This window comes from Schistocerca americana, chromosome X (assembly GCF_021461395.2).
Source record: "Schistocerca americana isolate TAMUIC-IGC-003095 chromosome X, iqSchAmer2.1, whole genome shotgun sequence".
Lineage (NCBI taxonomy): Eukaryota > Metazoa > Arthropoda > Insecta > Orthoptera > Acrididae > Schistocerca > Schistocerca americana.
Window position 1 is genome coordinate 182,666,208 of NC_060130.1, and position 576,716 is coordinate 183,242,923.

The 576,716-nt window shown below is 43.7% G+C and overlaps 1 protein-coding gene, 1 non-coding gene and 2 pseudogenes across 4 annotated transcripts; 3 read left to right on the forward strand and 1 right to left on the reverse strand.

Moving 5' to 3' along the window:
• Nucleotides 1-24,427: 24,427 nt before the first annotated feature.
• On the forward strand, nt 24,428-473,260 carry LOC124555375 (organic cation transporter protein-like). Of its 3 annotated transcripts, none has more exons than XM_047129264.1 (12): nt 24,428-24,496; nt 342,238-342,482; nt 404,239-404,391; nt 414,686-414,789; nt 429,469-429,623; nt 430,199-430,367; nt 439,616-439,745; nt 447,113-447,302; nt 447,422-447,550; nt 450,302-450,489; nt 453,323-453,459; nt 472,541-473,260. In XM_047129264.1, the coding sequence occupies exons 2-12, from the start codon at nt 342,243-342,245 to the stop codon at nt 472,602-472,604; spliced, it is 1,659 nt and encodes a 552-aa protein (XP_046985220.1). In that variant the 5' UTR covers nt 24,428-24,496; nt 342,238-342,242; the 3' UTR covers nt 472,605-473,260. The 3 variants fall into 3 exon arrangements, with proteins under 3 accessions (XP_046985220.1, XP_046985221.1, XP_046985222.1); XM_047129265.1 differs by lacking the exon at nt 24,428-24,496 and adding an exon at nt 264,012-264,064; XM_047129266.1 differs by lacking the exon at nt 24,428-24,496 and adding an exon at nt 323,530-323,539.
• LOC124556977 lies at nt 190,809-190,926 on the forward strand (annotated as a pseudogene).
• Nucleotides 205,665-205,782, forward strand: LOC124557552 (annotated as a pseudogene).
• Nucleotides 374,895-374,968, reverse strand: Trnat-ugu. Its single transcript has one exon. It is a non-coding gene; the product is annotated as a tRNA-Thr (tRNA).
• Nucleotides 473,261-576,716: the final 103,456 nt, after the last annotated feature.

A 576,716-nucleotide genomic window follows, 5' to 3' on the forward strand; every position in this document is an offset into this window, starting at 1 on the left:
GGGCGCTGAGCAGCTACTTAGAGAAAGTAGAGGGTTCTGACGACTTTGCGGTTAACTTGGTCACTTACGAGCTGCTGACTAAATTACAACAAAATACTGTGCATCCAGGTACGTAACAAATGGTTCAAATGGCTCTTAGCACTATGGGACATACCATCTGTGGTCATCAGTCCCCTAGAACTTAAACCTAACTAACCTAAGGACATCACACACATCCATGCCCGAGGCAGGATTCGAACCTGCGACCGGAGCGGTCACGCGGTTCCAGACTGGAGCGCCTAGACCGCACGGCCACACCGGCCGGCGGTACGTAACATGTAGGTGATAATATTTATAGGTATTATAACTTCAAAGGTACTGATTTCGTCATTAAACTTCAGGATGTACCTACAGTTGAGAAGCAGAATACGGATATATTCACGTTTATAGCCTTGGGGACGATGAAAGCAAGCCAGAAGAAGAGCACAACTTCTCTTCTGGCTTGCTTTCATCGTCCTTAAGGCTCTAAACATGAACTAATATATCAACACTCTACCTCTCAAATTTAGGTACATCCTGAAGTTTAATGAGGAAATCAATACCACAGAAGTTGTAGTACCTATAAATATTATTACCTACATGTTATGGACCTGGTTACTTAGACATTTTGTGTAGTTTAGTCTGCAGCATTAATGCCGCCACATGTTTTTGCTATATCCTCTGGGAGTGGGCTATAACTGTACCCCGCCGCTCTATATGCAATGGATCAAAGACGTTACACATGTGAGTGGACAGTGAGCTGGAATATGCGGCCAAGCGCATTACTGGACCTTCTTTCCTGCACTTCTGAAAACTGGTCCAGATGGCACTCAAGGTAAAAGTTTTGAACCACTCTACAATTCAGCAGTCCCACGATACCTCGACATTTTCCCCCAGATATAATGATACTTTTGTCTTCATCACTGTTAGCGGTCTAAGGCGCTGCAGTCATGGACTGTGCGGCTGATCCCTGCGGAGGTTCGAGTCCTCCCTCGGGCAGGGGTGTGTGTGTTTGTTCTTAGGATAATTTAGGTTAAGTAGTGTGTAAGCTTAGGGACTGATGACCGTAGCAGTTAAGTCCCAAAAGTTTTCACACGCATTTGAACAATACATCACTATTACCATCTTCTTTCGTGGGGTAAGTGATCTCACAGCACAGCACTGCACTATATTCAATGATGGGATACCGTAGGTCATTAACGATACTGACAAGGGAACCTCCCCATCGCACCCCCTTCAGATTTAGTTATAAGTTCGCACAGTGGATAGGCCTTGAAAAACTGAACACAGATCAATCGAGAAAACAGGAAGAAGTTGTGTGGAACTATGAAAAAAATAAGTAAAATAGACAAACTGAGTAGTCCATGCGAAGATAGGCAACATCAAGGACACTGGGAGTCAAGGAGCACCGTGGTCACGTGGTTAGCGAGAGCAGCTACGGAATGAGAAGTCCTAGGTTCAACTCTTCCCTCGAGTGAAAAGTTTAATTTTTTATTTTCAGTTTATGTGACAAACTCTTATGTTTTCATCACTTTTTTGGGAGTGATTATCACATCCACAAGAAAACCTAAATCGGGCAAGGTAGAAGAATCTTTTTACCCATTCGCTAAGTGTACAAGTTAGGTGGGTCGACAACATATTCCTGTCATGTGACGCACATGCCGTCACCAGTGTCGTATAGAATATATCAGACGTGTTTTCCTGTGGAGGAATCGGTTGACCTATGACCTTGCGATCAAATGTTTTCGGTTCCCATTGGAGAGGCACGTCCTTTCGTCTACTAATCGCACGGTTTTGCAATGCGGTCGCAAAACACAGACACTAAACTTATTACAGTGAACAGAGACGTCAATGAACGAACGGACAGATCATAACTTTGCGAAAATAAAGAAAGTAAAATTTTCAGTCGAGGGAAGACTTGAACCACCGACCTCTCGTTCCGCAGCTACTCACGCTAACCACGGGACCACGCGGCTCCTGATCTCGTATTCTCCTTGATGTTGCTTATCTTGCTCAGTTTGTATATTTTACTAATTTTTTTCTTAGTTCCACACAACTTCTTCCTGTTTTCTCGATTGATCTGTGTTCAGTTTCTCAAGGACTATCCACTGTGCCAACTTATAACTAAATCTGAGGGGGGTGCAATGGGGAGGTTCCCTTGTGAGGAGCTTTTCGTCCAAAATGGGTAGACACTCATTTACGAAACAAACTGTACACTGATAATCTCTGGTAGAGTCATCTATGAGAGTGTATGAGATTCTGTCCTCCAATGCTACTGCAATCACAGTTACCTAAATCTGGGGTGTGACTAACCTGATGCTCGAATACGTTAACAGTACAGGCAAGGAGACTGCTGATAGCCGTATGATTACTATAACTAGGTCCAGGACGAGATGAGTGATATGACCTGGGATGAGTAGAATGAGATGGTGTGGGATGAGGCGACGACCGATGCCAGGGCGATCGTGACAGTTTATGAAGGAATTATCTGAATATGATGGAAATCGGTAGAGGTGATGTACATGTGCAGACAAACAAGTAATTCAGTTTCAGAGAAATTGGAGGGTTTATTAACAATATAGAGTTTCAAAAATTGAGCAAATCAGTAACATGTTGGTCCACCTCCGGCCCTTATCCGAGCAGTGATTGATAGAGTTGTTGCATATCCTCCTAAGGGATATTGTGACCAAACCTATAAAAATGGTATGTTAGATCTTCAACATCCCGAGCTGGTTGGAGAACCCTGCCCATAAGGATCCACACGTTCTCACTTGGAGAGAGATCCCACGATCTTGATGACAAAGGCAGGGTTTGGCAAGCACGAAGATAGGCAGTAGAAGGGTGCTGGTGGGCATTATCTTTCTGAAACGTAAGCCCAGCAGGGTTTGCCATGAATGTACAAATCATGGCATAGAATATCATCGACATATCGCTGTGCTGTAAAGGTGACGCAAATGACAACCAAAGGAGTCCTGGATTTTGACGATCTAACGGTCCAGTTGGACAGACTTTGGCTTAAATCCTTCAAAATGACATCCACTAACTCTGTCAATCAATCCCGAGCCGAATAACTAATTTCATATGGGCCAGTAATTGACCAATGCGTTACTGACTTACTTAGTTTGTGGAGTTCTTTGTCTTAAATAAATCATTCAATTTTTCTGACACTGTAATCACTTGTTTGTCTGTACATGTACATCGTATGTACCTATTTCTGTCCTATTCAGATAATTTCTTCGTGGTCTTTTGTTCCATTTTTGTATTAGAGTGTATACAGCGTGGTCCAGTGATCGTGATCAGGCCAAATATCTCACGAAATAAGCGTCAAACGGCAAAACTACAAAGAACGAAACTTGTCTAGATTGAAGAGGGAAAACAGATGGCGCTGTGGTTGGCCCGCTTTGTGATAGATAGCGCTGTAATAGTCACAGACATATGGCTCACAATTTTAGACGAACAGTTGGTAACAGGTATGCTTTTCAAATTAAAATACAGAACGTAGGTACGTTTTAACATTTTATTTCGGCTGTTCCAAAGCGACAAATGTACCTTTGTGAAATTATCATTTCTGAGAACGCATGCTGTTACAGCGTGATTACCTGTAAATACCACATTAATGCAATAAATGCTCAAAATGATGTCCGTCAACCTCAGTGCATTTGGCAATACGTGTAACGACATTTCTCTCAACAGCGAGTAGTTCGCCTTCCGTAATGTTCGGTGTATCACGATAGCAAATATCCTTCAACTTTCCCCACAGAAAGAAATCCGGGAATGTCAAAAAAATGTTCAAATGTGTGTGAAATCTTATGGGACTTAACTGCTAAGGTCAGCAGTCCCTAAGTTTACACACTACTTAACCTAAATTATCCTAAGGACAAACGCACACACCCATGCCCGAGGAAGGACTCGAACCTCCGCCGGTACCAGCCGCACAGTCCATGACTGCAGCGGGAATGTCAGTTCCGGTGAACGTGCGGGCCGTGGTATGGTCCTTCGACGACCAATCCACCTGTCATTAAATATGCTTTTCAATACCGATTCAGCTGCACGCGAGCTATGTGCCGGACATCCATCATGTTGGAAATACATCGCCATTCTGTCATGCAGCGAAACATCTTGTAGTAACATCGGTCGAACATTACGTAGGAAATTAGCATACATTGCACCATTTAGACTGCCATCCATAAAATGGGGGACAATTATCCTTCCTCCCATAATGCCGCACCATACATTAACCCGCCAAGGTCGCTGATGTTCCATTTGTCGCAGCCATCGTGGATTTTCCGTTGCCCAATAGTGCATATTATGCCGGTTTACGTTACCGCTGTTGGTGAATGACGCTTCGTCGTTAAATAGAACGAGTGCAAAAAATGTGTCATCGTCCCGTAATTTCTCTTGTGGCCAGTGGCAGAACTGTACACGACGTTCAATGTTGTCGCCATGCAATTCCTGGTGCATAGAAATATGGTACGGGTGCAGTCGATGTTGATGTAGCATTCTCAACACCGACGTTTTTGAGATTCCCGATTCTCGCGCAATTTGTCTGCTACTGATGTGCGGATTAGCCGCGACAGCAGCTAAAACACGTACTTGGGTATCCTCATTTGTTGCAGGTCGTGGTTGACGTTTCACATCTGGCTGAACACTTCCTGTTTCTACAACGAAATGAAGACTCTTAGCTGCCTACAGGCGTTGACATACGTCAACGGGGACAGATGAAAATGTGTGCCCTGACCGGGACTCGAGCCCGGGATCTCCTGCAATCACGCTGTGTCCTCGGTGGCTCAGATGGATAGAGCGTCTGCCATGTAAGCAGGAGATCCCGGGTTCGAGTCCCGGTCGGAGCACACATTTTCATCTGTCCCCGTTGACGTATGTCAACGCCTGTAGGCAGCTAAGAGTCTTCATGTCCGAAAGAACAGATACCATCTTAGTATATGTATACTTCCTGTTTCCTTAAATAACGTAACTATCCGGCGAACGTTCCGGACACTTGGATTATGTCGTCCAGGATACCAAGCAGCATAGTAGCACACGCCCGTTGGGCATTTTGATCACAATAGCCATATATAAACACGATATCGACCTTTCCCGCAATTTGTAAGCGTTCCATCTTAATACGTGTAATGTATCACGAAGCAAATACCGTCCGCACTGGCCGAATGTTACGTGATACCAAGTACTTATACGTTTGTGACTCTTACAGCGCCATCTATCACAAAAGCGAAAAAAGTGGTCCAAGTAAAACATTCATATTTCTTTACGTACTACACGAATATGTAATAAAAATGGGGGTTCCTATTTTAAAAAACGCAGTTGATATCCGTTTGACCTATGGCAGCGCCATCTAGCGGGCCAACCATAGCGCCATCTGGTTTCTCCCTTCAAGCTAGACGAATTTCGTTCTTTGCAGTGTTTTCGTTTGATGCTTATTTCGTGAGATATTTAGCCCGGCCACTATCAATGGATCACCCTGTAAAATATCAGGTGTGTAACAATGCCATAAATATGACTCTTATACGCAAGCATAAATAATAATTTCTTGTTATGTACGAATCCTTCGGCAGTTTCGTATTTCACTAACCACATCCTTCATCTCCACGTCAATATCCATCTCAAAGTTATGATGGTCAGCTAAGCTTCCTAGAAACAAAAACATCTGGTAAGTATTATATGAAAGTGTGCATTATTTTAGAAACACTTTTCATGTGAATTATCTCTTATGCTCTTATGTATTCATTCATTGACAGCTGAGTCACCCCCTGTGAACTTTGTGTCGAGAATGTAGTCAGCACTATGCTAGTTATCTCATCATGCCTGTGGCATCGATTCGTTCCTACCTCGCAATATTCTCATCCAAACTCACTAGAAGCAAGAAATTTGATAAGCATCAAACATAGATTATTATTGTAGAGTCACTTGTATTGTGAATTAACACTTGCACATTTGTTTGTCAACAATTCGAGTCATCTTCCATTACCTTTGGTTGGAAAATTGCGTCATGTCATGTTTTGGCAAATCTACATCGTCATCCGCATGGAGGTCAGGCAACTTTTCATCATGGAACAGAAAAATTTATATTAGTGTCCTATACATTTACACATATAATCAGACTGTGGTTGGTGGGTGAGGTGGCTGCACCGAATAAGCTTTTAGAGTTATATAAAAAAAGTTTCATATATATTACGAAGACAGCTGCAGGTCTGGGGTCCTGTTTAAACTGTAATCTGCCTCTGCTTCGATCTCATCAACATTATCTTAATGAGTCCTTCATCTGCATTCTCAGGAGTTGTGTCTTCAGGTTCCTCTTCATCCAATATTCGACTCATGAATGCTTCACTTGAGGCAAACCGTCTCTCTCAATGCAGTTCTTGCAGAATTTCTTCCACTTGAACAAGATAATCTGCAAAATATATAATTGACACTTAGATAATGTATAAATATGTGTGTAATAAGCACATGAATCAAACAACAATCAGTACTTAGAAGGAATACGAAGTTCATCCTCATACCCTTCCACATTGTAATTGTGCTCCTGCCCAGAACATATGCTGTAATGTGTTGGATGAACACTTAGATAACACACATACAATACACACAAACACACACATACATACATATGCTGTAATGTATTGGATGAACACTTAGATAACACACATACAATACACACAAACACACACACACATACATACACCCACACGCACCTGCACACCCACCCACACACACACACACACACACACACACACACACACACACATGTGCACACATACATCTCTCTCTCTCTCTCTCTCTCTCTCTCTCTCTCTCTCTCTCTCTCCCTCTCTCTCACACACACACACACTCACACACACATAAACACATAAATATATACTGTTTTAGATGCATACCTCCAGTGCCAACATCCAGATGATATTTTCTTCCACCACCACCACCACCACCACCACTCTCACAACACCTATCAAAGGATTGCTTCTTAAATAACTATCCTAGTAGCCAGACAAAATCTGATTTGAGTTCAGCCAATACAGTTGTCTTATATACTCTCGCCCTGGAGCCTGATGGTGGAGGAAGGCAGGATCATACCTGCATCTACATAGTGTTCGCAGTGACAAATCCTGAATAATAGAATAATTTCCACCATTTTTCCAGGCCAATCCACTGAAAGGCTGCCAAAATTAGAATGATTCTCGGTAACTCAGCGTATAAAATAATAACAATTTTCCTGGAAACACATTTGTGGATTATTAGAGAGCAATATTTATAGTTTGTTTTAGTCTTAATGGGAAAACATATCAGACTGAAAACTGAAATAGGGCTGGGGTCAGCAGATTTGTTTCGTACTTTCAAATTGCTTTATTATGGCTCTCTGCTGGGATGCATTTCAAACTGTGTCAGTGATGCTGAGGCATCTACTCACCTCCCTCGTGTGTGTGGGTGACGTCCCACAATGCTGACAGAGCACGGCTTGACTGAGTGTTGGCATTACACCACTGCTTCTGTGAGTGACATCCTCCAGGCTTGCAGTGGCCGTGACCCACTGTCGGAGCACTGTAGCCAGTGTACTATGTACCAGGGCTCGGTAGGCCCCATGGCTGTGGTGGCGCATCTGGGTCTCATTTAGCAGGCAGGCTGCCGTGACGTGAGGTCGAACTGCAGACCCGGTACAGCATTCCAGATGTCACCCGAAATATTACAGCCCTGTGATGGTACTGCTGCAATGCTAACACAAAAATAGTTCAGTACAATACTCGCTGTATACGCTCATGGGATGTGCTTGTTTGGGCTTTGCTACGCCTTGTGGCATGTATACCAAAAACTTCCACGGCTGCTTGTGCGGAAAGGGTTCCGCCTTCTTCCGCTTAGGTGCTGCTGTGTCAGCTATTTCCACAACACGCCTGGCGAGGTCGCCTCGCAATGCGCGACGCCTATGTTGTGTTTTGTGAGGCATAACATCTGTGGCTGGCTCGGCTGGAATCTACTTCCTACTTTCTCCGTTTCAGACTGAATACTGTCGCGGGAACAATTCTTGGAATATATCAAATTAAATTACTGCCAGTAAAATATTATAAGAAGGTTGTGAGGAAAGAGGATCTCTCAGTAGTGATAGGTGGATAACAAATCTTATAGCGGCATGGTCTTGACAACATGAAAAGCTTCTGTCATTTACGTTTGCCTTGCGACTGCTGTTTGATGAATTTGACATGATAAGAGTCTCATAACGCTACAACAGTCCAATTGCATGGAATATGTGGAGTCTAACAGGACTGTTGGATATTGATAATATGATGATAAATTTATACTGACGAGAATGCGAGAAACATCGCTCTGTTATGTACGTTTTGCAGCTGCTATTTGATGCACATATCATTGTACTGTGGCATCCGGTTGTGCAGAATATGTACAGTCATCTCAAGACTCTGTGTGGTAAGGAGGTAAAGACTGCCCACTATGATATCTAACAAGTACTTGAGCTGTGTGTTGTACACGACAGCATGGAACACCCACAAGTTTTGGGCCCTGCAGATGCTAGCATTATAACTGAAGGAGGCGGCTGTCTGCCCCTGTCGAAAGGTGGTAACTGGCCACTGCCTGCAGCCAAGGCAATCGTTGTCATGCTCTGTAATAAGGTCGCCTGGTTGCCCATATCGTCGCCTACCACTGCCTGTGCCAGCTGGCTCGTATGCAATGTAATTTAAAAAAAAAAGTTTCTATGGTAGAAGCACAGTTTAAAAAAAGTTGCAGCTCGAATTTGTAAAGCCCGCATCTCGTGGTCGTGCGGTAGCGTTCTCGCTTCCCACGCCCGGGTTCCCGGGTTCGATTCCCGGCGGGGTCAGGGATTTTCTCTGCCTCGTGATGGCTGGGTGTTGTGTGCTGTCCTTAGGTTAGTTAGGTTTAAGTAGTTCTAAGTTTTAGGGGACTGATGACCATAGATGTTAAGTCCCATAGTGCTCAGAGCCATTTGAACCTTTTTTTTTTTTTTCGAATTTGTAACAGCCTGAGAGAGTCTTGTCAGGTAGTTTATCGAACATGAGTGCAGAGAAGAAGGGACTGCAGTTTAAGATGGAATGAAACTCAGTTTACACGATAATTGCATGAGATTCCGGGTATCAAGTGGCGTGTATTGGTCTTTGGGAACAGACGGCACATGATCGCCGCCGATTCCAAATTCTGCCATCTGTACATGAAGAATCTCATCGATGTCATATCTGAATGAAGTTTTATACTCACCGTGGATGTAATTTCTCATCATATATCCTTACTTGCACAGTTTGTTAACGTCAATGCCTGCTCAAAAGCCAGGGAGATGATAATGATGGCCGTGCGGTTAAAGGCGCTGCAGTCTGGAACCGCAAGGCCGCTACGGTCGCAGGTTTGAATCCTGCCTCGGGCATGGATGTTTGTGATGTCCTTAGGTTTGTTAGGTTTAACTAGTTCTAAGTTCTAGGGGACTAATGACCTCAGCAGTTGAGTCCCATAGTGCTCAGAGCCATTTTGATGATGATGAACTGAATAAACAATCCATTGTATTTTTATCAAAAAACATGTACAAGTTACCAAACTTAGAAGTATGGGCCCAACACAGAAGCCACTCCCGCAGCAGCAGAACTGCTAGTCTGCCTACCTTATATCCAGCTTTCCAAGGCTATGTGGTACCACACTACTTGTAAGAGTAACAGACAAACACGGTCAGGGCAAGATGGGACAGGGGAAGGCACAACTAAATCATAAACATCCTGAGTGCGACACCACTTATGACGAATCGAGTGCTCTACCGTCCAAGGAGTAGCAGGAATGGACTAGGATTTGCTTGCAACGGCGGAAAATCACCCACAATGATAGTGGAAACTGTCGGGTGATCACCAGAAACCAGGGAAGATGTGGACCCATGTTCATTTTCAGAGGAGCAATGTCAGTAATCATTATCTTACTACGCTGTTCCAAGGAATACCGTAAAACAAAACCTCTCTGCGGTCAGTTGGTTCGAAGATGGACACTTTCATTGCACAGAAAACACGTCCCCATCTGTTCACTGTATGTAATATGAATACGACATCGACGAACCTGCAAATGCGACGGAATTTTCTTTTTGATTTGCGTTTCCACCGAACGTATGCCGCTGTAACACTGGAGTCTGTGTTGATTTGACAAGCGCTCACGGCAAATGCTTCTCACGTCACCATGTTTGACCAAAACTTCCATAAGATAAATTATCTTCTACCTCTCCAACGTTAGTGTATTTAATGCTCACATTCGCAAAGAGAACTATACTTGACCGAACAGTCTGTGTGCTGGCGGGAACCTGATAACGACGCTTTAATAGGGACTTGCCTGCTTGAAGGGGATGCACTAAGTTCACAAAGAACACATAAACCTCATTGCCAAAATAGGCCGGTATGTACAGGGCTATTACAAATGATTGAAGCGATTTCATAAATTCACTGTAGCTCCATTCATTGACATATGGTCACGACACACCACAGATACGTAGAAAAACTCAAAGTTTTGTTCGGCTGAAGCCGCACTTCAGGTTTCTGCCGCCAGAGCGCTCGAGAGCGCAGTGAGACAAAATGGCGACAGGAGCCGACAAAGAGTATGTCGTGCTTGAAATGCACTCACATCAGTCAGTCATAACAGTGCAACGACACTTCAGGACGAAGTTCAACAAAGATCCACCAACTGCTAACTCCATTCGGCGATGGTATGCGCAGTTTAAAGCTTCTGGATGCCTCTGTAAGGGGAAATCAACGGGTCGGCCTGCAGTGAGCGAAGAAACGGTTGAACGCGTGCGGGCAAATTTCACGCGTAGACCGCGGAAGTCGACGAATAAAGCAAGCAGGGAGCTAAACGTACCACAGCCGACGGTTTGGAAAATCTTACGGAAAAGGCTACAGCAGAAGCCTTACCGTGTACAATTGCTACAAGCCCTGACACCAGATGACAAAGTCAAACGCTTTGAATTTTCGGCGTGGTTGCAACAGCTCATGGAAGAGGATGCGTTCAGTGCGAAACTTGTTTTCAGTGATCAAGAAACATTTTTTCTTAATGATGAAGTGAACAGACACAATGTGCGAATCTGGGCGGTAGAGAATCCTCACGCATTCGTGCAGCAAATTCGCAATTCACCAAAAGTTAACGTGTTTTGTGCAATCGCACGGTTTAAAGTTTACAGCCCCTTTTTCTTCTGCGAAAAAAACGTTACAGGACACGTGTATCTGGACATGCTGGAAAATTGGCTCATGCCACAACTGGAGACCGACAGCGCCGACTTCATCTTTCAACAGGATGGTGCTCCACCACACTTCCATCATGATGTTCGGCATTTCTTAAACAGGAGATTGGAAAACCGATGGATCGGTCGTGGTGGAGATCATGATCAGCAATTCATGTCATGGCCTCCACGCTCTCCCGACTTAACCCCATGCCATTTCTTTCTGTGGGGTTATGTGAAAGATTCAGTGTTTAAACCTCCTCTAGCAAGAAACGTGCCAGAACTGCGAGCTCGCATCAACGATGCTTTCGAACTCATTGATGGGGACATGCTGCGCCGAGTGTGGGAGGAACTTGATTATCGGCTTGATGTCTGCCGAATCACTAAAGGGGCACATATCGAACATTTGTGAATACCTAAAAAAACTTTTTGAGTTTTTTTATGTGTGTGCAAAGCATTGTGAAAATATCTCAAATAATAAAGTTATTGTAGAGCTGTGAAATCGCTTCAATCATTTGTAATAACCCTGTACTTCATCCGAGGCAACATGAAAACTATTAACTAGCAAGTCTTGTTTTCAGTAGTTGGGGCTGCCCGTTACTCGTAGATTTCACAAATTAAAAACTCACTGTACCTTTACGTGGAACGCTCTTGAACGCAATGCGAAACAGTAGGAGCGAACTAGGCCGCTGTCAGATACACCAACGGGGGACGGGACTAGACAACGACGATGTAACACACACAAAGCCACATACATCACTGAAGTCATGAACTCCCAAACACTTGGGACATTGCGAAGGAGCGGATGAGTAACCAATTACGTGCTCGTTCGGCGCACACGGCGATATTGACTGCTAGACCACGAGCAGATACAGCGCTGGATCGTACCGTAACTATAGAGCCAAGCAGACTTTGCCCGTTGACGAGGCAGTTGAAGGAAAATACTGTGTGTGTGTGAAAATTAACGAGCAATTACGGCGCACTGCGGTCGTGTTCCTCTTTGCAATATGGCTCAGAGACCACATCTGGATGACTTCTTCACACGTTTTAATCTACCCCTCCTTCCTATTTCCAAGTATTGTTCACATTAAACAAAGTCTTTTTACGAAGATCTGAGAGTAGCGAAGATCTGGCTTACTTAGCTTGTCATGTATAGTTGGCTACAGTTCTTCTTATCTAGGGGTCTGATCCACGAAGCTGAAAATGTCACATTTTAGGTCCTCACGGTTGGATTGATCTAAATACATTTGAAGATTGTTGTTGCAGAATTTTTGTTTTTACGTAAATCTATTTTCTCACAATCTAGTATATCATACAGTCTTTTGTTTTTCCACATTAACAAAGCCGAAATTACATTGTTCCCACAAAATACAAAAATACGTCCGATCACATCAGAGGCATGCTTACGACTCTCAAACTCTGAGGGAAAAACCATGTACCAAAGGGCTTATAATTTTTCTTAACAAATGATTTCTATTAGTTTCTTTCACATTATTACTTTCGACTATTACCACATAAATGAATCCAGAAATAAACATAGTAACCAGTACAGTATTGCGTAGTTCATAACAGAAATTTTAAGTGTACCAACAGTTCGTAACTTGAAATGTTTTAAGAAAGCAAGTTTTCATACATTTTAGCTTGAAATGTAACATACTGAGTATAAAATTATATGAAAGTTTTCAGAAAAGCAACTGAGATAATATTGACCTGTCCCAAATTCAAAAACTAATATTGGTATCGACAATTACTGTTGAGGAAAAGTAATGCTAGAGGAAGATGTCCCGATAAAACGTCAAAGAATCATCGGGAAACTGGAACGAGGACGACATACACTCCTGGAAATTGAAATGAGAACACCGTGAATTCATTGTCCCAGGAAGGGGAAACTTTATTGACACATTCCTGGGGTCAGATACATCACATGATCACACTGACAGAACCACAGGCACAGAGACACAGGCAACAGAGCATGCACAATGTCGGCACTAGTACAGTGTATATCTACCTTTCGCAGCAATGCAGGCTGCTATTCTCCCATGGAGACGATCGTAGAGATGCTGGATGTAGTCCTGTGGAACGGCTTGCCATGCCATTTCCACCTGGCGCCTCAGTTGGACCAGCGTTCGTGCTGGACGTGCAGACCGCGTGAGACGACGCTTCATCCAGTCCCAAACATGCTCAATGGGGGACAGATCCGGAGATCTTGCTGGCCAGGGTAGTTGACTTACACCTTCTAGAGCACGTTGGGTGGCACGGGATACATGCGGACGTGCATTGTCCTGTTGGAACAGCAAGTTCCCTTGCCGGTCTAGGAATGGTAGAACGATGGGTTCGATGACGGTTTGGATGTACCGTGCACTATTCAGTGTCCCCTCGACGATCACCAGTGGTGTACGGCCAGTGTAAGAGATCGCTCCCCACACCATGATGCCGGGTGTTGGCCCTGTGTGCCTCGGTCGTATGCAGTCCTGATTGTGGCGCTCACCTGCACGGCGCCAAACACGCATACGACCATCATTGGCACCAAGGCAGAAGCGACTCTCATCGCTGAAGACGACACGTCTCCATTCGTCCCTCCATTCACGCCTGTCGCGACACCACTGGAGGTGGGCTGCACGATGTTGGGGCGTGAGCGGAAGACGGCCTAACGGTGTGTGGGACCGTAGCCCAGCTTCATGGAGACGGTTGCGAATGGTCCTCGCCGTTACCCCAGGAGCAACAGTGTCCCTAATTTGCTGGGAAGTGGCGGTGCGGTCCCCTACGGCACTGCGTAAGATGCTACGGTCTTGGCGTGCATCCGTGCGTCACTGCGGTCCGGTCCCAGGTCGACGGGCACGTGCACCTTCCGCCGACCACTGGCGACAACATCGATGTACTGTGGAGACCTCACGCCCCACGTGTTGAGCAATTCGGCGGTACGTCCACCCGGCCTCCCGCATGCCCACTATACGCCCTCGCTCAAAGTCCGTCAACTGCACATATGGTTCACGTCCACGCTGTCGCGGCATGCTGCCAGTGTTAAAGACTGCGATGGAGCTCCGTATGCCACGGCAAACTGGGTGACACTGACGGCGGCGGTGCACAAATGCTGCGCAGCTAGCGCCATTCGACGGCCAACACCGCGGTTCCTGGTGTGTCCGCTGTGCCGTGCGTGTGATCATTGCTTGTACAGCCCTCTCGCAGTGTCCGGAGCAAGTGTGGTGGGTCTGACACACCGGTGTCAATGTGTTCTTTTTTCCATTTCCAGGAGCGTATGACGAGTGTAGGCCATGGGTCTGGTATTGCTCACAGCATTGTTTCAGGTGCATGGGAAGTGTTCTGTACCACAGGCCCTGCTGTCTAAAGGAGATGAGACGGTCGATTATGGGCAATTACAGCAGGAAATGACCGCTGCAATAGGCAAGAAAACACCCACGTCACACAGAGGGCGCAATTGCAACTACCCTTGACAAGACTACAAGTCACTCAATCCCACGCTCCACAGTAGCTCGGCGACTGCTTGGGGGTGGTCTCTTTGTCCAACGGCCACAATGTTGTGTTGCGTTGATACACCCATGTCGGGGCGCCGTTTGCAACGGTCCTAAGAGCACAGGGACTGGACCGTCGAGAAGTGAGGTCGCGTGTTCTTCGCGGTTGAGAGCAGACTCAGTCTTGATAGTGATTCTGGACGTATCCTCATATGAAAAGAGGTGGGAACACATATTGCACTCACTAACATTGTCGAGTATGATCGTGTTGGTGGTCCAGGTGTCACCGTGTGGTAAGGCACAATGTTGCATAGGCATACTGATCTACAAATCTCCGAACAGGGTAACATCCAGTCAACGTTATTGTTACACTGTACTCCTTCTCTGCGTCCTCCTTTCCATGGATGAATACGGCCCCGACTTAATTTTTATGCGTGAGAATGAACGACCACATCTACCAGCACTGTTGGAGGCGCTTCTGGAACGAGAGAGTATTGGTCTAATGGACTGTACAGCCATTCCCTGGACTTAAATTAGCCCATCCAGCACGTATACAGGTTGGTCCATTGATCGTGACCGGGCCAATTATCTCACGAAATAAGCGTCAAGCGAACAAACTACAAAGAAAGAAACTTGTCTACCTTGAAGGGGGAAACCAGATGCCGCTATGGTTGGCCCGCTAGATGGCATTGCCATAGGTCAAACAGATATCAACTGCGTTTTCTAAAATAGGAACCCCCATTTTTATTACATATTCGTGTAGTACGTAAAGAAATATGAAAGTTTTCCTTGGACCATTTTTTTCGCTTTGTGATAGATGGCGCTGTAATAGTCACAAACATATGGCTCACAATTTTAGACGAAAAGTTGGTAACATGTAGGTTTTTAAAATTGAAATACAGAACGTAGGTACGTTTGAACATGTTATTTCGGTTGTTCCAATGTGATACATGTACCTTTGTGAACTTATCATTTCTGAGAACGCATGCTGTTACAGCGTGATTACCTGTAAATACCACATTAATGCAATAAATGCTCAAAATGATGTCCGTCAACCTCAATGCATTTGGCAATACGTGTAACGACATTCCTCTCAACAGCGAGTAGTTCGCCTTCCGTAATGTTCGCACATGCATTGACAATGCACTGACGCATGTTGTCAGGCTCTAACATTCTGCGTGGTGTCTGTTGTTCTATATCGTGTCTCCCTACCACTTTCGCGCAACGACGCTTCTATCTGTATTCTCTTTTCTTGTTCAGCTTGTTGATAGTGGTTTCTTTGTTGATAACTGTCGGTCTATTGGTTCTCGAGTACCCTTTGCCGGCCGCGGTGGTCTAGCGGTTCTGGGCGCTCAGTCGGGAACCGCGCGACTGCTACGGTCGCGGGTTCGAATCCTGCCTCGGGCATGGATGTGTGTGATGTCCTTAGGTTAGTTAGGTTTAAGTAGTTCTAAGTTCTAGGGGACTGATGACCACGGATGTTAAGTCCCATAGTGCTCAGAGCCATTTGGACCATTTTTGGAGTACCCGTTCCGGTGTCGTTATTCCCTCTGTAATAGTTGTTGCCGTTCCTGGGTGAATTATAGTTATTGCCATATTCTCTTCTCAATTCATAACCGGTTCTTTGTTGAAATCTATTGTCGTGTCTTGGTGCGAAGTTATCACGTGGTTCGTAATTATTGTTTCTTCGTACTGTGTCTTGTGGATTCCACTCCTTTTTGCTTTCGTTTTCACGTGCGCTTCGTCTTTTTCTTGCGTCATCTTCCGAAAATATGAACTCTGGTCCCCTTAGAATACCTTTAAACGCTTCGACGTCATTGCCTCCGCGACCTACTAATGATTGCTTGTATTTCAATGGTAGCTTCATCGCGCATAATTTAATCAACTCTCCGTCACTGTATGGTACATCTAAGCATTGATTTTTCTTTGCCATTAATTCGAAAAATTTCACGAGACTCTTCTCTCCTGAATTTTCAAAATATGGGTTCTGTAATAATTCGTACTTCACCCTGTTCTATGCTTCGCTGGACCAATATCGTGAGAGAAACTTCTCTCTGAAATCTTCGTACGATCGGCATGTCGCTGCAACATTCTGCATGGTTTCTGCGACTGTTCCTGATATGTGTGCACATATAAAGTCTAATTTGTGTGCTAATGTCCAGTGTTCTGGTAATCCTACTCGGAATTGATCAATAAAAGTTCGTGGATGTAATGAGTTTTCTTCTCGAAAGTGTTGAAATTTTCTGACTGTGAGGAAATGATCGTTGTCCTCCTTCGTCATAGTTCCATATGAAATTCGCGATTCTTCGCCACTTTTGTTTCTGATCATTTCTCCCGTCGTTCTTTCCGGTTGTGGTAGATCCATTGGATATTGTCCACTGTAACTTTCGCCTACCCTTGCGTAGTATCGTTGGAGTGGTACGCAATAATTTTCTTCCATCGGTTGTGAACGTGTAGCTGAATGCATTGCACTGTACTCTTCGCGACCTGGCTTTCCATTGTCAGGTATTGGTTCTGTATCTTGTCTGGCTAACCTTGCTGCTTCATTGCACGATCCAAACTGTCTTGAAACGTACATTTGTGGTTCCGCATGTGTTTGTGGTGCCGTTTGTTCATCAAGAATTTCGAAACGTGTTTGTTGCTGTGCAGGCTGTCTGATTTCACGTATGTTACTTTCCGCCTGTGATTGGAATCGCAAATGCGTAATATCTTCGTTAATTGCTTGTTTTTCCGGTGCTGTTACAGATACGGATGTGGTTGCAGACTCTGTGCTTGTTCGATCCTCTTCACTATGCTCTGCAATGGTTTGCAACAAATCTGCTCACAATTTCTGAAAATTGTCGCTTCGTTTGCGCTTCTATTTTGACTATGCGGTTATCATATCTTTTCAGCGCTGCTTTTGTGATACGTTTGTGTAACACACTGTTTTCAACAACTTCACGCGCTGTACCTGCTGCTTGTCTAGTAATTTCGTTTATCTGTTTCTCTAGTTTCTTGACTTCTCCCTGGGTGTTGTTACGTAATGTTTTGATCTCGTCCTGAATGTCATTACGCAATGTTTGTACGTCCGCTTGTACCTTGTCAATGTCTGTTCTCAATTGATTGTGACCTGTTATTAAGTTTCCTATTACTTCTCGAGATTCTTTTGCCTCGTCTTCAATGTGACTTAGGTGTAACTGAATTTTTTTGCTTTGTTCTTTAATCTCACGCATTTGTCTCCGCTTGTACCTTGTCAATGTCTGTTCTCAATTGATTGTGACATGTTATTAAGTTTCCTATTACTTCTCGAGATTCTTTTGCCTCGTCTTCAATATGACTTAGGTGTAACTGATTTTTTTTGTTTTGTTCTTTGATCTCACGCATTTGTCTCGTGGTTTCTGCATTCTGAATTTGAATTTGGTTCGCTATGTCTTTATTTGCCTTATCATGGTTTCCGTAATTTGTTGTAATAATTCTGCCAGATTGGTGGGTCCTATTGCGTTTTCTTCCGACGTCCTACGCTCTGTGTTTTCGCCCAAGTGTTGGTTCGCAACCGATTGCATTGAACTGTGCTGTGACACGTTTCTGCTCGCGTTCCTTGTACTTTGTGGTGAGGGAGCTCTGATTACTTGTACTATGGGTTCTACGTATTCAAGACGCAAGTTAGAATCCTCATCGACTGTCTCTCTACTTTCCTGCTCCTCTGTCGGATGCTAACTTACGTTTCCTATGCCTTGACGTACATTATCCTCGTTATGGTGCGTTATATGTCCTATTTCTCGCGATACTGCATCGTCTGTTGTACTGTCCTCTATTCCCTGTCCATCTTCATGTTGGGTCTCTACCTCAATTCGGTCAAGGTCTCGATCTGCCATTGCTAATCTTTTCGAGTCCCTTATTTTCTCTTTTAAAAGCAATTCACCGCTCTACTTCGAGTCAACATGCGCTCATACGATCTCACGCGTTTCATAAACTTTTTGCACACACGACTTGACAATCAATTCACTTACTTGTTGGGTCAGAACCAACTTGTCAACGATGTATCCGCCACCTGTGCGCTTGCATTGGAGAGAAAACTTAATTCTAACAATATTAAAATACATAACTTAATTATGCCATTGTCTCTGCCAGAATGTCTCACTTTTATTGAATACTTTCTTACTATCTATCGCTGCAGCTACTGTTTTCGACTATTTATAACGTTCAAAAAAATTTTTTTTATTACGAAAATTTTTCAACAGGATATTTTTCTGACCTAGTTAGGCATGTGGTCGACCTTCAATCATGGTATTTTACCATCCTGGCAGGGTCGCCATTCTCTAACATTTTGTGTGGTGTCTGTTGTTCTATATCGTGTCTCCATACCACTTTCGCGCAACGACGCTCTGAGCGTGTTTTTTTAGGGAATTGACTAGTTTGAACCTGGGACCTGTTGCTGGTAAGGAGACGTCAGACCACACATGACATGTAGAGTTCAGAAGAGTTCAGTGAGACTAGCGATGATATAACCAAATACTTAATGATTTCAGCGTCAGCTCCACTGCACTCCCTGTAAAAGAATCTTAATACTAACTAAATTTAGTGGAAGGGGTTCAACACTTTCCTATTTTTAGTTAGCTGGTAAAATAACGTCGAAAAAGCAGTTAAATTTACCATTGGAAATTTTATTCTAATCACAAAACATTGTTTATAAATTGCACTATTGATAATAGGAAATGCTTTAATACAGGATGATAAGAACCAACTGCGTTCAACAAAAATGTGAACGAATATTCCCTGAATGGGTTTCCAAGTTCTACAATGGATCGAAGGATGACCTATGCCATATCACATCTATAATCTAGGTTTAAATTAAGTTTCACAAAAGATAAAACTATCAAAATGGTCTACAGTGACCCTCAATTATCTTTAATTACTTATTTAACTTGTCGTAAATTACAGTGACTGATGTGGCTTCTCAATAACTATATAACAGAAAAATCATCGCGTTTCAGATTTTTACTTCAAGTGGCAAATGTGAACACCATGAGCTTTAATTGACGATCGACACTAGTATTACGCAAAAAGGGGGTGTAACAGATGAGACTTCTGCAGTTCTGATTGAAGCTTTATGCGCTGTTATGCAGCATCGCGTGCGTTCATTACCTTGTCGGTGTTCGTCAGGGGTCGGCGGGCAGCACAGCTCCGCTCACCTCGCCGTCTCCTTACTACAATTTACCGAAGTTGTGGCTGTGTTTTCATCTGACCAATCTGGGTCTCAATGTTAACCTTAAGCTCCGCCTACAAAAATTCTGTCTATCCAATGAGAAACGTTATACTTTTCGTGGTGGGGCAATGTTTTTATAGTTTGCAACGTAACAGAGATGCGAAAAAGTCTCACGCTAAAACTTGCAGCTGGTGTGGTCCTTTTAGTGTTATCGTGAGATCTATACTGTTCTTCTGGAGGGCTCTATCTTTTAACATGGGCTGGGGGGGGTGGTCCTGACATAACAGAGACGCGAAAAAGTCTCACGCTAAAACTTGCGACTGGGGTGGTCCTAGCGGTTAGCTGCCGACGTGGGTGTCCGTCCCTTATCGTAGGGCCTCTCGGCTTAACACGGTTCTGCTCTCGGCTTCTGTTCTCGTTTCTCCCCTCGGAACTGCGTCTGTCTCGCGGTGGGAAGGTATGACATGCGTTTAGGGATTCTTGTGTTAGTCTCTCACTCGTTACTCGTATTACTTTGGTTAATTTAATGTCACGATTTATTCGGAGCTATGTGACATACTACTGGATTTGCTTATCATGTCAGGGTTTTCATGGAAGGTGTTAGATTTGCCTGACACCTTACAAGGCGTTATCGGTGGATCACGATAGCAAGTATCCTTCAACTTTCCCCACGGAAAGAAATCCGGGGACGTCACATCCACCTGTCATGAAATATGCTACTCAATACCGCTTCAACCGCACGCGAGCTATGTGCCGGACATCCATCATGTTGGAAGTACATCGCCACTCTGTCATGCAGTGAAACATCTTGTAGTAACATCGGTAGAACCTTACGCAGGAAATCAGCATACATTGCACCATTTATATTGCCATCGATAAAATGGAGGCCAATTATCCTTCCTCCCATAATGCCGCACAATGCATTAAGCCACCAAGGTCGCTGATGTTCCACTTGTCGCAGCCACCGTGATTATTCCGTTGCCCAATAGTGCATATTATACCGGTTTACGTTACCGCTGTTGGTGAATGACGCTTCGTCGCTAAATAGAACGCGTGCAAAAAATCTGTCGTCTTCCCGTCCAGTGGCAGAACTGTACTCGACGTTCAAAGTCGTCGCCATGCAATTCCTGGTGCATAGAAATATGATGCGGGGGCAATCGATGTTGATGCAGCATTCTCAACACCGACGTTTTTGAGATTCCCGATTCTCGCGCAATTTGTCTGCTACTGATGTACGGATTAGCCGCGACAGCAGCTAAAACACCTACTTGGGCATCATCATTTGTTGCAGGTCGTGGCTGACGTTTCACATGCGGCTGAATACTTCCTGTTTCCTTAAATAACGGCCGGCCGAAGTGGCCGTGCGGTTAAAGGCGCTGCAGTCTGGAACCGCAAGACCGCTACGGTCGCAGGTTCGAATCCTGCCTCGGGCATGGATGTTTGTGATGTCCTTAGGTTAGTTAGGTTTAACTAGTTCTAAGTTCTAGGGGACTAATGACCTCAGCAGTTGAGTCCCATAGTGCTCAGAGCCATTTGAACCTTAAATAACGTAACTATCCGGCGAACGGTCCGGACACTTGGATGATGTCGTCCAGGATATCGAGCAGCATACATAGCATACGCCCGTTGGGCATTTTGATCACAATAGCCATACATCAACACGATATCGACGTTTTCCGCAATTGGTAAACGGTCCATTTTAACACGGATAATGTATCACGAAGCAAATACCTACCGCACTGGCGGAATGTTACGTGATAGCACGTACTAATACGTTTGTGAGTATTACAGCGTCCTCTATCACAAAGCGAAAAAAGTGGTCCGACTAAAACATACATATTTCTTTACGTATTAGGTGAATATGTAATAATAATGGGGGTTCCTATCTTAAAAAAAGCAGTTGATATCCTTTTGATATAGCGTCATCTGGTTCCCCTTTCACGCTAGACGAGTTTCGTTCTTTGTAATTTTGTTTTTTTATGCTTATTTCGTGAGATATTTGGCCCGGTCACTATCAATGGCCCACCTTGTAGAATGCGTTGGGGAGATGTACTGCAGTAAGCTATTATGCACCAAGGGCCACACAGCAACAGTCCACCGCGCTACGGAGGAATAGAACGCTCTATCACAAGAATGCCTTACCAACCTAGTGGCCAAAATGAGAGTACGTTACAGTTCATGCATTGCCATCCGTGGTAACTACACTACTGGCCATTAAAATTGCTACACCACGCATTTGACGTGCTACAGACGCGAAATTTAACCGACACGAAGACGAAGCTGTGATATGCAAATGATTAGCTTTTCAGAGCATTCACACAAGGTTGGCTTCGGTGGCGACACCTACAACTTGCTGACATGAGGAAAGTTTCCATCCGATTTCTCATACACAAACAGCAGCTGACTGGCGTTCCCTGGTGAAACGTATTGTGATGCCTCCTGTAAGGAGGGGAAATGCGTACCATCACATTTCCGACTTTGATAAAGGTCGGATTGTCGCCTATCGCGATTGCGGTTTATCGTATCACGACATTGCTGCTCGCGTTGGTCGAGATCCAATGACTGTTAGCAGAATATGGAATTGGTGGGTTCAGAATGGTAATACGGAAGGCCGTGCTGGATCCCAACGGCCTCGTATCACTAGCAGTCGAGATGACAGGCATCTTATCCGCATGGCTGTAACGGATCGTGCAGACACGTCTCGATCCGTGAGTCATCAGATGGGGACGTTTGCAAGACAACAACCATCTGCACGAACAGTTGGACGACGTTTCCAGCAGCATGGACTATCAGCTCGGAGACGATGGCTGCGGCTACCCTTGACGCTGCATCACAGACAGAAGCGCCTGCGATGGTACACTCAAAGACAAACCTGGGAGCACGAATCGCAAAACGTCAGTTTGCGGATGAATCCAGGTTTTGTTTACTGCATCATGATGGTCGCATTCGTGTTTGACGACATCGCGGTGAACGCACATTGCAAGCATGCATTCGTCTTCGCCATACTGCCATTTATTACACGTCTCGGTAACCTCTTGTTCGCATTGACGGCACATTGAACAGTGGACGTTACATTCCAGATGTGTTACGACCCGTGGCTCTACCCTTCGTTCGATCCCCGCGAAACCCTACATTTCAGCAGGATAATGCACGACCGCATTTTGCAGGTCCTGTACGAACCTTTCTGGGTATAGAAAATGTTCGACTGCTGCCCTGGCCAGCACATTCTCCAGATCTTTCACCAATTGAAAACGTCTGGTCAATGGCGGCCGAGCAACTGGCTCGTCACAATACGCCAGTCACTACTCTTGATGAACTGTGGTATCGTGTTGAAGCTGCATGGGCAGCTGTACCTGTACACACCAGCCAAGCTCTGTTTGACGCAATGCCCATGCGTATCAAGGCAGTTATTACGGCCAGAGCTGGTTGTTCTGGGTACTGATTTCTCAGGATATATGCATCCAAACTGCGTGAAAATGTAATCACATGTCAGTTCTTGTATAGTATATTTGTCCAATGAATACCCGTTTATCATCTGCATTTGTTGTTGGTGTAGCAATTTTAATGGCCAGTAGTGTACATACTCTATTAAGAACCTTGAACCGCGTTTTGTAAAGTCCAGGACATGAGTCGTGACTTCTGTACAATTATTGCCTCTTAATGAAGATGTCATTCCTGTTTGTCTCTTCCCACATTTCTATCAGTTACCTCCTGTAGTATACTCTATCAGTTCTATGTATGGTCGAAGTTTCGATGAGCAATGTTATTTTGCAGTGACACATGATGACAAAGTTACTTTCATCTTGCCGCACGGGATAGCCGCACGGTCTGGGCGCCTTGCCAAGGTTCGCGCGGCTCCTCGTGTCATAGGTTCGAGTCCTCTCTTGGGCATGGGTGCGTGTGTTTTCCTTAGCGTAAGTTAGTTTAAGTTAGATTAAGTAGTGTGTGAGCCTAGGGACCAATGACATCAGCAAAAAAATGGGTGTGAAATCTTATGGGACTTAACTGCTTAGGTCATCAGTCCCTTAGCTTACACACTACTTAACCTAAATTATCCTAAGACAAACACACACACCCATGCCCGAGGGAGGACTCGAACCTCCGCCTGGACCAGCCGCACAGTCCATGACTGCAGCAGTTTGATCCCATAAAAACTTACCACAAATTTCCAAATTGCGTTTCATCCTTAATTATTGCACACCAGTGTATAGCTAACCGACGGACACACACAAACAGAATCTACGTGAATCATCGCACGCTGTACTGCAACGATCAGCGATTGATGATTGGCGCCGGATTTCTGCTCCCTTTATAGACCGTGCGCAGGGAGGAATTAGGGAAGAAAATTGGCCGTGCTCTTTCTGACGAACCATCCTGGCATTCGCCCTAAGCCACTTAGGGTAGTACGGAAGACCTAAATGTGGAGCACTGGACTCGACAGCAGAAGATTACAAACTGCTAGCTGCAAGTGGCGCGGCGCGGAGAGAGCGGCTGGCTACAAAAGCTGGCGTGGCCGCGCTCCGCGCTCAGTCGCTGGCTACGCCTCGCACAAGCCGCACACAGCAGCACTACCGCGAATCCATCGGAAGGCCGCCTATCTACTCCCTCCATGTGAGCTCCTTAAAAAATATTTTCTTTTGCAATCAGTGTTATGCCGCTGCGTTTCTAACCGTTTCCGCATTAATATTCCCCTTAACCCTGTCCATTAATATCTCACAAAACGGCATGGCTGTGTCGCTTATATTTTCTTTGTCTTATTTATTGCAATTGTTTATTAGTTGTAACCCATTTGTATCTAGGTTTGGAAAAACGAGATAATAATTCTTTTAGTTTTTTATATGTGTGTGGAAGTACTCCTGAAAATACAAGTGATAAGTATCGTATAATGTTGGTCATCGAAACTTTGCATCTTAGACATGTGAAGACAGAAATCCCACAAATATACGCGAGGAGTTTCATTAAGGGGGGTAGGTCGTCTAACGGACCGACTTGGAGCAGGAGAGGCACCACAGGACATTTTAATTTCCACTGTCTATACTTTTACAAAAAAACTCATAAAACTTTGTCAGCATGACCAGGAAGGATTCAGAATTCACACTCATAGCAGTGGAAGTTCGAAAAAATAACGAAATTTTTTTACATGTGAAATTTCATCATTTTTTTCACTTACTAGTGCAGTATTTGTTGCTATAGGCACACTTTTCTTCATGAGTAAGAGAGATTCTTCGATGAATTGTGCACAGCATACAGGCCATACTTAAAGGTGTATGAAACTCTAGAATTTTCGAAATCTATTAAAAACTGTGGTAAAAATTGAAGTAATTAAATATAAAATTTGTGTTTTTCCTAAACATATAACAGTTCATTCGTTTTCTCACAAATTAAATAAATTCTAGAGTTTCATAGACCTGTGAGTGTGGTATATATGATGCGCAAAATTCATCGAAGAATCTCTCTAACTTATGAAGAAAAGTGTACCTATAGCAACAAATGCAGCCATTAGTAAGTGAAAAAATCGTGAAATTTCACGCGTAAAAAATTTATTTTGTTATGTTTTCGAACTTCCACTGCAATGAGTGTGAATCCTGAATCCTTCCTGGTGATGCTGACAAAGTTTTATGAATTTATTTGCAAAAGTATTATAGACACTGGAAATTAAAATGTCCTGTGATGCATCTCCTGCTCCAAGTCAGCCCGTTTGACGTCCTACCCCCCTTAAAGTACTACGACTAGTGAAAATTTCGTTAAAACGACAAGTTTATTTAACCGTTCCTGGTCTTTCAGCTTAACATCGGACAGCATACATTTCTCGTGGAATTTATAAGCGGCATAAACGCAACAAAAGCCAGGTAAATTTAAGACTGCACAGCTTTGCCTCGGTATCAGTCATTCGATGGAACATAATGACACAGAAATTCGTGCACGCACTTCCAGCTACTGGGGTAGCGTGATAGAGGAAGCTGCTGAGATTAAATTAGCAAGTGACCTTCTAAGTAGAGGTGGAAATTGTTGCTTAAAATCCGCTTCAACGAAGAGAGGGTCGGAGTTGATTCTACTAACGCATCTGTTATCGACTAATTTTGCACTATCGATAACGTCTGACGTCGTTAGTGTGGGGGCGTTGGTGGTTTACAACTTGTGTTTCTACTTGCGTCGTGTTTTGGCTTTCTGGTTGGCGCAGCCTCGGCTACCCGTGCACATCGGTCTCTCGTTCATTTGTGCTTTGAAAATGACGGGGTCTTCTTTCAAAATACGAAAAAGTTACCCCGCTACCTTTCCGTACCTGAATTTAACATGCGATATGCTGGGACAAATATAAGTTTCACAATTTACAAATGATTTCTCCTCTGTTATTAATAAACAAATGTAGTAGTGGCAAAAACATTCGTTAAATGTCGATTTCCTTGATGTGGAGTCAGTTACGCTACCTCGTAAAGAATAGCGTTAAGTCACAGGCTCCAATCCATCTTCCTGAGTGGCTATTAGTTTGAATAGCACCGTAATAGATGCAACCACAAAAGTGCCAGAAAGAAAGATGAAAATGTTCGTATTGTGTGTGTGTGTGTGTGTGTGTGTGTGTGTGTGTGTGTGTCTTTAAATTAATCGTTCGACTAAATTTTCGTTTTTTTTTTTTTTCGTCATTCTAATCTATACCACAATGTAAAGACAAGTCGTTGTTTAAAGCTGTTACCTAAAATCTCGAAAAGTACTAGACCGAATTATTTCAAACTTTTACACGATACTCTAATGAACATAGGCAACGGCCTTGCCGCAGTGGATACACCGCTTCCCGTTAGGTCACCGAAATTAAGAGCTGTCGCGTGTGGCAGGCACTTGGATGGGTGACCATCTGGGCCGCCATGCGCTGTTGCCATTTTTCGGGGTGCACTCAGCCTCGTGATGCCAATTGAGGAGCTACTCGACCGAATAGTAGCGACTCCGGTCACAGAAAACCATCATAACGACCGGGAGAGCGGTGTGCTGATCACACGCCCCTCCTATCCGCATTGTCAGCTAAGGATGACACGACGGTCGGATGGTCTCGATGGGCCACTTGTGGCCTGTTGACGGAGTGCTAATGAACATAACGACGGACCAAGGCTATGCATACTTTTAATATGTGTCATATAAAAATAGGCAATATATCTAACATACACTCTAAGAAAAATATAACGACGCACCACGAGGAAATTATTCGAATGGAACGGAAATTTGTAGATGTGATGTACATGTACAGACAAACAAATGATTATACTTTCAGGAAAATTGGACGAAATTTATTGAAGAGAAAGAGCTTCGCAAACTGAGCAAGTCAATAACGCGTTGGTACATCTCTGCCCCTATGTAAGCAGTTATTCGGCTTGGCATTGTTTGTTAGAGTTGTTGTATATCCGCCTGAGGACTATAATGCCAAATTCTGTCCAAATGGCGCGAAAAATCGCCAAAATCACAAGCTGGTTGCGGGGCCCTGCCCATAATGCTCCACACATTCTTAACTGGGGAGAGATTGGGCGGCCTTATTGGCCAATGTTAAAAAATATATCGGCTCACCCACTTGTTTATAATGTAAAACACTAAGATTGACGCGTTTAGGAAGTCAAGCTTCCATCATCAGAATAATAAAAAGTAAAAGAACCTGTTAAAACTCGCTAAAATGGAACATGCACAAGGCACGATAAAATTGATAATAAAATTAAAACATCGTGGCTGCTTCCCTTGTTGCTGCCGTGCCTTCCAAGGGGCATCTCCACGTAGTCGTCAAAATTGCACCTTGGAAGACACGGCTGCAACAAGGGAAGTAGCCACGATGTTTTAATTTTATTACCAATTTCATCGTGCCTTGTGCATGTTCCATTTTAGCGAGTTTTAACAGGTTCTTTTACTTTTTATTTTTCTGATGATGGAAGCTTGACTTTCGAAACGCGTCAATCTAAGTGTTGTACACTGGTTGAGCCGATATATTTTTTTAACATTGACATTCACAACCACGACCTCTCATCCAGTATGGATAAAATAAAACTTATTGGCCAAGGTATGATTTGGCAATCGTGAAGACAAGCAGCAGAAAACCTTGCTGTGTGCGGGCGGGCATTATCTTTCTAAAATGCAAGCCAAAGATGGCTTGCCGCGAAGAGCAACAAAACGGTGCGTAGTATATCATCGACGTACCGCTATGCTGTAAGGGTGACGCCGATGACAAGCAAAGAGGTCGTTCTATGAAATGAAACCGCACCCCAGTGCCTCACTCCTAGTTGCCGGGCCGTATGAGACTGGTATCCTACCATTGTCTGGGGCGCTTTCAGACACGGCTTCGGCCTGCAATCTCATTGAATGGAAAAGAATCGTCTTCAGTGGTGAGTCCCGCTTCGAGCTGAGTCCCGATGACCAGCGAAGGCGTGTCTAGAGACACATCGGACAGGATGGGATACCAGCCTAAATGTCGCCTGTCATACAGCTCGAGAACCAGGAGTGACGGTGTGCGTTCCGTTTCATTTCATAGCAGGCTCTCTTTGGCTGTTACCCGCGGCACCATTATATTGCAGTGGCACCTGAACCATATTCTGCACCCTGTTTCGCTGCCATTATTGGTAAGACATCCTGGGCTTACATTTCAGTAACATAATGCCCTCCCGCACAAGGCGAGACTTCCTACTTCTCGTCTTCATGATTTCCCAACAGTATCTTGGCCGGCAGGGACGCTGGATTACTCCCCAGTTGAGAAAGTTTGGAGCATTATGGGCAGGGCCCTCCAACCAAGTCGGGATTTTGGCGATTTTACGAGCCAATTGGACAGAATTTGACAATATAGCCCACAGGAGGTCATCCAACATCTCTATCAGTCAGTACCAAACCGAATAAATGCTTGCATGGGAGGCATAGATGCCGTCCGCCCCAATAGCTAAGTGGTGCCGGCACGGTAGCTCAGCGTGTTCGGTCAGAGGGTTAGCTGCCCTCTGTAATAAAAAAGAAAACGGAGTAAAAGGATCAACAGCGAACTTGAACGGGTGTCACGAGACGTCGGCCTCGGAAAAAAAAAAAAAAAAAAGTGCTCAGCGCGTAGGAATGCCGCGCAAAGAGGCCCGGGTTCGATTCCCGGCTGGGTCAGGGATTTTTCTCCGCGCAGGGACTGGGTGTTGTGTTATCCTCATCCTCGTCATCATGTTGTGTTGTCTTCCTCATCATCTCATCCACCGGGCTGGCGACATGGTTTGCACATGTACATCTCATTTACCGATTTCCGTTCTATAATAATAACACTATCACGGTGCGTCTTTTTTTTAATTTTTTTTTATGGGACCATTGCTTTTCACAATGTATATAAATGACCTAGTAGATAGCGTCGAAAGTTCCATGCGGCTTTTCGCGGATGATGCTGTAGTATACAAAGAAGTTGCAGCATTAGAAAATTGCAGCGAAATGCAAGAAGATCTGCAGCGCATACGCACTTGGTGCAGCGACTGGCAACTGACCCTTAACATAGATAAATGTAATGTATTGCGAATACATAGAAAGAAGGATCCTTTATTGTATGATTATATGATAGCGGAACAAACACTGGTAGCAGTTACTTCTGTAAAATATCTGGGAGTACGCGTGCGGAACGATTTGAAGTGGAATGATCATATAAAATTAATTGTTGGTAAGGCGGGTGCCAGGTTGAGATTCATTGGGAGAGGCCTCAGAAAATGTAGTCCATCAACAAATGAGGTGGCTTACGAAACACTCGTTCGACCTATACTTGAGTATTGCTCATCAGTGTGGGATCCGTACCAGGTCGGGTTGACAGAGGAGATAGAGAAGATCCAAAGAAGAGCGACGTGTTTCGTCACAGGGTTATTTGGTAAACGTGATAGCTTTACGGAGATGTTTAGCAAACTCAAGTGGCAGACTCTGCAAGAGAGGCGCTCTGCATCGCGGTGTAGCTTGCTGTCCGGGTTTCGAGAGGGTGTGTTTTTGGATGAGTTATCGAATATATTGCTTCCCCCTACTTATACCTCCCGAGGAGATCACGAATGTAAAATTAGAGAGATTCGAGCGCGCACGGAGGTTTCCCGGCAGTCGTTCTTCCCGCGAACCATACGCGACTGGAACAGGAAAGGGAGGTAATGACAGTGGAACGTAAAGTGCCGTCCGCCACACACCGTTGGGTGGCTTGCCGAGTATAATTGTAGATGTAGATGTATAAAGCGATAAAGTGGCAACGTTGTTACTAAAAATCTCGAAAAGTTTTTGACCAATTTACTTCAAATATTTACACGATACTCTAATAAACATCCAGACTGACACAGGCTAAATATTTTAACATATACAGGTTGTCACACAAGACGTATCACCTCTGTTATTTCGTAAACTGTTACATATACCGAAACGCGACTTTCGGAAAATGTTAGAACGTCGAGGGACGCGTATATATATATATATATATATATATATATATATATATATATATATATATATATATATATATATATATATGGTTAATGTTTCTAGCGCTGGTATCAACGGAAATATTGAAGAAAGTACTTTTTTAAAATGAAACCGTGTACTTTTTAACTGCATTCGAAAGCTCTTGAGAAGACAATTAAAGTGATATATTGTTTGTTAATATTGCCGTTGTAACCTGCCGTAAAAAGATTCGAGGAATGTCCTAGAATTTGAGAGCTAGGCGGGCGGAATCGGCAATAGTGATGCAAACACCGCTAAGCAGAGCCCTCGTACTACGCTGTGTCAGAACGTTAAAACATTTGCCTAGTTAATTGTCTGCACTGCAAGCCGCTCATTTCTGCTGCAACATTCTTTGCGTGCAGACAGCTACACCAATGAGGATAAGTTGGACATACAACTTTTATGTAGCGAATGTGAAAGAAATACCTTAAAAACAGTGCAGCGGTATAGGGCTATCTGTCCGGATTGCCAATGTCTGACAGCCAGGCAGTTGCACAAATTATTAAGACGCTAGTGCAGACAGAACAAGAAAGAAGACTGCAACTGATAAAAAAACGAAGAAACTGTTCTGGCCACGGTGCTAATGAATCCGCAGTGATACGAGACATATTGCCAAGGAATGTGGGATCAGGCAGACAAGTGTCAGCGACAGAATTTTCTCCCTATCATCTGTTACTGCATCAGGCACTTGATCATCAGACGACCATGATTTCGAACATCTTACAGAATTTTGTCGGTTTACCCATCAGCAACTGAGAGACGACTCTAGGTTTTTCCAGCGTGTGCTCTATAACGTTGAAGCAACGTTAACTAAACATGCTAATTGAATTCGCATCATATGCACTTCTGGAGAGCGGAAAATCCACACTGGCTTCTTCATGTGCAACATGAACGACCGTGGAGCGTAACCGTATGGTATGCCATGATAGAAAATTACTTTGTGGAACCTTACTTCATCTCAGGCGTTCTAAATGGACTTTCTGACGAATTGCTGCCGGTTCCTCTAGAAGAAGTGCTATTAGATATTCGCAAATGCATGTGGCTGCAACGCGACGGTTTTGCAGCTCACTCGTCCTGTGTTGCAAGGCAAATACTGCATGGTAACTTTCCTGGACGTTGGACAGATTGAAATTCTGCTGCCAAATGGCCTGCAAGGTCCCCCGATTTGACGATTTCTTTCTTTGGGGAGCCTCAAACCCGCAATCTACGGCGAAGCCCCAACTACGTCAGACGGTATGTGTCGTCGAATCTCCAGTGCATGCTCTACCATATCATCCACTGTAATTACATTTGTTCATTATTCTTTCGAACGGCGACTGCAAATGTGCCTCTCAGTCCATGGTCAACAGTTCGAACGCATGCTTAAATAAAGGATAAAGCTATTTTATTGAAGACAAATTTTATGTCATGTGATTCGGGTGATTACCAAATCATTGTTAGTAATCCGTTTATTTACGTATGTACGAAACTGCACTGCGCTGTCAAATAAGTCGACAGCGTGTATTGCATGTAGCTGGTAACACTATTATTACGCGCTTACGGTCAGCATGAAACAACATTCCGTTAAGAAGAATATTTATTTTGCAGTGTACAGGTCATAACCAAAGTATTTTTAATAAAATGTTTAGTTCAACGAATGTAACCCATGCGAGGTGTGGCTAGAAAAAAACCGGACTAGTACTGGTGAAACAATAAAACGAATGCAATAAGGCTGAAAGTCGCGTGGCCTGTCACGTGACTCTCGCTCCGCCTACTGCTCGAGTTTCATCTGCCTCCTGCACTCAGTCTGCCCGTGGCGTCTGTTTTAAGTAGTTGACGTTTTGTCTGTGCGTCGGAAAATGTTGAGTGTACAGAAAGAACAGCGTGTTAACATCAAATTTTGTTTCAAACTAGGAAAATCTGCAAGTGAAACGTTTGTAATGTTACAACAAGTGTACGGCGATGATTGTTTATCGCGAACACAAGTGTTTGAGTGGTTTAAACGATTTAAAGATGGCCGCGAAGACACCAGTGATGACACTCGCACTGGCAGACCATTGTCAGCAAAAACTGATGCAAACATTGAAAAAATCGGTAAACTTGTTCGACAAGATCGCCGTTTAACAATCAGAGCAGTGTGTGAGTTAACAGGAGTTGACAAGGAAAGTGTTAGGCAGATTCTTCATGAAAGTTTCAACATGAACAAAGTGTGTTCAAAAATGGTTCCAAAGTGTCTCACAATTGAACAGAAGGAACGCCGAAGAATGATTTGTTCTGACATCCTGGAAAACATTGAAAGTGATCCCACCTTCTTACAAAATGTTATTACTTGCGATGAATCGTGGTTTTTTACTTACGATCCCGAAACTAAACGCCAATCGATGCATTGGAAAACTCCTGGTTCTCCACGACAAAAAAAGCACTAATGTCAAAATCGAAATTCAAGGCAATGATGATTGTTTCTTTTGACATCAAAGGGATTGTGCACATTGATTGGGTACCAGAGGGACAAACAGTGAATCAGCATTACTTCATTAGCGTCCTGGCTACCCTACGTGAGCGAGTACGGAGAAAACGGAACGATTTGTGGAGAAAAAAGTCATGGATCCTTCACCAAGACAATGCCCCAGCTCACAGTGCGTTGTCAGTGAAGACGTTTTTGGCAAAACACAACATTCCCATCTTAGATCATCCACCCTACTCACCTGATTTGGCCCCCTGTGACTTTTTTCTTTTCCCTAAAGTCAAGTCAGCTTTGAAAGGAACTAGATTTGAGACTGTTGAAGCAGTAAAAGAAAAAGCGACGGAAGTAATGTATGGACTTACCGAAAATGATCTGCAGCATTGCTATTAACAGTGGAAAATTCGTATGGAGCGGTGTAGAGACCGAGGAGGAGAGTACATTGAAGGAGATAACATGAAATTGTAAATAAATGTTTTTTCCAGCATCAGTCCGGTTTTTTTTCTAGGCGTACCTCGTATGATACAATTTACAGCAGTGTAGGTACAGACTTGTGTCCGGCAGCATATATCTTACCTCTAAGAACCACGAAGTAAGATATTTAATACAGTCGTTGCTTTCTGTGGGGCATGAGACTTCTTTATTTTTGAAGACTGAACAGTTGATTTCTCTGTTCCTGCTCACTTAAATCTGGGAGGATACACAAATGTGAAATAGTTTTCCTAAGCCTTTTGTGATACTCTAGATTCTAGCTTATGTCATATTTTCATATATAACATTCGTAGGTAAACCTGCATCCATGGTGTAAGTTGGTTCAAGGGGAAGTCCAGCTTTATTGTCGTAGCGCAGACATACGTAACGGTACACGACTACACAGCCTGGTTCCGAGACGCCTGCTCGGCATTGTTTGCATCGCAAATGCCTTTTCCGGCCACCGTGCTCTCATATTGTAGGACATTTCTCGAATTTTTTTTACGAGTGGTTTCAACGTCAACATTAACAAACGCTATATCATTGTAACTGTTTTCCCAAGAGCATTCGAATGCAGTTATTAAAAGTATACGTCTTCATTAGAAAAAAAACGTACTTGCTTCAATATCTCCGTTGACATCAGCGCTAAAAACATTAACCAAACAAAAACATACGTACCCCTCGACGCTCTAACATCTGTCGAAAAACGCGTTTCGATATGTGTAACAGTTCACGAAATAAAAGGGATGTTCGTCTTATGTGACTCACTATGATACAAAAATCTAAACGTAATATATCAAGTGGGAACATTGTTGCCACAAATTTCGACAAAAGTGCTTGACAAATTTGCTACAGACTCTTACAGGTCACTCTAATAAATGTTTGGATGGACGTTGTGAGCAAAAATCTCGAAACATTCTTGACCGGTTTACTTCAGTTCTTTAGCTAATGCTCTAGGTCATTATAATTAAAGCTAAACTTTCAAACCGCTGTAGAAGTAACACCACTGGTCAGAATGACGTCAAATTGCAACGGAATCTTATCGGAGAAGGGGGAAAACGTACGACAAAAGAAAAATAAATAGTTACAAAATATAGCAATAGATGGCGCTGTAAGCATCATAATTTAATAGTAGTCGACTACAAATGACAAATGAATCATACAACAACGCCTAAGGTGTATATTTGACGTTAAACAAACTGCACTACTTAATGTGTATGGATTTACAGTTGTGATACTGTTAGTTACGTAAGCCTATCCACCACACCTAGGCCATATCACATCAGATGGGAAACGCCGGTTTTTAACTGTCCTGAAGCCAAAAACCGCATAAAAAGCATCACTCACATCGGTTTTTAATTGTTCTGAGGCCAAAAACCGCATAAAAGCATCAACCAAAATCAAATCGATTATTAAGCACTGGACACTGCATCTTTCAGATACCCCACATCCAGAAGGCACGCGGATTGATATCAGGTGATCGGGACGGCCAGTCTGTAGGGAAATGGCGGCTGATAATTCTAGCATTTCCGAAATGGCGCTTCAGCAACTGCTTAACTGCATTTTCAGTGTGCGGAGGTGCGCCATCTTGCATTAAAATGATCTCATCCACACAACCACGCTGTTGGGGAGCTGGAATGACGTGGTTGCGCAAAAGACACTCATAGCGTTTACTAGTGACGGTACAGATAACACCTGTCTCTTCGAAAAAAAAATATGGCCCTATGATAAATGATGCCGTAAACCCGCACCACACAGTAACCTTTTTAGGGTGAAGTGGTACTGGTTGATTTGCGTGTGGATTTTCCGTTGCCCATATTTGACAATTCTGTGTATTGGCATATCCTGTCAGATTGAAGTGGGCTTCGTCTCTCCACTAAATCTTCCACGGCCAATCATTGTCCACTTCCATGTGAGCAAGAAGTTCTAGAGCAAAGGTCTCTCTTGTTGGCAGGTCAACAGGAAGCAACTAGTGGGTAATTTTGAATGGATAGCAAAGAAGGAAGTTCCGTAGGATTTTACGCACCGTGCTCACGGATATGTCGAATGTTCGAGCAATTCTCCGTGCACTACACGTTTGCATACCGCCACTCGTCACTTCCTGCATTGCTGTGGCCACTGCTTCCACTGACGTCGTTTCCTCCTCTACTAGGATGCACACCAAAAGAACTCGTCTTTTCGAATTTCCGAATCATTTTCTCGAGACCCACGGCAGTCATCGGACCAACGGCTTTTTTCAAACCCTGCAGTGTCCGGAACTTCTGCAGAGCGACGTGTGCACAGTCATCATTCTCGTAATACAGCTTTACAAGCAGAGCGCGATCCTGCATTGAGACAGTCATGGCGAACGTCGCAGACGCGAAATGAGGTAAAGCCGTCCTTTTTTTTCCCTTTATTGAATTTCAATTTCCCCCCCCCCCCCCCCTCCCCGAAGGGAGCGGGCTGGCAGCAGCTTAGTATGCCGCTCTTCAGCCTACAGACTTTGTTAGAAAGATGAAGAGAATAAATAAGAAAAAACAGGCGATAAAATCGGAGACTTAAAGAGTAACATGGTGAAAAGAAATCGTGGAACTTAAAACAAAGAACAGAGGGATGATGACGCTAAGAAAATACATACAAAGCAGACAGGTAAAACAAGAGACAGACAATTAAAAAAACACGGCAACAGTCTGGTTTCTGTTCGCAAAAGACATAAAATTCACACCCAGCGACAGCATGGTTTCTGTTCGCTACACGAGAAAGACGAACAACACTGAACAGTCGCTGGAACACTGCACTAAAAAGTTGGCAAATGTGACATACCACAGCCGAGAGCAGGTGGGGGGGGGGGGGGGGGAAACTGGACAGATGATGGGAAAAGTAAAAAAGGGGGGAGCCGGGAAAGGAGCTGATGGAGGATGAGGACTCATAATAGGGGTGGGGGGAGCTGGGCAGACGCGACAGGGAGTGGGGTAGGCAGAGGAGGGGAATACAAAAGGACTCGGGGGGGGGGGGGGAGAAGGGAGGTAGGGAGAGGTTTAGTGGCGAGAAAACAGGACGGAAGGGGGAAGAGGGAGCCCAGGGAAAGGACAGAGGAAAGGAGGGGGAGTGAGGATCAGAGTTGATAGGAGGGATAAATGGAGGGAGAGACGGCATCATCCGGGAGGGGGAGTTGATGGAAGCCACCTTGGGAAAGGAGATGTAATGTGTAAAGATGGAGGGTAGGGGGGACACAACGGTGAAGACGTGGCAGGGGGCGGGGATGGGAGAGGAGAGGAGCAACCAGTAAAACCGTGTACTAAGCATGTTTATACCAACTTCAATGGGTCGTGCGCATGACAGGTGTTTCTATTTACGTATTCATCTATTGATCAATTTTCACACTATTTTTTTCTTCTGCCATACGTTTTCCCCCTTCTCCGACAATATTTCGCCGGCCGGAGTGGCCGTGCGGTTCTAGGTGCTACAGTCTGGAACCGAGCGACCGCAACGGTCGCAGGTTCGAGTCCTGCCTCAAGCATGGGTGTGTGTGATGTCCTCAGGTTAGTTAGGTTTAATTAGATCGAAGTTCTAGGCGACTGATGACCTCAGAAGTTAAGTCGCATAGCGCTCAAAGCCATTTGAACCATTTTGATAATATTTCGTTGCAGTTTGATAACAATCTGACCAGTGGTGTTATTTCTACAGCGTTTTGAAAGTTTAATTATAATCACCCTGTTCATTCAGACATTTATAGGCTACATAGTTTTTGGAACAAATATGTATAGTGATTCTACTAAAACCGAAAATGAGTAATAAAATTCAGTGCCGGAACCAGTTGAGAAAATGTGCGGTTTTGTACGACGTGATGGACAGAGAGTGAGGGTGGGGTGGAGGGGGAGGAGATCGGCAATGAAAGGTGGAGGAAAAGATGGAGTCAGAGAGGGACAAGAAGGCGATGGATAGAGAGAGGGGAAGAATGAGATTAGGACGTATATCCAATTCCCATACGTATATTGTAATTGCAAAGCACTAGTAATATTTGAGATTCACTTATCGCAGAAGTGACAGTCTGAGCCATGAAGTGAAGACATTTATATAAGACAGCACATACGCAACGAAAGAAAATGGTGAAATAATGGTTTACGGGTATTATCTTACCTCTTTCTTGTTTTTTTTCAGATCTTTGTCTTAAGCTACAGCCGTCCTGTGGAACGCTGTAGTCGATGGTGAACGCTTTGTGGTAACAGAAAGTACCCATGAAAAGTGTGCAACTCATTTTGTTTTAGAAGAAAACTAAAAAATAAAGAAAACAGTTATTTTGATAGAAATTCATTTTTTCACTAAATCGTGCGGAGCTCTTGAATGCGTCGAACAAGATCCGAATTTGATTTCTTGCTTCAGTTTTTCATTTGAGCACAGACAATGTTTACCCAAACTTTCAAGCACATAGAACGCAAGAATCACGTAAGTGGTATCTTAATTTAAGGATTTCATTTTTTGTATGTTTTTTTTCTACAGCTCACTACATAAAATCTTTGAGAGCCACATCTACATGTCATATCGAATTAATAACAACAAAGCTTGTCGGGACATTAGGTTGTCATACACAGTCATTCATTAGGTGTTGCAGTGGGTCACTATAATGTAGTAACGCAAGAAATTACAGATAGTCCTGTTTCCACATACTCAAATTTGATTGGTGTAGACCCATGACGCCTGGGTAGATTTTCCAAAGGCAGTCATATAACCCGCTTTGTTGACTTCGGAGGCAGTACACGGGACTAATTTGACCGGCGAGTGCAACGGTACAGAAAAGCACGGGAGTTAAGCGAGAACTCTCTCCCGATGAAACAAATGCTGTATGTATCAAGTACATCACTCGTGAAATCAGTTCTCCGAAACACGTCACTCAAGCAACGTATTTCAGATACTCAGCAACAAAAGGAAACCATAATACCGTTCCCAGAATTGATTTTCGCTCTCCAGCGGAGTGTGCGCTAATATGAAATTTCCTGGGAGGTCAGACCTTTTTGACGAACCGGAACTCGGAACGTGGAACCTTAACCGCTCGTGGGCAAGCGCTTTACCGACTGTAATACCTCTTTTCCGTTCTGGCATCATTGGGTTACTTCTCTGCCACATTTTCCTAACAATGAGAAGCTTAGTTTTATATCACAACTTTTTTTTGGAAACGAAATGCAGTTGCCTGAAACTCATGAAGAGTGGAAACTTTAAATGGTATCTAAAGCTCCCAGCGTAAGTGTAAATCTAAATCACCACTTTTTTGGTCGTTAGATTGTTAACCCAACCCGGCCGAGGTGGCCGAGCGGTTCTAGGTGCTTCAGTCTGGAACCGCGCGACCGCTACGGTCGCAGGTTCGAATCCTGCCACGGGCATGGTTGTGTGCGATGTCCGTAGGTTAGTTATGTTGAACTAGTTCTAAGTTCTAGGGGACTGATGACCTCAGACGTTAAGTCCCATAGTGCTCAGAGTCATTTGAACCATTTTGTTAACCCAAATTGCCTTTTGCGGTGATGTGAGCTCGATGTATGCACTAAAAGTGAACTCTCACATTTTAGAAATTAGTGGAATAAGGTTTCTTTAGAGTTTTTGGACTACTATTGATATTTCTCTTAGTTCTTAGTTCTATGTGGCTGAGTATATGTATTGTTTATATTTTGTTTTCAGTTTCTGATTATTAGTATTTCTCATCTTTCTTTCTTTAAGTGATCCTGGAAACCTTTCGGAGTGGCTTCATTATGTTTAGCGCTTCTTTCTGTTACATTGGTTATATCGTCTGTATGATTCAGCGGCGAGTCAAGAATTAGTTCCCACTTCACAGTCGAAGTTAGGCTTCATTCGGTGGGTTCAGAGGGTCATCACCCAGGTTACAATGGTTAACTTCCCACCATTTTTTGTAGCTCACGAAATTCCTTAATATGCAACACAGAGATTGGCACGATTTCATTCTCCTTTCCCTGGTTACGATTTTTTGAGGCAGGAGTTGAGAGCTCTCTTCTTAGATCCATCGCTGCTTTACTTGTCTGTTTGTTGGTTTGTACATTCGCAATGAAAATTTTGAAGATTGTTTTAGTGTAGAAGAGGTTTCGTTACTGCCTCCGTTTTCCACGGATTTTTCCAGCATGACACGTCAACTGCTTGAGTACCAGTGGTTTCTGCCTGTAACCACCATTTTATTAATTCCTTTTGAAAGCACCAGGGCCTTTCTCATGAAATCACCAACGCTACTGCAAGGCACAGGCGTCTAGTGGTACACTGAGATACTACTACGAATGTTGTGCTTTGTAGCAGTCAAAAAAAATCTTCAAATGGCTCTGAGCACCATTGGACTACTTAAACCTAACTAACCTAAGGACATCACACACATCCATGCCCGAGGCAGGATTCGACCGCAGCGGTCGCGCGGTTCCAGACTGTAGCACCTAGAACCGCTCGGCCACCCGGCCGGCTGTAGCCGTCACTTCAGCGTTAAAAGCAACAGTGGGTGCATAAACTGTGCTTCGTAATTGTAGAAGATTGTGTCATGTGGTGTTTTTACTGTGGTCGTATTGATGAGATCATCAACAGTGAAAGTGTGTATATTTTAAAATAATGTTACGTAAATTAGAGCTTGTGCTACTGCCTGTTTTAGTTGTTTCGAAATGAAATTTTACGCAGTTTTTGGTTGTTAATTAGAACTTTTGTTTTAGGCGTTATGAGTTCCTGGAGGTTTCGAGATGTGCGATTCTGCCTAGGATAAATGCGAAATTTCTTTGAAATATACACTCCTGGAAATGGAAAAAAGAACACATTGACACCGGTGTGTCAGACCCACCATACTTGCTCCGGACACTGCGAGAGGGCTGTACAAGCAATGATCACACGCACGGCACAGCGGACACACCAGGAACCGCGGTGTTGGCCGTCGAATGGCGCTAGCTGGGCAGCATTTGTGCACCGCCGCCGTCAGTGTCAGCCAGTTTGCCGTGGCATACGGAGCTCCATCGCAGTCTTTAACACTGCTAGCATGCCGCGACAGCGTGGACGTGAACCGTATGTGCAGTTGACGGACTTTGAGCGAGGGCGCATAGTGGGCATGCGGGAGGCCGGGTGGACGTACCGCCGAATTGCTCAACACGTGGGGCGTGAGGTCTCCACAGTACATCGATGTTGTCGCCAGTGGTCGGCGGAAGGTGCACGTGCCCGTCGACCTGGGACCGGACCGCAGCGACGCACGGATGCACGCCCAGACCGTAGGATCCTACGCAGAGCCGTAGGGGACCGCACCGCCACTTCCCAGCAAATTAGGGACACTGTTGCTCCTGGGGTATCGGCGAGGACCATTCGCAACCGTCTCCATGAAGCTGGGCTACGGTCCCACACACCGTTAGGCCGTCTTCCGCTCACGCCCCAACATCGTGCAGCCCGCCTCCAGTGGTGTCGCGACAGGCGTGAATGGAGGGACGAATGGAGACGTGTCGTCTTCAGCGATGAGAGTCGCTTCTGCCTTGGTGCCAATGATGGTCGTATGCGTGTTTGGCGCCGTGCAGGTGAGCGCCACAATCAGGACTGCATACGACCGAGGCACACAGGGCCAACACCCGGCATCATGGTGTGGGGAGCGATCTCCTACACTGGCCGTACACCACTGGTGATCGTCGAGGAGACACTGAATAGTGCACGGTACATCCAAACCGTCATCGAACCCATCGTTCTACCATTCCTAGACGGGCAAGGGAACTTGCTGTTCCAACAGGACAATGCACGTCCGCATGTATCCCGTGCCACCCAACGTGCTCTAGAAGGTGTAAGTCAACTACCCTGGCCAGCAAGATCTCCGGATCTGTCCCCCATTGAGCATGTTTGGGACTGGATGAAGCGTCGTCTCACGCGGTCTGCACGTCCAGCACGAACGCTGGTCCAACTGAGGCGCCAGGTGGAAATGGCATGGCAAGCCGTTCCACAGGACTACATCCAGCATCTCTACGATCGTCTCCATGGGTGAATAGCAGCCTGCATTGCTGCGAAAGGTGGATATACACTGTACTAGTGCCGACATTGTGCATGCTCTGTTGCCCGTGTCTATGTGCCTGTGGTTCTGTCAGTGTGATCATGTGATGTATCTGACCCCAGGAATGTGTCAATAAAGTTTCCCCTTCCTGGGACAATGAATTCACGGTGTTCTTATTTCAATTTCCAGGAGTGTATCTCATGCAATTACTGGGGGTGAAAACCACATGTCCCATTACTTCCAAAGTGTGACTACCTCTCTAAAACAGTTTATTGTTTACTTTTTTGCAGCTTCTTCTTGATTAAAATGTATTTTTATTCAAGCTTTGATCACAATATAAAGTCCTTCGACGATGACCGGTTTCAGTCAGTAATGACCATCTTCAGATCTGTTCTACACCATGTCCTAATGTGATGTTTTCCTGATTCTTTGCTTACCATGATAATGAAGGTTAATTTTGTGAAAACTTTTAACGTTGTGTTCCACTGTGAAACTACCTCCTTAACACAATTGATTGTCTACCTTTTGTCAGTATATTCTTGTATTCGTTTCTTACTATGATGATAAAGGGCAGTTTTGTGAAAAAAATTTAAATTATAATTTTTAGTATTAGTTAGACTCAAAGGGTTAATTTGTCATTGATTTGTTGTCCCACTTGGTTTCTATGTATTCAGAATAGTTATTTCCACTGTTTTTTAGCTGTTCGTTGCGTTCACTAACGGTTGCTGCCGTCTCGACGCGTTGTTCCTCATTATATGTCTTATCACTGACGTCGATACCATCTTCGTCGACTGCATCGCTCTCCATCCAGTTGCCTTCCACGTCGACATTTTCCGTAACGTTCAGTCACATTTCTCCGACTTCCATTCTCCGATGCACCCGCAGAGGGACCAACCTGTCCTAATAAAATAATTGCACGTCTTGTTACTCCTGATTGAATGTTTCCAGTATGCAACTGAACAGGGCGTCCACGGTCACAATTTTCCCTCGCGTGTTTAGCTGAGTTGGTTTTCATACACAATATAACCCCGCCCATATATCCACATACGTTCATATAAGAGGTTATGTGCTTTTGTTATTAAGCTTTGGCTTTTTTATTGCCATTGTGCTTACAACGCCAGAAGTTTTCACACCACACTTCTTCTCCGATACCGTCTTCAATAACTAAGCACTTCTGATCTTTCCGTGTGGCACATCTAACGGCAAATTAGAGACTCTCACAGATTGCGAAGCAATACCTGCGTCTGTTGTTAACAGTGTACTAACAGCACCATTATTTATGCTTCAATTTTACGTTACCGTTACTGTTCTTGACTATTTGTTCACAAAAGCCGTTATTTATGGATTTTGCATGTACACATGTTACAGTGTTGTTAATTTGAATACCTATCACGCCCTCATAAAGCGACTTTACATTATTCAGCCATTTCTGAATACGGAGGATGTAGGCTTTTCGGTGTCCATTTCAGAATTAAAGTTCAAGGTTTCCCTACTAATGTTAGAATTCAGTTGACACTTTCCTAGAGAATAAACTACTCTCCGCAATAAACAAGCGCTCCGCTGCACACAGCCGCAGTATACTCGTCCAGACACGGACTTGCCACTGAGTCACGACACACGACCCGCCTACGCAGTTTTACTTCCACGAGTACTTCTTCTCCTACCTTACAAACTTCTGAGAAGCTCTCCTGCATACCTTGTGGGACTAGCACTCATGGAAAAAAGGATACTGCGGAGCACTGGCTTAACCACAGCTTAGAGCATTGTTTCCAAATGAAATTTTATTTGTCAGCGGAGTTTCTAGCAGATTAAAACTGCTCCAGTTACAAGTCCCGTCGGACATACAGCTATAACTTACCGGGAATGTTCTCACTGTCATTATTGTAATATTAATTTTAATTTTAATAATCAACATCCTCAGTTGCATCGTTTACCTAGAATTTACCTAGGTTTCAGTCGGGATAGCCCAACCTTCTTCAGAATAACAGTAACTACCGTTTGTCCATAGTGGACATCGTCAAGCTAAAACTACAAATCCATAAATTATCGTCAGACTGTTAACTTACCTGAAACTGCCTCGGCCCCAATTCGCGACCGCGATGCGGCAGCCACGAGTGCTGTACTGTACTGTACTGTGTTCCAGAGGCAGTTTCAGGTAAGTTAACAGTCTGACGATAATTTATGGATTTGTAGTTTTAGCTTGACGATGTCCACTATGGATGGCTCTGAGCACTATAGCACTTCGCTTCGAAGGTCATCAGTCCCCTAGAACTTAGTACTACTTAAATCTAACTAACCTAAGGACATGACACACATCCATGCCCGAGGCAGGATTCGAACCTGCGACCGTAGCGGTCACGTGGTTCCAGACTGTAGCGCCTAGAACCGCTCGGCCACAACGTCGGCCCACTATGGACAAACGGTAGTTACTGTTATTCTGAAGAAGGTTGGGTTATCCCGACTGAAACCTAGGTAAATTCTTGGTAAATGGTGCAACTGAGGCTGCTGATTATTAAAATTACAATTAATATTTATACAGTTGCTGACAGGGCCGTGAAATGTTGAAAATATTTAACTTATTGCACTAAATTGTGTATCATTCATCAAACATACTATGATACGTCGTTCTCATTAATTCTGATGCTCAGATATACAGAAATATGTTTTCTTTATTTACTTATTTGCACCAACCGATATTTCACAGGCAACAGCAAACACCGGTACGGCTCGTATGAAGAAGTCGCGTCCGATTTCCTTCAACATCGAAACTTCCTGGCAGATTAAAACTGTGTGCCGGACCGAGACTCGAACTCGGGACCTTTGCCTTTCATGGGCAAGTGCTCTACCAACTGAGCTACCCAAGCACGACTCACGCCCCGTCCTCACAGAATTACTTCTGCCAGTACCTCGTCTCCTACCTTCCAAACTTGAGTGAGTCGTGCTTGGGTAGCCCAGTTGGTAGAGCACTTGCCCGCGATAGGCGAAGGTCCCGAGTTCGAGTCTCGGTCCGGCACACAGTTTTAATCTACCAGGAAGTGTCATATCAGCGCACACTCCGCTGCAGAGTGAAAATTTCATTCTGGAAACTTCCTTCAACATTAATTTTCTGACCCATCTTCAGCTCCTTCCACGATGACCACACCACTGAAGGGACGTCAACCATGACTTTCGGTGCATGTTTTCAGACACTTTCTACTTTAGAAGAAGTGTGGCATTCACGTCCTGGCCGGCTGTTGTGGCCGAGCGGTTCTAGGCACTTCAGTTCGGAACCGCGCTGCTGCTACGGTCGCAGGTTCGAATCCTGCCTCGGGCATGGATGTGTGTGATGTCCTTAGGTTAGTTAGGTTTAAGTAGTTCTAAGTCTATGGGATTGATGGCCTCAGATGTTAAGTCCCATAGTGCTTAGAGCGATTTGAATCATTTTCACGTCCTGCAGAGCTAATACACAGCTTTGAAACCGTCACACAATGCGTATCAGCTTTGTTATTGCCCGCGGTAATCGGACTCCGTACTGACATTAACTTGGGTGATAATGGACTCGCACATCTACGAGGGTCACTCCAAAAGAAATCCACACTATTTTTTTTTTAAATCCATCTTTTATTCTACATGTTTGAAAGTTTTACAGTGTGTAGATACATCCTTTACGAACAATATTTTCATTTCTCTGCATAATTTACATCCCTCTCAACTGCCTTACGCCATCTTGGAACCAGCGCCTGTATACCCGCATGGTAAAATTCTGGACCAACCTGTTGGAGCCACTGTTTGGCAGCATGCACAAGGGAGTCATCATCTTCAAACCTTGTTCCACGAAGCGAGTCTTTCAGTTTCCCAAAGAGATGATAGTCACATGGAGTCAGGTCAGGACTATAAGGTAGGTGTTTCAGTGTTGTCCATCCGAGTTTTATGATCGCTTTCATAGTTTTTGACTGACACGTGACCGTGCATTGTCGTGCAACAGCAATAAATCCTGCTTTTGCCGATGTGGTTGAACACATCTCAGTCAAGCTTGAAGTTCCTTCAGTGTCATCACACATGCATCAGAATTTATGGTGGTTCCACTTGGCATGATGTCCACAAGCAAGAGTCCTTTGGAATCGAAAAACACTGTAGCCATAACTTTTCCAGCAAAACGTGTGGATTTGAATTTTTTTCTTGGGTGAATTTGCATGATGCTACTCCATTGATTGCCTCTTCATCTCTGGTGAAAAATGATGGAGCCATGTTTCATCACCTGTCACAATTCTTCCAAGAAATTCATCTCCACCATTCTTGTACTGTTCCAAAAGTTCACTGCATACTGTTTTTCTTGATTCTTTGTGAGCCACTGTCAACATCCTGGGAACCCACCTGGCACAAACCCATTTTTAACGCCAACAGCTTCAGTATCCTGCAAACACTTCCTTCCCCTATCACAACGTAGTGTGACAATTCGTTCACTGTGATGCGTCTGTCAGCGGTCACCAATTCGTTAACTGTCTGCACATTGTCATCACGTAACCTGCTTGCCCACTGAGTAACTGTACTGCGATCGACAGCAGCATCTCCATACACCTTTTTCAACCTCTTGTGAATGTCTCCCACTGTCTCGATTTCACAGCACAGGAATTCTTTGACAACACGCTGCTTCTGACGCACATCAAGTGTAGCAGCCATCTTGAAGACATGCTGCGACGGCGCCACTCACGGGAAGAGGTTGAACTAAGTTTGAAAACAAGCGGGAAGGATGTACCTACACACTGTAAAAGTTTCACACATACAGAATGAAAACTGTATTTTCACAAACATAGTGTGCATTTCTTTTGCAGTGACCCTCATATTATACACGGATCAAACATCCTATTTCTCTCAACGTGCATTACTAGCGTCTCTACTGTCTAATTTATCTGCTCCAACATCGTAAACCATAACGATGCCTCTATTGTAATTCATTGAAACAATGTTAAAACATTCTTATTGACTCCACATCGGCCAGGCGCGAAGTGTGTGCTGTATCTCTAACTTCATTGAAGGTGGAGAGGGGAAGAAAGAAAAGGGAAGGGAGCACTGTTGTCACCTGCGTTGGGACGTTACGCGGAATCAGCGGCGGCGAGTGAAAATGTGTACCGGACTGGGATTCGAACCTCGGATCTCTGGCTTACTAGGCAGGTATAGTAACCACTGCGCCATCCGGGACACATTGTTATTGCACCTGCTCGGCCTATCTCGGCTCGCTCGCGGCCGATCCACACCCCCATCGAACGCCACCTATCCGCACCCCTTGTCCATTTCCCCCATATTCGCTCTTCCGAGAGTCCCACAGGAGGTCGTACGTATTTTTGCATCCGCCCTGAAGAAGGTGTATTCATTGCCCAGCTAGGCGTATCAAATTATATGAATGTGTGGTATCTGTTCTTTCGGACACGTCCGAAAAAAGAGACATCACACATTCCTGTAACACCAACTCATCTGAAGAGATCGCGATAGGTGGCGCAAATACAAAATACGAACTTAATACTGCGTCGAATTAGACATTCTGCAGCACACTATCAATGGAAAGGTATCCATAACTCTCCCTCTCCCCCTCCCCACCACTTCAATTGCGAGTGTCCGCAGCTCGTAGTCTCTCGTTTCCCGAGCACGGGCCCCCGGGTTCGATTCCCGGCGGGGTCAGGTATTTTCATCAGTCTCGAGATGACTGGGTGTTTGTGCTGTCCTCATCATTTCATCATCATTCATGAAAGTGGCGAGATTGGACTGAGCAACGGTTGGGAATTTGTACGGGCGCTGGTAACTGCGCAGTTGAGCGCCCCATAAACCAATCATCATCATCATCATCATCATCATCATCAATTGCCAACCCCCCTTCTCAGCCCGTCCCAGTTTAGAAAACACCGAATTCTTTCTGTCTGTCCGTCGCCTGTATTATTATTATTATTATTATTATTATTATTATTATCGTATGCATAAATTACAGTAATACACATTTAGCAAAACAAAGAAACATATATAAAAATGAACATGTGAAATTATATAAAGTACACAAGTTTGAAAACGGCTCAGACTACACTCGGTTGTTGATGGACTCGATAGAGCGGAGTGCCTCGTGGGATGCATGATGGAGCTTCTCAGTGCCACCAGGGAAGCGTCTGATTGGACAGTCATTCACAATGTGGCTCATTGTTTGGGTGCCACCACAGTCACACACACTGTCACTTGAAAAGCCCCACTTGTGCATGTTGTATTTGCACCTAGCCTCTTCAGTCCGATATCTGTTTAACTGCACCCACACCTCTCTTGGTTGGAGGAAGCCTGGAACTGGAACTGCTGGATTGTCTACAACTTTGTGGTTTCGGGTTCTTGTAGCTTGCCACTCACGTTTCCACTCTGCGTCCTGGTGGAATCCTGTGGATAGCATTTGGACTCCCATTTCATATGCTGGTCTTCTAGATCTGAGACGTTTCCTGGGCAGTGATAGCAAATCGTCATGAAGAGGGATCGAGTAGTTTTCAGAAACGTGCTGACAGAGGTTGTAAAGAGCAGCCTTTCGACGGAGGTCTGGTGGACAGATGTTTGAAAGCGCTGGTAGCCAGCAGCCTTGCAAACGTTGGGTCTCCATTTGGGGAATATACTGGGACAGTATTCGCCATGATAAACGAAAATACACGCCCCCGCCGTCACAATCTTGTGAACGCCTTCCTAGTGGACTGTAGAGCCAGTCAGATAGAATGGCAAGATTTTAAACATGGCTGCAACAGCAACTGTCGAAATTCTTCACGATAAAGGATGACAGCCAAAAACGGTTGCAGGATAAAATTTATTAAAATTTCTCGACCAAGGTTTCGGTACATATAAATATACCTTCATCAGAAATAAAAAATCCTGAACAGGAAGACACTTTCATTAGAAAGGCCATAGCATCGGAAGTGAGAAACAAAAGCTTAAGTAACAGTGAAATTACCAAAGTAATACAGGCACAAAATCTTTAGTTACTTACTGAAATTACATCATGTAATGGAGATTAATAAAACAATTGTGCCAAAGGCGTCGTCAATAATTGAGACATCTTCTCCATTAGTACAACATGACTATGGGCACAGGATCAAAGCGAACAGTTTAGCACAATTACTTCCCCTGTGAACTATCGAGACAAGAGTGTGAAAGCACTAGGATAGATGGTTTCGCCGAGAGAGGGCACTTGTATGTGCCAGACACTCGCGCATATTAAAATCCATGAATACGTACATAAGCGCATCAAGAATTATTAAAAGTTGTGTTAATTGCGCTTATGTATGTTTTAATAATTCTTGATGCGCTTATGTATGTATTCATGGATTTTAATATGCGCGAGTGTCTGGCACATACAAGTGCCCTCTCTCGGCGAAACCATCTGCCCTAGTGCTTTCACACTCTTGTCTCGATAGTTCACAGGGGAAGTAATGGTGCTAAACTGTTCGCTTTGATCCTGTGCCCATAGTCATGTTGTACTAATGGAGAAGATGTCTCAATTATTGACGACGCCTTTGGCACAATTGTTTTATTAATCTCCATTACATGATGTAATTTCAGTAAGTAACTAAAGATTTTGTGCCTGTATTACTTTGGTAATTTCACTGTTACCTAAGCTTTTGTTTCTCACTTCCGATGCCCCTTCTCCAATATGCTGATGACACCGCCTTCCTGGCTCTCTATCCTACCCTTCAACGGTCTCAACGTACCCTCCAAACCCACCTTAACCAGTTCACCACTTGGTGTAACCAGTGGCTCCTCCGTCTCAACCCCTCCAAAACCCAGGCAATCATCATAGGCCGCACCACTCGCTCCTTTCGCCTCCATGATTTCTACCTCACCCTTTATGGTTGTCCTATCCAACTCACCCCCACCCTGAAATACCTTGGCCTCACCCTTGACCGACACCTCACCTGGACCCCTCATCTCCTGACCATCCAGCAGAAAGCCCATTCCCGCCTCCGCCTGCTGAAACTCCTGTCCGGCCGGACATGGGGATTGCATCCTTCTACCATCCTCCACACCTACAAATCCCTCATCCGTCCTATCCTCTGTTATGCCAGCGTCGCCTGGATCTCCGCCCCCACCCGCTTTTACAAGGCCCTCCAAATCCTTGAACGCCATGCGCTCCGCCTTGTCTTCTGTATCCGCCTTCCTTCCCCCACACGGCTCCTGTATGAACTGATCCCCTTCCCCCACCTCCTCTTGTTCCTCCAACATCTCCGCATCCTTTACATTGTTCGCAGGGTTGATCCCCCCCACCCTCTGGTTTCCTCCTTCCTCTCCACCCCCCGCCCGTTGCCGCGCCTCTATCGCTGTATCCCTCCCTCCCTCTCTCCACCTCCACACCCTCCATCTCCTTCATCAGGGCAATTTCCAACGCCTCCCCCTCCCGGATGATGAACTTCGCGGTGACATATACCCTTCCTTCCAACTATAACCCGGCCTTGTTCCCCCCCCCCCTCCCCAGGGCCCCCTTCTCCTCTTTCCTCCTTCTCCCAGAGCGGATTTTCCTCCATCCCCCCCTCCCCCGAGACCATGCACCCCATACTTGCCTCTCTCCTTCCCACATCCCTCCCTACCTGGCCCTCTTCCGCACGCCCCCCATTCCCCTCCCCCATCTCTTCCCCTCCCTCCCTTCTTCAGGTCTCCCTCATCTACTTGCACCTGGCAGATCCTCTGTATTGATCATCATCAGTGTACCACATCAGTGTTGTCTTTAGTGCTGTTTCTCGTGTGCGTCAAGAGGTGTGATTTTAATTGTGTACTGCCTTGAGGTTCGCCGTCAGTGTTACGTTGTGTGCTATGCCATCCGTCAACACCTTTATGCTCCAGTCATACTGTGCCTTGTGTTCTTTTAATCGTCGCAGTGTGTGGCTTTTTGTGTGTGCTACTTTTAAACAGTTTTTTTATCTCCATTTTACAGTCACCCCATTTTTTTTTTTTTTGTCTATTGCCTTCCATGATGTTCTCCCTTTTTATATCTATGTTCGCCTTCTTCTCTCCTTTGCTGTATTTAAATGTCTTCTATTGTTTTGTTCTATGTCTTTCGGCTGAAGAGCAGCGCATATGCTGCTGCCAGCCCGCCCCGATGGGGAATTGAAATACAATAAAGAAAAAAAAAAAAAAAAAACTTCCGATGCTATGGCCTTTCTAATGAAAGTGTCTTCCTGTTCAGGATTTTTTACTTCTGATGAAGGTATATTTATATGTACCGAAACCTTGGTCGAGAAATTTTAATAAATTTTTATCCTGCAACTGTTTTTGGCTGTCATCCTTTATCGTGAAGATAGAATGGCCTTCATATTCTCCAGATCTCAACTTCATTGAGAATGCATGGCCATCCGAAAATGAGTAGTTTGTAATCATCCTCATCGCCCGTGAAATAGCGTTACAAAGAAGTACAATCAAAACTGACGATGTCGGATCATCGTGGAAATTCTAGCGCTGGTCTGTCCCAGAGCTGCACGTTCAACGACGTGCTCTGAACGCTGCACTCCAAAACTCTTCTGCCTGCACCAGCACTGACCTATGTCGCCACACCTGCTACAGATCGCCGTCTACCCTGCTTTGCAGAGCGGCCATGCCTCAGCCCCACTCATTCTGTGATGCGACGTGGACGTCCAACACCATGTCGCCGAGTCGTGCTTTCACTGTACTTCAGCAGCTTTCGATAGATGCATGTGACCAGCGGACTAGATTCCCAGTTTCCGAATTGCCTATTCTCAGGTTGCGCGCCGTAACAATTTGCTCTTTGTAGGAATCGCGTGCGTCAGTGGATTTCCTCATTTGCAGCTCTTACGATTCCCCATTCGCTTCTCCTCCGCTTACACACTTTCCTGGCCGCTGCAAGGCGCCACTAACAATGGGAGGCCACGACGTTTGGAACGCGGATTTACTGCAAACTTCGTACACTCATAGTACTCCATGAGGACAACAAAATGTGTAAGCAGTAGCGCGTAATTCTCAAGCGTTACTGAGAAAATCGCAAGATAACTTCGGTCATCAAATACTGGGTGATCAAAAAGTCAGTAATTTGCAAACGGAATAAATCACGGAATAATGTAGATAGAGAGGTACAAATTGACACACATGCTAGGAATGACGTGGGGTTTTATTAGAACCAAAAATATACAAACGTTCAAATAAGTCCCACAGGTGGCGCTTCATCTGATCAGAATAGCAATAATTAGCATAACAAAGTAAGACAAAGCAAAGATGATGTTCTCTACAGGAAATGCTCAACATGTCCACCATCATTCCACAACAATAGCTGTAGTCGAGGAATAACGTTGTGAAGAGCACTGTAAAGCATGTCCGGAGTTATGGTGAGGCATTGGCGTCGGATGTTGTCTTTCAGCACCCCTAGAGATGTCGGTCGATCACGATACACTTGCGACTTCAGTTAACCCCAAACTCAATAATCGCACGGACTGAGGTCTGGGGACCTGGGAGGCCAAGCATGATGAAAGTGGCGGCTGAGCACACGATCATCACCAAACGACGCGCGCAAGAGATCTTTCACGGGTCTAGCAATATGGGGTGGTTTTTTTTTTTTTTTTTTTTTTGTTCTAATAAAACCCAGTGTCATTCCAAGCTTGTGTGCCAATGTTTACCTCTCTATCTACATTATTCCGTGGTTTATTAAGATTTAAAATTTATACTGACTTTTTGATCACCCGGTATATACCTGTACGTGGCCATTTTTACCACGAAGCGGTGGCAGCCGAGTGGTTAGCGTTCAAGCCCCGTAATCGCTTGATCGAGTCCCGTTTGTCAGTTTTTTTTAATTTTCAACACAGACATTTTCTTTACTATTTATATTACAATTGATATAATGGGAAAAATACGTGTAATCGGATGAACTTTTATTAAATTTACGATGTTGTTTGGCAATCTACTAATTTTTACTATCACAAATAATATAATATTCGTAACTATCCACTAGTAAACGACCAAACGCATAAAGTGATACTAAAAATGTATGCTTGTCCGTGATTTGAGAAGTCCCTTATACCTGGATGGAGCCCGAAACTACTTGTTACCTCCAAGTTTTGACAGGCACAGACGGCTTTCGAAAGATGTACAATTAATCGTCGCTTTGACATTACAAGTTGCAGGATAGTATTTTTCGTAAAAACATGGAAAACATAAAGTTAAACGGCACCAGCTGCATTGAATAAATACTATGTTTCCGCATACGCAAGGTTTTTTGAGTTTTTCCGTGGAAAAACAAACCTCGTTAACATTTTCAAAAACCTCCCTTCAAGCCGATAATTTGGAAGCAAACCATTCATAACGCAGTATTTCTTTAAATATCGGCGCTGATAGTTGGTCATGCAGTATCGAGTGTATTTTAATAGCATCTTCACGACAAGAAATTTCTCGTTCTCTTTCGATTAAATACGAACAATTTTGAAGACACGGACAAGCACACATTTTCAGTATCACTTTATGTGTTTGCTCGTTTACTAGCCGATAGTTATGAATGTTATATTATTTGTGATAATAAAAATTTGTAGACTGCCAACTAACATTGTAAATTTAATAAAAGTTCATCCGATTACACGTATTTTTCCCATTATATCAGTTGTAATATAAATAGTAAAGAAAATGACTGTGTTGAAAATAAAAAAAAACTGACGAACGGGACACGATCCAGCGATACGGGGCTTGAACGCTAACCACTTTCTCTCTCTCTCTCTCTCTCTCTCTCTCTCTCTCTCTCTCTCTCTCTCTCTCCTCGTTGATCATCAGGTTCTCTCTTTTTTTTTTAATCTCATTTTGTTCGTTTTCGTTCGTTGTATCTGCTCGGGGCCGACGTCGCAAGACACCCATTTCAGTTAGTCGTTGTTCCATGAACTCAGTTTTTTCTATTACAGAGGGCAGCTAACCCTCTGACCGAACACGGTGAGTTACCGTGCCGGCACTTAGGTTTGGTCGTTGCGGACGTCACATGACATCCGTTAAAGTTCGTCTGTTGATCCTTCCGCTCAGTTTTTTTTTTAATTACAGAGCTCTCTGACCGAACACGCTGAGCGACCGTGCCGCCATATTCGGCTGCTGCCGCTTCGTGGTAAAAATGGCCACACACAGGTGTATATTTGACGACCAAAATTATCTTGCGATTTTCTCAATAACGCTTGAGAAGTACGCGCTACTGCTTACACATTTTGTTGTCCTCATGTGGTACTACGAGTGTACGAAGTTTACAGTAAATCGGCGTTCCAAACGTTGTCGCCTCCCCTTGACAGTCTCGCGGAGAGCAGGGCTCATAATCTTTTCCCCATTAGACTGGTTCAAATGGCTCTGAGCACTATGGGACTCAACACCTGTGGTCATCAGTCCCCTAGAACTTAGAACTACTTAAACCTAACTAACCTAAGGACATCACACACATCCATGCCCGAGGCAGGATTCGAACCTGCGACCGTAGCAGTCGCACGGTTCCGGACTGCGCGCCTAGAACCGCGAGACCACCGCGGCCGGCCCATTAGACTGCCTCGGCAACTAGCAGAAACATAAAGAAATGGCAGTGTGTCTTGCAACGTTGACGGTAGCACTACTGCGACCACACATTAATAAAACGCGACCCGTGTAAACGCGCCTTTGCTTTCACTGCCACACCTGACTTAGTGCTGTTTCCCCCTGTAGGAAATTTTCACGCAGTTTGTCAGTTGCGTGTCTACCTACTTCCCCGGCAAACGAAGTTAGTAATACCGTGCAACCGCTGCTGGCGCCTTGTTATTCACTCCGAGGAGAAAAATTTAGTCAAAATTCGAGGCAGCGGAAGTATTCGGTCCGTGGCGAGAGATGCGCGGAAAAGAACTATAATATGGTCCGATGTCGTGCGTCTTTCTCCTTGCAAAATGCCAACCATTGCAGTAGTCTAAATAAATGTTGCATAATGCCGACACTTTAATATTGAACTCTGCACTCCAGCAACGCATTATGGTATTAATACACTACTCGCCATTAAAATTGCTACACCACGAAGATGACGTGCTACAGACGCGAAATTTAACCGACATGAAGAAGATGCTGTGATATGCGAATGAGTAGCTTTTCAGAGCATTCACACAAGATTGGCGCCGGTGGCGACACCTACAACGTGCTGACATGAGGAAAGTTTCCAATCGATTTCTCATACACAAACAGCAGTTGACCGGCCTTGCCTGGTGAAACGTTGTTGTAATGCCTCGTGTAAGGAGGAGAAATGCGTACCATCACGTTTCCGACTTTGATAAAGGTCGGATTGTAGCCTATCGCGATTGCGGTTTATCGTATCGCGACATTGCTGCTGGCGTTGGCCGAGATCCAACGACTGTTAGCAGAATATGGAATCGGTGGGTTCAGGAGGGTAATACGGAACGCCGTGCTGGATCCCAACGGCTTCGTATCACTAGCAGTCGAGATGACAGGCATCGTATACGCATGGCTGTAATGGAACGTGCAGCCACGTCTCGATCCCTGAGTCAACAGAGGGGGAAATTTACAAGACAACAACCATCTGCATGAACACTTCGACGACGTTTGCAGCATCAGGGACGATCAGCTCGGAGACCATGGCTGAGGTTACCCTTGACGCTGCATCACACACAGGAGCACCTGCGATGGTGTACTCAACGACGAACCTGGGTGCACGAATGGCCAAACGTCATTTTTTCGGATGAATCCAGGTTCTGTTTACAGCATTGTGATGGTCGCATCCTTGTTTGGCGACATCGTGGTGAACGCACATTGGAATCGTGTATTCGTCATTCGGGATGGTAAGGGGTGCCGTTGGTTACACGTTTCGGTCACCTCTTGTTCGCATTGACGGCACTTTGAACAGTGGACGTTACATTTCAGATGTGTTACGACCCTTGGCTCTACCCTTCATTCGACCCCTGCGAAACCCTACATTTTAGCAGGATAATACACGACCGCATGTTGCAGGTCCTGTACCGGCCTTTCTGGATACAGAAAATGTTTGACTGCTGCCCTGGCCAGCACATTCTCCAGATCTCTCACCAACTGAAAACGTCTGGTCAATGGTGGCCGAGCAACTGGCTCGTCACAATACGCCAGTCACTACTCTTGATGAACTGTGGTATCGTGTTGAAGCTGCATGGGCAGCTGTACCTGTACACGCCATCCAAGCTCTGTTTGACTCAAAGCCCAGGCGTATCAAGGCCGTTATTACGGCCAGAGGTGGTTGTTCTGGGTACTGATTTCTCAGGATCTATGCACCGAAATTTCGTGAAAATGTAATCACATGTCTTGTCTAGTATAATATATTTGTCCAATGTATACCCGTTTATCATCTGCATTTCTTCTTGGTGTAGCAATTTTAATGGCCAGTAGTGTACATTCGCTTCTTTGTAATGTAATGTTAGCGGAAACACTCCAGGTTTCTACCGTGAGTGGGCAGTATGGTTAGTCTGCAGCAACTGTGTCACCTGTACACATTGAAGCACTTGTGCTGTCTGTCATTACGAGAATGTCGGTGCTTCAAGATGTTTCAGACAACAATAACGTACGACCAGAGACTCCGTATGCTCACTCTAATGGAACAGGGAAGGAGACGGGTGAACGTCGCAACGATTGTCATTGTGAGTAAAGTTATGTCTGTAAAATCTGGAACAAGTTTCTAGCGACAGGATCAGTTGACCATCTTCGAAGAGGTGGCCGTAGCAGAAAAATAACACGAGTGCATGACCAATATCTGCTTATACTACACGTCTACGGCGGATTCAAATAGCTGCAAGAACACAGGTGTCAATGCAAACGATACAAAATAGGTTCCATCAGCAGAGATCACATACCAGAAGACCTCTCGACGCTCCCCCTCTAAATCGGGTTCGGAGAGAAGATCGTGTTACATCGGCACAGAATCACTCTTTGTGGACTACGCAGCAGTGGAACACAGTCCTCTCTTCTGATGAGACCCGTATTAGTCTCTTCCCTGACAATACTGATATTCGCGCTTGGAAACAACAAGGGTACCATTTACCCGCTAACTGTATCGTAGACCGCCACCCTCATCAAGGCCATTCAGTCATGTTTTGGGGTGGAATCACGTATGGTCGCAGGACACCATCCTTGCAAACGTTGGGTTTCCATTTGGGGAATATACTGGGATAGGATTCTGCGTGATGAACGACGATACACGCTCCCGCCGTCACAATCTTGTGAACACCTTCCTAGTGGAGTGTAGAGCCAGTCAGATGGAATGACCTCCATATTCTCCAGATCTCAACTTCATTGAGAATGCATGGCCATGTTAAAATGAGTTGTTTGCAATCCACCAGAGACCTTACAGGGCAACATAGAGGCCGCTGTGAAGGAATGAGACAATATTCCACATTCGTACCTGGGCAATTTGGTGAGGCATGTCCCTAACCATATTCAAAAGCGTCTCTAGTTACAAGGAGGTCCAATTGGTTCATGAACAATGTCTTATGCGAGATGACAGTGAGAAGAAAATATAGTACTTGAAGTGGAATCTTTTGTAAGTTTTTTTGAGTTTATCAAGTGGTAATGTGTTTATCTTCTATATTTTTGTTTTATAATAATCTACAGAAAGGTCTGGTTGAGAATTACGAATTATTTAGGAATTAAGGATATGATTCACCAAAAGGCAGAAGAGCTGTGTCGTCGATAGGTACACAAACAAAAGGTACAAGAACTTTGCTAGCTTTCGGAAAGAACTTCCTTTTTCAAGCATGTACATTGTGCTCTGTCGAATGCCGGACATTTGCCACGCCGGGCATTTGCCACGCTGGACATTTGCCACGCTGGACATTTGCCACACTTGCCCCTTCGCCAGGTAGCGATCCCTCAGGTAAGTGACGCCCTTCCTCATGCTACTTCTGTCTGCTTTCAAACTGCCGTCTCCACATCTTACTCGATACAACCAGTACGTAAGGGACCTTCTTCTTCGACATCTTGGCGAAATACAGAGCTTCTTTTCCGAAATCGAAATATTTATAACTTCTGGAAAACGAAAGCAATACCGACGATTATGTCAGTATGTAATTAGTCCTGCCAGGTATAAATATAGATCCTTCTGTCTGTAGGGTAGCTTCCTTTCACGCTTACTGATTGCGATAGAAACAGTCCATCGCCATGGGAGCAACAAGAAAGGAACGATGTAAAGAGAATGCGAATGTACGCTAATCATTTCTTTTTGATTACTGCATTTATGCCTACCTTAATTACTACAACTGCATGCCCGAAAGACAACAAGGAAAGAAGAAATGGGTATGTGAATGTTTGAAAATAAGAACGACGTATTCCATATTAATTTGCTCTCTAAAATCCGATATCCCTTGTGGCGACACATTAGTTGATAAAGTGTAGCGGGACAATGTTCAAAACAAGAATGAAAATGCGTTCACTAAATAGAGTTAAGAACATCTATGACTGACATGTCATCTAAATCGACATACAATTTTAAAATGTTAGAAATAAGGAAATGAAGTAATACAGAATGCTATGCTTGTAACGCACGTTGTTGTTCTACATTGTTTAGCTCTGGTATTTACAGGGTCACAGAGAAAGCATCCTAGATTTTGGAGGGAAAAGCCGTAATTGTAAGGGTCTGCACTACAACAGAAACAAGAAGCACAACTTAAGGAAAAATAATGTAACGTGTGTTCCAGCTCACAAGCGACATTGAAACAGATAGTTTCTGTGACTTAGTATGGGCAGAGGTTATATTCGACAATCGGAATAAATTAATAACTGGCTCCTTTTACCGACCCCCAGACGAAACAGTTGCTGAAAAGTACAAAGAAAATTTGAGTCTCATCACAAATAGGTACCCTACTCATACAATTATAGTTGGCAGTGACTTCAATCTACCTTCCGTATGTTAACAAAAATACATTTTCAGACCCTATTGTAGATAGAAAAAAACTTCCGTAAATATTCTAAATGCTTTTTTAAAAAATTTTCTAACAATTACTTCACGAGGCCATTCAAATTGTAAATAGTTACGAAAAAACACTTGATCTCTTAGCCACAAATTATCCTGAGCATCACGACGGATACAGGGATTACTGTCGTAGTGAGGCTCAATTCCGTAACAAAGAAATTCACCAAAACTAAACGCGAAATATATCTATTTATAAAAGCAGCTAAAATTTCGTTTGATGTCTTTCTAAGAGACAGCCTCCAATCCTTCCAAACTATGTAAGGAATACCAAATGTGTCTTACGTTCAAAGAAATAGTATCAACAGCACTTGAGAGATTCATACCAAATAAATTAATAAGAGACGGAACTGATCCCCCGTCGTACACAAAGCATGACAGAAAGCTGCTGCAGGACTATCGAAAAAGGCACACGTATAATTTAGGTGCATTTAATAGTTTCCACAATGAAACTCTCTCTAGACGCGTGACGCAAAATCCAAAGAGATTCTGGTCCTATATTAAGTAAACCAGCGGAAAGGCTCAGTAAGTACCTTTATTGCGCGACAGCGGTGGTAATGTTACTGATGACAGTGGAGTTACTAAATGCGGGTGAGGAGGATGTGGAGGAGGGGGGCGGGGGGGGGGGGGGGGAGAGAAGGGCCCAACCCTTCGGAGCAGGTAAGATCGTGGCAAATGTCCGGCGTGGCAAACGTCCGGTGTGGCAAATGTCCGCACACCGCTCAGTCGACTGTCAGCTCTTTCCCAGTCCACAGTTAGTGTACTGCAGTGAGGTGGGGGTGCAGGGTGGAGTAGGGTGAGGGATGGAGAGAGGCGGGAGGCAGGGAGGAAGTTGGGAGGAAGTTTCTAGCGGCTCGTGGGACAGTGGGGAGCCGTCTGTGGGCTAGCTAGGGGTGGAGGTAGAGAGGACAGGTGGCAGACAGCTGGGCATGCGATTTCACAGACAATGCCTTATCCCCCACACACAGTTTATCCTATAATCTGTCCCAAGAACCAGCCACAAAGAAACGCCCCTCATCACCCAATACCATCCGGGACTGGAACGACTTTACCACATCCTTTGTCAGGGCTTTGATTATCTATTACCGTGCTCTGAAATGAGGAACATCCTGCCCAAGATACTTCCATCTGCTCCCAAAGTGATGTACTGCAACCCATCGAACGTCCACAACATCTTAGTCAATCTCTATGCCACTAGCAGTTCAAATCCCCTGCCACAGGGCTTCTAGAAAGATCTGCTAATGATATTTTCATAGATATTAATAAATGGTTTAAGGCCAACTCACTAACATTAAACTTCGAAAAGACTCACTATATGCATTTCAGAACCTGTAAGAGGTTTCCACCCTGCATACACATGAAGTATGAAGAAGAGCAGATAGAAGAGGTTGACAGTATTAAATTCCTGGGATTCCAACTTGCACACCACATAACTGCAGAAACGCCTTAACAAATGTGTATTTGCTATTCGAGTGTTAGCTGACATAGGCGACATAAAAATGAAAAAGCTTGCATACTTTGCCTACTTTCATTCCATAATGTCCTATGGTATAATGTTTTGGGGTAACTCTTCAAGTCAAACAAAAGTTTTCAGAGTCCAAAAGCGTGTAATACATATCATTTGTGGAGTAAATTCACGGACGTCCTGTAGAGACCTCTTCACAGAACTGGTTATACTAACTACTGCCTCTCAGTATATTTACTCCTTAATGAAATTTGTCCTAAATAATATATCTCTTTTTCCAACAAACAGCTCAGTTCATACATACAATACCAGGAACAAAAATGATCTGCACAAGGACTTAAAAGCACTTACTTTAGTTGAAAAAGGGGTCCAATAAATTTTAACATTTCACCTTACAAATTTATATTTTAACCCTAATAATATAAACAATTGTTTTAACCAATAATATTCACTTGTATCAATCGTATAACCGCGGCTGCTGGCACGAATTATGCCGATACTAAATCAATTGCTAAATCCAAAATCACTTGATAATTAAATCAAATTACTGCAAAAAGAACATTTAGTTTAACAAAACTTACATATAATACAAAGAAAAAGTGAATAAACAAGCAAGAATAAAACTTTTAAGAACAAAAATTAAGAAATTTTAAAATTTATAAAATTAAGAAAAAATAAAAGATTCAAATATTTAAAGAAAAAAAAAAGAAAAAATCACAAACATTAACAAAAAAAAAAAAAAGAAATGAGCCCCCGTATGACCACAACAACTTCCCTATTATATATAAATAAAGATTAATATGGAACATGTATACCAATAAATGTATTATATTCTTTCTTATTTAATCTTTCTTTTCACTAATAATAAACCACTCAGGAACACTCATCTTCAATAATTTGCCAGCAAACATAAAAAATTTTGTTACAAATAAAGATCAGTTTAAAAGGAGCCTGAAAGACATACTAGTGGCCAACTCCTTCTACCCCATTGACGAATTTTTTAATAGAAACAAATTACGTATTGTATATATTCATTGAATTCATACTATTAGTATTACTATTTCAGCTTAATAATATACATATATATATATATATATATATACACTCCTGGAAATTGAAATAAGAACACCGTGAATTCATTGTCCCAGGAAGGGGAAACTTTATTGACACATTCCTGGGGTCAGATACATCACATGATCACACTGACAGAACCACAGGCACATAGACACAGGCAACAGAGCATGCACAATGTCGGCACTAGCACAGTGTATATCCACCTTTCGCAGCAATGCAGGCTGCTATTCTCCCATGGAGACGATTGTAGAGGTGCTGGATGTAGTCCTGTGGAACGGCTTGCCATGCCATTTCCACCTGGCGCCTCAGTTGGACCAGCGTTCGTGCTGGACGTGCAGACCGCGTGAGACGACGCTTCATCCAGTCCCAAACATGCTCAATGGGGGACAGATCCGGAGATCTTGCTGGCCAGGGTAGTTGACTTACACCTTCTAGAGCACGTTGGGTGGCACGGGATACATGCGGACGTGCATTGTCCTGTTGGAACAGCAAGTTCCCTTGCCGGTTAGCCGGCCGAAGTGGCCGTGCGGTTAAAGGCACTGCAGTCTGGAACCGCAAGACCGCTACGGTCGCAGGTTCGAATCCTGCCTCGGGCATGGATGTTTGTGATGTCCTTAGGTTAGTTAGGTTTAACTAGTTCTAAGTTCTAGGGGACTAATGACCTCAGCAGTTGAGTCCCATAGTGCTCAGAGCCATTTTTTTGAACCTTGCCGGTCTAGGAATGGTAGAACGATGGGTTCGATGACGGTTTGGATGTACCGTGCACTATTCAGTGTCCCCTCGACGATCACCAGTGGTGTACGGCCAGTGTAGGAGATCGCTCCCCACACCATGATCCCGGGTGTTGGCCCTGTGGGCCTCGGTCGTATGCAGTCCTGATTGTGGCGCTCACCTGCACGGCGCCAAACACGCATACGACCATCATTGGCACCAAGGCAGAAGCGACTCTCATCGCTGAAGACGACACGTCTCCATTCGCCCCTCCATTCACGCCTGTCGCGACACCACTGGAGGCGGGCTGCACGATGTTGGGGCGTGAGCGGAAGACGGCCTAACAATGTGCGGGACCGTAGCCCAGCTTCATGGAGACGGTTGCGAATGGTCCTCGCCGATACCCCAGGAGCAACAGTGTCCCTAATTTGCTGGGAAGTGGCGGTGCGGTCCCCTACGGCACTGCGTAGGATCCTACGGTCTTGGCGTGCATCCGTGCGTCGCTGCGGTCCGGTCCCAGGTCGACGGGCACGTGCACCTTCCGCCGACCACTGGCGACAACATCGATGTACTGTGGAGACCTCACGCCCCACGTGTTGAGCAATTCGGCGGTACGTCCACCCGGTCTCCCGCATGCCCACTATACGCCCTCGCTCAAAGTCCGTCAACTGCACATACGGTTCACGTCCACGCTGTCGCGGCATGCTACCAGTGTTAAAGACTGCGATGGAGCTCCGTATGCCACGGCAAACTGGCTGACACTGACGGCGGTGGTGCACAAATGCTGCGCAGCTAGCGCCATTCGACGGCCAACACCGCGGTTCCTGGTGTGTCCGCTGTGCCGTGCTTGTGATCATTGCTTGTACAGCCCTCTCGCAGTGTCCGGAGAAAGTATGGTGGGTCTGACACACCGGTGTCAATGTGTTCTTTTTTCCATTTCCAGGAGTGTATGTATGTATGTGTGTGTGTGTGTGTGTGTGTGTGTGTGTGTGTGTGTGTGTTCCACATCCACGAGGATCTCATCAGCACGGATCTATGGAACGAAAAACTAATCTAATCTCTCTAATCTAATCTAATGATACCCCTGTGGAAGACCAAGATGCAAGCCCTGTCCAACCCACCTACTCCAGTCACGTCTCAGGCTTATCCTAGCCCATCAGAGGTTGGGCCACCTGTGAAAGCAGCAATGTTATATACCAGCTATGCTGCAACTACTGCACAGCGTTTTGCATTGGTATGACAACCAACCAACTGTCAACTAGGGTGAATGGTCACCGCTAAACAAGATGGACCACCCAGTGCACAACATGCAGCAGAACACGACATGCGAGATTTCAATGGCTGCTACACAATCCATGCCATTTGAATCCTCCCTACTACCACCGGCTTTTCTGAGCTGCCATTTGAAGTCCCAGTTATAAATTAAAAAAAAATGTGTTTCAGTGTTTTGATAAATTCAACCACTAAGGGGGTGAAACAGGGGATGAAAATTTTTATTAAAATATTTCGTGATACTAATACATTTTTAAATCTGAATCTGTGAAAACTGGTATTAGACTTATAAAGAAATATGTGTTAGGGGATGGAAGTTTCTATGAAAATGTCATCACAAGAACTGAAAAGGCAGGACTGACAAAGAACTTGGGCTTCAGCTACCAAAGTAGCTTTCTGATCAGAAATTCGGCCCTTAATTAGTTTAGAAGATGCTACAGTTTGTGAACAACATAAAAATTCGATTAAAGGAAAACATATGTATAGACCACACGGTCCTTGCGAGAGAAGCAATGGGCACTAAAGTAATCTTGTGTATGAATGAAGATGAAACTTGGCTTATAGTTTAACCCACGCATCGATACTAAGGGTTCAGCTTGGCGTCAGATGTAAGTTGAGTGCAGCTAGCTTGCTCGCACTTTCACTGCACAGTAACGACAAAGTGCCGAAAATTTCATTTTTCGACAGAACTTAGCATCACAGGAATGGAACCTGTATTTGAGCTGCCTCAGTGATGCATCGGGGTTCGGATCTCACTCTGCTCCATTCGCCTCCAAGAGAGATATCGGGTACTGCGGACGACTCCGTCTATATGCATCACCTAGCTGGCTAAATAGCTGAGCAGCTAGAGGTAAGGTAACCACATAAGAAAAAGCCATGGGTGGGCAGTGTCACCGCATAGCAACACCAGTTATTGCAGTGACTCCAAACATGTTCACAAGAATGAAACGGGTTTCTCTGTCGTCAGGATGTTTGTCGAGCATACCGTGGAAGCACAATAAACATTTTGAATGGTAAGCGGAAACTTTGCTCCTGATTGAAATTGTAAAAAGTACATCTACATCCATACTCCGCAAGCCACCTGACGGTGTGTGGCGGAGAGTACTTTGAGTACCTCTATCGGTTCTCCCTTCTATTCCAGTCTCGTATTGTTCGTGGAAAGAAAGATTGTGGGCATGCCTCTGTGTGCGCTCTAATCTCTCTGATTTTATCCTCGCGAGATATACGTAGGAGAGAGCAATATACTGCTTGACTCTTCGGTGAAGGTATGTTCTCGATACTTCAACAAAAGCCCTTCCGAGCTACTGAGCGTCTCTCCCGCAGAGTCTTCCACTGGAGTTTATCTATCATCTCCGTAACGCTTTCGCGATTACTAAATGATCCTGTAACGAAGCGCGCTGCTCTCCGTTGGATCTTCTCTATCTCTTCTATCAACCCTATCTGGTACGGATCCCATACCGGTGAGCAGTACTCAAGCAGTGGGCGAACAAGTGTACTGTAACCTACTTCCTTTGTTTTCGGATTGCATTTCCTTAGGATTCTTCCAATGAATCTCAGTCTGGCATCTGTTTTACCGACGACTAATTTTATATGGTCATTCCCTTTTAAATCACTCCTAATGCCTACTCCCAGACAATTTATGGAATTAACTGCTTCCAGTTGCTGACCTCCTATATTGCAGCTAAATGATAAAGGATCTTTCTTTCTATGTATTCGCAGCACATTACACTTGTCTACAGTGAGATTCAATTGCCCTTCCCTGTACCATGCGTCAATTCGTTGCAGATCCTCCTGCATTTCAGTACAATTTTCCATTGTTACAACCTCTCTATATACTACAGCATCATCCGCAAAAAGCCTCAGTGAACTTCCGATGTTATCCACAAGGTCATTTATATATATTGTGAATAGCAAAGGTCCTACGACACTCCCCTGCGGCACACCTGAAATCACTCTTACTTCGGAAGACTTCTCTCCAATGAGAATGGAGATGCCCACACGATTTATGTACCAGGTGATCAAAAAGGCAGTATAAATTTGAAAACTGAGTAAATCACGGAATAATGTAGATAGCGAGGTACAAATTGACACACATGCTTGGAATGACATGGGGTTTTATTAGAACCAAAAAAATACGTAAGTTCAAAAAATGTCCGACAGATGGCGCTTCATCTGATCAGAATAGCAATAATTAGCATAACAAAGTAAGACAAAGCAAAGATGATGTTCTTTACAGGAAATGCTCAATATGTCCACCATCATTCCTGAACAATAGCTGTAGTCGAGGAATAATGTTGTGAACAGCACCTTAAAGCATGTCCGGAGTTATGGTGAGGCATTGGCGTCGGATGTTGTCTTTCAGCATCCCTAGAGATGTCGGTCGATCACGATACACTTGAGACTTCAGGTAACCCAAAAGCCAATAATCGCACGGACTGAGGTCTGGGGACCTGGGAGGCCAAGTATGACGGAGGTGGCGGCTGAGCACACGATCATCACCAAACGACGCGCGCAAGAGACCTTTAACGCGTCTGTCGGACATTTTGTGACCTTTGTTTTTCTTTTTGGTTCTAATAAAACCCCATGTCATTCCAAGCATGTGTGTCAATTTTTTACCTCTCTATCTACATTATTCCGTGGTTTATTAAGTTTTCAAATTTATAGTGACTTTTTGATCACCCAGTACATGCGTGTGAAAAATACACACTTCTACAATCGAATGGTTATTTTTCGGACAAAAGCCGTTCAGTCATTTAGTTAAAATTCACCCCAAGTTCCTAACTTCATCCATGTAGAAGATATAGTCTTGTGGAGTCTGAGGTATATTTTGAAGAAGAATTACGCTTAATATTTTTATCGCGAATCTAGCTGGGATGCAGTGTAAGAAATATGTATCGTTCTAGAGCCATTTGCCACGGTGCGAATTCTGTTTTGACGGTGGCACGTTGTTTCTCGTTAATAAGCCCCAGGGCCACAGGGAATTGCTGTGTGTACACGGAACTTGTTACGTACAGCCGTAGACGCCAGTCATGATCTCCCAGCTGTCAGGAGCAGCTGTCCTATGAAGAAACGCGAGGCCCCCGACAAACACCCTGAGTCATCAGCGAACAACGCCACGAAACCAGATCGCGCACCAGACGCCGCGTTATCAATCACCGCGACCATCACGCAGCCCTCGCACTCGTTCTGCTTTCTCTTCGGTGATGTCTGTTGCGAAACAAACGGCTGATGGCGTTAACACTTCTCCGTGGTCTAGGAGTAGCAATCTACATTACAGTTTTGCATTAAGAGTACAACACCGTAAGGACAACATGCAACAGGCGTCAAATTCGCACGAAGAGTACTGCGTGTAAATAATGAGCATTTAAGAATGAGATTTTCACTCTGCAGCGGAGTGTGCGCTGATATGAAACTTCCTGGCAGATTAAAACTGTATGCCGGATCGAGACTCGAACTCGGGACCTTTGCCTTTCGCGGGCAAGTGCTCTACTAACTGAGCTACCCAAGAACGACTCACACCCCCTCCTCACAGCTTTACTTCCGCCAGCTCAGTTGGTGGAGCACTTGCCCGCGAAAGGCAAAGGTCCCGAGTTCGAGTCTCGGTCCGGCACACAGTTTTAATCTGCCAGGAAGTTTCATATCAGCGCACCCTCCGCTGCAGAATGAAAATCTCATTCTGGTAACATCCCCCAGGCTGTGGCTAAGCCATGTGTCCGCAATATCCTTTCTTTTAGGTGTGCTAGTCCTGCAAGTTTCGCAGGAGAGCTGCTGCAAAGTTTGGAAGGTAGGAGACGAGGTACTGGCGGAAGTAAAGCTGTGAGGACGGGGCGTGAGTCGTGCTTGGGTAGCTGAGTTGGTAGAGCACTTGACCGCGAAAAGCAAAGGTCCCGAGTTCGAGTCTCGGTCCGGCGCACAGTTTTAATCTGCCAGGAAGTTTCAATGAGCATTTAACCTTAGGTAGAAGTAACGTCACGTACATTCTGTATATAAGGTCAGATTCGCAGCGGCGGGTTTCTCGTTCCCTACCTGTATTTCAATGTTGGTTGCTTGTAAGATGATGGTGTTATTCCTCGTGTAACAAGGAGAGATGTCTACAAGCACGTGTCGGAATTTCTGCAACGGAAGGATAGTTGCATATCGAAACTACAGTTTCAGTTCCGCGACAGTGTAGCGTGCAGTGGTCTGGATCCCACTACTGTCGTGCGAATATGGAATCAATGGCTTTAGGAAGGCCATTCTCGATGCCACGCATAATCTGAATGATCTCAAGTAATTACCACAATATACACAGTTCAAAAAAAAGTTTTGAATCACCTCGATTCCAAGAGTTCCAGAACCGGTACAGAAAATTGAAATAGAGATCAACATAAACATAACTTCCGCCCTTTCTATTGCTCATGAAAACCACACATTGCATGTTGTACGACCATGCAGAGAGACCTTCAGAGGTGGTGGTATAGATTGCTGTACACACCACTTCCTCTAATACCTAGTAGAACGTCATCTTGCATTGATGCGTGCCTATATTCGTCGTGGAATACAATCCACAAGTTCATCAAGGTACTGTTGGTCCAGATTGTCCCACTCCTCAACGGCGATTCAGCATAGATCCCTCAGAGTGGTTGGCGGGTCACGTCGTCCATAAACAGCACTTTTCCATCTATCCTAGGCATGTTCAAAAATGGTTAAAATGTCTCTAAGCACTATGAGACTTAACATGAGGTCATCAGTCCCCTAGACTTAGAACTACGTGAACCTAACTAACCTAAGGACATCACACACATCCATGCCCGAGGCAGGATTCGAACCTGCGACCGTAGCAGCAGCGAGGTTCCGGACTGAAGCGCCTAGAACCACTCGGTCACAGCGGCCGGCCCCAGGAATGTTCAGTAGGGTTCATGTCTGGAGAACATGCTGGCCACTCTAGTCGAGCGAAGTCGTTATCCTGAAGGAAGACATTCAAAAGTTGTGCACGATGCTGTCGCCAATTGTCGTCCATGAAGACGAATGCCTCGCCAATATGCTGCCGATATGGCTGCACTATCGGTGGGAGGATGGCATTCACGTATCGCACAGCCGTTACGGTGCCTTCCACGACCACCAGCGGTGTACGTGAGACCTACATGATGCCATCCCAAACAGCAGGGAACCTCCACCTTGCTGCACTCGCTGGACAGTGTGTGTAAGGCGTTCAGCCTGACCGAGTTGCCTCCAAACATGTCTCTGACGATTGTCTGGTTGAAGGCATATGCAATATTCATCGGTCTAGTGGCAGGTCCATGTCTTCGTACGGAGAATTTCTGATTACACTGTTCCCTGTCTTCAGCTTCTTCCTTCATTCTGTTGTATCTCCTTCTATCTTTCATGTCGTCCAGATGTTGAGTTGTTGTTCTTCCTCGTCCTGCGTTTCCTCTGAGTTTCCCTTCGATGACATCATATATGAGTCCCTCGTGTCTAAGTAAATGCCCAATCTAATTGGCCTTTCTCTGAAGAACTGTACGCAGAATACTTCTCTTCAAAAAAATGTTCAAATGTGTGTGAAATCTTATCGGACTTAACTGCTAATGTCATGAGTCCCTAAGCTTACACACTACTTAACTTAAATTATCCTAAGGACAAACACACACACACCCACGCCCGAGGGAGGACTCGAACCTCCGCCGGGACCAGCCGCACAGTCCACGACTGCAGCGCCTCAGACCGCTCGGCTAATCCCGCGCGGCTACTTCTCTTCTCTCCTACTCTTCGCAGTACATCGTCATTTTTTATGCGATCTGTCCACTTGATCTTTTCCATTCTCCTCCAGCACCACATTTCAAAGCTATCTAAGTATTTTTTTTCCTTCTTTCTCATCGTCCATGTCTCTACTCCATACAGTGCAATGCTCCAAATGTAGCACTTCATCAGATTTTCCTCAACGCCAAACTCAACTTGCTGGTCAGCAGAATCCTCTTCTTGTTGAAAGCAGCTTTGGCCATGGCGATTCTTGCTCGGATTTCGTTGGTGCAGTTGGCATCCTTTGTGATAAAACTTCCCAGGTACTTGAACTGATTCACATTTTCCAGTTCCCGATTGTCAACAGTTATCTCCAAGTGCCTCTCACGTTTTGATATGCGCATCACTTTTGATTTTTCGATGTTAATTTCCATGCCGTATTTTCTTCCCGTTTCCACTAAATTCTTCATCATGTGTTGCAGCTGTCTCTGATTTTTGGCGAGCGCTACCAGGTCGTCTGCATACTTGATGGTGTTGATGAGACGTCCTCCTACTTTGAAGTTTCCGCATCCTTTCAGCGCCTCTCTCGCCAGCATTTCTCCATACAGGTTGAAGAGACTTGGCGACAGACAACATCCTTGTCTCACTACCCTTCCTATTTCCTCACTGAACATTTATGGGACGTAATCGAGAAGTCAGTTCGTGCACAAAATCCAGCACCGGCAACACTTTCGCAATTATGGGCGGCCATAGAGGCATCCCCTATAGCAGAGTGGTCAACGCTGCGGCTTGTCAAGCCAAGGGGCCCGGGTTCGATTCCCGGCTTGGTCGGAGATTTTCTCCGTTCAGGGACTGGGTGTTGTGTTGCCCTCATTATCATCAGTGGAAGGCAACGGGAAATCACCACTGGGATCACTTCCCAAGACGCTCATGCGCTGGACCTACATCTACATCTACATACATACTCCGCAATCCACCACACGGTGCGTGGCGGAGGGTACCTCGTACCACAACTAGCATCTTCTCTCCCTGTTCCACTTCCAAACAGAACGAGGGAAAAATTACTGCATATATGCCTCTGTACGAGCCCTAATCTCTCTTATCTTATCTTTGTAGTCTTTCCGCGAAATATAAGTTGGCAGCAGTAAAATTGTACTGGAGTCAGCCTCAAATGCTGGTTCTCTAAATTTCCTCAGTAGCGATTCACGAAAAGAACGCCTCCTTTCCTCCAGAGTCTCCCACCCGAGTTCCTGAAGCATTTCCGTAACACTCGCGTGATGATCAAACCTACCAGTAACAAATCTAGCAGCCCGCCTCTGAATTGCTTCTATGTCCTCCCTCAATCCGACCTGATAGGGATCCCAAACGCTCGAGCAGTACTGAAGAATAGATCGTATTAGTGTTTTGTAAGCGGTCTCCTTTACAGATGAACCACATCTTCCCAAAATTCTACCAATGAACCGAAGACGACTACCCGCCCACCCCACAACTGCCATTACATGCTTGTCCCACTTCATATCGCTCTGCAATGTTACGCCCAAATATTTAATCGACGTGACTGTGTCAAGCGCTACACTACTAGTGGAGTATTCAAACATTACGGGATTCTTTTTCCTATTCATCTGCATTAATTTACATTTATCTATAATTAGACTTAGCTGCCATTCTTTACACCAACCACAAATCCTGTCCAAGTCATCTTGTATCCTCCTACAGCCTCTGACGAGGCTCTCCCATGACAAGACCTGCCGTAAGGCAGAACACAAAGTTAGAGTTATAGAGGCAGCATGGCTCAGCATCTCTGCAGGGGACTTCCAACGACTTGTTGAGTCCATGCCACGTCGAGCTGCTGCACAAGGCCGGGCAAAAGGGGGTCCGACATGGTATTACGAGGTATCCCATGACTTTTGTTTGAAGTAAGAGGCTGCGTGGGCGGCCGGAGGCAGTCGCGGTTCTGTTCCGCCTGTTGCAGCGCTCTCGCGTCCTGCTACCGTGTCCACGTAGTCCAGACAAATGAACTGATAACGAAGGAAAATCTATGCCACAAACTAACAATCCACATATTAAGACAGTCAAACACCTAACCGCAGTCGCACTAGATCAATCATTTTGTGTAAGCACGCACAAATCCCCCCCCCCCCCCCCCCCCACGCGTCTATACAGTCCGAGCATTTTTCTACAAGCATCACTTTGTGCTTCGAATATGTGGAACTGAAACGACGGTAAGCGCCTTTCTGCCCTCTTTGGGTGTAAACGAAAGAGGAAACGTTATGTTACGTGATGTAAATACTGGGTGTTGAAGCAAAAAAAGTATTCTCACATCAGGTTAATCTGTCGGTTGAAAATGCGGCTCCACGACTAGTATATTGCTCGCCATTAAAAATGCTGCACCACTAAGATGACGTGCTACAGACGCGAAATTTAACCGACAGGAAGAAGATGCTGTGATATGCAAATGATTAGCTTTTCAGAGCATGCACACAAGGTTGGCGCCGGTGGCGACACCTACAACGTGCTGACATGAGGAAAGTTTCCAACCGATTTCTCATACACAAACAGCAGTTGACCGGCGTTGCCTGGTGAAACGTTGTTGTGATGTCTCGTGTAAGGAGGAGAAATGCGCACCATCACCTTTCCGACTTTGATAATGGTCGGATTGTAGCCTATCGCGATTGCAGTTTATCGTATCGCGACACTGCTGCTCGTGTTGGTCGAGATCCAATGACTGTTAGCAGAATATGGAATCGGTGGGTTCAGGAGGGTAATACAGAACGCCGTGCCGGATCCCAACGGCCTCGTATCACTAGCAGTTGAGATGATAGGCATCTTATCCGCATGGCTGTAACGGATCGTGCAGCCACTTCTCGATCCCTGAGTCAACAGATCGGGACGTTTGCACGATAACAACGATCTGCACGAACAGGCCGACGAAGTTTGCAGCAGCATGGACGATCAGCTCGGAGACTGTGGCTGCGGTTACCCTTGACGCTGCAACACAGACTGGAGCGCCTGCGATGGTGTACTCAACGACGAACCTGGGTGCACGAATGACAAAACGTCATTTTTTCGGATGAATCCAGGTTCTTTTTAGAGCATCATGATGGTCCCATCTGTGTTTGGCGACATCGCAGTGAACGCACATTGGAAGCGTGTATTCGTCATCGCCACACTGGCGTATCACCCGGCGTGATGGTATGGGGTGCCATTGGTTACACGTCTCGGTCACCTCTTGTTCGCATTGACGGCACTTTCAACAGTGGACGTTACATTTCAGATGTGTTGCGACCCGTGGCTATAGCCTTCATTCGATTCCTGCGAAACCCTACATTTCAGCAGGATAATGCAGGACCGCATGTTGCAGGTCCTGTACGGGTCCTTCTGGATACAGAAAATGTTCTAGTGCTGCCCTGGCCAGCACATTCTCCAGATCTCTCACCAATTGAAAACGTCTGGTCAATGGTGGCAAAGCAACTGGCTCGTCACAATACCCCAGTCACTGCTCTTGATGAACTGTGGTATCGTGTTGAAGCTGCAGGGGGAGCTGTACCTGTACACGTCATCCAAGCTCTGTTTGACTCAATGCCCAGGCGTATCAAGGCCGTTATTACGGCCAGAGGTGGTTGTTCTGGGTACTGATTTCTCAGGATCTATGCACCCAAATTGCGTGAAAATGTATAATATATTTGTCCAATGAATACCCGTTTATCATCTGCATTTCTTCTTGGTGTAGCAATTTTAATGGGCAGTAGTGTATGAAACTGATATGCAAAACGACGGAAAGTAGCCAGTGTAACGCCATATAAATTCTGTATATATTAAAAGATTACACAAGTCGTTTGCCATTCAGAAACCACATTTGAATGTTGGTCGCTTGTCAGCATATTTCTGACTTCGTCAGCGGAAGGAACGAAGACCTATGGAGACTGCAGTTTATTTTTACGCCATATCGCTGCTCGCGTCGGTCGGATCATCCGACTGTCGTGCGAATACGGGGTCGATGGATTCAGAAGGGCTGCGTGAAATGCCATACACAGAAAGATCTCAACGGGCATATACGACTAGCGCTCGCAAGGACAGACATATTGTTCTGTCTACCGTTCAGGATCCTACGTACCTCGAGTCAGGAAATGGATTTGTCCGCAACAAGGCAAGTAGCCACAAGGACAGGAATTGTGCACCACTGGACATAGGAGTGGCGCATCGTAGACAAGTACAGCTGCATCAGAGTGTGGAGTATCTTATCGACATTGCCAGAACGCGTTTGTCATCGCAAATGGGCCCATCACTTGTGGTGCCAGTGCATACACATGTCGCTGGTTAGCGTAGCTGGCAATTTTGACCGTCTCTGTTACATTTCTGATGTATTAAGGCTGGTAGCTGTGCCCTATCTTGGACGTCTCCGTCAAGTTATATTCCAACAAGATATCGCAAGTGACACGTTTCTCTTCCTGTTCTGTTAGCCTGACTGTACCTCCCACCTTCTGAAAACAGCCAGAGAGACTGAATTGTCACCTCTAGGCAGCCGTTACGATTCATCAGTTCTGGCGTAGAGTTGAAGCAGCATCGAATAATAACGACATGTTTTTCAAAGAGTCAACTGTTGCCGGCCGAAGTGCCCGATCGGTTCTAGGCGCTACAGTCTGGAGCCACGCCACCGCTACGGTAGCAGGTTAGAATCCTGCCTCGGGAATGGATGTGTGTGATGTCCTTAGGTTAGTTAGGTTTAAGTAGTTCTAAGTTCTAGGGGACTCATGACCTCAGAAGTTAAGTCCCATAGTGCTCAGAGCCATTTGAACCATTTTTTTGAAGTCAACTGTTTTGTATTTTTAAAGTATGCATCAAGTATAAGAAAATTATTGTATATAATCGTGAAAATCATGCACGTATAATTCCATATCTGTATCTACATCTACATCCATACTCCGCAAGCCACCTGACGCTGTGTGGCGGAGAGTACCTTGAGTGCCTCTATCGGTTCTCCCTTCTATTCACGTCTCGTATTGTTCGTGGAAAGATAGATTGTCGGTATGCCTCTGTGTAGGCTCTAATCTCTCTGATTTTATCCTCATGGCCTCTTCGCGAGATATGCGTAGGAGGGAGCAATATACTGCTTGACTCCTCGGTTAAGGTATGTTCTCGAAACTTCAACAAAAGCGCGTACCGAGCTACTGAGCGTCTCTCTTGCAGACGAAGGTCATCCACAAAGTAAGTTCAGTTTGGTTATATAAAACAAACGTGTACAGATACAGAAAATTGTACAAAAATCTACAACTGTTAAACTACTGTTCCACATAGCTTCCGAAATTTTGCAGGCTCTTGTCATAGCGTGGTACAAGTTTTTGTATGCCTTCTTCATAGAAGGTTTCCGCCTGTGTATTCAACCATGTGGTAACATGTTCTTTCAGCTCGTCATCATCGTCGAAGTGTTGACCTCCAAGGGCAGGTTTTAGGTGTAAGAAGGGATGAAAGTCGCTAGGAGCAAAGTCCGGGCTGTACGGAGGATGATCAAACGCGTCCCAGTGAAATTCCCATAAGAGTTGTTTGGTCACATTCACCGTGTGAGGTCGGACATTATCGTGGAAAAGAGCAACACCTTTTGGCAGTAATCCTCGGCGCTTGTTCTGTACTGCGCAGCGCAATTTCTTAATGGTCTCGCAGTAACCATATGCATTGATTGTTTGGCCTCGTGGTAAGAAATCAATCAGCAAAATGCCTTTTCTGTCCCAAAAAACGTTGCACATGACTTTTCGAGGTGTGAAGATTTGATTAGGCTTAACCTTAGTTGGGGATGAAGTGTGGCTCGATTCCATTGATTGCCGTTTTGTTTCAGGGGTGTCGTCTGACACCCAAGTTCCATCCCCTGTGACTATCCAAGAAAGAAAACCATCGCTTTCTTCACTGTAGCGTGTCAAAAACTGAAGTGCACTGCCAATCCGTTGTTTTTTGTGTTGTTCAGTAAGAATTTTGGGTACCCAACGTGAGCAAAGTTTTCGAAATTTCAGTAACAATTTCATGAATTAGTGATCGTGAGATATGCGGAACTTCCATAGCAAGGACACTAAGTGTAAACATACGGTTGTGCTTAATCTTCTCTTCAATTGTGTGAACCAGTTCATCAGTAACCACAGACGGGCGTCCACTTCGTTCTTCATCGTTCACTTGATCACGTCTTTCATTGAACAGTCTGACCCATCTTCTAACCACTGAATCACTCATAGCAATTTGTCCGTAAACCTCGCAGATTTGCCGATGAATTACCTTTGGTTTAACTTTCTTTGCATTTAGAAAACGAATCACATGTATGATTTCACACGCGGCGGCATTTTCAATTACGGCTGAAATTATAAAGAAGCACTACAAAGCACACGTTGGCTGCAGCGATCTGAAAATGGCGTACATGTCTTCTCCGTGAGTCAGAGTAACTGCCGCGTATGCTCGGAACTGCGATCGTAGCGCTGCCGCGGATAGGAATAGAAACGGAACTTACTTTGTGCACGACCCTCGTATGACGGTCCATTGTTGAAATGTGGCCTATGATGGATAAATAAATAAATAAATAGTATGTACTGCAGGTCTCTTTTCAAAACCAGTTTATTTGTCAAGATCGCTATGTTAACATACTTACAGGATTACTAGTTTCGCCAATATGTATTGCCATCCTGAGATCTACAAAAAGAAAATATGCCGAGATTACAGGCTTACAACCACATAAAAATGTAGCAGGGCGTACATATCAGTACAGTGGCAAAAAAAAACGTACCCATAAAACCGGGCACAGGTACTCGGAGGGTCCCAATTATTGCACTATATGAAATTAAATCGCCATAGCTTCTGAACGATTTGCGTTAGAACGTTCAAACTGCACGGTTGGTCGCGGGGCATGATGGGAATTAGTATAGTTTGATTAATAAATGAAAAGCACCAGTTTGCTTCTGTTCTACAATATTATTTTTATTGCTAACCGGTTTTCGGCTTACAAGGCCATCTTCAGACATTTACTGAGTATTATCACCAAAGAAGTTAAATGTTAGCAGACAACATTGGAAGAGAAGTAACACATCTAGAGTGAAGTAGAAACATACAGTGAGTAACGTCTTTGCAATGAAATAGTAAAAACTGAACAGTACATAAATAACGATGGAGTTGACAGGAAAACCTTTAGCACAAAATAGGAATAGCATGCCTACATAACAGTTTCTATTAATAAACAAAACTCATAAAATATGATAAAAGACTGCATCAAGAGGTATGAAACATGGAGAGTGATACACAACCAATTAAAAAAGAAGAGACAGTTGTCAATGTAAATACAGAATACACGAGAAACTTAAGCAATATCAATAAGATTAACAGAAATTAGTAAATGCAGGAAAATTGAGGTGTTTGAGGGAACCTACAGTTTGAGAGTGTGATGGTACTGCATTTTAACATTAACATTATAATCAAACAGTGGCTGTATACCAGTTTACATTAAATAAATGAGCAAAGTTAAATATGAACAGTATTTGATGAGACAACTACAAGGGGAGTTAAACATGGACAGTAATACAAGTACAAGTTAAAAGCAAACCCTTAACTATTGAAACTACAGCATATGTGGAATACAAAGACAACTTCAACAAATAAAACAACTTACTGACTACAGGAAAATGGGAATATGTAGGAAGAGAGAGTGTGGGAAGTAATGAACAACAAAGATGATTATATGAAGTTTAGGAGAGGGGAAGTGTTGAGTTGTGTCTGGTCATAGTTTGAGTTAGCGGTGAAGCTCACTTTCATTTGGAAGGGTTCGTCAATAAACAAAATAAGCGCATTTGGGGGAGTGAGAATCTGCATTTCGCGATCGAGACGTCTCTCCTCTCAGCAGGTGACTGTTGTGTTCAGTGTCCAATCACGGAATAATCGGTGCGATATTCCTTGATAGCACGGTGACTTACCGAACGGTACGTGAAGGTTGTGGAAGATGATTTCATCCCCGTTATCCAGAGTGCTCCTGAACTCGACAAGATATTTTCCATGCACGATGGAGCTTGACCCCATCGAAGCAGGAGAGTGCTTGATGTCCTGGAGGAGCACTTTGGGAACCGCATTCTAGCTCTGGAGTAGTCAGAGGACACAAGTATGGGCCTCGATTGGCCGCCATATTCCCGTGATCTGAACACATGCGATTCCTTTTTGTGGGGTTAATTAAAGACAAGGCGTACAGCAATAACCCCAAAACCATTGCTGACTGGAAACAGCCATTCAGGATGTCATCGACAGCATGGATGTTACGATACTTCAGCGGGTCCTCCAGAATTTCGCTATCCGTGTGCGCCACATAATCGCCTGTGATGGGTGATGGCAGGCATATCGAACATGTCATAATCCTAATCCGCATATCTGTAATGACATTTACATGTTGAATAAAGTGTGTAAAAGCCGTAGTTTGTAACTAATTTACGTTTTCCTTCATATAGTTCAGTAATAGTCACCCTGTACAACATACAATGCTTATTCAGTATGCTGTAAAATAATAAATCTCATAAAATTCCGCTCATGAGGTCGGATACAGTCAAAGTCCACATATAATAATGAATACCTCTAACAAGTATCATTTTTTAAAAAATAAAAGTGTACCATAAAAATGTCGAGGCATTACAGTGACGCGCCTGGTTTCAGTACCCATGGCATAGAAAAGATAGATACATGCCGCATCTAGCCATTTCGTGATATGAAGCCATTTCGTTTGCGATGAGTAACTGAAGACAGTATCTCGAGTATAACGGAAGCTAGTGCTGAGAGGTACCACCAGATGACGGTCTGCACTGCATGGCGTCAGTTACAACTAATGCAACGGGGTCACACTTTTGTTTAACATTGGAATTAACGGAAGGAATGTAACATCAAAGAAGTACATACCAAACAATCATAATGACAACTTTACACAAACCGTATATAAAAGAAACAGTGTACTATACATTGTCATGGATGGCTTCCCACACAATTAGATGAAACTCGGATAACTGTGACTTAAAGATGACATAATATATTACACACATTAACAAGTTCATGCCCTCTAATATATTTTATAGACTTAGTTTTAGAGGAAAGCAACACAGTAGCCATTTACAGAATGATGAAATGTGATGTGACCTAATTGGTCAGCGTCGCTGCATGCGAAGAATGACAGTCAACAATTATGTAATAGAAAATTGGAAAACAAGTCCCTCTAAAATGTAGGATAGCAATATATGACATAGTCATTGTAAGAGTCTTTTATTGATACATATTAAAAATAGTACTTATTGGAGGTATTCATTATTATATGTTGACTTTGGACTGTATCCGACCACATGAGCAGAATTTTATCGGAGTTATTATTTTACAGCATTATGTATAAGAATGGTATGATGTAACTATCATTGGCCGGTTTTATGGGTATCTAATTTTTGTCAATGCACTGTTGCGTATGCCCTACTACATTTTTATGTAATTTAAGCCAGTAAGCACGACATATTTTCTTTTTATAGATCTGAGGATGGCAGTACATATTGCCAAAACAAGTAACCGAGTAATTCTGTTAACATAGCGATCTTGGCAAATAAGTTGGTTTTCAGGAGAAGACTGAAGTACAAAATTATATATCGCCTCCTGCACTGAATGATCATTTCAGGTAACAATAAAATAATATATAAATACAACAATATATGCAGCATCTGCTTTTGCCTTACCATGATAGACATCCAGTTTAATGCTCATTATACGAGTTGCTTTTATATAGTCGAACAAACTTTTCCCGTAGTTAGCGATTTCATTTATGTCGCTCAACATACTCCTATAAAAATTGCCTCGCAGCTGACTCTTAGTATACTTGCACAAGATTGTTTGATTGAAAATAGACTGAGCTTTGAGCAGTCTGAACAGTCCAAATACTTACGAAAAATTATCTTACACGCATTCAACCATGCTGGCATGAATTGGTCGATCGTGCATTCTTGTCAAGTTCTTTAACCTGAGTGGCATACAAATGTCGATTCTGATTCACATATGAGTTTTGCTCTTGAAAAAATTGAAAATTTAGTTATTCTGTAGATAATTTTGAGTAGGTGGCCCAGAACCAATATTTTTATCCTACTAATTCAACTTTTGTTTCTGCCTCATCTAATCAAAGTTACATATAAAAGTAGCTAAATTTTCCATTTTTTATTTTTTTTTTCATACATTCCTCTTACCTCAAAAATTCAGTTGAAGAAAATAAGGGAAATGGAAATTTGTGGTAAGTTCTACAGGACCAAACTGCTGTCCCTAGGCTTACACACTACTTAATCTAACTTAAACGAACTTATCCTAAGGACAACACACACACACCCATGCCCAAGGGAGGACTCGAACATCTGACTGGGGCGCCGCGAGAACTGCGGCAAGGCACCTTAGACTACACAGCTACCCTGTGTGACTAAGAGAAATGAATTAGTGTATTATAAAACCAGTTTTATGTATAAATTTTTAATATTTTTATTTAAAAAATAATTTGCGCATAAATCATGATTTTGTAAGAAATTACTGACAAGGGAACCTCCCCATCGCACCCCCCTCAGATTTAGTTATAAGTTAGCACAGTGGATAGGCCTTGAAAAACTGAACACAGATCAATCGAGAAAACAGCAAGAAGTTGTGTGGAACTATGAAAAAAATAAGCAAAATATACAAACTGAGTAGTCCATGTTTAAGATATGTAACATTAAGGATAGTACCACCTAAGTAGCGCCGTGGTCCTGTAGTTAGCGTGAACAGCTGTGATATCAAAGGTCGTTGGTTCGAAACTTCCCCAGAGTGAAAATTTTAATTTTTTATTTTCAGACAATTATCAAAGTTCAGGCACACACACACACACACACACACACACAATCAACTTCGTTCTCCAAAATTCCAGGGCATGTTCAGATTTGCTTGGACATATGCAGGATTTGACGGTCTACACACGGAAAAATTTGAAAACGTTAAAAACATACGTTTTAACAGAGCACAGGGAAAACTGTGCGACTGTTGCAGTCATTTGTTGCAGTTTATGTGACAAACTCTTATGTTTTCATCACTTTTTTTGGGAGTGATTATCACATCCACAAGAAAACCTAAATCGGGCAAGGTAGAAGAATCTTTTTACCTATTCGCCAAGTGTACAAGTTAGGTGGGTCGACAACATATTCCTGTCATGTGACGCACATGCCGTCACCAGTGTCGTATAGAATATAACAGACGTGTTTTCCTGTGGCGGAATCGGTTGACTTATGACCTTGCGATCAACTGTTTTCGGTTCCCATTGGAGAGGCACGTCCTTTCGTCTACTAATCGCACGGTTTTGCGGTGCGGTCGCAAAACACAGACACTAAACTTATTACAGTGAACAAAGACGTCAATGAACGAACAGACAGATCATAACTGCGAAAATAAAGAAATTAAATTTTTCACTCGAGGGAGGACTTGAACCAAGGATCTCTCGTTCCACTGCTGTTCACGCTAACCACGGGACCACGGCACTCCTGATCTCAAACTGTCCTTGATGTTGCATATGTTTCACATAGACTACTCAGTTTGTATATTTTGCTTATTTTTTTCATAGTTCCACACAACTTCTTCCTGTTTTCTTGATTGATCTGTGTTCAGTTCTTCAAGGCCTATCCACTGTGCCAACTTATAACTAAATCTGAGGGGGGTGCGATGGGGAGGTTCCCTTGTGAGGTCTTACTCTTTTGAGAGAAAATATCTATCTCGAGTAATACGTGGAAACATTGATCGTAATTGGGCCCAGCACAGCAGTGCGTAAGAGTAATAATATTGAAAATAATATTAAAAATAATATTAATTAAACTAAAATTCCAAATCTTGAAATTCATTAGTGTTGTTTCTCGTTTTCTTATTAGTTATCAATTCAAATAACTGTCCAGTAAAAGAATCTTAAGCCTGTTAGTAAGCTCCATACAAATTTTCTCTCCATATCTAGTATTAACGTATTCACAGCAGCAATGTTGTACAAAGCATTTACCTTTAGGTCACTAATTTTTTAAAACAAATTAGGATTATTTGCATTATTGTGCTATTTGAGTAGGGACTCCATTTATGTAGATAAAATGTTATCCAAGAGTGGCATACCACACACCAACAAAATGCAAAACTTTCCATATTGAACACCTTCTTCTGAGTGATTCCTATAGACCGAGCTTCTGACCTCTGACCTTCTATACGTAAATGCATCATGAAGTCTAACTTTTAAATTAATAGAAGTGCTCCATTTATTTGGGCTACTACAAGCAACCCCCTCCTTAGGAGAGGTATCAAACTTGCCGAGGGATGACAATGTGTTGTCCAGGAGTGTGGATAGAAAAAGTTTTTAGAAATGGCTAGCTCTCTTCACATATGACACACTTAAGAATCGATGAGATAATGGCCAAAATCCTTCAGTCAACGTACTCCTGTAGAGTTTGACAGAATGAAACGTCTCCAAGCTTTTACTATATAATTGGCATCTGAGTAGTGATTACATTCAGGCTGTGACGTTGTCATAGATTTATTTTCTATGCAAATACATTATTTTACTTATGTTATTGCGTTTTAGAGAAGAGACAAAATGTAAACAACATGTAAATATGAATGTGAACACTCCAATTAAAATTTTAAAAAAATATATTTTATGTAGGAAAGGAAGAATATTCACATACTGTTTTGAATGGAAACTGTCACAGTGCCATCTATGAATGAAGTTCTTAACTACTTCCTACTTGTGTGTGAATGGACAGACATACTGAGCAAGCGACATGGAGATAAGTAGGCGCAGTGAAGCAGAAGACATGGTCTGATATCTAGAGATAATGCTATATAAATCGCGCGCTCTTCCTGCCGGGTTCAGTCAACTGTGAAAGGTACCAGAGGCAGCAACTACCTTACAGCTGTCGCCAGGGCGGTTGAATAGATCGATTTTTGTTTATTTCTCAGCCAAATATTAACCGATTTAAAAAATTCAAAAAGTTAGCATAACATCTATGAAAAGGGCTATCCATAGAAATCATCCTCTAATTGACAAAAAAATTTTCATCTATCTTGCTTTGGAAAGGGAATGTAATTAAAAATTTTCAGTTAAAATGCTGTACTATGTACCATATTTGAGATTCTTTTTACCATACCTAATTACATAAGCAAGGGTGTAGACAACACATACTCAAGTGGAACGACTTTATTCTTTGATGATATTTCTATACAGAGCCAAATGAGTGTAATTTTAAATATAAAATATGAGGAATTATAAATAGAGTATTTTCATGATAACCTGCTGGAGTAAATTCTGTGTTTAGGTATGTTAATGGCCTGTTGTACATTTTCAAGTTCAAAATGGTTCAAATGGTTCTGAGCACTATGGGACTTAATTTCTAAGGTCATCAGTCCCTAAGAACTTAGAACTACTTAAACCTAACTAACCTAAGGACATCACACACATCCATGCCCGAGGCAGGATTCGAACCTGCGACCGTAGCGGTCGCGCGGTTCCAGACTGTAGCGCCTAGAACCGCTCGGCCACCCCGGCCGGCCCATTTTCAAGTAGAGTACGTTCTAATAATATAATGAATTCACAAAAAAGTAGTTAAAGCTGGTGCTGCTCATTTATCTTTATCTTGTGTTCACTGCGATAAATAATCAGCATTAGTTCCTCAGCTATTTAATAAGTGAAAAGATAAATTTAAATGGAGCATATAAATTTTTAATGATCCTATCAAATTATTTTCTTTCTTATTAAATGAACATGTCAAGCTGTATAAAATCGAAAATGTATAAATGTTGCAAAAGTAAGAGGTTTGATAGTTTTGCCTCACAGAAATATGAAAAAGATGGTTACAAGGCAATGTGCAGCCAATCTGTAAATGAATGTCATACAAGAGTGTACAACAGTAAATGAATGTCTTGTGTGAGTATAAAAAAAATTTCAGTGGGTTATTATGTTTACTATTTGAAACGAATTCTACGTGATGAAAATATGAAGTTACTGTTGTCAATGAAAAAACATGAATAATAAACTGGATGTGATAACATCAGGGAAAAAAGTATCAGTTTTAAGAAATTAAAGATTTTGATTGTTTTAATTAAAATTGAAACGTCCCCTTTTTAAAAAATTTATATACGACTGTGCTTAAACTGACACAATATTTTTAGCGCAACGCAATCTGACTTTCAAAAATCCCTACAAAAAAAAATGGCCCTGACTAACATTAACCTATGCGTTTCACAAATCGCTTACCTCACAAAAATCTTGGTTACTCGAACTACTGCAATACAGCAAGCGCCACTACTGCCAGCTAAATAAAAGATTCAAACTACGGAAGGCACTAACTACTGATAGGCATAGTTAGCAAATGAAAGATTTTGATAGAGAACAAGCAATGTATTTACCTTAATAGTGTCGAAAAATCATAATATACATAGCAGTTCATGACATCCATTCTTACAAATATCAAAACTCCGCCATTTCTCTCTCCACATCCACCACTGCTGGCGGCTCACCTCCAACTGTGCAACGCTACGCGCTGTTCACGTCCAGCTGCCCAACACTACAATGGCAGACAACAATGCAAACTAGCCACAGACTGCACACAGCACAGCCAGTGATTTTTCATACAGAGCGCTACGTGGCATTGTCAATAAGAAAACATAAGAAAACATAAACAGCCTACTTACAAAATCTATCATGTAAAGACAAACACTGAAAAACAAATAACAAATTTAGTCTGGAAAATATCAAAAATACATCTGTACACAACCTGAAGGCTGATGATCATGTTTTATTGTAGCCTATTAAATAAGATGCTAAAGCAGGGTAATTCATTATTGTTCAACTTTGTGATTATTGTAGAAGAAATAATTTTAATGGATATAGTAAATTAAATAAATCTGATCTAAATACATTTATTAATAGACATCAGGAAAATATTGGTAGAAACCTTTGGAAACAATTACCTTATTCTGAAATTGAAAATGATGTCTAAACTTTCAAAATTAATGAAAGTAAACCATTGATAAAACTATTTTCGTTTTCTACCAATGTGTCTGGAAAACAAAAAAAGAACAGTTAAACAATATCTAATCAATAAAGCATTTGTACACAGGATACAAACTATAAATTTCGAAAACAATCTAAATTTGTTTGACCCAAACTTCGTCTTGAATGCATCGAAGCCAAAAATTATGAAAATCGTGAAACATAATCTAAATTTAAGTTGTGGACTGAAAGTAAGTTTTAAACTGCTTGCAGGTACAGAATGCGGACAGTTAATAAAGTTGGGCATCAGAACCATATTATAGGTTTAAAACAGAAAAAGAACAATATGAATGTATGCTTTCCCGGCGTATACAGCTGGCGAAGAGTTCTCGGGCTTCCAGCCGGGCACTTCGCCAGAAGATGATGAGTATGTCACTCGTCGAAACGTCGCTGTTTGAAGACACCGCCACCCGGCTGGAAGCCCGAGAACTCTTCGCCAGAAAAAGAACATTTAAAAAATTTGAGAAAGGGACACAAAATATTTTAACACAAATTTCTGTTTTTCAAGTTCATGGATCTGGTTGGAAATTAAATAGAATTGGTGGCATACAACTAGGACTTAACAGATACATTCCACTAAGTGGAACATCCTACATTGAAGTGAAAGAAAAAAATACAAAAGGATGATTAATGTAAAAAATAATGGTCAAAAATGTTTTCTGTGGACTATAAAATCTGGAAACTGGAAAATTTTGTATTTCCTACAGTGGTTGATAATATTCCAAAAATTGCGTTCTCCTCGAACAAGAGTTCGATGGTTTTAAACGAGGCATTACTTTATACATGCCCTACTTAGACACAGTAGATGAGAGAGACATGCAAATATAGAAATTTCTCTTATTAAGTAAAAAACTGCATTTCACAGGGTACAATGCATGGAGGCTGGAAAAAGCTGTGGCCTGTACCTCGAACTACTAGATATTATATTACTTTTACCCCAACTGTTCGAGTTAGGTGTGGCATTTCAAGGAAGTCCAACAAAATCCATCCACCATTTAACACTTCACACTAGATTGTCAGTAGCATATCCTTTGTAAACGACTTTTTTCTTTTTTTTGAGAAAGAATACAAACATTTACAAAGGCAATTTAACATTCACAATGTAGCATTACATGGTATTCATACTTTGAACTCGAAACATTTGACCTATTTTAATCTCATACATTTTTGGAATCAAAACATTTTAATGGGAGACACTGCATAGAGATAGAGGCGAAAAATCGTTAAAATATAGGTCGTTGTGATGTTCAGACAAGTTTAATATTATAGAAAGGCCATCCATGATTATGAACAGTGGTTTACAAAGGTGGTTAAAACACTAAGATTCAAAGTGTACAGTTATTTTATACATATATATATTTACAAATTTCAGCATTTGATGAGTCAGAGATTTACAATGATTTCTTGGTAAAGCACTGTTAATTTCGATATTGTTCTTTCTCAAAGTTTCTATGGCAATTGACAGGGGAGTCGCTCGGTTTTCGCACTGTTTATTTTGGTGTGGAGCATATTTCTTGCACCCACTACAACGTGGTTTTAGGTCCCTGTCATCTTCTGTTGGTTCAGTTTACCTGGGAGAGTCCTTCCCTCTCTGATCATACAAATGCATGATGTTAGACGCATCCCTAACCTTATTCGTGTATTTGAATGAATGGAAACAATTACAGTAGCTGAAATGTCTTCCACAAACACTGTAATGTAGTTTATGGAGTGTACATACAGACAATACTACACAATGTAGTAGGATGAAACTGTCGGTTCTGAATCACCTGCTCAGAATTATATATAAAAATTGCTGAATTCTCCATGACTTATTTTTATTTTGTATTACAGTCTCCTTTCCCAAAAAATCAGTTTCAGAAAATAAGGTAAACTAAGTCTTATTATAAACACCGTTTTTATGTATTAATTTTTAATATTTTATTAAAAAAATAATTTGGGCATAAATTAAGTTTTTTTAAGAAACTACTGAGATATGATTTATTTGAGGAAAAAATATCAGTCTGGAGCAAAAAGTGGGTACATTGAGCACACTTGGGTATCAGTGCAATGGTGAATGAGAGCAATAACATTAAAAACTTTTAATTAAACTGAAAATTGCAAATCATTAAATTCACTATTATATTTTTCACTTTCTTTAATCCATTGTTTCCCAATTTAATTTGTAGTTCTTCAAAAAATTGAAAATCACAATTTGTTATTAATTTCGAATATCTCTCCAGGACAATAATCTTAAACTTGTTATTAAGGTCTATACCAATTTTTTTCTCCATGTCCAGTATTAAAATATTTGCATCCAGTAATGTTGTGCAGAACATTTACTTGTAGCTCTGTACTTCATTCAAAAAAATTAGGATTACTTCCACATTAAGTTCTGAGTAGGGGCTCCATTTATATAGAACAAATTTTTATTAGATTTTATTCCCAATTTTTGCTACAAAAATTTATATGTTATATACTTTTGAATATACAGCAGAAATTGTATATGATACACCTGAATTAAAGTCTTTACTTGATGATAACTATGAATGTAATAATAATAAGTCATGTCCATGTGGCAATGTATCTATTTTATTTTCCAAAACATATTTTTTAATCTTCATGAACACTCAATGCCTTTTTATTTACCTCAGTTTAATAAATTTCATGTTTAACGTTTTGTATTAAATTCGTAGTTCTGTATTCTTCTCAAACACAATTTTCATGATATAAATTTACTTTATTTTTAAGAAGTCATTTCTTAACACCTTTCGATTTTTTCTCTAGCTTGTGATCAACTTCATAAGCATGCATTTTTCCTCTCAAACCACAAAATCCTCACATTATTTTTCCATGACATTCATCTTTCATTTTTTCTAAAAGCATCTTGTTTACTTGTGGAGAACTGTATATATTATTTTCTGGATAATTACTTGTATCAAAGAGATCAATCATGGTTTTCATGTCTTTACAGAAATCTTCAGTTTTTACATTTTATATGTATATGTCCATACCATCATAGCAAACCTCAATATATGCACTACATTTTGGTTTTGAACATCGTACATCAGTTCTTTAGATAAATAAAGTTTACTTCTACCAACATAGACTGAGTTGTTGAATGTGATTTTCGTCTTATTCATATGGAAAGCAACAAGATGTGTGTCTAAGTAGGGCACATGTAAAGTAATGCCACGTTTAAAACCATCGAACTCTTGTTCGAGGAAAATGTTCATTTTTCTCTCTGTCTAGGTTTCCAGTTTCTCTCTATTTCCCTCTCCCTGTTCCCCCCTTTCTGACCCTGTCTCTCCGTCTCTCTCTCTTAAGACGTGTGTGTTTACAATTTAGTTTTTGGCTTAGATAACTATTAGTTAACTGTAACCTTACACTTTTTTAGATTCTATAATGAAATATAGTCTTGGAAAAAGAAACTGCACAAATATCCAGTCAGCTGAAGATAAGACTTCAAACTGGTGTAAACATTGGCAGATTGTTTGAGAATTGTAAGATTGTGTATTTCAAAAACGCAGAAGAGTATTATCCTACGAGCAAAAAATACAAAGTCACAAATGGTATCAATTACCTCACTAACATACGTCTTTGCACATTTTGTATAGAATGATCGCATATCCATTGGCAAGGTACTGAGAAAATGCAGTCGATCTGCAACAGAAACTGCGTCCCATGTTAAATTATTGCTCACGTGTGAGTCCCATACCGAACAGGACTAACAGGGAATAAGAAAGAAGGTCGACACGAATGGCCACAAGTTTGAGCATCACAGAACGCAGAAATACTCAAAACCTACACGCTTCAACATAGACGCCTATTACCACGAGAAAGTTCGCGAACGAGGATCAAGTGAAGAATGGCTTCAATTTCCTACGTAAAGACGAGGTTTGACGCGTTGCAGCAAGTTCACAGGCATTTAAGTAGTTATTCATCACACTCTCAATAAGCGACTGGAAAGGGTAGAAACTATAACGTGCCATATACTTCTCGGTCTTTTGCAGAATATGCATGTACATGTAGAGGTAATGCAGAAATACTGTGGATTATGAATCACGGATCCTCGCTATATAAGGTGCGAATTACAGTAAACGAACGACCTAGCCCCTCACATCTACCTTAAGCCCAAGCCTGAGATCACGGTGCTGGTCGGTCGCTAATGACGCGCGTCTGCGGAGTTAAAGACGTTAGGTAATGGATCTCAGTCGTGAAAGTTTTTCCGGCCGCTTTTTCATCCTGTGGCAAGCGATGCAAAGGAAACGAAAGTGCCGGAAAGCTCTAGTCCTTCGGTATTGGGGTCAGCGGCTAGTAGCTTTTACCCGTGCTACTGTACTCGGGCCATCGTTACGAAAGCAAACTTCCCTTTATCGCCTCAGCTACATTGTGCGCGGACATCCAGTGAGCAAGAGAGCAGGTGCAGACATTAGGTCACGAGACTGGCCTTCGGCAGCACTGACGTTCAAACCCGTCCTCCCATTCAGATTTACGAAGTGTGCTCTTCAAGCTTTCTTGTCACCTCGAAAAAATAAAGTTACGTAAGTAATTTCTAGTTTTTTTGTAGGTAAACATCTGCAGTTCCCATACACAGTGTAATCTCCGCGCCAGAGTACCGTAGCACACCGAAGCTCTTTGATAAAGTGAAAATGTAGCACCTGTGTCCCAGTGACTCCACTTTATCAAAGGTCTGTGATGTGCTACGGTACTTTGGCTCGGAGATTACAATGTATACGGAAACTGCAGACATGTACCAACAAACAAACACGAAATTAATTTCGTAACTTTATTTCTGAGAGATGATAATTAAAACTTCATGACTGTCCCTTCTCAGGGCAATGCTGAGCTGTCAGCTTTTGGTGTAATGCGATCGGGACCAAGATTTACACTTATGGCGCCCGCTCGTGACCATGGAGCAGAGTAGCCCGTACCGAGTGTGGTGTCACAGCCAGACACCACACTTGCTAGGTGGTAGCCTTTAAATTGGCCGCGGTCCATTAGTATACGTCGGACCCGCGTGTCGCCACTATCAGTGATCGCAGACCGAGCGCCGCCACACGGCAGGTCTAGAGAGACTTACTAGCACTCGCCCCAGCTGTACAGCCGACTTTGCTAGGAAAGGTTCACTGACAATTACGCTCTCATTTGCCGAGACGATAGTTCGCATAGCCTTCAGCTAAGTCAATTGCTACGACCTAGCAAGGCGCCATTTATCCTTTGCTATGTATTTAATGAAGCATGTAGAGTAACAAGACCAATGTTCATCAATTGTGGATTAAAGTTAAGTATTCCAGCAGCTACGTACTTTTCTTTATAGCATTCATTACGTATCCTGTTTCAGACCTCACGCCAACCTGCGTGAGTTTAAGCGCGTGCCTTTCGGTTACCCGTCACTGTGGATTGGCTGTCTTGCCAGTCCACAACACCGAGTGTTCCAATTTCCAACATACCGATGTGGTGTGACTGAGGCGTCAGATGTGGAACAGCGAAACACGTTTTCGTAACACAGTGAGACTGTTTATAGGAGGTTCACATTTACAATCGAAATTTAATTTTCAATTTATGTCCTTCCACCAATGCAACACATTTGTCTCTTATTTGAAACCGAGCGAGGTGGCGCAGTGGTTAGACACTGGACTCGCATTCGGGAGGACGACGGTTCAATCCCGCGTCCGGCCATCCTGATTTAGGTTTTCCGTGATTTCCCTAAATCTTTCCAGGCAAATACCGGGATGGTTCCTCTGAAAGGGCACGGCCGATTTCCTTCCCCATCCTTCCCTAATCCGATGAGACCGATGACCACGCTGTCTGGTCTCCTTCCCCAAAACAACCAATCTTATTTGAATAACTTTGTTAGAAGATGGTAATACAGTGTGTTTCGAAGAGATTAATCCCATTTCACAATACTACACTACTGGCCATTAAAATTGCTCCACCAAGAAGAAATGCAGATGATAAACGGGTATTCATTGGACAAATATATAATACTAGAACTGACATGTGATTACATTTTCACGCAGTTTTGGTTCATAGATCCTGAGAAATCAGTACCCAGAACAACCACCTCTGGCCGTAATAACAGCCTTGATACTCCTGGGCATTCAGTTAAACAGAGCTTGGATGGCGTGTACAGGTACAGCTGCCCATGCAGCTTCAACACGATACCACAGTTCATCAAGAGTAGTGACTGGCGTATTGTGACGAGCCAGTTGCTCCGCCACCCTTGACCAGACGTTTTCAGTTGGTGAGAGATCTGGAGAATGTGCTGGCCAGGGCAGCAGTCGAAGATTTTTTGTATCCTGCTGAAATGTAGGGTTTCGCAGGGATCGAACGAAGGGTAGAGCCACGGGTCGTAACACATCTGAAATGTAACGTCCACTGTTCAAAGTGCCGTAAATGCGAACAAGAGGTGACCGATACGTATAACCAATGGCACCTCATACCATCACGCCGGGTGATACGCCAGTATGGCGATGACGAATACACGCTTCCAATGTGCGTTCACCGCGATGTCCCCGAACACGGATGCGACCATCATGATGCTGTAAACAGAATCTGGATTCATCCGAAAAAATGACGTTTCCCCATTCGTGCACCCAGGTTCGACGTTGAGTACACCATCGTAGGCAGGCGCTCCTGTCTGTGACGCAGCGACAAGGGTAACCGCAGCCACGGTCTCCGAGCTGATAGTCCATGCTGCTGCAAACGTCCTCGAAATGTTCGTGCGGATGGTTGTTGTCTTGCAAACGTCCCCATCTGTGAACTCAGGGATCTAGACATGGCTGCACGATCCGTTACAGTCATGTGAATAAGATGCCTGTCATCCCGACTGCTAGTGATACGAGGCCATTGGGATCCAGCACGGCGTTCCGTATTACCCTCCTGAACCCTCCGATTCCATATTCTGCTAACAGTCACTGAATCTTGAACGACGCGAGCAGCAATGTCGCGATACCATAAACCGCAATCGTGACAGGCTACAATCCGACTTTTATCAAAGTCGGAATCGTGATTGTACGCATTTCTCCTCCTTACGCGAGGCATCTCAACAACGTTTCACCAGGCAACGCCGGTCAACTGCTGTTTGTGTATGAAAAATCGGTTGGAAACGTTCCTCATGTCAGCACGTTGTAGGTGCCGCCACCGGCGCCAACCTTGTGTGAATGCTCTGAAAAGCTAATCATTTGCATATCACAGCATCTCCTTCCTGTCGGTTAAATTTCGAATGTTTAGCACGTCATCTTCGTGGTGTAGCAATTTTAATGGCCAGTAGTGTATATCTTCTACACTCCTGGAAATTGAAATAAGAACACCGTGAATTCATTGTCCCAGGAAGGGGAAACTTTATTGACACATTCCTGGGGTCAGATACATCACATGATCACACTGACAGAACCACAGGCACATAGACACAGGCAACAGAGCATATACAATGTCGGCACTAGTACAGTGTATATCCACCTTTCGCAGCAATGCAGGCTGCTATTCTCCCATGGAGACGATCGTAGAGATGCTGGATGTAGTCCTGTGGAACGGCTTGCCATGCCATTTCCACCTGGCGCCTCAGTTGGACCAGCGTTCGTGCTGGACGTGCAGACCGCGTGAGACGACGCTTCATCCAGTCCCAAACATGCTCAATGGGGGACAGATCCGGAGATCTTGCTGGCCAGGGTAGTTGACTTACACCTTCTAGAGCACGTTGGGTGGCACGGGATACATGCGGACGTGCATTGTCCTGTTGGAACAGCAAGTTCCCTTGCCGGTCTAGGAATGGTAGAACGATGGGTTCGATGACGGTTTGGATGTACCGTGCACTATTCAGTGTCCCCTCGACGATCATCAGTGGTGTACGGCCAGTGTAGGAGATCGGTCCCCACACCATGATGCCGGGTGTTGGCCCTGTGTGCCTCGGTCGTATGCAGTCCTGATTGTGGCGCTCACCTGCACGGCGCCAAACACGCATACGACCATCATTGGCACCAAGGCAGAAGCGACTCTCATCGCTGAAGACGACACGTCTCCATTCGTCCCTCCATTCACGCCTGTCGCGACACCACTGGAGGCGGGCTGCACGATGTTGGGGCGTGAGCGGAAGACGGCCTAACAATGTGCGGGACCGTAGCCCAGCTTCATGGAGACGGTTGCGAATGGTCCTCGCCGATACCCCAGGAGCAACAGTGTCCCTAATTTGCTGGGAAGTGGCGGTGCGGTCCCCTACGGCACTGCGTAGGATCCTACGGTCTTGGCGTGCATCCGTGCGTCGCTGCGGTCCGGTCCCAGGTCGACGGGCACGTGCACCTTCCGCCGACCACTGGCGACAACATCGATGTACTGTGGAGACCTCACGCCCCACGTGTTGAGCAATTCGGCGGTACGTCCACCCGGTCTCCCGCATGCCCACTATACGCCCTCGCTCAAAGTCCGTCAACTGCACATACGGTTCACGTCCACGCTGTCGCGGCATGCTACCAGTGTTAAAGACTGCGATGGAGCTCCGTATGCCACGGCAAACTGGCTGACACTGACGGCGGTGGTGCACAAATGCTGCGCAGCTAGCGCCATTCGACGGCCAACACCGCGGTTCCTGGTGTGTCCACTGTGCCGTGCGTGTGATCATTGCTTGTATAGCCCTCTCGCAGTGTCCGGAGCAAGTATGGTGGGTCTGACACACCGGTGTCAATGTGTTCTTTTTTCCATTTTTAGGAGTGTATATTAATGAAGTTAATAATTTGGGGTGAATTTTAACGAAAGCATAGAACTGCAAAGCTTTTATAATCATAAGATGTGAGGTTTATGTGTTGTTGTGAGCAGTGGCATTTTGCTATGTACCCGACTTCAAATGTCCATTGCGTGCTGATCCTTTCTCTTTGTTCGCTCAGAAACTGACAGTACGGTGTGGCACTTGTTATGATCCTTTTACGACCACTGTTCTTACACCGTGTTACGTGAATGTGAGTGTTTAACCGTTGCTTGTAGATACACTGGGCACTGCCCTGCCAACAAATCGGGCGATTACTTTCGCGGAGTGGTCACGGGCACGTCCGAAAACAGTAGCTGCTTTCTACCGTTCTACCACGTCTCTACGTTGACCACTTTTAGCATGCTAACCGACTGAAACGTCGACCCTATTTGACTGTCGTGACTCAACCTCAGTGGTGGAGGGTCACGTGACCGAATCGTTGCAGCCTCACACAATACAAGTGAGCAACCCGCTATTTTTCCAGGTGACATTATTGATCTGTTCACGTAAAACTGGAGTCGTGTTAAATCTACACCACAGATAGAACTTTCAGTTCATAGGAGGTTCGTAACCCAGCCTCAAGGCGTCGTGAGCGTCAGTTGCGGAGAAGCATCTGGCTAACACTAAGAACACTCACTACCGACAGCTGTGATTTTACGGATATACGTCACGACATCCTGATAGCTCGGAGGTGTTGGCTGTGGGCGCAAACATGTTTCCGTGACGTTACTGGCTGCTGTCTGCCAACAGAGTGTTCCACGTCAGCAGATGTTCCGTTTGTTGCAGCGGTGTGCACGTGTGTCTTTTCAGTAACCGTGTACCTACTCCCCAAAACATTCCTAACCCTTTGAGAGCTGCAGACGTAAAATTCCACCGCGCTCCACTTTTCCGAGGGGCTGCGGACGTCGTTAGCCGCTGCAGTGGTATTTCCCATGGGCGCTGCAGACGGCATTCACAGTCGCGGCATGGCCGGTACCCGAGTCCTACTGACGGCATTTAACGTCACCCAGTTCCGTTAGCTGTGGTCCTGCGGACGTCTAGTGGGTGGTCCATTGATAGTGAAAGGGCCAAATATCTCACGAACTACGCGTCAAACGACAAAACTACAAAGAACGAAACTCGTCTAGCTTGAAGGGGGAAACCAGATGGCGCTATGGTTGGCCCGCTAGATGGGGCTGCCATAGGTCAAACGGATATCAACAGCGTTTTTTTTAAAATAGGAACCCCTATTTTTTATTACATATTCGTGTAGTACGTAAAGAAATATGAATGTTTTAGTTGGACCACTTTTTTCGCTTTCTGATAGATGGCGCTGTAATAGTCACAGACGTATAAGTACGTGCTATCACGTAACATTCCGCCAGTGCGGACGGTATTTGCTTTGTGATACAGGACGCATGTTAAAATGGACCGTTTACCAATTGCAGAAATGGTCGATATCGTGTTGATGTATGGCTATTGTGATCAAAATGCCCAACGGGCGTGTGCTATGTATGCTGCTGGGTATCCTAGAAGACATCATCCAAGTGTCCGGACCGTTCGCCGGATTGTAACGTTATTTAAGAAAACAGGAAATGTTCAGCCACATGTGAAACGTCAACCACGACCTGCAACAAATGATGACGCCCAAGTAGGTGTTTTAGCTGCTGTCGCGGCTAATCCGCACATCAGTAGCAGACAAATTGCGCGAGAATCAGGAATCTCAAAAACGTCGGTGTTGAGAATGGTACATCAACATCGATTGCACCCGTGCCAAATTTCTATGCACCAGGAATTGCATGGCGACGACTTAGAACGTCGTGTACAGTTCTGCCACTGGGCACAAGAGAAATTATGGGATGATGACAGATTTTTTGCACGCGTTCTATTTAGCGACGAAGCGTCATTCACCAACAGCGGTAACGTAAACCGGCATAATATGCACTATTGGGCACCGGAAAATCCACGATGGCTGTGACAAGTGAAACATTAGAGAACTTGACGGGTTAATGTATGGTGCTGCATTATGGGAGGAAGGATAATTGGTCCCCATTTTATCGATGGCAGTCTAAATGGTGCAATGTATGCTGATTTCCTACGTAATGTTCTACCGATGTTACTACAAGATGTTTCACTGCATGACAGAATGGCGATGTACTTCCAACACTATGGATGTCCGGCACATAGCTCGCGTGCGGTTGAAGCGGTATTGAATAGCATATTTCATGACAGATGGGTTGGTCGTCGAAGCACCATACCATGACCCGCACGTTCACCGGATCTGACGTCCCCGGATTTCTTTCTGTGGGAAAAGTTGAAGGATATTTGCTATCGTGATCCACCGGCAACGCCTGACAACATGCGTCAGCGCATTGTCAACGCTTGTGCGAACATTACGGAAGGCGAACTACTCGCTGTTGAGAAGAATGTCGTTACACGTATTGCCAAATGCATTGAGGTTGACGGACATAATTTTGAGCATTTATTGCATTAATGTGGTATTTACAGGTAATCACGCTGTAACAGCATGCATTCTCAGAAATGGTAAGTTCACAAAAGTATATGTATGACAATGGAACAACCGGAATAAAATGTTCAAACGTACCTACGTTCTGTATTTTAATTTAAGAAACCTACATGTACCAGCTGTTGGTCTAAAATTGTGAGCCATATGTTTGTGACTATTACAGCGGTATCTATCACAAAGCGAAAATAGTGGTCGAACTAAAACATTCATATTTCTTTGCGTACTACACGAATATGTAATAAAAAATGGGGTCCTATTAAAAAAAAAACCACACACAGTTGATATCCGTTTGACCTATGGCAACGCCAGCTAGCAGGCCAACTATAGCGCCATCTGCTTTCCCCTTCAAGCTAGACAAGTTTCGTTCTTTGTAGTTTTTTCGTTTGACGCTTACTTCGTGAGATATTTGGCCTGGTCACGAGCGATGGACCACCCTGTATAGCCGCTCAGCGGTATTTCCGCCGGATTTCACAGTTGATGTTCGACATTCACGCTAGTTGTTTCATGTGATCATCTGCGTTCTGATTCTGTGGTGTCCTTTAGCTTTCTGCCTACTCAGCAGGATTTTTAGAGTGCTGTCACTTTTGAGTTCCGCGAAAAAAGGTACGTCAGTGTGGTTGCATTGACGAAGATATACTGAAGATACTCACAAGGAATCACAGTGACAGTGAGTGTGCCATCTTCAATGACTGTAGCGACGGTGATGATTCTTTAGGAGAATCTCATAGTAATACGCGTCTATGTACTTCACCAAGTAGAGCTCACCAGGATAGTTCTTCTTCAGATCCTGAAAGTGAAGACGAATCGATCAGTAAAATGCCACGCCTTAGTGACAAATCTGATTGGCAAAAGCGTGATTTCAGTCTATCATTGCATGCATTTGAGAACTCATCTTCAGGACGTAATTGTCAACTAACGCCTGATTCAACCATTCTATCCTTTCTCAAGCTATTTAAATCAGAAAATCTAATGAAATTTATAGCAATTGAAACGAACCAATTTCACACTTTCACCATGGCAAGTACGGCCGAATCAGTTCATTCTCAAAAAATGGTTCAAATGGCTCTGATCACTATGGGACTTAACACCTGACGTCATCAGTCCCCTAGAACTTAGAACTAATTAAACCTAACTAACCTAAGGATATCACACACATCCATGCCCGAGGCAGGATTCGAACCTGCGACCGTAGCGGTCGCGGGGCTCCAGACTGTAGCGCCTAGAACCGCTCGGCCGCACCGGCCGGCAATAATTGATACAGTTCGTATGGCGTTCCGCAGCGTGTTTAATGCATACAAAAATCACTGTGTCGATGAAAGCGTATTATTGTTCGAAGGTCACTTGTCTTTTAAACAAATCATTCCTTCGAGACGAAGTAGATTTGGAATCAAGTCATTCGTGTTGAGCGACTATAAAACTGGATACGACTTGGATTTCATTGTATACAGAAGCACAACAACAGAAATTGAAATCCATAATTTGGAGAGATTCGGCGGTATAATGGCAACACTAATCAAGCCATATCCTTTATGTCGACAATTGGTATAAAAGACCAGACTTGTTCCTCTGGCTTCACAACCATAGAACCGCAGCATGCGGTATTGTACGCAGCAACAGGCGCATTTGCCGAAGGTACACAACAAATTAAAACGAGGAGACGTTGAGTTTATGTCAACTGACACAATGTTTGCCATCAAGTGGTGCAACAAGGGACAACTGTTGATATTGACTACCTGTAGCACTACAGAAATCCGTGACAAGTGAAAAACAAACAGGAAGACAGGCGAGAAAGTAATGAAGCCACAATGTGTCGTCCAGCACAATGCAAGTGTAGGCGCAGTGTACTGACAAACACAGACTGGATGCTTCAATTCCAAGACAGTAATGAACGAAACAAAGAAATAATTATTCATATCGATCGTTTCAATCGTGAATAACGAATATCGTAGAAATCCTATAGAAAAAAGCTCTTTCAGTATTTCCAGAATTTTCCAATTTTCTAGGCAACTTTTCCAAACTTCCCTTTCATACAAACCTTGTCTTAACAATTACAAACACAAGAAAGAAAGAATCAGCCACATCGGTTGAGGTATTTTTCGACTTTTAGTGAGACCAATGCATAGTAGTTAATTTTTATGTATGTAGATATTACGTATCAATGTATATATAAAATGAGAGTTAACTTCATTAGACGATTGTCGATTGCACACACTCTTTAGGGATTAAAGGTGACGTTTAATTAGGTAGTGTTAAAACTGTAGTCTTTTCTTATCGAGCTCTCGAACAAAAGTTACAGATCATCGTTTATTTCGACTGTATAATAATAATTGCGTCCCGTATAAAAAGAATTCAGAAACGTTGACTTTTTGGTTTTTAAGTTTCCTGGGGGTAATCTACACTACTGACCATCAAAATTCCTACACCAAGAAGAAATGCAGATGATAAACAGGTATTCATTGGACAAATATATTATATTAGAACTGACATGTGATTACATTTCCACGCAATTTGAGTGCATAGGTCCTGAGAAATCAGTACCCAGGACAACCACCTCTGGCCGTAATAACGGCCTTGATACGCCTGGGCTTTGAGTCAAACAGAGCCTGGATGGCGCGTACAGGTACAGCTGTCCATGCAGCTTCAACACGATACCACAGCTCATCAAGAGGAGTGACTGGCGTATTGACACGAGCCAGTTGCTCGGCCACCATTGACCAGACGTTTTCAATTGGTGAGAGAATGGTGGAGAATGTGCTGGCCAGGGCAGCAGTCGAACATTTTCTGTATACAGAAAGACCCGTACAGGACCTGCAACATGCGGTGGTGCATTATCCTGCTGAAATGTAGGGTTTCGCAGGGATCGAATGAAGGGTAGAGACACGGGCCGTAATTCATCTGAAATGTAACGTCCACTGTTCAAAGTGCCGTCAATGCGAACAAGAGGTGACAGACGTGCAACCAATGGCACCCCATACCATCACGCCGGGTGATACGCAAGAATGGCGATGACGAATACACGCTTCCAATGTGCGTTCACCGCGATGTCGCCAAACAAGGATGCGACCATCATTATGCTGTAAACAGAACCTGGATTCAGCCGAAAAAGTTACGTTTTGCCATTCGTGCACCCTGGTTCGTCGTTGAGTACACCATCGCAGGCGATCCTGTCTGTGATGCAGCGTCAAGGGTAACCGCAGCCATGGTCTCCGAGCTGATAGTCCATGCTGCTGAAACGTCGTCGAACTGTTCGTTCGGATGGTTGTTGTCTTGCAAACGTCCCCATCTGTTGACTCAGGGATCGAGACGTGGCTGCACGATCCGTTACAGCCAAGCGGATAAGATGCTTGTCATCTCGCCTGCTAGTGATACGAGGCCGTTGGAATTGAGCACGGCGTTCCATTTTACCCTCCTAAACCCACCGATTCCGTATTCTGCTAACAGTCATTGGATCTCGTCCAATGCGAGCAGCAGTGTCGCGATACGATAAACAGAAATCGCGATAGGCTACAATACGACCTTTATCAAAGTCGGAAACGTGATGGTACGCATTTCTCCTCCTTACACGAGGCACCACAACAACGTTTCACCAGGCAACTCCTGTCAACTGCTGGTTGTGTATGAGAAATCGGTTGGAAACTTTCCTCAAGTAAGCATGTTGTAGGTGTCGCCACTGGCGCCAACCTTGTGTGAATGCTCTGAAAAGCTAATCATTTGCATTTCACAGCCTCTTATTCCTGTCGGTTACATTTCGCGTCTGTAGCACGTCATCTTCGTGGTGTATCAATTTTAATGGTCAGTAGTGTATATCACAACCGCTGTCTACTATCTTCCAGTATTTATTACTTTTCCACCTCTATCTCAGTGACACTGTCTCCATTATCTGCATAAAAAGCGCAAATAAATTCGCTTGCCAAAAATTTTGGGAGAAGGTTTAAAAGAGTTGAGGAAGATAGAATGAGGCAGCTGATACCCCACTTTTCAGTCAGAGTCTTTTAAAACAGGAGCATATTCTCCTTTTATGTGCCCCAAAGGGAGTGTTTTTTCCGGTGGTTTCTTTCTTTCCCCTGCTGTAGAAAGGCATGTAACTCGTAAGTGTCATGTGTCAGTGAAATATTGCTAATTTACTTACGTGAGATTGAAAAACGCAAAACTAATTTTACACCTCAGACCGGATTTTACGTGCACAAAAATTTTACATGGTTTTCAGTACTACAACATCGCGTTACCGTAACCCTTCTAATGATAACAGAGGTATTTTACAGTCATTTCTCCGTGCTACGTCACTTCATAAGCTACGTCTTCGCCTCAGACTGGATATTGGGTATTTTACGCGTACAAGCAGGGTAATTTTGAACGTCTGTATCTCGGAAACGGATAAAGATATCGAAAACAGTTTCAGTGCTGTTCGTAATCTGGAAATCAGGAATATATCGAACCGTTTGCCGTGCATAACCGTCTTGGTATTAGCGACTCAGTTTTGGTACTTATAAACCATGTTTTTCGGGTTTTCTCAGTAAACGCCCTTGAACTAAATGGTATCTCCATAAGACCCTTACCGCACCCCACAGGCTAAATACAATGCAAAAAGAATTAACCGATTTGCTCCATTTGCCTAAACTGGAGTAAGAGAGTAACATTCAATATTTGACTCTGAACTGTGAGATACTTACTGTAAGACGATCCTTCTGTTGGTATACAAATGTTCCCTAACCCAAGGGCTGTTCAAAGTACTTGACACTACCTTTCTACCACCAATAGAACCAGAGGTATGAACATCGGAAAAATCTCGGTTTTATACGTGGCGTTTTGGGAGATATTAGGGGGCACGTGCTGTAGCATACGTGCAGATTCAAATCCTAAAGACAGCGACCGACAATTCCGCTGAATACTAATCCGCAGCCACGATTCTGCCGCTGTCGAAATCCGATCGTGTTTGTAGACTTTTGCTCCACGAATAACACGAGCTCTTCATAAACAAACAACATTCAAATGCGACTTCTGAATGAGTAGCCCCCTGCGTAATTGTTGCTTACGTTAAGAGTGTAGATGATGTGCGGCTGTGCGGAAATGCTAATCATTTGTGTTGTTGTTGTTGTTGTTGTTGTGGTCTTCAGTCCAGAGACAGGTTTGATGCAGCTCTCCATGCTACTCTATCCGTTGCAAGCTTCATCGTCTCCCAGTACCTACTGCAACCTACATCCTTCTGAATCTGTTTAGTGTACTCATCTCTTGGTCTCCCTATACGACTTTTACCCTCCACGCTGCCCTTCAATACTAAATTGGTAATTCCTTGATGCCTCAGAATATGTCCTACCAACCGATCCCTTCTTCTAGTCACGTGGTGCCACAAATTTCTCTTCTCTCCAATTCTATTCGATACCTCCTCATTAGTTATGTGATCTACCCATCTAATCTTCAGCATTCTTGTGTAGCACCACATTTCGAAAGCTTCTATTCTCTTCTTGTCTAAACTGTTCATCGTCCATGTTTCATTTCCATGGCTACACTCCATACAAATACTTTCAGAAACGACTTCCTGACACTTAAATCTATACTCGATGTTAACAAATTTCTCTTCCTCAGAAACACTTTCCTTGCCACTGTCAGTCTACATTTTATATCCTCTCTACTTCGACCATCATCAGTTATTTTGCTCCCCAAATAGCAAAATTCCTTTACTACTTTAAGTGTCTCATTTCCAAATCTCATTCCCGTAGCATCACCCGATTTAATTCGACTACATTCCATTATCCTCGTTTTGTTTTTGTTGATGTTCATCTTATATCCTCCTTTCAAGACACTGTCCATTCCGTTCAGCTGCTCTTCCAGGTCCTTTGCTGTCTCTGACAGAATTACAATGTAATCGGCGAACCAAGTTTTTATTTCTTCTCCATGGATTTTAATTCCTACTCCGAATTTTTCTTTTGTTTCTTTACTGCTTGCTCAATATACAGATTGAATGACATCGGGGATAGGCTACAACCCTGTCTCACTCCCTTCCCAACCACTGCTTCCCTTTCATCCCCCTCGACTCTTATAACTGCTCAAATGGCTCTGAGCACTATGGGACTCAACTGCTGAGGTCATTAGTCCCTTATAACTGCCATCTGGTTTCTGTACAAATTGTAAATAGCCTTTCGCTCCCTGTATTTTACTCCTGCCACCTTCAGAATTTGAAAGAGAGTACTCCAGTCAACAAATGCTTTGTGTAAGTCTGCAGATGCTAGAAACGTATGTTTGCCTTTGTGCATTTGCATTTGTGCATTTGTGTATCCGAGAGTATTGCATGCCTTCTTCGTGATATTGCAGTTTTACTGGCTGCACTGTATACAAAATAATAGATAAGCGAGTGAAACTCAACATACGTGTCGTTGACGATACGTAGCGTACATGCGTGAGTAGAGGGAGAGCCTGTTTCTCGTGATGATGAAGCTGCTACGTCAGGGAACGCTGCATCGTTCCGCTAGTGGCTGCCGCCGATACTGGAGTAATATCTATTTCTGTGTTATCAGCCGCTGCATAGTGGCATTGTCAGCGGAAAGGTTCTGCCACTAGCTAGTGACCCGTATTTTCTATTCCTCTGCGTTACTGCCACTTGGAAACTGCGCGCAACCTATGTCGCAAAAACGAGGATTACTCGGATTTAAAACAATAGCAAGCACAAATTGCCTGAATATTATTCTTTGTCGTTAGTGACAGCGCGCAGTTCAAAACGTGAGGAGGATAACAAGTATCATCGACAATATTTCCCTACGCAAGGTACCCGTTAGTGGTCTGTCAGTATGCAGTAGACTTAACGAGCAGACACATTTTTGGGGAGATTTCGTTGTGCGGCTGCGGAGACGAGTGGCGGCGGAGGTGTTACATATCGACCCCCAGTGTTTGACGGACTAAGTGTTGGGGTTATTCGTACGTATCACTATCCTGACATTAAAGTTTTCAGGCGGAATGTTAAGGATGCGGTTCCGCATTTCCGACTAATGAACAAAATACGAACGTACTAATTATCAGACCAGTTGCGTGATTGAATTGAAGAGTTTCTTGCTAACAGAACACTGCATATCATTCTTAGCGAAGAGAAATCTTCAGGCGCAAAAGTAACTTAGGGGATAATCTAATGGAGTGTTATGAGCTAGTGGCTAAAATTACAGTTTCGATTAGGCTTTTCGCTCCTACTCTTTCCTGTCACTTTATACCTCAGCCAATGACTCAGAGACGGGCAGCTGGAACCAGGAGATTTATATGAAATGAAAAAATGAAAAGCGCCAGTGTAAGTCAATTATAAGATTTTAGTATGAAAGTTTAAACTGGACGTAACTCCGAGGCATTGTATCGAAAATTCACACGCCTTGAGAAAAGCGACACCTGCCCAGAGATCTCTTATTTGGTTAACAGGGCTTATGCGAGGAATTCGATGTTTCCTTCGATAGAGGAATGTGTGCTCCCCACCCCTTCTGCAGAGTGTGTTGGTAGATGAGAACGCCTGGCTATCTCCCGACGGCATACTACCCAAAGAGCTATATCTTCCACTTAACAGAGACTCTAATCCCGCTTATGCATCTTATGAGCTTTCCAGTCTTCAGAATCACCATCAACTACATAAGAAAGGTATAAGTGAAGCGAAAAACAGCCACTAACAATGCCAATCTGAAATTACACTGCAGCCTACTGAACGTCTACTCGATCAACGGAATTTGCATATCAACCTCTGAAATATGTTAGTCGACAGTGTCAGCGAAAAATGGCAACGCTATAGAGTGTAGCTCAAAAATTTTCCCATAAATATTTTCTGAGTGCTCGTCGTATCTCTTCCCTTTTCTGTCGACGAATGCAGCTTAACAAGAATTTTTTGACACGAGAACCTTCCTTCCAGACGTATTCGAGAGAGCCTCTGTAGTCTGAAAAGTAGAGAGAAGTATAATCGTGGAAGAAAACGTTCCCTGTTAGGTGGATAGCACAATGGGCATTTCCCGTGAAATGTAACGGTTCTCATTCCGACTTTACCTTGACAAGCAATTTTAATGCTTCAGTTTATTTCATGTAATTGGGCACCCCAAGCCTCAACGAATTCCATGAAATACAACAACGTGTCTACAAAGCCTATTCAGTTAGTTTATTGTAGCATCAGGAAGGAAGCCAAATAACGAAATTTTACTTGTCGGGCGTATATAGGACTTTACCTAGACCACACTGTTATATGTGTAAGTGATCTGACAGTCTCTCTTTTAATGAGTGAAAGATAAGAAGAACGTGCTGACCAGTCGTGCCTGGATAGCTCAGTGAGTAGACCAATTGCCTGCAAAAGGTAGAAGTTCCAGGTTCGAGTCCTACTGATACACAGTTAAAATCTCGCAGGTAGTTTTTCATCAGCGCACACTCCGCTATAGAGTGAAAATTCGTTCTGAAAAGATGTGGCCGGCCGAAGTGGCCGTGCGGTTAAAGGAGCTGCAGTCTGGAACCGCAAGACCGCTACGGTCGCAGGTTCGAATCCTGCCTCGGGCATGGATGTTTGTGATGTCCTTAGGTTAGTTAGGTTTAACTAGTTCTAAGTTCTAGGGGACTAATGACCTCAGCAGTTGAGTCCCATAGTGCTCAGAGCCATTTGAACCATTTTTTTGAAAAGATGTGCTGTTGGCGTCTAGTATGGATAAACTTGAACAGTGAATCGGAAACTTAACCAAGTTTGAGGGTAGTTAGCACGTTACAATAATGTATAACCAGCAAAGAATAGAAAATTATATAAATTACGAGGGTGAGTCAAATGAAAACTTTAAATATTTTCTTAAATATTATTTATTGTGCAGACAGAGGTACAAAGCTGTATCATTTTTCACTTAATCTCCCCCACGCTCAATGCAAGTCCTCCAGCGCTTACAAAGTGCATAAATTCCTATAGAAAAAGATTCTTTTGGTAGTCCGCGAAAGCACTCATGCACCGCGTGGCGTACCTCTTCATCAGAACGGAACTTCTTTCCTCCCACTGCGTCTTTGAGTGGTCCAAACATATGGAAATAACTTGGGGCAAGGTCTGGTGAGTATGGTGGATGAGGAAGACATTCAAAATGCAGGTCTGTGATTGTTGCAGCTGTTGTACAGGCAGTGTGCGGCCTTGCATTGTCATGTTGCAAAAGGACACCTGCTGACAGCAATCCACGTCGCTTTGATTTTTTTGCAGGCCGCAAATGAGTTTTTAGGAGATCTGTGTATGATGCACTGACGACAGTGGTCCCTCTAGGCATGTAATGCTCCAAAATGACGCCTTTTTCATCCCTAAAGAGAGTCATACAACCTTCCCTGCTGGTGGTTCTGTTCGAAACTTCTTTGGTTTTGGTGATGAGGAATGGCGCCATTCCTTGCTCGCTCTCTTCGTTTCTGGTTGGTGGAAGGAAACCCAGGTTTTGTCCCCAGTAACGATTCTTGCAAGGAAGCCATCACCATCTCGTTCAAAGCGCCGAAGAAGTTCTTCACAAGCATCAACACGTCGTTCTCTCATTTCAGGAGTCAGCTGCCGCGGCACCCATCTTGCAGACACTTTGTGAAACTGGAGCACATCATGCACAATGTGGTGTGTTGACCCATGACTAATCTGTAAACATGCTGCAATGTCATTCAGTGTCACTCGGCGATTTTCCTTCACTATGGCTTCAACTGCTCCAATGTTCTGTGGAGTCACAACTCGTTGTGCCTGACCTGGACGAGGAGCATCTTCCACTGAAGTCACACCATTTGCGAACTTCCTACTCCATTCGTAGACTTGCTGCTGTGACTAACATGCATCAACGTACTGAACCTTCATTCGTCCATGAATTTCAGTAGGTTTCACACCTTCACTACGCAAGAACCGAAAAACGGAACGCTGTTCTTCCCTAGTGCAAGTCGCAAGTGGGGCGGCCATCTTTATACTGATACTGCGACGGTATGTGTGCATCTGCACTATTCTGCCACCCACAGGACATTCTGCACGCTGTTTGTAGCACGCTTACCAACTTACAGGATAACGGCGCGAAATTTCGTTTTGTTATTACAAATTTAAGGTTTTCATTTGACTCGCTCTCGTAAAAATGAACTTGTAGGAACAGTTGACGCAATTTTTAGATAGTTGAAGACAAAGTTTGAGTGTACCGAAAAAGAAGTAAACAGAAGACTATAAATGTCCTGTGGTATATTTGGTAAATTTTCGTGTGTGTAAAACTGTGTTGTTGTTGATAATTCTTCTGGATTATATGGCCGTGGTCCATGGAATTCTTCTATTCCTAGCGTTTCGTCCAATACTACGTTGGACATCCTCAGAGGTATGGCTGGTCCTGCTGAGTCCTCCCGACTGACGAGTCGGGCGTCGGAGAGCGGCCTAAATACCGAGGAAAGTGGCCGTTGTCTAGCTTGCACATAGTAGCAGAGAGAAAACTAGTCAAAGATAAAATGTAACTATCGATAATAGTCTGTGATAGGTAAAAACCACTTATCGATTCTGTAACGCCACTGTCCATATCTCGCTTAATTTCAAGGCCTCTTCTTTTCTGTTAAAATTATCTTCATGTTTATAAATTTCAATAGCCTCCCTATACAGTCGTGGTAGCACTTAAAACTGTAGTTTCAGGAAACTTAACTACATGGTCACCTGACTGAAGTGCATGTTCTGCAGTGGCTGATTTATCTATTTTTCCCAGTCGGCAAAGACTTTTATGCTCCTTTACCCTCGTATTCACACTTCTTTTCGTAGTACCAATATAGACCTTGCCACAAGTACACGTAATTTTATACACACCGCTAGATGATAATGGTGGCCTTCTATCTTTAACAGAACGAAGTACTTGTCCTATTTTTCTGGTAGGTTTGAATACCGGTTTCACTTGATGTTTCAGCAAAATTTTGCCGATTCGATCTGTAACCTTACTAATGAAGGGTAAAGACACCGTGTTCTTCCATTGCTGTGTACCATCCTTGTCCTTTGGCCTGCTGTAATTAGGTCTTAAAACTCTATTAATTTCTTTGTTTGAGTACCCATTCTTTTCGAAGGCCTGTTTCAGATGATTCCGTTTCATATCCAGATGTTCCGGCGTACAAATCCGTTTCGCCCTGTCCACTAAACTCTTGATTACAACTCTTTTTTGTTGTGGGTGATGATTGGAGTTATTATGTAAGTATCTAACAGTATGTGTGCTCTTCCGAAACATTTTATGTTTTAGACTGCCATCGGTCAGTCTCCTGACTAACACATCGGGAAACGAAATAGCCTGGTTTTTTTCCGCTTCAATGGTAAACTGAATTTTAGGGTTTATGCTATTAACATAATCAAAAAATTCGTCTAAGCCTTTTTTACCGTGTGTCCAAACCATGAATGTGTCGTCTACATAACGATACCAACAACATGGTTTTTTATTTGCTTTATTCAACGCTAATTGTTCAAATTTCTCCATGTAAAAATTGGCAATCGCAGGGCTCAACGGGTTACCCATGGCAACACCATCCACTTGCTCATAAAATAGCAAGAATTCCATGGACCACGGCCATGTAACCCGGAAGAATTATCAACAACAGTACCATCCGGTCGTGAAAGCCTTCATTGTATGATTAAAACTGTTGTGTTGCTGGCATGTACAGGAAGACAAGTGCAGAATGACATTTTGGCAGCGCTAGCGCCAGCAAGCGAACTGCGATGGACGTGGCCTCTGCGCCGGCGCCACTGTTTAATGGATGAATATTTTTACCCCAACGTAAACTTTAATTCTTGCGTCTGTATGCCAGCAAGCGGCAGCTACGATTTCGTGGAGTTGCGGCTGTACCTTTCCTTCGGCTCGAAGGCAGAGACGAAACAAAACGCGTGCACGGGCAGGCACACGCGCGCGCGCGCACACACGCACACACACACACACACACACACACACACACACACACACAAAATGTTTTCTGCTGCATACGATGCCTGTCGCAAATGTTTTATCAAATGCCGTTTATTATGTATAAAACTTGAAGACGACACAGGAACCGATACCACTGTTATCAGTAGTATTGCAGGGGCAGGTACGAGTCAAGATTCAAGGTCACAGATATGCAGGGCGGGTACGACCTAAAATAACGATCTTGTCTCAAGAACTTCCAGGTATGTCCTTCCCCTTGGCTGTGTAAAAATCACCACACTACCGTGAGGTCGTGCACCCCTGGGCCAATGAGAAACAGACTACCCATTCCTACCGCCTTCTTAATATAAATCCAGTTGCATGAGCATTGTCTTTCACACCCTGTTCAGTGTAGTGAAAGCCCTCTACTACTTTCCTGTGTCTCTAGGGCAAATCATGCTCTCTACTCCATAGTAAAAGAATCTGGGTGTTTCTCTGTAAACAATATTAAGTTTTATAAAAATTAACTGGTTTACAAACAATTTTTACAATACATTTTCCAAAGCTAGTTTACAATGTTTTTTTGCCTTTTAATGGAAAATAAATAGAGATACTTCTTATATACAGAGAGGTACTATTAGTAAAGAAGAATGTACACAGGGTGGTCCATTGATAGTGACCGGGCCAAACATTTCACGAAATAAGCGTCAAACGAAAAAACTACAAAGAACGAAACTTGTCTAGCTTAAGGGGGAATCCAGATGGCGCTATGGTTGGCCCACTAGATGGCGCTGCCATAGTTCAAACATATGTCAACTGCATTTTTTAAAATAGGAACCCACATTTTTATTACATATTCGTGTAGTACGTAAAAAAATATGAATGTTTTAGTTGGACCACTTTTTTCGCTTTGTGATAGATGGCGCTGTAATAGTCACAAACGTATAAGTACGTGGTATCACGTAACATTCCGTCAGTGCGGACGGTATTTGCTTCGTGATACATTACCCGTGTTAAAATGGACCGTTTACCAATTGCGGAAAAGGTCGATATCGTGTTGATGTACGGCTATTGTGATCAAAATGCGCAACGGGCGTGTGCTATGTATGCTGTTCAGTATCTTGGACGTCATTATCCAAGTGTCCAGACCGTTCGCCGGATAGTTACGTTATTTAAGGGAACAGGAAGTGTTCAGCCACATGTGAAACGTCAACCACGACCTGCAACAAATGATTATGCCCAAGTAGATGTTTTAGCTGCTGTCGCGGCTAATCCGCACATCAGTAGCAGACAAACCACGCGAGAATCGGGAATCTCAAAAACGTCTGTGTTGAGAATGCTACATCAACATCGATTGCACCCGTACCATATTTCTATGCACCAGGAATTGTAGGGCGACGACTTTGAACGTCGTGTACAGTTCTGCCACTGGACACAAGAGAAATTACGGGATGATGACAGATTTTTTGCACGCGTTCTATTTAGCGACGAAGCGTCATTCACTGACAGCGGTAACGTAAACCGGCATAATATGCACTACTGGGCAACGGAAAATCCACGATGTCTGCGACAAGTGGAACATCAGCGACCTTGGCGGGTTAATGTATGGTGACCCACCAACAACGCCTGACAACAATCGTCAGCGCATTGTCAGTGCATGTGCGAACATTACGGAAGGCGAACTACTCGCTGTTGAGAGGAATGTCGTTACACGTATTGCCAACGCATTGAGGTTGACGGACATCATTTTGAGCATTTATTGTATTAATGTGGTATTGACAGGTAATCACGCTGTAACAGCATACGTTCTCAGAAATGATAAGTTCACAAAGGTACAGGTATCACATTGGAACAACCGAAATAAAATGTTCAAACGTACCTGCGTTCTGTATTTTAATTTAAAAAACCTACCTGTTACCAACTGTTCGTCTAAAATTGTCAGCCATATGTTTGTGACTATTACAGTGCCATCTATCACAAAGCGAAAAAAGTGGTCCAATTAAAACATTCATATTTCTTTACGCACTACACGAATATGCCATAAAAATGGGGGTTCCTATTTTTAAAAAAACGCAGTTGATATCCGTTTGACCTATGGCAGCGCCATCTGGCGGGCCAACCATAGCGCCATCTGGTTTCCCCCTTCAAGGTAGACAAGTTTCGTTCTTTGTAGTTTTTTCGTTTGACGCTTATTTCGTGAGATATTTGGCCCGGTCACGATCAGTGGGCCACCCTGTATAATTAAGGCGAAGACGGCCAATGATCCCTTCAGTGCAGATGTACACCAAACTCAAATTCCTACGGGAATCGGCGAGATGCCGCGAGTAATGAGGCTAATGAACAGGGACACTACTTCAGCAGTGTGTGACACAAGTTGAGAATTTGGGTCTGACGGGAGGCGTGCTAAGCAGTGCGTGCAGTTGTGGTGGCCACTGTGTCCGGATGGCGTTGTGGTCGCCGCATAAACAGGAGATGCGGGTTCGAATCCCGATCTGGCACAAATTTTCAACTTGCTCCATTGATATAAATCAGTGCCCACTGGTAGCTAATGTCTTCATTTCCTTTGTGTCTCTCCTGATTGTTTCGAAGGAGAATTTTTCTGACAGTCTGACATGGTTATATGAAAGTTCTGTGCGTTGTACTGAAGAGAGGCGGGAGTATGTAGAACACCTCGAGCGTTCTTTTTTTATTATTATTAAATCAATCTCTCAACTTTTTGGACTTACGGGGGAGTTCGCCGAAGATGGAAGCACTATTTTTGTAAGCAGTCAAGTACCACAAATAATTCTGGCCGTAACTGAAATGATGCGTAACCTTAAGAGAACAAGCAATATCAGCCATAGGAAATTTCTCTCTCGAGACAGAAAGACGTCCTCGGCGACAGCTCGTATGTGTGTGCGACGCGCACAGACTGAGTAACGGTGCTCGCTCTGAACTTAGCCCAGAGGTTAGGCAATTTGAAGCTGATTTATGTCCTGAGTAAGTGTCGCGTTCAGGCTTAATGACGGCGATTTTCTCAACTGGTGAACGTGCACCCAATACCATTTCCACGCTTCCGTCAACGTTTCGTCGCACGGTTATTGTGTAGCTAGTGTGTGTGTCTGTCCCTTGCGATGTTAACAGTTTTTTGGCGTCAGTGAACATGCAAGAGGGCATTTGGTGACATATGGATTTATTCAGTGACTTATTTTTCAACTGCTGGTCAAGACACAAATTTGGCAACCTACAGGCAATACTCGTAACTCTTCCGTACACACCGAGCGAGGTGGCGCAGTGGTTAAACACTGGACTCGCATTCGGAAGGACGACGGTTCAATCCCGCATCCGGCCATCCTGATTTAGGTTTTCCGTGATTTCCCTAAATCGCTCCAGGCAAGTGCCGGGATGGTTCCTTTCAAAGGGCACGGCCGACTTCCTTCCCCGTCCTTCCCTAATCCGATGAGACCGATGACCTCGCTGTCTGGTCTCCTTCCCCAAAACAACCCAACCCAACTCACCACCACCACCATCTTCCGTACACTGTCCAGTCGCTGCCAAAAGCACATAGCTGTCGGTTTTTGCGCCACGTAAGTCAAAAATTTAAGTTTCACTGGTTTTATTCCCATTCACTGCTTTTGTTTGTCATTATACTCATATTTCGGGGAAATTCATCATTAAGAAAATAAATATTCATTGCACAAAAGCGTGTAATCGTTACAGCATGGTAGCGCTGTAACAAAAAATGTATCTGGATAACCCACGTGCAGAGTCATGGTACGATGGGCCCTAGGGAGGGGGGAGGGGGCAGACCTGGTTGCTCGGTTCCCGTTCGAGCTAGAAACATGGGGTAAAACGTTTTTGGATATTCGAAGATCTTTCTTATTCTACCTACGTTACGGAATATTAGGTAAGGTTTGAACGACGAACCGGAACTGGCGCATTGTGCGAATCGATTACTAGTATGTGCACCGTTCCGATTTTACGTGCAAAAACATTCGACCTCGTTCGGATTTTACATGCAAAAAGAGTCACACATAAATAACTCCACTGGAGCGAGAATAATGATTAATTTGGTCCACTGGGCTATTGGACCCTGGTCTAAGATAAGTTTTAATTGTTTGAAAAAATTTTCCTTTGTTTGGATTTTACATTTAAAAAAACACGTTTTTCTGGGGAGTTTCTGAAACGCAGCACACCTACACCTTAAACTTGTACAATTTGGTTCAAACTCAGCACGAAGGTAGATAACTGAATAAAGTCAAAAAAAAAATGGCTCTGAGCACTATGGGACTTAACATCTTAGGTCATCAGTCCCCTAGAACTGAGAACTACTTAAACCTAACTAACCTAAGGACATCACACACATCCATGCCCGAGGCAGGATTCGAACCTGCGACCGTAGCGGTCGCGCGGTTCCAAACTGAAGCGCCTAGAACCGCTCCGCCACACCGGCCGGCCGAATAAAGTCAAAACGAAATTTTGTTGTCCAGTAATCTTTATCCGTTGTCGTGATATTGTGGTTTAACATTTTTCTGGGAGATATTGAAGCACGCCACTTCTATACTTCAAATGTGTACGAAGCGGTTCAAACTTTGCACGGCGGTAGATAAATCGATACAGTAAAAATGAAATTTTGTTATTTCATAAACTTTATCCATTGTCGAGAAACGATGATTTAAATTCGAGCTACATGGTTTTTTTATTTGGGGAGGGGGGGATGGGGGAGGTCATCAGTCTTGTGACTGGTTTGATGGGGCCCGCCACGAATTCCTCTCCTGTGCTAACCTCTTCATCTCAGAGTAGCACTTGCAACCTACGTCCTCAGTTATTTGCTGGATGTATTCCAATCTCTGTCTTCCTCTACAGTTTTTGCCTTCTACAGCTCCCTCGAGTATCATGGAAGTCATTCCCTCATGTCGTAACAGATGTCCTATCATCCTGTCCCTCCTCCTTATCAGTGTTTTCCACATATTCCTTTCCTCTCCGATTCTGCGCATAACTTCCTCATTCCTTACCTAATCAGTCCACCTGATTTTGATCATTCGTCTGCAACACCATATCTCAAACACTTCGATTCTCTTCTGTTCCGGTTTTCCCACAGTCTATGTTGCACTACCATACAACGCTGTATTCCAAACGTACATTCTCAGAAATTTCTTTCTCAAATTAAGGCTTATGTTTGATACCAGTAGACTTCTCTTGGCCAGGAATTCCCTTTTTGCCATTGCTAGTCTGCGTCATGCATGATGCCACAGTTTTTCACGCACCTCAGTAATCGATGTCATATCTGCTGAACTACGTGTTGTACAATGATATATTTTGCTAGGCACATTCGGCGACGTATGTGCGTACCGTCTGCAATGAGTATCAGAAATACAGTTAGTAGTGTAAAAGTAATACATTAAAACGTCATGCTCCATGAGGCAATTTTACTGCACGAACAGAGAAATGTAGTAAATGTTAAACTCTTTTCCTTTCATTCTTTTGTGAGTGTTGTCAGCAAGAAAAAGGTTCGCAATTGCGAGTAAAGTTTGTTGCAAGTGCAATCATTATCAAATACTGCATGACCACCACCCTCACCACTCTCCGATATATATATATATATATATATATATATATATATATATATATATATATATATATATATATATATGGAGTTATACCCAACAGGAATTATGGAACTTGTGTGGTAACAACAGACAAGCCATTTTCACTATATACGAGGAATCGCAGGAGGATTAATGCAAATGAGAAGTTAACTTCTCATTTCCATAATTCCTGTTGGGTATAACTCCAACTGCAAACGTGCGATAACTAATAATGTCCCTTTCATTGTAGGCCTCCAATCCTTCAAGAGATTTATCAGTACCTCTGACTATAGCAATTGTTAACCATGAATTACCACTAACTACTTCTGTAGTAGTACAAGAAAATTGAATCTTGCAACCAACAAAAGTGATAGGTCCTTGTAGTAATTCTTGCTGTCCAGTTTCATTTGGAGTAATTGAAAACGTATCAACACTCTTGTATACTGGAATTCTACTCCTTCTTCTATACATTCTCCTCCTGTACGGCATGGCTGTGTGTATCGTGCGGCTGCCTCGAGTCGAATGAGTTATACCCAATGGAGTTATACCCAACAGGAATTATGGAACATGTGTGGTAACAACAGACAAGCCATTTTCACTATATACGAGGAATCGCAGGAGGATTAATGCTGCCCGTAATCGCGATGTGATTGACATGCGTAATCACACTTCCATACTTATCAAGAGGTCCGAAACGAATAATACGGTCTGGTGCCATCCTGCAGCAAGGGGTTCACGCCTGAGCTTCAGGACGTGCGCTAGCAGCGCATGTCACGTGTTTCAAGCGTCAACTTCGCGTCTTAATATCTCGGGATGTAATGGGAATATTGCGATGCAATCAACGCCATTGTGTATGTGCTTTGTCATGCTATGGACTGCTGAAGAAAAAATATAGGAGGTCCATTTAAAAAAACATAAGTTTGTGTTAAAAAACATATGCTTTCGTTTTAGAATGTTTCCAAATATGTACATTCATGGGCCCCAGCCCTACATTGATACCGGTGAAAGTCGTTTTCCAATAGCTGTTATTGTTCCAGAGATATATTGGGTGGACAAGATAGCTGGGGCACCCTATATATACACTCCTGGAAATGGAAAAAAGAACACATTGATACCGGTGTGTCAGACCCACCATACTTGCTCCGGACACTGCGAGAGGGCTGTACAAGCAATGATCACACGCACGGCACAGCGGACACACCAGGAACCGCGGTGTTGGCCGTCGAATGGCGCTAGCTGCGCAGCATTTGTGCACCGCCGCCGTCAGTGTCAGCCAGTTTGCCGTGGCATACGGAGCTCCATCGCAGTCTTTAACACTGGTAGCATGCCGCGACAGCGTGGACGTGAACCGTATGTGCAGTTGACGGACTTTGAGCGAGGGCGTATAGTGGGCATGCGGGAGGCCGGGTGGACGTACCGCCGAATTGCTCAACACGTGGGGCGTGAGGTCTCCACAGTACATCGATGTTGTCGCCAGTGGTCGGCGGAAGGTGCACGTGCCCGTCGACCTGGGACCGGACCGCAGCGACGCACGGATGCACGCCAAGACCTTAGGATCCTACGCAGTGCCGTAGGGGACCGCACCGCCACTTCCCAGCAAATTAGGGACACTGTTGCTCCTGGGGTATCGGCGATGACCATTCGCAACCGTCTCCATGAAGCTGGGCTACGGTCCCGCACACCGTTAGGCCGTCTTCCGCTCACGCCCCAACATCGTGCAGCCCGCCTCCAGTGGTATCGCGACAGGCGTGAATGGAGGGACGAATGGAGACGTGTCGTCTTCAGCGATGAGAGTCGCTTCTGCCTTGGTGCCAATGATGGTCGTATGCGTGTTTGGCGCCGTGCAGGTGAGCGCCACAATCAGGACTGCATACGACCGAGGCACACAGGGCCAACACCCGGCATCATGGTGTGGGGAGCGATCTCCTACACTGGCCGTACACCACTGGTGATCGTCGAGGGGACACTGAATAGTGCACGGTACATCCAAACCGTCATCGAACCCATCGTTCTACCATTCCTAGACCGGCAAGGGAACTTGCTGTTCCAACAGGACAATGCACGTCCGCATGTATCCCGTGCCACCCAACGTTCTCTAGAAGGTGTAAGTCAACTACCCTGGCCAGCAAGATCTCCGGATCTGTCCCCCATTGAGCATGTTTGGGACTGGATGAAGCGTCGTCTCACGCGTTCTGCACGTCCAGCACAAACGCTGGTCCAACTGAGACGCCAGGTGGAAATGGCATGGCAAGCCGTTCCACGGGACTACATCCAGCATCTCTACGATCGTCTCCATAGGAGAATAGCAGCCTGCATTGCTGCGAAAGGTGGATATACACTGTACTAGTGCCGACATTGTGCATGCTCTGTTGCCTGTGTCTATGTGCCTGTGGTTCTGTCAGTGTGATCATGTGATGTATCTGACCCCAGGGATGTGTCAATAAAGTTTCCCCTTCCTGGGACAATGAATTCACGGTGTTCTTATTTCAATTTCCAGGAGTGTATATATATATATATATATATATATATATATATATATATAATCATCAGCCAATTCAATCATTAAATGATGTGACCTCTTCGAGTCGTGGATTCAGGTAGGCTTTCAGCAGTCTTCTCCAAGTGGGACGGTCTTGGGCAGTTCTCCGCCAGGTGTTACCAGCGATCTTCTTGATGTCTTTTTCCCATCTGTCTGGTGGTCTTCCTCTAGGCCTCCGGTGCTCTCTCGAACTCCACTCCAGTACTAGCTTCGTCCATCTGTTGTCTTTTCTTCTTGCGACGTGGCCAGCCCACTGCCATTTCAAGGAACCTACTGTCTCTAAGATGTCATTAACCTTCTTCACAGACCGGATGTCATCTGCCCTTTTCCTGTCCTTTCTTGTATAGCCCAGCATTGATCACTCCATGGCTCTCTGTGCTGTCCTAAGTTTCCCTTTTGTAAATGAGTTCAGTGTCCATGTCTCGCAGCCATATGTCATCACAGGAAGAATGCATTGATCAAATACTGCTTTCTTCAAATTTACTGGCATTTTTGATCTGATATAATATGCGTCGATAGTAAAACATGTAAATTGTTATTTCTCATGCTCAGAAATGTGAAACTTAGCAAAATATTCTGGGCTTTTATGCCATGATCAAAGATATACCTATGAGAAACTTGAGGATAAGTTGTTATTTACAGAGAACTTTTCCAAGAATGGCTGTGCAACTTCTATGAAGGAACGATCCGTCCTCTCGCTAAATGCCCCACTACCCTTCCCCCCAAGACCACCCCCACGATTTTTGACGTCAAACTTCTGTAGGCGGTGACAAAATGTTGGATTCCACTAAGAAATTCATTCTATTGGCGTATTTCGATAAGTGCGAATATTTAAGCTTACGATAAAACAACAAGTAATCGTGATTGTGAAGACTTCTCCAAGAATAAATTTTGCAGCTTCTCCTGTTTATCAACTTTGTTGTTTATTTTACATCCGTAATTTTAAATCCACATTATTTTCATTCATTTCGAAGCTACTGGAAATAACGACATGTCTTTAATTGGGTTGTATTGTTTTGAATTTGCATAGGGTTGATGCTACTCTTGAATTGGAGTGAAATTTTGTTTTAACTTCCTTTTATTTTACACTCAGTCATATAATGGTATAACAGTGGAGCATAAGTGAGAGAACGAGAGGCCCACCTCCAAGGCCATTGGTATGCAGGGCAGTTACGAGCCAAGATTGAAGGTCAGAGATATGCCGGGTGAGTAAAAGCAGAGATACCGATCTTATCAGGAAGATTTTCCGGAACGCCAGTCGCCCTGGCTCAAGGTGATGTCACTTTGTGAGGCACGCCCCACTGAGCCAATAAGCAACAGGCCCTCTCGGCTTTCTTCTTAAAAGAAATCAAATTGCGCGAGTATCATAATACATATAGTTAAGAAACGGGGGTAGCTATGCTTTCAAGCATTTTCCAAGTCACCTACCTACCCACTTCCGCTCGCCGAAAGACACACACATAGATCATCATAAATAGGAGACTCTTAAGGCAGGGCAGCGGAAAAACAAACAAATATTCTCGTATGAAAACATTTATTGTTTTGCGTATTCATTTACAGACAGATAACAAGTTTCCCTTTATTTTTGTTTGGTGTAGTTTTAATAACATCCAGCTATAATTTTTAAAATTATGGTTTAAATCTACATCCAAATCGTCTAGCTCTTTTTGCAATCAGTAAATATCTAATTTTCTACTTTAAATTATCACTTTTATAGCTTTAACAATTAGGTCTGTTCCTTCCTCCAATTCTTCTTGCCGAGAGCATTTGGGAATTTTAATTTTTCTTCTTAGTTCTTGCATAACACTATTGTCAAAACATTCCACACCCTCCTGGGTGTATGATGGCAACCCTTCTACTCAAAGTTCTTGTGGAATGTCCGTACGGAACTTAAGGTTTACGACTTTCACAAACGTGTGCCATTAAATATAGTTATACCCTCAGGCTGAAACTCCGCAATCGGCTGTTCTGTTGCTAGGTGCACAATGTCAAGTCTGCATCTACGCTGCAATTTGCGCTAAAGTGCCTGGCAGAGAATTCATCGAACCACATTCTCTTTATTTATCTACCGTTCCAGTCTCAAACAGCGAGTGGGAAAAACGATCACTTCAGCCTTTCCTTTTGAGCTATAATTGCTCTTATCTTATTACGATGATCATTTCTCCCCATGTGTATGTGCACCAACAAAATAATTTCACATTCGAGCAAGAAGGGTGACGTAGGAAATTTTGTGGAAAGGTCTCGCCACGACCAAGAGGGCTTTCGTTTTTGCCACCCTAACCCACTTATCATATCAGTGACACACTCTCTTCCCCCCCCCCCTTTTTTCACGAAACTACAGAGCAAGCTGTCTTTTTCGATATCCTCTGTCAACCTTAACTCATTTGAGAATGAGATAGAGCCACGAATCGTCCAACCACAATAAGTGCCTCCACTCCAGTGCCTTTGTTGTATGGTCCACTGCAGACCTTGGGTTTTATGTGAACAATGGCGTTGTGTGTGGTACACGACCCCAAATGCCCTTTGTAATTTCCGCTTGGAAATTGTCTGAGATGGACGTTCATGGAGAACAGCAACTCCTGTCGTTTTTGAAACCGTGTGTGATCGACAAGTCGTGACATTAGCTTCTAATCCTGACCGTTAGAAGCTTTTTATGACCACGTACTTGCGCTTAGCTACAGGGCTACAAGTATTACACCTCTATTTCTTGTAGTCACTTTGGGCATACCACTTTGATACAACGACAAAATTGGCAACTTCTTTCACGGTTTGGTAATAGCAAGTTGCAACACGATAGCTAGGTTCTACCATTCCGTCATGTCCACCAGTCAACCCATCTTACTGAGTTCATCCCGTACAAGCGACTGCAAGAATCCTACTGCCGTGACTTAAGTCGGTAGTGGACAACTACATTACCGCCTGTTATCAGTTCTACAACAGTGTACTCTTTTAAAAGGGGTTGCTAGCGTTTTGTCCGCTGAGTTCCTTACATCTCCATCTACATTCATACACCGCAAGCCACCGTATGGTGCATAGCGGAGGGTACCTTGTACCTCTAGTACCTTACTCATTTCCTTACCTGTTCCACTCGCGAAAGTGTTCACAGTGTTCACATCTGTTGGACGAATGTTATGAAAACAAACACTCCAAACCGACATCTCACGTAAGTCGCATGCAACGAAAATCTGTAACGCAACCATCTGTGTGTGGCGTACTTATAATTATGTATTATTTATATTTTAGGACAATTAATCTGTAAAAAACACACCACATGTTATAAGGAAAGCGTGTAAACCGTCTGAAGATGGATCACAACGATTCTGAACCGGTAACGGTACCTTTTGAATAAAGGAACTGAAAGTAAATTTGTGGCTGGCTGCTATCCCAACGTCATCAACATTTGTCTTCAAATAACAGCCACGGTCTCCAACCATGTCATCATATGACAAAATTCCACAAAGACTGGGTTATTTTTGAAAAATGAACAGGCCGTAAAAGCATCAACTTTCGGAAAGTTCTATCTGTGAGCTTCTCCATTCCATTGTAACTTTCTGATCGTGTGTAAGGGGGAATTTCAAATGGTTCAAATGGCTCTGAGCACTATGCGACTTAACTTCTGAGGTCATCAGTCGCCTATAACTTAGAACTAATTAAACCTAACTAACCTAAGGACAGCACACACATCCATGCCCGAGGCAGGATTCGAACCTGCGACCGTAGCAGTCCTGCGGTTCCGGACTGAGCGCCTAGAACCGGTAGACCACCGCGGCCGGCTAGGGGGGAATTTAAAGCAGAGTGGGCCGGCAGTGAAAATCTTGATATTTAGATCGAGGAAGGAGGGGTGGCCAGCCGGCGTGGCCGAGCGGTTCTAGGCGCTACAGTCTGGAACCGCGCGACCGCTACGGTCGCAGGCTCGAATCCTGCCTCGGGCATGGATGTGTGTGATGTCCTTAGGTTAGTTAGGTTTAAGTAGTTCTGAGTTCTAGGGGACTGATGACCTCAGAAGTTAAGTTCCATAGTGCTCAGAGCCATTTGATTCAAGGAGGGGTCCAAGGTAATCCGTGCAGTTGTCTGTACCGCTGTGCCAAGGGGGAGTCGGTACATAACCGTGACACGAGGCGGAGGTCCTCTGCACTCCTCAGGGGTTGTTTACACGTTAGCGAGCAGTGCTACGTCTCTATATTCATTCACGTCCCAATATACAACGGCGTTATCTTACCGCCGTGCGACAATAAAGATCACCATTCATGCGGAGCACGCATGACCTAGAGCACACGAAGTAGAGCAGTTCATTTGTGATCACACCTCACGGTGTTATAGGAATACACTTCTCCATCACTAGCAGTGTCGTGTACGTCAAACTGCAGACTGAAGAAATTTGCGCTGATGTTGTGTGACGTTTAACCTAGGGACTGAAATTTAAACACCCTCATGGCCACGTCGGAGCTGTTTCGATCGATGACGCAGGGTTCGATCTCTGAACTTCCTTTTAAAGTACCGTAAGACGTGATCGTATCTGCCTTTCGACCTTACGGAAATGTCGTCAGTCACAGACCTTTGAAAGCCACCACATCTTAAATGACGTGCATCAGATGAAACTTGAACTACAAATCATGTGCCATCCTGTTTCATGATTGGCGGAGTGAGGGCAATCATCATGTAGGACGGTCAGGCGCGATCTTGTACGGGCTGTGGCGAGAAGGGACACTTCTGGTGGCCGGATTGCCTCCGCAGACGCCTGATTCAGACGACGGTGGAAAATGTCGCACCACCCCTGACGTGCCCGCCCGGTTGGCCGTGCGGTCTGACGCACGGCTTTCCGAGCGGGAAGGAGCGCCTGGTCCCCGGCACGAATCCGCCCGGCGGATTTGTGTCGAGGTCCGGTGAACCGGCCAGTCTGTGGATGGTTTTTAGGCGGTTTTCCATCTGCCTCGGCGAATGCTGGCTGGTTCCCCTTATTCCTCCTCAGTTACACTATGTCGGCGATTGCTGCGCAATCAAGTTCTCCACGTACGCGTACACCTCCATTACTCTACTACTACGCAAACGTAGGGTTTACACTCGTCTGGTGTGAGACGTTCCCTAGGGGGGGGGGGGGGGGGGGGGTCCATCAGGGGCCAAACTGCACAATAACCCTGCGTTCGGTGTGGGGCGGCGGAGGGGTGAAGTGTACTGCGGTAGTCGTCGTGGGGTTGTGGACCACTGCGGCTGCGGCGGGGACGGAGCCTCTCCGTCGTTTCTAGGTCCCCGTTTACAATACAACACAATAAAACACAGTACCCCTGACGTGACACGTACAGTGTTCTCTGTCACTTACGCCGCTGTTGCCAAGGTGTCGGATGGACCGGGCCGGATTCCTTCCGATCTGCCGTCGTTCCCTGACACAGACAGGGTGGCGAATCATCAGATTCTCTTTCCATCCCCTTTGGCGGAAATGACGCCCTCAGACGCCCGTCGGCACCCGAGAAACGATAGGCGCAAATTGAGACGCGTATAGCGCGTGTGGCGCGGTGCAGCGCAGCCCGTGTTTTTGTAACCTCACAGATTCAAATGGGGCCGCGCCAATCGCAACGCGCCGCGACTGGGACGGGCCACGCGCCTGCGCCAGGTCGCGCGGCGTTGTGGTTGCTGCACAGTTTCTCGCGCCGCGCGTCGCACGTGCCTCGCTAGCACCGTGGGAAATTTGAGGCGGGGAGCCGAAAAGTAGCCCGCCATATGATCACACCGCAAAGCGCTTATGAGCAGTGGTAGTATTGCCCATATGATAAATATTGCCTTACTGTATATTAAATTTTATTGCCTTTGTGTAGTGTTTCGCTTTTTGCCATTTACATGCTCCAGCTTTTTCCGTTAGTAAATTATACCTTTGTTTTTCTTCTGTCAAGAAAAATGCATACTTCAGTAACTGGTGAGCCACTGGCCGCTGGAATTGTATCATATGCCTCTGCGATGTTTCCAGATCGCAAGAAGGGACAGAGGGTAGAGAATAAGGAAGAAAGGAATATTATAAAATCGTGTGATTAAGAAGCAATGCAGGAAAGTAAAACAAGGTTATCTTCTCGTTGCCTAGTATGCTGGCGTATCTGTACGATCTGTTACAAAAATTTGGAAAGGGATAATCTGCACAGGTGTGACCTCTTTGTGCTCCTGGTAAAAAGCGTGGAAGATCTGAAGTATTGAAGTCTCACTGTAATTACTTGGATATGAAATTAATAATGTAATACCACACACTGTACTACAAGCATGTGAATATCACATTTCCACTGCAAGCTGGAAACAGTTGAAAAGCGGTCACAAGTAATAATGTGTTAATTGGTTCGCCGTGATCATAAAAAGCATTTCAATTGTTGCATGCACATTATCAGCATTAATAAACTAATTATACAACAGGCTACACAAATTAATAAAATGGTCGGTATTATTACGAAAGTAGGAATATCCTAAAAGAGTGTTATGATTAGATACATTTAATTTGTTGAAATGTACTACTGACAAAGGCAGATCTACTTTCATGACAATGTTTTTCGAACTCCAACTCACAAGGCACACATGGCTATCCTGTGCATTCCTGTCGCGCGCATTATCCTCCGCTGCTGACAGTACACTGACCATTGTGTTGTGCGATAGATCAGTTGTTTATTTTTCTCAATAACAACTATTTTATTCGCGATCACACATTGTCAGTTTGGCAAGCCGTAGGTGAGTAACCAGTATCTGGCATGTGCATATCATTCCAACTGAAGGAACGCTCGTCATTATTTAAATACTGCTCAGATCAAGAGAAGGAATAAAATCCTTTGGAAAGTTTCCATCCCGGTCGCTCAGTGTTAAAAATACGATGGGTTACGGGGATTCCACAAAAATTCTAACAGAACTCGCAATTATTTTTGTGTGAGTTGTTAACGTTTTCTCATTTCAAGAAGCATCACTGTTTGTGAGTAACGGCCACATTTTTCTTGGTGACTGGTTTAATTGTACTTCCTTTGTCACAGTGTAATTTGCCAAACTCATCTCACAGCAGCTATTGAGACAGAATTCCGAAACGGAGTGCCTCATTGAACAAGTAATTGGCAATCATAGAGTTCAATAGATTACGGAAAACCTCATAGTGTCGGTTTGCAGTAACATAAAAGAAGAAATTTCATGTTTATTTTCATACTAGGAAGCTCTTGTTTCGCTAGCTGTCGATAACTCTAAAAAAATTAGCCACTGCAGTGAAATAAATAAAAAAAAAAAATGGTTCAAATGGCTCTGAGCACTATGGGACTTAACTTCAGAGGTCATCAGTCGCCTAGAACTTACAACTACTTAAACCTAACTAACCTAAGGACACCACACACACCCATGCCCGAGGCAGGATTCGAACCTGCGACCGTAGCGATCGCGCGGCTCCCGACTGTAGCGCCTAGAACCGCTCGGCCACTCCGGCCGGTAATAAATAAAAAGGGAAGTACAAGTACTGATATCTCGCCATAGATAAGAAAGTTCCGTGTGTTTAAGAATTGGCAAAACACTCTCCCCCTTGTGTGCTATCATTTGCGAAACTTTCGTTTCGATGTCTCGAGCGGTTGAGGAGATATGAGAGATGTTGCGAGTATTTCACTCTCGCGGGCGTGAGATCGGAAGTGAGCGCGCTACATGGGATCCATTTTCTCGAGATCGGAGGCAGATAGAGACCTCCTCCCAAGTCTAAACAAAAATTCAGCATGTTAGCTAAATTTCATACGCAGCAACATGTGGTGTAATACGCACCAAACGCAAAATCACAGCGACCCCTAATTTTCGTTGCAAACTTTTTGAGTTTTGCGTTGTGTCTTACTAAAATGTGTACATCACATAAGAATGGTCATTAGCGGAGCTGACATATAACGCTACAAGTAAGGCAAAAATCAAATATTTTCAGTGAACAGTTTCTGTAAAATCGTTTGAGGAAGATAACAGGTTGCGCCCGCTTGGGTTCTGTCAGCGCAGAGCGTCGCTAGCCGGCGCGTGAGAATTACGGTGTACGCGTCGCAATATGCGCTGGACCCGCGCGACTCGTGCGGTACGTGCGTGTCGCGCTGTAGTGTCGTGTCACGTCTCATGTGCTATACGAGTCTTAATTTGCGCATAGCCTTACATTAGCAATGAACATCGACCTGGAACTCGTACTAAGCTCTGCTTTTCTTCCGGTTGGAGCGGCCACATACGACGGCCAATCCCACTCGGATACGGAAGAACACCTCCGTAAACAGAAGTCACCGAGTAAGCGCAAGAAACGTCTCCTGCGGAAGACACATTGATCTGCTGTTGCGCTTGCCTGCTTCCCTCCCCCCCCCCCCCCCCCTTCCACAGCGTTGTGTTCACCGCAGCCTGTGACGCGTTCCCCTCCGCCGCGTGCGCCCTCCGTTAACGAGCCGCTTCTGGGAAACGCCGACCCAGCGAACCGATGTTTCTACACTTGTGCTGCTTCTGTTTCTCGGGCGGACGACGTAGAGGAGGAATCGGAAAGGTCTCTTGAGTACCGTGGGTGGGCGTGTTCCACCGGTTGCGCTCCCCCATCCTCATCACAACTAACGCGGCACATCGACCGTCTTGTGCGGTCTGCCACGGCCGGATGCAACTGGTGGACTCACATCTCGATAGCAGGAGTGACGGAACAGTCGTATCGCCTAGCTACGATAAATGTCAACACTATCCGTGAGCCGTATAAACTGGCGATGTTGCACGATACACAAGGCACGGCCAACATTGACGTGACACTCTTACCAGAAGTGCACGGTGATGATTTTCTTAACCCATCTGGGTATGCCCCTTACGTCTCCCACGCGTCGCATTCCGATACCGGCGTGGCGATCAAATGGCTCTGAGCACTATGCGACTTAACTTCTGAGGTTATCAGTCGCCTAGAACTTAGAACTAATTAAACCTAACTAACCTAAGGACATCACACACATCCATGCCCGAGGCAGGATTCGAACCTGCGACCGTACCGGTCACTCGGCTCCAGACTGTAGCGCCTAGAACCGCACGGCCACTCCGGCCAGCGCGTGGCGATCCTAATCCGTAATGGGTTACATGTCGACGACGTCCAATACCTTCTAGATTCGAGGGGCATGGCTGTCACATTCTTCCGCGTCCGAATTATTAACGTGTATGTTGCTTTAGGATCGGAGAGGAGAAGGGAATGCTCTGCCTTCTCTGTGGAGGCGGTCTTACCTCTTTTCCTGGGGCAGCATGATACACGAGTGCTGGATGGAGATTTTAATTCCAGCCTCCACACCAAAGATCAATTGCCGCGCTATTCGCCTTGCACAGAGCTTGTTTAAAAGTAAGAAATAAAACAGATTAGAGAAACATTTTATGCACCTCATTTGGTGCACATGATTTTGGGCATCATTCCAAAATGTGTCATACGTTTCTTTAATCTACTGAACCTCATTTGCTGTACATTATTCTGAAGATCATTCAAAGGCACACAAATCTACATCTACATCTACATCCATACTCCTCAAGCCACCTGACGGTGTGTGGCGGAGAGTACCTTGAGTACCTCTATAGGTTCTCTCTTCTATTCCAGTCTCGTATAGTCCGTGGAAAGAACGATTGTCGGTATGCCTCTGTGTGGGCTCTAATCTCTCTGATTTCATCCTCATCGTCTCTTCGCGAGATATACGTAGGAGGGAGCAATATACTGCTTGACTCCTCGCCCGGGTGCCCGGGTTCGATTCCCGGCGGGGTCAGGGATTTTCTCTGCCTCGTGATGGCTGGGTATTGTGTGATGTCCTTAGGTTAGTTAGGTTTAAGTAGTTCTAAGTTCTAGGGGACTGATGACCATAGATGTTAAGTCCCATAGTGCTCAGAGCCATTTGAACCATTTTTTGACTCCTCGGAGAAGGTATGTTCTCGAAACTTCAACAAAAGCCCGTACCGAGCTACTGAGCGTCTCTCTTGCAGAGTCTTCCACTGGAGTTTATCTACCATCTCCGCAACGCTTTCGTGATTCCTAAATGATCCTGTAACGAAGGGCGCCGCTCTCCGTTGGATCTCCTCTCTCTCTTCTATCAATCCTGTCTTGCACGGATCACACACCGGTGAGCAGTATTTAAGCAGTGGGCGAACAAGTGTACTGTAACTTACTTCTTTTGTTTTCCGACTGCATTTCCTTAGGATTCTTCCAATGATTCTCAGTCTGGCATCTGCTTTACCGACGATTAGTTTTGTATGGTCATTCTGTTTTAAATCACTCCTATGTTTCTCTAATCTATTTCATATCTTATAGGCAAATCATTTCACAAAACATTTTCCATTTTGTCTTTTATTTTCAAATTTTATTAAGAAAGCATGATATTATTGACACCTCATTTGCCTTTCTAGCGTCTTATGTTCTTAAAATACAGTAAAATTAGTAATTAATTGGAAGGAAGCCTTTTTGTCAGTTAAATATCACACCATTGTATCCTTCTATGCGCAGAACAGCTAGGTCTTCAAGAGATGAACTTTTATACACTTCGTTTACATTGCAAGCAGCAGCTATTTTTGTGAAATATTTCAATTTCCCCTCAACTCACTAAGTTTTTCTTAATAACACTGATAACTTTCAGATAATTTTTTTTTTTTTTTTTTTTTTTTTTTTTTTTGCAAAACTAGACCCTATTTGTCCATTTCCTATTCCTAGTTCGTCTATGAAAATTCGGACAAAAACCCACTGTTTAATTTATAGTTTGTCCTGTTTTTGCACCGCTCAGAAATTTGACCAAAACGTTTCGAGTGCTAATCATACGAATAAATGATTGTGTGCTGACATTTTCAAAAAATCTAGTTTCGATATCTCGAACCGTTTATGAAATATAAAGACTTTTACAGCCACACGATTCGCAGTGCACATTGACAGACATGCAGTGCGTGACCTGTCCGCCAGATATAAAATCCAAAATCTCGAGAACTAAGGGAGATATCGTTATGATGTCAACTTCATATACAATTTCCGTATGTTGGCTACATTTCAGATGCTATAATGTGTGACCTAAAGTGAACTATACGGAAACTCTGTGCAATTCATGTTTATCTTTGCAAAATCTTAAACATTTCGCGCAGTCTTCTACTTAGTTTCATGCAGCACATTAACTGTGATGAATAATGAAAATAAATTCGGTGCTTTATCCAGCAAAGATATCAAGCTGTAAGATGCATAAGAATCAAATTTCTTCACCAAAATGTTTTCTTGAAATCGGTTGATAAGTATTTCATAGCAGCCTGCACGTCCGGTCCATCACTTTGCCAAGAAGACTCATAGCTGTTGCTGTCAGTATTACGCAAGTTGCCGCGACAAGATTCAAATTCGTTCGAACTCAAACGTCGCCAGTTGTTGCAGTCGACAAGCAGCGGCACGGACGTTGCTGACCTAGGACACTTCTTTTGCTATCTACAGACGTCACTCGTTTTTAAAATAATATTTACATTTTTATATTTTTTGTGTGATCATTCTTATATAGATTTTCTATAAAATATGTGGGAAACAGGGACCGATAGCATCAGGTGAACACACATAAATATATATATACAATATAAACACACACACACACACACACACATAGTGTGCAGTCAACATGAACATTTACTTAGTACACACAATATGTACAACTTGCACACACGTACAGTGTGCAATCAATCATGAATACTCGTACACACAACTATGACAAATGTCCATCCAACTATTCCACACACACATGCACACAAATCCACTATTTACAAATGTATACATACCCATATGCTCAATCACTGAAGTGAATAGTGTGAGTATGGTAGGGCCTCGATGTCATTCTCACAGAACAACTTTCTCTAGTCGTGGCACGAGATCCTAACTTTCAGCTGCGCTGCAGTATGTAGCTCATGGCCTGACGAACGAAGGCTACTTGGCGGTCCATATGTAGAGTGCCGGTGCACCACACATAGAGCCCTGCCAGTGCCATTAAGCAGGCAAGTTTTGTAGTCTCCTTCTTCAACACAAGCTGAAAATTTGCATCAGTATGATACGCAGCTTCGGAGGTACGCATATCCTCGTGACACAATGTCTCGGCCGGCCGTGGTGGCCGTGCGGTTCTAGGCGCAGGTTCGAATCCTGCCTCGGGCATGGATGTGTGTGATGTCCTTAGGTTAGTTAGGTTTAAGTAGTTCTAAGTTCTAGGGGACTGATGACCACAGATGTTAAGTCCCATAGTGCTCAGAGCCATTTGAACCATTTTTGAACCACAATGTCTCACAAAGTTTCTGAATAGGTGTGCATATGAAATGTGGTGAAGCAGCAAGCACAGCGTAATTCTTGACATCACTCGCTTTGAAAATGAAATATATTTTTCAGTGGGTTCAGGTAGGATACTAACGTTATCATCTTTCAAGCCAAAATCAGGTAAGTGCTGAACAAGATAATGAACATCATACCTCCCTTAAATTATGGAAGAAGAGGGTACGGGCCATCTCATTAGGTATTTTAAGTTGGATGCAGTGGGCGTTGTGTGCAATTATAAAAAGGGTTTTACTAATTTAATAAATAATAAAATGTCGTGTGACTAGGGCCTCCCGTCGGGTCGACCGTTCACCGGGTGCAAGTCTTTCGATTTGACGCCACTTCCGTCACTTGCGCGTCGATGGGGATGAAATGATGATGAATAGGACAACAAAACACCCAGTCCCTGAGCGGAGAAAATCTCCGACCCAACCGGGAATCGAAACTGGGCCCTTAGGATTGACATTCTGTCGCGCTGAGCACTTTTTTTTTTTTTTTTAATCGTTGTGTTTGGTCGTTGCGGACGTCAGATGACATCCGGTCAAGTTCGTTTGTTGATCCTTGGACTCAGTTTTTTTTATTACAGAGGCTAAGCAGCTCTCTGTCCGAACACGCTGAGCTACCGTGCCGGCGCACTCAGCTACCGGGGGCGGACACTAGTTTAATAATATGAAATGATATTCATCTTATAGTTCAACGTTATTTGCAGTTGCGCGCTTTTATACACGAAGTGCCAACAGTTTATCAACGGGTAGTTATAAGAGAGAAGGAATTACGACACTGTTATCTGAATTCCTAATATAATATTGTTCGTGTGACAGTAAGAAGAATTTCCTTAAAAAATCACTAGAAGTGATCTAAGTGGGACGTTACCGTCTTCACATAAGAGCAATTTTTCAGTCAAGAGCACACCATTGTATTATTTACAGGAAAAATTTGGTCCTTTATACGTGTTACCGATGTAATTTAGTAGATAAAAGTGTTAGCTGCGTCAATGCTTGAACATACTTGGCACTCTTCAGTCTGGTACACCTAAAATTTTCTGAAATTCTGGAAAATCTTAGTTGTTGTACTTGCGTAATAACTCGTCGTGAGCAGCGACGTAGTTTTCCTCTGAACAAGCTGGCCACTCTGACCGTTCTTGAACAAATTAGTAATCCTGGCAGTAATGGCTGCCAACAATGAAACCGTCCGTCTCAAATTAATTCTGCAAACACCTCAGAGAGAGAGGATATTAATTTTTACACAAATAAGATCACATATCACTTTAGAAAACATAAGTTATATTTTAAAGATAACAAATACATAATTTCGAGCCTCACAGACCTTTTCTCAGCCAAGCAAAATAAGAGCATCCAGATATTACAAACCGCGCAGCGATAATACACAAAACAAAATGACCACAAGGAAGACCATCGTCTCTAAATTACGAAAGAATCAATTGTCTTACGTATTCTCTGGTATGGTCGCATCATAGATGCGACTTGTATATTCATTTGCAATCTCCGATAAAATACCGGGTGATCAAAAAGTCAGCATAAATTTGAAAACTGAATAAATCACGGAATAATGAATATAGAGAGGTACAAATTGACACACATGGTTGGAATGACTTGGAGTTTTATTAGAACCAAAAAATACAAAAGTTCAAATAATGATCAGAATAGCAATAATTAGCAAGACAAAGCAAAGATGATGTTCTTTACAGGAAATGCTCAATATGTCCACCATCATTCCTCAACAACAGGTGTAGTCAAGGAATAATGTTGTGAACAGCACTGTAAAGCATTTCCGGGGTTATGGTGAAGCATTGGCGTCGGATGTTGTCTTTCAGCATCCCTAGAGATGTCGGTCGATCACGATACACTTGCGACTTCAGGTAACCCCAAAGCCAATAATCGCACGGACTGAGGTCTGGGGACCTGGTGGGCCAAGCATGACGAAAGTGGCGGCTGAGCACACGATCATCACCAAACGACGCGCGCAAGAGATCTTTCACGCGTCTAGCAATATGGGGTGGAGCGCCATCCTGCATTTTGGTTCTAATAAAACAGCATGTCATTCCAAGCATGTGTGTCAATTTTTACCCCTCTATCTACATTATTCCGTGGTTTATTAAGTTTTCAAATTTATACTGACTTTTTGACCACCCGGTAGTTACGTCCCGTGTCTCTGGTTTTTTTTTAAAGTCATTTGGACAGAATACACTTATATTTTGCGCAAAATTTTTCCAGGGTACGTTACACGTGCCATGAAACTTCCCACTGGACGGAATGCTACTCAACCAGTGTGCGACAAGTTGGGAATTTGGGATGGACATCAAGCGTGCTCGGATAGCTGAAGCTGTTAAGGTGACCACTCACCTAAAGTGGAAAATCCGGGTCTGAGTCAAGGTCCAGCACAAATTTTGACTTTTCGCCATTGAATTTATTTCAATGTCCGATTGAAGCTACTGTCAGAACGCCTATTTTATCTATAAAAATCTGTTATCCTCAGAAGGCAGTTCCGCACGTACCGTTTCCTGAGTAGAGCAATCAATCAATCAATCGCTTTTCGAAATACTTCCTCTTTCTAAAAGAATTGATACATCTGCGAGAAAAATGTATTTTATATTCATTTTTACTCACGTGCGAAGGAGGTAGGAGGGACATATTTTTGATCCAGATGTATTGTTGGAGAATAGCAACAAGTCTACATGTATGGGGCACTGACCGGCTACTTTGGATACGTAGAAGGGTCTGACTACTTTATGCTTTACTTCTTTCTGCAGAGTGTTCTCCTTGACATCTTCTGGCTTATCATGTCCTGCAAGGCTGTAAACATGAACTGAATAATACAGATACTGCGGACCGAGCGAGGTAGCGCAGTGGTTAGCACTCTGGACTCGCATTCGGGAGGACGACGGTTCAATCCCGTCTCCGGCCATCCCGATTTAGGTTTTCCGTGATTTCCCTAAATCGTTTCAAGCAAATGCCGGGATGGTTCCTTTGAAAGGGCACGGCCGATTTCCTTCCCAATCCTTCCCTAACCCGAGCTTGCGCTCCGTCTCTAATGACCACGTTGTCGACGGGACGTTAAACACTAACCACCACCACCACCACCACCACCACCACCACCACCACCACCACCACCACCACCACCACCACAGATACTGCTTCTGATATTTCCATAGCTTCTGAATTTTACAGGGAATGCATTAAAGCTGAAATGCCCAAGACATTTGATGTTTGGTATTTAGTTGTACGCTCAGGAGGAACACTATAATTCCTATCGTAATCTAGAAGCGACCGTGCAAAGCAAAATTCATCCCCCTCAACAGAATTCTGGACATTTATCCATGCCTGTTTAGCGGCAGTATCTTTTGAAAGAGGTATAAAACTAGTCCCCCATTAAGTAAATGAAAATTATGCGAGTATACATCGAGGAAGAGTGTGTGGCTAAGAGTGTGATCCTCTTTCCAGCATTTCGGAAAAATGACCCAGTATGACTCTTTTGGAAAAATGTTTTGAACCAGTGTACAATAGTGTCGCCTTGTGATACCACACTATTGTCCTCCTAAATGCAGACAAAGATCTTTTCTTCACCAGAATCACTGTCTTCTATTGGGTGGTCAGTGATTATCATGTGAGATGGTTGCTCTCTGAGGTCGAAAAGCTTGCGTGGTGCATTGATAAGATTTATTGCAACAACTCGCCAGAGGGCGATCCCTCATTCGAGTAGGCAGTTGACTGTCATATGAGTGCACTGCCGTTGGATAGAGGAGACCACTGTCATCTACATCTACATCTACATGACTACTCTGCAATTCACATTTAAGTGCTTGGCAGAGGATTCATCGAACCACAATCATACTATACCTCTACCATTCCACTCCCGAACAGCGCGTGGGAAAAACGAACACCTAAACCTTTCTGTTCGAGCTCTGATTTCTCTTATTTTATTTTGATGATCATTCCTACCTATGTAGGTTGGGCTCAACAAAATATTTTCGCATTCGGAAGAGAAAGTTGGTGACTGAAATTTCGTAAATAGATCTCGCCGCGACGAAAAACGTCTTTGCTTTAATGACTTCCATCCCAATTCGCGTATCATATCTGACACACTCTCTCCCCTATTACGTGATAATACAAAACGAGTTGCCCTTTTTTGCACCCTTTCGATGTCCTCCGTCAATCCCACCTGGTAAGGATCCCACACCGCGCAGCAATATTCTAACAGAGGACGAACGAGTGTAGTTTAAGCTGTCTCTTTAGTCGACTTGTTGCATCTTCTAAGTGTCCTGCCAATGAAACGCAACCTTTGGCTCGTCTTCCCCACAATATTATCTATGTGGTCTTTCCAACTGAAGTTGTTCGTAATTTTTACACCCAGGTACTTAGTTGAATTGACAGCCTTGAGAATTGTACTATTTATCGAGTAATCGAATTCCAAAGGATTTCTTTTGGAACTCATGTGGATCACCTCACACTTTTCGTTATTTAGCGTCAACTGCCGCCTGCCACACCATACAGCAATCTTTTCTAAATCGCTTTGCAACTGCTACTGGTCTTCGGATGACCTTACTAGACGGTAAATTACAGCATCATCTGCGAACAACCTAAGAGAACTGCTCAGATTGTCACCCAGGTCATTTATATAGATCAGGAACAGCAGAGGTCCCAGGACGCTTCCCTGGGGAACACCTGATATCACTTCAGTTTTACTCGATGATTTGCCGTCTATTACTCCGAACTGCGACCTTCCTGACAGGAAATCACGAATCCAGTCGCACAACTGAGACGATACCCCATAGTCCCGCAGCTAGATTAGAAGTCGCTTGTGAGGAACGGTGTCAAAAGCTTTCCGGAAATCTAGAAATACGGAATCAACTTGAGATCCCCGGTCGATAGCGGCCATTACTTCGTGCGAATAAAGAGCTAGCTGCGTTGCACAAGAACGATGTTTTCTGAAACCATGCTGATTCCGTAATCAGCAATAGATCGTTCCCTTCGAGGTGATTCATAATGTTTGAATACAGTATATGCTCCAAAACCCTACTGCAAACCGACGTCAATGATATAGGTCTGTAGTTCGATGGATTAGTCCTGCTACCCTTCTTAAACACTGGTGCGACCTGCGCAATTTTCCAATCTGTAGGTACAGATCTATCGGTGAGCGAGCGGTTGTATATGATTGCTAAGTAGGGAGCTATTGTATCAGCGTCGTTCCACGACACTCACCCGTCTTCTTCCATAATTTGAGCGTGATAAGGTGCTCACTTTCGCGTGCAGTCCTAGGGTGATATCAGCTTGAAAGATGATAATGTTAGTGTCATACCTGTAAACGTTAAAAAATAGAATCCATTTTCAAAGCAAATCACGTCGATAATAACGGTCTGCTTCTTGGATTGACTGCGTTCCACGCACGCACGTTTCCAGAAACTTGCTGGGTCAGTGTATCAGGGGGATGTGCTTATCAGCAGCGTTGCATATCACCAAAAGTCCATATCCTGATGATGTAAAGGTTCAGCTTGTGATGAAGAAGAGGGAATATTTGGATTCAAAGGAGAGAACCCACGAAACCACATTGTCTGACATAACCGCATTCTCCAATGAACTCACAGGCACCAACATAATGGATGCAGAGTATGGGCATGCGGCGAACTTTTGGCAGGAGTTGAACACCTCTAGTTTAGGAGAGTGTATGCCTTGGCACATATTCTCTGGATCCTCCCTTCTAACACATCACACCAGGCTTTTCATGGGACACAACGATAAGAAGAACACATGTCGGCATCAAACTGATGACCGATATTGACACTTTGCTCTTCTTCGAATGCAGGATTCGTGGGGGTCTTTGCCAGTATGTGCGCAGGTATACCGAGGCTAAAAATTCGCGAATGAGCGAGGAGGAGTACAAACCATCTGTCGATTTGAGTTACATCCTTTACTTCAGAGCAGACCACAATATGCCAGATTTGGCACAGGCTGGGAGTGCAAGCCACAGTCTCGGCTTCGCTGATTCCCTTCTGGAAATGCTCAGTACAGTGCGTCATTGCAGTATGGCATTTTTCAAGCGGTACAACTCTCTTCACTTCAGCAGTGCCGTGGTGTCAACGCAGCATACACTTCGCTATTTGTTCGTGGTATGAATGACGTCCACAGATCCAGTGGATGTTTCACAAAAAGAGACGGTGTAGCGATCTATCGTCACAAGGCTTTAAAAATGAATGGAAATGACGGAAGGGAGGCACAAGAATTGTCAGTATATACACTGAAAGGCCAAATACAATGGTATACCAGCCTAATATCGTGTATGGCCACCGCGAGCACGCAGAAGTGCCGCAACACGATTTGGCATGGAATCGACTAATGTCTGAAGTAGTGCTGGAGGGAATTGACACAATGAATCCTGCAGGACTGTCCATAAATGCGTAAGGATACAGGGGATGGACATCTCTTCTGAACAGCACGTTGCAAGGCATCCCAGATATGCTCAATAATGTTCACATTTGGAGAATTTGGTGGCCATCTCAAGCGTTTAAACTCAGAAGAGCGTTCCTGGAGCCACTCTCCAGCAATTCTGGACGTGTGGGGTGTCGCATTGTCCTTCTGGAACTGCTCAACTACGTCGGAATGTTCAATGGGCATGAATGCATGCAGGTGATCTGACAGGATGCTTACGTACGTGTCACCTGTCAGAGTCATATCCGGACTTATCAGGGGTCCCATATCACTGCAACTGCACGCGCCCCACACCTTTACAGAGCCTCCACCAGCTTGAACAGTCCCCTGATGACATGCAGAGGCCATAGATTCATGAGGTTGTCTCCATACCCGTCCATCCGCTCGATATAGTTAGAAACGATACTCATCCCACCAGGCAACATGTTTCCAGTCATCAACAGTCCAATGCCGATGATGAAGGGCCCAGAATAGGCGTAAAGGTGTGTGTCGTGCAGTCATCAAGGGCACACGAGTAGTGCTTCAGGTCCAAGAGCCCATATCGATAATGTTTCGCTGAATGGTTCGCACGCTGACACGTGTTGATGGCCCAGCATTTAAATCTGCAGCTGTTGAGTATTGCTTCTGCACAAACTTTCGAATTCGAACAGTTTCCTAGTCGCTATGGATAAATTCGGCATATATTTGTCGTCGTCATCACAGGTGGCTATAATTCATAGCCGGCCGGAGTGGCCGAGCGGTTCTAGGCGCTTCAGTCTGGAACCGCGAGACCGCTACGGTCGCAGGTTCGAATCCTGCCTCGGGCATGGACGTGTGTGATGTGCTTAGGTTAGTTAGGTTTAAGTAATTCTAAGTTCTAGGGGACTGATGACCTCAGAAGTTAAGTCCCATAGTGCTCAGAGCCATTTTTTTTGATCGCTTTTAGGCCTTTAGCACTAAGAAATCTTATAACAGCGTGTACTTCATAGTCGGTGGGACTCACAACTATCGAAGGCATCTTAAACACTCAGTACACAACGTAAACAAGGAAGAATCAGACTGTAATGGGGTCAGTGCGTAGATTAAGGTACAGGCTTTCATGTAAAAATAAAATTGTTGAGACATCTTAACAGGTTTTTTTAAATTTCAAAACGGTACTTACTTAAAAAACACGCCTCATACATAACTAACGCAGTGCGATACCCAAGTTTGGAAAGATCCGTTGTCCGGTGATGTATTTTGGTTGTTGTTCTTGTTCTGGTCTTCAGCCCTGAGACTGGTTTGATGCAGCTCTCCATGCTACTCTATCCTGTGCAAGCTTCTTCATCTCCCAGTACCTACTGCAACCTACATCCTTCTGAATCTGCTTAGTGTATTCATCGCTTGGTCTCCCTCTACGATTTTTACCCTCCACACTGCCCTCCAGTACTAAATTGGTGATCCGTTGATGCCTCAGAACATGTCCCAACAACCGATCCCTTCTTCTAGTCAAGTTGTAACACGAACTCCTCTTCTCCACAATCATCTAATCTTCAGAATTCTTCTGTAGCACCACATTTCGAAAGCTTCTAATCTCCTCTTGTCCAAACTATCTATAGTCCACGTTTCACTTCCATACATGGCTACACTCAATACAAATACTTTCAGAAACCACTTCCTGACACTTAAATCCGTATTTTGGTAATCAACAGAAAAAAGCTTCTGCGAGTTCCTTGGTGTTTGATATGAGACGGTACGTTTAAAGCTGTTTCGTGGAAGGCAAAATACGACCAGTTTGAAAAACAAGTAACATAGCTATAGTCCTGATTAAGACTTCTGACACTTATAGACGCACTATGGAGAAGTATGCAAGTATGCTTTTACATAATTTTTGTAGGAGATAGAGACGTTAAAACGCGAAAAGCTGAGCGCCGAGCGGTAGCGCGCGGACAGTAGCGACCTTAAACGTAAGATAGCAACTAATTTAAAACGGACTAAGGTGGCGCTGGTTGTGCGGGGCGGGACACACACGCACTGTGAACTGGGTCAAGGCCGGCTGCCCAGTTGGCGCCAGTCAAGGTCACTGCGACTACAACTGCTTGCTGGCCCCCACTACCGCTACCTGTCCACAGTTGCATTTCTCTGCGGCATGCGCGCCAGTCTCAACGATCTACCGCAATCCGCAGTGTTCCTTAACGCGTTTGCGAAGGTCGTTCGTTGCCGCCGTCCACGTGAGCCGCATTTGTGCAAATGTCAGGTGGGCGCGAGGGATCTCGATACGTACTTGTACTTCCGGTAGACGTAGTCACACAAAAATTGAGATAACGATGGAATGGTACCCAAAAAGTCGACAAAAAACACGGTTTCCCGCCTGAGCGTAAAACGTTCGATGTAGGTGAAATTAGACAAGTGGTTCAAATAGCTCTGAGCACTATGGGACTAAACCGCTGTGGTCATCAGTCCCCTAGAACTTAGAACTACCTAAACCTGACAAACTTAAGGACATCACACACATCCATGCCCGAGGCAGGATTCGAACCTGCGACCATGGCGGTCGCGCGGTTCCAGACTGTAGCGCCTAGAACCGCTCGGCCACTCCGACGGCGAAATTAGACAACGAGCTAAAAACATTCACAATGTGTCCCATGTGACTTGGCAATCCAAACAGAAAGCGAAAATATCGATCTTTTGTTGTATTTGGAATGCACTACGAACAAAAACGAAAGGCTATTTACAATTTGTACAGAAACCAGATGGCACTTAAAGAGTCGAGGGGCATGAAAGGGAAGCAGTGGTTGGGAAGGGAGTGAGACAGGGTTGTAGCCTAACCCCGATGTTATTCAATCTGTATATAGAGCAAGCAGTAAAGGAAACAAAAGAAAAATTCGGAGTAGGAATTAAAATCCATGGAGAAGAAATAAAAACTTTGAGGTTCGCCGATGACATTGTAATTCTGTCAGAGACAGCAAAGGACTTGGAAGAGCAGTTGAACGGAATGGACAGTGTCTCGAAAGGAGGATATAAGATGAACATCAACAAAAGCAAAACGAGGATAATGGAATGTAGTTGAAGTAAGTCGGGTGATGCTGAGGGAATTAGACTAGGAAATGAGACGCTTAAAGTAGTAAATGAGTTTTGCTATTTGGAGGGTAAAATAACTGATGATGGTCGAAGTAGCGAGGATCTAAAATGTTGACTGGCATTGGCAAGGAAAGCGTTTCTGAAGAAGAGAAATTTGTTAACATCGATTATAGATTTAAGTGTCGGGTAGTCGTTTCTGAAAGTATTTGTATGGAGTGTAGCCATGTATGGAAGTGAAACGTGGACGATATATAGTTTAGACAAGAAGAGAATAGAATCCTTTGAAATGTGGTGCTACAGAAGAATGCTGAAGATTAGATGGGTAGATCACATAACTAATGAGGAGGTACTGAACAGAACTGGAGAGAAGAGAAATTTGTGGCACAACTTGACTAGAAGAAGGGATTGGTTGGTAGGGCATATTCTGAGATATCAAGGGATCACCAATTTAGTATTGGATGGCAGCGTGGGGGGTAAAAATCGTAGAGGGAGACCAAGAGATGAATACACTAAACAGATTCATAAGGATGTAGGTTGCAGTAGGTACTGGGAGATGAAGAGGCTTGCACAGGATAGAGTAGCATGGAGAGCTGCATCAGACCAGTCTATGGACTGAAGACCACAACAACACGAACAAAATGAGATTCCTAATGGAGTCAAATCTCAAGAAATGAGAAACTAACACTGCTGAAGTCTTTGTTGTTCCTGTAAGAAAACGAAATAAGCGAAATATATACGAACGTTGGGGATGCGCTCAGAGTGCGTCATCATCGGACGTAACAAATTCTTCAACGTGGCGATGACAGCTCGCTCGGCTACTGGCTGATGGAAAACGGACTATTTTACAAACCAAGTCTGCTGTGAGCGTCTACTAGATGGTTATAACTAAACTTTGGGGAATTGATCCAGTGTAGACGGAGAACTGCTTACTGTATGGGTACATAAAATGGGTACCCAACTTCACAGGAACGATATTCAGATTGAGCGCTGCATCATTTCCGTTGTCGGTAAGGTTAGTATCATGACTTGCCTGTAGGCACAGGCACTGGTACAGAGACATACGAAGGTCACTCCAAAAGAAATGCACACTATTTTTTTAAAATCCATCATTTATTCTACATGTTTGAATGTTTTACAGTGTGTACATACATCCTTTAGGAACAATATTTTCATTTTTCTGCAAAATTTCCATCCCTCTCAACTGTCTTACGCCATCTTGGAACCAGCGCCTGTATACCCGCACGGTAAAATTCTGGACCAACCTGTTGGAGCCACTGTTTGGCAGCGTGCACAAGGGAGTCATCATCTTCAAACCTTGTTCCACGAAGAGAGTCTTTCAGTTTCCCAAAGAGATGATAGTCACATGGAGCCAGGTCAGGACTGTAAGGCAGGTGTTTCAGTGTCGTCCATCCGAGTTTTATGATCGCTTTCATGGTTTTTGACTGACATGTGGCCGTGCATTGTCATGCAACAGCAAAAGATCCTGCTTTTGCCGATGTGGTTGAACACATCTCAGTCAAGCTTGAAGTTCCTTCAGTGTCATCACATATGCAACAGAATTTATGGTGGTTCCACTTGGCATGATGTTCACAAGCAAGAGTCGTTTGGAATCGAAAAACACTGTAGCCATAACTTTTCCAGCAAAACGTGTGGTTTTGAATATTTTTTCTTGGGTGAATTTGCATGATGCTACTCCATTGATTGCCTCTTCGTCTCTGGTGAAAAATGATGAAGCCATGTTTCATCACCTGTCACAATTCTTCCAAGAAATACATCTCCACCATTCTCGTACTGTTCCAAAAGTTCGCTGCATACTGTTTTTCTTGATTCTTTGTGAGCCACTGTCAACATCCTGGGAACCCACCTGGCACAAACCTTTTTTAACGCCAACACCTTCAGTATCCTGCAAACACTTCCTTCCCCTATCACAACGTAGCGTGACAATTCTTTCACTGTGATGCGTCTGTCAGCAGTCACCAATTCGTTAAGTCTCCGCACATTGTCTGGAGTGTGTGCAGTACGAGGCCTGCCGCTGCGAGGACAATCCTCAATATTGCCGTGACCGCTTTCATCACGTAACCTGCTTGCCCACCGACTAACTGTACTGCGACCGACAGCAGTATCTCCATACACCTTTTTCAACCTCACGTGGATGTTTCCAACTGTCTCGTTTTCACAGCACAGGAATTCTATGAGAGCACGTTGCTTCTGAGGATGTCAAGTGTAGCAGCCATCTTGAAGACATGGTGTGACTGCGCCACTCGCGGGAACAGGTTGAACTAAGTTTGAAAACAAGCGGGAAGGATGTATCTACGCACTGTAAAACCTTCACACATGCGGAATGAAAACTGCATTTTTTTACAAAAATAATGTGCATTTCTTTTGGAGTGACCCTCGTATGTGAATTGCACGAGTCACCAAAAGTTAATTCCAGCATTGCTTCTCGATACATAACGATGACAGACACCCTCCTGCCAAACATTTAGACGTAGTTGGGACTGTGAGACGGGTCTCACTTAGTCGTCATTTTCCTCTCAAGGTACTCCATCATGCTGCATAGATCGTCCCAGTTAAACCACATCCTATTGCTAATACGTTGGACATTCTCTACATCCACTGTAACTTCGAAGTATGTGTGAGGCGTTGAGTTTATATTCACCCATTTCGATCCGTTGGCAGTTACGTGGTAAGAATGGGTGAAGAGCAGTGTTCTGGAACCACTAACTGCGGCTTGGGAGTTTGAGGACTTAACTGACAGCAAGTCGCTGTCCTACTGCTGGAGTGTACACGCTGGCTGCATTTCCTGGTCACAAAGTTCGGTGATGTGCAGGTGCAGTGGTGCAGGATACTCGAACAGCTGATCCTATATATCAGGTACTCCGACTCTGGGCTACTGCTGCCACGTTGCTGACAATAGAAACTTGAACACCTGCTGGTGCTCATTCCCATTCCACCGCATCACTGTTGGGAAAAATCCTAAGTAAAAACACGCAAAATACATCTACAGCTACATGGATACTCTGCAAATCACATTTAAGTCCCTGGCAGAGGGTTCATCGAACCACCTTCATTATTATCTATTATTCCAACCTCGTACACCGCGCGGAAAGAACGAACACCTACATATTTCCGTGCGAGCTCTGAATTCCCGTATTTTATCGTCGTGATCGTTTCTCCTTATGAAGGTCGGTGTCAACAAAATATTTTCGCATTCGGAGGAGAAATTTGGTGATTAGACTTTCGTGAGAAGATTCCGTCGCAAAGAAAAACGCCTTTCTTTTAATGATGTCCAGCCCAAATCCTGTATCAATTCTATGACACTCTCTCCCATATCTCCCATAATACAAAGCTTGCTGCCCTTCTTTGAACTTTTTCGATGTACTCCTTCAGTCCTATCTGGTAAGGATCCACACCGCGCAGCAGTATTCTAAAAGCGGACGGACAAGCGTAGTGTAGGCAGTCTCCTTAGTAGATCTGTTTAATTTTCTAAGTGTCCTGCCAATAAAACGCAGTCTTTGGTTAGCCTTGCCCACAACGTTTTCTATGTGTTCCTTCCAATTTAAGTTGTTCGTAACTGTAAAACCTAGATATTTAGTTGAATTTACGGCTTTTAGATTAGACTGATTTATCGTGTAACTGAAGTTTAACGATTTCCTTTTAGCACTCATGTGGATGACCTCACACTTTTCGTTATTTAGGGTCAACTGCCAATTTTCGCACCATTAAGATATATTTTCTAAATCGTTTTTCAATTTGTTCTGATGACTTTATTAGTCGATAAACGACAGGGTCATCTGCAAACAACGTAAGACGGCTGCTCGGATTGTCTCCCAAATCGTTTATATAGATAAGGAACAGCAAAGGGCATATAACACTACCTTGGGGAACGCCAGAAATCACTTCCGTTTTACTCGATGAATTTGCGGCAATTACTACGAGCTGCAACCTCTCTGACAGGAAACCACAAATCCAGTCACATGACTGAGACGATATTCCATAAGCACGCAATTTCACTACAAGACGCTTGTGTGGTACAGTGTCAAAAGCCTTCGGGAAATCCAAAAATACGGAACCGATCTGAAATCCCTTCTCAACAGCACTAAACACTTCATGTGAATAAAGAGCTAGTTGTGTTCCACAGGAACGATGTTTTCTTAACCCTTGTTGACGGTGTGTCAATAGACAGTTTTCTTCGAGGTAATTCATAATGTTTGAACACAATATATGTTCCATAATCTTGCTGCATATCGACGTTAACGATATGGACATGTAATTTATTGCATTACTCCTACTAACTTTCTTCAGTATTGGTGTGACCTGTGCAACTTCCCAGTCTTTGGGTACGGTTCTTTCGTTGAACGAACGTTGTATTTACGGCTAACGCATCAGCGTACTCCGAAAGGAACCTAATTGGTATACAGTCTGGACCAGAAGACTTGCTTTTATTAAGTGATTTCAGTTGCTTCACTACTCCGACGATATTTACTTCTACGTTACTCATGTTGGCAGCTGTTCTCGATTCGAATTCTGGAATATTTACTTCGACTTCTTTTGTGAAGGCATTTCGGAAGGCTGTGTTTAGTAACTCTGCTTTGGCAGCACTGTCTTCGATAGTATCTCCATTGCTATCGCGCTGAGAAGGCATTGATTTTTTTTGCCGCTAACATACTTCACATACGACCAGAATCTCTTTGGATTTTTTGCCACGTTTCGAGACAAAGTTTCGTTGTGGAAACTGTTATAAGCATCTCGCATTGAAGACCGCGCTAAATTTCGAGCTCCTGTAAAAGACCGCCAATCTTGGGGATTTTGCGTCTGTTTCTATTTGGCATGTTTGTTTCGTTGTTTCTGGAGCAGTGTTCTAACTCGTTTTGTATACCAAGGAGGATCAGCTCCGTGGTTTGTTAATTCATTTGGTATAAATCTCTCAATTGCTGTCGATACTATTTCTTTGAATTGAAGCCACATCTGGTCTACACTTATATTATTAATTTGGAATGAATGGAGATTGTCTTTCAGGAAGGCGTCAAGTGATTTTTATCTGCTCTTTTGAATAGGTATATTTTTCGCTTGTTTTTGGTGGATTTGGGGAATAGAGTATTGAATATCGCTACGATAACCCTGTGCTCACTAATCCCTCTATCAGTTTTGAGGCTCGTTATTAACTCAGGATTATATATTAACAAATGAACAATATAGAAAGAGACGGATGGGATTATACTTACCTTGAATCTTATTCTGCCTGAAGATGTTAGCTGATCTCAGATGACACATTATGATGATGATCTTTCCACTACAGTGTACAGATCTCTAATGACAAAACTCATACAACTGAACTAGAGAGAGAAGTGGGAGAGAGAGAGAGGGAGAACTTGATTTTACCACCATTTTAAGTCATCCTGTTAGGCTAGAGAGAGAAGAGGTGGAGGGAGGAGTAGGGAGACCATTTAAATACCTTTAATACTTGTAAAGCAACTAAGGCCACAAAAATAAAGACTTTTTCTATTAATTGAAGGAATCGCCGTCACAGTATAGAAACAGTCTAAGCATTTATCTGAGTACATCATATGCTGGTACCACAACAAGTAGGTCTATTTACATAAGTACCGCTAGAAGGCGTTGTATTCTGTGTATACAGTTTTGTCCGACTGCATTTATGTTCTTGTCTTTAAATTTAACGGTAAATGTACATTGCAGCAACTCAAAATAGTCTCTTGTGAGTTAGTTCGTTCTTCATCTACATCTACATTTATACTCCGCAAGCCACCCAACGGTGTGTGGCGGAGGGCACTTTACGCGCCACTGTCATTACCTTCCTTTCCTGTTCCAGTCTGGTATGGTTCGCGGGAAGAACGACTGCCGGAAAGCCTCCGTGCGCGCTAGAATCTCTCTAATTTTACATTCGTGATCTCCTCGGGAGGTGTAAGTAGGGGGAAGCAATATATTCGATACCTCATCCAGAAACGCACCCTCTCGAAATGTGGACAGCAAGCTACACCGCGATGCAGAGCGCCTCTCTTGCAGAGTCTGCCACTTGAGTTTGCTAAACATCTCCGTAACGCTATCAAGCTTACCAAATGACCCTGCGACGAAACGCGCCGCTCTTCTTTGGATCTTCTCTATCTCCTCCGTCAACCCGACCTGGTACGGATCCCTCACTGATGAGCAATACTGAAGTATAGGTCGAACGAGTGTTTTGTAAGCCACCTCATTTGTTGATGGACTACATTTTCTAAGGACTCTCCCAATGAATCTCAACCTGGCACCCGCCTTACCAACAATTAATTTTATATGATCATTCCACTTCAAATCGTTCCGCACGCGTACTCCCAGATATTTTACAGAAGTAACTGCTACCAGTGTTTGTTCCGCTATCATATAATCATACAATAAAGGATCCTTCTTTCTATGTATTCGCAATACAGTACATTTGTCTATGTTAAGGGTCAGTTGCCACTCCCTGCACCAAGTGCCTATCCGCTGCAGACCTTCCTGCATTTCGCTACAATTTTCTAATGCTGCGACTTCTCTGTATACTACAGCATCATCCGCGAAAAGCCGCATGGAACTTCCGACACTATCTACTAGGTCATTTATATATATTGTGAAAAGCAATGGTCCCATAACACTCCCCTCTGGCACGCCAGAGGTTACTTTAACATCTGTGGACGTCGCTCCATTGAGAACAACATGCTGTGTTCTGTTTGCTAAAAACTCCTCAATCTAGCCACACGGTTGGTCTGATATTACGTAGGCTCTTACTTTGTTTATCAGGTGTTCGGCGGAACTGTATCGAACGCCTTCCGGAAGTCAAGGAAAATAGCATCTACCTGGGAGCCTGTATCCAATATTTTCTGGGTCTCATGAACAAATAAAGCGAGTTGGGTCTCACACGATCGCTGTTTCCGGAATCCATGTTGATTCCTACAGAGTAGATTCTGGGTTTCCAGAAACGACACGATCCGCGAGCAAAAAACATGTTCTAAAATTCTACAACAGATCGACGTCAGAGATATAGGTCTATATTTTTGCGCATCTGCTCGACGACCCTTCTTGAAGACTGGGACTACCTGTGCTCTTTTCCAATCATTTGGAACCTTACGTTCCTCTAGAGTCTAGAGACTTGCGGTACACGGCTGTTAGAGGTGGGGCAAGTTCTTTCGCGTACTCTGTGTAGAATCGAATTGGTATCCCGTCAGGTCCAGTGGACTTTGTTGAGTGATTCCAGTTGCTTTTCTATTCCTTGGACACCTTTTCGATGTCAGCCATTTTTTTCGTTTGTGCGAGGATTTAGAGAAGGAACTGCAGTGCGTTCTTTCTATGTGAAACAGCTTTGGAAAAAGGTGTTTAGTATTTCAGCTTTACGCGTGTCATCCTCTGTTTCAATGCCGTCATCATCCCGGAGTGTCTGGATATGCTGTTTCGAGCCACTTACTGATTTAATGTAAGACCAGAACTTCCTAGTATCTTCTGTCAAGTCGGTACATAGAATTTTACTTTCCACCGATCCATCAGTTTTTGACGTTAATCATGCTCTGTTTTCTTTCTTTAGCGATACAATAGCTTTCTTTAGAGCTGCTAAAAATGGCAATTTGCAATTCCAACTATTTCAAAGCTTTGTTATGTGCCATTATTGAGGTGCATTTGTCTCAAGATCATTCGACGAGAATGTACTATCTTGTGTACTATTGGTTCAAATGGCTCTGAGCACTATGGGACGTAACATCTATGGTCATCAGTCCCCTAGAACTTAGAACTACTTAAACCTAACTAACCTAAGGACACCACACAACACCCAGTCATCACGAGGCAGAGAAAATCCCTGACCCCGCCGGGAATCGAACCCGGGAACCCTGGCGTGGGAAGCGAGAACGCTACCGCACCACCACGAGCTACGGACTTTGTGTACTATTACCGCAAAGGTCTCGACGTATAGCTGATGTTAAAGTTGTACATTTAAAGCCGTGGAGCGGCAGCCTAGAAACATGAAACAGACGTGGAAGACGGGTAAGTTGTAAGGCCGATAGGAAAGACCTCGAGGGAGCCGCGCTCCCATTGTGTCAAAAGGCCAAGACGCAGGCAAAACATCGCCTCTTTTAAAGGCTCCCAAATCCGGACCCGAGTAACGCGAGCTGCCGATAAGACGGCACATGACGTCAAAATACCATAAAAAGCCAGCGACGGCTATCTCCCGCCGCCACCAACTATGTGTCCATAGATCAGCCTTCAGGGTCAATAACTTCTATGTCCATGAGTAACAAAGATGCCACATATTATTAGCTATCTGAAACCGCTACAAATTACTACCATTTCCTATTCTAACAACCCTACCACAACAAAGGTCAAAATTTAATAATGATTGTGGTGTTGCTCACGCTGCTAAATACTGCATCTTCGGGCAACAACAAAGTTATTATGTGGCAGGTGTCATTAGAGCACAGTTAATAAAGTCATTTCATGTAATAATGAATAAACTAGGCACTCATCTTTTCGTGTTTCCCACGCTGGTCTCGTTGTAAAATCATGGCTCAATCGTCGAAAATCTAAGTGGTGATGATTCCAAGCTCGGATGCAAAGAGGCCTAGGTTTTATTCTGCTATATTCAAAAGTTTTATAGATGTGTCTCACAAACCATTCTTGAAGATTACACTTTTGCAGGACAATGATGATGTAAAAAAGTAATCAGCACTCCGAATTTAAGTTACACTTCCTTTTAATTGCTTTTATTGCAATATCACGTAACACACAAAACATCACTTCACAATACAAAACATCTTTGAAAACATCTTCCTCACTGTTAAAGTTCAGATTTTATAAGCTGACGACAATATGCGTCTTTCCAACATGACGTTTAAGACTTGACTTTTTCAAGGTCCGACTCTCTAACAAACTACTTACGCGCCCAAAAATCAAGAGTTACAAGTATGTCAAAGATCATAGTGACAAAAGGAAGAATATACATAAGAATAATATCATTGCAATACAAACATATCGATGTATCAAAGTACCTCTACATTAATGAAATCAAATCTGAATGTTGTCTCAGAAATATGTCAACTGCTTTACAGAAACACAGTAGAATATTGCTGGTATCGCGAGGGTCAGGTGAGGTGCCGTAATGGTTGCGTAATTCAAGTACCATTACACTATCTTGCAATTCTTTTTAGTATTTCGGAATATAGCAAGCAGCCCCCCCCCCCCCTCCTACTCCTCACTCATTATGAGGCTGATGTGATGGCTAACATTACTATTTTAGGGCGCTGAACTTCTGTGTGAACAGCAGCGTCTACTCACACAAGTACGCGAACTGTACGTTGTTTGAAATAAAATGTTGACCTTGTAACCGATATAATAGCGATTTCGGTAAAAAAAAGAATATTTTAACCAGATGACTCACCGCTTACATGGAGATATGCACTCTCTGGTTACTGTAAATAATGTAAGTGTAGCTGGAGGGTGGCTCTTACTTTCCGAGTTTGAATTTTTTTGTGCTTTAGTCGCAGAGGAAGCACAGAAGCACCCGTCATCGATAAACGCACAGACAAGGAAAACGTGAATGCTAAAAATTGTAGTTTCTAACTGTGGTGATATTTTAAATTCATGTTCAAGCAATAAATAACTTTGCCATCCGATTTGCACGATTTATAGCGCCCCAGGGCGTGGAAAGATAATCCACGAATTAGTTTGGTACTTCAGCGTGCAATTAATTAACACACCTTCAAATTGGAAAAGAAAATAATTAATGCAGAAGGCGTTATGCTTCCAGTAATTTCATGCAAGTAATATATCTACATCTACACGATTGCTCTGCAATTCACACGTAAGTGTTTGGCGCAATGTTCTAACAATTTCTCTACCGTTCCACTCTCCATTAAGACGTGGGAGAAATGAGCACCTACATCTTTCTGTACGAGCTTCATTTCTTTTATTTTATTACTGTAGCCATTTCTCGTGTCTTGAAAGAAGGATATAAGATGAACATCGACAAAAACAAAATCAGAATAGTGGAATGTAGTCGAATTAAATCGGGTGAGGCTGAGGGAATTAGATTAGGAAATGAGACGCTTAAAGTAGTAAATGAGTTTTGCTACTTGGGGAGCAAAATAACTAATGATGGTAGAAGTAGAGGGGATATAATATGTAGACTGGCAATGGCAAGGAAAGTGTTTCTGAAGAAGAGAAATTTGCTAACATCGGGTATAGATTTAAGTGTCAGGACGTCGTTTCTGAAAGTATTTGTATGGAGTGTAGCCATGTATGGAACTGAAACGTGGACGATAAATAGTTTAGACAAGAAGAGAATAGAAGCTTTCGAAACGTGGTGCTACAGAAGAATGCTGAAGATTAGATGAGTAGATCACATAACTAATGAAGAGGTATTGAATAGAAGTGAGGAGAAGAGAAATTTTTGGAACAACTTGACTAAAAGAAGGGATCGGTTGGTAGGACATGTTCTGAGGCATCAAGGGACCACCAATTTAGTTCTGGAGGGCAGCGTGAAGGGTAAAAATTGTAGAGGGAGACCAAGCGATGAATACACTAAACAGATTCAGAAGAATGTAGGATGCTGTAGGTACTGGGAGATGATTAAGCTTGCACAGGATAGAGTAGCATGGAGAGCCGCATCAAACGAGTCTCTGGCCTTAATACCACTACAACAACAGCTATTTCTCCTTACGTAGTCGGGTAAAATTTTTTTGTCTTTCGAAGGAGAACGATAGATATTGAAATATCATAAAAACGTTTCCCCGCAACGAAAAGTTCATACGTTTCAATGGTACCACTCGACCCGCTTGTCATATCCGTGGCACTCTTCCCCCTGTTTTATGCCTATAAAAACGAGACGTCCTTTTTTAAACTTTATCGGTCTCCTCCGATAATCCTATCTGGTAAGGATTCCATAGCACTTTGTAATACTTCGTAAGAGGACGGAGAGGCGTAGCGTGGACTGTCACTTTACCAGATTTGTTGCACCTGTGACACGAAGTATTTCAGGAAACATTCCTCACACACAAATAAAGAAAAGATGTTATGTGGACATGTGTCCGGAAATGCTTAATTTCCATGTTAGAGCTCATTTTAGTTTCGTCAGTATGTACTGTACTGTTCAAAAATGGTTCAAATGACTCTGAGCACTATGGGACTTAACATCTATGGTCATCAGTCCCCTAGAACTTAGCACTACTTAAACCTAACTAACCTAAGGACATCACACAACACCCAGTCATCACGAGGCAGAGAAAATCCCTGACCCCGCCGGGAATCGAAACCGGGAACCCGGGCGGCACCGCCAGTTGGACCAGTTGAAGGAAGGTAACGTTGACTTCGGTGCTTGTGTTGACATGAGACTCATTGCTCTACAGTACTAGCATCAAGCACATCAGTACGTAGCATCAACAGGTTAGTGTTCATCACGAACGTGGTTTTGCAGTCAGTGAAATGTTTACAAATGCGGAGTTGGCCGATGCCCATTTGATGTATGGATTAGCACGGGGCAATAGCCGTGGCGCGGTACGTTTGTATCGAGACAGATTTCCAGAACGAAGATGTCCCGACAGGAAGACGTTCGAAGCAATTGATCGGCGTCTTAGAGAGCACGGAACATTCCAGCCTATGACTCGCGACTGGGGAAGATCTAGAACGACGAGGACACCTGCAATGGACGAGGCAATTCTTCGTGCAGTTGACGATAACCATAACGTCAGCGTCAGAGAAGTTGCTGCTGTACAAGGTAACGTTGACCACGTCACTGTATGGAGAGTGCTACGGGAGAACCAGTTATTTCCGTACCATGTACAGCGTGTGCAGGCACTATCAGCAGCTGATTGGCCTCCACGGGTACACTTTTGCGAATGGTTCATCCAACAACATGTCAATCCTCATTTCAGTGCAAATGTTCTCTTTACGGATGAGGCTTCATTCCAACGTGATCAAATTGTAAATTTTCGCAATCAACATGTGTGGGCTGACGAGAATCCGCACGCAGTTGTGCAATCACGTCATCAACACGGATTTTCTGTGAACGTTTGGGCAGGCATTGTTGGTCATGTCTTGATTGGGCCCCATGTTCTTCCACCTACGCTCAATGGAGCACGTTATCATGATTTCATACGGGATACTCTACCTGTGCCGCTAGAACATGTGCCTTTACAAGTACGACACAACACGATGGAGCTCCTGCACATTTCAGTCGAAGTGTTCGTACGCTTCTCAACAACAGATTCGGTGACCGATGGATTGGTAGAGGCAGACCTATTCCATGGCCTCCACGCTCTCCAGACCTCAACCCTCTTGACTTTCATTTATGGGGGCATTTGAAAGCTCTTGTCTACGCAACCCCGGTACCAAATGTAGAGACTCTTCGTGCTCGTATTGTGGACGGCTGTGATACAGTACGCCATTCTCCAGGGCTGCATCAGCGCATCAGGGATTCCATGCGACGGAGGGTGGATGCATGTATCCTCGCTAACGGAGGACATTTTGAACATTTCCTGTAACAAAGTGTTTGAAGTCACGCTGGTACGTTCTGTTGCTGTGTGTTTCCATTCCATGATTAACGTGATTTGAAGAGAAGTAATAAAATGAGCTCTAACATGGAAAGTACGCGCTTCCGGACACGTGTCCACATAACATATTTTCTTTCTTTGTGTGTGAGGAATGTTTCCTGAAAGTTTGGCCGTACCTTTTTGTAACACCCTGTATATACACCATGCTTCTGGGCACTATGGCCTTGCAAAAGCTTCTAATTCTAAACAAACTCAGAAATGAATTTCAATTTATGGCTCTGTGGCCTCAAATTTATTAAGTACTAAGGCTCTTAGGCCATTATATTTGACCTTATTTACATTATGTGCAGATATGACTTGGGATCGATGCCCAGAAAATTTTATTACAAACAGGCAAGATTCAGTGCCGGTAATATTTACGATTAAGTTTAGCTAGAGAGAAACTCATTAGCAAGAATGGTCACCATTAGTTGGCATGGAAATAATGGTGAACAGCATGCAGTTTGATTATTAAAATACTTCCACTGTTATTGGCGCGCCCTACGATCAACTACGGTTAGAGTAACGTAAGCGATTATACTCGCTGATTTACATATTGGTTATCCATCTCGCATTTGCTCTTCTCTTCTTTTCCAGTCTAGAAACCGAGCGAGGTAGCGCAGCGGTTAGCACACTAGACTCGCACTCGGGAGGACGACGGTTCAATCCCGATTTAGGTTTTCCGTTATTTCCCTAAATCGCTCCAGGCAAATTCCGGGATGGTTCCTTTGAAAGCGCACGGCCGACTTCCTTCCCAGTCCTTTCCTAATCCGATGAGACCGATGACCTCGCAGTTTGGTCTCTTCCCCCAAAACAACCCAACCCCAACCAGTCTAGACTTCTCCCTTTTTTAATAAAAAAAATTGTTTTCATAAGATAGTTCTGAAACGAACGACGATCACGAGTGTGATATACGTTTAATTACTTGAGAGAGCATAAGTTATTCTATTTGCGCTCTTTAAAATTGGAAGTGAAATAAATACCTACATGCCATATCTGTATTGGGCCCCAAATTACCTCAATTTGTTCCTTTGTTATTCTTTTCGCACTTGGGCGGTATTATTGCTCTAAAAATATTTTAATCACTGTAGCAATAATTTCCATCGGACGATAGAAGCATAAACAAACAATTCGTAGACCAATTATAGACCTTCTGATTTCAGTTGTACGCACTTCCTTGTGAACTTTGTTATCTACCATCTCGACAAAAAACATGTAACTATTAATCTTAACGCGACCCCAGTCTAAACAAACTTCTAGATTATCAATTACGTACACTAGCGTTTCTGCTTCTCCTAACTGCAAAATGAAACAGTGTGACCTTACGACCCGCACTCCAGTTTAATCTTTAATCGTAGTACAGAGCGACCCCGCATCTGTCTACTTCAATTAACACATCTCAGCGGCACAGCCTTGTGTCCGAAAAATCGTTATCACCACTTTCTCTAGTCACACTGCGACCTCGCAACTGGCATACTTATCTATTGACGGGTGGGTGGAAACCTTCGGTAGCATACGTCTGATGTTCCTACTTGTAGTAATCGTCACAAATCACAGTGCCCAAAATTCTATCTAATTCACATTGTAAAACCCACAAACATCGTGATATGGCAAGAGATATATAACACACGAAACTTGTACCCAATTTTCACAGTTTATCAACACACACACGATGACCATACTTCAAATGGTTCAAATGGCTCTGAGCACTATGGGACTCAACTGCTGAGGTCATTAGTCCCCTAGAACTTAGAACTAGTTAAACCTAACTAACCTAAGGACATCACAAACATCCATGCCCGAGGCAGGATTCGAACCTGCGACCGTAGCGGTCTTGCGGTTCCAGACTGCAGCGCCTTTAACCGCACGGCCACTTCGGCCGGCGATGACCATACTTACAATATACAAAGCTTACAGAGTAAATCTATATGTACACAAATCTCATACCCTGAACTGTTTTTGTCGTACCTGATATTTTCTGTGTGACGGCTCCCATTCTGCCATTCCGCTCTCAAATCCTAAATCTCCGAACAAATCCTGAAATTCGTCCTTTGCTCACACGCATCTATCAGGCAACACAATCTATCTTCTCGCCTTATATTGTAATATCACGAAAAAAGCTTTATAATGTCCTTTGACATAAACAGATCACCTAACATGTACATCTACATGGATACTCTACAAATCACACTTACGAGCTTGGCAGAGAGTTCATCGAACCACCTTCATAATAATTCTCTACTACTCCAATCTCGAACAGCGCGCGGAAAAAACGAATCCCTGTAATGTTGATGCATTAAGTTGTTCTGAAAGCGGTGCTGATATTCAAGACAATAAAAGCGTTTTAAAAGCTGTGAGCTATCTGGGGAAGTTAACCTTGCATTACGGAGCAACTATTTCACCAGGTATCCAGTCTAGCTTACCAAATTCCCAACCAGACTAACATTAATTATAATCTTTTAGTAGTCATCTTACGATAACCTGTGATATATATATATATATATATAAGAGAATTTAAATAAAAAGAAATAAATCAGTTTATATTTGGACATTTATTTTAACATTGATCATTGTTCCGTTAAAATTTCAGCATATTAAACTTGATTCATAACTAAACTGGTGCCTTATTTAGGATTGTGAAAATGTGAGTTTGTAATCTTACGGAACACATCACATATGGACCCAAGATTGGGAGACTGCATGCAACACTGCATTCATAAAATAACACACGAAGAATGTTGAAACATATGCAAGAGGAAATTAATCACAACCAACCGATTCAATTTTCACCCAAAGAAGTTACGTTCGTAGCGCAATCCTGTCCGTCATGAAATTACCACACACTGGTATACTAAATTCATACTAACTCTCTGTGAAATCTTCCCAAACAGCATAGCTGAGGAGTACTTTGATGATTACACTACATGCTTCACGTGGTCAACTTGGTTTACACAAAGAGTGTAACTCTACGATAATTTCGATAGTTAAAATAAATTACATCGAAACACAAATTACAAAAGAAAAACCTCAAACTGGTTACTATCGTCTTACTATCAACTTGATGGGTCAAACAATTGTATAAGCATGTGGTACTGGTCTCACAAAGTACACCCCACGTGGGTTGAACATAAAGAAAAGTTGCTATATTGAAAAATATTGTCAAGACGAGACGTTATAATCTCACGCACATTCGCATTTAAGATTGAGGATCTTAGTTAGAGTTATGGATCATCCACACGTGGTTACACTTTACTCACAAAGCGGTGTCAAAGCAACTTCTGGAAGATATTCTGAACTTCACACTCGAATTACACTGCATTGCAATTTAAGATAACATAAGATATTTTAGATCTAAACCTGAAATAAAGGTGATTAAATTTTCAGTTAGGCTGAACTTAAGAAATCCATTGTCCTATGGACTTAGCAGAGACGTGCTTAGCCGGAGATCTTACCACTTCAGACGCTCGCCGCGGACCGACTGCCCTGGGCCCCTACTGAGGGTGCTTCCAGATACATAATGGAAGTGACCAGAGAGGCAGCTTCCTATACCAACATGACAAGGAACGGACAGGATCATACTAAGAATAGAAACCTCTCTGCTTTTAGAAAGCGTAGCTACCTGTTCCGATGTTGGTCCTACTGTTCTCTAGCAGACGGGCTTGTCTGCTATCATCAAGCATGCAACTAGAAATACAGGGTGATTCAAAAAGAATACCACAACTTTAGGAATTTAAAACTCTGCAACGACAAAAGGCAGAGCTAAGCACTATCTGTCGGCGAATTAAGGGAGCTATAAAGTTTCATTTAATTGTACATTTGTTCGCTTGAGGCGCTGTTGACTAGGCTGAAAACCAAACTACCCGAGGCAGCCCGTGACAGAGCACTTCATCACTGGCCTCCAAGAAGCCCTGATCTTACCCCCTGCGATTTTTTCTTATGGGGGTATGTTAAGGATATGGTGTTTCGGCCACCTCTCCCAGCCACCATTGATGATTTGAAACGAGAAATAACAGCAGCTGTCCAAACTGTTACGCCTGATATGCTACAGAGAGTGTGGAACGAGTTGGAGTATCGGGTTGATATTGCTCGTGTGTCTGGAGGGGGCCATATTGAACATCTCTGAACTTGTTTTTGAGTGAAAAAAAACCTTTTTAAATACTCTTTGTAATGATGTATAACAGAAGGTTATATTATGTTTCTTTCATTAAATACACATTTTTAAAGTTGTGGTATTCTTTTTGAATCACCCTGTACATTTGCTCATTCATCCTCTCACACAGAAGGGAAGGGGGATGACAGTATCTTACCATATACAGTATATAAAAGAAAGCGGATGTAGGTTCCGTATGAGACTGTGTGACATGAATTACATATAAACTGTGTTTTAAAGTGTAGTAGTGTGACAGATCGTTCTTGATTATGTGTAAAAGTAACACGTTCCACTGCTCAGTCTCCTCCCAGTTAGTCAGAAACGCCACAGTAAATTTAGAAGTGGAATGTATGCCGTAAATGACAACAGTTTTAAAAAATTAACATGAAAGGAATCCAACAGAGACCTTTCACCCCTATATCTTTCCATGCGAGCTCTGATTTCTCTTATTTTATGATGATGATCGTTTCTCCCTATGTAGATCGGCGTCAACAAAATATTTTCGGAGGAGAAAATTGGTGATTTAAATTTCCTGAGAAGATTCTGCCGCAACGGAAAACGCCTTTGTTTTAATTATGTCCACCCCAAACTCTGTATCATGTCAGTCACACTCTCTCCCCTATTTCGCGATAATACAAACCGTGCTGCTCTTCTTTGAACTTTCTTGATGTACTCCGTTAATCCTACCTGGTAAGGATCCCAGACCGCGCAGCAGAACTCCAAAAGAGGACGGACAAGCGTGGTGTAGGCAGCCTCTTTAGTAGATCTGTTATATTTTCTAAGTGTTCTGCCAATAAAACGAAGTATTTCTTTTGGCTTTCCCACATTTTCTATGTTTTCCAATTTAAGTTTTCGTAATTGTAATTCCTAGGTATTTATTTGAATTTACGGGCTAAAGATTACATTGATTTATCGTGTAACTGAAATTTAACGGATTATTTTTCGCACTCATGTGGATGACCTCACACTTTTCATTATTTAGGATCAATTGCTAATTTTAACATCACACACATATCATTTCTGAATCGTTTTGCAATTTGTTTTGATTTTCTGATGACTTTATTAGTCGATGAACAACAGCATCATCTGCAAACAACCTAAGACGGCTGCTCACATCGTCTCCTAAATCATTTATATAGATGTGGACCAGCAGAGGGCCTATAACACTAGGCTGGGGAACGCAAGAAATCACTTATGTTTTACTTGATGACTTTCCGTCAATTATTTTGAACTGTGACCTCTCTAATAGGAAATCAGAATCCAATCACATAACTGAGACGACATTCCACAAGTACGCAATTTCTCTATAAGCTACTTGTTTGGTACAGTGTCGAAAACCTTCTGGAAATCGAGACCACGGAATCAATTTGAAATTTCTTGTCAACAGCACTCAACACTTCGTGTGAGTAAAGAGCTAGTTGTCTTCCACAAGAACAATGTTTTCTAAATAGTTGTTCACTGTGTGTCAATAGACCATTCTCTTAGAGAAAATTCATAATGTTCGAACACAAGATATGTTCCAAAATCTTGCTGCATATCGACGTTAATGATATGGGCCTGTAATTTAGTGGATTACTCCTAGTACCTTTCTTGTAGGTGTGACCAGTGCAACTTTCCAGTCTTTGGGTGCGTGTCTTCCGCCGCGCGAGCGGTTGTATGATTGTTAAGTATGGAGCTATTGCATCAGCACACTCTGAAAGAAACCTAAAGACTTGCTTTTATTAAGTGATTCACTACTCCGAGTATATCTACTTCTAAGTTACTAATGTTGGCAGCTGCTCTTGATTCGAATTCTGGAATATTTACTTCGTCTTCTTTGACGAAGGACTTTCGGAAGGCTGTGTTTAGTAACTCTGCTGTGGCAGCACTGTCGTCGATAGTGCTTCCATTGTTATCGCACAGAGAACGCATTTATTGTGTCTTGCCGCTAGCATACTTCACATGTGACCATAATCTCTTTGGATTTTCTGCCAGGTTTCGAGACAAAGTTTCGTTGTCGAAAGTATCTCCCATTGAAGTATACGCTAAATTTCGAGTTTGTGTAAAAGATCTTGAAGATTTTGCATTCGTTTAAATTTGGCATGCTTTTCTCGTTGTTTCTGCAACAGTGTTCTGACCTGTTTGTGTACCAAGGGGGATCAGCTCCATCGTTTGTTAATTTATTTAGTAGAAAAAAAAATGCAAATGGCTCTGAGCACCATGGGACTCAACAGCTGTGGTCATAAGTCCCCTAGAACTTAGAACTACTTAAACTTAACTAACCTAAGGACATCACACACATCCATGCCCGAGGCAGGATTCGAACCTGCGACCGTAGCAGTCGCGCGGTTCCTGACTGAGCGCCTAGAACCGCTAGACCACCGCGTCCGGCCTTTATTTAGTAGAAGTCTCTCAGTTTCTGCCGATACTATTTCTTTGAATGCAAGCCACATCTGGTCTACACTTACATTATTAATTTGGAAGGTGTGGAGATTCTCCCTCAGGAAGGCGTCTGCTTTTCTGAATAGGTATGTTTTTCGTTTATTTCTGGCGGTTACAATATTCAGTCTCATTACAACAACCTGTTTTCACTAATCCCTGTATCCGCTTTGCTGCTCGTTATTTTCTCAGGATTATTTGTTGCTAAGAGGTAAAGTGTGTTTTCACAACTGTTGCCGGCCGCGGTGGTCTAGCGGTTCTAGGCGCTCAGTCCGGAACCGCGCGACTGCTACGGTCGCAGGTTCGAATCCTGCCTCGGGCACGGGTGTGTGTGATGTCCTTAGGTTAGTTAGGTTTAAGTAGTTCTGACTAATGACCACAGATGTTAAGTCCCATAGTGCTCAGAGCCATTTGAACCATTTTTTTCACAACTGTTTACTAGTCTTGTGGTTTCATGAACTAACTGCTCGAAATAATTTTCAGAGAATGCGTTTGGCAGTATTTTGGATGATGTTTTATGTGTATCTCCGAATTTAAACATGTATTTTCACTGGGTATCGAGGGTAAATTAAACTCACCACGACCAGCTATAACTGCATGGGTCGGGTACGTGTTTAAAATTAAACTCATGTTTTCTTTGAACTTTTCAGAAATTGTGTCATCTGAGTTGGGAGGTCGGTAAAAGTATCCAATTATTATTTTATTCCGATTGCCAAGAATGACCTCTACCCCTACTAACGCACAGGAACTAATCACTTCAATGTCTTCACAAGATAAACCACTTCTAACAGCGACAAACAAATCACTGTCAACGGTTTATAGCCTATCCTTTCTGAACATCGTTAGATTCTTCTCAAAAATTTCGGATAAACTTATCTCCGGGTTCAGCCACCTTTCAGTGCCTATAACGATTTAAGCATCAGGGCTTTCTATTAGCGCCTCGAGCCCTGTGGTACCTTCCCAACACAGCTACGACAATTTACAATTGTTACAACGATGGTTCCTGGATCTACGTCCTTTCTGTGTTAGACCTGAGCCCTTTGAGACTGAAGCCATTTTTGTGTTTCCCCACTACCCTCTAACCTAAAAAAAACCGCCCATTCCACGCCACACAGCTCCTGCTACCCGTGTAGCCACCTCCTTCGTTGTTTCTCTTGACCATAGCCTTGAAGTATTCTCTTGGACTGTCCCATTACGATCTCAAATACTTCGGCAATGTGAACATCTATCTCTTTTCACGTTCCTGACGTACATGGGAGCAATATTCCACCATGAAAGCTCGTCGAAATTCATCGTAATTTTAACACAAGTGTTATGACTCTCATCGCTGCTGCAGGATGACCACGTGGATTTGTACACAACAAGTTCATTTTTTGGTGGTGTGACCATGACAGTGGCAAAATGTCGAAATTACTGATCCAAATCCTTGGGTGAAGTTCGTCTGGCATATTCGAAAAGTGCCGGCCTGTGTGGTCGAGCGGTTCTAGGCGCTTCAGTCTGGAACCGCGCGACCGCTACGGTCGCAGGTTCGAATCCTGCCTCGGGCATGGATGTGTGTGATGTTCTTAGGTTAGTTAGGTTTAAGTAGTTCTAAATTCTAGGGGACTGATGACCTCAGATGTTAAGTCCCTTAGTGCTCAGAGCCATTTGAACCATTTTTATTCGAAAAGTGACATATTCTGGATTCCAATATACTGTCTACGCATCACGTCCTCTTCTATAACTGTTCGACTGTACTCAACTGATTCGCGCGCACTTGTAGTGGAACCACTACTACCATTTTCCTCGCACCTTTCACGTGCAAACTCCGTCACGATCGTATTTTCCTCTCTCAAACTGGGTTTCATACTCGGACAAGCTACTGCTTCATTCGGCTTACTGCTTGCTAATAGCCTCAGATCTTGCTTGATTTTATTTAATAACCCCATCAACGCTTTAACCTCACTCTTTGCGTCGTTCACTTCCAATTGCAAATCCGAGACAGCGCTTCGTTGCTCTTCCGTTACTGTTGCTAATTTTGAATCTACTTGCTTTTCGTCTAGTTTCCCGAAAATTCTCTCTTCGGCCTGGCGGCATCGTTCCATACTCTTCTCTACCAAATCTCTCAAGTCGTTTCTCATTGTGTTTCTCATGGCCGCCAAAGTATCTTGAATGTGTGAGAATCGTTCTGTTGTTTGTATTCCTAGTTCTCGAAAAAAATATTCTAACGCGGCACCTTGCCTCTCTAAAGTGATCCTCCGTTCTTCCATTGCTCGAAACATTTTGCTTGTCCTGATACTTCGCGCCCCTTGACGCTTCGCGGCATTTTCCCCATAACACTTCACTCTTCCGCTGTATCTCTGCCATACATTCTATATTATTTAGGATGGTTCCCATTAATATGACCTCCGTAGATTCTCCCGATACTGATTCACTGGACAACTCACGATTCTGACTTTCCGTTGGTGGTTACTGCAGTTTGAACTATTTCTCTTTGATTAACGGTTTCTTCCCTCATCACCTGTACTTTCGTACGCTTGTCTTCGTCGTCCTTCCTCACTTTCACATAGATTCTCTCCTTGCTGATCTTACTTCGTAACCCAGTACGGTAATGACACATTGACGTATTTCTCACAAAGGTGTAACTGTCCGGTGGTAACCATATCTCTTATCATTCCCTTCCCGCAGTGCGGTGCGTTCGCTTCCTAGTTTCTGTAACCTGCTACGAACCAAAAATGTATTAAGCGAAAAATACTTCTCGATAAATCCAGATTCTAATGCCGACCTCACTTTTATGTATCCAAAGTATAAGTTGTTGTTCATGTTACCAACCAACAGTTCTCACATTCCTAGACCTAAAACCTAATTCATAGCTTATGGATATCTGAAAATAAACAAGTTCGTCTCTACTTCCTCCTCCTCATACATAGCCAAGCACATTCTTGAAAACCACGTGTGGACTGTCCATAACGTTCGCAAGTTTCGCAGTATTTGTGTGCAGACTGGTTACAAAGTGTGCTTGACTAGTAAGACTGCACTGAGTACACCTGTTTCGAAGTAAACTATCTATCTTACGCGTATTTCCCCTGAACTTAAGCAGATTAGGCAGTGAAGTTCCCTGCGCGAACCTCGTTTGAACTTGTGGATTTCGCGTCATGCTTCTGCCCAATGTACACTAACCACTACTCGACGTTTAATCTGTAAATGGAAATGAACGTACGGCATTGTGGGCCGGGAGTTCCCCATTCGGGGAAGTTCGGCCACCGAGGGCAAGTACTTATTGCATTCGACTCCACATTGGGCGACTTGCGCGTCGGAGATGGGGATGAAATGATGATAATGACAACACAACACCCAGTCCCTGAGGGGAGAAAATCTCCTGCCCCAGCCGGGAATCGAACCCGGCCCCTTGGTGTGGCATTCCGCCGCGCTGATCACTCAGCTAACGGGGTCGGAGATTTAATCTCTGAATCTTCACACGAAACAATACCTACAAAAAAACTCTCAGAAATACAAGCACATTTGAGTATTTCCTCTTGATAACAGAGATCTTTCCCTATATTTCACGATAGACAATTAAATCCTAACCAGATGCACAAACAAATAAAAATATTGCCCCAAAATTTCAACAACGAGAACTCTGGACAACGATGGACTTTTATTCACCAATCTTTAGTTGTCTGCAAGGGAAAAGCACAAATCAGTAAAAGCTCATTCGTTTAACATTAGTTTAGATTTGATGATATTCTCTTGATACTGGGTGTTCGTCCTGCTAGTCCGGTTAAAATTAATTAAAAGAAAATTTGATTACGAGAATCAGAGGATCGCGGGATTTTGGAAATTAATCCTGACCAAGAGTCGACAAAATCTTATGTGGAATGTCGGTTATGGTAGGAGCATACCCCTAGCGTGCACTAAACCAATGTCTGGTGCCCAATAGAATGAGAAACCACCCGAAACGATCATGGACATTAATTGAAAACAAGTAACTCATCGCACAGCGGAATGGAATGACATGGGGTTTTATTAGAACCAAAAAAATACAGAAGTTCAAAAAATGTACGACAGATAGCGCTTCATCTGATCAGATTAGCAATAATTAGCATAACAACGTAAGACAAAGCAAGGATGATGTTCTTTATAGGAAATGCTCAATATGTCCCCCATCATTCATCAACAATAGCTGTAGTCGAGGAATAATGTTGTGAACAGCACTGTAAAGCATGTCCGGAGTTATGGTGAGGCATTGGCGTCGGATGTAGTCATTCAGCATCCCTAAAGATGTCGATCGATCACGATACACTTGCGACTTCAGGAAACCCCAAAGCCAATAATCGCACGGAAAGAGGTCTGGGGACCTGGGAGGCCGAGCACGACGAAAGTGGCGGCTGAGCACACGATCACCACCAAACGACGCGCGCAAGAGACCTTTCACGCGACTAGCAATACGGGGTGGAGCGCCATCGTGCATAAACATCGTACGTTCCAGCAGGTGTTTATCAGCCAGGCTGGGGATGATGCGATTCTGTAACATATCGGCGTACCTCTCACCCGTCACGGTAGCAGTTACAAAACCATAATCACGCATTTCCTCGAAGAAAAAAGGCCCGATAACGGTAGATGTGCTAAATCCAACCCATACCGTGACTTTCTCGTCATGCAATGGAGTTTCCAGGACAGTTCTAGGATTTTCGGTAGCCCAAATTCTGCAGTTGTGGGCGTTGAAAGACCCTCGGAGCGTGAAATGAGCTTCGTCGGTCCACAACACGTTACTCAACCAATCGATATCTTCCGACATCTTTTGAAACGCCCACACCGCAAATGCCCTCTGCTTCACTAAATCGCCAGGTAACAGTTCATGATGCAGATGGATTTTGTACGGATAGCATCAGAGGGTACGCCCAAGTGCCAACCAAACAGTAGTGTATGGAATGCCGGTGCGACGTGCGACTGCACTAGCGCTAACTTCCCCATGCATAGACAAACCCGCTACAGTCTCCATTTCTTCCTGAACTGTCGCAGCAGCATTACGCCTTGTGCTCGGTCGGCCACTACGGGGTCTATCGTCTAAACAACCCGTGGCTTCGGACTTCGAAATCATTCTCGCCACAGCTGCATTTGTCAACGGACCTTTACCCGTTCGAATCCCCTTCCTATGGCGATAGGATCGTAACGCTGAACTAGCACATTCTCCATTCTGATAATACAGCTTCACTAAAAGGTCCTTTTCAGGTAACGTCTACATGCTGAGACTGCTGGCGCATCTGATTTTCTCTCTCATTACAGCTCCTTTTATTCACGATTGTCATGCGCAGTCACTGACGTTATGCTGTCCAGCGCCATCTGTCGGACTTTTGTGAACTTTGTTTTTTTTTTTGTTCTAATGAAACCCCATGTTATTCCAAGCATGTGTGTCAATTTTTACCTTTCTATCTACATTATTCAGTGGTTTATTAAGTTTTCAAATTTATACTGACTTTTTGATCACCCGGTATATTAATGAGTGTAGGGATCTTCTAATTATGAATGGGAAAAAAATGTACACTATGACAAATGGAGTTATTGACTTTGAACACGAAAGTTACCCACTAACATCTTAAAAAGAACCATTAATAATTGGACAAGGGAATACAACTCGAAGCATAACCTTCGTACGAATGGGTACGGAGGTAAAACACAATTACGTTAATAATTCGTGGAACGGCCAGTCACTACGTAAGTTGTTAATTATTGCCAAGAGTACAACGCTTTTATAGAGGCAAAGTCCTTTTAAGAAGACTCTTATCTCGCACATACAACTTGTGAGCTTCCAGGTCTAGGAAACTTACGCCAGCCGCATAAGAACAGCAGAAAACAAACAATGAAGCGAAAACAGTCACTGGCAATGCTAATCGAGATCTGCAGTTACAGACCAGTGTACAAACGACTACTTGATCAACCGATTTTACATATCAACCTCTGCAACATGTCAGTGGGCATTTTCAGAGAAAAACAGCTACGTTAAAATCTGAATCGTTTCCCTCAGCCACCCATAACAAAAACGCGTGGTTGCGGGTTCTGACCTCCATCGCAGGGGTGTCAATAAAAGGGGTGTGATGTGAGCAGTGGGGGAGGGGGCCAGGAAGTTGACGACCTCCTCTGACACGTACAGTATGGAGTTAGGCAGAATTGGGGTGAAATTTGGTGCCATTACCCCAGGGGAGAATGACAGCGCTTCAAAAAACTGACAATTTAATTTGTTTGCCCAGTGTAGCTGCAGAAGTAGTTGACAGGAAAGTCCGGCGCCGTTTAACACCCATATGACTTGAGAGCGCTTGTTGGTCTTCTCGTTTAGCACATCTTAGCCGCTCTGAAAGAAGACAGTCAATGCAAACTCATACAGTTGTAAGGGAACGCACTTTCTCGCAGCGAGATTCTAGGACAAACTTTCTCCATTTCTCTTACCACGGCAGGTTTGAACGTAAACTCGAAGATTCCACCAACTTATTTCGTCATCATTTTCAGGAGCTGAATGTCATAAGTAATACATAGGTGGTATGTTACGAGGGGTGTTTTTTAAGTAAGTACCGTTTTGAAATTTAAAAAAAGACGTGCAAACATATCTCAGTAATTTTATTTTTACATGAAAGGATTCAAAAGAAAGAGCGTCACAAATTGAGCAAGTCAGTAACGCGTTGGACCATCTCTGGCCCTTATGCAAGCACAGTTTGTCAGCTTGGCATTGACTGACAGGGTTGTTGGATGTCCTCTTGAGGATATCTTGTCAAATTCTGTACAACGGGCCAGTTAGATCGTCAAAATCATGAACTGGTTGGAAGGCCCTGTCCATAATTTCCAAACGTTTTCAATTCGGAAGAGATCAGGTGACATTTCTGGCAGAGGTAGGGTTCGGCAAGTGTTAAAAACTTTCGCCTTGTGTAGGCGGGCTTTATCTTGCTGAAATGTAAGCCCAGGATGACTTGTCCTGAAGGGCAACGAGACGGATGGTAGAGTACTGAAGACGTCCTGCTGTACTGTAATAGTGCCGAAAATTACAATCAAAGGGGTTCTGCTGTGAAATGAAACTCCTTGTTGCTGGGCCATATGGCGGGCGACAGTTGGGATGGTCTCCCAACGCTGTCCAGGGCGTCTTCAAACATGCCTTCCTGGTCATCGGAGTTCATTTGGAAGTGGGACTCATCACTGACGATAAATTCTACTTCATCCTACGAGATTCCAGGCCCTGATGACCAGGGAAGATGTTTCTGGAGACACTCCAGATAGTGGTGGGATAAATAAATTATCATCAAGCTGTTCTCTATTGTAACGGCCTTGCCGCAGTGGATACACCGGTTCCCATTAGATCACCGAAGTTAAGTGCTGTCGGGCGTGGCTGGCAATTGGTTGGCTGACCATCCGGGCCGCCATGCGCTGTTGCCATTTTTCGTGGTGCACTCAGCCGCATGATACAAATTGAGGAGCTAGTCGGCCGAATACTAGCGGCTCCGGTCAAAGCATACCATCGTAACAACTGGGAGAGCGGTGTGCTGACCACACGCCCCTCCTATCCGCATCCTTAGCTGAGGATGACACGGCGGTCGGATGGTCCCAATGGGCCACTTCTGGCCTAAAGACTGTGTGCTTTTTTTGTTCTTTATTGTACTTCTTGTTCTTGCACCGTTCACTGTTTCTATTTTGCTATTTCTTTCACAGATCAGTGAACATTCTTCCTGTTTTCATGCTTGATCTGTGTTCAGTTCCTGACGGGCTATCCACTGGGCCATCTTACCACTAAGTCTGAGGCAGGTGCGATAGGAAGTTTCCCTTGTAAGTAGTTTGTGCACATAATACGTAAGTGTTGGACCGGACGAAAACACACTCGTCGGTACAATGGTGGGTTCTTTGGTAAGCGCCAGGAAGGGACCGAGTGGACACTATAACACACAAAAAAATTAGTTCACTTTGTTACAAAACAGATACGAAGAATTACTCAATTTTGTGCAGCACATTTCTACAGGAAATTCATGAGGTTTTACAGCTAACTGTCTCTCAACATTAACCTAGCACTTGATACAACAAAACACAAGTCTCTCACAGAGTGTCATTGGACAATAACTTTCACGTAGTCTTCAGTCTAATACACTGATCACACAGCTGGCCTACTAGAAGACGATATCACCTTACTCGATGATCACGGATTAGGCTGAGTGTGCTCAGCCATCAGTAGAAGTTGCATTGTAAGCGCGAAGCGAAACTTTTGTGGATGTGGCTACGCCTTTATTTAATTTCTATAATAATGAGTCAAATCACCAACGAGTGAGATCTTTTTACAGTTGTCAACACCTTTCACCCACACTGAGACAGATTCCGATTCATTTATTTTACGACGATTCCTGGTCCTGAGAAGCAAAGGCATAGTCGACATGTATTACGATGAACCCTTATCTCTGTTGTAAACTTCACAAATCTGAAATGTCCGATAAGCGATGACATCACGTGAATAGAAATTATCTAGCCCTTTTACTTTATCGACTTTTGGTCCACGTACAAGAGCAACGGTGACCCAGCCGTTACCGTGTTCATTTCTATCCTTGTTAGCGAGAGTGAAGTTCAAAACTCCACCGCAAAACATAGATGGACCATGCAAGATGACTTGGGCGCCTACGAAATCCTTGGTAGTAATAGAAATGTTGTCTATTCATCGTATTACATGTCGACTATGCCTTTGGTTCTCAGGACTAGGAATCGCCGTAAAATAAATGAATCGGAATCTGTCTCAGTGTGGGTGAAAGGTGTTGACAACTGTAAGAAGATCGCAATCGTTGGTGATCTGACTCATTATTATAGAAATTAAATAAAGTTCCCTTCCTTATCCTAAATCCTTATCTACTAAAAAAAAACTACACACTGATCTTGCCAAAAGCCGAGAAGCGATTCTTTTTGGTGTAGTAGCTCTCTGGGGAACACTGTGATGCTCTCTGGGGCACCCTGTGATGCTAAATGCTTATTAATATTAATGTTCATATGTGCAAAAATCTCGTCTAGAAAGTATTGTAGCAGGTTGCCTATATGCCGCACCAGGCCTGCTCTACATTTAACAAGACGGCCGTAGCACTAAAATCAATACTTCCCGTCGATGTGGCTTGCAGCAACTATCTTTTCTTGTTTTTTGTATGTTCATCCTTTTGACAGGAGGAATATTTTCTCGTGGTTGAGTTGCAAGGTACCAACCTTGCTTTGGTACCTCGCTCTTAGAACGACACCGCAGTAAGATCGTGTAGGATTTGATGGAGGTCATGGATTATATTGTGAAGTATCTACATTATGATATACACTAACACAAAAGTATCTTGCACCACGAAGGAATATCCAAATGAGACGGAAATCAGTATATGTGTTGTACGTGCACAGGCAAACAAACGATTACAATTTCACAAAAACTGGATGATTTATTCGAGAGTTGGAAAACTGCTACGAAAGCAAAGGGAACTTCACAGCAAACATAAACATAGCCAAAGCCTTGCAGACAAACAAAAATTACACGAAGCGAAATGTAGTGTGAGGAGGGCTATGCGAGAGGCGTTCAATGAATTCGAAAGTAAAGTTCTATGTACTGACTTGGCAGAAAATCCTAAGAAATTGTGGTCTTATGTCAAAGCGGTAGATGGACCAAAACAAAATGTCCAGACACTCTGTGACCAAAATGGTACTGAAACAGAGGATGGTAGACTTAAGGCCAAAATTGCAAATGTCTTTATCCAAAGCTGTTTCACAGAATAAGACTGCACTGTAGTTCCTTCTCTAGATTGTCGCACAGATGACAAAATGGTAGATATCGAAATAGATGGCAGAGGGATAGAAAAACAATTAAAATCGCTCAAAAGAGGAAAGGCCGCAGGACCTAATGGGATACCAGGTCGATTTTACACAGAGTACGCGAAGGAACTTGCCCTCCCTTCTTGCAGTGGTGTACCGTAGTTCTCTAGAAGAGCGTAGCATTCCAAAAGATTGGAAAAGGGCACAGGTCATCCCCGTTTTCAAGAAGGGCCGTCGAACAGATGTGCAGAACTATAGACCTATATCTCTAACGTCGATCAGTTGTGGAATTTTGCAACAGGTATTATGTTCGAGTATAATGACTTTTCTGGAGACTAGAAATCTACTCTGTAGGAATCAGCATGGGTTTCGAAAAAGACGATCGTGTGAAACCCAGCTCGCGCTATTCGTCCACGGGACTCAGAGGGCCATAGACACGGGTTCTGGCGCTTGGACCGTTGGGTGTTTCTATTTTGCTCCTTTTTTCCAAGTTCAACACATCTTCTTCTTGTTTTCATGCTTGATATGCGCTCTATGTACTGCAGCGTGGAGGGTAAAAATCGTAGAGGGAGACCAAGAGATGAATACACCAAGCAGATTCAGAAGGATGTAGGTTGCACTAGGTACTGGGAGATGAAGAAGCTTGCACAGGATAGAGTAGCATGGAGAGCTGCATCAAACCAGTCTCAGGACTGAAGACCACAACAACAACAACAACAACAAAAACATGCGCTCAATTTTTGACGGACTACCCAGTGGGCCATTTTACCACTAAGTCTGACGGGGGTGCGATGGAAAGTGAGTAAGGTGGGTAGGTAACCTGCAGTATAGGATAAGGAGCAACTGTAACGTAGGGGCAATCACCAAGTACAGAACAGCAAAAAATTCAAATATTTGTGGAACAGGGTCGTCTCTGGGCCAATGGGCCCTTTAGTCTCCATATGTAAACAAACTGGCCAACTGACTGAGCGTCCTTATGTAAATAAAGCAGCGTAATTTATCACCTTAAAGTAAACAAATTGCTCGCCTATGATATAATACACTACTGGCTATTAAAATTGCTACACCACGAAGATGACATGCTACAGACGCGAAATTTAGCAGACAGGAAGAAGATGCTGTGATATGCAAATGATTAGCTTTTCAGACCACAAGATTGGCACCGGTGGCGACACCTACAACGTGCCGACATGAGGAAAGTTTCCAACCGATTTCTCATACACAAACAGCAGTTGACCGGCGTTGCCTGGTGAATCGTTGTTGGATGGATGGATTGTTTGTGGGAACAGACCAAACAGCGAGGTCATCGGTCTCATCGGATTGGGGAAGGATGGGGAAGGAAGTCGGCCGTGCCCTTTCAAAGGAACCATCCCAGCATTTGCCTTGAGCGATTTAGGGAAATCACGGAAAACCTAAATCAGGATGGCCGGACGCGGGATTGAACCGTCGTCCTCCCGAATGCGAGTCCAGTGTGCTACCACTGCGCCACCTCGCTCGGTGAAACGTTGTTCTGATGCCTCGTGTAAGGAGGAGAAATGCGTACCATCACGTTTCCGACTTTGATAAAGGTCGGATTGTAGCCTATCGCGATTGCGGTTTACCGTATCGCGACATTGCTGCTCGCCTTGGTCGAGATCCAATGACTGTTAGCACAATATGGAATCGGTGGGTTCAGGAGGGTAATACGTTACGCCGTGCTGGATCCCAACGGCCTCGTATCACTAGCAGTCGAGATGACAGGCATCTTATCCGCATGGCTGTAACGGATCGTGCAGCCACGTCTCGATCCCTGAGTCAACAGATGGGGACGTTTGCTAGACAGTAACCATCTACACGAACAGATCGACGACGTTTGCAGAAGCATGGACTATCAGCTCGGAGACCATGGCTGCGGTTACCCTTGACGCTGCATCACAGACAGGAGCGCCTGCGATGGTGTACTCAACGACGAACCTGAGTGCACGAATCGCAATACGTCATTTTTTCGGATGAATCTAGGTTCTGTTTACAGCATCATGATGGTCGCAACCGTGTTTGGCGACATCGCGGTGAACGCACATTGGAAGCGTGTATTCGTCATCACCAAACTGGCGTATCACCCGGTGATGGTATGGGGTGCCACTGGTTACACGTCTCGCTCACCTCTTGTTCGCAATGACGGCACTTTGAACAGTGGTCATTACATTTTAGATGTGTTACGACCCGTGACTCTACCCTTCATTCGATCCCTGCGAAACCCTACATTTCAGCAGATAACGTATGACCGCATGTTGCGGATCCTCTCGGGCCTTTCTGGACACAGAAATGTTCGACAGCTGCCCTGGCTAGCACATTCTCCAGATCTCTCACCAATTGAAAACGTCTGGTCAATGGTGGCCGAGCAACTGGCTCGTCACAATAAACCAGTCACTACTGTTGATGAAGGGTGGTATCGTGTTGAAGCTGCATGGGCAGCTGTACCTGTACACGCCATCCAAACTCTGTTTGACTCAATGCCCAGGCGTATCAAGGCTGCTATTACGGCCAGAAGTGGTTGTTCTGGATACTGATTTCTCAGGATCTATGCACCCAAATTGCGTGAAAATGCAAACACATGTCATTTATAGAATATTTGACCAATGAATACCTATTTATCATGTGCATTTATTCTTGGTGTAGCAATTTTAAAGGCCAGTAGTCTATTAGATTCAATAGAACGATGACAATAGTAGAGACAGCCAGAAACATATGCGCCGTGTATGGTGATAATGCCACTGGACAGAGCACGCAAGAAAATGACTTCTCGTTTCAAGAAGGATTGTTTTAACATCAGTGACTCTCCACGTTCAGGAAGACCTTCGTTTATACGCATCAGTCCATATTGATCCACATCAATGTACCCGAGAACTGGCAAATGTGATGAACTGAGATCATTTCACCAACGTGTGAATTCGCTTCCAATGGGGAAGGTTCAAATATCAAGTGTATGGATACCGCATGCCCTGAGGCAAAATCGTAAAATGCAGCGAGTGTCGATATGAGCATTTCTGCTTTGCTCGCCATCATTTGGCACGTTAACACCGATCGTTAAAAATGGTTCAAATGGCTCTGAGCACTATGGGACTTAACATCTGAGGTCATCAGTCCCCTAGAACTTAGAACTACTTAAACCTAACTAACCTAAGGACATCACACACATCTATGCCCGAGGCAGGATTCGGACCTGCGACGTAGCGATCGCGCGGTTCCGGACTGTAGCGCCTAGAACCGTTCGGCCACACCCGCCGGCCCGATCGTCCCTATCTTGTATCTTTACTGTGGAGGAGAAATGGTGTCTTTATGCTAAAGTAAGGATAAGAAGGTAATGGCTGAACACAAACAGTGCAGCAATTCCCCTTACAAAGACCTACGTGCATCCAAAAAAGGTAATGTTATGTATCTGGTGGAACCGCGACAGTGTGGTGTATTATGAACTGCTTCCCCGAGGTGTAATCATCACCGCTGACATTTAATGTCAACAACTGAGACGTCTTGCAGGCACACTCAATGGACAACGACCAGGAAGATTGAGCAAAGTGATGCTACCCCACGATAAAGCCCGTCCGGCATTCTGCTGGGCTGGCAAATTGTAGAATTTAGGTTCGGAACATTTAAATACAAACATCATGGTGGCAATATTAGTGAAGTTTATGTTACGCATGCAGGATTTGGAATGTGGACTTTTGTATCTTTGAGCTATCTTTTGAAGTCACAGCAGATAAATTTAGTGATAGCTCCTTATGGAAAAATAATAAGTAATTTTGCTGCAAAGTAGACTCCTGCTCACAAGTTCCCCGTCTTCAATAGAACTAGGCACTTGCGAGTAGATTTGCGCAAACACCTATCCTCATACGTGGATGTTAGCGGTTATCATGCTATCGTACACTGCTGGCCATTAAAATTACTACACCAAGAAGAAATGCAGATAATAAACGGGTATTCATTGGACAAATATATTATACTAGAACTGACATGTGATTACATTTTCACGCAGTTTGGCTGCATATATCCTGAGAAATCAGTACCCAGAACAACCACCTCTAGCCGTAATAGCGTCCTTGATACACGTGGGCATTGAGTCAAACAGAGCTTGGATGGCATGTACAGTACAGCTGCCCATGCAGCTTCAACACGATACCACACTTCATCAAGCGTAGTGACTGGCGTATAGTGACGAGCCAGTTTCTCACCACTATTGTCCAGACTTTTCAATTCGTGAGAGATCTGGAGAATAAGCTGGCCAGGGCAGCAGTCGAACATTTTCTGTATCCAGAAAGACCCGTACAGGACCTGCAACATGCGGTCGTGCATTATCCTGCTGAAATGTACGGTTTCGCAGGAATCGAATGAAGGGTAGAGCCAAGGGTCGTAACATATCTGAAATGTAACGTCCACTGATCAAAGTGCCGTCAATGCGAACAAGGGGTCACCGAGACGTGTAACCAATGGCACCCCATACCATCACGCCAGGTGATACGCCAGTATGGCGATGTCGAATATATGCTTCCAATGTGCGTTCACCGCGATGTCGCCAAACACGGCTACGACCATCTCGATGCTGCAAACAGAACCTGGATTCATCCAAAAAACGACGTTTTGCGATTCGTGCACCCAGGTGGTTCGTCGTTGAGTACAACATCGCAGGCGCTTCTCTCTGTGATGCAGCGTCAAGGGTAACCGCAGCCACGGTCTCCGAGCTGATAGTCCATGCTGCTTCAAACGTCGTCGAACTGTTCGTGCAGATGATTGTTGTCTTGCAAACGTCGCCATCTGTTGACTCAGGGATCGAGACGTGGCTGCACGATCCGTTACAGCCATGCGAATAAGATGCCTGTCATCTCGACTGCTAGTGATACGAGGCTGTTGGGATCCAGCACGGCGTTCCGTATTACCCTCCTGAACCCAGCGATTCCATATGCTGCTAATAGTCATTGGATCTCGACCAACTCGAGCAGCAACGCCGCGATACGGTAAGCCGCAATCGCGATAGGCTGCAATCCGACCTTTATCGAAGTCGGAAACGTGATGGTACGCATTTCTCTTCCTTACACGAGGCATCACAACAACGTTTCACCAGGCTACGCCGGTCAACTGCTGTTTGTGTATGAGAAATCGATTGGAAACTTTCCTCAAGTCAGCACGTTGTAGGTGTCGCCACCGGCGCCAACCTTGTGTGAATTCTCTGAAAAGCTAATCATTTGCATATCACAGCATCTTCTTCCTGTCGGCTAAATTTCTCGTCTGTAGCACGTCATCTTTGTGGTGTAGCAATTTTAATGGCCAGTAGTGTAATATATGATGGGCAAGCAAGAACCCGTGCGTCGTGAGGCGGTACGGGCCACGTCCGCTCGCGATGTATACAACGCCGACAGGGCCAGCTACCGACCGGCGAAGCTGAGAGATCCCCTACCACGTCACTCTGTCTTTAACTGATGCAGCGGCAGCCATCGGACAATCATACGCCTGACGCTCCTGAAGTCACCCAGCGCGACACTTCTCGCGACAGTGAATTGATAATGGACGATAGCGACTCGACCGTGACAGCACAACCGAAGCGCCAAGAACAAGAACCCAACCAGATGGAACAAATCCTAGCACCAATTACATTTCTGCAGACGGAGCTGACTCCAGAAAATAACAAGGAAATCGAGTCTCCACTTGCCATCGAAGAGGACTGTGCGCAAGAAACAAATGTGGCAAAGGAAAATGCTGAAACCTCCCAAAGAGTCTGTCTTTCGAGCAAGCATAAATGGAGGACACTGGCTCACAAGGGCGCTGAACAACTGGCACAGCCTTTGCGAGAAAAGGAAAGCAGATCAGCAACAAACTACACTCCCGGAAATAGAAATAAGAACACCGTGAATTCATTGTCCCAGGAAGGGGAAACTTTATTGACACATTCCTGGGGTCAGATACATCACATGATCACACTGACAGAACCACAGGCACATAGACACAGGCAACAGAGCATGCACAATGTCGGCACTAGTACAGTGTATATCCACCTTTCGCAGCAATGCAGGCTGCTATTCTCCCATGGAGACGATCGTAGAGATGCTGGATGTAGTCCTGTGGAACGGCTTGCCATGCCATTTCCACCTGGCGCCTCAGTTGGACCAGCGTTCGTGCTGGACGTGCAGACCGCGTGAGACGACGCTTCATCCAGTCCCAAACATGCTCAATGGGGGACAGATCCGGAGATCTTGCTGGCCAGGGTAGTTGACTTACACCTTCTAGAGCACGTTGGGTGGCACGGGATACATGCGGACGTGCATTGTCCTGTTGGAACAGCAAGTTCCCTTGCCGGTCTAGGAATGGTAGAACGATGGGTTCGATGACGGTTTGGATGTACCGTGCACTATTCAGTGTCCCCTCGACGATCACCAGTGGTGTACGGCCAGTGTAGGAGGTCGCTCCCCACACCATGATGCCGGGTGTTGGCCCTGTGTGCCTCGGTCGTATGCAGTCCTGATTGTGGCGCTCACCTGCACGGCGCCAAACACGCATACGACCATCATTGGCACCAAGGCAGAAGCGACTCTCATCGCTGAAGACGACACGTCTCCATTCGTCCCTCCATTCACGCCTGTCGCGACACCACTGGAGGCGGGCTGCACGATGTTGGGGCGTGAGCGGAAGACGGCCTAACGGTGTGCGGGACCGTAGCCCAGTTTCATGGAGACGGTTGCGAATGGTCCTCGCCGATACCCCAGGAGCAACAGTGTCCCTAATTTGCTGGGAAGTGGTGGTGCGGTCCCCTACGGCACTGCGTAGGATCCTAAGGTCTTGGCGTGCATCCGTGCGTCGCTGCGGTCCGGTCCCAGGTCGACGGGCACGTGCACCTTCCGCCGACCACTGGCGACAACATCGATGTACTGTGGAGACCTCACGCCCCACGTGTTGAGCAATTCGGCGGTACGTCCACCCGGCCTCCCGCATGCCCACTATACGCCCTCGCTCAAAGTCCGTCAACTGCACATACGGTTCACGTCCACGCTGTCGCGGCATGCTACCAGTGTTAAAGACTGCGATGGAGCTCCGTATGCCACGGCAAACTGGCTGACACTGACGGCGGCGGTGCACAAATGCTGCGCAGCTAGCGCCATTCGACGGCCAACACCGCGGTTCCTGGTGTGTCCGCTGTGCCGTGCGTGTGATCATTGCTTGTACAGCCCTCTCGCAGTGTCCGGAGCAAGCATGGTGCGTCTGACACACCGGTGTCAATGTGTTCTTTTTTCCATTTCCAGGAGTGTACATAAGGAACCTCTTAGAAATCCGGTATTGAGTAAACATGCTTCTGACTCAATGCAAGCCAAGTCGAGTACTCCGTATCCCATATCATCCCACCACTTGTCACACGAAACACTGCAGGTGAGAGTCAATTGCGACATGTAGAAGGTACTGCCTGAGACTGGACATACAGAAAACGATAGATCGAAAGTTGGCCAATACAAAAATAGGGCTAGCGAGTTGGACTAAATGAACCAAGATGAAGAAATGACTGATATTGCAGGAACGCGGTAGATCGCTGCCCAACAAGAAGACCAATCGAACAATATCGATACGACTTCACTGGAACAGACGTGTGAAAATGGATGTGTTTCCGACAGTATTTCTTGTGATGATATTGACATCGATAATGAATAAGATAATATGAACGCAGCACAGGCCTACCAAATCCCCTCTTTGGATTTACAACATCTGCAAGACTTCTTATATGCAGCTGGCGTTGACATACTACTGTTACAGAAACTAACAGATATTACACTGGAGAAGATGCGTGGGGACAACGCTATAACCATCCCTGTTAACGTCACAGATCTGGGAATCGCTATTCTGACGAAAGACAGCATCTATGTCACAAAAAATACAAAAATTTGCAAATATTAGAGACACTGCAGTGACTGTTAATAATTCCCGCGTCATCAATGTTTACGAAGTGCCTGCAAACAATAACTGGAGCGCTAGAGCGGAATTTTTTTAAAATGAAATTTTTCCTCTATTCGGTAACCATCAAGGTTACATAATCCTAGCCGGTGACTTTAATTCTGTACTCAGCCCAAAAGACCAGACATCGAATTTCAACAGGTCTATACAACAGTTAACCGACACGTGGGAACATAACCACGGCACAGAACCCGGTTTTACATATTTTACCAGCCACTTAGTAAGCAGACTGGACTGGATCTACGTATAGTCCAACTTAAAGAACCGTCTACTCCAATCTGAGGCCTGACCACTAACTTTTCTGATCACGCTGCGTTCATCACCACAATAAATTCAGAAAAACAAGAGACTTACCTAGCGAGGGGCATATAGAAACTCAGCATCACACATCTACAAGATGAGGAATGTCACGTGACATTTACTAATATGTGGGAAGAATGCGAAAGAGATTCCTGCTATATAATTCTGTCATAGTTTGGTGGCTGCACTGTACGAAGCCTAAAATAAGAAGAATGCCAATCGACTACTCACGGCAGAAGAGCTTCTGCCGTAGAGGCCCGTACACGCTGGACATACTAGTAATGGAGAACTATAGACGGATTCAGAAAATCAAAACAAAGCTTTTAGCACTCAAGCGGCGACAGTCAGAGGGTATTTAAATCAGTAAGATGATACAAAACTTCGTAGAAGAATATCGTTTGTTGTTAGCAATATTAGCTTATTCCCAAGAGTTAGCATTTTTCACTCAGTTAATACTAGGCAGAAATCAAATCTGCATGTGGAATGCACTTCCTTGACTCTTGTGCAGAAAGGAGTGCAGTATTCTGCTGCATCCATTTTCAATAAGCTACCACAAGAACTCAAAAATCTTAGCAGTAGCCCTAACACTTTTAAGTCCAAACTGAAGCGTTTCCTCATGGTTCACTCCTATTCTGTCGAGGAGCTCCTGGAAGAGCTGAAAAATTAAGCAAAAAATGGCTCTGAGCACTATGGGACTCAACTGCTGTGGTCATCAGTCCCCTAGAACTTAGAACTACTTAAACCTAACTAACCTAAGGACATCACACACATCCATGCCCGAGGCAGGATTCGAACCTGCGACCGTAGCAGTCGCACGGTCCCGGACTGCGCGCCTAGAACCGCGAGAACACCGCGGCCGGCGAAAAATTAAGCAAATTCCAGTGTTACATTGTTGATTTTCTTTATTTAAACTTACGAATTGTCGCCTGAATATTTCATTTTATCTGTTTCCACTATCGTGTTATAATTTCATGTATTGACTTGCTCCATGACCACGGAGACTTCTCCTTAATGTGGTCCCACGGAACAATAAATAAATAAATAAATAAATAAATAAATAAAAGCAATGTACCATTTGATGAATGAGGATGAGAGATGATGATGATGATGATGAGGTCCCATACTCCAAGGAGCGTAGGGGCAATGCAAGACACCCGCACCGCCGTACAACGCAGGGTCCTAGCGGAGGAGGTTTGCCATTGCCTTCCTCCGACCGTAATGGGAATGAATGATGATGATGAAGACGATATAACACAACCCATTCATCTCGATGCAGGGAAAATCCGTGACCCCGCCGGCAATCAAACCCGGGACCCCGTGCGCGGGAAGCGAGAACGCTACCGCAAGACCACGAACTGCGGACGGGATAAGAGAGAAAACAGAAAAATATTGACAGAAGTTAACTAATGGAAGCAGCCTCACAAAAGAGAGTGAAATTAAAGACGAGGTTTACAAACATGTCTCAGATATAATGCCCAACAAACCTATGTGTCCACGCCCCCCCCCCCCCCCATCCCCTCCTGGTATGGTTACAGTCCATTATTGTGGTAGGTTATTGCATTTCCGTGCCTATTTCCTCGCAATCATTGTAGATAACAGGAACACACATTTTTCCTTCTTTGGCATTGAGGATACCAAGCTGCAATCGTCCTGGAATCCAAATAGCGATGGCCCCTTTCTCGTGATTTCAGATCCAGGGAGTCTGAGGGGATTTCTCTTTTATTCTTTTTCATTGTACTAAGAAACTGCGCCAATGTGTGGGTTGTCAGTTTTCAGTGAGAACCTAAAATGCACTGACCAAGTCGCTTGACTATGTCGAACGGTTTGTTCGATGAGAAGTAAGGACCTGGCCTCTGCTTGCCGCAGTACATTTCAAAGCTGTTCACATAAAATGCTCTACCGTCGCATATGTCATAAAATTTCAGGCCCTACTTTGCCGGCTTGGCTGGCATGTATTGGATGGAACTACACCGACCTCGAAAGGGAAGCAGCGTTTCATCAATGGTCACAAATTCTGATAGGGAGTAATTGTTCTTACAGATACTTGCAAAGTCCCTGTATCCGCCACTAATGGCTGACAATTTATCGTACTTCTCTTGTATTCCCCTGGACACCTTCTCATCAGACCTGATGCTTTTCAGTAGTAACATAAATCTGTTATAGGAAAACGCAGCTCGGCAAGCCAACATCAAATGGTTCAAATGGCTCTGAGCATTATGGGACTTAACATCTGAGGTCATCAGTCCCCTAGACTTAGAACCACGAGTACTTAAACCTAACTAACCTAAGGCCATCACACACATCCATGCCCGAGGCAGGATTCGAACCTGCGACCGTAGCAGTCGCGCGGTTCGGGACTGAGTGCCTACAACTGCTCGGCCACCGAGGCCGGCAAACCATCATCCCTGTACCATTACGTTTACAAACTCTTCAGGCATTGGCGCGGGTACTTTCGTTGAGAGCGATCAAGAATAGAACTCCACAAAGAGCTTTCATTTCCGAAGAAGAAGTAAACCTAGAATTCCTTTCCCACGTTTACTGAATTGCACGTCTTCGTTCTGTAATATATAGGTTTGTGCAACCAACAACTTTATCAGTCATGTTTGTAGAAATGAATCTCATTAACGCGTCCATTCCCAGGAAAAATTTTTGCACGCCAGTGTCGGGCCTAGCAATACTTTCATAATGTTTCTTTCGGTTTTATTCGACAGCAATCCAAAATGTTTTCCCATCGTTTCCACATCAAAACGGTAATCACTGCCTTGAATATCATCTAATGGATTGCAATTTTCGTCCCCGGACTGTTCTTGGTCGCTACTGTGGCTATCCACGTTCACACTACCTTCATCTGCTTCACTTTGATCGATCCTCAGGCAGCCCACGAAATATCTTAGGTATAACTTCACCGTGTATATTGTCCCAATCCCTAGAAAAGTGAGGTCCGCAGCTCGTGGTCGTGCGGGGTAGCGTTCTCGCTTCCCGCACCCGGGTTCCCGGGTTCGATTCCCGGCGGGGTCAGGGATTTTCTCTGCCTCGTGATGACTGGGTGTTGTGTGATGTCCTTAGGTTAGTTAGGTTTAAGTAGTTCTAAGTTCTATGGAACTGATGACCATAGATATAAAGTCTCATAGTGCTCATAGCCATTTGAACCATTTTGAACCTAGAAAAGTGAAAGGGAGCAAAGATGTAATTATATGCACCGCACTTATCGCAATATGCAGCGACGGTTAGCACAAACAATGGTAAAAGCAAGGGGAGATACTACAAAGTACAGTACTGGCCATTAAAATTGCTACACCACAAAGATGACGTGCCACAGACGCGAAATTTAACCTACAGGAAGAAGATGCCGTGATATGCAAATGATTAGCTTTTCAGAGCATTCACACAAGGTTGGCGCCGGTGGCGACATCTACAACGTGCTGACATGAGAAAATTTTCCAACCGATTTCTCATACACAAACAGCAGTTGACCGGCGTTGCCTGGTGAAACGTTGTTGCGATGCCTCGTGTAAGGAGGAGAAATGCGTACCATCACGTTCCCGACTTCGATAAACGTCGGATTGTAGCCTATCGCGATTGCCGTTTGTCGTATCGCGACATTGCTACTCGCGTTGATCGAGAGCCAATCACTGTTAGCAGAATATGGAATCGCTGGGTTCAGGAGGGTAATACGGAACGCTGTGCTGGATCCCAACGGCCTCGTATCACTAGCACTCGAGATGACAAGCATCTTATCCGCATGGTTGTAACGGATCGTGCAGCCACGTCTCGACCCCTGAGTGAACAGATGGCGACGTTTTCAAGACAACAGCCTTCTGCACGGAAAGTTCGACGACGTTTGCAGCAGCATGGACTATCAGCTCGGAGACCATGGCTGCGGTTTCCCTTGACGTTGCATCACAGACAGGAGTGCCTGCGATGTTGTACTCAACGACGGACCTGGATGCACGAATGGCAAAACGTCATTTTTTCGGATGAATCCAGGTTCTGTTTACAGCATCATGATGGTCGCATCCGTATTAGGCGAGATCGCGGTGAACACACATTAGAAGCGTGTATTTGTCATAGCCATACAGGCGTATCACCCGGCGTGATGGTATGGGGTGCCATTGGTTACACGTCTTGGTCACCTCTTGTTCGCACTGACGGCACTTTGAACAGTGGAGTTACATTTCAGATGTGTTACGACCCGTGGCTTTACCCTTCATTCGAGCCCTGCGGAACTCTACATTTCAGGAGGATAATGCACGACCGCATGTTGCAGGTCCTGTACGGGCCTTTCTGGATACAGAAAATGTTGGACTGCTGCCCTGGCCAGCACATTCTCCGGATATCTCACCAACTGAAAACGTCTGGTCAACGGTGGCTCGTCACAATACGCCAGTCACTACTCTTGATGAACTGTGATATCGTGTTGAAGCTGCATGGGCAGCTGTACCTGTACACACCATCCAAGCTCTGTTTGACTCAATGCCCAGGCGTATCAAGGCCGTTATTACTGCCAGAGGTGGTTGTTCTGGGTACTGATTTCTCAGGATCTATGCACCCAAATTGCGTGAAAATGTAATCACATGTCAGTTCTAGTGTAATATATTTGTCCAATGAATACCCGTTTATCATCTGCATTTCTTCTTGGTGTAGCAATTTTAATGGCCAATAGTGTACATACGTAAATGACTGACCGCGCGAGGTATGGAATGCCGCCTGTGTGATGTTTTCAGTTCGACAGATAGTTTATCACTGACTATACAAGGCAACAGCAGACAGATACGTACAATACTCGGGGAAGGGCAAAGCTAGGAATTCCTATGAACGGAAAGTAACAGGACTAAGGCAAAAGCATGAGACGCAATTCTCAGTTCCTGTTGGGAAATTCACATTCGAAAAGAGACGGTATAGCCCATAAACACTCGCTGTGTGGTTGTCACTCAAGGCACTAGAAGCTCAGCGGGAAGCGCTCTGCTCGTACACGAGAAGTCAAAGTTCTGAGTTCACACAGAGGCAGCCTTTTTCATTATGCAGTCATTTGAGTTGGTAAATTAAGCGTGCTATTATATTTGGTATTTATAAATGCATACCTTATATGTCCTGAAACCTTTGTTTAAGGAAATCCTTTATGTAGAAATAGGATCTGTCTGTGTAACACGTTCGTACTACGCCTCATAGCACCTCTGTTCCATTTCCTCCATGGCAGTGATGATCTGCTCAGAAGAACTGTATGCAACAGATTTTCCATTTGTAGTGGAGACTGAAGTAAGAATACAACTTCATATAGCGAATATGAAGTATATTTTAGCTGATCGTCCAACAGTTCGTCAGTGATGATGTTGAGTGTACAACTCGAATGTCTACATGTAATATTTCCTTAAAAAGTGGCGTTAACGGGTTAGTATATAGTCACATTACTGTATTGGACACAGAACATACGTATTTCTGAATGTCAAGTATACGTATAGCAAATATTTTACTCGCGCAAATGAGGGCACATTAAAAGATAAAATTGCTGGGAGATGGACTCGTTTCTGACCTCATTTGACGCATCACTGCGTTTATGCTTGCGCCACCAATCACCAAATACAATCTGAACATATTATGTATTACGAACAGCATCGATAATTTTTAATGCGATTTTCTCGAGAATGGCCCAAAGTGGTATTTTACGCTTCTGCCTATTTTAAGTGTAGGTCATGACGGATCGAACGTTTGAAAAACTTACATGGATCTCCTGTAAGATGAAAGCGTATAACTTAGCATTACAGATCTTCGAACTTCTGTAAGAACATACTGTTCATGCAGAAGTGACAGAAACCACTCACCCTCTGATTGCTCACAGGGAATCTAGGCTGTGGGTTGTGTGTGCTAATTGGCAGCCACCTGTACTACATTAGCGTTAGTAGCGGAATAAGTGTCGACTTCTAAATCGAAGAGATCAGCGTGCGATGCATTTAACCATCTAATTTTTTTCGTTTTTTTCCCCTAATTTCACACAGTACGACTGTCGTAAGAAAGTAAAAAATTCCAATCTTAGGTGTGATATTTCACTTTTCACAAGTTACTCAACATCTTTGGTTCCCTGTTCACAATATCAAACTAATGCCTGCTTCTTGTAAAAGCTGTGCGAGTTTAATATACGACGATAGTCAAGAAGTGTCACTCCCGGAGGTTGTACAAGGGAGTGCCAATGCTCTGGCGAGTTGGTTTTTGCTTAGTATGCGAAAGGTCTCGTGTTCGACCTCTCCTGTTACAAAAATTTTCACTCACACCAAAAGACGTCCTTCTCCTCTGGCAATACCAAGAGAAGAACGTCAAGACCGCCGTTATTTGGAATTCTCGTCAAGCATTGTGCCCTATCTCTACAGACTGGAGTGAAATTGAATTAGATTAGACATGACAGAGGCGGCTGTCCCCGTCTCTTAAAATTCTTTATGTTGCTTATTCACAAAATGTAGTTTTTTGTAAATGAGAAATAGGAATTAAAAACTTCATTACGTGTTTGCATACAATGAATTCGAGGAATTCGATTGGTGCAACACACAGTTTTCTGCTCACGTTTCTTTTCTTACTATCCAGATTGTTTCCAGGTAAAGGAACACTTCTGTGAATGAGCACAATAAATTCGTCTAGGGTTTGTGATACTCGTCTTACTAAAATTTTGTATGTTTTATATGCGTTTGTTCTTCTGACGAGAAAATAAAATGAGAAGTATTTTGAAATGCAAGGACAATGTGATAGAGGCAATACCCGAGCCGTTGTTTGCTGACCAGTGGTATGTCAGCTAGGGAGACTTAGTACATAAGCTCATGTTTTAGCAAAGCTCGGTTCTCTGAGTTTTCATTTCAAATAATTGTATGTCTTAACAGTAGCCCCAAAAAGTTATCGTATGCTTTTCATTAATTATTTTAGTAAGATACCGATCTTCGATCAATTAGCTACAGCGGTGAGGGTTCATAATCGATTATCAAATTTTTTATGTTTAGGGTACTAAACAAAAAATGGGCTGAAGTTCGCCATTCTTATTCGTGAAATTACATTGTTCGTTCCTCTATTAAGTGTGTACTTAAGACTCGGTACTAATAAAATTAATAACTGCTGCACCCTGCAAGTTGTTAGTTTATTTTTCTTTTGGTACCGTTAGAACTCTTGTTTCGAGTTCGACTCGCGACGCCTAATAGCTTTTTATATAAGGAGTGATCAAAAGTTTCCGTTTGATGGCGTTATTACAGCATATATACAACAGAGTGCGACTCCAGTGCTGGTATATAAGCACCGACATGTAGGCTGTCTCTTGAACGGAAACTTTTTGTTCGCCCCTTATATTAATGAAGTACCTATAGAGGGAACCGCCATTACTGGGAACACAGTTTATATTTGTTAAATTTACATTAAAATTTTAGTTGCAACGTCAGTCGAAAGTGTTAAAATGCTATGGAGATAACATTTGGAATGAAACCTTCACCCTCGAGAAATCCACCAACGAGCAGACATGACAGACAGTTGTCGCCATTCCAACGCCTGGCAGATCTGCTTGGCAGAAACCGTCACAAAGCCGGTCCGAACATCGCGGTGCACTATGGCCTCCAAAGATCGATAACATAGGATATACACTCCTGGAAATTGAAATAAGAACACCGTGAATTCATTGTCCCAGGAAGGGGAAACTTTATTGACACATTCCTGGGTTCAGATACATCACATGATCACACTGACAGAACTACAGGCACATAGACACAGGCAACAGAGCATGCACAATGTCGGCACTAGTACAGTGTATATCCACCTTTCGCAGCAATGCAGGCTGCTATTCTCCCATGGAGACGATCGTAGAGATGCTGGATGTAGTCCTGTGGAACGGCTTGCCATGCCATTTCCACCTGGCGCCTCAGTTGGACCAGCGTTCGTGCTGGACGTGCAGACCGCGTGAGACGACGCTTCATCCAGTCCCAAACATGCTCAATGGGGGACAGATCCGGAGATCTTGCTGGCCAGGGTAGTTGACTTACACCTTCTAGAGCACGTTGGGTGGCACGGGATACATGCGGACGTGCATTGTCCTGTTGGAACAGCAAGTTCCCTTGCCGGTCTAGGAATGGTAGAACGATGGGTTCGATGACGGTTTGGATGTACCGTGCACTATTCAGTGTCCCCTCGACGATCACCAGTGGTGTACGGCCAGTGTAGGAGATCGCTCCCCACACCATGATGCCGGGTGTTGGCCCTGTGTGCCTCGGTCGTATGCAGTCCTGATTGTGGCGCTCACCTGCACGGCGCCAAACACGCATACGACCATCATTGGCACCAAGGCAGAAGCGACTCTCATCGCTGAAGACGACACGTCTCCATTCGTCCCTCCATTCACGCCTGTCGCGACACCACTGGAGGCGGGCTGCACGATGTTGGGGCGTGAGCGGAAGACGGCCTAACGGTGTGCGGGACCGTAGCCCAGCTTCATGGTGACGGTTGCGAATGGTCCTCGCCGATACCCCAGGAGCAACAGTGTCCCTAATTTGCTGGGAAGTGGCGGTGCGGTCCCCTACGGCACTGCGTAGGATCCTACGGTCTTGGCGTGCATCCGTGCTTCGCTGCGGTCCGGTCCCAGGTCGACGGACACGTGCACCTTCCGCCGACCACTGGCGACAACATCGATGTACTGTGGAGACCTCACGCCCCACGTGTTGAGCAATTCGGCGGTACGTCCACCCGGCCTCCCGCATGCCCACTATACGCCCTCGCTCAAAGTCCGTCAACTGCACATACGGTTCACGTCCACGCTGTCGCGGCATGCTACCAGTGTTAAAGACTGCGATGGAGCTCCGTATGCCATGGCAAACTGGCTGACACTGACGGCGGCGGTGCACAAATGCTGCGCAGCTAGCGCCATTCGACGGCCAACACCGCGGTTCCTGGTGTGTCCGCTGTGCCGTGCGTGTGATCATTGCTTGTACAGCCCTCTCGCAGTGTCCGGAGCAAGTATGGTGGGTCTGACACACCGGTGTCAATGTGTTCTTTTTTCCATTTCCAGGAGTGTAGAATTGATCCCTTTTGTCTTTCCTGTCAACAAATAAGTGTTGTTGCGTGGGTCCAGCATTTGTGCCGGTGTAGTATCCAGAAAAACCCAGTTGACTCGATCTGGTATAATTAAGGTTACTTTAAGTACTAGCTACTGCCGAAAATTTATTTCGCTTCATCTAATGCACGGAACTCCATGTTATGAAGGCACCTTTTCCATTCCAATGTGTCAGAAATGCAATTTATATTCTTATTGCTGTCTTCTTTCATTGAAACTATGATAAAAGGTATAGAGAAAGTAATGTGTCAGTCGTGAGTAGCTGAAAACGCTGTGCCAATGTGAGTGATTCACCATTTCTATATTTCGATAGTTCTTCTGTGTATTCATAGAGAACTATAGGAAAAAAATTAATTAATTCAATCAAAATACGTAACAAAGAAAGAGTTTCAGTCCATCGTTTTCATTTCACCGCCCTCTCTAACTAACGTTTGTATATCAAGTAATGTTACAAAACAATATGAAACGTGCTGGTTGCTGTAATATGGAATAGGTTTTAAAACTCAAGACACACTCCACGACAATTTTTTTCTTCGTTTTATCCGAAGGTCTTTGAACTGAACTGAAGCCCTTTGTGTATGCCCCGATTCGTTTGTTTGGTGCTTTTGTTCCACAAAATTGTTTTGCCTTTAGTGGCCATCTGCCAACGTATTGCCTCTTGGCTTTCGTCTCGAAATCTTCGACATTTGTTAAACGATTTTTCTGACGTTTCACCAGGACGAGTGGCTAACATTAAGAAATATTCACCAGCCACCGCCAGTCCGACACCAGCAAATGAAGGTGGATCTTTGACAAGGCAACCATTCCTGCTCGCGAAACGTTAGAAAAATAGTAAAACAAACGTCAGCCGAAGGGAAGCCAACACACTCTACGTGGCTTTACCTTTTCGATGATAAAAATTACTGCAAATTTGTCTGTTACTGAAAGAAAGAGCAGGAATGTCAGGGCTAAACGCGCAGTATACAACGAGGTGGGGTTTGAGAAGGATGAAGCAGGAAATCGATCTTTTATTTAAAAAAAAAAGAAAAAAGAAAAAAGAAAAAAAGGGACGTCTCGATATTTTTCTAAAAAGATCGTGCAAAACGCATATTTGAGTCTGCTACTTCCGAACACGTGCTCATTGTCTTAACGGGAGCACCACATCGATATCAATGGAAATTTAAACTCGCTAGACAGAACTACACGTGCTTGATGGTCGCGTTTTATGGTGGTGGCGGTTACTGTTTAACGTCCCGTCGACAACGAGGTCATTAGAGACGGAGCGCAAGCTCGGGTTAGGGAAGGATTGGGAAGGAAATCGGCCGTGCCCTTTCAAAGGAACCATCCCGGCATTTGCCTGAAACTATTTACGGAAATCACGGAAAACCTAAATCGGGATGGCCGGAGACGGGATTGAACCATCGTCCTCCCGAATGCGAGTCCAGTGTGCTAACCACTGCGTCACCACGCTCGGTCGCGTTTTATGATCGGCACTGAGACGTCACCAAACATTAAAGCGGGAGTGAAGCATACGCCGAATTCAAGTAAACTGAAGTGACAACTGGCAAGGGCGAATTTACTACAGGTGGACGCGATGTGGAGACGGGCGCTGATAAGCTATCTCGCAAAGCACACATCGGCGACGTAAACGTACCGAAACGCTCCTAGTCGTTGGCGGCGCACAACGCGAGTGGTAAGTAATCGCTAGTCGCGCCCGCTGACAGCCTGCCACTGCGTCGTCACATGATACGAGCTGTAGCATCTGGATGTGGAGCTGCATTTCCCTGTGGGAGGACTCCTATACTGAGTCCGCGAATTGCTGCGCAGGGATGTCACACTAACACTCGGTATACGGGACACAGAACTTCACCTGCGACCACCAACACTGCAGTGTAGTGCGTAAGCTGAGAATGGTGCGGAATCTTACAGTGAAATATTATCTTCGAGGGTGAATCGGGGCATAATTTTACTTCGGTACGTGTTGCCCCTTACTAATCTTTTCAGTCACTGAATACGATCATCGTTCTTGAACTGTTGAGTTTCTTGCTTTTTGTCTGTGATGACATTGTCATTGTCCGGAGCGCTAGCCAGTTTGGGTGGGGAGGAGAAAGGAATCGTCAGTAACATTCTTGGAAGAATCGTCCTGGCACACCAACGACGCGACTTTGAGACGCGACGGAGAACCTAAATCACAATATAATAGCTCTGCGCACTATGGGACTTAACATACGAGGTCATCAGTCCCCTAGACTTAGAACTACTTAAACCTTACTAACCTAAGGACATCACACACGGGTGTTGTGTGATGTCCTTAGGTTAGTTAGGTTTAAGTAGTTCTAAGTCTAGGGGACTGATGACCATAGATGTTAAGTCCCATAGTGCGCAGAGCCATTTGAACCATTTTTGAACATCACACACATCCATGCCCGAGGAAGGATTCGAATCTGCGACCGTAGCAGCCGCGTGGTTCCGGACTGAAGCGCCTAGAACCGCTCGACCACAGCGGCCGGCAATCACAATATATTTTGTGCACTTGCTGCCCTACAGCTCTTGTATCAGAAAAAAAAGTCACAGTTCAGTCGCCAAAAGAGGCGGGTAAATAATTCTTTACCGTTTACGACACTCACTCTTATTAAAATTTTATTTGCGTTTGTTTTTGTAACGAGGAAAATATACTGAGAGGTATGTAGAGATGCAAAACCAATATGAAAAAGGGAATACTCGAGCCGTCATTTGCTGACCAGTGATTTGTCAGCTAGCTTAGTAAACAAGTTTATATTTTACTAAACCTCGGTTCTCCGAGTTATCTTTTCAAATAATTGTATGTGTTAACATTAGGCACAAATAAGTTATCTTGTATTTATCATTAATTACTTTAATAAGGTACCGACTTTAGATCAATTAGCTGCAGCTATAAAGGGTCGCAATCGATTGCCAAAAATTTCAGTTTTAGGTATTAAACAAGAAATGGGCTTCAGTTTGTCTTGCTATTCGAAAAATTATATAATTCACTCCTCTATTAAGTGTGCACATAAGACACGTTGTTCATAAAATTAATAACTGCAGTACCCTGTGACTGGTGTTTATTTCTCTTTTGGTACTGTTTTCTCTTTTCGAGATCGATCCACGACACCCAGAAGCTTATTATATAAGGAGCGTTCAAAAAGTTTCCGTTTGAGGACTGTCAGAGTAGATTTCGAGCACAATATTTTACACCAAGTAATTAATTATGATGAACATCCTCAAGAGCTGAGTACAAACGCTTTTATATCACATCCAGCCAATATACCTAAGCGTGTTACAGTCAAAAAGTAATAAGGTAGAAAAAATTCGTCGCTTGACGTGAAGCTTTTCTGCCTAACCTTTTTCTGACTGTATCATACTTACCTATGTTGGCTGGATATGGCAGGCACGCGTTTGTACACAGACAGTGAAGATGATAATCAAAGACAGAATTTAATTATGCATTACTAAAACTGTGGCGTAAAATGACATTAAAGTCCTGCTGCGTCAACTGTTAACCGTCGTTACATTATACAATAGGGTTCTCCTCCTGACGGCGCAGTTCTAATACTGCCATGTTGTAAATAACTATAAGATATCTAAAAATCGCACTCAATTTTGACTGAAGAATTATTGAAACTTCCTGGCAGATTAAAACTGTGTGCCGGACCGAGACTCGAAATCGGGATCTTTGCCTTTCGCGGGCAAATGCTCTACCAACTGAGCTACCCCAGCACGACTCACTACCCGTCCTCACAGCTTTACTTCTGCCAGTACCTCGTCTCCTACCTTCCAAACTTTACAGCAGCTGTCCTGCGAACCTAAGGAGAGCTTCTGTCAAGTTTGGAAGGTAGGAGACGAGGTACTGGCAGAAGTAAAGCTGTGAGGATGGGGCGTGAGTTGTGCTTGGGTAGCTCAGTTGGTAGAGCATCTGCCCGCGAACGGCAAAGGTCCCGAGTTCGAGTCTCGGTCCGGCACACAGTTTTAATCTGCCAGGAAGTTTCATTTCAGAGCACACTCAGCTGCAGAGTGAAAATATCATTCTGAAGATTTATTTATCACTAACTCTCGGCGGTTGAAATATGACATTTTTCGATTTTTTTTAAAGTAGAGGAGCTGCTTGGTTATTTGAAATTCTTTCTCCCTCGTCAACAGTTTTCGGCTGAAGGAAGTTATTTCACGGGGGACATCCGACGTCCCCTTTGCGTTGTTTCTTTATCACATGGCTAGCTGCTCGACTGCAGCAAGATGTAAACTGTCACGGGAAAGGTGAGCTGTGTATAACACCCGCGAGGCAGTCTGTCACAGACACAAGATGGCAGCACGTCGCAAGCTAACGGACCTTGAATCTAGTTTGACAAGCGCTGCCACACGCATGAATCACAGGATATCGGAGATTACAGAATAATTCGGCTTCCTGAGGGCGACATTGTCTATGGTGGATGTTCGATATCGCAGAGAGAATCTAAACTGGCGCACAGGACGACCACAAGTGATGGACGACGCCTTCTCACAGCTATGCGGACCTATCGACTGTCTACAGCGAGTCACATCCCCGTATATTGGATTGTGGGACGAAACATACTCATCGAAAAATAGTGTTGTGGACTGGCAAGACAGCCAATCCACAGTGACGGGTAACCGAAAGGCACGCGCTTAAACTCACGCAGGCTGGCGTGAGGTCTGGAACAGGATACGTAATGAATGCTATAAAGAAAAGTACGTAGCTGTTGGAATACTTAACTTTAATCCACAATTGGTGAACATTGGTCTTGTTGATACAGTATATGCGTCATTAGATACATAGCAAAGGATAATTGGCGCTTTACTAGGTCGTAGCAATTGACGTAGCTGAAGGCTATGCTAACTATCGTCTCGGCAATTGAGAGCGTAATTCTCAGTGAACCATGGCTAGCAACGTCGGCTGTACAACTGGGCGAGTGGTAGTACGTCTCTCTAGACCTGTCGTGTGGCGGCGCTCGGTCTGGATTCACTGATAGTGGCGACACGCGGGTCCGTCGTATACTAGCGGACCGCGGCCGATTTAAAAGGCTACCACCTAGCAAGTGTGGTGTCTGGCGGTGACACCACATTTAGAACCAATTTGTTCTTATCCTTCTTTTAGTGTATTCATTTGTTATGTTTCTGCTTCCAATTCTTATGTCATATTGCTATACCATCTCCAAATGGTAAATAGCCTATATAGCACTACTCTTCTTAGTTCCACTTCTTAAAAGCGTAAACAGATTTCGAAGTTTTAATTTCTAGCGCCGTTATTGTGTTTTTTTTTTATGCAGTTGAGCAAGTGTGATGAAAGTCCTTTACCCTGTCGAATTTGTGTTTACTTTAGAGAAATAACGTAATTTTATTTTCGTCTTAGTGTTCAAATGATCAAATGTGTGTGAAATCTGATGGGACTTAACTGCTAAGGTCATTAGTCCCTAAGCTAACATACTAATTAACCTAAATTATCCTAAGGACAAACAGACACACCCATGCCCGAGGGAGGACTCGAACCTCCGCCGGGACGTCGTAGTGTTAGTCCAGGTTGTGTTAAAATCTCTAGTAGTTTTTCATTGTACCAGTATGTTAGGTAGCACATCGCGGCCAATCATATTACTTTCTTAAAATCTAAAAAAGTGTATACGTTTTGTCCTCTTCTTATCATATAACGACTTGTTAACATTTTCAGAATCAGCGCTTGTTCTATTGTCGATTGACTATTCTGTAATCCTCCTCGACACATTTCCAGTCTGCTCTTGACTCATTCCAATCGTTTTAAAATCTATTGTGACAGTATTATTATTATTATTATCATCATTATCATTATTATTATTATCATTATTATTATTATTATTTACGATCTGGACACTGAACTACAAGGTTATCATTAACATTAATAAAATAGAGACTTCTGTTCATCTCCATAATACATATAAAATGGTTCAAATGGCTCTGAGCACTATGGCACTTAACTTCTGAGGTCATCAGTCCCCTAGAACTACTTAAACCTAACTAACCTAAGGACATCACACACATCCATGCCCGAGGCAGGATTCGAACCTGCGACCGTAGCGATCGCGCGGTTCCAGACTGTAGCGCCTAGAACCGCTCGGCCACTCCGGCCGGCAATACAAATAAAGATTTGACATTTCCTAACAGAGCGGATTAACGCAATGACATACCGCATGCATAAGACGATTTCTCTGTGCAGTCTTACTGAATACTCTCGTTGTCCCGCACGCTAATTATGAGAGAAAGACAGAGTACGAGAGAAAAAGAAACTCAAAAAACTAGTTGAGCTTATAATGTTACGAAATATAACTGTATGGTTGTTACTTAACATTGTTCTATGATATATACATACTAAGTGACCAAAAATTGTGGGAATGGTTTTTCCATTTAAAGCAGACGTGCCACGTATAACGCCCAAGTGTTTCGGCGTATTGTGCGAGTGTATAGATAGCTGTCTACTGAACATGGCAACACTTCGTGAGACCGATAGTTGGTGCCAGACACATGTGCCGTAGCATATCGGTGATTACACAACAATTCCGGTTCCCGAGGTCGGTAATGTCTAGGGTGGATTTTCAATATCGCGGAGGCACTGTTTACACTAGCATAAGCCGCTACAAAAGTGTTTGAGGAACGAAGCTTACGACGCCTCTGCAGAGTCGATGGTCTGCTTCGTGTCAGACTGCCGCTGATTTGAATTTGTGGCGTCACGAATCCAGGACTGTACGGAAACATAAGCAATCGTTTGTTTCAACTTGACGATAAAGCTAGTGAGGCAGCCATACTCTTCTCGTGGATGTTGTGACGTCCCCTCTCCCCTTTTGTTGTCGCTGTTGATGTTGAGCCACTACTGGTACAGCTCGGTCGGTGGAATTGAGACGCGACGCGCAGTGATGGTTGTCCCCGTCGGATAACGTGGAACAGCACCTGAAAATCTCTAAAGAAAATTGTTCCTCGCGTAATGTATGAAAGTCCGTTTGCGAGTCTGCACAGTCTTCTCAGCGATGCTAACTGCTGATTTTAATTGTCTGTTATGGTTTTATGATGATTTGTTATGCCCGATTAGTTAGTTATTGCAGTAGTGAGTGAATCATTCATCAAAATGGTTCAAATGGCTCTGAGTACTATGGGACTTGACTTCTGACGTCATCAGTCCCTTAGAACTTAGAACTACTTAAACCTAACTAACCTAAGGGCAGCACACACATCCATGCCCGAGGCAGGATTCAAACCTGCGACCGTAGCGGCCGAGCGGTTCCAGACTGTAGCACCCAGAACCGCTCGGCCACCCCGTCCGGCTAATCATTCATCACCGGCGTCGTTTCACATTCATTTGCGGTTCAGTATCAGTAGTTGTTGCTACGTTGCTAGGCAGAATTGCTCACTATAGCACGACGCAAATCCAGAGATCTATAATGCTATCTTGCTTTCGTCCGTCGTAATATTGTTTCGGCAAAACACTCCTTTCAATGCTCAATGTTCATCAAGTCACTCTTTCAATTAAAATGTTCACAGTTAGTTAATTTTGATCATCAACTATCACACAGTTCAATTAATGATGGAGCCAACACGTGAGATTTCCATTACTGACGAACAACTTTTATTGTTCCTTCTTAGGAGTTAGTTTATAATCATCACACCACACGCACACCGATGGATCAGATCAATCACGATTCCTTTCAGTTCGGTGATCGTGACAATTACGACAACTTTTACAATCGGCGTATTTGTATTATCTTCGTGTGGTCGTATTAATGTTTCCTACTCAAGGCTAATCAGGTATTGCAGACTTAGATACTATGTCCATTCTTCGTTGTAACTGTTCACTTTGATGAAGGTTGAGTCCAACAATAACATCTTCAATAATTAGAGTTCATTAACTCGTCGTACACTATCAGAATATCACTTTAGTTCAAGTCTTCAAGTCAGAATAACAGAACAAGGTCCGCGCATCTCTATTACGCAATAGTTTTTTTTTTTTTTGTATAGAAACAATCTCGTAGCGTTCCGTTTGTAGTACTATAACAAACGGTGCTCTCTCACGACTTGATAGCTAGCAAGCGACTAACATTTCCGTGATAGAGCATTGTAGAAACATTGTATTTCCTTTTCGCCGCGTTAACAACTCTCTTTCACAATAAATGTTATCTCCGACCGACATATTACTTTGGACTTAACTTTCGTCTACTGATTTGCAGTTATTACTGAGGTGTTTGATAGCTAATTAAAAATAACCTTTCTTTCTTTCTTGGCAACGGCCTTGCCGCAGTGGATACACCGGTTCCCGTCAGATCACCGAATTTAAACGCTGTCGGGCGTGGCCAGCACTAGGATGGGTGACCATCCGGCCCGCCACGAGCTGTTACCATTTTTCGGGATGCACTCAGCCTCGTGGTTCCAACTGAGGAGCTACTCGACCGAATAGTAGCGGCTCCGGTCAAGAAAACCATCATAACCACCGGGAGTGCGGTGTGCTGACCACACGCCCCTCCTATCCGCATCCTCATCTGAGGATGAAACGGCGGTCGAATTGTCCCGATGGGCCAATTGTGGCCTGAAGACGGAGTGCTTTTTTTTCTTTCTTTCTTTCTTCCTTTATATCTTGACATACTCAGTAATTATTGAAATTGGTGTTCATCAAAACTTTAAGGTCTTATATTACTGTCAGAGTTGTCGTACCTGTCAGGATAACACTGTTCCCGACTCTAAATTATCATGACATTCTTATTTGGGTTTTCGGGTTTCTTGGTATGTTACAACGTGCATCACTAGACTCAGTCTGGCAGATATCAAACCTTTGGCGATTGTCTTTGCACAGCAGACGGATAGTAACGTCTGAGATACGGTTAGGACCTTTCACCATTCCAGTCTGGACCTCAGACACACGGTGACAGCAGACTGATACGGGCACGCCAAGTGGAATATTTTTTGGCACCACACGAGCGGCGTCCTGTGTATGGTGCGGAGCCGATGTTACGTTCCTGCTCACTCTTTAGCGTGGCATCATTCGTTCTATATTCGAGAACGGGTTTTCCTTATATGGCAGTGCCTCGACATCCATACTAAGCAAGGTCGATACTCCGCAGTACTGTGCTATACTAACATGTTTTGAAGCAATGAATTCTACATCTACGAACGTGCTTTTGGTGGAGGCAAGAGAGAGCCACTACAACTGAGGAGAAATTTCTTGGCTCAGAAATTCATTCTTAGTAGAGAAGCACTTACAGTTCATCCTCTCCTTCATAAATTTAACTGCTTCATGGAGGACAATGGGTACACCAATAGGAGTCGAGGGAGGAAAGCATCTCTACTAGATTTATATTTTTTTATATTAACAGCTGTTTCTTTTAATAGAAAGACAGTCTGCATCGTATATATATATATATATATATATATATATATATATATATATATATATATATATCACATTTTATATATATCTCACATTTTATATATATCTCACATTTTACTTTTTTTATCTACTCCACTTCAGAGAAAGCAAAATTTGTCGATGTCTTTGAGAGTCTCTTGCCACTCTACATACACTCCTGGAAATTGAAATAAGAACACCGTGAATTCATTGTCCCAGGAAGGGGAAACTTTATTGACACATTCCTGGGGTCAGATACATCACATGATCACACTGACAGAACCACAGGCACATAGACACAGGAAACAGAGCATGCACAATGTCGGCACTAGTACAGTGTATATCCACCTTTCGCAGCAATGCAGGCTGCTATTCTCCCATGGAGACGATCGTAGAGATGCTGGATGTAGTCCTGTGGAACGGCTTGCCATGCCATTTCCACCTGGCGCCTCAGTTGGACCAGCGTTCGTGCTGGACGTGCAGACCGCGTGAGACGACGCTTCATCCAGTCCCAAACATGCTCAATGGGGGACAGATCCGGAGATCTTGCTGGCCAGGGTAGTTGACTTACTCCTTCTAGAGCACGTTGGGTGGCACGGGATACATGCGGATGAGCATTGTCCTGTTGGAACAGCAAGTTCCCTTGCCGGTCTAGGAATGGTAGAACGATGGGTTCGATGACGGTTTGGTTGTACCGTGCACTATTCAGTGTCCCCTCGACGATCACCAGTGGTGTACGGCCAGTGTAGGAGATCGCTCCCCACACCATGATGCCGGGTGTTGGCCCTGTGTGCCTCGGTCGTATGCAGTCCTGATTGTGGCGCTCACCTGCACGGCGCCAAACACGCATACGACCATCATTGGCACCAAGGCAGAAGCGACTCTCATCGCTGAAGACGACACGTCTCCATTCGTCCCTCCATTCACGCCTGTCGCGACACCACTGGAGGCGGGCTGCACGATGTTGGGGCGTGAGCGGAAGACGGCCTAACGGTGTGCGGGACCGTAGCCCAGCTTCATGGAGACGGTTGCGAATGGTCCTCGCCGATACCCCAGGAGCAACAGTGTCCCTAATTTGCTGGGAAGTGGCGGTGCGGTCCCCTACGGCACTGCGTAGGATCCTACGGTCTTGGCGTGCATCCGTGCGTCGCTGCGGTCCGGTCCCAGGTCGACGGGCACGTGCACCTTCCGCCGACCACTGGCGACAACATCGATGTACTGTGGAGCCCTCACGCCCCACGTGTTGAGCAATTCGGCGGTACGTCCACCCGGCCTCCCGCATGCCCACTATACGCCCTCGCTCAAAGTCCGTCAGCTGCACATACGGTTCACGTCCACGCTGTCGCGGCATGCTACCAGTGTTAAAGACTGCGATGGAGCTCCGTATGCCACGGCAAACTGGCTGACACTGACGGCGGCGGTGCACAAATGCTGCGCAGCTAGAGCCATTCGACGGCCAACACCGCGGTTCCTGGTGTGTCCGCTGTGCCGTGCGTGTGATCATTGCTTGTACAGCCCTCTCGCAGTGTCCGGAGCAAGTATGGTGGGTCTGACACACTGGTGTCAATGTGTTCTTTTTTCCATTTCCAGGAGTGTATATAACTAATTAAAATACTGCAGCCATCATCAGACTACGGAAATAGATGTAATTTCCCTGGGGCCCATTTGAAGGTGAGCGTGGAAAGTTTCCAAAACTAGATGATGGGAACTAACAAACAATTAAAAAAGTTTCCTAGTAGCAGTATTCTTTAATCTCCCATAGACAGTCACAGACTCTAGAATATCTGTCATGGTTAAGTTCAGTCTCTTGTCTGTGTTTAACAGTAAACCGTCCAGCACACCCAGCTGCAGCACACGTTATTAAACTGGTTTTATTATATCTACGTGCATATCTTAGTCACCGTCAGCTATCAGATGTGAAGATTTAATGGCCAAAAAACGTCAATATAGTCCTTGACTCTGGAGCTGTAGTTCCAAAATACGAGTATATTGGCCTAGAGTGACAGACTGTTAGCCTGTTAGCCGGCCGCTGTGGTCGATCGGTTCTAGGCGCTTCATTCCGGAACCGCGCGCCTGCTACGGTCGCAGGTTCGAATCCTGCCTCGGGCATGGATGTGTGTGTTGTCCTTGGGTTAGTTACGTTCAAGCAGTTCTAAGTCTAGGGGACTGATGACCTCAGATGTTAAGTCTCATAGTGCTTAGAGCCATTTGTACCCTTTTTTTACAGACTGTTGTGACGGCAGGCACAGAGTGCTGAGTTGCATGACAAATAATTGTCTGTTTCTCCAAGGTAGCCAAGTAACTACAAATTAAAATATTAATAAAAGTCACATTATTTACTCAAAGCTCAATACATAGTTAAAGACGTATAGGGATACTTTATGTAAAATATACGTGTTCACAAAATATCGCGTAGAGGCAAAGTCCTAACTGGATACATTATATTTTCCTTATCAAAAGTCCAACACAAGCTAGTAGGCTGGCTGTGCATAGTCCAATCTGTAAATATTTATAGACCAGAACAGAAATGTGGATTGTTGCTTAATGATTACTCTATGACCACTGCAAGGCAACTTGTGGATAACCACTTGAAGAGCTCGGAAATAACTGCTGCCCGCTACACTTGACTGGAGTCACTATTCCGCTGGCTCCACAACTGGAAATGGGTGGCTTGCAGCCATGTGGCCTCTTATGTAATGGAAGAGTAGAAGGTTACTCCATTTTCGTACACGTGCCCGGTGTAAGGAAGCAACTCAGAGACGTTGGCGCCGCCTGTCCGAGTTGGCACCTTCTACAAGTGTGATTGTGAACGTGTCGTTGTGCTGTTGAAGTCTGCCGAGTAGGCGACCTGGCAGATCTGGCTGTATGACTGGAGAGTCTAACCCACACAACAGAGACCAAAACATTGCGCCTGAATACAGCATATTTTTAACAAAAATACTCCTAACCTGAAAGTTACAGTCACAGTGTTCCCCTGACCAAATGCCTGTTAATAATAATGTTCCGTTCGATAAAGAACCTTACTCGGGTGCTGTTCGCTTTGAGAGACCAATGTTCTATCACCAGCGAACCGTATCGCACTGATTTTCAGTCTGTGTGTAACAACTGCAACTTAAAAACAGTCCTATACCTCCATCATCAACACGCAAATTAACTATTAGTGGTGACGATGGAAAACCCTGCCTTGCATCTTTCATGATTTTTGGCCTTTTGTTTCATTCTGTCACTGTTGAAGGCTCCAGTCTGCGTTCCGTAAACAGAGTGGATTACGTTTCTATTCCTGTAGTTGGTAGCATATTTTAAAGGAATGTCATTGCATTCCATCATCAAGACTCTTATCGAAGTCTACAAATGCAAACTTTATTTGCTTGGTTAGCATACGCCTTCATCTATACATATATATATATATATACATACTACAAAAACCACTACAACGTCGAAGGGTACCTTATACAATAACTTATCACTCCACTCGAAACTGGAGTGAGGAAAAAACAAATGTCTGTACGAGCCTTGATTTCTCTTATCTTCCATTTTCGGTCCTTATACGACATTTAATTGGTGCCAGCCACTGTGGCCGAGCGGTTCTAGGCGCTTCAGTCTGGAACCGCGCTGCTGCTACGGTCGCAGGTTCGAATCCTTGCTCGGGCATGGATGTGAGTGATGTCCTTAGGTTAGTCTCTAGAGGAACGGAAGGTTCCAAATGATTGGAAAAGAGCACAGGTAGTCCCAGTCTTCAAGAAGGGTCGTCGAGCAGATGCGCAAAAATATAGACCTATATCTCTGACGTCGATCTGTTGTAGAATATTAGAACATGTTTTTTGCTCGCGTATCATGTCGTTTCTGGAAACCCAGAATCTACTCTGTAGGAATCAACATGGATTCCGGAAACAGCGATCGTGTCAGACCCAACTCGCTTTATTTGTTCATGAGACCCAGAAAATATTAGATACAGGCTCCCAGGTAGATGCTACTTTCCTTGACTTCCGGAAGGCGTTCGATACAGTTCCGCACTGTCGCCTGATAAATAAAGTAAGAGCCTACGGAATATCAGACCAGCTGTGTGGCTGGATTGAAGAGATTTTAGCAAACAGAATACAACATGTTGTTCTCAATGGAGAGACGTCTACAGACGTTAAAGTAACCTCTGGCGTGCCACAGAGGAGTGTTATGGGACCATTGCTTTTCACAATATATGTAAATGACCTAGTAGATAGTGTCGGAAGTTCCATGCGGCTTTTCGCGGATGATGCTGTAGTATACAGAGAAGTTCATTAGAAAATTGTAGCGAAATGCAGGAAGATCTGCTGCGGATAGGCACTTGGTGCAGGGAGTGGCAACTGACCCTTAACATAGACAAATGTAATGTATTGCGAATACATAGAAAGAAGGATCCTTTATTGTATGATTATATGATAGCGGAACAAACACTGGTAGCTGTTACTTCTGTAAAATATCTGGGAGTATGCGTGCGGAACGATTTGAAGTGGAATGATCATATAAAATTAATTGTTGGTAAGGTTGGTACCAGGTTGAGATTCATTGGGAGAGTCCTTAGAAAATGTAGTCCATCAACAAAGGAAGGAGCTGGCTTACAAAACACTCGTTCGACCTATACTTGAGTATTGTTCATCAGTGTGGGATTAGTACCAGATCGGGTTGAAGGAGGAGATAGAGAAGATCCAAAAAAGAGCGGCGCGTTTCGTCACAGGGTTATTTGGTAAGCGTGATAGCGTTACGGAGATGTTTAGCAGACTCAAGTGGCAGACTCTGCGAGAGAGGCGGTCTGCATCGCGGTGTAGCTTGCTGTCCAGATTTCGAGAGGGTGCGTTTCTGGGTGAGGTATCGAATATATTGCTTCCCCCTACTTATACCTCCCGAGGAGATCACGAATGTAAAATTAGAGAGATTCGAGCGCGCACGGAGGCTTTCCGGCAGTCGTTCTTCCCGCGAACCATACGCGACTGGAACAGAAAAGGGAGGTAATGACAGTGGCACGTAAAGTGCCCTCCGCCACACACCGCTGGGTAGCTTGCGGAGTATAGATGTAGATGTAGATGTAGTTAAGTTTAGGTAGTTCTAATTCTAGGGGACTGATGACCTCAAATGTTAAGTCTCATAGCGCTTAGAGCCATTTAAACCATTTAATTGGTGGCAGTAGTATCATTCTGCAGTCTGTCACAAATACCGGTTCGTTCCCATTAGCTTTTTGCGAAAGGAATGTCTCGTTCCCTGCAGGGATTCCTATTTGAGTTCAAGGAGCATTTACGTACTACTCGTGTGTTTATCGAACTTCCTGGTAACAAATCTTAACAATCGCTTCAGTGTTTTCCTTTAATCCGACTTGATGGGGATCCCGCGCTCACAAGCGTAACCAGCTAACAGTCACGGACTGCTGTACAACGTATTCCATAGATAGTTCATGTACGTGGAGAGCAAGAGCGTTCCTAACCTGTACACGTTGTCTGTCCAAAAAGAGTCGAGACTGATTTTATTGCTGGCGTACAAGCGAAGTCAGGGCCGTTATTACTGTGGGAGCTTGAACTACCAACTGTAGACAACATATGTGGAACCCAACAGTCAGTCACCAGTGAGTTGTGAGCAGGCAGTGTTAAAAAGTGGATGTATGACCGTAGTGTGTCAACGTTGTTCTGTCACAAATTGCAGTGGAACAACATCTCTAAAGCAAATGTTCAAGACATTGTGCATCCTGCTATCCACGGGAGTTACCCAACGTTCTGCAAAGAGTTCAAAGAGACACTTGCCATGTGTGGACATGTGGACAAGCGTTGTCCTGTTGAAGTATGGCACCACAATACTGTCGCGTGAGAGATAACAAATGAGGACACAGGATGTCCTTGATATACCGTTGTGCAGTAAGTGTTCCCTCAATCACTATCAACTGTTGCTTTAAGTCATACCTGACGGCTATCCAAAAAAATTGGGTGAATGAGATTTCTACCCGGGTCGCCTCCATATTAGCCGACGTTGGTCATATGGCGTACTGCAGAACCACAGTTCATAACTGAACACAACGAGACTCCATTCATGAGCAGTCCATGCATTCCGGTCACTCTAAACGATGCCGTTTGTGTTGTGGCGTCAACGGCAGCCTACGCGTAATGGAACTGGTAATTCGGTAGTCCGACAGCTGCTGATTTCCGACCAGTGGTGCTGTATGACAGAAAATGTTGGACTGAGTCCAGTACTTGTGTTCGGCTGGCAGGTTCAAATGTGGTGGGACTGCGATAATCTTGGTACACAGAACGGCGATCCTCCCTTATAGTGATCAGACGTGGTCGATTTGAACCTTGAGGAGGAGTATGTCTGTTCTCTCGTTCTCATCCATTCCAACATCGGGACACTGTCGCTTCCGATAGCCATAAGAATCTGAGTTATGTACGATTCAATCAGCCGGCCAAATGGAGATGCACAGTAAGGCAGCTTTCAAACTTTATATTGCGCTGATAACGCTGTCTCACACGTGTACGCGGCATCAGGTCCTTCACATCGGTGACTCAACTTGTGACGCTGTTTACGTCTCATATACGCTACCAGACCCAGGAACAGCACTAAATACCATAACACAAAGGCAGTCCGCAGTTGGTGTGTACGTGTACGAAGGCACATTGATTTCTGATCATGCCTTCTCGATGCTGAACTCTTTCTGTCAGGAGTGTATGTATCTGAAGTGTTCCAATAACCAGGTCGTACATTTGTTGCAAACTACTAGCTTACAGGCTTGATATGTGTGACTAAAATTACTTTATCTTGCAGTGTTCTCACGATTCCATCTAGTCCGAAACAGATGATACGTTGTGACCTCTGACACTGTTTTTTTTTCTTTGCGGAAGCGTACACTCCTATTGCAGTAGACGAAGAGTGGGCTGGACTGTTCCAGCCAGCATTGTCGCCAAAACAATTGTCACTGCGTTTCCAAGTATGTAACCTTCCCGAACGCAAAAAGTTCACCTGTTTCAAGAAAAATCATGGTTGTGGCCCTAATGAAAATTAAAGAACTGACATTAGACAAATTTAGTGGTACTGCAGCCGTCTACACAATATGTGAATTTCAGAATTGTTACCTTATTTTTGTAGAAGATATAGAAGTTAAGCTTCGTAGAGTTATATATTGACAAGGCGGAAAAAGCACTCCGTTTCCTGATACTTATACATAGCAAACACAACTCAAAACGTCGGAGATATTCTTTGCGAGCGATGTTTTTTGGCAGTTAACCAGAAAAAAATATTTCAGTGACTTCCATAGTCTTTGAAATATGACATGATAAAGTTTGTTGGTGTTTCCTGGGACGTAGAAATTCTCCCGTTTCGAAATAATCATTATAGCTCCAACCCTAACGAGAATTAAAAACAAATTTGTGACGCTCTTGAAGACAAAAAATGGTTCAAATGGCTCTGAGCACTATGGGACTTAACTTTTGAGGTCATCAGTCCCCTAGAACTTAGAACTACTTAAACTTAACTAACCTAAGGACGTCACACACATCCATGCCCGAGGCAAGATTCGAACCTGCGACCGTAGCGGTCGCGCGGTTCCAGACTGTAGCGCCTATAACCTCTCGGCTACTCCGGCCGGCAGTATTTGTTTGGTTTACACTCTAATAGCTGTGCATCTGTAACGAGTACAGATTGGATACATGTTGAGTGAATGGTACGACGTGTTAACAACCTGTGTATAGTGCGGCTGTTTGGCGGAAGCGGGTGCAGGACATTGGTGGGCGTGCCTGCTGTGGGCATTCACACTGGCTAACCTCGCTCGCCTTCCGGCACCACAAGGACGCCGCTTGCCTTGCTCTTCTCTTCATCCATACTGGTCTTTTCTCTGCCGTGTGTGTGGTGCTAATACAGTGGTCAAAACAGTTACTAGATGTTACATTATGTAATGATTAGCAACCTACCTCAGGCACCGTGGCTAACTGGTTATTGTGCCTACCCGTGTACACCTTATCAACACGTCTGTTCACGGCAGTTTCAATACGACGGCTACCAGAGCAAAAAAATGGTTCAAATGGCTCTGAGCACTATGGGACTTAACATCTATGGTCATCAGTCCCCTAGAACTTACAACTACTTAAACCTAACTAACCTAAGGACATCACACAACACCCAGTCATCACGAGACAGAGAAAATCCCTGACCCCGCCGGGAATCGAACCCGGGAACCCGGGCGCGGGAAGCGAGAACGCTACCGCAACACCACGAGCGCTACCAGTGCAAATCGATTCGAATGGAGAGATAAGCACACTGTAATGAAAATTAGTTGGCGCAGATACCGTGTAGCCTTGATAATGGCCCCTGTTCGGCAACTGACAGAATCCACAAGTTTCCACAAGTACACCGCATCCAGGTGAACAAAGTCACTGATGATTGTATCTCGCACAACTGTGTAGCACTTAACGGATGTTGGGTGCTACACTTCCAAATAGTCCCATACATATTCCATTCGCGGTGCGATAGTGTGCTTGGATGTTCGTCAGACCACAAACGTTTGTGTCAATCCCGTGAACAGTGCTGCGTCATTTTGGAAGACAGGAGTGGCCACAGAATACCCATCATGACGATGTAGAAGAAAGTGCAGCACTTGGTCACCGTTAATGTTTAAGTCGCCATCAACATAACGGTAAACTACAAGGGTGGACCCAACTCCCTATACGAACCCCCGTATTATTTGAAGAGGCACAGTATCATAGCTCATCTCCAGTCACCTACTGTCCACTTTCTGTTCTGTTTGATCCTCTTCTATTTTGCTGTGGGCAATGGCCTTTTGCCAGGTACCCGACTCTGAACGTCCATTGCAGTGATCATTCCGAAACTGCCTGAGATGAATCTGCATTTATTGACAGCGGAAATTTCTCTCGAGTTTGATAGCGATTGTCATTCACAAGGAGAGTTGTAAAAGTACAGTACGCTACCGTCGACTACCATCTACATATACATCTGCATCCATACTCCGCAAGCCACCTGACGGTGTGTGGCGGAGGGTACCTTGAGTACCTCTTTCGGTTTTCCCTTCTATTCCAGTCTCGTATTGTTCGTGGGAAGAAAGATCATCGGTATGCCTCTGTGTGGGCTCTTATCTCTCTGATTTTATCCTCATGGTCTCTTCGCGAGATATACGTACGAGGGAGCAATATACTGCTTGACTCCTCGGTGAAGGTATGTTCTCGAAACTTCAACAAAAGCCCGTACCGAGCTACCGAGCGTCTCTCCTGCAGAGTCTTCCACTGGAGTTTATCATCTCCGTAACGCTTTCGCGATTACTAAATGATCCTGTAACGAAGCACGCTGCTTTCCGTTGCATCTTCTCTATCTCTTCTATCAACCCTATGTGGTACATATCCCACACTGGTCAGTAGTATTCAAGCAGTGGGCGAAAAAGTGTACTGTAACCTACTTCCTTTGTTTTTGGTTTGCATTTCCTTAGGATTCTTCCAATGAATCTCAGTCTGGCATCTGCTTTCCCGACGATCAACTTTATATGATCATTCCATTTTAAATCACTCCTAATGCCTACTCCCAGATAATTTATGGAATTAACTGCTTCCAGTTGCTGACCTGCTATATTGTAGCTAAATGATATGGGATCTTTCTTTCTATGTATTCGCAGCACATTACACTTGTCTACATTGAGATTAAATTGCCATTCCCTGCACGAGGCGTCAATTCGCTGCAGATCCTCCTGCATTTCAGTACAATTTTCCATTGTTACAACCTCTCGATATACCACAGCATCATCCGCAAAAAGCCTCAGTGAACTTCCGATGTCATCCACAAGTTCATTTATGTATATTGTAAATAGCAACGGTCCTACGACACTCCCCTGCGGCACACCTGAAATCACTCTAACTTCGGAAGACTTCTCTCCGTTGAGAATGACATGCTGCGTTCTGTTATTTAGGAACTCTTCAATCCAATCACACAAATGGTCTGATAGTCCATATGCTCTTACTTTGTTCATTAAACGACTGTGGGGAACTGTATCGAACGCCTTGCGAAAGTCAAGATACACGGCATCTACCTGTGAACCTGTGTCTATGGCCCTCTGAGTCTCGTGGACGAATAGCGCGAGCTGGGTTTCACACGATCGTCTTTTTCGAAACCCATGCTGATTCCTACAGAGCAGATTTCTAGTCTCCAGAAAAGTCATTATACTCCAACATAATTCGTGTTCCAAAATTCTACAACTGATTGACGTTAGAGATCTAGGTCTATAGTTCTGCACATCTGATCGACGTCCCTTCTTGAAAACGGGGATGACCTGTGCTCTTTTCCAATCGCTTTTCCGATACGCTCTTCTAGAGACCTACGATACACCGCTGTAAGAAGGGGGGGGGGGGCGAGTTCCTTCACGTACTCTGTGTGCAATCGAACTGGTATCCCATCAGGTCCAGCGCCCTTTCCTCTTTTGAGGGATTTTAATTGTTTTTCTATCCCTCTGTCATCTATTTCGATATCTCAGTGTGCGTAGACTACGGTAATTTTCCTGGCAGGTTTGACTAGTTAATTTCGTACCCACGCAACGAGTACATTTTGTGTGTTGCATACCCACCGGGTTGCTATCTCATAACGATTGCTTTCTTTGCGTATGCGAACAGTGTATTACTATATTCCCCTATAAACCGGATGCCGGCCGCGGAGGTCTAGCGGTTCTAGGCGCGCAGTCCGGAACCGCGTGACTGCTACGGTCGCAGGTTCGAATACTGTCTCGGGCATGGATGTGTGTGATGTCCCTTGGTTAGTTAGGTTTAAGTAGTTCTAAGTTCTAGGGGACTGATGACCACAGATGTTAGGTCCCATAGTGCTCAGAGCCATTTTATAAACCGGAGGCGGTGAGCTGTCCAGAAGCTGAGTGACAACATATAAAAGGCTCGGTAACCTGCGGAACATTTTTGTTCCACGTAGCTATCCCCCTGTCTGATACTCATGAATAATCAGTATTTACAGCAAAACAAACTGTCAATTTTAAAGCACGCTTTGTTTGAAAATTGTTGATTTGTAATGCGAAACAGAGGGAGATTGCAAAAATAAAAATAATACAGGTTTATTGTAGAGCGCTAGAAAACGCAAATTCGTCGACAAAAAGCGGAAACAAAATAGCCGCAAAACAAAAGTATATAAAACATCGGCTTAATACTTCGTCGAACTTACATAAAGCATGTTTCTTTTGTTCATAAACAACTTTCGAATTCAACAATAATAACAGGTAACTCTAGCAGTTGATGATGACGAAGAACGTTCTGCGAGCACAAAATAACAACAGTGATTATAAATATTTTTATGCTAGCGCATCTAGACTGTGCTGCTTGCATCAAAAGTAAGTGCTTTGATTACGTACAAGCGCAGAACGTACGCGATCAACCAAGTTTTATTGCTTATAAAATGCAATTTATATTCTGTAAGGATATAAAAACACACAGTGGTCTAACACGGAATGATTTGTGGTTCTAATTATGTGCAAAGGAGTGGTACTCGTCTCTGTTTGCTGTCTTTTCACGACCGCTGCTCCTAAAGCGTGATGTACGGCTGCGAGTGGCGCATAGACCACCAAAACCAGCAGCCACGGAAGGTTAAAGTTGAATAAATCAGGCAAATCATCAGGCTCTTTCACGTTTTGAACCATTCAGTGAACGAGCGCGCAGCAGACCTCGTATATGGCGGAGATACGCGTTGTTTACGACCGGGAGAAGGCGTGTTGGTTGCGTTATGTAACAGCGCGCGCTTTGATCCAGACAAGTTCATCTTGCATTGTCGGCGTTATTTATTTTCTTCTTCTTCTTTTCCTCGAAATCTGCCCTGAGTGGCAGTGGCCGCAAATGTTGGGGAGTAGCCTATCCGCAATTTCATCGTTACTTTCATTCTGACGCCACAACAGTCAGTTACCGTAAGGCCGGCTTCACACGCTACGGCCTCCACAGTACGGAAGTCGCCAGCTTTTCGAGAGATCGCGGCATTAAATGGAGGGTCTGACACACTACGAGACACAGTGGCGACCGCACTGTATCAGATCCGCCGCCCTACTGCTTCGTCTGCCTGGTCGGGCTGAAGGCGAATGCACTACTGGCCATTAAAATTGCTACACCAAGAGGAAATGCAGATAATAAACGGGTATTCATTGGACAAATATATTATACTAGAAATGACATGTGATTACATTTTCATTCAATTTGGGTGCATAGATCCTGAGAAATCAGTACCCACAACAACCACCTCTGGCCGTAATAACGGCCTTGCTACGCCTGGGCATTGAGTCAAACAGAGCTTGGATGGCGTGTACAGGTACAGCTACCCATGCAGCTTTAACACGATACCACAGTTCATCACGAGTAGTGATTGGCGTATTGTGACGAGCCAGTTGCTCGGCCACCATTGAACAGACGTTTTCAGTTGGTGAGAGATCTGGAGAATTTGCTGGCCAGGGCAGCAATCGAACATTTTCTGTGTCCAGAAAGCCCCGTACAGAACCTGCAACATGCGGTCGTGCATTCTCCTGCTGAAATGTATGGTTTCGCAGGGATCGAATGAAGGGTAGAGGCACAGGTCGTAACACATCTGAAATGTAACGTCCACTGTTCAAAGTGCCGGCAATGCAAACAAGAGGTGACCGAGACGTGTAACCAATGGCACCCCATACCATCACGCCGGGTGATACGCCAGTATGGCGATGACGAATACACGCTTCCAATGTGCGTTCACCACGATGTCGCCAAACATGGATGCGACCATCACGATGCTGTAAACAGAACCTGGATTCATCCGAAAAAACGACGTTTTGCCATTCGTGCACCCAGGTTTGTCGTTGAATACACCATCGCAGGCGCTCCTGTCTGTGATGCAACGTCAAGGGTAACCGCAGCCACGGTCTCCGAGCTGATAGTCCATGCTGCTGCAAACGTCGTCGAACTGTTCGTGCAGATGGTTGTTGTCTTGCAAACGTCCATATCTGTTGACTCAGGGATCGAGACGTGGCTGCACGATCCGTTACAGCCATGGGGATAACATACCTGTCATCTCGACTGCTAGAGATACGAGGCCGTTGGGATCCAGCACGGCGTTCCGTATTACTCTCCTGAACCCACCGACTCCATATTCTGCTAACAGTCATTGGACCTCAACGAACGCGAGCAGCAATGTCGCGATACGATAAACCGCAATCGCGATAGGCTACAATCCGACCTTTATCAAAGTCGGAAACCTGGTGGTACGCATTTCTCCTCCTTACACGAGGCATCACAACAACGTTTCACCAGGCAACGCTGTTTGCGTATGAGAAATCGATTGGAAACTTTCCTCATTTCAGCACGTTGTAGGTGTCGCCACCGGCGCCAACCTTGTGTGAATGCTCTGAAAAGCTAATCATTTGCATATCACAGCATCTTATTCCTGTCAGTTAAATTTCGCGTCTGTAGTACGTCATCTTCGTGGTGTAGCAATCTTAATGGCCAGTAGTGTATGTCCACACAGTGTCTCTTTCCTGTTCCACAAAAATTAGTGGAAAGAAGGTAGGAACGCATGCCTGCTCTTTTGTACACATGTTGCCTTACTATTCGAGAAGTCTGCTAACCAGCTAATTTATTTGTTCGGCAATTTGTTCTGAGTTTATTATGATGAAAGGCGACAGAAGAAAAAACACGAAAGCGTCTACAGATAAAGCAACGTTTAATATTTGCAAATTTCAAACTGTAGAACGTCACAGTAAGATTTTGATTTTCTACTTGGGAAACTGCCTTGCCGCAGTGGATACACCGGTTCCCGTGAGATCACCGAAGTTAACCACTGTCGGGCGTGGTCAGCACTTGGATGGGTGACCATCCAGGCCGCCATGCGCTGTTGCCATTTTTCGGGGTGCACTCAGGCTCGTGATGCCAAATGAGGAGCTACTCGAACGAATAGTAGCGGCTTCGGTCAAAAAAACCATCATAACGACCGGGAGAGCGGTGTGCTGACCCCACGCCCCTCCTATCCGCATCCTCCTCTGAGGATGACACAGCGGTCGGATGGTCCCGGTAGGCCACTCGTGACCTGAAGACGGAGTGCTTTTTACTTGAGAAACTGAAAACTTATGTTTCTGGGTAAAATTCTTTTACATGTCGCTTAGCTGTGCAAAAATAAGGCTGACAATCACACTTTGTCAGCTGGCAACCTGTGTCTCATTTACCAGTTTGAGTTATTTGTTCTTTCATGTAAAAAAAAAAAAAAAAAAAAAAAAAAAAAAAAGGCACACTTCAGTGATAATTCCTAAGACTGAGAAATACTTAAGGAAGGTCCTTAGCCGTTATGTATATATTAGTTGAGTTTCAGTACATCGTTTGTGTTTCATTTTACAAAAAGTTGTTTACAAAACTTTAGGCAATAATGGTTCTAGATTTAAATCTTCAGACCCGAAAAAATTGGGACTGCCTTGTACCCCTGATTCCACTATAACGGAGGTCATGTTTTCCAAACTAGTAGTTTTTGAACCGTCGATGCCCTTCATTTACATTTCCAGTAGCTCGTTCTGGTATTTCATCTGCCCCATCTTTTTCTTTTGCACAGATGTCAGACATGAATATTCGTCCACAGTTTTTGCATGCATTTTTCATAGATCAGTATGATGCTTCTTCTCTGTTTTCCTACTTCGATACATATCTTATTCGTTATAGTAATATGATCAGAGACTTTTTGTATTATTTTTGGTCTATGGCGCTGCAGTCATGGACTGTGCGGCCGGTCCCGGCGGAGGTTCGAGTCCTCCCTCGGTCATGTGTGTGTGTTTGTCCTTAGGATAATTTAGTTTAAGTAGTGTGTAAGCTTAGGGACTGATGACCTTAGCAGTTAAGTCCCATAAGATTTCACACACGCACACACACACACACACACACATTATTATTTTTGTTTCCTGCCAAGTCAAGCTAAGCGCTTCATATCTCAATTTTTATTTTAATTATCTTTATTAGCGGCGTATCACATGACCTCTGGCTGTAATCATCTGTCTATAAATTTCAGTGTGCTTTCAATTTAGTTACCAGGGCAATGTTCTATGACGCACGTCCTCCAACTCGATCAAATTATGTTCGCATAAACACGCATGCGTGCTTGCGCCGTTGGAAATGCAAACACAAGCACGAAGATGAACAGCAAAAAAGAGTCGTGGGGATGCATCTTTAAGCAGTGATGTTCCAACAACGCGGCAAAAGCTGGACGACGAGCAGTGACCAAGCAACAAAGTGCGCTGCTTCTCGCGCACTTTTTATGTATTCGGTATTTGCGAGAGAAAATGGACGTTACAATCGACACGGAACACCACAATACTTCGGTAAAGAAAACGCCTTTGCTATGGAGCAGACTACAGATATATAGCACTTGCCCCAACAAATGCCTTAGCGAATAACCTGACACCCTAAACATAGTGTACCACATAAAGCTCTGTTCTATTTTCTTCATTCACCTTCAACAAATGTCTCCTGAAAAGCAAAACTCTTCTCTTTTCGTCAAACTACGGTAAATATTGCTTTCGATCATAAAGTTTGTAGATATTTCTTGTACCGACAATGGGTATCGTCAAAACTTGTAACAGACGCACAACAGAAATTTGGAAAAAATAGCTTATCCCTGTTGCTCCGTGGTTCTTCGAACAGGAGTTGAAAAACATCGTACAACTCTGTTTTCTGTTTAATCGAATGGACCTGATGGATTCTCTAACGCTGTTGTCCACGATAAAGAAGTAAAAGCTTCCTCAGCTACGACTGTCGCCACAACCAAATATCTACAGAGACCATAAACCAGCAGCTGCGCTTTCTGCCATCGATCTGCAACAGCATTTGGTCGCAACGCTTTCACATCACAACCACTTTCCCATGAATGGACACAGATATCAGTGCTCTTGTAAGATTAAAAACTTTTTCGACTCTTCAGGTACATTTAGTACGCTGTAATGTACAGTTTAAAACATAGCGAACGACAAGCAAGCAATTACCCTTAAATGATGTGTGTGTGATTGACTAATGTTTGAGTTATCAAACCGCTTGTGATAAACAACGATAAGGTAAGGTATTCCTTACGAAGGTATCCTACCGTGAGTAAAAAAATCAAGTTTCTGTGTGAATATTTATTTCAAAATGGAGTGAGAAATGCTGTGACATGCAATATCGTGCGAAATGACAGAGAAGTTTTCTGTTTTTCATATGAAATGCAATGAAACTTTTAAAACAACGAATTCCAGAAACGGATTTAACACACTCCCATATAAACTTAAAAAATTTACAACCAAATACCTACGGAGACCGTAAACCAGCAGCTGCGCTTTCTGGCATCGATCTGCAACAGCATTTGGTCCCAACGCTTTCACATCACAACCACTTTCCCATGAATGGACACAGATATCAGTGCTCTTGTAAGATTAAAAACTTTTTCTACTCTTCAGGTACTTTTCGTACGCTGTAATTACAAGCGAATATCCGGCTACCGGATCCGGCACATAGGCGGAACATGTGCAAGTCAACAGCACACACCAGTTCACGCAGTTCAATTATCAGGTCAACTGTATTAGGTTTCTCTCTGTTTTGTGGAGAACAAACGTAACGTGACCATTCTCACAGAATGTGTGGAGACACGAGTGAAAAATATTCAGCAGCAAACTATCAAGGAGATGAAAATCGGTAGGATCAGCATTTAGTATGCTACCATCAAAATTCAGAACTTGAAATATTCTATTTCGTTGCAACATTTCCAAATCTGATGTTATCGTTCGAGATATCTGTGTGTTTATAACGTTACCACGGATTCCACAATTGTGACGTAACGCTTTGAAGGTCTCTTTGCACCAACAGGGTAACAAGAAACGAAATAACAGTGAACTACAAGCACAACATACAACTCCACGATAAATTAAAGAATATACAACAAGCACCCGACTGCTTTAGAAGTGCACAGATAACCGAAAAACAAGGATAATCCAACCGGTCTGAGAGGCTCAAATTCGTGTAGGAGTAGCCATAAAATACAGAATGGTAGTTTCATTAGCGTTGAAAATATTTCTCTATTAGCATCGGACCTGATATTTGAAATTGTGCTCCGTTCTGCTGGAACCACAAGTGCATTACTTCATATAGGTTCACGTAGGTTGAAGTTTCCAGGCACTTGCGCTATAAAGGGCCGATTTGGCTGTTAGCGATGGTCTCCAAATATAACAACTTTTTTTTTCTATAAGCCTCTCAGTGATTCTGTCCCGAAAACGTTTTACTGCAGTTTAACCCTTTTATAACTTGTCTGTAACTTCTAATTTCCTTTCGACAGTTAAAACAGCACGTTTGTCTTTGTGTCATCTTCGTATCACATTTAAATAGTTCATAATATCATCAATAATAAGAACTATGATACAGGTTAACACTCATTGTCGATGACCCTGTTCAGAAGCTACAGAACTATCGAGATCTGGCGGTGGCTACGAGAGTGCAATTAGCACTGTATTCCTTCTAGCGATCTTTGACAGCACAGATCAGCAATTCTGGAGCGAACTGTCCCAGAAAAAATCTAGTCGTTTTCATTTACCATCGGCTTTAAATGAACTGGAAGTGACTGAGCGTTTTCTCGTAGGGAAAAGACTAGGTAAGCGTATGGACAGGATAGCATCCTCGTTACGAAGATACAGTCTCCACACTTACCTGAAAATGAATTCGAAAGCAAGTCCCTAGGAAAGAAGCGAGTCTTTTTGCCCGCTAGCTGATGCTGTCTTTCTTGACTTCCGGTTGGCATTCTACATAGTTGTGCAGGCTCACTTATTGAACATAATATCAGCTTGCCCAGCGTCTTACGAACTTTGTGGATCAATTCATAACTCCCTAAAAGATAAAAATCAACACACCGTTCTTATCAGGATACGATCACTAGATGAAAAAGTAGCTTTGGAATTACTCCTATCGGATTATACACTGAAGCGCCTAAGAAACTGGTATAAGCATGCGTATTGAAATATAGAGGTATGTAAACAGGCAGAATACGGCGATGCGCTCGGCCTATATAAGACAACAAGTGTCTGGTGCATTTGTTAGATCGGTTATTGCTGCTAAAATGGCAGGTTATCAAGATTTAAGTGAGTTTGAAGGTGGTGCTACAGTCGGCGCACGAGCGATGGGACAATGCATTTTCGAGGTAGCGATGAAGTGGGGATTTTCTGATACGACAATATCACGAGTGTACAGCGAATATCAGAAATCCGGTAAAACATCAAGTCCCCGGCATCGCTGCAGACGATAAAAGATTTTGCAAGAGCGGGACCAACGACGACTGAAGAGAATAGTTCAACGTGACAGAAGTGCAAACCTTCCGCAAATTGCTGCAGATATCAATGCTGGGCCATCAACAAGTCTCAGCATGGGAACCATTCACCGAAATATCATCGATATAGCCTTTCGGAACCGAAGGCCTACTCGTGTACTCTTAATGACTGCACGACACAAAGACTTACGCCTCGTCTGAGCTCGTCTCGTTTCAAATTGTATCGAGCGGATGGAGACAGCCTCATGAATCCATGGACCCTGCATGTCAGCAGGGAACTGTTTAAGCTTTTGGAGGCTCTGCAATGACGTGGGGCGAGTGCAGGTGGAGTGATATGCGACCACTGATATGTCTAGAGACGACTCTGAAAGGTGACAAGTACATGAGCTTCCTGCCTGATCACCTGCATCCATTCATGTCCATTGTGCATTCCGACGGACTTCGGCAATTCCAGCAGGGCATTGCAATACTCCACACGTCCAGAATTGCTACATAGTGGCTCCAGGAACACTCTTCTTAGTTTAAACACCTCCGTTGGCCACCAAACCCCCCAGACATGAACATTATTGAGCATATCTGTGATGTCTTGCAACGCACTGTTCTGAAGAGGTCTCCACCCCCTCGTACTCTTAAGGATTCATGGACAGCCCCGCAGGATTCATGGTGTCAGTTCCCTCTAGCACTACGTCAGACATTAGTCGAGTCCATGCCACGTCGTGTTGCAGCAATTCTACGTGCTCGCAAGGACCCTACATGATGTTATCCAGGCGTACCAGTCTCTTTGGCTCTTCAGTGAAGTAGCAATCACTGCTTACAATTCATGGTGTCCGGATGCCCTTCCTGCCGCCGCCACCCCGTACCTCCCCCCTCCCCCCCCCCCCCCCCCCCCGGGAAGGAATTAGTGTACCCCAGCTGTCTGTGTCTAATGTAAACCATGGAATAGTGCGAATGTGTTGCAAATGTCTGCGAGGCGTGTAACTGAGGCGGAACGTGGGGAATAGCCCAGTATTCACCTAGGGGGATGTGGAAAACCGCCTAAAAACCACATCCAGGCTGGCCGGCACACCGGCCCTAGGTCGTTAATCCGCTGGGTAGATTAGATCCAGGGCCGGCGCGCTTACCCGAGTCCAGGAAGCAGCACGTTAGCGCTCTCGGCTGCCCTGGCGGGTGCTTACAATACATGCTGTCATGTTCAGAAAAGAAAAAAAAACAGAACACCTTGAACGACTAGAAGAAGGACGTTCATATATACAGGATATGTACGATCTGCAGAGATGATTAGCGTTTGAAACATGTCGGCCCCGGGTTCAAGGTCAACATCCATTTCGCGGCGCAACACCTCCTACCAGTAAAATGTGCCTGCGGCTCTCGATGTCGCTATAAACCGAAGGTGATGCGCCAGTGTGACTTGATCAGACGTGCAGGATGCCTCGGAGACGTATGCGCAAGTCCGGCCGTCACATCAGTGAGTTTGAAAGAGGGCGTATTATTGGCATGAGAGAATGTGATGCATCCATCCGAGAACTGCTGCTCGTGTGACACTAAGTGTTTCTCCAGTACAACGGGTGTGTGCAGAATGGTTCACCAAAGACCGTAGAACACGACGAGATGGGTCAGGAAACAGACAAATCATCGAGAAGGTCCACACCTCATCCGAATGGCATTGCAGGACAAATCTGCGTCCTCCTCTGGTCTGGAGCAACACTGGAGTAGTGTAACACATCGTACACTATCATGGGTGACAGTCCGTCTCCGTTTTTACGGGACGGGTTGTGTGCGCATCGTGCACTTCTCCGCCTGCCTTTGACGAAAGTGCAGAAACATGTTATACGGCAATGCGTATGGGATGAATTCAATGTGGACGGCGATGGCTTCTAATAGTACACTACTGGCCATTAAAATTGTTACACCAAGAAGAAATGCAGATGATAAACGGGTATTCATTGGACAAATACATTATACTACAACTGTCATGAGATTACTTTTTCACGCAATTTGGGTGCATAGATCCTGAGAAACCAGTACCCAGAACAACCACCTCTGGCCGTAATAGCGGCCTTGATACGCCTCGGCATTGAGTCAAACAGAGCTTGGATGGCGTGTACAGGTACAGCTGCCCATTCAGCTTCAATACGATACCGCAGTTCATCAAGAGTAGTGACTGGCGTATTGTCACGAGCCAGTTGCTCGGCCACCATTAACTAGACGTTTTCAATTGGTGAGAGATCTGGAGAATGTGCTGGCCAGGAGAGCAGTCGAACATTTTCTGTATCCAGAAAGGCCCGTACATGACCTGCAACATGCGTTCGTGCATTGCCCTGCTGAAATGTAGGGTTTCGCAGGGATCGAATGAAGGGTAGAGCCACGGGTCGTGACACATCTGAAATGTAACGTCCACTGTTCAAAGTGCCACAGTGCGAACAAGAGGTGACCGAGACGTGTAACCAATGGCACGCCATACCATCACGCCGGGTGGTACGCCAGTATGGCGGTGACAAATACATGCTTCCAATGTGCGTTCACCGCGATGTCGCCAAACACGGATGCGACCATCATGCTGCTGTAAATAGAACCTGGATTCATCCGAAAAAATGACGTTTTGCCAGTCGTGCACCCAGGTTCGTCGTCGAGTACACCATCGCAGGCGCTCCTGTTTGTGATGCAGCGGCAGGGGTAACCACAGCCATGGTCTCCGAGCTGATAGTCCACCCTGCTGCAAACGTCGTCGAACTGTTAATGCAGATGGTTGATGTCTTGCAAACGTCCCCCTCTGTTGACTCATGGATCGAGACGTGGCTGCACGATCCGTTACAGCCATGCGTATAAGATGCCTGTCATCTCGACTGCTAGTGATACGAGGCCGTTGGGATCCAGCACGGCGTTCCGTATTACCCTCCTGAACCCACCGATTCCATATTCTGCTAATAGTCATTGGATCTCAACCAAGGCGAGCAGCAATGTCGCGATACGATAAACCGCAATCGCGATAGGCTACAATCCGACCTTTATCAAAGCCGGAAACGTGATGGTAGGCATTTCCCCTCCTCACACGAGGCATCACAACAACTTTTCACCAGGCAACGCCGGTCAACTGCTGTTCGTGTATGAGAAATCGGTTGGAAACTTTCGTCACGTCAGCACGTTGTAGGTGTCGCCACCGGCACCAGCCTCGTGTGAATGCTCTGAAAAGCTAATCATTTGCATATCACAGCATCTTCTTCCTGTCGGTTAAATTTCGCGTCTGTAGCACGTCATCTTCGTGGTGTAGCAATCTTAATGGCCAGTAGTGTAGTATTTTAGGACGAATCCAGGTTCTGTTTGTTTGAAAATAATGGCCGCATTGGGGTTCGCTGCAGACAGGAGGAGGGACATCACAGTGGCTGCATTCACACAAGACATACAGCGCCAACTCAATACCTTATGGTGTGGGATGCTATTGGGTACAACCACAAATTTTAGTTGGTGCGTTTTGAGTGCACTGTGACCAGTGTGACCTAAGTGAATGACATCCTGCGTCCCGTAGCCGTACTCTTTCTGCAATACCCCAGACGCCATTTTTCAGCAACACAATGCACGACGTTGCTGCGCGAACACGTGCCTTCTCGGTGTCACAGAATGTCAGCCTTTTGCCCAGCCCCGCCAAATCACCAGACTTGTCGCCAGTCGAAAATGTGTGGGATATGGTGAAACGACGGGTGCAGCGCTGTGAACCAATGCCCACCACGAATGAACTTCGGAACCAGGTGGATGGCTATACAACAGGACGCCCTTAGCGCCTTGTACGCGTCGATGCCATAACGCATGGAGCAAGTTATCAGGGCCCATATCCGCAACTGGTGGTCTTGCGGTCGCGTTCTCACTTCCCGAGCACGGGGTCCCGGGTTCGATTCCCGGCGGGGTCAGGGATTTTCACCTGCCTCGAGATGACTGGGTGTTTGTGTTGTCATCATTTCATCATCATTCCTGAAAGTGGCGAGATTGGACTGAGCAAAGGTTGGGAATTTGCACGGGCACTGATAACCGTGCAGTTGAGCGCCCCGCAAACCAAACATCATCATCATCATCATCATCATCATCATCATCATCCGGGCCCATGGCGGGCCCTGTGCCTACTGCGCAACAGGACACATGCTGAACAGAGGTGATTGATGTGCTAACCATTTATGCAGAAAATACCAGTGTACATATACTTTTTTTTTCTAAACATGAGTGTAAAAATGATCTAACTAGCGGTCGGCGCCAAGATAAGCTGCCTTATATGTGCAAGGTTAATAATGTTGTCGCTCCACACAGCACTGGTAGTAAACGGGAATGCACATCGACCGTGAGCTACGTCACCTACCTGTAACTTTATAGCGGTTTGCTTCCTCCTCCAATGCACTACCGATGCTAGAAGTGCTGTAATGAAGCGTAAGACAGTTCGACAGGAGGGAATGGCTGCTGCTCTAAAATTTAAAGTGCTGTATTGTATTGTATGTTAACCGGGGGCCTAGAAACGACGGAGAGGCTCCGTCCCCGCCACAGCCGCAGTGGTTCAATGGTTCAAATGGCTCTGAGCACTATGGGACTTAACATCTGAGGTCATCAGTCCTCTAGAACTTAGAACTACTTAAACCTAACTAACCTAAGGACATCACACACATCCATGCCCGAGGCAGGATTCGAACCTGCGACCGTAGCGGTCGCGCGGTTCCAGACTGAAGCGCCTAGAACCGCTCGGCCACCCCGGCCGGCGCCGCACTCGTCCACAACTCCAAGACAACTACCGCAGTCCACTTCACCCCTCCGCCGCCCCACACCGAACTCAGGGTTATTGTGCTGTTCGGCCCCCGGTGGACCCCCCACCCCCCCCAGGGAACGTCTCACACCAAACGAGTGTAACCCTTATGTTTGCGTGGTAGAGTAATGGTGGTGTACGCGTACGTGGAGAACTTGTTTGCGCAGCAATGGCCGACATAGTGTAACTGAGGCGGAATTAGGGGAACCAGCCCGCATTCGCCGAGGCAGATGGAAAACCGCCTAAAAACCATCCACAGACTGGCCGGCTCACCGGACCTCTACACAATTCCACCGGGAGGATTCGTGCCGGGAACCAGGCGCTCCTTCCCGCCCGGAAAGCCGTGCTTTAGACCGCACGGCCAACCGGGCGGGCCTCAAGTGCTGTAACACAGTTCTCATAGAACTCGATATCTGTTCTGGAATGTTCCGTCACTTTGTCACACAGTACACATACTAATGTAAACATTACAATCTCTCTCAGAGCCAGATTACGCAATGCTAGCTGCCAATTTATCGTGACCGTAGTGATATTTTCTAAGATTTTTATCTGTTGCTTTTCACTTGTTTCACTTTTGACAATGTTTTCCGATGTGAAAAATGCCGAGTTGCACTGTGCTTCGGAAATGTTGTGAAATTGTACGTCCGCCTATAACTGGATGGTTAAGTCATGCAAACGTCGGAAAAAGGCATACTCGACCAGCACCGTGCCTAGTAAAGCAGTGTGGTCAAATCAGTTTTCATATGGAAGCCTGCTTATCTTTCTTACGGTATATTTCGCCAAATGCCCGTGACGTTAAATATCAGAGAAATCAGATTTCATACGGAGGCTTCTTCCCACGCACAGAACGGGAGAGAGTGCCCTCGACCGCGCAGTCCAAGATGACTTGCCACGTATCAATGTAGACGCAATAATACAAGCACACAGCTACTACCGGTATTTACTTTTGCCACGAGACTAGCGGGATACGTCCTAGATCATTACGCGTGCCTTTAAATTTGTCACTGCTGGCATTCACTAGGCACGGGTTACCGAGCGCGCCTGCCGCTGTATCGATGACATGTACGTCACCGGTCTGCGGGCCCCTTGTCCCGGTACCCAGCAGTGAACGAAACCAATGTACAACACACACTTCACGTACAACAGCGTCAAGGGAGCGATGTACTATCCTACTGGGTGCCGGGACATGTGTGAATACTGGCAAATGAGCAGGCTGACAAGGCAGCAAGGAACGCGTGCAACGGAAACAATGTACTACCCGTGCTGGCTCACTGGGTGCTGTTACCTCGTTGTTGCGCAGGAGAGTGTTGTGTCACTGGGAGGCTGTTTGGCTGGAGGAACAAAATGACGAACATTGTCCCAGTCACAGGTGGATTTAAAACGAGTCAAAATAGGCCACTTTTGTGGCACATAGGCACTAGGAGTACCTATCAGTGACCGTTGTTTGTGGCGTACCAGCATCGGCATTTGATTACGTTTTACACTCTAACAAAAAGGCGACAATTTTTTGATAATGATTTGTTCAACTTTTAAATACGCTACTGGCCATTAAAATTGCTACACCTAGAAGAAATGCAGATGATAAACGGGTATTCATTGGACAAATATATTATACTACAACTGACATGTGATTACATTTTCACGCAATATGGGTACATAGATCCTGAGAAATCAGTACCCAGAATAACCACCTCAGGCCGTAATAACGGCCTTGATACGCATAGGCATTGAGCCAAACGGAGCTTTGATGGCGTGTACAGGTACAGCTGCCCATGCAGCTTCAACACGATACCACAGTTCATCAAGAGTAGTGACTGGCGTATTGTGACGAGCCAGTTGCTCGCCCAGCATTGACCAGACGTTTTCAATTTGTGAGAGATCTGGAGAATGCGCTGGCCAGGGCAGCAGTCGAACATTTTCTGTATACAGAAAGGCCCGTACAGGACCTACAGCATGTGGTCGTGCATTCTCCTGCTGAAATGTAGGGTTTCGCAGGGATTGAATGAAGGGTAGACCCACATCTGAAATGTAACGTCCACTGTTCAAAGTGCCGTCAATGCGAACAAGGGGTGACCGAGACGTGTAACCAATGGCACCGCATACCATCACGCCGGGTGATACTTCAGTATGGCGATGACGAATACATGCTTCCAATGTGCGTTCACCGCGATGTCGCCAAACACGAATTCCATTTTCATCCGAAAAAAAAAAACACGTTTTGCCATTCGTGCACCCAGTTTTCGTCGTTGAGTACACCATCGCAGGCACTCCTGTCTGTGATGCAGCGTCAAGGGTAACCGCAGCCATGGTCTCCGAGCTGATAGTCCATGCTGCTGCAAACGTCGTCGAACTGTTCGTGTAGATGGTTGTTGTCTTGCAAACGTCCCCATCCGTTGACTCAGGGATCGAGACGTGGCTACACTATCCGTTACAGCCATGCTGATAAGATGCCTGTCATCTCGACTGCTAGTGATACGAGGCCGTTGGGATCCAGCACGGCGTTCCGTATTACCCTCCTGAACCCACCGATTCCATATTCTGCTAACAGTCATTGGATCTCGACCAACGAGAGCACCAATGTCGCGATACGATAAACCACAATCGCGATAGGCTACAATCCGACCTTTATCAAAGTCGGAAACGTGATGGTACGCATTTCTCGTCCTTACACGAGGCATCAGAACAACGTTTCACCAGGCAACGCCGGTCAACTGCTGTTTGTGTATGAGAAATCGGTTGGAAACTTTCCTCATGTCAGCACGTTGTAGGTGTCGCCACCGGCGCCAACCTTGTGTGAATGCTCTGAAAAGCTAATCATTTGCATATCACAGAATCTTCTTCCTGTCGCTTAAATTTCGCGTCTGTAGCACATCGCCGGCCGAAGTGGCCGTGCGGTTAAAGGCGCTGCAGTCTGGAACCGCAAGACCGCTACGGTCGCAGGTTCGAATCCTGCCTCGGGCATGGATGTTTGTGATGTCCTTAGGTTAGTTAGGTTTAACTAGTTCTAAGTTCTAGGGGACTAATGACCTCAGCAGTTGAATCCCATAGTGCTCAGAGCCATTTGAACCATTTTTGTAGCACATCATCTTCGTGGTGTAGCAATTTTAATGGCCAGTAGTGTAACATATGACTAGTGCGGTGAAGATTTTATGGTTTTGTGCGTTGCCTGAACTCCTGCCCAGCTTATTGGTAGGTCACTGGTCCACTGTCGTTAGGTGCACGGTTGTCTGCGCGTCTCTGCTGCCGCGTCAAGGGAAGTCGCCGTGTTTTTCCAGGCGCCCTCTTGCTGCAAACAAGCCTCGCAACTGAAGCTACTGTACGATTTTGCACGGCCATGCGAACAATCTGTGTGTCCTATCGTGCTAGTCCTGCGGGGCCACTCAGATCGTGCTTGGGCCTCCTGAACTTATCTGTTCCATGTTCGCATGTCAGTCGCAGGATCGCGGGCAGCGATATGGCGTAAACATAAACTGCAGTCTCGCTGGGCCTCAAAACTGTCGCTATCAAATATTGACAGGTGTTGATGCAAGTCAGTCCTTATACAAGATATAACACGATCTTCTCATTAAAAAATAAATAAATTCAAATGTGATTCTTGAACGAGAAATGGCTCCATAGTCTTTATTTATTTACAGAATGTAAAAAAAAAAAAAAAAAATGGAAATTTATGGTAAGTTCCTATGGGACCAAACTGCTGAGGTCATCGGTCCCTAGGCTTACACACTGCTTAATCTAACTTAAACTAACCTACGCTAAGGACAACACAAGCACCCATGCCCCAAGGAGGACTCGAACCTCAGACGGGGCGAGCCGCGCGAACCGTGGCAAGGCGGCCAAGACCGCGCGGCTACCACGTGCGGCTCACAGAACGGCCATGGCATTATTCTACATCTTCATGGTTACTCCGCAAATCACATTTAAGTGCCTGGCAGAGGGTTCATCGAACCACCTTCACAATTCTCTATTATTCCAATCTCGTATAGCGCGCGGAAAGAATAAACACCTATATCTTGCCATACAAGCTCTGCTTTCCCTTATTTTATCGTGGTATTCGTTCCTCCCTATGTAGGTTGGTGTCAACAAATTATTTTCGCATTCGGAGGAGAAAGTTGCTGATTGGAATTTCGTGATAACATTCCGTCGCCACGAAAAACGCCTTTCTTTTAATTATTTCCAGCCAAAATCCTGTATCATTTCTGTAACACTCTCTCCCATATTTCGCGATAATACAAAACGTGCTACCTTTCTTTGAACTTTTTCGATGTACTCCGTTAGTCCTATCTGGTAAGGACCCCACACCGCGCAGCAGCATTCTAAAAGAGGACGGACAAGCGTAGCGTAGGCAGTCTCCTTAGTAGGTCTGTTACATTTTCTATGTGTCCTGCCAATGAAACGCAGTCTTTGGTTAGCCTTCCCCACAACATTTTCTGTGTGTTCCTTCCAGTTTAAATTGTTCTTAATTATAATTCCTAGGTATTTAGTTGAATTTACGGCTTTTAGATTAGAATGATTTATCGTGTAACCGAAGCTTAACGAAATCCTTTTAGCACTCATATGGATGACCTCACACTTTTCGTTATTTAGGGTCAACTGCCACGTTTCGCACCATTCAGACATTTTTTATAAATCTTTTTGCAGTTTGTTTTGATCTTCTGATGACTTTATTAGTCGATAAACGGCAGCGTCATCTGCAAAAACCGAAGACAGCTGCTCAGATTGTCTCCCAAATCGTTTATATAGATAAGGAACAGCAAAGGCCCTATAACACTACCTTGGGGAACGCCTGAAATCACTTCTGTTTTACTTCTGTGCCTACTTGGTGCAACTGCGGTAAGCTGCTAATCACTTGCATATCCGAGCACATACTACACTGTCTTCATGGTGTTGCAGTTATGTATCAGGTTGGTTTCCATACGACAAACTTAGCTCGTTGACAATTCACACACCTTTTTCCAGTTCCTGTATGTGGTTTGCATAGTGGAGAGTACTGTTTTCAGTTCCCTTCCTCCTCCATCGTATCTGCTGTAAGCATTCAAAAGGAGTTGGGCTGATTACCCTTAGAGGTGAAAAGCCTGAGTTTTTTTCTTCGCGTGCGTTTAAAGTCTATATGCTACTGATCTCAGGCGCGTTGTCCTCCTAAGTACAGATGTACTGGCGGTAAAAGGATAGGCCGTCACTAGAGGAAGTAGGTCAGTACTTTCTCGGCTACGTGGTAGCAAGGCAGAGGATCTTATTGCTGTTCCCTTTCCACATAAGCGCAAATGAATGTTAACGATTTTTGTTGGCCACTGGTAATCTGCTGTGTAACTATTTCTTTAAGCCATTGACATATCCATGTGTTCTGAGAATGGGTGCATTCGTACATCACATTGAGCTTTTGCGAAATAGTCGTTTGTGTGTGTGTGTGTGTGTGTGTGTGTGTGTGCGCGCGCGCGCGCGCGCCCGCGCATTTGTGATTGTGTAGCAGCGCTGCATTCACGCAGCACCCTCTCTGCAAACCACTGCGTATAGCTACACATTACAGCGACAGACAACTCGACCCTCATTTATCAGAAGTTGTCTTGGGATACTGGTCCCGCCTTTCTCATTCATACTTTCTATGCTATTCCTGTATTCCAAGCAGGACTATCGCAACAACGATATACCTGATTTTTTTCCCAAATCGTCAGACCCGATAATAGGTAAAGCTGTCCGTCACAGCCCTCCATAAGGCACAGAACTACTGGATCTGCTATCCTATTGCCTTCCTCTTGACTTACCCAGCCAGTTATAAGGGGACCTACAGTTTGACTAGGATTCTGAAGTACGGTGAAACTCGTCTGTTTTGTGTTAACTGTAACAAAGACTGCCAGAGGTGAAAGCACTAAAAAGTGGCACACAGAAATGGTGCGACCGGACAGCAAACGAACTCGGGATCTTTGGAATCGTACTCTAACACTTTACCACATTCTTTGGTTTTTTTGGAGCTTTATAACCTTTTGATATCATTTTTCTACAAAAAAGGAAAATTAAATCTTCTTTCTTTCTGAAATGGATTCAACAACTTCTTCTATAAAATAAATTTATAATCTGTACTAAATTAATATCTTCTCTCTCCGTAACATAATTCGTTACACATTTTATGAAATTAATAAAGTTTCCTTCAAAAGTTAAATTCTGTTTCTACGTATAACATAAAATCAAGTTCCTTTTTCTGTTATTTCTAGGATTAAGATAAATATATAAAAAGTGAATAGCAGTTCATAGGTATAAAGGATGACGAAATTTCTTCTATTTCCTTCCCTTAGCTTACCTTCTTTTCGTTACTCTCTTTTTATTTGCGTGTCATTGAAGAAGATTTTACTTTATGGTATTGTTCAAAATGTTTGTGTAATTTGCCTTATACTTTTGCTTATTCGCTAGTTTATGATGTTCCGTTGTAAGATCTCATCAATAAACTTCCTAATTTTTGTCTTTTTCTTTTAAAATATAACATTGTCTGTTCTTTTATGAAGTACAATGCATTTTTCTAGGTATTATGGTACGGTAGTTCGTCTGCGTTTAGGAAATCCGACGGTTTTATTGCATTTAGAGAAGTACTGTTGTGGTGTTAAGTATCTATCTAGCAGTTCCAAATGTCTCCTAACTTTTTTTACACACGAGTCTATGGTTCTCATTGTCAGTTGAGTCGCAAGTGGGACATTTTGCTGAAGCTGTGAATTTTACCTTCTGAAGTTTAGAATTTGTACATATTTTTCTGTTGACTGCGAAGTACAATGCTGATCTCATTGTCTATAGGAGCTCTTTAGTTGGCAATAAAGGAGCGAACAAGTTGGCAGGTCTAAAAAGTGGCAGTACTGGGCGGCTAGCCGATCCCAAAGTGAGTAGCCCATAAAAATCTCTGTTTTAGCGTTGTTTGTATTTTTAAGTATTGTAGAAGTGTAACGTCCTTACGGTCGAGTTGTTTCTTATTTTTGGCCAGAAATCAACTATAACGTCATTTAAAAAGAGCCACAAAACAGCGCTCAGAATTACCGGGTCAAATAAACCTCTGAGAGACGGCGAGTTCGCCAGAATTGCTTTACTGAGAGGGCGGAAATCGTGATGCCGTTGGAGGTAAAGGAGTTTCGGGAAATTAGTCTTTCGTGACGAACAGTAAATCGCGACATAGCTGTCACTGCCTCGGAAGTGTACTGGAAATTCCATAAAGGTCACTGCATTCTCGATTTCCTTGGACGAGTCGACCAACATTTCGGACACGTTACATATTGCAATTTATGTTCGTGGAGTAGGAACCAGTTTGTATGTGACAGGAGAACTGTGAGTTTCGTTGCCAACAAAAAACTCAACGAGAGGGCTTGACTTCCCGAAAACTTTTGCAGAGACATTTGAAGCCGTTGGAGTGAATTGGGTGTCGGTCTCACTTAACCACCGGTGGAGCGCCTGTGATGCGAGGGACACAAAATGGACTTGTAGCACAGGTTGTGAGAGACAAATATTGTATTCAACATAGTTTCGCCCATAATATTGCTGATATAATTCAGTTGTAAACGTAACTTTATTTTATATTTTTGCTATTTTGTCAAAAACTAACATTTTGAGCCCGTGGCTCTAACAAAATACAGATTGACTCTTACATAGTACAGCAACCAGACACTTTTTGCAGTGCTATTTATTTATTTAAACAGTGCCGTTACCGGTTTCGAACCGATAGGTTTATCTTCAGAAGACTAATTCACATTATACATTAGATTTCGCCTTTTGTTTCCCGAACTGACGAAATATTCTTAGGTGATGTTGCCGGTGAAGAATTCGCGCCGTTATGTTCTAGTGCAGGCTGCTTATGATCTGCATTGGAACATAGTGGCGCGAAATCTTCATAGGCACCACCACCCCAAGGAAATTTCGTCATTCGGGGAAACAAAAGGCGAAATCCAATGTAGAACGTGAACTAGCTGTCTGAAGATCAACCTATCGGTTCGAAACAGGTAATGGGGCTGCTTAAATAAATAAATAAATAAATAGCATTACAAAAGTGGCTGGTTGCTGTAATCTTCTATGTAAGAGTCAACCTACACTATGTGATCAAAAGTATCCGGACACCTGGCTGAAAATGACTTAAAAGTTCGTGGCGCCCTCCATCGGTAATGCTGGAATTCAATATGGTGTTGACCCACCCTTAGCCTTGATGACAGCTTCCACTCTCGCAATCAGGTTCAAAAATGGTTCAAATGGCTCTGAGCACTATGGGACTCAACTGCTGAGGTCATTAGTCCCCTAGAACGTAGAACTAGTTAAACCTAACTAACCTAAGGACATCACAAACATCCATGCCCGAGGCAGGATTCGAACCTGCGACCGTAGCGGTCTTGCGGTTCCAGACTGCAGCGCCTTTAACCGCACGGCCACTTCGGCCGGCTTCGCAATCAGGCGCTGAAGGTTTCTTGGGGAACGGCAGCCCATTCTTCATGGAGTGCTGAACTGAGGAGAGGTATCGATGTCGATAGGTGAGGCCTGGAACGAAGTCGGCGCTCCAAAACATCCCAAAGGTGTACTATAGGATTAAGGTCACGTCTCTGTGGAGCCACGTCCATAACAGAGATGTTATTTTCGTGTAACAACTCCGTCACAGACCGTGCATTATGAACAGCTGCTCGATCGCGTTGAAATTTGCAATCGCCATCCCTGAATTGCTCTTCAACAGTGGGAAGCAAGAAGGTGCTTAAAATATCAATGTAGGCCTGTGCTGTGCTAGGGTAACGCAAAACAACGAGAGGTGCAAGACCCCTCCATGAAAAACACAACCACACCATAACACCACCGCCTCCGAATTTTACTTTTCGCATTACACACGCTGACAGTTGACGTTCACCGGGCATTCGCCATACCCAAAATCTGCCATTGGATCGCCAAATTGTGTACCGTGATTCGTCACTTCACACAACGTTTTTCCATTGTTCAATCGTCCAATGTTTACGCTCCTTACACCAAACTAGGCATCGTTTGGCATTTACCGGCGTGATGTGTAGCTTATGAGCAGCCACTCGACCATGAAATCCAAGTTTTCTCACCTCCCGCTTAACTGTCATAGTATTGTATGTTAACCGAGGGGCCTAGAAACGACGGAGAGGCTCCGTCCCCGCCGCAGCCCAGCCGTAGTGGTCCACAACCCCACGACAACTACCGCAGTCCACCCCTCCCCCGCCCCACACCGAACCTTTTCAGAGTTATTGTGCGGTTCGACCCATGGTGAACCACCCCCCCCCCCCCTTTTCCCTCAGGGCACGTCTCACACCAGACGAGTGTAGAGTAATGGTGGTGTACACGTACTAGGAGAACTTGTTTGCGCAGCAATCGCCGACATAGTGTAGCTGAAGCGGAATAAGGGGAACCAGCCCGCATTCGCCGAGGCAGATGAAAAACCGCCTGACGATACTGTCTGTTGACTGACGGAGACCGGCGACAGTCTAAGAGGATAGTAATGTGTAATAGGCAGACATCTGTCCAGACCATTACACGGGAATTCCAAACTGCATCAGAATCCACTGCAAGTACTATGACAGTTGCCCGCCCGTTTAGCCGTGCGGTCTAACGCACGGCTTTCCGGATTGGAAAGGAGCGTCTGGTCCCCGGCACGAATCCGCCCGGCGGACTTGTGTCGAGGTGCGGTGAGCCGGTCAGTCTGTGGATCCATGTAAAATGTTTGTGATTACAGCCACTCCAATGGGGATCAACAGACTCTCATCGCGGGATGGTCGGCAGAGCTAGACGCATGGGACATCTCATTTCGTAAATCGTCAGGGAATCCAATATTCAGAGATCCACAGTGTCAAGAGTGCGTCCAGAATACCAATTTTGAGGCGTTACCTCTCACCATGGACAACGCAGTGACCAACAGCCTTCACATAACGACCGAGAGCAGCGGCGTTTGTGTAGAGTTGTCAGCGCTAACAGACAAGCACCACTGCTTGAAATGACCGCAGAAAGCAATGCGAGACATACGATAAACGGATCCGTAGGGACACTACGGCGAAATTTGGCGTAAATGAGCTACGGCAGCAGATGACCAATGCGAATGCCTTTGCTAACAGCACAACATCGCCTGCAGCGCCTCTACTGCGCTCGTGACCGTATCGGTTGAGCCCTAGACGACTGGAAAACCGTGGACTGATTAGATGAGTCCCGATTTCAGCTGGTGAGAGCTGGTGGTAGGGCCTGAATGTGATGCAGATCCCACGAAGCCTTGGACCTAAGTTATAACAAAGCACTGTGCAAACTGTTGGTGGCTCCATAATGCTGTGGAAAGGATCCTCTGGTCCAACTAAACCGATCATTCACTGGAAATGACCATGTTCGGCTACTTGGAGACCATTTGCAACAAACAACGATGGAATTGTCGTGGATGACAATGCGCCATGTTACCGGGGCACGATTGTTCCCGATTGGTTTGAAGAACATTCTGGACAATTCGAGCGAATGATTTGGCTACCCAGATTAGCCGACATCAATCCTATCGAAGATTTATGGGACATAACCGGGAGGTCAGTTCGTGCATAACATCCTGCACCGGCAACTCCTTCGCAATTATGGACGGCTATAGAGGCAGCATGGCTCGATATTTCTCCAGAGGGTTTCCAATGACTTGTTTAGTCCATGCCAATTTGTGTTGCCGCACTATGCCAGATAAAACAAGATCTGACATGATAATGGGAGGTATCTCATGACTTTCGTCACTTAAGTGTACATACAGGGTGTTTCAAAAATGACCGGTATATTTGAAACGGCAATAAAAACTAAACGAGATAGAAATACGACGTTTGTTGCAATATGCTTGGGACAACAGTACATTTTCAGGCGGACAAACTTCCGAAATTACAGTAGTTACAATTTTCAACAACAGATGGCGCTGCAAGTGATGTGAAAGATATAGAAGACAACGCAGTCTGTGGGTGCGCCATTCTGTACGTCGTCTTTCTGCTGTAAGCGTGTGCTGTTCACAACGTGCAAGTGTGCTGTGGACAACATGGTTTGTTCCTTAGAACAGAGGATTTTTCTGGTGTTGGAATTCCACCGCCTAGAACACAGTGTTGTTGCAACAAGACGAAGTTTTCAACGGAGGTTTAATGTAACCAAAGGACCGAAAAGCGATATAATAATGGATCTGTTTGAAAAATTTCATCGGACTGGGAACGTGACGGATGAACGTGCTGGAAAGGTAGGGCGACCGTGAACGGCAACCACAGAGGGCAACGTGCAGCTAGTGCAGCAGGTGATCCAACAGCGGCCTCGGGTTTTCGTTCGCCGTATTGCAGCTGCGGTCCAAATGACGCCAACGTCCAGGTATCGTCTCATGCGCCAGAGTTTACACCTCTATCCATACAAAATTCAAACGCGGCAACCCCTCAGCGCCGCTACCATTGCTGCACGAGAGACATTCGCTAACGATATAGTGCACAGGATTGATGACGGCGATATGCATGTGGGCAGCATTTGGTTTACTGACGAAGCTTATTTTTGCCTGGCCGGCTTCGTCAATAAACAGAACTGGCGCATATGGGGAACCGAAAAGCCCCATGTTGCAGTCCCATCGCCCCTGCATCCTCAAAAAGTACTGGTCTGGGCCGCCATTTCTTCCAAAGGAATCATTGGCCCATTTTTCAGATCCGAAACGATTACTGCATCACGCTATCTGGACATTCTTCGTGAATTTGTGGCGGTACAAACTGCCTTAGACGACACTGCGAACACCTCGTGGTTTATGCAAGATGGTGCCCGGCCACATCGCACGGCCGACGTCTTTAATTTCCTGAATGAATATTTCGATGATCGTGTGATTGCTTTGGGCTATCCGAAACATACAGGAGGCGGCGTGGATTGGCCTCCCTATTCGCCAGACATGAACCCCTGTGACTTCTTTCTGAGGGGACACTTGAAAGACCAGGTGTACCGCCAGAATCCAGAAACAATTGAACAGCTGAAGCAGTACATCTCATCTGCATGTGAAGCCATTCCGCCAGACACGTTGTCAAAGGTTTCGGGTAATTTCATTCAGAGACTACGCCATATTATTGCTACGCATGGTGGATATGTGGAAAATATCGTACTATAGAGTTTCCCAGACCGCAGCGCCATCTGTTGTTGAAAATTGTAACTACTGTAATTTCGAAAGTTTGTCTGCCTGAAAATGTACTGTTGTCCCAAGCATATTGCAACAAACGGTGTATTTCTATTGCTGCTCGTTTAGTTTTTATTGCCGTTTCAAATATACCGGTCATTTTTGAAACACCCTGTATATATAAGAGGGAATGTCTTTTTGAAGGTCTTCAGTTTTCTCACTCATTTTATACGGAAAACTAGCCATGAGAACATTTTTTAGACGCAGCTGCACTGATATCTTCTGCCGATATTTCGAACTGTAGCTCAAATGTTCTGACTGTTCGGGGGCCGAGGCCAGCTTGTGCAACAGTTACTTCACTAATGTTACCATCACTATGCTTAAATTTAACAGTTTCGCCACTGCATTAGACCACTCTGTCGCAGAGTTCTGTGTTCTTCACTTTAACATAGACAATACTTCACGTAATGGTCATAACAATTCCCACTACATCTTCAGATATATTTAAATAATCTTTTATGCTTCAGTATCATGAGACATCGGTCATGGAGAGTTTCTTTCAAAGAAAAAAAAAAATGGCTCTGAGCACTATGGGACTTAACATCTGAGGTCATCGGTCTCCTAGACTTAGAACTTCTTAAACCTAACTACCTTAAGAATATCACACACATTCATGCTCGAGGCAGAATTCGAACCTGCGACCGTAGCAGCAGCGCGGTTCCGGATTGAAGGTCCTAGAACAACTCGGCCACACCGACCGGCGTTAACATATCCCTGTATTTGAATACGCATTCAACCTTCCACCTACTAATATGTGTTAGTATTGTCAAAAGGTAAATAAACCACATGCAAGAAAGTTTTCTGGCAACGATATAGATGTCAGCCAGGGATAAAGATGTCAGTCAAAGATATCGAATGAAAATAGCCTTCCCACTGACAAAAATTCCGCTTAAGCAAGTAGTTTCTCAAATGCCGGAAAACGTGGGAGTAGCCGCCAGTGCAGAGTTAATCAGTTTAACAATTTAAAGGCATTTCTAAAGCTGCTATCACGATAAAATTCACACAACATAGATTGAACTGTGTAGGTCAAGAAAATATTTTTGAAAAATCGATTTTTTGGACCAAAATCCATTACGTCCCCCGTTAAGGCAGTGCCGGCGGCAGAGTACTGTGCGGAAACTGCGACCATTCGCTGGTAAGCCAGTTCCAACGCTGGAGAGCGGTTCTGCAAGGAGAGAGTCGTGCAGTTGTGCAGGCAACAGGAGAGCGATGTGTTGTTTCTGAGAGCTCCGCATCCTCAGTTGGCCCCCTCGAGCAGGCGGCTCGGCACTTGTGCTGCGGTGCCTTTACCACATTTAACAGGCGAGAGGGGCGTCTAGCTGTCGTTAGGGGAAGCCGACTCCAGCCTTGCTCCTTGGCTAACTATGATATACCAGCTTCTTACACTTACTGAGCCACGGTCTTTCATTGCAGTCTTCCCACATTCAACTGGCTCTCGAATTGCCTTCCAGAATATCGCAGATTTTACACTACTGCCCATTAAAATTGCTACACCAACAAGAAATGCAGATGATAAACGGGTATTCATTGGACAAATATATTATACTAGAACTGACATGTGATTACATTTTCACTCAATTTGGCTGCATAGATCCTGAGAAATCAGTACCCACAACAACCACCTCTAGCCGTAATAACGGCCTTGATACGACTGGGCATTGAGTCAAACAGAGCTTGGATGGCGTGTACAGGTACAGCTGCCCATGCAGCTTCAACACGATACCACAGTTCATCAACAGTAGTGGCTAGCGTATTGTGACGAGCCAGTTGCTCGACCAGCATTGGCCAGGCGTTTTCAATTGGTGAGAGATCTGGAGACTGTGCTGGACAGGGCAGCAGTCGAACATTTTCTGTATCCAGAAAGGCCCGCACAGGACCTGCAACATGCGGTAGTGCATTATCCTGCTGAAATGTAGGGTTTCGCAGGGATCGAATGAAGGGTAAAGCCACGGGTCGTAACACATCTGAAATGTAACGTCCACTGTTCAAAGTGCCGTCAATGCGAACAAGAGGTGACCGAGAAGTGTAACCAATGGCACCCTATACCATCACGCCGGGTGATACGCCAGTATGGCGATGACGAATACACGCTTCCAATGTGCGTTCACCACGATGTCGCCAAATACGGATGCGACGATCATGATGCTGTAAACAGAACCTGGATTCATCCGAAAAAAACGTCGATTTGCCGTTCTTGCACCCAGGTTCGTCGTTGAGTACACCATCGCAGGCGCTCCTGTCCGTGATGCAGCGTCAAGGGTAACGGCAGCCATGTTCTCCGAGCTGATAGTCCATTCGGCTGCAAACGTCGTCGAACTGTTCGTGCAGATGGCTGTTGTCTTGCAAACTTCCCCATCTGATGACTCAGGAATCGAGACGTGGCTGCACAATCCGTTACAATCATGGGGATAAGATGCCTGTCATCTCGACTGCTAGTGATACGAGGCCGTTGGGATCCAGTACGGCGTTCCGTATTACCCTCCTGAACCCACCGATTTCGTATTTTGCTAACAGTCATTGGATCTCGACCAATGCGAGCAGCAATGTCGCGACACGATAAACCGCAATCGCGATAAGCTACAATCCGACCTTTATCAAAGTCGGAAACGTGATGGTACGCATTTCTGCTCCTTACACGAGGCATCACAACAACGTTTGACCAGGCAACGCCGGTCAACTGCTGTTTGCGTATCAGAAATCGGTTGGAAACTTTCCTCATGTCAGCACGTTGTAGGTGTCAGCACCGGCGCCAACCTTGTGTGAATGATCTGAAAAGCTAATCGTTTGCGTATCACAGCATCATCTTCGTGTCGGTTAAATTTCGCGTCTGTAGCACGTCATCTTCGTGGTGTAGCAATTGTAATGGCCAGTAATGTATTTGCAATGCGAAGAAAATAAGAGCGATGCGAAATAGCATTGACTCATAAACCAGTTTCACATCTCAGCAACATGTCGGAATAGTTTTATTTATATAGGGCCTTACGAACATAGCGGCCAAAAAATTATTCACGACCGGGAGACATCACATTAATACGGCGTAACATCGTTTCTACCCGTGGCAACTCCTCAGTACGACGAGGATGAGAGTGCGCAAGTTTCTTTAGGTATGCTGTATCCAAATGAATCACTGTTTGATGATTGTACCACGTACAGCTACCAAACTGCGTAGATGTCGAATGGGCGATTTAGTGAGGACTAAAGACACGTATACCTCTGGCCAGGCTGCCACTGACAACACGACACCACGGAGCAAAGTGTCGAGTGGATAGTGAAACGACTCTCTGATGCCTTCAGCGATGAGAGTAGGTTTTGTCGGTATGCGAGTGGTGGACGTACACATGTACGGCCTAGACCTGCTGTGCGACCTATTCTGGCGTATTCCAGAGTGCATTCGCCCATTACACAAAAAATGGTTCAAATGGCTCTGAGCACTATGGGACTTAACACCTGAGGTCATCAGTCCGCTAGAACTTTGAACTACTTAAACCTAATTAACCTAAGGACATCACACACGTCCATGCGCCAGGCAGGATTCGAACCTGCGACCGTAGCGGTCGCGCGGTTCCAGACTGAAGCGCTCAGAACCGTTCGGCCACATCGACCGTCCCCACAACACACAGATCCCAGTGCAGGCTTCATGGTGTGTGAAGCCATCAGTTACAACTCGCGGTCACGTTTCGTGTTTCTGCAGGGTTACGTAAACAGTGCCCGCTATACTATACCGGCTGTTGCTATTACCGTTTGTTCGACAGCAAGGTGATGCGCTTTTTCAGCACGATAGTGCACGACCACATACGGCTGCTGCGACGTAACGTGCTCTCCAGAGTGTACAACAACTGTCCTGGTCATAAAGATCACCATATTTCTCGTCAACAGAACTCGTATGGGACTTGGTCAAGTGCGAAGTTACTCGTTCTCCAGACCGTGCGACAACCATTGTTAAAATTCAACGAAAGGTGGAAGGTGCTTGGGACTTTCTGTCGCAAGATCCCTTTCGGCACCTTTGTGACGTTTGCATGCGAAAATACACGATTGCGCTGGCTTCTGAAGGGGATACACTGTGTTTTGCTGCGACTGCTTGGGCGCCGTTTATTGTGTGTTTCATTTGGTCTGAATTTGTTGACATATACTACTTCAGCTTCGGCCCAGGTTGCTGAAAGTGCCTCAGCAGCCCTGTCGACGTCCCACGCAGTAGGACCCTGACACACCCGGCAAGACTTCCAAGTGTTAAGCAGAGGTGAAGCCTTTGCTCTCTGCCATCCGCGGTTACGACGGGTCGCCTATGCAATGTTGACCATTTTATTCGACGTCGAGAAACGTATTGTCTCCGTATGCCTCGCTGCTCCACATGCGGGGTCGCCATGCGCCCTCTAGCGTTTGCGTAGCTGGTAACCGCGGAATGGTGCCGTATCCATCACGGTATAGATACTGTGTGTGCAGAATACATCTGTTTCAGTATTCGTATACTTGAAAACACAACTGCGCTCTCACGAACTGGCGCGTACAGCGGTTAAACGTCCAGAAAAAAAAGAGCGAAGAACTCTACCCCATTCGCGGTGATAAAGCAGACTATACTGCGGAAAAACTACATTCCGAACTTTATGATTCGATATAAGCGAAACGAAATTTCCCCACTATCTGAGTAGTCTTTACTGCCGCGAACAAATAAGATCGACATAAAACACGAAGCCGCCGTTCATGTGGAAACTGCTGTTTCTACAACGCAGCAACACCGTAAAGGACCGCGATAATAGCCAACCAATTAATCAGTGACTACTTTGTTATGAAACTAGCGAGCCCAGAACCGATAATTTTCAGGCGCGTGTTGCGCCAAGTAACTTTTATCTCTTCAGCGAGAGCTGAGGGTCTCCGCTGACGTTACACAGCAGTTAGTATAAGCCGTAAAACACTACAGCTGCCCGTGGCAGTCACTCAGCCTTAACGTCTTTCTGTCCTGACCAAGACCCTTTAACCGAGGGCCGTCAGACAGTGTTCTTGGGGGCGCAAACAAAAGCATAGTGTATTTTGAGACAACGAGTTCCTCGACAGGCTGTGAAGGCCGAAGGGCTGCCCACCGGCCACCGTGTCTTCCTCCGCCTTGCGACATGGTGAGGATGCGGTATGGCCTGCCATGTGGTCAGCACACCGCAGACTCTCCAGACCGTGGAGTCGCTAATGCTCGGTCAAGTATCTGCTCGATCGGCATCACAGGGCTCAGTACACCACATACCAGTCCTCCCACCAAGGAAAAATCCTTGGCAGTGCCGGGAATTGAACTCGAGTCCTCCGTATGGCAGCTGTCTATGGCGACCACTCAGCTACGGAGGCAGGCTGTTTTTAACTAGAGTATTTACTCTTTTCATAAAGCAAAGCCCGACTACGTGCACGCAACCTGTTGCTTCTCACTTTTCAACCATAATGCAAATTTTGGCGTTGGTTTTGACTGAAAAATAAACGGCTTCATATTATCCATCCTTTCACACATAGATCTTTTTACTTGTGTTTACTTTTCCCGTAAGGTATAAGCTTTCATGTACAGGGTGGTCCATTGATCGTGACCGGGCCAAATATCTCACGAAATAAGCGTCAAACGAAAAAACTACGAAGAACGAAACTTGTCTAGCTTGAAGTGGGAAATCAGATGGCGCTATGGTTGGCCCGCTAGATGGCCCTGCCACAGGTCAAACGGATATCAACTGCGTTTTTTAAAACAGGAACACCCATTTTTATTACATATTCGTGTAGTACGTAAAGAAATATTAATGTTTTAGTTGGACCACTTTTTTCGCTTTGTGATAGATGGCGCTGTGATAGTCACAAACATATGGCTCCCAATTTTAGACGAACAGTTGGTAACAGGTAGGTTTTCTAAATTAAAATATAGGACGTAGGTACGTTTGAACATTTTATTTCGGTTGTTCCAATGTGATACATGTACCTTTGTGAACTTATCACTTCTGAGAACGCATGCTGTTACAGCGTCATTACCTGTAAATACCACATTAATGCAATAAATGCTCAAAATTATGTCCGTCAACCTCAATGCATTTGGCAATACGTGTAACGACATTCCTCTCAACTACGAGTAGTTCGCCTTCCGTAATGTTCGCACATGCATTGACAATGCGCTGACGCATGTTGTCAGGCGTTGTCGGTGGATCACCATAGCAAATATCGTTCAACTTCGCCCACAGAAGGAAATCCGGGGAGGTCAGGTCCGGTGAACGTGCAGGCCATGGTATGGTGCTTCGACGACCAATCCACCTGTCATGAAACATGCTATTCAATACCGGTTCAACCGCATGCGAGTAATGTGCCGGACATCCATCATGTTGGAAGTACATCACCATTCTGGCATGCAGTGAAACATCTTGTAGTAACATCGGTACAACATTACGTAGGAAATCAGCATACATTGCGCCATTTAAATTGCCATCGATAAAATGGGGGCCAATTATCCTTCTTCCCATAATGCCGCACCATACATTAACCCGCCAAGATCGCTGATGTTCCACTTGTCGCAGCCATCGTGGATTTTCCGTCGCACAATAGTGCATGTTATGCCGGCTTACGTTACCACTGTTGGTGAATGACGCTTCGTCGCTAAATAGAACGCGTGCAAAAAATCTGTCACCGTCCCGTCATTTCTCTTGCGCCCAGTGGCAGAACTGTACACGACGTTCAAAGTCATCGTCATGCAATTCCTAGTGATTAGACATATGGCACGCGTGCAATCGATGTTGATGTACCATTCTCATCACCGACGTTTTTGAGATTCCCGATTCTCGCGCAATTTGTCTGCTAATGATGTGCGGATTAGCCGCGACAGCAGCTAAAACACCTACTTGATCATCATTATTTGTTGCAGGTCGTGGTTGACGTTGCACATGTGGCTGAACACTTCCTGTTTCCTTAAATAACGTAACTATCCGGCGAACGGTCCGGACACTTGTATGATGTCGTCCAGGATACCGAGCAGCATACATAGCACACGCCCGTTGGGCATTTTGATCACAATAGCCATACATCAACACGATATCGACCTTTCCCGCAATTGGTAAACGGTCCACTTTAATACGGGTAATGTATCACGAACCAAATACCGTCCGCACTGGGGGAATGTTACGTGATACTACGTACTTTTACGTTTGTGGCTCTTACAGCGCCATCTATCACAAAAGCGAAAAAAGTGGTCCAGCTAAAACATTCATATTTCTTTACGTACTACACGAATATGAATTAAAAAATGGAGGTTCCTATTTTTAAAAAAACAGTTGATACGCGTTTGACCTATGGCAGCGCCATATAGCGGGCGAACCATAGCGCCATCTGGTTTCCCCCTTCAAGCTAGACGAGTTTCGCTCTTTGTAGGTTTTTCGTGTGATGCTTATTTCGTGAGATATTTGGCGCGGCCACTATCAGTGGACCACCCTGTATAGTTTCTGTCTCAGAAAGAGTCCCCAACACTAAACGGCCCTAGAAGGTCAATATTATTGCGCGATATTTCCGGGTACGCAATAATGTTGAACGTTTAGGGGTTGCGATTGAGGGGTTGCGCAGTAAATCTGAGTACGTCAGAAGCTTTTTAAATAGTATACCAGAAATTAAAAGTGCAACACCATAAAGGACAACTTCATTTTATCGACAAAACACGTGACACGTACATCATCATTGTAGGAGAATATGATAACAAATTCAGACCCAGTCAAACACACAATAAACGGCGCGCAGACTGTCGCAGCAAAACACAGAGTATCCCTAGATTTTTCCTTCGAAACAGATATTGAAACAAGCCTCCGTGTTTTTAATTGTATAAATTAAAACCAGGGTTTGTTTAAGTGGCCATGGCGCCTAATCAGTGAATTCAAATTGCTGTTCTTGTTATAGTGCCTCTGATATCTTCATCAAATTCAAATCTTAAAATATTTCGTAAAATGGATATTGCACCTAACCATTAAATTCCGTTGTTTAGACTTTTGGTAAGGTGGCCGCTTGCCCCAACTATCGAATTAAAATTCTTTCTATGAAATTCAGTTTTAAAATTTTGTTTTTGGTAAAGTGACCGCTGTGCCTAGCCATTCAGGTGGTTTTTTTTTTTTAGTTGGGCACTCTCGGGGCGATTAAGTTTTTCTCTAAAATTCGGTTTAATGAATGTTGTTAAGAATAACCGACTTAATCAACAGTCCTTACATTTACCTGTCACTCTTCTTTTTTTTAATTACAAAATTTTGACAGTTATAGACCGCTTAGAACCTAACACAAAGGTGCAATCTTTTTCTTTTTATCCTTACAGAACTTCATGCGTTGGCTGATAGCCTGCCTCTGCTCATTTGACATCACTCCCCTAGGTTGTGAATTCCGTTGTTGGCCAAGAAATTTTGCAGTATCGTTCAAAAGCTTGTAACTTTACCTATTCTATATGGTGTCTTCTGCGACGCTAAGTTTTCTCATGTCCTTTCTTGTCTCTTCCTGGCATCCCGTGGTGTTTTTTTTTTTAAATTTGGAAATGAAATTAAAAATGTTCTTCGTTGGCCAATTGTCATTCATTCTGAAAATATGACCGTAAAAGTTAAGTCTCCTCTTTCTTATTGTGTATGTCACTGTTTCTACACTGAAGAGCCAAGCAAACAGGTACACCTTTCTAATGTGGTGTAGGGCCCCCGCAAGCAGGCCAAGTGCCGCGACGCGCGCAGTGGACCCGCAGTTTGAGGCGCCATGGATGGATTGCGCGGCCCCTAGCCCCGGAGGTTCCAGTCCTCCCTCGGGCATGCGTATGTGTGTTGTTGTCAGCATAAATTAGATTAAGTAGTGTGTAAGTCGAGGGACCGATGACTTCAGCAGTTTGGTCCCTTAGGAATTCACAAACATTTGAACATTTTTTCCCATACTGGTAGGTGGTGTGGGATCCTTCCTAGATAGGACTACCGGAGCAAATCGAGAAAGTTCAAAGAAGAGCAGCACGTTTTGTATTATCGCGAAATAGGGTAGAGAGTGTCACTGACACTGTTTGGGGTGGACATCATTGGAAGAGAAACGTTTTTCGCTGTGACAGAATCTTCTCACTAAATTTAAATCAGCAACTTTCTCCTCCGAATGCGAAAATAGTTTTCTGACGCCAGCCTACCAGGGAGAAACTATTATCATAATACAATAAGGTAGATCAGAGCTCGCGCTGAAAGATATAGGTGTTCGTTTTCTCCCGCGTTGTTCGAGACTGGAGTAACAGAGAATTCTTGTGAAGGTGGTTCGACGAACCCTCTGTCAGGCACTTAAGTGTGATGTACAGAGTAGCCAAGTAGATGTAGATTTTTGTAAAACAAAATGTTGCAAAATGTATCATGTTGATCTTTTTCCATAAAACATAAAAAACCAATTTTCATTTGATGTGTACGATCTAATAATAATAAAATCAGTCTAGAGTGTAACCATTTGATGTTACAACAAATAAATGATGACAAAACCCAACGATAAATAAAGTGCTCCAGTAACATGAACTGGAGTCTTGAAAGACCCCAAGTGCCATGTTACGTAGCTTTTCCAACGTCCCCAGCGGAGGGTTTCAACAGTGAATGGACACAAATGATCAAAATAAACACGCTGAAAATATGTCGTGTTGTCCCTACCCACAAATCGAGAAAAAGATGTGATAAATCCAACTCGTATGTGCCTGTCACCTTACTACTGCGTTCGGTGAAGGTAATGGAAAGACTTTTTAAGAGACGCCTGGAATGGTGATATGAAAACAAAAAAATATTACCGGACAAACAAATTGCGTTTCGAAATGGAAGAGGGAGAGCTGAAATCCTTCTATGATTTGTTAATGACATGCAACTAAATTTCTCTCGGAATAGTTATATCATAGTCGCGTTCATCGACTTGCCGCCGTCTTGCGAACGTTAGAGAAACTTCAGATTCCAAAACCACTCGCGTGTAACATTGTTAACCTTCTGGCCAACAGAAAGACTATCATTTTGCAACTTGGAACTACACTGGGATACGTACAACTAGCAGAGAACTCCCTCAGGTATCAGCCTTGGTTCCCTTATTATTCAAACTCTATTCTGCAGACTTTCACGACCTCTTTGCAGTGCCATCCAGACAGATCACGTATGTATATATTCCGGAGACAGTGCTCTTCATTTCTGTCGTCTGAATATGCACACTGTTCTCATATGTCAGCATATGTACAAAAAGTGACGGCGAAATCTCTTATTGCAAGTGTACTGTAATTATCTTTGCTCACTACAGGATTCCACCTTCTCAAATAGTGCAACATAATTTTCCAGTTCCGAAAGCAACACAGTATCGATGATAAACTTAGAGAGTCTCATCATATCCGACACATGGTTTCTACATTACTGGCCACTTAAATTGCAGCACCAAGAAGAAATGCAGACGATAAACGGGTATTCATTGGACAAATATATTATACTTGAACTGACATGTGATTACATTTTCACGCAATTTGGGTGCATAGATCCTGAGAAATCAGTACCCAGGACAACCACATCTCGCCGTAATAACAGCCTTGATAAGCCTGGGCATTGAGTCAAACAGAGCTTGGATGGCGTGTACAGGTACAGCTGTCCATGCAGCTTCAACACTATACCACACTTCATCAAGAGTAGTGACTGGCGCATTGTGACAAGCCAGTTGCTCGGCCACCATTGATCAGACGTTTTCAGTTAGTGAGAGATCTGGAGAATGTGCTCGCCAGGGCAGCAGTCGAACATTTTCTGTATCCAGAAAGGCCCGCACAGGACCTGCAACATGCGGTCCTGCATTATCCTGCTGAAGTGAATGGCTCTGAGCACTATGGGACTCAACTGCTGAGGTCATTAGTCCCCTAGAACTTAGAACTAGTTAAACCTAACTAACCTAAGGACATCACAAACATCCATGCCCGAGGCAGGATTCGAACCTGCGACCGTAGCGGTCTTGCGGTTCCAGACTGCAGCGCCTTTAACCGCACGGCCACTTCGGCCGGCTTCCTGCTGAAGTGTAGGGGTCCGCAGGGATCGAATGAAGGGTAGAGCCACGGGTCGTAATACGTCTGAAATGTAACGTCCACTGTTCAAAGTACCGTCAATGCGAACAAGAGGTGACCGAGACAGGTAACCAATGGCACCCCATACCATCACGCCGGATGATACGCCAGTATGGCGATGACGAATACACATTTTCAATGTGAGTTCACCGCGATGTCTCCAAACATGGATGCGACCATTATGATGCTGTAAAAAGAACCTGGATTCATCCGAAAAAATGACGTTTTGCCACCCGTACACCCAGTTTCGTCGTTGAGTACACCATCGCAGGTGCTCCTGTCTCTGATACAGCGTCAAGGGTAACCGCAGCCACGGTCTCCGAGCTGATAGTCCATACTGCTGCAAATGTCGTCGAACTGTTCGTGCAGATGGTTGTTGTCTAGCAAACGTCCCCATCTGTTGACTCAGGGATCGAGACGTGGCTGCACGATCCGTTTCAGCCATGCGGATAAGATGCCTGTCATCTCGACTGCTAGTGATACGAGGCCGTTCGGATCCAGCATGGCGTTCCGTATTACCCTCCTGAACCCACCGATTTAATATTCTGCTAACAGTCATTGGATCTCGACCAACGCGAGCAAAAATGTCGCGATACGATAAACCGCAATCGCGATAGGCTACAATGCGACCTTTATCAAAGTCGGAAACGTGATGGTAGGTATTTCTCCTCCTTACACGAGGCATCACAACAACGTTTCAACAGGCAACCCCGGTGAACTGCTGTCTGGGTATGAGAAATCGGTTGGAAACTTTGCTCATGTCAGCACGTTGTAGGTGTCGCCACCAGCGCCAACCTTGTGTGAATGCTCTGAAAAGCTAATCATTTGTATATCACAGTATCTTCTTCGGGTCGGTTAAATTTCGCGTCTGTAGCACATCATCTTCGTGGTGTAGCAATTGTAATGGTTAGTAGTGTAGATGTGAAAAAGCTCGCAGCCTCGCCAAAAACGTGATCTTATGCAGTACAAAACCAGGGGCGTTCATGTCAACCCGAACCAACTCATTACTTGTCGAAGCGAATGAACCGCTGTTAAAGCTGCACCGAATATTTCTCTGCAAGAAATTTCTCTTGCGGCATATTTCGACGAATATGGGCCTTTTGACGAATAGTTCCGTGAATTAAAACCCTTCTGTATGTGCCGAAGATACTGGATAAATAAGCAATTTCCACCCATCGTGGCTGAATGCATGGAAATACCGGCATTAAGGGCCAAGGTGTGGACAAGTCCTTTCCCATCCCATTAAAATAGGCCATATGAAATGTCGACACTGCAGATTGGTGCTAGGACCAGTTTTACATATCAAAACCAGAAACCAAATAACGCAACAGCCATTTCATTGGTGTCTCACTCTCACGACCCGTACGTGGTGTACACAGATGTTTCCAAGTCTAGTGAAGGTCCTGGTAGTGCCTATTGGGGTACCCCAAAGCAAACGATAAGTCCTATACAAACTGGATCCCCACTCCACTATTATGACAGCCGAGCTGATTGTCATTTTAGAAGCCGTGGTGTTTGCACACAACACCACAGCAGACACAGCAGTCGTAATCTCTTACAGCAGCACACTGGACTCGCATTCGGGAGGACGACGGTTCAATCCCGCGTCCGGCCATCCCGATCTAGGTTTTCCGTGATTTCCCTAAATCGCTACAGGCAAATGCCGGGATGGTTCCTTTGAAAGGGCACGGCCGACTTCCTTCCCTAATCCGATGAGACCGATGACCTCGCTGTTTGGACTCTTCCCCCAACCAATCCAATCCAATCTTACAGCATTTCAGCTCTATAACTAGAAAGCATCGTAATAGTTGTACCAACCCCGTCGTTCTACATCTACATCCATACTCCACAAGCCACCTGACGGTGTGTGACGCAGGGTACCTTGAGTACCTCTATCGGTTCTCCCTTCTATTCCAGTCTCGTAATGTTCGTGGAAAGAAAGATTGTCGGTATGCCTCTGTGTGTGCTCTAATCTCTCTGATTTTATCCTCATGGTATCTTCGCGAGATATACGTAGGAGGGAGCAATATACTGCTTGACTCCTTGGTGAAGTTATGTTCTCGAAACTTCAACAAAAGCCCGTACCGAGCTACTGAGCGTCTCTCCTGCAGAGTCTTCCACTGGAGTTTATCTATCATCTCCGTAACGCTTTCGCGATTACTAAATGATCCTGTAACGAAGCGCGCTGCTCTCCGTTGAATCTTCTCTATCTCTTCTATCAACCCTATCTGGTACGGATCCCACACTGGTGAGCAGTATTCAAGCAGTGGATGAACAAGTGTACTGTAACCTACTTCCTTTGTTTTCGGATTGCATTTCCTCAGGATTCTTCCAATGAATCTCAGTCTGGCATCTGCTTTACTGACGATTAATTTTATATGGCCATTCCATTTTAAATCACTCCTAATGCCTACTCCCAGATAAATTATCGAATTAACTGCTTCCAGTTGCTGACCTGCTATATTGTCGCTAAATGATAAAGGATCTTTCTTTCTATGTATTCGCAGCAGTTGTCGACATAGTATTTCGGGCGCAGAGGAACTGTCGTAGCGTCGTTATGGTATAAATGAAAGGCCACTCTGGGATACCGGAAATGAACAAGCTCACGTCCTAGCAAAACCGCATCTGTGCCTGGAGCTATTAAATATGCCAAACTCCTTCTCACAGATATGATACCAATGCTCAGAAAGCCGTTGTCCTCGGACTCGCAAGAGGAATGGTCGGGGTCATCTAAAATCAAAGGCAGTCACTACGCAGTAATTCATTCCACGAGTCCAAGAATGCCGTGGTATAATAAGGCACAAATATCGAGGAACTTCATGGTAGTTACATCGCGGCTGAAATTTGACCATTGAAAGTTCAACAAACATTTCTGTTTGCTCAAGTTAAGCGCTACCCCTCAGTGTGTTTGCGGAGAGGAAGACGATCCAAACCATGTGTTCCTACAATGCCCTCGGAACACGTATCACATAAACGTTCTTGCAAGTAATGTTCGGGTTCTTGGTCATCAGATCCCAAGCAGCATCCAAACCTTGTTAGCATCCAGCGATATAGCAACGTATAAAACACCGTACGAGTTCGTCAACAGTGTCAGCATTCCGATATATCTCCCTGAGCTTCTAATCTAATGCTCTTGGTAATTGGCATGCCAGAGGAAGACCAAAGCACAATTAACTGGCCATATTCCCACGTGCTACTCAGCAGAATATGGAACACTCCGCCTCTAAATGTATGTCACTAAGCACCTCCTACAAGGATGTGTATGAATATTGATGTGTCTATACGCGTGGCTGCAATACGAAAATCTGGTTTTTGTAAACTGTTCTTGTGTTTTGTCCAAATGGTCCTTGTAGACGCGCACAGATATTGAAACGCAACCTGCACAGCTTTTGAAAAAATTCATTCAGGACGAACAATGAAGATTTTGTTGGTAATTTAGATATAAAGTCATTAAAATGAATGGGAAATCCCTTAGTTGCACCATCGGTGATTTAACATTTCATATTGTGTTACCAGTACGATTTTACAGTAAGCTACCACTGTGTACCCTGTATTACATTTTCCTGTTGTTTATTCGTTATAGTTCACTCGGTCTCTAAGTAATTCAAGTAAGTTATGCTAAGGACAACACATACAACCATGCCCGAGGGAGGGGCCGCGCAATCAGTGACATGCGCCTCTAATTATAAGGCCACTCCGTGCGGCTAAGCCTATGTAACAGTCTATTATGAAATGTGAAAACAAACTCTAATATAATAATTCCTGTGTTGAGATTGCTATATGGGCACGTTCCGGAAGCTAATAAATTTCAAAAAATGGCGCACAGAGTTATGCCAATGGTTATTATTTACAGTGCTTCAAAAATTGTGCATTCATACGTACGAGGTGTGTTTTTTAAGTAAGTACCGTTTTGAAATTAAGAAAAGACGTGCTATGATATCTCAATAATTTTATTTTCACATGAAAGCCTGTACCTTAATCTACGCACTGAGGCCATTTAAGACTGGCTCTTCCTTGTTTGCCGGCCGAAGTGGCCGTGCGGTTAAAGACGCTGCAGTCTGGAACCGCAAGACCGCTACGGTCGCAGGTTCGAATCCTGCCTTGGGCATGGATGTTTGTGATGTCCTTAGGTTAGTTAGGTTTAACTAGTTCTAAGTTATAGGGGACTAATGACCTCAGAAGTTGAGTCCCATAGTGCTCAGAGCCATTTGAACCATCTTCCTTGTTTACGTTGTGTACTGAGTGTTTAAGATGCCTCCGCTAATCGTGAGTCCCGCCGACTGTGAAGTACGGGCTGATATAAGATTTCTTAGTGCTAAAGGCCTGAAAACGATCGATGTACATTGTGAGATCTGTGCAGTTTACGGAGAAAACACTGTGGGTGATGGAATGGTAAGAAAGCGGGGGAGAGCATTTAAAGATGGCCGCACAAATCAAAATTCAAAAACTGGTACAACGTTATGACAAGTGCCTCAATATTGACGGAAATTATGTAGAAGAGTAGATTAAGGTATAGGCTTTCACGTAAAAATAAAATTATTCAGATATCGCAGTACGTTTTTTTTTTAATTTCAAAACGGTACTTACTTAAAAAACACGCCTCGTACATAATAATGATGTGCGGTTTAACTTTCACTTAAAAACTGCTAACTACTCGTTTTACTCTAACAAACAAGAATAGGCAGTGCTGTGTGGAGCCCCTGAAATCGGGAGCCCATAGCTCGTTCTACATGAAAGACCGCATCTCGTACCTTAGTATGGACACGCTCAGGCACTTACTTAATGAACAATTAGAGCTGATATCCTTACTCGAAACTATGCTCTTCCCTTTACGAGGTAAGCTCAATACTTGAGAGCAGTGATCCAGGTGAATATTATGTCTGTGAATGTTTCTCAACCAGTAAGACCTCCTCCCGCCGTCCAAGTGCTTGGCCTTCGACGTTTCTCGCTGGAGGCGAAGACGGCACCCTGCGTCCTACGATGCAGAAAACGTCCGTCTTATGAAGCAGAAAAGGTGACTTATTACACAAGGCTGTTCGTCACCAATAAGCAGCACAAATTTCTTCTTCAGCCATTACTCAAGTTCGGATTCAATAAATCATCAGAGTGACCACCTTGGGTAGTTTTAAAGCATTGTATTTCTTTACGTCGCAGCAGTTTCATGAGGCTGTACGCGAACGATGTTATTGTATATGAAGGTCTGAAACGCTAGGAAATTGAAATTAAATGCAGAAAGACCTGCGGAGGCCGGCCGTGGTGGCCGAGCGGTTCTAGGCGCTTCAGTTTGTAACCGCGCGACCGCTACGGTCGCATGTTCGAATCCTGCCTCTGGCATGGCTATGTGTGATGTCTTTAGGTTAGTTAGGTTTAAATACACTACAAAAACTGTACACAGATCAGTCGAGAAAACAGGAAGAAGTTGTGTGGAACTATGAAAAAATAAGCAAAATATACAAACTGAGTAGTCCATGCGCAAGATAGACAACATCAAGGACAGTTTGAGCTCAGGAGCGCCGTGATCCTGTGGTTAGCGTGAGCAGCTGCGGAACGAGAGGTCCTTGGTTCAAGTCTTCCCTCCAGTGAAATGTTTACTTTTTTATTTTCAGACAATTATTATCTGTCCGTCCGTCCGTCCGATGGATTTGACGGTCTACACACGGAAAAATTTGAAAACGTTAAAAACATATGCTTTGACAGAGCACAGAGAAAACTGTGCGACTGTGAAACTGTTACATTCATTTGTTGCAGTTTATGTGACAAACTCATGTTTTCATCACTTTTTTGGGAGTGATTATCACATCCACAAGAAAACCTAAATCGGGCAAGGTAGAAGATCATTTTACCCATTCGCCAAGTGTACAAGTTAGGTGTGTGGACAACATATTCCTGTCATGTGACGCACATGCCGTCACCAGTGTCGTATAGAATATATCAGACGTGTTTTCCTGTGGAAGAATCGGCTGTCAATGACCTTGCGATCAAATGTTTTCAGTTCCCATTGCAGAGGCACGCCCTTTCGTCTACTAATCGCACGGTTTTGCGGTGCGGTCGCAAAACACAGACACTAAACTTATTACAGTGAACAGAGACGTCAATGAACGAATGGACAGATCATAACTTTGCGAAAATAAACTTTTCACTCGAGGGAAGACTTGAAACAAGGACCTTTCGTTCCGCAGCTGCTCACGCTAACCACGGGACCACGGCGCTCTGAGCTCAGACTGTCCTTGATGTCGCCTGTCTTGCGCATGGACTACTCAGTTTGTATATTTTGCTAATTTTTTTCATAGTTCCACACAACTTCTTCCTGTTTTCTCGATTGATCTGCGTTCAGTTTTTCAAGGTCTATCCACTGTGCCACCTTATAACTAAATCTGAGGGGGGTGCGATGGGGAGATTCCCTTGTGAGTAATAAATCCACTTGTGACATTTCAACCGTTGGTGATGTGACTGAAGTGGAAACGCGAAGAACAAACCGCATCTAAACCAAGACGAGGTAGACCTCATATACTGACGAACAAGGAGCATTGAACATCGCGGAGGATGGTTGTAAAAAAATCACACGAAATCAGCGAAGCGAATCAGTCTTGAGATCCAGAGCGCTACCAACAGTCCATCTAGCACAACGATTAAGCTTAGTGAGCTAAAAACAATGGGGTACAATGGTCGAACGGCTCCTCACAAGCCAAACATTCCCGTAGTCAATGGTAAATGGTCCTTGAAGTGGTGCAGAGAGATGTAACACTGGACTCTGTGTAAGAGCCGACCGGTGTGGCCGAGCGGTTCTGGGCGCTTCAGTCTGGAACCGCGCGACCGCTACGGTCGCAGGTTCGAATCCTGCCTCGGGCATGGATGTGTGTGATGTCCTTAGATTAGTTGGGTTTAAGTAGTTCTAAGTTCTAGGGGACTGATGACCTCAGATGTTGAGTCCCATAGTGCTCAGAGCCATTTGAACCATTTTTCTGTGTAAGAGAGAGACATTTTAGAGGCGTCTAGAGCACGTAGTGAAGTCTAACTGTCCAGCCTAGTCCCATTACAAGGAGACAGAGTAAAATAAAATAAAACCGCGTTTCCAACCATAGATATGTACTGCTCATGCAATTACGAGTTCAGTGGTTGGAGGCACATCCTTTAATTAAAAAGTCGACGAAATGAATCTACATGTTTATACACGAAAAGTAATTTTCCCAAGGCAACTGAAGCCACTGATAGCTTGCCTAGGTAGAGGACTATCAAATGGCAGGGGCAGAGCAATTCTCGTGATCATCACTAATTCAATTCATAAAATACAAAATATGTTGTAAATCTATAAAAGTTCTTGTAGACGTTAGTTCAAATTCAACCCGAGGCAGTGGTTGTACGGAGCGACAACACCCCTTCCCATGGTCAGAGAGTTGACGTCACCCCTAGTACCACCAACACATGGGTGGCCACGCTGAACTGACCACCTGCAAAAAGAGTAAGTGACTGTCGGCATGTCCGCCCCAGTTGTGTTATGTTATGTGAACCGGGGATCTAGAAACGATGAAGAGGCTTCGTCCCCGCCGCAGCCGCAGTGGTCCGCAACCCCACGACGACTACCGCAGTCCACTTCACCCCCCGCCGCCCCACACCTAACCCAGGGTTATTGTGCGGTTCGGCCCCCGGTGGACCTCCCAGGAAACGTCTCACACCAGACGAGTGTAAACCCTATGTTTGCGTGGTAGAGTAATGATGGTGTACGCGTACGTGGAGATCTTATTTGCGCAGCAATCGCCGACATAGTGGAGCTGAGGCGGAATAAGGGGAACCAGCCTGCATTCGCCGAGGCAGATGGAAAACCGCCTAAAAATCATCCACAAATTGGCGGGCTGACCGGACCTCGATACAAATCCGCCGGGCAGATTCGTGCCGGGGACCGGCGCTCCTTCCCGCCCGGAAAGCCGTGCTTCAGACCGCACGGCCAAACGGGCGGGCTCCGCCCCAGTTAACTTCGCCGCAGGTACCTGTTGCTCTGACAAGGGAACCTCCCCATCGCACCCCCCTCAGATTTAGTTATAAGTTGGCACAGTGGATAGGCCTTGAAAAACTGAACACAGATCAATCGAGAAAACAGGAAGAAGTTGTGTGGAACTATGAAAAAACTAAGCAAAATATACAAACTGTGTAGTCCATGTGCAAGATAGGCAACATCTAGGAGCGTTCGAGTTCAGGAGCGCCGTGGTCCCGTAGTTACCGTGAGCAACTGCGGAACGAGAGGTTCTTGGTTCAAATCTTCCCTAGAGTGAAAAGTTTACTTTCTGTATTTTTGCAAAGTTATGATCTGTCCGTTCGTTCATTGACGTCTCTGTTCAGTGTAATAAGTTTAGTGTCTGGGTTTTGCGACCGGACCGCAAAACCGTGCGATTAGTAGCCGAAAGGACGTGCCTGTCCAATGGACACCGAAAACATTTGATTGCAAGGTCATAGGTCAACCGATTCCTCCACAGGAAAACACATCTGATATTCTATACGACACTGGTGACGGCATGTGCGTCACATGACAGGAATACGTTGTCGACCCACATAACTTGTACACTTGGTGAATGGGTAAAAAGATTCTTCTACCTTGCCCAATTTAGGTTTTCTTGTGGAGGTGATAATCACTCCCAAAAAAGTGTGAAAACATAAGAGTTTGTCACATAAACTGCAACAAATGAATGCAACAGTTTCACCGCAGTCGCACAGTTTTGTCTGTGCTCTGTCAAGACATGTTTTTAACGTTTTCAAATTTTTCCGTGTGTAGACCGTCAAATCCTGCATATGTCCAAGCAAATCTGAACATGTCCTGGAATTTTGGAGAGCGAAGTTGATTTCATGTGAGTGCCTGAACTTTGATAATTGTCTGAAAATAAAGAATTAAAATTTTTACCGGTGGGAAGACTTGAACCAAGGACCTATCGTTCCGCAGCTCCACCCGCTAACCACGGGACCACGTCGCTCATTTGTATATGTACTCCTAGATGTTGCCTATCTTACACATGGACTACTCAGTTTGTATATTTTGCTTATTTTTTCATAGTTTCACACAACTTCTTCCTGTTTTCTCGATTGATCTGTGTTCAGTTTTTCAAGGCCTATCCACTGTACCAACTTATAACTAATTCTGAGGGGGGGGTGCGATGGGGAGGTTCCCTTGTGAGATGAAGCACACAGCTCGTGAGGACCGAGGTGGCAAAACTGCCTCTCAGCCTCAGTTCCCTGCAATTCTTGATAGGCTTTACTTTGTTACCAGCAGTAATGCGATGCCGCCCTATTCGTGAGACATAAGATTGTTTCCACCATGGTGGAAGCAGCCGTGCACGGTTAAATTTAGCTATAGCCAAGACGTGCGCAATAGAATGCTCGTAGCACATCCATCCGTGAATAAGCTGCGGATACTAGATTTGCAGGAATTAACTTCAAGGTATCGACAGTGCTAGAGCGATAATCTTCGTCTGCGTGCTAGTAACACTTGTCGACTTACGGCTCGTTACCTTCGTTTCTGGTTCAGATCCTGTGGATTCATCTCTTATTTACTGCTTCAGTACTGTTTCTAGGCACTGGAATAGTTATAATTATTTCTCTTGTGTTCTACATCTTGTCATGTGACTGTGTACACAGCGGTTGTGGATGTAGGACTACCCTGCAAACACTACTCCGCTTGATAGGTGCCCTGACGTCATTGCTGGAGTGGTTGTCCATTGATCTAAATCCCATCTTCCGTGCAAAACACGATCGTAACGACATCTGTTGAGAGTTTGCATGATTATATCGTGCATTATACAAAGGACAGGGAAATAGCAGTTCGTTACTTTAATTTTGGACAACAATGTATACCCCACTGAGCACCAGACGGAATTACTTTGGGGTGCCAACTTATGAGGAAAAGAAGTGAGATTCGTAAACAGAAGAGATAAGCAGTAATACTGAGTTACAAAGTTTTCATTACGTAACCCTAGGAAACTAAAGGGGGGAGGGGGGGGGGGGGGGGGGGGGGGAAGATGTTACTTACATTGATACTAACCCATCTTAAAGTGTACACTCCACATTTTATTCAAAGAATGTCATAATTTATAGCTTATGCATTAGTTAATTACAATTATTAGATCTGCAGTGTTATGTTACATACCAAATTAAGTGCAAAATGTCCTGTCTTATACGTTGCTGTAATCGTAAATTTTACGAGGGTTTAGTAATCTAGGGTTAAAAGATAAGGTGTATGATATTTGTCAGAGCAAGGATGGGTAAATAATGTCATTCTGGAATGGCTAAATGTGAAATTAGCTTTCATCTACATCATCGCCTTGTGAATTTTGTTAGAGAAACCTTTCATATTGCTTGTGCAGCACCACATCGTCCGGAACGCCGCACGAAAGAGTGAAAATCCGAATTTCAGGTTCCACGTAGCGGTCTGCTTGCTTCAAATACTGCGTAAACCCAACAACATACAGCAGCACCACACAGAAGTGGAACACTCCTGGCTTTATGGTCTCTAGGAAGCAAATATGTTGTCGTAATACAACTGTCTCGCTACTCATCTAAGAGCTAACCACATTCAATCCTATTTATGGGAGTATTGAGCGCTTGGGGACAGTTGCACGTTGAGTGTTTCATTTTAGTCTGTGTGTGTATATTCTTGCCCTGCGTTGACTATTCGTATTTTGCGCTGCGTTGTTAGATACTGTATGCCATATTTCAAAATGGCAATCCATACACTACACTGCCTACTCCAGCCAGCGTTTCCGCGCAGTTCACTGTTAGCCGTGACCGCGCTCTGCCATGTGGTCATTTTATTTGCTTAAAACTGGCGTATCAGCTTTATGACGTATAGTAGATTATATCGTTGTCCTCGGGCTGTTGTCTGTAATTTCAGTTGTGTTCGCAGCAACGGAACCTGCCGTTGGCGCAGATGGCAATGTAAAACATCATACGTTTGCAAAAAGCGACAAGAAATGCCCGCAAAACTCCTGATCACCACTGTCTTGAAGATATTTCTGCTTCGAATCAGAATTCGTATCTGATAATTCACTTTTCTACACCTGGGCCAAAATACACGAATTTCGGCATTCATCTCCTTGTTGGCATTTATTTGGTGTAATATAACTATCAGTGTTTGTGAGTAATAATTTTAAGGGTAGTTTGAAGCACAATTGAGCCCACTTAGAAGCGTACAGTTGAAATATATTTGTACCCATTGGGACCGAATTTCGTACTGACGTCAGTGGCGGAACGTCATCAAACATTCGCAAATACACTGCCTGAAAAAAAGGGGGGGAGCACCAGGAAGAGGAGGAGAAAATAAAATGGAACTTCAGCGGTTGAGAGAGTACGAGATGCTTGTCATCCTATTTCAATGATTACAATCTCGAGTTAAATTTGGAAAGAACTTGGCAGTTTGAGGCCGCTTACTAGACTGACGTTGGACCTTCTCTGGCCTGGAGATATAGACTGATTCGGTTGGTAAGGCTGTCTGTCATAAAGCCGTTGTATCCACCCTTGAGACAATTTAGTTAGATTATATTAGTTTTTCGTTCCATAGATCCGTGCTGAGGAGATCCTCGTGGATGTGGAACATGTCATTTTTTTATTTTTTTAAGCTGAAATAACAGTACTAATAGTATGAATATATACAATACATCATTTGTTTCTATTAAAAAATTCGTCAATGGAGTAGAAAGAGTTGGCCACTAATAAGTCTTTCAGGCTCCTTTTAAACTGATCTTTAATTATAACTATTTTTTTTAATGTTTGCTGGCAAATTATTGAAGATGAGTGTTCCTGAGTAGTTTTACCCCTTTTTGAACTAAAGTAAGTGCTTTTAAGTCCTCGTGCAGATCATTTTTGTTCCTGGTATTGTATTTATGAACTGAGCTGTTTGTTGGAAAAAGAGATATATTATTTAGGACAAATTTAATTAAGGAGTGAATATACTGAGAGGCAGTAGTTAGTATACCCAGTTCTTTGAAGAGGTTTCTACAGGGCGTCCGTGAATTTACTCCACAAATAATACGTATTACACGCTTTTGGACTCTGAAAACTTTTGTTTGACTTGAAGAGTTACCCCAAAATATTACACCATATGACATTATGGAATGAAAGTAGGCAAAGTATGCAAGCTTTTTCATTTTTATGTCGCCTATGGCTACTAACACTCAAAGCAAATACAGATTTGTTCAGGAGTTTCTGCAGTTCTGTGGTGTTCTCCTCCCAACTGAATTTATTATCAAGTTGTAATCCCAGGAATTTAAGACTGTCAACCTCTTCTATTTGCTCTTCTTCATACTTTATGAATACGCTGGGTGGAAACCTCTTACAGGTTCTGAAATGCATATAGTCAGTCTTTTCGAAGTTTAATGTCAGTGAGTTTGCTTTAAACCATTTATTAATATCCATGAAAATATCATTAGCAGATCTTTCTAGAACTACACGCGACATGCTATTTATTGCAATACTTGTGTCACCTGCAAACAAAACGAACTCTGCTTCTGTTATAACTTGTCACTGATCTCCAAATACTGGCCTTGGGACGTAGTCCTCATCCGATATTGTCACATACATGTTCACCCACCAGGGTAGCTGAGAGCGCTAACGCGCTGCCTCCTGGACTCGGGTAGGCGTGCCGGCCCCGGAACGAATCCGCCCGGCAGATTAACGACGAGGGCCGGTATGCCGACCAGCCTGGATGTGGTTTTTAGGCGGTTTTCCACATCCCGCTATGTGAATACCGGGCTGGTCCCCACGTTCCGCCTCAGTTACACGACTCACAGACCTTTGAAAACGTTCGCACTATTTCATGACTTACACTCGACACAGACAGCTGGGGTACACTACTTCCATCCCGGGGGGTTTGGGGTGGTGTCAGGAAGGGCATCCCGCCACCCTTTGCAATTAACACTGCCAAATCCGTAATAACAAAGGCCCTTGGAAAGAAAGAAAGAGAAAGAATGGTCGCATACATGTTCATCAGGAACATCTCTGAGGATCTTGCTGCCACGGGAGCTCCTTAACAACACCAAGACAGTTCATAGAGACATTTCACGTGTTGACGAGTATTACCCTTTTGACATGTGGCTCCACGATACTGTCACGTGAGAGGTAAACCGTGAGGAGGCAGTTCGCTGTGTGCCTTCCGAGAGTACGGACGTGGTAGAGCAGTGCTCCACTCGTCTCAACAGCCTAGTCTTCCGGTTTACTTGGTGCGTGGTCAAGACGGGGGAGGAGGAGATCAGTGTTTCCGGTCTACAACGAGGTCATTAGAGACGGGGTACGAGCTTGGATTAGGGATAGATGGGGAAGACATCGGCCATGCCCTTTCAAAGGAACCATCCTGGCATTTGCCTGAAGCGATTTAGGTGGTAAATACGTAAAACCTAAGTTCCTCTCTGGCAAATCAGGACCAGGATGGCGAAAATTTCAATGGTAGTCAACTGGTTGCAACAGAATTACACTACTGGGCATTAAAATTGCTACATCAAGAAGAAATGCAGATGAGAAACGGGTATTCATTGGACAAATATATTACACTAGAACTGACATGTGATTACATTTTCACGCAATTTGGGTGCATAGATCCTGAGAAATCAATACCCAGAACAACCACCTCTGGCCGTTATTACGGCCTTGATACACCTGGGCATTGAGTCAAACAGATATTGGATGGCGTGTACAGGTAGCTTCAACACGATACCACAGTTCATCAACAGTAGTGAGTGGCACATTGCGACGAGCCAGTTGCTCGGCCACCATTGACCAGACGTTTTCAATTGCTGAGAGATCTGCAGAATCTGCGGGCCAGGGCAGCAGGCGAACATTTTCTGTATCCAGAAAGGCCCGTACAGGATCTGCAACATGCGATCGTGCATTACCCTGCTGAAATGTAGGGTTTCGCTGGGATCGAATGAAGGGTAGAGACACGGGACGTAACACATCGGAAATGTAACGTCCACTGTTGAAAGTGCCGTCAATGCGAACAAGAGGTGACCGACACGAGTAACCAATGGCACCCCATACCATCACGCCGGATGATACGTCAGTATGGCGATGACGAATACACGCTTCCAATGTGCGTTCACCGCGATGTCGCCAAACACGGATGCGACCATCATGATGCTGTAAACAGAACCTGGATTCATCCGAAAAAATGATGTTTTGCCATTCGTGCACCCAGGTTCGTCGTTGAGTACACCATCGCAGGCGCTCCCGTCTGTGATGCAGCGTCAAGGGTAACCGCAGCCATGGTCTCCGAGCTGATAGTCCATGCTGCTGCAAACGTCGTCGAACTGTTCGTGCAGATGGTTGTCTTTGAAAACGTCCCCATCTGTTGACTCAGGGACCTAGACGTGGCTGCACGATCCGTTACAGCAATGCGGATAAGATGCCTGTCATCTCTCCTACTAGTGATACGAGGCCGTTCGGATCCAGCACAGCGTTCCGTATTACCCTCCTGAACCCACCGATTCCATATTCTGCTAACAGTCATTGGATCTCGACCAAGGCGAGCAGCAATGTCGCGATACGATAAACCGCAATCGCGATAGGCTACAATCTGATCTTTATGAAAGTCGGAAACGTGATGGTACGCATTTCTCCTCCTTACACGAGGCATCACAACAACTTTTCACCAGGCAACGCCGGTCAACTGCTGTTTGTGTATGAGAAATCGGTTGGAAACTCTCCTCATGTCAGCACGTTGTAGGCGTCGCCACCGGCGCCAACCTTGTGTGAATGCTCTGAAAAGCTAATCATTTGCATATCACAGCATCTTCTTCCTGTCGGTTAAATTTCGCGTCTGTAGCACTTCATCTTTGTGGTGTAGCAATTTTAATGGCCAGTAGTGTAAGTGGTAATGACAGTGGGCGCTTTAAATGACGATGTTCCAGTACACGATGGAGACATTGAGATGAACTCATAGAAGCGATATATGACCGACAGTGACAACCAGTAGCAAAGGAGCTGATCCAGTAAGATGCAAAGAGTAGATGCCGTAAAGCAGAACGGCTGCCGTACTAATGATACCGGCAGTCCTCACGAGTAAGCTGCAGCAGCACATGTGGAACCGGTAAGTGGAAGAGCTCAAACCGTATAGCAAATTAATGTGGACATGGAATCTGATGCTGGCCCTTTTGGAGCAGAGATAAAAGTGTGCATCGTTTACATCCAATGTCTTTGAGCAAACTACGGCATCGCGAGTACAAAGGCATAAATAAATACAGGATGATCATCAACACTCTGAAAAGCTTGTGCGGTTATTGCACGCTAGATTGTGCTGAGAAATAACTGTTAAGAAAGAAATTCGATAAACTGCGCACGTTTCAGATTTAATTACCATTTAGGTTAGCCAATGAGATCGTTGCCAGCGTAAATTCAAACCGACTGCCACAGATAGTGTCGTCAAATGGTTCAAATGGTTCTGAGCACTATGGGACTTAACTGCTGTGGTCATCAGTCCCCTAGAACTTAGAACTACTTAAACCCAACTAACCTAAGGACATCACACACATCCATGCCCGAGGCAGGATTCGAACCTGCGACCGTAGCGGTCACGCGGTTCCAGACTGTAGCGACTAGAAACGCACGGCCACTCCGGCCGGCCTAGTGTCGTCAAACCTGTTCTCGTTTTGTTTCCTAACTTACATCTACATCTACGTGATTACTCTGCTATTCACGATAAACTGCCTGGCAGAGGGTTCAATGAACCACCTTCATGCTGTCTCTCTACCGTTCCACTCTCGAACGGCACGGGGAAAAACGAGCACTTAAATCTTTCTGTGGGAGCCCTGATTTCTCTTATTTTATCGTAATGATCATTTCTCCCTATGTAGGTGGGTGCCAACAGAATGTTTTCGCAATCGGAGGAGAAAACTAGTGATTGAAATTTCATGAGAAGATCCCGTCGCAACGAAAAACGCCTTTGTTTTAATGATTGCCACTCCAATTCACCTATCATGTCTGTGACACTATCTCCCCTATTTCGCGATAATACAAAACGAGCTGCCTTCTTTGTACTTTTTCGATGTCATCCGTCAGTCCCACCTGATGCGGATCCCACACCGTACAGCAGTACTCCAGAGTAGGGCGGACAAGCGCAGTGTAAGCAGTCTCTTTGGTAGACCTGTTGTACCTTCTACGTGTTCTGCTAATGAATCGCAGTCTTTGGTTTTGCTCTGCCCACAATATTATCTATGTGATCGTCCCAATTTAGGTTTTTTGTAATTGTAATCCCTAAGTATTTAGTTGTATTTACAGCCCTCAGATTTGTGTGACTTATCGTGTAATCGAAATTCAGCTGATTTCTTTTAATACTCATGTGAATAACTTCACACTTTTCTTTAATCAGGGTCAATTGCTACTTTTCGCACCATACAGATATCTTATCTAAATCATTTTGGAAGTCGTTTTGATCATCTGATGACTTTACAAAACGGTAAATGACAGCATCATCTGCAAACAATCTAAGATGGCTACTCAGATTGTCTCCTATGTCGTTATTCTATATCAGGAACAATAGAGGGCCTATAACACTTACTTGGGGAGCGCCGGATATTACTTCTGTTTTACTCGATGACTTTCCGTCTATTACTATGAACTGTGACCTTTCTGACAGGAAATCACGAATCCAGTCGCACAACTGAGGCGATACTCCGTAGGCACGCAGCTCCGTTAGAAGACGCTTGTGAGGAAAGATGTCGAAAGCCTTCTGGAAATCTAAAAGTATGGAATCAATTTGACATCCCCTGTCGATAGCACTTATTACTTCAGGAGTATAAAGATGTAGTTTTGTTTCAGAAGAACGATATTTTCTGAATCCGTGCTAACGATATATGTCAATCAATCGTTTTCTTCGAGGCACTTCGTAATGTTCAAATACAATATATGTTCTAAAACCCTACCGCAAATCGACGTTAGTGACGTAGGCCTGTAATTCAGCGGATTACTCCTACTTCAATTTATCACTTCGAAAAAAGGTCTATTTTACTGGTAATGAGCATCTGAACAAGTGTTAGCTCACGGACCCCCAGATGTCTCTGCATGACCGCATTTTAGGGCGTGCAAGTGCTCGAATTTGCGTACGCCACGACCTAACAGGTTAACTTCAATGCTAGCTAACTTGGAAACGGCACAATGTATGTGATTTTTTCATAAAAATTGTTTCTCAGCACAACCTGCCCTACAACACACTTGTAAGCTTTCCAGTCTACTTCTGACCATCCTGTATATGATAAAAAAATAATTTCGTCACCCTGCAACCGCGTAAAAGAGGTTACTTGTTCTGGTGGAGCTGTAAACGATTTAGTTTAGAGCGCAGTATTTCAGAATAACAACGTGAAGGTTTATGGCTCTGAGCACTATGGGACTTAACAGCTATGGTCATCAGTCCCCTAGAACTTGGAACTACTTAAACCTAACTAACCTAAGGACATCACACAACACCCAGTCATCACGAGGCAGAGAAAATCCCTGACCCCGCCGGGAATCGAACCCGGGAACCGGGGCGCGGGAAGCGAGAACGCTACCGCACGACCACGAGCTGCGGACGTGGAGGTTTATATTTCGTCTTTCATGACGAAGATGGTTCAAATGGCTCTCAGCTATGGGACTTAACTGCTGAGGTCATCAGTCCCCTAGAACTTGGAACTACTTAAACCTAACTAACCTAAGAACATCACACACATCCATGCCCGAGGCAGGATTCGAACCTGCGACCGTAGCGCTCGTGCGGTTCCAGACTGTAGCGCCTTTAACCGCTCGGCCACTCCGGCCGGCAGAAGTTAAGTCCCATAGTGCTCAGAGCCATTTGAGCCTCTCATAAGGATACTAAAAGTGACCGTGATAATCACACTCCTCCTACATGTAGCTATTGTGGCGTTCATCACAAGCCTACAGAAAAAAATATGCCCAGAATTCACAAGACAATGGGAAATGAACAGAAAAGCTTCAGAGTTGAATGTCACCTACCAAGAAATTGTGACGTTGGAGGGTAAGCGCAGCTATGCTATTGTAGCTACAGGGAAATATTCATCTTGTACGTGAGCTGCTGAACCGCACAGTTCATAATGTGTTGCCAGTGCAAGCAACATTGCTGTGTGTGCTGAGTAGCCAGCAACCGTGCCGCCAGTGCGTGTCGTGCAGCTTGTGCTGAGCAGGCGGTAAGCCACGAGTGTCAAGACTACATGGCAGAGTGCTTCCCGAAGACGACAGCAAATTCACCTGTAGTTCGCAATCCATATCCCCCTCAGTACCATCACACACCACGATCGAGTAACACCAATGAGGATTTGGTGAATAGTAGTTGCACATTATCATGACTATTTTGTGGAGCATGTCAAGCACAGTACAAATCAACGATTCGATGCAGAGCACTAACTTGAAAGTTATTTTGTACAACACGTTCGCTGCAGTCTTAACGGTTACTGGCAAATAATTAGTAAATGGCTCTCTTACGTTAGAGTATAATGCCATGGAGTGGACGTTCTGTAAGGAGCAATAAAAATACACTCATTTATTAAGGAGCAGCATATAGCAATTTGCGCGGCAAGGGAGACATGGTGCGATTCACTGTCTGATATCTCCATATCCGGTTTTAACATTATGCGCGGTGGTATAGGTGATACGTATGGCGTAACAGCGCTTTTAATAAAACATGGGATCCCATACAAAATTTTAAATAGAGAGCTTACTCGCGCAGAATTTCAGTACGCAATTCTCTCGATTCTCTCATATACTAGAACTGTAGACTTAATTTCTGTCTACAGGGTGCCACATAATGATACGATTAAAGGGCATCTGCATACTTTTGTTACTTCCGGTAATAACCTAGATTTAATATGACTGACTTTAAAGCTCATCATCCTGCTCGGGACCCTGGTCGAGAAGATAGATTTGGGAGATTAATCGCAGAGATCATTGCCGAAAGTAACTTAATAATACCCAATCATGGGAGAGCAACAAAAATCAGTCGTCCAAACCAAACGGAGCAGTGCAGCTGGCCTGTGAGGATGGGAATATGGGAATAGAGAGAGAGCTGGGACAGCTATCCCTGAGGGGGGGGGGGGGGGGAGTAGATGAGGGAACATCTCACTCAAGATGTCACCGCTATTACTCCTCCCCCTCAGAAACTTCCCCTCCCCACTTCCCACCTCCACACCACCACTTCCCCTACCCTCCCCTCCCCCACTTGTGCATTGGCAGGAAAAAGACTCAGTTTATGCTGAGGTCCTGGAGAGGAAGGACATAAGGTACTGTGTTGTGATTTGTATTCATTTATTTGTGTGTGTTTCATCCTGTTGGAAAAACGCCTAAATTTTTGTGGGAAAATCTGACAATTACGCTGCAGCCCTGCTCCTTGAAATTCATATAAACACAACTGCTTAAAGTTGGCGAGAAAAAGACACAATCTATCCTGAGGATGTAAGGTATTTATTTATATTTCGCGGGAAATGTGTTCAGTTGATTATACGTTGGTGTTAAGCAAAGAGCCGGCCGGGTGACCGAGCAGTTCTAAGCGCTCCGGTCTGGAACCGCGCGACCACTACGGTCGCAGGTTCGAATCCTGCCTCGGGCATGGGTGTGTGTGATGTCCTTAGGTTAGTTAGGTTTAAGTATTTCTAAGTTCTAGGGGACTGATGACCTCAGATGTTAAGTCCCATAGTGCTCAGAGCCGTTTGTTAAGCACAGAGGAGCTCAATAAGTGTATTACCTGTAACTGTACAGCTGAGGACAGCATCCATTGCCTTCTACATGAGGAATGGAAAGAGGTGTTAATACACTACTGGCCATTAAAATTGCTACAACCTCGAAGATGACGTGCAACAGACGCGAAATTTAACCGATAGGAAGAAGATGCTGTGATATACAAATGATTAGCTTTGCAGAGCATTCACACAAGGTTGGCGCCAGTGGCGACACCTACAACGTGCTGACATGAGGAAAGCTTCCTACCGATTTCTCATACACAAACAGCAAGTGACCGGCGTTGTCTGGTCAAACGTTGTTGTGGTATCTTGTGTAAGGAGGAGAAATGCGATGCGTACCATCACGTTTCCGACTTTGATAAAGGTCGGATTGTAGCCTATCGCGATTGCAGTTTATCGTATCGCGACATTGCTGCTTCGCGTTGGTCGAGGTCCAATGACTGTTAGCAGAATATGGAATCGATGGGTTCAGGAGGGTAATACGAAACGCCGTGCTGGATCCCAACGGCCTCGTATCACTAGCAGCCGAGATGACAGGCATCTTATCCGCATGGCTGTAACGGATTGTGCAGCCACGTCTCGATCTCTGAGTCAACAGATGGGGACGTTTGCAAGACAACAACCATCTGCACGAACAGTTCGACGACGTTTGCAACAGCATGGACTATCAGATCGGAGACCGTGGCTGCGGGTACTCTTGACGCTGCATCACAGACAGGAGCACCTGCGATGCTGTACTCAACGACGATCCTAGGTGCACGAATGGCAAAACGTCATTTTTTCGGATGAATCCAGGTTCTGTTTACAGCATCATGATGGTCGAATCCGTGTTTGGCGACATCGCGGTGAACGCACATTGGAAGTGTGTATTCGTCATCGCCCGGCGTGATGGTATGGGGTGCCATTGGTTACACGTCTCGGTCGCCTCTTGTTCGCATTGACGGCACGTTGAACAGTGGACGTTACATTTCAGATGTGTTACGACCCGTGTCTCCACCCTTCATTCGATCCTTGCGAAACCCTACATTTCAGCAGGATAATCCACGACCGCATGTTGCAGAACCTGTACGGACATTTCTGTGTACAGAAAATGTTCCACTGCTGCCCTGGCCAGCACATTCTCCAGATCTCTAACCAACTGAAAACGTCTGGTTAATGGTGGCAGAGCAACTGGCTCGTCACAACACGCCAGTCACTACTCTTGATGAACTGTGGTATCGTGTTGAAGCTGCATGGGCAGCTGTACCTCTACACGCCATCCAAGCTGTGTTTGACTCAATGCCCAGGCGTATCAAGGCCGTTATTACGGCTAGAGGTGGTTGTTCTGGATACTGATTCCTCATGATCTATGCACCAAAATTGCGTGAAAATGAAATTACATGTCAGTTCTAGTATAATATATTTTTCCAATGAATACCCGTTTTTCTTCTTGGTGTAGCAGTTTTAATGGCCAGTAGTGTACATTCTTGGAAGCCATTAAGTCCTGCTATGCTGCACCTGAGGAAAACATTGATATCTTTTCAGACACTCAGTCTACGCTCAGAACCTTTAAGCATTTTCATCGAGGGTATACAGCCCACCCGATAGCCCATGAGATATTACCATACGAAAATCAACTGGAAGGGAATGGTGGCCGTATCTCCGTGCATTAGATTTAAGTACATAACGACGTCCTGGGGAACGAGATCGCTGACACTCTTGCTCAGGTACAGAAGATCATACACTGCGGTGCTAAAAGTCATGGGATAGCGAGATGCACATATAACGATAGTGGCAGTATTGCGTACACAACGTATAAAAGGGCAGCGCATTGGTGGCGTTATCATTTGTAGGAGGAGGAGGAGGAGGAGGAGATTAGTGTTTAACGTCCCGTCGACAACGAGGTCATTAGAGACGGAGCGCAAGCTCGGGTTAGGGAAGGATTGGGAAGGAAATCGGCCGTGCCCTTTCAAAGGAACCATCCCGGCATTTGCCTGAAGCGATTTAGGGAAATCACGGAAAACCTAAATCAGGATGGCCGGAGACAGGATTGAACCGTCGTCCTCCCGAATGCGAGTAAAGTGTGCTAAGCACTGCGCCACCTCGCTCGGTATCATTTGTACTATAGTGACTCACGTGAGAAGGTTTCCGGCATGATTATGGCGGCACGACGGGATTTGGAGGCTATGAAGTCGGAGTTGTACACTACCGGCCATAAAAATTGCTACACCAACAAGAAATGCAGATGATAAACGGGTATTCATTGGACAAATATATTATACTACAACTGACATGTGATTACATTTTCACGCAATTTGGCTGCATAGATCCTGAGCCTTGATACGCCTGGGCATTCAGTCAAACAGAGCTTGGATGGCGTGTACAGGTACAGCTGCCCATGCAGCTTCAACACGATACCACAATTCATCACGAATAGTGACTGGCGTATTGTGACGAGCCAGTTGCTCGGCCACCATTGACCAGACGTTTTCAACTGGTGAGAGATCTGGAGAATGAACTGGCCAAGGCAGTAGTCGAACGTTTTCTGTATCCAGAATGGCCCGAACAGGACCTGCAACATGTGGTCGTGCATTATCCTGCTGAAATGTACGGTTTCGCAGGGATCGAATGAAGGGTAGAGTCAACGGTCGTAACACATCTGAAATGTAACGTCCACTGTTCAACGTGCCGTCAATGCGAACTAGAGGCGACCGAGACGTGTAACCAATGACACCCCATACCATCACGCCAGGTGATGACGAATACACGCATCCAATGTGCGTTCACCGCGATTTCCCCGAACACGGATGCGGCCATCATGATGGTGTAAACAGAACCTGGATTCATCCGAAAAATGACGTTTTGTCATTCGTGCACGCAGGTTCGTCGTTGAGTACACCGTCGCAGGCGCTCCTATCTGTGATGCAGCGTTAAGGGTAACCGCAGCCACGGTCTCCGAGCTGATAGTCCATGCTGCTGCAAACGTCGTCGAACTGTTCGTGCAGACGGTTGTTGTCTTGCAAACGTCCCCATCTGTTGACTCAGGGATCGAGTCGTGGCTGCACGATCCGTTACAGCCATGCGGATAAGATGCCTGTCATCTCGACTGCTAGTAATATGAGGCCGTTGGGATCCAGCACGGCGTTCCGTATTACTCTCCTGAACCCACCGATTCCTTAGTCTGCTAACAGTCATTGGATCTCGACCAACGCAAGCAGCAATGTCGCGATACGATAAACCGCAATCACGATAGGCTACAATCCGACCTTTATCAAAGTCGGAAACGTGATGGTACCCATTTCTCCTCCTTACAAGCGGCATCACAACAAGGTTTCACCACCCAACGCCGGTCAACTGCTGTTTGTGTATGAGAAATCGGTTGGAAACTTTCCTCATGTCAGCTCGTTGTAGGAGTCGAAACCGCCGCGAGCCTTGTGTGAATGCTCTGAAAAGCTAATCATGTGTATATCACAGCATCTTATTCCTCGCGGTTAAATTTCGCGTCTGTAGCGCGTCATTTTCATGGTGTAGCAATTTTAATGGCCAGTAGTGTAGTTGGAGCTAGACGCATGGGACGTTCCATTTGGAAAATCGTTAGGGAATTCAGTATTTCGAGATCCATAGTGTCGAGAGTGTGCCGAGAATATCAAATTCCAGGCATTAACTCTCATCATGAACTGGGCAGTGGTTGACGGCCTGCACTTAACGAGCGAGAGTGGCGAAATGTGCGTAGATTGGTTCAAATGGCTCTGAGCACTATGGGACTTAACATCTATGGTCATCAGTCCCCTAGAACTTAGAACTACTTAAACCTAACTAACCTAAGGACATCACACAACACCCAGTCATCACGAGGCAGAGAAAATCCTTGACCCCGCCGGGAATCGAACCCGGGAACCCGGAGTGTTCGTAGAGTTGTCATTTCTAACAGGCAAGCAACCCTACGTGAGGTAACCGTAGAAATCAATGATGGGACGTACGACGAACGCATCCGTTAGGACGCTAAATCTGGCGTTAAGGAGCTATGGCAGCAGATGACCGACCCGAATGTCTCTAGTAACGGCACGACGTCTCTTGCAGCTTCTCTCCTGAGCCCGTGTCGCTTGGGCTTTAGACGACTGGAAAACCGTGGCCTGTTCTGAGAGCTCCAAATGTTCAAATGTGTGTGAAATCTTATGGGACTTAACTGCTAAGGTCATCAGTCCCTAAGCTTACGCACTACTTAACCTAAATTATCCTAAGGACAAACACACACACCCGTGCCCGAGGGACAGCTCGAACCTCCGCCAGGACCAGCCGCACAGTCCATGACTGCAGTGCCTGAGACCGCTCGGCTAATTCCGCGCGGCTGAGAGCTCCGATTTCAGTTCGTCAACTCATGTTGTCAACAATGCACCGTGCTAGCTGGCGGTGGCTCCATAATGGTGTAGACTTTGTTTACATGGAATGGACTGGGTCGTCTGGTGCAACGATTGTAAATTGTTATGTTCGGTTACTTGGAGAACATTTTCAGCCACTTCACTTCACGGCTGCAAAATACTAACGCGAATTCTTTACAGACGAATGGAAAAACTGGTAGAAGCCGACCTCGGGGAAGATCAGTGTGCATTCCGTAGAAATAATGGAACACGTGAGGCAATACTAATCGTACGGCTTATCTTAGAAAATAGATTAAGAAAAGACAAAACTACGTTTCTAGCATTTGTAGACTTGGAGAAGGCTTCTGAGAATGTTGACTGGAATACTCTCTTTCAAATTCTGAAGGTGGCAGGGGTAAAGCAGAGGGAGCGAAAGGCTATTTACAATCTGTACAGAAACCAGATGGCAATTATAAGAGTCGAGGGACATGAGAGGGAAGCAGTGGTTGGGAAGGGTGTGAGACAGGGTTGTAGCCTCTCCCCGATGTTTTTCAATCTGTATACTGAGCAAGCAGTAAAGGAAACAGGAGAAAAATTTGGAGTAGAAGCTAAAATCCATGGAGATGAAATAAAAACTTTAAGGGTCACCGATGACATTGTAATTCTGTCAGAGACAGCAAAGGACCAGGAAGAGCAGTTGAACGGAATGGACAGTGTCTTGAAAGGAGGATATAAGATGAACATCAACAAAAGCAAAACGAGGGTAATGGAATGTAGTCGAATTAAGTCGGGTGATGCTGACGGAATTAGATTAGGAAATGAGACACTTAAAGTAGTAAAGGAGTTTTGCTATTTGAGGAGCAAAATAACTGATGATGGTCGAAGTAGAGAGGATATAAAATGCAGACTGGGAATGGCAAGGAAAGCGTTTCTGAAGAAGAGAAATTTGTTAACATCGAGTACAGATTTAAGTGTCAGGAAGTCGTTTCTGAAAGTATTTATATAGAGTGTAGCCATGTATGGAAGTGAAACGTGGAAGATAAATGGTTTAGGCAAGAAGAGAATAGATGCTTTCGAAATGTGGTGCTACAGAAGAATGCTGAAGATTAGATAGGTAGATCAGATAACTAATGAGGAGGTATTGAATAAAATTGGGGAGGAGTATGTGGCACAACTTGACTAGAAGAATGGATCGGTTGGTAGGACATGTTCTGAGGCATCAAGGGATCACCAATTTAGTATTGGAGAGCAGCGTGGAGGGTAAAAATCGTAGAGAGAGACAAAGACATAAATACACTAAGCAGATTCAGAAGGATGTAGGTTGTAGTAGGTACTGGGAGATGAAGAAGCTTGCACAGGATAGAGTAGCATGGAGAGCTGCATCAAACCAGTCTCTGGACTGAAGACCACAACAATAACATACCTAGATGAGGGATCAAGAACATAAAATTAGTTGTAAAAGACACTGCTCGCTGAGTTTTTGAATGGGATTCGAATTAAAAGCCCAAGTACCGCTGCAGTGTGCTGTCTGGTGCAATGCCTGTGTGGAGTTGCAGCATTCGATTCTACCAGTCGTGCGCGGAGCACTGCGTCCGTGCATGCCGGAAAGACAATTTGTTTCCGATCGGAAACTAAACGTCGCAGTAAAAAGGCACGATTTGCCACATGTACGGCTGTGAGGCGGGAGGCGGGAAGTAGGTCAGCGAGCGGCGATTTTTGCTGGTTATTGTTGCGGCCGCCGCGCTGGCCGTGGTCTATATATGCGCGATAAGGACGGGATGTGCCGCGACTCGCAACTGTCAGTAGTCTGCGGCCGAGCTCCGAGTCGCTCGCACGGATTCGCAGTAGACGCAGCAGGTACGCACGGTGAAGCTCCCCGACTGTTAGTTATTAGTCTGCCGTCTCTTGTGTACGCCTTCCGCTATATCTGTGCAGGAGTGTGCGCCGCCATTTCGTGTTTCATTGGCGACGAAAGCGCTTTGCAGGCTTCCATCTCAGGCCTCGGACTTGCGATTCCATTTAGGAGTGCCCCAGGAGAAAATCGTTGTGCCATTTAGCACGTGAGACTGTAGCATCTTCTCGCAAACCGTACAATGTAAAGCCGAGTTTATACAGGCCGTTGCTCGTGGATACTGCAATGACATCGCATTTGCAAATATTTTGTTTCACATAAAGGCGCGTTTACATTGAGCTCAGAAGATGTTTTCGTTCGGAACATTGTGTGCAACTTATTCCCACAACATGTTCGCAGCATTGTTCGTTGTTCGCATTCCCGTTCACACTAGCGACCAACATTTCTACGTATTCGCATAGTCTGCTGCTGTGAACTGATAGGTTACTTTGTGTATTCACATCAAGAGATACGCTATGTCAAGTGAAGAGGAAGAATTAATGTCATTTGGTGCTGCCGGCCGGAGTGGCCGTGCGGTTCTAGGCGCTACAGTCTGTAACCGAGCGACCGCTACGGTCGCAGGTTCGAATCCTGCCTCGGGCATGGATGTGTGTGATGTCCTTAGGTTAGTTAGATTTAATTAGTTCTAAGTTCTAGGTGACTAATGACCCCAAAAGTTAAGTCACATAGTGCTCAGAGCCATTTGAACCATTTGAGCCATCATTTGGTGCTACATTAATAATACTTAACGAAATAAACAGGCGAAGAAAACAATGTAGTCGTCGTCGGTGGACCAAAACGTACTATAGAAGACGTGGCGGGAATGACATGCTTTGTGAGCTGAATTTGGAAGACGGTTCTGGCTTTCTTAACTTCGGTAGGAATGTTCAAATGTTTGTGAAACCTTATGGGACTTAACTGCCAAGGTCATCAGTCCCTAAGCTTACACACTACTTAAACTAAATTATCCTAAGGACAAACACACACACCCATGCCCGAGGGAGAAATCGAACCTCCTCCGGGACCAGCCGCACAGCCCATAACTGCAGCGCCTCAGACCGCTCGGCTAATCCCAAGCGGCAACTTCGGTAGGATGTCGCAGTCAGATTTTGAAATGTTGTTGAATATTATAGGACCAGTTATGAGAGACAAGAGAGATTTAATTTTTTTGTCCACGTCACTGCTGCTGGTGCCAAGCACCGCAGCAACTTTTTGTAATGAATAATGTTTGATTTTAGTATTTTTGTAACCTGCGCAACGTACATTCCACAGGCACTCCTCTGCCTCATAGAGCGACATAAGCTGGAAAATTTTGTCTCGTGACCACTCCATTTCACATAAAAATGAAGGGACATAAAATAAACGCACCACTACACTGCAGCAAAACGAACACCAAAACACTCACCCAGAGCGAACGAACACTAGCGCTGCGTAGCGGAATTTAGTGGTAGCAGGCCACGAACAATGTTCGTTTGATCTCTTCCGACACAGCCGTGGAACACTGATTTTGTGTTGCGAACATCGGTAGTCCATTACTAGCCACGAACAATGTTGCGAACAGCGTTGTGAACAATGTTGGAAACTCAGTGTAAACGCGCCTTAAGAATAAACCTGATGTAAACAAACACAAACGCTATGATTGGTCAGCAGCCCTACCACATGTGCAGTGGCATTGTTCCGCTCTTGGAAGTAGGTCCTACTTATGTACTAGATATCTTATTACTATGTTACGGTATATAAAACTATGATATTCTAATGTATTAACAGCCATCGGCGTCTGCAATACGCTTTCGTCGCAAGTATCTCGCTCAGAGAAATTACCGTGTATTTAAGTTTCGTCAATCTAGTTTTTAATTATAATACCACTTTAGCTAAAAACGAGTGCATGTTATGTTTTCCATGTGATCTAAGAAGCGTGCACCGAGCGAGGTGGCGCAGTGGTTAGACACTGGACTCGCATTCGGGAGGACGACGGTTCAATCCCGCGTCCGGCCATCCTGATTTAGGTTTTCCGTGATTTCCCAAAATCGCTCCAGGCAAATGCCGGGATGTTTCCTCTGAAAGGGCACGACCGACTTCCTTCCCCATCCTTCCCTAATCCGATGAGACCGATGACCACGCTGTCTGGTCTCCTTCCCCAAAAACAACCAACCAACCTAAGAAGCGTGCGGTATTGCTGGAGTTTTGCCGAATATTATTTCACTGCCTTAAAAAATTAAATGACATTCTAAGCTATATTGTTTCTCTGTTCGTCTCTTTGCCTCTAACTGCAACTGCTGATATCACTGCATGTGAGTTGGACCAGCTGGCTAGCGAGTGCTATCAAAGTTAAATGCGGCGGTAAAGCTGTTGTCCTGCGCTCAATCGACGTGCGCTTAACGCACAGCATAAAACGTATCTTTATTGTCGTACTTGACTGTACTCGAGACAGATTGGCTACCGATCCACGTGAAACTAAATCCAATGAGATTCCAGTAAAGGCGGAAGAATACATGGTGTAATGTTTACATCAGGTTTATTCTTATGATGAACACAATCCAGTCTTCTGTGACGTCAATGCAGTGACACTATGCTACTAAAAGTTAAAATCGGTTGTACTTGGAAACGGCACTAACCTTCCCCCACCATTCTAGTGCTCGCTGTTTGTTGTATTTCTGTCCCACCTTTGTGGAATAACTGCTGCTGTATTCGGTTCGATTTCAGTATTTCTTTCATTTTCTCACCGAATACAAAGGTCAAAAAACTGGTCATCAGGTACAATATAACACGTTTCTGCAACTAACCCAAGAGCGACCGCCGGCCGCGGTGGTCTCGCGGTTCTAGGCGCGAAGTCCGGAACCGCGTGACTGCTACGGTCGCAGGTTCGAATCCTGCCTCGGGCATGGATGTGTGTGATGTCCTTAGGTTAGTTAGGTTTAAGTAGTTCTAAGTTCTAGGGGACTGATGACCACAGCTGTTAAGTCCCATAGTGCTCAGAGCCATTTGAACCATTTTGAAGAGCGACCAGCTATTACGTTTTAACTTTCTGTAAGGGATGCGTGTGTACAATATTTATAAATGAATGATGCATTCCAAAATCTGGAGAAGTAAATACGAAAAATAAATGGGAAAAGCGTGTAGTATAAAGATTGTGATATGAGAGACCAAGTACTGCGAGAATTGCGGTTTGTATGTAGCCCACGAGTGTGATGTGGCAGTTGTGATAGTATAAATTGAGTGCCAGAGATTACAAGTGGCATAAGTGCTTGCTGAACCAGACTGAGTACATGACTGCCGACGTTAAATGATCATAAATTATGCGAGATATATTTCTAACGTTCATTTACTCCACGTATAGCTGTAGGTATGGTCTGAAATTATAATGTTTCTACATTTCTTTATAATACAGGGTGATTCAAAAAGAATACCACAACTTTAGGAATTTAAAACTCTGCAACGACAAAAGGCAGAGCTAAGCACTATCTGTCGGCGAATTAAGGAAGCTATAAAGTTTCATTTAGTTGTACATTTGTTCGCTTGAGGCGCTGTTGACTAGGCGTCAGCGTCATTTGATGCTAAGATGGCGACCGCTCAACAGAAAGCTTTTTGTGTTATTGAGTACGGCAGAAGTGAATCGATGACAGTTATGGGGGTATGTTAAGGATATGGCGTTTCGGCCACCCCTCCCAGCCACCATTGATGATTTGAAACGAGAAATAACAGCAGCTATCCAAACTGTTACGCCTGATATGCTACAGAGAGTGTGGAACGAGTTGGAGTATCGGGTTGATATTGCTCGTGTGTCTGGAGGGGGCCATATTGAACATCTCTGAACTTGTTTTTGAGTGAAAAAAAAACCTTTTTAAATACTCTTTGTGATGATGTATAACAGCAGGTTATATTATGTTTCTTTCATTAAATACACATTTTTAAAGTTGTGGTATTCTTTTTGAATCACCCTGTATATTAAAAGTACGTACACACCTTGCATCTTAAAATTTTTTAGAGATAAACAGATACAAGTGAAAAAACGTTTTCGTTATTATGCTGTATTCTGAAGATTTTTTGGTACAACATGCATGGTACTCATTGTGCAATACATGTTCTTTATAAAACAGGAATATGTGCGCAGTAAATGCAATATTAATGTCATAAGCTGCAAAAAAATAGGTAAATAGCAAAGCAAACAAAAATACCGAAGCGAAAATGCAGGGTGTAAGTTTTAAGTTGACAAACCAGAATAACTCGAAGAATAAGCTTCACACCAAAAAGGTGTAGAATCCAAAATTGATTATTTTGGAGGGGGACATCTGCTGGTGCTAAAATTAGCCCGCCACCCCAACCCCCTGGGGCTGGGGTGGGGTGGGAGTCAACTTTAAAATTTCAAATGGGAACCCCCTTTGTTTTGCAGAATCAGATTCTACATAAAAAAATTACGTACATTTTGTCGTAAACATTTGTTTTGATTCTTGGTGTTGGCGCTGTAATTCAAGAAAATCCATGTTCTCATTTTTGCGTGGAAAATGGTTACGGATAAATAAAAAATAGTTATTTACTTCGTAAATTTTGATTCGCTAAAACAAGGTGATATTCTTTTGTTCGTCCGTAGAATAACCGACTTGCATTGGAGCTCTCATGTTACTTGGTGTGATATTTCTTGATCAAAGAGGCGTGGCGTCAAGAGATTCGGCTCAGAAAATTGCAGATCCAAATAATGGAAATGTTCTTTGAATATTAGAACTCTTGAGTCTTATATGATCCAATACATTAGCAAGGTCAGAAACCAACAAGAATCTGGAAAGCGTTTACATGTGCATTATGTCACGTGATACTCAAATTGAATTTATCTCTACTTGTGCTCTTCATGTCAGTGGTGCCATCATTGAAGAGAGAGAAAATGTGAAGCATTATTCAAGAATTGTTGCTGCAACTCTCGATTCAAATCATGTTGAACAAACAACAGTCATCCTGCACTATATTTACTTCAGTAAGGAAACTGATAAATGTGAAGTAAATGAACGGTTTTTGGAGTTCATAGATTGTAATTAGAAGACGAGAATTGATACTGTACATTTTATTTTATCAACACTTGTGAAAGACTCAGCTCCTATTGTTGAATGCCGGGGACGGGGTAATGATAGCGGAAGTAATATTATAAAACTTCCTGGCAGATTAAAACTGTGCGCCCGACCGAGACTCGAACTCGGGACCTTTGCCTTTCGCCGGCAAGTGCTCTACCATCTGAGCTACCGAAGCACGACTCACGCCCGGTACTCACAGCTTTACTTCTGCCAGTATCTCGTCTCCTACCTTCCAAACTTTAGAGAAGTTTCGCAGGAGGGCTTCTGTAAAGTTTGGAAGGTAGGAGACGAGATACTGGCAGAAGTAAAGCTGTGAGTACCGGACGTGACTCGTTCTTCGGTACCTCAAATGGTAGAGCACTTGCCCGCGAAAGGCAAAGGTCCCGTGTTCGAGTCTCGGTCGGGCGCACAGTTTTAATCTGCCAGGAAGTTTCATATCAGCACAGACTCCGCTGCAGAGTGAAAATCTCATTCTGGAAACATCTCCCAGGCTGTGGCTAAGCCATGTCTCCGCAGTATCCTTTCGGGAGGTGCGTACTAAGAGGAGGAAATTATTTCATGATGAAAACAAAAACAGATTTATTCGGGATAAATATAGTTTATGTCAATATTTTCAATCTAGTGCCTAGCTTTTAAAAGTGAAAGAAAACAGTGAAGATTTTAGATGAAACATTTCCTGACGTTGTTATAGGCAAGTACATTATAATATGCTACCCGTTGTACGATTGGCGGTTTACATGAGACTGCACTGATGTCTGTTTACTGAAATGTGTGGGCGCGCTAGTGAACGAATGGTGACAGGACACTCCATATCGGAGCATTACTGGCACCGGGCATTTCGTCATTTTACAAATCAGTGTAATATTTAGTCCTTTGTTTTGAAGTGGAATGAAAGTAAATTAAACTAATTTAAAAATAAAATTGAACTGAGTATACATGCATTTCACAGTAATTCATTATTGAGTAGCATCTGAAGCTGAGGTTCTATGTCAGTTGTATCTGTTTCATCCCTTGCCATGTAGGTCATGGTTAAGCTGTCATCCAGTTCCGTATCTGTTGTGGTCCTACGGTATTAGTAACTGTCTTTGTCACTACTTTTCAAATCAATTCATTCCTGTTCTTTCAGTCTCTTGCTCAATAAAAGCATCATGGCGCTAGTATTCTTTCTCGATATCTTTAACTTTTGCTCCCTCCATCATGCTTTATCCGGTGTGTTTGTTCTTTCAAAGCCGCAGTGGGCAACAAAGATACGGTTTGTGAAATTTCTTATTTTATTACATTTCAAATAATTTTGATTATAACATTATACAAGATGTATCATAATAGCTGTTACTGGTTTTCTGAACTAATAGAGGGCATGAAATTAAACATTTTTCTTAATAAAGCAGTGTCCAGTAATGCGTCGTTTTGATCTTGCACTAGGACAAAATAAAAGTTCTGGAACTACTTCACAGCAAAACGAGTGTGAAGTATAGAGCATGGTCTTACCAAGGTATCATGCAGATATGTTACTGTTTTCTTTCTATGAAATTGATAAATTAAATATAATGAAAATTGTAAATACATTTATAAATGGTATTTAAAGATATAGACAACGCAGTTTCCTCTAATTCTAACTGAAAAGGTATCAGGAACCCAGAAATGTGAACGCAGAAAATGTGCTTGGAAATAAATTACGTACTGGAGGTAGCAAATTTAACTTTCAGTGTCAGTTCTGTAATTGGGAAACCTGTCGTTCCCCACTTGCATAGAAAAACGATGTTAAGTCTTTTAATGTCCTCAACTAAGTAAAATTTCACAGAAGATGTTCTGTGACCAATAGTAACAAATGAAATTAACTTCAGTAGTTCCTCGTTTGGGTGGCAAGAGAAACAGCTGAAACAAAAACTTCTAAAATCGGAGTGATGAGCACTAGCTTTTGGACAGAAAAACGAATTATTAGCAGACACTGTATTACTGACAGGTAATGTTAAGATTCTTGTCCTCAACCAAAACAGAAAATTAGGAACTCGAATTTTCTCATGTACTGCAATACAGGATAATATTGCATCCAACATGCAACTGAAGTTAGCACTGTTAATAGTGGCTCGATGATACACATCTACATCTACACTCCGCAAGCCACTTGACAGTGTGTGGCGGAGGGTACCTTCAGTACCTCTATCGGTTCTCCCTTCTATTCCAGTCTCGTATTGTTCGTGGAAAGAAAGATTGTCGGTATGCCTCTGTGTGGGTTCTAATCTGTCTGATTTTATCCTCATGGTCTCTTCGCGAGATATACGTAGGAGGGAGCAATATACTGCTTGACTCCTCAGTGAAGGTATGTTCTCGAAACTTCAACAAAAGCCAGTACCGAGCTACTGAGCGTCTCTCTTGCAGAGTCTTCCACTGGAGTTTGTCTATTATCAACGTAACGTTTTCGCGATTACCAAATGATACTGTAACGAAGCGGGCTGCTCTCCGTTGGATCTTTTCTCTCTCTTCTATCAACCCTAACTGGTACGGATCCCACACCGGTGAGCAGTATTCAAGCAGTGGGCGAACAAGTGTACTGTACCCTACTTCCTTTGTTTTCGGACTGCATTTCCTTAAGATTCTTCCAATGAATCTCAGTCTGGCATCTGCTTTACCGACGATTAATTTTATATGGTCATTACATTTCAGATCACTCCTAATGCCTACTCTCAGACAATTGATGGAATTAACTGCTTCCAGTTGCTGATCTACTATATTGTAGCTAAATGATAAAGGATCTTTCTTTCTATGTATTCGCAGCACATTACGCTTGTCTACATTGAGATTCAATTGCCATTCCCTGCAGCATGCGTCAATTCGTTGCAGATCCTCCTGCATTTCAGCACAATGTTCCATTGTTACAGCCTCTCGATATACTACAGCATCATCCGCACAAAGCCTCAGTGAACTTCCGATGTTATCCACAAGTTCATTTATATATATATTGTGAATAGGAACGGTCCTACGACACTCCCTTGCGGCACACCTGAAATCATTCTTACTTCGGAAGACTTGTCTCCATTGAGAATGACATGTTGTGTTCTGTTATCTAGGAACTCTTCAATCCAATCGCACAATTGGTCTGATAGTCCATATGCTCTTACTTTGTTCATTAAACGACAGTGGGGAACTGTATCAAACGCCTTGCGGAAGTCAAGAAACAAAGCACTTACCTGGGTACCCGTGTCTATGCCCCTCTGAGTCTCGTGGACGAATAGCCCAAGCTGGGTTTCTCACGATCGTCTTTTTCGAAACCCATGCTGATTTCTACAGAGTAGATTTCTAGTCTCCAGAAATGTCATTATACTCGAACATAATACGTGTTCCAAAATTCTACAACTGATCGACGTTAGAGGTATAGGTCTATAGTTCTGCACATCTGTTCGACGTCCCTTCTTGAAAACGGGGATGATCTGTGCCCGTTTCCAATCTTTTGGAACGCTACGCTCTTCTAGGAACCTACGGTACACCGCTGCAATACATGTGTATACTACCGCTCTCTCTGATTCAACTGGTTCCACCACGAACAACTTTTAATTCGCTCGCATTTTCCCAGCAATATTTCATGCAATTCATCCAAATTGCGCCCTCTCCCATACCTTCGTGTTAAAAGTTCGCCATTCTGGGAGGGTCTCTCTTTTTCGTCTGCACTGTCTCCTCTCGCTTTTCCATCCACTGTTTCTATCTGCATGCATCTCTCTTTGTCTTTTGCTGCCACTGGCTCTCACTGACCATCAGTATCGCCTCTTTCTCAGAAAGAAAGTTCTGCCATTTGACTGTTAATTGTTCATTTGTTTTACACACTCATGGTTTCGGTTTTGTAGCCACTCTCAAGCTCATGTTCAAATATTAAAATATAACTGATCTTTCTGTGACTTGCCGTTGTCGCAAAACCATATTTCTGCTCTTATAAGACGACATAAGTACATATCGAATCATGACGTGTCACATGCAGATCTGACTTATTATAACACTTCAGCATGCACTCGAGAATGGCTATAAAGCCGAAGTCATTACTGTGTAAACTAAATTAAAAATTAGCAGTCATATGACGGGAATATGTTTCAAAAAATTCTACATGACTGCGGTCTCCCGTAAAGGAAAGGCAATATCTCCTCTCTCTTTAGCGCCCACAGCTAGTGTTTTCATCTATCTCTCTTTCTCTTTCAATGATACTTTCTCTCTCCTACCATCACTGTTCCTCTCTCTTTCTCAGATATATTTCACACGCGTTTAACGTATTTCACGCGTGTATGTACATATACACTGAAGAATCAAAGAAACTGGAAGACCTACCTAATATTGTGCACCTGAGCACGCAGAAGTGCCGGAGCACGACGTGGCATGTACTCGACTAATGTCTGAGGTAGTTCTGGAGGGAACTGACACCATGAATCCTGCAAGGCTGTCCATAAATCCGTAAGAGTAGAAGGGGGTGGAGATCTCTTCTGAAGAGCATGTTGCAGGGCATCCCAGATACGCTCAATGATGTTCATATCGGGGACGTTTGGTGGACAACGGAAGTGTTTAAACTCAGAAGAGTGTTCCTGGAACCATTCTGTAGTAATTCTGGACGTGTTGGGTGTCGCATTGTCCTGCTGGAATTTCCCAAGTCCGTCGGAGTGCGCAATGGACGTGAATGGATGCAGGTGATCAGACAGGATGCTTACGTACGTTTCACCTGTCAGAATCGTGTCTAGACGTATCAGAGGATCCATATCACACCAGCTGCACACCCCTCACACCATTAAACAGCCTCCACCAGCTTGAACAGTCCCCTGCTAACATGCAGGGTCCATGGATTCATGAGGTTGTCTCCATCCGTACGACACTATTTTAAAGGAGTCTCATCCGACCAGGCAACATGTTTCCAGTCATCAACAGTCCAATGTCGGTGATCACGGGCCCAGACGAGGCATAAAGCTTGGTGTCGTGCAGTCATCAAGGGTACACGAGTGGGCCTTCGGCTCCGAAAGCCCATATCGATGATGTTTTGTTGAATGGTTCTCACGTTGACACGTGCGGATGGCCCAGCACTGAAATCTGCAGCAATTGGCGGAAGGGTATACTTCTGCCACGTTGAACGATTCTCTACAGCCGTCTTTGGTCCCGTTCTTGCAGGATTTTTTTTCGGCCGCAGCGATGTCGGTGACTTGATGCTTTACCGGATTCGTGATATTCACGGTACACTCGTGAAATGGTCGCACGGAAAACCCTCACTTCATCGCTGCCTCGGAGATATTGTGTCCCATCGCTCGTGCGCCAACTGCAACACAACGCTCAAACTCTCTTAAATATTGACAACCTGCCATTGTAGCAGCAGTAACCGATCTAACAACTGCGCCATACAGTTGTCTTAAATAGGCGTAGGCGTTGCCGACCGCAGCGCCGTATTTTGCCTGTTTACATATCTGTGTATTTGAATACGCATGCCTATACCAGTTTCTTTGGCGCCCGCATCTCGTGGTCGTGCGGTAGCGTTCTCGCTTCCCACGCCCGGGTTCCCGGGTTCGATTCCCGGCGGGGTCAGGGATTTTCTCTGCCTCGTGATGGCTGGGTGTTGTGTGCTGTCCTTAGGTTAGTTAGGTTTAAGTAGTTCTAAGTTCTAGGGGACTGATGACCATAGATGTTAAGTCCCATGGTGCTCAGAGCCATTTGAACCATTTTTTTTCTTTGGCGCTTCAGTGTATTTCACCTGTGTTTCTAGCGAATTTCGCCCTGCAGTTTCATTTTCTCACAGCCTAATGTTTACGACCTCGTATCTCCTGATCTATATCCTGTACAGTGATATAATTTTTGAGGTACATCAAGTGGTATGTGTGTCTACGGTCTGCGAAATGTGGCAGTTTTCACGCGTCTCAGTATTTGACGTCATATCTCCTGAACTATGTGTCGTATATATATTTGTAGATGCATTCAGCGGCATATCTGGACACGGTATGTGAAAAGTGTTGCGAATGGAGTTAGTAGCAAAAAAGTAATAAATTAAAACGTCATGCATGATGCGTCAGTTTTTCTCCCGCATCACGGTATGTGATGCCATAACTCCTGTAACTATCTGTCGTAAAATGATAAATTTTTGTAAGTACATTCATAACCAAATGTGGATATGGTCTGCGAAAAGTGCGTGAATAAAGTTTGTTGCAACAAACTAATAAACTTAAAAGTTTTGCATGTTGCAGTACTTTTCCACGCATCCAGAGTTTGTTGTCGTTGTTGTTGTGGTCTTCAGTCCAGAGGCTGGTTTGATGCAGCTCTCCATGCTACTCTATCCTGTGCAGGCTTCGTATTCTCCCAGTACCCACTGCAACACACATCCTTCTGAATCTGTTTAGTGCGTTCATCTCTTGTTCTCCCTCTACGATTTTTACCCTCCGCGCTGCCCTCCAATACTAAATTGGTGATCCCTTGATGCCTCAGAACGTGTCCTAACAACCGATCCCTTCTTCTAGTCAAGTTGTGCCACAAATTTCTCTTCTCCACAATTCTATTCAGTACCTCCTCATCAGTTATATGGTCTACCCATCTAATCTTTAGCATTCTTCTGTAGCACCACATTTCGAAAGCTTCTATTCTCTTCTTGTCTCAACTATTTATCGTCCATGTTTAACTTCCATACATGGCTACACTCCACACAAATACTTTGAGAAACGACTTACTGACACTTAAATCAATACTCGATGTTAACAAATTTCTCTTCTTCAGAAACGCTTTCCTTTCCATTGCCAGTCTACATTTTATTTCCTCTCTACTTCAACGATCATCAGTTATTTTGTTCCCCAAATAGAAAAACTTAGCCGGCCGTTGTGACCGAGCGGCTGTAGGCGCTTCAGTCTGGAACCGCGCGACCGCTACGGTCGCAGGTTCGAATCCTGCCTCGGGCATGGATGTGTGTTATGTCCTTAGGTTAGTTCTAGGAGACTGATGACCTCAGATGTTAAGTCCCGTAGTTCTCAGAGCCATTTGAACCATAGAAAAACTCATTTACTACTTTAAGTGTCATTTCCTAATCTAATTCCCTCAGCGTCACCTGATTTAATTCGACAAGATTCCATTATCCTCGTTTTGCTTTTGTTGATGTTCATCTTATATCCTTCTTTCAAGACACTGTCCATTCCGTTCAACTGCTCTTCCAGGTCCGTTGCCGTGTCTGACAGAATTACAATGTCATCGGCGAACCTCCAAGTTTTTATTTCTTCTCCGTGGATTTTAATTCCAACTCCGAATTTTTCTTTTGTTTCCTTTACTGCTTGCTCAACATAGAGACTGAATAACGTCGGGGAGAGGCTACAACTCTGTCTCACTCCTTTCCCAACCACAGCTTCCCTTTCATGCTCTTCGACCCTTATAACTGGCATCTGGTTTCTGTTTTGTAAATAGCCTTTTGCTCCCTGTATTTTACCCCTGCCACCTTCAGAATTTGAGAGAGCGTATTCCAGTCATTGTCAAAAACTTTCTCTAAGTCTAGAAACGTATGTTTGCCTTTCATTAATCTATCTTCTAAGGTAAGTCGCAGGGTCAGTATCCAGTGTCTATGACGTAGTATTTCCTGAAATAAGAGTCGTAAAGTGATGTAATTTTTCTGGTACGTTCAGTGATATATACGAATACTGTCTACAAAATGTGTCACAAATACATAGTAAAGAAGTAATCAAATAAAACGTCATGCTTCTTGTGGGAGTTATAATGTATGAACAGCGAAAATGTAGTAAGCGGCAAACTTCGTTCGTCAGCGAGAAAATGTTTGTAAGGTTTTGAAATTATGTGTACAGTTTGTTGCAACTCCCTAAGTGCTCTCATTCTCAAACACGAGACGACTGAAGTATTGCTATTCTCGAGTCGTGGGTTACACGCACAGTGATTCTTTCGGTCAGTAGATGACACGTGAAACAAGTTTTATAGAAATCGGTCCAATGGTTCAGGAGGAGACGTCGAACATGCATACATGCTTACCACGAGGTGACAATAGCATCTCCTGGTCGTGTGGTAGCGTTCTCGCTTCACACGCCCGGGTTCCCGGGTTCGATTCCCGGCGGGGTCAGGGATTTTCTCTGCCTCGTGATGGCTGGGTGTTGTGTGCTGTCCATAGGTTAGTTAGGTTTACGTAGTTCTAAGTTCTAGGGGACTGATGACCATAGATGTTAAGTCCCATAGTGCTCAGAGCCCCGTGACAATAGTCATGGTATACTTTCTAACATCGTGTAGAACCTCCATTTGCCCGGTGTAGTGCAGCAACTCGACGTGGCATGGACTCAACAAGTCGTTGGAAGTCCCCTGCAGATATACTGAGCCATGTTGCTTCCATAGCCGTCCACAACTGCGAAAGTGTTGCCCGTGCAGGATGTTGTGCACGAAATGTCCTCTCGATTTTGTTCCATAAATGTTCCATGGGGGTCATGTTGGACGACCTGGGTGGCCAAATCATTTGCTTGAACTCTCCAGAGCGTTCTTCAAACCAATCGCGAACAACTGTGGCCCGGTGAAATGGCGCATTGACATCCATGAAAATTCCATCGTTGTTTGGCAACACGAAGTCTCCATGTAACCGAACATAACCATTTACATTCAATGATCTGATCAGTTGGTCCTGAGGACCCAGTCCATTCCATGTAAACACAGTCCACCCCATTATGGAGCCACCATCACCTTGCACACTGCCTTGTTGACAACTTGAGTCGATGACTCTGTGGGATCTGCACCACGCTCGAATCCTACCATCAGCTCTTACCAGCTGATATCGCGGCTCATGTGAACAGGCCACCGTTTTCCAGTCGTGTAGGGTCCAACCTATATGGTCATGAGCCCGGGACAGGCGCTGCAAGACATGTCAAGCCGCTAGCAAAGGTACTCGCATCGGTCATCTGCTGCCACAGCGCGTTAACACCAAATTTCGCCGTATTATCCTAACGGATAGGTTCGTCGTTCGTCCCACATTGATTTCTGCGGTTATTTTACTCAGTGCTCCTAGTCTGTTAGCACTGACAAGTGTACGCAAATTCCTCTACTCTCGGTCGTTAAGTGTAGGACAACGGCCACTGCGTTCTCGGTGGTGAGAGGTAATGCCAGAAACTTAGCGCTCTCAGCACGCTCTTCACAATGTGGATCTCGGAACATTGAATTCCCTAACGATTTCCGAAATGGAATGTGATATGCGTGAAGGCCCAAGTACCGTTTCGCGTTCAAAATCTGTAAATTCCCGTCGTGCTGCCATAACCACGTCGGGAAGCTTCTCACGTGAACCACGTAAGTACAAATGACGTCTACACCAATGCACTATCTTTTTGCACCTTGTGTACGCGATACTACCACCATCTGTGTACGTGCATATCACTATCGCTTGACTTCTGTCACCCCGTTGCATGTACATATCTATGTACATACATAATACATACACTACTGGACATTAAAATTGCTACACCACGAAGGTGACGTGCTACAGACGCGAAATTTAACCGACAGGGAGAAGACGCTGTAATACGCAAATGATTAGCTTGTCAGAGCTTTCACACAAGGTTGGCACCGGTGGCGACACCTACAACGTGCTGACATGAGCAAAGTTTCCAACCGATTTCTCATACGCAAACAGCAGTTGACCGGCGTTGCCTAGTGAAACGTTGTTGTGATGCCTCGTGTAAGGAGGAGAAAATACGTACCATCACGTTTCCGACTTTGTTAAAGGTCGGATTGTAGCCTATCGCGATTGCGGTTTATCGTATCGCGACATTGCTGCTCGCGTTGGTGGAGATCCAATGACTGTTAGCAGAATATGGAATCGGTGGGTCCTGGAGAGTAATACGAAACGCCGTGCTGGATCCCAACGGCCTCGTATCACTAGCTGTCGAGATGACAGGCATCTTATCCGCGTGGCTGTAACGGATCGTACAGCCACATCTCGATCCCTGAGGCAACAGATAGGGACGTTTGCAAGACAACAACCATCTGCACGAACAGTTCGACGACAATTGCAGCAGCATGGACTATCACCTCGGAGACCATGTTTGCGGTTACCCTTGACGCTGCATCACAGACAGGAGCTCCTGCGATGGTGTACTCAACGGCGAACCTGGGTGCACGAATGGCAAAACGTCATTTTTTCGGATGAATCCAGGTTCTGTTTACAACATCATGATAGTGAAAATGGCTCTGAGCTCTATGGGACTTAACTTCTAAGGTCATCAGTCCCCTAGAACTTAGAAGTACTTAAATCCAACTAACCTAAGGACATCACACACATCCATGCCCGAGGCAGGATTCGAACCTGCGACCGTAGCGGTCGCGCGGCTCCGGACTGTAGCGCCTAGAACCGCTCGGCCACTCCGGCCGGCTCATGATAGTCGCATCGGTGTTTGGCGACATCGCGGTGAACGCACATTGGAAGCGTGTATTCGTCATCGCCATACTGGCGTATCACCAGACGTGATGGTATGGGGTGCCATTGGTTACACGTCTCGGTCACCTCTTGTTCGTATTGACGGCATTTTGAACAGTGCACGTTACATTTCAGATGTGTGACGACCCTTGGCTCTACTCTTCATTCGATCCCTGCGAAACCATACACTTCAGTAGGATAATGCACTACCGCATGTTGCAGGTCCTGTACGGACCTTTCTGGATACAGTAAATGTTCGACTGCTGCCCTGGCCAGCACGTTTTTCAGATCTCTCATCCTCTTGATGAACTCTGGTATCGTGTTGAAGCTGCATGGGCAGCTGTACCTGTACACCCCATCCAAGCCCTGTTTGACTCGATGCCCGGGCGTATCAAGGCCGTTATTACGGCCAGAGGTGGTTGTTCTGGGTATTGATTTCTCAGGATCTATGCATCCAAATTGCGTGAAAATGTAATCACAGGTCAGCTCTAGTACAATATATTCGTCCAATTAATACCCGTTTATCATCTGCATTTTTTCTTGGTGTAGCAATTTTAATGGCCAGTAGTGTAGATGCATACATATTTTTTTTATAATTTGTATGAATGCATACAGGATGACCAGAAGGTTTGCCAAACCGTTTGTCATTATCACATATAGTCACGAAGTTATACTTTAGCAGCAAATGTTTCAAAGCGAAATACTCCGTGTTCAAAAATATAAAAAAAATATTATTTTTAGACTCCAATGATTTCACTATGTAAACTTTGTTGCTGAAGTAAACCTTGGTAAATCCGTCTGGTTATGCTGACTCATAGGTATCATGTATATATTCAGTGCATGTATTCGTCGACCGAATATTGTCATGTGATTCAAACCAGTTTCGACAAATAAAGTAGGCAACACAACAGCTGGAAGAAGATAATATTTTTATAAATGTACGGCGTTCAATAAGTAATGCAACAAAATTTTTCCTCCGCCAATTTCGGCTGAAAAAATTGGAAAAAATGCGGAATTTGTCGTGGTACATCGTGGAATATTACGACTTCAGACCTTATAGTTTCCCAAGTCACGATAGTTAGCGCATCTACACGTAGCCTTCAAAATGGCGTCTACAACATAGATGAGTTTAAAGCAGAGAACTGTCAATGAGTTTCCTTTGACGGGAAACCAGAGCATCGCAGATATTCACATGCGCTTGCAGCATGAGCTCGGAGATGTGACAGTGAACAAAAGCACAGTGCGTCGTTGGGTGAGGCGTCTGTTATCATCGCAACAAGATCGCGCAAACCTGTCCGATCTCCAACGTGCCGGCCAGCCTGCCACGCATAGTTGTGACTCCTTGAATGCTGGAACGTGCGGACACTCTCATTTGCGGTCGCCACAGAAATGCAGACGAACTTTTCCTTCTCCATGACAGTGCCATCCCTCACCCAAGTCTGTGCACCCGAGAGGAGCTCACAAACTTTCATAGGACCGGATTTCGCATCTTCCGACCTCCATCTGGGTTTTGTAGCCAAAGAATGGGGGAGAACATGGTGTATTGAAATGAAGGATGCATTCTGTGGAAGCAGTACATGGACGGACGACGGAGAGGTTGCTGATGCAGCAAGATGTTGGCTCCAACGTCGACCAGTAGACTGCTATCATGCGGGCACACTGGCTCTCGCAGTAAGGTGGCGCAAGGCTGCCGCATTGAACAGAGAAAAATAGGGTTTTGTAGCCAAAGAATGGGGGAGAACATGGTGTACTGAAATCGTGAATGAAACCAACAAAATAAAAAAAAAAGTGTTGTATTACGCCTCTCGTACTTAACTGATACGTCTCTGTGTCTAGCTGGGCAGGATAAGGGTTCGATTTTCGAAGATTTTGTTTCTGAAGGAGGGACGTCTTTACTCTACAACCTCTGGCTCTACACACCGTTCCCTGCCTGCAACTTGTGTTGCAACAAACGACACGAGTCTCTCTGCCTCAAGCTCCACAAAGTGTTAATCGCCCACGACACTGTAGACATTTGGAAAAATGCTCTAAATAAAATACAACTGTCTTATTGATTCCCTTCCTCTGAAGCACAGCGACACAAAATGAAGAACGCTTCAGTGAGAGGCTGCAGTGTTACGACGTGAGAAAGCCTCTCACATAAACCGACGAGTCTAGATTTCTGACTAGGCAAACCTAAGTGCAGCACCGGCTATTCCAGGACCTAATCTTGTTCATACGACGAGCAACAGCCTTTATCATCTGCACAGCTTGCCACACTCTCCCTGCCATTCCTTGTTGTCAGAGCTATTGGAGATGGTACATATTCGTTACTGAGTAACGAATACGCTACGAGGCTCCACGCACCGTTTCTGGCGTGTTTCCTCGCTCACACCCAGTTCGTGCCCGCCTCGGTCCGAGTCGGAGGTTTCTGCTTTCCTCCAATTCGTTTCCTACCCGGACTAGAACGTTTATTTACTCGCACGTCGTCTTTGCCGCTCGCTTGGTGCTGGCTCGCTGGTTTTCATATGTCTCCAATCTTTTGTTCTCAGCTGACCAAGTCAGCAGTGACAGGAGTACCGAATACATTTTGTCAGTCTCCACGTTTTCTCTCCCCGCATGCAGTTCGTGTCAGACTCGGGTTGAGTCGGCGGTATTCGTATTAATCGTCGATTGTGTGCAGGACTTCATCCATTTCCGTAAAGTTTTCTGGTGTTGCAGCCTTCGTACAGACAACCGCATCGTCCACAAATAGCCTCACGGAGCCTCCATCTGTATCCACTACATTAATATAAACTGCAAACAGTAACTGCGCTGTAACGCTGTCTTGGGGACCTCACGAAATTACATCAGTCGATTTTGCTCAGTTAAAACCGACAATATTGATTTCTACCAGCAAGGAAGTGATGAACCCAGCCGGCCAGAGTGGCCGAGCGGTTAAAGGCGCTACAGTCTGGAACCGCACGACCACTACGGTCGCAGGTTTGAATCCTGCCTCGGGCATGGATGTGTGTGATGTCCTTAGGTTAGTTAGGTTTAAGTAGTTCTAAGTTCTAGGGGACTTATGACCACAGCAGTTGAGTCCCATAGTGCTCAGGGCCATTTGAACCATTTGATGAATCCAAACACAAAGATTTTCCGATACTTCGTAAGCTCTTATTTTGTTTACTAAACGATAGTGCCAAATTGCAGCGAATGCCTTCCAGATGTCAAGGAACACGGCAGCCTTTGTTTCCGGCGCTGTCGATGTCGTGGACGAATTGAGCCAGCTAAGTTTCGGAGGGAGCAGATTTTTCTCTTTCCAAAACATCACAATGCCAGAGCATGAAATACACTCCTGGAAATTGAAATAAGAACACCGTGAATTCATTGTCCCAGGAAGGGGAAACTTTATTGACACATTCCTGGGGTCAGATACATCACATGATCACACTGACAGAACCACAGGCACATAGACACAGGCAACAGAGCACGCACAATGTCGGCACTAGTACAGTGTATATCCACCTTTCGCAGCAATGCAGGCTGCTATTCTCCCATGGAGACGGTCGTAGAGATGCTGGATGCAGTCCTGTGGAACGGCTTGCCATGCCATTTCCACCTGGCGCCTCAGTTGGACCAGCGTTCGTGCTGGACGTGCAGACCGCGTGAGACGACGCTTCATCCAGTCCCAAACATGCTCAATGGGGGACAGATCCGGAGATCTTGCTGGCCAGGGTAGTTGACTTACACCTTCTAGAGCACGTTGGGTGGCACGGGATACATGCGGACGTGCATTGTCCTGTTGGAACAGCAAGTTCCCTTGCCGGTCTAGGAATGGTAGAACGATGGGTTCGATGACGGTTTGGATGTACCGTGCACTATTCAGTGTCCCCTCGACGATCACCAGTGGTGTACGGCCAGTGTAGGAGATCGCTCCCCACACCATGATGCCGGGTGTTGGCCCTGTGTGCCTCGGTCGTATGCAGTCCTGATTGTGGCGCTCACCTGCACGGCGCCAAACACGCACACGACCATCATTGGCACCAAGGCAGAAGCGACTCTCATCGCTGAAGATGACACGTCTCCATTCGTCCCTCCATTCACGCCTGTCGCGACACCACTGGAGGCGGGCTGCACGATGTTGGGGCGTGAGCGGAAGACGGCCTAACGGTGTGCGGGACCGTAGCCCAGCTTCATGGAGACGGTTGCGAATGGTCCTCGCCGATACCCCAGGAGCAACAGTGTCCCTAATTTGCTGGGAAGTGGCGGTGCGGTCCCCTACGGCACTGCGTAGGATCCTACGGTCTTGGCGTGCATCCGTGCGTCGCTGCGGTCCGGTCCCAGGTCGACGGGCACGTGCACCTTCCGCCGACCACTGGCGACAACATCGATGTACTGTGGAGACCTCACGCCCCACGTGTTGAGCAATTCGGCGGTACGTCCACCCGGCCTCCCGCATGCCCACTATACGCCCTCGCTCAAAGTCCGTCAACTGCACATACGGTTCACGTCCACGCTGTCGCGGCATGCTACCAGTGTTAAAGACTGCGATGGAGCTCCGTATGTCACAGCAAACTGGCTGACACTGACGGCGGCGGTGCACAAATGCTGCGCAGCTAGCGCCATTCGACGGCCAACACCGCGGTTCCTGGTGTGTCCGTTGTGCCGTGCGTGAGATCATTGCTTGTACTGCCCTCTCGCAGTGTCCGGAGCAAGTATGGTGGATCTGACACACCGGTGTCAATGTGTTCTTTTTTCCATTTCCAGGAGTGTATAAACTTCATTTATGCACAGTATTAACCTCAGCGGTAAAGTTGCCTTTTCCAAGTTGAGCAGTTGTGGTTGACTAGCGTACGCTATAATTTAATAGCAATATTATTTGATTTCAGTGTGTACCCGCCATGGTAGCCGTCAGCGCTAATGCGCTGCTTCCTGGACTCGGGTAGGCGCGCCGGCCCCGGATCGAATCCACCCGGCGGATTAACGACGAGGGCTGGTGTGTCGGCCAGCCTGGATGTGGTTTTTAGGCGGTTTCCCACATCCCACTAGGTGAATACCGGGCTGGTCCCCACGTTCCCCACGTAATTTAATAGGCGTGACCTAGTATGTCACTTGTTTTACCGTTCCACTCATTAATAACCAAAGAAACGAAAACTTAATCAGTCTTCACAAAAACTTTTACAATTATGGTGTGCGGCGTCTCCATGGAGCACCACAGCCACGCCTGCTAACGGTGAAGGTACCCTTTCTCGAAGCCGTTGCGTACTTGTGGCGAAAAAATTATGCAATGAAGTCGGACCTTGTGGATAATGATGTTCGTAAAGGCGACAATCAGTTCTTCTATTACCGTGTGCTTCGTCATACAGAAGAATCATGCTGGTGTATTCTGCAAACACGTAGTCAGTCATGTAGCTGTAACACTCACAGACACGTGAATCAGTTTCGAACCATGTCAGAAAGGTAAGACAGACGCCAAATGACGTTAGCCGATCCGACGTAAGCAACCCCCACTATGACTACCCTGTTCCATACCTACTTAGCAAACACGTTTTCAAACGGCTGTCGGACGGAAACTGCACGTTTCTGGACACAGGTTCCAATTCAAAATATTGTCTACTCACTCCCTTTTACAAGTCCTCGAAGCTTGTAACGGAACTTTCCGAACACCCTGTATACAAATAGAGATTCATCAGAGATTTATCAGATATACAGGGTGTTACAAAAAGGTACGGCCAAACTTTCAGGAAACATTCCTCACACACAAAGAAAGACAATATGTTATGTGGACATGTGTCCGGAAACGCTTACTTTCCACGTTAGAGCTCATTTTATTACTTCTCTTCAAATCACATTAATCATGGAATGGAAACACACAGCAACAGAACGTACCAGCGTGACTTCAAACACTTTGTTACAGGAAATGTTCAAAATGTCCTCCGTTAGCGAGGATACATGCATCCACCCTCCGTCGCATGGAATCCCTGATGCGCTGATGCAGCCCTGGATAATGGCGTATTGTATCACAGCCGTCCACAATACGAGCACGAAGAGCCTCTACATTTGGCACCGGGGTTGCGTAGACAAGAGCTTTCAAATGCCCCCATAAATGAAAGTCAAGAGGGTTGAGGTCAGGAGAGCGTGGAGGCCATGGAATTGGTCCGCCTCTACCAATCCATCGTCCTGCCTCGGGCATGGATGTATGTGCTGTCCTTAGGTTATTTAGGTTTAAGTAGTACTAAGTTCTAGGGGACTGATGACCTCAGAAGTTAAGTCCCATAGTGCTCAGAGCCATTTGAACCAATCCATCGGTCACCGAATCTGCTGTTGAGAAGCGTACGAACACTTCGACTGAAATGCGCAGGAGCTCCATCGTACATGAACCACATGTTGTGTCGTACTTGTAAAGGCACATGTTCTAACAGCACAGGTAGAGTATCCCGTATGAAATCATGATAACGTGCTCCATTAAGCGTAGGTGGAAGAAACTAAAATGAGTTCTAACATGGAAACTAAGCGTTTCCGGACACGTGTCCACATAACATCTTATCTTTATTTGTGTGTGAGGAATGTTTCCCGAAAGTTTGGCCGTACCTTTTTGTAACACCCTGTATATTACAACATTCTTTACTAGTTATTTATGTACCTTTATACAATATATATAATATATTCAATGTATGGAATAAAGCGAGACTGTTACGACTGGCAGCATGTGAAGAAGAACCACAAAAACACGAATATATTCGAGGGTTACCCAGAAAGTAATGCACCGCATTTTTTTCTTCAACAATTCTTTATTAAACATAATGAGAATTACACACGCGAAAGAATGGTATTTTATCTACACACCCTATTTTTCCACGTAATCTCCATCCCATTCTATGGCCTTCCGTCAGCGCAAAACAACGCCGTGTATGCCATGTCGGAACCAATTCTTGTTCTGGTGGCGAAGCCAGTGCTTCACTGCGTGAATCACCTCCCCATCGTCCTCAAAATGCCTTCCACGAATGGCATCCTTTAACGGCCCAAACAAGTGGAAGTCCTAGGGGACTCTAGATCAGCTGTGTCAGATGTGACAGCCGTGGTCTCCCCAACCTCTGCAAATCGTGGAGCTCCGCCGAACCGCCTTCTGATGACCTCACCCTCCGTACCCAGCGACTAACTGTACTCCTGTCGATATCAGATGCTCCCCAGACTTTGGACTTATTTAGGAGCCTTATTTGGCTTACTATCTACAAGTTCACCAAGGCACTATTAGTCCAGATTTTCCCGCTCCTCAACGGCAATTCGGCGTACATACCTCAGAGTGGTTGGTGGGTCACGTCGTCCATAAACTGTCCTTTTCAATCTATCACAGGTATGTTTGATAGGGTTCATGTCGGGAGAACATGCTGACCACTCTAGTCGAGCGATGTCATTATCCTGAATTCACAAGATGTGCACGATGAGGGCGCGAATTGTCGTCCATGAAGGCGAATGCCTCGCCAATATGCTGCCGATATGGTTGCACTATCGGTCGGAGGATGGTATTCACGTCTCGTACAGCCGTTACGGCCCCTTCCATTACCACCAGCGCGTACGTCGGCCCCAGATAATGCCAACCCAAAACAGCAAGGAACCTCCACCTTGCTGCACTCGCTGGACAGTGGGTCTAAGGCGTTCAGCCTGACCAGGTTGCCTCCAAACACTTCTCCGACGATTGTCTGGTTGAAGGCATATGCGACACTCATCGGTGAGGAGAGCGTGATGCCAATCCTGAGCGGTCCATTCGGCATGTTGTTGGGCCCGTCTGTACCGCGCTGCATGGTCTCGTGGTTCCAAAGATGGACCTCGCCATTGACGTCGGGAGCGAACATACGTTTTTCATATTAGGTGCACTGTGCTGCCACCTACTGCCAGGTACTCCATATCAGCTACCTCAGTAGCCATTAGACATCGTGAGAGAGCAGAATGGGGCGCTTCGCAGAACTCACGGACCTCGAACTTGGTCAGGTGATTTGGCGTCACTTATGTCCTCTCTGTACGCAAGATTTCCACACTCATAAATATCCCTAGGTCCACTATTAAGTGGAAACGTGAAGGGACTCGTACAGCAGAAAAGCGTACAGGCTGACCTCACCTGTTGACTGACAGGGACTGCTGACAGTTGAAGAGGGTCGTAATGTTTAATAGGCACACATCTATCCAGACCATCACACAGGAATTCCAAACTGCTTCAGGACCCACTGCAAATACCGTGACAGTTAGGCTGGAGGTGAGAAAACTTGGATTTCATGGTCGAGCAGCTGCTCATAAGCCACACATCACGCCGGTAAATGCCAAACGACGCCTTTCTCGGTGGAGGAAGCGTAAACATTGGACGACTGAAGAGTGGAAAAACGTTGTGTGGAGTGACAAATCACGGTACACAATTTGGCGATCCGATGGCAGGGTGTGGGTATGGCGAATGCCCGGTGAACGTCATCTGCCAGCGTGTGTAGCGCCAACAGTAAAATTCGGAGGCGTGGTGGTGTTTTTCATGGAGGAGGCTTGTATCCGTTGTTGCTTTGCGAGGCACTATCAGAGCACAGGCCTACAATGATGTTTTAAGCACCTTCTTGCTTTCCACTGTTGAAGAGCAATTCGGGGATGGCGATTGCATCTTTCCTGTGGCCAGTAACATCCCTGCAATGGACTGGCCTGAACAGAGTCCTGACCTGAATCCTACAGAACACCTTCGTGCCAGGCCTCACCGACCGACGTCACTACCTCTCCTCAGTGCAGCACTCCGTGAAGAATGGGCTGCCATTCCCCACGAAAACTTCCAGCACCTGATTGAACGTATGCGTGCGAGAGTGGAAGCTGTCATCAAGGCTAAGGTTGAGCCGACACAATACTGAATTTCAGCATTACCGATGGAGGGTAAGTCATTTTCTGCCAGGTGTCCGGATACTTTTGATCGCATAGTGTATACCGCAAAGGTACAGTGCCACCCAAAGATGAGCTACAGGCGTGTATTAAGTGGACTCGAAGGCTCTCTTGATCGAGGATTACAAGAGTTGCCTGCCGGAGGGCGTTGGCACTGCTTCCCGCTTGGTGTGCCAAGAAGTATTCAGATCGTAAGACCGTGAGATCCGTGCTGCACTGCTGCTGGAAACTGGGCTGTCAGTTCGTGGTGTCGGTTCGTCTGTGGGGATGGGATCGGGATGCTCCCGTACTCACAATATTCATTGCATGATTGGCTAAGTGATTGTGTATTTATTTATTCCTAAATAGTTGACGTATGTGCAGAATAGTTGGACGAGCCGCTTGTCATAGTTGTGTGTGTGAGTATGAATGTCTCACTGCACATTGTGTGTACATATACCGTCTGTCGACTGTCCAGTCGCACTTATGTCACCACGCGTTATAAAACTGAATAACCACCACCCGCAGCGCTAACCGCTCTGAGATGTGCAGGAAGAAAGTCAATGAATTTCTGGAAAGTGCCGACAGTGTCTTCTAGAACGAAGAGATCACATATCGAATTCCAAGAAAACATTCCTCAGACATAATACTCCGTCTTCAGTCCTGGAATCTTCCAAACGATTGCTACAGGATGTTTGCTTTCAGACTTTAAGCTGAACATGCAAAAGCCCATTTGTCATCTGAGGAGGCTACCTGTAGCCGCTCAGGGGACGTCCAGTTGCAGTATAGGCGTGCAAATTCCAGCATTTGTTGCCGATGAACAGCAGTTATCATGGGTGCAAGAACCAGGCGCCTGCTGGAGAGGCCCATAAGCAGCAACATTCGCTGAACAGTCATTGAGGAGACATTATTGGTGCCCCCTTAGTTCACCCGGGTGGTCGCTTGCTCAACAGTTGCCCGTCTATTTATCTGTACACGTCTCCACATCCATTGTTCACCCCTGTCATCTATGGCCCATGGTGCATCTTAGTTGCTTCAGAGCCAGTTTTGGAAAGCGCCATTTTGCCACACACAGTATAATTTGACCATATAGACATGCATCATCGCAAGAGGACGTGCTACTGGGTAGAGGTACCGGTGTGTACAGCAATGTGGACCAACGTCTCTGAAGGTCTCGCTATATGGTGGTACAACATGCAATGTGTGGTTTTCATGAGCAATAAAAAGGGCGGGAATGATGTTTGTGTTGATCTCATTCCAATTTTCTGTACAGATTTCGGAACTCTCGGAACCGAGGTGATCCGAAACTTTTTTTGATGTGTGTATTTACTCATCGATCTCCCAGTAGCAAGTGTTCTCCGACCTAAAACTCGGATTCCTCGCTGTCTGGAGGAGTGGCTGTGACAGGACGTCCCGAGCGTGGCTGATCATGGAGCTCTGTTTCTGCATTTCGTGAGGCTGTAACTTTCTTTACCCATCGCCGAACTGTACTCCTATCACCTTCAGCATCGCCATACACCGCACAAAAACGTTTATGGATGTTCACCACTGTTTCTTTTTCTGCGCACAAGAATTCAATTGGAGCACGCTGCTTGTAATGTGAGTCGTACGTAGACGCCATTTTGACGCTGTACTACGGCTCTGACATCTGCCAGAACTGTTCGAAACTCCACCGGCGCACAGAACAAACTTCAAATGTGAAGCACCAACAAGGACGTCTGTCTACATATGCTGTTGTTGTTGGTGTTGTTGTTGTTGTGGTCTTCAGCCCAGAGACTGGTTTGATGCAGCTCTCCATGCTACTCTATCCTGTGCAAGCTTCTTCATCTTCCAGTACCTACTGCAACCTACATCCTTTTGTATCTGTTTAGTGTATTCATCACTTCGTCTCCATTTACGATTTTTACCCTTCACGCTGCCCACCAATACTAAATTGGTGATCCCTTGATGCCTCAGTATATGCCCTACCAACCGATCCCTTCTTCTACTCAAGTTGTGCCACAAATCTCTTTTCTCTTCAATTCTATTCAATACCTCCATACAAATACTTTCAGAAACGACTTCCTGACACTTAAATCGATACTCGATGTTAACAAATTTCTCTTCTTCAGAAACGCTTTCCTTGCCATTGCAAGTCTACATTTTATATCTTCTCTACTTCGACCATCATCAGTTATTTTGCTCCCCAAATAGCGAAACTCCTTTACTACTTTAAGTGTCTCGTTTCCTAATCTAATTCTAGCAGCATCACTCGATTTAACTCTACTACATTTCATTATCCTCGTTTTGCTTTTGTTGATGTTCATCTTATATCCTCCTTTCAAGACACTGTTTATTCCGTTCAGCTGCTCTTCCAGGTCCTTTGCGGTCTCTGACAGAATTACAATGTCATTGGCGAACCTCAAAGTTTTTATTTTATCTCCATTGATTTTAATTCCTACTCCGAATTTTTCTTTTGTTTCCTTTAATGGTTGCTCAATATACAGATTGAATAACATCGGGGATAGGCTACAACCCTGTCTCACTCCCTTCGCAACCACTGCTTCCCTTCCATGCCCCTCGACTCTTATAACTGCCATCTGGTTTCCGTACAAATTGTAAATAGCCTTTCGCTCTCTGTATTTTACCCCTGCCACCTTCAGAATTTGAAAGAGAGTATTCCAGTCAACATTTTCAAAAGCTTTCTCTATGTCTAAAAATGCTAGAAACCTGGATTTGCCTTTCCTTAATCTATTTTCTGAGATAAGTCGTAGGGTCAGCGTTGCCTCACGTGTTCCAACATTTCTACGGAATCCAAACTGATCTTCCCCGAGGTCAGCTTCTACCAGTTTTTCCATTTGTCTGTAAAGAATTCGTGTTACTATTTTGCAGCCGTGGCTTATTAAACTGGTAGTTCGGTAATGTTACATCTGTCGACACCTGCTTTATTTGGGATTGTTATTATTATATTGTTCTTGAAGTCTGAGGGCATTTCGCCTGTCTCATACATCTTGCTCACCAGATGGTAGAGTTTTGTCAGGGCTGGCTCTCCCAAGGCTGTCAGTAGTTCTAATGGAATGTTGTCTACTCCCGGGGCCTTGTTTCGACTTAGGTCTTTCAGTGCTCTGTCAACTCTTCGCGCAGCATCATATCTCCTATTTCATCTTCATCTACATACTCTTCCATTTCTATAATACCGGCCTCAAGAACATCGCCCTTGTGTAGGCCCTGTATATACTCCTTCCACCTTTCTGCTTTCCCTTCTTTGCTTAGAAGTGGGTTTCCATCTATATTAACTGCTTTTTTTTTTTTAATGTGGGACGTTACTTACTGAACGATCCTTGTATGCCAATGTAACAGGACAGAAAACAGCTGATATCTGTGGGGTGTAGCCACGCCGCGGACTCTTCTTAACCGTGTGGACAATGTGTAAGTCGGCGTAGAGCTGGAAGCGAAAATGCGCTGGCGACCTGTGAGCACGGTCGCGTGCTGGCCTCCCGCCAAGTTCATGGCCTGCCGGACGCTGCCCGAAATATCCGTTCGGCGCCTTCTTCGCCAACACTTCAGCCTCTTCCGTTGTAAACGTGGTAAAATGTCTACGCCACCGCCCCCTATGGGCAGGCAGCGAGTGCGACCACTCACTAACGTCGCAGGGTTGTCGATTAGTTTTTCGTTTCCATTTTGGTCACTGCTGAAATTAGATGACGATGATCTACATCTACATACATACTCTGCAATCCACCATACGGAACGTGGCGGAGGGGACCTCGTACCACAACTAGCATCTTCTCTCCCTGTTCCACTCTCAAACAGAACGAGGGAAAAATGACTGCCTATATGCCTCTGTACGAGCCCTAATCTCTCTTATCTTATCTTTGTGGTCTTTCCGCGAAATGTAAGTTGGCGGCAGTAAAATTGTACTGCAGTCAGCCTCAAACGCTGGTTCTCTGAATTTCCTCAGTAGCGATTCACGAAAACAACGCCTCCTTTCCTCTAGAGACTCCCACCCGAGTTCCTGAAGCATTTCCGTAACACTCGCGTGATGATCAAACCTACCAGTAACAAATCTAGCAGCCCGCCTCTGAATTGCTTCTATGTCCTCCCTCAATCCTACCTGATAGGGATCCCAAACGCTCGACCAGTACTCAAGAATAGGCCGTATTAGTGTTTTATAAGCGGTCTCCTTTACAAATGAACCACATCTTCCCAAAATTCTACCAATGAACCGAAGACGACTATCCGCCTTCCCCAGAACTGCCATTACATGCTTGTCCCACTTCATATCGCTCTGCAATGTTACGCCCAAATATTTAATCGACGTGACTGTGTCAAGCGCTACACTACTAATGGAGTATTCAAACATTACCGGATTCTTTTTCCTACTGATCTTCATTAATTTACATTTATCTATATTTATAGTTTGTGGTGTCACCGCCAGACACCACACTTGCTAGGTGGTAGCCTTTAAATCGGCCGCGGTCCGTTAGTATACGTCGGATCCGCGTGTCGCCACTATCAGCGATTGCAGACCGAGCGCCGCCACACGGCAGGTCTAGTCTAGAGAGACTCCCTAGCACTCGCCCCAGTTGTGTAGCCGACTTTGCTAGCGATGGTTCACTGACTACATACGCTCTCATTTGCAGAGACGACAGTTTAGCATAGCCTTCAGCTACGTAATTTGCTACGACCTAGCAAGGCGCCATATTCAGTTACTATTCTGAACAGATAATATTGTGAATCATGTACCGTCAAGAGCGACGTTCATCATTAATGCATTAAAGTTAAGTATCAAACTAATTACGTCCGCTTTCTGAATTCTAATTCCTTTTCATGTTCCAGACCTCACGTCAGTATAGTTCTTCCCTCCTCACGCCAGTCTGCGTGAGCTAAAACGCATGCATTTCGGCCTTCTCTAGTAACACGGTGTTCGCTCTTCTGCCAACACAACAGAGTTAGCTGCCATTCTTTACACCAATAACACATCTTGTCCAAGTCATCTTGTATCCTCCTACAGTCACTCGACGACGACACCTTCCCGTACACCACAGCATCATCACCAAACAGCCGCACATTGCTATCCACCCTATCCAAAAGATCATTTATGTAGATAGAAACAGCGGACCTATCACACTTCCCTGAGGCACTCCAGATGATACCCTCACCTCCGATGAACACTCACCATCGAGGATAACGTACTGGGTTCTATTACTTAAGAAGTCTTCGAGCCACTCACATACTTGGGAACCAATCCCATATGCTCGTACCTTAGTTAGGAGTCTGCAGTGGGGCACCGAGTCAAATGCTTTCCGGAAGTCAATGAATATGGCATCCGTCTCATACCCTTCATCCATGATTCGCAAGATATCATGTGAAAAAAGGGCGAGTTGCGTGCGTTTCGCAGGAGCAATGCTTTCTATAGCCGTGCTAATGCATGGACAGCAACTTCTCTGTCTCAAGGAAATTCATTATATTCGAACTGAGAATATGTTCGAGAATCCTGCAACAAACCGATGTTAAGGATATAGGTCTGTAATTTTGAGGATCCGTCCGTCTACCCTTCTTATATACAGGCGTCACCTGCGCTTTTTTCCAGTCGCTCGGGACTTTACGTTGGGCAAGAGATCCGCGATAAATTGGATTGTGGGGCGCTCAAGTGCGCGGTTATCAGCGTCCGTACAAATTCCCAAACTTTTCTCAGTCAAATCTTCCACTTGCATGAATAATGATGATGACAACACAAACACCCAGTCATCTCGAGGCAGGTGAAAATCCCTGACCCCGCCGGGAATCGAACCCGGGACCCCCTGCGCGGGAAGCGAGAACGCGAGCTGAGGACTGCTGAAAGTAGGTTACTGTACTCGCAAGGATCTGTCTCAGTAAGAAACGTTGAGGGAAGATGCCTCACATGCTTCTACGAACAATTCGCTTTTAGCACAGCTACACATTCAGCATTACTAAACTGTTATTTAGTACCCGCAAACCGGATTCGAACAAGGATCCCCAACTATCGGAGCATACCTTGTCAAGACGCAGGGTTTGCCTTTCACTCTCCTTGCCTCCCCCCCCCCCCCCCCCCCTACCACTCGTATCCTTTCCCACGTTCCATATTCCTCGGACGCAGTAACGATAAACATGAGGAACTAAACGCGTTTTGACAGGAAATGACGACTTCAGGCTGTGGCTAAATCAGCCTGTGTCATATCCTCTTCCTCAGAGTCGTTGACCGGCTACGATTACACTGCTGCCTATTTGTATTTGAAGACTAGCAAAGAAAGAATGGGAACGACGCTGTTGGCGGATTATTCTGTTCTATACAGGCTGGTTCACATGGCTCTGAGCACTATGGGACCTAACTTCTAAGGTCATCAGTCCCCTAGAACTTAGAACTAATTAAACCTAACTCACGTAAGGACTTCACACACATCCATACCCGAGGCAGGAGTCGAACCTGCGACGTAGCGGTAGCGCGGTTCCAGACTGTAGAGCCTAGAATGTATACAGGCTGTCTCAGGAGGAAATAAACATATTACTATGGACTAACATTCCATATAATGTGTCCTATTTTGATTGGTTACAGAGATAGGTTTCCATTTCGCGTGTTATTACTCTAGTTGCTAGGAGATTGTTAATCCCACATGACTCTGAGGAGAGACATTCTCAAGAACGTTTCTCTGTAAATGCCCGCTGTAGTATGATAGAAAATAGACAATCAGGTTCTCGGGTCTGTTGTGTTTCCGCGTCAGCTTACAAGACACAGTTATTTAGATTTTCTTGAAAATTAGCTTCCATTATTATTGGAAAAGGTTGCCTTCACTACAAAGATGGATGTGTTCTTACAAGCCGGCCGAGGTAGCTGAGCGGATCTAGGCGCTACAGTCTGAAACCGCGCGACCGCTACGGTCGCAGGCTCGAATCCTGCCTCGGGCATGGGTGTGTGTGATGTCCTTAGTTTAGTTAGGTTTAAGTAATTCTAAGTTCTAGGGAACTGATGACCTCAGAAGTTTTGTCCCATAGTGCTCAGAGCCATTTGAACCATTTTTTTGTTCTTACAACATGACGGAGCCCCTGCTCATTCTAACCGAGCAGTGATTTGCACAGTAGGCTGGAGGACGAGGTTTCAAAATCTGGTCCGGCCATCCAAAGTCAGGTTTCCGGTGATTTCCCTGAATCGCTCCAGGCAAATGCCGGGATGGTTCCCTTACATGGGCACGGCCAATTTCATTCCCCATCGTTGAAACAATCCGAGCTTCTGCTCCTTCTCGATGTCGATGGAACATTAAACCCTTATCTTCCTTCCTTCCTAGAGGGTTGGTTCAAATGGCTCTGAGCACTATGAGACTTAACTTCTGAGGTCATCAGTTCCCCAGAACTTAGAACTACTTAAACCTAACTAACCTAAGGACATCACACACATCCATGCCAGAGACAGGATTCGAACCTGCGACCGTAGAGGTCGCGCGGTTCCGGACTGTAGCGCCTAGAACCGCTCGGCCACACCGGCCGGCTTCTAGAGGGTGCTCTGTCTCTATTGACCATGTCAGCAGGACGTTAACCTTAATTTTTCATCCCTCCTTTTGCACATACTAGTCGTCAGGTGACACATCATCTAAACCTAACACTCCCGGAGGATGGCTCTGCAGAAATGGGCACGTTTCTTGGCTGCCTATGTCTCCAGACAGCACAACAAACTGATTGATCGTTAGTGCTACGAATAGCGCTGCCATCATAAAAGATCAACGAGAGGACCTCAGAAGAGCTGCACGTGGTGCAGCAAGAGCTGCTGAGCATCGACACTTGGTACCAGGGTTGGCAGTTGATCCTCAATATAAATAAATTACGTATTTAGCATAAATATACGGAAATTTCCTTTATTGCGTTGTTAAGTGATTGCCAAAACATCATTGGAAGCAGTCACAACATTAAATATATGCGAGTATGATTTCAGAGTGATATAAAGCGGAACCACCACATAGAACTAATGGTAGGAAAGGCAGATGACTGATTAAGATTTGATGGATGTGTAGTCCGCCCACGAAGAATGTGGCTTGCAGAAACCTACTTTGACGGTTACTTCAGTGTTGCTCGTCAGTGTGAGACCCTTACAGAACGGGACTGATATAGGAAGTAGGCACGTTTCGTGCATTTACACGCAATCCGAAACGAACAGGGCGGCCGGACCGAAACTGACACGAAGTACGTTACCGAAAAGGGGAAGTGATCCTAACACAAGATGCAGTAAATGGCCACCATTGACGTCAATACAACACCGTTAGCGGTTATCAAATTCTTAGGCACGGATATGCCTGAGGGCGGCACAAGTAATTTTTCCTGCGCTGGCATTGCTTGATTAAATGTGACCCTTCAGCATGCCTGACACGTAAAAAATTACAAGTAAAAACTTTTCTGACTTATCTTTTGCTTGAGGTTTTCGGACTCGTTTCGAAGAGTTATCGCTTTCATTAAAGTTTGCCTCTGAGGTTTTCCCGGAGCTTTTGCCAACACGCTTCCATGCTTCATTTCAGACTAATTTTGTCACAAAATGCAGAAAACACAGTTTCATTCTGGCTGCGTTGTATTTCAACCTTATACCGTCCTTGTCGGACCGTATTTTGGAAAGAGCGACTGTTTATGACACGAAAATTAAAAGAATTATTTATGTTAGAAATTCTTTTTCTCCTCGGAGACGCGTTTCGATGGTTTACCCGCTCGTCTTCAGATGTACAAGTAGATTACATGCATTTAGTATTTGTATTGTATTGTATGTTAACCGGGGACCTAGAAACGACGGAGAGGCTCCGTCCCCGCCGTAGCCGCAGTGGTCCACAACCCCACGGCGACAACCGCAGTCCACTTCACCCCTCCGCCGCCCCACACCGAACCCAGGGTTATTGTGCGGTTCGGCCCCCGGTGAACCCCCCAGGGGACGTCTCACACCAGACGAGTGTAACCCCTATGATTGCGTGGTGGAGTAATGGTGGTGTACGCGTACGTGGAGGACTTGTTTGCGCAGCAATCGCCGACATTGTGTAACTGAGGCGAAAGAAGGGGAACCAGCCCACATTCGCCGAGGCTGATAGAAAACCGCTTAAAAACGATCCACAGCCTGGGCGGTTCACCGGACCTTGACACAAATCCGCCGGGCGGATTCGTGCCGGGGACCAGGCGCTCCGCCGGCCGTTGTGGCCGTGAGGTTCAAGGCGCTTCACTCTGGAGCCGAGCGACCGCTACGGTCGCAGGTTGCCTCGGGCATGGATGTGTGTGATGTCCTCAGGTTAGTTAGGTTTAAGTAGTTCTAAGTTCTAGGGGACTGATGACCTCAGAAGTTAAGTCGCATAGTGCTCAGAGCCATTTGAACCATTTGGGAATTCCGGGATCGAGTCCCGGTCCGAAACAAATTTTCACACGTTACCGATAAATGGCACAGCAGAAGTAAATATAGATTCGTAATTTGCGAATCAAATTTTTTAAATCCTGAAAAGCTGCTTGTTGTCTTTGTGTCAGCACGGAAAGTATTAATCGGCAGGTATGGTCGCAGCAGAATTTACTTGGTCAGGTGACTAGCGATGCCGCGTTCCAACCGTACGTAGTGTGCGTTATCTCCTCGCAGTGCTAGCAGGGGAAGCGATCTCAAAAATGACTTCGCGGACATGCACGACGGAAAAAAAAATTGGTGTAAGGTCTTATGGGACCAAACTGCTGAGGTCATTGGTCCCTAAGCCTACACACTACTGAATCTAACTTAAACTAACTTACGCTATGGACAACACACACCCATGCCCGAGGGAGGACTCGAACCTCCGACGGGGGGAGCCGCACGGACCGTGACAAGATGCCTGAGACTGCTCGGCTACCCCGCGCGGCCATGAGCGTGGCTTGCTCTTTACGTTATCCCACAGAAAAAGAAGCAAAATGTGAACAATAAATATCTCATTATGAGAAATGTGTTTTGGCAGCAGCTTCGGTGATATGAACATGGGAAAGAAAAACTTTGCAGCTATTATCTCACAGATTTGGACATCAGCTTTAGCAATGAAACTCAGAGAAAATTTCTTTGTCGATGAGATTTGGGTTTAAAGGGTGCCAGAACAAACAAGATATCGTATGTAAACGAGACGGCATAGTTTGAAAAAAGACACTATTATGAAAACAAGCATCAGAAGCAGGCAGTGACTTATTGAGAAGAAAAGTGAATTCAAACGCTTCGTAGTGTAAGTAAGCTATGTCACAGTGATAATGTGTGAAGAAAATTCTCAAACAAAAGCTCCAGTCGATGATTACTTAGTGTGCTGTACAGGGCGTTGATGTATAAGCTTGCAGTGCGTCATAACATTCCACTTATAACAATACCGAATTGAGGTAACCCTAACAACTGCGCTGATAGGCCATTGCTGTGCTGTATACTGCGGATGCTTTCTCTGAGTGCATACATGTATGTGCTGCTGCTGTGGTGCAGACAATAGAAATTCAAATAGCTGTGTGATCTGGTCCAACGTATCAGCTGCTGGTGATTCCCGCTCCATAGTATCAGGGGGCATTGCAGAGTTGGAAAAAAGGAAAAATAGTTAAGTATTTGCAAGGAAAAACACGTAAAATATTAATGAATTAATGATAATGTGATAATGAGGTGGATGGATGAATAGTTACATCCGAATGTGTCAGTCTTCTAACGGTTTATTCTATCTGGAAGCAATGACATGTGATGACTCTTCATGATGATCCTTTCACTATGGTTCAGATACCTTGAATGAGGAAATTCATGCAATTAGCCTAGAGAGAGAAGGAGAAGGGGGACTTGAACTTCTCGCCATTTTAAGTCATGCTGTTGGTCTTGATCAGTAGGAGATGATGACCTTGAGAGTGAGTCGTAAGCCCAGAGTGGATGGGTGACCATTTCCCTCCCACTTTTATATCATGCAAGTTGTGTATAGGTGTAGGCAGCAGGAGGGGGTGTTATATTGACACAGAATAGGTATCAGGTTACATAGTGACCCTGAATTTATCACACGCAATTGCCCTGGAGGCGTGGGCAGTGACGTTGACGTAATTCGTTACCTGAGTCAGAACTGGCATTCCTCAACTACATTGACTGTTACTGCCTGTCCTCGTTGCTTTCTGGTCGTTAATACGACGGTGCTACACCCTAGCCCGGTATACAGCTACCCTTGCCTATTAACAAGTACGGTGCCGCTTCATAGTCATAATCTAGCCAGAAACTATGTCGTCGTTGTGGTCTTCAGGTCAAATATTGGTTTGACGCCTATCTCCCCACTAGTCTATCCTGTGTAAAGCCCTTTTGTTTCGGCATTACTACAGCAACTTACATTCACTGGAACCTGCTTTCTATGGTCAATCCTTGGTCTCTTGTTACAACTTTTACATGCACACTCCTTTCCATTACACACTTGACATTCCCTGATGTCGCAGTCTGTATTCTACCAACCAAACCCTTCTCGGAGTCAAGTTGTGACAAACATTCCTTTTCTTCTCCATTAGATTCAGTGCCCCGTTGTTACTTCCGTACAAGGCTACGCTCCAGACATCTACTTTGAGAAGTGACTTCCGAATACGTACATTTATATGCGAAATTTTTTTTTATTGCCATTCGGCGTTTTATATCTCCTTTACTCCAGCCAATGTCACTTATTTTGCTTAATGGGAATACTCCACTAATTTTAACGCCACATTTCCTAAACTTATTGCGCACTGGTTAGACACTGGACTCGCATTCGGGAGGACGACGGTTCAATCCCGCGTCCGGCCATCCTGATTTAGGTTTTCCGTGATTTTCCTAAATCGCTCCAGGCAAATGCCGGGATGGTTCCTTTCAAAGGGCACAGCCGACTTCCTTCCCCGTCCTTCCCTAATCCGATGAGACCGATGACCTCGCTGTCTGGTCTCCTTCCCCAAACCAACCAACCAACCTAAACTTATTCCCTCAGTATCCCCTGATTTAATTAGACTGCATTGCGTTACCCTTGTTTTACTTACGCTGATGCTAATCTAATATATTTTCAAGACATTAACAAAACTAGTGACGGGAAAGTAATCTAATTAAATCGGCATAACTAATTGGTAAATGTAGTTACATTGTGTAGTGAAAGAATCCGCAACGTTTTGAACACATCTTTACAGTAAGGCCGATTGCTATGCTTGGTTGTTATGGTTATGGTCATTTTCTATAGTTTGATAACTGTGTTCATATCTCGTGCATTTGTTCCCCAGAAAAAATATTCCATACCTAATAATTGAGTGTACGTACGAGTAGTATGTGAATAATAGCCGCTGGTTGTTGCACACTGATGACAAAATACTTGGTAGGATAGCGGGAAACAACAAAAGTTCAAAAAACCGCAATCTAATCTTCGATATACCTTCACGAGGGAGACACGGACACGACAATACCCAGGTAACCAGAAAATGTTCTACGCCGGATACACTTGTTCAGCAACAAAGTAAAGACTTAACGTTCTCGACGGGCGTGAAAACTTGTAAGCGGGATTTGGGCTTAAATAGTGTGAAGTCAGCGACGTCTTAACGCGAGAAGAGCAACTCACACTTCAATTTAGGGCCCTCGGTTGGACCGATTAAAGTCTAGAGTCACGCTGACGTCACCCCGCCGCCAGTGCCGTCACAGAATTTAATTGTCGCCTGCACAAATTCCTTGCAGTGTCATGTGTGTTACTTCCTAGCGTTCGAACTGCGCATCGATGCTTGATCATAGCAGTGAAATTTTCATTCGAAACCTTTTGACAATCAGCTTTCCAGAAAGACATTCGGGACCCGGAGCATCTTAATGTATTCTGTTCATTGTCCACTTTATAGTGTGTCCATCCGGATCGTCAAAAAAGGCTTCCGTCCTTCTTGGCATGGACTTGTCGGGTAATATATGGCCGTAGTAATTCGCACTAAATCTGCAGAACCATCGTCCTGGGCATATTCTCTGTTAAAATATAGTAAACTTTCTTGTGGGAGAAAAGTTTCTGTCCACAATTCAATACTGATTTAGAAAGCATCGCTTGTGCAAAACTCAGCTTGCACTTTTATCCCACGATATTCTGCGAACAATGGGTGAACGACAATAGGCAAATTTTATATTCCCAAATTTCTGTGAATCGTTTGACACACTGCTACAGTGCACGCTATTGACGAAGTTCGATTCAGCAGTATAGGTTCTCAGGTATGTAAGTGGTTCGAAGACTTTTTAGATAACAAAACCCAGTACATTATCCTGAACGCAAAACTATAGACCTATATCTCCGACGTCGATCTGTTGTAGAATTTTAGAACATGTTTTTTGCTCGCGTATCATCTCGTTTCTGGAAACCAAGAATCTACTCTGTAGGAATCAACATGGATTCCGGAAACAACGATCGTGTGAGACCCAACTCGTTTTATTTGTTCATGAGACCCAGAAAATATTAGATACAGGCTCCCAGGTAGATGCTATTTTTCTTGACTTCCGGAAGGCGTTCGATACAGTTCCGCACTGTCGCCTGATAAACAAAGCAAGAGCCTACGTGATATCAGACCAGCTGTGTGGCTGGATTGAAGAGTTTTTAGCAAACAGAACACAGCATGTTGTTCTCAATGAAGAGACGTCTACAGACGTTAAGGTAACCTCTGGCGTGCCACAGGGGAGTGTTATGGGACCATTGCTTTTCACAATATTTATAAATGACCTAGTAGATAGTGTCGAAAGTTCCATGCGGCTTTTCGCGGATGATGCTTAGTATACAGAGAAGTTGCAGCATTAGAAAATTGCAGCGAAATGCAGGAACATTTGCAGCGGATAGGCACTTGGTGCAGTGAGTGGCAACTGACCCTTAACATAGACAAATGTAATGTATTGCGAATACATAGAAATAAGGATCTTTTATTGTATGATTATATGATAGCGGAACAAACACTGGTAGCAGTTACTTCTGTAAAATATCTGGGAGTATGCGTGCGGAACGATTTGAAGTGGAATGATCATATAAAATTAATTGTTGGTAAGGCGGGTACCAGGTTGAGATTCATTGGGAGAGTCCTTAGAAAATGTAGTCCATCAACAAAGAAGGTGGCTTACAAAACACTCATCCGACCTTTACTTGAGTACTGCTCATCAGTGTGAGATCCGCACCAGGTCGGGTTGACGGAGGACATAGAGAAGATCCAAAGAAGAGCGGCGCGTTTCGTCACAGGGTTATTTGGTAACCGTGATAGCGTTACGGAGATGTTTAGCAAACTCAAGTGGCAGACACTTCAAGAGAGGCGCTCTGCATCGCGGTGTAGCTTGCTGTCCAGGTTTCGAGACGGTGCGTTTCTGGATGAGGTATCGAATATATTGCTTCCCCCTACTTATACCTCCCGAGGAGATCACGAATGTAAAATTAGAGAGATTCGAGCGCGCACGGAGGCTTTCCGACAGTCGTTCTTCCCGCGAACCATACGCGACTGGAACAGAAAAGGGAGGTAATTACAGTGGCACGTAAAGTATCCTCCGCCACACACCGTTGGGTGCCTTGCGGAGTATAAATGTAGATGTAGATGTAGAACGGCAAGGGCTCATCAGACACAAACGTATCATCGGGACTGCCCAAGGGAAATGTAATAGGAACACTCTTGTTCTCTGTGTAAATAAACGATCTGACGGATAACGTGAATAGCAGTATGTGATTGCTGATGACACAAAACGCAGAACGCAGCATGTCATTCTCAATGGAGAGATGTCTTCCGAAGTAAGAGTGATTTCAGGTGTGCCGCAGGGGAGTGTCGTAGGACCGTTGCTATTCACAATATATATAAATGACCTTGTGGATAACATCGGAAGTTCACTGAGCCTTTTTGCGGATGATGCTGTAGTATATCGAGAGGTTGTAACAATGGAAAATTGTACTGAAATGCAGGAGGATCTGCAACGAATTGACGCATAGTGCGGGGAATGGCAATTGAATGTCAGTGTAGACAAGTGTAACGTGCTGCGAATACACAGAGAGAAAGATCCTTTATCATTTAGCTACAATATAGCAGGTCAGCAACTGGAAGCAGTTAATTCCATAAATTATCTGGGAGTAGGCATTAGGAGTGATTTAAAATGGAATGACCATATAAAATTAATCGTCGGTAAAGCAGATGACAACCTGAGATTCATCGGAATAATCGTAAATAAATGCAGTCCGAAAACAAAGGAAGTAGGTTACAGTACACTTATTCGCCCACTGCTTGAATACTGCTCACCGGTGTGGGATCCGTACCAGATAGGGTTGATAGAAGAGATAGAGAAGATCCAACAGAGAGCGGCGCGCTTCGTTACAGGATAATTTAGTAATCGCGAAACCGTTACGGAGATGATAGATAAACTCCAGTGGAAGAATCTGCAAGAGAGACGCTCAGTAGCTCGGTACGGGCTTTTGTTGAAATTTCGAGAACATACCTTCACCAAGGAGTCAAGCAGTATATTGCTCCCTCCTATGTATATCTCGCGAAGAGACGATGAGGATAAAATCAGAGAGATTAGAGCCCACACAGAGGCATACCGACAATCTTTCTTTCCACGAACAATAAGAGACTGGAATAGAAGGGAGAACCGATAGAGGTACTCAAGGTACCCTCCGACACGCACCGTCAGGTGGCTTGCGGAGTATGGATGTAGATGGAGATGTCGCTGAAGTGTGAGGGGAAACTACCTTCGTTCAGTGGCTGTAGGAGAATACAGGCTAACTTAGACAGAATTTGTAGTTGGTGTGATGAATGGCAGCTTGCTCTTAATGTAGAAAACTGTAAGTTAATGTAGATGAGTAGGAAAAATAATCATGTAATGTTCGAATACAGCATTAATGGCATACTAATTGTCACAGTAACATCGATTAAATATATAGGTGTAATGTTACAGAAGGACATAAAATTGAATAGGTACGTGAGGTCTGTGGTAGGGAAGGCGAACAGCCCACTTCGGTTTATTGGGAGAATCCTAGTTTAGCTCATCTATAAAGGAGACCGCGTACAGAACACTTATACTGCTCGGGTGTTTGGCATCGCCACCATATCTGATTACGGGAAGACAACGAAGCAATTCAGAGTTCTACTGCTAGATCCGTACCTAAAGACTGGAAAATTGCTCTAGTCACACCAATACCCAAAAGGGAAAGTCCTGTATCACTAACGTCGATTTGCAGTAGGGTTTTAGAACGTATACTGTATTCGAACATTATGAAGTACCTCGCCTCAGCACGGATTCAGAAAATATCGTTCTTGTGAAACACAACTACATCTTTATACTCATGAAGTAATAAGTGCTGTCGACAGGGGATATCAAATTGATTCCATATTTTCAGACTTCCAGAAGGCTTTCGACACCTTTCCTCACAAGCGTCTTCTAACCGAACTGCGTGCCTACGGAGTATCGCCTCAGTTGTGCGACTGGATTCGTGATTTCCTGTCAGAAAGGTCACAGTTCGTAGTAATAGACGGAAAGTCATCGAGTAAAACAGAAGTAATATCCGGCGTTCCCCAAGGAATTGTTACAGGCCCTCTATTGTTCCTGATCTACACTCCTGGAAATTGAAATAAGAACACCGTGAATTCATTGTCCCAGGAAGGGGAAACTTTATTGACACATTCCTGGGGTCAGATACATCACATGATCACACTGACAGAACCACAGGCACATAGACACAGGCAACAGAGCATGCACAATGTCGGCACTAGTACAGTGTATATCCACCTTTCCCAGCAATGCAGGCTGCTATTCTCCCATGGAGACGATCGTAGAGATGCTGGATGTAGTCCTGTGGAACGGCTTGCCATGCCATTTCCACCTGGCGCCTCAGTTGGACCAGCGTTCGTGCTGGATGTGCAGACCACGTGAGATGACGCTTCATCCAGTCCCAAACATGCTCAATGGGGGACAGATCCGGAGATCTTGCTGGCCAGGGTAGTTGACTTACACCTTCTAGAGCACGTTGGGTGGCACGGGATACATGCGGACGTGCATTGTCCTGTTGGAACAGCAAGTTCCCTTGCCGGTCTAGGAATGGTAGAACGATGGGTTCGATGACGGTTTGGATGTACCGTGCACTATTCAGTGTTCCCTCGACGATCACCAGTGGTGTACGGCCAGTGTAGGAGATCGCTCCCCACACCATGATGCCGGGTGTTGGCCCTGTGTGCCTCGGTCGTATGCAGTCCTGATTGTGGCGCTCACCTGCACGGCGCCAAACACGCATACGACCATCATTGGCACCAAGGCAGAAGCGACTCTCATAGCTGAAGACGACACGTCTCCATTCGTCCCTCCATTCACGCCTGTCGCGACACCACTGGAGGCGGGCTGCACGATGTTGGGGCGTGAGCGGAAGACGGCCTAACGGTGTGCGGGACCGTAGCCCAGCTTCATGGAGACGGTTGCGAATGGTCCTCGCCGATACCCCAGGAGCAACAGTGTCCCTAATTTGCTGGGAAGTGGCGGTGCGGTCCCCTACGGCACTGCGTAGGATCCTACGGTCTTGGCGTGCATCCGTGCGTCGCTGCGGTCCGGTCCCAGGTCGACGGGCACGTGCACCTTCCGCCGACCACTGGCGACAACATCGATGTACTGTGGAGACCCCACGCCCCACGTGTTGAGCAATTCGGCGGTACGTCCACCCGGCCTCCCGCATGCCCACTATACGCCCTCGCTCAAAGTCCGTCAACTGCACATACGGTTCACGTCCACGCTGTCGCGGCATGCTACCAGTGTTAAAGACTGCGATGGAGCTCCGTATGCCACGGCAAACTGGCTGACACTGACGGGGGCGGTGCACAAATGCTGCGCAGCTAGCGCCATTCGACGGCCAACACCGCGGTTCCTGGTGTGTCCGCTGTGCCGTGCGTGTGATCATTGCTTGTACAGCCCTCTCGCAGTATCCGGAGCAAGTATGGTGGGTCTGACACACCGGTGTCAATGTGTTCTTTTTTCCATTTCCAGGAGTGTATATTAACGACATAGGAGACAATCTGAATAGGCGTCTGAGATTGTTTGCAGATGATGCTCTCATTTAGCGTCTTGTAAAGTCATCAGATGATCAAAACGACTTGCAAAATGATTTAGATAAGATATCTGTATGGTGCGAAAAGTGGGAATTGACCCTGAATAAAGGAAAGTGCGAAGTTATTCACATGAGTGCTAAAGGAATGCAACTAAATTTCGATTACGCGATAAGTCACACAAATCCGAGGGCTGCAAATTCAACTAAATACTTAGGTATTACAATTACAAATAACCTAAATTGGAACGATCACATAGATAATATTGTGGGTAGAGCAAACTAAAGACTGCGATTCATTGGCAGAACACGTAGAACGTACAACAGGTCTACCAAAAAGACTGCTTACACTACCCTTGTCCGCCCTATTCTGGAGTACTGCTGTACGGTGTGGGATCCGCATCAGGTGGGACTGACGGATGACATCGAAAAAGTACAAAGAAGGGCAGCTCGTTTTGTATTATCGCGAAATAGGGGAGGTAGTGTCACAGACATGATACGTGAATTTTAGTGGCAATAATTAAAACAAAGGCGTTTTTCGTTGCGACGGGATCTTCTCAAGAAATTTCAATCACCAGTTTTCTCCTCCGATTGCGAAAACATTCTGTTGGCACCCACCTACATAGGGAGAAATGATCATCACTATAAAATAAGAGAAATCAGGGCTCGCACAGAAAAATTTAAGCGCTCGTTTTTCCCCGTGCCGTTCGAGAGTGGAACGGTAGAGAGACAGCATGAAGGTGATTCATTGAACCCTCTGCTAGGCACTTTATTGTGAATAGCAGAGTAATCACGTGGATGTAGATTTGTCACCAGTAGGTTCGATCAGCACACAAGTATTCCGGAAATGCCCTGTGGTCCCAAATGGAGTTTCTGGAATATGATTTTCTTTTCGTGGAATACTACTGAGAAAGTTTAAAGAACCGACGTTTGCGACAGGCTGCAGAACGATTTTACTGTCAGTAACGTGCATCTCACTCAAGGACCGCGAAGATTCACTCCTTTTGCGAATGGAACAGGAAAGGGAATGACTAACATTGATGCAAGCTACCTTCCGCCATTAACCGTATGGTGGCTTGCGGAAAATGAATCAACTATAGATAAACATTAGAAAATTTTAGTAGAAGAGAAGAAAAGACAAAGACGTATTTGGATTTGATTGATAATAAATTAGAACTATGAAGAGAAAACTTCCGTCGAAGAACAGAAACAAAACCTATAAAATTGAGGGAACAATCATACCAGAAAAAAAGTTGGGGAAAGACGGTGGACGTACCTGTCACCATCAAACCGAAATGTTTTCTTACCGTAACCTGTCGTTTTAGTGTAGGGTCAGACTATATACTGTGATAGATTGTCATCATTCGTTGCTTTGTTGTGTATTACGCCGATCAGCAATTTATATACTTTGTGTGAAATACATAAGGACTCCACGAGAGGTCCTATTGTTTCTATTTTTATTTCACTGCTAGTTTTGAGCTGTGCTCCTTGTTAGGCGACGCCTGTATAAAATCAAGCTGATAGGAATATATAGCTGAGACTAAAATTACGTCGAAACTTCCTGGCAAATTAGAACTGTGCGCCGGACCGACACTCAAACTCGGGAGCTTTGCCTTTCGTCGACAATCAGGAGAGTTTCGGTGAAGTTCGGAAGGTAGGAGACGAGGTACTGGCAGAAGTACAGCTGTGAGGACGGGGCGTGGGTCGTGCTTGGGTAGCTCAGACGGTAGAGCACTTGCCCGCGCAAGGCAAAGGTCCCGAGTTCGAGTCTCGGCCCGGCACACAGTTTTAATCTGCCAGGAAGTTTCATATCAGCGCACACTCCGCTGCAGAGTGAAAATCTCATTCTGGAAACATCCCCCAGGCTGTAGCTAAGCCATGTCTCCGTAGTATCCTTTCTGTCAGGAGTGCTTGCTCTACAAGGTCCGCAGGAGGGCTCCTGTGAAGCGTGGAAGGTAGGAGACGAGATACTGCAGGAAGTAAAGCTGTGAGAACCTGAGTCGTGCGTGGGTAGTCCAGACGGATGCCGGCATTGTAGCACGGCATATTCGGTCAGAGAGTTAGCCGCCCTCTGTAATAGAAAACTGGCTTGATAGAACGATGAACTTGAACAAGCGTCATGGAACGTCCGCCCTGAACAAATAGAACGAACCATCACGCACAAAATGAGAGCAACAAAAAAAAAAAGTCGGTGGAGCACTTGCCCATGAAAGGGAAAGGTCCCAAGTTCGAATCTCGGTCCGGCACACAGTTTTAATCTGCCAGGAAGTTTCATATCAGCGCAGACTCCGCTGCAGACTGACAATCTCACTCTAAAATTACATTGTTTGACTTGTTGGAACAGCTTCCTTACATCGGCGGTTCAGTGCAGAACGTTTCCTTGTTGTTAAGTCTATTCGCCAGTGATGTGATCGCTATCGTTGTCAGTAATTTTGTCGATACCACTTCCGCTAAGGATCGATCTGTTCAGCTTGCGCAGATAATGGTTGTATTTCTTTTCTTTGTATGACATTTGTGCTTACGTATTGTGTCTGGGATTTTTTGAAACGAAGATACAGTCAGTTCCACAAGAAAGTGTACGCCATAAATTTAAATGTAACGTCCGCAGCGACATCTGTGGTAGTGGTCTCGAATCTGTAATCAATGCGCCTTTGCACAATGTATAAACAAACAGTATGAAATCGATTCCCGGTGGGGACAGGGATTTTCTCTGCCTCGTGATGACTGGGTGTTGTGTGCTGTCCTTAGGTTGGTTAGGTTTAAGGAGTTGCCGGCCGAAGTGGCCGTGCGGTTAAAGGCGCTGCAGTCTGGAACCGCAAGACCGCTACGGTCGCAGGTTCGAATCCTGCCTCGGGCATGGATGTTTGTGATGTCCTTAGGTTAGTTAGGTTTAACTAGTTCTAAGTTCTAGGGGACTAATGACCTCAGCAGTTGAGTCCCATAGTGCTCAGAGCCATTTGAACCGTTTAAGGAGTTCTAAGTTCTAGGGGACTGATGACCGTAGATGTTAAGTCCCATAGTGCTCAGAGCCAAACAGTATGAAAGCTGAATATTTTGCTTTTTGTCGCTTGCAGTTAGAAATGAGTGCAAAATATATGAAGCGTCACGAGGCAGTGTTTCTTGAAAATCATCCAAAGGGACCAAAGCTTTCATATTGGGTTGCTGTTAAAATTCTTAGAAAGGCAAATACATTGGTTGTAAAGTGGGTCAAACAATATGTAAGGTTGGAATCGTTGACGCTTTACCGGAGAGAGAGCTGAGGTGCCAAGCTATAATCGTTAATGGAGGCGACTGGATTAACTATTAGGTAATTGTACAATTAGTAATAACATGAATTTTCATGTATACATATATTTATAATCAAAATATCCACTGGTATGCTGCCGGTCTATAGTGTCCAACGGGGCACAATATTTCGGCGATCATAAATGTCGCCATCATCAGGTGAACTGACGGACTGAGCTCCTGTGAACGTGCCGGCACGGAGATCCGTACGCTATGGCTGCTCAGAGGGAACTGGGTTCGGTCGCGGCGGCGGCCGATTTAAATACCCTCCGCCCGCGGCGCGCTCCCTCCGCCGTCCGCGTCCCGCGCCACGGTCGCGCGGTGGAACAGATTGCGACGGCGTCTGAGATGACGTCGGTGTGATGGCTCTGTCCGCCGTGGTCGTCACAACTATACGTTTGCTCGATTTACTCTTGATTAACCGGATCGCTGGTTCCCAAGCCTTGCTAAGATTATAGCCACAGTCACGGTTTATGAGGTCGTCATTGGTGCGAATTTCGATGGCCTCTCTAACAACGCTGTCCCAGTATCTCGACGTCTGTACCAGAATCCTCGTGCGGTCATACTCCATGGCGTGATTTTCCGACAAACAATGTTCAGCGACTGCCGACTTGCTCGGATACATCAGTCGAGTGTGCCTCTGGTGTTCACGAGATCGATCCTCGACGGTACGCATCGTCTGACCAATATACGACTTGCCACATTGACACGGAATCTGGTACACGCCGGCCTTCCTCAAACCCAGGTCATCTTTGGCGCTCCCCAACAGTGCACGAGTTTTATTTGGAGGACAGAACACAGTTCCGACCCGGTGTTTCTTCAGAATGCGGGCGATTTTCCCAGAGAGTGCGCCTGTGTATGGAATAAATGCAGTGCCTACCTCCTCCCTCGTGACTTCATCCATCTCAACAGGTTGTGCTGCAGTGGTTGGGCGGAGAGCACGTTGAATCTGCCACTCTGAGTACCCATTTTTTCGAAATACAGTTCTCAGATGTTCCAATTCCTGGGGTAGACTCTCTGCGTCAGAGATAGTGCGCGCCCTATGTACTAGAGTTTTAAGTACGCCATTCCTCTGTGAAGGGTGGTGGCAGCTGTCTGCGTGAAAATACAGATCAGTGTGCGTAGTCTTCCGATACACCCCATGACCTAAGGTGCCGTCAGCCCTTCTCTTGACCAAGACGTCAAGGAAAGGTAATTTACCCTCCGTTTCAGTCTCCATAGTGAATTTGATGTTGGGGTGTATGGAGTTTAGATGTGTAAGGAAGTCAAGGAGTTTATCCATACCATGTGGCCAGATGACGAATGTGTCGTCCACGTAACGGAAAAAGCAAGTAGGTTTCCATACGGATGACGACAGGGCTTCCTCCTCGAAGTTCTCCATGTACAAATTCGCTACCACCGGTGAGAGTGGGCTACCGACTTATAATAGTGTCTTTTATTTCATACAGATAACGGCGTGCACTTTCTTGTGGAACTGACTGTATGTGAATATTTTAGGAGAGACAGCATAGGCAAACATTTGAATGAACTGAATAAACAATCAGTCAGCTTGCTAAACAAGTAGACATATCTACATAAATAAAGATGCGTGGAAAACTTTGAAAAAAGAAACCATAAAATGCCAAATTACGAAAACCCATAAATTGTCGTTAAAATCGTAACGGGAGGAATTTAACGTCAGTAAAAAGCTTTGCGCACACAGGGTGTAACTAAGTACCCTGTGCAGACTTTAGGACCTGTGAGGACAGGTTTCTTACACCAAAACAAGAAAATACTGAGTAGCAAACATGGACTCTCAAATGCATAACCTAATGGCAATGAGCACTTGTTCATCTTCGATACTGTGAAAGACACCACTTCCGCTGCAAATCCTTCGTTTTCCAAATCTAGGGAGGAGGCAGTATGGACTAAAACAAGAAAAAAAGTTCCATCAACATGTGTTCTAAAATGCATGTTTTGAGAACTTGAAACATCCCCTTAGAAAAATTTTATAAATGACAGTGCTGGAAAACCTCTACGTTATTTGATTTTCAAACAGCTGATCAGAACTGAACGTACCCAGACATTTCTCTCTTTACTTATTCTGATCATCACTAACCTGACACACAATATTTTTTTTAGCGCAACGCAATCTGACTTTCAATAATCTCTACAAAAGAATGGCCCTGAATAACAATAGCCTATACCTTTCATAAATCACTTACCTCACAAAAATCTTCGTTACTCAAACTACTGCAATACAGCGTGCGCCAATACTGCCAGCCGTTGCCGACCACAGCGCCCTATTCTGCCTGTTTACATATCTCTGAAGTTTAATACTCAAAAAAAGGGTTCAAATGGCTCTGAGCACTATGGGACTTAACTTCTAAGGTCATCAGTCCCCTAGAACTTAGAACTACTTAAACCTAACTAACCTAAGGACATCACGCACATCCATGCCCGAGGCAGGATTCGAACCTGCGACCGTAGCGGTCGCGCGGTTCCAGACTGTAGCGCCTAGAACCGCTCGGCCACTCCGGCCGGCTTTAATACTCATGCCTACACCAGTTTCTTTGTCGCTTCAGTGTAGATGCGTAGTTGTTTTTCTGATGTCCCAACCTATTATAGATATTCGGTTAACGAGCAAGCAGAACTTCACATATTTATATTCAGCTTTAACACCTGGAAAAATAGTAAAAGTAGTATATGGACACCTTTAGCGCAGTCACAGTTTTTTTATATTCCAACTGATTATATACACTGTCTAGTTGACGCTAGCGAACCGATGGCGTGGAATATCAAAAATAGACTGCGATTGCGCTCAAAGTGCCCGTATACTACTAACGCCAAAGAGACCTCGAAGATAGGACACAACTTCCGGCCTCATCACGGTAGTAATGTGTGGTGTCACCGCCAGACACCACACTTGCTAGGTGGTAGCCTTTAAATCGACCGCGGTCCGCTAGTATACGTCGGACCCGCGTGTCGCCACTATCAGTGATTGCAGACCGAGCGCCGCCACACGGCAGGTCTAGAGAGACTTCCTAGGACTCGCCCCAGTTGTACAGCCGACTTTGCTAGCGATGGTTCACTGACAAATTACGCTCTCATTTGCCGAGACGATAGTTAGCATAGCCTTCAGCTACGTCATTTGCTACGACCTAGCAAGGCGCCATTGTCATTTGCTATTTATCTTGTGATGCATGTACCGTCAGACCGATGTTCACCAATTATGGATTAAAGTTAAGTATTCCATCAGCTACGTACTTTTTTTGCTAGTATAATTACTTGACCTGTTCCAGACCTCACGCCAGCCTGCGTGAGCTAAACGCGTGCCTTTCGGCTACCTCCTAGTGGCTTGGCTGTCTTGCCAAGTCACAACATAATGTAATGCCTCCTGACTAAATTACCTACTGGTGATTATGTTATGGACTCATGATAACCCTTACCGTGAGGTCTGGCCCTGGACCCGTATGACTGACGAATGAAATCTGGTCACATTGTTTCTTCTCAAAGCCTCGACGAACAGATACGTCCATCGTGTTCGTGATTCTTGTGACGTGTGGCGACTCCAGTGAGCCTTCTCCAGCTGCCGTCTTCAGGGAAGCCGCCGCAGTGGTCACCGTGTGGATACGCGTCTCGCTGGAAACGGGCGCATTTCCTCCATGACGATGCTGTGCGATTCTGTAAGGCTAAGGAACGCTATGTCTGCACCTTGATCCACAAATCGCGTGGGGCTGCTGAGATCCATATTCGCATGACAATCACCAACGCAGTATTGCGGAACGATAGACCACGGCTTCGACAGGCCGCGAACCTATCACTGAGCAATTCCCACAATGGCTGTAAGACTGCTCTGTCTCACACAATGCATGACATCTTCTCACCATCAACAGACACCCAAATGCGAATTTTTAATATGGAACCCTCTGCTTGATCTGTCCTTGTGCGTAGAATCTAGACGGCGTTATGCGTTCCTTCTTTCTGTGATTGTTTTCAAATGCTAGTCATTTGCACATCCAGGTAATGACTGCAATCCATGCCATGTGAGTGGCTGCATGCCACCTTCGTGGTGTTGCAATTTCAATGGCTAGCAGTGCACAATTGCACACTTGTGTGTCTGAGTACCACTAAACAAACTAAAAAGGACTGAACGAGAAATTGGAGGCAAGAGAAGATTTTGAGAACGTCCTTTATCTTGTTCAAAGGAAATGGTGAATAGAGATGTCGGCATGATCGTGAGCCACAAATCCAGATCACTGATGTGATGTGTGGACGATGAGTTGCTTTTATAGAAATGAGAATTAGCTAGCCATATCGCCGGTTTTGTATTTATTTTCTGGAGCAGGCAACAAAAAAAAATGGTTCAAATGGCTCTGAGCACTATGGGACTCAACTGCTGATGTCATTAGTCCCCTAGAACTTAGAACTAGTTAAACCTAACTAACCTAAGGACATCACAAACATCCATGCCCGAGGCAGGATTCGAACCTGCGACCGTAGCGGGGCAACAACGACTGCTAGATTCTATCAAGTGGAAACGGACCGCAAGAGATGAGGATCAGTTATCGTGAGATCGAAGGACAAGTTCGGTGCAGGGAAATTCATCAGGAATGGCAGGATTAAAGGAAAAGGAGAGAAATGAAGAAACGAGCAACGAATGTCAGCATAGCGCGGTACTCAAAAAAAGTTCAAATGGCTCTGAGCATTATGGGACTTAACATCTCAGGTCATCAGTCCCCTAGAACTTAGAACTACTTAAACCTAACTAACTTATAGACATCACACACATCCATGGCCGAGGCAGGATTCAAACCTGCGACCGTAGCAGTCGCGCGGATCCGGACTGAAGCGCATAGAACCGCTCGACCACCGCGGCCGGCCACGGTATTCAGATGGAAAGAAATAATGTAGAAGAACATCAATGATAAGAAAAGTAGAAGATAAAATGTTTGCGATCTGTAATATCGATATCCAAGGCAAGTTGACTTTCTAAGAAACAAAGTAATTACACTCCGCAACTACAGGCATTTTTTGTGTGTTCTTTGATTCAATACAAAAGAAAAATGAATCAAAATTTGCCAAGAAAATACAGTAAATTTATTTACTGAATAATCTGAAAAATGTCCTCCTCTGACCGGCATTGATTGTTTAATGAAGAGAAAGTACTGCGTGTGAACGTACAATGATACCCTGTTGTTGTTGTGGTCTTCAGTCCTGAGACTGGTTTGATGCAGCTCTCCATGCTACTCTATCCTGTGCAAGCTGCTTCATCTCCCAGTACCTACTGCAGCCCACATCCTTCTGAATCTGCTTAGTGTATTCATCTCTTGGTCTCCCTCTACGATTTTTACCCTCCACGCTGCCCTCCGATGCTAAATTTGTGATCCCTTGATGCCTCAGAACATGTCCTACCAACCGGCCCCTTATTCTTGTCAAGTTGTGCCACAAACTCCTCTTCTCCCAAATTCTATTCAATACCTCATTATTAGTTATGTGATCTACCCATCTGATCTTCAGCATTCTTCTGTAGCACCACATTTCGAAAGCTTCTATTCTCTTCTTGTCCAAACTATTTATCGTCCATGTTTCACTTCTATACATGGCTACACTCCATACAAATACTTTCAGAAAAGACTTCCTGACACTTAAATCCATACTCGATGTTAACAAATTTCTTTTCTTCAGAAACGCATTCCTTGCCTCTACATTTTATATCTTCTCTACTTCGACCATCATCAGTTATTTTGCTCCCCAAATAGCAGAATTGATTTACTACTTTAAGTGTCTCATTTCCTAATCTAATTCCCTCAGCATCAAATGGTTCAAATGGCTCTGAGCACTATGGGACTTGATATCTGGGGTCATCAGTCCCCTAGAACTTAGAACTACTTAAACCTAACTAACCTAAGGACATCACACACATCCATGCCCGAGGCAGGATTCGAACCTGCGACTGTAGCGGCCGCGGGGTTCCAGACTGAAGCGCCTAGAACCGCTCGGCCACCAGCGGCCGGCCCCTCAGCATCACCCGATTTAATTCTACTACATTCCATTATCCTCGTTTTGCTTTTGTTGATGTTCATCTTATATCCACCTTTCAAGACACTGTCCATTCCGTTCAGCTGCTCTTCCAAGTCCTTTGCTGTGTCTGACAGAATTACAATGTCATCGGCGAACCTCGAAGTTTTTATTTCTTATCCATGGATTTTAATACCTACTCCGAATTTTTCTTTTGTTTCCTTTACTGCTTGCTCAATATAGAGATTGAATAACATCGGGGAGACGCTACAACCCTGTCTCACTCCCTTCCCAACCACTGCTTTCCTTTCATGCTCCTCGACTCTTATAACTGCCATCTGGTTTCTGTACAAATTTTAAATAGCCTTTCGCTCCCTGTATTTTACCCCTGCCACCTTTAGAATTTGAAAGAGAGTATTCCAGCCAACATTGTCAGAAGCGTTCTCTAAGTCTACACCCTACACGGACTATTACAGTAAATTCCGTTGTACCAGTAGGGATGAAAAGGGCGTTAAGGATACTTTAAGTACTAACGTTTAAATAATGTGATTATACAACGAGAAATATGCGGAAGCAATCGAACGTGACATGTAACTCCATTTACGGAACAAGTTATGTTACTGAACGTAGTTCCTGTGCCGTACAAGTCATCTTGACGCACATTGTTACGTGCGTTATCTGTCTGTCCTATGAGAACACTTAATATTTCGTCGCTTGGCTGGTACACGTAAGCTCTTCCTCCTCACCACAGGAAGCAACGCTGTCCAACTGCGTGTCGCAAATCCTCTCTGCGGCCCACATCCGCTGCGAAAGCGTGTGGTCAAGCCTTACGCAAGCTGCAGCTTCTGAGCAGTCCAGCTGAATGGAGCAGCTAGCAAGAAATGGCAGTCGACTAATGTAAAAGGGCGATAGGTTTCAAAATATTCAAATGTTCCTAATGGACCAAACTGCTGAGGTCACCGGTCCCTAGACTTACACACTACTTAATCCAACTTACGCTAAGGACAACACACCCATCCATGCCCGAGGGAGGACTCGAACCTCCGGCGGAAGGGACCGCGCGATTTGTGACACGGCTCCTCTAACCGCGCACCCACTCCACGCGGCGAAAGTTTTCTTGCTGCCAGCATGTACACTCGCAGAGAGAATTGTGGGCCATGTACGAAGGGAGCTTTCATGCGGAAGAGACGTGGGGCCTGCCGTTCACGTATGTCTTTTCCTTGTCCGCCATATGCACGTCACACTTGTAAATCTAACGGGAGGCTACTATTTAAAAGGTCGTAGAATCCCGACGCTGAATATTACTGCATTGTGTCCGTAAGTAAGGGGAAAAATGTGAAAGCTGGCTGAGATCTCCCTCAGATGGGACATAAAAACCAACATGGACGAGCAGTTGGCCGATTTTTGTGACGTGAAAACGCCAACTTTCACGTTGCAGAGCATTTCCAAGCGTGAAAATCGGAGTATGGCTCATCAGATTTTTGTTTCGTGGAGAGGAAAGTGGTCAATGAGATGTAAGATCGATTGCTATGGCAAAGGCAGAACATAAGTGACGTCATATTGGATTACGTCGTTTCCGTAGTGGTTAAAAACAGTCTTGGTTGCAATTTTAGTTTTTTATTTTTCAACTACGCGTTTCGCCTTGTTTAGGCATCTTCAGGTTGATCTTAATTTGGTATTTCTTAGAACGATCCTTTAGACAGTGTAGCCAAAGGGCATCGTCAATACATCAGGCCAACATCGCCTTCGTTAAACTCAGTAAAAAATTTTCTAGATGGACGCGAGGGACAGCCATGCGGATAAGGTGCTTGTCATCTCGACTGCTAGTGATACGAGGCCGTTGGGATCCAGCACGGCGTTCCGTATTACCCTCCTGAACCCACAGATTCCATATTCTGCTAACAGTCATTGGATCTCGACCAACGAGAGCACCAATGTCGCGATACGATAAACCGCAATCGCGATAGGCTACAATCCGACCTTTATCAAAGTCGGAAACGTGATGGTACGCATTTCTCCTCCTTACACGAGGAATCACAGCAACGTTTCACCAGGCAACGCCGGTCAACTGCTGTTTGTGTATGGGAAATCGGTTGGAAACTTTCCTCATGGCAGCACGTTGTAAGTGTCGCCACCGGTGCCAACCTTGTGTGAATGCTCTGAAAAGCTAATCATTTGCATATCACAGCATCTTCTTCCTGTCGGTTCAATTTCGCGTCTGTAGCACGTCATCTTCGTGGTGTAGCAATTTTAGTGGCCAGTAGTGTAGTTTCTCATTTATTACGACAGTGCTGTCGCATTCGGTAATAGCAAGGTTTACATCTCCGTTTCCGCAGATTCACCGGGATTATCGGCCGCGCCTTCGTCCCCTAGTGACCTCTGCGGGTTGTGTAGCCTTGAAACTCGCCTTCCTTCTTCCGCAACGGTCCAGAACCGCGTTAGGGCCATAAGCGGCCTGTCTGTTCGTATCAAGCCGAACGAGAGTGACGAAGGTCGATACTGACTAGTGTTATAAGCTTTATGATATGCTCCGTAGTAGAGGATGCGATATATTTGCGCGGAACTCGCCGCTCTTTTCATCAATCCGAGCTTCATCTTATCAAATGCTTGAGATGAAAACTCTTTTCTAAAGTACAGTCTAATTTTCTTTCGCAATAAAAGTTGGTTCTGATAAAGCGTGACGGCCACTGTCGATCAGTAAATTAAATGGCTCGAAATTCTCCGTCCCTTTTCATATCGATCTTTTCACTTGCATTTCCTTTATACGTTTTCTTCGTGTGATTGAAGTTCTCGTATTTGTTTCTTTCGTAGTAACTATCCCCAGCTGTGTTAACACGTAGTCAGAACATGTAGCCAGAACAAGGTGTTAGGGGTTTTGTTATTCAATAGCTTCGTGCACTAATTCTGTAAAGCCTTTTTTTATTTTTTGTTTTTTTTTTGTTTTAGAAAATCCTTTTGAGACAGTTGAAGTATTTCAGTGAAAGCATTTCGATTCTGGAAACTTATTGAACGTCAAAGGCAGTGTTTTAGTACTATTAATGAAGTAAAACATTGATAACTCTCGTACTACTTTGCAAAGACAAAATCCCATTTCAGTTTCGTAATCCTCTGATAAGACAGTATCGTTTGATATACATCACAAGAACGTTCTGTTTCATCTTTACTTGGTATTTTTTTCTGTTGATTGTCACCGTGGTATATTTTTAGTCCTTACGACTTTTCCCCTTTCAGGCCGATTCAATCAGTTTATTAAAAAAAAAAAAATTGCATGTGAACTGAATCGGCATCTTCTGAGGGACGCAGAATGCCATTTGTATGCACCGAATTATCTATATAAATTATCATCGCCGTAATTTAAGATTGCAAGACAACTAATTTGCATCAGAATACACACAATAATTCTGTAATATAACTCATTTGACGCCATAAAGATGACGTAACAAGCAGACCCCTCAGTTGGGGGTGACTGTTTTGGCACGATCTGACAGCTGCTGCTGTACATACATATTTTCAAGATGACGCTGTTTTGCCGATGGTGAGTGAGTGTTTAAGGAGACCATACACCGAAGCTGATCAGTCTTCTATTCATACCCCAAGGACAGAAACATTGTATCCAGTCTGTCTGCATTCAGAGTAAATTCCGCGGCAAGTATGACAAAGTGTTCAAACTGTTTGCGTAGCGTGTATCTAAGGCGGGTACCAGCCCGTTATTCACCTACTGGTTCGTGGGAAAGCACCTAAAAAGCACAGCCAAGCTAGCCAGCACCTCGATACCTCGTCGTTAATGAGCCGAGCAAATTCGATCCGGAGCCGGCATACTTCCCCGTCACGAAAGCGATCGTGTTAATAGGCACCTCTACTGGGACGAGTGGCGCTGTCTTGCTTTTGCCTAGTGTGAAGTTGGCTACAGTGATGCAGCGAGAGAGTTTAGTTCGTCTCAAATGGCTCTGAGCACTGTGTGACTTAGCATCTGAGGTCACCAGTCACCTAGAACTTAGAACTACTTGAACCTAACTAACCTAAGGATATCACACACATCCATGCCCGAGGCAGGATTCGAACCTGCGACCGTAGCAGTCGCGCGGTTCCAGACTGAAGCGCCTAGAACCGCTCGGCCACAACGGCCGGCATCATTGTGTCCTGCATCGTTTCACTCAGTACTGGTCTTCTCACGAGCTCCGTAAATCTTTGTTGCTGTAAGACAACTATTTTACCGAATAGTATCACGAATCCATCTTTCGAACTTTATTTTTCGTCTATTTTTTCTCTGTTACGTAACTGAAGGTGCTATTCCTACGACGTACATACACGTGCAATACATGTCTCTCTCTCTCTCTCTCTCTCTCTCTCTCTCTCTTTCCTCGCTGGATAGTCACAAATGAACACAGCATCGTCGAATTCACACTATGTTTCCCGACGAATGCGATGTGCTGTTAAAAACACTCGGGAATACAATACATATCGCCTGCCGCAATAGGACAGTACCACCTAGTATCTGGAATATCTTTGTAGAAGCGTCAATTTGATGAAGAAGGAACGAAATTCTGCCTATTTTGTACTTCGCTTTAAAACCATATGCGAAAGAATAATTGTAGAGTTGGGAACCTATGTCGGAACGTATCGGATCACTTTATCGTAACATCTGGCGACGACTATTCGTTATTCATCACGGCAAACGGAAACATATGTTTCCATGAGCTTAATGACAACACTTCGCAGCAAAATTGTATACTGTGGTATTACCAAAATAATGTCCTACACAGTATTACGCTGGGTGAACATTAATACAAACTATAGGGTCGGATTACTGGCTGGAAATGGAGAACAAGTGATACGAACTTGTGTCTGGGAATGCATCTGGGAATGCATCGTTGTCACGGTAGAGGGTGCTGAGGAATGACAATTCCTCTGACAGCGTTCCGTGTGTTCCTGGCTGTGTGACTGATGCAGCATACTGTAACCAGCAGAATGGTCGGGAATTCATGTCGGGAATAAGGTGAGATGGTGTTTCTCTACAGCCTATCATATGGAAACGGTCGACAGGTGGCACGGATGTACCAAAACAAATACCCTCATAGACACCAATCACATCACACAACATTTCAAGCCCTTTTTTGGCGTTTGTGTGATTATAGGCCCTTTCAGATAGACAAACGTGCAGAAAGGCGGCGTACTGTTGCATACATCAGATTTGGAGGACCGGGTCCTACAGGATACTGAGACGAACCCCAGTACAAGTTCCAGGCAAGTGGCCCGCCAACATGGTTATACCCAAAGTACGGTTATGTGTATCCTGCATGGTTCAAATGGTCCAAATGGCTCTGAGCATTATGGGACTTAACATCTGAGCTCATCAGTCCCCTAGAACTTAGAACTACTTAAACCTGACTAACCTAAGGACACCACACACATCCATGCCATAGGCAGGATTCGAACCTGCGACCGTAGCGGTCGCGCGGTTCCAGACTGTAGCGCCTAGAACCGCACGGCCACCTCGGCCGGCTATCCTGCATGACAACCGCTACTATCCCCATCACCTGCATTGTCACTGAGGCCACTTTGAACATGTGTTGTGACGCGGATGCGATGCTTCTCTGTATTGTGTTACGGGACGATTTGTTATCGCTGCATTTCCGCACAGATGCTCGTAGGACCGTTCGTCCTCAATTTCCAACCAGGAACCTGTCCCTGCAGTTTGTCGGTTTTATTAAACACCACCCTGTGTATAAACGGTTGCAATGTTTGTAACGATTAGGCTTAGTGTATTTTATCAAGAGATACAGTATTCGTAAAACATTAAATTGCCTGTTTTCACCTGTACGGTGAGAACGACATGTAACACATGTGAATTTGAAAGCGTTAGTTTCAACACCGTTGATTCTTATTTTAAAAACCAAAATAGACGTATCTAGAGCGCCATAGATACACGACTGGCCATTAAAATTGCTACACCAAGAAGAAATGCAGATGATAAACGGGTATTCATTGGACAAATATATTATACTACAACTGACATGTGATTACATTTTCACGTAATTTGGGTGCATACAACCTAAGAAATCAGTACCCAGAACAACCACCTCTGGCCGTAATAGCGGCATTGATACGTCTGGGCATTGAGTCTGAGCTTGGATGGCGTGTACAGGCACAGGTGCCCATGCAGCTTCAACACGATACCAAAGTTCATCAAGAGTAGTGACTGGCGTATTGTGACGAGACAGTTGCTCGGCCACCATTGACCAGACTTTTTCAATTGGTGAGAGAGCTGGAGAATGTGCTGGCCAGGGCAGCAGTCGAACATTTTCTGTATCCAGAAAGGCCCGTACAGGACCTGCATCATGCGGTCGTGCATTATCCTGCTGAAATGTAGGGTTTCGCAGGGATCGAATGAAGGGTAGAGCCACGGGTCCTAACACATCTGAAATGTAACGTCCACTGTTCAAAGTGCCGTCAATGCGAACAAGAGGTGACCGAGATGTGTAACCAATGGCACCCCATACCATCACTCGGGGTGATACGCCAGTATGGCGATGACGAATACACGCTTCCAATGTGTGTTCACCGCGATGTCTCCAAACGCGGATGTGACCGTCATGATGCTGGAAACAGAACCTGGATTCATCCGAAAAAATGACGTTTCTCCATTCTTGCACCCAGGTTCGTCGTTGAGTACACCATCGCAAGCGCTCCTGTATGTGGTGCAGCGGCAAGAGTAACCACAGTCATGGTCTCCGAGCTGATAGTCCATGCTGCTGCGAACGACGTCGAACTGTTCGTGCAGATGGTTGTTGTCTTGCAAACGTCCCCATCTGTTGACTCAGGGATCGAGACGTGGCTGCACGATCCGTTACAGCCATGCGGATAAGATGCCTGTCATCTCGCCTGCTAGTGATACGAGGCCGCTGGGATCCAGCACGGCGTTCCGTATTACCCTCCTGAACCCACAGATTCCACATTCTGCTAACAGTCATTGGATCTCGACCAACGCGAGCAGCAATGTCGCAATACGATAAACCGCAATCGCGATAGGCTACAATCCGACCTTGATCAAAGCCGGAAACGTGATGGTACGCATTTCTCCTCCTTACACGAGGCATCGCAACAACGTTTCACCAGGCAACGTCGGTCAACTGCTGTTTGTGTATGAGAAATCGGTTGGAAACTTTCCTCACGTCAGCACGTTGTAGGTGTCGCCACCGGCGCCAACCTTGTGTGAATGCTCTGAAAAGCTAGTAATTTGCATATTACAGCATCATCTTCCTGTCGGTTAAATTTCGCGTCTGTAGCATCTTCGTGGTGTAGCAATTTTAATGGCCAGTAGTGTAGTTATCGTTTGTGGCACTTTACAGCTGAGTAGCACAATTAATATTGTTAAAAATATTGAGTAAAAAAATGGGTCAAATGGCTCTGAGCACTATGGGACTTGGCATCTGAGGGCATCAGTCCCCTAGTACTTAGAACTACTTAAACCTAACTAAACTAAGGGCATCACACACATCCATGCACGAGGCAGGATTCGAACCTGCGACCGTAGCGGTCTCGCGGTTCCAGACTGAAGCGCCTAGAACCGCACGGCCACACCGGCCGGCAAAATATTGAGTAGCGGCGACTTTAATGATAATATGTTATTCATCAACCGCCTTCTTTAACGAATCTTATTTGTATGTAATTATTTCGTCTATTATATTCTTTACAACCTACGCATCTGTGGGGATGACGGCAAGTTTTATTGAAGGGAGATGCGGTGCCCTGGCCACTATCATGTGCGAACTTGTTTGCGCCACTTGGCGCGTGGCGGCGCTGCCGCGGCCGGCCCGGCAGGAAGGCGTATTAAAAGGGCGTGCCGCCGCTGGGTGCGCACTCAGTCGCCTGCCGCCGCCAGAGGTGAGTCTCTCTCTTCCTGTCACTCCAGCCCATCAACAACAATGCCACGTGCCCTCGTCGTCACTTCGCAATTTTCCGCCACCGTCTCCGATCGTCTCGCGGCAGAACAGTGGTAAAAAACATTTTTTCTGCGTCAGAGTGGTTGAGTGCGATAGTACCACCTATCGGAATCTCGGCTGTGATGACAGTTTCATGTCTGGCGTAGTCAGAGTTTAGGTGTGATAGTGAGTTCACGAAGCCATCGAATGTAATTACGAAATACAAGTTATTAACTTACAGAGCGCCTACATGTTAATTGTGGTTGAGCGGGTCTGTCGGATACGGCGGTCCATTGAGTAAGCCCACGGTTTGCTTTGTTATATACTAAACGTACATGGGTGCGGGACAGATGGCTAGTGTATTCAAGTTTGGTATACTGCTATTCTGCTTTCACAAATGACCGGCACTTTTTCCTTTACAAAGATCACGGTGAAAGACTGAATTTTACTACGTGGATGTCTAGGTTAATCTGAAAGGTGGCAGTTTCATAGACAGTTAAAGTAGCCTGCTAACGTTATGTGACAATAGTATTTTGATTACTAATCCTGGTTGAGCTTATCTTCGCGCTGATTTACTCTAAGAAATACACGAAGCATCCAATTTTTGTGTAGCTTGATTTATGCCAAAACAGGTTTCGCGTTTTCATTCACCATCAAATGGCGTAATACGTTTACATATTCGACAGCATAACGTTTTTCTCGACTGCGTTGTAAACGCTGCAGCTTCCTTTTGTTCCGTAGCCGGCCGGTGTGGTAGAGCGGTTCTAGTGGCTTCAGTCTGGAACCGCGCGACCGCTACGGTCCCAAGCTCGAATCCTGCCTCGGGCATGGATGTGTGTGATGTCCTTAGGTTAGTTAGGTTTAATTAGTTCCAAGTGCTAGGGGACTGATGACCTTAGATGTTAAGTCCCATAGTGCTCAGAGCCGGTTGAACCATATTTATTTTATTTTATTATTTTTTTCTGAACTTGTGGCTCATTTTTCCGCCTTTTTATGCGTAGCATAAATACTTTTAGGTTCATCTATGCGTCTGTCGCCACATTATGAGTGCTACGCTACATCGGCGAAGTGTGTGTGTTATACACACAAAGGAGGAAAAAGGAGCCACAAATTACAGAAAAACGGAAGCTGCAGCTTTAAAACGCAGTCGATAGAAACGTTACACTGATGAAGATGTAAATGTATTACGCCAGTAGAAGGTGGATTAAGACGCTAAGCACGCCTTGGTATGAATAAAGCTGTTCAAAAGTGGCTACTTGTTTATTTCTTCAAATAATAAAAAGTAGTGCAGTATTACACGGCGTTTGCGTCATCTCTATAGGGCAGTTTTCGTTATAACTAAAGCTTAATTCAGGAAAGCTGTATTAATCAATAGACAAATTTCCGATCCGTATTTTGGTGCAAATTATATGCGTATGTCGTGCTTAACGTGTGAAAAATTCAAGGGGTGTCGAGGTGGGCGTGGGTGGGGGGTGGGGGTGGGGGGGGGGGGGCACTAAGTGTCTATCCGGCTACGGAAGATGCCTTTGAGGATTTCATCTCGGAGTTTCGGGTGAATTGTACAACAGACTTACTCTTTGGATATAAATTCTTGAAGCGCGCGAAAGTTTGTAATGTTAAGTAAGATAAAGAGGTCGAACACGTTTCCCAGCCCTGCAACCGTTTTCCCCACATCCTGGCGACATTTGCAGTGTACCGCAAGTCTCTAGAGGAACGGAAGGTTCCAGATGATTGGGAAACAGCACAGGTAGTCCCAGTCTTCAAGAAGGGTCGTCGAGCGGATGCGCAAAATTATAGACCTGTATCTCTGGCGTCGATCTGTTGTAGAATTTTAGAACATGTTTTTTGCTCGCGTATCATGTCGTTTCTGGAAACCCAGAATCTACTCTTTAGGTATCAACATGGATTCCGGAAACAGCGATCGTGTGAGACCCAACTCGCTTTATTTGTTCATGAGACCCAGAAAATATTAGATACAGGATGCTATTTTCCTTGACTTCCGGAAGGCGTTCGATACAGTTCCGCACTGTCGCCTGATAAACAAAGTAAGAGCCTACGGAATATCAGACCAGCTGTGTGGCTGGATTGAAGAGTTTTTAGCAAACAGAACACAGCAAGTTGTTCTCAATGGAAAGACGTCTACAGACGTTAAAGTAACATCTGGCGTGCCACAGGGGAGTGTTATGGGACCATTGCTTTTCACAATATGTATGACTGACCTAGTAGATAGTGTCCGAAGTTCCATGCGGCTTTTCGCGGATGATGCTGTAGTATACAGAGAAGTTGCAGCATTAGAAAATTGCAGCGAAATGCAGGAAGATCTGCAGCGGATAGGCACTTGGTGCAGGGAGTGGCAACTGACTCTTAACATAGACAAATTTAATGTATTGCGAATACATAGAAATAAGGATGCTTTATTGTATGATTATATGATAGCGGAACAAACACTGGTAGCAGTTACTTCTGTAAAATATTTGGGAGTATGCGTACGAATGATTTGAAGTGGAATGATCATATAAAATTAATTGTTGGTAAGGCGGGTACCATATTGAGATTCATTGGGAGAGTCCTTAGAAAATGTAGTCCATCAACAAAGAAGGTGGCTTACAAAACACTCATCCGACCTATACTTGAGTACTGCTCATCAGTGTGGGATCCGCACCAGGTCGGGTTGACGGAGGTCATAGAGAAGATCCAAAGAAGAGCGGCGCGTTTCGTCACAGGGTTATTTGGTAACCGTGATAGCGTTACGGAGATGTTTAGCGAACTCAAGTGGCAGACTCTGCAAGAAAGGCGTTCTGCATCTCAGTGTAGCTTGCTGTCCAGGTTTCGAGAGGGTGCGTTTCCGGATGAGGTATCGAATATATTGCTTCCCCCTACTTATACCTCCCGAGGAGATCACGAATGTAAAATTAGAGAGATTCGAGCGCGCACGGAGGCTTTCCGGCAGTCGTTCTTCCCGCGAACCATACGCGACTGGACAGGAAAGGGAGGTAATGACAGTGGCACGTAAAGTGCCCTCCGCCACACACCGTTGGGTGGCTTGCGGAGTATTTATGTAGATGTAGATAGAAACAGACGCTGGGCCATAATAACCCTCCCTTTGCGTTAGTCGCTTATCACAGTGACTTTATATGTACGTGGGTTGCCCAGAAATTAATACACCACATTTTTTTCTTGAACAGTTCTTTTTGGACATAATGAGAATTACACACACGAAAGAATGGTGTTTAATCTATATGTATATTTTTTCACGTTATCTCCGTCCTGTTCTATGGCCTTCCTCCAGCGCGAAACAAGAGCGTTTATGTCCTGTCGGTACCAATTCTCGTTCTGGTGGCGGGGCCAGTGCTTCATTGTGTGAACTTCCTTTGCTGATTGATAGATGCAGTGCCAACTGCCGAGTCGTCCTCGCGAATGACATCAGCAGCTCGCTGCAACATGTCAGGTGCGACAACCGTGGATGGTCTGTCCGACCGCTGCAAATCGTGGAGAACTCCGCCGAACTGCCTTCTGATGACCTCACCCTCCGTGCCCAGCGACTACAGCAGGTCCTCCATAACCTTTGCACAAGCGTTTGTGAATATTCCCCTCAGTTTCTTTCTCTGCAAAGAGAAATGCAATGACGGCACTTTGCTTGTAACGTACATCATATATAGGCGCCATTTTTAAACTGTCCCGCAGCTACGCTATCTGTCGGAAGTGGCGGAAACTTGGCAAGCTCACTCAAGAGACATCAAATAACACAGACGCAACGCATCGCGTTTGTAGCATTGTTTTTGGCTGAGAAACAAATTCGGTGCAATACTTTCTGGGCAACCCTCGTAGTTCCCGTACCGCATGACGTGTCCGCACATTACTAGTCCTATGGACAGGTCACAGTGACGAGGAACAGGTGGAGGAGGAGGATGGATGTAGCAGGTGACGCAGTCAGTCACACTCAGGAGGAGCAGGGTTCAAATGCCCTATACGCACGACACCCGTCACTTGACGGACGAACGAGAGCTTGCCCTCACTGCCAGGCAAAACAGAATTTTTTAAGCTATTCGTAATCAAGAACGTAGAGTTATAAAATATAACACAGCCAGTCAGAGCTTCAGTTCTTTTCTGATTTTATTTTTTCATTTTTCCACGATGTGTTTTGGTTCAAATGGCTCTGAGCACTATGGGACTTAACATCTGTGGTCATCAGTCCCCTAGACTTAGAACTGCGCTACTGGCCATTAAAATTGCTACACCAAGAACAAATGCAGATGATAAACGGGTATTCGTTGGACAAATATATTATACTAGAACTGACATGTGATTACATTTTCACGCAATTTGGGTGCATAGATCCTGAGTTATCAGTACCCAGAACATCCATCTCTGGCCGTAATAACGGCCTTGATACGCCTGGGCATTGAGTCAAACAGAGCTTGGATGGCGTGTACAGGTACAGCTGCACATGCAGCTTCAACAAGATACCACAGTTCATCAAGAGTAGTGACGCGTATTTTGACGAGCCAGCTGCTCGGCCACCACTGACCAGACGTTTTCAATTGGTGAGAGATCAGGAGAATGTGTTGGCCAGGCCAGCAGTCGAACATTGTCTGTATCCAGAAAGGCCCGTACAGGACCTGCAACATGCGGTCGTGCATTATCCTGCTGAAATGTAGGGTTTCGCAGGGATCGAATCAAGGGTAGAGCCACGGGTCGTAAACATCTGAAATGTCACGTCCACTGTTCAAAGTGCCGTCAATGCGAACAAGAGGTGACCGAGACGTGATGGTACGCATTTCTCCTCCTTACATGAGGCATCACAACAACGTTTCACCAGGCAACGACGGTCTACTGCTGTTTGTGTATGAGAAATCGGTGGGAAACTTTCCTCATGTCAGCACGTTATAGGTGTCGCCACCGGCGCCAACCTTGTGTGAATGCTCTGAAAAGCTGATCATTTGCATATCACTGCATCTTCTTCCTGTCAGTTAAATTTCGCGTCTGTAGCTTGGGTAGCTCAGTTGGTAGAGCACTTGCCTGCGAAACAAAGGTCCCGAGTTAGAGTCTCGGTCCGGCACACAGTTTTAATCTGCCAGGAAGTTCGAAAGACGTACTTGTCTGAGAAGGAACTGCATGAAATTGGGTCGGAAGATTTCCGTTCCTGTCAAGGTCGAAGTGACACCACTTGGTACGCTATTGTATCCAAACAATTTCATCACCTGGTTAATGGAGTGCTTCCCGGCGGGGTCAGGGATTTTCTCTGCCTCGTGATGGCTGGGTGTTGTTCAAATGGTTCAAATGGCTTGAGCACTATGGGACTTAACATCTATGGTCATCAGTCCCCTAGAACTTAGAACTACTTAAACTTAACTAACCTAAGGACATCACACAACACCCAGCCATCACGAGGCAGAGAAAATCCCTGACGCCGCCGGGAAGCGAACCCGGGAACCCGGGCGTGGGAAGCGAGAACGCTACCGCACGACCACGAGATGCGGGCGGCTGGGTGTTGTGTGCTGTCCTTAGGTGAGTTAGGTTTAAGTAGTTCTAAGTTCTAGGGGACTGATGACCACAGATGTTAAGTCCCATAGTGCTCAGAGCCATTTGAACCATTTTTTTTAATGGAGTGCTGGTCAACATTTGAAACGCAGTACATCTGCGGTTCTGTGTGGCATAGATTCGGCAACTCCTTTCCGGAAGAGGTAATTGCGTAGACAGTGGTCGCCCATTTCCCGTAAATTACGGGCCAACGGTTTGCCGCGCGGGATTAGCCGAGCGATCTTACGCGCTGCAGTCATGGACTGTGCGGCTGATCCCGGTGGAGGTTCGAGTCCTCCCTCGGGCATGGGTGTATGTGTGTTTGTCCTTAGGTTAAGTAGTGTGTAAGCTTAGGGACTGATGACCTTGGCAGTTAAGTCCCATAAGATTTCACATACTTTTTTTTTTTATTTTGCCAATGGTTTGTGGGCATGGAGCTTGAGCCTGATAGCTTCCCAGACGTGTTCCATCGGGTTCATATCACGTGAATTTGGTGACCACGACATCAACGTGAGTTAACTATCATACTTCTCAAACCACAGCAGCACTATTCTGGAGTTGTGACACGGTCAATTATTTTGCTGAGATATTCCGTCGCCGTCGCAGAAGACATCAAACTGAACGGATGCAATTGGTCTGCAATTATGGTTGCGTTGTCCACAGCTGTCATGGGCCACTGCCTTGGGAAATGACGACGTCGTTTTGTCAACACGGAAAGCTGTAGGGGTTGTCTGCTGTAGAGCACCATGTTCAACAATTTTCGCTGACCGGTGCGCTGCGAGAAACTTGCGCCTACTTCGTCGTCAGGGCTCCCACAGATCAACGCCTATCCTGCGTTACAGACTGGGCAAGCGTCCAACCTCCACGTTCTGTGATGAGGCGTGGTCGTCCAACATTTTGTCGCCTACCTGTGGTTTCATAGTGCCTTAACCAGTTCTCATGGATTCTCACAACATTAGCAAGCGAATAGTCGACTAAGTTCGTCGTATCCGAGATAGTCGTTCTGAGGCACCGAATCACAGAACTCTACCGTTTGTTAAAGTTTCCCATTTTATGTATGGATGGTGAGGTTTAAGGTCATTTTTCATGACTGTTTCAGGTAAGGTGTGGATCACTGGATGTCCCCAATGCTTCAGAGCGTGATGATTCTGCTGAGCTATGCAATACTAACAAGGAGAGGCCACGACGTTTGGAACGCGGATTTACTGCATACTTCGTACACTCTTAGTACTCACGAGGACAACAAAATGTGTAAGCAGTGGCGCGTACTTCTCAAGCGTTACTGAGAAAATCGGAAGATAATTTCGGTCCTCAAATATATATCTGTGCGTGGCCATTTCTACCGTGAAGCCACGGCAGCCCAATAGTGCCGGCACGGTAACTCAGCGTGTTCGGTCAGAGGGCTGCTCGCCCTCTGTAATAATAAATCTGGGTAAAGGAATCAACGATCCACTTGAACGGACGTCTTGTGATGTCCGCCCAGACCAAACGCAATGAACAATACCGAAGGAAATGAAAAGAAAAAAATGGTTAGCGTTCAAGCCCAGTATTCGCTGGGTCGCTGTATGAGTTCCGCTTATGACTTTTTTTTTATTTCTAACAGTCATTTTCTTTACTATTTATATTACAATTGATGTAATGGGAAAATACGCGTAATCGGATGAACTTATATTAAATTTACAATGTTATTTGGCAGTCTACAAATTTTAATTATCACAAATAATATAATATTCATAACTACCAACTATTAAACGGCAAAATGCATAAAGTGATACTGAAAATGTATGCTTGTCCGTGATTTGAGAAATCCCTTATACCTGTAAGGAGCCCGAAACGACTTGTTACCTCCAAGTTTCGAGCGGCACAGACGGCTTTCGAAACATGTACAATTAATCGTCGCTTTCGACATTACACGTTGCGGGATAGTATCTTTCGTAAAAACATGAAAAACAAAGTTAAACGGCACCAGCTGCATTGAATAAAAGCTATGTTTCCGCAGACGCAAGATCGTTTGAGGTTTTCCGCGGAAAAACATTTTCAAAAACCACTCTTTCAGCCGATAATTTGGAAGCAAACAATGCATAACGCAGCATTTCCTTAAATATCAGCGCTGACCATTGGTCATGCAGTATCGAATGTATTTTAATAGCGTCTTCAAGAGAAGCAATTTATCGTTCTCTTTCACTTAAATACGAACAATTTTGAAGACACGGACAAGCTTACATTTTCGGTATCACTTTATGCGTTTGGTCGTTTACTAGTCGATAGTTATGAATATTATATTATTTGTGATAGTAAAAATTAGTAGACTGCCAAATAACACTGTAAATTTGATAAAAGTTCATCCGATTACACGTATTTTCCCATTACATCAATTGTAATATAAATAGTAAAGAAAATGAATGTGTTAGTTATAAAAAACTGATGAGCGGGACTCGATCCAGCGACCCAGTGATTTTGGGGCTTGAACGCTAACCACTTGGCTGCCGACGCTTCATTGTAAACATCGCCACGCACAGATATATATTTGACGACCGAAATTATCTTGCGATTTTCTCAATAACGCTTGAAAAGTACGCGCTACTGCTTACATATTTTGTTGTTATAGTGGAGTACTATGAGTGTACGAAGTTTGCAGTAAATCTGCGTTCCACTGGCACTTTGTACCTACTCTGTTGTCTCGAGTGGGCCTGATATATTTCACCTAGTATCGGTATCGTGTTTATGAACTGATGTGCCATTTCTGATTTTCATTATACTCTTGACTTCCCTAGGTGTGGCTAATTGTGCGCGGTTTGTCTGTCTTCCGCGAAAATTTTGAATTATTTGCTCGACGTTTCTCTCTCCCAGGGCTTATTGAGTGGTAAGCTGGTTCTGCGGTAGAGTATTCTACTCTTCGTTCCTGTAGACGAATGTTTCGGCAATCATCAGATGGTCATATGTGAGGCTACTTGCTGTTACCCTAACAGGACATGGTGGTTTCGCGGCTTAGGGCACTCTTAAGCAAATGCAACTCTACAGAAGAGAGCAGCCGATCTTGTATTACTGCGTTTCTCTTCTCAGTTCAGCCAGTCCCGACCTTAATTAACTTTGTAGTTGGTGCATATGTCTTCTGTCTCGTGGGCCTCGTGCGTTTGCCATTACTTTCTGAATCGATTTTTTTGCAGCTTAAGTTCCATGAGTAGTGGAGGGTGCTCTCTGTTTCTATTATTTCTTTCTACTGTTATTATCACGGGTTCTCTTTAAGATGATTCGTGATGTTCATAACGGCTGATTGGACTGTTCCAGCTGATTCTACCACCAGAGTGGTCTGAACTGTGTTTTGCAGGTATCTTTTCTAGATTCTTTATTCGTCTCTGCTCAGCTTAAACACCTTCCTTGTCACGTCACGTTCCCACAACGCCACCAGGTCATATCACTGTATTCCACAGGTGTTGTACTGGGCCGTGTCCACTGTTCGCGTCGTTACTGTGAAATGGAAGTGACAGAGAACCACCATACCTAGGTTGGTACCACAGAGCTTCGAGTGTATTATGCTAACCATAGTAAGACACGCACATAAAATTTGGCACACGACTTACATCAGGGCGCGCGCGCACTGTATGCACGGTCGTACAATTTTCAATCATCCGAAGTCTCACGACATCGAGTCATGGATCCCAACACTCATGTAGCACCGATAGAGGTGGCGCTGTAATTAGCGCACTGGATTCGTACCCGAGAGGACGACAGTTCACATCCGCGTCCGACTATCCAGCTTTCGGTTTTTCGTGTTTTCCCTAAAGCGCTCTAGGCAAATGCTGGGATGGTTCCTTTGGAAGGGTACGGCCCATTTCCTTCCCCGTCCTTGAAACTATCAGAGGTTGTGCTCCGTCTCTAATGACCTCGATGTCGACAGGACGTTAAATTCTAATCTTCCTTCCTTCCTTCCTTCCTCGAACGTAGCAACAGACGCTCTATTACTGCGTAAATATCTGTCGGACGACTCTGCGCCTATACGTACGATCAGATCGCATGCTGTCGGGATCTTAAGCGTAGTCGTGCGAACTTTCAATTACCTAGAACGGAGACCAAAAAGTTGAATAACATGATTTCAAACCTAAATCGTTATCTGACTAGTGATTCAAAATACGAGGGGCGTTCAGTAAATAATACAACACTTTTTTTTTTCTCAGAGCAGGTTGGTCTTATTTGGAACTCCAGTACACCATATTATTCCCCACTCTTTCGTCTAAAAAGCACTGTTTTTCAACATAATCTCCGTTCAAAGCGACGGCCTTAATGCCACCTCCCAGAGAGGTCCTCTATGCCCGCATGGTACCACTCAACTGGACGACGTCGGAGCAACGTTTTGTTGAATCAATAAGCATTCCATCATCCAAGTACTGTTTCCTGCCGTGTCCATCCTTCGTTGGGCCAGACAGATGGAAGTCGGAAGATGAAAGATCCGGGCTGCAGAGTGGATAAGGAAGAACAGTCGAATGAAGTTTTGTGAGCTGCTCTCAGGTACCAGAAACTTGTGTGAGGCCTCGGTTTGTCGTGGAGAAGAAGTTCGTTTGCATTTTTGTGGCATCGAACATGTTGAAATTGTTTCTTTAGTTTCCTGAGGGTAGCACAGCTGTCTGCTGGCGGCCGGCACACGGGAAACTGGACAGATTTGCGCAAACTTTCTGCGATGACGACAAGCGCCTCAGCCAACAATTCACGGTGCTTTCGTTCACTATCAGGTCTCCGTCAACATTCTGCAAGCGCCTATGAACATATGCGAAGCTCTTGTTTTCCGCCAAAAGTAACTCAGTGACAACTCTTTGTGGGGAACACATCTCCATTACAGACCCTATTCTGAAGGCTTCTTATAGAGTCGCCACCTATCGGAACTTCATAGATCTATTAGGGGCCGAAGCGGAAATACCGGGTGATCAATAAGTCAGTATAAATATGAAAACTGAATAAATCACGGAATAAAGTAGATAGAGAGGTACAAATTGACACACACGCTTGGAATGACATGGGGTTTTATTAGAGCAAAAAATATACAAAAGTTCAAAAAATGTCCGACAGATGGCGCTTCATCTGATCAGAATAGTAATAAATAGCAAAACAAAGTAAGACAAAGCAAAGATGATGTTCTTTATAGGAAATGCTCAATGTGTCTACCATCATTCCTCAACAATAGCTGTAGTCGAGGAATAATGTTGTGAACAGCGCTGTAAAGCATGCCCGGAGTTACGGTGAGGCATTGGCGTCGGATGTTGTCTTTCAGCATCCCTACAGATGTCGGTCGATCACGATACACTTGCGACTTCAGGTAACCCCAAAGCCAATAATCGCACGGACTGAGGTCTGGGGTCCTGGGAGGCCAAGCATGACGAAAGTGGCGGCTGAGCACACGATCATCACCAAACGACGCGCGCAAGAGATCTTTCACGCGTCTACCAATATGCGGTGGAGCGCCATCCTGCATGACCACCGTACGTTCCAGCAGGTGTTTATCAGCCAGGCTGGGGATGATGCGATTCTGTAACATATCGGCGCACTTCTCACCCGTCACGGTAGCAGTTACAAAACCAGAATCACGCATTTCCTCGAAGAATAAAAGCCCGATAACGGCAGATGTGCTAAATCCAGCCCATACTGTGACTTCCTCGTCGTGCAATGGAGTTTCCACGATAGTTCTAGGATTTTCGGTAGTCCAAATTCTGTAGTTGTGGGCCTTGACAGACCCTCGGAGCGGAAAATGAGCTTCGTCAGTCCACAACACGTTATTCAACCAATCGTCATCTTCCGCCATCTTTTGAAACGCCCACACCGCAAATGCCCTCCGCTTCACTAAATAGCCAGGTAACAGTTCATGATGCCCATGGATTTTGTACGGATAGCATCGGAGGGTACGCCTCAGTGCCAACCAAACAGTAGTGTAAGGAATGCCGGTGCGACGTGCGACTACACGAGCACTGACTTCCCCGTGCATAGACGAACCCGCTACAGTCTCCATTTCTTCCTGAACTGTCTCAGCAGCATTACGCCTTGTGCTCGGTCGGCCACTACGGGGTCTATCGTCTAAATACCCGTGGCTTGGAACTTCGAAATCATTCTCGCCACAGCTGCATTTGTCAACGGACCTTTACCCGTTCGAATCCCCTTCCTATGGCGATAGTATCCTAACGCTGAACTAGCACATTCCCCATTCTGATAATACAGCTTCAGTAAAAGCGCCTTTTCAGGTAACGTCAATATGCTGCGACTGCTGGTGCATCTGATTCTATGTCTCATAACAGCTCCTTTTATGCACGATTGTCATGCGCAGTCACTGATGTTTTGCTGTCCAGCGCCATCTGCCGGACATTTTGTGAACTTTGTATTTTTTTTGTTCTAATACAACCCCGTGTCATTCTAAGCGTGTGTGTCAATTTTTAGCTCTCGATCTACATTATTCCGTGGTTTATTAAGTTTTCAAATTTATACTGACGTTTTGATCACCTGGTATTTCACGATGTTCCACAACAAATTTTGCATTATTCCAACCGAAATTGGTCGAGAAAAATGTGTTGCATTATTTATAGCCCCTCATACAAGCTGCGTTCAGGAAGCGTCTTCGCCGCTAATAAAACGTTATCGGAGTTCAATCATTTATCCATAATGTTTACAAGTCGTCCTTCTTCCGGATGAACCTCATCATTCAGCTGCGTGTTGGATGCTAGCTGACATCTGTTTAGTCAGATAAACGGTTGCACTCCCACGGAAATATTTTAGCTACGGCGAGTTGCTGGCGAGCAAGGGTGGCCGTCGCCCAACACAGAGTTGTCTCACACTGGCTGCTGGGTCTCCTCGGTCCCTGCAAAATGAGTTTTCGTGAACCCATATTGAAGTTGGTGCATGTGTAGTTTGAAGAGTCCAACATACACATACCGACATAATTATCCATCTCCAGATGTACTAATTCTTGATTGATGATTGTAGGGTATTTATGAAGATCGTTGATTACCAGTCCGTATTGTACGTGTGTCAGTAGTTGTGTGGCTGGTTGATGTGCAACCTACTGCTCGGTGCGTTTCAGCTCCCGGAGGTGCCTGAGTGTTGAGCAGGAATGTAGGCCCCAGGAGGTCCTGTTGCTGGTTTCTGCCTTGAAGTTCAGTGGTGGCAGCACCTTACCATGTGACGTTGTGAAAAGACAGCCAGTTTCTCCATCAGCAGATGGTTGGTGGCGAGGAGCGTGAAATTCACCAAGTGAAGACCATCATCTCGAATATATCGTCTCCTAGCTCTTAAACTGTCTGGAGCATCTAGGACAAACTCACTAAAGTTTCGTAATCATGGAATTGAGTACTATTGCTTTTAATCCATCGATCCAGATGATCAGCTCATGATGAGAGTTTGAACACTGGAGTGCGGCTCTGATGCGAGGCTCAGTTCGTAATGACCACATGTGCATTCCTTATTCTGCTATATTCATTCAACAGTCTGTTAACTGCTGTATCAAGTTCCTTGCTATCTGCTGTTGTGTGAGAGTGTTTCTTGCAGCAGGTCTTATGAGCCAACAGACATGATTGACTTTACTTGGTTTTCTGCCAGTCTTCTTTCTGCCGGATGCGTATTCGCACTCAGCAAGCAGTGTCAATGTGTCAAGGGCCTGACCCACTTGTGACATACCAGCTAGCTCCCTGCTTCCATCCCTCTGCCTATGGCAATGTTAACGAGTTACAGTAAAGGTTTCTAATTGCCTTCCCCTCACTACTCATTGCTGTAACAGTACAAATCTTGGGCTGATGGACGTATGTTTATTAATTTCCATTATTTCAAGATTAGTTCATCTTCCTTCCTTCATGGAGGTTACGTAACAAATCACGTAGCACCTATGACTAGGTCCTTTTTTAAAACAGGTGATCAGCAAAAGTACAGTCTCCTTTTCTAAGTTTACAACTTCTGTGATATTCAGCAGGATGACTGTCCCACGCTACAAGGCCGCAATCGTGTTACAGTGGCTTGATTAGCAGGATACTGGACTCGCGTTGATGTCTCGGCCACGGAAGTCGCGTGACTTGAACCCGATTAAACACACCTGTGATATTATTTTCCGCCAACTCCGTCCCTGCAGACCACAGTCTCGTAATTTGCGGGTATTGCATGGCATCTGCTTAGTCATCTGGTGCCACATACCCATGTATCTCCGGAAATGTATCATGCCCTTACAATTGCTACTAAAATGTGTTGCAAAGGTGAGCCGACACGCTATTAGGCAGGTGGTCATGATGTTTCGGCTCATTAGTGTATGCACTTCTTGTTTTTGTTTCACCTGTCGAGATATGAGAATTACGAAATTTATATTTAGGTTACTTTTTTTAAACTGTAAATAAAACTTATGTCATGAACACAGCCAGATTTTTGCAACTTCCAACTGTTGTCGCTTTCGGTGAGACAACGATTCAAATCCCCTTCCGGCCATGCAGAATTAGGTTTTCCGCAGTTTCCATAAATCGCCCTGGGCAAATTCCGGGATAGTTCCTTGCAAAACAGCACTGCTAGATGCTTTCCCCAGTCATTTCATAATCCGAGCTTGTACTCCATGTGTAAGGATCACGATGTTGTCGGAACGTTAACACTTATCATGCTTCCTTCTTACATTTGGTAAATGGACATTACAAATCTCGTGGAACTCTCGTGGAACTCTCGTGGAACTCTCGTGGAACTCTCGTGGAACTCTCGTGGAACTCTCGTGGAACTCTCGTGGAACTCTCGTGGAACTCTCGTGGAACTCACTCCGATAAAAACGGAACTAATTAGTACAGCGTTTATCACAAGTTGCAGACGTACGCGCATTTAGGGCTAGTTCTCCCTCTTGCTTATGTATCATGTTTCTCTTTTCTTTTTCTGTTTTGAAACATTATACAATAACATCAGCATATCCATTTTCTTATCGAGCTCTGACTCTGAACTAAGATGCACGAGTGTAACAGGTACTTCGGAAGGAAATACTGCGAGATACTGATCAAAAAATGAATGTCCCTGGCAAACTAAAACTGTGTGCTGAACCGGGATTCGAAACCGGAACCTTTGCCTTTCGTTAGAAGTTACTCTGTCAACTGACGTAGACTCACGACTCACTCCACGCTTTACCCCGACAATTATCGCTCTCCAGCCTTCCAAATCTCAAGAAGCTCTGGTGCATACATTACACAGTCTCATGCAGAGTGAAAGATTACTTCTCGAAACAATCCCCTACGCTGTGGTAAGCCATTTCCCCGCAGTATACAGGGTGGTCCATTCGTAGTGACTGGGCCAAATATCTCACGAAATAAGCATCAAACGAAAAAACTACAAAGAACGAAACTCGGCTACCTTGAAGGGGGAAACCAGATGGCGCTATGGTTAGCCCGCTAGATGGCGCTGCCATAGGTCAAACGGGTATCAACTGCATTTTTTAAAAATAGGAACCCCCATTTTTTATTGCATATTCGTGTAGAGCGTAAAGAAGTATGAATGTTTTAGTTGGACTACTTTTTTCGCTTTCTGATAGATGGCGCTGTAATAGGCACAAACGTATAAGTACGTGGAATCACGGTATTTGCTTCGTGATACATTAACCGTGTTAAAATGAACCGTATACCAACTGCGGAAAAGGTCGATATCGTGTTGATGTGTGGCTGTTGTGATCAAAATGCCCAACGAGCGTGTGCTACGTATGCTGCTCGGTATCCTGGACGACATCATCCAAGTGTCCGGACCGTTCGCCGGGTTGTTACGTTATTTAAGGAAACAGGAAGTGTTCAGCCACATGTGAAACGTCAGCCACGTTCTGCAACAAATGATGATTCCCAAGCAGGTGTTTTAGCTGTTCTCGCGGCTAATCCGCACATCATTAGCAGACAAATTGCGCGAGAATCGGGGATCTCAAGAACGTCGGTGTTGAGAACGCTACATCAACATCAATTGCACCCGTAGTATATTTCTATGCACCAGGAATTGCTTGGCGATGACTTTGAACGTCGTGTACAGTTCTGCCACTGGGCACCAGAGAAATTACGGGACGATGACATATTTTGCACGCGTTCTATTTAGCGACGAAGCGTCATCCACCAACAGCGGTAACGTAAACCGGCAAGGAAAATCCACGATGGCTGCGACAAGTGGAACATCAGCGACCTTGGCGGCATAATGTATGGTGCGGCGTTATTGGTTCAAATGGTTCAAATAGCTCTGAGCACTATGGGACTTAACATCTGTGGTCATCAGTCCCCTAGAACTTAGAACTACTTAAACCTAACTAACCTAAGGACATCACACACATCCATGCCCGAGGCAGGATTCGAACCTGCGACCGTAGCAGTCTCGCGGTTCCGGACTGAGCGCCTAGGCGTTATTGGATGAAGGATAATTGGCCAATATTTTATCGACGGCAATCTAAATGGTGCAATGTATGCTGATTTCCTACTTAATGTTCTACCCATGTTACTACAAGATGTTTCACTGCATGCCAGAATGGTGATGTACTTCCAATATGATGGATGTTCGGCACCTAGCTCGAGTGCGGTTGAAGCCGTATTGAATAGCATATTTCATGACAGGTGGATTGGTCGTCGTAGCACCGTACCATGTCCCGCACGTTCACCGGATCTGACGTCCCCGGATTTCTTTCTGTGGGGAAAGTTGAAAGATATTTGCTATCGTGATCCACCGACAACTCCTGACTACATGCGTCAGCGCATTGTCAGTGCATGTGCGAACATTACGGAAGGCGAACTACTCGCTGTTGAGAGGAAAGTCGTTACACGTATTGCCAAAAGTATTGAGGTTGACGGACATAGTTTTGAGCATTTATTGCATTAATGTGGTATTTACAGGTAATCACGCTGTAACAGCATGCGTTCTCAGAAATGATAAGTTCACAAGGGTACATGTATCACATTGGAACAACCGAAATGAAATGTTTAAACATACATACGTTCTGTATTTTAATTTAAAAAACCTACGTGTTACCAACTGTTCGTCTAAAATTGTGAGCCATATGTTTGTGACTATTACAGCACCATCTATCACAAAGCGAAAAAAGTGATCCAACTAAAACATTCATATTTCTTTACGTACTACACAAGTATGTAATAAAAATGGGGGTTCTATTTTTAAAAAACCGCAGTTGATATCCGTTTGACCTATGGCAGCGCCGTCTAGTGGGCCAACAACAGCGCTGTCTGGCTCCCCCTTCAAGTTAGACAAGTTTCGTTGTTTGTAGTTTTTTTCGTTTGACGCTTATTTCGTGAGATATTTGGCCCGGTCACGATCAATGGACCACCCTGTATTTTCTTCTAGAAGAGCTAGTCTCACAAACTATGCAGCAGAGCTTTTCTGAAATATACAGGGTGTTACAAAAAGGTACGGCCAAACCTCACACACAAATAAAGAAAAGATGTTATGTGGACATGTGTTCGGAAACGCTTAATTTCCATGTTAGAGCTCATTTTAGTTTCGTCAGTATGTACTGTACTTCCTCGATTCACCGCCAGTTGGCCCAATTGAAGGACGGTAATAACTTCGGTGCTTGTGTTGACATGCGACTCATTGCTCTACAGTAAATTGCATCAAGCACATCAGTACGTAGCATCAACAGGTTAGTGTTCATCACGAACGTGGTTTAGCAGTCTGTGCAATGTTCACAAATGCGGAGTTGGCCGATGCCCATTTGATGTATTGGCGCGGTACGTTTGTATCGAGACAGATTTCCAGAACGAAGGTGTCCCGACAGGAAGACGTTCGAAGCAATTGATCGGCGTCTTAGGGAGCACGGAACATTCCAGCATATGACTCGCGACTGTGGAAGACCTAGAACGACGAGGACACCTGCAATGGACGAGGCAATTCTTCGTGCAGTTGACGATAATCCTAATGTCAGCGTCAGAGAAGTTGCTGCTGTACAAGGTAACGTTGACCACGTCACTGTATGGGGAGTGCTACGGGAGAACCAGTTGTTACCGTACCATGTACAGCGTGTGCAGGCTTTATCAGCAGCTGATTGGCGTCCACGGGTACACTTCTGCGAATGGTTCATCCAACAATGTGTCAATCCTTATTTCAGTGCAAATGTTCTCTTTACAGATGAGGCTTCATTCCAACGTGATCAAATTGTAAATTTTCACAATCAACATGTGTGGGCTGACGAGAATCCGCACGCAATTGTGCAATCACGTCATTAACACAGATTTTCTGTGAACGTTTGGGCAGGCATTGTTGGCGATGTCTTGATTGGACCCCATGTTCTTCCACCTTCGCTCAATGGAGCACGTTATCATGATTTCATACGGGATACTATACCTGTGCTGCTAGAACATTTGTCTTTACAAGTACGACATAACATGTGGTTCATGCACGATGGAGCTCCTGCACATTTCAGTCGAAGTGCTCGTACGCTTCTCAACAACAGATTCGGTGACCGATGGATTGGTAGAGGCGGACCAATTCCATGGCCTCCACGCTCTCCTGACCTCAACTCTCTTGACTTTCATTTATTGGGGCATTTGAAAGCTCTTGTCTACGCAGCCGCAGTACCAAATGTAGAGACTCTTCGTGCTCGTATTGTTGGTGGCTGTGATACAATACGCCATTCTCCAGGGCTGCATCAGCGCATCAGGGATTCCATGCGACGGAGGGTGGATGCATGTATCCTCGCTAACGGAGGACATTTTGAACATTTCCTGTAACAAAGTGTTTGAAGTCACGCTGGTAAGTTCTGTTGCTGTGCGTTTCCATTCAATGAATTATGTGATTTGAAGAGAAGTAATAAAATGAGCTCTAACATGGAAAGTAAGCGTTTCCGGATACAAGTCCACATAACATTTTCTTTCTTTGAGTGTGAGGAATGTTTCCTGAAAGTTTGGCCGTAACTTTTTGTAACACCCTGTATAATGTAGCAGATGGGTACTGATAAGTGAAGCTTCGGCTCTGGACAGTTCAGCCGATGCAGTAATTTCGCGCGAACGACGAAAATTTCGGCACGCATTTTTCATCTGCCAGGACGTTACTAAACCAGCCCAGATTTCAGAGCAGAGTGAAAATTCAATATGTTTAACAAACCATCTTCCAATGCTCATCTTTACTGCGCTGTGCTGCCTACGTCACACGAGACGTGACGCGCTTTGTTTGTCGTTGTAGCCCCGATGACGCCGGAGAGAGAGGCCGACGGCGAGCCGGTGTCGCAGCTGATCGGCGACTTCGGCCGCTGGCAGCTGCTCATGACGCTGGCGCTGGCGCTGTTCAACGTACCGTGCACATGGCACATCTTCGTGCCCACCTTCCAGTCGGCACACGAGGACTTCTGGTGCGCGCCGCCGCCGCAGCTCGCCGACCTGCCCGTCGAGCAGTGGCGCAACCTCTCACACCTGCCCAGCCCGGAAAAGGTCAGCATCTCAGAAAAAAATCTACTCCAAAAATACGAGTAAGACTGACGCGGAATCGACCCTTGTTAATGAATAGAAGAAGTGCCGATCGAAGAAAATGCAGGAAACGATGATTTCGACGAACGACTCGTTCCATCGCGTGTCCCCACATGCGCACCTACAGCGTGCTCTGTCTCAATTACACTACTGGACATCAAAATTGCTTCACCACGAATATGACGTGCTACAGACGCGAAATTTAACCGACAGGAAGAATACGCTGTGATATGCAAGTGATTAGCTTTTCGGAGCATTCACACAAGGTTGGCGCCGATGGCGACACCTACAACGTGCTGACATGAGGAAAGTTTCCAACAGATTTCTTATACACAAACAGCAGTTGACCGGCGTTACCTGCTGAAACGTTGTTGTGATGCCTCATGTAAGGACGAGAAATGCGTACCATCACGTTTCCGACTTTGATAAATGTCGGATTGTAGACTATCTCGATTGCGGTTTTACATATCGCGACATTGCTGCTCGCGTTGGTCGAGATCCAATGACTGTTAGCAGAATATGGAATCGGTGGGTTCTGGAGGATAATATGGAACGCCGTGCTGCATCCCAACGGCCTCGTATCACTAGCAGTCGAGATGACAGGCATCTTATCCGCATGGCTGTAACGGATCGTGCAGCCACGTCTCGATCCCTGAGTCAACAGATGGGGACGTTTCCAAGACAACAACCATCTGCACGAACAGTTCGACGACGTTTGCAGCAGCATGGACTATCAGCTCGGAGACCATGGTTGCGGTTACCCTTGACACTGCATCGCAGACAGGAGCGCCTGCGATGGTGTACTCAACTACGAACGTGGGTGCACGAATGGCAAAACGTCATTTTTTCGTATCAATCCAGGTCCTGTTTACAGCATTATGATGGTCGCATCCGTGTTTGGCGACATCGCGTTGAACGCAGATTGGAAGCGTTTATTAGTCATCGCCATACTGGCGTATCACCCGGCGTGGTGGTATGGGGTGCCATTGGTTACAGGACTCGGTCACCTCTTGTTCGCATTGACGACACTTTGAACAGTGGACGTTACATTTCAGATGTGTTACGAACCGTGGCTCTACCAGTCATTCGATCCCTGAGAAACCCTACATTTCAGCAGGATAATGCACGACCGCATGTTGCAGGTCCTGTACGGGCCTTTCTGGATACAGAAAATGTTCAACTTCTGCCCTGGCCAGCACATTTCCAGATCTCTCACCAACTGAAAACGTCTGGTCAATAGTGGCCGAGCAACTGGCTCGTCACAATACGCCAGTCACTACTCTGGATGAACTGTGGTATCGTGTTGAAGCTGCATGGGCGGCTGTACCTGTACACGCCATCCAAGCTCTGTTTGACTCAATGCCCAGGCGTATCAGTGCCGTTATTTCGGCCAGAGGTGGTTGTTCTGGGTACTGATTTCTCAGGATCTATGCACCCAAATTGCGTGAAAATGTAATCACATGTCAGTTCTAGTATAATGTATTTGTCCAATGAATACCCGTTTATCATCTGCATTTCTTCTTGGTGTAGCAATTTTAATGGCCAGTAGTGTATAAGTGGAAGCGAACGTGAAGGTGTGGACATGTCCTCTATTGATAAACACAGTGGTAATGTGAAAATCCCCAATTTAGTGCTTTCACCCTATGAAAGATACGAACAATGTCAAAAGTTTGGAAAGATAACTTCCCTATTCGATCAAATGGCTCCTTTATGTCTGGCCTGTCATACAATGTGTGTTGGGGACTACCGACGGAAAATTAAAGTATACAACAACGACAATATTACACAGTGCACTCACTTTCAGAAATTAACGTTCAGAAACCTGTAGTATGCTAGCTCTGCCATTGAGTGTACTGTGAATTATCATGTCAGGTAGTGGGTATGTGTGTGTGATTTTATCACAACCACGGAACTTCCTCATAAGAACACTTCAGAGGATGCTTTCGCTACTAGGTTCGATGTGTGTCGTGCGTCTGTACGCAGTAAGCAAGAGCATCACCTGTACCTCATGTTGCTAATTAAATATGTACCTTTTTGTACATGTTCATATATCCAAAAATGTTAGCTGAATTTAAAACCAGAAAAAAATGGTTGACTGTCTCTCTAAACTGCCTTTCATTTCATAATTTAAACTATTTACGGTACGGACTGGGACGACTAGCAGAAGGTGAAGAAAAGCTACGCAGCATACGTGCACAGACACACACAAACATTTTCACTACATAGACATCAAATATGCCCACACATTTTCTCTCCATCACCTAGGTGAAAAGTGTGAGTGTGCAAGGCTTTGATTCCATTCTGACAGATGAACTGTTTGTCATCATGGCATGATAGACCAATTTTCAGTTGCGATACAGTGTGTACCATATGGTCTCATAATCCAGTATGCACTTACTTGGTGCACTATATATGGCGGAGAAGGTAGAGTACCACCAACACAACCGCAGAGACACTCCTTGTAATCATCAATCATGAGAGACATTGAAGCCACATGATGCACATCCATTGCCCATGTATGGGTGGCACCTGTCTTCTTATAGTATACATACATTTTTCGTCTAAGGCCGACAAACTCCACAATGTGCAACTCATTCACCTTGTCTTTCAGGAGGCTGACAACGTCTTCGCTTGCTAATCTTACACCACAAGGATCATCAGCCACGTACCCAAACGTGTTGCATGTGTCGAGGGGCTCCTTGTTATTTCATATGGATTGCAACCATTCACCAAATAAAAGAAGTTGTCAACATCTATATAAAGTAACTTTAGATCTGCAAAATGAGTTTTCGTGAACCCATATTGAAGTTGGTGCATGTGTAGTTTGAAGAGTCCAACATACACATACCGACATAATTATCCATCTCCAGATTTACTAATTCTTGATTGATGATTCTAGGGTATTTAAAATTTCGCCTGGCAACATAATTCTTAGCGTCATGATGCCCCTCCCACTGGCAAACGTGAATTTTATGATAGTTGTTCAAATTCTACATTATTTTTCTAAATATTGCATTATTGGTTAGTTTAAAAATATCTTTTTCAAAGTCATACATCACGAGAACCCTCTGTTCGGTATTTCAATCAATAACCTCTTTCAATCAGCATGAGGGTAGTGTGGGTAGCTAATCAGTGTCATTTCCTTACTGACACACAGTTGGTGGTTTCCATAGTGCATAATGCATCTCTGTTTACTCCCCAGTGTTCTCCTTGGGGATGGAAACGTTCCTTGGAACTAGTCACTTTGGACATAGCAGCAAACTGCTGTGTACATCATGCACACTATTAGCATTTGCCAAATCTGCCTCCACAATACAACCTACCGCAGAATCCATTGCCAGAGTCAAGACTTTACCTAATCTCTGTTTACTCCCCAGTGTTCTCCTTGGGTATGGAAACGTTCCTGGGAACTAGTCACTTTGGACATAGCAGCTAACTGCTGTGTACATCATGCACACTATTAGCATTTGCCAGATCTGCCTCCACAATACAACCTACCGCAGAATCCATTGCCAAAGTCAAGACTTTACCTAATCTCTGTTTACTCCCCAGTGTTCTCCTTGGGTATGGAAACGTTCCTTGGAACTAGTCACTTTGGACATAGCAGCAAACTGCTGTGTACATCATTCATACTATTACCATTTGCCAGATCTGCCTCCACAATACAACCTACCGCAGAATCCATTGCCAAAGTCAAGACTTTACCTAATCTCTGTTTACTCCCCAGTGTTCTCCTTGGGTATGGGAACGTTCCTTGGAACTAGTCACTTTGGACATAGCAGCAAACTGCTGTGTACATCATGCACACTATTAGCATTTGCCAGATCTGCCTCCACAATACAACCTACCGCAGAATCCATTGCCAGAGTGAAGACTTTACCTTATCTCTGTTTACTCCCCAGTGTTCTCCTTGGGTATGGAAACGTTCCTTGGAACTAGTCACTTTGGACATAGCAGCAAACTGCTGTGTACATCATTCACACTATTAGCATTTGCCAGATCTGCCTCCACAATACAACCTACCGCAGAATCCATTGCCAGAGTCAAGACTGTACCTAATCTCTGTTTACTCCCCAGTGTTCTCCTTGGGATGGGAACGTTCCTTGGAACTAGTCACTTTGGACATAGCAGCAAACTGCTGTGTACATCATTCACACTATTAGCATTTGCCAGATCTGCCTCCACAATACAACCTACCGCATAATCCATTGCCAGAGTGAAGACTTTACCTAATCTGACCAGTTCCCTACCACCCAGCCATTGAAAGCCACCAACTGGGAGACAATGTTGCATAGCGTGCCCATGTAAATTGTTAACATCCAGGTATAGGCTGTAACTGAAATCATCAGATGCATTGAACTCTCCACCCATTTGTGAGCTATTTTCCTTGGCATGCCCGTAGGTACACTGACAAAGACCCCCAAAAATTCCACGTTCAAAGAAGAGCAGCTTGTCCACATCAACCAGTATGTTGATGTTGACATGTTCCTTTTTCTTCATTGTTCCCACAAAAGCCTTAGCACAGTGTAATAGAAATCAGGATCTGTCATGTATGTGGTCATGTATACACTTCAGAATTTCTCTAAAAAATCCGCAAGCAAGTGTATTAGTATAAATCTTTTCACACTTCCCAAAATAAGAAATGTCAAATTCTTGCCAAAGATTCACCACATGGCTATACTTTGCATCCGCTATAGCACTGCCCTTAAGATTACTGGTGAATGAAATGTCAGGCAGGATGATTTTGTTGCATCTCTATCAGATCCAGATATTTGATTGGGAAGGGCCCTTTATTCGTCATGAGCGGAAGCTTCGCATGATAAGGATGTGCAGCTCTAGTGACGAGCATGTTCTGCTGACACAGTGTCTCAGCAAGTTTCTGAAGTAGTGCGTGCACAAATCGAAGCGAGGCTAGGAACCTGAGTGTAACGTTCTTGGTCATTCAACTGTACGATGAAATGAATTTTTCAATGTTCTCTGGTGGGACACTAAACTTATCAGAAGCATCATACCCCCTCATATTGTGGAAGAAAACGTGTGTCATGGCAGTTGGTGTTTCAAGTTGCATGCTTTTTGTGCTCCATTGGAACTTCTCCGTTAGTTGACTGTGGTCCACACATAGAGTTGCTGCTTCTCTGTCTAATGGGAATCCACGGATATGACAGCCAACTGCATTCTTGTTTAATATATCGTTCTGCTGCAATTTGGTCACTGGAAAGTTGGTGTGATTAATGTCATCAACATTCCTTACAAGTTGAGAGAGCTCGGGGAGATACTATCTCACTGAATTATCCCTTACATCTGATTCAAAATGATTAAGATTTGAGTCAAATGTTCATACAACCTAGTACACCACTGCGTACGGTATGCACCCTCAATGAAACTTGTATGAAAGGCTGTGGGATCATCGTCATAGCGTGTCACAAAAGTGAGGAGGCTCTTGAAGTAAGCATATACTACAAAGGGCTACGATCCTGGTGGTTGCGTTCTTACTCTGCCTCTAGTTAGAGAGTTTAACCATCTGTGGGAAACTGCCCACAGAGATCGTATGATCACCTGGTGTCACTGAGTTTGTGCAATTCCATTGAACATGGCCGCAGTTTGCATCTAAGTATCACACAGACAAATCCACTCATCCAAAGATAATATCACTGTGTTGAGAATTTTTCAAAGCCACCACTGGGTTGCATTCATTCACGATCTGACATCATTCCCATCCTGATGTGCTTGCTGTAACTGCTTTTTAAACTATAGCATTATTTTCACGTCAAGTAGCTGTGATGGCTTCACCTCATCTGCACAAAAAGAGAAATCGAGTGAGAGATACATGTATGACTTCATTCTTCTTTAGTGACATTTCTGAACAATCAAAGTGACTGTGTCTGTGATACAATATCCGGAGTCAACGTCTATCTTCAGGAGTTCTGGGAACCAGGGTGGTGCAAATCTTTTTTTGATGTGTGTAAATACTAACTACGGTGGCGGAACCGTAAGCTTACGTATCACGTTCTACATGCTACACTGACGACAAAAAACCGCAACACCAAGAAGTAAGCGATGTAGAGTAGTGAACTTTCGGGAATATATTTGTATAGGTAACATATTCAAGTGATTAACATTTGCAAGGTGGGTTCAAATGGCTCTGACCACTATGGAACTTAACTTCTGAGGTCATCAGTCCCCTATAACTTAGAACTACTTAAACCTAACTAACCTAAGGACATCACACATATCCATGCCCGAGGCAGAATTCGAACCTGCGACCGTAGCGGTCGCGCGGTTCCAGACTGTAGCGCCTAGAACCGCTCGGCCACCACGGCCGGCATTGCAAGGTCACAGGTTAATTTAAGCTAAAGATAGGCTATTGCAAATACGAAATGCTGGTAAATTAATAACCGGTGTAGCCGCCAGAATGTTGAATTGAACATGCAAACGTGCATGCATTTTGTTGTACACGTGCCATATGTATGGAGTTCAATGCCTATTTGTATTTGGTCGGTCAACACAGGGATGGTTAATATTGTTTGTGGATGACGCTGGAGTTTGCGTCCGATGGTAGCCCATATATACTTGATTGGACATAGATCTGGTGATCAAGCGGGCCAAGGCAACATGTCCGCACTCTGTTGAGTTGGTTACAGCAGAAGTATCTGGGAGAGCGTTATCCTGTTGGAAACACCTCATGGTATGCTGTTGATGAATGACAGCACAACATATCAAATCACGAGACTGACGTACAGATGTGCAAAAATGGCTCTGAGCACTGTGGGACTTCACTTCTGAGGTCATCAGTCCCCCAGAACTACTTAAACCTAACTAACATAAGGACATTACACACATCCATGCCCGAGGCAGTATTCGAACCTGCGATCGTTGCTGTCGCGCGGTTCCAGACTGAGGCGCCTACAGATTTGCAGTCACGGTGTGTGTGATAAGAGTGCTCCTGCTGGCATACGAAATCGCACTCCAGGCCATAATTCCAGGTGTAGGTCCAGTTTGTCTAGCAAGCATCTACATCTACATGGACACTCTGCAAATCACATTTAAGTGCCTGGCAGAGGTCTTTTGCAGGCCCTCACCTGGCCTCCTCCTTACCAACCCTACACAGGCATCACTGGCAGCAGGGCAGAACCAGCTTTCATCACAAAACACAACAGCCCTTATAACGGTACTTTGCGGGCAGGAGTGTCAATTAGCATCATATTAATTAAAATCGTGGATATATAGACTTTATTTTGGAAGAATTAAAAAGGGAAAAGTAATACGAAACTTTAATAACTGCACAGTATTACTAAGAAGCAATATAATGAAAAGTAATAAAAAGCAAAGTAGCAAAGATCAAGCGGGACAGAAAGACATAGGGGCGCGTTTGTTTTTTAATACATACACAAGAACATGTAACACATTATTGAGCTCTCTACCTTCAGTTATCGCGATCGGGCTAGTCGATGAAAAAGTGGTATGCGACTGCGAAATTCGTTAAGGAGATTATTTAAAGACTCTTCAAGCACGTTTAAAATACATTACGTGTGACGAAGTGATCAGAGACGTTTATTGTCGGGTGAAGTGAAAATGATTCCGACAACATAATTCGAACTTTGTGTTATCTGGGAAAAATACTCTTGGGAAACTATTATGGTTGTGGAACCCACGAAAGTTGTACGCAACGGAAAGCTATAGTTTACGTAATTCTGCATTTTATGAAATTGTGAAACGCATGTGCGCGGAACGTAAAGAGAATCTTATCCTTGGACGGTTGCGGGGGTAACTGATACAAACAACGCGCCAGCATAAAAATAGTTCGCTTACTAACTACCAGATATTAATTAACGGGGACCTAAAACACTAAAAACAGTGAATACACCGTTAAATTGAACCCTGCGTGTGAAAGACAATCACATCGAACATTTCGAGAGCGAAGAATAGACATTTAAGTGCCCTAATTGATAGCCTGGGTCGTGTCGATATTTGGACATTATATGACACGCGTTGTTCAGAACACGATATCGACCATTTTAATACTGAAGAGAAGGATAGGATCATCACCCCCAATCCCGATTCATATTTCAAATTTAGTTAGTGAAAAGAAATGTGTTAATAAACAAACTACATTTCAATTTTATCCACGATTTTGGCTTCATTACGTAGTCTTGACTACATGATAAACAATATCTGTGGAAGTTTTATACAACGTATCGTCATAATATTTAGCCAACCAATATTGTGGGACACCAGAAATGTAAAGCATGAAAAATGTTCTTACAGCGGATGTATAATGTGTGAGTGCGACGAACTATATTGAGAAACTGAACATCCATTACGTACTTGCTTGTTTATCTGCGAAAATGGTCCTTGTCGGTACATCAGCACAGAGTTCGAATAGAACCGCTGGATCATTGCAAACCATTCAGATTAATCGAACATCTAAATACGCATAATGCTGGTATCACCAGGATGTGTTCTTTCTCCTCACCCCCGTGACAGTAATTGAATTAAGAGTCAGCCAGGAATAACATTTAAATCAATTCACGACAACTGAGCTAGGGTCACGAATTTTCAAACGTTCACTGCCATGTATGAAGGCGAGTGACACCACGAGTGGTAACGTCGATCGAGGGGTGTCGTTGTGATCGTATTGAATGACTTTGAGCGGTCACACCCTCCACCCTGAACTCCAAGAAGTTTTCTATTGACACCACTAAAGTCGCAAATGGCGGTAGTTTGGGGTCAGTGGAATGTATGCTACAGGGAGTCTGGCTTAGAGCTGTAACGGATTTGTAACAGTGTTATGCCACTATGATGGCAACTGCTGCGCAGATTGCAGTTGCAGTACTATGCGCCAGAGCCACACGCCTAACACGATGGCTTTCCCTCCCGGTGGTGTCACGTGGCCGTCCAGAGCCCGGTATTCTTGGAACTGTACATTCTCGTGACCATCGCTGCCAGCAATCATGTACAACGGCTACATTCTTTTACGTCTTTCTGCAATATCGTAGAAGGAACATCCAGATTATCGTAGCCCTATTACACGATCTCATATAAACTCATTGAGGTGTTGGTAATGGCGTCCTTGTCGCCTTAAAGCCATTCTTGACTGACATCGGCTCACCACGTCCAATCTTAAATGTATCTAACGGTCACGAACGTTGTTGGTGTTGTTGTTGTTTTAGTCTTTAGTCCAGAGACTGGTTTGATGCAGCTCTCCATGCTACTCTATCCTGTGCAAGCTTCATCATCTCGCAGTACCTACTGCAACCTACATCCTTCTGAATCTGCTTAGTTTATTCATCTCTTTGTCTCCCTCTACGATTTTTACCCTCCACGCTGCCCTCCAGTTCTAAATTGGTGATCCCTCGATGCCTCAGAACATGTCCTACCAACCGATCCCTCCTTCTAGTCAAGTTGTGCCACAAATTTCTCCCCAATTCTGTTCAATACCTCCTCATTAGTTATGTGATCTACCCATGTAATCTTCAGCATTCTTCCAAAGCTTCTATTCTCTTCTTGTCCAAACTATTTATCGTCCATGTTTCACTTCCATACAAGGCTACACTCCATACAAATACTTTCAGAAACGACTTCCTGACACTTAAATCTATACTCGATGTTAACAAATTTTTCTTCTTCAGAAACGCACTCCTTGCTATTGCCAGTCTACATTTTATATCCTCTCTACTTTGGCCATCAGTTATTTTGCTCCCCAAATAGCAAAACTCATCCACTACTTTAAGTGTCTCGTTCCCTAATATAATTCCTTCAGCATCACCCGACTTAATTCGACTACATTCCATTATCCTCGTTTTGCTTTTGTTGATGTTCATCTTATATCCTCCTTTCGAGACACTGTCCAGTCCATTCAGCTGCTCTTCCAAGCCCTTTTCTGTCTGACTGAATTACAATGTGATCGGCGAACCTCATTTTTTTTAATTTGATCTCCATGGATTTTAATACCTACTCCGAATTTTTCTTTTGTTTCATATACTGCTTGCTCAATATACAGATTAAATAACATCGGGGACAGGCTACAACCCTGTCTCACTCCCTTCCCAACCATGCTTCCCTTTCATGCCCCTCAACTCATAACCGCCATCTGGTTTCTGTTCAAATTGTAAATAGCTTTTCGCTCCCTGTATTTTACCCCTGCCACCTTCAGAATTTGAAAGAGGGTATTCCAGTCAACATTGTCAAAAGCTTTCTCTAAGTCTACGACCGTTACAGCGTGTATTTAAAGCAAACCTGATTTGTATCCTCATAGTGGCGCAGCTAGCGACATTTTTATGCGACTGGAGCGAAATTTGGACAGACATTATCTTTCAGATGGAGGAACACGACTACCAAGTTTCACGTCGTGCAACTCTTTGTTGGTGTTGTGGTTTTTTTCCGTCAGCGTATTTGGATAAATAAGCTCATCTTAGTAATGATTCGGCTCCCAGGCTGAAAGTGATTACTGAGTGTTGTCGATCGCGCACTGCTGCATGCTCTAGTGAAAGTATCAGTTACAAGCAGTATTTGTTGCAGCAGAAGTAATTCCACAGGTGCTCGCTAAGGGAAAGCGCTAGCAATATCCATTCGGTCCTTTTTTTAACGTTTAACGTGTTTATCTCTCTGTTTATATCGGCCTTACGAGATTATACGCGGTAGTGAAACTTCCACCGAACTGCTTTCAGCAGTTATCAAATCAGATAAAAGTCATTAAATATAATTTGAATGTGCCTGACGATAACACATGCCAACGAAAACTTTTTTGTAATTGTTTTTTACTTTGCTAGCTGAACTTGATAGATTTTTATGAGTTGAATCCAATTCTAGTTTTAGTTTCTTTTGTATCACCCATAGTTTTCGAGCATTATGCTTTTTATTATACGGTATAAAAATCCTATGTTATACGATAAACACGGAAATTAATGAAACGCTTTGCTACAACATAAGCAAGGTTTGTATTTACATTAAGCTACTTGAAGCAATGATGTGTGTTAATAGAGGTTTCACTTGTCAGATGGAATTGGTTTGTTTTTTCTTTCGATTTTTTCATTAAAGCTTCTTGAGTAGCTTTTTCTACGACGAGTCGCTTGCTGAACTTCTCGGTGAAGTGACCAACAGCAGTCCCCCATCATGTTGGTGTTCCAGCAGCCTTGGTAGCGTTTTTCTATCACTTTAATATCCTGGTGAAAAGCTCTCCTTGCTCCTCTCTAACATCTCCCATATTGTCCGGGAAGTAATCAAGGTGACTGTTCAAAAAGTAAACTTTCAAGCTCATTAAACATCCTAAAGTATTAAACTTCTTTAACATTGTAGCTATAATAAAAACATATTCTGGGTCTTTTTTCATGTCCTAAGAACTTTGTAACGACTTGCTTGAATGATACCCATGCTTTCTCATTTAAGGTAATTGTGGATTTAAAGTTAACACCAAACATCAATTTTCTAATGTCAGGTCCGACAATGACGCCTTTTAGTGTAGCTTCTGAAAGGTGTGGAAACTTTTGGCAGGGATACTTAAAACATGGTCCACTTGTAGGCAAAGCCTTTACAAACTGTTTCATTAGGCCTAACTTTATATGTGGAGGTGGTAGGAGTAGGTTTTTTGGAACTACAAGGTTTTTGCGTAGAATGTTCTTCTCACCAGGTTTTAAAGACTCCCTCACAGGCCAGTTCTTTCTGCGTCAGTGTTGATCCTTAGCCGTACTGTCCCGTTCACACAAGAAACATGGAAATTTGGTAAAGGCACCTTGCTGACCAAGGAGCCTGTTTTATTTAGCGTTATTTCTAGGTTTTTCATAGAATTCTTTCATATGTACAGAATGTCCAAAGGTACAGATGCATACATGTTACCATTGTGTAATAAAACAGCCTTTAAACTAGTTTTGAATGAATCAAACAGCCTCCAGTCTTCCATTTTGTATTCAATACCAAACTCATTCATCAGACTGGGAATGTCTGAGCAATACACTAAATCACCTTGTTTGAAGAACTTCGAAAATTCCTGCTCTGTCTTTCTATACATGTATATGCCGGTTACAACTGCCAATAAGATTTTTTCCTTTAATCTAGAGCCAAGCAATTCAGCTTTTTCTTTCGTTAAGCCCAGATCCCTAATCAAATCGTTAAACTCGGTCTGAGTAAACAATTTGGGCTCTATACTTTCTGTATTACAATGGAATTCATCATCATCTGGTTTATCTAAATCAGATTGTACATCAGAAAAGAATTTAAATCATCTTGTGGTTCAGGAACCGGCAAATTTACACCATGCCCTACTGGTCGGATGGTGGACAGAAGGTTAGGTTAGCTTATTACGTTCTAGTTTTTCGAATTATGACCAGTAATATCAACACTGAAAAAGTAGCAATCATCGGAATTATTTCTTGGCTCCCTCCATATCACAGGAACAGCAAATCTAAAGGATTTTTCTCCTTTTTGGACAATTTTCTCATATCTTCAACACACACATAACATACCTTATGTGGCGCCCAAGATTTATCTTTAGCACCAAGTTTAGGTCCAAAGAATGATAAACATTTTTCACAAAGTCTGTAATGTTTCTTTGGTTTTTTTAATAACAAATTCGCCACAAATATAACAAAAAGTGTCAGCAGAGTTTTTACAATCACCACCAGGTTGACAGTAAACAAATCGTTATCTGTTAACACAAAAATAGAATCGACCTCTTTCCCATCAAATGTTTTTCAGCAGTGATACTAACGTCATCTATCATTCATTACACCATTTTAATTTACTTTAACTATATAAAAGCTGTTAAATTCTTTAAAAATCGCTTAATTCAATAAATTTAACTGTAAAATGTGAAGAAATGGTGGGTGATACAGGTTTTTAAGTATCGTACTTGGCTTTCCCACCCTAAAAAACATAAGAATAAGGTATCTTCAGCAAAAAAGTTTTTATATCGTTGGCCTGTGTAGTTGTAGTGTAGACAGATAGGACTGCACTCAGAGGAAGACTGCTGCAATTTCTTAAGTGGTCCAGCAGTCCACTCGCTTCTTGAGACTGTAACACCTGTTTTGAGCACAGTTCTCAAGGCAGTCAAATTGTTAGGTTTTGTTTCAGAGTGAAGATACCTTGACTGTAATTAAATCCCTGTTTGTTCACTCTGGTGTAACATTCATTAGCTTCTGCATATCAGCCAGCTTTGTAACACCGATCTGCATTCCTCCGAAGACAATTCCGACATCCGAGAGAGAGAACCGTTTACCATCTGATTACAAGTTTAGTGGTGCACGCCTCCAGCACGCGACATCCTATCGGTAATACTAACAAGCGATATCAAGGGAGGGAATCAAGTCATTAGGTAACGCCATTGTGAAGTCAGATTTACTGGAACAGTTGTAGGTAAATGTGATGCGTATGTGAAGCAAATGGCATATAAAACACCAGTGCGCCTAGTTCTACAGAATTGTTCCAGCGCTTGGAGTCATGTACGCACCTCTAAGAAATTTAAAGGCTCTGTTCTACGATCCTGACGGGTTGGTATAGCCCATACGAAAGTTTAACAGAAATACTAAAATAAAATATATAGGAAACGGTAGAAGAAAGGCAACTTAGTACTAATGGAACCCTGTTGTGTAAATGTAGAGAACTTCTATTCGAAGAAGATTGTGCCATCAACGTATATCTCGCGTGATGGTAACGAGGTTAGATGCATATAGACAATTATTTGTCCTCACCAATGGAATAAAAATATCGGTAACTTTGCTACGATTTTCCCACCGCCTTGTTATGTATGGTGGCTTGTGGGGGGGGGGGGGGGGGGGAATTATGCCAAGGCATATGTCGCTTCTATACTCCTATTACATCAGCCATTCTTCGCGCGTTCGATAGAGCGTTAAACATCGAATTAAAAGAAAATCTTTCAATAAGATTTTATCTTTAAATACTTTAACTGATTATTAGATCATATTAATGGTTTTTATTAAGTCTGTTCCATATTCCTAGAACCACGTGTCACGTTATATCATAATTCTTTCATACTTTTAAAAATTTTGATGTCTCCATTCAGACAGGCTTTAATGCTCGAAGATCGAAAACAATTTATTATACAAGGTACTTAGTAATGGAAGTCCTATGTATGGACAAAAACACACACACACACACACACACACACACACACTAGTTATTTGAAAAAGAAAGGTATACCACAATTTCATAATACAGTACCTGTTAGTACATAAACTTCAACCTAAAATAGTACTGATCTGCTTCGAGATATGCATTCTAAGTTGTTTGTATGAAATTAAGTTAAAGCTACATCTAGTTTCTAATTACACTACTTACCCCTGATGCGTCTGGGTATCAGCAGTCTAAGATGCGTACATTCAGTGCAAGACACAGCTGAACTTTTCCAGTTAATTGTGTCATCCGTCACTGCTTACCTAACGCGCAAAAGATCAGAATCTACATTATTTAATGATCTCTTACCTAATTTCTAAATAATTTGTTATAAAAATTGTCTCATGAGCTGGTCTCTATATTTTGCTTTAATCATGTTTATAAAAGTCACACTGCAATGGCGACTTACTTTTGTACTCTGATCGCTAAGACACATTGTTTATCAACTACTAGATGAATACCCGGATATGTATGTATTTCAGTCTTCTATTACTCCACCCCCTCCTCCCCCTCTCGCTGTTCATCTCCTCCCATTCTTTTCTCTGACCAACTCCTCCTCTCCCCCTTCTGTCGATCCCCTTCTCTTCCTTTTCTCTGCCCATTTCCTATTCACTATCTTTCTGCCTCTCTCTTCCTGTGCCCATCTCTGTCCATGTCCTCCTCTAACCTTTATCTACCCATCTCCGCCTTCCCCCTTCTTCTGTCCATTTTCCTCGCTCCTCTCTGCCCATCTCCTGCTCCCTTCTATGTGTATCCATCTTTCTCCTTCCCCTTCTCTGTCTGTCCATCTCCTCCTGCAACGCCGGCCGAAGTGGCCGTGCGGTTAAAGGCGCTGCAGTCTGGAACCGCAAGACCGCTACGGTCGCAGGTTCGAATCCTGCCTCGGGCATGGATGTTTGTGATGTCCTTAGGTTAGTTAGGTTTAACTAGTTCTAAGTTCTAGGGGACTAATGACCTCAGCAGTTGAGTCCCATAGTGCTCAGAGCCATTTGAACCATTTGAACCTCCTGCAACCTTCCTTGTCCATGTTAGCACCCCCACCCTAGTAGTAGCTGGTGGTTCTTACCCTCACAAAATTTCTTTCCAGATCAAAACTAATGTGTATACCAAATTTGGTTCAAATCGATACATGGGTTTCAGACGAACTTTTTACCCACGGCTTTACCCATCTATGCACATGGAAAATATATTTTACATGTACTTAACATATTTCACACAAAATGGTTCAAATGGCTCTGAGCACTATGGGACTTGGCATCTGCGGTCATCAGTAGCGGTCGCGCGGTTCCAGACTGTAGCGCCTAGAACCGCTCGGCCACCCCGGCCGGCTACGATGCCGTATCTCCTAAACTAAGTATTATACAATTATATATATTTCTAAATACATTCCGGAGCATATGTGGATACTTTCTGCCAAAACTGTTGCGACTGGAACGAGTAACAATGAAGTAATAAAATTTTAACGTCTTGCACGATGTGGAGTTTTTCACGCATTCAGTGTTTATGACCTCGTATCTCCTAAACTGAATTCATTGTCCCAGGAAGGGAAAACTTTATTGACACATTCCTGGGGTCAGATACATCACATGTCACACTGACAGAACCACAGGCACATAGACACAGGCAACAGAGCATGCACAATGTAGGCACTAGTACAGTGTATATCCACCTTTCGCAGCAATGCAGGCTGCTATTCTCCCATGGAGACGATCGTAGAGATGCTGGATGTAGTCCTGTGGAACGGCTTGCCATGCCATTTCCACCTGGCGCCTCAGTTGGACCAGCGTTCGTGCTGGACGTGCAGACCGCGTGAGACGACGCTTCATCCAGTCCCAAACATGCTCAATGGGGGACAGATCCGGAGATCTTGCTGGCCAGGGTAGTTGACTTACACCTTCTAGAGCACGTTGGGTGGCACGGGATACATGCGGACGTGCATTGTCCTGTTGGAACAGCAAGTTCCCTTGCCGGTCTAGGAATGATAGAACGATGGGTTCGATGACGGTTTGGATGTACCGTGCACTATTCAGTGTCCCCTCGACGATCACCAGTGGTGTACGGCCAGTGTAGGAGATCGCTCCCCACACCATGATGCCGGGTCTTGGCCCTGTGTGCCTCGGTCGTATGCAGTCCTGATTGTGGCGCTCACCTGCACGGCGCCAAACACGCATACGACCATCATTGGCACCAAGGCAGAAGCGACTCTCATCGCTGAAGACGACACGTCTCCATTCGTCCCTCCATTCACGCCTGTCGCGACACCACTGGAGGCGGGCTGCACGATGTTGGGGCGTGAGCGGAAGACGGCCTAACGGTGTGCGGGACCGTAGCCCAGCTTCATGGAGACGGTTGCGAATGGTCCTCGCCGATACCCCAGGAGCAACAGTGTCCCTAATTTGCTGGGAAGTGGCGGTGCGGTCCCCTACGGCACTGCGTAGGATCCTACGGTCTTGGCGTGCATCCGTGCGTCGCTGCGGTCCGGTCCCAGGTCGACGGACACGTGCACCTTCCGCCGACCACTGGCGACAACATCGATGTACTGTGGAGACCTCACGCCCCACGTGTTGAGCAATTCGGCGGTACGTCCACCCGGCCTCCCGCATGCCCACTACACGCCCTCGCTCAAAGTCCGTCAACTGCACATACGGTTCACGTCCACGCTGTCGCGGCATGCTACCAGTGTTAAAGACTGCGATGGAGCTCCGTATGCCACGGCAAACTGGCTGACACTGACGGCGGCGGTGCACAAATGCTGCGCAGCTAGCGCCATTCGACGGCCAACACCGCGGTTCCTGGTGTGTCCGCTGTGCCGTGCGTGTGATCATTGCTTGTACAGCCCTCTCGCAGTTTCCGGAGCAAGTATGGTGGGTCTGACACACCGGTGTCAATGTGTTCTTTTTTCCATTTCCTGGAGTGTATATTAAAACGTCACGCTACGTACGCCAGTTTTGCTGCACAAACAGGTAAAATGTAGTATGAAGTGCGACAACAAAGTAATGAGACATGTGAAAAAAGTGGTGCTTACCGTTTTAGTTAAGTTTAGTGTTGTCTCCTTCAAAGTAGTTCCCTTCTGATTGTACACACTTTTTCCAGCGCTTCTGCCATTGATGGTAACATTTCTCTAACACATCGTCTGTAATATCCTCCAAGACCCTCGTCACAGCTTTTTGGACATCTTGCGTTGTTTCAAAATGGTGACCCTTGACCACCGATTTGGCTCTTGGAAATAAAAAAAAGTCGCACGGAGCGTTATTTGGTGAATAAGGTGGCTGTGGTAGTACTAAAATTTGTTTTGACGTTAGAAATTGCTGTACTGAGAGCAGTATGGGATGGCGCATTATCCTGATGCAGAATCTAATTATCAGCAATGTATGCATGGACACAAAGAACTCTTTTACGAAGTCTTTCTAAAATTTCTTTGTAGTAATATTGGTTAACTGTTCGTCAAGGAGGCGCCCACTCTTTATGAACAATTCCCCTGGAATCAAAGAAGCACACAAGCATGCATTTCACTTTTGACTTTGACATGCGAGCTTTTTTGGCCTGGGTGATCCCTTTGAGCACCATTGCGAACTTTGGCGTTTTGTCTCCGGATCGTACTGAAAAAACGGACTTTCATCACCAGTGATAACACGGCTCAACATTTCTGGATTGATTTACGTTTGCTCTAACAGATCGGCTGCCACATTTTTCCGTGTTTCTCGCTGTTGTGGTGTGAGATTTTTGGGGACCATTTTTGCACAAATCTTTCTCATACCAAGATCTTCAGTTATTATTAGACGAACCGTTTCTCGATTGATGTTCAGTTCGTCTGCAATCATTTTCACGGATTATCTTCGATCAGATCGTAGGAGCTCACGCACCCTGGCCAAGTTGACATCCGACCGTGAGGTTGATGGTCGTCCCCTGCGGTCTTCATCTTCAACATTCGTTCTGCATTCACTAAACATTTTATGCCAACGAAAAACTTGAGCTCTTAACATAACCTCTCCAAAAGTCTTCTTAAGCTTACCGTAAGTTATGTAAGTTGTCGTCGCGTTTTCGCCCAATTTAACGCAAAAAGAAATGGCATACCGTTGCGCAATATTATGCGGTTCCATTTCCGTGACCAAAGACACAAACATGTGTTAACTTATTACAGCACAACTCACGACTGAGCAGTTGCATCGATGTGCCACTTGGACTAGAAGCAGCTTGTAGACCAAGGTCAAAGATATTGTGCCTACGCAAGCCTGCAGGGTTGCCACATCTTGCAAAGAAAATCAGTCTCATTACTTTATTGTTGCACTTCGTACCCGATAAACTGTTTACCTTTCATCGTTCTGTGAGGGTTATCAGTGAGAAACAGTTTCGCAAAGGTTTGAAATTATGTGCAAAGTTTGTAGTAAGCCACTAAGTGGCCTCATTCTCAAAATTCTGAGTTACTATAGTATGAGAACTGGCACGTTGTGGGGTAGACTGCGTTCTCTCCCCCACCCCCATACCTTTGATACATAGGTGGTTATTACCACCACAGCGATTCCTTCCAGACAGTAAGTAATATGTGCACCAAGTTTGGTTGAAATCGGTCAAGTTGGTTAGGAGATTTGGAACATATATACAGCCATATATAGGGTGATTTAAAGTTTGGAAACCACTTATCTTGTTGAGTAACTGCGTACAAAGGACGACACTTGAGATGGTGTAATGAGCGACTTCCCTGGGCGGTGGGTGACTGGACACGTGTAATTTAAAGTGATCTGATGGAATGCAGTGAGTCTGGCGAATGACTGGATAACATTACCTGTCATCGGGTGTTGTGCCGACAGAGAAATATGGAAGTACGTTGGATGTGGTATTATGATATGGGTGTGTTTTCCTGGTTAGACTGTGGTCCCCTAACGATGCTTAAAGCAACGCTAAATGCGGTATGATACGAACACATTTCACAGCCTTGTGTACTCTGTACAGTTGACGAACAGTTCGGATACGTGATTGTATCAGCGACAATGTACCCTGTTATAAAACAGCATCTGTGAGGCAATGGTTTGTGGAAAATAACATTCCTAAGAGGGACAGATCTACCCAAAGTCCCAACCTGAAGCCAGTGGAAAAGTTTTGGAATGAGTTAGAACTTCTATTTTGCTCCACACTCCAGCGTGCAACATCACGACCTTCTCTGGTTTCGGCGCATCAGAAGAACGAGCTACCATTGCTCCACAGTCATTCAGACACCTCATAAAGGCCGTCATAAAGGCGAAGGTGAACAAAACCCATATTAATGTCCACCAATAGGTGTCCAGATACTTTTGAGCAGGTAGTCTATGTACTACAGGGTGGTCCATTGATCGTGACCAGGCCAAATATCTCACGAAATGAGCGTCGAACGAAAAAACTACGAAGAACGAAACTTATCTAACTTGAGGGAGAAACCAGATGGCGCTATGGTTGGCCCGCTAGATAGCGCTGCCATAAGCCAAACGGATATCAACTGCATTTTTTAAAATCGGAACCCCCATTTTTATTACATATTCCTGTAGTACGTAAAGAAACATGAATGTTTTAGTTGGATCACTTTTTTCGCTTTGTGATAGATGGCGCTGTAATAGTCACAAACACAAGGCTCACAATGTAGACGAACAGTTGGTAACAGGTTGGTTTTTTTAGATTAAAACACAGCAGATAGGTACGTTTGAACATTTCATTTCGGTTGTTCCAATGTGATACATGTACCTTTGTGAACTTATCATTTCTGAGAACGCATGCTGTTACAGCGTGATTACCTGTAAATACCACATTAATGCAATAAATGCTCAAAACTATGTCCGTCAACCTCAATACATTTGGCAATACGTGTAACGACATTCCTCTCAACAGCGAGTAGTTCGCCTTCCTTAATGTTCGCACATTGACAATGTGTGGACGCATGTTGTCAGGCGTTATCGGTGGATCATGATATCCTTCAACTTTCCCTACAGAAAGAAATCCGGGGACGTCAGATCCGGTGAACGTGTGGGCCATGGTATGGTGCTTCGACGACCAATCCACCTGTCATGAAATATGCTATTCAATACTGTCTGTAATGGGCTACTGTAGCTTGATTGTGACTACTAACATTTTTATATAATTCCCACTTTGTTCTACAAGATATCCCACTAGTCAGCAACCAGGCTGCCTACCACTGGTAGTACCCCATTTAGAACGTTCTAATGGAAAGCAACTCTCAAAGAGCATGAGAAATGTGTTAAGGAAAGCGTTGTATTTATCATCTATGTTATCGGCACTGTAAACATCCTGCCACTATTGCCCCTTGGCAAGGTTTAAAAAAAAAAAACATGACAATGGTTGGAAGTCAAAAGCCTTTTACTTCAAATGGCTCTGAGCACTATGGGACTAAACTTCTGAGGTCATCAGTCCCATAGAACTCAGAACTATTTAAACCTAACTAACCTAAGGACATCACACACATCCATGCACGAGGCAGGATTCGAACCTGCGACCGTAGCAGTCGCGCGGATCCGGACTGAGCGCCTAGAACCGATCGGCCACCGCGGCCGGCAAAAGCCTTTTAGTGTTAAAATTTGTTCATCATGGTCTGAAAGGCCATTCACACTTTTACTAACAAAATGCCCATCTAGTAAGGAAGAATCCTGCACCCTAGTTGGAAAAAACACAGTATGCATCAGATCATATGAATTTAAATCTACCAACATCCTTTTTCTTGCACCATCATATACAAAATTAATATTTAAGTCACCACATATAATTAATTTCTGGTACTTCCTTCAAATTGAATCAAGAAAACTCTCTCTGGCTTGAGCAGAAATGCTATGAAGTCGGAGTTAGGGGATCTACAAACAACAACAATTAGAAGTTTAGTTTCACTAAATTCAATTTCCCTTGCACAACATTCCCATATCTGTTCAGTGCAGTGTCGTGGTACGTCTATGGACTCAAATGGAATACTGTTTTTTACGTACATAGCCAGTCTCCCACCCCACAACGAATTACTTGAGAAACAGCCAGCTAATCTGTATCCTGGTAAAGGGAGCCTCTGAATTAAATTATTTAAGCGGTGCTCTGATTTACCAGTAATCTCAGAGTCAACATCTATAAGCAGTTCACAAACTATCTCTAATACCTCATATTTAGATGAAATATGCTAATTCCTTCTCTATTTGGAAACATCACATCTCCGGAAGGTGAGCCCTTAGTTAGAGGGACTTCCTTTAAGAGGTATACCTATCAGCTGACTTCAATGTAAAAAAAGGTGCAGCTCTAACACCAACTACTACAGGAATTTTTCCATGAGTGACACTACAACCACCACCGTCACCTATAAGCTTAGTCAGCCTCCCCTTCCCATACCTATTGAGGTGCAGGCGATGCCTAGTGAAAGCCGATCTACTGGTAGACTCAACTGGCACCACTGAGCTGTGACCCATGCCCTCTGACATCAGTGCCCTCCCCATCCCCATGTTAACGGACCTAACATCCGCCTTAAGGTGAGGCCGATCATGATGCCGAAACAGTTGCACGATATGCCCTTCGTACCACCAGTTTGAGTAGCTATCTTTACCAGGTCACCACCTCCATCATATTCCCAGTCCCTATCAAGATTGTTCCCTGCTCCACCCACTATCACTACCTGATCCTCTGTAAAATTCCTACCTAACTCCCCTATGCTGTAAGTCACTTGAGCCTACCCAGCACTACGCTTGACAAAGCTGGTAACCTGGTACTGACTCCCCAGCACTTCCTGCAATTGCTGGCCCACACCTCTATCGTGAGAACTACCTAGCAGCAGAACCTTCTTTCTGTTAGACTTTGCAACTAACCTAGGCCTCCTGACTGCTGAGGACTGCTGCACGTTTCCTACATCTACAGCTACACGAGGCTCCTCTCCACTAAACTGCAGTTGGCCAAATCTATTGCAAATACGCGAAGTAAAACTGTCTGAATACCTCCTCTCCCTAGCTGCCTTCTTGCCAACTGCCAGTTCCCATTCCCACCACCCTTCACCCTCCTCAATCTACCTAGTTCCTCCATTGTGCGTTGTAACTGCACCTGAAGTGCACAGAGCTTACGCTCCTGCTCCTCTATTAACATATTTCTACTACAGATTCTGCATTCCAAGGATAAGATCTTGGACCTACTGATAAACAGACCCCAACTTTTCGACTCTGTGAGGGCAGAACAGGGAATCAGTGATCATAAGGCCGTTGCAGCTTCCCTGAATATGGAAGTAAATAGGAATATAAAAAAAAGGAGGAAGGTTTATCTGTTTAGCAAGAGTAATAGAAGGCAGATTTCATACTACCTAACAGATCAAAACGAAAATTTCTGTTCCGACACTGACAATGTTGAGTGTTTATGGAAAAAGTTCAAGGCAATCGTAAAGTGCGTTTTAGACAGGTACGTGTCGAGTAAAACTGTAAGGGACGGGAAAAGCCCACCGTGGTTCAACAACAAAGTAAGGTAACTACTGCGAAAGCAAAGAGAGCTTCACTGCAAGTTTAAACGCAGCCAAAACCTCTCAGACAAACAGAAGCTAAACGATGTCAAAGTTAGCGTAAGGAGGGCTATGCGTGAAGCGTTCAGTGAATTCGAAAGTAAAATTCTATGTACCGACTTGACAGAAAATCCTAGGAAGTTCTGGTCTTACGTTAAATCAGTAAGTGGCTCGAAACAGCATATCCAGACACTCCGGCATGATGATGGCATTGAAACAGAGGATGACACGCGTAAAGCTGAAATACCAAACACCTTTTCCAAAGCTGTTTCACAGAGGAAGACCGCACTGCAGTTCTTTCTCTAAATCCTCGCACAAACGAAAAAATGGCTGACCAAGGAATGGCTGTCCAAGGAATAGAAAAGCAACTGAAATCACTCAACAGAGGAAAGTCCACTGGACCTGACGGGATACCAATTCGATTCTACACAGAGTACGCGAAAGAACTTGCCCCCCTCCTAACAGCCGTGTACCGCAAGTCTCTAGAGGGACGGAAGGTTCCAAATGATTGGAAAAGAGCACAGGTAGTCCCAGTCTTCAAAAAGGGCCGTCGAGCAGATGCGCCAAACTATAGACCTATATCTCTGACATCCATCTGTTCTAGAATTTTAGAACTTTTTTGCTCGCGTATCATGACATTTCTGGAAACCCAGAATCCACTCTGTAGAAATCAACATGGATTCCGGAAACAACGATAGTGTGAGCCCCAGCTCGCTTTATTTATTCATGAGACCCAGAAAATATTAGATACAGGCTCCCAGGTAGATGTCAATTTCCCTGACATCCGGAAGGCGTTCGATACAGTTCCGCACTGTCGCCTGATAAGCAAAGTAAGAGCCTACGGAAAATCAGACCAGCTGTGTGGCTGGATTGAGGAGTTTTTAGCAAACAGAACACAGCAGTTGTTCTCAATGGAGAGACGTCTACAGACGTCAAAGTAACCTCTGGCGTGCCACAGGGGAGTGTTATGGGACCATTGCTTTTCACAATATATATAAATGACCTAGTACATAGTGTCCGATGTTCCATGCGGCTTTTCGCGGATGATGATGTAGTATACAGAGAAGTTGCAGCATTAGAAAATTGCAGCGAAATGCAGGAAGATCTGCAGCGGATAGGCACTTGGTGCAGGGAGTGGCGACTGATCCTTAACATAGACAAATGTAATGTATTGCGAATACTTAGAAAGAAGGATCCTTCATTGTATGGTTATATGATAGCGGAATAAACACTGGTAGCAGTTACTTCTGTAAAATATCTGGGAGTATGCGTACGGAACGATTTGAAGTGGAATAATCATATAAAATTAATTGTTGGTAAGGTGGGTGCCAGGTTGAGATTCATTGGGAGAGTCCTTAGGAAAAGTAGTCCATCAACAAAGATGGCGGCTTACAAAACACTCGTTCGACTTATTCTTGAGTATTGCTCATCAGTGTGGGATCCGTACCAGGTCGGGTTGACAAAGGAGATAGAGAAGATCCAAAGAAGAGCGGCGCGTTTCGTCACAGGGTTATGTGGTAAGCGTGATAGCGTTACGGAGATGTTTAGCAAACTCCAGTGGCAGACTGCAGGAGAGGCGCTCTGCATCGCGGTGTAGCTTGCTGTCCAGGTTTCGAGAGGCTGCATTTCTGGATGAGGTATCGAATATATTGGTTTCCCCTACTTATACCTCCCGAGGAGATCACGAATGTAAAATCGGAGAGATTCGAGCGCGCACGGAGGCTTTCCGGCAGTCGTTCTTCCCGCGAACCATACGCGACTGGAACAGGAAAGGGAGGTAATGACAGTGGCACGTAAAGTATCCTCCGCCACACACCGTTGGGTGGCTTGCGGAGTGTAGATGTAGATGAGGATCTCACTAAAATGACCACTGGCTTCCCCACTGCATTCCCCCCAATGAAAATACTTTGAACAAATCCCACAGCGTAACCCACTACTTACTAACCTACCACAGAGCCCACACTTCTCACTCATGGTAAAATTTTACGGTTACTGAGAAAAACTATATGTCTACGTTACCAAAGTTCAGTTACACCAGTAGAACTATTTATAGAATAATGGTCTCCAAATTTTCTGCCTACTCAGAAAGCAACTACTTGTACCAATACTACTACACCACAGCTAATACCAATACCAACAAAAGTTCACTAAATTATTAGCTAAAACCAAAAAATTCAAACGGCCACTTGAACAATAAACGAGGTTAAAACACTGCATGAAAATTTTACTGAAATATTTCACTAGAAACAATAAGAAACGTCAGTTTAAAAGTAAAGCACGAAATTTACTGAACGACTTCAACGCACAGAAAACTCTAAGAACAGCGTGCGAACGTTTCCAAAAGTTTATTAAATCGTTATTTCGCTAGAAACGGCACGAAACATCGCTGAAAATTATTAAATTTAATAACTGTATAACAGTGCACAAATAAGTTTGTCAGTATTTACCTTTATAACCGCAACAGCTGCATTGAATGCCGCAAAATGTAAACACACTACTGAGGCGCGAGGCTAAGACGAACGACGTAAGCACACTCACGAATAATAAACCACTCCAGTCAATAACAAAGGAAGAAAAACTGAGATTAATGAAAATCCACTAATAAGTTACTTTTGCAGCGAATATTAACACAAATAAACTTTATAATAAGTAACTGAAGACTAAAATTTTTATAAAATATTAACGAGCAATTTCCACAGCAGTACAGAACACGTGACGTCACACCAAATTCAGTTTCCATAGATTAAACTAACAACAACCACTTGACATTAACGGCTTTGTGTCGTGGGCAGAGAGTGTTCTGGGCACTCACCCATAAAGCATTGAATACTGTTTCGTCGTATAACAAAACAAAGTCAGCTACCGAGCCAAAATGTGGTGCTACCACCTTGATTATGAACCCAGTAGAGGAACAGCCAGATTATGAGTGCCAAATAGGTTGGAGTAGAAAAACGTTCTTTGCTTTAATCTAGAAACCGTCTTAGGGTGTTGTTTTTTTTTTTTTTACAATTGCGTGAAACATAGTAAATTCAATCGCACTCCTAAATACGTGGTCACTGGATCAAAAGTAGGTCACTTTTTGCCGAACTGAAGTTCAAGGAAAAACAGAGAAGGTCCAGAAGTAAATGTAGCATTATGTGGACAAACAGCCTAAGAAATCCACTACAGTACAATTACACTATTGACGACAAATCAATACAAGCCGTAACAGTGGTAGAAATACCTTTAAGTAACCAACTGGAATGACCGACTGCATAAATACAATGTATAGAAAATTATAAGGTTAGTATTGTTCGTCAGTCTTAGGTCGCATTAACGCAATAGGAAGATAAGATCCAATGCATAGCGGCATATACGCGATCATTTAGTCTGTGTGAGATGGTGAACAAATTACAGTGGTATTAGGATGGAGAGGCAAACCGCACGCATCTTTATCTTTGACTAGTCATTAACCCCATCTGACAGGAATACAATACAATACAACATTTCTGATAAGGGGTGACAGGTGTTTTATAGGCAGTGTTTTTTTTAATACACTTTCCACATATTCTAAATATTCTTCCAAATAAATCCCGTCTTTGGTTCACCCTTCCACGTGAGATTTAAGATAATGTTCCGGGCAACATACATCTCGTGAAATGACCAGATGAGAAAAATCTATAAAATTTGAGCTAATGTGTAGGTTTTCCAGAATCAGAACTACATATTACCGAACCCTAAGCTCTACAGAGAAAATATTTCGCTATTCATCCCCGCTCCAGATGTTCACTTCCTCAATTACCGCTATATGTAACTACACATGTAGTTTATCACACAAATTGCTTAAATAACAATATTGCGAGGACTGTTAACTCCTACTTGTACTAAATTGACAAAAAAAGGCGCACCACAAAGTAATTATCCGAATGGGACGGAAATCGGTAGATTTGCCGTACATGTGCAGACAAAAAATAATCACAATTTCAAAAAAAATGGATGATTTATTCAAGAGAAAGACCTTCGCCTACTGAGCAAGTCAGTAACGCGTTGGCTCATCTCTTGGGGCTTATGCGAGCGGTTATTGGGCTTGGCATTAACTGATAGAGTTACTGGATGTCCTCTTCTACATCTACATCCATACTCCGCAAGCCACTTGTCGGTGTGTGGCGGAGGGTAATTTGAGTACCTCTATCGGTTCTCCCTTCTATTCCAGTCTCGTATTGTTCGTGGAAAGAAAGATTGTCGGTATGCCTCTGTGTGGGCTCTAATCTCTCTGATTTTATCCTCATGGTCTCTTCACGAGATATACGTAGGAGGGAGCAATAAACTGCTTGACTACTAGGTGGAGGTATGTTCTCGAAACTTCAAAAAAAGCCAGTACCGAACTACTGAGCGTCTCTCTTGCATAGTCTTCCACTGGAGTTTATCTACCATCTCCGTAACGCTTTCGCGATTACTAAATGATCCTGTAACGAAGAGCGCTGCTCTCCGTTGGATCTTCTCTATCTCTTCTGTCAACCTTATCTGGTACGGATCCCACACCGGTGAGCAGTATTCAAGCAGTGGGCGAACAAGTGTACTGTAGCTTATTTCCTTTTTTTTGGATTGCATTTCCTTAGGATTCTTCCAATGAATCTCAGTCTGGCATCTGCTTTACCGACGATCAACTTCATATAGTCATTCCATTTTAAATCACTCCTAATGCCTACTCCCAGATAATTTATGGAATTAACTGCTTCCAGTTGCTGACCTGCTATATTGTAGCTAAATGATAAGGGATCTTTCTTTCTGTTTGTCCGCAGCACATTACACTTGTCTACATTGAGATTCAATTGCCATTCCCCGCACCACGCGTCAATTCGTTGCAGATCCTCCTGCATTTCAGTACAATTTTCCATTGTTACAATCTCTCGATATACTACAGCATCATCCGCAAAAAGCCTCAGTGAACTTCCGATGCTATCCACAAGGTCATTTATATATATTGTGAATAGCAACGGTCCTACGACACTCCCCTGCGGCACACCTGAAGTCATTCTTACTTCTGAAGACTTCTCTCCATTGAGAAAGACATGCTGCGTTCTGTTATCTAGGAACTCTTCAATCCAATCACACAATTGGTCTGATAGTCCATATGCTCTTACTTTGTTCATTAAACGACTGTGGGGAACTGTATCAAACGCCTTGCGGAAGTCAAGGAACACGGCATCTACCTGGGAAACCGTGTCTATGGCCCTCTGAGTCTCGTGGACGAATAGCGCGAGCTGGGTTTCACACCGTCTTTTTCGAAACCCATGCTGATTTCTACAGAGTAGATTTCTAGCCTCCAGAAAAGTCATTATACTCGAACATAATACTTGTTCCGAAATTCTACAACTGATCGACGTTAGAGATATAGGTCTATAGTTCTGCACATCTGTTCGACGTCCCTTCTTGAAAACGGGAATGACCTGTGCCCTTCTCCAATTCTTTGGAACGCTACGCTCTTCTAGAGACCTACGGTACACCGCTGCAAGAAAGGGGGGCAAGTTCCTTCGCGTACTCTGTGTAAAATCGAACTGGTTTCCCATCAGATACAGCGGCCTTTCCTCTTTTGAGCGATTTTAATTGTTTCTCTACCCCTCTGTCATCTATTTCGATATCTACTATTTTGTCATCTGTGCGACAATCTAGAGAAGGAACTACAGTGCAGTCTTCCTCTGTGAAACAGCTTCGGAAAAAGACATTTAGTATTTCGGCCTTTAGTCTGTCATCCTCTGTTTCAGTACCATTTTGGTCACAGAGTGTCTGGACATTTTGTTTTGATCCACCTACCGCTTTGACATAAGACCAAAATTGCTTAGGATTTTCTGCCAAGTCAGTACATAAAACTTAACTTTCGAATTCATTGAACGCCTCCTGCATAGCCTCTTGAGGAATATCATGCCAAATTCTGTCCAACTGGCGCATTAGATCGTCGAAATTCCGAGTTGATAGGAGGGTCCTGCCCATAATGCTCAAAACTGGGTCTGGCAGCTCACTGACGAGTAGAATTGTCTTTAGTGATGCGTCCCGCATCGAAGTGAGCCCCAATAACCAGCGAAGACGTGTCTGGAGATGCCCACGACAGCGGTGAAATGCCAACTTGATTGTCACCCATCATATGGCCCGACAACCAGGAGTGACGCTACGGGGTGCCATTTCCTTTCCTCTGGTTCGCATCCGCGGCCCACATACTGGACAGCGGTACTTCGACGACATTTCACGACCCGTTTTGTTGGCCTTCATGGCAAGCCAACCTAGGCTTACATTCCAGCAAGATAATGACTGCTCTCACACGGAGGGAGTTTTTACTGCTTTTCTTCGTGCTTGCCAAACCCTGCATTGGCCAGTAAGGTAGCAGAATCCCTCCTCAATTGAAAATGTTAGGAGCATTGTGGGCAGAGCCTTTCTACCAGTTCGGGTTTTGACGATATAACGCACCAGTAGGACAGTATATAGCACGATATCTCTCAGGAGGTCATTTAACAACACTGTCAATCAGTGCCAAGCCAAGTAAATGCCTACATAAGGGCTAAATGTCGACCAATACGTTATGGACTTGTTCAATTTGTGAAGCGCCCACACTTTAATAAATCATTCAACTTTTCTGAAATTGTAATCATTTGCTTGTCTGTAAATGTACGCCACATCTGGCGATTTCCGTCCCATTCAGGTAATTCCTTCATGGTGGGTCGTTTTCTTCTTGTCTCAGAATGTACGCTATTGGCCATTAAAATTGCTACACCACGAAGAAATGCAAATGATAAACGGGTATTCATTGGACAAATATATTATACTAGAACTGACATGTGATTACATTTTCACGCAATTTGGGTGCATAGATCCTGCGAAATCAGTACCCAGAACAATCACCTCTGGCCGTAATAACGGCCTTGATACGCCTGGGCATTGAGTCAAACACAGCTTGGATGGCGTGTACAGGTACAGCTGCCCATGCAGCTTCAACATGATACCACAGTTCATCAAGAGTAGTGACTGGCGTATTGTGACGAGCCAGTTGCTCGGCCAACATTGACCAGACGTTTTCAATTGGTGAGAGATCTGGAGAACGTGCTGTCCAGGGCAGCAGTCGAACATTTTATGTATCCAGAAAGGCCCGTGCAGGACCTGCAACATGCGGTCGTGCATTATCCTGCAGAAATGTAGGGCTTCGCAGGTATCGAATGAAGGGTAGAGCCACGGGTCGTAACACATCTGAAATGTAACGTCCACTGTTCAAAGTGCCGTCAATGCGAACAAGATGCGACCGAGACATGTAACCAATGGAACCCCATACCATCACGGCGGATGATACGCCAGTATGGCGACGACGATACACGCTTCCAATGTGCGTTCACCGCGATGTCGCCAAACACGGATGCGACCATAATGATGCTGTAAACAGAACCCAGATTCACCCGAAACAACGACGTTTTGCCATTCGTGCACCCAGGTTCGTTGTTGAGTACACCATCGCAGGCGCTCCTGTCTGTGATGCAGCATCAAGGGTAACCGCAGCCATGGTCTCCGAGCTGATAGTCCATGCTGCTGCAAACGTCGTCGAACTGTTCGTGCAGATGGTTGTTGTCTTGCAAACGTCCCCATCTGTTTACTCAGGGATCGGTACGTGGCTGCACGATCCGTTACAGCCGTGCGGATGAGATGCCTGTCATCTCGACTGCTTTTGATACAAGGCCAGATGGGGATGAATTGGTGATAAAGACAACACAACACCCAGTCCCTGAGCGGAGAAAATCCCCGACGCAGCCGGGAATCGAACCCGGGCCCTTTAGGACGGCAGTCCGTCACGCTGACCAAGGCCAGAGGTGGTTGTTCTGGGTACTGATTTCTCAGGATCTATGCACCCAAATTGCGTGAAAATGTAATCACATGTCAGTTCTTGTATAATATATTTGTCCAATGAGTACCCGTTTATCATCTGCATTTCTTGTTGGTGTAGCAATTTTAATGGCCAGTAGTGTACGTTGGAAAATAAGGTTTTGTTGCAAAAGAGCGTGGAATAATATGGTGTATTGGAATCATGAATAAAACCACGGAGCTTTTAGAAAAAAAATGTGTTCCATTTCTTATTGAATGCCCCTCTCTTATAAAAAGGCCGATAATTTTCTCCCCCTCCAAGTAGACATTTTGACGGTGTAGAATAGTTGTGTGCATATAAAACAGATGCAGGTTGATTGCCGTAAGGCACACATATGATTACAGATCTCTCATCGCTGATCAATCACCAGAAGCATCATAAATAGATCTGGGGCTAGCAGTCATATCGCTTTCGGACATAATTCCCACAAAATGGTCATTCCCACAACGGTCTTAAACCAGTCGCAGCATTATGGAACTTAATGCTGTGGCAGAATTGCTCAGCTGAATGCTTAATAGCGTTCTGCGCTGTGCCCACTGGAGTCATAAGAATACGCTTGAGACATCAATACCGTGACACTGTACGTTTTACTACGAAAGGGAAAAAAAGCGAGCAATAATCATTTAAAGCGCTGAAGATAAGGCGAAATCGAGTCAACTGTAGAGAATGATGACTAGTTATTGCGGATTTTTTTTCCCTTGCTCGCTTTGCATAGGATAAAAACGAGAAACGATGGATCGTGGCGTACGTAAACGGAAAATTTAACTGAAGCGATCAAAGCCTTTTGTACTACACCGATGGATGGAATGGTTCAAATGGCTCTGAGCACTATGGGACCTAACATCTGAGGTCATCAGTCCCCTAGAACTTAGAACTGCTTAAACCTAACTAACGTAAGGACACCACCCCCGCATTATGACTTGTCCACCGTCATACTTCACAGTTGCTTTCAGATTTTTTCTTGAATCTCAGTATTTTGTCGCCGACAAACCGTCATCCTCCCATCAGATTGAAATACGTCAGCAAATATAACGTCATTTCAGCACATATTGTCATCTCTAACATACTCTTTGGCAAACAGCATTCTCTTTCCTTGAGTTATTTTACTTGTGCAGGGCTTCCGTCTTGCAATACGGCCGTGAAAGTTACCTCTTCTGAGCATGCTCCGTATTTTGCGAGATGCACCTTCTTCCCGATGTCTTTGACAACGTCAGTAGCGAGTTTTTGAGCACTTAATTTGGGGTCAATTTTCGTTTTTCGGATGATATAACGCTCTTCTCCGTATGTTGTAGATTGTCTTTCTCCCGGAAACCTTCTGCTTATATATAAAAAAACTGTACTTTTCTTCATTTGTAACATTCGAGCGCTCTTATGACAGCTTTCGCCTTTAGCGCTGTGAAAAATTACTAGCTGCCGCTGTTCGAATGTGCTCCCTCTTCCTCTGAGGCCCATCATTACTTCAGCTGTACATACCACCCTACCTCGCTAAATGTTTATGCCCGCAGTGTCCGTGGCTTCTCCACACACAACCCCTGCAGAACAACTGAGTGTGTCCGAATAACTTTATTGACGCACGTTAACGGCGTTCTGATGTTCCAGGGTCACTGGTTGTCCTCTGTTTCCCAAACGTAAACATTTTACCGTGGTGTTGACTTTGTCGAACATGGATATTAACAACTAGTTTGCCTGCACACTATTTTCTTTGAACCATAAGGCCAGTGTGTCGCTAAGCCTAGTTATTAATGAGTGTCAAATGATTACGCGAGTTATTGTAGTTGATTTAGAAATTTTTTTAATAATCTGGATAAGTGATGACTAACTGAAACCCTCAGCTGTCGACAGGTGTTGTTGATATACCTCGATGTGGACAGCTGAAAATGTGTGCCCCGACCGGGACTCGAACCCAGGATCTCCTGCTTACATGGCAGACGCTCTATCCATCTGAGCCACCGAGGACACAAATGAATAGCGCGACTGCAGGGACTTATCCCTTGCACGCTTCCCGTGAGACTCACATTCCCAACTGTCCACAATTCTACCTATGTACTGTAACTCATAGAGATTTGCCCATACACTCATTACTCGCGCACGCTTTGGCGATTCCCGTAAGAGTGGGCAACCCGTGCACCTTCGCACAGATGAAGGTCAATCATATTTTAACTATCCTTGATACTTGACATCGCCTAGATTAATTTACAATCGGAATCCATGACAACCTCGCTAGATTTTTTCTAATTCTTTACTGCAATAAACATGCCACTACTATTGGCGACTAACCTATTCTCACGATAAATATTCCAGTCCGAACTTAGGACACTTGCTGCATTTATCGTTATTAAATTAAATTGATGTGCATAACAGTGAATGAAATGAGCATTGCCGTAAACTACTTTTACTTTTTTGCAATTTTGTCAAATAAAGACATGGTTGGAGACCGTGGCTTTTACATGAAATAAATTGTTGATGGGGTACAGCAATCAGCCACAAATTGGTTTTAGGTTACTTTATTTAACAAGTACCGTTACGAGTTTTGAATTTTTCATAATTCATCATCAGACGGTTTTCTCACGTTTTCTGTGGTGTCACCGCCAGACACCACACTTGCTAGGTGGTAGCCTTTAAATCGGCCGCGGTCCGTTAGTATACGTCGGACCCGCGTGTCGCCACTGTCAGTGATTGCAGAACGAGCGCCGCCACACGGCAGGTCTAGAGAGACTTCCTAGCACTCGCCCCAGTTGTACAGCCGACTTTGCTAGCGATGTTTCACTGACAAATCACGCTCTCATTTGCCGAGACTATATTTAGCATAGCCTTCAGCTACGTCATTTGCTACGACCTAGCAAGGCGCCATTATCATTTGCTATTTATCCTGTGATGCATGTACCGTCAGACCGATGTTCACCAATTATGGATTAAAGTTAAGTATTCCAGAAGCTACGTACCTATTTTGCTAGTCTCTATTCCTTTAACTGTTCCAGACCTCACGCCAGCCTGCGTGAGCTTAAACGCGTGCCTTTCGGCTTCCTCTCATAGTGGCTTGGCTGTCTTGCCAAGTCACAACATTTTCATCAAAACCAGTTGTACATTGATTTCCTGTGAGTTGCCCTAGGATAAACAATAATTCACAATTATTAATGTGTAAACAAATGGGTGCAATACATATTTGTGTTGGAATGAAACCTACATAAGATGTCCATCTGGAGCATGAGATTTTTTCAGATTTCTTGCAATTAAATACATTTCATAAGCCGTCTGGACGGAAAACAAGATTCAACATGTTAGCGAAGAGGTCTCGATATCGAGGCATTCGCAGGCATGTCTAATAGGCAGTGATGATGCACTGCATGAAGTTCATGTTATCTAACCTCTCGCCTTCTACAACATAATGAACGGAGTGTCCCAGCAACGACATACCGGTATGGGTTTTCGAACGTGGAAAGAAGGAAGAATCTGGGCGCAATATGATGTCCGTCGTGTATGCAGTCTCAGAAGATCGAGAAAGGATGGCCAGCTGTGTCCTGATCCAAGACCAGTTTGCCATATGACCCTCACAAGTAAAGCGATGTCGTATCGTATCTGGAGACCGACAACAACTACATAAATCCGTGTCACTAAGCCCAATACGGAAAAGTCGCTCTTTCGTTGGATTCAAGTTATTTACTACCTTATACCACGAGGTCGCTACGCACATCGGCAAATTCCAAAGACTAGTACAGGCAAGGGACTGCTTCCCATCGAGTCTTTAGGAATTTCATTGTGAGGACAGGTCTCCATAAGATTTCAGCCCCCAAACACCTCATGGCAAGATAGAAGTCACGAATGTGGTTCAAATGGTTCAAATGGCTCTGAGCACTATGGGACTCAACTGCTGTGGTCATCAGTCCCCTAGAACTTAGAAATAATTAAACCTAACCAACCTAAGGACATCACACACATCCATGCCCGAGGCAGGATTCGAACCTGCGACCGTAGCAGCAGCGCGGCTCCGGACTGGAGCGCCTAGAACCGCACGACCACCGCGGCCGGGAGTCACGAATGTGTTTTAACTTAAAATTTATGCGACCGACATCAATAGGGGGTTCAAGACTAGTAGGACGGACACAGAGAAATAAATGAGACTTGAATGTGTGAATTTCTTGAGTCATCGTCAAAATAGTACGCCGCACATATACACAAGTGGCCATTAAAATTGCTACACTAAGAAGAAATCCAGATGATAAACGGGTATTCATTGGACAAGTATATTATACTAGAACTGACACGTGATTACATTTTTACGCAATTTGGGTGCATAGATCCTGAGAAATTACTACCCAGAACAACCACCTCTGGCCATAATAACAGCCTTAAAACGCCTGGGCATTGAGTCCAACAGACCTTGGATGGCGTGTACAGGTACAGCTGCCCATGCAGCTTCAACACGGTACCACAGTTCATCAAAGGTAGTGACTGGCGTATTGTGACGAGCCAGTTGCTCGGCCACCATTGACCAGACGTTTTCACTTGGTGAGAGATATGGAGAATGTGCTGGCCAATGACAGCAGTCGAACATTTTCTGTATCCGGAAAGGCCCGTACAGAACCTGCAACATGCGGTCGTGCATTATCCCAGTTTCGCAGGGATCGAACGAAGAGCAGAGTCACGGATCGTAACACATCTGAAATGTAACGTCCACTGTTCAAAGTGCCGTCAATGCGAACAAGAGGTGACCGGGACGTGTAACCAATGGCACCCCATACCATTACGCCAGTATGGCGATGACGAATACACGCTTCCAATGTGCGTTTACCACGATGTCGCCAAACACGGATGCGACCATCATAATGCTCTAAACAGAACCTGGATTCATCCGAAAAAATGACGTTTTGCCATTCGTGCACCCAGGTTCGTCGTTGAGTACACCATCGCAGGCTCTCCTGTCTGTGATGCAGCGTCAAGGGTAACCGCAGCCATGGTCTACCAGCTGACAGTCCATGCTGCTGCAAACGTCGCCGAACTGTTCGTGCAGATGGTTGTTGTCTTACAAACGTCCCCATCTGTTGACTCAGGGATCGAGATGGGGCTGCACGATCCGTTACAGCCATGCAAATAAGATGCCTGTGATTTCGACTGCTAGTGACACGAGGACGTTGGGATCCAGCACGGCGTTCCGTATTACCCTCCTGAACCCCGCCGATTCCATATTCTGCTAACAGTCATTGGACCTCGACCAACTCGAGCAGCAATGTTGCGATACGATAAACCGCAATCGCGATAGGCTGCAATCCGACCTTTATCAAAGTCAGAAACGTGATGGTACGCATTTCTCCTCCTTACACGAGGCATCACAACAACGTTTCACCAGGCAACGCCGGTCAACTGCTGTTTGTGTATGAGAAATCGGTTGGAAACTTTCCTCCTGTCAGCACGTTGTAGGTGTCGCCACCGGCGCCAACCTTGTGTGAATGTTCTGAAAAGCTAATCATTTGCATATCACCGCATCTTCTTCCTGTCGGTTAAATTTCGCGTCTGTGGCACGTCATTTTCGTGGTGTAGCAATTTTAATGGCCAGTAGTGTACATTGACACGATTATCAGAACTGACTATTTGTTCATTATAATCCGAAGCTGAAGTAGGCCGACTGAGTGAGTGGATGGAACAAGATCAGCGAACGTGTCCACTTACATTACATAGGAAGCAGGTTCCCTCTTGACCAGTGTACACGACACGGGCGCGGTAACTACACACGTGTAAATGTGGTAGAATATTGCGTTTGACATGCATTTACACGGAACGAATTCCACTATAACACTGTAACCTGTGTTGAGTAGACCAGCGTTCACGGCGAACATTTCTTCACGTTACTATTGGAGTCAATATGTCCTTCAGAAAATTGTCATCAACTTCCGGCGGGAGGTTGAACACTCGAACATTAGTGTATTCGATTTCAGCATCTGCGAAGGACACCATACTAACGGAATTATCGCGATGCTCGAAGGGGCATGAGAACCATGTCGCGACAGTTATCTTTCAACGTGAAGGGGATCCATAAATTTCACGTAAAACACGTACTCGTGTGCATCAAAATAAGCGGTGTGGACCTGATCAGAGTTCACATGAATTGTATCGACAAGCCAATCGCGACTTTCTAGAGACCCGGGCTACACTTTTCGCGTTGTTTTATTAAAAGTAAAGCTCACAGTACCTTTCGTGGAACACACGTGGGAACCATGGTAGCCATAGCGGAGCGGCCGACGCCGCTGCAAGTAGACGAAGACAAACAAACAGACAGCACGACACTTAACGAGGAAAACTCCACACTAGCGACTCTGCGGCAAGTGAAATAAACAAGAACCTTCCCGCCCGGCGCTCGAAGCGGAACTACGAGACCCCACGAATATTGCTTGCAGTTGTTGCATGTTGTATATTGGTCAGACCACAAAGACTGCAGGAGGACCGGTGTACTGAGCACAAGCACCACACACATTTACAACAACCTGCAATTGCAGAAAATTGCCTTGGCACCAGTCATTCTTTGGAATAGGACACCACGGAGATTCTGGCATGCACTGCTACTTACTGGGTTAGCGTTACCAAGGAAGCAGTTGAAATTAAATTATCGAATGACCTTGTTAATACAGATGGAGATTTTTGTTTAAATGCTATATGAACTCCTGCTCTATTCCTTTTTTAAAAAAACTAGGGGGCAGAGTTATTGCTACCTCACACGTTGATTATTAATACTCAACATCAGTAACTTCTGACATCGGTCATTTTTGTACATGAAATGTACCGGGTGATCAAAAAGTCAGTATAAATTTGAAAACTTAATAAAACACGGAATAATGCAGATAGAGAGGTAAAAATTGACGCACATGCTTGGAATGACATGGGGTTTTATTAGAACAAAAAAAAACAAAGTTCACAAAATGTCCGACAGATCTCTTGCGCGCGTCGTTTGGTGATGATCGTGTGCTCAGCCGCCACTTTCGTCATGCTTGGCCTCCCAGGTCCCCAGATCTCTGTCCGTGCGATTATTGGCTTTGGGGTTACTTGAAGTCGCAAGTGTATCGTGATCGACAGACATCTCTAGGGATGCTGAAAGACAACATCCGACGCCAATGCCTCACCGTAACTCCGGACATGCTTTACAGTGCTGTTCACAACATTATTCCTCGACTACAGCTATTGTTGAGGAATGATGGTGGACATATTGAGCGTTTCCTGTTAAGAACATCATCTTTGCTTTTTCTTACTTTGTAATGCTAATTATTGCTATTCTGATCAGATGAAGCGCCATCTGTCAGACATTTTTGGAACTTTTGTATTTTTTTGGTTCTAATAAAACCCCATGTCATTCCAAGCATGTGCGTCAATTTTTACCTCTCTATCTACATTATTCCGTGATTTATTCAGTTTTCTAATTTATACTGACTTTTTGATCACCCAGTATTCTCAGTTGCGAATATGAACAACTATCAGCTGTACAATGTAATGACGACAGTGAAAATTTGTGCCAGACCAGGGTTTCCCGCTTATCTTGCATTTAGGCTATCCGAGCTCGAGTCACGGGCAGACCCAAACTTCGGTATGTCGTCAACCATGTGTCTACAATCTGTACTCGTACATCCATTATGTATATTCCCATACAGGATGCAATATTCATTTGTACATGAAATGAAATGGCTCTGAGTGCTATGGGACTTAACATCTGATTTCATCAGTCCCCTAGACTTAGAACTACTTAAACCTAACTAACCTAAGGACATCACACACACCCATGCCCGAGGCAGGATTCGAACCTGTGACCGTAGGAGCAGCGCGGTTCTGGACTGAAGCGCCTAGAACCGCACGGTCACAACGGCCGGCCATTTGGACATGCATACATGCCCAAAGGAACAGGCGCTGCGGCGACTACAGCGCAATAAGCGGAAAATTCTGGTTCGAGTCCTTGGTCATATTCGCCGTTGTAAAACATTTTATCTGTTTTGTGACGGCTATAGACGAATGTTGAAAATTAGGTTGACTGATAAGGTAAGGAATGAGGAGGTTCTGTGCAGAATCGGAGAGGAAAGGAATATGTGGAAAACACTGATAAGGAGAAGGGACAGGTTGATAGGACATCCGCTACGACATGAGGGAACGACTTCCACGGTACTAGAGGGAGCTGTAGAAAGCAAAAAGAAGAAGACAGAGATTGGAATACATCCAGCAAATAATTGAGGACGTAGGTTGCAAGTGCTACTCTGAGATGAATAGATTAGCACAGGAGAGGAATTCGTGGCGGGCCGCATCAAACCAGTCAGAAGACTGATAACAAAAGAAGGAGTATTACATCGTAGTTCGGAATAACACAGGCACTGCAATATCATACACTCCTGGAAATTGAAATAAGAACACCGTGAATTCATTGTCCCAGGAAGGGGAAACTTTATTGACACATTCCTGGGGTCAGATACATCACATGATCACACTGACAGAACCACAGGCACATAGACACAGGCAACAGAGCATGCACAATGTCGGCACTAGTACAGTGTATATCCACCTTTCGCAGCAATGCAGGCTGCTATTCTCCCATGGAGACGATCGTAGAGATGCTGGATGTAGTCCTGTGGAACGGCTTGCCATGCCATTTCCACCTGGCGCCTCAGTTGGACCAGCGTTCGTGCTGGACGTGCAGACCGCGTGAAACGACGCTTCATCCAGTCCCAAACATGCTCAGTGGGGGACAGATCCGGAGATCTTGCTGGCCAGGGTAGTTGACTTACACCTTCTAGAGCACGTTCGGTGGCACGGGATACATGCGGACGTGCATTGTCCTGTTGGAACAGCAAGTTCCCTTGCCGGTCTAGGAATGGTAGAACGATGGGTTCGATGACGGTTTGGATGTACCGTGCACTATTCAGTGTCCCCTCGACGATCACCAGTGGTGTACGGCCAGTGTAGGAGATCGCTCCCCACACCATCATGCCGGGTGTTGGCCCTGTGTGCCTCGGTTGTATGCAGTCCTGATTGTGGCGCTCACCTGCACGGCGCCAAACACGCATACGACCATCATTGGCACCAAGGCAGAAACGACTCTCATCGCTGAAGACGACACGTCTCCATTCGTCCCTCCGTTCACGCCTGTCGCGACACCACTGGAGGCGGGCTGCACGATGTTGGGGCGTGAGCGGAAGACGGCCTAACGGTGTGCGGGACCGTAGCCCAGCTTCATGGAGACGGTTGCGAATGGTCCTCGCCGATACCCCAGGAGCAACAGTGTCCCTAATTTGCTGGGAAGTGGCGGTGCGGTCCCCTACGGCACTGCGTAGGATCCTACGGTCTTGGCGTGCATCCGTGCGTCGCTGCGGTCCGGTCCCAGGTCGACGGGCACGTGCACCTTCCGCCGACCACTGGCGACAACATCGATGTACTGTGGAGACCTCACGCCCCACGTGTTGAGCAATTCGGCGGTACGTCCACCCGGCCTCCCGCATGCCCACTATACGCCCTCGCTCAAAGTCCGTCAACTGCACATACGGTTCACGTCCACGCTGTCGCGGCATGCTACCAGTGTTAAAGACTGCGATGGAGCTCCGTATGCCACGGCAAACTGGCTGACACTGACGGCGGCGGTGCACAAATGCTGCGCAGCTAGCGCCATTCGACGGCCAACACCGCGGTTCCTGGTGTGTCCGCTGTGCCGTGCGTGTGATCATTGCTTGTACAGCCCTCTCGCAGTGTCCGGAGCAAGTATGGTGGGTCTGACACACCGGTGTCAATGTGTTCTTTTTTCCATTTCCAGGAGTGTATTTATCCGCCGACACCGGGCAAGCGACTCTGTGTAGGGCGGTACGTAATGGATGTTCGAGTACAGGACGTAGACGCATGGTTGACGACATATGGAACTTTGTATACTTATGTGGATATGGTGACTGTTCTTTCAGACCTGTCCGAAAGAACAGACGCCATTGATGACCTGCAGCCGTCTAGAACGAAATTATAATTATATATTAATACCTTCAACTGCTGACGGGTATTTATATATATCAAGAGGGACAGGTGAAAATGTGTGCCCCACCCGGGACTCGAACTCGAGGTCTCCTGCACACATGGCAGATGCTCTGTCCATCTGAGCCACCGAGGGCACAGAGTACAGGGCGACTGCAGGGACTATCTCGCGCACGCCTCCCGCGAGACCCACATTCTCACCTTATAAGTCCACACACTACATTCGTAGTGTCCCTACCCAACACACTCATTACCCGTGGAAGACATTCTCACCAAGTCTCGTAAGAGTTCGGGTAATATATGTGCATCCACACATAAGAGGAAGGTCATGTCCGGTATTGCCAGAACTGTATAATTACATGGATATGTTGTCTGTTCTTTCAGACATGTCCGAACCAACCAGACGAAACGAGAGAATACCTCCATCACAACCAATATTTATGTATTGCCACTCTTCGAACGCGGAAGCGACCCTATATAGTCTTCGAACAATTAGCCCATAGGCCTCTCTTCCCGACTACAGTGTAGTAAACCGTGATGGGCATTGCAATTAGGCTTCGCTGAACAACATTTATGGTAATGTGGGACAAATTTTCATGATGGCCTTAAAGGTTCCCAAGCGACCACCACATACAGAATTGTGAAAATACCTAAACACCGCTGGGACCAGTTTCTTAGGAAGGCTTATCTTTTAACCTTTCATCATAACAGCTACTACAACATAGAATTCCCTTGTTATTTGGTACCCTGCTACATCCTTTCCACTAAGGAGCTCTTGTTTAACATCCCTGAGCATCAGATCCCATTCCATCTGCTCCTCCAAGTTTCCGAACATTGTGGGAATCTGTGAGTATTACAACGCAAACATGGTAACCCTCATCAGAATGCGCTATCTCAGGAGGCTCAGCGAATGTTCAGCTCGATGCGTCTGCCAATCGATTGTCAGGACCCCTTATATGCTTCACCACAAACCGGAAAGCTGATTTCTGGGCTGCCCGTTAGGCAATCCTATCGGTTTTCCAGGGCCTCGGATTGTCTGTTTCCAATAAGAATTGACGGTGTTCCAAATACACCTTAAGTTTTTCCAGTCCAAATACCACCACCAAAGCTTCCAACCATACACGGAGTATCTGACCTCTGTCCCTGACAGAACCCTCAAAGTATAGGCGACTGGCCTACGGTCCCCGTCAAAATCCTGTGACAAAACAGCAACCACTCCGGAATTGGAAGCGTCCATCTGGACAATAAACTGACGCTGATAATCGGGAACGGCCAACACAGGAAACTGCTGGGCGCTTGCTTCAGAATGTCAAAGGCAGACTGATGGCTATTAGATCACTTGAGTGGTTCTCTTTTACGACGCTGTCGGTTCAAGAAAGTGTCTATTTGGACAAAATTCTTCACAAACCTACTAAAACTATTCACCACTCCGACGAAATGGGTAATCCCCTACTTATTTCGAGGTGGCGGAAATTTACACTACTGGCCAATAAAATTGCTACACCACGAAGATGACGTGCTACAGACGCGAAATTTAACCGACAGGTAGAAGATGCTGTGATATGCAAATGATTAGCTTTTCAGAGCATTCACACTAGGTTGGCGCCGGTGCCGACACCTACAACGTGCTGACATGAGGAAAATTTGCAACCGATTTCTCATACACAAACAGCAGTTGACCGACGTTGCCTGGTCAAACGTTGTTGTGATGCCTCGTGGAAGGAGGCGAAATGTGTACCATCACATTTCCGACTTTGAAAAGGTCGGATTGTAGCCTATCGCGATTGCGGTTTATCGTATCGCGACATTGCGCTCGCGTTGGTCGAGATCCAATGACTGTTAGCAGAATATGGAATCGGTGGGTTCAGGAGGGTAACACGAAACGCCGTGCTGCATCCCAACGGCCTCGTATCACTAGCAGGCAAGATGACAGGCATCTTATCCGCATGGGTGTAACGGATCGTGCAGCCACGTCTCGATCCCTGAGTCAACAGATGGGGAAGTTTGCAAGACAACAACCATCTGAACGAACAGTTCGACGACGTTTGCAGCAGTTACCCTTGACGCTGCATCACAGACAGGAACGCCTGCGATGGTGTACTCAGCGACGAACCTGGGTGCACGAATGGCAAAACGTCATTTTTTCGGATGAATTCAGGTTCTGTTTACAGCATCATGATGGTCGCATCCGTGTTTGGCGACATCGCGGTAAACGCACATTGGAAGCGTGTATTCATCATCACCAAACTGGCATATCACCCGGCGTGATGGTGTGGGGTGCCACTGGTTACACGTCTCGGTCACCTCTTGTTCGCAGTGACGGCACTTTGAACAGTGGACGTTACATTTCAGATGTGTTACGACCCGTGGCTCTATCCTTCATTCGATCCCTGCGAAACCCTACATTTCAGCAGGATAATGCACGACCGCATGTTGCAGGTCCTGTACGGGCCTTTCTGGATACAGAAAATGTTCGACTGCTGCTCTGGCCAGCACATTCTCCAGATCTCTCACCAACAGAAAACGTCTGGTCAATGGTGGCCGAGCAAATGGCTCGTCACAATACGTCAGTCATTACTCTTGATGAACTGTGGTATCGTGTTGAAGCTGCATGGGCAGCTGTACCTGTACACGCCATCCAAGCTCTGTTTGACTCAATGCCCAGGCGTATCAAGGCCGTTATTACGGCCAAAGGTGGTTGTTCTGGGTACTGATTTCTCAAGATCTATGCACCCAAACTGCGTGAAAATGTAATCACATGTCAGTTCTAGTATACTATATTTGTCCAGTGAATACTCGTTTATCATCTGCATTTCTTCTTGGTGTAGCAATTGTAATGGCCAGTAGTGTAATATACGTCTTCAAGATTGGTTATGCAACATATAAATAAATAACATTGCAAATAATTTGTAAATTTGCTTCGTTTCATGTGCACGGATCTCGTGGGTGTGTCCGGGTTTAGATTGATAAAAACTAAATAAAATATACAGTAATCACTTTCCTTTTCCAAAAAGTAATGAACTATTAAAACACTGAGATGGAAGTTATAATTTCTGACCTTTAAAATATATATGTTTGTGTCTGATGTCTTTGTGCAAAGCCAACCACGCAACACACTGCCCCGTTCCTTGCCTTTCTCTGGCCAAGTCAAAGGCACACCCAGAATAACAGCCGCACTATACAGTGCATAGTGCGGCTGTTTTGTTTTCACGTAATTTGGATTGAAATCTTTTTTTTTTTTTAAGACATCGACTTTGAAGGACACGGGAGCTTATATTGTAGGTTGAAGGGCTGTTACCGCATTAATAGCTAGTACAAAGAAGACGGTTTACTGACGGGATGCGTGGAGCAAAAGCTCTTCGCCGGGCAAACATTTTTGCAGTTTTCAAACGTTGCGCGATTACTTTACGCATGTGGAAAGCTGTAACAAGATATCGAGTATTGCTTCTATACAAATTTTCGAATTCGAACAGTTTCCTAGTCGCTATGGATGAATTCATTGTACATTTGTCGTCATCATCACAGGTGGCTCTTATGAAAACCGACAATAGTGAAAACCATGTTCAGGACAAAAAATAAGGAACACATTTCCTTGAACTTACTGCAACGAAGAATTGGACAAAGTGTTCTGTAGTGAGTGTTCAAATGACTCTGAGCACTATGGGACTTAACATCTGTGGTCATCAGTCCCCTAGAACTTAGAACTAGTTAAACCTAACTAACCTAAGGACATCACGCACATCCATGCCCGAGGCAGGATTCGAACCTGCGACCGCAGCAGTCCCGCGGTTCCGGACTGAGGGCCTAGAACCGCTAGACCACCGCGGCCGGCTCTGTAGTGAGTGTAAAAACACTTTTGATTCCAGTATAGTGTTCCCTTCGGCAAGGGCTACTTCTGCAGACAGGGATTCGTGTAATGCATTTGTTCGAAAAGGATTTTCCCAGTGGCAAAAGGCAACTGAACATTTTAGAGTTCATGAAAAAGGTACACTTCACCGTTCGTCCGTGACTGCTTTGACAACTACGCAACAAGGTAACAATGTGTCATCCCTTATCTCAAAACATAAATCGAAGACATGAAAAACGCACGCAAGGCGATTTTAAAGATAATAACGTCCCTCCAGTTTTTAAGTCGGCAAGGAATAACAATTTGTGGTCACACCGATGAACCTCCCAACATTCATCAGTTGCTGCTGCTTAGAGCAGAAAATGCTCCTGACTTCAAATCTTGGTTGCAGCGAACTTCATATAAGTGGGTTTCTCTTGATATATTGAATGAAATTGTCTCGTTACCAACCAGCGATGTACAACAAAACATTGTGAAATCTATTATGGAGGCACTATTTTTTCTCTTATTGCAAATGAGACTTCCGACACATGACTGAAGGAACAGCTATCCCTATGTTCCAGATATATCGATAAAAATCTTCAAGTTGAAGAAGTTTTTATGGGCTTCTATGAAGTAGCTTCAACAAGTTGTAGGACATTGTTTGAAATCCTCCAGGATGTCATAAGACGTTTATCCCTCGACATAAAATACTGTCATGCTCAATGTTATGATGGCGCAAGCAATGTCAGTGGACATTTAACAATATTACGAGGGTGAGTCAAATGAAAACCTTAAATTTGTAATAACAAATCGAAATTTCGCGCCGTTATCCTGTAAGTTGGTAAGAGTGCTACAAACAGCGTGTAGGTGGCAGCATATTGCAGATGCACACATACCGTCGCAGTATCAGCATAAAGATGGCCGTCCCACTTGCGACTTGCACCGGGGAAGAACTGCGTTCTGTTATTCGGTTTTTGCGTACTGAAGGTGTGAAACCTATTGAAATTCATCGACGAATGAAGGTTCAGTACGGTGATGCATGTTTGTCCCAGCAGCAAGTCTACGAATGGAGTAGGGAGTTCGCAAATGGTGTGACTTCAGTGGAAGATGCTCCTCGTCCAGATCAGGCACAACGAGTTGTGACTCCACAGAACATTGCAGCAGTTGAAGCCATAGTGAAGGATAACCGCCGAGTGACATTGAATGACATTGCAGCGTGTTTACAGATTAGTCATGGGTCAGCGCACCACATTGTGCATGATGTGCTCCAGTTTCACAAAGTGTCTGCAAGATGGATTCCACGGCAGCTGACTCCTGAAATGAGAGAACGACGTGTTGATGCTTGTGAAGAACTTCTTCGGCGCTGTGAACGAGAAGGTGATGGCTTCCTTACAAGAATCGTTACTGGGGACAATACCTGGGTTCACTTCCACCAACCGGAAGCGAAGAGAGCGAGCAACCCAGACCTCGCCCCAAGTGATTTCCATATGTTTGGACCACTCAAAGACGCAATGGGAGGAAATAAGTTCCGTTCTGATGAAGAGGTACGCCACGCGATGCATGAGTAGTTGCGCAGATTACCAAAAGAATTTTTTTCTAAAGGAATTTGTGCACTTTGTAAGCTCTGGAGGACTTGCATTGAACGTGGGGGAGATTACGTTGCAAAGTGATACCACTTATGCACAATAAATAATATTTTAAAAAATATTCAAGGTTTTCATTTGACTCACTCTCGCACAAAATAGGATTACTCAGTTGGAGCCGAGAGCTATATTTGTACATTGTTCGGCACATAATTTGAATTTGGTAGCACAAGATGCAATGCAAGGTATCAGTTATGTGCGAGACTTTCCGGCGATCCTTCGTGAATTAAAATCATTCGTAAGACATTCGCCAAAGAGGCTAGCGGTGTTTTAATTGCTACAAGAAGACAACGAAGACGGTGTTGTAAGAAACGTTCACAGACTGACTTTGCGGCCTTTCTGTCCTACGAGTTGGTGTGTCAGGGTACAATCACTAAAATTGTTGGAAAGTAATTATGACGTTCTCTTGAAATTATTCGAAGACCTGTCAGAAGAAAGAAGTGAAGTCAGCAGGAAGGCTAGTGGATATTTTTCAAACCTGTGTCAATTCAGATCTTATTTCCCTGAAAATGTTAATTTCAGTTTTCGGCAGGATTGAGAAACTTCATTTTCTTTTAAGAAGAAATCATTGTTATGCCGAGAAATCAAAACAGTGACGGAAACTTTGTCTACAAGTTCAGCTTCACAAAGGGATACATTTTTTGAGATTTGGAATGAAACCATTAGGAAAGCGGAGCAACCTATCACTGATAAACCAGTTTTGTCTAGAAAAGGAAGATGCTAAAACCCTACCACGAAGGTAGTGTTCATCATATGTATCAAACGCCGGAGGAAATGTACAGACAAATATTTTTTGAAACAATTGATGTGGTTGTGGATTCGCTAAATCATGGATCTGACTCAAAGGTTCTGGAATTATTTCACAACTCGAATCGAATGGGTGTAATATTGAAACAGTATCAACTAATGTAGTTCATGAAATAAGTTCGTGGCTTGTGGAAAATAATTTGATGCTAAATCACAGTAAGACTCAGTTTTTACAGTTTCTAACTCACAATTCAACAAGAACCGATATTTTGATCAGACGGAATGAGCATATTATAAGCGAGACGGAACAGTTCAAGTTCCTCGGCGTTCGGATAGATAGTAAGCTGTTGTGAAAAGCCCATGTTCAGGATCTTGTTCAGAAACTAAGTACTGCTTTATTTACCATTAGAACAGTATATGAAATAAGTGACAGTTCAACACGAAAAGTAGTCTACTTCGCATATTTTCATACCCCTATATCGTATGGTATTATTTTTTAAGGTAATTCTTCTGATTCGAAAAGGGTATTTTTGGCTCAAAAACGGGCTGTTCGAGCTATATATGGTGTAAGTTCGAGAACCTCTTGACGACCCCTAATCAATAGTCTGGGAATTCTGACATTGCCCTCACAGTATATATTTTCTTTAATGTCGTTTGTTGTTAGCAATATTAGCCTATTCCCAAGAGTTAGCGGCTTTCACTCAGTTAATACTAGGCAGAAATCAAATCTGCATGTGGAATGCACTTCCTTGACTCTTGTGCAGAAAGGAGTGCAGTATTCTGCCGCATCCATTTTCAATAAGCTACCACAAGAACTCAAAAATCTTAGCAGTAGCCCAAACTCTTTTAAGTCAAAACTGAAGAGTTTCCTCATGGCTCACTCCTTCTATTCTGTCGAGGAGCTCCTGGAAGAGCTGAAGAATTAAGCAAATTACAGTGTTACATTGTTGATTTTCTTTATTTAAACTTACGACTTGTCGCCTGAATATGTTTCTTATATTTCATTTTATTTGTTTCTACTATCGTGTTATAATTTCATGTATTGGCTCGTTCCATGACCATGGAGACTTCTCCTTAATTTGGTCCCACGGAACAATAAATAAATAAAATAAAATAAAATCGGTCGGACTGGTGCTGATCGAATGCTGCAGTTCTCTTGGGTAGTCTTTAATACAGACAAGCTAACATTGCATAGGGAAATGTTTCAAGATGTGTGCAGAACGAAGAAAGAGGAAGTGACCAGCTTGTCAAATATTGCAAATACGGTATTTTAAGTAGAGGAAACAGTGATACCAGGCGTGAAATTCTCACAAGGTTTGTGAAGTTTGTTCGGATTATTTTAACGATACCTGTTACTTCTTGTACGTCTGAGCGGTCGTTTTCAGCACTTAGACGGTTGAAAACGTTTTTGCAGTCAACAATGACACACAAAAGACTGAATGATTTGGCAATTTTTAATGTTCATAAAGAAATGACTATTGATATTACCAAAATTGCAAACAAATTCATATGTGAAAATGACCTTGGAAGGAAAGTGTGTTATACTGAAAGTTAATATGTCATGATAATTATTTGATATGTAAAGTTAGTTATTTTGTAGTTCTGTTCACAAATAAATATTTGCATAATTCTTTCACCAATTAATTAAAACTGATTTATGGAGCTTCTTCTCATTTTAATTTGAATGAATGTGTTATTTTCTTTTAGTAACGTGTTGATAACATCGTTGCCTCTTTCAATCACTGTGCATGTGAGTTGTTTAAAGTATACTATACCTGATACAGAGCGAACTGGCATTTTGTTAGTGAATTAAAAGTTGAAAGAAAATTCAAATCATTTATTGCAGAAAGACTCGATTAGTGTTACGATTACATATTTTGAGAATATTCGTTGCAGTAACTTATCATTATAATCCAAACCCACTAGCGCGACAGCCTTTGCGGGCTGGGGCCTGTCAAATTTAAATGGTTCAAATGGCTCTAAGCACTATGGGACTTAACAAAAAATAAATAAAAAATGTGTGTGGAATCTTATGGGACTTAACTGCTTAGATCATCAGTCCCTAAGCTTACACACTACTTAACCTAAATTATCCTAAGGACAAACACACGCACATCCATGCCCGAGGGAGGACTCGAACCTCCACCGGGACCAGCCGCACTGTCCATGACTGCAGCGCCCTGGCCGCTCGGCTAATCCCGCGCGATCTGGGATTTAACAGCTGAGGTTATCAGTCCCCTAAACTTAGAACTACTTAAGCCTAACGACATCACACACATCCATGCCCGAGGCAGGATTCGAACCTGCGACCGTAGCAGCAGCGCGGTTCCGGACTGAAGCGCCTAGAACCGCTCGGCCACAGAGGCCGGCTGGGGCCTGTCACAGAGGCCTTTGTGTGGGCGGACACGCTGTCAGTGATTCGCTTTGGTCCCAGGTTTGCCCACGGTACTCATTGCAGACTGAGTAGACCTCGGAAGCGTACGGCCTCTGCAGGTGTGCAGGGTTGTAACGTTAGGGCCCGCAGTACGTGCCGACCTGGTACTTTGTATTTGCTACTAACTGCCACTTAGCCGAGCTCTCTCGAGAGAACCTGAGGGAGCTGGTCCTCACTTTACTGCCCCAAGTCACAAGTGAAAATGACAGGGTTTCCAACTGTTGGAATGTCGGTAGTTGTTGAACATTTTCAGTAACTTTCCATGAAAAAAAAAAAAAAAAAAAAAAAAAAAAAACCTGCTCTACTAATAAAGTTCATTTTAAAAGGAGACTAAACGATTTATTGATGTTTAACTCCTTCTACTCCACTAATGAATTTCTTAGCTGAAATGATTGATGTGTATATCTGACTGATAATGTACGATCTGACATTTGTACAAATTTAATGCAGTAATGACATCATTGTAACTAAGTTCCGCACTGTCGCTTGCTACAAAAAGCGCGCGCTTACGGTCTATCCAATGACATATGCGGTTGGATAGAAAGTTTTCTAGCGGACAGGGAGCAGTATGTCGTCCTGAACGGGGTAATTTCAACAGAAACAAGAGTAACTTCAGGTGTGCCCCAGGGCAGCGTAATAGGTTACGATTTACATAAACGATCTGGTTGATGGTACTGACAGCGGCCTTAGACTGTTTGCCGATGATACTGTAGTCTACAGGAAAGTAGTATCACACGAAAATTGTGAACAAATCAATGAGGATTTGCAAAAAATAAATGCGTGGTGTAATGACTGGCAGTTATCTCTTAATATTAGTAAGTGTAATCTACTGCGTATAACAAGGCGAAAATCCCCATTAATGTATGAGTACAAAATAAATGATCAGTCTTTGGAAGCGGTAACATCAGTCAAGTATCTGGGTGTGACTGTTCGAAATGATCTCAAATGGAATGAACAGATTACACAAGTAACCGGTAAGGCGAACTCTAGATTGCGGTTTATTGGTAGAATCCTGAAGCGATGCAGTCCTTCACTCCGTCTTCAGGCCACGAGTGGCCTACCGGGACCATCCGACAGCCGTGACATCCTCGGTGGAGGATGCGGATAGGAGGGGCGTGGGATCAACACACCTCTCTCCCGGTCGTAGGATGGTATTCTTTACCAAAGCCGCAACTATTCGGTCGAGTAGCTCCCCAATTCGCATCGCGAGGCTGAGTGCACCCCGAAAATGGCAATAGGGCATGGCGGCCTGGATGGTCACCCATCCAAGTGCCGGCCACGCCCGACAGCGCTTAACTTCGGTGATTTCACGGGAACCGGTGTATCCACTGCGGCAAGGCCGTTGCCGATGCAGTCCTTCAACAAAGGAAATAGCTTACAATACGTTAGTTCGTCCAGTCTTAGAGTATTGTTCGTCAGTATGGGACCCTTACCAGTTGGGTCTGATTCAAGAGATTGAGAAGGTCCAAAGAAGAGCGGCAAGATTCGTTACTGGTACATTTAGCCATCGCGAGAGCGTTACAAATCTCATAGACAGTTTGAAGTGCGACGCACCTGCAGATAGACGACGCGCTAAACAGAAGGAGCTGCTCTCTAAATTCCGAAATCCAATCTTCACCGAGGATGTAGAGCATATATTATTACCACCAACTTTCAAATCGCGTAGTGATCATCATTCAAAGATAAGGCAAATGAGAGCTCGTACTGAGGGGAATTGTGCGCTCCGCCACACACCGCTTGGTAGCTATCGGAGTATATATGTAGATGTAGATGTAAATGTACATGTAGAAGTGTTGTGAAATAATTTTCCTATTTATGATGCATGGCTACCACAGCCTAAGAATTATCGTATGCACCTCAGCATACTGAACATTTACATGTTTAGTGTCAAGTTTGTCATTACCTTTTAAATTAAAATATTTAAAGAATTTTTTACTCATTGTGCTCCCATGAGGATCATTTCACTTGGGGTCCGTGGAAGGTTCATTAGGATATCATATGTGTTTTTCTTCGTAAATAATTATTTTGTATTCTTGTTTTCTGTCATATTCTATGACCTGGAGGGTATCCTTACTGTGGATCTATTGGAACGAAAAGAACATCTTGCCTAATCCAATCTAATCTAATCTTGGTACAACATCTACTCTTCCCTGAAAGTGAAAGCCTAAAGGAGTGACCCAGAGTGTGTGGCAACAAGCAATATTTTGGGTAGCTCTTTTCCACCTGTCTTGGGATCATTGACCCATCTCTGGAATGAAAATGTATTCAGTTAAAAAAATTTAAGTCAGTTCCTGGTTACCTTGGGTAATAAACAAAGTTGTTGCGCAGAAGTTAGCCGGCCGGAGTGGCCGTGCGGTTCTGGGTGCTACAGTCTGGAACCGAGCGACCGCTACGGTCGCAGGTTCGAAACCTGCCTCGGGCATGGGTGTGTGTGATGTCCTTAGGTTAGTTAAGTTTAAGTAGTTCTAAGTTCTAGGCGACTGATGACCTCAGAAATTAAGTCACATAGTGCTCAGAGCCATTTGAACCAATTTTGTCCAGAAGTTATATATTGCGAAGGTAATGGCTTTTTTTCTACGTTTTCTAACTTTGATTGCCCAGCAGCAGCCTTGCCTCTTATCCTAATAATAAATAGTCCCACACTCAGGATATGAGTGTAGGGGAGCAGATGCAGGAATCATGCACTGCCACTCATGGGAAGGTCACAGTAGCGGTGGTTTAACATTGCCTTCTGCTGACGTGTTATGAAGTGTTAGGTGTAAATATGTGTCGCGTTGATGACTGTGATCAGTGTTTGTACAGTGTAGTGTTGGATTTCTGTTGTCATCGATAAAAGGATGGGTGACACGTGGTGGCGGTACATAGACTACGCCTCGCAAATAGCACCGAAGGATCCACCGAGCGTAACGGCCCCAACTGATGGATGGACCACCGTAAATACACTACTGGCCATTAAATTTGCTACACCACGAAGATGACGTGCTACAGACGCGAAATTTAACCGACAGGCAAAAGATGCTGTGATATGCAAATGATTAGCTTTTCAGAGCATTCACACAAGGTTGGCGCCGGTGGCGACACCTACAACGTGCTGACATGAGGATGGTTTCCAACCGATTTCTCATACACAAACAGCAGTTGAACGGCGTTGCCTGGTGAAACGTTGTTCTGATGCCTCGTGTAAGGAGAAGAAATGCGTACCATCACGTTTCCGACTTTGATAAAGGTCGGATTGTAGCCCATCGCGATTACGGTTTATCCTATCGCGTCATTGCTGCTCGCGTTGGTCGAGATCCGATGACTCTTAGCGGAATATGGAATCGGTGGGTTCACGAGGGTAATACGGAACGCAGTTCTGGATCCGAACGGCCTCGTATCACTAGCAGTCGAGATTACAGACATCTTCTCCGCATGGGTGTAACGGATCGTGCAGACTCGTCTCGATCCCTGAGTCAACAGATGGGGACGTTTGCAAGACAACAACCATCTGCACGAACAGTTCGACGACGTTTGCAGCAGCGTGGAATATCAGTTCGGAGACCATGGCTGCGGTTACCCTTGACGCTGCATCACAGACAGGAGCGCCTGCGATGGTGTACTCAACGACGAACCTGGGTGTACGAAAGGCAAAACGTCATTTTTTCCGGATGAATCTAAGTTCTGTTTACAGCATCATGATGGTCGCATCCGTGTTCGGCGACATCGCGGTGAACGCACATTGCAAGCGTGTATTCGTCATCGCCATACTGGCGTATCACCCGGCGTGATGGTATAGGGTGCCATCGGTTACACGTCTCGGTCACCTCTTGTTCGCATTGACGGCACTTTGAACAGTGGACGTTACATTTCAGATGTGTTACGACCCGTGGCTCTATCCTTCACTCGATCCCTGCGAAACCCTACATTTCAGCAGGATAATGCACGACCGCATGTTGTAGGTGCTGTACGGTCCGTCCTGGATACAGAAAATGTCGATTTGTGCCCTGGCCAGCACATTCTACAGATCTCTCACCATTTGAAAACGTCTGTTCAATTGTGGCCGGGCAACTGGTTTGTCACAATACGCCAGTCACTACTCTTGATGAAGTGTGGTATCATGTTGAAGCTGCATGTGCAGCTGTACCTGTACACGCCATCCAAGCTCTGTTTGACTCAATGCCCATGCGTATGAAGGCCGTTATTACGGCCAGAGGTGGTTGTTCTGGGTTCTAATTTCTCAGGATCTATGCACCCAAATAGCGTGAAAATGTAATCACATGTCAGTTGTAGTATAATATATTTGTCCCATGAATACCCGTTTATCATCTGCATTTGTTCTTGGTGTACCATTTTTAATGGCCAGTAGTGTAGTGTCACATTCCCTCACTTCATGAGACTCTGCGGAGAGGTTTGGAATTTAATCCAGGATATTGGCACGAAGACTGGTGATCTTGAACCTTACGCCACCACCTTTCCTTCCATTGCCGGCCAGATACTGGCAGTGAAAATTTCGTCCACCACCAGGATTTGAACTGGCTTACCTCTAAGTTGAGTACAACCAGACAAGCGTGCAGTAGTGATCTCAGTTATGGAGACAGGTAGCCCCTTATCCTACTGAGTCCAAATTTCACTCAGCTAACTTAGACATGCAACGAAACAAAAGTGAGGCGTAATCCAATAAAAATTGGCCGTAGCATCCGTCTTAGGATGTGCACAGAAAGTATAGCACCGAGTATGGTGCTAGTGCACGTACAATCAGGCTATTTGCACTATGCAGTGTTCCACACTGGTGACAGAAACCAGATACATAATCTATTCTAGTAACAACCAACAGTGATGGTTTTCTGGTTACCGTGTATCAGTTTTTCGAGAAAGAGAAAGAGTAGTAGCAGTTTTATTGAAACATGGATCAATCTTACAAGGGTATAGAACATTTCATGGTATTGCAATTTAAGAACAAAAGAAAAACATAATTCATGTACACAGGCATTTACATACCTACGGGTCTAGTTTGACAATGATGGAACAGGTAGTCAGCCATGGCCTTCAAACAAGAACTATTCCATCATTTGCTTGAAGAAATTTAGAGAAAGCAGAGAAACCTAAATGAAATGGCTGAATGGAGATTGGAGCCCTCATACTTACAAGTAGAGAGCTAACCTGTTTGAAAGAACGCAGCCTCGTTCAGTTTATCCCTGGTGTTCAGTACCGTTTTTCAAATAAAATACAGGGTGTACATAAACTCTGGGAACACTTTCAATTATTTATTGCCCAAGAACCAAACATTGTACAGATATCATACATATGTCATTTTTAAGATAAAGCCCTGAAAGTCTTTTTTCATGTATAACGCCACAGCGTAGTTTGGTAATTTGCCGATAGTCAGCGCTAGTCGCAAACATGGCGAGTTCAGGTGCGGAGTGAGCTCTTTGAGTATTAGAGTTCAACAAAAACACTAAATCTCATTCCGTGTGGCTTTTTCTGTCGGAAAACATTAAAGATCTGGTGCATGTACCGCTTCTACCACGTGATGTACGAGTAGCAGAGCTCCGGGAGAGAATTCGGGAAGCGGCTGCCACAGTCGACGACGGGTATGGCAAGAATTCGATTACCGTATCGACGTCTGCCGGGTCACACATGGTTCGCATATCCAGTGTTTGTAAAAAAACTTTCAGAGTTTCTCTTCGAAATGCAATATGTATGACATCTATACAATGTTTAGTTCTTGTGCAATACATAATTGAAAGTTTTCCCACACTTTATGTACAGTACATATTGTATTTAATAACATAAAAGGATAGCGCTAGCCTTTTCATTCACTTCTTACTTCCAATCACTGCACACCTTATGCACAGAGTATTTCGTAATGACTCACTACACCCACTATCAGCTGACATCAGGACCATGACTGCTGTGCTTGGAATCCATTTCGTGTGCAGGAACTTTCCATTTGTTAATGGAGTAATTGATCAGCAGCCCTGTATAATAAGTGAATTGTTGCGTTCAGAAAGAGGATAATGTGTTAGTATTACATGTCCAAGAGCTGTTGGATAAGGTTTTCCTGAAAAGAAAAAAAAGAAAACATGATCAAGTGGAGGTGTTATTTGAAACGAAATATATGTTTATTATTATTGTTATTATTTATGGTGTTTTGATGTCGGGTATATCATGGTAGACAATACCAGGATAGAGACAGAGAGAAAAGTAGTCTCTCTGTGTGTGCAGAACTAACTTTCACTTGCACATCACTCTAGTTAGGCAAATGTTGCAACAATGCATTTTGTGTATTCAGACTGTCATGGCGATCTTTCCAAAGGGGAATAAATGCATTTAACAGAAACGAGATAGATGTACACAATGACTTAGTATCACAAAAATGGTTCAAATGGCTCTGAGCACTATAGGACTTAACTTCTGAGGTCATCAGTCCCCTAGAACTTAGAACTACTTAAACCTAACTAACCTAAGGACATCACACACATCCATGCCCGAGGCAGGATTCGAACCTGCGACCGAAGCGGTCGCGCGGTTCCAAACTGTAGCGCCTAGAACCGCTCGGCCACCCCGGCCGGCTTAGCATCACACATATGAAACACATTTGAATCACAATCTGAAGTTTACTGACTTGCAACATACAAGTTACATGAGTGATTTACTGTAAAGGAGACTTATCAACATTATAGTATACTGAATTGAGGTTTCAGGGTATTCTATTGATGTAACACCTAACTATACTACGTCATTCACTGTCAGATGCTACCGGTACTTGAAAACTGAATCACTGTTAAAATATCTTTGTAGTTATAAACTCTCTTATATGTGTTGAATTGTACATTAGATGTAGTGTTGCTTGGGAACATTCCATAGTACACGCAGTTGGTAGCTCGGACCATAAATTTCCCATGCTCTGTATTTTCACCTACCAGAGCATCAATATTTTACATACCTCATCTGCTTTTCTAACGGCTTAAAGACATGGTTCTCGATGTTTCACAGGAATGGCATAGATCATTGGTTTTCAAAACTTAAAAAAGTTATCCGCCTGTTTAGCTGAGCGGCAATGTGTTTGCGTGCCATGCAGGGGGCCTGGCTTCGATTCCCGGCTGGCGTGGGGTTTTGTTCGCTCGTGGGCTGGTTGTTGTGTTGTCCTCATCATCCTTTCACGTCATCACTGAAGCGCAAAGTCGCCCAATGTGGCGTCGACTATTGTGAGATTTGCACCTGGCGGCCGAACTTTCCCGTTTGGGGAGTCCACGCCAACAATGCCACACTACCATTTCATTTTTCATTAAAAAAGTAGCTATTTAATCAACTCAAAGGTGTTAGTACCTGCGACGAACTGTCTTCTGCGAAAACACTACCTCCTGTGTACTCTGAGATTCATTTTCGTCTTAGATCATCAACCTGAATGTAATCGCAGTAACTGACCGTAGCCAATCCGACTGCTGGAATTCGTAGCGTACAACAGACGTGCGAAAACTTGGCCGATCGTCGCACGTCGGCCCGATGCGGAACACTCCGTGCTAACCGTCCTGTGTATAGGATTTCTCACAGCTTCATCGATATAATAATTGTTGCCAGTAGTGGCTTTGTTTCTAAGCAGCGTTAGCGCTCGAGTCTTAGGTGCACTTTGTTCAGTCAGTATCGATCAAACAAGTACTTTAGTCTGCATCTACATCTACATTTATACTCGGCAAGCCACCCAACGGTGTGTGGCGGAGGGCACTTTACGTGCCACTGTCATTACCTCCCTTTCCGGTTCCAGTCGCGTATGGTTCGCGGGAAGACCGACTGCCGGAAAGCCTCCGTGCGCGCTCGAATCTCTCTAATTTTACATTCGTGATCTCCTCGGGAGGTATAAGTAGGGGGAAGCAATATATTCGATACCTCGTCCAGAAACGCACCCTCTCGAAACCTGGACAGCAAGCTACACCGCGATGCAGAGCGCCTCTCTTGCAGAGTCTGCCACTTGAGTTTGCTAAACATCTCCGTAACGTTATCACGCTTACCAAATAACCCTGTGATGAAACGCGCCGCCCTTCTTTGGATCTTCTCTATCTGCTCTGTCAACCAGACCTGGTACGGATCCCACACTGATGAGCAATACTCAAGTATAGGTCGAACGAGTGTTTTGTAAGCCACCTCATTTGTTGATGGACTACATTTTCTAAGGACTCTCCTAATGAATTTCAACCTGGTACCCGCCTTACCAACAATTAATTTTATATGATCATTCCACTTCAAATCGTTCCGTACGCATACTCCCAGATATTTTACAGAAGTAACTGCTACCAGTGTTTGTTCCGCTATCATATAATCATACAATAAAGGATCCTTCTTTCTATGTATTCGCAATACATTACATTTGTCTATGTTAAGGGTCAGTTGCCACTCCCTGCACCAAGTGCCTATCCGCTGCAGATCTTCTTGCATTTCGCTACAATTTTCTAGTGCTGCAACTTCTCTGTATACTACAGCATCATCCGCGAAGAGCCGCATGGAACTTCCGACACTATCTACTAGGTCATTTATATATATTGTGAAAAGCAATGGTCCCATAACACTCCTCTGTGGCACGCCAGAGGTTACTTTAACGTCTGTAGACGTCTCTCCATTGAGAACAACATGTTGTATTCTGTTTGCTAAAATCTCTTCAATCCAGCCACACAGTTGGTCTGATATTTCATAGGCTCTTACTTTGTCAGGCGACAGTGCGGAACTGTATCGAACGCCTTCCGGAAGTCAAGGAAAGTAGCATCTACCTGGGAGCCTGTATCTAATATTTTCTGGGTCTCATAAACAAATAAAGCGAGTTGGGTCTCACACGATCGCAGTTTCCGGAATCCATGTTGATTCCTACAGAGTAGATTCTGGGTTTCCAGAAACGACATGATACGTGAGCAAAAAAACATGTTCAAAAATTCTACAACAGATCGACGTCAGAGATATAGGTCTATAGTTTTGCGCATCTGCCCGACGACCCTTCTTGAAGACTGGGGCTGCCTGTGCTCTTTTCCAATCATTTGGAACCTTCCGTTCCTCTAGAGACTTGCGGTACACGGCTGTTAGGAGAGGGCTAGTTCTTTCGCGTACTCTGTGTAGAAACGAATTGGTATCCCGTCAGGTCCAGTGGACTTTCCTCTGTTGAGTGATTCCAGTTGCTTTTCTATTCCTTGGACACTTATTTCGATGTCAGCCATTTTTTAGTTTGTCGTGTGTACTTCTGATATAAAACTGAAGTGTCGACTTGTAAAGCAATTTTTTTTTTTACTTCGTCAAGAGTTTGTACACGAAACGCCGATACAGTGATACGGTTTTGTTGCTGTACAGACCAATGGAGTCGACTAGTCACAATGCGCTTTTTGTCACGGAGTGCTGAGCAATGACCTTGTTGTCTCGAACCGCATTTGTGGACAAAAAATAGCGCTTTAATAGGTAAGCCGATGGAGCTTTTTTCTGCAAAATGTGCGAGTTTGAAACGTATGTCGTTGGACAGTCCTGGGTCCTGCTCAGTCTTCTGAAAAATCGATCCTAGTTTCCTATGAGTTATCGCTACTCATCGCAAAGGCTAATAAAAGTCATAGTGTTTGTTGAAAGCAGCTGATATTGTCCTTGGAACAGTAAGCAAACAAAATCTATCACAAATACCGCTTTCTGACTGTGAAATGTCGGATTGTTCAAATACACTACTGGCCATTAAAATTGCTACACCAAGAAGAAATGCAGATGATAAACGGGTATTCATTCCACAAATATATTGTACTAGAACTGACGTGTGATTATATTTTCACGCAGTTTGGGTGCATAGATTCTGAGAAATCAGTATCCAGAACAACAACCTCTGGCCGTAATAACGGCCTTGATACGCCGGGCATTGAGTCAAACAGAGCTTGCCTAGCGTGTACAGGTACAGCTGCCCATGCAGCTTCAACGCGATGCCACAGTTCATCAAGAGTAGTGACTGGCGTATTGTGACGAGCCAGTTGCTCGGCCACCGTTGACATCTGAAATGTAACGTCCACTGTTCAAAGTGCCGTCAGAGTGGACAAGAGGTGACCGAGACGTGTAACCAATGGCACCCCATACCATCACGCCGCGTGATACGCCAGTATGGCGATGACGAATACACGCTTCCAATGTGCGTTCACCGCCATGTCGCCAAACACGGATGCGACCATCACGATGCTGTAAACAGAACCTGGATTCACCCAAAGAAATGACGTTTTGCGATTCGTGCACCCAGGTTCGTCGCTGAGTACACCATCGCAGGCGCTCCTGTCTGTGATGCAAAGATAAGGGTAACCGCAGCCATGGTCTCCGCGCTGATAATCCATGCTGCTGCAAACGTCGTCGAACTGTTCGTGCAGATGGTTGTTGTCTTGCAAACGTCCCCATCTGTTGACTCAGGGATCGAGACGTGGCTGCACGATCCGTTACAGCCATGCGGATAAGATGCCTGTCATCTCGACTGCTAGTGAGACGAGGCCGTTGGGATCCAGCACGGCGTTCCGTATTACCCTCCTGAACCCACCGATTCCATATTCTGCTAACAGTCATTGGATCTCGACCAACGCGAGCAGCAATGTCGCGATACGATAAACCGCAATCGCGAAGGCTACAATCCGACCTTTATCAAAGTCGGAAACGTGATGGTACGCATTTCTCCTCCTTACACGAGGCATCACAACAACGTTTCACCAGGCAACGCCGGTCAACTGCTGTTTGTGCATGAGAAATCGGTTGGAAACTCTCCTCGTGTCATCACGTTGTAGGTGTCGCCACCGGCTCCAACCCCGTGTGAATGCTCTGAAAAGCTAATCATTTGCATATCACAGCATATTCTTACTGTCGGTTACAAATCGCGTCTGTAGCACGTCATCTTCGTGGTGTAGCAATTTTAATGGACAGTAGTGTATGTGTGAAATCTTATGAGACTTAACTGCTAAGGTCATCAGTCCCTAAGCTTACGCACTACTTAACCTAAATTATCCTAAGGACAAACACACACACCCATGCCCGAGGGAGGACTCGAACCTCCGCCGGGACCAGCCCCACAGCCCATGACTGTAGCGCCTGAGACCGCTCGGCTAATGCCGCGCGAAACGTCGGATTGATGATATGGCCGAAGACATAACAAATCAGGTAGTGCAAATCATGAAAGAATCGGAATTTTTTGCAATACTGTTAGACGAGAGTACAGACGTTGCAAATTGTTGTCAAGTGTTAGTTTTCGTTCGATACATGCAAATAGAAACAAGTAAAAACGAGATGCTGTTTTCTACAGACCTAAAGACTACTTCAGAAGCGATCCATAATATGACACCGATATATGAATTCTTTTGCAAATACGAACTGTCGTGACAAATGCTGATCGGCGAATGCAGTACAGAAAAACAATATTTCAAAAACCTATTGAGCATTTCAAATCGTGTCTGAGAATTTTATGTAACATCAGTTATTACCACTAGTAATTAATCGCTCATTTCTTTATTGTTTTAATTGTCAACGTCAGACAATACACTATGAGACAGCGCCACTTCCTTCGCGTCTTTTAGTGCCACAACAGAAAGATTTTGACGATGGCGCCAATGGGAAAAAGAGGTTTATCGATACAAAATGTTCTGACATGTCACTGGAAGGCTAACTAAAAGTGTGCGTATTGTACTTCCCTCGGCCACTTTACTTTGTGGGTGACAAGGAAACCGTGCGGTTCTAGGCGCTTCAGTCTGGAACCGCGTGACCGCTACGGTCGGAGGTTCGAATCCTGCCTCGGGTATGGATGTGTGTGATGTCCTTAGGTTAGTTACGTTTAAGTAGTTCTAAGTTCCAGGGGACTGATTACCACAGATGTTAAGTCCCATAGTGCTCAGAGCCATTTGAACCATTTTTTTTGACAAGGAAACACTTTTGCCTTGTCGACTAACATCTTAACACAGACATTGGAAGAAAATGGTTTAGACGTATTGTGTTGTATTTTACACACGATTCTATGAAACGAAGCACTCCAAAAATTGCCAAGATTCTTCAGTTCTAAAATAATAATTAGTTCAACCAAATTACCATAAATTTTACATCATCATCAATTTGGTCACAATTCGTATGAGGAGAGATAGTACCTGTTATGGCTATGCAACTATTTGCAACATCTCCATTGAAGGCAGGAAAATTATCTGTTCCCCTTATCAATTTCTAAATACAAGATATCAAATAAAAAATCCTTCGACATATGCATTTATTCCCTAAAATGGTTAATACACAGAGATGGCCAGTTTTAAACACGGTGCTGATTTGTAGCAAATGCTGTGAAAATAATTAAGTCTGTTGGAATACATCGCCATGAATAGAAGAAAAATGTCGACTGCTGATAGATTGGTGTGGCTCCGAGCAGTCTGAAACAGAAGACAGTTGCTGAGCACAGCCTCACAAACAAACATAAAATACTATTTGACAAAATGAAAATTTTGCGCCAAGGCTTTTACATAGATCTAGATTTGATCCTTTTGAGTTATATGTCTATAGCCAATCTGGGCATGTACAGGGCTCTCATGAACTGTTAGTTGCAAGTACTGTAGCCTTAATTATTAAGACTTTACACAATGTCTTTGCACTTGTGTTTCAGGGAACATTTGACTCATGCCACATATGGGATGTGAACTACAATCTTTCAGCACAGGAGATCCTTGATGAGCTAAGGCGACCAGGTCTCACAACGAGGCCATGCACAGAATGGAATTTTGATACATCAGAATTTGGAGAGACTGTTATTAGCCAGGTAAGTTCGTATACCAGCACTTATATGGCAGAAGTAGGTAGTTCTGACCCCAACAAATACAAAATGTACTGTTCTTGTCATTTGCTGTCTCTTGTGTGCATATTGAACTTTTCTCTTGTTGCATACTACTGGTTCAGTAAATCTGATTTTGTGCTGTATGCAATGTTCAATGGATGTGCAGCATGTAATATGAAGGTTATTAAGCTAAAGAGAAGTACAATGTTTTACTTTAGTTATATTTTTGTTCAATTCCTTGAAGGTTGATTGTAGTTTCCATTCTGATCCCAAGTTGCTCATAATTTCTGCATCCTCTAAGGGAAACTGATGACTTTTGGATTTATTTTAAATTAATTACTTCAATTTTTGTCTTGTACAGTGATATATTTGCATTGATATATTTGCTGTTGGTTACAGAATGTTAATTTTGGCCTCAGAAATAAATTCCACAACTGACTCAGACAAATCTTGTCCCAAGGCTTTTACACAGGTCTAGATTTGATTCTTTTGAGTTATATGTCTATAGCCAATCTGGGCATGTACAGGGCTCTTTATCCCTCTGTCTAACTTACACTACATCTCTTCATCAAAGATGTCATCCTAATCAGTGATACTACAATTATTCAAATGTTAACATCAAGCGACGGGAAGTCTTTTTAAATAACTGAGATACAATTTAAATTTTTTGTATATTAACAATACATGTTTAGATGTTTATACATAAAATTGAAATAATCTTTTGAGACATTATAGTTGCATATTCTAATCAGAAGAATAAAAAATTATTTAATGTTTATTACAGCCATAATTTAATCTTGCGCTCCAGTTTGTTTCCTGCTACATTTGTATGCTCTCCTCCCTTTATCAGTAATTTTGAACATATGTATCTACACTGTTTGCTGAGCAGCCCCCAGTTTTTCAATGTATTTCATACCTAATGTCAATGTCTCACTGCCATAACTGAAAACTAGTAATAGCAGTAGTTAACTTTCTGTTTCAGACACATTGGCATCTTCATTTTGAAAACACTATTTAGTAGATATACTAGAAGTGCAGCACAAGATCCTTATATTTATTTTTTCTACTATCCAACTAGTTTCTGTTTTCCATTGCACTAAAGATGAAATCTCAGCAACTGGTTTTATGTTTTTGTTTTTAATTTATACCAATTCCTGTTGCTCTGTGTTGTTTACATATTCTTGTTTTAGTCTTAGCTTATTGTAATTGATTTTCAGGTGTACTTCTAAACTTGATGTATTGACTTTTTCCATTAATTGCTTAAGTTTATCTGCACAAGAGGCACACAGCCTTAATTTGCTGTGACATTTCGAGTAATTGTGAACTCCACTGCAGTGAGAAAATTCAATCTAGAAACTATCCTTTTGACTGTGGCTAAGCAATTTGTTTCCAACATCCTTTCTTCCAGAAGTGTTAGTCTCATAACAATACATGAGAACCTTTGTGGAATTTGGAAAGTAGGAGAGATGTATGGCAGAAGTAAAACTGTGTGGGAGGTCATGAGCTATGCCTGGATAGCTCAGTCAGTAGAGCACTTGCCCCTGTAAGGGAAAGGTTCCAGGTTCACGTCCCAGTTTCATACACAGTTTTAATCTACCAGGAAGTTTCAAAATGAAGATGGGTTAGATATGCACCATTAATATAAACTCATTCTTGTTTTTCCTAGTTTATAAATGTGAAATTACTTGTTTTCCAAGGGCTGTTGATACGGATTTTTTTGAAACTAAGTAGAAAGCTTTCTCAAAATCGTTGAACCTTGGGCAGGCACTGCTGTTTTCAAGTTTGACATGTGAGGTTGACTAATGAATGAGCTGTACCTGTGGCTCTAAAATTTTCCTGGTGTAGGAGTTACTGTTCAGATTGCCTTGTATGAATGATAGTCCATATGTGATACTCAAGTCCAAGTTGAGCTGCGACACATTGAAAAATGTCTAAATTCAACTATACTGCTGTCTTTGTGAAAATAAATTCTGTTGCCTGTAACATGGTATAATATACTACAAAAATGGGTTACACCTCACCACTTTAAATATGGTTGCTTCCTCTTTACTACTGATTTACTCCAACCAAATGGTGTCAAATTTAGAAACAGGTTGTTTGCTTTAATTTAGATAAGCAATACAGTAAGCCTCCTACAAAAATTTTATCATTTTTCTATGTCAGTCATTTTGAGACCTCCATTGTTTCTATGTCTACTATATTTGTTTTAATTGCTTAAGTGGTAAATGTATCAGTCCCATACCAAACAAAGCAAATACATTCAGATATGACTCTACTGATTGATATGATTAATTAATATGATAGCTCATTTTGAAGTGGCATTGTAAGAATTTTCATTGGTGCTAGATATAAGTCTAATCTCTTCAGTCATATAAAAGGATGCCATCATGCTTCATAAGACCTTGTGAAGTTTTACTCTTAAATTTACTGCATATTTTTGTATCTGAGAGGCACAATAAAGCATTTTAATAACAGTAACACATAGACTCATGCAGTTGTCATTTGTTTGATTGTTTCTGGACTGCCAGTAACTGTTGACCATGGCTCACTCAGCTGCCAGCTTCTATTGATGAGGCACCCGGAGGCTACCGAGTCACTTATTTAGCTTTTTCTGTTAGTTTTCATACTTTAGGGGGATTAAGAGAGTGAAGGATATGTTGAGAGACAATTGCAACCTTTTTATTTCAGAAAAACTTGTGCTGGAAGGAAGTATCAAAATGGCCTGTGTATTGAAGCAGCTATTGAAGTCGTTTGTGTTGTGGTGTGCAGCATGTTTAGCAACTTGATGGTCAAGTTTTTGGTTTTCCACAGTTTTGTGGTGGCCATTACTGTGAGTAGACAGTTTGTTACTTGTGATGCCCACATAGAATACTGTACAGTAATTTCAGCCAACCCTGAATCCCTGCTTGTTCTGCATTCAGGAAATCCAAAAACTCTCCTTTCCCCTATAAAAATTTCAGTCATGCATCCTATTACTGAAATCTTGTCAGGAGTATGGTATCCCACCTATGGGGCTTGCTATAAAAATTGGCATGCCAAACCTAGTGCAATAATCTTCATGTTTTCCATTTCCATCAGTCCCTAGCCTCACCAGTCTGGTCTTTCATAATCATACAATCAATCTCAAAAAATAGTTGACATTCTCTACCTCTTTTGCAAAATCCTTTTACATTGCGGCCACAACTTCTTGAATGCCATCACTGCAACTGAAAGTATTCCTCTTCAACAGTTTGAACATCAGTCACAGCACTATCTCAGGAAACTGTCTCAGCCATTTCTGTCATATGCCCACTTGGGATTACCCATGGCCAAGAAAGAGCCTATCACTCTGATCCAATTGCCTAGAAATCTTTCATAGCTACTGCACTGTGCTGTGCTAACTTACTGTGCCTTCCACATCCCCAAGTAGTCCTTCAGTCAAGGTGAAACACACTGCTCCTGAATACCCATTAGTACTGTTGTTAACCTTTCTGCCAAAACTCTGACACCAGCAGACATCTCATTACTATCTAAAGGCCTCACTTTTAGCCCAAAACATGAGTTCAAACATGCTGCACTTGTGTATTTACTTGGTTAGTTAGTTATTTTGTTAGTTTCCTGTTCCATGGATCATATTGCGTGATGAATTGTAATGATGTGGACTGAATCATTTTACATTCACATCACAAATTAATGTGTAAACCTTCTTTCCTTTAATTATTCTCTGCAGTGGAAATGTTTCTTTGCCAGGTACACCACTGTCTACAGCCATTAAAAACCCCACATAGCACCATGTTGAAAACAGTTCCAATCCTCCTCAATTAGGTATCCTCCTCAGCTTCCCCCAGTAATCTTTCATGAATTCCTCACTTCTAACCTGGCCTCACCTTCCTTTCCTCAATCGCTCCCCAGTGAGTCCAACATCACTCCCATGTAAGACGCAGCTATCTGCAACCTGAGAATCAATCCAGACCTTATCATCCTTTACACAAACAGAGGCTGTGCCACTGTGGACACGAATCATAGTGACTGTGGGGCTGAGGGTCTCTGCCAGTTTCACACCATCTCTGGATACAAACTTGACAACCATTATCCTATGCCAGAAGTCCGGCATGTTTTCCAACAGCTTCTCAAGACCTTAGGTCCATCCGAAAATCTGATGTATGAGTCCATCTTTCTCCTCACCCTATCAGTCCCCAGAACTCCTGTCTTTTACCTAATCCCCAGTCTCAACAATCTGAATCCCACAGGTCTACCTATCGTTTGTCCCACTGTGACTAAGTACAAGGCTCCTGCAGAATGAACCTCTGCCTTTGATGACCAACACCTTCAAACTATTACCTGTAACCTCTCATTCTACATTGAAGACACTGTTCACTTTCATCACCATCTCTCCATTGTTCCTTTTACACTACCACCAGACTTAATTTTCATCGCTGTCGGTACAACACCTTGTACACCGCAACATCTTGCATGCCCATGGCCATGGAGCCATGGGACACTACCTTACCCAGTGTCCTCCTGGTATCAAATCCACCACTTCTTTCCTAATCCTCCAACCTATCCACATCCTGACCCACTATTATTTTAAGTTTGAAGGCCAACTGTTAAAAAAAAAATCTGTGGCACTGCCATAGGTACTTGCATGACACCATCCTACACTAATTGTTTATAGACCATCTGGATGATAACACAAATCCAATCAACAGCTAAAACTCCTTGTAGGGACTTTGAACAATAATACTGTTGATTGACAATGTATAGACTCTCTTCTGAGCCATAGTTAGTATGCTCTTTGCTTTCGTATTGAACAGACACTATGTATAATACTAAATGGAAATTAAATGGTGTGTACGGAACACAGTACTGTTGGTAATAATTCACTGTTGTATCACCCAGACTGTGAAAACTCACCACATTGGTGACACCAAGTTGTGAATACATCATTTGCATTTGTGATCATGATGACCCATGTCCACTCTGTGCTTACTACAACGTCATCTCGCTGAATATTTAACGTAACCGGTGTGAGTGCTGTGGATGTGTGAAGTGACGGTGTCTACTAGCATAGTGAACAGAGTGAAAACTTTTGATCAACCTTAAATTACTAGTATATCTAGTGTGTTGACAATGACAACTTGCAACAATAGTTACTCTACAGGTCCGACAACAGGAACACTACATCAGTGCTCCACACATGCATCAATGCGGTGCCCTTCCTGTATAGAAAATTTCATGCAACAAACTGCACCTCGACCACCACCACATCACCAGTGCAGGCCACACAACAACAATGGGCTTCTGCCCCCACATTGTCAAATGGCCTCCTTCTGACAGTCGCTACCACTAGCGCAGACCTCAACGGTATAATTTCACCTGTTAATCGTGGCGATTATCTCACATTATGAGCTTCTGTGGACTCACCTCAGGCAGCATTCCATATCAAGACAGATGAATAGCAACTGGCAAATAATCACTGTGCCATGTTGGCATCGACATCACAGTTGTTCAGCAGACATCACAGCAACTTCATACTGCAACATGCACTGTGCACGTCAGCTGTCAGCATACCATGCCCCCTCACTGGGCTGAACATTAAGCTCCTCCAACTAGCAAATGAGTGATGCAATGTTATGGTTTTGCTACAGCTGAATGCCAATTGAGAACAATTCATCACTCTGCTATATCACGTAGGCGAGCACACCGAACCAGCTAGTGACATCATCCTGGCACCACTGCCCTCCAATAAATATGAGACAGTGGCATGAGTGATTCTGAGAAGACTCACGCACCCACTGGAACAACAATGACATTGAGTTCTGTACGGAGCTTGCTTTGACGTAGGCACTCTGTCATAGCTGTGGCGCCACCTCTAACACTTGCTGGTTGGTTAGTTGGTTGATTGATTTGGGGGAGGGGGCCAAACAGCAATGTTGTTGATCCCATTGGATCAGGAAAGGATGAGGAAGGAAGTTGGCCGCATTTGCCTGAAGCGATATAGGGAAATCACAGAAAACCTAAATCAGGATGGCTGGACTGGCTTGAACCACCATCCTCCCAAATGTGAGTCCAGTGTGCTAAGCAGTACACCACCTAGCTCAGTGGCACTTGACTGATCCAGAAGTCATCAACGATTGCATGTTGTGGACTATCTGGCTTGCAAAGTTGCCGACTGTGGTCCAGAAAGGACTGATAGCCCACATGCAGTAACCAGCAGAAGACAGACTTACACTGGCTGACAGAATGTATGCCCTCGCATGTTGGGACAACCAGACGGACCGCCCCACGACAACACACCACAATACAACATCAATTCATCACAACCCACTACAACACAATGTCTGAACCACCCCAGCACTATCGATGTTCAGCTGTCACAATGAACAACAACGTCCGGATCGGACAGTGCTGATGCTGCAAGCTGGTACCACCAAACAGTAGGTGATAAGGCACAAAAATGCCAATCTCTGTGTCAGCACCCAAATGTCACCAGTGGGCAGGAATAGGTACACCCACCCACCGTGATACAACAAGTTGCCTTCTGGTCACGATCACCCCAACAAAAGGTGGATGCATTTTCATCACAGACGTCGTAGGCAACATGCACTTTCTGATTGACACAGGGTCTGATGTCAGTATATTCCTGTGGAACCTCGATGTGGCACAATCCACCTCAGAACCTCTGCACCTCCTAGCCACCAACAACAATCCTATATGAGTATGCGACATCATGACCAGAACAGTGACTTTCACCAACAGAGTACAACGCACATGGAGTTTCTACATAGCCAATGTCACACAAACAGTTCTCGGAGTTGACTTCTTGTGACATTTACGTTCCACTGACTATTATCAGTCTACATTGTACCACCACAACACGCACACTGTTATTGGGGCTGCATCTACAACATGGAGACGTACCACCAGCAGTCCACCAGTTCATCCCCCACATCAGTGCCACCTAATGCAACAAACCTTCACTGCACTGGACAAGCTGACTACAAACCAATTACCGCTCCTGGATGCGTGTGAAGAAAACCACTCATTGTGCCTACGACTTCAGCCACTTAAACAGAAGCTCAAAACCACCCACCCTACAACTGCTGCATTAAAACCGCAGTGCACACACTAATCTATGGGACCCCCAGCCTCCTCGTCAGCCACACCAGAACTACACCCAAAGCCAAACATGACAGACAAGCCAACGCAGGTACATACTTTGTGCTCTCCTTTACTTGCCTCCCTGGCCCATGCCAGTGTCCCCTGAATGGTGTATTCGTGTGCCATATGGAACAGTCCACAGGATTATTACTACACTGTGACCCACGGCACAACACAAGGGACATACATTAGATCCTCAAAAACTCAATGCAGGGAAAGAAGCAGTCGATCAAATGATGTTATGTGGTGTGCTTCGATAATCTGACAGCCCATGGGCCTCACAAATAAAAGTGGTTCCAAAGAAAGACAGATCAGTCCACATGTGCAGTGATTATCATACATTGAACTGTGCGTGATTTCTGCCCTGTACAAAACATCCAAGATTTTACCCACAAACAAGCAGAGGCTACTGTGTTTTCTGCCATTGATTGCAAGAAAGCATACTACCAAATTCCCATGCACCTGGATGATATTCAAAAAACTGCCATCATCTTGTCTTTTGGTTTGCTCGAGTACTTGGTAATGTCATACAGACTCAAAAACGTTGCACAAACATGGTAGCATTTCATCGACTGTGTTCGTTTCAACATCCCCAATTGCTATTCCTACATAGATGATGTATTAGTGTTCTCCAAAGACAATAAGTGCATGACAAACACTTCAAACAAATTTTCAGTGCCTTAGATAAAGCAGGGGTCGACACCATAAAGGACAAGCTACAGCTTAGCCAGAAACAAGTCATGTTTCTAGGATACACTGACTCCACTTCAGGAAAATGTCAGATGGACGGACAGTTGGCACTGGTATGAAATCTTCCATGACCACAAACATTCCACGACCTCAGGTGGCATCTTAGCATCTTAAATTTTTACTGGCAAAACAACTCACATGCAGTGAATATCCAGGTTCCACTCACTGATGAATTAAAAGGACCAAACACCCACAGATGTTGTCAGCTCACATACACCAAAGACATGCACATGGCTTTCACTCATATAGTCGACAGTTTGGTTTCAGCAGTGGCTTTAGCCCACCTGGTGTGAGTGCACCTCTTACAGTGACTACCAATGCCAGTGAGGTAACAATGGGGGCGGTGCTCCAATGATCATTGATAAGCAAGTGGAACCACTCTAGTTTTTCTCCAAAAAGCTCTCAAAAGCCCAAACGCAGTATCCTGCATTTTACCGAGAACTTTTAGTAATATAGTCTGTACTCCTGGCAAGGACAACCTTTACTTTTTTCTCCATAACTTGAACACTTACACTACTGGCCATTACAATTGCTACACCACAAAGATGACGTGCTACAGATGCGAAATTTAACCTACAGGAAGAAGATGCTGTGATATGAAAACGTCTGGTCATTGGTGGCAAAGCAACTGGCTCGTCACAATACACCAGTCACTACTCTTGATGAAATGTGGTATCGTGTTGAAGCTGCATGGGCAGCTGTACCTGTACGTGCCATCCAAGCTCTGTTTGACTCAATGCCCAGGTGTATCAAGGCTGTTATTATGGCCATAGGTGGTGGTTCTGGGTACTGATTTCTCAGGATCTATGCACCCAAATTGCGTGAAAATGTAATCACATGTCAGTCCTAGTATAACATATTTGTCGAATGAATACCCGTTTATCACCTGCATTTCTTCTTGGTGTAGCAATTTTAATGGCCAGTAGTGTAACATCTGTTCAACAAACCCACCCATCGTATACTACTGCAGTCCAGTCACAGGCATTTCCTACCCAATAAATGACAGGGCCACCTGTGAAATCACCCATGTTATATACCAGCTATGTGCCAATTCCTGAACAGCATACTATGTGGACATGACACGATACCAACTGTCTGCTCACTTGAATAATCACTGCCAAACTGCAGCAAACCACAAACTTCACTATTCAGTTGCAAAACAGGCTGCACACCACAACACAAATGACTTCAACTGTTGCATCACTAAGTGGGCAATTTGGATGCTCCCTTCCAACACAAATTTCTCTGAACTACACTTGTGGGAACAGTGTCTCCAGCATATCCCATGCTCCCACAATCCCTTTACCTAAACCTCTGCTAACCTGTTTCCCACAGTCTAATCTTACCTCCCCCCCCCCCCCACCCCCCCACCACCCTCCCACCCCACTTACATATTTCTCTCTCTCTTTGGCTCTAGCTCTCCCTATCTCCCTGTCCCCCTTTTCCACTGCTCTCCCTTTCTCTCTTGCCTCTTCTTCTCCACCTTCCTCTCCTTTCCTCCCCCCTTCTAACATTCTATGTCTCTTGCATTCTCGACCCTCTGAACTCCTTTCTTCTTACTGTACAGCTGCTGAGTCATCTGCCAAAAGATCTGGCCCACTTTATTCCACTATCCCCCCCCCCCTTTATTCTTGTGTCCTTCCCTATCCCCTTCCCACCTCGATCAATCCAGGCAACAGCTTTCAGTTATCGATGATCAGTGATCAGTCTCACTGTTGCCATTGGAGTGGGTGTTTAGGGGCTCATACAGTTGTGTTTGTGAATGCCTGTAGAGCTTGAAAACTACTGTGAATACTGTTTTCTGTTACATATTTCTCTGATCCACAGATCTGTCTGGTCTAGGCAAGTGATTCACTTTCCCTCATTTGATGTATTTTTGCATCCATGAATTTTTATTACTGTTATATAGTTTCTGAAATAAAGTGATTTCCTGACAAGTATTTGCTATGTGCGTATATCTCGTGCACAGTATACAATTTTTGGGTTTTATATAGGTTCCACATGTAAATGGCAAAATCGTTGGAATCAAGTGTGTAGTAAAAGAATAACAAATTATAATATTGTGCAAACAACAAAGAATTATGTTTTTTGCATTTGCACAACATATGGTAGCTGCAGAACTCAACATGAACAAAACACTCGCTGCATCTTTTATGTTATTGGATATAACTTCTAAGAGTATCACGGTCAATCCCTTCAGTTCCAGATACTGTTAATAAAATTTTAGGTTACTAATATTTTGTGTAGCTTTTATTTCTTGTGATAAAATTCCACTTCATTGTGCACCTCCATCTTTCAGATGGTAACGTATTTTTGTCAGTTTCATCCTTCACTCTTCCAATACATAAAATTTAATTTTACTATGGAAATTTTTATGTTATGTCGGCAGTGGTCGCTGGTGTGTGACCGTGCTCAATTAACGAATGTGGCGGAGATGACTTTCCTAACAGGTGTTGCCATTGGTGGTCTAGTCTCTGGATTGGTGTCAGACAAGTAAGTTCTATTTTCAATAATTTAATGCTTTAAATAGTAAATGTTTCCCTGTTTAATATACCATTACAACTGTAACTATCCAATAATGAATGGCTTAGCCTCTGAAAGCTCAAGTTACTGAGTTTTAAATAAGAGTTACTAGATGTATAAATATAATATGGAAAATTCTGGACCTTAAAGTTATTCGTCAGTATTAATCATTGTATTCACATGGTTGTTAATTATATAGTAATAGACAAACAACAACCAGATAGCATTATGAGAAAAATAGCAGTAGTGACTTTCTTACCCAGAAAGTTACTACTCAGCAGCCTCTAAGTGTGGAGTGGAGTATGGCAAGTGTTTTAATGTAGGTAAATTTCTCATTTAAACTTTGTTGGCCCGGCAGATAGTTTGTTGTTACCGACATGTGGAGGAAAGCCACTATACAAAGGAAAAGATTGGATTGATACTCAAAAAAGTTGTGAAGACAGTTCACAAAAGTACCCAGTGTAGTACAATGAAATTTACTCCCTATGAAAGTGAAAGCTATCTGATCTCTTTTTTGACCATGAGGTACATGTAACATTTAATCACAATACCATGGAGGCTGCAAGTGGCACAGATCATTGGTGTGTTTTACAAAGAAATTATGTAGATTTCAGTGTTTTTGTCATACTGAACTTGAAATATGAAGGTCTTTCAATGCTTTCAGTTTTTAAAGTGGAATGTTGTTCCACATAAGCAGAGCAATTAGCACTCAAGCTGTGTGTAAGATCAGATTTTGTAAATCTGTTTGCACTTTCTCATGGAGAGAGGGCATGTGAAACTATTCATGGTATTCATTTATTCATCAACCTCTGATCATGTACTTGGGTTCTGAAATGTATACAGTAATAAAATTTTACATTTGGAATCAGATATTACATTTATGCTTGACATAAAAGTAAATGTTTGGTTTAGGATATTATATTAGGATTATAGAATTCTTCTACTTCATAAACACAGCTGTTGATTAATAGTTTCTGTACATAATACTCAAAGCAAGTGTATGGTAAGTCCCTCTCTGGCAGGAGAGATCTTATGCCAGCATATTTGAAACTATTTCAGAACTACGTACCTAATTTATATTATGTCTGTTTCTTGTTCCATAATTGTGGACAGAATTAGTGTAGGTTAAAGTCTCTCACTGTTTTCTTAGGTAGGCTCCCGTATAGAGGGAAGGCACAATCAACATATCTTGTTCTTTGAAATGTGGTCAGCATGAGTCTCTAATTGGAATGACTATAATTGTTCTCATTGCCTTTTCTGTCACATGACCACAACCTTCGCAGCAAAAGAGTTGCCCCACAGAATATTTCCATAATTTAAGTGAGAGTGGAAGAAAGCGTAATATGAAGCCTGAAGCTGTTCTGTACTGACACAGGGTTTTAGTTTGATATTAATTACAGGGTGGTTAAAATTAAACTTTTGTTACTTGAGTGAGTCCCATTAAAAATGAGTGATTGCAGGACAATGAAATTTTAAGGAAACATTTGTATGGATATGAAGAAGAGAAATAAAGAATAAACAGTTGAAATAAACACATTTTAATTCCCACATGAGAGGGTAACATTTGTGAATTGCATGCCATCTTTACATTCCAGGTTACAAATGTTACTCAGTGTGATGTTTATCTGCAGCCACGAAAGCCTGGAACTGCGTTAGAGATACCATTTCCAATTGTTCACAGCATTTTCTGAATAGGGAAACATGGAATGTTCTGTTGTCATGATGCAGCTTGTGCATTACTTGAAGATCACACTTTGTGTCCAGCATTCTCAGCCCTGGCAACAGTAACTTCTTCAACAATTTGTGGTGCAATTGGCAGTAAGCTTCTCCCAGGAGCAATTCCCAAATCGTCAATTAATTTGAACTACCAAATCATGCTCCTCAACCCCAGTATGCAAAGAAGACCTCTCCATATTCCTTTAATGCAGTTATACTCATGAAGAATAGCAGCGCTATTGCTGTTGTTTTGATAAAACAGTTTTAAGAGTAAAGCCCTGCTGATACTGTCCAGAACAATTCTGACTGTAAGCAACTTTAGTGTACATGAATACTCGTGTTTCTACCCTAAATCACTGTACCGATTCCAGTATCAGTGTCTAATGGCAAGTCATGGCACTAACACCACTAACAATGCAAATCCTGCAGCACACAGTCTGAACATCATTCCTATGCAGTTTGGGTATGTATACAGTAAATAGTTTCCCATATGCACTGCTCAAGTAGCAGAAGTTTAATTATAACCAACCTGTAAGTCACATATGGTCGTTCAATGTTCAGTTGATATCTGTGCACATCCCTTTTCAGTTGTGGGTCCAAATAAATTCCTAGTAGTCTAACACATTCAGACTTATTTATCTCTTCACTTAGTTTGTGGAGACAGAAGAATATTGTTTCAGTTTTGTTTTTATATGGTGTTAGTTTATTTATTTATTAGCCACTGTGTAGGCATATCCACCACTGTCAGTGTTTTCCATTTCACTTAATCTAAATTAGGATCAGTCAGTATGAGAGTTGTATCCTCAGCATATATTACTGTCTTATATGGCAAAGAACTAGGTAGTTTTTTTATATATATATATATATATATATATATATATATATATATATATATATATATATATATATATATATATATATAAGAAAGACAAAATGGCCCAGGACAGAACCTTATGGTTTTCCTATAGTAACAAAGATGGCAGTTGACCTACAATTATTTGCACTGACAACTTGTTTCCTATCTAAGATATATGATTTGATTAATGATAGTTCATTATCCTTGATTCCATATTTTTAAAATTTACATATCATGTGATACAGGATGAAATGCTTTGCTTGAATTAAGGAGTGTAACACAAACAAAAGAATGGCTTTCAAAGTTTTCCAGAATATCTGCAGCCATAGATTTTACAGCTTCAATAGCAGATAGACCAAGTCTACAGCAATTTAGTGAAGAAGAGATTAGCTTCTTGTTCTCAAAAGTGCTCTTTCATGAAGTGTTCTCTGACCTGAGATATTATGGGAATGAGGGATATTGACCTGCAACTGTCATGACAGTTTTTATCTCCCTTCTTATAAACTGGGAAAACAATTTTGGATTTCAAAACATCAAGGAATTTTTTGGCTTCAAACATGCAGTTTATAACATAAGTCAGAGGCGGCACTATAATGTAAATGATTTATTTTAGGATGTAATTTGAGAAGCCAGAGATACCTTCAATGTGTCAATACATAGTTTGGATATAGCTGGTTGTATAATCTTGCAACTAATCTGGCTATAAAATACTGGAACTGATGCTGTCACAGAGTCAGTATGCTTGTGCTATATATGAATGACTGACAGCTGTGAAGCATGAAGCCTTCTCAGTTGAATGTGGCATCTGTGGTGTCTGTACACAAGTCAGTGTGCTCATGGCCTCAATTTGTGTAAGAGCTGTTATTTTCATTTGTGGGAAAAATGAGAAGTGTAATAATATATCAATGAATTGTTGTAAAGTTTCATATGAAACTTAGAAAAACTACTACTAAAATCTATCTTTCACTAAAAGAAGTGTATGATGCAGACTGTTTACTATGTATGTTAATTTTTGAGTGGTTCAAGCATTTCCAAAGTGGTTGAGAAGATGCTGAAGATGACTCATGCCCAGGACGCCCTTCAACATAAAAAACAAATGAAAATACCAAAAAAGTAGATAAACTGATTCAATCTGACCATCAGTTGATTATTTGATCAATTGCTGAAACTGCAGGAATTGACAAAAAAATAAATCAAGCAAATCATACATAACTCATTTAACATGGGAAAAGTTCCTCAGAAACTGATGTTAAAAATTCTCATGATTGAACAAAAAGAAGCTCATGAAAATGTGTGTACAGCACTTTGAATACCACTGAAAATGATCCAAATTTCTTGGAAAGAGTGATAACATGTGATGAATCTTGGTTTTTCACTTATGATCCAGAAACTAGGTTCCAGTCCATTCACTGGAATGGCTGAAATTCAGTGAGAGCAAAAAAACCTTGAAAAAGCAAATCAAGATTCAAAGTGATGACAATTTTTCTAAGATTCATGGAATTGTATATCTTCACAGTGTTCCTGAAACTCAAATTATTAAACAGCATTAATCTAGCTCAACTCTGAGAAAAAATAAGAAAAAAATGACCCAAGCTGTGGAAGAACAAGTCACGGATTCTGCATCAAGACAACACACTTGCCCATATTGTGTTGTCTGTTAAGAGGTTTCTACTGAACTATGGCATAACAGTGTTACACCATCCATGTTATTCACCTGACCTAGCACCATGTGAAGTTTATCTATTCCCCAACGTCAAATCTGTATTAAAAGAACAAGATTTCAGCCTGTTGAAGCAGTGAAAGAGAGAGCAATATGCACGTCATGAAGTAGCTCACAGAGGAAGACTTCCGGCACTGTTTCAATCAATGGAAAATTCAGATGCAGCATTGCAGGGACAGAAGACAGAAGTACATTGAGGAAGACACCGTCCTAAGACACAGTCTCTGTACCTTCTGCTCTGACTATGTAAGCATAAACCAGATGTGATTAAAATTCAAAGAAATAGTATCAACGGCAGTTGAGAGATATAGACCAAATATATTAACTATAGATGGTACTCTTCCCCCATGGCACACAAAATCTACATCTACATACATACTCCGCAATCCACCATATGGTGCATGGCGGAGGGTACCTTGTACCACAACTAGCATCTTCTCTCCCTGTTCCATTCCCAAACAGAACGAGGGAAAAATGACTGCCAATATGCCTCTGTACGAGCCCTAATCTCTCTTATCTTATCTTTTTGGTCTTTCCATGAAATACACTCCTGGAAATTGAAATAAGAACACCACGAATTCATTGTCCCAGGAAGGGGAAACTTTATTGACACATTCCTGGGGTCAGATACATCACATGATCACACTGACAGAACCACAGGTACATAGACACAGGCAACAGAGTATGCACAATGTCGGCACTAGTACAGTGTATATCCACCTTTCGCAGCAATGCAGGCTGCTATTCTCCCATGGAGACGATCGTAGAGATGCTGGATGTAGTCCTGTGGAACAGCTTGCCATGCCATTTCCACCAGGCGCCTCAGTTGGACCAGCGTTCGTGCTGGACGTGCAGACCGCGTGAGACGACGCTTCATCCAGTCCCAAACATGCTCAATGGGGGACAGATCCGGAGATCTTGCTGGCCAGGGTAGTTGACTTACACCTTCTAGAGCACGTTGGGTGGCACGGGATACATGCGGACGTGCATTGTCCTGTTGGAACAGCAAGTTCCCTTGCCGGTCTAGGAATGGTAGAACGATGGGTTCGATGACGGTTTGGATGTACCGTGCACTATTCAGTGTCCCCTCGACGATCACCAGTGGTGTACGGCCAGTGTAGGAGATCGCTCCCCACACCATGATGCCGGGTGTTGGCCCTGTGTGCCTCGGTCGTATGCAGTCCTGATTGTGGCGCTCACCTGCACGGCGCCAAACACGCATACGACCATCATTGGCACCAAGGCAGAAGCGACTCTCATCGCTGAAGATGATACGTCTCCATTCGTCCCTCCATTCACGCCTGTCGCGACACCACTGGAGGCGGGCTGCACGATGTTGGGGCGTGAGCGGAAGATGGCCTAACGGTGTGCGGGACCGTAGCCCAGCTTCATGGAGACGGTTGCGAATGGTCCTCGCCGATACCCCAGGAGCAACAGTGTCCCTAATTTGCTGGGAAGTGGCGGTGCGGTCCCCTACGGCACTGCGTAGGATCCTACGGTCTTGGCGTGCATTCGTGCGTCGCTGCGGTCCGGTCCCAGGTCGACGGGCACGTGCACCTTCCGCCGACCACTGGCGACAACATCGATGTACTGTGGAGACCTCACGCCCCACGTGTTGAGCAATTCGGCGGTACGTCCACCCGGCCTCCCGCATGCCCACTATACGCCCTCGCTCAAAGTCCGTCAACTGCACATACGGTTCACATCCACGCTGTCGCGGCATGCTACCAGTGTTACAGACTGCGATGGAGCTCCGTATGCCACGGAAAACTGGCTGACACTGACGGCGGCGGTGCACAAATGCTGCGCAGCTAGCGCCATTCGACGGCCAACACCGCGGTTCCTGGTGTGTCCGCTGTGCCGTGCGTGTGATCATTGCTTGTACAGGCCTCTGGCAGTGTCCGGAGCAAGTATGGTGGGTCTGACACACCAGTGTCAATGTGTTCTTTTTTCCATTTCCAGGAGTGTATAAGTTGGTGGCAGTAAAATTGTACTGCAGTCAGCCTCAAATTATGGTTCTCTAAATTTCCTCAGTAGCGATTCACGAAATGAACACCTCCTTTCCTCCAGAGACTCCCACCCGAGTTCCTGAAGCATTTCCGTAACACTCGCGTGATGATCAAACCTACCAGTAACAAATCTAGCAGCCCACCTCTGAATTGCTTCTATGTCCTCCCTCAATCCGACCTGATAGGGATCCCAAATGCTCAAGCTGTACTCAGGAATAAGTCGTATTAGTGTTTTATAAGCGGTCTCCTTTACAGGTGATCCACATCTTCCCAAAATTCTACCAATGAACCGAAGACGACTATCTGCCTTCCCCACAACCGCCATTATATGCTTGTCCCACTTCATATCACTCTACAATGTTACGCCCAAATATTTAATTGACGTGACTGTGTCAAGCACTACTCTACTAATGGAGTATTCAAACATTACGTGATTCTTTTTCCTATTCATCTGCATTAATTTTCATTGATATATATTTAGAGTTAGCTGCCATTCTTTACACCAATCACAAATCCTGTCCAAGTCATCTGGTATCCTCCTACAGTCACTCAACGATGACATCTTCCTGTACACCACAGCATCATCAGCAAACAGCCGCACATTGCTATCCACCCTATCCAAAAGATCATTTATGTAGATAGAAAGCAACAGCGGACCTACCACACTTCCCTGGGGCACTCCAGATGATACCCTCACCTCCGATGAACACTCACCATCGAGGATAACGCACTGGGTTCTATTAATTAAGAAGTCTTTGAGCCACTCACGTATTTGGGAACCAATCCCATATGCTCATACCTTAGTTAGGAGTCTGCAGTGGGGCACCGAGTCAAACACTTTCCGGAGGTCAAGGAATATGGCATCCATCTGATACCCTTCATCCATGGTTCGCAAGATATCGTGTGAAAAAAGGGCGAGCTGCATTTTGCAGGAGCGATGCTTTCTAAAGCTGTGCTGATGCACGGACAGCAAATATGTCAGAACATTATTGCAAAAGAAACAAAAAAAGCACGCCAAATTTAAAAGAACACAAAATTCCTAAGATTGACAAAGTTTTACAGACTCTCAAAATATAGTGTGAACTTCAATGCGAGATGCTTTTAATAGTTTCCATAATGAAATACTGTCTCAAAATCTGGCAGAAAACCCAAAGAGATTGTGGTCATATGTGAAGTACTCCAGTGGGAGGACGCAATCAATACCTGCATTCAGGGACAACAATAGTGATGTTATTGGCAGCGCCACTATAGCAGAGTTATTAAACACAGTTTTACAAAATTTCTTTACAAAAGAAGATGAAGTAAATATTCCAGAGTTCGAATCAAAAACAACTACCAACATGAGTAACTGAGAAGCAGATATCCTTGGTGCAGCAAAACAGCTTAAAACACTTTAAGAAAGTCAAGGCTTGTGGTCCAGATTTTATAGCAGTTATGCTCCTTTCAGAGTATGCTGATACAATAGCTCCATACTTAACAACCATATACAACCACTCACTCATAGAAATATCTATACCCAAAAACTGGGAAGTTGCACAAGTCACACCAATACCCAAGAAAGCAAATAGGGGTAATCCTCTAAATTACAGATCCACATCACTAACATCGATTTGCAGTAGGATTTTGGAACATATACTGTGCTCGAACATTATGAATCATCTAGAAGAAAATGATTTATTGACAAGTAGCCAACATGGATTCAGAAAATATTGTTCTTGTGAAACACTAGTAGCTCTTTATTCTCACAAAGTAATGAGCACTATCAACAGGGTATGTCAATTTGATGCCATATTTTTAGATTTTCAGAAAGGCTTTTGAAACAATTCTTCACCAGTGATACAGGAAACATCACAATTCACATTAATTGATGGAAAGTCATCGAGTAAAGCAGAATAACATCTGGCATTGCCCAAGGAATTGTTATAGGCCCTCTGCTGTTCCTGATCTACATAAATGATTTAGGAGAGAATCTGAGAAGTCCTCTTAGATTGTTTGAAGATGATGCTATCATTTACCATCATGTAATGTCATCTGATGATCAAAATGAATTTCAAATTGATTTAGACAAAATATCTGTGTGGTGCAAAAAGTGTCAATTGACTCTAAATCATGAAAAGTGTGAAGTTGTCCACATGATGTCTAAAAAGAATCCACTAAGTTTCTGTTACATGATAAGTCACACAGATCTAAAGACTGTAAACTCAACTAAATACTGAGGGATTACAATTATGAATAATTTAAACTGTAATGATCACACTGAGAATGTTGTAGGGTAACCAAACCAAAGACTCTGATTTATTGGAAGATCACTTAGGAAATGTAACAACTTTATGAAAAAGACTGCCTACACTGTGCTTGTCTGCCCTCTTCTGGAGTACTGCTGTATGATGTGGGATCCACATCAGATAGGATTGATGGAGGACATCAAAAATGTTCACAGAAGGGCAGCTTGTTTTGGATTATCATGAAATAGGGGGGAGAGGGTAATGGATATGATGCTCGAATTGGTGTGGCAGTCATTAAAACAAAGGCTTTTTTGCTGAAATTTCAATCACCAGGTTTCTCCTCCAAAAGCAAAAATATTTTGTTGTTGCACACCTACTTAGAGAGGAATGATCATTGTAATAAAATAAGAAAAATCAAAGCTATCAAAGCTCACACGAAAAATTTTAAGCATTTGTTCTTTCAGCGCGCTGTTTGAAAGTGGAACAGTACAGAAGTAGCTTAAGGGTAATGTAGGTTGATTCTTACAGAGAAGAAAACAACAACCAGCCACTATTAATACTGCTATTTACTTAAGTAAATAGCGCCATAACTGGTTTCGAACTGACAAGTTCATCATCAGATGGCTGTTCACACGATTTGCAAGATACACTTTACGTAACCATCAGTTTTCAATTTTTATTCTTCCACTGTCATTTGTGACTTCAGTGGTGTCAAGTGAGAGCTCATTGGAGGGTTGAGTGGATGTCTTTTGTGTTCTCTGATGAAAGCCGGTTCTGTCTTGGCACCAGTGATGGCAGTGTCAGTTAGGAGGAGGTCAATTGAGTGCTGGCAACCAGCCTGTCGGAAGTCTAGACACACTGGACCTACACCCAGCGTTATGGTTCAGGGTGTGACTTTGTATGACAGCAGGTGCATTCTTGCAATTATCCCATATACCCTGACTGCAAATTTGCAGGTCAGTCTGGTGATTCAACCTGTTCTGATGCCCTTCATGAACAGCATTCCAGGGAGCATTTTCCAACAAGATAACACACACCACATATTGCTGCTGTACCCCAACATGCTCTACAGAATGCCAACATTTTGCCTTGGCCAGCTCAGTCACCAGATCTGTCTCCAATTGAGCATATATGGGATGTTGTTGTTGTTGTGGTCTTCAGTCCTGAGACTGGTTTGATGCAGCTCTCCATGCTACTCTATCCTGTGCAAGCCTCTTCATCTCCCAGTACCTACTACAGCCTACATCCTTCTGAATCTACTTAGTGTATTCATCTCTTGGTCTCCCTCTACGATTTTTACCCTCCACGCTGCCCTCCAGTGCTAAATTTGTGATCCCTTGATGCCTCAGAACATGTCCTACCAACCGATGCCTTCTTCTAGTTAAGTTGTGCCACAGACTCTTCTTCTCCCCAATTCTATTCAATACCTCCTCATTAGTTATGTGATCTACCCATCTAATCTTCAGCATTCTTCTGTAGCACCAAATTTCAAAAGCTTCTATTCTCTTCGTGTCCAAACTATTTATCAACCATGTTTCACTTCCATACATGGCTGCACTCCATACAAATACTTTCAGAAACAACTTCCTGACACTTAAATCAATACTCGATGTTAACAAATTTCTCTTCTTCAGAAACGCTTTCCTTGCCATTGCCAGTCTACATTTTATATCCTCTCTACTTTGACCATCATCAGTTATTTTGCTCCCCAAATAGCAAAACTCCTTTACTAATTTAAGTGTCTCATTTCCTAATCTAATGCCCTCAGCATCGCCTGACTTAATTCGACTACATTCCATTATCCTCGTTTTGCTTTTGTTGATGTTCATCTTATATCATCCTTTCAAGACACTGTTCATTCCATTCAACTGCTGTTCCAAGTCCTTTGCTGTCTCTGACAGAATTACAATGTCATCGGCGAACCTCAAAGTTTTTATTTCTTCTTCATGGATTTTAATACCTACTCCGAAATTTTCTTTTGTTTCCTTTACTGCTTGCTCAATATACAGATTGAATAACATCGGGGATAGGCTACAACTATGTCCCACTCCCTTCCCAACCACTGCTTCCCTTTCATGTCCCTCGACTCTTATAATTGCCTTCTGGTTTCTGTACAAATTGTAAATAGCCTTTCACTCCCTGTATTTTACCCTTGCCACCTTCAGAATTTGAAAGAGAGTATTCCAGTCAACATTGTCAAAAGCTTTCTCTAAGTCTACAAATGCTATAAATGTAGGTTTGCCTTTCCTTAATCTATCTTCTAAGATAAGTCGTAGGGTCAGTATTGCCTCATGTGTTCCAATATTTCTACGGAATCCAAACTGAACTTCCCCAAGGTCAGCTTCTACCACTTTTTCCATTTATCTCTAAATAATTCCCTTTAGTATTTTGCAGCTTTGACTTATTAAACTGATAGTTCAGTAATTTTCACATCTGTCAACACGTGCTTTCTTTGGGATTGGAATTATTAAATTTTTCTTGAAGTCTGAGGGTATTTCGCCTGTATCATACATCTTGCTCATCAGATGGTAGAGTTTTGTCAGGACTGGCTCTCCCAAGGCTGTGAGTAGTTCTAATGGAATGTTGTCTATTCCCGGGGCCTTGTTTCGACTTAGGTCTTTCAGTGCTCTGTCAAACTCTTCACGCAGTATCATATCTCCCATTTCATCTTCATCTACCTCCTCTTCCATTTCCATGATATTGTCCTCAACAACATCACGCCTGTGTAGACCCTCTATATACTCCTTCCACCTTTCAGCTTTCCCTTCTTTGCTTAGAACTGGGTTTCCATCTTAGCTCTTGATATTCACGCAAGTGGTTCTCTTTTCTCCAAAGGTCTCTTTAATTTTCCTGTAGGCAGTATCTATCTTACCCCTCATGAGATAAGCCTCTACATCCTTACATTTGTCCTCTAGCCATCCCTGCTTAGCCATACTGCACTTCCTGTCGATCTCATTTTTGAGCCGTTTGTATTCCTTTTTGCCTGCTTCACTTGCTGCATTTTTGTATTTTCTCTTTTCATCAATTAAATTCAATACCTCTTCTGTTACCCAAGAATTCCTACTAGCTTTCGTCTGTTTACCTACTTGATCCTCTGCTGCCTTCACTATTTCATTCCTCAAAGCTACCCATTCTTCTTCTACTGTATTTCTTTCCCCCATTCCCATCGATTGTTCCCTTATGCTCTCCCTGAAACTCTGTACAACCTCTGATTCTTTCAGTTTATCCAGGTCCTATCTCCTTAAATTCCCACCTTTTTGCAGTTTCTTCAGTTTTAATCTATAGTTCATAACCAATAGATTGTGGTCAGAGTCGACATTTGCCCCTGGAAATGTCTTACAATTTAAAATCTGGTTCCTAAATCTCTGTCTTACCATTATATAATCTATCTGAAACGTTTTAGTATCTCCAGGGTTCTTCCATGTATACAACCTTCTTTCATGATTGTTGAACCAAGCTATGATTAAGTTATGCTCTGTGCAAAATTGTACCAGGCGGCTTCCTCTTTCATTTCTTAGCCCCAATCCATATTCACCTACTACGTTTCCTTCACTTCCTTTTCCAACTGTCGAATTTCAGTCACCCATGACTATTAAATTTTCGTCTTCCTTCACTACCCTAATAATTTCTTTTATCTCATCATACATTTCATCAATTTCTTCACCATCTGCAGAGCTAGTTGGCATATAAACTTGTACTACTGTAGTAGGCATGGGCTTCATGTCTATCTTGGCCCCAATAATGCGTTCACTATGCTGTTTGTAGTAGCTTACCCACACTCCTATTTTTTTGTTCATTATTAAACCTACTCCTGCATTACCACTATTTGATTTTGTATTTATAACCCTGTATTCACCTGACCAAAAGTCTTGTTCCTCCTGCCACAGAACTTCACTAATTCCCACTATATCTAACTTTAACCTATTCATTTCCCTTTTTAAATTTTCTAACCTACCTGCCCGATTAAGGGATCTAACATTCCATGCTCCGATCCGTAGAACGCCAGTTTTCTTTCTCCTGTTAACAATGTCCTCTTGAGTAGTCCCCGCCCGGAGATCCGAATGGGGGACTATTTTACCTCCGGAATATTTTACCCAAGAGGACGCCATCATCATTTAATCATACAGTAAAGCTGCATGCCCTTGGGAAAAATTACGGCTGTAGTTTCCCCTTGCTTTCAGCCATTCGCAGTACCAAAACAGCAAGGCCGTTTTGGTTAGTGTTACAGGGCCAGATCAGTCAATCATCCAGACTGTTGCCCCTGAAACTACGTTTGGCTGCTGCCCCTCTTCAGGAACCACACGTTTGTCTGGCCTCTCAACAGATACCCCTCCGTTGTGGTTGCACCTACTGTACGGCTATCTGTATCGTTGAGGCACGCAAGCCTCCCCACCAATGGCAAGGTCCATGGTTCATAGGGGGGGATATATGGGATCTCATCAGACAACTCTAGAGTCATCTACAACTACATAAACTGCCCCTGTATCTAGTAGACCAAGTGCAACAGGCACGGAACTCCATCCCACATCTTACATCCATCACCTGTACAATACAATGCATACACATTTGTATGCTTGCATTGAACAATCTAAAGATTAGACTGGTTAATAATGTACCAGCATTTCACATTTGCAATAGCCTATCTCACACTCACATTAACTTGTGATCTTTCAATGTTAATCACTTGAGTATGTTACCTAGGTAAATGTACTCCAAAAATTCCATTACCTACATTAATTACTTTTGGTGTTGCAAGTTTTTTTTACCATCTCTATATTCTGTATTGACATCTTTGTTAATTTCTTATGTTTTGAATACCTAATATTTAATCTCCATAGTATCAGTCATTATTTTATTGAGGTCCGTCTATAACATGAGCATCCAATTGTGATGCAGATGTTACTTAGCCTCATTTTGCAAGCAGACGCTACACAAGTGTTTATGATCAATACAGAACTGACCTTTTGTTTTTATTATTAAGGTTATTGTAATCCCTTCTGGTATTCTTTCTTAGTGCAACTTTCTGTTATTATTCCAGATCTGAAGATGGCTGTATAATCAGCTGAAGCCAGTCATCACTTAAAGCTAGTTACTTGCTACTTTCACTATTAAAATATTTTCTTCAACATTTTTTAGCTTGATGTAAAACATTTAGATTGCTTGTTTCCATTCTGGGTAAGTCAGGTATTAACTTTTGTTTGATGTTTGAACCCCACAACTCACTTTCATATAAAGGTGTCATGAAAGAAACTACTGAAATAAAAAATATTAAAGTTTGTTTCTAGTTGTTAATTGTTGCCCATGTTCAGCCTGCTCACTCAGTTTACAAATTCTTTTCATCATCAGGATAGTCACAGCTATGGTACTTACAATGATTCACTTATTCTAGTATTCTGTTACTGACAACATTTTTCCATTTCATCTTAGACAGTGCTTTTCAGAGTGACATATTATTTTTGTTCTCTGCATTGGTATTACCTTACTGAATTCACTATGGTGCTCATGTACTCATGTTTCATGTTTTTATTTTGTATGGAGTTAGTTAGTTTCCTACAAATTTCTCAAAATAATTATATTTTCATAAATATATTACAGGGGTGAAATAAAGTCTGAGGTTTGTCCTTTGCATTGCATCATGGTATGCAAATTTTCTCATCTAACAATTACACATTTCTAAGTGCGAAATGCATTTCCTGTTTGTAATGGCTCTGCTTTTCATGAAATAGATATTCTGCAACTGGTTTAGTGTCCATTTTTAAAACCCATTTATTCTCCATTTAGTAAGTATTCTCGTGTCATTTTGACTCTGCTGTGCTGTTTGTTAAGAAAGTTCAAAGCAAGATGAAGTATCCTCACTCAGAATTTAACAGAGACTTTCTGAAATCAGAAAAGATATACTAATGGATTTAATCTGGAATGAGAAATTTTCTTTGCAGCATTTACTGGAGGTGTCAAACATAATTTATTTGGTGTCAAACACATATTGAATTTCATTTTTTCTGGTATTTTTATATTAAAAACAAGTGAGGTACTTTAAGAGCTGATCAAACATTACCTTTCATTTTATCTATGTTAAGAGCTTTTTTCAACAGGATATACAACATTTTAATTTTTTCTATCCAGATTTGGTCGAAAACGAACGCTGATGGTCTCACTTGCACTACAGATAAGTGTGGCAACAGTGATGGCATTCTCCCCGTGGTTTGAACTCTATGTGGTTCTACGTCTAATACTGGGTTTCATTTCTGTGGGAATTGTCTTCAGTGGATTTGTACTATGTGAGTATAATACAAATTAATTAGGTATTTTACAACCATAAAAACCAATGACAACTTAGTGACTTACACATCCTCAAAATTTTTGAAACACTATGACTTGTAAATTTAATATAGCACAAATTCTAAGTTATATTGTTGTTGGGAAAGAGAGGAAAGCAAAGGAGGAATAACAACCCCATTAAGATGTTTTGTTTGTGTTATTTAAAATTATATGAAATAATCTTTATCTGTAGCTACAATCTCAGATTTCAAGACCAAAATAGTAATAATTATGTAAGTGCAGCCAAACTGTGATGTTCAAGAAGAACATGTGTAATGCAAAAAAAGCTAGTGAAAGATACTGATATACATATTTTATATGTTAGGAAAATAGTAATTGATAGATGGAATACAGGAAATATGAAATATGTAGCACTTGAAGAAACACTAAGCTTTAACAATATAAGAAAACCTTTCCACACAATAACTCCAAAGTTTTCAATAAGATTTAATGAACTGAAAACGTTACAATTATAGTTACATAAGCAGTAACAGAAAAAACAAAACTTTGAATGGAATGAATTATTTTCTTATAGGCATGGAACTCGTCGGGGGCAAATGGCGTACCATTTCTGGAGTGTCTTACTTATTTCCAGTGCCTGTGGCCTACATAATAATAGCAGGTATTGCGTATCTGGTTCGAGGTTGGAGCAATCTCCAGTTAGCGATTACATTGCCTTCTGTTATTCTGCTTGGTCTGTGGTGGTAAGTAGTGTACTGTGCAGTGTCTAAAACTAAAATATATACTCAGTAATACATATAAATTGTAGCTAATATATCGTAGTGCAGCTATAAAAATTAAATTAGGTACAGTTTGCTTAAAAAATGATTCACTTGTGAAAAAAAAAGACATTATTTATCACTGCTGTTTTAATTTACAGTGCATTGCACAAACGCTGACAATATTGTACACATGCTGTCTGATTTCTTCAAGTACATTGGCACCTTCCTTTCACGAAGTTTCCATGTTGTATCATAAGTGCAACTTTTAATATGAATAAAAATTAATTTTCTCTCAATGTAGTAGAGAGAATGCTCAGTCAGCAATCTGTATTGGCAGTATCTTAATGAAACAGGCATTTGTGTGAATTTTCATTTGAAGTTAAATAGGGTACAGAAAGTTCTGGCTGAATGTAAATAATTTAGGAGCAAAGGTAACAACTCATTGAGGAGACCTAATACAGTTAAACCTTGCTGCTGTGACATGGACCTAACCATTGAAAAGCTTGTTGAGCAGTTTAACAAGATCATCATACTTGACTAATTTGAAGCTAATGTCTGAACAGAGCCTCACATACAGACAACAAACATCATATTATAAGCAGAAAAATGGGCATCCAATTGTGCCCAATATTCTGAACATTCTGCCTCGTGACTATGGTATGGGAGAAATTTAGCACTGCTTGGCAACAGTAGTAATGTCAGTTGCCATACAATGAGCAGCAGACAGTCAGTCTTCTGCAGCTGAAACTGAGCAGTATGAGTTGGGCACATTTCCTATGGTAGCTCAGATACACAAAACTCAAAAACAGATATCTGGCAACACCAGGCAGCCCATAAAGTATGTCCACAATGTGCACACAGAAACCATGTGTCAGGTGAACAAGCCATCAATTCTTGTTGCATGTTTGTTCTACCTGATGAAAATACAATCCTCAATTCAATGGTGGGTTCTCTACTTGCTCAAAAAAGAGATTCAGTGCAATCTAGAACATGTAAAATATTAGTTCACGTTATACAAGATAGATATGAAGAATTACTTAACTTTGTATAATCCATTTCCACAGGAATGTTCTGAGTATATTAAAGTATCATTGAATACAGACAATTTTGTGAGACAATTCACTTGAAGTAAATAGCCACAATGTTCACAGTTAAAGTTCAGCATAAGACATGAAATACACTGGTGCCCTATCTAAGACAATTCCGCCGTCCTACTGTTGATCACAAACTACCTTTCTCTGGTTTGCTGTATATCGGTGTCTCAATGTGGTGGTGCTGTGAAGCTGAGGGACAGTGTGGCTTTGCCAGTGCCCCACATTCATCATTTCAGTATGCAACGAGACATAACATGCAAACATATTTGTGTCCTGAATGAGATTTTCACTCTGCAGCGGACTGTGCGCTGATATGAAACTTCCTGGCAGATTAAAACTGTGTGCCTGACCGAGACTCAAACTTGGGACCTTTGCCTTTTGCAGGCAAGTGCTCTACCATCTGAGCTACCCAAGCATGACTCACGCCCCATCCTCACAGTTTCAATTCTGCCATAACCTCGTCTCCTACCTTCCAAACTCTACAGAAGCTCTTCTGTGAACCTTGCAGAACTAGCACTCCTGGAAGAAAGGATATTGCAGAGACATGGCTTAACCACAGCCTGGGGGATGTTTCCAGAATGAGATTTTCACTCTGCAGTGGACTATGTGCTGATATGTAACTTCCGGGCAGATTAAAACGGTGTGCCGGACCGAGACTCGAACTTGGGACCTTTGCCTTTCACGGGCAAGCGCTCTACCATCTGAGCTACCCAAGCACGACTCATAACCCATCCTCACAGCTTCAGTTCTGCCAGTCCTCATCTCCTACTTTTCAAACTTCACAGAAGCTCTTCTGCGAACCTTGCAGAACTAGCACTCCTGGATGAAAGGATATTGCGGAGACATGGCTTGGCCACAGCCTGGAGGATGTTTCCAGAATGAGATTTTCACTCTGCAGCGGAGTGTGCGCTGATATGAAAGGTCCCGAGTTCGAGTCTCAGTCCGCCACACAGCTATAATCTGCCAGGAAGTTTTATATTTGCGTCCTTTTTAGCACACAACTCACATCTCAGTCCCTCAAGATCCCCTAACTGTAACTTGCTCACGCCCACTAGTCCATTGGTTTAAGTCACTCATACCCATCTGTTCCCACTTGCCCATTCTCACTCACTCATTTGGCTCATCTCATTGTCATTATCTCTTTGTGTCTCTCTACCTGTCACTGTCTCTTGTCTTACCTACACAGTCTCCTTTGTTCTGTCGTCCTCCCCCTCCTACTACAACTCTCCCTCTTGCCCTCTCTTAGTACTACTATCTCATTCATTCCTTCCCACAACTGCCGTTTCTTCTCACTGTCACTATTTCTCTCTCACTTGTTGTCATTGTCATAGAATGTGTCTCTAATTATCACTGGCTCTCACTCACTTCCACTTTCTCCTTCTTTTTATTCCTCTCTCCCTGGCACTGTCTCCTTCACTCTTTTTCCTATCACTGTTGTGTCACTGTCAACTGTGTTCTGCTGCCAGTGTCCTTCTCTATCTCTCACACTTCCATTGTATCCTTTGCTCTTTCTGTATCGCAGCCACTGCCTAGTACACTATCTTCAGTATTTATTACTTTTCCATCTGTTGCCCACTACCAGTTCCACTGTCTTCTTCTTTCTGAGCATAAAAAAACGTTAATATGTTCGCATACCAAAATTTTTGTGAACTTTTTAAAGATGCTGAAGGAGGTAGAATGAGGCAACTGGTACCCCACTTTTCAGTCAGAGCTTTTTAATAAACAATGACATATTCCTCTTCTTTGTGCTCTGATAGCAGCATTTTTCCATTGGTTACCTTCTTTTCCTTGCTGCAGCAGGTAATGCGTTGTGTCTCAGGCACAAACTACCAAATAGAAAGTTGGAATTAATTAAAACTAAGAAGATTTATTCTGAAAATAAGGTGAAACATAACTCAGCATAATCAATTGCGTCCAGGTCCGTAGCCAAAGTTCATCTCCCAACACTATCACAGTAACAGCATCGTGACTGAGAGGTGACCTGCTCCGTACACCAGCAGGCCCACCAGACGACTCCCCTTCCAGGCCACATTGATGTGGCTTAATCATGTGTGGCTGCATCCAGATTGTTGCCATCGACTCCAGTGGTATGACTGCTGCATTTCTTGTGGTGCCCCCACTGTGAGCCCTTTGAAGTATGCCATGCTACTGCCACTGGAACATTGACACACGGTGCTTGAGAAGGTGGTGGTCGCATCTTACGTGTGGTGACGGCACACAGAATGTCACCCATATGGGAAGAACTTTATGTGCCATTAAAATTTTGATAGTTTACTTACAAATGTATGAAACTGAAATGATGCAGAACTGTATTATTTTACACCTTAGACCAGATTTTATTTGCACAAAAATTTTGTATGTGCTTCAGTACTACAACATGGGCTTCCCAGAACCATTCTAATGATATCAGAGATGCTTTACAGCATATTTATCCATGCTACATCACTTTATAAACTATGTTTTTTCTTCACATTGGATTTTACATGTGTATTTTATGTGAGAAATTAGGGTAGCTTTCAATCTCTGTACCTCGGAAATGGAAAAGATATCAAGAAAACTTTCAAGGTTGTTCAAGATCAGGATCTTAGGTATACAGCATACCTTTCAAGTGGTGTGGCACTCATGCTTCCAGCATTTGTGCAGCACCAGTTGCTGTCAGACAACAGCCAAACCTTTAGTGCCAACCTCTGTACACAGAATGATTGCCCTTGTATAGTATCATCTGGCTACAATACCACACATTATTTTGGAAATAATACTTGCTATGTTTAATTGGCATAATAAGAAAGATGGTTGTGTGTCCTATATCTACATCTACATGAATACTCTGCAACTCACACGTAAGTGCCCAGCAGAGGGTTCTTCGAACCACTTTCAGACTATTTCTCTATCGTTTCATTCTTTAACAGTGTGTGGGAAAGATCTTTCTGTACAGGCTCTGATATTTCTTATTTTATTACAATGATCATTTATCCCTACCTAGGTAGTGACAGTAAAATATTTTTGCATTCAGAGGAGAATGTAGGTAATTGAAATTTCATGAAACTATCTCATCACAATGGAAAAATGCCATTGTCTTAATGACTGCCGCCCCAACTTGCCTATCATATCTGTGACACTCTTTCCCCTATTTTGTGATAATACAAAATGAGCTGCCCTTTTGTAGGTTTTTTCAGTGTCCTCTATCAATCCTATCTGCTAAGAATCCCACATTGCACAGCAGTAGGCCTTCTCAAGCAGAGGATAGGCAAGCACAGTGCACACATTCTCTTTAATAGACCTTTTGCGTCTTCTGAGGGTTCTGCAAATAAAACAGTCTTTGGTTTGCCTTCCCCACAACATTATCTATGTAATAATTCCAAATTCAGTTTGTTAGTAATTGTAATTCCTAGGTATTTAGTTGAATAAGACAACTTGAAACAAAACAGTCTTTGGTTTGCCTTCCCCACAACATTTTCTATGTGATCATTCCAAATTCAGCTTGATAGTAATTGTAATTCCTAGGTATTTAGTTGAATAAGATGACTTGAAATGAAAAAGGCTCTAAGTGTCAAAACCATGAATCTGAGGAAAATGAGTTTTAATTATGCTAGATAATTAATGGTCATATTTGCACTATTAATGTGTTTTGTTTGAAACCTATTCATAGTATGGACCTAGTTTCCAGAGGAAATTACAAACATTGTATTGTAATAGCATCAAAAACTTACTGAGAGTGGAAATGCAATGAAAAAGTGCCACAGTTCAGTACTCAGGAAAAAGATAGTAGAAGTTCATTCTGCTTTTGCAAAATTTTATGTGGTCATTATTTGTCATTTATTGCATTTTTCAATCAATGTTTCTTCTTTTTTTACAGATGTGGATTATAACATCCAGAGCACATAGTTGCATTTTCTTGATGTCCTGTGCTCATACACCTTTTCTCAAAATAGAAATTCCTTCTCAGGCCTCAATTTCATTTAAGCTTCTCCCGGTCATAACTTCATGAGGCTTATGTTTGTCTAATAGTAGCCACTGTACTTTGGACATGTTTAGGTTTGCTGCATTTATTTTACAATCTGCTGCTTTCTTGAAATCTAATAAGTCAGATGCATTCATGGTACTGAAGATAGAAAGTTTTATTTCATGTATCATGTATCATGTGCTTTTCTTGCTTTTGCAGAAATACATTTATTACATGAAGTTTTGCCCTCATTGCTGCCACTGTAACTTCTAATTTCATTCTACATTTCTTTCCACTCAAACTGTTACAAACATCCCTACTGCCACCATTTTATCCAACACTGAGGATTAAGTGTGCAGAACATAGAGCCTTTCATATATTAATAGCAGTAGCTGTCAAACTGCAAGCTATCTGTTGATTGCGTTTGTCACTACATTTTCATTCATAGGAGTTACAGCCTTTTATACAGTGCTGGACTTGGTGTGTAGATGCCATTTCCCACAAAACTTCAAAATTGCTTATTATGACACTTAGAGCCTTTTCTTATTTCAAGTCTTCAAATTGATAGCCTTTAGATTTGTGTTATTTATCTTGTAACTGAAATATAATGGATTTCTTTTAGTACTCATGTGGATGACAACTTATTCAGAACCAAATGCCACTTTTTGCACCATACAGATATTGTGTCTACATTATTTTGCAGTTGTTTTTAATCTTTGGATGACATTACTAGATGATAAATGCCAGCATTGTCTGCAAACAATCTAAGAGGGCTGCTCAGATTTCTTCCTAATTTGTTTATATAGACTAGGAACAGCAGGTGTCATACATCACTTCCTTGCAGAGCTCCAGATATCACTTCTGTTTTACTCAGAGACTTTCCATTGATTATCATTTACCGTGACCTTTCTGACAGGAAATCAAGAATCAAGTCACACAACTGAAGTGATACTCCATAGGCACACAATTTGATTAGAAGTTGCATGTGAAGTACAGTGTCAAAGGCTTCTGGAAATCTAGAAATATGGAATTAATTTGATATCCCCTTTTGATAGCACTCATTACTTCATGTGAATAAAGAGCTAGTTGTGTTTCACAAGAACATTATTTTCTGAATCCGTGCTGACTGCTTGTCAACTGAATATTTTCTTTGAGGTAATTCATAATGTTCAAACACAGTAAATGTGCAAAATCCTACTGCAAATTGACGTCAATGGTATGACTGTGTGATTCATGAGATTACTTCTATTTCCTTTCTTGAATATTGCTGTCACCAGTACAACTTTCCAGTCTTTTGGTATAGATCTTTCATTGAGTGAGCTGTTGTGTATGATTGCTATGCTAAGGGGCTATTGTATTAGCATACCATGAAAGGAACCTAATTGGTGTACTATCTGGGCTGGAAGATTTGGCATTATTAAGTAATTTAAGCTGCTTCAAGCTTCAGTAAAATGTTGTCAATCTTCGAGATTGTGTATCCTTTTAAATTTTCCATGGTTTTCTCATTTATTCTGCAACAGTATTCTGACCTGCTTTGTGTACCATGGGGGATCAGTATCATCTTTTATTCATTAATTTAGCATAAATCTCTCGATTCCCTCTGATATTATTTCTTTGAATTTAAGCCACATCTGGTCTACACTTACATAGTTAGTTGGGAAGGAAAGGAGACTGTGTCTTATGATGGCATATGGAAATTTTTATCTGCTTTTTTAAATAATTCATTTTGGGTTAGTTTTTGGTGGATTTGGATATTGCGTTGGTCAGTCCCATTACAATGACCTTGTGATTGCTAATCCCTGTATCCCTCATGATGCTCCCTATTTGATCATGATTATTTATTGCTAAGAGGTCAAGTGTGTTTTTACAACCATCTCTTCAATGGGCTCCTGAACTAACTGTTCAAAATAATTTTCGAAGCAAGCATTTAGTACAATTTCTGACAATAGTTTATACCTACCACTGGCTTTGGACACGTATTTGTATCGAGGGTAGATTGAAGTCATCACCCAACTATAACTATATGAGCTGCACACTTATTTGATATTATACTCAAGTTTCCTTTGAACTGTTCAGTAACAATCATCTGAGTCAGGGGCAGTGGTGGTGGTGGTGGTGGTGGTGGGCTAAGGGGAGGAGGTGGGTGGGAGTTGGTAAAAGGAACCAACTTATTCTGGTTGTCAAGTATAATCACTACCAATGCTAACTCACAACAGGAACTATCTGCTTCAATTTTACTACAAGATAATCCACTTATAACAGCAACAAACATGCCACCACCAATAGTATTTAATCAGTCCTTTCTGAACATGGCTAGGTTCTTTGCAAAAAAATTTGGTTGAACTTATCTCTGACTTTAGCCTGCTTTTGGTACCTACAATGGTTTGAACTTCAGTGCTTTCCTTTAGCGTCTGCAGTTTTGGTTCTTTCCCAACATGGCTATGACAATTTACAACAATAATACTGATTGTTTATAAGACTACCCTATTCCTGTATTTGTCCTGCACCCTTTGAGACTGAAAGCCTTACTGTACTTACCCAAGACCTTCTAACCTTAAAAACCATCCAGCCCATTCCATGTAGCCTCCGCTACCGTTGTAGCCAAGCCACCTCCTGTGTGTAGTGGACCAGTAGCCTAAGAAATGAAAACCAAAGCCCCACCACCCTATGGTGCAAGCTGAGAAATCTGCGACCTACATGGTCATAGAACCATCTGAGCCTCGTACTCAGATCCTCCACTTGCCTTTGTACAAAAGGTCCACAATCAGATCTGTCAATGATGCTACAGACAGTGAGCTCTGCCTTTGTCTCACAAGCAGGATTGGCAGCCTTTACCACTTCAGCTAATAACCTGATACCAGAGAGTATCTCTTCTGATCCAAAGGGACTCGCATTGTTAGTACTGACATGAGCCACTACTGGCAGCTGGCTGCACCCTGTGCTCTTCATGGCATCCAGAGGTACCCATTCCACATCTTGAATGATTCCTCCTGGTAAGCTCACTGAGTGATCACCGGATTTATTCCCCTCCTTGGCAGTCATATCCATAAGGGTCCCATTGCACACCTAACACCAGAGCTCCCACCCACCCTCTGTAAATTTCCTTATTGTGCAAGCCCGAAGGCTTTCTATGGAACAGGGTAAGCAACTGCATCTTGCTCAGGATCTTTGTCTGTATAGGATAAATTCTGAATGCAAGTGTGATAAAGTGTTCTAAATGATCATGTAGCATGTTTCTGAGGTGTGACATGGGAACCCGGTATTCACATAGTGGGATGTGGGGCCTGCCTATAAACCACATTCAGGCTGGCCAGCACACCGATCCATCATTTTTAATCCACTAGGCAGATTTGATTCAGGGCCAGCATACCTCCACATGTTGGAAGAGGTGCAGTCCCATTAATGCACTTGACCTGTCACTCAACTACAGGTCAGGGGTCATCCTCAATGTGGGCAGTAACAAGTGTAGTCACAGTAGTGGATTTATTGGGGGACATGAGGGACATGCTAGATGCACCTTGCATTGCCATCTTGTGCCCTTTGTCAACAGTCTCAAGCTGTGTAACTGAAGCCAGCACCACCTGGAGCTGTGGGCAAAGTGTCACCAGCTTAACTTGCCTCTGAACACAGCAATCACAGTCCCTCTCCATATTATAGACAATGGAACTGCACACTAGACAGTTATTGAAGTGTGGATCTGTGGGTACAAACACGCTGTTGCTGCAGAGATGGAAGTTGTCACCTAGCTAATGAGTTCTACAACAGTAACTGGCTGTTCACATGAAAACAAGCACCTGTTTCGATACACAAACATGCATGAAATTTAAGGATTTAAACTGAAAAGCAAACAGTAAGTCAAAATAAGTTATTTCTAGTAATTAGAAGCTTTTTACTACTCACAAGGAAATCACTGTGCTCTGACATGCTGTTGCAAATATGGGAGCTGCTACCCAACCAATGAGTTCTACAGCTGACTGTTGACATGAAAACAAACACCAATAACAGTGAGAGTGAGTCTGAATACCAAGTGAACAATCTGAAAGAAATCTGTGTCATTTATGTTTACTTAGTGTTACACATGTAGCTTTAATTTTAATATAAGTCACATATTTTTAACCACATCCTTATACAGAACAGTATATCTATGTGTGTATCATTTCAATAAATGAAAGTGTGTTTGCTCTGTTCACCAGGGTTTTGCCAGAATCTCCATTGTGGCTTCTTGCTCTTGGCCGCAAAGATGAAGTTCTTGTTATTTTGGAGGAAGCAGCTAGATTTAACAAAATGGAGTTACCACCACGTGCAGATAAAATTTTACAACAGGTGAGTAATATTTATTTTTGGGGTGTGTGTACTAGTATTTCACAATAAATTAATTTAACAACAGAAACATTTCAGAATATTACATTTAATGTAATTCTGCCATGTGTCTCAAACTTCATGCAATTGTGTGACCCACATGATAAATACCTATTGAGAGATAAGGTGCTAGAGCATTGAAAGAGGGAGAACTTTATTTCTGGCTTCCTAACTGTTATGTCCTACATGATCTTTTTTTAAAAATTAGATTAGATAAACTCTTTGTCCCATGGCGCCATAGTACATGCTGTACATCAGCTGTTTGTGTTTATAAATTTTTCAGTGAAGTAGGAGCTGGCAACAATCATGTATTTCAGGTTTCTCTTAAACTGAACTTTAGTTGTAACTAAATTTTCTATATTTAACAAAAAGTTTTCAGAAATACGTTCTCCTGAACAGTGGTCCCATTTCTGGACTTCAAGTCTGTGTGCATACTGTTCTTGTTCTTAGAACTGATTTTGTAAACTGAGCTGTTTATTAGAAAAGTGGACATATTATTTACAACAAAGTCCATTATGAATACATATACTTATAAGCCTTAGTTAGTATAATCCAGTTCCTTGAACAGGCTTCTATATGATCTTGGTGAATTCACACCACAAATGCTTTTGGACTCTGAAAACTTTTGTTTTACTTGAAAAGTTACCCTACATAACATGAAATGAAAATAAATGTGAGGGTTTCTCTCTCTCTCTCTCTCTCTCTCTCTCTCTCTCTCTCTCTCTCTCTCTCTCTCTCTCTCCCTCTCCCTCTCCTTCCCTCTCCCTCTCCCCCCCCCCTTTAATAATAATTTATTTCAGCATTTCACAGTTCTGTGGTATGCTTTTCCTGTAATATCTACTGTCTTTTACAATGGCAGTGAGTCTAGCACCAGAATTATACAAGCATGAACCAACATTAATTGGAGAACAGAAGTCCAAGATGAATCCAAGCACATTCAATGTTCGTCTTAGAGCAACACTTAACTGTCGAAGTCTGAGGGTAGAATTTCACCTAGCACAGCTGAAGCACAAAAGAGTGAGGCTGCATTGGCAGCATGCTGCTGGGAACATTCATCCAGCAGTGGTGTTGTCATCAATTGAAACAGGTGTCTCTGCATTGCCTTCTCATGGAGGGTGCAGAATACAAATGTTGAGGTCATGGTGTCAGAGTATGTGGGCACACTGCCACACCTCCCAACTAAATTTATTGTCAAGTTTTAAACCCAGGAATTTAATACCATCAGTTTTTATGGCAATGTCCACAAAACTTACTAAAATGGTGCTTGACTTGCTATTTATTGCAGTACTGGAGATACACACACTCTACATCTGACAATGTAACTGATGGAAAGTCATAAACATACACAAAGAAAAAGCAACGGCCAGGGATGAACTCTTGTGGAATGCCACTCCTAATAAATTCCCAAGTTGATGACTTATGGCTTAATTCACTGGTATCCTGTACTGACACACTTTGTTTCCTGTTTGCAAGATACGATTTGAAACATTTTGCAGTACTGCCAGTGACACCATGGTATTCAAATGTATTATTTGTATTGCTAGTCTTTACAGCATACCTTTAAGTGCATGTTTACTGCACTTTCATCAGTTTTCACCTTTGTTACTCCACAAAAAATGTCCTGTGTCACCTGAATTTCCTTCCCTTATATTTGTGCAGAGTGACTTGACACATTACTTGTTGGTAATACTAATTATTCCAATTTTTATTGATATTGTCTTCACATGAAGGTGAAAATTATGAAGAACAATATTCAACTTGCAATTTTTCTTAATTAAAATTTAGTTACTTTTTGCAGTGAAGCTTTCTGCCAGTTAAGAAAGCCTGGTACCATATAGATCAAGGTGTTGTCTTTTCAATTAGTCTTTCCTTATAGGCTCTCACACTTGAATGATTTCTGAGAATGGTGTGTATGGCAGACTAATGTAAAAATAAGTCTCCTCCACAGAAAATGACTGGATATGTTACTTGTTGGTAATACTAATTATTCCAATTTTTATTGATATTGTCTTCACATGTAGGTGAAGATGCAAAACCTAAAGCTTACCATAGTCTTTATTGAAGACAACCGTTCAGAAATCAAAATCAGTTTCTTTTTTTTATGAAGAACAATATTCAACTTGCAGTTTTTCTTAACTAAAATTTAGTTACTTTTTGCAGTGAAGCTTTCTGCCAATTAAGAAAGCCTGGTACCATATAGATCAAGGTGTTGTCTTTTCAATTAGTCTTTCCTTATAGGCCCTCACACTTGAATAATTTCTGAGACTAGTGTGTATGGCAGACTAATGTAAAAATAAGTCTCCTCCACAGAAAATATAAGCTGATCAAACTTCACCTTGTGTGGATCCTTGTTTTTCATTCTGTTTGCTTCTGATTATCATTCTAGTTTATACTACTCTGAGGCAGGGATTATAAAGACTGGTTGTAGTGACACACTATGGCTATGGAACAAAACAGTATTGCACTATATATCAGTTACTACTCCACTTGGTGTTTTCTGTAGTACTTTCAGGAACTTAAAAATAACTGTGTAGTTATGCCTTTCTGCACAGAATAACACTGTCAATGAAAGTACAGTATTTTCAGTATTCTGCATATGATAATTTATAAATGCCTCCAGTAAAAATGGTGCCTTCAGTTTTAATTATGGTGTATCTGTTAAGCGATGCCTGTTGATGATAAAGGTATGAAATAATGTATTAAAGGTATGTCTGCACAATGCCTCTTTCCTTGCGTGCAGTTGCAGATGCATGGGAATAAAACGACATCCACAAAAATTTGTGAAAAGAATGCATGTTTGCATGGGCATTATCATGTCCACACATTGCCCCATCGCACAAGAAGTCTGTTATGTATCCCCTTCTTTGCTTGGAAGCTTATGATGTGTTAATTGTAATGAAAAGGTGACACAAAAAGAAAACACAAAAGCAATTGTAGGCAGCGAAGTATCTAAATGAACAGAGGTGTGAGAGATTCAAAGTGACAACATGAAATAGTAGATTATATGTAGATTAACATTATCAGACTCAACAAATTTGAGAAGTTCACAGTTGCCAGAGGTTGCATTTTCTAATTTTGCATTTTTCTCATAATCAGTGTCCTTCATTTCTATTTACAGTAGTTTCTTGAGGAACTACAAACATCAGAACATTTCTTTTGTTCAGATATCAGGCCAGTTATGCTATTAAGTCACCATAGCTCAAATAGTTGTCCACAGTTTTCATATACACGTTTCATAAATTTCTAGCTTATTCTTCTCTGTTTTCATACCTTGAAACTTAATGGCATCTTATTCTTTGCAGTAATATGATCAGAGACTAATTCTTGACACTAAGGGCATTTCATCTCAAATTTGTATGCAAATAATCTTTAGAAGTGGCATCCCATATGAATTTTATTTATTTGTAATCGTCCATAAATTTAAGCATTCTTCCTTTGTAGTCAACAGACATTAATGCACATAAACTGCTTCGCAGCATAATCTCAACACACTACACAGTCAAACATACGTGGGCACCATCTCCCTATAATCTGCAAAAAAGTGCAAAGATTCCCACCAAAGATGGCAAGCAATGCACTTTACACATGGTCTCCACTTCTAGGAAATTACTCATGGACGAATGCTCATGTGCTGTTGCACTGTTTGAAATTTATGTCCATGTGCAAAGTTGCATCCAAAAAGGCATCGTGTGGATGCACTTTAAGTTCTGCCATTGCTGCTGTGGCAGATGTTGGGCCTAAATTCTGGGAAAGCCAGGAAATATACCAAAAAATCTACTTTCTTTCCACCACCACACTGCCACCACCACCACCAAGACAACAATAATGATGATGACAACAACAACAAATTAACTGGTAGATTGGGTGTCTGAGCATTGTTACTTGTTGAACAAGTTAACTCAATGATTCTTCCTCTTCCCAAATCTTTTGATGACATTGTCATACTATGTGTCTTAACTTTCAAGTATTCACAGTATTGTTTTTTTTACTAAGACACAAGCAACAACTGATAATCAATCCTGGGCCATGCTATTCCTCAAATACATTTTCACAGATTTAAGACAAGAAAAACGCCTTTCAAATGAAGCACTTCTTGCAGGAATGGTTACAATTAGAGAAAGTAGTTCAAAGCTTCTGGGAGAATTTTTTACATTTTCATTGTCAGCCATTTTTTTGTTTATGTCTTCCAAACTGATGGAATGAAGTGTTTTTTTATATTGTGAAGACATTGCAGTCTACAGCTCTACACACCACTGTGAGAAATGCACTATATGTTTGTAATAATGAATCCCCACCATTTACAGGGAAATGCTGAGGATAGGTAGCAAACTGGGTAGCATTGTGTAATACAAGCAAGAGCAGTTTATCACAATGTGAAAATCTTGTTTCTAGTTGTGTTTCAATATCATATAACACCTCAAAGTACACCTGTTTTTATTTTGACATCAGTGGGTTGGTAATGTATTTATCCATCAATCCAACTCTATTCATGGAAGCTTCAGTTTGTGAATTAGTCGAGCATTTTGTGGAATTCAAAAAATCCACCAATTTAACTCCATTTCTTTAGTTTTTCTTGTAACCTATGCATTCTGAGACAGCATTGTTACAAAACTATGCATCATTGTTTTTTTATATATCAGTAATGTTGAAAAGCAATTCAGCCTTTAAAAATTTGCTTTGAAAAACAGAGAGAAGAAGAAAAAAGTCAAAGTCTAGGATGATATTTTTGAAACCACACGCTTCTCTTGTAGTCATTGCACTGGAGTGTAAACCATCAATTATTTAAGACCTCAACTGGTACCAGAAGGTTTTTCTTAAATGGAAGATATTGTTCTGGTATTACAGTTCCACCTTGTTTCATCTTTCAAAGGAATGCATTTACCAACAATACCATCAAGAATTGCTGTGCATCTGGAAGTCTGGTGGAAGAAAGCAAAAATACTCTGAAACATGAAGAAAAAAGTCCTTACTCATTTTATACAAGAGCAGATCTGCTTCAAAACTAAATTTCAATGATGTGCAAAACAGTAGATAAAAAGAGCTTGGGGGACAATATGAAGAACCTTAGCTTCCAGGCCATTTAATTCTCCTGCCAAAATGCAAGCACCATCATAGGTTCAGGCCATTATTTTGTTCTTTGTACCATAATTCTGAAATGCACCACTTCACGAAGTGAACACAGCAGCGTGGCTAACATAATGAAAAACAAGAAAATGTTCTTAAATCTCACCTTAGCAGTCCACCAGCCTAACAACAATGGAGCATTGTGATTTGTCAGAAATGTCTGCTGCTTCATCCATGCTGCAGGCATAAAATGCAGGCATAAAATGAGGTTGAATGTGTATTATTCAAAAATTGAATCATTTATGATTCAGTCAGTGTGTACTGTATAGTTTTTGAAAATCCCTGGAAATAGACCATTTTCTTCCAATGTGCATTCAAATCTTTGTTTCTGTTTAGCACAAATTTAAAAATGGCTCTGAAATTTCTGGGATTCAATAAATCTTTTGTCTCATCATGACCTCTGAAGGCTACCTCCCTCTTACACAAAAGACTTGTGATATCGAGTAGAATTTTTATGATCTCTGTTCGCTTTCACTTCATGGTTGGGGATGTTCATTAAGTAGCTCTGAAATACTAAACACTTGTTTGGATAGTTCTTGAAATGAAATAAAACTACTTAGGTGATCTTTAGAAGAATCATGCCACGCTAAACCATTAGACAGTTTCTTCATATCATCAAATGCCTCTGCAGACCATACAGATTTTCTAGTGCTTAGGAGCAAAAATGGCCAGCAGAAGAATTTTCCTTTTGTAGGGCTAGCACATAACCACTTGTGTTGCTCATACCATGAAGTTTGTAGTGCCCATGTTTTGAACTTACATTTCTGAAGAAAGCTGGTGTTGGACACCTTCTGTTCACTGTTTCATGAGGTTTCACCTCTCGTTGAAAATGAAAGCTCTTGCAAGGAAGTAATGATGTCCTCACTCAAAAGTGTTACATCAGTACTTGTATAGGATTCACTATACACAGGACAACTAACATAAGGGAAACCTAGAGAGGTGGTACCACAAGTGGTCTCCCAGGGCACAGAGGCACACAGCAGCATGGCTAAGGCAGCCTGTGCTTCTTCTCCTGTTTCTAGCAGTGATATAATGGTTACTATGGCAATTGAGCATTTACAAGTGGCCTGGCATGTGTCTGGTCTCCTTGGGATTTGCCATATGCTTTGTGCCTCCGTATGCTTTAGCTTAGCCTTAAGGTTTCACATTTTGACTTGCTCTCTAGTGCTGGCAATTTAGAAAAAATAACATAAGCTAATGTCTGTCATGTTTGGCAAAAGTGCATAAATGTTTATTCTAAAAATAATTATTGCTACAACTGCTACTACTTCTACTACAGAAAAGTGAAGAGGCCTGGCCTCGCTTTCCACCTCTGATCACAGGCTGCTGCTTTGCTGTTGTCATTATAGTTACATCAGTTGAAGTATTTTAGGTAAATGTAGAACAACAACTTAACAATAGTCCTGCCAGAATTTCAGTGTCATTGCAGGATCCTTCTAAAGGAGTTTTTTTCTATTCATAAGTCTAAAAATAATTGTGAAGAAAAGATTACTCCTGAAAAAGGTTTCTGCAGTCTCACTGAAATAGTGATAAGCTTGTTATTGAAGATGACATGGAAAAATTACTAAGTCAATCTTCTTTCAAATTATTGTCTTCTTTAGCATACAGCTATTCCATTACAATATATGGTGTTTCTTGATTCGCTAATCTGACAGCATGTACTAGATTATTCAGATATGATAAATACATCACTGTGTTGCAATCAGTATTGTACATTTTGTCTGTATGGTTTATGGAAGAAGAGGGAGATAAATTTTATGGAAATAATCACTCCCAAACACACACATTTATTTCTGTTGAGTATTGGTATAAGTAGTTAGTTAGTTAACTAGGGTATGTACTGTTTGTATTGCAAAAATATGTTTATTAATACAAAGAGAAAATGTAATTGTAAGTTTAGGGTAACCTTAATTTTATTCCCGTAATTTTAATCCTGCAAGAAACGGGTTATAAGTAGTCAATAATATTTTTATCTGCTTTGAAATTTGAGTTTTGTTGCTTTCTCAGGTGTGATCAACAAATATTGTCCACAAATGTCATAATTCACTTTCTAGGATATAATGATAAGAAAGGGATATGTATCAGATAATTCTGAGTGGAAAGCAAAATGTATACTTCTAGCAGACAGATAATGATAATTGAAAATAATTTCTTGTGTGCATGAGATTTCTACATTTCATAGTAATAATTGCTGAATATGTTTTCAGGGAATACCACAAAAGGAGGGTTCTGAGGATTCAAGCGCTGGCTGTCTTGATTTGTTTCGCACCCCTAATCTAAGAAAGAATTCCCTTGTGCTGTATGTTATATGGTTTAGTGTGTACATAGTCTATTATGGTCTGGTGCTGAACTTGGGAAACATTGGTGGAAATGTGTATATAAATACTGTGCTTTCAGGTATGTAAGGGAGCCCTACTCATAATATGTTAGATATGGAAATAACAACTGCTTTATAGTGATTTTTATTCAAGAAAGTATGTTTCACAAACTGACTCATATATGTTTCTTATATATAGGTGTAGTTGAGTTACCTTCCATTGCTATAAGTATTTTGTTCCTACTGAAAATGGGACGCCGATGGCCATTTTGCTTGACATTGCTACTGTCAGGCATTGCCTGTCTACTTACAATTCCAGTACCACTTGGTAAGTGTGTAACATCTGCAAATATCTGTTCATATTTATTCACAATTTGATTTTGGAATTTTCTTGTTGTTACTGCACAATAGCTTTTAACATTTGAGTTATGGAAGTACATTCAGAACTGCATAATGTGATTGTCTGACATCAAGTTTACATCTTTCCATTTGGTCCTGAGATGCTGACTGCACGAAGTGTAGAACTGAAGAACAGTGAATTTAAAATTTGATGCTAGTGAAGAATGCTTCACATTGTTTAAACAGCTGTCTGAATGAATGGTTTGGACACAGAGGGACTAAATATCAAGACCAGGCAGTCTGAAATTTACAAAGAAAGCTTAATATATGTATTAGGTCATATCGTACAGCATAAAGCAGGCTATTAACAAACTTGTAGTGGTTTAAAATTTTCCTAAGAAGAGAAAGTGACAATGAGGTCCTGTTGACTTGACAGACTATTATCTGTTACACAAAAGTATGTCTCTTGTGGGAATACAGGCTGTGACATTGGACACAGTAGAAATGGATCTTTGAAATTATGAATCTCTACAGGGGAGATGATAATGACTTCTGTAAAGGTGAGTTACACAGGAGCTAGTTAGGACTTGCCCCAGTTCATTTATACGAAGAGATACACACAGGATGCTCCTTGAAAACAGAGCAAACCAACATATTTTGAAAAGGAAACATGCAGAACAGCTGCACTAAGTTCAATATTAAACTTTCTTGCTGATTAAAACCATGTGCCGGACCGCGACACGAACTCGGGACCTGTGCCTTTCACGTGCAAGTGCTCTACCATCTGAGCTACCCACGCATGACTCACACCCATCCTGACAGCTTTACTTCTGCGTGTACCTCGTCTCCTATCTTCCAAACTTCACAGAAGCTCTCTTGCAAAACATTCAAAGCTAGCACTCCTGGAAGAAAGGAGTGCTAGTTCCGCAAGTTTTGTAGGAGAGCTTCTGTGAAGTTTGGAATGTAGAAGACGAGGTACTGGCAGAAGTGAAGCTGTGGGGATGGGGCGTGAGTTGTGCTTGGGTAGCTCAGATGGTGGAGCACTTGCCCACTAAAGGAAAAGGTCCCAAGTTTGAGTCACAGTCAGGCACACAGTTTTAATCTGCCAGGAAGTTTCATATCAGTGCACACTCCACTGAAGAGTGAAAATTTCATTCTGGAAATATCTTTCAGGCTGTGGGAAAGCCATGTCTCCGGATTATCCTTTCTTCCAGGTGTGCCAGTTCTGCAAGTTTCTCAGGAGAGCTTTTGTGAAGTTTGGAAGGTAGGAGACAAGGTACTGGCAGAAGTAAAGTTGTGAGGATGGGGTGTGAGTCATGTTTGAGTAGCTCAGATGGTAGAGCTTTTGCTCTCTTTGGTCATCTTCAGGTCCAACGTTGCATAAGTATCTGAATAGGCTGATGGAAAAAATGCTTCTTGAAGTGTTTACTAAACATACAGCAACAGAACCTCTTATTAATGCTTATTGTGTTATGAGTGATCTGACATCTACATTCTGTAGATGTTTAAATCTAGACTTCAGAATAGCTTAGTTAACTTTTGTCATCAATAATGACTTACCTTATGTCAGGAAAAATGACATGCATTTTGATTAAATGACATCCTGTTTTTATATACTGGTATATCAGCTTTTTATTATCACAAAATGTATGAGCATAAAAAGAAGCCGGCCGAAGTGGCCGTGCGGTTAAAGGCGCTGCAGTCTGGAACCGCAAGACCGCTACGGTCGCAGGTTCGAATCCTGCCTCGGGCATGGTTGTTTGTGATGTCCTTAGGTTAGTTAGGTTTAACTAGTTCTAAGTTCTAGGGGACTAATGACCTTAGCAGTTGAGTCCCATAGTGCTCAGAGCCATTTGAACCATAAAAAGAAAATGTCTTTTACTTTATGTGACTTTTTTCTAAAACTTGCTATAGTCTCTACATCTGAGTTGTTTGATATCTTGACATTTATAGCCACACTCACAGATGATTTTTGCTGCATACGATGACAGAGCCTGCCATGAGAGCAACAATTTGTGGTGTTCGCAACCAAATAGCTCATTTTGGCCACTTTTCCTTTAAGTTTTAATTCATTAAAAAGCATTATATCGCTGTACTCCTTATTTCAAAAAATTCTGAATGTCATTAAAATGTACACCATTTTGTTCATTTCATTCAAAAACAAACCTAGTTGCTTCAGTATCTTGGTTGTTACATGAATTCATTGAATTAAACATACAACAAAATTATGTTATACTCTGCTTAAAAGGTTACTCTTGATCATACCATTGTCCTGTAACATGGAGTTACTGCCTTCTTCGCACATAGATCTTCAAACTTGCTGGACAAACTAAACTACACTGTACAGTGACTTACTCAGAATCAGAATCTTTATTATCCCATAACATACGAAGTCAAATCACGATCTGATGTACTGGGGACTCGTCAACATTACATTTACATTTATATTACAATTACAATTTGTATATACAGTATTACAAAAACAATATATCAACACTCCAGTTTACATGTATTACAAAGTAATATATAACAACAGCGTTTAATGACTTTATCATGTCACTGGCATGAGTTCTTACTACATTTTTCACCAAAAAAACTTATTTTCAGTTTATTTATTTTTGTTACAGGCTTTCCTATGTCAACACCTCAATTGTTCTGTCAGCACCCATTTTTGAAGTTAACTGCATATATTTATCACTGGTTAAAAAGATTTCACACACTGAACTATTTCTTGTTTCAGATAAAGATCTGCAGTGGGTAACAATTGCCTTAGCAATGGCAGGAAAATTTGCTATATCTTCTTCAAATGTGATAATGCCTGTTTTCACTGCAGAACTGTTTCCTACAGTGATAAGAAACCTGGGAGTAGGTGCATCAAATGTATCTGCAGGAATAGCACTCATGCTTGTACCATATCTATGGAATCTGGTATGTATCTTGTAATGAAGTACTTTCAGAAGTACATGTATTATTTAGCTTTTAGGCTACTATTCTCAAGGGACTAGTCTACTTTAGGAGTCATTTGAAGCACTTATGGTTTGAAAGCTATGGTATAGTACACTGCTCAACAGAAGTTTGGAATATTATCGTAAAATGTAGTCTACAACACTACAGATCTCAATGAGCTAGGCACTTCATGCATTACCCAATTAGAGCCCATATACTGGATGGTGTTTCTACTGACATACTTTATGGCCATTTCCCAGTCATGTAAACATACCACTGCTGCAGCGGCACACAACAACTTCATATCAACAACAGCTTCATTCAGTTTGTGTTCAGCTCTGCAGTAGCATGCCATGTACAGGCATACAATACTTTGATAGAACCAGGATAGTGACTTTACTTTCAACAGTTCAAACACAGCAAGATGCCACTTAAAGTGGTGTGTCTAAGGTGTGGAGAAAGTACAGAGAGATGGTAAATGTAAATGACAGACCTCACAGTGGTCATCCTCGTATGACAACACCGGTGCTCAGAGGCACCCAACATCAACTGCCAGAAATGTTGGAAATGACTTCTTCTGGGCAACAGGGATTCATATCACAGACCAAACAGTGCATAGAAGATTTCATTAGCGTGGTCTTTATTCCAGAAGACCAGTGGGAATTTTACACGGAACCAATGGAACCAACGAAATCGAAGGACCTGGGCTCTTGCATATCAACATTGGATCATTGCAGAATGGAGTAATGTCATGTTTTCTGACAAGACCAGGATAGGTTTGCAACCAGACACTAGACATGTTAGGATATGGTGAAGTGCTAGATGACACTAGGAATGTTGATACGTTCAGTAGTTCCATATATTTGAAGGTGTAAGTGTAATGTTCAGGGCAGCAATAATGATGGGATGGCAGACCCCTCTAATTCCCACCTACATGATTTGATTTGATGATTCGATATGTTTATTCATTTGTATAACAATACAAATTGTATGGATGTTATCAATTGTGTCTTATGAACTAGAATACATGGGTTCTTGCAATGTTTACAATTCAATTCTTATAATTTTTACAGGTCAATTCTTACAATATTTATAATTATAACAAATGCTGTTGCTTTATACAGGCTTACGTGGTTTTTGTATCTACTAAATAGCTATCTATAATTATTTTAAATACTCATTTACCTTGTAACAACTTTTGCTTCATAAATATATTTTTAGCTTTTAGCTAAAGATATGAAGTTCATCTACACCTTTCATTTCCTGTGGCAGTCTGTTGTACAGTTTTAGGTCGTTATATAGCACGCTGTTCTGTGTTCTGGATTTGTATTTCCTGTTTAGGTATAAGTAGTGGCTGGATCTAGTTTCATGGTCATGCATTGAGCTGTTTGTAGCATACAGATGAATATTTTTCTTTACATACATAACAGTCTGGAAAATGTATTCACATGGGACAGTAAGAATTTCTAGTTTTTTTTTTTTTTTTTTTTGCATAAATCAATACAATGGTCCCTATTGTTGCTATTTGTTATAATCAGTACAGCTCTTTTCTGTACCTTGAAGACAGACTGAATATTCCCATCACTTGTTCCCCAAACATGATTCCATAATTGAGGATTGAATGTATGTATCCAAAATATGTCATTTTCAGGCATTAAAATTGCACTTAGGTGCAAGTACTCGTAGAGCATAGCATTCTGTGGATAGTCTCTTTGATACAGCTTTTACATTTTCTGTCCATTTTAACCAACAATCTACCTTCAACCCCAAAAGTTTGGTATCCATTACACATTCTATTACATCATCATTAATTGATAATTTATCATCATTGTAACTGGAAGTACATACAATTAGTTTTCTTTAAATTCAAAGTTACTTTATTTTTCAGTGACCACTTGTGAACATCTTTAAGGGCTGCATTAGCCTTTTATGTCAACTATATTTGAGTTTTGACTGTGATCACTATGTTGCTGTCATCAGCAAATAGTATTTTTCCACACATCTGATACTCTGTAGAAAATCATTGTTGTAAATAAGAAAAAGGATTGGGCCTAATATACTACCTTGTGGGATGCCTATATTAATGTTTTTTTGGATCTGATAAGTGTTTTACTTGAAATCCTTCTAAAGCACATGAAATCTCAACACGCTGCATCCAGTTTCCTAGGTAGGACTTAAACCACTTCTTAACCACATCTCTTTTTCCTAGTAACTCTAATATATGTAATAAAATTAAATGGTCCACTGTATCAAATGCCTTTGGTAAGTCCAAGAAGATTCCATTCACATGGTCACCTTCATCCAGTGCCTCAAGAATGACCTAAGTAAGCTCTGCAATAGCCGATTCTATACCTCTTTTGGGCCTGAAACCATGTTGTTCCTTGCAAAGAAGGTTAAACTTATTTAGATACTACATTAACCTATTTTTCATTACTTTTTCAATAATTTTGGAAATGGTGGACAGTAGGGATATTGATCTGTAGTTTTCTACATTTTCCACATCAGTATTTTTCATTTGTCCAACACATTCAATGTGTGCACTTCACCTCTTCTGTCACTTTGTTGTTATACTGCATTGGATGATCAGCTGCAGAAATCAAAACAAGAAAATACCTCATAATAGTTCTGATAAATGTCCATCCCATGAAGAAGGGTGAAATCTGTTCTGTGTTTTGCTTGTCAGTTTTAAGTAGAACTAATTTACAATTTCTTTTCAAGTAACTGCAATGTTTATATTAAATGTTTACAATGATTAATGGAAGCCTTCCTCATTATGGGATTCATTAATAAAAAAAAGCTTTAAATCATCTTCCAGTCTGAGATGGATGATCGTGTCCCAATGGGATTATTGGGTGTATGTGCTGTAGTTGGGGGTCTTTGTGTCTTGCTGCTGCCTGAAACTGCTGATCGACCCTTGCCAGGAACTCTTGCAGAGGGTGAAGATAATTCAAGGTATGTATACACCTATGTATCTTTTATTTATATACCTATATTTCTTCCACAATTTCCATGCACTGAAATTTGCTGTTACTTAATGGACCAAAAGACAGACTTAAATATCCATGATTATACAACTACTGAGTCACAACTGTTTATGACACTATTAACACGTTGCCTATGGCTAAAATGAGTAAACTACACCCAGAAGTCATCTTAATCAGTTCATATCATTTGATTTGTCATCTCATTTGTAGTCCATCTGTTTCATCATTTTTCTTGGTGCTACTTATCTCATAGTTGATGTACAGAGTTGAAAGTACAGCTCAGATGTCAGCTACAAGATAAATTGTTGTCAATAATCACTCAACAGCTTGTGTATTTTGAAGCATGTTCATCAATACAATCCATGTCTTTGTTGTAAGAGCATCAGTAGCTGTTCTGTAGATGGTTCACTGATGTTTATCGTTATCTGTGTTCAATTTTCCTCATAAAATGGCTAGAATAAGAGGAAACTGAATGATGTAGAACTTGAATAGGTGATGTAGAACTTGAACAGCTAGTTAACATGAACGAATCAGAATGAGATGAGCTTATGAACGAACTGTCAGATGCTGGAAATCTCTACAAACCATCTTCATGTGAGTATTCAAGTGAGGATTCAGGTGCAGACAACAGCAAATAACAGGCACGACAAATACCAGAGACGAGGGAGGTGACATTCCTGAAGATCCACCAGTATTTGTGTGCATCGAGGATGTGGAACTGAAATTATATGAAATTTAGGCATCAATACACTTGTTGATCTGTTTTTTTTTTCCAAAGTGTTCCTAATCTCATTATGTGAACAAAAAAGTCTATATGAGAGCCAGAAGCAGAAAAACGTGCGGGGAGAAGATCAACCATACTCTTGAGATGGAGGGATACGGATGTTGTGGAAATAAAAGTATTTCTGGGGCTGTTGCTGCACATGGGATCTTGTTGTTTTCCACTGATGGAACATTACTTGAGTACAAGACCTTTTTACAATGTCACATTCTGGAGGTTTGTTACGAGTAGAAAACTGTTCTCCTGTTACTGAGATACCTACACTTTCAGACAACTCACTGTAGTCCAGTGACTGACTATACAAAATTAAAACAGGTTTGGCTGTTACAATATCATCAGGAGCAATAATTAAGTTCGAGACAAGACATTTTGCATTGACGAATCAAGGTTTTGTCATGCAGACGTTTGTTTTTCTGGAAGTACATCATGTATACCTATACATAACATCAAATTAGCTACAGAATGAGCCTTTTCAGCCAACAGCACAGAATTTCTGACACCTATAATTCTTCCTTAGGAGGAATAGTTTCAGAATGACACGTACCAAAATACATCAAGCATTCTTTTCCTCACATCTTTCTCAGTGTCAAAGTTTTTCTTATATAAAATGAAGTAATAAATGTGCAGTGAAGATTTGTATTCTGCTTGACTTAAGAACACAGTGAGTGAAAAGCTGATGTAAACAGTGTTGATGTTCATCATTGCCTCTTACAGTATACTATATGCAGAGTTGTTGAAAAGAATGCTTCCACTAACTTAGTGTGGACTAATGAAAGCTAGTACTGATTGTGCATTTCAACAAACCTGGACAGGACATGGCCTTCAAGGTATTTACCATTGGCAGCGCCACAGTCATGCCACCTCTCGCTGCTCACAGAGACATCAGCCTGCTGGTCAAGGCAACTCCATGATTTGCGCTTTGCTTTGCGGAAAGGATGGCGCGAAGTGGTGCACCTACTTGCCAGGTCACTGTGGGTGACACTGCAACCAAGATATTGCACATATTTGGCTGGATAGTGGCCATAAACAAACCGGAACATAGACAAATAAGTTTACGTACTGTGGAAGCCAATGCAGTTGAATCTAGAGCCATTATCTTCCAGTATGAGCATATTTTGTTTTGCTGGTGATATGGTAGAGGAATTGGAATGAGACTCAAATGAAATTGATACTTCCTTGAAAGGTGGTTATAAGATGAACATAAACAAAAATAATACAGGGGTAGTGGAATGTAATCGAATTAAATCAGGCGATGCAGAGGAAATTATACAATTTGAGGAAAAAATGACACACCTTCAAGGAATTACCCAAATGAGGTGAAAACAGCTAAACATGACATGCATGCACAGACAAATAATTCCAGTTTCAGAAAAACTGGCGGTCTATTCAAGAGAAAGAGCTTCAGAAACACATATGATGTAAATATTAACGAATTCTGTGAATCTAACAGTGTGGATCTCAAAATAAAAATCTACTGTGGCAAGTCAAAGGAGAAGGCAGAGATAGGTCGTGCATCTGAAGTTGTTTTATATCTGACGAAAGCTTTCTTGAACAGAAGATACATGCTTCATGAGGAAATTTTTATAATCCTTTATCATTACAAAACCTATTTGTCGATTACAAAACCTATGTATGTGGAACATTATGTAACAACAGAAAGGAAAACCAAAAATCGTTAGTTACTGTAAAACTGAAGAATGATCAGATGGTGGGAAAAGAAATGACACTGTTGTTGTTTGCAAATGGAAGGATATATGGAAAGTCCTGACTATTCCTAATATCCACTATGCCAAAATGCTGGAAGTTTGTAATTGAAATGGCAAAGTTGCCTTGAAACCAAACATAGTCAGACACTACAACAATGGCATGGATGGCATTGATCAGTCAGTTTAAATGCTGTTGTATTATTCAGCATTGCAAAAACTATTAGATGGCTAAAAAAAAAGCTTATTCTACATCTAACAGAAATTTACCTGCACAACGCCCATCGGTTTTATAATCACGTAGCAGGAAGGAAAATCAAGTCTCTGGCTTTTAGAGAAAAATTTATTCAGGCATTGAATGGGGATAAGATACTAGGCACATAGAAGAAAATTGGGACAGGTGGCAGCTTTCATTATTTAGAGGCGATACCCACCACTGAAAAAAAAAATGGAGGCAACAAAGCTGTGCACAGTGTTTTGTGCATGCAACAAAAGAAATGAATCACTGTACTTGTGCCCCATTTGCATAGAAAAACTAGCTCTTTGCATGGAAAAAGCTTCAAGACTTATCATCAATAAAAAGAACTATATTTTCATTACCATTAGGACATAAAATAGACATTTTGTGTCTGAAGTGAAAATACCTATATGAATTTTTGTAAGTACTTTTCTGTTACTTTATTTTGAGTGTGAACATCAAAATTCTGTTCCACCATGCCCAGACAATTTACTATACCAGTCCCTGATGCCCAAGATATGTAAATCACATGTGAATGTTTCCATATCTGATTTTATGCAGAAGCTCTTAATGGGCGCTAGTGGCCCAGGCCATCAAGTACAAGATAACTCGTAGCTGGCAGTCAATGTGTTAAGATAGTTTCTGATTCATGTTCTGTAGCACACACACATCCATACAGGGAACAAATCCATACAGGGAACAAAGAAAAAGGATATTTACAAGCAGACCATTTTAATAAAATGGAGCTGAATGTAAGGAAACTGTTAATGTAATGTGTGTTGTAAATGATATATCTGATATATCTGAAAGAGAGTGTACACCATACACCACTTTCCCTGCTGTATGGATGTTGGCTATCTACAATAATTTAACAAGTACTTCTACAAATGATTTTACTCTTCACTACTGTGGTGATGGATTGTTTAAAGCACTACATTGAGTGCCATCTGTGTAGAGAACAATTAGTTATCTCCAATGTTAGGTGTCAGTTATGCAGTGTTCCAATGGTGCCTTATGGTTTTGAAATTAAGTAACTACGGTGTGTTAGTTAAGGCTCCACATTTGAAGTTAATTAATGATAATTATATTTAACAATTATAATATAGTTACACATGAGTGCAGAATCTGCAGTGAATAACAAATAAAAGGGTAAGATGCACGAACAGCACGACTAAAAATAGAGTACAGTACAACTGCTTTTACATTATGAATGAAAACAGATATGACACTGATGTAACATTCTACATATTTATTATTTATTTCTCAAATTGGTTTTTGGCACCTATTCCATCCTCAGGTACAAAGATAAATATATAGTGTAGTGTAGTGTTTATAAGATCAAGGATTTTATACTAACTTATCTACAGGGTATCTCCATTACCAAAGATGAAAATTGTTAATGTTATATTTAGCAACAAAATGAGAGGAGTTATTTCAGAGGAAATTCAATGTAAGATTATTCAGCTAAGTTAAATATGTGACAACATAACTAATGAACCATATAACAAATTACAACAATTGTTCTTAGAAGAAAATAAATTGAACAATAAACTTTTGTGTCATGTTCCAGTGGAGTGGCTGAACAGAATAAACTGTTCTTCCACAGGTCCTAAGTTACAAAGATATGAGATATACTGTTGAGATTAAGCGGGTAAGTGAAGCAGCTGTGATTACAAAAAGTGATTTTTTTATCATGGGAAAAGAGAAGTTATAGTAACTGGAATAAAGGAACAAAATGGGGAATCTGAGTAGGAGGGATAATTTACAACATGGCCTGGATGGGATTATCATTAGTATCTGCAGTTAGAAGTGATGAGTAAGGAAAATGTGTCTTGCCATTCATTTCTAAGCTTGAGCAGATGGCCAAATTTATTAATTCCCATTATATCATCTTTCTTCCTTTATGGTTGTCATGTAATATTTCATGTTGCACCTTCTAACTATGGCCTCCTTCAAGCAGGTGATCTACAAAAGTAGAGTCTCCTTCTCTAAGTTTCCAACTTCTATGGTGTTCCTTCAAGTAAGGGTGCATACTGCCTCATAAAATGACCTATATTGAATTTTTCACAATTACAAGTGATTTTGTATCTTCCATGGGCAAAAAGTGTCCAAAGATGCTGTGGCTACATTCAGTGAGACTTTTCCTCAGTATGGAATTGTGCACTATTTATTGTGTTCTAGGACTGGTGGATTGAGAACAGAGATCTCTCCTGCTTTTTGTGCATTATGGACTCCAACATGATAGGAGAGGGGCAATATTTGTGGTGTATTACCTACCAATTCTTGACACCCAGTGACCCATAAACACAATTCAGTGATACATCACATAATATCCATCACCATGATTGGAGACAACTTCCAAAATTGAATTACATGCAGTCAGACAAATACCCTCCTATCATGGTAGATTCCATAATGCACAAAAAGCAGAAACAACAGCTGTACTTTCTGCTTTACCCTGTTTTTGACCCACCAGCTCAAGAACACAATAAATGGTGTACAGTTCCATATTGAGGAAGAGTCTCACATCATGTTGTGAGCATGGCACTGTTGGATACTTTTCACCCAAAGGTAAAGACAGAACTTCAGTTTTTCAAAAGAGTAGAATATCAAAATCACTTGTAAATGTGGTAAATTCTATATAGGTCAGTCCAGCAGGGCAATATGCACCCACTTGTAGCAACACCATAGAAGTTGGAAACTTAGAAAAGGAGACTCTACTTTTTCAGGACACCTGGTAACATTGTTACAAGGTGTAACATGAAGTATTCCATCACATCTGTGCAAGATGGAGGATGAACTACCTTGAGATAATGGAAATTAATAAATGTATGTCCATCTCCCCAAGCTTACTACTGAATGACCAGACACAGTTCCCTTACTCATCACTTCTAACTGCAGATACCACTCATAATCCAATCTAGGCCATTTTCTAAATCACCTCTCTTACTCATATGTCCCATTTTTTCCTTTATTTCAGACACTATAATTTCTCCTGTCCTGCTAAAAAATATACTTTGTATAATCAACAGCTACTCCACTTACTTGCTTAATCTCACTAGTATATCTTGTGTGTTTGTGTTTTAGGAACTGTTAAAGGCAAGATTATTTTGTTTACCTTCTGCCTTGTAACATGCCACCAAAGATTATTGTTCAATTTATTTTCTTCTAAGAACATTTTTTTTAGTAATTTGTTATATAGTTCATTAGTTAATGTGCCACATGTTTTATCTGAGTAAAATAATCTTACATAGCATTTTCACTGAAATGGTTCCTTTCATTTGATTCCTAAATATGATATTAATAAGTTTGATCTTTGGTAATGGAGATACCCTCTTGATGCACTAGTTTAAAATCTTTGATCCTACAAAAACTTCACCGCACCACATATTTATGTTTGTTCTTGATTGTGGAAAAACACCTGAATACCAGTTTGTGAACATCACACCTATCATGTGTGTTTCATTCATAATATATCAGTCTATAATATATATAATATATTGTATTGAGAACTGACTGAACGATCAATCAACACATTTGCTTTCATTTTCATAAAATATTCTGTTCCGGGGCCATGCCTTTTGATTTCTCTTTCCCTTTATAAAGCACCATTATGAAACAATAATTAACCTTCCATCTACATCTACATCCATACTCCGCAAGCCACCTGACGGTGTGTGGCGGAGGGTACCTTGAGTACCTCTATCAGTTCTCCCTTCTATTCCAGTCTCGAACTGTTCGTGGAAAGAAGGATTGTCAGTATGCCTCTGTGTGGGCTCTAATCTCTCTGATTTTATCCTCATGGTCTCTTTGCAAGATATACGTAGGAGGGAGCAATATACCGCTTGACTCCTCGAGAAGGTATGTTCTCGAAACTTCAACAAAAGCCCGTACCGAGCTACTGAGTGTCTCTCCTGCAGAGTCTTCCACTGGAGTTTATCTATCATCTCCGTAACACTTTTGTGATTACTAAATGATCCTGTATCGAAGCATGCTGCTCTCCGTTGGATCTTCTCTATCTCTTCTATCAACCCTATCTGGTACAGATCCCACACTGCTGAGCAGTATTCAAGCAGTGGGCGAACAAGCGTACTGTAACCTACTTCCTTTGTTTTCAGATTGCATTTCCTTAGGATTCTTCCAGTGAATCTCAGTCTGGCATCTGCTTTACTGACGATCAACTTTATATGATCATTCCATTTTAAATCACTCCTAATGTGCACTCCCAGATAATTTATGGAATTAACTGCTTCCAGTTGCTGACCTGCTATATTGTAGCTAAATGATAAGGGATCTTTCTTTCTATGTATTTGCAGCACATTACACTTGTCTACATTGAGATTCAATTGCCATTCCCTGCACCATGCATCAATTCGCTGCAGATCCTCCTGCATTTCAGTACAATTTATCATTGTTACAACCTCTCGATAGACCACAGCATCATCCGCGAAAAGCCTCAGTGAACTTCTGATGTCATCCACAAGGTCATTTATGTATATTGTGATTAGCAACGGTCCTACGACACTCCCTGCGGGACACCTGAAATCACTCTTACTTCGGAAGACTTCTCTCCATTGAGAATGACATGCTTCGTTCTGTTACCTAGGAACTCTTCAATGCAATCACACAATTGGTCTGATAGTCCATATGCTCTTACTTTGTTCATTAAACGACTGTGGGGAACTGTATCGAATGCCTTGCGGAAGTCAAGAAACACGGCATCTACCTGGGAACCCGTGTCTATGGCCCTCTGAGTCTCGTGGATGAATAGGGTGAGCTGGGTTTCATACGATCGTCTTCTTCAAAACCCATTCTGATTCCTACAGAGTAGATTTCTGGTCTCCAGAAAAGTCATTATACTCGAACATAATATGTGTTCCAAAATTCTACAACTGATAGACATTAGAGATATAGGTCTATAGTTCTGCACATCTGTTCGACGTCCCTTCTTGAAAACAGGGATGACCTGTGCCATTTTCCAACCCTTTGGAACGCTACACTCTTCTAGAGACCTACGGTACACCGCTGCAAGACGGGAGGCAAGTTCCTTCGCGTACTCAGTGTAAAATCAAACTGGGATCCCATCAGGTGCAGTGGCCTTTCCTCTTTTGAGTGATTTTAATTGTTTCTCTATCCCTCTGTCGTTTCTTTCGATATCCACCATTTTGTCATCTGTGCGACAATCTAGAGAAGGAACTACAGTGCAGTCTTCCTCTGTGGAACAGCTTTGGAAAAAGACATTTAGTATTTCGGCCTTTAGTCTGTCATCCTCTGTTTCAGCGCCATTTTGGTCACAGAGCGTCTGGACATTTTGTTTTGATCCACCTACTGCTTTGTCATAAGACCAAAATTTCTTAGGATTTTCTACCAAGTCAGTACATAGAACTTTACTTTTGAATTCATTGGACGCCTCTTGCATAGCCCTCCTCACACTACATTTCGCTTCGTGTAATTTTTGTTTGTCTGCAAGGCTTTGGCTATGTTTATGTTTGCTGTGAAGTTCCCTTTGCTTCCACAGCAGTTTTCTAACTTGGTTGTTGTACCACGGTGGTTCTTTTCCATCTCTTACGATCTTGCTTGGCACATACTCATCTAACGCATATTGTACGATGGTTTTGAACTTTGTCCACTGATCCTCAACACTATCTGTACTTGAGACAAAACTTTTGTGTTGAGCCATCAAGTACTCTGAAATCTGCTTTTTGTCACTTTTTCTAAACAGAAAAATCTTCCTATCTTTTTTAATATTTCTATTTATGGCTGAAATCATTGATGCAGTAACCGCTTTATGATCGCTGATTCCTTGTTCTGCATTAACTGTTTCAAATAGTTCGGGTCTCTTTGTCACCAGAAGGTCTAATATGTTATCGCCACGAGTCGGTTCTCTGTTTAAGTGCTCAAGGTAGTTTTCAGATAAAGCATTTTAAAAAATTTCACTGGATTCTTTGTCCCTGGCACCCGTTATGAACGTTTGAGTCTCCCAGTCTATATCCGGCAAATTAAAATCTCCACCCAGAACTGTAACATGGTGGAAAATCTACTCAAAATATTTTCCAAATTATCCTTCAGGTGCTCAGCTACAACAGCTGCTGAGCCAGGGAGCCTATAGAGACATCCAATTACCATATCTGAGCCTGCTTTAACCGAGACCTTCACCCAAATTATTTCACATTTCGGATCTCCGTCAATTTCCTTCGATACTATTGCACTTCTTATTTCTATAAACACGCCTCCCCCTTCACTGTCCAGTCTGTCTCTACGGTATACATTCCAATCTGAGTTTAGAATTTCATTACTGTTTACATCTGGTTTCAGCCAACTTTCTGTCCCTAGTACAATGTGGGCATTGTGACCGTTTATTAGAGAGAGCAGTTCTGGGACCTTTCTACAGACGCTCCTGCAGTTTACTATTAGCAGATTAATACTGTTATTCCCTGTTGCATTTTGCCTACTCCTGCCTTGCCGTGTCTCAGGAGGCGTCTTGTCGGGCTAGGGAGGGAATTCTCTAACCTAAAAAACCCACATGTGCACTCCACACGTACTCCGCTACCCTTGTAGCCACTTCCTTGGTGTAGTGCACTCCTGACCTATTCAGGGGGACCCTACATTTCTCCACCCAATAGCGGAGGTCAAGAAATTTGCACCCCAGATCTCCACAGAATCGTCTGAGCCTCTGGTTTAAGCCTTCCACTCGGCTCCAAACCAGAGGACCGTCATCGGTTCTGGGAACGATACTACAAATAGTTAGCTCTGATTCCACCCCATGAGTGAGGCTTTCCGCCTTCACCAACTCCGCCAACCGCCTGTGTGAACTAAGGATGACCTCTGAACCCAGACGGCAGGAGTCATTGGTGCCGACATGAGCAACAATTTGCAGTCGGGTGCACTCAGTGCTCTCTATCGCCGCCGGCAAGGCCTCCTCAACATCTCAGATGAGACCCCCCAGCAAGCAGACAGAGTGAACACTGGCCTTCTTCCCTGACCTTTCCGACATTTCCCTAAGGGGCTCCACCACCCACCTAACGTTGGAGCTCCCAATCACTAATAAACCCCTCCCCCCGTGTGCCTGCTCGGACCTTGCTGAAGGAGCGGCCACATGTCCACTCACAGGTAGAGCGGGCAGTGCCACACGGCCAGCCTCCATATTGATCCTCTGCCTTGTGTGCCGTGAACGCCGCTGAACCCGCCACTCCCCTTGGGGAGAGGGTGGCCCAACTGCATACATTTTCATAAAAAAGAAAACAATGACATGCCAACTGTATTAATAAGTCTCTCATGTTTGATTTTCATATGTTTTTGTTACTACTCAAAGACAAATGGAACAAAGCAGGTGTAGTTTTACAGGAATATTTTAGTGCTTGTTCATACCAGGTGAAGATCAGACTGTCAGTGCTACAGCCATTGTATGATGTCCATGCTGTGCCCCAGGAGAAGGAGCCCTTGTGACTGTTGGTGGAGCTTAAATGATGAACTAGCAGTGTTGTGTGCAATCTCTCAACAGTCATTGAAATGATTCACACAGGGCATAGCATCCATGTCTTCTACACATTCTACCAGACTGGTGTGGGTGTGTCCATCCAACTGATTGGCCAGCTCATAATCTTTATCTTACCAATCATATTATTTGGCAGCCTATTTCGTTACAGTTCCATAACACCCTCTTTCTTGATACTAAAACATACACTCGACAATGAAGGTCTCCTCTAAAAGCATCCCTACATTATCTCAGCCTATATTTTATTATATATCTCCCTGCAAGTGGAAGCATGTACTGCGTACCAATCTGGCCTGTCTAATCATGCAATGGTGCTTATGGACTTTACCAAACGAGCATTGCCTCCATTGTTTTAGACTTGCTGAGTGAAGATGTGGACCTAGTGGACAGACTCATATGCTTCCATCTCATATGTTAACTTAAATCTGCCACTGCTACCAAGCCATCCAGAATACACTGCATGCAGCAGTGGATTCAGTTTTGCAGATAATATCAGCCAATTATATAACAAAATTAACTTTCATCATTACTTACAGTCATCATTTGCAGATCTTACCTCAATATGTATTTAACATAAACTTGCATTTATAACCTTAAAAATAGGACTTTTGCTCATAAGTACATAGACTTATTGTTTTAGTGTGAGAAAGCTGCACAAAAAGTTTGTAAAAGCAAAAGTATTTCTGAAATACCTTGTATAAGAAAGTGAATGGAAGTTTAAAAAGTTATCATAGGAAGACATGTTATAGATGCTGTCAAATTTAATAATAGAAGGCACTTAATGCAAGTCAAAGCAAATTATCCCATAAGGATAAAACAGCACCAAGGGATCAGTATACTGGTTTTGGGCAGGTGTAGCTAGAATCAATAGCAAGTATAGTGGGTACTGAATAAAGGGAGAATTCCAATGCAAGTTTCTTTATTTGCATTAAGTACAATGCATTTAAAAACTTAATTCTGATTATTAATCATTCTATGCATTTACACTGTTGAATAAGTACATGCTTCTCACTCCACTGCATGAGATGGCACAGTGGTTAGGGCATTGGACTCATATTACTGAGAAATGTGGTTTAAATTCCTGTCTAGCCACCCAGATGTAGGTTTTCTATTACCAAGCGAGGTGGCACAGTGGTTAGCACACTGGACTTGCATTTAGGAGGATGATGGTTCAAACCCACATCCAACCATCCTGATTTAGGTTTTCCATGATTTCCCTAAATCTCTTCAGGCAAATGCTGGGATGGTTCATTTGAAAGGGCACAGCTTACTTCCTTCCCCATCCTTCCCTAATCAGATTGGACTGATGTCCTCACTGTTTGGTTCCCTCCCCCAAATCAACAAACCAACCATGATTTCCCTAAATGGATCAAAGTAAATACAAAGTTAATTTCCCTGAAAAAACGTGACAGTCAATTCCCTTTGCCATCCTTACTCTGTCCAAGTTTATGCCCCATCTCTAACAATGTCACTGCCAATGGAAGTTAAACCCTGGCCTTCAATTTTCTCATTCCTTTTACAAACTGATACTCAGGGAGAATCTTCCAGAGGGCAAAGTGGTTACTTAAGGAAGGCTGCCTCACTGGCAAGAATGAGATAATTTGCCTGTCCCATTGGGACTCAAATTAGTTAATCATCTTGATTAAATTAGAGAAGTCATTGCATGCAGTAGTTTATTAAAGATAAACTTCCATCTTTTCATAAGTTTTTAAGTGTTCCATGACGCAACAACTAACACAGTTTGAAATTAAGTGCCTTTTCACTGTAGTGCATAGGTATTCCTTTCAGTGATATGGTACAAAATGTAGATGTCAACAAATATGAATACTATTATAATTATCAGACTTCCATTACTGGTATTTCACTGTTAATTTTTAATTTCAGCACATTTGATAACTTCTTCTCCTTCTTTTGTGTACCATTTGGTGGCAGGTTGTACCTGTGATTGTTAAATTACATGCATTATATTATATCAGATGTTTGGATTAAGGAGGTGAAGTTTGCCCTTTAATGTCCTGTTGAAACAGGAGTTATTAAAGACACAGCACTAGTCAAGCTGGACAAAGATGGGCAGAAAATTTCTTGAGACCTTTTTTAATGAACCATTCCAGCACTTTGTCTAAAACAAATGAGGGGAAGTAATGAAAACCTGAATCACAATGATCAAATAGGAAATCAAATCTTGCAGAATACAAGTCAAATGTTGCATGGTTTCATAATGATAATGAAGAATCCACACTGATTTCAGCTGAATAGTTGTGAAAGACCACCAGATACCCTTACATAACCAATCCACAGCTGTAAGTTTGTTTAATGTAGTTGAGTGTATTTACGTATCAGAATGGACAAGAACAACAACATGTAGTGCACCAACATAGATATGATTTTTTTTTCAAATGATTATACTTCTGCTTGTGTGGTATGTTGTTGTCTTCTTCAGAAAATCATTTACTATGAATGTCATTAACCTGCATTACATGCTGAAATCACTACCCTTCTGTACAGAATTTACTAATTTCTGTTACTTTGATTGTAGTGTAATATTACCTTCATTAGGATTCATGAACTATAGGCTGCTGACAAACTGTGGCATCATCTTCTGAGAAGGGTTTCACTGACTGTTAGTTTGTCTACATCTAAATGACTACACTGCAATTCACAATTAAGTGCCTGGCAGAGGGTTCATTGGATCACCTTCAAGCTATTTCTCTACTGTTCCAGTCTCTAACTGTGCACAGGAAAAACAAGCAATTAAATCTTTCTGTGTGTGCTCTGATTTCTCTTATTTTATGAAAATGGTCATTCCTCCCTATGTAGGTGTGCAGCTACAAAATATTTTAGTCTCCAGAGGAGAATTTTCAGAATTTACCATTGTCCTGTGCATAATCAAATTTTTAGTAAATTGGTGATTGTGATTTAGTAATTGTATCAGATTTTATACCAAAGTGTTACATCTAATTTTCCCTTAAGGAGGAGTGCGTATTATCTAGATTTATCATAAATTAACTCTTTTTTCAAGTTTGCTAATAACTATAATCAACCAAAAAAAGTTTTAAGAAATTAGTAATTTATACTACAGATTTTTCTGTTGCCTTAATAGAAATCTCATTTACTTCAATTCTCATACAGAATTAGTAATTTTTTTTTAGCGGAACAGATACAAAAGATAATCAGCAGGCTTAGTTTGAAGTTATTTGTTCACTGTCATGTAATACATTGCACCAGCCACAATGCAGCCCCACTGTGAATGCTGCTCTCAAACACAAGATGAGACATTTGTAGGTAGGTGGGAATAGCCCTGACTACTGTCAAATAATTGGAAGCTGCTGTGAATCAGTGTGTTGGAAGAGCTCCTGAGGGTCATACACCTGTGAGACGGGTGCCAAAGTTACCTCAACTACTATCCTCTCCTGTGGATCCCATCTCCTCTGCAGGATATACAGGACTGGTCATTATTCATTCAGTTGACTCTGAATGGCATTTCAATGGCAGATCCAGGCATTCTGTACAATGTGGACTGGGACCAGGGCAGACTCTGTGTGTTATACCAAATCCCATTAACCAAGTTCAGAGTGCTGTTTTTCAGTGAAACTAAACCTCAGCCAGTGGGACTCACTTCACCTGTTTTGGGGAAACCTGTTTTGTCTAGTGTCAAGAGGAGGCAAACGCAAAAGGGTAGGGGTGCATTAATCATCAGCAGTTCAAACTATGGCAAATGATGGCACCCCTTAGGGAAATGTGAGCAATGGACAGGAAAAGATACCAGGTGCACTCAGTGTGTATGCCGGGTGGCCTCATTCAGTGTGTTGAAGAGGCTATTTCGGCAGTCCCTGATGGAACAGGGTGCAAGCAACTGTAGAGTGTGGTGCACATTGGAGCAAATGATGCCTGTTGTCTGGGCTCTGAGGTCATATTTTGATCATTCCAGCTACTGGCAGAGAAGGTTGAGAAGATCAGACTTGTACATGGTGTTTCAACACAGCTCACCAGCATTGACCCAGAACTAATCATGGCCCCTTCATTCCGAGTCGAGTGGGAGGACTGTACCAAAGACTTTGAAGGTTCTGTGACAAGCTAGGCTGTGACTTCCTGGACTTGCATCACAGAGCTGAGAACTGTAGGGTGCCCCTAAATGGGTCAGGTGTGCACTTCACGTCAGAGGCTGCTATCCAAGTAGCTAACTGTGTGTGGGGTGCACACAAGGGTTTTTTAGATTAGGTGACTCTCCATCCAATCCAGGCAATGATAGCTGTAGGAAACTCAGAAGTATCAGTGTCGGCTCTAAAGAAATGCTTTTCACAGGTGAAAGTATGAAAAGCCTAGGGTCAACTGCTGAGGAATTTGCAACAAAATCTTTTTTCACATTACTCAAGAAACTCAAATCTGCAGAGATAGAAACTGAAGCTGCATGTGAGAGTGTTTGGGCAAGACTCAGTATCAAGTCTGGGCATAAAATTGTAACTGGGTTCTTATATTTCTCATGCGTCATATTCTGAAGTAACCAAAAACTTTAGAAAAAACTTCAGTTCACTTGTACCTAAGTTCCCCAATCATGCTGTAATCCTTGGTGGAGACTTTAATCATCCAACAATCAAGTGGAAAAATTATAGAATTGTTAGTGGTGAGCGTGATAAGACCTCCTGTGAAGTATTACTAAATGTCTTATCTGAAAACTACCCAGAGCAGATAATTCAGAACTACACTCATGATGGAAATATATTGGATCTAATGATAACAAACAGACCTGACCTCTTTGGGACATCCATACTGAAACTGCTATCAGTGATCATGACACAGTTGTGGCAACAATGATTACCAAAGTACAAAGCCCAACTAAAACAAACAGAAAGATATATATGTTCACAAATCAAACAATGTAAACTCGAGGTAGGAATATCAACAATGTAGGAAAAGACAGATTGCTACTTACTATAAAGAAGACATGTCAAGTTGTAGACAGGCATAATTAAAAGACAGACACATATAGCTTTTGAACACAGCCTTCATCAGTTAAGAGAGACTCATAAACAGCTTTCACACACACACACACACACACACACACACACACACACACACACACACAAGAAAGCACATCTCATGCACACATGACTGTCAACTCCAGCATCTCGGGCTGGTCGTTTACTGATGAAGGCTGTGGCCAAAAGCTATATGCGAGTGTCTTTTAATGATGCCTGTCTGCAACTTGATGTGTCTTCTTTATGGTTAGTAGCAATCTGTCTTTTCCTATAAATTCAGTAAACTAGATAAAAAATCAGTAGTGTCATATCTCAATACAGAACTTGAAACTTTCAGCACAGGGCAGAAGCATGCAGAAGAAGTGTGGCTCAAGTTTAAAAGAATAGTTGACCATGCACTGGATATATATTTAGCCAGTAGAACAGTTCATAATGGGAGGGACCTGCCATGGGTATACAGTCACCATAAAGAAATGTCTAAAGAAACAGAGACTACAACATAACAGGTGTAAAACAAAACATAGGACTGTAGATAGAGAGATACTGAATGAAATGCATTTAGCTATCAAGAGGGCAGTGTGTTAAGCCTTCAGTGACCTCTGTAGCAGAATATTGTCAAATTATCTTTCACAAAACTAAAAAAAAATCTGGTCTTATGTAAAGGCTGTTAGTGGCACCAAATTTAGTGTCCAGTCCCTAGCAAATGAGACAGGAACTGAAACTGAAAGTAGCAAAGGAAAAGCTGAAATGCTTAGCTGTGTTTTCAAATGTTCCTTTACAAACAAAATCCCAGGAGAGCTACCCCAATTTAATCCTTGTACCACTGAAAACATGAGTGAAATCAGTATTAGTGTCAGTGGTGTTGAAAAACAGCTGAAATCGTTAAAATTGAACCAAGCTCCAGGGCCCAATGGAATGCCTATCAAATTCTATATTGAATTTGCGGCTGAGTTAGTCCCTTTTCTAACTATAATCTATCATAAATCCCTCAAACAAAAAACCATGCCCAGTAGTTGGAAGAAAGCACAGGTAACACCCTTCTACAAGAAGGTTAGTAGAAGCGATCCACAGAACTACCTTCCAATATCCTTGACATTGATTTGTTGTAGAATCTTAGAACGTATCCTGAGCTGATACATAATGAGGTATCTTGAACAGAATGACCTCCATCCCAACCAGCATGGCTTCCAAAAACATCGACCATGTGAAACTCAACTCACAATTTTATCACATGACATAGTTAAAGCTCTGGATAAAGGCAGTCAGGTAGATGCAGTATTTCTTGATTTCCAAAATGCATTTGATTCAGTAACACACACATGCTTGTTGTTAAAAGTTTGACCATATGGGGTATCAACTGATATTTGTGACTGGATTGAAGACCTTTTGGTAGGGAAGACACAGCATGTTATCTTAGTTGGAGAATCATCATCAGATGTAGAAGTAACTTCAGGTGTGGCCCAGGGAAGTGTACTGGGACCCTTGCTGTTCATGTTGTATATTAACCACCTTATGGACAATATCAACAGTAATCTCAGACTTTTCGCAGGTGATGCAGTTCTCTGTAATGAAGTATTGCCCAAAAGAAGCTGCATAAATATTCAGTCAGATCTTGGTTTGATTTCAAAGTGGTGAAAAGATTGGCAACTTGCTTTAAATGTTCAGAAATGTAAAACTGTGGACGTCACAAAACAAAACAAAAAGACATTGTATTCTATGATTATAATATCAATGGGTGTAACACTTTGTTGGGATATGAAATGGAATGATCAAATAGGCCAGTTGTGAGTAAAGCTGGTGGTAGACTTCATTTTATTGGTAGAATACTGGGGAAGTACAGTCAGTCTATAAAGGAAATGCTTAAAAAATCACTTGTGTGACCCATTCTAGAACCCTTCTCAAGTGTGTGGGGGACACACCAAATAGGATCAAATGGGGACATTAAACGTATACAGAGAAGGGCAGCACAAATGATCACAGGTTTGTTTGACCTGTGGGAGAATGTTCCAGTGATGCTGTAGACACTGAATTGGCAGACTCCTGAAGATAGATGTAAACTATCCCAAGAAATCCTACTAACAAAGTTACAAGAACTGGCTTTCATTGATGACTCTAGGAATATACTACAACCCCATATGTAATGCTCACTTGGGATTAGAATAATTACAGCACACACAGAGGCATTCAAACAATCATTCTTTCTGTGCTCCATACATGAACATAATGGGAAGAAACTCTAATAACTCGTACAATGGGATGTACCCTCGGCCATGCACTTTGTGGTGGTTTTCAGAGTATGGATGTAGATGTAGAGAGTTGGTGATTGACATTTCATGAAAATATTCTGCCACAGCAAAAAGCACCTTTGTTTTAGTAATTGCCACCCCAACTTGTGTATCATGTTCATGACGCACTCTCCCCTATTTTGTACTTGTGGAGTGTGTGGTTACCGCATTGGTCTCTAGATAAGTGATGCCAGTTTTTGGAAATTAAAGCCACTACATCTTCTTTGAATATGTCTGCAGTTGCCTTTACAAGGCTGAGTGCAGACTTTTCCAGTCCTTTGGCTAATTAAAAATCCCCACTATTGTGATAAATCAAACCCAGGTACTTCTTATGGCATGAGGTGTACATTTTCACATCAAAGTACCTAGTTCTTGAAGACCTCTAGCTTTATTCTACCTTCTTCCTTCTGGACTACTTTGTCTAGCAAAATATTCTCTAAATTAATCCTCTCACTGGCCAGTCAAATGCAGATTTCCCTTATGGAAGTCTCTTCAAAAAAAGTAAGAAATATGTTACAGTTGGGTTGCCTCCCATAAAATAATTCTTAACTCCTGCTTGCGCGTTGGAAAAATGATTTTCTCTTCTCGTGGGGTTTTGCCAGCTCTGACTAAACAGTATTTCTCTTATTCCTTAGATCTCATGTATTCTTGTGAGTTTATTACATTATCTTCAGATGAACTCCCTTAATGCACGTAAATGGAATACCCTTTTTCATCACATAGCTGATGCTGTTTTAGTTTCAAATACCATGGTATCATCATTAACTCTGAAATTGCAAGAAATGCAAAGTGACTGTTTATGAACACTCTGCAGATACCCCTCATTTTTCACTCATCTTTCTTCCATGGTGTTTTACAAGATGCACCAAAAAGCTAATGTGCAATGTGATTATAGTAATTTGACACTGATTTGCAACTGTACCACATGTGGATATCCAGCAAGTATGATAGTCAATGGTATTCCTAACCACCATGAAACTGTAAGGGAGGTGTGTGTGATATTACCTGATTGTGACAGTGAACAGTAAGTGATAATTTATCCATCAGGCCTCTAAACATGTTAGAGTATGTAACAGATGTCTGACACAGATATATTAGTGACCTGAGGGGAGTGTCAGACCAAACTGAATGAAAGTGGTCACTGGAAGGAGTAATTTAGTTTGTATCAAAATTTTATAGCTCCAGATTTGAAGAACATCAGGTCAGGATGTTTCTCCTTTTGCTACAGTTTTCAGTGTATGACTTGCATTATGCATTCATGCTTCCATAAGCATATATCACAATTCTACAGAGCAGAAAGTTTTTCAGGAATACAGGAATGCATATAAGTAAACACTGAACAATCAGTTAGTATTAACAGAATGAAATAAAATAAGCACTAGCACAAGTAAAACATAACATCAAGTTTAAGCTGTAATAGAGTAACTATTAGTTGAAGCAGATATATTTTCTTTTTAATTAGTCTAATACATTACTGAAAATCATAACAGAATGATTTAATTATAGTAATGTATACTTTAGTTAGATCATGCTGAACTGTTTAATTGTATTTGTTTAATTTTTCTCTTCAGAAGGATGAGCACAGTTGAAAAACAGAGGACAAATAATTCTTCAACAGGCAGCTGCAACAGCTAATACATGAAGTGAAATGGCTGTAATTATTTATGGCCAAAAAACATGCTGTGAGGCATTTTTGCACCTAATACTCACAAGAATAAAGTAGGATTCTGACGAGGTATGATATGTACCATAACAGTCACAACAGAAAATTATTATTGAGCTGTTACACTAGCAGCAGATTCTGGGCCAACCTTGATGGCATTTCATTAGCCCGTTGTCAATGTTTGTGGTATTGGACATAGAAGTATCAGTTATGCATCTGTTGAATATGATCAGACATTTTTCTTTCTAAGTGTTCATTTACTTGCACTGAAGTCTATGTTGAAATAGAATATTGTAAATATTGCATAAAAGAGAGACTTTAATATGATTGAGACACAATGTAAATACCGATGATGAATAATTAGTGTCCCATGTGTTGTTTGCTGAATACAAAACTGGAAACTACAGGTGCTATGTAACCATGTATTTTTGAGGTTATGAAAGATGGACTGCACATGTGTGTTATTGATTAATGTGCTCTGTGAATGAGTTTTATTTGAACATCAGATGTAAAAGTGTTATGTGAAGACTTCCATGCATTGTTAAGAGTACAAAACATTTTATCCTGTGCTATGTACATTTTTGTCATGCTCATTTGAATAATAAACTTCATGTTTCATTTCAATCAATGTTGTGACTCATATCTGTTGGCAAGAAGGAAGAATAAGATGGATAATCATAAACTCAAAATAAATGTAATGAGAAGCTGGAAGCAGTTCTGAATGATGACTATACAGCCCCTTATCTTGTAAAAGTATTGTTCTTATACTAATTTGAGAACATTGCTTTATTTTCTGGGTTCCTAATACAATAATACGTAATCAGTACTAATATGTTACTCATTGAATTGATATTTTGTCTTTTTTATTTTTGTATTCTGTAAACATCAAGAAGATTGGAGTAGAAAAAGAATGAAAGACTGTAATGAATGATACTATATGTGTGGTATAGTAAGCTGAAAAACCTGACCTGTAATGAAACAAAACACTAATAAATAAATGCTGCTTACTATAGGCTTCCAATGGGAAAATTCTACAACTTCCAGAAAATTATTCATTCATACTGGAGCCAATGAGTTATCAATCAAGTACTTACTATATTTACACAAAGAATTGAATGTTATTGCTAAATGTTTATTACTGAGTATCATGTGGTTTACAGTTGTTGCCTAAACTTGTGGGTGCTTCCATTGCCAGTTTAATAATTTTAAAATCTGTAATGCAGTGGAGCGGTTTTGATTTGAAATCAATTTCCTTTTCATTGTGTATGGTCTGTTGGTTTCATGTCTGTCTGCTCTCATATGATAAAAATGTTTATATTTCTCTCCATTCCATACTTTAAGAAGTATCACAGCATGTGTCACAAATCTTCTCTCTCTTCTGAGGCTATGGCAGTTTTTACAGATTCCTGTAAAAAGATGCATTTAAGCTACCACAAAGAATTACTGATGAGAAAAAGATCACCAAAAGGAGTTTACAGTCACATAAAGGAAGAAAAGATGTCTACATAGCAATCTCCAAGGACAATAATACAGAAAAGGTGATGCTCTAGTTCATCCCAAAGTATGTAGAGCCAGAGTAAATGAGTAACTGAAACCAAACTCTTGGCATTCGAGTTACTCATTCAGTAGAATGTTTATTAAGTAAAGGAGAGGCCCGCCCGGTTGGCCGTGCGGTCTGGCGCACGGCTTTCTGGGCGGGAAGGAGCGCCTGGTCCCCGGTGCGAATCCGCCCGGCGGATTTGTGTCAAGGTCCGGTGAACCGGCCAGTCTGTGGATGGTTTTTAGGCGGTTTTATATCTGCCTCAATGAATGCAGGTTGGTTCCCCTTATTCCACCTCAGTTACACTATGTTGGCGATTGCTGCGCAAACAAGTTCTCCACGCACACGTACACCACCATTATTGTACCACGCAAACATAGGGGTTACACTCATCTGGTGTGAGAAGTTCCCTGGGGGGTCCACCGGGGGCCGAACCGCACAATAACCTTGGGTTCGGTGTGGGGCGGCAGAGGGGTGAAGTGGACTGCGGTAGTCGTCGTGGGGTTGTGGACCACTGCAGCTGCGGTGGGGACGGAGCCTCTCTGTCGTTTCTAGGTCCCCAGTTAACATACAATACAGTACAAGTAAGAGAGACTAAATATATAGAGCAGCACTGTCAGATGTAAACTCGCAGCAGAAAACTGCATAAATTTGGGGCCAGTGCTCATTTGAATGTCCATTCCAGAACTTGAGATTGGAATTTGAAGACACATCCCCAATAACCCCAAAGAAGAATCCTGTAGGCAGATCACAAGGTAGGGAAGAAACTCCCAAAGGAAAGATGTTGCATAAACCTGAGGTAGATAAATTAAAATGTGTTGTTATAATATCCAAAGAATGTGAAGACAGTTAAGACCTTTCAAATAAATAAAAAGTTCCTTTGTAACCACTTACGACTCAAGAAAATTTACAGAAAAGAAGTGGAGGGTGCATAACATAACTGCATACAGCTAGACTACGACAGTACCCATGCAATTGCTATTTTCGTGGGTATACTTAACGTGACCCCGCCTTGGGCGTGATAGTCCCGCTTTCAGGCTGCCTGTCCCATTGTCTCCAGCCAGTGCAAAAATTTCCTACTTTCGCAAACAGAGCAAACGATAAATTGATTAGACGTACCCACTACCTGCCTATATTCATTACATTCAAAACGCGCGCATGACGATGGCAGCACGGGCAGCGTGGAGAAGACAGAGCGAGTGACATGCAAGAGCGAGACAGATGCTGCCGCTCAACTCAGCCAACATCGCGGGTGCCAATTTCACTTGCGGCAACATTGTTTAGTTTTAGTCCGTATTGGAATGTATTTTATTCAACGAATAAAATGTTCTCGGGTTTCCAACCGCGTCAATTGCTTAAAACTACACGAGCTTTCGGCCAAGCATTCCTTGGCCATTGTCAAGTGTTATGACTGCCAGTGGGCTGTTGCTGCGCCCTTATATCGACACCCCCGGGATAACAAGGCCGCCCAGCAGTGTTAGTGACGTCACACTAAGCGGCCCATAGCCGACGCAGCAGTCCACGGACACCTCCGTACAGACGCGCCTGATGCTAACGATCTTCTGTCCGTCATACAGAAAGGAGCCAACTATAATTCCAACCAAAGACCAAATTATATATATTCTTGTAAACAACATAAAGGTTCATAACGAAATACCGATTACATATACGGGCAGGAATAGGTTCTAGAACTCTTCTGAAAAGTGTTTATCTTCAGTACCAGAATGAACATCAAATTGTCACGTTTACTAAATAGAAAAGCACTTTGTTAGTAACAGACAGCAATAATGAGACTTGCAGTTGGTGATTTCTACGTGGAAAAGGAAATAAGCTGTAGAGAGATTGAAAATGGTAAGTAAAGAGAGCCTCAGCCTTTTGCTCACATTCTTACATGTAATACACTTGGTTGTTTTTCATTTCCTTACCTTTCATAACATTTTTAATATTGTTCCAAGAAGTGTATCTTCAATAGCAGAGTGAACTTCAAATTGTCAGGCTTTTCTTAAAGGAAAGAGCAGTTCCTTAGTATCACAGTGCAAAACGGAATCTTGTGTTCAGTGATGTCTATGTTAAAAGGAGAATATTTGATATCTATATTTTGTTTCCATTCTTTATTACTGGGGATACACTTGTAAAAATTCTTGAAAAGAGCTGTCACCGTGAACATATGAGTAAATTCACAATAGTCATGTGTTTTATGAGATAACGCGAACTCTTGTCACCTTATTGTAAACGAAAGTTGTGAGGGTTTTGCTATGTATGACAGTGTTTAAGATAATTTACTTTCAGTGTAATAGCTTGAAAATGTGAAGTCCTGCTGTCAGTTGGCATTTGTCACCACCTGTATGCGAGTTTAAAGCTAAATAGCGTTCTGACAATTATAAAATAGTGGCAAAGTTCCTCAATCGATTAAACTTATTCCTGCCCGTATATGTAATCGGTATTTCGTAATGAACCTTTATGCTGTTTACAAGAACATATATAATTTGGTCTTTGGTTCGAATTATAGTTCGCTCCTTTCTGTATGACGGACAGAAGATCGTTAGCATCAGGCGCGTCTGTACGGAGGTGTCCTTGGACTGTTGCGTCAGCTATGGGCCGCATAGTGTGACGTCACTAACACTGCTGGGCGGCCTTGTTATCCCGGGGGTGTCGCTTATATACGCTAGCTGCCGGCTGTGACGTCACTGGTGCCCGTGACATTGCCATATATGGGCATGTTTTGAGTCGGCGTTCGATGTGCCCTCTTCAACCGCGCGATCGCTGGATCCCACGCAGCGCTGAGCTGCAAGCCACCGTCTCTATTCAGGGTGTTTGCGGTAATTTTTATTTCAATAGCTTCCTTTATTTAACTGTCCCAGAAGCCGTAAGTGCGAGCCACGACTGAGGTATCGTCAAATTTCATGTGGCGACCGTTTTCTAACGCATGCTCAGCTAACGCAGATTTCTCTAGATAGCGTAGGCGACAATACCTCTCATGTTCTTTCCTGCGTTGTTGCACAGTGCGCACTGTTTGTCCGATGTACTTCTGGCCACACTCACAAGGTATTTCGTAGACTCCAGGTGTTCTGAGACCTATTGCATCTTTAACTGGTCTCTCGCCGGCCGCGGTGGTCTCGCGGTTCTAGGCGCGCAGTCCGGAACCGTGCGACTGCTACGGTCGCAGGTTCGAATCCTGCCTCGGGCATGGATGTGTGTGATGTCCTTAAGTTAGTTAGGTTTAAGTAGTTCTAAGTTCTAGGGGACTGATGACCACAGCTGTTAAGTCCCATAGTGCTCAGAGCCATTTGAACCATTTTAACTGGTCTCAGTAATTGACGGATTTTCGTTGGAAGCCTGAAGATTGATGTGATCTTGCCCGACACAGAGCCACAGAATGGCAGCAAAGCAAGTTTCTTTTCCTGCTACTCGTCGGTGGTCTTATTCTGATATTTCGCAGAAATCACTTCTTTCACTTGATGGGCGCTGCAGCCGTTATTCCTGAAAACCTTGCGTAGGTGGCCCAGTTCGTGGGGCAGGTTATCGTCGTCTGAGATTACTCTTGCACGATGCACCAATGTTTGTAATACTGTGCGCTTCTGTGCTAGATGATGACGGCTGGTGGCGTGCAGGTACAGGTCTGTGTGGGTGGGTTTTCTGTAGACGCTGTGGCCAAGGCACACACTTCGTTTACGGTGGTCAAGGACGTCGAGGAAGTGCAATGCATTATCTTTTTCCACTTCCATGGTGAACTGGATATTACTGTTCATGCCATTGAGGTGTTCTAAAAACTCGTCTAGTTTCTCGCGTCCATGTGGCCACATGACGAACGTGTCGTCAACGTATCGAAAGAAAAATTTCGGCTTCAATGGCGCAGTATCTATAGCAATAACCTCAAAATTCTCCATGAAGAGGTTTGCAACAGCTGGAGCCAACGGGCTACCCATTGCTACGCCGTCTGTCTGATCGTAATACTCGCCGTTGCACACGAAATAGGAGGACGTAAGAGTGTGCCTAAATAGCTCGACCACGTCACTTACAAAGTACTGGGAAATTAGGTCAAAAGCGTCTTTGATAGGCACATTCGTAAACAACGCCACTACATCAAAACTGGCCATAATATCGTCCTCACTAAGGCGTAGACGGTTGATTCTGCTGATAAATTCTGCTGAGTTTTTTATATGATGTTCGCAGTGTCCCACATGTGGAGCGAGGAGCTTGACCAAGTACTTCGCCAGCTTGTATGTTGGAGAACCTATTGTGGACACAATAAGCCGAAATGTCGTCCTTGTGTGTCTTTGGTAAGCCATAAGCATTAGGTGGTCTAGGCGACTGTGGGAGAAGATCCTTAACCACACTGTCTTCCACTGAACATTATTATTATAAGAGGTATTAGGGCCTACGCTATCCAGAGAAATCTGCGTTAGCTGAGCATGCGTTAGAAAACGGTCACCACATAAAATTTGACGATACATCTGTCGTGGCTCGCACTAACGGCTTCTGGGACAGTGTAAAAAAGAAGCTATTGAAATAAAAACTACCGCAAACACCCTGAATAGAGACGGTGGCTTACAGCTCAGTACTGCGTGGGATCCAGCGATCGCGCGGTTGAAGAGGGCACATCGATCGCCGACTCAAAACATGCCCATATATGGCAATGTCACGGGCACCAGTGACGTGACAGCCGGCAGCTAGCGTATAAAAGGGCGCACCAACAGCCCACTGGCAGTCATAACACTTGACAATGGCCAAGGAGTGCTTCGCCGAAAGCACGTGTAGTTTTAAGCAATTGACGCGGTTGGAAACCCGGGAACATTTTATTCAGTGTTATCGCCGCGAGACTCTGCATTCATACAACTCATTCAACGTTTTCATGTTTGTGTGTTTGTAACATTAGAAACATGCGTAAACGTAAGTGTATTCTTAATATTACTCCGCAAAATAAGTTTCCATTTATAAAACAAAGGCGTGGTGCATCAGATGTTCAAATGGTTCAAATGGCTCTGAGCACTATGGGACTCAACATCTTACGTCATAAGTCCCCTAGAACTTAGAACTACTTAAACCTAACTAACCTAAGGACATCACACACACCCATGCCCGAGGCAGGATTCGAACCTGCGACCGTAGCAGTCCCGCGGTCCCGGACTGCAGCGCCAGAACCGCACGGCCACCGCGGCCGGCTGCATCAGATGTTACGTATGAAAAGTGTCGTACCGATTTTAGTGTTGGTCATGGTGGTGCCAGCGGTACTGAGAAACAGTTAAAATTGGAAAAACCGGGACGGTTCCTTTGAAAGGGCACGGCCGACTTCCTTCCCCGTCCTTCCCTAATCCGATGAGACCGATGACCTCGCTGTCTGTCTCCTCCCCCAAACAACCCAACCCAACCCTCGGAAAAACACATGTTTTCCGATCAGGCTGCTGCTTCCAGCTTGTCAATGTTTGCTTTTTTCGAAAGAATCGATTTGTCGGCTGCGAAGGATGTAGATGTAGCTGCGGTGGAAGGTGCATGGACGTATCACATGGTTCAAGAAAACCACAGCTTTCTCTCAAATGACTGTGTCTCTACTTCAGTTCAAACATGTGTTGAGAAAAAATTTAGATATACTCGTCCAAAATCCCACGCTATTGTTATAAATGTGCTGGCACCTACGCTGATGGGTGAATTGGAAGAGCCCACTGCATATCTTTACTAACGGATGCTTCTAATCATGGCTCAATAAAATAATTCCCTGTTTTGATTCGATATTTTTTACCTTATGAAAGTGCGACAGTCGAGATTTCAGAGTTTCGAGAGCAGCCTGGTGAAACATAGGATATTGTTGTCGATTATTTGACGGAGGTATTGTCGTACAATGATTTAAATAAGAAAATTGTGGCATTTTGTGGAGACAATACAAACTGCAGTTTTGGAGGAAAGAATAGAGAAGGAAGTGATAATTTTTTTGCAAAATTGAACTAATTGCTCGGACGGCAACTCATTGGGACTGGATGTGGAGCCCTTATAGTTCACGACGCAATCAAAACAGCCACAGATTGTCTCCCCGTGGGCTTCTAATGTTCATTGTGAAAATTTACTCTTTTTTTTTTTACATCTACAGCTTTCGTACGGAAGCTCTTAAACAGTTATGTGACTCCAAAGACACTGTATCAGAAACAGCTGGGTTACAGCAAAATCAGGTGTCTCGCGTTAATGCTGGCTCTTGAAAGAATTTTAAAAATATATCAGCCCTTAAAAAGCTGTTTTCTGAACATCGAAAAAATGCCCATGTATATTAAGAACGTTTTTCGAAAATAAAAAAATGTTCAAATGTGTTTGAAATCTTATGGGACTTAACTGCTAAGGTCGTTAGTCCCTAAGCTTACACACTACTTAACCTAAATTGCCGGCCGGTGTGACCGAGCGGTTCTAGGTGCTACAGTCTGGAACCGCGCAACCGCTACGGTCGCAGGTTCAAATCCTGCCTCGGGCATGGATGTGTGTGATGTCCTTAAGTTAGTTAGGTTTAAGTAGTTCTAAGTTCTAGGGGACTGATGACCACAGAAGTTAAGTCCCATAGTGCTCAGAGCCATTTGAACCATTTAACCTAAATTATCCTAAGGATAAACACACACATCTATGCCTGAGGGAGGACTCGAACCGCGGCCGGGACCAGCCGCACAGTCCATGACTGCAGCGCCCAAGACCGCTCGGCTAATCTGGCGCGGCGTTTTTCGAAAATACCACCTCTGAATTATGGTTATACTTTTTGCATGCACAGGCAGCGACCTTCAATCACAGGGTGTTAAAAATTGAAGCACAATGCGTATCTGCTATAGAATCTACAAAGGAAATAAGGCGTCTCCGAGATAACTTGGCACGTAAAGAGAGTTCGCTTTTTCTTCCTCACACCGTCCGTAATCTAATAACGAAATTACAAGAAACCAACGCTGTCACTCCGGGTGTAGAAACTGCGGCGGCCGAATTTTATAAGACTAGCAAAGGATACTTGGATCAGTGGTGTCAATGCAGACTTAGAAGTGTTTGGATGGACAACTCTGACTAAAGTATCTACGTGGGAAGAAATACAAAATGTGACGGATTTGCTGATTACACAAGGATTTCTCAGCAGAGACCAAGATACGGACGTACTCGATGAGTTTTCTCTTATTTCCAACTTCGTCAGAGCTGAAAAAAAAATCGAGCTGGAACGTTAAACATGTTGCTACTGGAGACCGTTGGGTGGAGTTGTTCACACATTTCCGTGATAACAATCGGAACTGTACGAAATTTCTTATTATTGAATACGTTTTATGTTTGCCTGGAAGTAACGCACCTCTCGAAACAGTTTTTTCTCTAATGAATAAGACATGGACAAGCGGCAAAACACAGTTAAGTGTCGCAGTTTTTAAAGCCATTTTGTTTACGAAGACTAAAATCAGCAAATCAGGTGATAAGCTCCACTCCTACTTGAAAATTAGACCAGACATTTTGAATCTGATTACCTCCGTCGACAAATATGCACTACTGGCCATTAAAATTGCAACACCACGAAGATAACGCGCTACAGACGCGAAATTTAACCGACAGGAAGAAGATGCTGTGATATGCATATGATTAGCTTTTCAGAGCATTCACACAAGGTTGGTGCAGGTGGCGACACCTACAACGTGCTGACACGAGGAAAGTTTCCAACTTATTTCTCATACACAAACAGCAGTTGACCGGCGTTGCCTGGTGAAACGTTGTTGTGATGCCTCGTGTAAGGAGGAGAAATGCGTACCATCACTTTTCCGACTTTGATAAAGGTCGGATTGTAGCCTATCGCGATTGCGGTTTATCGTATCGCGACATTGCTACTCGCGTTGGTCGAGATTCAATGACTGTTAGCAGAATATGGAATCGGTGGGTTCAGGAGGGTAATACGGAACGCCGTGCTGGATCCCAACGGCCTCGTATCACTAGCAGTCGAGATGACAGGCATCTTATCCGCATGGCTGTAACGGATCGTGCAACCACGCCTCGATCCCTGAGTCAACAGATGGGGACGTTTTCAAGACAACAACCATCTGCACGAACAGTTCGGGGACGTTTGCAGCAGTATGGACTATCAGCTCGGAGACCATGGCTGCGGTTACCCTTGACGCTGCATCACAGACAGGAGCGTGCGATGGTGTACTCAACGACGAACCTGGGTGCACGAATGACAAAACGTCATTTTTTCGGATGAATCCAGGTTCTGTTTACAGCATCATGATGGTCGCATCCGTGTTTGGCGACATCGCGGTGAACGCACATTGGAAGCGTGTATTCGTCATCGCCACCTTGGCGTATCACCCGGCGTGATGGTATGGGGTACCATTGGTTACATGTCTCGGTCACCTCTTGTTCGCACTGACGGCACTTTGAACAGTAGACGTTACATTTCATATGTGTTACGAGCCGTGGCTCTACCCTTCATTCGATCCCTGCGAAATCCTACATTTCAGCTGGATAATGCACGACCGCATGTTGCTGGTACTGTATGGGCCTTTCTGTATACAGAAAATGTTCGACTGCTGCCCTGGCCAACACATTCTCCAGATCTGCCACCAATTGAAAACGTCTGGTCAATGGTGGCCGAGCAACTGGCTCGTCACAATACGCCAGTCACTACTCTTGATGAACTGTGGTATCGTGTGGAAGCTGCATGGGCAGCTGTACCTGTACACGCCATCCAAGCTCTGTTTGACTCAATGCTCAGGCGTATGAAGGCCGCTATTACGGCCAGAGGTGGTTGTTCTTGGTACTGATTTCTATGGATCTATGCACCCAAATTGCGTGAAAATGTAATCACATGTTAGTTCTAGTATAATATATTCGTCGAATGAATACCCGTTTATCATCTGCATTTCTTCTAGGTGTAGCAATTTTAATGGCCAGTAGTGTAAAACAAATGCGTCTGCAACTGCAATCTGATGTTGATTAATTCAAATTATTTGTAATTAATACATTCTTATATGTCCTTGTTTTTGAATAAATTATAAATAGTAAAATAAGGTTTTTTCACTAAATTCTGCAAGCGTCCCTCTCTGACAAAAAAAAGAGGGTCGCATTAGGTATACCGTACCACAAGTAATTAATCTGCTTAAATTTTTCGCAAACGAGGGCCACTACGATGAACGACTGAAGGCTGTGAAACCTGGAACTCAACCTTACACCACTGTATAGGTGGTTTCGGAAAGTCTGTTTCACCATTTCAGTTCTCCCCAGTGAGAACTTACTTGCTCTTACACCTAACACACCTAACTAGCACTGGCTTCAGCACAAAACTGATGTAAATTATAATACTTATGTGTGACGCCGTCAGATTAAATAGCAGAATTCAATGTTATTTTGTATTTCTCATCTATGCAGATCGAAATAATAAACATTAGCAGCAGGCTTATAGATACGACCGAACACTACGTATCTGGAAAGCAACAGATAAAAAGGGGGAAAAAAAGAAAGTGAAAAACTGTTACATCAAAAATACGAGGGGGACCCAAAAGTAACTGGAATCTTAATGCTGCACATCGTGTACTTGTAGTAGCAGGTTGCGCCGCCAGAGGGCTGTAGTAGGAGCTCTGCTGAGTCATTCTGCCACGCGGCGTCACCCAACAGTGAGAAGTGTAGTTTCTTTGGCAGTAGTTTGAGTGTGTGTACAGTGCAGACGTGACACGAGGAAATGGCTAGGTCTTACGAACAACGTGCGGCAGTGAAGTTTTGTTTCCTGCTCGGCAAGAACGCAGCAGAAACTGTTGCGATGATTCAGACAGCCTACAAAGACCATGCTCTTAGTAAAACGCAAGTGTACGAATGGTTTTCCCGGTTTAAAAAAGGAGAAATGGTGGTTGAAGATCAGCCCCGTTCCGGTCGACCTTCAACTGCTCGAAGTGAAGACAACATCGACAAAATCCGTGATCTCATCAGTGAAGATCGATGCAGGACAATTGACCAACTCGAGAATTTGTCCAGGTTGTCCTGGAGCTCAGTTCAGCGCATTTTGACCATCGATTTGGGGATGCGAAGAGTGGCAACAAAATTCGTGCCGAAGCTTCTTACTGGAGATCAAAGGGATCGTCGCGTTTAAGTCTGTCTCGAAATGAAGGACGCGTTCAAAGATGATCCACGTTTTTTCAACAAAATCATTACAGATGATGAATCATGGTGCTATGGGTACGATCCAGAAAGTAAACAACAGTCATCACAATGGAAGTCACCTGGCTCACCTCGACCAAAAAAAGCTCGACAAGTGAAATCGAATGTGAAAACGATGTTGATCTGTTTTTTTTGACATCAAAGGGATCGTACACTCTGAATTTGTCCCTGAAAACCAGACAGTAAACCAACAATTCTATTTGGAGGTTATGAAACGGCTTCGCAGAAGTTTGTCGCGAAAACGTCCGGCTTTGTGGGATTCTGGCGTGTGGTTCCTGCATCACGACAACGCTCCCGCGCACACGGCTCTCAGCGTTCGCCAGTTTTTGGCCTCGACGAAGACGACTACCTCGACCCACGCGCTCTACTCGCCGGATATAGCATCCTCGGACTTCTTCATATTCCCGAGGATGAAAAGAGACTTGAGAGGAATGCGTTTTGCGGATGTGGAAGACGTAAAACGCAATGTCATGAAAGTGCTAGCAGGTATCAAAGAGGACGAATTTAAAAGGTGCTTCGAGCACTGGAATGAACGTTTGGACAAGTGTATTAATGCTAATGGAGAGTACTTCGAAGGATATTAAGATTGTATTTGAAAACAATAAAGTATATGCTTCCTAGAAAGAAATTCCGGTTATTTTAGGGTCCCCCCTCGAACGTATGCTGAATTTTTCTAGTGTTTGGAATGATGTTGCTGAATCTAAAGACATCTGAAGCCAAAAATATAGAAGTTGCACCGCACCGTACTGCAACTCGTACTGTAATCGGACGCACAGCAAGTCCTCCGATTTCCGCCACACTGTCTTCCAATCAAAGAAAAGTTAATAGCACAGCAAGCCCTGTCCCGCCTGAGACGTCTTCATCAAGCTAGAGAGAGAAGGAAAATATGTAGTATGCTTATGATGTTACTGCATAGTAATTTTTGTCTTCAAAGAAAATATACGAGAAAGAAAACAAACCACGATTATGTCAAGTCATTTTGCTCATAGAGGACATAAACTACAGAATAAACGTGAGAGAGTGGTTATGTTATTCAGAGTCTAAAGGGAAAATTCTCCGTTTTTGCAAAGTTAAGCATTCAGTGGTTCAGCCGGTTCTTCACGGTTTACGAAGGATGGATTAGATGACTGGAAGAACGCGAAAATCGTTTTGAAAAGGCGCGAAGAAAGTGCTCCACATAGGCAAGCGATAATTTCGTTGTTAGTTAAGCAGAAAGGTGGAAGGAGTATATAGAGGGTCTATACAAAGGCGATGTACTTGAGGACAATATTATGGAAATGGAAGAGGTTGTAGATGAAGATGAAATGGGAGATATGATACTGCGTGGTGAGTTTGACAGAGCACTGAAAGACCTAACTTGAAACAAGGCCCAGGTTGTAGACAACATTCCATTAGAACTACTAACAGCTCTGGGAGAGCCAGTCCTGACAAAACTCTACCATCTGGTGAGCAAGATGTATGAGACAGGTGAAATACCCTCAGACTTCAAGAAGAATTTAATAATTCCAATCCCAAAGAAAGCAGGTGTTGACAGATGTGAAAATTACCGAACTATCAGTTTAATAAGTCACAGTTGCAAAATACTAAAGCGAATTCTTTAAAGACGAATGGAAAAACTGGTAGAAGCTGACCTCGGGGAAGATCAGTTTGGATTCCGTAGAAATATTGGAACACGTGAGGCAATACTGACCCTTCGACTTATCTTGGAAGATAGATTAAGGAAAGGCAAACCTACATTTATAGCATTTGTAGACTTAGAGAAAGCTTTTGACAATGTTGACTGGAATACTCTCTTCCAAATTCTGAAGGTGGCAGGAGTAAAATACAGGGAGCGAGAGGCTATTTACTATTTGTACAGAAACCAGAAGGCAGTTATAAGAGTCGAGGGGCATGAAAGCGAAGCAGTGGTTGGGAAGGGAATGAGACAGGGTTGTAGCCTATCCCCGATGTTATTCAATGTGTATATTGAGCAAACAGTAAAGGAAACAAAAGAAAAGTTCGGAGCAGGTATTAAAATCCATGGAGAAGAAATAAAAACTTGGAGGTTCGCCGACGACATTGTAATTCTGTCAGAGACAGCAAAGGACTTGGAAGAGCAGTTGAACGGAATGGACAGTGTCTTGAAAGGAGGATATAAGATGACCATCAACAAAAGCAAAACGAGGATAATGGAATGTAGTCGAATTAACTCGGGTGATGCTGAGGGTATCAGATTATGAAATGAGACACTTAAAGTAGTAAATGAGTTTTGCTATTTGGGGAGCAATATAACTGATGACGGTCGAAGTAGAGAGGATATAAAATGTAGACTGGCAATGGCAAGGAAACCGTTTCTGAAGAAGAGAAATTTGTTAACATCGAGTATTGATTTAAGTGTCAGGAAGTCGTTTCTGAAAGTATTTGTATGGAGCGTAGCCATGTATGGAAGTGAAACATGGACAATAAATAGTTTGGACAAGAAGAGAATAGAAGCTTTCGAAATGTGGTGCTACAGAAGAATGCTGAAGATTAGATGGGTAGATCACATAACTAATGACGAGGTATTGAATAGAATTGGGGAGAAGAGAAGTTTGTGGCACAACTTGACTAGAAGAAGGGATCGGTTGGTAGGACATGTTCTGAGGCATCAAGGGATCACCAATTTAGTATTGAAGGGCAGCGTGGAGGGTAAAAATCGTAGAGGGAGACCAAGAGATGAATACACTAAGCAGATTCAGAAGGATGTAGGTTGCAGCAGGTACTGGGAGATGAAGGAGCTTCACAGGATAGAGTAGCATGGAGAGCTGCATCAAACCAGTCTCCGGACTGAAGACCACAACAACAACAAAGCTGTATATGATGCTACAAAATTAAATTCCCGGGAGAGCATGCATTAGCTTTCAAAGCCAATAAAATACTCACAAGACAGAGTATCTTAATCAGGCTTACGGACTAATTTCGAAGGTGGATAACTTGTAAATGGGAATAATTACTATCGCTCAGAACTAAACTGTAGAAAGGTTACAAACGACCAGATCTTCATTGAAGTCGTCTGGTCAAGGCCTTAACACAGTAAGCTGACCACGTGTCAAATGGCTGAATAATCACCTTTTGAAGCACGAACCGCTACGAGGCGTGCCGGAAGGAAGTCTGTGAAGTTCTGGAAGGTACCGACAGGGATGTGGGGCGATACCGAGTCCAGTGCCGTGGACAGCTGAGTTAGACTTCTCGGTTGAGGATTCATGGCGCGAACAGCTCGATCGAAGTGGTCCCACAGATTCTCGCTTGGGTTTAAATCCGGGGACTTTGATGGTCAGAAGTGTGCGGTAAACCCATCCTTTGCTCTTTTAACCACTCGCGTGCCTGCGAGCTGTGCGACACTCGGAACTGTCCTCCTCATAGACGCCATCGTCCAGAGGAACAACAAACCACATTAGGGATGGACATGGTCCCCAAGGAAAGTGTATACTTGGCCTAACCCACTGCGCTTCCTTAATGAGGAGATCACCCAACGAATGCAACGAAAACATTCCCTAGCTCATTACGCATGCAGGTTTTCAGCTTTCAGACGTTACACGTCTTTCACACCAATGACCAACTGTCTGATGAAGCAAATCTACATCTATATGGCTACTTTTTTGGCACGGAACATTTATTTATTTATTTCATTAACAGTACAGAGCAACCCACCGCCTTGAAATGTAAGGTGCGTCGGATACTTTTGAATCTAATAGCAAAGACTTCTCATTGTTACAGTCTTATTGGTATACAGTTATTAATGCTTTTTTTAAAATAATATAAAGAACATAATATATAAAGATTTCTCTGAGATTACAGCGAACTGAATGCTTAACAATTGTTAAAATGGTTCCATATAATTTGTTACTACCTAGCTGATGAGAATATAATTTATACAATGCAAATGTCATAGAAAAAGAAAAAAAAGAAAACGTAACACAATGAGCGTGGTTAAGAATAATTTGTAATCTAGAGAGATCATGTTGGTTAGTAATGGCCTGTTTCTATCTACACTCCTGGAAATGGAAAAAAGAACACATTGACACCGGTGTGTCAGACCCACCATACTTGCTCCAGACACTGCGAGAGGGCTGTACAAGCAATGATCACACGCACGGCACAGCGGACACACCAGGAACCGCGGTGTTGGCCGTCGAATGGCGCTAGCTGCGCAGCATTTGTACACCGCCGCCGTCAGTGTCAGCCAGTTTGCCGTGGCATACGGAGTTCCATCGCAGTCTTTAACACTGGTAGCATGCCGCGACAGCGTGGACGTGAACCGTATGTGCAGTTGACGGACTTTGAGCGAGGGCGTATAGTGGGCATGCGGGAGGCCGGGTGGACGTACCGCCGAATTGCTCAACACGTGGGGCGTGAGGTCCCCACAGTACATCGATGTTGTCGCCAGTGGTCGGCGGAAGGTGCACGTGCCCGTCGACCTGGGACCGGACCGCAGCGACGCACGGATGCACGCCAAGACCGTAGGATCCTACGCAGTGCCGTAGGGGACCGCACCGCCACTTCCCAGCAAATTAGGGACACTGTTGGTCCTGGGGTATCGGCGAGGACCATTCGCAATCGTCTCCATGAAGCTGGGCTACGGTCCCGCACACCGTTAGGCCGTCTTCCGCTCACGCCCCAACATCGTGCAGCCCGCCTCCAGTGGTGTCGCGACAGGCGTGAATGGAGGGACGAATGGAGACGTGTCGTCTTCAGCGATGAGAGTCGCTTCTGCCTTGGTGCCAATGATGGTCGTATGCGTGTTTGGCGCCGTGCAGGTGAGCGCCACAATCAGGACTGCATACGACCGAGGCACACAGGGCCAACACCCGGCATCATGGTGTGGGGAGCGATCTCCTACACTGGCCGTACACCACTGCTGATCGTCGAGGGGACACTGAATAGCGCACGGTACATCCAAACCGTCATCGAACCTATCGTTTTACCATTCCTAGACCGGCAAGGGAACTTGCTGTTCCAACAGGACAATGCACGTCCGCATGTATCCCGTGCCACCAAACGTGCTCTAGAAGGTGTAAGTCAACTACCCTGGCCAGCAAGATCTCCGGATCTGTCCTCCAGTGAGCATGTTTGGGACTGGATGAAGCGTCGTCTCACGCGGTCTGCACGTCCAGCACGAACGCTGGTCCAACTGAGGCGCCAGGTGGAAATGGCATGGCAAGCCGTTCCACAGGACTACATCCAGCATCTCTACGATCGTCTCCATGGGAGAATAGCAGCCTGCATTGCTGCGAAAGGTGGATATACACTGTACTAGTGCCGACATTGTGCATGCTCTGTTGCCTGTGTCTATGTGCCTGTGGTTCTGTCAGTGTGATCATGTGATGTATCTGAGCCCAGGAATGTATCAATAAAGTTTCCCCTTCCTGGGACAATGAATTCACGGTGTTCTTATTTCAATTTCCAGGAGTGTATTTCAGATGAGAAGGTCTCGGTACAACCTCGAGCTATTCTCAAAAAATGGTTCAAATGGCTCTGAGCACTATGGACCTATTCTCATCTGAAACGGTTTGCGCTAATGTATGTTTACACAGATTATACACATTAAGTGCTGTTTGAGCACTTCATACGTTGAATACATGAATTTTAGCTTCACATGAGAAATACACTTATGTTTGTAACTTGTTAGTTGAAATAGAATATAGTTCATTGCTTCTTGACTGCGTTATTACTTAAATAACTTAATACATTTCTGATATATGAAATTCATTGATTATAGCTTTGAGTAGAGAAGAGAATAAACTTCTGTCTGCACACGATAAGACGAGCAATACATTACTGCTTGTGTGCAGTATACTTCAAACACTATGCAGGATGCCATTGGAGAGGAGGAGCCTCGGAATAAAAGTTCTTCGAGCCTTCTCCTCCCAAGCGACATTACCTTATTACCACAGTCTTAGTATGTGGTGCCGGTGTTTATTTGTTTTATGATTGTTGTGTTGTTTGTGACTGGGTTGTGACATGCAGTGTCATACACAAATTGGTTTTTGCCCCTTACGTGTTGGTCCCTTCTGAGTCATGTTCACTTAGTGTTTCTTCCTCGGTTTCGGAATCTGTGGTCGTGTTTGTGTCCTGCCATGTGGTTTGTTGTGTTGTTTGTGGTTGTCTACGCCTCCTTCCATATGGGTTTTGGCGCTTGTATTCTTCGTGCAGAGTGTTCGATACAATATCGGCTACGCTATTTATTGTTTTCCACTCATCGGGATTACGTATCGTTCTGGTGATGTCACTCTGTATATGTCTCACTTGTGCTAGCGTGTTGCACAGCAGTATGACATGTTATAGTGTCCCAATTTCTCCGCATACGCACACTTCATCGTTAGTTAGTCCCATACGGTTTTAATGTTCGGGATACGGCCCGTGGCCTGTCAGGAAACGGACCATCCCCCGGCTTGGGTCGACATGTTTCAGTTGTAGTCTTTCGTTTACGTTAGGAAAGAAAGGGTGTACTCGGTGACCCTTATCGGATGCATCCCACTCTCTCTGCCATGTTTGAATCCACCATTGTTTCATTTGTGTTTTACTCATAATATTGGTTTCCGTGACTTTATTGTTATGTCTATAGGGCAGGTCCCCATCACAGCGCAAAATGCCTCTAGTGACGCTGTGTTGAAGGCTCAGCTCATTCTCAGGAGTACACTACGTTGACCTCGTCTTTCAATTGTCTTGTTAGTCTGTATGTTCAGTCTGTGAGCCCAAGCACTTGCGGCGAAGCATGCGATGGATTCAAATATCGCAGTGTGGTAGGTCCTTATCGTCTTAAAAGGTAATTTGTATTGAGCTGTGTTTAGTCTTGCTAGTTTGTGCATAATTTTAGCTACATGGCTACTCTACAAATCACACTGAAGTGTCTGGCAGAGGGTTCATCGACCCATCTTCAAAATAATTTTCTGTTATTCAAATCTCGAAAAAAAGGAACACCTCTATCTTTCAGTGAGAGCTCTATGTTCCCTTATTTTATTATGATGATAGTTTTTCCCTATGTAGGTCGGGGTCAGCAAAATATTTTCGCATTCGGAGGTGAAAGTTGGTGACAGAAATTTTGTGAGAAGATCCCGCCGCAACGAGAAAAGCCTATATTTTAATGATGTCCACTCCAAATACTAATCATGTATGTGACACACTCTTCCCTATTTCTCGATAATACAAGACATGCTGCCGTTCTTTGAACTTTCTCGATGAATTCCGTTAATCCTATCTAATAAGGATCCCACACCGAGCAGCACTACTCCAAAAAGTGGACTCTTTAGTAGATCTGTTGCATCTTCTAAGTGTTGTGCCAATAAAACGCAGTCTTTGGTTCTCCTTCCCCACAATATTTTCTATGCGTTCTTTCCAATTTAAGTTGTTTGTAATTGTAAATCTTAGGTATTCAGTTAAATTTAGGGCGTTTAGATTTGACTGATTTGTTGTGTAACCGAAGTTTAACGGATTCCTTTTGCCACTCATGTGGATGACCTCACACTTTTCATTTTTAGGGTTAATTGCCAACTTTCTCACCATGTGGATATCTTACCTAAATTGTTTTACAATTCGTTTTGATTTCCTGATGGAAATGGAAATGAGCGTTTGGCGTCATTGGCCGGGAGGCCCCTCGCGAGGCAGGTCCGGCCGCCATATCGCAGGTCTTATTACATTCGGCGCCACATTGGGCGACCTGCACGCCGGATGGGGATGAAATGATGATGAACACAACACAACACCCAGTCCCTGAGCGGAGAAAATCTCCGACCCAGCCGGGAACCGAACCCGGGCCCAGAGGACGGCAATCCGTCACGCTGACCACTCAGCTACTGAGGCGGACATTTCCTGATTACTTTACTAGACGATAAACGACAGCATCATCTGCAAATAACCGCAGACAGTTGCTCAGATTGTCTTCTAAATCGCTTAAGTAGATAAGGAAGCGCAGAAGGCGTATAACAATATCTTGAGGAAAGCCGGAAATCACTTCTGTTTTACTCGATGACTTTCCGTCAGTTGCTACGAACTGTGATCTCTCCGAAAGGAAATCACGAATCCAGTCGCATAACTGAGACGACAGTCTATAAGCAAACAATTTGATTACAAATCGCTTGTGAGTTACGGTGTCAAAAGCCTTCGGGAAATCTAGAAATATGGAATCAACTGAAATTCTTTGTCGATAGCATTCAACACTTCTTGTGAGTGAAGATCTAGTTGTGTTTCACAAGAACAATGTTTTCTTAATCCGTGTTGACTGTGTGTCAATAGACCGATCTCTTCGAGGTAATTCGTAATATTTGCACAGAATATGTGTTCCAAAATCTTGGTGCATATCGAAGTTGATATGGGCCTGTAGTTTAGTGGATTACTCGTATTGCCGTTTTTGAATACTTGTGCGACCTGTGCGACTTGGGTACGGATCTTTCGTCGAGCGAGCGTTTGTATACATTGTTAAGTGTGGAGCTATTTATTGTATCAGCATACTTAGAAAGGAACCTGATTGGTATTCAATATCGACGGAAAGTCTTGCTTTTGCTTTTATTAAGTGTTTTAAGTTGCTTCACTACTTCGAAGATATCTACACCCGAGTTACTCGTGTTGGCAGCTGTTCTTGATTTGAACTCTAGAATAATTTACTTTGACCGCTTTGGTAAAGGGATTTAGAGGGGCTGTGTTTACTAACTCTGATATAACTGCACTGTCATCGATAGTATTTCTATTTCTATTGCGCAGAGAAGGCATGGATTGTGTCTTGCCGTTAGCATACTTTACATACGATCAGAATCTCTTTGAGTTTTCTGCCCAGTTTCGGGAAAGTCTCGTTGTCGTAACTACACTACTGGCCATTAAAATTTGCTACACTATGAAGATGACGCGCTACAGACGCGAAATTTAACTGACAGGAAGAAGATGCTGTGATATGCAAATGATTAGCTTTTCAGAGCATTCACACAAGGTTGGCGCCGGTGGCGACACCTACAACGTGCTAACATGATGAAAGTTTCCAACGGATTTCTCATACACAAACAGCATTTGACCGGCGTTGCCTGATGAAACGCTGTTGTGATGCCTCGTGTAAGGAGGAGAAATGCGTACCATCACGCTTCCGACTTTGATAAAGGTCGGATTGTAGCCTATCGCGATTGTGGTTTATCGTATCGCGACATTGATGCTCGCGTTGGTCGAGAATCAATGACTGTTAGCAGAATATGGAATCGGTGGGTTCAGGAGGGTAATGCGGAACGCCGTGCTGGATCCCAACGGCCTCTTATCACTAGCAGTCGAGATGACAGGCATCTTATCCTCATGGCTGTAATGGATCGTGCAGCCACGTCTCGATCCCTGAGTCAACAGTTGGGGACGTTAGCAAGACAACAACCATATGCACGAACAGTTCGGGGACGTTTGCAGCAGCATGGACTATCAGCTCGGAGACCATGGCTGCGGTTGCACTCGACGCTAAACCGCAGACAGGAGCGCCCGCGATGGTGTACTCAACGACGAACCTGGGTACACGAATGGCAAAACGTCATTTTTTCGGATGAAGCCAGGTTCTGTTTACAGCATCATGATGGTCGCATCCGTGTTTTGCGACATTGCGGTGAACGCACACTGGAAGCGTGTATTCGTCATCGCCATACTGGCGTATCACCCGGCGTGATGGTATGGGATGCTATTGGTTACACGTCTCGGTCACCTCTTGTTCTCATTGACGGCACTTTGAACAGTAGACGTTACATTTCATATGTGTTACGACCCGTGGCTCTACCCTTCATTCGATCCCTGCGAAACCCTACATTTCAGCAGGATAATGCACGACCGCATGATGCAGGTCCTGTACGGGCCTTTCTGGATACAGAAAATGTTCGACTGCTGCCCTGGCCAGCACATTATCCAGATCTCTCACCAATTGAAAACGTTTGGTCACTGGTGGCCGAGCAACTGGCTCGTCAAAATACGCGTCACTACTCTTGATGAACTGTGGTATTGTGTTGAAGCTGCATGGGCAGCTGTACCTGTACACGCCATCCAAGCTCTGTTTGACTCAATGCTCGGGCGTATCAGGGCCGTTATTACGGCCAGAGATGGTTGTTTTGGGTACTGATTTCTCAGGATCTAACCACCCACAATGCGTGAAAATGTAATCACATGTCTATTCTAGTATACTATATTTGTCCAATGAATACCCGTTTATCATCTGCATTTCTTCTTGGTGTAGCAATTTTAATATAAGCATATCGCATTGAAGTCCGCCCTAAATTCTGTCAAAGATTGCCAACGGGGGGGGGGGGGGGGGGGGGGTTCCGTTCGTTTAGATTTGGCAAGTTTTTTTCGTTGTCTCTGCGGGGGATCAGCCCCGTCATTTTTTAGTTCATTTGGTATAAATCTCTCAAATGGTTCTGAGCACTATGGGACTTAACAGCTATGGTCATCAGTCCCCTAGAACTTAGAACTACGTAAACCTAAGTAAACCTAACTAACCTAAGGACATCACACAACACCCAGTCATCACGAGGCAGAGAAAATCCCTGACCCCGCCGGGAATCGAACCCGGGAACCCGGGCCCGAGAAGCGAGAACGCTACCGCACGACCGCGAGCTGCGGACTAAATCTCTCAATTTCTGTCGATACTATAAAACGTGATTTATCTGAAAAGTTCATCTTCACCACTTAGTGGACGTCCAGTTGTGGCACTGGCGTGCAAATTGCAGCCTCCGTCGCCAGCATGGGTGCGCCTACTGCGGAGGGCCATAAGCAGTAACGTTCGCTGAACAGCCTTTGAGGAGACACAGTTGGTAGCCTCTTGGTTCATCTGGGCCGTCAGTTGCCCCACAGTTGAACATCTATTCGGCCGTTCACATTTCCGCAGCCGTCGTTCATCCCTGTCATCTTTACGACAATGACTGCACTGTTATCGCCCCCCCCCCCCCATTTTCCCCGACACACTTTATACATTGTCCATTGCTGGTGCTGCCACCTGCCGTATGTGAGTGGTTATTGCAAGTTGACGTCGAACATGGGCGGTGCTCACATTAGTGTGACTGCAATGTGTAAATTATTACCTGTATCCCACATTTTCGGATGTTGAAGCAAATCGCAAAATCAAAAAAACCAGTAAGTGCTACAATAAGTCGCATCAAAAATTAAAAAAGGCGACTGGTCGCAAATTTACATCCAGATAAATCTCCAAAAGCCAAAGTGCTGACCGGCTACCCGTTTCATCAGCTCTGCTACGTTGGATGTAGTTGGAGAAAATCAAACACTTGGACAATATTTTGAAATTCAGGTGTTTATAGTCATAGGTGATAATGTGCTGTTTGCATTAGCTATACAGAGTGGTCCATTGATAGGCACCGGGCCAAATATCTCACGAAATAAGCATCAAACGAAAAAACTACAAAGAACGAAACTCGTCTAACTGGAAGGGAGAAACCAGATGGCGCTATGGTTGGCCCGCTAGATGGCGCTGCCATAGGTCAAACGGATATCAACTGCGTTTTTTTAAATAGGAACCCCCATTTTTATTACATATTCCTGCAGTACGTAAGGAAATATGAATGTTTTAGTTGGACCACTTTTTCCGCTTTGTGATAGATGGCACTGTAATAGTCACAAACGTATAAGTGCGTGGTACCACGTAACATTCCGCCAGCGCGGACGGTATTTGTTTCGTGATACATTACCCGTGTCAAAATGGACCGTTTACCAATTGCGGCAAAGACCGATATCGTGTTGATGTATGGCTATTGTGATAAAAATGCCCAACAGGCCTGTGCTATGTTTGCTTCTGGATATCCTGGACGACATCATCCAAGTGTCCGGACCGTTCGCCGGATAGTTACGTTATTTAAGGAAACAGGAAGTGTTCAGCCACATGTGAAACGTCAACCACGACCAGCAACAAATGATAATGCCCAAGTACGTGTTTTAGCTGCTGTCGCGGCTAATCCGCACATCAGTAGCAGACAAATTGCGCAAGAATCGGGAATCTCAAAAAGGTCGGTGTTGAGAATGCTACATCAACATCGATTGCACCCGTGCCATATTTCTATGCACCTGGAATTGCATGGCGACGACTCTGAACGTCACGTACAGTTCTGCCACTGGGAACAAGAGAAATTACGGGACGATGACAGATTTTTTGCACGCGTTCTATTTAGCGACGAAGCGTCATTCACCAACAGCGGTAACGTAAACCGGCATAATATGCACTACTGGGCAACGGAAAATCCACGATGGCTGCGACAGGTGGAACATCGGCGACTTTGGCGGGTTAATGTATGGTGCGGCATTATGGGAGGAAGGATAATTGGCCCCATTTTTATCGATGACAATCTAAATGGTGCAATGTATGCTGATTTCCTACGTAATGTTCTACCGGTGTTACTACAAGATGTTTCACGGCATGACAGAATGGCGATGTACTTCCAACATGATGGATGTCCGGCACATAGCTCGCGTGCGGTTGAAGCGATACTGAATAACATATTTCATGACAGGTGGATTGGTCGTCGAATCACCATACTATGGCCCGCACGTTCAGCGGATCTGACGTCCCCAGATTTGTTTCTGTGGGGAAAGTTGAAGGATATTTGCTATCGTGGACCACCGACAACGCCTGACAACATGCGTCATCGCATTGTCAATGCATGTGCGAACATTACGGAAGGCGAACTACTCGCTGTTGAGAGGAATGTCGTTACACATATTGCCAAATGCATTGAGGTTGACGGACATCATTTTGAGCATTTATTGCATTAATGTTGTATTTACAAGTAATCACGCTGTAACAGTATGCGTTCTCAGAAATGATAAGTTCACAAAGGTACATGTATCACATTGGAACAACCGAAATAAAATGTTCAAACGTACCTACGTTCTGTATTTTAATTTAAAAAACGTACCTGTTACCAACTATTCGTCTAAAATTGTGAGCCCTATATTTGTGAATAAAACAGAGCCATCTATCACAAACCGAAAAAAGTGGTCCAACTAAAACATTCATATTTCTTTACATACTACACGAATATGTAATAAAAAATGGGGGTTCCTATTTTAAAAAGGAGCAAATGGTTCAAATGGCTCTGAGCACTATGGGACTTAACATCTGTGGTCATCAGTCCCCTAGAACTTAAAACTACTTAAACCTAACTAACCTAAGGACATCACACACATCCATGCCCGAGGCAGGATTCGAACCTGCGACCGTAGCAGTCGCGCGGTTCCGGACTGAGCGCCAAGAACCGCAAGACCACCGCGGCCGGCAGAAAAGAAGCAGTTGATATCCGTTTGACCCATGGAAGCGCCATCTAGGGGGCCAACCATAGCCCCATCTGGTTTCCCCCTTCAAGCTAGACAAGTTTCGTCTTTGTAGTTTTTTCGTTTGACGCTTGTTTCGTGAGATATTTGGCCCGGTTACGATCAATTGACCACCCTGTGCGCGTATAACGGTACCAACATGTTACTAGCGTGTTTGGAATACATAGGCAATTTAAGCCTTCAACAGCAGAAGCGTACTTAAAAAGAGCTACAGTTTACGTCAATGCTTACGCAGACGATTTGAAAGAATGCCTAGGTGACGGAACTGGTGCAGTTTGCTGAGCTGCTCAAAACATAGGTAGCTGCTGCTGTTAACCACGAATCCCTTGAAGTGCAGTTTTATAAACTTTTAATGGGAAATCGTTAGAATTGTGTTTCCAAAATGTAGAGATAGTATTACCATTTACGTGTCTTTGATGATCACCAGCTGCTGTCGATTCTTTCTCGTGTGCGTGATCTTGCAAGTGCGGCAGGGAATATTTACGTCACAGCAAGCAAGAGTGGGAAAATGGGCGTAAGAGATACGACTATGGTATAAGCACTGCTTTTGGCCAATAGCTGGTCAAAATAACTTGCTTTTGCTTGATTCCCAGTGTAATCTCCCCACGGAAAATTACCCTCTACCACGCAATAATTAATAATGGTCAACCAAATCATCCACACGTATTTACGTTTGAAAAGTATCTGATCAGATTTCTAGTAATATATGCGCCGACAGCTCGTCGACGCCAAGGTATTTTTCTAGTACGTTTATTCTTTGGAACAACAGAGGTACAGAAATGTATGCTCCATAGTTATTATAGAGAGAGAGAGGAACAGCTTCGGAAGTATCGGTTGGAAGATTGTCGGATTGCTAAAGGAGATTTATTTACTCTTCTTCGCGCTAAAGCGAGCTAGGAAAGTTTGTGCCGCTAGCGTGATAGATAAAGAGAAAGAAAAACCTGTAAAAGAAAATTACATGAGACTTGGAACCAACAGAAAACGGAAAATGTACGGAAATGGATTCAATATACAATTTTCCTCAGAAATAAGGTTTGTGACCATTTTATTCTAGAGTGAATGACGATTGAGTTCTCTGTCTGAACCATTGATGATTGTCTGGGCCCTGTAATTAATTGGGAAGTTTCAGCTGTGACGAAGAGAGCCTGCAATCTCTGAGTTTTTTGAAATCCTCCAAAAAGGCTTCGTCCACATCTGAAATTTTAGATCTGTCGTAAACTGAACGAATTGTTCAAACGATCGATTTTCCCAACTGAATGCAGCGTTTAATAATAATAACAAAGGTAAAGATCTTTTCTAGCAAGCCAGCCGCTGAATATTAAGACGAAGGGCTCCACCAGAGATTCTACTAGGCTGATTTCACGTAAATAATATATTTAAACTGTACACAGATAAAGGACAGAGAGAGAGAGAGAGAGAGAGAGAGAGTGAGAGAATCCTCCATTAGCATAATTGTTTCTCTGTCTTTTCACGGATCAGCCTAACTAGAAAACACGAAGCCCTGACTTTATTGTACCGATTTATGTGTGAGAGGGAAAGAGCGATAAAGGCGACAGATACACTTCTGTACAGACAAAACATTACACCAAGTTAGCGGCAAGCTGCATTCACATAGACTTTCATCATTTACAAAAGCAGAGTAGAACTCATTATACCAGCCTGCGTATAAAAACCATACTCCTTTAGAGGAAACTATCCCTCCTGAAAAGTGTGTGACATTGCGGTTTATACCACCTAGAACATTGGACAAGTTCAGCCTCTGGATGTTTTTTTCCAAGGCCTATGAAACATTATCGCTGTATCTTTAGCTACGCCTCGAAGAATAGCCAGTTTCATGATAAGCTCCTCGACAGTCTGTTTCGTGTTTGGTTGCATACCATCTAATTCCATCAGTTCTCTTCACGTTACACCAATGTGATTCTACATGCATTCTTTAAGAATGGATACCTGCCTGAACGGGCTGCATGGTTTGTACTGTAGCTCCCAAGGAGTTCGTGATAACTGTAGAGCGCCATTTCTCATTCGGTGTTCACGATGCAAGACAATGGTTTGTTTTGAACATTTTTTGAATGTCGACGATGTCCATTTTGTAAATTGTAATTCATAAATCCCATAGAAGGTTGATCTCTGCATCTCCCGGACACTCATTTTCTGCCGCCTTATTGATGCACATGGTGATCCATTAGCAGCTAATATTTTTACTGTCATAACTGGTCACATAACATGTAAGTAGCGTGGATAAAAGGCCGCTATGTGCAAGAAGCATGAAGCGCCCTTTGAATGTATCCTGATAGCTAAAAGAGCCACGCGCACTTAGAATATGAAAATGCTACTTGACACTGAAATCAATATAAAAGATAGGGTCGCCACCAACTCTAGCCACACGACAAAGAAGAAGTAGCACTGAGTCGGAAAATTACTTAATTTATTAATAAGAAAAACTCACAAAAGAACATTCATTGTAAAGTCATTGATAGAGAATGGGATGTAGTTATTAATATGATCCAGGCATTCTTCCCGTGAATCAAATATTGAGTAAAGTAAATAGGTCGTGAACACCATGCGTAAGTGCAGCCTGCAGCAAGATTCGTGAAAACACGATCTATTCCAGAGCATTTGTTTCAGATAAAAAAAGGGACACTAATCACTACACCTGTGCACATGGAAACGCTATAGGTGGGCCAACAAGGAAAACTACAAGGTAAATGGCGAAGGTAACGGCGACGTAACATCGGTACACAAGATAAGATTGAAGGCAAAATTATTTATTACTTAAAACATTGATGTAGTGCATCTATAGACTGCTGTTGCATGCTAACTATGTACAATTGCTTGTGAAATACTATACGTTTCATAACAGACTCGCGTGCCCACTCGGTCCGCGGAGACAATTTCTATGGACCGTGGCCAAATTTTAATCACATGAGACAAAGAAAATTCACAAATACACAAAAATTACCAAGATCCGGAAAAGATTAGAAGCATACACACACAGTTGTAGGCACATAAACATTCACACTGAACCGAGGGCACTTCAACATATGCAACTCCTTTGTGCTGTGTTCCTCTCACGGATCAAAGTCAAGACTGCATTGGGAATCAAACTGAAAGTCTACAAAAGCCTTGCATTCCCTGCTGCAACCCAGCAAGTAAATCTTTATAAGACGAAATTCGAGACCAAAAGCTAAAAGCTCCCCTCTCTATGTGACAACGCGCCACGCGGTCAGTCCAACTCACCCTTCTTCAACTGGAGCACAGCTGTGTACGCTTCCCGTACCGGCGGCAGACTGCCTCCCGCTTCTCCAGCCTCTTCCACGCTCCGCGTGGACCGGAAAACCCCAGGATGCCATTTCCGCCACCAACCTAACGCAGGTGGATTTCTCCCAAGTAGCGGAAACCTCTTTGCCGACTTGACCACTACGAGAGTTGGCAATGAAAGGTGGCTACAGGACCCTTTCATCACCCCAAACGTCCCGGAGAAGACTGTGCCGCGAATTTTCTCGCCATGCTAGGAGATTCGCCAACAGTCTTCGAAACAAACATACCCTAACGAGTAACAATTGCAACAGTAAACAGCAGCACAAAGGAGTTGATTAATCTCTTATATCCAAGTGAGCTTTATCTGACCTTAGTCAATAATTGTGACCTCATGCGGTCCGCAAAGCAAACAGAACAGATTAAATTAAGAGTGATATACTACGCTAACATCATGTCATCTGACCTACTACGACCACAACCATGAGATATTATTCTAAAATTGCTTTAACCAACTATCAAAAGTTAACATAGAGACATAGGTGAACAGGTACATAATATATATAAATATATAAACAAATACAATGATGCAAAATCATTATCACGAACCAAAGCAGTATCGTCTGGTGCTGACATATATAAAAACATGCAAGTGAAAGTGCAAAATACAATATTCACAACAACTACAGTGATACAAAATCATTAATGAACCCAGTGGTATGACAGCTGGTAAATAATCACCTATGGAAAATAAGACATGAGTACAAAAACACATCCAGAAATCAACTCGTTGACGCGCTGTCATTTTTCAGTTTCGCCACATGGTTGTTTCACTGGGTATTCTCTTTAGGTGCTGGGGTGGGCGTCTCTTCTAAAGGCGACTTGGAGGATAAGCTACTAGGGGACCACAACACTGAACTGGGGAGTTCGCAGCGGCGTTGATTGTAACGTCCGTTGTAACCCAGGTTGTTCATCCTAGACAGCACCCCGCGACGTTGCCTCGTGCCCGTTTCCACCCTCTGCGTCCATACTGTGGGATGGTTCGGCGTTGCAGATTTGCAGGACATCGCCACTTGTGGGCCCTGCCTCATCATCGAGAAGGCGGCTTGGCGGTCCTCGTCCGTGTGTTGTGGAGGAATGTGTTTTACCGACACACGCCCCCGTCTCCTGTCGTGTCAATGGGGAGACACGCGCTCTTCTGCGTCGCATCGAGGTCGACGTAAACTCGTGCGGGTGTCGGGCTTGAGACCCGCTTATCACCTCTTTGCACCGTCTCAGCTGATGTGTCAGTGGTGGGACCCGCGTCCCTCCGGGCAGTGGGCGTTACCTCACCGCAGCAGCCGTCTGGACTAGCGGCGCTCAGGGATCGGCGGCCTCGCCTGGTGTGCGTCATACTTTCCCTTTCGCTTGTCAGATGACTAGCGCATGGGGTGGAACGCCGGCCATCAGCTGGCGCTGCCGTGGTGACACGCCTGCGGGCTCCGGTGTGAGCCTGCGCCTGGGGGAAGACCAGCATCCCCTCCCCTCTGACGGGGAAACAGCTGTGACCGCTCGCCGCATCACTGCTTCGCCATTGATACCAGGGTTCGGCAACGCCTGCCGGTGGACCAAGCTCTGTGCTTTCTGATGCGGAGGCTCCCTAGGCGGCCTTGCACCCACTTAAGAACTGCGCTCACAGGGATCGTTACAAAATATCATGTGTACAGATTACCACAAAATCTTGGGAGTTTCTCACTCCTGATCAATACATGGAATAGTGCCCAAAATTAACTTGACAAAAGGGCCTTCTTAACATTACTAATAAAAAAAACAATGAGGAAAATTAAATAACCAGTATTCAAACAAACAAAAAAATCCTTTTTATAAAATATAGATCCAGCATTACATCTGCTGTCAATCATTCAGGGTAGATCTTGTACAAGGTTTGGTCAGGATTTGGATAGGATTTGGCGCCGCTGCTAGCTACAGACACAAAACTCTACCTGCTCCTAACTACGCTCTCACACACAATCTACACAGCTCGTACTAGTCACCATCACCATATAGCCCGACTACAATTCCCACATATAAACAAAATATTCCTTTCAACACCAATACCCATATCGTTGTTCATTGACTGCTCCTCCAAGGTTTGCAGAACATGTTTGCTGACCTGTGAAAAATTTCCGAGACTTCTTTCCTATGGACATTGCATAATAAAAGTTATGATTAATGAGACACAGAAGGTTCATTCAAGTCACATCTGGAATGGTAAATGTTTCAACATCTATTCATCAGACTAATGCAAAAGGTCAGTGGGCATAAAAATGAAAATAAAAATCATCCTATCCTATTAGCAAACACATAAACACTTCGTCCTATAAGTACATAAAAAATACTGTCAAAAGAAATCCATCGTCCAGGGCCATGAGTACCCAACTTACTGCTATCATAAGATACTCATAATGATTACACACTTACTCACCACATGTCCCCAGGGGTCCTCACCTACCGTCATGTCATTTTAGCTTGGAGGTAGTCGCATTGATTCTCTATTAAATATCAAGCTGCTTGAGATTATAAGCTGTTTCCATATACATCTTCTGGGGTTTCACACCCTGGTGTCTTCAACCGTACCTAGTAGTACTTGACGGCAAGTTACACGGCAACTCTGAAAATCAAACACTATTAATCTCCCTTCATACACAAGTCCTTCACCTACAAGTCACCAAGTTGGTTCATTAACATCGCAGTACATTTGAAAAATCTCACTGAATCATGCTCACCTAAGGGGAATAAGAACACTAAAACTGTAATTTATCATCAAGAATTACCTTACGACCATTGACTCGCCACGCCAACACATCCGATACCTTTTTAGTCATCAAAGAAGGAAAGCCATCTTACTGTAATAGGAAACGCTTCATATGAGCCTCATAATCATTCACATTCAGATGTTTTGAAACTGCACAACACTACTCCTTTCTGCTGAGAAGAAGAAATAACTACACACATATTGGGGGACCCTTTACAATACACAGAAAATATACACTTTAATTTTAATCACACCAGTGTGAATCAAAACATTGGAAAATATGCACTGTAATTTTACGAAACAGAAGCGACTGGGTTTACCGCAGACACACCAATACTGTGGCCCTCCCTCAACAAATCTTCCCTAATGTCGTCTTCCTTTATTCAAATGCACATCAATATCATCAATAGCAACTGTCCTCATTAAGTTTGATGCCAACCGAGCCAGCCAACAGTCATTGATCCCTTTGATTAGAGGCATTTGTCGGATTGTGCCGCGGGTTTGCGGGACGAATTTCAACACCCACTGGCGGACCACCCGTACTGTTTACGGCACCCCTGTTGTTGCTTGTTCGATAATTATTCTGGGGTCGGTCACGACTACCGTTCCTAGGTCCGCTGTAATTGCGCCTAAATCTCTGCTCATTACCATATCTTCTAAACTCCCAGGGGTGTCTTTGATTTCCTCTAGGCGAATGATGACCATTGGCATAGTTCGTTCTGCCCGCGTTCCGTGAGGAGTCGCGACGCTGCCAACGCTCGCGCATTCTGTAACTCTCAGGCGACTCATTACGTCTGTATTGCCACCTGTCTCTACAGCTGCGGCTTCGCTTGCGCGGCCGCTGCTCGTAGGCGCTCTGGCCGTAATTCTGCGTGGTGCCATTCGCATCGCACTCAAGCTCTAAAAGGAGACTGCGAAACCCCTCTACGTCATCCTGACATCGTCCTGCAAGGATAACGTGCCGCAACTGCATTGGAAACTTTCCCAGGCAAATACGAATAATTTCTTCAGGTCCATAAGGCTCGTCAAGATGTTCATTCGCCTGCAGCATGTGCTCGAACATCTGCACAGGACTGGAGAATTTTGACCTGTTTAACTCTGGTAGCATAATGAGTCCGTGTTTTACACGACTTTGCGCTGCCACTGACCAATATATCGACAGGAAGTGTTGACGAAACTCCCCAACAGTGTAGCAATTGCGTGCAATTGACCTCATCCGCGCCGCTGGCTCACCTTCGAGGTAGCCGCACATATACTCTATTTTGTGCACACTGGGCCACGTAGGAGGGAGGGAGAACTCGAACTGCTGTAACCAGGCCCGCGGGTGAATCCCCGTAGCCGAGTTACGGAAGACTTCAAACTTCCTCACGGTCAGAAAATGTTTAAAGTCAAACTCGTGAGTTTCCCTTGGCGAACGTTCCTGAGGGGATCCGCGCCGTTCCCACCTGGTACGAGATCCGTGATCATGACGATGATCAAATTCGCCATCGTTCCCGGAATCATCGTCGGAATAATGGCCCTTTCGTTCATTTCTTTCAACTTCACGGGCCTTTAACCCTTTTAGGTGAAGTTCTAAACGGGCCATGCGCTCACATATTCCCTCGGTGACCCCTCTTGGTTGTATTTTTATTTCACACTGTCCACGCGGACATTTCGTTATCGACCGTATTTCGTCTGCGTCCGCTGATGACGAGGTAATCGTTTCCCTATTATTGTCAGACTTACGCGCCACTGCTTCTGAGATCCTGGCTATTTCTTCTCGCATCTCTCGGTGGGCCGTGTCTTGTTTTGTTTGCGTAAGCCCTTGCTCTCGCTCGAGAGCTATTATCGCCTGGCTGAGGGTTTCTACCTGCGCGCTAAGGTGGACCGGGCACTTAGCCGCAGTGTCCTCTATTCGGGACACAAGAGCCGCGTGGTCACTCTGGCATTGTTCTGCTAACGCGCAGAGATCCCTGGCGGAATTTCGTCCTACTCGGGACTCAAGAGCCGCTTGTTCACTCTGGCATTGTTCTGCTAGTATACGTATATTCCCAGCGAACCTTTCTTCTTGCTCCATCACTTGCTTGCTAATGACTTGGTACCCCTCTTCTAAGGCGGAGATGCGTTGGTCAATGATCGCCAGTTTCTCCCCAACACCCTGTACTATTTCACTAGTCAATCTTTTATTCGCTTCCTCGATATGCCTCCTATTTTCTTCTGCTTGTTTTTTATTCACTTCCTCGATATGTCTCCTATTTTCTTCTGCTTGTTTTTTATTCACTTCCTCGATATGTCTCCTATTACTGTCTAGTAATTGTCGTAGCATAGCTTGTAATGAATTTGCATCTATCGAATGATTCGAAATCACTACGGCGGGCTCAGGATGGACAACACTTGTACTTGTGTTTTCCGCGTTTCGTTCCTGGTCGGACTCGACGTTTTGACCTCGTCCTCGTTCAGGGTTATTGTCTGACAGGTTTTTCCGATCGCGGCTCCCTGAACAGCTACGCGTCTCCATCATAAGGATAGTTACTCCGTGCTCCAAAATACAACAAGAATAATGCCAAAGTCTCCTAATGGACTCACAGTCCCCACAAAGCACCCAAGATTTACTATATGACACCGATACACGCCACAGGACAAGAGTCAACCCACACTTGTAACACAATTGAATACTAAATCACAATATCTATACAGTAATACATATACAAGATAAAACATGTAAGAAAATGCACACCTATATCATAAATTCACGTAAATTCTGTATCACAGAAAGACAATATACCAATTAGCACATACAACCGAAAATAACTAATCCTCACTGCGCATCAGAAGATCTCTGGTTTACCGAAATCCGTGAGCAGGGTAAGCCATGTGTAAGTAGCGTGGATAAAAGGACGCTATGTGCAAGAAGCATGAAGCGCCCTTTGAATGTATCCTGATAGCTAAAAGAGCCACGCGCACTTAGAATAAGAAAATGCTACTTGACACTGAAATCAATATAAAAGATAGGGTCGCCACCAACTCTAGCCACACGACAAAGAAGAAGTAGCACTGAGTCGGAAAATTACTTAATTTATTAATAAGAAAAACTCACAAAAGAACATTCATTGTAAAGTCATTGATAGAGAATGGGATGTAGTTATTAATATGATCCAGGCATTCTTCCCGTGAATCAAATATTGAGTAAAGTAAATAGGTCGTGAACACCATGCGTAAGTGCAGCCTGCAGCAAGATTCGTGAAAACACGATCTATTCCAGAGCATTTGTTTCAGATAAAAAAAAGGGACACTAATCACTACACCTGTGCACATGGAAACGCTATAGGTGGGCCAACAAGGAAAACTACAAGGTAAATGGCGAAGGTAACGGCGACGTAACATCGGTACACAAGATAAGATTGAAGGCAAAATTATTTATTACTTAAAACATTGATGTAGTGCATCTATAGACTGCTGTTGCATGCTAACTATGTACAATTGCTTGTGAAATACTATACGTTTCATAACAGACTCGCGTGCCCACTCGGTCCGCGGAGACAATTTCTATGGACCGTGGCCAAATTTTAATCACATGAGACAAAGAAAATTCACAAATACACAAAAATTACCAAGATCCGGAAAAGATTAGAAGCATACACACACAGTTGTAGGCATAATAAACATTCACACTGAACCGAGGGCACTTCAACATATGCAACTCCTTTGTGCTGTGTTCCTCTCACGGATCAAAGTCAAGACTGCATTGGGAATCAAACTGAAAGTCTACAAAAGCCTTGCATTCCCTGCTGCAACCCAGCAAGTAAATCTTTATAAGACGAAATTCGAGACCAAAAGCTAAAAGCTCCCCTCTCTATGTGACAACGCGCCACGCGGTCAGTCCAACTCACCCTTCTTCAACTGGAGCACAGCTGTGTACGCTTCCCGTACCGGCGGCAGACTGCCTCCCGCTTCTCCAGCCTCTTCCACGCTCCGCGTGGACCGGAAAACCCCAGGATGCCATTTCCGCCACCAACCTAACGCAGGTGGATTTCTCCCAAGTAGCGGAAACCTCTTTGCCGACTTGACCACTACGAGAGGTGGCTACAGGACCCTTTCAAACACTTTAAAATAAGCCTTCCTAAAGACTGAACTTGTGACCTCGCACTCAAGCAGTTTCTTGTAAGTAAAAAAATGTTTCATCACCTGTTACGAAACGTTTCAGTAGTTTTGTATCTTTGTCAACGTCGTATAGCGACTGCTGGGCAACGTCAAAGTGCCGCTTTGTTCCCCCTTAAATATTCAACCGTTTTGAGGCCAATTTCGTATTCGCGCGTTTTATATGACATCATCATTAACGGCTTCTCAGACTGAGTTTCGCTGCCAGTTCGGAATGATTTCTTTCACTTTTCCATGATTTCATATGATAAGGATGTGTGGGGCGCCTAGGCCGCTAATCACCTTCAACGTCTTCACAACCTCCTTCGAAACTCTCATATCACTCTTTAACCTTTGGTGTACTCATCGTCGATTCACTAAAAGCAATGTTTAACATTTCTAAAATTTTGCCACCTTTTATTCCGTTCTTATAACAAAGTTTAATACAGATTCTCTTATCCATTTTCATACAAAATAAATAACCGCCGATACTGCCAAATGATATGTAACCTTTTTGACAGGTAACCTTTTCGACAGATGGTTAACGCTGTATATATACTTTTCAGACATGTTTATCAACAAAACAACGAAAAAATCGCCAGAAGCAGACACATAAAACATACTAAATTCTTTAATTCTCATTTCATTTTTAACGCACATCGTACTTAAAGGAACAGGTCCGGATGGACCGGAGTCCAGATTAATGGGGGTCGGGAAAACGAGGTTCCACTGTATTTGTAGTAGCCTGTTCTTGTTACTTTCTCCAAACAATCTACCCGCAAGTGGAACGATGTCACTAAATAATTCAGCTCGTTCCTGACTGTACGGGAAGTGACGCTTTGGAGTCGGGCCGTTGCTCACGGGAACGAGTGGCCTTAAATACGAATTTAGAGCCGCGACACAGACATCTTCCGGGCGCCCGCTAGCATCAATTAGGCGGCATAAGTAAGCACTGGGCTGCATCGGCTGTGCGGCTGTCCCTTCACAAATAACATCAGCTGATCACCCACTTTCCCGGTTACTTATTCATCCAGACCTATACACTGTAAATGTATTCTCAACCGACAAGATTTCGGAACTTGTTTTGATGTGAAGGGCCCATAATCTCCGGTCGCTTATTACAGAGTATTCGCAGACCGTTTAATTTGTAACCCTCATTAATTGTATGTGGGTTGCATTCGAAATATACACTACTGGCCATTAAAATTGCTACACCAAGAAGAAATGCAGATGATAAACGGGTATTCATTGGACAAATATATTATACTAAAACTGACATGCGATCACATTTTCACGCAATTTGGGTGCATAGATCCTGACAAATCCGTACCCAGAACAACCACCTCGGCCGTGGCCGAGCGGTTCTAGGCGCTACAGTCTGGAACCGCGCGACCGCTACAATCGCAGGTTCGAATCCTGCCTCTGACATGGATGTGTGTGGTGTCCTTAGGTTAGTTAGGTTTAAGTACTTCTAAGTCCTAGGGGACTGATGACCTCAGAAGTTAAGTCCCATAGTGGTCAGAGCCTTTTGATCAACCACCTCTGGCCGTAATAACGGCCTTGATACGCCTGGGAATTTAGTCAAACAGTGCTTGGATGGCGTGTACAGGTACAGCTGCCCATGCGGCTTCCACACGATACCACAGTTCATAAAGAGTAGTGACTGGCGTATTCCGACGAACCAGTTGCTCGACCACCATCGACCAGACGTTTTCAGTTGGTGAGAGACCTGGAGAATGTGGTGGCCAGGGCAGCAGTCGAACATTTTCTGTATCCAGAAAGGCCTGTGTAGGACCTGCAACATGCGGTCGTGCATTATCCTGCTGAAATGTAGGGTTTCGCAGGCATCGAATGAAGGGTAGAGCCACGGATCGTACCACATTTGAAATGTAACGTCCACTGTTCAAAGTGCCGTCAATGCGAACAAGAGGTGACCGAGACCTGTAACCAATGGCACTCCATACCATCACACCGGGTGATACGTCAGTATGGCGATGACGAATACACACTTAAAATGGCTCTGAGCACAATGGGACTTAATTTCGGAGGTCATCAGTCCCCTAGAACTTAGAACTACTTAAACCTAACTAACCTAAGGACATCACACATATCCATGTCCGAGGCAGGAATCGAACCTGCGACCGTAGCGGACACGTGGTTCCAGACTGTAGCGCCTAAAACCGCTAGGCCACTCCGGCAGGTAATACACGCTTCCAATGTGCGTTTACTGCGATGTCGCCAAACACGGATGCGACCATCATGATGCTGTAAACAGAACCCGGATTCATCCGAAAAAATGACGTTTTGCTGTTCGTGCACCCAGGTTCGTCGTTGAGTACGCTATCGCAGGCGCTCCTGTCTCCGATGCAGCGTCAAGGGTAACCGCAGCCATGGTCTCCGAGCAGATAGTCTATGCTGCTGCAAACGTCGTCGAACTGTTCGTGCAGATGGTTGTTGTCTTGGAATATGGTGACTCAGGGATCGAGACATGGTTGCACGACCGTTACAGCCTCGCGGATAAGATGCCTATCATCTCGACTGCTAGTGATACGAGGCCGTTGGGATCCAACAAGGCGTTCCGTATTACCCTCCTAAACCCACCGATTCCATATTCTGCTAACAGTCATTGGATCTCGACCAACGCGAGCAGCAATGTCGCGATACGATAAACCGCAATCGCGATAGGCTACAATCCGACCTTAATCAAAGTCCGAAACGCGGTTGTACGCATTTCTCCTCCTTACACGAGGCATCACTACAACGTTTCACCAGGCAACGCCGGTCAACTGCTGTTTGTGTATGAGAAATCTGTTGGAATCTTTGCTCATGTCAGCACGTTGTAGGTGTCGCCACCGGCGCCAACCTTGTGTGAGTACTCTGAAAACCTAATCATTTGCATATCGTAGCATCTTCTTCCTGTCTGTTAAATTTCGCGTCTGTATCACGTCATCTTCGTGGTGTAGAAATTTTAATGGCCAGTAGTGTATGTACAATAGTGCAGATTTCGACGGTATGCACTGCAGGTCTTCTTTGGAAAGATAATTAGGCCATAGATTCGCGGTGCATGCTGTTGACAACAGTAATTCCCCACTTTAATCTTGACAAGAATGCTGGCTCTTAGAGCTGCTCGGTTCTGTCTTGGTCGTGCATGAGACACTGTTACGCAGCATTGTTGCAAAGCTTGCAAATGCGTAAGCGCTGTCATGTAGCTGTCGTTATTGTACCATTCTTCCATTGCATACAGTGAACCTGTACAGGAGGTGCATATCGGCCTCCTCTTCATCAGTGAACCTATCCATACTACTGGAAAAGTCCGCAGCTCGTGGTCGTGCGGTAGCGTTCTCGCTTCCCGCGCCCGGGTTCCCGGTTTCGATTCCCGGCGGCGTCAGGGATTTTCTCTGCCTCGTGATGACTGGGTGTTGTGTGATGTCCTTAGGTTAGTTAGGTTTAAGTAGTTCTAAGTTCTAGGGGACTGATGACCATAGATGTTAAGTCCCATAGTGCTCAGAGCCATTTGAACAAGCCTACTGGAAAAACAGACCCGAGACATAAGCGAGCAATACTGGAAGCAAGCCTCATGATGAACAGTAAAGTAGGCACTACTATTGTCAGCAGACACACAGCACATACTGTCGATATTCGCACTTAACTCCATCTGAACAGGCCTCAGAAGGACCAATGGTACCGACCGACCACCGTGTCATCCTCAGTCGATAGACGCCACTGTATGCGGATATGGAGGGCCATGTGGTCAGAACACAGCTCTCTTGGCTTTTTTCAGCTTTCGTGATCGGAGCCGCTACTTTTCAGCCAGGTATCTCCTCAATTGGCCTTACAGGTGCTGAGTGCACCCCACTTGCCAATAACACTCGGCAGACCGGGACAGTCACCCGTGCGAGTACTAACCACTTAACTTCGATGATGCACAGGACCTGGTGTTACCACCGCGGCAAGGCCGCTGTCATATTTATACCAGTGCGCGGTTATTCCGTGTGCAATGCAGATACGACGTGAATGAGGGTAAGAAATCGGAAAAAATGCAGTTGCTCTGTAACGAATCCCTGGAGTCCAGGAGTTCCTTTATGACAAGATGTGGAGGGCGTCTGCGAGACTAATTTTATGTTTGTGTGGTGTGCATACCCAAAAGTCAGCTTCCAGCTGGGCATGCGTGCAATGTAAATATCTATGTGACCCGTTAATCAGGAGGGGGCAGTTGCACACTGTCGCCTTTTGGCAGAAACAACACGAATCTCACATGGCATGTAAAATACATAGTCAAGTAATAGAACCTGATAACTAATCAGTTACACAAATTACACAATTGAAGATTTAGCAAATAATGGTAAAATATAATATTATCCTAAGGGATAAGTAATGTTGGCCAATGCATTGAATTAAATACTGACTTGCAGTCTTCATTACAAGTAAAGTAATCGAAGTTCGGAATGTGCTTATACTAAGCACATTAAACACTAACTGCACTGTAACACCCATTATCTCAGCAGTCTTACCACAAATCACGAGGAGACAGAATCAGTTTCAAAACTCCGAGACTTGCTCTGCCTGCTTACTCCTAGACTTGATCACGTGACTTAGTGCTGTATACAAGAAATTTTATCATTAATAATTATAGCAAAATCTGTTTGAAGTAATAATTATTACATGTTACTTACTGTAAATGGAACATACTGCTACTGATAATTTGTGAACATGTGAAGGACTCGGTTTCGGGCAATGTCTCAATAACAATATATAATAATTTTTTAAATAATTTTTGGATCACCTCGCTGTTATGTAACTTTCTTCGCTCTAAAAGGTCTCGGATGGCCCAACGGTACCAACTGTTGCCTTGTCATCCTCAGGCGATAGGCGTCCCTGGATGTGGACAAGGAGGGACACATGGTGAGCAAATTGCTCTTCTGACCATTGTCAGCTTTCGCGGCCGGTTCTCACCAACCTGACGTCAATACCTTTTCCTTGTTGCGACATATGAGTCCTTAACTTGTCTATACAAAGTTGTAATATAAATATAAATAAAAATGTGTAACAGTTCTTAAATCATGAGTTGTACGACTTTGACGATTATTTTGTTGGAGTCTTCATTTTCTGCCGATTTTAAAAGTGTCTTTCGATATCATGTAGCATACTTTCAAGTAATTTTAACAGTTTATCTAAATATATCGGAGGAAGGCAATGGCAAACCACCTCCACTAGGACCTTGCCTAGTAAGGCGGTTCTGGCGCTGCAGTCTGGAACCGCGGGACTGCTACGGTCGCAGGTTCGAATCCTGCCTCGGGCATGGATGTGTGTGATGTCCTTAGGTTAGTTAGGTTTAAGTAGTTCTAAGTTCTAGGGGACTTATGACCTCAGATGTTGAGTCCCATAGTGCTCAGAGCCATTTGAACCATTTTTAGTAAGGTGGCGCGGTTCTCCCGAGTCGCTCCCCTACGCTCTGTAAAAGAAGTATGGGACTCATCATCATCATCATGTAAATATATAGTATTTTTACTCTAATGCTGCTGTCTTTAGTTGCTGATGGCTTCCATTTCTCGCTGACACGAGCCCTTTCCGCCAAGTCAGTACCTGGAGAATCCCACAGTTGCTTAGCGGCTGGTCACTCGCTGTTTTGTGTCACCCACATCTTAGTTGCAACACACCAACTCCCTGGCTCAACCGTACATAGTATTCCTCCGGCTCTTGAAGCCCGCGACGACATCGTATACAATAATACAGCCAAACTGCTAAAAACGTCACATAACCTCACGTTGTGTCCACTTTACCTATCTCATTTGGATACAATATCGCACCAAAAACACATTCTGTCGTTACTTAATATTACAAATTACTACTCATTAATCGGCCCAAAACATGTGTACTGATTTTGTTGAGGTGTATTAGACAGCAGGCCCATTGCGTATCCTTACATCTAATTCAGCCAGTAAACTTATTTACACTTATTTTTAAATCTACAGTCATACTATGTCTTGTATATACTGTCCATGACAGGCTACCAGGATGCTGAATTTTTCACATGACACTTAAATCACATAGGAGGAAACTGACTTTTGTTGACATTGCAGCCCGCTCGCTGATATCAGTTGGTTGCAGTCCTCAGTATCTTGAGTGATCATGGGACATACGACTGCCAAAAAGTCCATTAGCACACCAGCAGTCACGTGTAACTACCGCCATCGAAACCATCTATTGAAACACAAACAAATTCCCATAAAATTAATGCAGTACCACAACTCTCAGCAGTCCCTACCCAAAGCCTCATTGGAACAACGTGTGTCCACTGTGATTACCTCTTCAATTACACTTATACAGGCAAAACGAATGCACACACATGAAACACAAACATGGCATAATCAGATGTATATGACGTCAGCTCGTCAAACCCTCATTAGATTTTTCCCAAATGAATAACTCATGTACTATCTACTACATATTGTGGCTGATAACTATGCATGTATCAATACGTTTTCACTCCCTCCCTCCCCCGCCCCCTTCCATGAACCAGGAAATAAATTACCAGATGCAGATTCCTGTATGTGGTTGTAAATATACACTTACACAAATAACTAAAAAAGCTAAACCCACATTTCCTGTATACACACTGAAGAGCCATAGAAACTGGTACACCTGCCTAAGCCGGCCGGGGTGACCGAGCGGTTCTAGGCGCTACAGTCTGGAACCGCGCGACCGCTACGGTCGCAGGTTCGAATCCTGCCTCGGGCATGGGTGTGTGTGATGTCCTTAGGTTAGTTAGGCTTAAGTAGTTCTAAGTTCCAGGGGACTGATGACCTCAGAAGTTAAGTCCCATAGTGCTCAGAGCCATTTTGAACACCTGCCTAATATCGTGTAGGGCCCCGGAAAGCACGCAGATGTGCCGCAGCACGACGTGGCATGGACTCCACTAATGTCTGAAGTAATGCTGGAGGAAATTAACACCATGAATCCGGCAGGGCTGTCCATAAATCCGTAAGAGTACGAGGGGGTGGATATCGCTTCTAAACAGCACGTTGCGAGGCATCCCAGATATGCTCAATAATGTTCATGTCTGGGGGGTTTGGTGGCCAGCGGAAGTGTTTAAACTCAGAAGAGTGTTCCTGGAGCCGCTCTGTAGCAATTCGGGGCATGTGGTGTGTCGCATTGTCCTGCTGGAATTGTCCAAGTCAGTCGGAATGCACAATGGACATGATTCGATGCAGGTGATCAGACAGGATGCTTTCGTACGTGACACCTGTCAGAGTCGTAGCTAGTCATATCAGGGGTCCTATAGCACTCCAATTACACGTGCCCCACAGCATTACAGAGCCTCGACCAGCTTGAAAAGTCCCCTGCTGACATGGAGAGCCCATGGATCATGGGGTTGTCTCCACACCCGTACACGGCCACGGCCACGGCCCGTCAACAGTCCAATGTCGGTGTTGACGGTCCCAGGCGAGGCGTAAAGCTCCGAAAGCCCATATCGATGATGTTTCGTTGAATGGTTCGCACGCTGACACTTGTTGATGGCCCAGCACTGAAATATGCACCAATTTGCAGAAGGGCTGGCCAACTGTCACGTTGAACGATTCTCTTCAGTTGTCGTTGGTCCAGTTCTTGCAGAAACTTTTTCCAGCCGCAGCGATGTCGGAGATTTGATGTTTTACCGTATTCCTGATATTCACTGTAAACTCGTGAAATGGTCGTACGGGAAAATCACAGCTTCATCGCTACCTCGAAGATGCTGTGTCCCATCGCTCGTGCGCCGACTATAACGCCACGTTCAAACTCACTTGAATCTTGATAACCTGACATTGTAGCAGCAGTAACCGATCTAACAACTGCGCCAGACAGTTGTTGTCTTATATAGGCGTTGCCGACCGCAGCGCCGTATTCTGGCTGTTTACATATCTCTGTATTTGAATACGCATACTTATACCAGTCTCTTTGACGCTTCAGTGTATATGAATTTATGGTTGTGTAACTTGTGGCTCACCCTGTATAACCAGGGTGAATGCCCTAAAACTTGCGTCGCAGATATTTTGGAAATGGAAAGCGCTATTGATGTGCAGGTTTCACAGAATGGATTGGTAGTCAAGGGTCCGTATTGTTAGCCAATAAACAGATCGTAATAATACTTGAAATTCTGTTTAAACACACATTGGTTTAAATGGAACAATGGCTGTTGACTTTAACGAACTAAAACTGGGGTAAATTAGAATGTCAGTGGTGTTAGTTGCAGGATTCTAGTGCGAGTCTTTTATGATATATCGACACCTCTTTGTGCCCTTCAACCTGCGTAGTTGCTAAGTACGATGTTGTTATGTTTGCTTGCAGTGTGCTCGAGTTCCTTCAGTGCACTGCGACCTGCTAGTCAGTTAGTGTGTGGCACAAAAAGCAGTAGGTTGATGGTATTTACCAGTGCAGAAAAAACCGACATACTGAGGATGGATGGAGGGTGTAGGAAGAATGCAGTTCATTCATGTACGGTGTATAAGGCAAGATATCCCAATAGACGTCAACCGTCTCAGCAGTTGTTTATCAATTTCCTCAACCAGTTACGTTCAAATGGTTCAAATGGCTCTGACAAGGGGAAGGCCTCAGACACGGCCAACCGATTCGGCTCAAATTTGGCGGGTCGCTTGTGTACAACCTAAAACGAAGGACTCTAAGTTATTTTGTGCCAACACCCCCGCAATTTTGAGAAAATCACCCCTAAAGGATATGACGAGCAATCGACTCAAAATTGGCGGGATCGATATATAATTGTAAATAGAGCATTTTTCATCATCAGGTATGGGGTCCGCAAACGCAAAATTTTCCAGAAATCGAGAAAGAAACTTTTACAACTGCCGCTTCTGTACCCACACGGTAAACGCCTTTCGCCGACAGTGCCGATAGCGCAATAGCCAAGGTAATTGGCTGGGAATCGGAAAACCCGGGATCGAATCTCGAAGAAACCTAGCGGATGTTGTTCTTTTCGACAATACACAATGAAATTTATTGAGCCTAATACAGCTGCATGCTTAAATATACAGCGACGTTAACAAGCCCTCAAAATAATCACAGCTACACATACAGACCTGCATTTCAATCCGTTCTGCTTTTTCCATCTTTATCCAACATCCCCTCAAATGGTTATGTCAAAACATGTGATAATCACATTCCATCAAGAACCTGTGCTTCCACTTCTATCTCATGGCAAATTTTATTAACAACACTTCAATTACGACAATTACTTGACATTTCTCTCAGTCGTCCAACACTAAAAGAATCAATGTTATTTAGTACACACTTTGGTACTTTCTTTTTAAGTCATCAATCTTTTGACTGGTTTGATGCACCCCGCCACGAATTCCTCTCCTGTGCGAACCACTTCATCGAACTTGCAACCTAAGTCTTCAATTATTTGCTGGATGTACTCCAATTTCTGTTTTCCTCTACAGTTTTTACCTTCTACAGCACCCTGTAGTACTATGGAAGTTATTCCATGATGTCTCAAAAAGATATCCTACTATCCTGTCTCTTCTTCCAGTCAGTGTTTTTTTTCCGTATATTCCTTTCCTCTCCGATTCTCCGGAGAACCTCCTCTTTCCTTACCTTATCAGTCCACCTAATTTTCAACATTATTTTGCAGCACCACTTCTCAAATGCTTCGGTTATAATCTGTTACGGTCTTCCCACGCTCCATGTTTGCCTACCATACAAAGCTGGGCTCCCAACGTACTTTCTCAGAAATTTCTTCTTCAAATTAAGGCCAACGTTTGATATTAGTAAACTTTTCATCTACACCTACATCTATACTTCGCAATACACCTTAAGGCGGGCGGCAGAGGATACCTGGTACTATTACAACTTGCAATTACACTACTGGCTATTAAAATTGCTACACCAAGAAGAAATGCAGATGATAAACGGGTATTCATTGGACAAATATATTATACTAAAACTGACATGTGATTACATTTTGACGCAATTTGGGTGCATAAATCCTGAGAAATCAGTACCCAGAACAACTACCTCTGGCCGTAATAACGGCCTTGACACGCCTGGGCATTGAGTCAAACAGAGCTTAGATGGTGTGTACAGGTACAGCTGCCCATGCAGCTTCAACACGATACCACAGTTCATCAAGAGTAGTGACTGGCGTATTGTGACGAGTCAGTTGCTCGGCCACCATTGACCAGACGTTTTCAATTGGTGAGAGATCTGGAGAATGTGCTGGCCAGGGCAGCAGTCGAACATTTTCTGTATCCAGAAACACCCGTACAGGACATGCAACATGCGGTCGTACATTATCCTGCTGAAATGTAGGGTTTCGCAGGGATCGAATGAAGGGTAGAGCCACGGGTCGTAACACATCTGAAATGTAACGTCCACTGTTCAAAGTGCCGCCAATGCGAACAAGAGGTGACCGAGGCGTGTAACCCATGGCACCCCATACCATCACGCCGGGTGATACGCCAGTATGGCGATGACGAATACACGCTTCCAGTGTGCGTTCACCACAATGTCGCAAAACACGGATGCGACCATCATGATGCTGTAAACAGAACCTGGATTCATCCGAAAAAATGACGTTTTGCCGTTCGTGCACCCAGGTGCACCCGAGCTGATAGTCCATGCTGCTGCAAACGTCGTCGAACTGTTCGTGCAGATGGATGTTGTCTTGCAAACGTCCCCATCTGTTGACTCAGGGATCGAGACGTGGCTGCACGATCCGTTACAGCCATGCGGATAAGATGCCTGTCATCTCGAATGCTATAGATACGAGGCCGTTTGGATCCAGCACGGCGTTCCGTATTACCCTCCTGAACCCACGGATTCCATATTCTGCTAACAGTTACTAGATCTCGACCGACGCGAGCAGCAATGTCGCGATACGATAAACTGCAATCGCTATAGGCTACAATTCGACCTCTATCAAAGTCGGAAACGTGATGGCGCGCATTTCTTCTCCTTACACGAGGCATCACAACAACGTTTCACTAGGCAACGCCGGTCAACTGCTGTTTGTGTATGAGAAATCGCTTGGAAACTTTCATCATGTCAGCACGTTGTAGGTCTCGCCACTGGCGCCAGCCTTGTGTGAATGCTCTGAAAAGCTAATCATTTGGATATCACAGCATCTGCTTCCTGCTGGTTAAATTTCGCGTCTGTAGCACGTCATCTTCGTGGTGTAGCAATTTTAATTACCAGTAGTGTAGAACGAGGGAAAAACGACTGTCTATATGCCTCAGTATGAGCCCTAATTTCTCATTTCGTATCTTCGTGATCCTCAAGCACAATGTATGTTGGAAGCAACAGAATCGTTCCGCAGTCAGCTTCTAATGCCGGTTCTCTAAATTTTCTCAATAGTGTTCCTCGAAAAGAACGCCACCTTCCCTCCAGGGAATCCTGTTTTACGTCCCGAAGAATTTCCGTAACACTTCTGTGTTGTTCGAATCTACCTGTAACAAGTCTAGCAGCCTCCCTCCGAATTGCTTCGATGTCTCCCTTTATTCCGACCTGGTACGGATGCCAAATACTTCAGCAGTACTCAAGAATAGGTCGCACAGCGTCCTATGTGCGGTCTCCTTTACAGATGAACCACACTTTCCTAGAATTCTTTCAAAACCGAAATCGACCATTCCCCTTTCCTACCACAACCCTTACATGCTCGTTCCATTTAATATAGCTTTGCATCGTTACGCCCAGATATTTAAACGACGTGACTATTTCAACCCGGACACTACTAATGCTGTATCCGAATATTACGTGTTTGCTTTTCCTACTCATCTGCATTAACTTAAATTTTTCTACATTTAGAGCTAGCTGCCATTCACCATACCAACCAGGAATTTTGTATAAGTCATCTTGTATCCTCCTACAGTCATTCAACTTTGACACCTTACCGTACACCACAGCATCATCAACAAACAATCACAGATTGCTGCCCACCCTGTCCCCCAAACCATTTGTGTATACAGAGAATAATAGCGGCCCTATCACACTTCCCTGGGGCACTGCCGACGATACCGTTGTCTCTGATGAACATGAACACCCGCCGTGCCGCGCTGGGTAGCCGTTCGGTCTGAGGCGCCTTGCCACGGCTCGCGCGGCTACCCCCGTCGGAGGTTCGAGTCCTCCCTCTGGCATGGGTGTGTGGTGTCGTTAGCGTAAGTTAGTTTAAGTTAGATTAAGCAGCGTGTAAGCCTAGGGACCGATAACCTTAGCGGTTTGGTCCCATAGGAAATTACCACAAATTTCTACAAAAAAAGAAAAAAAAAAAAACCACCCGCCGTCGAGGTCAACATGCTGGGTTCTATAAGTTAAGAAGTCTTCGAGCCACATACATATATGTGAACCTATTCCGTATTCTCGTGCCTTCTTTAGTAGGCTACAATGGGGCACCGAGTCAAACGCTTTCCGGAAATCTAGAAAAGCTTTCTAAAACCATACTAATTCGTGGACATAAGCTTCTCTATGACCTCAATTACCTCGAAATTATCACTAAAGTAGCCTGAAAATACCGATAAAATGACGGAAAAAAGATATGAAATACATGTAAAGTGAGTTATGAAATGAACTAGAGTAACGAAAAACTTGTAGGAGGTTAGAACTGAAGCTAAAGTAAAGTTAATTAATTAAAAACCGCTATGATTCTCTTTAAAAAACCTCCATCTCTGAAGATGTAAAAAATATTATTGAATAGAGCTATTGTAGTGTGCGACTGTCAGCATGGAGAGGTTTCCGAAAGTGAGGTAAAATCTTCTGGCGGACAACACGTGCTTGTAGTTGGAAAAACTTCCATTATTTGCTGAAATAACTGAAGCGTGTGCTTTGGTACTTTCCTTTAGTTCTAAAAATGAATTAAAAAGTCAACATGCAAATATCGGCATTCCACAAATGGCCATTATGTTTTGTACGATATCGATACAAAACATCGATAGTTTTGTTTCAATGACCATATCTGGTAAAAGTTAACAACAGGAAGTGCCTCCACAGTGACAGTAAGGGCAGATGAACCGTCAATTTATTTTCCATTTGTACGAATACATTCTTGAACAACATTGTGTTTTACCTGTATGCACATGCATTGTTCGTTCTTGCCAACATTAAAAGCACAAATTGTTGTGTCATAAATGAACGTTAAACAAAAAAAAATGTAAAAACTTAATTAAAATGTAAAAAAAAATCATCATCCTTGAAAAATTTGATAAAGGACTTTACTTATATGACGAAAAATTCGATATTACATTTACATTTCTGAAATCCAAATATTTTGGATTTTAGCAGAAATCCAAATATTTGGGATTTAGTAGCTTTTGAGCTGCAACACGTAGCCTTGACTGTTGTCTTGGCTGTTGTTTGGGGCAATCATGCAGACTATGGTGACATTGAAGCTTTCTCTGATGCTAATATCGTGGCGTGGAAGACTTGGATGTCTTTCTTTATTGCGACCTGTTGTGGATCCCAGACAGTCTAGTAATACTCAAGAATGGGTCTAGGTATTGTCCTATAGGCAGTCTCCTTTCCTAAAATTTTCCCAATAAAACGAAGTTGATCATCCGCCTTCCCTTCAACCGTACTTAAGTGCTCGTTCCATTTCATATTACTTCGGCACGTTATGCCTGAATTGAATCGACGTGATTGTGTCAGGCAGCACACTACTAACGCTATATTTGAATATTACTGGATTGTTGTTCCTACTCATACGCATTGACTTACATTTTCTATGGTCAGAGTAAGCAGCCATTCATCATACGAAATACAAGTTCTGTATAAGTCATCACTTAACGATGGCGCTTACCCGTACAGCACAGTGTCATCAGTAAACAGTCGCAAATTGCTGCCCACCCTATCCGTCAGATTATTTATTTATGTTGAGAACAGGATTGGTCCTATCACACTATCCTGGTGCACTCCTGACGATACCCTTCTCTGTAATGGACACTCACCATCCAGGATAACTTACTGGTTTCTATTAATTACGAGGTCTTCGAGCCACTCACATACCTGAGAACCTATTACATACGTTCGGATCTTCCTTAACATTCTATAATGGGGCACTGTGTCAAACGCTTTCCGATAATCTAGGAATATGAAATCAGCCTGTTGCCATTCATCCATGGATCGATGGATATTGTGTGAGAAGAGGGCAAGCGGAATTCCGCACGAACCATGATTTCTAAATGCATGCTCATTTGTTCACGTAACTGTTTCTGTCTCAAGGAAATTTGTTATATTTGAAATTAGAATATGCTTAACAATTTTGCAGTAAACCGATGTTAATGATATTAATTTGTAATTTTGCAGGTGTGTTCTTTTACCCTTCGTATCTACAGGAATCACCTGAACTTTCATCCAGTTGCTTGGATCTTCGCACTGGGCGAGAGATTCACGATAAACACCAGCTAAGTAAGGGATCAATGCCGAAAAGTAGGGTTAATCTCCGCAAAACCGAATTAGGATTCCAATCGGCCAAGGCAGCGTAATTATCATAAACCCTTTCAGTCGCTTCTCAACGCCAGGGATGCATACTGCTATGTTCACAATCCGGGCTATGTGCGACGGTCAAACGATGGCTTTTCTTTTGGTTTCTTCTTTGCTTGAGCACTGTCCTGCAAAATGATGGTCAGGTCCTGCAGAAAGTGTCATCACTTCTGTCTGTAAGCTAGTCGTAGGTTGTGTTCCAGAAATGAACAGCATAGAGAAAGAAGTGATGACACTTTCTGCAGGACCTGACCATCATTTTGCAGGACAATAGTCAAGCACGTACAGTGGAACTCGTTACTGATTTGTTTGACTGATGGGGCTACTAAGCGCAGTACCACATACTGCACCCTCCTCACTTAAGCCCTCGTGGGTTCAAATCGATTTTTAAACTGAAGACAACACTTCACGGCATTCGCTTCAGAACTACTACAAATTCGTTGGGCAATACACCGCGCCATTCGAACTGTCAACGCAACTGGCACTGCTAAAAGTATCCTACGACTTCCACATCGCTGGCAACGGGTTATACACAATGCTGGTGACTGTTTTGAAGGTGAGTAAAACTTTGAAACACGTATCTATTTTGTACGAACTGTAAATAAATAGTGGCCACTATCAAAGTTCCAACCCTCGTACGAATGACGGTGGAAGCAGGTGTATGCTTCGCGTACAGATCTTTATAGACGCACGAATTTCTACTAACTTTTGCCCATCGACATTTCCACGTCCATATTTTGAACCAAGAATACAACAGTCTCTGTTCCCTCAGCATTTTCTGAATTTAGCTAATGTATTACGGGGGATATTTATTAATCCACGCCGGCCGGAGTGGCCGAGCGGTTCTAGGCCCAACAGTCTGGAACCACGCTACTGCTACGGTCGCAGGTTCGAATCCTGCCCCGGGCGTGGATGTGTGTGAAGTCCTTAGGTTAGTTAGGTTTAAGTAGTTCTAAGTTCTAAGTTCTAAGGGACTGATGACCACAGCAGTTAAGCCCCATAGTCCTCAGAGCAATTTTTTTTTATTAATCCACTTAGCTGGCACATATTTCCACCATTAAGGATATCTATTGTGAGAGTTACGTGTCGGAAATGTTGCCATCCCGGGGAACGAAAAAGTCACCTTCCCAGATCCCACTTTATTAGATGCGCACATCTTACACTATTGGCCATTAAAATTGCTACAACACGAAGATGACATGCTACAGACGTGAAATTTAATCGACGGGAAGAAGATGCTGTGATATGCAAATGATTAGCTTTTCAGATCATTCACACAAGATTGGCGCCGGTGACGACACCTACAACGTGCTGACATGAGGAAAGTTTCCAACCGATTTCTCATACACAAACAGCAGTTGACCGGCGTTGCCTGGTGAAACGTTGTTGTGATGCCTCGTGTAAGGAGGAGAAATACGTACCATCACGTTTCCGACTTTGATAAAGGTCGGATTGCAGCTTATCGCTATTGTGGTTTATCGTATCGCGACATTGCTCCTCGCGTTGGTCGAGATACAGTGACTGTTAGAAGAATATGGAATCGGTGGGTTCAGGAGGGTAATACGGAACGCCATGCTGGATCCCGACGGCCTCGTATCACTAGCAGTCGAGATGACAGGCATCTTATCCGCATGGCTGTCACGGATCGTGCAGCCACGTCTCGATCCCTGAGTCAACAGACGGGGACTTTTGCAAGACAACAACCATATGCACGAACAGTTCGACGACGTTTGCAGCAGCATGGACTATCAGCTCGGAGACCATGGCTGCGGTTACCCTTGACGCTGCGTCACAGACAGGAGCGCCTGCAATGGTGTGATCAACGACGAACCTGGGTGCACGAATGGCAAAACGTCATTTTTTCGGATGAATACAGTTTCTGTTTACAGCATCATGATGGTCGCATCCGTGTTTGGCGACATCACGGTGGGCGCACGTTGGAAGCGTGTATTCGTCATCGCCATACTGGCGTATCACCCGGCGTGATGGTATGGGATGCCTTTGGTTACACGTCTCGGTCACCTCTTGTTCGCACTGACGCCACTTTGAAAAGCTGACGTTACATTTCAGATGTGTTACGATCCGTGGCTCTACCCTTCATTCGATCCCTGCGAGACCCTACATTTCAGCAGGATAATGCACGACCGCATGTTGCAGGTCCTGTACGGGCCTTTCTGGACACAGAAAATGTTCGACTGCTGCCCTGGCCAGCACATTCTCCAGATCTCTCACCAATTGAAAAGGCCGTTATTAAGGCCAGAGGTGGTTGTTCTGGGTACCGATTTCTCAGGATCTATGCACCCAAATTGCGTGAAAATGTAATACATGTCAGTTCTAGTTACCATCTGCATTTCTTCTTGATGTAGCAATTGTAATGGCCAGTAGTGTAACAAACCCGAAATAGCAAATAGTGCAACAAGACAGCTGCACTACAAAACACACTTTACAAAAACGTAGTCCTTCAAAATTCAAGTTTTGGGTAACATCTATTAGGCGCTCATTTAAAGCAGCATTTATGATATATTTCTTTTCATTTGCTGAAGATGTGTTCTCTTGTACGGTGAGGCCACTGCTCGGTACTTGCCAGTAGAAGAAGGAAGTCGGTGTCATTGGAAATACTGTCACCAACTGAGTAATTCTAGTGAACCTGCCTTCACTTAATTTCATCATCACTACTGCAAATAAGCACCACATTTGAGCATGAACGTCTCTGTAATGCACTGTCACGAACCTCACCTGTTCGGTACCGTAACCCAGGTATACTTTGACGGATTTTCAGATTCAAATGTGATTATCATGCCTGTTTTTTTAACGTTTGTGATATATATGTCAGAGAACTTAGGGATTAGTATGAGAGGGTTGCATACTAATTAGTACGATACATTTTCTAAAATGCAAAGAAACTTGTGGAAAAAATGTAGGTGGGCAAAGTTTGCATGAATTTGGGGATACATTGACCGGCCTGTATTTCCACCACAACTGTTAGTACCGTTCCATTTGTCGCCAATATTTCAACAACGCAATCAAACTTCGACCATCCCGAAATAAATGCACTGATTTCTTAAGTGGTTCGTTAAGCTTCGTAAAAGAAAAAAGTCCTTGTACGGTACATAAACCAAACAGTGTGATCCATCATCGTACTAAGATGGGATAACCACACACATAGCTCCACTTTTAGCTGAGCATAATATCTTCGATTTCATCCTCGTTAGATTTAAATCCTCATTTCAAAACATCCATTGCAGTTAAGATTGAGGTTACTGTTCTTCATTTAGCGAGTCAATATCTGGCACTTGTGCCCAAACCATTCCTTGTTTCCGTGGATATTTTACATTACATATTGTACCTGAATCACTGCCTGATCCACAACAGCTTACAATGTTTCTTAGTTGTAGGCACGATAACAATTATAAATGAGCGAACGTCTGTATACCGATGGTTAATATATGTACTGCTTAGTCCCATACTGCACTGGGGTTAACACTGTCTAATAAATTGTGAATCTGTATCCTAGGTTAACAATGACCGGTAGTAAAAGTAAATCCGAAACAGGGAAATTGTGTACATGATCTCAAAAATCGTAATATAGTGGCAGATATCTACACGTGAACAAAAACCTAATCAGTGATCTGTTTTGAGAATTAATCCAGTAAGACATAGTTGAAAATGCCGATCGCTTTGCAGTTAAATGATATACAGGGTGATTCAAAAAGAATACCACAACTTTAGGAATTGAAAACTCTGCAACGACAAAAGGCAGAGCTAAGCACTATCTGTCGGCGAATTAAGGGAGCTATAAAGTTTCATTTAGTTGTACATTTATTCGCTTGAGGCGCTGTTGACTAGGCGTCAGCGTCAGTAGATGCTAAGATGGCGACCGCTCAACAGAAAGCTTTTTGTGTTATTGAGTACGGCAGAAGTGAATCGACGACAGTTGTTCAGCGTGCATTTCGAACGAAGTATGGTGTTAAACCTCCTGATAGGTGGTGTACTAAACGTTGGTATAAACAGTTTACAGAGAATGGGTGTTTATGCAAGGGGAAAAGTTCTGGACGGCCGAGAACGAGTGATGAAAATGTAGCACGCATCCAGCAAGCATTTGTTCGCAGCCCAGGAAAATCGACTCGCAGAGCTAGCAGAGAGCTGCAAATTCCACAATCAACTGTATGGAGAGTCCTACGAGAAAGGTTAGTTATGAAACCTTATCGTCTGAAATTGGTTCAAGCACTGTCTGCAGCTGATAAGATTAAAAGAATCGATTTCTGTGATTTTATCCTTGCTCAAATGGAAACAGATGAATATTTCGTTTCAAAGATTGTGTTTAGTGATGAAGCAACTTTCCACACTAACGGGAAAGTCAACTGTCACAATGTCTGTACATGGGGCACTGAGAATGGATCGGCCGCCAGGCAGCCCGTGACAGAGCACTTCATCACTGGCCTCCCAGAAGCCCTGATCTTACCCCCTGCGATTTTTTATTATGGGGTATGTTAAGGATATGGTGTTTCGGCCACCTCTCCCAGCCACCATTGATGATTTGAAACGAGAAATAACAGCAGCTATCCAAACTGTTACGCCTGATATGCTACAGAGAGTGTGGAACGAGTTGGAGTATCGGGTTGATATTGCTCGAGTGTCTGGAGTGGGCCATATTGAACATCTCTGAACTTTTTTTTGAGTGAAAAAAACCTTTTTATGTACTCTTTGTAATGATGTATAACAGAAGGTTATATTATGTTTCTTTCATTAAATACACATTTTTAAAGTTGTGGTATTCTTTTTGAATCATCCTGTATAGTATGAGGAGTGCATTTGGGCGTTTTCATTTTGCTAATCAGATCTGGCCGGTTTTTAAGAGAAAAGTGCTGTCAAGAGTGAAAGGTTCCTTGGGTTTACCTTGTAGGTGCCTAGCCAACTTCTGGTGAGCACTTCCCATACTATTTACCATCAGGCGGATCGGGTGCTGGTTCCTGTGAGGCTTAAACTAGCTTCTTTAAGCCAGAAGCTTTGGACTCATGTTCACTAACCATTTTTTCTGAAATCTCCCGAAAAGGTTTTCAGTATTATTTAAATAGTTCCGAATTTCATTTTGCAGACTAACGTTGGGGTCTGTACTAATTTCGATGATGGCATTTTACTCAAAAAATTGTAACGTTTTATCTACATACTGATTTTTATAGGCAACAACAACTGCACTGATTTTATTGGCTTTAGTTATTAAAGCTTCATTATTTTCCAATTTACGAGTAATATTATTAATCACTTTCTTTTCTTTAGTGCAAATACTATGATGTTGTTACATTCGTGAGCTATCCTAACTTGTTGGACCTTATCTATTTTAGCACTGTCTAGACCAAATTTAAAGTCAACCACAAAATCGTCTATTACTGTAGAGTCACTAAGCCTAGGGGCTACATAGCACTTTAACCGTTTTTGTAAAATTAGGCCTTTTTCTCCCTAAAAGTTAATTTGAGTTTTATTTAATACTCTTTCAAAAAATTGATGCTGTGTTCTGTTGTTTACTGTAACTTTATCATTATTTACCGTTATCCTGTTCTTAAGTTTCGACAATTTCTTTTCGTGCCTGATTGCAATTTCACATTTACGATTATACAACCAATCGTTGATACCGTTCCAGACAAAATCAATTTGAAAATTGAAATCTTCTTTAAAAGCTGTAGTTAAAACATGATATAAATCGTAAGCTTCTACATTCACCCTATCTTTCTTCTTATACATCTGTAATGTTCCGTCAGCTAAAACTTGTTACACTAATTTCTTCTTAACTGAAGGCGTTTCCTCACACTGCTTAACATTGATCAAAGCTTTCACATAGTCTGGCATCAGGTTAAACTTTTTACATTATTTGTTAAAGTCAATTGCCATACGTGTTTTAGAATTTAAATACTAATGCCCATATACTTGGTAACTGCCTTTCATATCTGGGCGGGCACATATTCCAATAGCTTAAACATGGCTGCGACTCAGCAGATATATGAATTTGAAGAGGTTGAAAAAATCAGCCAGCCAGTGTGCAACTGGTTGGCGATTTTTTCAACTTCTTCAAATCATGTTTAACACCTGCTCCTTGGCCAACGACTGTTGTTTAGTACATTTCACTATAGATAGGATTTGTGGCTCCGTGTCCGATAAGGCTGATGAAATACAAGGCTCGACACCTCTTTCAATATGACTTTCACTTGTTAAGCAGGTGCCGTCATATTTTACGCCTCATATGCGTTGTCCGCCCAGTCGAGTGTATACGACACCAGACCTTCCACTGACTCATCTTACAGAAACGCTAATATTTCATCTGCTTCTTCTTTCTCACTCTGCGAAGTTTCTTGGGGTCTTTTCTGACGAAATTTCAACTTCGGCAACTGTTGTTGTAGATACAATGCAGTGCCCGCTTTGTTTATCATTGCCTTTGCTCTGATTTGTATCAACAGCACTAGTACTGTGGCACTGTTGCGAGTTACTCGTCGATTAAGCGGTTCAACTACGCTCCGTAGCTTCATGTTAGGCTCACCATTGGATACCTCCAGTCCCTCCTCGGTTGCCATTAGCAGCCAATAGTGTTGTTACATGGTACACAATGTGTGGGGCGTCGAATGCCGTAAACATTATTGGTCTTTTGCGGTCTGCCACTCATTGGATTGCTTGTGAGTAGACTGTTTCATTTTAGTGTAGTGTTTCATGTTCGGTTACTTTCTGCGTGTTGTTCTCGAGGGGAGTAGTGCTCATTTATGTTTTAAAATGGAAAGTACCTATGTAAAATTTCGTAGGAAGTCTTCACTGGCTAAGTCTGTGCACTGAGGAGATGATATGGTGATTTTGTTTAACGTACATATATTTCTATCTCCTCAAGTAGATCCATGAGGCTACTTTTACTAGCCTGATGCAATATCTGGATGTGGTCTTCAGTGCTTTTCACTCCATGTCTGTTAAGGGTTGTGTGGACTGTAAATGTAGATTATGATGGGTTGTGTAAAGGCATGACATTTAATGTTGTTTGGCCAAATTTCGAAGCTTCTCCCAGTTTGTCCTATACAGTAGGAGAGGCAACATTGACAACTAAGCATGTATTTACCTTAGCTTATGCATAGATTGTTGTTATTTCTTAAGTTATGAATGGATAGCTGCTGGAATCTGAATCTGTGTGGAAGCTTTTATTTATGTTTGTACTTTTCAAACCGATTACTAATTTTGTAGGATCTGCTCCCTATGCAAGGAAGTGAGAAATATTTTCTGCTGCTTTTTACTGCATTTTGTGTTAACTGCATAGGCGTCTGGTGTGAGGCTTTGTTGTCTGATGCTTTTTAATTTTTGGGATAATTTGTCAATCATGTGAGTGTTATATCTTCTGGTTGAAGCTATGGTTTTGATTATACAAATTCTTTATGTTGTTCAACGTGTTCAAGTGGAATTTTATGTAGGCAATTCAACGTGGATCTAAAATATGGCCTCTTAAGCTGGTTAGTAGAGGAAGATATGCTTTTGATGCACGCATCAGTGGATCTTTCGCTTCTGTAAATTTCAGAATGATGTTTATGGTTTTTGGTGGATAATTGTTCAAATGGTTCAAACGGCTCTGAGCACTATAGGACTTAACTTCCGAGGGCATCAGTCCCCTAGAACTTAGAACTACGTAAACCTAACTGACCTAAGGACATCACACACATCCATGCCCGAGGCAGGATTCGAACCTGCGACCGTAGCGGTCACGCGGTTCCAGACTGTAGCGCCTAGAACTGCTCGGTCACCCCGGCCGGCGATAATTGTAAATCTAAAAAGTTGTCGCTGTTATTGGTCTCTTGTTCAACAATGAATTTAATGTTTTTATCAATGCTGTTCGGCTTTGTCACTAATGTGTTAACTTCCCGATAGGTGACATCAAAAAGAATAATTGTATAATCCACATAAGTTTTACAGTAGATGAGTTTTCTGTTTGTGTGTCTGTTAGCTGTAGAATGATTGCTCTAGGGGACTTACGTAAATATCTCCTAATATACCAATAAGTGTCTTGTGATTATTTTATTGACTTTGAAAGCTAATGCATGCTCACCCTGGAATTTAATTTTGCAGCATCATATACAGCTTTGTTGTTGTTGTGGTGTTCAGTCCGGAGACTGGTTTGATGTAGCTCTTCATGCTACTCTATCTTGTGCAAGCTTCTTCATCTACCAGTACCTACTGCAACCCACATCCTTCTGAATCTGCTTAGTGTATCCATCTTTTGGTCTCCCTCTACGATTTTTACCCTTTACGCTGCCCTCCAATACTAAATTGGTGATCCCTTGATGCCTCAGAACATGTCCTACCAACCGATCCTTTCTTCTAGTCAAGTTGTGCCACAAATTTCTCTTCTCCCCAATTCTATTCAATACCTCCTCATTAGTTATGTGGTCTACCCATCTAAACTTCAGCATTCTTCTGTAGCACCACATTTCGAAAGCATCTATTCTCTTCTTGTCCAAACTATTTATCTTCCATGTTTCACTTCCATACATGGCTACACTCCATACAAATACTTTCAGAAACGACTTCCTAACACTTAAATCTATACTCGACGTTAACAAATTTCTCTTCTTCAGAAATGCTTTCCTTGCTATTCCCAGTCTACATTTTATATCCTCCTTACTTCGACCATCATCAGTTACTTTGCTCCCCAAATAGCAAAACTCATTTACTACTTTAAGTGTCTCATTTTCTAATCTAATTCCCTCAGCATCTCCCGACTTAATTCGACTACATTCCATTATCCTCGTTTTGCTTTTGTCGATGTTCATCTTATATCCTCCTTTCAAGACACTGTCCATTCCGTTCAACTGCTCTTCCAAGTCCTTTGCAGTCTCTGACAGAATTACAATGTCATCGGCGAACCTCAAAGTTATTATTTCTTGTCCATGGATTTTAATACCTACTCCGGATTTTGCTTTTGTTTCCTTTACTGCTTGCTCAATATACAGATTGAATAGCATTGGGGAAAGGTTATAACTCTGTTTCACTCTCTTCCCAACCACTGCTTCCCTTTCATGCCCCTCGACTCTTATAACTGCCATCTAGTTTCTGTACAAATTGTAAATAGCCTTTCACTCCTTGTATTTTACCCCTGTCACCTTCATCTTTAGTGGGTGAAATTAGGCTCATTAAGTTATTTCCATTAAGCTTTGGGTCTATATTGCACTTCAGGCTTGGTCAGTAAGAGATCAGTCATTGTTTGTGAAACTGATGTTAGCTGTGTCAGTAACTCTTTCATGGAAGTCATGTCGGCTGTGATGACAGTTTTTGGCAGTGAAGTTACCTTTTTTTCAATTTCAGAATCAAGGTTTCTGTTACACGTGGAGCAACCCAAACTAGGCAAAGCAAATGGCAGTCTGGGATTAATTGGGAGAACCTGAAGGAAATGTAATTCATCCGCCAAGCTGATTAAAAGACTCATTAGCGACCGATTCTTGAGTGCACACTGCTCATGTCAGGCAGAGAAAATCCAACGAAGGGGATCGCGTAGTTGCCGCGAGAACGTTACGGACATTCTAAACAAATTCTAGTGGCGAACGCTGCAAGAGAGGTGTCCATCACCTAGAGCGCACGCTGCAGGCAGAGTGGGACAGCACAACTCCCGAAGCCTGCTACGTCTACCTACATACTCCGCAATCAACAGTATGGTGCTTGGTGGAGGATACCCTGTACTACTACTAGTCATCTGTATTTGAATGTGACGTCGTTTATTCTTTTTATCTCTGGAGTTTCTTGAGAATGTCCATTACGTTCTCGCGCCGTGTATACATTCAAATACAATCACTGGTTTTGTTATCATTATTCAAGTACTAGGTGTCCGGCTGCAGTTCCACTTGATGGCTTACCAGTGACTACTTGTCATTTTATTATCCATTCGACTCGCAAATAGAGCGTAAGAAAAGCGACTGTCCATATGTCTCTGCATGAGCCCTAATCCCTCCAATCTTATCTTCTTGGTCCTTACGCGAAAAAGGCAGTAGAATAGTTCTGCATTCATCCTCAAATGCCAATCCTCTAAATTTCCTCAATGATTACCTTTTGAATCCCCAGAGCATCTCCATAATATATGCGTGTTGTTCGAACCTACCGCTAATAAATCAAGCAGCCCGCCTCGGGTTTGCTTCGAGCTCTTCCTAAACTACTGGCCATTAAAATTGCTACACCACGAAGATGACGTGCTACAGACGCGAAATTTAACCGACAGGAAGAAGATGCTGTGATATCCAAATGATTATCTTTTCAGAGCATTCACACAAGGTTGGCGCCGGTGGCGACACCTACAACGTGCTGACATGAGGAAAGTTTCCAAGCGATTTCTCATACTCAAACAGCAGTTGACCGGCGTTTCCTAGTGAAACGTTGTTGTGATGCCTCGTGTAAGGAGGAGAAATGCGTGCCATCACGTTTCCGACTTTGATAAAGGTCGAATTGTAGCCTATAGCGATTGCGGTTTATCGAATCGCGACATTGCTGCTCGCGTCGGTCGAGATCTAATAACTGTTAGCAGAATATGGAATCCGTGGGTTCAGGAGGGTAATACGGAACGCCGTGCTGGATCCCAATGGCCTCGTATCACTAGCAGTCGAGATGACAGGCATCTTATCCGCATGGCTGTAACGGATCGTGCAGCCACGTCTCGAACCCTGAGTCAACAGGTGGGGACATTTACAAGACAACAACCATATGCACGAACAGTTCGACGTCGCTTGCAGCAGCATGGACTATCAGCTCGGAGACCATGGCTGCATCACAGACAGGAGCGCCTGCAATGGTGTACTCGACGACGAACCTGGGTACGCGAATGGCAAAACGTCATGTTTTCGGATGAATACAGGTTCTGTATATAGCATCATGATGGTCGCATCCGTGTTTGGCGACATCGCGGTGAACGCACATTGGAAGCGTGTATTCGTCATCGCCATACTGGCGTATCACCCGGCGTGATGGTATGGGGTCCCATTGGTTGCACGTCTCGGTCACCTTTTGTTCGCATTGACGGCACTTTGAACGGTAGACGTTACATTTCATATGTGTTACGACCCGTGGCTCTACCCATCACTCGATCCCTGCGAAACCCTACATTTCAGCGGGACAATGCACGACCGCATGTTGCAGGTCCTGTACGGGCCTTTCTGGATACAGAAAATGTTCGTCTGCTGCCCTGGCCAGCACATTCTCCAGATCTCTCACCAACTGAAAACGTCTGGTCAATGGTGACCGAGCAACTGGCTCGTCACAATACGCTAGTCACTACTGTTGATGAACTGTGGTATCGTGTTGAAGCTGCATGGGCAGCTGTACCTGTACACGCCATCCAAGCTCTGTTTGACTGAATGCCCAGGCGTACCAAGGCCGTTATGACGGCTAGAGGTGGTTGTTATGGGTACTGATTTCTCAGGATCTATGCACCGAAATTGCGTGAAAATGTAATTACATGTCAGTTCTAGTATAATATATTTGTCCAATGAATACCCGTTTATCATCTGCATTTCTTCTTCGTGTAGCAATTTTAATGGCCAGTAGTGTATAATCTGACCTGGTACCGGTCTCCTTTCCAGATGGACAACATTTCCTAAAAGTTCTCCCAACAAACCGAAGTTCATTCCATTTCATACTGCTATGCAGCGTTTCGCCTATATGTTTAATCGACGTGACACACTGTTAATAATGTATTCGAATATTACGGGATTGTTTTTACTACTCATCTGCAGTCCCGACTGTGGATAGCATAGAACTTCTTTTCTTCTAGCAGGGTTTCATTTATGATTAATTGAAATAATAAAAGGGACGAGATGGGAAGCTACAGACCAGAGCATATTCGTCTGTTCTGGTAAAATCATACTATATTGTGCTTCCAGTAGCACACAAAGTGTAGGTGAGGTAGCCTAAGTTCCAAGTATTACGGTACATTTATAAAAAGCAGTTCCTGCATTTTCTTGCTGCAGATGTAGAATCTTACACAGAAACAGTCAGTGGATAGTAAAGCCTTGAATTAGCTTGGCCCAGAACCTGAACTATGCGAGAGTGCGAGGAGAGAAATCACAGAGAACGTTCATTATCCGCAGACAACCGGGTAGGGCACTTCATACAGTTACTCAGTAATCATCTTAAATACCAGCCAATCGACAGCGTGCCGAACGATTCATCTGTATCTACACTACTGGCCATTAAAACTACTACACCGAGAAGAAATGCAGATGATAAACAGGTGTTAATTGGACAAATATATTATACTGGAACTGACATGTGATTACATTTTAGGCAATTTGGGTGCATATATCCTGATCGGTACCCAGAAAAACCACCTCTGGCCGTCATAACGGCCTTGATACGCCTGGGCATTCAGTCAAACAGAGTTTGGATAGCGTGTACAGGTACAGCTGCCCATGCAGCTTCAACACGATACCACAGTTCATCAAGAGTAGTGGCTTCAAATGGCTCTGAGCACTATGGGACTTAACTGCTACGGTCATCAGTCCCCTAGAACTTAGAACTACTTAAACCTAACTAACCTAAGGACAGCACACAACACCCAGCCATCACGAGGCAGAGAAAATCCCTGACCCCGTCGGGAATCGAACCCGGGAACCCGGGCGTGGGAAGCGAGAACGCTACCGCACGACCACGAGATGCGGGCTCAAGAGTAGTGACTGGCGTATTGTGACGAGCCAGTTGCTCGGTCACCATTGACCAGACGTTTTCAATTGGTGAGAGATCTGGAGAATGTGCTGACCAAGGCAGCTGTAGAACATTTTGTGTATCCAGAAAGGTCTGTACAGAACCTGCAAGATGCGGTCGAGCATTATCCCGCTGAAACGTAGGGTTTCGCAGGGATCGAATGAAGGGTAGAGCCACGGGTCGTAAAACATCTGAAAGGTAACGCCCACTGTTCAAAGCGCCGTCAATGCGAACAAGAGGTAACCGAGACCTGTAATCAATGGCACCACATACTATGACGCTGGGTGATACGCCAGTATGGCGATGACGAATACTCGCCTCCAATGTGCGTTCAAGGCGATGTCGCCAAATACGGATGCGACCATTATGATGCTGTAAACAGAACCTGGATTCATCCGTAAAAATGACGTTTTGCCATTCGTGCACCCAGGTTCGTCGTTGAGTACACCATCGCAGGCGCTCCTGTCTGTGATGCAGCGTCAAGGGTAACCGTAGCCATGGTCTCCGAGCTGATAGTTGAAAGGTGGCTACACTGAGCCACTGCGCCAGAGATTGCGCCAAAGAGTATTATTCAGCCGCCTCCACTGGCAGTGCTTGGGGAGAACTTGTAGTAGTCAGTGCTTGTTGAGAACTCGTGGTAGTAAGTGCTTGCTGAGATGTCGTAGTGAAGAGTGCTTGCTGAGATGTGATACTGAAAAGTTCTTGTTGAGATGTGGTAGTAGCGAGTCGGTGTGGAGAGATTGTAATGTTTAGAGTGATTTTCGTCAATATATGAAGGTAAAAGAAAAAAATTTTTCCTTTTCTTTTTATTATCTCAATGTCTTAAATAATGCGTCATTACAGGTTCAGTCAACAAAGCATCTGGCGTGTGTTCTTGTATTAGAGTGTAATTCTGGGTTTCTTGCGCAATTATAGTATTTCTAATTTTTTTTATCACGTCAGTATAAATGGTATTTGAAATTTCTTGTCTTATTGAAGAAGAACCATGCCAGATGTGTACGTTGAGTTATACTTCCACACACAGAACAGTTATACTTGTGCTTTGGCTTCGTAGGTTTTATAGTTGCTGAGGACTTAATTAATTAATTGTGTTAACGAAAATTTTCATTTTGTTCTTTGTTGTTGTTCTATGCAGTCAGATTGCGTACTAATACTAATCAGGGCCAACCGTTTACGAAACAGCGTAATCGGACTAACAGCTACGAAAAATAAAAAAATGATTTTCAAATTTAATAATAATTAAGCCCCCATGCATAGTCCATGCTGCTGCAAACGTCGTCAAACTGTCCGTGTAGATGGTTGTTGTCTTGCAAACGTCCCCATCTGTTGACTCAGGGATCGAGACGTGGCTGCACGACCCGTTACAGCCATGCGGATAAGATGCCTGTCATCTCGACTGCTAGTGATAAGAGGCCGTTGGGATCCAGCACGGCGTTCCGTATTACCCTCCTGAACCCACCGATTTCATATTATGCTAACCGTCATTGGATCTCGACCAACGCGAGCAGCAATGCCGCGATACGATAAACCGCAATCGCGATAGGCTACAATCCGACCTTTATCAAAGTCGTAAACGAGACGGTACGCATTTCTCCTCCTTACAAGAGGCATCACAACAACGTTTCACTAGGCAACGCCGGTCAACTGCTGTTTGTGTATGAGAAATCGGTTGGAAACTTTCCTCATGTCAGCACGTTGTAGGTGTCGCCACCGGGGCCAACATTGTGTGAATGCTCTCAAAAACTAACAATTTGCATATTACAGCATCTTCTTCCTGTCGGTTAAATTTCGCGTCTGTAGCACATCATCTTCGTGGTGTTGTTTAGTGATTTAAGTTGCTTCACTACTCCAAGAATAACTATTCGTATGTTACACATGTTGGCAGCTGTGTTTGATTCAAATTCTGGAATATTAATTTTGTCTTCTTTGGTGAAGGAATTTCGGAGGGCTGTGTTTAGTAACTCTGCTTTGGCAACACTTTCATCGATACTATTTCCATTGTTATCGCACAGAGAAGGCACTGATTGTGTCTTGCCGCTAGCATACTTTACGTACGGCCAGAATCTCTCTGGATTTTCTGCCAGGTTTCGAGACAAAGTTTAGTTCTGGAAAATATTATAAGCATCTCGCATTGATAATCAGTATAACCGCGAACGCCGCTGAAAGTAGGTACTGATTGGGCTTACTACTATCGCGAGTGGAACGACTAGTGCAGAAAAAGGTGGACCAAATTTGATCACTGATCCCACGTGACACTTGGCTCCGAATTGACGACTTTCGTAGCTCCATATATCCGTTACACTCAGTCCACTAGTAAAAACTGCTTTTTCTTGCCGCCTCTCGTCACTTTTATTGACAACGGAGCTCTCAGTTCAATATGCTTCCGCCGACGAGAAGAGGGGCGTGTAGCCAACCTAACCATCGTGGCTGTTACCGTTAGCACCCCTGTATATTGGTCAGAGCCCGCTTCTAAGAGGTTGGTGCTCTTACTGTGGCGAGAATTCTGCGTCACCGGTCCTCGTGTGTCTTTGTGAAGCGAGTAGCCGTGGCCTGAATTTTTGGCTAACGACCGGCTAGCCTCTGCCGATATTCGCCGTATTGCTGTATTTAGAATTAATTTAATTTGGACCCTGAAAATTCGACCCCGCCCCCCTCCCCCACGAGTCCCTAGTCCGCTGGTTAGGCAAGCTGATGGTACTCTCAAATTCTCAGAGGAAATTGATTCGAGATAGTATAATTAAAGATTAATTATAACGATTTTTGAGATAATTTTTTTTGTCTGTTCGAGCGGCATATCAAATGAAAGGTAATTTAACAAGCAACCTGAATCTGAAATCAAAATTATTAATTTAATTTAATCTGTGCAATCTCCCTTTGTCAATGAGCTGCACCATGCGGTAGTATATACTTGTGACAGACATACAATTATACAAATAGATAAATCCCTTCAGGACTACCTCTTTTATAAATCATTAATATCCTTAACCTACAGTACAACTTTCGGAACGAAGCTCCGTCTAAATGGACTGAATGAATTTCGTACAGGCTCCTTACAACACCATGTGATCAAAAGTATCCGGACACCCCAAAAACATACGTTTTTCGTATTAGGAGCATTCTGCTGTCACCTACTGCCAGGTACACCATACCACCGACCTCGATTGTCATTAGACATCGGGAGAGAGCAGAATGGAGTGCTCCACCGAACTCACGGACTCCGAACGTGGTCAGGTGATTGGGTGTCACTTTGTCATACGTCTGCATGCGAGATTTCCGCACTTCTAAACATCCCTGGGTCCACTGTTCCCGATGTGATAGTGAAGTGGAAACGTGAAGGGACACGTACAGCACAAAAGCGTACAGGCCGACCTCGTCTGTTGACTGACAGAGACTGCCGACAGTTGAAGAGGGTCGTAATGTGCAATAGGCAGGCATCTATCCAGACCATCACACAGGAATTCCAAACTGCATCAGGATCTACTGCAAGTACTACGACAGTTAGGCGGTAGCTGAGAAAACTTTGATTTCATGTTCGAGCGGCTGCTCATAAGCCAGACATCTCGCCGGTAAATGCCAAACGACGCCTCGCTCGGTGTAAGGAGCGTTAACATTGGACGACTGAACAGTGGAAAAACATTGTGTTGAGTGACGAATCACGCCACAAAATGTGAGGATCCGATGGCAGGGTGTGGGTACGGCGCATGCCCGGTGTACGTAATCTGCCAGCGTGTTTAGTGCCAACATTAAATTCGGAGGCGGTAGTGTTATGGTGCGGTCTTGTTTATCATGGAGGGGGCTTCCACTCCTTGTTGTTTTGCGTGGCACTATCACAGCACAGGCCTACATTGATGTTTTAAGTTCCTTCTTGCTTCCCACTGTTGAAGAGCAATTCGAGGATGGCGATTGCATCTTTCAACAAGATCGAGCAACTTTTCATAATGCACGGCCTATGGCGGAGTGGTTACACGACAGCAACATCCCTGTAATAGACTGGCCTGCACAGAGTCCTGACCTGAATCCTATAGAACACCTTTGGGATGTTTTGGAACGCCGACTTCGTGCCAGGCCTCACCGACCGTCACCGATGCCTCTCCTCGGTACAGCAGTCTGTGAAGAATGGGCTGCCATTCCCCAAGAAACCTACCAGCACCTGATTGAATGTATGCCGGCGAGAGTGGAAATTGTCACCAAGGCTAAGGGTGGGCCAATACCATACTGAATTCCAGCATTACCGATGGAGGCCGCCACGAAATCGTAAGTAATTTTCAGCCACGTGTTCAGACACTTTTGATCACATTGTGTGTTCTATATTTTTATTAAATCTGTGCTTCTAAAGAAGTCAATCTTATCCCGACGGACACTTGAGATAACAAACTGATAGCAGACTGTTTGGTATGTAACCCCTCGTTACATGTCTGGTCTTTTTTGAAACTAAAAATGTATTCAAACTGTCCATGAACAATTCCCATATTTCATATAAAATCACAAATTCCCATATGAAGTATAGAAAAGTAAATAACAGAAGAATAAGAGCCAATGGAATAGAGTATTAAATGCAAAGTAGCAAAGGGCTTTATTCAAAAAGTTTCTAACGAACGTCCCTTTCGTTTCACAACAACTATATACATGCAACCCACGTATTGTTAATGTCTTTAGCGTGTGGGAGTCTTTAGCGTTTGAGAGTCTTTGTGTTCGAGATTTTAGTGTGCGAGCTTTTAGCGTTTGAGTCCTGAGTATGCGCGCCTCAGCTTCATGCACCACTGCGTGAAATATATCATAGTCAATTTTTCGATTATAGACCCTGTTTGGACATTTACTATCGGGCTGAGGTTTGACTATTCATAGTGAAAAATGGCTCTGAGCACTATGGGACTTAACATCGATGGTCATCAGTCCCCTAGAACTTAGAACTACTTAAACCTAACTAACCTAAGGACAGCACACAACACCCAGCCATCACGAGACAGAGAAAATCCCTGACCCCGCCGGGAATCGAACCCGGGAACCCGGGCGTGGGAAGCGAGAACGCTACCGCACGACCACGAGATGCGGGCTATTCATAGTGAATCATATCAAGGGAACTGTGTTAATAAAGACCGAGTTAAGGAAAAACTGTGGTGTCCTACGAATTCGAACACAGTATCACGAGAAGTGAAGTGTATTTGATTATCTCTGGACAATAATAATAATAGTTTATTCCATATTAATATTAAAGGGAATAATTTTCAACTGAAAAAAAAAAACACATCGTGCTGTGTTAAATGAACTCTGTGAGTTTTAATGAAATTAATTAGGTGTACATGTGCCACGCAAATCAAAGATATCAATTCATTTTGAAACGCCAATCGACAGCCTAGTAACTCTTAATGAGCATCTTTGGTGGCAACCGCTAAACAACGCAGCTAGCCGATAGTAAAATTTGAATCTAAACTTATTAACGATAGAGTCTGACTCAAATTGGTGCAAAGAGCGGAAATAATCAACAAATATCGACTGCAATAAGAGATAGTGTTGTGTATCCTCGCTTTCACGTATCTCGACGATGTGGCGAATACTGGCTGGCCGGACATTACACATTCGCTAGTCGTGGAAGTGCCAGTAGGTAGCAATAGGAGAAGTCACAGGTGAAAGCAGCTCTCTTTGGCAGTTGGAGTGGAGACTTTTCGTTCGTCGCACAGTCCCTACTACACACGCTATTTCACTTTATATTAATGGTATTAGGGCTTTTGTTAACTTAGGCACTGGTTCTGCTTGGCTGTTTTCCTTAACACAGAATACATACCCAAACAGTGTCACTTGCAGTAGCGGCGGCGATGTCGACGACTGGCGCTACGGCGTGGTTGACCCGAAGGTTTGAGAAAGGCGGAGGGGGGTGTTTACTGGAGGACGAACGGACAGGTGTTCTCACAGGCCCCGGGAACTGCATTCGCTGCAGTCTCCTGAAACAGGTTCCCAGGCGCCTGACACTACCTTTCAGCGAAGGGCTGACTTCCGGGGTGATCACCGCAGTGCAGCCAACTGTTGTGTCGTGCCACTTAGATCGACAGTTTCGGCCGTCTGTATTGTGTAAGTAATTGTTTATACTCGTCCGTCTCTTGTCGGTACTAATTAACGACCTTTCGTCGTAGCGATGCTGCAAGCGAGTATCTTCCAGGGCCCTTGGTTTGGTTGACACATTTTGTACATACGCACAAGCACAAAATTTATATTCACTTAAAGTAGAATGAGATTTTCACTCTCCAGCGGAGTGTGCGATGATGTAAAACTTCCTGGCAGATTAAAACTCCGCTGCAGAATGAAAATCTAATTCTGAAAACATCCCCCAGGCTGTGGCTAAGCCATGTCTCCGCAATATCCTTTCTTTGAGGAGTGCTAGTTCTGCAAGTTTCGCAGGAGAGCTTCTGTAAAGTTTGGAAGGTAGGAGACGAGGTTCTGGCAGAAGTAAAGCTGTGAGGACGGGGCGTGAGTCGTGCTTGGGTAGCTTAGATTGTAGAGTACTTGCCCGCGAAAGGCAAAGGTCCCGAGTTCGAGTCTCAGTCCGGCACACAGTTTTAATCTGCCAGGAAGTTTCACTTAAAGTACTTCGCTTAATCTAATACACAGTAAAAGACCTCTTTAATTAGCATAATGAACTTAAGTTACGTAGACGAGTACAGTCTCATACTGAAACACCACTTTAAAGAAAGTGAGCAACCTGTGCACTCAATTTTATATATTTATTTACACTTTTTCATTTTTTTATTGTACTTTTACTTCTGTGGTTTCTACCTGAGTTCTGATTTCAATCCTCTTTATATTTTTTGTGATCAGTCACTGGTTACCTCTCATGCTCAATTCCTGCTTCTGTGCTGCCATTTGGTCCTACTGGGTAACTATTTTGGGGCAATGTAGTCGACAGATAGTGTGGAGCAGGACGGCAGGACCGAGCGAGGTGGCGCAGCGGTTAGACACTGGACTCGCATTCGGGAGGACGACGGTTCAATCCCGCGTCCGGCCATCCTGATTTAGGTTTTCCGTGATTTCCCTAAATCACTCCAGGCAAATGCCGGGATGGTTCCTCTGAAAGGGCACGGCCGACATCCTTCCCCATCCTTCCCTAATCCGATGAGACCGATGACCACGCTGTCTGGTCTCCTTCCCCAAACAACCAACAACCAACCAACCAACCAGGACCGCAGGTAGTCTCGCTTCCCTTCTCGATTACTTCAAACTTCGTGAGCCACTGACTCCAGAATGTCAGAAACCAAATGCAGTATCGGTATTGGATCAAACTGATATGCTAATTAATTAAATTGATCAATTAAACCATCCCTCCCCGACCCCTTAACTTACTGTTCTGCTAAGTGGTTCCACCTGACCCCTCCCCCTTAACCTGTTGTTATACTAATTGATTTATGACACCATGGGAGTTGACTTAAGAGGCCCTGGGGATAATCCATCCTTCTGAGGAACTCCCCCACTTTCTTCTGTCACACCCTCCTGAGTTCAGTTCAGAGCAACGTCTCCCCCACCTCAGAAATCTCCCAGCCCTCTCCTTCCCTCCTCCACTTCCATCTTTCCTTCCCCATATGGAAATTGGTGGGAAAAGGGCTCACTCTGTGCTGAGCTGCTGGAGACGAATGATCTTACAACATGAAATTCTAATAAATGTTGGTTGACATAATAATATTATTGTACAATTCAGTTTGCATAATCCTTATTTAATCAGTTTGCGGGAGACAGGGCTAATCCTCACCCCTCCCCTGCTTGGATACAGCTCACATATGCACCCCCTGGCCCCCACTTGCTGTGACATAATGACGGTCAGCTCCTAGGAATGGAATGAAGTGCAACATATTAGCTGCCATCTCGGGTATCCTGCGTGTGTGCTCATCTTCCGTGTCAGCTGGGTCGCAGAGGGCTGAGTGCACGCATCTGCACGCTGTGGAGGTCAAAAACCGTCCAATATCCTAATTACAGATCACAATACTAAATACCGCTTGAATATCACGAAACTAGTTCTCACATATACACAGTGTTAAAAACGATTCAAAATACTGATCACATGCATAGAAATTATTGTAACAGACTCTACACACTGTGGAAGTGCTGACAGCTGTGTTTACTATGAAAGCCTGTGGCCTAATGGCGTGCCACAGGTACTAGGGTAACCTATGTTTGGACACAATTTACATTGTTGCCAAATTTTTCAAGATGGCAGATCCAAAATGGCGACGATAGAAGTGGCAACATCGCAATGACGTCATGGTGGGAAGTTCAAATTCTTTATTTTGCATGCACTGTTTATTTAAGCAATTTGAGTTGTCGCAGGCAATAGCACCATGCAGTGTGTTCACCATGAGGTCCGGACTCCAACTGACCTAGTGCACAGTACTGTACTGCCGCCAGAGGGCGCTGTTGGTGTAAGTCTTTATTTTGCATGCGCTGTTTATTTAAACAATTTGAGTTGTCATAGGCAGTAGCTCCATCCAATGTGTTCACCATGAGGTCCAGAGTCCAACTGACCTAGTACACAGTACCGCCACCAGAGGGTGCTGTTGTCCCATGGTGTCTGGGGAAAAATGGCGGGAAAAGGACTCAGCCTGTGCTGGACTGCTGGAGAGGAAGGAGTGTACTTCATTTATTTTGGAACAATGTATTTAGGGATGGATTTCATGTAGTTTATTTATTACACTGATACAAAACACTCGCTCTGACATGCTTGGGGTCACAACACACTGCCTACAGACCTGCGAACTACTCGTAAATTATCGCAATAATGCAGTACGCTGATGTACAGATACGCAAACAACTCATAAATTGTCAAAATAATGCATATAAAAGGCTCTGCAAACACGCTCACTAATTTTAAACTGTCGAAATAATGCATTGGACAGCCTATAGACCTGTTCAGAAAATAATATAACAGATACAATCACTACACATAAAATTAAAAAAATAATGCATATATAACGCTCTGTTAACACGCTCCCAATGCTTAAACATCCAAAAATAACACACTGCACAAACACACATTGGACTAAAAAGGTTTTGAATTATCGTTAAGAAATTCAACCACAGCGTATCAATGAAATGATCCGTACAGAGGTCCTACACACTCACACACTGGTGCAGCCTGCCTTGCAAAGTGACTAGACGGCCATCAGCTGTTGGACCATGCACAGGTGGCCATTCGCGGTCACGCAAGTATGAGGTGCCGGCATCCGTTTCAAACTTGATACCTGAGAAATTCCTGTCAAAACACATGTTTACCATTGCTGACATCTAGGCTATGTACCTGCAGTCCTGTGCTGAGCAAGAGATTTTTGCATAGTGACTCACCTGTGCAGGCAAAGCTAAAAGGTTGTCAGTGGTATACTGACATCCCATGCCTATTTAAATAACAGCCAAGTCTCCCTCTGGATGCGCTATAGAAATCTTTTGCAATGCGTTCCAGAATAACACAAGATGCACTCTTCCTAGCGATCCTAACGGGACAGCCCGTCCATTACTTGCCAGTCCCTTCTCGGAATTCGTAAAGTGTCGCGGATATAGTTAATGTTCGTTTTTGTTGCTGTTGTAGGAGCTCAGCTTGTCTGTATCGAAATTCTTGTCCTAACAGGACCTGTTCAAGAATATAACTCAGAATAACACCGAATGCATTCTCCCTGACGGTCATAACGGGGCATCAAGTCTTATCATTCCTGGAAATCGTAATGTCCTGCTTTCAACACATGTCTCAGAAATGGTAAACTTCTCACTGCTAAAAGCCATCATCATGAATGTGCATGCTTGCAGAAACACCGTTAATCATAAAAGCATACTTTTTATTTTGAAAGAGAGACAATGGTCGCATCTAACCCTTCCAGAAATAGTGATATTCCATAAAAGTTTGTCATTGGCTGTCCATTCAAATGAAGCTCTCTCACTGGTCGCCTCGATCTACATATACAAATGCACAACCAACCTCCATTGTCCTCAATTTGCTGCTCTCCACCTTGTTGTGTGTACCATCATTTCTGTGTGTATGTCTTTTTTCTCCCCAAGATGAAGAGAGGTAGCAGCAGCAACGATTATAGTACAACTCCAGGATTTTATCATGTAGTGTGAGGAGAGATGGGAGGGGGCTGGGCTGTGGCAGACTCTCAAAGTAAAGCCTCCTGTGTTGGATTCACAGCCAGCATTGCCATGTGAGTATAATTTTCATTGTAATTTTTTCTTGTATAGTAGCGATTCAAAATTTTCTTATTTCATACTTGTTTTTTTGGTTTATATATCTTGTCTGTTGTTGTCGCTGTTGTAGGTGAGACAGACCAATTACTAGATGCTGATTCTGATGGGGACAATGACATGCCTGAATGGGTCAGACAAAGGGCCACTGAACTAGAGGAGGAGGAAAAGTGCTGTGATCTGGCCCTTTCAGATGATGATGATGACTTCTTTGAGGGTGTGGTGGAGTCGCCTGAAGAAGTGTTAATGCCTTGGAGCTAGAGCGAATAACGTAGTTACTCACTCTGCTTATAATCTTGTGATCGCCAGAATTCTTTCTTTCACTGCGCCAACAGCGGTATGCAGTGTACTTAACTATTATTACTTTTTTATCGCTTTTTCCACAGGAGTCGCGTCTCTGCAGCCAAAATACAGTGTGGCGTGCACACTGGTGGTGGCTAAATCTACTTCCTTTCACAAGCGATGCCCAGTAAAGCATGCATCGGCTATAAGGGCGCCGCTTGTTGCCACGAGGGTAGCCTCCACCGCAACCACCGCCGCCGCCACCGCCACTGGCACTGACACTCTGGTGTCTGTGGGCCAAGCAACTAACCACCACCCCTCAGGTACCAGGTCGGGACTGCAGCAGCACCAGCAACAAAAGCATTGGGAACCATCACTGCAGCCTGGCTGTTCCCATCTGTCTGACCAAGTAGTACCACAGTATCCTCCTCAGTCATCATCATCATCATCATTATCGTATCAGCCTCGTCAGAATCAGCATAAACGCGAGGTATGTGGGCCTCGGCGCATACCGTCTTGCCCCTCACCAGCCCCATTATCTATGGGGTGGACGCAGAAGAGGCCTAGTGGTTCTAGGCGCTTTAGTCTGGAACCGCGAGACCGCTATGGTCGCAGGTTCGAATTCTGCCTCGAGCATGGATGTGTGTGATGTCCTTAGGTTAGTTAGGTTTAATTAGTTCTAAGTTCTAGCGGACTGATGACCTCAGAAGTTAAGTCCAATAGTGCTCAGAGCCATTTGAACCATTTGGATGCAGAATATCATTAATAGTAATTGAGAAAATCCTATCGCTAGTGGCAGTTCTCTCCAACGCCCTTTTAGTGAAGGACATCAGGTCAGTGATACCATACCTCAGTTAGAGTACTCGGTGATTGCAGAGGCCTTTGAGGAGAGAATCTGGATCGAGAACCCAGCAGGAGGGTACCATGACCCTGTTGGCTTTCTAAGGGCATGCCTTCCTGTCATGGAAACCGAGCTACTCAAAGTAGTCAATGATCCGCGGTATAAAGCTGTGGCTCGAATTATCGCCCCCCCCCCCCCGAAAAAAAGTTGATTCTGGTGTTGAAGAGAACTCTTTATTATCTTTGGGGGGGAAACACGAAGAACGTCAATCACCGAGTGGTTTCGTAAATCCACATTGAGTGCCATTCCGGCCCTGCTTTCCGAGATGGAAGTCAGAGGGTCAGCTGAAGCACTCAGCTGAATACTACACCTGGACATACATACACATGTCTACGATCCGGTAAATGGAGGGTCAAGCTATATCAAGCTCCCTAAAGATATAGCTAACAACAGTGCATGCATTAGTGTAGAAAATAAAACCGATCAGGCTTGTTTCACATGGTCAGTCCTGCCATGTGAAAGAAATTACGATCGTAGGGATCATCCTGAAAGTCCCAGTACATACCATGTTGGTGATAATATTCCTGGATGTTATAACTTTCATGGTATCGAATTCCCCATCAATATCCAGGACATACCTAAAATTGGGCGCAGAATACCGGAATATCGGTTCATTTTTGTGGCCTGGAGAAGAAAAGTAAGTCATATAAGCAAGACAAGCACAATGTCTTTGGCCCCCTCCATTTTTCAAGATTTGCCAGTGAACAGGAGTTACATGTAAACATGCTGCTCTTCTCTGAAGGTGATAATTATCACTATGTTTGGATGAAAGACATGTCCTGACTCCTTTCCTCCAACTGTCAACAGATTGTCATGTAAAGCATATTTGCATAAGGTACCTGAATTATTTCGCCTCAAACAAATTATTAGTGGCGCATCTAGTACACTGTGTTTCCAGAGCCCCAGTATGTGTTATTATGCCTACTGAGGAAAACAAATTCATAAAGTTTAAGAATACTCACCACCAGGAGTGATGCCTGTTTGCAGTGTACGCCAACTTTGAATGCCTTCTCGCTCCCGTGACCTACTGTGAAGGTGACCCTACAGCCTCACACACCACCTTTACACAAAAACATGTACCATATGTGGCAGTGTATTAACGTGTATCATCCTATGATTCCAGTCTTAACCGCTACAAATCCTATGTCGGGGATAATCCTGCTGTTTGGCTGCTCAATGAGCTCGAAAAACTTTCATTGGAGGTTCATAAGCTTTACAGCGACAACGTTCCCATGGCCAAATCGAAGGAGAATGCAGATTTGTATAATAACGCGGTTGATTGTCATATTTGTGGGCTGCCGTGAGACAGAAAATCGGAAATTCCTCATAGGTACCACTGTCATCTTATGGGGAAATTCCATGGGGCACAATGTATGCAATTTGAAGTACCAGCTACCAAGGCACATATCCGTTTTCTTTCATAATTTAAGTGGGTATGACGATCACTTCCTAATTGATCACTTGGCTGATTCTAGCTTGGAGAAAGCACAGGTGAGTGTCCTACCTGAGAGCGCCGAGAAATAGTACATTACTTTCTCCAAACGAATGACGCCGAGAATTACTCTCCACTTCCTTGATACGCTACGTTTTATGCAGGCGTCACCCCAGTAATTCGTTGAAACTCTACTTCGGGAGGATATGCATATCACTCGAGCTGCATTTCCCGACGAGGAAAAGTTTCAGCTAGTGACTAGAAAGGTAATTTTCCAATATGAGTATGTGAATAGTATGGCGAAACTCAACGAAACCGGGCTGCCCGACATAACTGCATTCGCCAGCAACCTTACAGGCGATGCCAGAATGGATACAGAGTATGTTCATGCCATGAATGTCTGGCAGGCATTCAATATCTCCACTTTAGAAGAGTATGCACGTTTTTACATGGACACAGGCGTGCGCTTACTCGCGAATGTTTTCGAGAAATTTCAGAGTCTGTGCATGGTCACATAATCTCAGGATCCTGCTTTTTATCGTGTGGCACCTGGGTTGTCTTGGGATGCAATCCTCAAGAAAAGGAGGTGCACCATTGAATTATTGACCAATGCTGACATGCTCCTTTTTTTTTTGAGTGAGGGATCCGTGGGGGACTTCGCCAATGTATCCATAGGCACGTGAAGGCAAATAACACCTGGATGGGTGACAGGTTATATAATGTATCTGGACATACAGGGTGTTTCAAAAATGACCGGTATATTTGAAACGGCAATAAAAAATAAACGACCAGCGATAGAAATACACCGTTTGTTGCAATATGCTTGGGACAACAGTACATTTTCAGGCGGACAAACTTTCGAAATTACAGTAGTTACAATTTTCAACAACAGATTGCGCTGCAAGTGATGTGAAAGATATAGAAGACAACGCAGTCTGTGGGTGCGCCATTCTGTACGTCGTCTTTCTGCTGTAAGCGTGTGCTGTTCACAACGTGCAAGTGTGCTGTAGACAACATGGTTTATTCCTTAGAACAGAGGATTTTTCTGGTGTTGGAATTCCACCGCCTAGAACACAGTGTTGTTGCAACAAGACGAAGTTTTCAACGGAGGTTTAATGTAACCAAAGGACCGAAAAGCGATACAATAAACGATCTGTTTGAAAAATTTGAACGGACTGGGAACGTGACGGATGAACGTGCTGGAAAGGTAGGGCGACCGCGTACGGCAACCACAGAGGGCAACGCGCAGCTAGTGCAGCAGGTGATCCAACAGCGGCCTCGGGTTTCCGTTCGCCGTGTTGCAGCTGCGGTCCAAATGACGCCAACGTCCACGTATCGTCTCATGCGCCAGAGTTTACAACTCTATCCATACAAAATTCAAACGCGGCAACCCCTCAGCGCCGCTACCATTGCTGCACGAGAGACATTCGCTAACGATATAGTGCACAGGATTGATGACGGCGATATGCATGTGGGCAGCATTTGGTTTACTGACGAAGCTTATTTTTACCTGGACGGCTTCGTCAATAAACAGAACTGGCGCATATGGGGAACCGAAAAGCCCCATGTTGCAGTCCCATCGTCCCTGCATCCTCAAAAAGTACTGGTCTGGGCCGCCATTTCTTCCAAAGGAATCATTGGCCCATTTTTCAGATCCGAAACGATTACTGCATCACGCTATCTGGACATTCTTCGTGAATTTGTGGCGGTACAAACTGCCTTGGACGACACTGCGAACACCTCGTGGTTTATGCAAGATGGTGCCCAGCCACATCGCACGGCCGACGTCTTTAATTTCCTGAATGAATATTTCGATGGTCGTGTGATTGCTTTGGGCTATCCGAAACATACAGGAGGCGGCGTGGATTGGCCTCCCTATTCGCCAGACATGAACCCCTGTGACTTCTTTCTGTGGGGACACGTGAAAGACCAGGTGTACCGCCAGAATCCAGAAACAATTGAACAGCTGAAGCAGTACATCTCATCTGCATGTGAAGCCATTCCGCCAGACACGTTGTCAAAGGTTTCGGGTAATTTCATTCAGAGACTACGCCATATTATTTCTACGCATGGTGGATATGTGGAAAATATCGTACTATATAGTTTCCCAGACCGCAGCGCCATCTGTTGTTGAAAATTGTAACTACTGTAGTTTCGAAAGTTTGTCTGCCTGAAAATGTACTGTTGTCCCAAGCATATTGCAACAAACGGTGTATTTCTATCGCTGCTCGTTTAGTTTTTATTGCCGTTTCAAATATACCGGTCATTTTTGAAACACCCTGTAAATTACTTATAACGGCACGCCATACAGCAGTCACTGCCGATTGATGAGTTTTGATGAGTGCCCGAAGACGAATGCAAGGGATTAAGTGGAAAAGTCATGGGGGTTATGGCAGTTGATTCTGATGTAGGGTATGTGGTGGAGGCACAACTCACATACCCTATTAGTTTGCGTGATGCGCACGCCGATTGCCGCCGTGTCCAGAGCAAATAGTTCTATGAGGAGGCTCCACGCCAAAACTAATGACAACGCTGGGGGATAAGAGGAAATACATTATTCATTATCGTAATCTCCAGCAGTGTCTCAGCTTGGGTATGGAGCTGGTTAGAATCACCCGGGCTATATCCTTCAAGCGGTCCCACTGGTTGAGGGAGTACATTGATTTGAATATGGGACAGAAAGCTTCAGTGACGTTTGACTTTGAGAAATATTTTTACAAATTAATGAATAATTCAATTTTCAGTAAAACAATGGAGAATTTAAGGGAACGACGTGAAATTTTAGTTGGAACCGAATGGGATGGGCGTTATGGCGTAAGAAAATGCAGTGCCACACCAACTTTTAAGTGGGACACCATATTCAATAAGAACGCTGTTGCTGTGGAGAAGATGGCCGGTGTGGCCGAGTCGTTCTAGGCGTTTCAGTCTGGAACCACGCGACCGCTACAGTCGCAGGTTCGAATCCTGCCTCTGTCATGGATGTGTGTGATGTCCTTAGGTTAGTTAGGTTTAAGTAGTTCTAATTCTATGGGACTGCTCAGAGCCATTTGATTTACTGTGGAGATGGCGAAGACTGCAGTAGAGTTTTCGAATCTTATTTATGTGGGGATGTCCACATGTACCGCTTTCATTATGAGTTTGTGAAAACTCACTCCGCAGATCCTAAATTACTGGATATAGATAGATTCATCTATTTGGTGAAGAACTGCGATCCATGTGAAGTAATGAACTACCACGGTAATGAATTTGACATGTCCTCATACACTGCCAATCATCCTGATTGTATTATTCCACAGAACAAGAAGGTTACCGGTCTTATGAAGCATGAGGTGAATGAATTGCCGATTGTGGAGTTGTGTGTCTACGCTCAAAAATGTATGCGTATTGCACATTGGAAAGGTACCACCCAGAGGCGGGCCTAAGGGTGTGCGTCATATGGCATCGAGAGCCCTCTCTATTGAAGTCTATTTGTGGCGCCCGTGCAATGGTGTTTGAGATGCTGCATCGCAGCCACCGCAATTGGTAAAGCAGACCAGTATTCGATGGAGAGGACACGAGGTGTATACTGTGCTGCAGTCTAAAATCGCCCTGTCGCCTCATGGCAATAAAAGGATCATTTGTGAAGATGGGATTGAACTCTCCCATCCTCACACTACTTGTTTGTAGTGAGAGGAGGGGTGGGGGACTCTGAGTGAGAGTGAGAGAGAATGAGAGAGAGTGAGAGAAAGAGAGAAAGCGAGAGAGAGAGAGAGAGAGAGAGAGAGGGGGAGAGAGAGCGCGACAGAGAGAGTGTCTGCAGAGTAGTAATATGACCATTTTATCATAGTGTAAGTAGTTTGTGTGTGTGTGTGTGTGTGTGTGTGTGTGTGTGTGTGTGTGTGTGTGTGCATTGTGTAAATATTTATGTGTATTATATACACCTGTATATACATACATAGATAGCATGTGTGGAAAAACGGATAAAAAAAGAAAAAGAAAGAAGATGTATATATATGCACACCATGTGTGAGAAAGAAAGAATAAGCGTAAAAAAGTATTAATAAGCTTAAACAGGAAAAAATTTGTATAGTTATTTATTTGTTCTTACGCAATGTATGTGTAGCCTGTAAATATGTATGTATCTACGCTCCATGTGCACCTTGTAAATAGAATAGCTTTTAAGTTTTTTACCTGTCGCTTGCCATCCAAGTCAGAATAGTGTTTAAGTGTATATATAGCTCATACCCCATCAGAATTGTTATTGTAAAAACCTTTGCTATTCGGGCTCTTGAAATTAAATTCTAAGCGTGCACAGTCCATCAGAATTATTGTAAAAGCTATACCACTGGGGCTGTGGAATTTAGTTGTAGTAAAGAAAGAATCTCCACATTAGTTTTTAGCGCAGATTTATAAAAAAAATTTCCGACCAGTTTTAATGTTGTAGCGCGTAAGTTAAAAGTATTCCTGCAATGGAATAGCAGAGTCAGTTTATACGTTAAGAAAACTATATTGTACCTCAAGAAATACACTGAACCTCAAGAATTATATTGTACTTCAAGAACTATATTGTATTTGTGTGAACTGGATAAACGAAGAAAAAAATTCTTCTCGATATGTCTTTGTTGTTGTTATTTACAAAAAACGTATCCCCTGTTGCATTATATATGTATATAAAGGCTGTGCAGTTCACAAATGACATTAGTTTTGCAGAAGATGAGTGCTATTAAAGAGGTAAGGTTAAGATGGAAGATAACAAAATACATAGAAAGATTGGATGGAATTATGCCTATCGTGCAGTACGAATTGGGTTATGGGAGCAGGAGGCACGTGACCGTGTCCTCTTCCAACGAATAATTGAAGCGACGTCATCATATCTTTATAGGGTATCCAAGGATCATCCCAGTGAATTCCATGGTAGAAATGTGTTAACCACTTTGCACCCTTCTGTGTCTTAGCACACTTCACATACTTGAAAGACCTCGGTGATGCAATGTTTGTTGAGAATGTCACTATTATTCTTGCATCATCTGTGTACACTGCAAATGTAACATCTTTAAATATGAACTGTCTGCGCTCGCAATCATAGAAACCCTAAGCGTCTGCAGTGACGTTCACACCTTGTGATGTCACTGTAGAATGCTCTAGGTATGCTGCACCACCTGTTCATTTATACAGCTCGTTGGACAACACTGGTGAGCGGGTAGTAGTTTATCACATGGTCATGTAGAACTAGGGCATATGCGGCAGTGTGTTCTGGGAAGTTTGTCGACGATTCAAATTCAATTCACACATCTATGGGCCCAGACTTAATTATCTCGTTGTGTTTCGAGCAGTATTACGGTGATCGGTGATAGCTACTTGAACTTCCGCGCACTGAGTAAAAACCCTCCTTTTTCTTCAGCACTTTCATAGTAAAAAGCACGAATCCTTGCATACGTGTCATATGTTAGACTGTACACATTTTCATTCCACTGCAGGTGTAAATTGTCATATGGTTAGAATTCTGAATTCAGGTAGAATTTGGCATTAGTTAACTTGCAGATGTCGAAAACGGTGGAACCATTTGGTATATTCCTTCTTGTATCAGTCTAAGCTCAAGTATGGTGAATCTAGGTGTATCTAGCTGCCAAGAGGTTTTAATAGCCCATGTTTGTCTGCTTGCAGTCAGCAGCACTGGGTACTCGAAAACCTCCCACTAGCGAAATGTCAGTGATAGAAGTTACCAGGATTCAGGAATTTTAAAAGCTTCAAACACCCCTCCCCTGTTACACTGATGTGTGGCATTACAGTGATGTGATGCATTTTCCATATTATCTTGCTGATTGTGAGCATATTCTCATCTTGAGCTGGTTGAATGTATGAGTTATTATCCATAGCACTCCATACCGGAATGAGTTCCAGTTTAGCGTTCATAATAATCTGCCACATGTCTTGAAAGAACCCATAAGCATTTTTAGAGGTATGCATGCAGTAAATCGTTTGTACTCTGCAACTGTTCTATTCTCTGGATGAACCATCCTGCATTTTCTAAACTGTGCAAATCCACGGGTGATGCAGAGACGTATGTTTTAAAAGTAGATGATATGCCGACACTGCGTGTATGATCGATCTCGGACCCATTAAGTTCATCTTGGAACAGGAGTGCTAAGGCGTTATGAGTAAGTTTCGATCCCACTGTATCGCTTTCGTCGGTTTTCTTGAATGACCCCTCCAGATACAGCATATGAAACTCTTGCATGGAAGCGTTAGTGCATCTTGGTGCTGGATGACAATCCTAATTTCATCATACTTGTTAAATGTGGTTGAAGTGGAAGGTTTATGCGAGAAGTATTCCTGACGTATAATTCTCTCATCATACTCTACTGGTTATATTAAGTGAGGAAGTCATTACGAGGCTTCAAGCCAACTGATTTAAGGGGCTCCGGAAAGGCTCAAAATCATGAAAAGTTCAATATTTACTTTTTTGCGTTTTCTGAATCTGCAGACTATTACCTTTTAATAGATATATAATTTATTCAATTCCGAAGACTACAACTATTTTTAAATTTTTTTTGAAATGTGTTCTACATGGGCGTGACCCACTGTGGCGCTGTTAAACTGCTGTCAAATGGTGTTATTATTAACGTCCGTGTTCATCAGGTACATTTTAGTGATGTGAGATAAAGTATGTGTTGTGGCTAACCTGTGATGGTTCAATATATATCGCTGGTGTGATTGTCGATTGTTTCATGTTTATTTACTCTGTCGTTATCTCGAAAATATTCGTAATTAATTCTGTTTCTTGAGTCTCTGTTCTGTTGAAGTATAATAATGAGTAAAAGTAAAGTTATTAGAAATCCTCTGAAGGCTTTTAAGAAAAGGAGAAATGTTGGAAAGCCAAAGGTATGTGTTATTACTGTAAACAATAAAGACGATAACCAAGTGAGTGAACCTAACCTCTCAAGTACACCTGCCCATAGCAGTCAAAGTGGGAAAGAAAATACTTCACAGAAGATGCTTGGTTCAATGAGTGAAAACTATGAATGTTTTATGGACGAATCGGATGTGAATGAAATATTTGATATGTCGGTTCTCAAAGGAATTTTTTCAAACTGTGTAAGATGTATTCATTGTAGTGAAGTTGGTCTGGAACTCTCCATAATAAAGCACGTAGGACTTGCTAGTGAAATACAACTGAAATGTGATAAGTGTTCATACATGACCACCTTTTGGAACAGTGTTGCAGTAACTGCAACTGAAGAAAATGGTAGGAAAATCTACGAACACAACAACGAGCGGTGCTTGCTTTAGACAAGGAACGCCTTCGGGCTGCAGACAGGGCTGTAAAGAGTCTAGAAATACAAGCAAGAGTAAACAGGAGGAGGAACAAGAGGAAGCTGGAGGAGGAGTTTGCAGAGGAGGAAGATAATCCATCCTATGAGCCTGGAATGCACTAAAAAGTTAATCCAATCTTTGTCGCTCGATTCCCAAAACTTTTATTTTCTCATACTAATTACATGTTTTCTAAGGATCTTCCAACCATATTTGTTTCAAACTTTCAGTAAATGTTACACAGTACCTTCTGCGTAATTTAACACAGCCTTTTTCCAAAAAACTGTATATTTTTGAATATATAAATAAAAAATTGCAAAAAAATGTTGTGAATTTTCATTACAATTGAAAAAAAATCATCTTTAATAACTGAACTAAAATTTTGTAAAATCCCTGTGTTAAGTTGTAGCCCATATTCCAATAAATAATCTGTAAAAAGTTCAACTTCCTACCTCAAATACTTTGTGAGGAAAGATGTAATTTATAAGCGTTATTTTAACATTGCAAGTATAGGGCGTTCCGGAGCCCCTTAAGAGACTCATAGTTCGCAGGTGTTACCACGCTGGGGTTCGGCAGTGGATTGCGTACACTGGTTGTGTACCGTAAGCCCATCCTGCCTTAGATGTAATCGTACAATATTTTCCTCACCACAAAAGTCAACAAACTGATTATTATGGTCCACAATGCGCAGCTCCAAACAGTCAAAAGTCTGAGCTGTCACTGGAAGGTATGCTGCATTCGCCAGGAATCTCAACAATCTTATATCCTGTTCCAACTGAAGGAGGAATCCCTAAATAATATGAATCAGACTGTCGTTGAGATAGGACTGTGCTGACGTGCAGTACGTCCAGAGTCTGATCTGACCTGTAAAATTTACTAGGTTCCTTCTTAGAACCTGCACTTCTGTGAAACCTAGTAGGCGCCCTATTGAACCTTTCTGGTTTAAAGTCAATCGTTGCATGTACAGTAATTATTTCAGATTTAAGTTTATTGATGTTTGCACATAGCTCAATACAATTTCCAGTTTGTTTTAAGACTTCGTTTAAATCGTCGATATCGTATGCACCCGGTTCTAATATCCAGATGCAGATTTTTGTTAGTCTCGGTGATACGAGGGTGAGTCAAATGAAAACTTTAAATTTGTAATAACAAATCGAAATTTCGCGCCGTTATCCTGTAAGTTGGTAAGCGTGCTACAAACAGCATGCCTGTAGGTGGCAGCATAGTACAGATGCACACATACCGTCGCAGTATCAGTATAAAGATGGCCGCCCCACTTGCGACTTGCACCAGGGAAGAACAGCGTTCTGTTGTTCGGTTTTTGCGTAGTGAAGGTGTGACACCTGTTGAAATTCATCGACGAATGAAGGTTCAGTACGGTGATGCATGTTTATCACAGCAGCAAGTCTACGAATGGAGTAGGAAGTTCGCAAATGGTGTGACTTCAGTGGAAGATGCTCCTCGTCCAGATCAGGCACAACGAGTTGTGACTCTACAGAACATTGCAGCAGTTGAAGCCATAATGAAGGAAAACCGCTGAGTGACACTGAATGACATTGCACCATGTTTACAGATTAGTTATGGGTCAGCACACGACATTGTGCATGATGTGCTCCAGTTTCACAAAGTCTCTGCAAGATGGGTTCCACGGCAGCTGACTCCTGAAATGAGAGAACGAAGTGTTGATGCTTTTGAAGAACTTCTTCGGCGCTTTGAACGAGAAGGTGGTGGCTTCCTTGCAAGAATCGTTACTGGGGACGAAACCTGGGTTCACTTCCACCAACCGGAAACGAAGAGAGCGAGCAAGGAATGGCGCCGTTCCTCATCACCAAACCAAAGAAGTTTCGAACAGAACCATCAGCAGGGAAGGTTATTCTGACTCTCTTTTGGGACGAAAAAGGCGTCATTTTGGAGCATTACATGCGTAGAGGGACCACTGTCACCAGTACATCATACACAGATCTCCTAAAAAATCATCTGCGGCCTGCAATCAAATCAAAGCGATGTAGATTGCTGTCAGCAGGTGTCCTTTTGCAACATGAGATTGCAAGGCCCCACACTGCCCGTACAACAGTTGCAACAATCACAGACCTGCATTTTGAGTGTCTTCCTCATCCACCATACTCACCAGACCTTGCCCCAAATGATTTCCATATGTTTGGACCACTCAAAGACGCAATGTGAGGAAAGAAGTTCCGTTCTGATGAAGAGGTACGTCACGCGGTGCATGAGTGGTTGCGCGGACTACCAAAGGAATTTTTTTATAAAGGAATTTATGCACTTTGTAAGCGCTGGAGGACTTGCATTGAGCGTGGCGGAGATTATGTTGAAAAGTGATACAGCTTTGTGCCACTTCTGCACAATAAATAATATTTAAAAAAATATTTAAGGTTTTCATTTGACTCACCCTCGTATTTGGGATGCTGTTGTATGTCTCCAGTCCAGTCAATGCAATACTCCATTGACCAATGTTCAAATCAATTGGCGGGAAGTAATTCGCACGCAATACAGATGATCGTTCTATTAACGTCAAAGTGTACAACATAGCCTCTGAACCTCAACTGATCAAGGGATGTTTAAAGCTCCTGTTCCTCTTTGTAAACTTCAAGAGAAACATGATGTATGGATGTCCGCAGAGGTGTGTATTGAAATTCTGATAGAGCCGAAAATTGTAGAACACACGTCTTCTGTGAATGAAGTATCGTTGTAATTCTTCTGGCGGTTGCAGGTCACCAAACGAGTCGAAATAGTAGACGGTATCCGCATTTTTCATAACATATGACACCCAGTGGGTGCCGGGGCCTCCAGCAACATCTAAATTCACAATACCACATTCACCAATTTTCCACATACTCTTCGGTAATGTATGCCGCATAAACACACCACGGAATCTTGGTATGTTGAATTTGTTTCTAACAAATTTAAGTGCAGTAATTGTGAGTGATCGATCTGGTAGGACGGCTGATGGTTTTTTTTCTTTTTTATTTAGGAATAGACCAAGTCCTTTCCTGTACTGTTTCAAGTATAATCCTTTTCCGATGGCTGCGGCTTCCATCATGCTGTTATGTCTTCTTGCCTCTTTTAACTGTGCTTGCGAGTTTTGCGCGTTCTTGACCGTTCGAGCAATAGCTGCAGCACCACCAGCGAGGGACTCTACCGCCGAGAGCGCGGAGAGGGCTCGGACGAGAAATAGAAGAAAACCAGCATATGTCTTCGGTATTGGTAGAACTCGGGGTGCTTTAACCTATCCTCTTCTTCTTCTTCCCGCACCTTTCTGCTTCAGTGCGTTTTTAGCTGCATATATCGCTGTCAGGACACAGTTCTTCAGACAGCTCTGCTTCCGGCACTTTTCCTTCTTCTTGTTTAGTGTACAACTGGCAGCATTCATAACTCGCTTGAAATTAATCACTTCTAAAGCAAACTTAATTTTTCCACACATGGTTTTATCAACTGCAAATGCTGCGATGCGTTAACATATACCAATATCCTATCTTCTCCATATCGCCTTAGCCTTATCAGCTAAAATCCTATCTGAAATGTGACGACTTGAGAGATCTTTATTTGCTGTGTTCGCAATGTCATGTTCCATACACGTTTCGTCGAGCAGATTAACCCCCTTATCATCTTGTGTCAAGCTTTCTGAAGCTTTATTCCAGGTCCACAGTAGTTATACCCCGGGATGTGTAATTCCACTGGCAGCTTGTCTAGAATACCACCACCCCCTCTAATGCGTCTCCTAGCACGCATGTTATGCGACTGCGGTGGTTGTGAACTGTACGCCCCCATTATATAGCAAATCGTTAGCATCAATCCAGCTGTTTTGTGCTGCAGGAAAACCAAGCCATTTCATTAGCGCTCTGTTTCCCTGACGTCTTATGACTCCCTCCACGAGAAACACATCTGATTCTGAGTTTTTCTGCAATTACTCGGTATAGAATCAGGCTGCAATTTCATCGCCTTTACTATCCTTTAATATATAAGTACTAGAATTCGTCCTTTGCACCTTTGAAACTGTAAATATCTCTGTTGACCAGTTCAGTTGATATGATTTCTCAAATGCTGTCTTGTGTTTTGAGATACGTACCAGATCACATTAAATTTCTGGTTGCGTGGATCCAGCATTTTAATGCGATAGTACACCGTATCCATGAGTTCATTATCACGAACTTTGATTGGTCTCATTTATATTATACTATGTTTGGTTCGGTTATACTGAGCAACTATTTATGGGAGGATACATGTCCGCCGGCCGGAGTGGCCGAGCGGTTAAAGGCGCTACAGTCTGGAACCGCACGACCGCTACGGTCGCAGGTTCGAATCCTGCCTCGGGCATGGATGTGTGTGATGTCCTTAGGTTAGTTAGGTTTAAGTAGTTCTAAGTTCTAGGGGACTTATGACCACAGCAGTTGGCCGGGCGGTGTGGCCGTGCGGTTAAAGGCGTTTCAGTCTGGAACCGCGTGACCGCTACGGTCGCAGGTTCGAATCCTGCCTCGGGCATGGATGTGTGTGATGTCCTTAGGTTAGTTAGGTTTAATTAGTTCTAAGTTCTAGGCGACTGATGACCTCGGAAGTTGAGTCGCATAGTGCTCAGAGCCATTTGAACCATTTTGAATCACAGCAGTTGAGTCCCATAGTGCTCAGAGCCATTTGAACCATTTTTTTTTTGGATACATGTCCATTTGTATGAGCGGCAGATGTTAAAACGCATCCACATTCGACCTTTTATTGTTCTGTTCAGACACTCCACGACACTTGCCTTGAGGTGGGTGATGTTGAGTAGTGATGTATTCCATACTGCTACAGCACGGTCTTGAAATACCTATTGTAAAAATCTGCACTGTGATCGGTTTGAAGTTTGTCTGGGCATCGATTCGTCCCTGTCTATAGTAAACGCTCAAAAACATACGCGACATTTCTATCCGTTTTTGTTTTAACAGGTAATGCCCAGGCAAATTTGGAGTATGTATCAATGAACATTAAAATATATCTAAAAAATGGTTCAAATGGCTCTGAGCACTATGGGACTTAACAGCTGTGGTCATCAGTCCCCTAGAACTTAGAACTACTTAAACCTAACTAACCTAAGGACATCACACACATCCATGCCCGAGGCAGGATTCGAACCTGCGACCGTAGAAATCGCGCGGTTCCGGACTGCGCGCCTAGAACCGCGAGACCACCGCGGCCGGCAAAATATATCTGAATCCATTATTCTCATGTGAATATTCCCTCATATCTACAAGATCAGCCTGCCATAAGTTATCCAAACCTTTAATCATAACATGTCTACGAGGGTATATCTTACGTGCTGGTGTGTGTAGTTCTCAAATGGTTCAAATGGCTCTAAGCACTATGGGACTTAATATCCGAGGCCATCAGTCCCCTAGAGTTAGAAGTACTTAAACCCAACTAACCTAAGGACACCACACACATCCTTGCCCGAGGCAGCATTCGAACCTGTGACCGTAGCAGCAGCACGGTTCCTGAATGAAGCGCCTAGAACCGCTCGCAACAGTGGCCGGCTGTGTAGTTCTCGAACCTCTGTATCCATACTTATTCGATGTTTTTGTGTTTGTGGTGTCCTCATCATTTCATCACCATTCATTGAAGTGGCGAGTTTGGACTGAGCAAGGGTTGGGAATTTGTACGGGCGCTGATAACCGCGCAGTAGAGCGCCCCCAAACCAAGCATCATCACCATCTATCTCTTAACTCAGAGATTATTGAAACAGCCTCATTCGAATGAGCTGTATTACATGCAGCAAGTTGTGCCATGGGCAGTCGTAATCGATCTATTAGCTCGTTGGAGATCATCATAATATACAGGGTGGTCCATTGATAGTGACTGGGCCAAATATCTCACGAAATAAGCATCAAATGAAAAAACTACAAAGAACGAAACTCGTCTAGCTTGAAGGGGGAGACCAGCTGGAGCTATGGTTGGCCCACTAGATGGCGCTGCCATAGGTCAAACGGATATCAACTGCGTTTTTTTTTCAATAGAAACATCCATTATTATTACATATTCGTGTAATACGTAAAGAAATATGAATGTTTTAGTTGGACCACTTTTTTCGCTTTATGATAGATGACACTGTAATAGTCACAAACGATAAGTAGCTGGTATCACGTAACACGCACGAGGTGATAAGGGGGTTAATCTGCTCCACGAAGCGTGTATGGAACATGACATTGCGAGCACAGCATCACTGGTAACACGTATTTGCTTCGTGATACATTACCCGTGTTAAAATGGACCGTTTACCAATTGCGGAAAAGGTCGATATCGTGTTGATGTATGGCTTTTGTGATCAAAATGCCCAACGGGCGTGTGCTGTGTGTGCTGCTCGGTATCCTGGACGACATCATCCAAGTGTCCGGACCGTTCGCCGGATAGTTACGTTATTTAAGGAAACAGGAAGTGTTCAGCCACATTTGAAATGTTAACCACGAACTGCAACAAATGATGATGCCCATGTAGGTGTTTTAGCTGCTGTCGCGGCTAATCCGCACATCAGTAGCAGAGAAATTGCGCGAGAATCGGGAATCTCAAAAACGTCGGTGTTGAGAATGCTACATCAACACCGACTGCACCCGTAACATATTTCTATGCACCAGGAATTGCATGGCGACGGCACATAGCTCGCGTGCGGTTGAAGCGGTATTGAATAGTATATTTCATGACAGGTGGATTGGTCGTCGAACCACCATACCGCGCCTCGCCCCTTCACCGGATCTGACGTTTCCGGATCTCTTTCTGTGGGGAATGTTGATGGATATTTGTTATCGTGATCCACCGACAACACCTGAAAACATGCGTCAGCGCACTGTCAATACATTTGCGAACATTACGGAAGGCGAACAACTCGCTGTTGAGAGGAATGTCGCTACACGTATTGCCAAATGCATTGAGGTTGACGGACATCATTTTGAGCATTTATTGCACTAATGTGGTATTTACAGGTAATCACGCTGTAACAGCATGCGTTCTCAGACATGATAAGTTCACAAAGGTACATGTATGACATTGCAACAACCGAAATAAAATGTTCAAACGTACCTACGTTCTGTATTTTAATTTAAAAAACCTACCTGTTACCAATTGTTCGTCTAAAATTGTGAGCCATATGTTTGTGACTATTACAGCGCCATCTATCACAAAGCGAAAAAAGTGATCCAACTAAAACATTCATCTTTCCTTACGTACTATACGAATATGTTATAAAAATTGGGTTTTCTATTTAAAGCCGGCCGCGGTGGTCTAGCGGTTCTAGGCGCGCAGTCCGGAACCGCACGACTGCTGCGGTCGCAGGTTCGAATCCTGCCTCGGGCATGGATGTGTGTGATGTCCTTAGGTTAGTTAGGTTTAAGTAGTTCTAAGTTCTAGGGGACTGATGACCACAGATGTTAAGTCCCATAGTGCTCAGAGCCATTTTTTTTTTCTATTTAAAAAAAAAACGCTGTTGGTATCCGTTTGACCTATCGCAGCGCCATCTAGCGGGCCAACCATAGTGCCATCTGGTTTCCCCCTTCAAGGTTGACACGTTTCGTCTTTGTAGTTTTTTCGTTTGACTCTTATTTCGTGAGATATTTGGCCAGGGTACGATCAATGGACCAACCTGTATACACTGCGCGATTCTATTGTCCACTGCTTTATGTTCAATGTCAATACCATCGCCACTGCTGCCACTGTTGTTGTTGTTGTTGTTTTCGCCATCAAGTATTGGTTTTATTTTTCTTGTTGCTCAGGCTTTTTGCGATCTTATGTACATGCAGTACTTCGCGGTTCATTTCCCTATTATTAACTGAATAATTTATAGGTTTTTTGGTAGGTCTTACGAAAATAAGATTCATTAAGCCAGATATTCTCTAAAACCGCCTATCATCAATCTGTATTGTGTCATCAGTTACATTTATACGATGCATGCCTAACATGTACGGTCTCTCCCTGCTAACGCCGAATGTTCTATCTATCTCAGGGGCATGACGGATAATGAATTCGTCAATGGCAACACAATCGTTATCGTCTGGTTTTGTTTTTCCTGAGAGCTGCCTGAGAGATTCAGTAACCGACTTAAAGGTGTCTCTTACTGTTTGCTGTCGACCCGTATGCCCTAACCTTAGTAACCGTAATTTCTCTCTAACCCCTTTCCTCGCTTGAATGACTTTCTGCTTCGTTGACAACTCGGTGTGTAATAATCAGACGCCTTTGCTGTGGGAGGCTTTATATATCCGCTCTTCTTCTTCTCCTTACTATGTACCTTATGTACCTCCTCCCCCTTCTCAACAACAAGGAACTCTACATCTATACGTATTTTCCCCTCAATAGCCTCGACCTTTTCAGTTATATCTGTTACTTTCTTACCGATCTCATTAACTAACTCATTTAACGCTCTGACCATTCTCAGAAGTGCCTGGTAATACGTCTTTAGTTCCCTGCGCATACCTCCAACTTTATGCACAATATCCTGAATTTTCGCTTCCACATACAGACGACTGTGCTGTCTGTATATAGCCATTCTCTCGGGGGGAGAGCTAGACATACGCTCGAATTTGTCCATGGTGGAACGTGTACTGATGTATTAACCTCTCTTACCAGGATATATATGCAGAAACTCTTGATAGTTTTGCCTGTACCTACCATCATTCAGTTTTCTTGTTTTATCAATAACGAGAAATTTATACTGTAAACGATTCCAGCAATCGGCACATATCTTTACATAATCACTGAACGACATGTCAGTTCCTACATGTGCAAGGTAAATGTGTTTTAAATTCAGTTTGTCTTATTTTAAGGCTATAATGAGGTTTGCATTATCCGTGACCAACTGTTTCGGGATTCTGGAATATGTTTGGCTTAGATAAAATACATCAGCACACATATGACGACAGAAACAGAAACATTTTCGAATTTGGTCTTGGTTTTCCACATCAAATATGAAGATGGTGGTTTTGCGTTGCATTTGCTGGTGCTGCTTTCACTGAATGTTGTGTATGTAACATCCTTTACACCGCCCAATATCTCCTGTAATAGCTGATACTTGGGCTGTAACAGTGTTTTTAAGAATACACAAACATGTTCAAATCGGACTCCATCTACATGTGTTAGCAGCGTCAAGAGGACATTAGTCTTGCCACAATTGGATGGACTAATAATAATTGCTTGTATATTATCAGAAAGGAGAATCCCATTCTTCTTGTTGTCTTTCAGGTCTTCTTTTGCATCTTTACCGGATTAGTCAGCGACAACAAGGTCCTTGTGATGAGGATGTTTCACCCACCCTGCCATGATACTAGCTGCGCCAGATACTGACAAGTAGTTGGCATGTATAGAAAGATACATTCGAAGGGACAGCAATAGTATGTGCAGCCACTATAGCTCCATCACTGGCTACACAGAGATATCAGCTATATATATTTTACCCATGAAGAGTAACTTGATCATTCATTTTGTCAATAACTCGTGAGGCGATGTTTGGGATAATTGTTGCTGCTGCTGCTGCATCATTATAGGTGTAGCACTGAAAAATAATGATATTGATAAGCACACTACTTGGACTATAATGACAGAGGTATGAAATAAAAGCAAACACAGTTTGAGATTATATATACATACATTATTTATTTAAATATCATACATAGGATGCAGTATTTCAAAAATGTCGTCAGACTCTTTCTTTATCTTCTTCTTTGCACCTTTGTAGTGCCTCCCAAACAAAGCTTTTTCATATGCAATAGTTGGCCGAGTTGGCCAAGCGGTTCTAGGCGCTACAGTCTGGAACCGCGCGACCGCTATGGTCGCAGGTTCGAATCCTGCCTCGGACATGGATGTTTGTGATGTCATTCGGTTAGTTAGGTTTAAGTAGTTCTAAGTTCTAAGGGACTGATGCCCTCAGAAGTTAAGTCCCATAGTGCTCAGAGCCATTTGAACCATATACAATAAATTCCACTTGTATCTCCCTCAAGCCAATGGATACCTCTCAGTACTCGGGTTTTTCACACACAAATTTAATCTGTTTCTCTTTTGTTTGAGCGTTCATGTGCAAACAAAGGTATAGCTCGAAATCATCAACATGTACACTGTGCACAAGTAAGAAGTTCAGAACATCATTGTATGCAGAGTCTATACTCGGCAACTAATGATACAATATCTCCAATGCAAGACGTAGTGCAGTATACAGATTGCATAAGTTCATAACTGAGACATGCCATAGATAAACATATTGGATTACTTCACGGAAGGGATGACAGTGCCCTCTGGTGGCGGTACTGTGTACTAGGTCAGTTGGACTCCAGACCTCATAGTGAACACACTGGATGGAGCTACTGCCTATGAAAACTCAAATTGTTTAAATAAACACTGCAGGCAAGATAAAGTACACTCCTTCCTCTCCCCAGCAGCTCGACACAGGCTGAGTCCTTTTCCAGCCAATTCCAAGGAAGAGGTGGCGGTCAGATGACTTAGGTTAATGGAGGTATAGACTACCTCCATTAACCAAATTCTTCCCACAATTTTCTTAGGTTAGTGGAGGTTGCCCAAGTGCCCTTTTTTCCCTGCCAAAATCTGAATTTCCTGCCATTTTCTTGGGTAAGATGGAGGAAAGTGGAGGGGGTAGGGGTGGGGGATAGGTTAGCGGAGGTAGTCCAATTGACCTATTTTCCCGCCAGACTTTGAACTTCCCGCCATGACGTCATTGCGATGTTGCCATATCTATCGCCGCCATCTTGGATCCGCAATCTTGAATAAATTTGGTAACAATGTAGAGTGAGGCCATACCAAAATTGTCCGACTACTTACACATTGTTCACGCAGTTCCTGAAGACTATAGGGCGGCGCTTTGCGGGAAGTGAGTTTGCCCATTGTCGTCCCAGAAGTGTTCCATAGTGTTCGGGTTAGGCGAATCTGGTGGACAAGACATCAGTATGAGTTCACTATCACGCCCCTCAAATCACTGCAAAACGATTACAGTCTGGTGATGCTTACAGTTATCCTGCCAAATGGTTCAAATGGCTCTGAGCACTATAGGACTTTCTATCTGAGGTCATCAGTCCCCTAGAACTTAGAACTACTTAAACCTAACTAACCTAAGGACATCACTCACACCCATGCCCGAGGCAGGATTCGAACCTGCGGCCGTAGCGGTCGCTCGGTTCCAGACTGAAGCACCTAGAACCGCTCGGCCACACTGGCCAGCAGTTATCCTGTCGGATGATCCCGTCGTCATCAGGGAAGACATCGAGTATGAAGTGATGCACGAGTTCCGCAATTGTGTTGACGTAGTCCAGAGCTGTCAGGGTGCCTCGAATTACTACTACAGGACCCTCGGAAGTCCAGATGAAATTTTTCTGTACGATAAAGCTGCCCCCACCTGTCCGTGTCCCTGACGTGATGTTCGTTTCGAGAAGCTGTTTTGACACAGTGTCTGGACACGATTATCGAACTGGTGCAACCAAATACGTGATTTATCCGACTAGGCGATACGTTTCCACTATCAATAATCCTTTGCCTTCTGCAAACGTAATTGACGACGTCGTTGGATAAACCTGGGAGCCTCATATTCGACAATTAGCACTGATCGGTGTGCCTGCATTGGCATTGCACTTTGTCCTCATATCTGCCACAGATCGTCGCTTATCCTGTATTACACAACGAGCAAGTATCGATTTCGTGACGAGGCGTGTGAAGCGCAGCACCGTATACCGATCCTGCTTTGGAGGTGGTTAAGTGGGAGATATGTCTCAGAGCTGGAGAATGACAGATGGGACGCGAGACTGGACGCACACGTAGTTTATGTATCAGCCGATAGAGGACAGTATTGGATAGGGGACTGTGATTTATTTTGGATTGTGCCTACTAGAGTGCACTAAAGTAATAGAATGTTTTTCATAAACTGTTCTAGTATTTTCATAAAGTGTTATTATGTCTTTTTGTGTATGTAAAATGTTATAAATGTGGTTTATCTGTATGAATGATGCGTGAGTGTGGTTTAAGGGTAATATGAAGATAATTGTTTAACGAGTTATGTAGTGGGATTTAGTGTGGGAACATTTCGAAGAAGTATGGACGTGGACAAACGGGATTTTTGTAGAACAGATTTGTAACGTAGGTTTATGGTAAGGGGAAAGTTAATTCAGTTATAAATAACAATAGTAAATAACTTAATGCATAAACAAAACTTCAGCATATTAGATAATTACGTCGGTAAGAAGTGCAGTAGTTAGATTGACTATTTTGCGATTGGTTATTGATGAAATGTGGACTGACGCGGGAGAATGTTGTTTTACTATTGGCTATTGAGTAAACTGACCAACGGTAAAGCAATATTCTTCGCGCGCCTTTCTCTGCTGATAGGGAAGACAGAGTATTCTAGAGAGGAGTCGGAGCCTAACCATGAAACAGTTGGGACGTGTGTAGCAGTAGTTCCGATGGAAATGATAAGTTGCCGGATCTAGCAGTGTTTCATACATCAAAAGTGTTGTAAAGTGACGGCATAATTATTCCGATGGGTGTGTAGAAATTTTTGAATTTTTAATTGAATTTTGTGACGAGAAAAGAGATAAATTCCGCATGGCGTATTGAGCAGGTCGGTGGCTAAAAACTGTGACTGCATTAGTTACCGACAGACTTAATATTTGTCGAGCATTCTCAATCATAAACAATCCGTATTTTTGTAGCTATTACGTTTTTGGGAAATGCAACACCGCAAACTTGCTAACGTGAGTGAAAGGTATTGTGAGTGGCTTGGCAGTGATACTTGTTCACCTAAGTTTCAGAATATATCAATTAAGGAAAAAATTTCCAACCTTTCATTTCGTGTGAAAACTTTCTCCCGAAACGTAGATTAGTGACTTTATTTGCAGCCTGGTTCACGTCGAAGTACAGTAGGTTTCGCTCGGCTTCCCTACTGATGATATGCTTAGACAATGTTCACAGGTAGGGGCAGGTTCGTCGTAAAGGGACGGAAGGAACCGCGCCGCCGCTCGTGGACGCCCAACAACTTGTCGCCAATTCTTGGGGTCATTGTCCTGCAACCTATTTACATAGACGTTCGCTACAATATCAAGTGGACAGCTGACCAGCTTCGCCATTTCCGAAATGCTGGCTCCCAGGAGAGGAGGCATAACAATCTAAAACTCCGTGTACTTGCCCTGTTAGGCCATTAGCTACTGACCGGTCACCTACCTACATACTCCGCAAGCCACTACACGGTGCATGGCGGCAGCCCGTGTCGTCCTCTGCCAATGGAATCGTTCGGATGCGATGAGCTGAGGCATGGGGTCAGTATACCACTTTAATGGCTGTTCTCAACTTCCTAGGCCTCGAAGCTGCTACTTCTCACTTGAGTAGCTCCTCATTCGGTAACAAGAAGCTACGTGCACGCCGTTCTAGTCCTCCCACAGAGGAAAAATTCCTCGCCAGTACCGGTACACGAAGCCAGGTCCTCTGTGTAGCAGTCAGACAGCGACGACCACTGAGTTATTGAGGCAGACCGTAACACCCTACTCTTTTTCATGCTAGCTTCTATCAGGGAGATTCCGTATCGTCGCTGCATAGGTTCCCAATTGACTTTTTACCGAGTGAGGTGGCGTATTGGTCAGAACACTGGACTCGCATTCGGGAGGACGACCGTTCAACCTCGCGTCTGGCTATCCAGACACAGGTTTTTGTGATTTCCCTAAATCACTCCAGGAAAATGCCAGTATGGTTCCCTTGAAAGGACACGGCTGATTTCCTTCCCCATTATTACTACAATCTGAGCTTGTGCTCCGTCTCTATTGACCTCGATGTCGACAGGGCGTTAAATCACAACCATTCTTCTTTCCTTCATTGACTTTCTTCTACACACATCAAAAAAAGATTTGCATCACCTAGGTTCCGAGAGTTCAGGAACCTGTACAGAAAATTGGAATAGAGATCAACATAAACAGCATTTTCGCTCTTTTTATTGCTCATGAAAACCGCACATTGCATGTTGTACCACCATGCAGCGAGACCTTCGGAGGTAGTGGTCCAGACTGCTATACACATCGGTACCTCTATTACCCAGTAGCACGTCCTCTTGCATTGATGCACGCCTGTATTCATCGTGGCATACTATCCACAAGTTCTCCAAGGCACTGTTGGTCCAGACTGTCCCAGTCCTCAATGGCGATTCGGCTTAGATCCCTCAGAGAAGTTGGTTCAAATGGCTCTGAGCACTATGGGACTCAACTGCTGAGGTCATTAGTCCCCTAGAACTTAGAGCTAGTTAAACCTAACTAACCTAAGGACATCACAAACATCCATGCCCGAGGCAGGATTCGAACCTGCGACCGTAGCGGTCTTGCGGTTCCAGACTGCAGCGCCTTTAACCGCACAGCCACTTCGGCCGGCCGAGAGAAGTTGGTGGGTCACGTCATCCACAAACAGCCCTTTTCAATCTATCCCAGGCATGTCCGATGGGGTTCATGGCAGGATAAAATGCTGGCCACTCTAGTCGAGTGATGTTATCCTGAAGGAAGTCATTCATAGGATGTGCACGATGGGGGCGCGAATTGTCGTCCATGAACACGAATGCCTCGCGAATATGCTGCCAATATGGTTGACTATCGGTCGGAAGATGGCGTTCAAGTATCGTACAGCTGATACGGCGCCTTCCATGACCACTAGCGGCGTACGTTGGCCCCACATAATGCCACCCCAAAACAGCTGGGAACCTCCACCTTGCGGCACTCGCTGGAGAATGTGTCTAAGGGATTCAGCATGACTGGGTTGCATCCAAACACGTCTCTGACGATTGTCTGGATGAAGGCATATGCGACACTCATCAGTGAAGAGCACGTAATGCAGATCCTGAGCCGTCCATTCTACGTGTTGTTGGGCCCATCTGTACCGCGCTGCATGATGTCGTGGTCGAAAAGATGGACCTCACCATGGACGTCGGGAGTGAAGTTGCGCATCATGCAGCCTATTGTGCGTAGTTTGAGTCGTAACACGACGTCCTGTGGCTGCACGAAAAGCGTTATTCAAACATGGTGGCGTTTCTGTCAGGGTTCCTCCAAGCCATTATCCGTAGGTAGCGGTCATCCACTGCAGTAGCAGCCCTTGAGCGGCCTGAGTGAGGCATGTCATAGACAGTTCCTGTCTCTCTGCATCTCCTCCATGTCCGAACAATATCGCTTTGGTTCATTCCGAGACGCCTGGACACTTTACTTGTTGAGAGCCCTTCCAGGCACAAAGTAACAATGTAGACGTGATCGAACTGTGGTATTGACTATCTAGTCATGGCCGAACTACAGACAACACGAGCCAAGTACCTCCTTCCTGGTGGAATGACTGGAACTAATCGGCTCTCGGACCTCTTCCGTCTAGTAGGCGCTGCTCATGCGTGGTTGGTTACATCTTTGGGTGGGTTTAGTGACATCTCTGAGTAGTCAAAGGGACTGTGTCTGTGATACAATATCCACAGTCAACACCTATCTTCAGGAGTTCTGTGAACCGGGCTGATGGAAAACTTTTTTTAATGTGTGTATATTGCTGTTTCAGTTTCCCACGAAGAGGGTGCCTGGCAACGTATATAACCAAGTTTCAGCGAAAGATTTTACGTATAAAAGTTTAAAATACGTAAAAAGTAGAAGAAAATAAATAATGTTTCTTAAAATATATTATGGTGATTATTTAATTCGATTTTTAAAACTTATGAGATGGTTTTGTATTACAGTTAAAATATAATCACTGATGATAATAATGCTGCTGTTGTAGTGTATGAAAATGATCATGTTGGAGATGAAATGACGAGTATCGCTCTGAGGCTTTCTGAAGCTGCAGGTGAAGATAAAATGTCATTGAGAGGGAGGGAGGGAGGAAGAACTAGGGAGAACAGTGGCAGGATGGTGTGCTCCGTTTCTCAATGCTCCGTTTATACAAGGTGTAACAAATGTATATCGCCAAACATTCAGGTAACATTCCTCACACGTAGAGGAAGAAAATATAGTACGTAGAAATGGGTCAAGAAACGCTTTATTTCCATGTTAGAACTCAGTTTCTACAACTCTTCACAGTATTAATTACAGGTAACACACAGAAAAGGAACGTATCAGCACAGTATGAAACACTTTCCTAAATGAACTGTTTAGAATGCCTCCCTTGCCAAGGATACGTGAATCAACACGCCTTCGCATTGGATCCTTGATGAGCTGATGTATCTGTAGATAAATGCGTACTTTTTCACATGCACGCACAATACTGCATGAAGACTGTGTCCATCCTATATCGGGGTTCCACACACAAGAGCTTTCAAACGCCCCGACAAACAAAAGTCTAGTGTATTTGGGACGCACAGGGTGTAGGCCAAGGAATCAGGAGGACAACCGTTCAAATCCCATCTGGTCATCCAGGTTTTCCTTGATTTCCCTAAATCGTTCCAGGCAAATGCCTGGATGATTCTTTTGAAATGGGCGCGGCCGATTTCTTCCACATCCTTTCGTAATCCGTGCTTGTACTCCGCCTCTGATGTACTCGTTTTTGATGGGACATTAAACTCTAATCTTCCTTTCTTCTTTCCTTCATTTCTCTGGACATTGATCGCTGACTGGGGAACATTTCATGTAAGAAAACGTTTCACGTAATGCTGCTACGTTCTGGTTCTGCATGTTTCCACGATTAATGTGCCTATAAAGAGAAGTAAAAAACGAGCTGTAACACGGAAATAAAGAGTTTCCGAACCCATGTCCATTTAACACATTTTATTCCTCTATATCTGTTGTCTTTTCTTCTTGCGACGTGGCCAGCCCACTACCATTTCAAGGAACCTACTGTCTCTAAGATGTCATTAGCCTTCGTCACAGACCGGATGTCATCTGCCCTTTTCCTGTCCTTTCTTGTATAGCCCAGCATTGATCTCTCCATGGCTCTCTGTGCTGTCCTAAGTTTCTCTTTTGTAAATGAGTTCAGTGTCCATGTCTTGCAGCCATACGTCATCACAGGAAGAATGCATTGATCAAATACTGCTTTCTTCAAATTTACTGGCATTTTTGATCTGAATACTTTTGAATTCTTCCCAAATGCTTGCCAGCCAAGCTTGATGCATCGATAGATTTCTGGCCTTATGTCTCCCTTCATATTTATAATCTGGCCAAGGTAGACATATTTACTGACTTCTTCTAGTAGACTGTCCTTGACTTTCACATCTCCAGCTGGGACCCATTTGTTGGACATTACCGGAGGCCTAGAGGAAGACCACCAGACAGATGGGACAAAGACATCAAGAAGATCGCTGGTAACACCTGGCAGAGAACTGCCCAAGACCATCCCACTTGGAGAAGGCTGCTGAAAGCCTACCTGAATCCACGACTCGAAGAGGCCACATCATTTAATGATTGAATTGGCTGATGATGATGATGATGTTGCAGCCTGTTTATTTTCCTTACCGCGTCACGCGCTCTTAACACTGCCAGGCAAATTCAGTCTCGCTGTGGGCACTGGTCGTAACATTTTGGCTCACCAGTGGTGGCATCCCACACACCTGAGGGGATGAAAGACGCTGCTCAATCATTTTTTATTTTTTAGACATAAGGAAACAAAACGAAATGGTTAGACGATACAAGAGCTGACTATGGGCATTGAAACATTAATTCGATATTTCTCTCCGTCTGTTCGCAAGCCGTGCGTCAGGTGAAAGTTTCGTAATGAAGAATAATATGATAATGTTCGTTGTTTTTCCCGATTTCATCGATGGCTTGTGCAAAGCTAATTGCTGTACAGCGTCCATTATTAACTATTCCACTGTCATCTGAAGCAATGGTCACTAAAAGTCCAATGCAACTCAAGAAACAAGCGATAATTTTCTTTTAAATGTCCTTATGTTGGTTTCGCTTCACTTTGGAACACTCTCACTCTTGACTGCAGTTTGATTCTCAGCTCCTAAGGATGTATCGTCGCAGTATCGTCTCCTGTAACGACTTTAATGGATTTTGCATGTTTTGAGCATTCCCTTCCACTAACTGATACGCGCCTGCCTTTGGACTTAGGGAACAAGTCTTTCCCGCAGGTAAATCGATTCCGTGTGGTCTTCGATACGCCTGAGGATGCGTCTATCTCGTCTTCAATCATGTTGAGCGCAGCAACGAACGATTCTGGTCTCGCTTCACGAAGTTCGCCGCTGATGGATGCACTACGAACTTCTGAGAAACCAAACGCAAACAATCCGAGTGGTTACTGAGCCGTCATTTCTTGCAAGAAGAAGAAATGACAACTTTTATGAGAACAAGAGCGTCACATCTGAATAGCGCCATTTCCTGGTCGTTAAAAGGCGATGATAGGAGCGGTAGGAATGTGGACAGTGAAAGCGGCGACTCTCTCTATGGTAATGCGGTAATGCGCGATAGCACGCCTACAGCGGCGCCCACCACACTGCAACAATAGCACTTGCTGTTCGCCACCGCCTCTCTAACAACCAAACTGGTGTCATTGGCTCATCTTGACTCAATTTGCAATTGTACATATATTGTAAGTCGCTAAACTGGTAATGCTTGCCCCCATTCTAACAGCCGTGTACCGCAAGTCTCTAGAGGAACGGAAGGCTCCAAATGATTGGAAATGAGCACAGGTAGCTCCAGTTTTCAAGAAGGGTCGTCGAGCAGATGCGCAAAACTATAGGCTTATATCTCTGACATCGATCTGTTGCATAATTTTAGAACATGTTTTCTGCTCGCGTATCATGTCATTTCTGGAAACCCAGAATCTACTCTGCAGTAATCAACATGGATTCCGGAAACAGCGATCGTGTGAGACCCAACTCGCTTTATTTGTTCATGAGACCCAGAAAATATTAGATACAGGCTCTCAGGTAGATGCCATTTTCCTTGACTTCCGGAAGGCGTTCGATACAGTTCCGCACTGTCGCCTGATAAGCAAAGTAAGAGCCTATGGAATATCAGACCAGCTGTGTGGCTGGATTGAAGAGTTTTTAGCAAACAGAACACAGCATGTTGTTCTCAATGGAGAGACGTCTACAGACGTTAAAGTAACCTTTGGCGTGCCACAGGGGAGTGTTATGGGACCATTGCTTTTCACAATTTATATAAGTGACCTAGTAGATAAGTGTTGGACGTTCCATGCGGCTTTTGGCGGATGATGCTGTAGTATACAGAGAAGTTGCAGCATTAGAAAATTGCAGCGAAATGCAGGAAAATCTACAGCGGATAGGCCCTTGGTGCAGGGAGTGGCAACTGACCCTTAACATAGACAAATGTAATGTATTGCGAATACATGGAAAGAAGGATTCTTTATTGTGTGATTATATGATAGCGGAACAAACACTGGAAGCAGTTACTTCTGTAAAATATCTGGGAGTATGCGTACGGAATGATTTGAAGTGGAATGATCATATAAAATTAATTTTTGGTAAGGCGGGTGCCAGGTTAAGATTCATTGGGAGAGTCCTTAGAAAATGTAGTCCATCAACAAAGGAGGTGGCTTACAAAACACTCGTTCGACCTTTACTTATCATTAAGTTACAGTATTTCCACCAATAGGAGAATGTGCTAGTTTTAGCACATATGCTTGCAAGTCATGTGAAGGTGTCGTATGATAGTGTTGGTGGGCTTATTGGCATGCGAAAGGCAATACAAGCAGACCTTCCAAATGAGAATGGCTGATTCGAGCCTCCTTAAAATGAAAGATGAATTTATTGACAGTATTTTCCTTTAAACATGGGCAAAATGGTACACTGTGGCGGAACTGTTATACTGACCCTACACATGGGTCACACGGAGCATAGCGGGAAATATTTGTAACGGAATTGTTTGCATTGTACCTTTTACAAACTTGTTGATATGTTCTACAGTAATATAATAACATCTCTTCCAGTCTTAAGATGTAAAATTATTTTATTATCGTAGCAGTAAAGCATGAGGAATGTGAAGAAGATGAAGACGAACAAGGTTAAGTACGTGGCTTTAAAAATTACCTGTCTTATTCACAAAACTGGCGTAGTTCATGCTGTAAGTGAAGTGTTGCCTGATGTTTACCCCCCAAATAATTATTCATCAATTACATAACACTACTGGACTTGCACAGGTTTCTGCAGTAATAAGTACACCCTTTCCAAAAGGGAATGATTGGTTGCTTCCTACCCCATTAAGATGAAAGATCATTCTATTGTAGTGTTAGAGGGAAAACACCAGGAACGTGAAGAGCAACGTGGTTGCATATATATCGTTACAAAATACTAGTGCGATACACATAACAATATACCCCATTACACCATACTATTGGTATGAGTATGCACGATACTACTGCAATCTGTATTTGCGCTTATCGCTATCCTATGACTTTTGTCACTTCGGGGTAGATGGGGAGTAAACGGAATACGTCATAGAGAGGCAGTTTGTGGGTCTTTCCATATATCACTGTGGCCGGCCGAGTGGCCGAGCGGTTCTAGGCGCTCCAGTCCGGAACCGCGCTGCTGCTACGGTCGCAGGTTCGAATCCTGCCTCGGGCATGGATTCTGGTCATACATAAAGCACACCAGTGGCAAGACGCAATCAATACCTTCACTACGCGATAACGCCGATATGGACTGTTGATGACTGGAAATATGTTACCTGGTCGGACGAGTCTCTTTTCAAATTTTATCAAAAATGGTTCAAATGGCTCTGAGCACTATGGGACTTAACATCTATGGTCATCAGTCCCCTAGAACTTAGAACTACTTAAACCTAATTAACCTAAGGACATCACACAACACCCAGCCATCACGAGGCAGAGAAAATCCCTGACCCCGCCGGGAATCGAACCCGGGCAAATTTTATCGAACGGTAGGACGTGTACGGGTATGTAGACACCCTCATGAATCCATGGAGACTGCATGTCAGCAGGTGTTGTGTGAACTGTGATGGAAAAGCGATATCGATAGCTGCAGTTGAACTGTCAGTTAGTGGCTGCGCAGTGTCCTGGCATGTACACGTATGTGTTGTCTAATCGTGCTAGACAGAAACACACGAAAATTTTTATTTTTCGGTGACTGTATACAATCCTACGAACCTATCGTATCACCTCAACTTGCGGTCCATACTGGGCACACCAGGGAGAAATATGTTACGAAAGTGTTTGTACTGTAATTTTTTTACCATTGTTTTGAGATATTGCTGCAGTCAGTCTAAATGACAGTGGTTGGTTCGTGCAGTCTTAAGACGTAAGAGTAGTTTAGAAGACGGACATGATTATGTACCACGCGTTAAAAATTGCCTGAATATACATACACCGAAGCGCCAAGGAAACTGGTGTAGACACGCGTATTCTAATACGGAGATATATAAACCAACAGAATGCGGCGCGGCGGTCGGCAACGCCTATATAAAGCAATAAATGTCTGTCGCAGTCGTTAGATCGGTTACTGCTGCTACAATGGCGGGTTATCAAGATTTAAGTGAGTTTGAATGTTGTGTTATAGTCGGCGCACGAGCGATAGGACACAGCATCTCCGAGGTAGCGATGAAGTGGGGAATTTGCCGTACGCCTATTTCACGAGTGTATCGTGTATATCAGGAATCCGGTAAAACATCAAATGTCCGACATCGCTGCGGCCGGAAAAAGATCCTGCAATAACGGGACCAACGACGACTGAGAAGAGTCGTTCAACCTGACCGCAAATTGCTGCAGATTTCAGTGCTGGACCATT

Bases quoted from the DNA above. Each gene is read 5' to 3' on its own strand.
- LOC124555375 (XM_047129264.1), top strand. From the start codon at position 342,243: ATGACGCCGGAGAGAGAGGCCGACGGCGAGCCGGTGTCGCAGCTGATC. The intron at 404,392-414,685 runs GTAAGTTCGTAT...TTATGTCGGCAG, and splicing joins GAGAGACTGTTATTAGCCAG to TGGTCGCTGGTGTGTGACCG. The intron at 430,368-439,615 runs GTAAGTAGTGTA...TCTGTTCACCAG, and splicing joins ATTCTGCTTGGTCTGTGGTG to GGTTTTGCCAGAATCTCCAT.